The sequence below is a fragment of the Desmodus rotundus genome, chromosome 8 (assembly GCF_022682495.2).
Source record: "Desmodus rotundus isolate HL8 chromosome 8, HLdesRot8A.1, whole genome shotgun sequence".
NCBI classification, from domain to species: Eukaryota; Metazoa; Chordata; class Mammalia; order Chiroptera; family Phyllostomidae; genus Desmodus; species Desmodus rotundus.
In genome coordinates, this window is record NC_071394.1 from 22,587,108 (window position 1) to 23,163,823 (window position 576,716).

At 38.8% G+C, this 576,716-nt stretch overlaps 2 protein-coding genes, 1 long non-coding RNA gene and 1 pseudogene across 17 annotated transcripts; 2 read left to right on the plus strand and 2 right to left on the minus strand.

Moving 5' to 3' along the window:
• The first annotated feature begins 10,811 nt into the window (after positions 1-10,811).
• ABRA (actin binding Rho activating protein) lies at positions 10,812-20,663 on the plus strand. The gene is made up of 2 exons (XM_024572223.4): positions 10,812-11,528; positions 18,166-20,663. The coding sequence occupies exons 1-2, from the start codon at positions 10,867-10,869 to the stop codon at positions 18,641-18,643; spliced, it is 1,140 nt and encodes a 379-aa protein (XP_024427991.3). The 5' UTR covers positions 10,812-10,866; the 3' UTR covers positions 18,644-20,663.
• Positions 20,664-24,653: 3,990 nt separating this feature from the next.
• On the minus strand, positions 24,654-383,813 carry OXR1 (oxidation resistance 1). 15 transcript variants are annotated; one of them, XM_053929507.2, is made up of 18 exons: positions 383,175-383,813; positions 381,717-381,848; positions 313,923-314,093; positions 198,541-198,737; positions 81,359-81,441; positions 77,545-77,652; positions 76,524-76,637; positions 74,164-74,316; positions 69,439-69,623; positions 64,940-65,697; positions 61,739-61,907; positions 57,084-57,246; positions 36,614-36,694; positions 34,748-34,873; positions 33,823-33,975; positions 31,720-31,815; positions 29,470-29,543; positions 24,654-26,579 (listed from the first exon to the last, which is right to left on the minus strand). In XM_053929507.2, the coding sequence occupies exons 3-18, from the start codon at positions 313,943-313,945 to the stop codon at positions 26,444-26,446; spliced, it is 2,619 nt and encodes an 872-aa protein (XP_053785482.1). In that variant the 5' UTR covers positions 313,946-314,093; positions 381,717-381,848; positions 383,175-383,813; the 3' UTR covers positions 24,654-26,443. The 15 variants fall into 15 exon arrangements, with proteins under 15 accessions (XP_053785482.1, XP_053785483.1, XP_053785484.1 ...); XM_053929508.1 differs by lacking the exon at positions 383,175-383,813 and adding an exon at positions 383,046-383,149; XM_053929509.2 differs by lacking the exon at positions 383,175-383,813 and adding an exon at positions 382,889-382,903.
• Positions 383,814-441,440: 57,627 nt separating this feature from the next.
• On the plus strand, positions 441,441-447,189 carry LOC123477878 (uncharacterized). Its single transcript, XR_006652897.2, has 3 exons — positions 441,441-442,015; positions 444,113-444,302; positions 446,784-447,189. It is a non-coding gene; the product is annotated as an uncharacterized lncRNA (long non-coding RNA).
• Positions 447,190-549,477: 102,288 nt separating this feature from the next.
• LOC112315365 (large ribosomal subunit protein uL4 pseudogene) lies at positions 549,478-551,332 on the minus strand (annotated as a pseudogene).
• Between the last annotated feature and the right edge of the window lie 25,384 nt (positions 551,333-576,716).

Here is a 576,716-nt window from a genome sequence, read left to right on the forward strand (position 1 = left end):
CTCACCTCAGGGAAGGTTCAGTCCCTCCTTTAATGGCTGTTCACCTGATAAAGTCAGGCCCACCCAGGGTGCTCTCCCTTTTAACTGAAATTCAACCAATTTGAGACATTAATTTATATCTACAAATATAATAGATATACCTTGTAGGTAGGTATACCTTGACCATATCCTACTGGCTGCAAGTCACAAGTCCCACCCGCGCTCAAGGTGGGGGGGATTACACACAGGCACGCACAGTGGGAGGTGGTAATTATTGGGGGTCACCGGGTCTGCCTGCCACATGAGATCAGTGTTTCTGCAACTTTCCCACACATGCAAATCACTGGCGATCGTGTCACGTGCAGATTCTGATTCAGTAAGTCTGGGGTGGCACCTAAGAGTCTACATTTCCAACAAGCTCCCAGGTGATGCTGACGCCCCCACTTGGTGTAGGAACCAGCATTTTGAGCCCCTGGGCCCACGCCCTTAACCACTTCCCTAGACTTGTCAGATGGCCCAGGATGGCACACACACTGCCAGGGCGAGGACTCCGCCTGCTCCAGGGCCCCGTGTCTTGCTGGCTGAGGAGCATGGGATGAGTGTAGCTTCACATTTTCAACCACCTCCTCCCTCCCTAAGTGAGAGAGCTTCCTTCTTTCCTTGTGTTTTAAATTGATCCTCCATGGACATTTTTATCTGACCAAAGTGTTTTACCAGATAATTTTTTTCCTTTTAAAGAAAAGGAAGTACAGGTTTCAAACATTCCTTGGTTTTTGAAGACGAATATTTACTTTGAAGAAAAGAAGAGGATTGAAAACATCTTACTTAACCACAAATAACTCTCCCTGGACTTGGTAGGGGAAAGTAATTCTCACGAAAAGAGAAACACTGAGTGCAAGTTTCTCCTTCAGTGATCTTTCCCAGACAGGGAACTGTTATCTACCTTTAAAAAATAAAAATAAGAAAGAAAGAAAAAAAGCTGCTTAGACCCTTGCAGGGATCTGAGCTCTCAGGGAGCCTCTCCTTTCTCCCCTTGGAGCACAAGTAGTGTTTAATGACACACAGCTGCTAAACAGGATCCCTCCCTGCACAGCTTCCTTTGACTCTTCGAGTAAACTCCAATCTCCGTTAAAAACAAAACAAAACAGAACAAAAGCCTGAAGATAAGCCTGCAGGGGAGTTCTTAAATTAACATACTTCAGACCTCCTGCCTGTGACCTGAAACTTACAATAGTGACGTTTCCAATTCCCAGCCTGCTAGGGACACGGCTTTCAAAGCTGAGCCAGGGTTCCAGATTGGAGCAGGTCTCCAGTGCTGACCTTGGCCCTGGGGAAGTTAAGGCAGGAGGATGAGTTAACTGAACATGGACGAGCTGAAGTCCTCCCCTCTCTTCTCTCACAGGTCCTCACCACAATGAGCATTAATACCCGTTTGATCTTTACCACCATCCTGGCAAATTCGTAGTTCTTCTTCCCTTCGGAGAACACAGGGAGAGGGAAGTACCATCCTCAAAGGTCACACAGCTAGCTGATGACTAGGCTTAACTTGATCCAAAGTCAGCCTACGTGATAGAAACACTAAAAGCACAGTCAGATGCTAAAGGAGAACACCCTGCAAGGGAACTGTAGTGGGGTGAATGGTGGGCATGTCCACATCCTAACACCTGGAATCTGTGAATATTGGAAAAAGGGCCTTTGCAGACGTGATTAATGGGAGGAGCTTGAGATGGTGTTGCCCTAGGTTCTCTGCTGGGTCCTAAATCCAATGGCGTGTCCCTTTAAAAGAGAGAGGCAGAGGGAGATGGGACACGGACTGGAGAGGGGAAGACACGGGCACAGAGGAGATGACCGTGGAAAGGCAGAGGCAGAGGCTAGTGTAATGCTGCCCCAAACCAAAGGAGCCTGGAGTCCCCAGAGGCTGGTCGGGGCAAGGAAGCCCCCCACCGCCCTGCCCTGCAGCCCTCAGAAGGAGCCTGTCTAGGCCAATACCTTGATTCTGACTTCTGGCCTCTAGAATTGAGAGAATACATTTTCATGTTAAATCACCGGGTTTTTGGCAATTTGTTACAGCAGTCCTAGCAAAATAACACAGATTTAGAGGGAAAAAATATCCTTAGGTTAACAACCTGCGGATCCCCTGTCATTACTGAGGATGCCTGAATCTCCTACGAGATTATAAGCCCTGAGAGGAAATAGATGCCACCTCATTCATCCCTGTACCTCTAACATTCATGAGACTCACCTGTGGTCCAGTGAATGTGCATTGAATTGGACTGCGGGAATCGTGGGAAGTGCAGGGAGTGGAGACTGTAGAGACAGTGAGCCTGGAGTCATCTGTAAGCATGCACCGGTCAGTTCCTTTCAAAGGGGCCAGACCAGACCGAAATCATCCTGGAGGTTCATTTGCAGGACTGAGGAGGAGGAGTAGGAGCCCTGCCTCATTTAAGGGGCTAGAGAGGTGGTCCAGGAAAAGTTAGAGCATTTTCAGCCCTACTCTGATCAAAAAGTAATCACGGAAATGGAGCATGATTCCTACATATTTTGAAGTGGAGGAAATAATAATAAATCTGATTGCTTTGTTCTTAATTTACTTTTGAAATAAGTTTATTGCTAAAATATACAAAGGTAGGCACTGAAGTCTCCCTCTCCTACCACCCATTCATTCACTGACCGAGTATTTGTTGAGTGCCTGCTGTGTATTGTTCTCAGTGCTTGGGATCCGTCAGTAAACAAAACTGGCAAAACCAATGGTCTTCATGGTCTTCATGGTCTTCAAACTCAACGGGGCTGAGAAAGCGAAGGAAGCCTCCCTGAGAAGGGAGACAAGCAAAGACTGGAAGTGAAGGAAGTTAGCCAAGCAAATATCTTCCCCCTGCCATCTTGGTATTAGATTTTTCTGAATTCTTCTAGAGTTCCTTCATGGATAGAGCAGGAAATTTGAATGCATATTCTTATTTTTTCTCTAATACAAAAGGCAGTGTATTATACTTCATCTTGCAGCTTTTAATGTATCTTGTAGCTTTTCATTAGATAATTTTCTTTACCTGAAAGTTTCTTTATTGAGTAGTGCACTGTTGACTAGATAAAGTGATTACTTGTATGAACACACAATAATTTAACTGTCTTGCCATCTACCCCAGGAATTACTGTGCTCTCCCTCCTTCCTCATCAAGGTGATGGTCCTGTGTCTTTAAATTTGTGGCTAATGGTTCCCATTTTTCACCTGTTCAGTGGCAACATCTTTCTGGTGAGTGCTCTCTGTTGGTAATTTTACTGTACTTTTTTACTACACGTTTTTCTTAAAGTGTCTTTGGGTTGATATTTTACCCTTTTAAACATTTTTTTATGTTACTGAATAAGTTGAATTTTTTCCGGACTAAGCATTTAAGAACCTCCAGTGAGGAGGGATGAGACAAAGTCCCCAGAAGAGCTTCCAGGTGTTAACCCTCCGAAGAACTTCCTAATGGTGTCACCAGATGGACTGTCACCTGCACAGATGGTGCCTCCACACAGTTCCTTGTGTCACCCGCCTGCCTCTACCTCTTTGAATCCACTGCTGTTCAAAGTCAAAGGTTAAAATGAATTTTATTGCCAGCCCTGGCACCAGATTTCTGTACTCATGGTAGCAAACAAGCCACGTAGCTTTTTTACTAGGGGGTGAACCTCTTTCTTTCATAACATGTGTTTTTACAAAATCCTTCTACAACCCACCACTGCCAGGCCTTCTCAGTATCCTTTTCGACTTCCTGCCAGATGGATCCTAACCGATCTCAGCCACTTTTAGCAGTCAGCACACATATGACAGAGGCTGCGGGGTGTCTGTGTCTTGTTGAACTGAAGATAGACGCTGAGATCTGGCTAGAAGGAAGTCATCCATGACCTTGACTATGTCAGGTTCTGGGCAGAAACCAGAACTGTGAGTGGAATGAGTTGGGAAATGAATAGGAGGTTATAAATTAGGGACTGCAGATTATTTCTAAAGATACTTGCCTCCCCCCCCCTAGATTTACTGAGATATAACTGACATATAACATTGTGTAAATTTAAGTTGTATAATGTGTTGGCTTGCTGCATGTAAATGGTGCCAAATCATTACCGCAGTAGAGTTTGCTAACACTTCCATCAGGTCACGTAGAGGCACTTGGCTATTAAGGAAAGGAAAGTTTTACAGGATCAGATAGAAAGTCAGAGCTAAGAAACTCTATATTTAGATCTTCTTGTTTAGACAGTGGTGTCACAAGCTGTGAAGTTCTGTCCTTCAAGCTGGGGGTGGGACACAAGGAGGAGAAAAGGAATGTGTTAAGAGCTCGGTCATTCACAGTCCTGGCTCTTGGGTCAGAGCGCCTGGGTTTCAGCCGGTTGTAGCTCCTGTTGACTCTGGGACATGGCACGACTTAGGCTCTATGGTCCAAAATGACGCCCTAATTTATGTAAGAGCCCAGACCTTTCCTCTGAGTGCCAATCCCTGTCTACTGGACAACTTTCCCCCGACTGTCCTGCAGGTTTCCCCAAATTAACGTGTGCAAAGAGGGTGGCAAATAGACTAGAGAGCTTACAGAGACCCCCAAACATCCTGGACTAGGGGGCGGGGAGTTTGATTAAAAAAAGTTATCTCAGCCACTACTCTTGCCCACACACCATCCTTAAATGTGTCTTCTGTACCACCAACATAGTGAATTTATCAAACTGCAATTATGATCAAGCCATTCTGCAGGCTAAAACTTTACATTTCTCATGAGAGCTTTACAGTTCCTGCCGAATCTGATCCTAATTCTCCAGCTCAAACCTCACTGAAGCTCCTTCCTCAGTCTCTACTGCAGAAGGATAAAATAAAAAAGGTACCACACCCTCTGTCCTACAGAGATGTTCAGCATCGTTCTTAAGAGAAGAACCCCTTTTGTTCAGAGAAAGACTTTACTGTGTCTTGTGAACATGCAGAAGCAATGGCACCAAGCTTGGTGGGAAATAAGGAGGTTAAGACAAATCCTAAGGCTGGTGAGAGCTTGGACATCAGTATGACCGAGGCAGGGTGCTAACGGGGCACAGGAGAGTCACGGGAGAAGCAGTTGGGGAGCTAACCGGGGGAGAGGACTGTAAGACTTTGCAGACCATTGTGAGGGTTTTGGCTTTTATTCTGAGGCAAGAAACCGTAGAAGCATTTTAAGCAAAGTGTAGGATCTGGCTTAGGTTTTTAAAGGATCTGGATGATGTTGAGAACAGACTGGACAAGGTGGGTGCAGGAACATCAGTTAAGGAGACTCTTCGATAATTCACACAAGAATTGACAGTGGCCTGATCTGTGTGAATGGTCCAGGTGGGCAGAGGTGGGGAGGTTAATGACCGTAAAGATGGTAAGAAGTGGTCAGATTCCGGATGCCTCCCAAGGGATATGCAACATACACCTTGGACTGAATGTGGGATATGAGAGAAGAAAAGGAGTCAAAGACTACTCAGGTTTTGTGGCCTCAGCACCTGGTAGAACAAGTTTGACTTGGAACTTGAAAGAGGAGTAGTGTGGAAACCTCAAACTGGAAAGGTGCAGTGCAGTTTTGCACACATTAAGACTGAGCTAACCATTGGATATCCAATGTAGATGCCTACCAGGCTGTTGAATTTACAAGCCTGGAATACGAGGGCTAGGTCATGCCGGAGATACGTGTTTGGGAATTGTCATCATAGAGATGGCATTTAAAGCCTCGAGATCACCAAGGAAGTGAGTGTACACAGTGCAGTGACAAGGACCCAGGCGGAGCCCTGCATGAAGCAATGTAAGGAGCTGGGGAGCAAAGCAGACAGCAGAAGAGATGGAGAGGAAGCAGCCAGTGACATAGGACAATGAGAGAATGCTTTGTCCCAAAGTCAGGTGGAGAGAGCATTTGAAAGAGCAGTGAGTGTCTAATGTGTCCAATGATGCTTCACAGACAGCATGCCACATAAACACGGAAACCCCCGGGTGTGTGGGGGGGGGAGCAGTGAGAGATAATATCACTGCCATTTCAGACAAGGCAATGGAGTCTCAGGGAATTTAGCGAACTTCTCCAATGAGGCACAGATCCTGAAGGGAGATCCAGAATGCAAAACCAATCTGCCTGAACCCATACCTGGGTCACGACACATAAAACCTGCAAGCCGAGTGCCTGCTGGACCCACAGCACTGCTGAAGCTAGAAGCACGGTTAGATTCAAGCGGTTCCACGACCTTTCCAGCCACAGCACTCCGCCACCTGTAGTTGCTAAAGCTGCACAGGTGATCCCAATGTGATCTAAGATCCTAACGGGATCCTCAGGGATTGCAAAGCACTGAGCTCTACATTCCAGAAGGTTCCAGGAGTCTGCTCAACTCTTTGTTTATCACTACCGAGTAACTGAGACATCATCTGACCCTCCCCCGGGTGAGGGAAACCTTTTAGACACTGCCTTATGAACCTCACTATAAATTATCTTAAAATAAAACACTATAAATAAGCTTTCCCTTGAAGCCTCCACGCCCTACCAGTGACTTCACCTGACCCTTCCACTGCAAGACTCACCCCGGTATCAATCCTGTCCTTGGTCAAACAGAACTATTTAAGGAGCTTTAATTCTCTAACTCCAGGACTCAAAATCGAAATATTAATAACAATAACCACTTATTGAGAGTGTGCATATATCAGGGATGGTGTTAAGTGCTTCACGTGTTACCTCATTTAATCTCTGCACTTGACTTCCTTGAGGTAAATGCTCTGAGGATACTAATCTCATAGATAAAGAAACTGAATCTTAGAGAAAATAAATCACATGCCCCGGGGCACCCTGCTTACCAGCAGAGCCTGGATTTGCATCTGGTTCTGCCTGACCACAGGGGTCATATTCCTGGTTATTCTCACTACTTGACATCTCCGCATGCACGACCCAGGGCTCCCTCAACTCCAGATGGAAACACGTCTTCTCACCACAGAGCCTCTCCTTCTCCTGCCTGTCCCCTCCCAGCTTAGGTCGCCCCCTCATACCTGCCACTTAAATAGAAAACTCTGTATCATCCCTGACACCCATCACCCATGGCGACTAGTTGGTCCCTATGACTTGTTTCACTCACTGGCTCTCAAATCTTCCTCTCTCCTTTCAAATCATCATTTGGTTATTTCCAAATATTAGTAATTTAGTATTATTGAGTAACTCCTGTAAACAGAGTCCCTATCCTAGTCTCATCTTTTTCAAATCCAAACCCCATTTTGCTGGATCTAGATTTGATCACTTGGTAATGCAGTTTTGGTATCACCGAGGCTTAGAATCCTTGAGTGATGCAACAAGCCCCATGTGATACAGCATCTGAATTCCTTAGCCAGATGTTCTTCAGGATGTCGCTCTCACTTCTTCAAAGGCCTGTCCTACTGCTTCCTGGCACCTTATCCTTACCCCATAAACACTGTATGCTCTTCTCTAAAGGGCATAACAGGGGGCCCACAAACAGATTTGGTGCAGACATGGTGCACTGTGTTGGTTCACCCAGTGCTACAGCATGTATGTGTGAGTGTGTATGTGTGTGTTAATTGTCACCACTTAAAGAATTGGGCAAGTTTATGTAAAAATCCAGATATGTTGCAAGAGGGGTTCACAGAATTGGGGCAGATGGAAGAATATTCACGGAGCTGTTGGGATGTCTGGCATGCCTTTATTCAAGGGCGGATGGTCCACATACACTGCAAGCTGCATGTCCCCTTGCATGTTGAACTCACATTACACAGCAGGAAGTCCCAACTCCCTTATATACTGCATGCACACAGAGCTGGCAAGAAGCCAAGATATTATACAACAGAGCTTCATTCTGTGCATGTGAGCTCACTCAAGGCTAAGGAACCATTTGTTGGACCCAGTCTCGAGGCTATGAGAACACTGCTTACCAGGCCCATTCTCAAGGTTATGGGAAACTGCTTCCCTTAGTTGCCCAGACATCTGGGTGAGGGAGCCAGACTGTCTCCGTTTACCCTACACCGGATCTCTAACTTCTCTTGAAACATTACCTCACCACCCTGTGTTGTGTCCCAACCCAACTTACTTCACATTTAAGTGCTCCGCGTGACCCTGCCGGCATTGGAGTTTGTGACCCCTGCTCTGTGCGAACCATGTGCCTTCGTGCCTTTGTCATGTTGTGTCTTCAGATTAGAGTGCCCTTTCGCCACCTAGCAAAGCTCTCCATATCTTTAAGGCCCAGATAAAGGATTGGCATGTCTGTGAAGTCTTTCTGATGAAATCAGACACCCTTTACTCAACGACCCCATAAAGCTTTATTTTTTTTTTCTAATGTAGCTCTCTCAACACTATTGAAGGCGGCTGTGTGTATGCCTTCTCCTGGCTAGACTGGGAAAACCTTGGAAGTAGGTTCTGTTTTGTTTGGCTTTACACCCTCTCCCACGTTGTCTACCATCATGCCTCACCCTTCCTACGCCTTCCCCAAGCATCGGGTAAATGCAACTGAGATCAGAAGCTCCTTTTGCTCTCCATTAAAGTCTTTGCACTCCCACTTTTCTGAAACTAAACAAGCAAAGGACTTATTAGCTTATGTAGAAAGGTTCAAAGAAATTATTGTCTCACATGAGCTTGGAGCAAATGTGGGTTCTAAAGTATGTTTAGTAAGGTTCTATAGCTGGTTAGGAGGGTTAGCTCTGTCTGACTCCAAATTGTATTGTGCAAAGAAGTGTATAAATAGGACTCCCTCCCTTCCCTAGTACTGCTCATATCTTCAAATAATAACTATTTTTTCAAAGCACGTTCACACTTAGGAGAAATTCCTTAGGTAGTAATGACTTCATTAACCAGGTCTGCATCTTCCCCCCCAGTTTCTAATCTCATGGTTTTATAGAAAACTCACATTGTAAGCTACTTCTTATTTCACTATACCTTTTTTTTTAGACTTTATTTTCATCACTTACAGAAAGATGTGACATTTGTACAGTCATCAGAGGAGGCACGGTAGGTGGCATACAGATTTTCCCTTAGCGATGGAGTGCTCACTCTTTTCTGGAGAAGTATGAAAGAAGGTCCACGGTTGCCATGGAAGCGAAAGCTCAGAAGGAATAACCAGCCTCTTTTAGGAGCTGCCGCTGTGTTTTGCCAAGACTATCGCTGACAGCCCTGGTCCCCAGGCAGCCAACTACAACCCGTGAAAGACTTCAGACCATTTTGCTGTCTCTGTTTATTCTCCCTCTGTTGGAACTGCATGTGGAGCTGGTGTGGCCAGGGAAGCAGAAAAATCCCTTCGGAAATGATCGATTAGCCTGGTCCTGGACTAAGCTCAGGGGTGTGTGAGGAACCCCCTTCCTTCCTAAGGCACCCAAGCGCGACGAGGGGATTCTTCACAGGAACCAAAACATCTGCAGCATCTCTTCGTTCCAGGAAAGCAAGCCAGAAATTTCAGAGTTCAAATCCAACCTTCGTTAGCAACAGTTTTCCTTCCTTGATCCAATTTCCTCTGAATTAATCAAGAGGGATTTCAACTCTGCATTGTCGGACCTCAGTTAACATTATCAGATAATGTTGAACTCTGAAAACACATGTGACAGATTTCTAGATAGAGTATTAAATCATCTCCCACATTGTTTTAATCCTAGGAGGTAAATGACTCAGGATGAAAATTTGACATCATTTTTTTTAATGGAGGGGGTCTAACCCTCAGAAGTCATTAACTTTCATACCTATTTTAGGCTCTGAGCAGTTTTCTGTTAATGTGGTTAACTGTGAGTGAAGGTGGGAGGGAAGGGTATGGTGCTGAAATCTACAGAACTGCTGTGTGAAAACAACTATATCTGTCTGTCTTTGAGTGCTGAGCTCTGAGCACTTTTATCCGGTTTAGCACACTTCATAGATGGTTCTTCTTCTGTCCAAATCATCTATCAATCCAGTCTTTAAAAAAAAAACCAAACTATACTATTTGGATTTTTGTTCTAAGAATCGAAAGAGTAGCTTTTTCTGCAAGGATGATTGTGTTATTAAAAACAAAATGTCAGGCACGGGTTCCTTCTGAGAGCATTCACTTATTTTGTATTTAAATGGTCTTTTTAAACAAACAATTTGAGATGGTTTATTGTTATAATGATCTGTGAAATTCAATGTGTGTGTAGGTCTTAATTTGAAGGTTTAAATAATAAATTAAGCGGAATTTTGACCACTGTCTTATTTTAATGAGATTTGTTTATATACTAATTCAAACCTGGGACTGGAGAACACAGCCGTTGCCACCCCCTTCAGCTGGGCCTCAATTTTCTCATCTGCAAAGTAAAGGTGGGATGAGGTGACTTCTAAGGTCTGTATTGAATAGAGGTGAAGACCAGAGAAAAGGGCACCTTGGGCTCTCTGATCACTAGGATGAAAAGAGGCACAAGCTTTGAAGCAGACAGATCTGGGTTCGAATCTCAGATATTAATAGCTTTAGGAAGTTACATTTCATTGTACTCAGCTATACAAGGGGACTAAGTGAGAGCTGTCTTGAGGGCTGTTTAGGTTTGAATGAGAACATACCTGTAATGTTCCTAGCACAATTTGTGCACGTATTTTATGCTTCTATAAATGGTAGGACCATATTTTAAGGTCAAGAAAAGCATAAGGCTGAGCACATGATCAGATCTAGTAATTTCCACTCTGGCACTTGGAGAAGAAAGCAAGTGAGTGCATCACCATCCTGGGCCAGCAGAGATGTCCCTGTGCTCTGATGAAATTGGAGCCCTCAGGGTTTAAAAAAAGAACACCATCAGGGGGAAGGCACCACATCTTGGCAGAAATGCTAACATACTTTCATCATCACCAAACTCGCTTCCTACCCCACACCCTGCTTCTATTTAAGTCCGAGGCACTCCCCGGGTCCCCAGTCATTTTAGCCAGTGCTCAGGCTATCAGTGCAGAAGAGAAGGGTAGCATGGCTGCGGGGGACAAAGAGAGAGAGGAGGGGCCGGCCAAGAGTGCCCTCCGGAAGATCCACAGAGCCACCCTGGTGATCAGCTTGGCCCGAGGTTGGCAGCAGTGGGCAAATGAGAACAGCACCAGGCAGGCTCAGGAGCCTGCAGGCTGGCTGCCGGGTGGGACCCAGGACTCACCCCAAGATCCTAAACCAGTGACACACCCCACTCCTGACCAGGAAGTTCAGAGTGCCCCAAAGTCTCCCTCCCTAAGGCCAGAGGGGCATGGAGACAGACAGAGCTCAGAGGAGGCCACTGAGGTCTCTCACATCAAAAGGAAAGAGGTGACCAAAACTGTTGTCAGCAAGGCTTATGAGAGAGGAAGAGATGTGATTGACCTCAGCCACAGATATGAGAAGGACGGTGGCATGCCAGAACCTGGGCAGCCAGAGGATGACATTGACCGGATCCTCCATAGCCACGGCTCCCCGACACGGTGGAGAAAGTGTTCCAACCTGGTGTCTGAGCTGACCAAAGGCTGGAAGGCGATGGAACAGGATGAGCCCAAGGGGAGGAGTGACAGCATAGACACGGAGGACAGTGGTTACGGTGGCGAGACCGAGGACAGGCCCGAGGAGGACGGGGAGCCAGTGGCCAGAATCAAACGCCCGTTGCCTTCCCAGTAAGTGCATTTGTCCTGCAGATGCTTGTACGGCTGTCGAGCCCCAGCCAGCAGGGAACCCAGAGAGCAGGGAAGCACCACCAAGGTAGAGTGAGACTCTCAGAGCCTGGGCCGGCTGGGAGGTCCTGCAGGAAGGCGTGCCCCTGAGCTAAAAGGTCAGTGCCCAGCTCAGGAAAGGGCTTGTGGGTAGAGGGCCCGCATTAGTCTGTGTGATCTGAACACTCAAGTTTTAGCCTCAACAAAAATGAAGCTTCCAGACAGGGGTGGTGAGTGCTTTGGATAAAATTTTAAAATCAATTGAATAATGAGTAGCAAACTGGCTTCTTTCTCTGCAGAGAAAAGTCTTGCTGGTAGATCAATTGGAGATACTTTTCCTTTGTCCCAAATCAGTCTAAGTTACATCAGGAGCCACATCTACCCAAGCAGTGCCCATGGAACATGGATCTCTATGTCCCTGTAACCAGGTGGGAGGCTGCTAACTAACTTGAGAGCAAGCTCTGAAGTCAGACAGACCCAAGTTCAAATGCCAACACTACCGTGACTACATATAACAATCCCATGTTGTATACTTGGAAGTTGCTAAGGGTAGGGCTTCAGTGTTCTTGTCACACACATCTGGTTATTTTTCTCAGCCCATTTCCTGCTGCGTAAAACGAAGGCAACAGCAACCTTTGGGGACAAACTGTATTGCCCTGAGAAAAGCGGATGCCGGTGAGCCTGCCAAACACTCAGCGGTGCCCACCACCTACGCTCACTGTGTGGGAGTCACTGTTATTCATATGGAGTCTATTAGTTAGCACTTTTTCAAACTTCCAGAAAAAATCTGTCATTTGTCAACAAAGAGAAATGCTATTAAAAGCTAGGTAATTAAAGTACCACAATCCTTAAATATTTAGATGTTAAGCACACACTCACACAGACTCAAACCTCCACTTTTATTCAGACAAGCAACACATGCTTTCTTTCAAGACACAGACTCTACTTCCACAAAGCAGAAAGTCAGGATATCTCACTCCACAACCACAGGGTATCAAAATATGGGAAGAGTCTCTGATGTGATGGATGCCTTCACACGGACTCCCTGCGGGAACAGTTAGGTGTGCGTGTTTTTCAAGTTTTATGAAACAACCAGAAAGTAAAGAACAGAACTAGTTACCTAATTTGACAAAGAGCTGCCCTACAGTGTGTGACTTTACAGGTGCTTTGAAAGAATCAGAACTACAAGTTTTGCAAACTTTCAAGAAAAATGAAATGGTAAAATGAGATAATTTTACCGATCCCTCCTGCATTTAGTGTGCGCTATGGGTATTTTGCATGCTTTTCCCTTTTAATGCTTATAACCCTATGAAGTGGGCAGCATCCCATTTCAGGAAGGAGAGCACTGAAGCTCAGAGGGAACATTTACCTGGCAGGTTAGTGACAAGGCTGAGACACGCCTGTTTCCGAATGCAAGGGCGCTGACTCTCATGCAGGGCCTTCAGGCTGTGTTCAGAGATTTGGGTTCTACTTGCACTAATACAGGAACTCGTAGTCAGAAGTAACTGTGCTACCAGAAATGCAGAGTCACAGTCTAAACTCTGGCCTTATGGATGAATGTGAATGAGTGTGTGTACACGTGTGCAAGTGTGCACGTGAACGTGCGTGCTAGAGAGAGCGTAACGGAGCCCAACAGAATGAGGAGAGATGGCACAGTGAACACCCTCCTGTCAGCTCATCTGCACTGGCCAGGGGTCGGAGACGACAGCCGGGACCGGTGTCCAGTGCACACACTCTTCTCGGTGCTCGTGTCAGCATGCTTCACGCGTGTGCTCGTTCACGCAGTCCTCATGACATTCTCCTGCGGTCGCTATGATCACTGTCCACACTTGATAGATGAGGACATGTCACAAAGAGCTATTAGGGAATGTCTGTAAGATTGCGCAGCCCACGGGATTCGAACCCGGGCATTCTGGCTCCAGAGCCCGCCCTCTGGACTGCAACTCTGCACTCTCTCACCTGGAAGTGGGGGCATGCATTCAGTACCTTTCTCATGGTTCTGGAAAGCAGGCATGTGCAAGGCATGGAAACCTTCTCAGTCTGATGGGAAGCAGCTTAAGCTTTGGATGAGAGATTTGAGTCCTAGTTATGTTGGCAAATCCTAAGTTTCTTTGACCTCATCTAAAAAATAGATATGACAGTTACAGTTATTTTTATATTAATTATGTAAAGCCATGGACTCAGAGCAGCTATTTAAAAAGTTATACTCATTACAATCGCAGGGGCCCAGCCCTGGTGATCCCAGCAGTTCAAGGTGCTAGGAGCCTGGCTCTCAGGCTTGGCCAGGGGGAGTGGGCATTAGGTCTCTCTTTCCTTCTTTGGTGCCTTTCCCTCAGTCTCACAGGACTCAGGGTACTGGAATGCTGTGAGCAGCAGCAGCAGCAGCTCTGAATGTCAGCAGTAACCCTAGCTGTGCTCAGAAAGCTTCCGCTGAACCGAATGGGACTTTTTGCCTGATGGGACTCTCAAATACTGCTTGAGAAATGAACGTGGCATTATTGAGTGAGCTTACAGGAAAGGGATTTTCACTATTTTTAATTAAACACCATTCTTTTCCCACATCTACCGATGGGGAGAAAAAGAGGAGTGATGAACATTTAAGTAGAAAGAGTTCTGTTGGTAGTTAAGGTAATAGAAACAAACAGGTCAGATTTGGGAAAACAGAGAGATTCCGTGGTTTTGCTAAGTGGGGTTTTATTCTGAAGACAGTTTATATGTTATACTTCATTTTAAAAATATTTAGTCTTTTGATTGTATAGCCATGACTTCCATCAGTCTAGCTCCTTCAGACACAGGAAATTGGATCCCTCTCGCACACAGAAAGAGTGAAGCATTCAGGCGCCAATGGCTCATCTATCCTTTTCTTCAAGTTTGATTCAGTAAAAACGACAGGAGTTGAGAACGATGGTGCCATTTTATAGCCAAGGGAACTGGCACAGAGACATTAAGAAATGTGTCTAAGTCACAGAGCTAGTAAGTGATGACGTTGGGAAGGCCAGAGCTTGTGTTCTTGGCCACGATGCTAGACTGCTTCAGTAGGGAACAGACTTAAAGAGTAAAATAGGGAATGGAGACCAAAGTGTCAGCTTAATTACTGGGATCCCAGTAACTCCCAAAGTGTAGAGGTTTGGGACTCACTTTTGCTTTTGTTCTTAGCAAAGTCCTTCAATATACAGGGGTGGGGAAAAAGGAGGTTTACAAAGAACTCTGTGCCAAAGTGTGCTTGAGTGTCGCAAGGAGACTCCCAGACTGTGTACACAGTGAAGGGCAGCCACTGCAGCACTTACCGATTGCACCCAAGTGCACTGGGCCACCGGCACAGGGTTTTCAGCTAATAGAGCGACTGTAATAATCACAACCTGCCTGCCTTTTTCCATCTGAACAACTGTACACCTACTTCTGCCCACCCCCGTATATTAAAGGACTTTGCTAAAAACAAAAGCAAAAGTGTGACTTTCTAGTACTTGCTCTCAATCCTAGAGTTTGGGGCCCTTTCCACTGACTCTGAGGACAGTTACTAACCTGCCAGGAGAATCACAGGCCTGGCCCTCAAACCTGGTTGATAACAGACGAGCAAAATTATTGATCAGAGATACTGACCCTGCCTGTTGAACACAGTCACCCTGCTCCTGATAAATGAGACCCGTGGATGTCATGCTCCCATGACGTCAAACTGGCCACACTTCCTGTGGAAAAGAACAAGAAAACCAGTGCACAGAGCACAAATTCTCCCCAGGACATCCTTGAGGCTGGAAAGGAGGGCTTTGCTTTAGGGACAGAGAAGTGGCCCTGGGCTGTGAAGGGAAACTCTCCTTTGCCGGAGAGTGTCCAGGTGGGCCCACCAGAGCAGCTCTCCAGCTTCTTCGTGCACATTTGAGACTGAGGCCCCAGGACGCTTTGAAGCTGGCGATCCAGATGAATTTATCAGAGAGAATGTTTGCAGTGCCAAGGAACTTGGTTAGGTTTAAAATATATCTTAGAATTTTTATTTTCTGTGGGTTTTTTTCATATTCCCTAATTTACCCACATAACGATTGCTCCCAAGCGATAAAATGAGGGTACAATGGTTGCCATATTCTCCACATGTAACTCAGGAGCCATATCACGTAAGACAGCAACATCAACCTGGTGTCATTTTTAAAGTTGAGAGATAAGGAATAAAGTTTAGAATTTATTTCAGTGAACAAAACCAGACTTTCCAAGATAGAATGCTTATAACGCCTAGTACAACTAGTTACCTTGCACATAACGGGACAGGGGAACTGTTTATTGATTAACTATAAGAAAACTTGTTTTGATAATGAAGAAACTAAAAAAGCTAGTCAGGACTAAATATTACTATCCCAAAGTATGGACATGATGTTGAATATTGCTTTGCTTTCTATAAATTTATACTAGATTGCCTTCCTAAAACTCAATCTAAACCATTATGTACATTTTTACTTGTAAATTTAAACAAAACAGGATATGAAAAATATTGATTCTTATATTGACTTACCAAGAAGATATTTAGGATATAAGACTCTTTAATTCTGATTTGATATAGATATTTTTAGACTTTTTAAGAATGGGAAATACAAAACCAGTATAGAACATTTGTAAGAGAGAGAAAATTAAATTCTCACGAAGGCATACGTCCTCCTAGTACGTTTCTTTATAGCCCTATTTTTAACATAGTTCTTGCCTATAGGACCAATTCCTTTGTTTTCCTTCTCTTCTGTTACTGGGATGACAATTTGGCAATACAACACATGCACATTAAGATTTAGAAGGTGCTTCTTTTAGAAGATAAATGTTTTTCTTCATAGATTTATAACCTCACCATCCCCAACAATTATTCCAAATGACACGGTTTCAACAATCAGGGAATCGAAGTTCCTAATTAAAATGAGAAGAAAAGATTGCAAATCTGGTATGACCTTTGGGTTCTGCAGGCCGGCCTGGGCTTTATTGAAGGCTATGCCTGTCGTGGATTGCCATAGCTCCCAGGGGGTAAGATGTTTGCTCTCCTTTGATAATGAGGTGAAGCTGCCCGGAGTCTGGGCAGCTGGACAGGGACAGTCTACGGAGAGGGAGGTGATGGTGAGGACCAGCAGGGCAGAGAAATCCATTTCACTTCAGTGTGATGCAATTCCTGGCACTTTCCCATATATGTATAAAATATATATATTTTAAACTTGTAATGATTGTGTGTAATTTTTGTATGCTGCTTCTTCCCAATCAACTTTGTCACATCCTTTTGGTCCACATGGCTACACAGGAGAGTAGTGTTATATGTAGCAGTGTAGTTCTAGTTTGGACTCTATTGTAACAGGCCAGGACTTTTGGAAACACAAAGCCTGGGAATTAATGAAAGTGTGCCCTCTAGTGGATGTCATTCCTCCTTTGAAAACAATGCTAACTACAAATGCATAGGCCTCCCAATCCCTGTCTATTAGCTTCCTGCACTGGGATAACCAGATTTCAGGAAGTGAGTTCAGACAGTGAATACTCTCAGAGTCCCACAGATCATGTTACCTTGTGAAGGCAAAGAGATCTAGGGGAAAGTCTAGATCAGAGATACAGAATGACAGGGAAGTGTTTTAAAGGCAAAGTGTGGCCATTTCAAAATTAGGCCTGCATCCTCCTTACACTATTGGTCTACGCTTCCCAGTGCTGTTATTTTTTTAAATAATACATCCATTCTAAATTGCAAGGATATGCACACATGTGACACACAACGCACCAAGATGCTGAGTGGCATCATGAAACTCAGAAAGAGCATTGACTTAAGTCTCAGTTGTGTTTGAATCCTGCCTCTGCCACTGGTTTAGGGCAGTATTTCATAGTGATACACAGGCTCTGGTGCCAGCTTAACGTTGGTTCAAATCCCAGCTCTATCACTTAACAGTTTTGTGACTTCAAGTTAGTTACTGAATCCCTCTGGCCTCAGTTTCCTCCTCTGTGAAATGAGCATACTAGTACCTGTGTCACAGAATGGCTATGGGAATATTAGTAAAAAGTATTTAGAAGAATGCCAGCATATAATATTCAATAAATGTTACTACAGCTAGCGTCTTTTATCTATGCAATTTGGTACTTTAGAATTTGTGGTATATCCTGATACTAGTATAGGTATGCCCTCATTAAAAATCCATGTATGAAAGTCTACATGTGAGTGAACATTACAGTGTGCTGGTGTAAGCCTTTTTACAGGGGAAATAGCTGGTTTCTCAAGTTCTATATAAAGTGGATTCCCTTAATACACTCCGGATTCCAGTTCTAAAATGTTATTAACATGCAATTTAAGACACATGTATTTGCATTAATTGTAAGGAAATGTTTTCCCCCTAAAATAGTTGAACATTATTATTATATAGTGCTTAAAACCTTCCTTTATCCAGAGAAAATAATCTAGGACATACAATAAACTAAAAACAATGGTGGGACTATGTATTTTTCTTCTTTCATTTCTATTTCTATTGTGTTCATATTCCTTTTATGATGAGAAAAGTAGAGACTCACATTAAGATGCATATGTGCAGAAGTACGATGAGAAAGCACCACGTGTGTGTTAAAATATCAGTATCTTGATTCTTCACTCTGTCTCTCTCTCCTTGAGGGTAAACCGATTTACGGAGAAACTCCACTGCGAGGCCCAACGGAAACACAGCCAAGTGCACAGCCTGAAAGGGAGATGGCAACAGTGGGCCAATGAACACATACAGTCCCAGAAGCTCAACCCTTTCAGTGAAGAATTTGATTATCAGCTGGCCATGTCCACCCGCCTACACAAGGGAGATGAAGGCTACGGCCGTCCCAAGGAGGGAACCAAAACTGCCGAAAGGGCCAAGCGAGCTGAGGAGCACATCTACAGAGAAATTATGGACATGTGCTTCATTATCCGCACAATGGCTCGCCACAGACGGGATGGAAAGATCCAGGTTACTTTCGGAGATCTCTTTGACAGATACGTTCGTATTTCAGATAAAGTAGTGGGCATCCTCATGCGCGCCAGGAAACACGGACTGGTTGACTTCGAGGGGGAGATGTTATGGCAAGGCCGCGATGACCATGTTGTGATTACTCTGCTCGAGTGAACCTTCGACCACGAAAGCCATACTTTGATCCACTATTGTCTTAATGCTAAATGCCAACTCAGTAAAAATCAAAATGCAAACTGCTCTGTAGTAAGTTCATAAATATTAAATAATTTTTCCATGAATGACTTTTTGGCACACTGTTTCTGAGGACGTTGGAAAACTTTGATAGAGTATACACAAACATTTGGAATTCTACTTACCCTTCGGGGGAGACGAAGGGGGTCTCTCACGCCACCATTCCTGTGACATCACTCTCAGCACTTACCCTTTTAGGCAAAATTATTTGGGTATTCATCGCAGAAATTATTGCAGGTCTTTAATGAAATAATTATTATATCTAAGAAAGCTGGATATAGGTGAATATCAGCAGAATTGTTATGATGTCAATTTTCAGGGAAAAAAAGAACTCCATTAAGTTTGGCAAAACTAAACTTAAAATTTTCCAAGAAGCTTGACTTTGTACTATTATTTTAATCATAGCACAACTTATAAAATAAGCACACAAATAAGTTTTCAAATAACATAATGAAATTGCTCAAATATCTCTGTGGGCTTATAATTTAATGTTTCTGAAGTTAGCTGTGCTTCTGTGTAATTTGTGCAAATCACATAAAAACAGACATTACTGGTGGGCATAGAACCAACAGAGAAAGCAGGTATGATCTGCTTCGCTATGAAAGTAAAGCGGAGGTGAGAGCACAGATTTATCTGCCTTTTTAGGGCTTCTTGCAGAAGTTTATTTTGTGTCAAAACCATACATACTAAGTCATGCTGCTTACATTTATGTCACTATACAGGGTCCAGCAGAAGAAATGCCTGCTTGAGTGTGGGTGGTAGGGTAATGATATGGGTGTAATAATTTATAGTTTTAATTTGAACACTTCACCTAAAATGTCCCATGGTGTGCTTGAGTATGATATTGTTATGTTACAGAATTACATGCTTATGATTTTGTAATAAAAGATTTTGTAATAAAAAAGAGGTGTTATTTTTGCTGGACACTGTATAATGAAATAGAAATACAGAAAATTCTACAATAAAGTGGAATGTTCATGTAGAAGAACCCAATAGAATCACTGGTGAATTAGAAACAAATTTGAGACATCTTCATTTTCCTCATACTCTTAACAAACTTTATAAATAATCTAAAAATTATAAAACAGCAATGTTAGTTTTGCCAAGTGAAAAAAGTATAGTTTAATATGATGTCAAAGAAAAACTTGACACTAATCTGCTACTTGGAATTTTTCCTCAATTAGATTTAATGTGCCTTATATCACTCTAAAAACAGAGTAAAATGTGAGATTACAATTTTTACTGAATTCAATAAAAATTACTAAATTATATGTAGCATTTTGGTGTTAAATATAAAAATTAGTGTCAAATTATCATGCCTCAAAATAATAGACATTCATAATTGTTAGGTGTTAGGTTTAATATAAAATATTGATTAAGCTACTATAGGAATTATTTGTTTCATGTATGATTCTCTCAAACTTAAATTCCAATAATTGCTTAAAGAAGGTTTGTACATGTTTTCATAATAAACTACAAATTAATGACCAATATTAAGTAGAATTTCATGTAAGATGTATACTTCTACCACAACTATGAACCTATGTCAAAATTTAAGGTATGGTACAAGAATAAAAGATATTTTCTTGTAGTTCCTGTTCTTGTGTTTGGACTACTATTTTTACTACTTCATTGGAATACAGCAAAATTACAGAGTACAAGTTGGGTTATTCTAGTCATCAGCGGAATATTTAGACCAAGGTTTCCTCATACTCAACTCTGGACAATACTAGTTTTTGTAGGCACTGAAAGATTCTTCAAAATTCAATTTGGTTGAATTTGAGGAAGGTGTTAAAAAGTCTTTTCAGCGAGCTTACCTTAACTAACACTTCTGAATACGGTGTGGCTGTGAAGTCAGAAAGCTAGCTTCCTTAGCGGAGAATGACTGATATGTGACATTTTTATCCTAAAAATTCTATGATAGGGAAATCCAGTTGAAAACTTAGGGCTTCTGTTGGTTGCTTTTCACCTTTAATGATATCTTTTGATGAAAAGCTCTTCAAATTATAATGTAGCATATTATTTTCTCCTTTATAGTTAGTGCTTTTGCGTTCCATTTAAGAAATGTGTATGTATCCTAAGATCATATTCCTCTACATTTTCAAATGAACAGCACTACTGTTTCATCTTTCACATACAGATCTACAATCTTTTTTTGTATGTGATGCGAGATAGGTCAAGATAGACACCATTTACTGAAAAACAAATCCTCTCCACTAAGCAGCAGTGTCATCTTTAAAAAAAAAAAAATCACTTCATTTCTGGACTTCATTTTGATTCATTCCTTTGTATATTTTTTCACCAATACCACATCCTTTTACTCAGCTTTTAAACAGATCATGATATCTGGAATTTAAGACCACAGCCTTGTTCTTCAATGTTGTCTTAGCTATTCTTTGCTTTTACATTTTGATACAAGTTATAAGACCAGCTTTATTTCCACAAAAATAAACCTGAGATTTTCACTGTCAATACAAACTGATTTTGGAGACCTAGCATCTTTCAATATTTTTTCCAATCATATGGTATTTCCTTCTTTCTTATGGGTTTTTGTTATATATCCAGTATTTTCAATGATATTACAAATGATAATATTTTAAACTTCATTTTCTAATTGTTTGTACATTAAAAGTGAAAGTTTTAATGCTTTAAAAAATATCAAACTTGTATTTAGTGACCTTGAAAAATGAGTTAATTCCAACAGTTTGAGCTTTTTGGAATTTTCTATGCCCACGATCATGTCATATACAAATAACATTTAAAATTCTTCCTAATCCTTATACCTTTTCTTGCTTTACTGCATTGGTTGTGACTCCCAGAATAATGTTAAAGAGAAGTGGTGATAACAATTATCATTATCAGTTTTTAAAAAATCTCTGGAAGAAACTTTCAGAAACTGTTAAAGATGATTGTTTCAGTACATGTTTTAAAAAGATTAAGATCCCTTTCCTACTCAGCAAAGGGTTCTTAATAATAAATGGGCATTGAAATTAATCATATGCTTTGCTTCTGTAGAGATCATATTAAGTAATTTTTTCCATTTATAGTTAACATACAGTGTTATGTTCATTTCAGATGTACAACATAGTGATTAGACATTTATGTAACTTACTAACTTATCTCCCTGGTAAATCTGATACCCATCTGACACCATAACTGGCAATGTGCACAGATCCCTTCCTCCTTTTCACTCAACACCCCTCCCATTTGGCAACCATCAGTTTCTTCTCTGTAACTATGAGTTTATTCATTTATTTTTATATTCGACATGTAACTAAAATCATGTTGTTTTTCTCTTATTTTATTTAGTATTATACACTCTAGGCCCATCCATGTTGCCACAAATGTCAAGACTTCATTCTTACTTATGCCTTAGAAATGTCCCATTGTATATACGAGGTCTGGAAAAAGTCCAGCCAATGTTAATATAAAGAGAATGGTTTGCATGACACTGATATAACCTGGCAGCCAAGGAGAGTGGACTGGAATGCACATGCGTGAACAATGACAACTTCACTGTACTAATAACTGGGGAAAGTAGATGCTGTTCAGTGAGTGTGTGTACTATGTGTACTATGTGTCAAAAATGGAATTCAAAGTGACTGAGCAAGAAGAGCAATGAATCTGCATCAAATTTTGTGTTAAGGTTGAACATTCCTCTGTGGAAACTATTCCGATGATTCACAAGGCCGCAGCTATGGGCAACTGGTGACTGGCAGCTTCACAACAATGCGCCTGCTCATGCATCATGTCTCATGCAGGGTTTTTTGGCAAAACATCAAATTACCCAGGTGACTCAGCCCCTCCACAGCCCAGATTTGGTGCCCTGCGACTCTTGGCTTTTCCCAAAATTAAAATCACCTTTGAAAGGGAAGACATTTCAGACCATCCATGAGATTCAGGAAAGTAGGACAGGGCAGCTGATGGCAATTGGGAGAACTGTGCGAGGTCCCAAGGTACCTTCTTTGAAGGGGACCGAGATGTCATTGTCCTATGTATAATGTTTCTTGTATCTTATATCTTCTTCATTAAATGTCTCTATTTTTCATATTATATGGATGGATACCTTCTAGACAGACTTTGTATAGACTACTTAATCCATTTATCTACCATTGCTTAGACTGCTTCCATATCTTGGCTATTGTGAACAATTCTGCAATAAACACAGGGAGGCATATGTTTTTCAAATTAGTGTTTTGGGTTTCTTCAGATAAGTACCCCGAAATGGAATTGCTGGGTCCCTCGTTAGTATTGCTACCCAGCTTTTTTTCTTCATTTTCATTGTCATGAATTATCTCTTTCCAGCCCTTTACTTTCAGTCTGCGTGTGTCTTTGTGATCTCAAGTGGGCAGCATAATATGTTTTTTTATCCATTCGGCCACTTCATGTAATTTGATTGGAGCATTTAATCCATTTACATTTAAAGTAATTACTGACAGGTATGAGATTGTTCTGGAATTTTAATTTTTTTTGGTAAGGATTTATAAAGTTTTGGTATAAAGTCATGCTGGCCTCAAAAGAAATTATCAGAAGTTCTCCTTTTTCTCAGTACCTTGGAAGAGTTTATTTAAGACTGATACCTTTTGTTTTTGGCTTAAAAAGTACTTAAAACTATCACCCAAAGGGACCAACCAACCATATGGACCTATTTTCTGCTTTGTTTTGGGGGGATTTTTGTGGCAAAGCTTTTTAAAAATAGATTCATTTTCTAGATTAAAAAAATTATATATTTTGTTGGGTCAGGTCTAATAAATTGTTTTCCAAAATGGTTTTCCACTTCACCTACATTGTCAAGTTTATTGATACAAAGTTTTTTTACAATATCTTATCTCTTTATGGTCTACAGGCTCTGTAGTGATGTCTCCTTTTAAATTTTTAATTATGGTAATATTTTTCTTGACCTTGCTAGAGGTTCACAATTTTATTGTTCTCAGATTTTCTGTTTTGTATATTTGTTTTAAATTTTACTGATTTCTGCTATCTTTATTTTGTCTTACCTTCTATTTTCATTAGGTTTAATTTGTTGTTGTTCTTTTCTTCTAGCTTTTTAAGACGGAAGCTTAGAGCCTTTGTTTTTTTGCCTGTCATTTAATATTTCTATACCCTAAAAATCTATCTCAAGATTTTTCTCTTTTTACTCATTCTATAATCTCCAAAGGCACTGTATCTATAGGATATGGTTTCAACATCTGTGTGTTGATTAAAATGCTTTTATCAGAATAGAGTATTAAATCCCTCCCCAATCTATTCTCCAATTTCTCACATGATAGTGTAACAAACTCCATAGCTAACCTAATTTCCTACCTGCTCTTTCTCCTCTTTGTATATCACCCATTGATAAATAATATATTCAGTTTCTAAGTAAAAAACCTGACAGCTACCCTTAACTCTTTCTGACATCCAATAACCAAATCCTGTTAATCCTATTTCCTCAATCTCTTTCCAATCCATGCCTCCTTCTTTAATCACTATTGCTAATACTCTTCAGGCCTCAACATTTTCCCTCTGGACCTCACAAGAGACTTGTCTGTCTCTAGTTTTTCTCTCTACCAATCTGTTTTGCAGAGATCTTCACGAAGTACAAATTTGGCCATGTCATTCCTCCATTCAAATTTTCTTAATTACTCCTTTAAGAAAAAATAAATTTCTTGGCACTGCACAGGCCTCTTTATGACATTAGTCATACCATGCTATGCACTCCCCATCAGAAAAACCCCTCATAATTTAAAAATATCAAATTACCTTCACTTTTCCCATGTCAGGTGCCCTCTTACTTTCCCACTTTTTAAACTGTGGTGCTCCCTCTACTTCAATGTATCCTTCCATCACCACCACCACCACCACCACCACCATAGTCATCAGGAACATTTTTTATACCTAATCAAAAACTTATTAGCTATGAAAATAAATTGTCAATAAATCCAAACTCAAATTTGTATTTATGTATTTAATTTTATTTGGTATATACCACTATGACCTTATTTTAATTGAAATCCAATACAGGATTTTTTTTTTTTTCATGATTAGTCAACTCCACAAAGACAATAATACTGCTGTGGAAGACCAAAGGCAGGGGTGGGAAGGGGGAAACCCGATATATTTATTTACAATTCCCTATTTGTAAACATTTAATCTATATACTGTTACTAAGTTATAACGAGAGCTTTACATAGACAAGAAAATGATGCCCTGCATTTCTATTCACATTCAGCAATAGCATATTAAATAGAACATCAGATTTTCTTTTCCATTAGCCTTATGCTTTCTTGAGATAATTATCTAAATTTTCAAAAGATCTAAATATATTTAAGTTCTATACAACTAAAACTACTTGAGCCAACATATTTGGCTTACAATTTCATTTTTAGAATAATTTAAAGTGCTATAAGCAACCTGGCAATCAACACTTTCTATAAGAACAAAACTACCTTTAAACATTAATTTACAAGATAATATACAATGTTTATCTGGAATAGCTGAAATTTCAGCACAAAGTCACTGTCACGTGTATAACAGCAGGATTTTGTTTGCATAACATGAAGCTTTGAAATTAACTGATGAATTATTGCCATAATGGCTTATTACTGGTTTCCTACAAAAGAGGATAAGAACTACTAGTATATTCTATCGTTTTTTTTTCCCTTGAGGTCACTTGACAGTAAGTTTGCATATTCAACAAGTCTACTACTGAATTACAATATTGTCTACTATAATCATTGCCCTTTTATAACAGCAAATGCTAAATGGTAACTAATAACATATACCACTCAAAAAAAAATCACAAGTTTCTTGTCCTTTTGAACAGGAACCTACATTTTGGGAGTTGGTGTGCAATAAGGCTAAAACAAGAGAACTATAAAACAGTATACCTGACACAAATGTTGAAGAAATATGCATCTGTTTCATAGTTTTTGTACTTATAATGCCCTGCTACACTACAAATATATAAGTAGAATATTTTCTTGCTTGAGATATTAAACCCAGTAGGATCATCAAGTTCTCATTCTCCTTTGTCACTCTGTAACTATTTACCAGTTAACACAGTGGTGAAAGCTTAGGCCCAAACCTGCAGGTCTCGTGCACTGCAGTCTGTTTCAACCAGAAATTTTCTCATCTTTCACTTTTATTAAAATGAAATTGAGAGTACCTGCAAAATTAATAAAGAGAATGTAGTGTGAATTAAAACTAGAACTCAGTGGTCCATGAAGTACGCATTATTTTGGCATGTGTTTTGTCCTTCTTAAGAATGGCTAAATTGAGCATGTTCGTAATTCACCTGGGCCGACCTCGTGAACTAGCAGTATCTGGTGTTCATTCACTCAACGCCCCAATGAGACTGATCTAGAAAAACAATCAATACAATGTCAAAAATAACAAGCCAAATGAGGTTCAACAGAAGAGCACCATCCTTTTCGGAGACTGAGATAACACAGAGTGCAGATGAGGTGGTCACTACGATCAAAATGCTGCCAAAATTCTGACAAAACTGAGCTTTTACTTGGCATGGACCCACGCCATGGTCTAAACCAAGATGAACCCTCACTCTGGGACAGAAAGGGCTTTAAAAAATAAATTTCAAATTATAACTGCAATAAATGGGGATACGGACTAATTTTAAAGCACAAGTAACATGTTACATTGTATTGCTTCTTGAACTTTCCAAACAATGCTTGTCCATGTCAGGTTTGGGCCATTATCCTGCTAAGACAGAGAGCATTATATTTACTCAAAAGCCCAGATTTCAATGTCCTGGATAAAGAAATCCTCCTTCTTAGAAAGTGTATGATTCCCAAACGTTTTACAAGAATGGCTTCTTCCATGGTAGAGATCTCCATCAAGCCAAAGGGCAAATTCTCCCCTGCAACACATACAATAGTTTTAACAATAATCTCTTAATACTTATGCCCCAAGTTGTAAAACAATAATTGCAGAGGTTATAAAATAATTTAAATGAGAGATTTCAATACCCAACAACTCTAAAATCATTAAAATTTCCACATCCTTGTCTATTGTTTTCCACACCAGCACAAGGTAATTTTGTTTTGTTCGTATCTCATTATAAAATCACTTACTATACAGATCACAGAGTAAAATGAAAGCTCTGATATGAACTTCACATGGAACTAACTTCTGAGACAAGTGCTGCTCTGCTATTCTTTGCCTGTTACTATGGGTTCCTCTTTGACTCTATGGCTTTAATACACAGGGTGGGCAAAAGTAGGTTTACAGTTGTTCATATGGAAAAGAATACAATAGTTAATAACTAATCATACAATATATATTCTTTGTTTCATGTACTCAGAACTGTAAACCTATTTTTTCTGAATGGATGGCACATTTATAACCTTCACTGTCAATCATTTCATAACAAGTCGACCAAAAATGAGTGATGAAAAAGCAGATTTTATAGGTTATCAGTGATGTATAATTTGGGTAATGTAAAAAAAAAATGGAATGACAGAAAAACCACAATGCCTGACTTGGTTAGCCAGTTTGCAACATGACTTAATTGTTGGGAAAAACCAAACAACAAAAAACTCAACCAAACTAAGACCTTGCAGCACAAAGTTCGGAAGAGCTTAAAGAAACGAGGGCCTCTGCGGCCCAGCCCCGAAGACCGTGTGCAGTGAGACTACTGACTCCTCTGGCCTGGTTAACAGTGAGCAATTCCTGAGAAATACAAGGTGGGGCAAAAGTAGGTCTACATTTGTGACTACCCGAAACATAATTTATTCTGTATTATTATTTACTAATTATTGGCCCTGACTGGCATGGCTCAGTTGGTTGAGTACCCTCTGCAAAGTGGAAGGTCACCGATTCCACTCCCAGTCAGTGCACACGCCTGGGTTGGGGCACATGCGAGAGGCAGCTGATTAATACTTATCTCCCTCTCCTTTCTCCCCCTTATCCCCTCTCTAAACATAAGTACATAAAAAAATTATTAATTATTATATTATTTTTCATACAAACAACCACTGTAAAACCTACTCTTGCCCCACTCAGTATTTCACATGAGTTTCCCAGAGACACACAAGTTCCACATTATCTAAAATAAAATGTGGGGTTCAATCTCCACTTCGCGGCTGAGAAAAGCTAGACTTGAGTTTGTATAAGGTCCCACATGTAACATACACTGGAGCTGGAATATGAATCACGTCCATTTCACTCCAAAGCCCACATTCAGGTCTATCTCCACCATCATTTTGATTTCTTTGGGGCTCCTGTCTGGAATTCTGGGATATCAGGTGTCTGAAGCTCCCATTTTCTCAGCCTGCACTCTCTTTCTTTCTTTCTTTTTTAAATCCTCACCTGAAGATGTTTTTACTGATTTTTTTTTTTGAGAGAGACAGAGACAAACGTCTATCTGTTGCCTCCTGTAACATGCCACAACCAGTGATCAAACCCAGAACCCAGGCATGTGCCCTGAATGGAAATTGAGCCCACAACTTTTTGGTGCACGGGATGATGCTCCAACTGAAACATCTGCCCAGGGCTGTACTCTCTTTCTTCAAAGACAGTAAACTTGTCTTAATTTGTGAACAAATGAGCCAAGTTTAGTTTAGTTTGCTGGAATCATTTTGTATAGTCAAAATCAAGTTCCAACAGACGTCTACTGACATTACATACGTTATTTTCAAAGACACAAGGCACCTTCAACAGCATGAAATTATAAGCCTTTTGCTTGTGATGCCTTCCTGGAGAGCTAACAAAAGCACATGTGGGACTACCGTTTTGGGTAGGGCTGAATGACTGCTCCCTCCCCACCAAAAGAAAGGTATAATTGGAACATACAAACATATGCTGATCCCAACAACTAAAGATAACATAGTTTTTAGTTACCTGGTTATGTCCTCCAGAGAAGGCTTTAATAACTAACCATGGTTATTTTTTAATCAATGAAATCATGTTTTCCAAACTCCTATCAAAAGAATTTGCTAGAGTCACTCAGAATAATGAATATTCTTATAGGCTAATAAGACTCTGTGGCCTGAATATCCTCAACTGTGGGAAACAAATAACACTTTTATAAGTTTGGAAATTATTTGGCAAATTTTATGTCAGATCTTGAAGGAGAGAGAGAAATATCAAAGGAAGAAGATGATGTTGGTTTGCTAATTAAGCAAGCTACCTCCAAACACCATAAATGAAGTTGGGATACCAGAACAAGAGAATAAAGTTTCTCATAGTGCTTGCTATGCCGAAAGAATCAAATCAAGTTATTGATTGACTCATAGTGCTAACAACAACAAAAAAGAAAAAAAAACCCTGAAAACTTGGGGTGGGGGCAGAGTCACTAAAAGTTTTTGCAAAAAAAATTTTCAATTTTGTCTAAAATATCAGTCCAAATAGTCTCTAGGGTAGAATAACATGAAAACAATTGGACCTTTCTTATACATTGGGAGAAATGACAAACCACTATGGTTTTTGAAAATTGGATCAGTTCCACAGTATCAGTATATTTCTTTTTCAAATACTAAAGAGTCACTGAACTCTAATAATAGGATGGGTTTTAACCAAAAAAGAATCAACTAAGCAACATTATAAAAAGGATAAATAAATATTCTACTGAAGGTTTCAAATACTGCACTTAAGCACCTTCTTCCAAATAAATTATACATTCTTAGTCATAACATAAAAATTAGGATTCTAATGTCAAAACTTTCCAAAGATAACTAATTTTAAAAATAACACAAATAAATTTTTAAAGTTTCTTAAAAATCTTACGGTAAAATGTTCAAAAGACTTACCCTCCACCACCAAAAGCTAGGGAATCCATGTCTCCTTTGATAAAAAACATATTATCTCCCGTCCATTTAAAGACCTACATAAATAAATAAAAAAGCTTTAAATATATAGATGAAAAATGGTCACCAAAAATGGTCACCAAACAGTTAGTTCTTCTAAATCCCAGATAGTTAACAAAGCTCAGACGGATAGTACAGAGAAATCATAGCTAGAACAAAAAGTTTGAGCAGAAGGTTGTGGGGATTTGAATTTCAATGTTTGTGTGACTGAATTTAAAAGCACATGATCTACTGCAATGTCATCTCCAATTCCTCAGCGTTTATTATCTCTTCACATGTACTTCCCTTTTCTAACTATACAGGTATTAAGAACTGGATGGTTAATGAAAATAGTTGAAGAAAACAGAAAATCTGTTTCAAACACTGATATGGATGCCATTAACTTTTACTTTAATGTTAAACATAAATGTTAAGCATAAACATAAGTTGTAATATTTTGATATAGGACCAAGGACATTTCTTTGGGTATGTATTTTGACCACCATCATCATTCTTATGTAAGTTAAGGACACATTTATGATTTCCAGCTGCAACTTCTTTAAAGAGCAGTGAGCACACAAAAATACTTGAAAAGTCCAAGGAGAAGACTTCTAGATGTTAATATCCCTAAACATATTTTTAACCCTCATGAGAGTTTTACCAAAACCCAATACAATAGCAATTTCTAGCACCTTACCCTTATCAAGTTTTTCCAAAGTATTCATTAAAGTTTTCAATAAAATAAACCTTAACACTCACTTTTTCACAGTTATATAACATTTGATTAATTATATTATAACATTTATCAGGTAGAAACAGCACAAAAAGTTTTGAGAATAAGCACAAATGAAGCTTAAAATTTTTGTAGCAACTTCAAGCTTCCAGTTAGGTGTGTCAGCTGATGTGTTTTATTAAGACAACGGAAAGCACTGGCTAATCTGTTGAGCCAACTAATTATAAATTTGTTAAGAAAGCTTCTATTGTGTTATCAAATCCTTCCTATTTTATTCACTATAGAAACTGTTTCTAAAGACCACTTTTTTTTTTAACCAAATCTGTTGATTCCATTTTTAAGATTCTAATTTCCTCTCTCAAAAAGGTTTGACATGCTGAACCTTAAGGTACCTGAGATGGGGGGCTGCACTCAATGTCTTAAACAGGATCACACAGTCACTAAAATTCACATACCCCTTTACATTTTAGATCCGACTGGCATTAGAATGCACCATATGTTGCCATGTATAACGACTACATACCATGGGCAAAATAATCCCGTGTATAATGTGCACGAAAACGTGGGTGTGCTTTGTACATGGCAAAATATGGTATTCAATTTAAGTTAGGTTACAATAAAGAAAAACTGGGTAATCACTTTTGAATTAAACATAAATAATTTATTTTTTAGGTTTTCAAGACATACACCATTAAACTTATTAAGTCATTAAAAGTTTCTAGGAATTCCACAATGACAGTTCATAAACAGAACAGTAATAATGATGTGTATGCCTCTCTGAGCCCATGATGCGTGTCTGGTAGCATGCTAAGTGTTGTACATACAAGAGTCTCATTTACCGTATTTTGGACTATAAGACGCACCTAGGTTTTAGAGGAGGAAAATAGGAAAAAAAAAAAAAAAAAAAACCCTGCTCCACTGCTGCCCCCCCACCCTCCCCACCGCAAGCCAGGTAAGCTACATTCAGACTATAAAATGCACCCCCATTTTCCTCCCAAATTTGGGGGGAAAAGTGTGTCTTACAGTCTGAAAAATAAGGTAATTCTTATTTTTTTTATTTTTTAAAGATTTTGCTTATTTTTAGAGAGGGGAAGGGAGGGAGAAAGAGAGAGAAACATCCACGTGTGAGAGATACATCGGTTGCCTCTCACACGCCCCTTATTGGGGGCCCAGCCTGCAACCTGGGCATGTGCCCTGACTGGGAACTGAACTGGCAACAATTTGGTTCACAGGCTGGCATGCAATCCACTGAGCCACATGAGCCAGGGCTCATTTAATTTTTAAAAAACTCTGTTACACTTTATAGCCCATATTCTACCCCCCAAAAACCCTGAAGCTCAAAATTATCAAAAAAGAGTGCTGTTTTCTGTTAGTAAAAAGCAGAGATGAGAGTCGGATGCAAGTGCACATGACTCCAAAGTGCATCTTCCTTTCATTCTACCATCTCACTGTAACCTGAATACTGCAGTAACTGTCCTTACCTCAAACTCTGGACAGAATGTAAAAACGAAGGTCTCTCCAGTACCATAAAAGCCATCACTCACTTTAAATGGTTCAGATGCTAATGCACCAAAAACCTAAGGATGAACAAAAAGGCACATTCAATGATATGACTATTAATTTGTTTCATTAAGCATTATCCAATTACATATGCTTAAGAGAAATGCAAAAATTAGAAATCCAGTATAGTTTTATCTATTTGTATTTAAAAAAGGAAACATGATCAGTTGCTATATAATTCATATGAGTGCCAAGTACAAATCATGTCAGTTTCTCAATAGGAAAAAACCAGATTTTCCCTAGTTTTAAGACCTAAAAAGATGCTTATTATAACAATTAAACAGACAATCTTGACAAATGGCCCCACACTTCAGGAGGACGTACGTGCACACTGTCCACACAACACAGGTCACGTGCGGCTGCGGGAGTGGGGCACTCAGGGAGGCAAACCCCTGCAGCACAGGCGAACATCCTACTACTGAAAAGCGTGCTATCTTTCTCTTCATTAGCCAGTAAACTCCATGAGGGCAGCCCTTGGATCTGAATCGTTTGGCCCTGTAAGACCTACCGTGGCCTTACACAGCACAAGACCCACAGATACCCTAAAACGGAATGGATGAGCAAAGAGACCTGGACAAGTGGTTTCAGCCCTCTGGGTCTAAGTTCCTACATCATAAATGGAATGTAAAGCGTTTGACAAATCATCTCTACAGTCACTGTCTTTCCTGATACTCTATTTTTATAGTCTTAATTTTTAAAAATAGATTTTATTAAAGGTATATATTACATATATGTGTGTATATACATATGTGTATATAGTTTATGTATATACATAACATGTATATACATATGTTATACACATAAAATATAAATGGACGGCTCAATTTTGAATTATCAGAAAGTCCCATTTAACCTTAATTCAAATAAGAATTCAAATAAGAAACAGAATAACAAACACAGAGGCTTTCCTTGTGCCTCCTCTGCATCACCCCCCACCCTCCTCAAAAGAAGCTACTAGCCTGACAATACCATAGATGTGTTTTTCCCATTCATGAACTTTCTATGCATAGAATCATGAGAAAGTAACTCTTTAGTGTCTGATTTTTAACTCATATTATGTTTGTGACACTTATCTCTGTTAAGGCATGTAATAGTAGTTCATTTTTATTCCCTCAGATATCTTTTCTCGGGTGTGTAACCTTGGGGAAGTTGATACACCTCTTTAAGGCATAGTTAACTTATCTTTAAAACAGTGTTGATAAAAATGTCAGTCTCACAGAGCTTTGGTGATTAGTGATAAGTGTACGATATGAGCACACTAAAGGTGACAGTAATAGTAGTAATGCTTTGTTTTTTAAATTAATATTGCTATCCAACCCTCTCATTACTCTCCAGTGTTGGTAATGACCTGAACTTGCCATTTTAGGAAGACCCCAATGCTTCCCTTGCTTATCTGTTGTTTTGTTCTTGGTATCATCCTTACACAATTATCTTTAACTTTAAAAACTTTCCGCATGCTTCAAGACTGTCAGTTTCCACCCCGTCTGTGAACCTCATTCTCATCTTTCCCAAATAGATATGAACACACCCTACTCCAAGCACTTCTTCTGTTTTTTTCTAGGTATTTATTACTTGGCATATTTTTCTTGGCATTAGAGATAATGATATACTGTATTCTGCCATGTATAATGAGTGCCCATATTTTCTGCACATTATACACAGGATTACTATACCCATGGTATGTAATCATTATACCCATGTATAATATGCATCCTTATTTTTACCTCAGAAATTTGAGCAAAAAAAGTGTGCATTAATACATGGCAAAATACAGTACTTAAATGTTCTTTTCTACCAGAGTATAATCCCTTTGAAGGCAGGAAGAATTGTTTAAACATTACTCATGCTCATATCAACATTCTGGAGCAATCAGCACTGCCTTGCATATTAAAAGTACTCAATAATTATCAGTAAAATTTAATAAAATGTACTAATAACAACTATTTTAATCAAAAAGATATATTAAAAGTTACCATTACTGGAATCTCTTAAGAGGTAAGGTGTCTGTGTAGTAATTTCCATACCTGCCCATCACTGTCCTTAATCACCATCAGCACTGGCGTGTCTAAACCTGTCATTGTCCGATAAAGGGTCTTCAAGCTTGTGCCATGCTTCCCGGTGCCATAAACAAGAGTCCAAGGATAGCCAATTGTCCTTGGTGGAAGATGCTTGGTAAGCTTTGGAAAATAAAATGTTAAAATTTAGTTGATAGCTTATTGCCAGTTTGTAGGATAGTAGTATCAGTTGGAATGGAATGGTACTTTATAAAATATAGGCCACAAAAAATAACAGTAGAAATTATGATTCTATAAGATACTGAGATGCTGAAGAATAATTGTACATTTCTCACTGTGAAATATTTAACTGTCTACTAGGAAAAGAAAAAATCATGCTGAACAAGATACAAATTAGAATAGAGACATGAAATATAAATTACTCATAATGCCTTCTGTTGTGAATCAAGAAAAATATTGAATGGATTGTTAGCTTGATTATTAATTATCTCTCAAACAATGGGCTCCAGGGGCAGTCTATCAGTTAGAAACCAAGCTTTAATACTTTTATCTGTGACTTTAACAAATTACTTAACCTCTTCATGCCCAAGTTTCTTCACTTACAAAATGCGCAGAGTAAGAATACCCAACTCCTAAGGTGTTGTAACAACTATATGAGATAATCCACACAAAGCACACTATGAGAAATTAAATATTGATTACTGTAGTAGCTCATCTAAATTGCTTTGTTAATTTTTTAATGTTTGCTTACCTAAGTCTCCTAACACCTTCTATTACACTAGTTCGCTACACTGTGTTTACTTTTTCTTCACGGAAGAGGAAAACTGTTACCAGTAACCCTGCTTCTTCAGTTTTCAAAACAACTAAAAAGAGGCTTCTTTTCTCTTAGGGGTACACACCCTCAGAAAGAGCCTACGTGGTGAGCATGTCATACCTTTTCAATTTGATCTGGGAGTAAAAGTTCACTGGGATCACTTAGGTTGGGTCGGAAAGATTCAGACTCCAGGTCTGCTTTCACTGGAACAACCTGCTTTGAATTTATGTCTTCCCGTGTAGTAATCTAAAGAAGGACACAGCAGCAGCATGTTAATATAAAATTGCAACATGCTTTCAAAAAATGTTAGCCTCTTGAGAGAAATCAAACTTTATACCTTAGAAAAGGTGGCTTAACCTTTAATTTAGGATTTTAGAAGGCAAAGAATGCTCCATCTAATAATATCCAATGCAGAAAAAGATTTTTTTTACTATAAAAAGACATTTTCTCACCCAGTACATGAAGAAGGGCAGGCAATGAATGATAAGCCCATACTTCTGTATAAAAGATCACTGCATGCAAACTTCGATTCTGCTGGTGAAGGACAAAAGTGACCTAACTGGCGTGCTCTTCAGGTGCGCTAGCTAAAGTATGTGGGATTATTTTTTTCATGGTAAACATAAAATTTGCTGAAAATCATTCTTGGGTGCTAAAATTTTAATTTAAAGAATAGTTCAATAAAAATTGTAACTTCATTGATGTGTGTTTGCTTTGATGAAAACATTACCATTGTTTTAAAAAATGCCTTTACTGTTTTTGTGTTCTAAACACTCAACAAATTTAAGTTTATTTGTTCACGACTCTATGTTTTAAATTAGATCAATTTGATGCACTAAAAAGAGTAAATGCTTTTGTTGGATGGAAATGATCTCATTGATATTCTTAAAAATGATAAAAATATTAACTTAAACACCTGTACAATCATTGTTGTTGGCACTTTTTCACATTAATTTTATTTTAAAAAATAACATTAGAAAATAAATTATGTGAAACATAATCCCAATTAATAAAATTTTTAAGTTGGAAAACAGAGTTCTATTGGAGCAGATAACTAAAACGCAGCAATGCTCGGCGACTTATGATTCTATACAGAAATGAAATGTAGCTGAACCATTTTGTTCCTTTGACAGATTTCTTACCAAACCTAAACAGCATATACTTTCAACCAATACATGTTCAAGAACTGTATTGTTTTTTGATGAGAAGCTAAGCTTTATCAATTCTCTCACATCATCATATTTTACCTTTATTTTGATGATGTGAAAGGTTAAAAAACAAATCCAAGGCAGCATGAAAAGCATTCAAAGAAAAGAAAAAAAAATTCAGTAGTTCTAGCAAAGCCATGAGAGCATATCATACACAGAGGAAAACACACAGCACACAAAACTGGAAAATGATTTCAACTGTATCACTTTCTTTTTTTCTAAAAAAAAAAAAAAAATCACAAAGACTACTTCACAAAATTTCAAATCGTGTATCTAGTTCTGGTGCCTAACCTACACTATTTTCCAAAGTATTTCCAATACCAACCAGAAATACCTCGAGAACAAAACAATTTATTTCACTAACATATTTGATGTGGGGTTGACACAACTGAAGTAACCCTACTATCCATTAAAAATGTTCCCATAGTACCACATCTTTCAGATTCTGTTTAGCAAAAATTCAATCTTAAACCCAAAGACAGTCTTCCAATGTTAAAATGAAAGAAAAACTCATCACTCAAAGAAACACACAATGCTGAGAACAGTTCTAAAGTGACAGAAAATTCCTCCAAATATTTTTCAAAAGAAAAGATGATAGAAAGGATAATCCTACAGCCTTCAAAGCATTACTGTACTCTTCAGTACAAAAAGGAATTTTCTGATGGGCTATTTTAGTGCCACAGTCAAAACAAATCCTTCCGAAATGAGATCTGCCCTGACCAAAGACTGAAAACAGGGAGCAGTCAACCTCCGGAGGGGTTTAAGCTACTGAAGGGGGCACCTGGAGCCGTCTGCAGAGAGTGCGCAGTTCTTCAGTATTTAGAGCATCGATCCTGCGGTGATACTCCGCCACTGACACTACCTGAATATGGAGACAGGAAGACAATAATTCCACTGACAATTGAGAACAGCCAACAGATTTCTTAAAAATGGAGAAGTTTAAACAGGGAAAGAGAACTGTAACAAGGATTTCTTTCCCCAACTCCACCCTGAAAATCCAAGAGATTTATGTATCAAACTACAGTGAAATGTGCATGAATGAGTTTAACCACTATGTCCAACTAGCTCATAATATAAGACTTACTTTATGGATTGTTGCATAGAGACAGAATTTGAGTAATAAGAATTATAAAGGAAACATGTAAAACATAACATGCTTTGCTAATGTCGAAGATTATGACATCTATAATCTAAACATCTTGACGTTTACAAAGAAAATGGTAGTTCCAACCCTTGTCTCCAATCAGTTTAGTTCAAGCCCTGTATCCTAATGGCGATACTGGAAAAATGTCTTCTAGGCAAAGGTGACAAACATACCCATGCTATTGTATATGATCTGCATCAGAAAAAAGGAGAGGAGGGAGCAAGAAAAAGATATGAAGTACATTGTAAAACTTAAGGCAGTAAGAAAAATAGGCTCTAGAAAGTACAAAATTGGATTTTCAAAAGCATATGTAATCAGCAATACCTTCTCAGGCATATTGTCTATTTCAGTATTTTTAAATGACTCTTTTCAGTTTTTGCCTCTCCTGTATCTTTCTTTATGGTCGGCACTATAGCAGTTATTTGTGAATAAAACTTGACGACTTTCCTACATTCTAAATTCCTAAGGGAAATTCTCCATCTTCTGTAATTGCCTAGACCAGTCTCTTGCATAGCACTGACTTTGAAAACCATATTTGACAGATAAACATTTCAAAAAGGCCACAAAAACAGACAGGTTTCCTCAGGTTGACACAACAGCTACAGTTTTTTCAGACTGCGACATAATTCCCCAAACAGTAACCGCAATATGGTGAACTCTGGTGCTGCCATAAATACGTGCCAATTGTCCTGAGCAATGACAAATACCTCTTATGATCAAATACCAAATACGTGGACCCCAAATGCAATTAAACCAATCGGCCCATAGGGTTAAGATTTCTAAAAGGCTCTTGTTCTAGTCAACTAAAATTAATTAGCCACCAGTAAACATTAAGGTACCTCTATAGGTAACTTACAAAAGCTATGAAAGACATGAGAATAGAAAAAAGGAAAAGAAACTGGACATTTTTCCATTCTGGCCATTATTATTATATTGACTTTTGCAAAGCAGCAATACTTGCAACGTGGCAGCTCTTAGAAAGAAACCCAGTGTTACCATCTCCAGCTCTGGGGCATCAGATGAACCTGGGTTTGGCCCCTTTTTCTGTTTCTTCATAGAATAATGGAAGTAATAAGAGCACACACCAAATAGGGATTTTATGTAAATAAAATGAGGAGATAAAATGCATATGAAGGATTGACTATAGTGCCCAGCATATAGCAAATGGGAACTACTATTAACTCTACTTTTACTTGATCATTTTTTACCTAGTACCCTAAGCATTAAAGGATAATGTCTGAAGAGACTTCTCATTTATTTTTGATATGCAAATATTTCAGTTTTGATATCACAAATATTTTGTATAAACTGAATGACTTCTGAAATTAATTTTCTATTTCAGTATTAGATACAAATATTAAAGAACTTTCAATTAAGAACAACAGAATTCTCAATGAACATGAAAAAAAAATTAGGTACAGAAAGTAAAAAACTGTGGCCTTGCTTCTCTATGGCCAGCAAAAGAAATCTCTGCAGGATATTTAATGGCCAGTTATATTTTTCTTTCTTTTTCCCATGGCATTCGGTCTAATCAAGAGTCTCCTAGCCAAGTACATTCAAATTGTATGACTCATCTACTCCTCTGCACACCTTCTATCCCTCTAGTTAACACCAATCTTATTTCTTAAAGCTCGTTCTTTTACCACATTAAATACACTTCCTGGATGAAAGTGAAATTGAATTATGCTCTCCAAATGGAACAGTTATAATCTAATTTCATCAACATCACTGAGAGTAGGAGCTATATCATTGAGGGAACCATGAACTGCCATTATAAACATTTAGTGAATTCAAAATTTTTTTAATGTCATAAATCTACCTTTTCTCATTAATATTTTTTAAAAATTACTTACTAACTTACCACTTCCTTAACCTTCTAAATATTTACTCATGTTGTGATGTGTGAAGATACATAAAACTGTCAAGAGTGTATGAGTTAATAAAGAAAAGGGATCTAAAATGAAATGAGTACATAAATATACTTCCTCTGAAAACAAAAGAATAAAGAGATATAGAGTCCTAGTATATATGATAGAGCTGGAACTGGTCTTAATTTTTGTCCCTTGGTAAATGGTACTCCATGTATAGAATTTATTACTTTACCCAAACGATTAACCTAAGTAGAAAACATACATATTTCTACAAAATATCCGACATCACACTTTTAGTTATTAAGGATACAGAGGAGAGGAAACCAAGAACTTCTAATTAAAAGTGTATTCACTGTCTGGCTAAAAAGTCATTTACTGAGGAATAAAGTGGCCTGCACATGCTGCTAAGTTCCATCCAGAGGCACTAAGTACCATGTAACCTTCCCTCTGCAGAATTAAGTGCTTACTCTCCAGTCTTTTCAGCCTTTGACAAAGGATTCTCATGATAAGAAGGTGTTTCAAAGCACTTATTTTCACAGAATTATAAATTAAAGGGCAGGATTAAATCCACCTATCTGTTACAAAGGGACTAACAGCAGCAACCCAAACAGAACAAAAGCTGAAAATAAGAGAAAATTTAATTTTTATGTTTTATATTTATAGGTTGTCGTCAAGCCCGTGCATAAGAGCATATTCTTCTAGATACAAAGACCAATATTATGGTCTACCAATCCTCCTTCAGATGCCCCAGTATTTCCCCCTAAGATTACTCCACAAACAAACCAAATACCTCCTTTCCTCCAACTGCCTTACAGAGTAACGGAAGTCTGCTAGGTACCTTTAAATGTGCCTTTGTAATTCCTAACTTTTATTCTTTAGTAAAGGGAGATGTGGTAGAAAGAAAAATATTACCTAATCATTGACACTTTTACTTACTTTAATATCCAGAAATATATCCAACAGGAGGACACCGGAGTCTGAGCTGCTGTGTCTAACAAAAAGGACACAGCAGCATCCCCCGGGTCACAGAATTCTTTTGTTCTCTTAATTTCATCATACACAACAAAGTCACATTACAAAATAAATCTGGATTATATTAAAACTTTGCTCATTTTTGTCTTACATTAAAACTATTGCTTTCAAAGTTAATGCTTTATGGAACATTAAATGAGGAGCAAATAGAGAATCATGAACTAGTTACTTGGAAAATAGAACTGAGAGAAGAAACAAAGACAAATCCAGACTGAATTCCAAACACAGCACATCAAAGTTTTGATTTGAATAAATCTTCTGCATTTAAAATTACTTCCCATTAAGTATATTTGCAGATGACTCATCTTTTGATGAGAAGGCAGATATATTCACTGTTCTTTTAATCAAAAAGAAACCTGTTAACTTCTTAAAACCATTCAATTACAATATGTATATACTGTATTAGCTAACTAGAACAATAAAACTAAGAAGTGAATCTCATAAAAAGGGAATAATCTCATTCTCGTAGCATATTAGAACATTCATGATACAATCTTGAAATGTGTAAATTCACTATTATAGTTGGAGACTTCAAAACTCCTCTGTCAGTGATGCGCAAATCCAGCAGGCAGAAATTCAGTAAGGACATAACTGAACTAAACAGCACCCTCAATTTATTGGGTCTAATTGTATAAAATACTTCACCCAACAACAGAAAAACACACATTCTTCTCAAGCTCACATGGAACATTCACAAGACAGAGCACATTCTGGGCCATAAAAACACACCTCAACAAAGAGAAGTAACAAAACAGACCATCGTGAAATTGAACTAGAAATCAATAACAGAAAAATAATGGGAAAATATCAAAATATTTTTAAAAAACACACTTAATTTAAAGTATTTTGAACTAAATGAAAAAAAAGAGTAGCAATCAATAAAATTAAGAAGAGAAAATCGATGGAGAAAAATCAACAAAACCAAAAGACAGTTCTCTAAAAAGATCAATGAAATTGATAAACCTCTAGCCAGACTAACTAAAATAACAGAGAAAACACAAATGAATTATATCAGAAATGAAGAGAGCCATCACTATTGATCCCATGGGCATTAAAAGAATAATAGAGGAATATTATAAACAACTCTATGTCCACAAATTTGACAACCTAGATAAAATGGATGAATTCCTTGAAAGACACAAACAACCAAACCTCACAAAAGAAGAAACATAATTTGAATAGGCCTCTTATCTATTAAAGAAGTTAAATTAATAATAACCTTCCAAAACAGAAGGCACTAGGCCCAGTTTTAGCCAACAAAAATGAATTAGCTACCAGTAAACAAACATCAAGGTAAGTCAACGAAAAAGCTCCACAAACTTGTTGAAAGTTATGAAAGACATAGGGTACAAAAAAGAAAAACTGGTCAGATTTCCATTCTGGCCCTTAGTATTATATTGACTTTTGCAAAGCAAGAACAAAATAGTTAGGATCTCTAGCTATGGTGTGTCTGGAATAAATCCAGATGGATTCACTGGTGAATTCTATCAAACATTTAAAGAAAACACTATACTAATTCTCTATAATCTCTTCCAGGAAACAGAACCAGAGGAAATACTTCCCAACTCATTCTATGATGCAAGCATTACACTAATTAAAAAACAAAAACAAAAGCATTAAAAGAATGGAAATACACAGACCAATATTTCTCATGAACATACATGCAAAAAGCCTCAACAAAATATTAGCTAATTGAATCCAACAATTATAAAAATAAATATATACAATGACCACGTGAGATTTATTCCTCATATGCAAGGCACTCACAAGGTACTTCAACATTTGAGAAAAATCACTGGTGTATGTAATCCATTGCATCAAGAGGGTAAAGAAAAAAAATCATGATTGTATCAACAGATGCCAAAAAAAAAAAAAAAAGCACGCTATTCAAAAACCTAACACTCACTGATGATTAACACTCAGTAACCTAGAAATAGAGGGGGCACTTCTTTAACTTGATAAAGAACATCTACAAAAAAATCCTAGTTATTCAAATTGAGGTTCCTTATGTTTTTGATTCAATTTAGTTTCACATTCTAGCTCTAGAAATCCTCTCTTTCTCTCTATACATTCACCCCTCAGAGGCCTAGCCTACCCCTTCCCTGATAGTTAGCAACCCTCCAGGAAGCAGACGACAGTAGCCCAAACCTGACTAATGGTCACGAGGTCTGCACCTCTGGCAGACCAAAGGTAACATCTTGTCCTAAGTTACATTTCAGCTTCTGAGTCCTAAGGTAGAACTCCTCCCTGGCTACTTTCCCATGAAGCCAGACAGAACATCCACCATTTATTTTGCCTGTATGTCTAATAAATTAAACTGTATTAAAGTTTTGGCAAACCAAGAGTGCCTAACGCAAATCAAAAAATACATTAATAGCGTCACTATTTTTGGTTTAAAAAATAAAAACTGTGTTAAGTGGCTATTCTGATAAATCTGATCAAAATTTTACCCAATTTAATAATATCAGATTCCTAAATCCCTCTGTGCTAATGTATCATATAAACAAAAACCTGAAATCATTCAACTTTAAGAAAGTACTTCCAAGCCCAATTAAAAATAATAATGATTAAAGCCATCTTGGTATTTTTAATGTTTAACATTTAAGGGTGGCAAGCTGCTTAGGGGGCATCTTCCAGAGTCACTCCTGGTTCTAAGGAAATAGCTAGCCTTATTTAAATTACCTACATTACAGTAAAAATAAAATTAATATTCATGAGATAAAATATATTTCTAACAAATAATGCACACATTTATACTAAGAAATAACTAACGTTCTTAGAGAGTATGGTTGATTGATATTTTTCTTTACTAGAATATCTCTTAAAGTTTGGTAGTATTAGATAGCACTGCCTGAAATTTTCTGGATAATTTCAAAAAACCTTCTCTCAGATTGCTAAAATGATAGTCTTAACACACAATATTTTAAATGTATCTAGTTTGGGATCCAGTCTATAAAAATTACAGTTAATTCACTCTTATTATACTACTCAATTTATTTTTAAGCAAGAAAAATATTCTGAATATTTTCCTACAAAGTTAAGCTTCAATAAAAAATTTAGACGGCAATAAAGATTTGGTAACTATTGCTTATAGTTATCAAAAACTATAGAAAAACCAAACATTTCTACAGAACAAAACTACAGTCCCTTATTCATTTCCCTTTTTATTTTTTTAAAGATATTCAGGATTGGCAGAAATGACTTAAAGGTACTTTTCTGTAATCACATAATTTTGTATTTTATGAATATTCTCTATGCTTAAACTTTCAGAATTGTGTAATTTTGCATAATGTTACCATAAAAAGATTAGTAGATACAGAAATTGAAATCACTGACTAAGATTTACCAGAGTATACTTATGATTAACTGGTTGATGTCTTCTCCCTTTCTTCCCATACCAGAGGCGAGACATTTCCTTTCCAAGGCAAATTAAGTTACATCAGATTTTGTAAGAACTGGTTTAGCAAGCATTCTTCCTCTGTCAAAGATAAATTTCCAGCACAACAGCCCTTCCTACTACAGTGACAAAACAGTTTGCTAGAGACAAAGATTTGATTGACAATACAGAGAGCTAATCACTAAGTAGGATCCATTGCAAAGAGAGTCCTGAGTGGAGACGATAAAGCTGGGGAGGGAAAGCAGGGTTTCCCATGTGTAAGTTTGGTTGCGCTGTACCCAAATGTGCAAAGAAAGGGCTCAAAAGTTTAAAGACACAGTACATGTATTTCCAAACACTAAGTACACTAAGAAATATACTAGAAATAAAAATATCCTAGTCATAAAAATGTATTAAGTTCAGTACCCAGAGTCCATCCGAAAGAACACAAACGACTTCAATTAACATTTTGTTTGCTCATAATCACAAAATTTTATTTATACATATCTAAGAATCCTATAAAATGTCATCTTTTATAGGAGCATTTATTAAAACAATAAGATGTTCTTTGAGGACCCTTCTAACCTCCAATTTCACAGAATGGCTATGTAAAAACCAAAGCCAACACAGTACAAATAAATCCTACAAAATATTCAAAGTGACCTGAAAATTCCTCTGCACAGTCCATTTTTAAATTGAATTTTCTAACATTTTTTGAAAAAGTACTTATATTTATTATGCCTACATATACTTCACTAACTAGTAATAGGCTGAATATAACTAAAGAAGTAATATTTTAAGATTTAAGTATTATTGAAGCTAAAAACTAAAATTATCTAGTGCTCAATTTTAACTAGAACATCAATGTCATAATAGTATACCTATAAATTCCTTCCACTTTAGGCTAAACCTGCTCCTACCCCTTAACCTTGTGTGCACACACGATGACACCCTTTGCACACATACCACCTTTCTAGTGCACACCATACCCACTCACCCACATCTCCTTCCTCCTCATGCCCGCGTGCATGTGCGCAGGGCAGAGCACTCCACACCGAACACCCTCCCTCTCCCACACACCGGCCATCTCCCCTGCGCCCTGTCTCCAGGCAGCCCCACCACACTCACTGTAAGATCTCTTTCCCACAGGCTCTCAGAGGCACACTACAACCAACCCCACACTGGTGTCACTACATACAGAGTCCCAAATCACACCCACCCTGCCATCACTGCACTTCCCCATACATACCGGCATTACCTAATTTGATGGTAGTGGGATGCCATTTTGAAAACCCATCCGCTACTTACAGCCACATTCTCTAAAGTTAAAAATATTATATATATACCAAAATGAGGTTTAAGTGGTATTTTTACACACACACACCAAGCACAGGATAGACTACTTTGTTAGCTGTCTATTCAACATACATCCCCACAGATTCTTCTCATAAGGCTTTGATTTTGCTCAGGGATCTTTCTGGTCATGCATTTCTGAGAAGGCTGTGCCCGTGCCTGGAGAGGATGTGTCCTTCAATCTGAAACAGTGGCTCTCAAAGTTCAGCCTGCATCACAGTCACCTGCAGCATTTGCCAAAACACAGAATGCTGGCCTTCAAAACCAGTTTCTGGTCAAGCAGACCGGAATGGGGTCAGAGAAAGTGACTTTGAAATAAATACCTAGATGCTGCTGCTGCTGATGGTCTGGGGACCATACTTTTTTAAAAAATTTAATCTTTATTGTATTTTTTTTCATTACCTTTTAGGCCTCATAAACTCCTCCCATAACGCCCCCCTTGACCCCAGCAATCACCACACTGTTGTCCATGTCCATGAGTCCTTTTACTTTTTTGCTCAATCCCTCCACCCCCTAATCTCACCCCTGCCTACTAGCTGTCATCCTGCTCTCCATCTATGAGTCTCTCTCCATGTTCCTTGTTAGTTCAGATCGTTCATTAGATTCCACATATGAGTGAAATCATATGGTATTGGTTTTTTTGGGGCTGGCTTATTTCACTTAGCATAATGTTCTCCAGGCCTATCCATACTGTTGCAAAGGGTAGGAGTTTCTTCTCTGTTTAAGGCCAAGTAGCATTCCGTTGGGTAAATGTCCCATAGTTGTTTCATACACTCAACTATGGATGGACACTGGGCGTTTACATACCTTCGCAGCTGAAAATAACGCTGCCATGAATATAGGGGTGCTTATGTTCTTTTGAATTAGTGTTTTGACTTCCTTCAGATATATTCCCAGAAGTGGAACTGTTGGGTCAAAAGGCAGATCCATTTTTAATGTTTTGAGTTACCTCCATACTTTCCACAGTGGCTGTACCAGTCAGCATTCCCACCAACAGTGCATGAATGTGCCCCGTTCTCCACATGCTCACCAGCACCTGCTGTTTGTTGATTTATGGATGATAGCCATTCTGACAGGTGTGAGATGGTATCTCATTGTGGATGATTAGTGATGCACTTCTCTGATGATTAGTGATGTTGAGCAACATTTCATATGTCTATTGGACATATCTGTATGTCCTCTTTGGAGAAGTGTCTATTCAGGTCCTTTATCCATTTTTTTAATTGGATAAAGGGTTGTTTGGTTTTTTGGTGTTGAGTTTTATAAGTAATTTGTAAAATTTGGATATTACCCCCTTATCAAAATTAATATCCACACCCTGGCTGGTATGGCTCAGTGGACTGAGTGCCAGACTGAGAAGCAAAGGGTCACTGGTTCAATTCCCAGTCAGGGCACATTCCTGGGTTTTGGTTGAGGTGCCCAGTACAGGGCACACAAGAGGCAACCACACATTGATGTTTCTCTCCCTTTCTTCCTCCCTTCCCTTCTCTCTGAAAATAAATAAAATCTTTAAAAAATATTAATATCCAGAAATCAGTTGCATTTTTATATGCCAATAACAAACTAACAGAAGGGGAAATGAAGAAAACAACCCCATTCACAATTGCTACAAAAAGAATAAAATACCTACGAATAAACCTAACCAAGGATGTAAAAGACCTGCACTTGGAAAATTATAAGACCCTGAAAAAAGAAACTGAAGAAGATAAAAATATGTGGAAGCACATACTGTGCTCATGGAAAGGGAGAATTAACATCATTAATATGTCCCTCCTACCCAAAGCAATCTACAGAACAACACAAGTCCTTGTGTTCCAATGACATATTGCACAGAACTAGAATAAATATTTCAAAAATTTCTATGGAACCACAAAAGGCCCCACAGAGCAACAGCGATCCTGAGAAAGAAGAACAAAGTTGGAGGAGTCACACTCCCTAATATCAAACTGCACTATAAGGCCATAGTAATCAAAACAGCCAGGTACTGGCATAAAAACAGACACACAGGTCAATGTTAAAGAATAGAGCCCAGAAATAAACCCACACCTTTATAGCCAATTAATATTCAGCAGCGGACCCAAGCACATACAGTGGGCTAAAGACAGTTTATTCAATAATGGTGTTGGGAAAATTGGACAGATGTGTGCAGAAAAATGAAACTAGACCATCTTCTTACACTACACACAGGAATAAATCCAAAATGGACCAAAGATTTAAATGTTAGACCTGAAACCATAAAAATCCTAGAAGAAAATAGGTTGCAAAATCTTGGACATTGCTCGTAGCAATTTTTTATCAGATGTATCTCCCTAGAAAAGGGAAACGAAAGCAAAACAAATGGAACTACATCAAACTAAAAAGCTTTTGCACAGTAAAGGAAATCATCAACAAAATACAAAAACAACCCACAGAATAGAAGAGATTCACTGATATTTCTGATAAGGGGACCATACTTTGAAAAACAACTAAACCACAATGAAATATCAACTCTCATTTGCTATAATGGCTATTATAAAAAAAGCTAAGAAATAACAAGTGCTGGCAAGGATGCGGAGAAAAGGGAACACTTGCCTACTATAGGTAGGAATGTAAATTGGTTCAGCCACTACAGAAAACAAGTATGGAGGCTCCTCAAAAATTTAAAATATAACTACCATATGACCCAGCAATTCTACTTCTTCATGAATTTATTAAAAACACAAACACTAATTCAAAAAGATATATGCACCCACATTCTCTGTAGCATTACATTATTTACAATAGCCAAGATATACCATAGAATACTACTTAGCCATAAAAAAGAATAAAATCTTGCCATTTGCAACAACATGTATAGACCTTGAGAGCATTATGCTAAGCGAAAAATAGTCAGACAAATACTATATAATCTCATTTATATGTGGAACTCAAAACCACCACCACCACACCAAAAATACCAAACTCACAGATAAAGATTACAGATTGGTGGTTGCCAAAGAGGTGGGTGAAATGGGTGAAGGAGGTCAAAAGGTAAAAATGTCCAGTCATAAAATAAGTCATGAGGATGTAATGTACAGCATGTAACTATAGTTAATACCATATTTCATATTTGAGAGTTGGTAAGAGAACACATCTTATAAGTTTTCATCATAAAAAATTTTATTCTTAACTATATGTGATGACAATGTCAAACAGACTTATTGTGACTATTATTTTGCAATACAAACAAAATCGAATCATCATGTTGTACACCTGAATTTAACATTATATGTCAATTATAACACAATAAAAAAACTGGTTTAAGCTATTTTGAGTGTGATTTTTCTGTTTCTTGAAGCCAAGTGCTTCCTAATTAATAAGCATATTCTCTAGCAAAAATGAGACCACTAAATGTCCTTCTTGACCTTTCTTTTTTTCATAGTGTTCAGAAACATGGTGCTAAGTCATCTAAACTTGTCTAGACAGCCCAGAGCTTAAAGCAGATGTCAACTCATCAATAGTGTAAAGTAACAGACCGCAACACAAAGTACTTTTAAAAACATAACCAGTTGAACATAATCTGTTCTCATAGTTCAGATATTAATTTAATAATACTTTTTTCTCTATTTTCTTTATTGGGGCTGAAAGTATTGAATTACTGTACTTTATATCTGATTTCTTCAGAACTGGGAGTGGTCTACTAGAAGCAATAATACCTAACCTACCATACTCAATATTTAAAGTAATATTTTAGAAGTAATTTTAATATTTCAAGTCATAAAATAGTCTGTCATTCATCCATCTTATCTCTTCTCAATCCACATTAAATTACATTTTGGATTTTTAATGAAAATTTGAATAGTAACTGAGAAAGAATATTAACAGGTAGAGCGAAGCATTGCTTTACAACAGGGGCGTAAAACTCATTTTCACCAGGGGCCACATCAGCCTCACTGTTGCCTTCAAAGGGCTGAAATAATTTTAGGACTGTATAAATGTAACTACTCCTTAACTGTTAAGGAGTTGAAATTACATTCGGCCCTTTGAAGGCAACCACCACGTTGATGTGGCCCCGGGTGAAAGTGAGTTTGACACCCCTGCTTTACAACTTTCCTGAGGTAGATAATATTCTCATTTAACATTATTAGTAGTGAAAACAGACTGTATGACGCATAATTCTGGGTGCTAAGTGTTAATAAGAAAAAAAAATATGAATAGACTACAACTAGAAATCTACTCCACAGCATAGTGCCTATATTGTACTGCAGACCTGAAAATTGCTAAAAGGGTAGATCTTATGTTGAGTGTTCTTATTACAAAATATAATAATAATAATAATGGGAAGATTTGGCACTGATGAAAATGTTTATGGCATAGATTATAGTAATGATTTCATGAATGTATACTTGTCTGCAAACTCATCAAGTTGTACATATTAAATAGGCATAGCCTTTTCTGTGTCAATTATACCACAATAAAGTGGTTTTAGGAATAGTCAATACTGAAATACTATATAAGACAATTTGTATTTACACATAAATTCGAATTGTTTTTAATACTTTTGAATTCTACCTTTTTCAGATTTACTGAATTTCTTCTGGAGTTATGGTTTGTAATACTATGTGATTTGATCAATACAAAAAATTAATTGCCTTTATCTGAGAAATATGACCTCACTTTATTTAGTGACTTAGACATGGAGACTACTTTCACTTTGAACAAGATCAATTCTTTATGGATTTTGCTGGCTAGCTGAGAAGAGATAAGAAACATTTTCTTTTATTTTACATATTGATTGACTCAATTTTAATTTTGGTATTACTTGTGCTTTAATTAAAAAAAAAGCCACGTTTAATAAAATGAACACCAGAATACTCATATTTTGGCAGCTTAAGAAATAAAATATTTACCAAACAATTGAAGCCTTCCGATACTGGCACTTCTTAAAAACTGCAGCAAAAAAAGTATTGCAGTGGTACCAGACTCCTGTAAAAGTCTTCTCTGTGTAACCTAATAAGCAGCCATAGCAATAACTCTGTTTAATTAATGGCAGTTAAGAAAGCCGACCTGACTCTAAATGGTAATTACCACATACTAGTGAAAAACCAAATCCACTAAGGACATAATATAATAAATTTCATGGCCTAAAATGCTAATGTTAGGTTAATGTTTTTATATTCATATAATTAAAATGGAGAACACTAAAAATTAATATCAAAATGGGAAAAGTCTATAAGCGATTTAAAAAGTTATCTAAGTCAGAAGTAGATTCCAAAATATTTTAAGTACAAAATCTTTACACAGACTTATGTAACAAGCAGTCAACATATTTACATTTACACTTATATTTAAATGAATAATCTAAGCTTAGTTGAGAAAATGTGAGTAATGTGAACCACCTAAAAATGAAAAAGTCATCTCAGAAACCAAATCAAATGGAACATATTTTTATCAATACTTCAGAGCAAGGGTAAGAAGTGGGAAGTAAGCCAGAGAAATTTTCTTCTAATACCAACCATTACTTCTGAAAATGAAAAGGATTAATATGTCATATAATCTATTGGCATATGACCTTAGTAAACTTATATTTTAAAGTTTGACCAATAAGCATAAACCTGGGAGGTAAAATTCTATGCAAGTCAATTAAAACGAATTTAATAAAGTCAATTTGTTTCTTGTTTTTTATCATACTAGTAGCACTGGTTGTTTTAATAAGTAGTTTTGGAATATGAGAGATACTGAACTACAAGTGGTATAAAATTAACTTTAGAAATGAAAAATAACAAAAACATTTTCTACCTGCTCTTATCCCAAAAGGAGTGAAACTCAATCCAAAGGAAGTGGGACAAACAGCAATTTTAGCTTTAAAAGTTCCACTTTTAAGGCCTGTGTTATCAAGCAGCAAGCCTAGGCAACACATGGTGATACTTTGAAACCTAAAACTTTCAAAGGTCTCTTACTAGAGAGCCTCTTGAGGTTGGTACTTGGGGTTGAAGATGACTTGGCCCAAGGGGTGCAGTAATGTGCGCCCTGAAACCGCCTAGTGACAGAATACAATTGACCTGCATTACTGGAGCATCACTTTACTTCATGCTAAGAAATTTACATATTCTTTTTACATTACATCAGATAAATTAAGAAGATGAATGCAAAGTCTCCATGAACCTTAAAGATAAAACAGGCTTCAAAAATATTTCAGGCTCATTGTGATGGATGTTGCTTTAGACTATACTACAGGACTCCTGGGCACTTATCAAGTACGTCAAACTTTAAAGAATATTTGATGAAATAGTTCAAGAGGCACGGAACAATCAATAAATTACAGCCTGGTATGTGCCCTCAGAGGCACTACAAGGAGAGGGAAATCAACAGGGAATAGGAGTCCTTTCCTGTGTAAGGGTGCTATGCCTGAAGGAATTGTATCAGCATGACTGCTCCTGACAGGAAAACATGTTTGCAAATATAAAGGCACAGCCCTGGCTGGTGTGGCTCAGTGGACTGAGTGCCAGCCTGTGGGCCAAAAGGCTGCTGGCTTCATTCCGTCAGGACACAAGTCTGGGTCGTGGGCCGGGTCCCCAGGTGAGGGTGTGTGAGAGGCAACTGATCACTGTTTCTCTCACGTATCATGTTTCATTTCTCTCGCTCTTTCTCCCTCCTTTCCCCTCTCTCAAAAAAATAAATAAATAAAAATCTTTTTAAAAAAGGGCATAAACGATTAAAGAAACCTTTCTCTAGAGTGAACCAAATTTATGTTTTTGGTGTGCAAATGGAACACCAAAAAAAGTGGAATATTTTGAAAGGTATTTTATACCACGTAACTTGCATGACCGAGACTAGACAATTGAATTACACTGTGATCGATGTAGGCTGAAAGAATCTTCCCCAGCCTTAGCACTGTGTAAGTTTAATGCGGTATCTGAAGTGGCGGCACAGGGCGTGTACTACAATGAGGAGCTTTAAGTAACCCTAATAACTAGGCCCCATCCCCCCTAATTCTGATTTATTTGATTTGAGGTCATATGACTTTGAGCAATAAGATTTTTGAACATTCTCCTACATGATTCAAAGGTTCTCACAAGGTTGAGAACTTGGTATGTTAAAAAGAATATAGGCTCTGAATTACAGACTACTATGATTTATTACTATAAGGAGTAAATTTTCAGTCAAGTAAGAAACAAGCTTAGAGAAATTATCTGTATAATAAAGATGATAGTCTATGGTTACATAGGTTCCTTTAGATATGAATTATCATTCGCAGGAAATTCAAGACAGAAGAACATATTAATAACACTGTGGGAATGAAATCAGCAAAATCCAGATTGTGGGACTTTCTACAGGAAAAATCTGACTTTTTCCAAAACTAAGATTACATGGAGAAAAAGTAAAGCAAAGTAATGGAGGAAGAATCTACTATTACAGTGACTGAAGAGACACTTTAACGAATTGAAACATTTGGATCTTAGTTGGATCCTGATTCAAATAAGCTGCAAATATACATTTATATCATATTTTAAACACTTATGAAATTTGAAGAAATGTAAACATTCATTCATTTTAAATGTATTTTAAACATTGTTTTCATCAACAACAAAAAAATTTATTCAGGAAAAAGGATTGCAATTCAGAACCTATAGATGTGGTGAGCCATGTGCAAATTCTTGTATTTTAAACGTTTGTATGACGTGAAGAAATGTGAACAACTGGGGCATAGGAAATTGTAGACGAAATAAGTTGATAAAGCTGAGTGATTGGTACGTGCAAGTTCATCATACTATTAATCTCTATTTTTGTATATTTATTAAATCAAAGTGCTATCAGGAAATAGCAGGTGCCAATAGGCATCTTTCCCCACCTTTCCCTTGGGACCTTCCTGACACTTTATTGAAATGCCATTAGAGCTCTTCCTTTAGCAGTGAAATCCGTAAGAACAATCTCCATCAAAAAATAAAAAAAATAACATTTTCCACAAAACTACTAAAGCCCCACATAAAACATTATCCTCTCACTTCACATGCTCTGTCTTCCTGTCACTGGATACTTGCTGATACCAGTAACCTTTCAGTAGCAAGGTAAGGTTATTAAACTCCCAACAGCACAGGAATTCATAATTAACGAACTCAAGATACTCTGGTTAAAAAATCCAAGGGTGAGGTAAGCTGATGTTTTGTGCTAATTATGTTTATATTGACTAAATAGGTAAAGAGCATGTATTATAGAATATTGATCTCATACCCATCTTAAGTTTTTATGTATATAATTTTCTCAGATTCTTTCTCCCAATATTCAGGGATCTTAGTTCTGATGTTTCATTAGGGGCTCTTGCGTCTGACCACCTTAATTTGTCTAACTTTTCTTTCTAGTAAACATAGGTTTCTGCTTCTCTCACTTCTCTCTGGAATTCACTCTACAAATAAATCTCTAGTACTAACCTTCTCTCCTCCCTCCTTTTCTAATCACTTCTCATTCCTAAATTCCAGCCCTTCCTAACTATCTTCAATAGGGTTGACTTTCGATTTATGTATTTTGGAACTGAAATTGTTTCAAATATCGTAGAAATTTTCCTGCTACCCCAAGTGCAAGCTTTAGTAATTTTAGAATGGTTCGACACACTTTAGGCTAATGATTAAGATAGTGTAGGATCTAGAAAGAGTTAAACAGTAGAAGTGCCAGCAAAAATAATCCCAGAAAAAGGTTAAAAGGTGATAAATATTTTCAGATTATCACAGTTATAGAAAATGGTTATTGATGCGCACCAGAAGAAAGAACAAAGACAAATGGGTTCAACTTATGAAGGTATGTTTCTGCCTGTTGAGGTAAGAAACTCTCTATCACCAAATATGTTAAAGCAGAAACAAGAACAGTATAAAATGTGAATGAGAGCCCTGGCCAGGTGGCTCAGTTAGTTGGAGCATTGTCCCATGCACCAAAAGGTTGCAGGTTCAATCCCCAATCAGGGCACGTACGGGAGGCAACCGATTGATGTTTCTCTCTCACATCCATTTTTCTCTTTCCCTCTCTCTTTCTCCCTTTTCCTCTCTAACAAAATCAACAAACATATCCTCAGGTGGGGATTAAAAAATGTAAAATGAGAGAAGCTAGAATGTCAGTTAATTCCAACTTCCAGAATCTAAGGCTTTATGACAAAATATTGACTACAACTGACATAAAAACTTATTTTAGGGGCCCTGGCTGGTGTGGCTTAGTGGTTGGAGTGCTGGCCTGAGAATGAAAGGGTCCCTGGTTTGATTCCCAGTCTAGGGCACATGCCTGAGTTGCTGGGCCAGGTCCCCAGTAGGGGGTGCACGAGAAGCAACCACATATTGATGTTTTCCTCCCTTCCCTTCTCTAAAAGTAAATAAAATCTTTAAAAAATCTTTAAACAAACAAAAAATCTTATTTTAGGATACAGACCAATTTTGAAAGATAACGAGAAAGAAGTTTTATAACCAATTCTCCTGTGTATCCCAAATTATTCATTAACCAATAAATATTTATTGAGAATAAATTATACAGGGTGGGATAAAAGTAGCCTTAAGGTTGTGAGTACACGAAACGCAGAATTTATTCTTGCATTATTACTAATTAATATATTATTTTCCATACAAACAACTGAAAACCTCCTTTTGCCTCACCCTGTATTCCTACACTGTTCTTAGTTCTGAGGATATGACTGTAGGAAACTCCCTTCATGGTGCCTACACAGGGAGGCAGACAGGTGGGAAACAGAAGAAACGTGGGAGTGGAGGTAAGTTTACCGTATGTGGAAGTTTCCCCAATGTATAAATTCTAAATAACAGAGGTAATAAAAATCTCAGTATCACTGAAACAAAGCAAGAGTAAGTAGACCAGATAGTTTTAATCAAACAGACTGGAAGCCATAATAAATTTATCCTAAATTCTAAGCTACCTATTCTCCATCCCTAGGTAGAAAAAAACCATAAAAATATCACGTCACATTATGAAGTACTCTTAATTTTGTATAAGTGGTCTAGCCAAATTCCTTTTTCAAACATCATTTTAACATTTAAAATATTTTTACATCAATATACATTTGTTCCTACCCACAGAATGTACAACACCAACAGTGATTTTGGATGAAAAAAACCCCTACTTTTTAGGTATTAGTAACCACCAGGCACTAGACCATCGCCATACAGAAGAAATATAAGACATATGCAATTATAAATTTTCCAGTGGCCACATTAAAAAAGAAAAGGTTAAATTAATTTAAATATATTTAACCCAATATATCCAAAATATTATCATTGAACATAATCAATACACATAATAATGATACCTTACATTTTTTTCTTTCAATTCTAAATCTTTAAAATCCAGTATCTATTTTATATTTAAGGAGAACATTTCAACCTGGACAAGCCACATTCCAGTTCTCAATACCCACACATGGCTAGTGGCAATTTTATCTATAGGAATTACTATACTATACACTACAGCACATCTCAATTAAGACACTATATTTTCCCAAGAAATACTTGTTCTTATTGAGATTTGGACTCGTTTAAATTGTGTGTAGGTTTCATAAAATTTATAGTTGAAAAAGTAGATTAATAAATCCAAGTCATTCAAGTTACCCGAATGAATCAAGTACCAATTTCTAAATTTAAATTAATGAAAATTAAATTAAATTTAAAATTCAGTTCCTTAATTGCACTAGCCATATTTCAAGTACTCAGTAGCCCTATGTGGCTAGTGGCCACCATACTGGACAAGTTTTTAAATTAATATTTTTATCTTCCATTTTCTTTTTATTTGAATCAACTGTGGTTGAAAACAGGTGAGGAGACATTTATTTTTCTTTAGAAATTATAACTCACAGAATCTTCCACAAGAACCAAGGCAAAATTGCCAATAGCAAAAAAATCATAATAGTCTATTATTTCGGAAGTTAAGTGCTCCAACCCCAATGGAGTAAAAATCCCCAATTCCTGCCATCCACTTTGCACTCAAGTTAGAAACTTCACTGTTACCTGGGTGTTACTAAATCTGATCTTATTAGCTATGTAATTCTTTTTCAAAAAACTGTATTTCATCTCCTTCCACTCTACCTTCTACTGTTGCTACCTGAGTACAGGTGCATATCTTTGATCACCTGGGCTATTTTAAAAGCCTCCTAAAGCTAGTTGTAAATACACAGGGATTATTTTCCATATATGTCAATACCCATGTAACCATCACCCAGAATACAATACAGAACATTTCCAGTACTATGAAGTTCCCACATGCCCCTAGAATAATCTCCAATAACCCCCAGAAAAAAGTAGCTTGACTGAATTTTGACTCGTTTTTCCTTTCTGAACACTATATAAATGGAATTATACAGTATACACTCTTTTTTTTTCCCTGGCTTGGCTTCTCCTAGTACATATATTATGTGTGAGATTCATCTATAATGTTGCCTGTGCCAGTGGATTGTTTTTATTGATATATTATTTGGAACTTCATGAATATTCCAAAATTTACCCATTCCCCCACTGACAGGCATTCAGGCTGTTTCTGGTTTGGGGCTATGGTGAATAAAGCTGTTGAGAAGATTAATAATGTTGGTTTAAGTGTTACAAGAACCTAAAATGTGGACTCAATATATGTTACCTCTTTCTCTCAATTATATTAAAGTTATAGTAGAAACGGATGTATATACTACACAGATTGGACATTTAAAATCAGGTTCACATTTTAAACAAAAGACATGCCATGTATATTTTCAATCATTATACATGTTAACTACATGCACAACAAATTTACATCACATAGACAACCACGAACATTAACACCAAATGGATAACAAAATTTGATCCCATTTATTATCACATTTTAGCATCTGCTCTATATTGTCTAATGTGTCAAGAAGAGATTAATCCAGGCAATCGCAACAACAGATAAACCCGTAATTGCCACCCTATCAATTCCACAAAACAAAGCATGTAAACACATATAATATTAAAAGATGTATCTGAAAGGGGTTATAAAAAGTTGATGAGTGTTAATTTGGCCATATAGATAAGTTCATTAAATTTGAGCATATAACATTTTTACTATTTTGTAAATTAATATCAGCTTATTTCCCTAGCATTATTGTTACATTCATGTTGAGATAATGTATGGTTTAGATTCAGAAGAGTGCTAATTTGCACAAATGTGTTAAATGACTACTGTACTTGCTCCACGTAGGAGATAATAGTAATAAATCAGATCTGAAAAAATGTTTCATAAAAAATAGTAAAATAGCAAAGAATATTATTCTAACACGCACTAAGTCATTTTATTGCTGATACATTGGTTCTCTAGTATTTTAAAACAAAACAAGAAAAGGGCAAATATAATGAACCAAAGTTACTAGGTCAGAGTCATTCAATAAACACATATATACATGGAGAGTGAACCTTTTTAAAAAGTATTCTTTTGTATCAGGATTTCATGTACTTCCTGTACTACCATAAAGCTCTAAATTCACACAAAGGAAAAAGATCAGTGAAATCTCCAGTTTTTTCCTTACCTCCCATTCTCGGGCTGCTGCTTCATTAGTGGAATCCTCATTTGTTTCAGATTCTTCAATCTTTTTTATAACTATAAATCCAGGTTCTCTGGTATATTCACCAGTATCTTCTGCATATATTTCTGGACTCCATTGAATGAAGAAGGCATATAAGTGGTCTGTCCTGTTAGAACAAGTGACTATTAATAACAGACCTAGTTTTTTGTGCTTTAAGCTAGAATTGCAAAATTATATTTGTTAAACATCTTTGCAAAACTTGAGAATGTAACATATACACATAATATACTATGCTTTATTTTAAAAAGAAGATAAAACCTACTACCAGCAAGGCATTAACTTAAAATTTTTTATTTGGCTGTCTTCTATCAAGTTTTTCGGAGAAAACTATAACAAGATTTTCCTTGGCATGCTTTTGACTAGCTTGGGTGCTGTCCATGGTAATATTTTTTCTCTTTTAAGCAACTAGTGATGGGAAGGAAAACTGAACCCAAAATATTGACATCATTCACACAATGATCAAATTATCTAAAATACATGTAAACAATTTATAAATTGCCTATTTGCAACCTGGATATTACACAGAATTTTCCCAAGTTAATAGAAATTTGATATGTTTAACTTTTAAATGATACCAGGAACACACAGTCTATTATTGGTTCAGAGACAAATGATCTAATAGTAACGTTTGTTGCTACAAAAGATAAGAAAAACCCAAATAAACACAGTTGAGTCAAATACACATTTCAAATAATTATGTTTTCTTGGCTTTAATTAGCATGAAAATTAAATTTGTATTTAATTTACAAAATTTTCAACTACCATATGGCAATTGATAAAAATGGTTCCAGAAATTGTTTTCAATTTAATTGTTTTAAAATGTTGTTTCTTAGCTGGCAGCTATCATATTAAGAGGGTGTTTAGTTCCATCTTTCAGATAATTTGTCTCTACCAAAACAGTAATTTTCATAAATTACATGTATATAATGAAGTTCAAAATCCTAATAATACTAATTCTTAATGAACATTAGCCAAGGTGCAAGGACAATAAAAAAATGGGAAGTTCCATGTAAAAACTAAAATAAAGCCAACAATAATGACAAAAAACTAAATCCTTAAGTTAGTTTTAATTAAAGATGTAATATTCAGGAATGCCTCATTTTATTGCACTTTGCTGACCTAGGCTTCAGGATATTTCATAACAAACTGAAGGTTGTGTCAACCTTGCACTGAGCAAATCTACTGGCATCATTTTTCCAACATCATTTGCTTACTTCAAGTCTGTGTCACATTTTGGTAATTCTCAAAATATTTCAAGCTTTTTCATCATTATTATATTTGTTATGGTGATCTATGATCGGTGACCTTTGATGTTACTATTGTATTGGTTTTAAGGGCCATGAACTACCCCCATTTAAGATGGCAAACTTAATCTACAAGTAATGTAGGTTATTAATCTACAAATAATGTGTGTATTCTGACTGTTCCACCAACCAGTTATTACCCCATCCCTCTCCTTCTCTTTGGGCTTCCCTATTCCCGGAGACACAACAATACTGAAATTAGGCCAATAACTCTACAATGGCCTCTAAGTGTTCAAGTAAAAGGCAGAGTTCCATGCCTTTCACATTAAATCAAAAGCTGGAAATGATAAAGCTTGGAGAGGAAAGCCTGTCAAAAGCTAGGCCTCTTGCACCAAAGAGTTAGCCAAGTTGTAAATGCAAAGGAAAAGTTCTTGAAAGTGCTACTGCAGTGAACACAAATAATAAGAAAGTAAAATACCCTTATTAATGATATGAATAAAGCTTTAGTGTGTTCTAGTCTAATCCAGAGCAAGGCCCTTAGCTATCTTTAGTTCAACGAAGCCTGAGAGACGTAAGGAAGCTGCAAAAGAAAATAAGAAGCTAGCGGAGGTTGGTTCATGAGATTTAAGGAAAAAGTGTCTACACAACATAAAAGTGCAAGGTGAGACCTGATCCAAATGGCAGAGTAGGTAGAAGTTGCACGCACTTACTTTGACCACATCAAAATTATAACCTAAATTACTGAACAATCAACCTGGATAACTATCTGAAGACCAGCTGAGCAGAAGTTTTATAACTAAGGATATAAAGAAGGAGCCACCTTGAGACTGGTAGGAGGGATGGAGAAATGAAAGGGCAGTTGAAAATCCAGAGGGATATCTCAGCTGCAAAGGTACCTTTCTGATGAGTGAGGAGGGGTCTCAACCCCATGCCAGGCTCCCTGGCTCAGAGCTCCAGTGCTGGGAAGAGAAGCCCACATAACAACTGGCTATGAAAATCAGTGGGGACTCTGTCTGCCTGGGCAAGGACAACTGCTGGAAAACCAAGCATTGTCTGAAAGGGATAACACACAAAATCTTGCTCTTATTGGGCTTCAGTGGGGGGACGGTGGCTCAGAGGGTGCTAAAGTTACACAGGGAGAGGCTGAGTTGTGAGGCTCCGAGAAGAGGACTAGAGGGACAGCCACTAATGTCCAGCACCACCCACAGATGCCATCTTTCCTAAGTGAAGCACTCTTCCCACATGGCGTTAGCCTGGGGAGCTACCCTCACTCCACTCTGATGACTCCCAGAGGACCTGCGGTACCCAAGAGGTGAACACTTAAGATACTTCTAAGGGAATCAATTTCTTTGTCTTCTAAGTGTTACTCTTCACTCATATTAATTTGATTGAAAAGTGTTAATGATATCTTAACAGAGTCCCTGCTCTCTGCTTTCACTAAAAGCACTAAAGCACTTTTTTTATACCTTATTTAAAAAAAAAAAGCATATCCTCATTTATCCAGAACTTTATAATGGTACATGCCCTTAAAAACTTCCAGGCCCCCCAAATTTGGTATTAAGAAAAGATTCTAAAGACTGCGTTATATGTCCTTTTGCTTATCAGATGGTTTCTAATTCACTGCTTTCTATAAAACTGAAGTTTTCAATGAAGTTATTCATTGATTATCACTAAACATACTTGATAAAAGAAGATCAAGTAATTTTTGGAATATAAATAGAAACACGTTTAAAGAATTGAATGACATTATTATAACATACACTGCAACCTCACAGACTTTCTTTCTTTTTTTTTTTTTTTAATAAGCAAAGCTTCTCAGTACCTAAAAGAAAAAAGAAAGAAAGGAAGGGGCTGGATCCTATCTCATCCCTTCAATAAACACCATTCATCAATTTATACATAAATTAACTGGGAGAATGGCCCATCTATTTTATTAAGACACTTCCTGGGACATTTTACTTTTTATGTGTAATACTTATGAAAATGTATAATTTATGTTGCTATAATCAATTGTTATTAATAATTGTAATAAAATAAAATTTTCTTCTAGATTAGTTAACATTTGGAATGATGTAGCTTTTTACAGACAGTTTTGCATTTCTGCATGTCCTGTAACAGAGGTACTGAGTACCTCTGTTCAGCCCTATCTTTTCAGTACGTTAGCACAATAAACGTAGTGCAGCAGTCTTAGCAGTCGTAGAAACGGTGTATTACTCAGGAGCAAAGGGGAACCATGCATGCCGTACATTATAAAGGTTTAGGTTCCCTAAACTTACAGTTCCTCTTCGGTAATATAACCCATGGCATAATGCATCTGTCACCTGGCCTTCTTCCCATCACCCTGTGGGAACTGAGGCTCAGAGAACTCGCCCAAATGTTGGTACTCTGACTACTGCTGTTGTTGGGACTCGTGTTTTCTCCCAGCATGCATTAAACTGAGGCAGACCAACTTGTTAGACGTCATGTAGGGTAAACCTCAGACTCATTACTATTTCAGCAACAGTCACAGAAAATTTTAAAATAATGTAATTTCAGTATCACACACACAAACACATAAATGTATATGTGATTGGTTGCAAAGAAATATAATGGGGAATAAAAATATAGTAACATAAGATTCTACGAGAAGGCATAACAGAAATACAAGTTCAAAGAGAAAAAGTAATGATGCAAATTCTGTTAAAGAGGAGTACGTTCAAGTATTTTTAAATGGATAATGGTGGGGGGCAAACTGTTATGGTTAGAGTCTACTATATACAAAAGGTCCAGCAGAAGTAATGCCTGCTTGAGTGTGGTTGCTAGGGTAACAATGTAGGTGTACTAATTTACAGTTTTAATTTGAACATTCCACCTAAAATGTCATAAGGTGTGCTTGAGAGTGATATTGGTATGTTACAGAATTACATGTTTATGATTTTGTAAGAAAAAAGGGGCATTATTTGTGCCAGACCCTGTACTTTAAAAATCAGTGTAATAGTGAGTGATACGTATATAGCAGGTATACCCTAAATATTAGAGGAGATTTTAAAAAATGGATCATTCATCATCACCTGCCATGAGGTAGGGGCCATACCAGTTAGTATTTTGATGAATCTTCTTGCTCTAAGACATTTTAAGTGTTTCTTTACTACTAAAACTAGGTGTATGTTCATATTTTTTGCATGAAATCACAAAAAAGAGTAACATTAAAAGTGGGGTGAGTTAAAGAGTATAAAATAGGAGCTAAATTATTTTCAACAGATTTAATGTCAGCTTTTAATCGTAAACTATATATTTCGAAAGTACTTTGTAACTGGTGGTAAGTGATATGGAAAATAATTTTAATTCAAAGGATCTCAATATTTTTTTTTTTACCTTTCTTGTGGCACAGCAAACCAATATTCATGTTTCTTATCTCTCTGGGCATACTGTTGCATTGTTGCACTTGCTTGGGATACAAAAGTTTTCCTCATTGGTTTTCCAACTCTGAGACATAAGAATTTATGTAATTGATGCCTTCTCTTTTCTTTTAAAAGTGCCGAACCTAGAAATGAGACACACTGTTTATTCAAGTTTTATACACCATGCTTAAATAATTTAAATTAAATAATGCTTATCTCCAAGCTTCTGACAAATAATTACAGACTAATACTTCAATTTATTGGCACTCAGGTGAATTCTCTTAACTTGTATTTTTTTCCTTCAAAAGTATAGGTACAACAAGACTAATGAACTAACAGCCACATTATAAACTGAAATTATATCTAAAGATCAGGAAAAAATGTCAAAGCTTCAGGAACTCTTGTTACATTTTTGTTTGTAACAACCATACTAAAATAATTACATATACAAATACAGCCTTCTGAACATTGTCTATCAGCTTTCTAGAATAATAACCAAATAAGTCTACAGAATTTTTAAAGGTTTACTTTAATATAATGTTACAGAGAAAAATTTAATTAAAAAGATTTTAAAGCTTTTACATACATATTAAGGTGTGATTAGTCAGCACTATGCTAGATCCAGCCAACTGTTTAGACAGTTTATTAAGCCTGAATTATCACTGACTCTCCCAACCACAGAGTCAGACATAAGGCATCAAGGGTCTGACTATAAAGTTGAATTTAGAAATCTGGACATTAGTTAGCTTAATAAGGCATCATAGTGTAGAGGAAATACATAGTTACATTCAGGAAATCTGGGTACTAGCCATAGCTTTTTTCTGTGTAACACCGTGGAAGGCACATAATGTGAGCCTAAGTATTTGCACATGGTTAAAAAATAAACTTTTACCATCCATCCCAGTTATATTCCAGTTTTATATTTATTGAAGTTTTATTATAGAATTCATTAAAGAGCAGGAATATTTCCCTATTTTAGACTCTTAAATTACTTAAAATCAGATACTTAATTACCACACAGCCCTACCCCACAAAAAAGGGGAGGACGCCAAACAGCAACAATGGGGGATCTCTGTCTGAACATACCTACCAGCTTCTCTCCTTTCAGTGGTCTGTCATCACCGAGCCTCTCCCCAACCAACCCACCACAGTGAGAGGTCTACCACAATACTGGTTAACAGAACCCCTTGTTCCACCTTTCTCAAAGACTCTAAATATAAGGCAACCATCAGACACAAAGATATCAATAAAGATATTCCTGCCAGCATTCTTTATAGCACCAAAGATAGGAAATATCTTAAAAATAGGAACTGTTAATAACAATTGAATGTCTTAATAATATGGAAATGGGAAACATTAATGACAAAATATTCAGTGAAAAAAGTGAAATACAACACTATATACAGCATAATTCTGATTTCATATAAAAAATAAACACGTATACATACATACAAGTAACATCAAAGTTGTACATGTATATGAATATATACATAACACACCAAAGTTCAAAGATAAATGTACCAAATATTAATAATGATCATCTCTAGGTGATGAATTCCAGGTAATTTTTATGAATTTTGTAAAAATTCTCTATATTTAAAAAAAAGTCATCTTTAATGGACATTTATTAGCTCTGAATAAAGAAAAATATTACAAAGGAAGAAATATTCAATCTTTTATAGAGTTTGCTTTGAGTAAATGATTTTCTTAGCATTTACTGAATCTAATCTTTAGGTCTTCAGAATATCTAAGACGATAGAAAGAAAATTCAGTATTTAAAAAACTAAACCAAATCTACGTGCATTGCTGATAGAAATGTAAAATGGTGCAGGCACTGTGGAAAACAGTTTGGCAGTTACTCAGAAAATTAAACGCAGAATAACCACGGAACCCAGCAAATCCACTTTTGGGTATATGCCCCCCAAAAACTGAAAGGAGGGGCTCAAACAGGTATCTGTACTCCAGTGTTTACAGCAGCATTGCTCACAGAAGCCAAAAGGTTGAACCAACCCAAATGCCCATTAATGAATGAATACATAAAGACAACGTGATATGCATAATGGAGTATTATTCTTTAAGAAGGGAGGAAATTCTAACACATTTTACAACATAGACGAAACCTGAAGGCATTATGTATGGGAAATGAGCTACAAACAAAAGGACAGATATATGATTCCACTTACATGAGGTACTTAGAGACAAAAATTCATAGAGACAAAAAGTAGAATGGTGATTGCCAGGAGCTGGGAAAGGGGAGAATAATTTTTGTTTAATGGGTACAGTTTAGGCTTGGGAAGACGAAAAAGCTTTGGAAATGGCTGGTGGTGATAGCTGTACAACAAGGTGAATGTACTTATTGCCACTGAATTTTACATTTAAAAATGGTTAAAATGGTAAATTTTATTTTATGTATATTTTAATAATAAAAATTTGAATTTTGAAAAAATGAAAGAAATTTCATGTATAAACTGGATTGGCCTGGAATCACTATTCCAACAGACTATAAGAAATGTTACCTACGATATTGGAGCTGTACTCCATTAACCTATTAAGCGGAAGCACTGTATATCAGGCATAAAAGGCTATTTCTGTAATTTCCGTAAGTAAACAGTTCACCAGAACAAAACTGGAAATGAAAGTGGTGTTTTAATTTATCTGTAATGCTTCTGTTTAAAGGAAAACATTTAATCAAACAATGAAAGAACTTCTGGATACTGGACAAATTGAAAAAATAGATTTTATGTCTAATCGTACTTTGTTAAAAAGATGGGATTACAATTTTATCTATTACAAATTGCAATTAGGGTATTATATATACAATGAAAAAAAGACATTTTAATGTGGCAACACGCCAAAAACAAAGCAAAAAGGAGAAATCAAAGGTATTACAGAGCTTGTATGCATTTTCAAGAAATAAACTGTTTTAAAATAATAGAATGTGGTAAGTTGGGAATGTTTAAACATGGTGGAAAAGATGCTCATTATATGTATAATCTCCTGTGGGATGAGAAAAGTCAAGAAAGTAGAAACCAGAGAGGATCATGCTTGGCCCCAGAGAAACAGCAGCCACTAGATTCTTCCGCAGAGCAGCCTAAGATGGAACAGCTTTTGAGTCAGTGAGGAAGAGGGAGACAATATGCAACAATATGAACTTTACATACTCTTTACCACTTACCTTCTACATCAACAGTTGCTATTTTATGCTTAGTTTCTTTTTGTGACACCTGTTGAATATTTTCCCTTTGCTGTTTAGTTTGTTGCATAGTATGGGTTTTCCAGAGTTTCCGTAGCTCCTCTACCTCTGTCTCTGAGTCCTGATTTTGTTCCTTTCCTTGTTTTCCTTTGACAGTTTGTTTCTGTTTGAATTCTGTTGCTTTCCCACAAGGTATACTTTCTTTTTCATCCTCTTCTCGGTGTAGTGAATTCTCATTGAGAAAATCCTGGTCTGCATTACCTTTTATATCTATGCATTCTTCTTTAGGGCCTGATATTTCTTGAGTATTATCTGTAGGCTGATCTCCTTCCTTAGAGGCCATTTCAAGATTATTTAAATCAGTTTTAAGAGAAAGAGCTCCAGCTTCACTTGCAGAATGTCCAGAATCAGATTTTAATTGATCGGGAGTAGTGGCAGACTCGGACACGGCTGCCAAACACTGTATTCCACTCTGACTGACAGTCTGCACAGACTCTGATGATGCACCAGAGGATTTACCTTGTCGCAGCTCATCTGAAGAGACAAGCTCCTCCCGTATAGGAGAGAGTTCTGACTCTGTGAACACGTCTTCAGAAAGAGACTCCTCGGTGCTCCTAGGAGCAGTGCTGGCACTATCGTTACCCGCCTCGCGGATTCTGGAGTCTATTTCATCAGTATTACTTCTTGTCGTTTTCTTTGAATGGCAGAAGTCCCTTCCTGATAACTGATCTGATATTTCTCTGTCAGTAAACGAAATGGTAAGTTATTAGATTTTTAAAATTGTAGTCTTTTATTTTCCACGAACCTTACCACTAAATTAATATTCCAAAATAGGCTTTTCTAAAAGGATGTAGCATATGTCTCCTAACAGCATATCACAAATTTTGATTTATTCAAATAGGCTAAGTAATAGTTAAGATTTTACATCAATTGCTTAAGATACGGGAAACATCGATGTAAGATTTCCCGAATACACCTGAAGAGAAGATAATGATGTAAGTTTTGGGTGAAGCAAAATTCTAACTTAAAATTTATTCACTGATAGCATATGAAAAATTAGCTTAGGTAAAATTTTGATTAAAATTTAAATGTCTTAGTAAAGGAATACATTGATATTATACACACATGCACGCACAGTGCTTATTTACAACTAAGTAGAGATTAAAGTAAAATTTAGAGCTCCAATGCAAAGCTGAAAACCAACCTGAGCAGAACTGAGGCAAAAGTACTTGCAGGAATTCTTCAGGCTACCAGCAACATTTCGTAGTAAAAATTCTAAGAGAACTTGTTCAACTGAAGGGGTTGGGTATTAGATAGCTAAATGGTTTATAACTGCATCTAGATTTCCATGCTTAATGGCATTTGTGTATGTAAGTAATTTCAAACGTCTAAGTTCCAGAAGGAGGTAGTGCAAACATTTATAGCATGAAATACAACTCAGCAATTTAAAATGACAGTTAAAAATAGTTTCTGATAGGTGGAAACTGCATGAGTTCTTAGTGGAAAAACTATTAACATTTATGCAATTTTGAAAATAAAAACACTGAAAATAATTCAACATAAAAATAATTGGTTGTCTCTGGATAGTGTAGCTAACTCCTTTCTTCGTAGTCTACATTTTGGTATTTTTCAAATTTTCTATAATGATTAGGATGGGAACAATTTATTTTTACAAAAAGTATTAATTAGTTGAAGTCCAGTGCATATCTCTGCCTCTTGTATCTGATTCACCTTAAAAACACTTAAAAAGCCTTTAACTTGTGCTCTCAAATATGTAACAGTGTCATCTACTGGTGATCCACTCGTACTGCATACAGGGTAGGGCACAAGTAGGTTTACAGCTGTGAGTATGGGAAACAGTTTATTCTTGTATTTTTATTTATTAATTATTGTATTATTTTCCATTAGAACTGTAAACCTACTTTTTCCCTATCCTGTATATAGGTCTTGGAATTTGGCAAAGTTTTGAGAAACTGTACATGTACATTTAATAAGACCCTTAGAGAAGGTAAGATATAAGTAACAAACCTAATAGGATATATATATCTGTAAGTGCTGTAACCTTCAGTGTTAATATGCCAAAAGACTAAACACTTATTAATGCCAAAGACGCTTCTACTGATGAATATAGTTACAGAAAAAATACCTTTAAAATAACTTCCCAAGTAGTTTAAAAGAAAATCAAATCTTACACCTAATTTTTGCCATGCATGACATTACTGTGAAATACCACTTCATTTATATTTGTCACAAATACTGTTTTTAATCAATTCATAAAAAAGAACTGAATGTTATTTCTTTTTCAAGATATTAAAAAATATTAAGATCAAATGCATGGTCTTTCCAGGTAATATTCTGAATGATAAAACAGTGATCTGCAAGAGAAGGAGTCCCATAGCATCCTTGTACAATAATTATGGATCACTCAGCCTAAGAGAATCCCAAAATATAATGCAAATGGAAAAGCAGGGCAACAGAAAGTTAATCTTACCAATGATTGATACTATATAATCTTGTTTCTTTTAATTTAATCCTTTACTCCTTTACTTTTGTCTCATCCCCCTACCCACTCCAATAATCCTTATTTGCTGAAACGGACTTTGATGATCTATAAAAATTACTGACATTAGAGGATATCCTAGGAATTATCTCTATCTTGAAAGACGAGTTTATCAAGCCAAAATAGTATCTATTGAGTGAAAGGTATAATGAAGACTTCCTGAATAAGGAATTTTATTCTCCACAGGTGTCTTAACAACTCATGTAGTCTACCTCACAAACAAAAATAATTTGTTCCTCTCTACTGTAAGTTAGTTCTATCCCACAAGATTAATTTTAAAACAGCCTTCATCATCCCTGTGGGCTAATACAGGAATATACGAGGTTTGTCCAGAAAGTATCCAGTCATGTACTATGAAACGCAGAATCATTTATTGAAGAAGATACAAAATACAAGAAACACTGTACATAGGACAATGACACCTCAAGTTCCCTTCAAAGTTAGGACCTTCTTGAGGAAATCTGGTTCATTGGTAGCAGTTTGAATCACATCATCAGCAACTATGGCACGACGTTCCTTCTGCTCTGGTAGCAGAAGCTGCAGAACAAATTTTGCCACAACACTTTTCATGCCAAGATCCTGTGTCAAAATCTCGGGCACAGTACTTTTTGGAATCCCCAGATCAGCTTCTAGTTCTCGCACTGTCAGTCACCGATCTTTGCTAATTGCAGCCCATACATGTTCAACATTCTCAGGTGTTCTGCTGGTTGCAGGTCTTCCAGAATGTGGATCACTTTCAAGAGATTCGCAACCACCTCTGAAGTGTTTGTGCCACACTTTTATTTGCACTGCACTCTTGCAATATCCTCGAAAGCCTTCTGAATCATCTGAATAGTTTCCATGGAGGAATGTTCAAGCTTAATGCAAAATTTGATGCAGATTCCTTGCTCTACTTGCTTAGTCATTTTGAATGCAATGGTCACACAGTGCGCATGCTCACTCAATGGCATCTACCGCCCCCACTGACTAGTACAGTGAAGTGTGAATGTGTGTATTCCAGTCCACTCTCCTTGGCTGCCAGGTTACACTGATGTCACACAACTTGTTCTCGTTATATTAACAATAACAGGACTTTTTCTAGACAGACCTCGTGTATTTCAGAATCAGTTAAAGTGAAGCCAGTTTTTAAACTGTTGACAGTCATGTATGGAGAAATGCGGGAGTTTCTGTCTCTTGCATATCAATTTCCTTCCTTTCTACTTCTTTATTTCTTTGTATACCTATCTTTTAAGCTTCTCCTTTTATTTCATATTTCTCCCTTTTCTCTCTAGTCAGTCCTTTGGTGGACACTGCATGCAAAGGCTATGCTAACCTGTTGTCTCACACATGTTACCTGAATCACAGTCAGATAACCACACATCCCCTGACCAGTATATTCCAAGGCTAACTCTTTATAATTGTGCAATTTTTGGATCTTCTCCCCCATACTTTACACTTTTCTGAGAAAGCAGGACGCAAACATATAAAGCAACAGATCAAAAGCAGAAAGCTGCTCTGGCTATGGCAGTGTCAGGTTTTTGTTCACGTGGCCTCCCCAAGTCCCACCCAGATTCTGCAGGCTCTTGTGAGAAAAGTTAAAAGGCTACCCGTGATTACTTAAATCACCTTAAATTATTCATATAAATAATTTAGAATTCTGAATGCTACATCTGAATAAAAAAACTAGTAAACATTGCATTAAACTATTACTGTAGGTTACTTTTAAATATCCAGTTCTCTGACCAAATATACAAACATAAACCTAAAACAACTCCTAACTATTCTAAGTGCATTGAGAATAATCTTTTCAACACTACAGATATTTTTGCTTCATTATTAATAAAATGAAAAGCAGCTATAATAAAAATACTTAAGAGTATTAGACTACGGTCAACTATCTAAATGCAATAAAACTGCAAAGGAGTATAAAAAACACTCTTACATGGGTAAGGATTCCTTTATTTTGCTATCCAAAATTTCTTTGTACATTGCAGCTGACATCACCTCTTCCATTGGACACATGATCCCATATTCCTCACAGCCATTCTCTTGAACCAAAGGGTCAGTTTTATGTGGATCAAACATTATATTATTTGGTGTAACTAGCAGCACACCACTGACTGTGCCCTAAGATAAAAAGAAAATAATGTTTAATCTTCAAAGTTTAAATTTTTGAAAAGTATTCTAGCTATTTTTACTAATTTTCTTCTGATGTTAGGCCATCTACTAAATAAAACCAGTACATTCAAGCACTAAGGCATTCTCATGGAAATATTAATAAAACACAAATTTTCCCAGGAAATTCTCCTCTTTAGTGGAGGCAAAATAAAAATGAAAATTATATTCACTCTTAATCACAGTCAGGTATAAAATCTGCAACCTCAGTAAAATGCTGAGCTATACCAGCAAGATAACGGCAGTGATGTAAGAAGGGACTGTAAACTACTCTAAGGCATGAGCCATGTTTTACATTAATTTTCATGCTGCTTCCTGTGTTGTTCCCTCACTAGAGGTACCAAATATAGTTTTATGTACACAATGCAGGTTAATAAATAATGTTGACAATTTAATCCACTATAAAAGGAAAATAGTATAATCTCTTTTAAAACATCTTTTTAAAAAATCTTTTTCATTTGACACTGATACTGCCTCGGAATGTGACCTTGAGTAGCAAGCAAAGCCTCAGGGCCTCAGATTTTTAATCTATAACAGGAGTATCAAACTCATTTTCACTGGGGGCCACATCAGCCTCGCAGTTGCCTTCAAAGGGCCGAATGTAATTTCAACTCCTTAACAGTTAAGGAGTAGTTACATTTATACAGTCCTAAAATGATTTTGGCCCTTTGAAGGCAACTGCGAGGCTGATGTGGCCCCTGGTAAAAATGAGTTTGACACCTCTGATCTACAAAATTAGGTAGATTAGATGACCTCCCAGGTATACTGTAATCACTTAAATTTAATTGTAAAATATATGAAATTTGAAATACATTTACACAAATAGTGAATATTCACTATTGGCAGAAGGAGTCCGACCCTCTCACTTTACAAGGAGCAAACTAAAATCCATAAGAAGTCAATCGCACTAATATTAGCTAATTTACTGAATGCTTTGTATGAATTATGCTTTATATACATTATTGTTCATTTGATCATCAAAATCAACTCTGAGATGAGCAAACATATGAGAAATTAAGGTTGAGAAAGACTGGACAACTTGGCCAAAAACAGTAACACAGCTAGTTAATAAGTGGTAGAACAAGATTCAAAATGCAGGCAGTGTGTGCTTTTACTACAGTCCCTCCACATTAGCGTAACAAACTACATAATCGCTTCAACTCCAGTGCCAAATACATGATACCTTAATCCATTTTTTCAAACTCCCATTTCACTATATTCTGAAAGTATAAAAATGAAGAACCAGACAGAATTCTAAAAATACACCAAATAGTTACTTCAAAGTTGTCTTGTTGCTTTTATTAAGAAAAAGAAAAACTTCAATCCCTTTTGATTTGGTATCACACCCTCCTTCCAATTCCATGCTCAGCTCTGTGAATTTACTTGGTTTAAGAACATAAAACTATTTTTTAAAATAATCAAGTAAAAAAATCCTACTAAAAATGGTGACTTAAGCACAAGTGGAAAAAAGCTATTACAAATGTTCAAGGTAATAAAACATGCTTATCATTTACAGTAACTGTCTGCAATACTGGAGAGAAAATATATTCATTTTGGTGGGGAAAGGGAATCAATCTGAAACTATGAATAGCATTTCTTTTTGTTCAGGCCATGGGCAACCTAAATAAGTAATTTCATATAAACCATCACTTAATCATCTTTTGATTAATATTTTAAATAGATTAACATACATCAGTCTGTATTCCTGGATCACATGCCAACTCAGGCCAATGAGAGACGGTAAAGTATGTTGTAGGAACATTTACATTGCCCGGGTATAATCCAAGAAATAGATAATCAGGAGTAGAGTATATACAATGTAAGAATACCTTGTTATATATTCCATATGTTCAAGAATTTAGAAGAAAGATTATGCAAGTAAGTAGGGACCATGGAAATATAAGAGATCCACCCTGAACTTTGATGAAAAATACACTAGATAGAACAGCAGGTCAGACATGGGAGAAAAACAATAGTGAACATAAAGATATAGAAATTGAAATTGCCCAAAACAAAGAGAGCAGAGTACCAGGGGTCTATGAGAGACAACCTTGAGAAGCCTAAACATGCATAATCTGAGTTCCCAAAGAAGAGGGGAGAATGGGAGAGAAAAAAATATTTGAATATGGCCAAAAGTTTACTAATTTGAGGAAAGCTATAAACTCATGGATCCAAGAAGCTACATGAACCTCAAGCAAAACAAAGAAAGAAAGAAACAAATACCAAGGCGCATCAAATCAAATTGCTCGAAATGAGTGATAAACAGACCATCTTAAATGCAACAAAGAAAATATTATATTTTGTAGAGAACACCAAATACTAAAACAACAGAAGACTTCTCTTCAGAAACAATGCAAGCTAGAGAATGGTGGATTTCTGAAAGAAAGATCTTTAAAATTCTGAGAAAAAAGAAAAGCCTGTCAATCTAAAATTCTATGCCCAATGAAAAGATCTTTCAAATACAAAGAAATGACTGAAGATGCAGAATAGCAGATAAGCTTATAAAAATATGCTCAACATTGTAAGTCGTTAGGGAAATGCAAATTGAAACAATGAGTTACTGCTGAAGACCAGTTAGCATGGCTCAAACCTAAAGCACTGACAACAGTGAATGCTAGTGCAGACACGGGGCAACAGCAGCTCTTACTGCCTGCCTGCAGGAATGCAAAATGGTACAACCACTTTGGACGACATCTTGGGAGTTTCTCGAGAAGCTAAAGATAATCTTACCATATGATCTAGAACTACTGATAGCAACAACACTCCTTTCTACCCCAATGAGGTAAAAACTTATGTCTACAAAAAAACCTGCACGTGAATGTTTATAGTGGCTGTATTCATAAGTGCCCTGATTTTGAAGCAAACAAGATGTCCTTCAGTTGATGAATACATAACATCCACACAGTGAATTATTATTCAGCAATTAAAAAAAAAAAAGACCTGCCAAGTCACAAAAAGATGTGGAGGACTCTTAAATGCACACTGCTAAGTGAAAGCAGACAATGTGAAATCCTACGATCGTACTGTATGACTCTAACTACGGGACACTCAACTATTGAAATGGCAAAACTATGCAGTAAGATGATTAGTAGTTTCCAGGGGTTGAGCAGGGGAAATGACTAGCAGAGTGTGCAGGATTTTCGGGGCAATGAAACTCTACTCTATGATACTGTAACGGTGGGTGGATGTCATTAGTTGTCAAAGCCCACAGAATGTACAACACAAAGAGTGGATTCTAATGTAAGGTATGGAAATACATTTTAAATATAAAGACAGAGGCCAAAAGTAAAACAACAAAAAAGATAAACCATGCTAACACTAATCAAAAGGGATCTGATGTGACTGTAAGTATCCACAAAGTAGATTACATAGCAAAAATATAACCAATAATGAAATAAATCAATTCATCAAGACAATATAATAATCTTAAACATTTTTATGCCTAATGGCAAAGCTTCAAAACACACAAAACAAAAACAAAAATGAAAGAAGAAACAGACAACTATAGTGAGATTATTTCAATATCCTCCTGTCAATAACTGATAGAATAAATAGAAAATCAGTAGGAATACAGAACACTATCACTCAACTTGAATTAACTGACATTTACAGAACAGTCCTCCCAATAATAGCAGAATACACATCAATTTCAAGTACACATGTAATATTTATCAGGATATACCACATTCTGGACCATAAAATAAGTCTTATATTAAGCCTTCAAAAGTAGCATGTTATCTAACCATATGGAATAACATTAGAACTCAATGAAAAAAGATATTTTTAAAAATCCCCAAATGTTTAGAAACTAAACACCCTAAAAATTCCATGGGCCAAAGAAGAAATTCTTTGCAGTACCTGAAGTTTATTTTCTAACTCTGTGTTACTTTACTATATTCCCTCTGCAGACTTGGTATCCTTTGTTTAGTAAAGCAGAAAGGTATAGGATATAAAACACAGAATCAAACTCAGTTTGCATTATGGCCACGAAAGAGACTTGGATTTATTAACCTTTTCTGTTATTTATTTTTCCTGTGAAGGAGGAATAGGACCACCTATTGCACAGGATTATTTTGAGTTGGTAAAATTATTAAAACACCAAAAAGCAGTTTCTAGCATCTGTAGTCAATAAATGGTAGTTATGTAGTTATCTTCCTATTCGTGTGTTAGACTAACTCTGCAAGGGTTAGCACTTCAAAGAATGCCCAAGAGCAGTCACTTTGTATCAGCTTTTTGAGATATTCTACCAACAGCAAGTTAACTGCACCCGAGTGCTGTAAATTTAGTTACATCCCATTGCTTTTAACAACTTGCAACAGACCACCAGATTGTTAGTTATGAGCAAAGTCCACACTAACTCAAACTAGTAGTTCCACTAATACTTTTTTAAAAATATTTAAGCACCTGCTGATGTGGGTGACTTGCCAAACTGTCATATTTTAGTAATAAATAAAGCATAATTAAAAGTAGTTTCTAAGGTCCTATTTGTTACCTTGCCTCTGGTAATATATTTGCAATTAATTTTTAGAAACTTCTCAGTAAATGCTTCTTCCTCCTCAGAAGTCGAAGACACAACTCGTGCAGGTCGAATACCAGTAAAAGTAGAGGAGGGAGTAGTTTCTTTCAGGTGGACTACATCTGGATTCTTTAAGGAAAGAAAGGAAGAAATGAAAGTACTTCAGAGAAATGGATAAAAGTAAGTACATTATTAAAGTCCAATGAATAGCTTTCCTCAATAAGTGTTCTTCCTTCTCATCACGTTCTGGAGGTCAGTCCAAAATGCTCTTATGTAAAAAATACAGGGACGAATGGCAATGTTCTCACACTCAGTAAAGATCTCTAACACAGCTTACACTTACAACTTACATTTTCAATGGTCCTTTAATGGGGGATATACATATGAGTCTTTTGGAGAAGGTCGAAAACTACATTTCTTGTATCCCCAGCCCCACACATATAAATACCAAACACAAAGACACTTGGACAGTCTCTCCCCAACCCCCTCTTTCTTTCAGTAGCTTCCGAATTAAACCACTGATACTGATAAGGCCATTTGCTGTATACTTCAGGTGTTGGGAGCAAAGAAAAAGTAGAGGGCTTGTCTGTGATGCCTAGGAATTTAGCAGAACCTGTTCACTGAACAAGCATTTAAAAAATATAATATATACATAGAGAGAGAAATAAGAAGTGGGATGTAGGGAGTGGGAGAGAGAGCGGGGAGAAAGGTGTGTTAGTGACTAGTTTAAGGATGGCATATGTGAGAACAATTCTTGAAGCATATGCAATATTTAGCCTCTTAAAACTGTCCTGATATTTCTAACTATATATTTAACTTCTTTCTGTCATGACATTTCTAACTAAATATTTAACTTCTTACAAGTCTGCTATTACTTGTAATTAATGTCTATTTTCAGGTATATAACTTCAAGATATCAATGAATTATATGATTATGATTAAAATAGAAGGGGGTTTATTTTACTAGTTGGTAGGCAAATTTGGGGTAAAACTGAGGGACAGAAAAGGGTCCCACAGCTTCCTAGTCAGGCAAGATGCTGCAGTCAAGGCTTTTCAGAATTCTGCTTTAGGGTTTAAAACGCAAGCTAAAGTAACCTAACGCTACACTGTGCTCCTTTGTCACTGACCCTGGTAAGTACATCTCTTTTTAAGTCTCTTGGGAAAATGCCATGCCCATGTTCATGTTCAACAAGGTATTCTTCCATCATTTAGCCCAGCAATGCCTATCATTAATGCCTATCATTATAATCAGACTTTCATTCTCATCAGTGATGAGAGTTAAGTGTTAACATGTATATTCTTTTCATGTGATTACATTCTAAAGTACAGTGTTGTCATATTTATGCAAATAAGATATCTAACTAATAAACACTTGAAAAAGACACCACTTCCTCCCTCCCTCCCTCTCTCTCTCTCATACACACACACATATCTCTGGGCAAGAAGAAAATAGTTATGAATAGTATTATGTACTTTAATTCATGAAAAATGTAAAACTAGTTTAATACTAGAGCTTAGAGATGAATAACACCTAATAATCCATGGGCAAATTAAAATTGATAATCTGTGTTTTATTACTAGTAAGCCATTTAGTATCCTAAACTTTCGGTGCAAATTGGGGAAACAAGAAAAACAATGTCTCCTAAAGTCAGCAGAGCAACACAGAGAATCTCGCACAGGAGCCCAGCCACTTCATGCAGGCAGAGCCTTTTACATATAAACATAATCCTTACAACATTATGAAAACAGGAAATGAGTAGTATTAATTTACGCAGCAAAGGCACAACAATATATTCCTTTTGGAGAGATTTTATTCAAAATTATTAAATAAAGTTTGGTCCCTTGAAATTCATTTGTAAAATAACTTATATAAAACACTGGTTCCTTAAAAATGCTAAATTAACCCATTATTAATTACTTGGGATTAATACTTGGGAGAATGATTAAGATTATAATAAATTATTTTTTAGAAGACAGTGTGTCAAAAATGAACTCAAGAGTTCTAAGTACTATATAAATATTCACAGAAACTGAAATAAAAATCAAATGAACATGAACTTCCTATCATGACACTCTCATGTTTGTTAGATAAAACTTCTTCCTTAATCAAATTATTACATGGTATTTATAAGACTGAACTGGTGAATATCCTTGGACCAATACCACCAATAGTAAATTAATTCAAGCTGTCTGATTTAATGTTTTACAAATTTAAGTAACAATAAAAAAGGTAACATTTTGTTTAACAATAGTCAAAGTAGGACTAAAAAACGTGATGATATATACATGTACACTAAAATTGCTTCATAGTATCTTTAGAAAGTAGGGACACTTACAGTGGTCTTATCAAATTCAGCCTCGGAAGATGTTGGTGACAGGGGACTTATGGGGCTTAGGGATGGAGAGCTCTCGACACTGGAGACATATTCAGGATCAGGAACATATAAAACCTGGAAGAAAACATTCACACAAAATAAATGTGAATGATCAGATGGTGATTTATTAGCAAGAACCATTAATGACCTTCAGCAATAAATAGAAAGAATAAAAATCTTCAGATTAAAAAAATATTTATTACCATAATAATTCTAATAAAATAAGAAAACAAATATTTAAATTAATTAGAGAAAGTCTAATAATACATACTGTCAAGGATAAGATGGGGAAACAATAATTGTTTTATACTATGAGAGTTCCTCTTAAAAGACAATCTTGCAATAGCTAGCAAAATTTAAAATGCACGTATCATTACAGCAATTTTACTTCAAGGAGTTTATTCTATAAAAATATCTGTATATAAAGAAAAAGAAGATATGTTCCCTACAGCAATGTTTACAATAGCAAAAGAGTAGAAATAATTAGTAGCTTATAATGCCTAAACTTAAATATATAAGTACAGTGCAACACACCACAAATGAAAAACTCTGAGATCATACTGTGCTTATATAAAATTTTTTCCAAAGTCCAAGTTAAATTGAAAAAGAAAGGCTAGAATATTTCTGGAAGGGGATACAAATTAGTAACTGTGATTGTTTCTAGAAAAAGAAAGTAAAAGTCTGAGATAGGATAACTTAATCTTTAAAAATGTTTGAATTTTTTAGCATGTATTACTTTGGATATTTTAAGAAGCTCTTTAAAACTAAATTTAAAAGACAATTCAAAATAATTTTCAATATGTATTAAGAAAAATTCATTTGGATACAAGTGACAGTTAATCTTCCACAAAAAATCTGATTTGTTCAAACCATGCATGAAATTATTATTCTTAAATTTTCTCAATTATTAGCTTTGCTGCAATGAATGCTCTCTGTATTGTTACTTAATGCTTCTAAACACCAATGCATTAAAAAAAGATACCTGTCCAGTAACAACTGCTCGGGAGAATAACTTATTTAATTGAACAAGTTCATTTGGTGTTGTATCAAACTTCAGCGATATACTATTCAACGAATCCCTTGATTCAACCTGTTGAAAAGAAAACATAAATTATTCTAATCTGTTAAAATAGAAAAAGTCACCTAGGAGGTTTACTGATTATTAATATATTTATGGACCAATCTTAAATTTGATTAACAAGTTGTATTTCCATCTTTAGAGACAGGATAACTTGAGAAATTCTATGTTTTGTTAGCAAATGATCTCAACTTATTATGATAGAGTATATGCTTTATCATAATACATTACAATTACATGTGAGCCTCTACTTTAAGCGATTTCAAAATACAAAATATAATTTATAAAACACAAGTGATTTTTATTTTACACAGACTTTAAAACAATATACTATTTCTTTAAAAAGTTTCTAAAACATGTAACTTCTAGAAATATCCGATTTTATTTTAGCAACATATGCCTGTTTTACAGAATCATAGATAAAGAACAATCTGACAGCTGTCAGATGGGAGGCCCCATTGCAGGGCTAGGTGGAAAGGTGAAGGGATTAAGGGGGGAAAAAGAAAAACCTCACAGACATGGACAAGAGTATGATGATAACCAAAAGGAAGACAGGGGTGTGGGGGGAGGTAGAAGAGGGCATAGGGGGACTAAATGGTGATGGAAGGAGACTTGACATGGGGTGGTGAACACACAATACAATATACAGAATTCATCATACAATTACAACATAGAATTGTACACCTGAAACCTATATAATTTTATTGAGCAGTGTCACCCCAATAAATTTAAAAAGTATGCCTGTTTTAAACTTAAATTGCTATCTCTAATGATCTTATGTATAGATTCTGCCATTTAAATGTATACATTAGAAAATATATTTGAGCCCTGACCAGTGAGGCTCAGTTGTTGGGCACCGTTCTACAAAGCAAAAGTTTGCCCGTTTGATTCCTGGTCAGGGCACATGCCCGGGCAGGGGGCGTAGGAGAGGCAAACCAGTCGATGTTTCTCTCCCTCTAAAAGTAAATGAGGGCCCTGCCTGATGTGGCTCAGTAGATTGAGTGCCAGCCTGCAAACCAAACTAAAAGTAAATGATATCTTTTTTTTAAAAAAAGAAAATATATTTGAACCAAAGTTGAGCAATCTCTTTCTGAATCATTAATATATTTTAATGATCATATTATATAAATTTTAAGTCATGGGATTCTGCCAATTATCCTGAAAGAAAAAGTCATTTTGTCAGGCCGAAATAATTTTAGGACTGTATAAATGTAACTACTCCTTAACTGTTAAGGAGTTGAAATTACATTCAGTCCTTTGAAGGCAACCGTGAGGCTGATGTGGCCCCAGTGAAAATGAGTTTGACACCTCTGCTCTACATCTAAGGCATTAGGAGAGCTTTGTAGAGAACAAATTTAAGCGCAACTAACTGGCTTTAGTTCACAAGAGATTTACAATCTAATTGGAAAATAAGACAAAAAAGGTCCTATAAATGACACAACAAGTGTACTAGAAGTTCTGAGTATAAATAGAGCACCATATTTGCTCCATATTGTTCAGGAAAGACTTTACAGAAAAGATTTAAAGCAAGATCTGGAAGAAGGGATAGGAATTTGAGCAGCAGAGAGAAGAGAACATTCAAAGTAAAGAGTTCAGAAATGAGACATTTGAAGACAGAAAAGGATAAAACATATTTGTAGGATACTGTCTCTTTCTCCAAGCCATCCAGAGTATACTCATGAATTTAAGATTTTAGGAAGGTAAGTAGCTAGTTAAATCTCAAAAAAAAGGATGAGATTAAACAGGCATTTAGAATTATGCTATAGAAGACTTTGAAAGTCAGGAATAGTAGGTATATATGTGGGTGTAAAAACAATAACTAAATATATTTTAATGGTTTTATAAAACCAAAGTTATGCCAAATATATGAGGTAATAATCTAGTTCTGCTTCCTTCCTCTGTGCAAACCTTGTCTATGCAATGAGTTGATTTATGTCCTACCTTATTGAGACAGTATATGTAAAAGCTCTCTGTAAACAAATTTTATTTTGCAGTAACATCTAAATTTACAAAATACTTTTTATCAATTATCTTTTACAAAGTACTTTTATTAATTATCACACATTTTGATCTAACAATGATTCCATGAAATGAGGTGATAAAAGTAATAAAAAACCAGCAATACTTATAAAACAAGAAAGTTACATGGCCCCAGTGGCATCTTAGATTAGTGGAAACAGGTCTAGCATTAATGAGGCCATAGAACGAATGCTGAAAAACAAACATAATACTACTGCAGTAGACCAGGTTCAAGGTAATGAAAATGTAAAGAGATTAAGGCATGAGATTTTCACAAAAGACTCAACAGAAGACAATTATTCAGTGAGGCTGTGATAATGATGACAGTAGCAGGTCGGGGGAGCAAATGTTAATGAGCCACAGATGCTGGATCTTCAAACTCTAACCTGGATGAGTAACAGACTGAAGGGAAATGGAAATTTAAAACACTGAGAGTTGGGCAAGGATGGAGAAAGAATAAGTAAGTGGTTTGCTACTGTGTTAATTATGAAGTGGTAGTAGGGAACACAAGCATCTAGAAAGGAAGCACACTCAATTTAAGTTTATAATATGCTTTAAGGAGATATTTTTCTTAGATAGCAAATGTAATTCTACCCTAAATTATCTGGTTCCTAACATTTTAAAAATACTTAAAATATCAAATTGTGAATTATACAATATATGAAAATAAAGTATAACTTAAGGTTTTGATAATTGGTTAAATTTTATGGATTCATGGAAAACAGTTAAGATTCAAACATTGGAAGGTTTCACTACAACACAAATGCATAGATTGTTTTAAATTGTTATTTTCTTAATACATTATGTTACCATACTAGAAAAACACAAAATAACACAAAATTAAGCTCAGTTACAATAAATGCTTTATAACATACCAACATTATCTAAATAAGCAAGATTTACATTCCGCCAAATAAACAGCACAGCAAACACTAAAGTCAATTTCTTACTTCACTTTTCCACAGTAACCAGAAATGTGAAAAGCTGGCTGCAGGGAGATCTGAGGGTCATTTCTGAAGAAAGAAAGCAGCTCCACTTTCAGAGCTAAAAGAAACTTAGCTATAAATTAGTATAAGTAATCTAATGTGAGAGGTTATTCTGGAAGATTAATATTAACTTATCTTTTAAGTATTGTATCTGCCATTTTCATTATCATTAGCACTGCTGAGAATAAAATGAAGATCACATTTCTAAAAAAGTTAGTATTTTCTTAAAAGCCTAACCTAATAAAAATTATTATAGCATAGGAACTTTGATTCCAATAAAGTACCATCTTTGCATCACACTTAATTTCTCTTCAAAGAAAAAAATCCTAAAATACAATAAAAAATTCAACTATTATTAATAAAACAGTCATCAAAGTGAGGTACAGATTTTTAAATAAGGCAGTTCACGGCCCTGGCTGGGTAGTTCAGTTGGTTGGAGCATTGTCCTGATACATCAAGGTTGCAGGTTTGATCCCCGGTCAGGGTACATACAAGAATCAACCAATGAATGCATAACTGAGTGTAACAAAAAATCAACATTTCTCTCTCTTCCCTTCTCCCCTTCCTTCTCCTCTTCCTCAAATCAATAAATAAAATTTCTTTTTAAAAAAAGGCAATTAACAACCCTTGTCTCATTTACAGTATAAACAAAGAATATTTTAAGTAAGACTAGTGCAAAGATAAATCAGCTTTTTCAAAAGCAAATAACTTACAGTATACTCAATAGTCCCTTTAGGTTTCTGAAAAGACATTCGCCTCCCATCTTTCTTGTCTAGGGTCTTCTTTTGGCCAGTGTCTGGAAAAAAAATATACATATATGAGGCAAACTCCTATTAAATTCATGTCCCTTTCAGAGTAATATTAAAGACTGCTAAATAGAGCTCACTGAGCTGATATCTATGATATCCACAAGTAATACAGCTTGTTCACTGGGATTCTCTGCTCTAAAATACAATCAACTGTAAAAAAAGGGAATGTACTTCCTCCCTGCTTGCTCTAAGGACTGATCAGCGTGAAATGCTAATAGGTGGAAGTAAATTCAAAACATAAATAACTGTCAGCAGAAAGGAAGTTATAAAAAACTAAATTATGCATCATTTCTTTCAACACATCTAACCCAATTAGTTGAAAATACATATACTTATTATTAACCAAGCCAAGTCGAAAAAATATAACATTGGTCCTCGCAGGAGAATAGCTCTACTTCTACAATCCAATGAATCTAGAAATATTTAATTGTTCACCCTTTGCTTCAATCTTAACTGACATTTTGACCACACTAGAGTTTGTTTATGTGTACCTAATTAGCTCAGTTGGCTAAATGGCTCTAATGAAGCATTAATAATAAAAATAATACTAATAATCAAGTCTAAATCCCAAAACAGTCAGCTCTGCAATACCTAAAAACAATCCTAATATGTTCCTGATCAGCGAGGCTAACCCAAGTCTCTGTTATTAATCACATAGCATCTTCACGTTTTCTTCATAACACCTAGCACCATTTAAGTTTCTTTTTTAAATCTCTTCCACTAAACTGTAACCTACATACACCCTTCTTGCTTGGTTCCACAGAGCCCCCTTGGTATCTAACAAATGGCTCGCCACGTGGCAAGCATCCAATTTGAATGAACTAATATTCTGAAGCAACAACTTGAACCGTACCTAGAACTACCTTATAATTTGTCATTAGTTTTCCATAAAAAAGTGAAGAAACAATTATGGCTCATCCATTGAACTCTAGGAGGATACATTAATCTCCATCCACGCCAGGAAATTCCAGTGTGCAGCCAGTGCTGAGACCCAGTGCTCTTCAACAGTACTGGCCAATGATGTGCTTCTGCAGTAACAGACATGCTTTCTGTCTACATTGCCTAATGTGGTAGCCACCAGCCTTGTAGTTTCTGAGTACATGAGATGTAATTAGTGAAAGTGAAAACTGAGCTTTTTAATTTCACTCAAATTAATTAAAACTAAAATAGCCACATGTGCCTAACTGTTACCATATTGGACAATGCAGATATAAAATCTAGAATCCGGATTCCTCAATTCAGTTCCTCACTAGTCACACTTCAACTGCTCAATAACCACATTTGCCTAGTGACTACCACACTGACAATAAAAATAGAGAACATTTCCATCATCACAGCAAGTTCTACTGAGGGGCACTGCTCTGGAAAATCTAAAATCTAGAGTTTTGACTACATGATCTAAAATCTATAGTTTATAATCTAGCACCCACTCCCTAGTGAAGACACACCATCAGATATAACTGCAACTTCGGATTGCTCTGGACCTGTCGAAAACTGCTTTTACTAATTTGCATTTTGTTGTTACACCATTGAATTATATTAAAGAATAGTGTAGAAAATTAGCTTTTTGAAATTAATATCTGCATTTACTATAAAGATGCTGAGAACACTTCTTGCTATATTAGGGTTTCGTGAAATTTTTTCTTTATTTTCACCAACAGAAATAGTTGTTTTTCCTGCCTGCCTAAGCAACAGGGTTATCTTTATCTTAGAGATATTGTGACTCATGTCTGATCACATTTCCTTTTTTCACTGATTGCTAAAAACAAAGGCAAATTTTTGGCCTTCCTCTAAGACATGAATGTGAGCTTAAAACAAGCCCCTTTTTTTGTACTAACATCATTCATTCACCAAAATGTTTCAGGTCATTTAATGTAAGTTTGCTGGTAGCCATGAAGGGAGCCTTTATATGCAGAAAAAAACTGTTTGCAGTTACTTTTAAACAAATGTTTACTTTATTGAAGTACAAATATAAAAACGTAGTTTTCCTTTAATCCTTCAAATATAAAGTGCATTCTATTTATAAATCTAGTAAATTTTAACATACTTTCTAATATAATGTTGATAGTTGATCAATTCAAACAGAAAAACTAAATATTCCTATATAACCCTATTTATAAACTTGGGTAATTAAATTCTCTCACATATACTAAATTGCATTTATAAATTTACTATATTCTCACTTTACTGTATTAAACACTTTAATTACCTCTAACAAACCTTTCTAAGAACTCTAATAAATACATTATAGTTAAAACAATAGTTTTAACTATAATGAATTTAAGTTCTCTTAAACATTCCAAGTTTCTAAATTTAGACAGATACTTGGACCTTTTAACTTAAAATCACAAATCAAAACACAATTACACAAGTATTCATTTTAAATTAGATTCATGGGACTAATTTGTATGTGCTCTTAGAGACCTAATTCTCCAAAATATAACAAATATTTTAAAACCAACCTTATTACAAAAATAATAACGCTAATGAACATTTGAAAAATTTCATCATTTCTATGTTTACTTCTAACCTTTCCATGGATAAAAGACTTACCTGCTATAGAAAGTGGAGTAAAAGTATGGTCCCAAGACCAGTAGCAGCAGCGCTACTTGGAATATTGTTCGATGTACAAATTATGGGGCCCAACTCAGAAGCATTGAATCAGAAACTCTGGAGAGGGTCTAACACTTTTGTTTTAACTACAGATTTCTTCAATAACAGAAATGCTTTCTATCTACAATGTCTAATATGGTAGCCACCAGCCTTGTGGGTTTTGACTACTTAAAATGTAACCAGTAAAACTGAAAACTGACTTTTTAAATTTCACTTTAATACCACCGACAAAAAAAATCTTATTTACTATATTCTTATTTTTTTGTCAGTGGTATTAAAGAAGACACTGAAGAACATCATCTAAGAGATTTTGAACAGTATGAGAAAACTGAAGTGATTGAAATCATGACTGACCAAGGGAGTGGCAAAAAGAGGATTTGCTTTTGTAACCTTTGATTATCACGGCTCTGCAGACAAGACTGGCATTCAGAAATACCACACTGTGAATGGCCAGGACCGTGAAGTAAGGAAAGCCCTCTCCCATCCAAGTACTAACCAGGCCCGACCCTGCTTCGCTTCCAAGATCAGATGAGATCAGGCGTGTTCAGGGTGGTATGGCCCTAGATGGGAAGCCCTTTCTAAGCAAGAGATGGCTAGTGCTTCATCCAGTCAGAGGCCAAAGTGGTTCTGGGAACTTCAGAGGTGGTTTTGGTAGGCAAGACAAATTTGGTCACTAATGGAGGAAACTTCAGTGGTCGAGGTGGCTTTGGTGGCAGCCTTGGTGATGGTGGATATGGTGGCAGTGGGGACGGCTATAATGAATTTGGTAATGATGGAAGGAATTTTGGAGGTGGTGGAAGCTATAATGATTCAGGCGATTACAACAATCAATCTTCAAATTCCGGACCCATGAAAGGAGGAAACTTTGGAGGCAGAAGCTCTGGCCCCTATACTTGCCAAACCAGGAAACCAAGACGGCTATGACAGTTCCAGCAGCAGCAGTAGCTAAGGCAGAGGCAGAAAGTTTTAATTGCTGTCAGGAAACAAAGCTTAGCAGGAAAGGAGAACCAGAGAAGTGACGGGGATGCTACAGGAACAGATCTGTGGACTCGGCCAGGCCAAGCACAGTGGTGACGGGGTATAGCTGCTACGAAGAAGATATATTTTAGACAATACTCATGTGAATGGGCAAAACACTCGAGGACTGTATTAGTGACTAACTGTATAACAGGTTATGTTAGCTTCTGTTACATGGAAAGCGTAAAACATTCCAACAAAGGGTTTTAATGTAGATTTTTTTTGCCCCTATGCTATTGACTGCTAAATGTAGTAATAGTCTGATCATGATGCTGAATAATGTCTTTTCTTAAAAAATGTGTAAAGTTAGCCTACTCTGAAGCCACCTTGGCAAATTACCCCAACAGTGTGAAGTTAGAACAATTCCTTTCAGGTGCCAGGTTCTATTTGAAATTTACTTACAACCTGCTTGGGCACAGAAGCCAATGTCTTCAGAAACTTTGGTGTAGTTGAATCAACAGTTCCTGTGTTGTGACCTGGATGGAGTTCACTGTTTACAGGGTCAACCAAGCCGAGTTATGGAGTTTATTTGGCTATTAGTGATTGCTGGCACACCCTATGCAATGTATCTAAATTGAATCATGGTACCAGATAAAATTATGAAGCATGTGTATCATCTATTATTGTGTGTAATCAATAAATGATTTAATATCCTCTTGAAAAAAAGAACACAATAATACAAAAGACTTCACAGCTATCCTGCGAGATGAGCAACAATTCTAAAATAGGCAAATCTACCTCACGCTTGAGAACTCCTGGCCTAAGGAAACAATATTACACACTCCAATTTAGCTGGACTTGCCATCAGAGCAGATTGAGGTTGTGTAAGATGTTCTTCTCCCTCCCCACCCCCACCCCCCTTTAAGAAATGAGACAAAGAGTGCAGGTTCCAATACTGACCAACACTAAGTTGTTTTTTAGGTCAGTCATGCATCGCATAACGACAGGGAGACATTCTGAGAAATGGGGCGTCAGGCGATTTTGTCATTGTTGGAGCATTACAAAGAGCACCTGGAAGGGAGGGTCTACCGCACACCTAGGCTCTGTGTGGTACAGCCTATTGCTCCCAGGCTACAAACTTGTATAGCACGTCACTGTACTGAATGCTGCAGGCAGCTATAACAAACTGGTAAGTGCAATATCTGTGTATGTAAACACACCTAAACAGATTAAATCAAGCACAAGAGAAAGTGATGGATGCAATCAAGAGATGCAGTAAACACAAGATATATCTGAGGCTGCTACCAGAGTAACACGGGACTGTTTTATAACCAACTTTTTATTTTTTGTAAGTAGAAAGATTACACGTAACAATAAAAGTACGGCATGGTAAGTATATAAACCAGTAGCACAGTTGTTTGTCATCATCTGATGTCCTGTACAAAACTATATATACTACACTATGTACAACTGGCAGGACAGGTTTGTTTACACCAGCAGCACCACAAACACGTGAGCCATGTGTTGTGCCACGATGTTAAGAAGGCTACAACATCACTAGGCAATAGCAACTTTTCAGCTCCATTATTATCTTATGGGACCACCATCATCTATGCGGTCTCTCACCGACCAAAACATTGTTTTGTGGTGTCTAACTACAGTTACTATAATAATTGGTTCTCCAAATCCTTTAGTGCCACTTGTTCTTCCCTGTGTTCAAGATAAACTTTTATCTTAACTGTCCTAGATAATGTGCATCTGTGATTTCCAGCCTAAAACATATCTAACTGTTGTAACACATCCATTGGATTTTGCATTTTCAGCTTAATTTAATATCCTTCTAACTCTAAAGAAATTTCAATGACAATCCATCTCCTTTACCTAATATGTTTTGACTTTAACATCATACATAAAAGCATTTTGTAGACATTCTTCTCACATTTTCCTGTCTCACAAAGTCATAACTCTTAGAAATACAAACATAACACCAAATGGATTCTACATTCCTTTTTTCTTGCCTGGCTCAGTTTCTTCATGAGGGAATTGAGATAAGAACAGTACCCATCTTACAGAGTTGTTACTAGGATTAAATAAAAATACTTGCTAGTGCCTGCTCCGTGGAAAGTGTTGTTAGCAGCTATTGTTCTTGTTGCCATTTTCCCCCAAAGACACTGTTTTAATTACTAAAAATAAATATAAAGAAAATTTAAATAGGACTGAGATGTGTTTAAAGTATACTCTCATCAAGTGAGAAAATAGCATTGACATAACAGGGCAGTTTATGGTAAAAACTATAGTAAACTAAGGTGAGACTAAATTTGTTAAATCTATTTGTTTATATTTTTTTATTATCATAGGACCTAGCGAAGTGAAGAACTTTAAAGGCAATATAATGCAAACTTTCGGTCGTGCCTCCAAACAAGAGCTATACTCAAGGTCTGAAGAGTTTTTTTTGAGTCAAATAATTTACTCTTAGCAGGAGCAAGAATTATATCATAAGAGTTTTTTAAAAATCCTCACCTGAGGATATGTTTATTAATTTGAAAGAGAGAGAGAAACATCAATTCAGTCGACTCTCATACATACCCCAACTGGAGATAGAACCCACAACCTTTTGGTGTACAGGACGACACTCCAACCACCTCAACCACTGGGGTAGGGCTCATAAGACTTTTTCTTTGAAATTGTTATTAACTAGAGCAATGGTGTGATAAGCTCCGTAATGTGTCTAAGTCCCAATTATATTTTTCCTGAGGGGACTATGTAATGTTGGAGTCAGCAAACACTAAAAGCTGGTAAGAGCAAAAGCAGCCACCCTGGAGACGAATAAAGAAGCATGAGTAACACTACCAACAGTTCAGTATGTGGTTTCTTTATAGAAAGAGTAAAACCAGAAACATTTGACCAAAGTTTTACCTGGTCCCTCCTTATAACATGTCAATGGTAAAACTACTTTATCAACATCATCACTGAACATGAAATAATGAGAAGCAGTAACAACCAACAGGGTGCTGGAGGGCAACCAATGTACAAGTGTGGTCGAGAGTGTGTACAAGAAATACTGCTACAGTGCACGGGGCGTTTTAAAGAGCTGAAGGAAGGGTGGCAGACAACTGGAAACTTCAGAGCTGTTATAAAAGTCTCAAATTAGGAGAGTCACAAGCAGAAGAAATCCCTCAAACTGACAGATACTCATTCTGAAGGACACTCAGGATGCTATATTTATTCTAAGAATGGCAGGGGATGATCGAATTATTGCTTAGGCACTTATTTCTTACACTGCCTTCAGAACTCTGTAGGCATAACTTCTGAGACCTACATTTTTAACCCCAGTGCTATTATCTAGCTTTACCACCCATCATTTTCACTACTTCTGTTCCAAAAGAAAACAGAGCTCTAGAATTGAGAACCTTTGATGTCACCCAATTAAGACCATTTACAAGCAAGAAAATACAGGCCAAAAGAGATTAGCTTGTACAAATTATTTCAGCAAGTTAATGCTAGGACATACCTGCCCACCTGATTCATGGTCATAACTGTGACATCACAAGGCCTCTCTAATTTGTTTTAGAGGTTTGGGGGCACCATAAATTTTAAAGGGGGTCAAATATACAGTGACAGAAAGACTAGGCACACACAATGCAATATACAGATGGTGTATTATAAAACTGTACATTTACATGTTATTAACAAATGCCACCCCAATAAACATAATGGAAAATAAAAATAATAAAGATGTGTGATAAGTTCATAAGCAGCTTCAATAGAAGAGAAATTGGTGTAGTAATTTGAAGCTGCAGCTCTGAAGGAGCATCATATATAGCAATGCACTCTGCATTTTTGAATGAGTGAATGAGATGTAAATGTTTGGGCATATTTATTAAAATATTCATCATATTCCTTAAGTTACACCACATATTTCTGAATTCTCCATTTAGCAGGGGTGTCCAACATGTGGCCTGAGGGCCGCACGCAGCCCAGGATGGCTGTGAATGTGGCCCAACACAATATCGTAATTTACTTAAAACATTATGAGATTTTTTTGTGATTACACGTCGAAATGTATTTAATGTGTGGCCCAAGACAACTCTTCTTCTTCCAGTGTGGCACAGGGATGCCAAAAAGTTGGACACCCCTGATACAGGCTGGTCAAGTATTAGTTGTTTCCAATCAGGCAACTGTAACGGATTTTTTAAAAAATCCTTTTTCCAAATACTTTAGAGTTCCAGTCCTCATTCTTTAGAGGTCCCACCTTTAAAGAGGAAATTCTGCATCTGGCTAATGTCCTTCAAGGCAGAAACAAAGTACCCCCCTTTTCATTTTCTAATCCCATAATCAGAAATTCTAATGACAAGATATTTTATGTAAAGTGAGGATAATTATTAAAAGGGTCATGCTAAAATTAGATTTCAGTAGTCAAGTTTCTTCGAAGCTTTAATTACACCCATAACTACAAAGATCAACAAAAGATCCTTACTGCTTCAGTTATAAAGTGAATGGCATGTAGTGGGGTTATAGATTATATGTTTTGTGCTTTTTTCTATGTTCTAAACTCTAATGCTCATATAGTCACTCATACTGTCAAACAAGTAACAAATAAAAGAAAACATACTTAATAACCTAGAGCAGTGATTTTCAACCAGTGTGTCCCATGCATTTTTAAACATGCAACACCTGACTACCTAGTCAGGGGCACTGACCTCTTTCCCCTTAGAATGTCAAATTGAAAAATGACAACAGCCTACACAATAGCTGGCAAAGTAATGAACCGAAATTACACCAATTTTTTGTCAGATAGGCAAAAATGTATTTTTTGGTATGTCGCAGAATCTTAGTAATTAGTTTATGTATGCCATGAGATGAAAATGGTTGAAAATTGCTGACTTTAGAGGAAGCCAACAACATTGGAGAAGTTAGCATGTGTTAATACTTCAACAAGTGCTTTTAAAAATTCCATGATATCAAATATTAGACCATTACGACTGACAGATTTTTTTGAATAATAGTATAGTACAGAGACACTATGATGAACGAAAACTAACCTAGCAGTCGGTATAAAGGGCAAGTGAGAAAAAAGTTTGTGGGTTCTGCCACCTGCATTTCGTAAAACAATATGCAGCCTTACGAAATACAGGGCACAAAATCAACTAGGTTTCAGTTTAAGTTAAGCATTTTCTCTTCCATAGTAGTAAGTGCTGAAGTGAACCCTAACAGTTGGTAAATATCAAAAAGGCCGACCCAGACCCAAAATAGGCACAGCGGTCTTAAGGACCTCAGCGTTGAAAAAGACAGGCGTCATAATTGGGTTAATATTCACCTCCCAGTGGGAGGGAAAAGCGAATGGATCCTACCCTTGAAACACTTGGCGGGGTAAAGGAAGGCGACTCTAGGTGAAGCAAGCAGGAAGGGCAGAGCAGGAAGAGCTCCGACGCGCCCGGCAGAAAGTTTCCCGTCCGGGCGCAGACCCAGTGCTCCCCGCTCGCCCCGCCCCGGCCCGCCGCTCCCCGGCCGGGCGCCCCCGCCCCGGGCCTCCGGACCCCCGCCCGTCCTGTCCCCGTCCGGCCCCCGCCAGGGCCGCGAACCGCCTCCCAGCCCTCCGCCCGAGTCCGCCGCGTGGGAGGCGAAGGAAGGCTGGGCTCACCGGGTCCCTCCGGGTTGGACGGCGCCGGGGGCCGAGGGGGCGGGGACCCGCACCCGGGGTCCCCCTGGGCAGGCTCCCTCAGGTAGTCCTCGAAGCACACCTGCCGGGCTTCGCCGCCACCCCCGAACCCCCAGAGGCGGTTGGCCGTGCCCCGCAGAAGGCGCCCACTCTTCCCCGTGATCGTGATCAGGTAGTCCATGCCGCCTCGGGGCAGGGGCCGAAGACGCGGCGGGTCTCCGGGGCCGCCGCCACACCCGACAAGGGGGCGGTGGCTCGGAGCGCCGCACAAGAGGCCAGGAGGGGGAGAGGGCGTCCCCGGCGTGGCCCCGGGGCGAACCATCAGGGAACCACGCGCCGGGGGAGCAGAAGCTGGACAAAAGTTTTGAAAAGTTTTTCTTGTTGCTTCCAAATACCCAGGCAGGCAAAACTGAACTTCTACAAGAGGTATACTCCTCCTAGAAGAGCTGCATGCGTTGAAAACCTGGCAACTTTTCAGCAAGCCGGGCGGCCCCATCTGCTCCCCCCCCTCCCACTTCCGCCCGGCTCCAATGGAGCAGCCTGCCCCGCCCCGCCTGCCCCGACCCGTCCGGGCGGGACGGGACTTTCGTGACGGCTGGGGAAGTGGGTGGAGGCCCAGCGCTTGGGTCGGAGGGCAGAGCTGGGAATGAAAATAGCCCAGGGGAGGTTTTGCTGGCATTTTATACACTTTGGGGGCCTGGTAGAGCAGTGACAAAAAGTTCTGCTGTGGTGGGAGGGGGGCGTCTGTGCGTGTCCGCGGAGGCGCGCAATCCACGTGAAACTTATGCAGCTTGTAATTTTGAGAGGCGGGGTGGAGAGGGGGAAGATGGGAAGGTTAGTTTTAAGGTAAAACTGCAATCATAGTTAAAATAAAACCAACCCAGATAGACAAAATGCTTCTTAGGAAGCACTGTGAGACCGTACTCGTCAAATAAAGGCATTAATAGTTACGTTTAAGGTTCGTTGTGGCATTCTGCACTGTTGTTAACAGTTGGGCATTTCCAATGAATCGGGTCCTGTAAGGCAAGGTAATTAAGGGCATCAGCGTTCAACTTTAGCCTCCTTTAGGCAGAGAAAGAGCGATGACTTTTGACAGACGTTTACTACGCGATTGATTTTGCCTCCAGTGAGATCTGGTTATTCCTTTCACGTCTGTTTTCAGCTCTTTTAGGTTTTCTTAAGCTTTTTTACCGAACTATTAAAAGACTTCCCCCTTGCCCCTATTAATAAATTGTTTGATTGAACTTTTCCCCACCGTCACTGTTTTCAGCTTAAATTCTTACTAAATTGGACAAAGTTCACCACTCTAACATCAGCATCACCTTTACACCTGGTTAAAAATATAAAATGTTTGGACATTTTTATATTTTTGGATTAATGTTACCCCAGACTGTAATTCCCAGTGTGAGAAAGGACGCAGGAACACGCATTTTGCACGTGTTCAGATACGCTGCTTGGGAAAGCACCGTCCCAGACTCCCCCTCTGTACCTCCTTTGCTCACATTGGACAGAGTACTAAGTGGCTCCTCATTTTTTCCTGCGATTTCTATTAGATAATCAGGAAGCTTTACCATGCTCAGCACTACTTTTAAGATCTCAGAGAGGCTCGGTGAGCTTTCAAAAATCGAATTTCAATGACTGAAATCTAATCCTGATGAACTAAATTGAAATTATTTTGTACGATGTTTTACATCTTGAAATTTGTCATTTACTTTGTGATAATCATACCCAAAAGTGTTGATTTCACACCTGATTACATTGGCACTTTCACATGCAACCTTAGCAGGAACCTATTCAAATACAGTTTTACAGGCAGTTAATCCATTTTTTTTCCTGCTTCTATTTCATGGAAATCTAGAGCTGATGAAGAAAAAAAATGTATAACCTTGATGATTAAGAACTTTACTATTTTTGATTTAAACTCAGCTAAGTTGTAATGGCTTCAAAATCATTTTACTCATGTAATCAGCTTTCTTTTTTATTCTTCACATTTGTTGTCTGGGCCATTACCATTCTCCTGAAGTTATCAAATTCATCACTCCAGCATGTTACTTCACTTTCTTCATGACTCCAAAAAGCATAGGCCATCAGATGTGAACACTCTCACTTCTCTTCCCTTTTTCTCTCTGATCTACAAGTTCATCTTCATATTTTGCCTCAGAAGGAAGTCCTTATTCCTGCAAATGCCTCTTCTTTAAATTAACACCTGATCTTAGTCTGATGTATATTGGGTATAACTTGCCAGTCTTAATTATTCCTCTATGTTGTATTGTTTTATTCCCTCTCCACTCTGGTTCCTGCCCCCTTATCCTACCTATTTCCTCCACATCAACCCTTCCTATCTTTAAAAAAATTCTTCCTTTTATTAACATAATGACTTAAAAGCTGTATAATTCATCTGTTAAAAGTATATAATTCAATGGTTGTTAGTATATTTACACAGTTGATAAACCATCACCAAAATCTAATTTTTGAACATATCTATCACCCAGAAAAGAAACCTCTTACCCATTCCCACCCCATGATGTAGGCAACCATTTATCTACTTTGTCTATAAAGATTAAAATAAAAAAAACACTGATGTCTTGAAAAAATCTACTTTGTCTCTGTGGATTTGCCTTTAATAGACATTTCATATAAATGGAATCATGCAATGTCTTGTCTTTAGTGTCTGGCTTCTTACACTTAAGGTTTCTGAAGCTTATTGATATTGTAGCATGTATTATTAATTTCATTCCTTTCTATTGCCAAATAATATTCCATTATATGGATATATCACATTTTATTTATTCATTCATAAATTAATGGACATTTGGATGTTCACACTTTTTGGCTGTTATAAATAAGGTTTGAATATCTACATACAATTTTTTTGTGGATATGTGTTTTAGTATATACTTAGGAGTGGAATTGTTCATTCTTTTTTCTTAATAACATAGTGTAAGTTAAGATATACAATGTGATGATTTGATAGAGGTGTATATTGCAAAATGATTGCCACAGTTAGGTTAATTAACACCTCCATTAACTCATAATTGCCACTTATGTGTGTGTGTTGTGGTGAGAACATTTAATATTTACCCTTAGCAACTTTCAAGTATATAATAAACTATTGTTAACTATAGTCACCATGCTATAATTAGATGCTCAGTATTTATTCATTTTAAAATTGAAGTTTGTAACATTTGAGCAACATCTCACCATTTCTCCAACTCCCAGCCCCTCGCAACACTATTCTATTCTCTGTTTCTATGCATTTAGCTGTTTTTTATAGATTCCACATGTGAGATCATAGAGTATTTATCTTATGGCTGAATAGTATTATATTTTATATAGATATAGATAGATGTGTATATTCACATCTTCTTTATTCATTCATCCAGTAATGGGCAGGGGGATGCAGGTATCTCCTTAAGAGAGTGACTTCATATCCTTTGGATGTACGCATAAGTGGGATTGCTGGATCATATGATAGTTCTATTTGTAATTTTTTGAGGAACTTCCATACTGTTTTCCACAGTGACTGTACCAATGGTGTCCAGGGTTCCCTTTTCTCCACATCCTCACCAACACTTGTTATCTATTGTCTTTTTGATAATAGCCATACTAACAGGTATCTCATTGTGGTTTTGATTTGCATTTCCCTAATGATTAGTGATGTTGAGCATCTTCTCATGTACCTGTTGGCCATTTGTATGTCATCTCTGGAAAATGTCTACTGAGGTCCTCTGCTTATTTTTAATTGGATTTTTTTTTGTTATTAAGTTTATGAGATTCTTGTTTGTTTTGAATATTAACCACTCATTAGATAGGCTGCAAATATTTTCTCCCATTTCTTGGGTTGGATTTTCATTTTGCTGATGTTTCTTTTGCTATACAGAAGATGTTTCTTTTGTCACTTATGCTTTTGGCGTCATATCAAAAAAAAGAGCCATTGCCAAGAATAATGTCAAGGAGCTTTTTCCCTATGTTTCTTCTAGGACTTCTATGGTTTTAGGTTTCACATTTCAGTCTTTAAACCATTTTGAGTAGTTAATTTTTGTGTATGATATAAGTTAGGGTCCAATTTTATTCTTTTACGTATAAATATCCAGTTTTCCCAACACCATTTATTAAAGAGACTGTCCTTTCCCCATTGAGTATTCTTGGCTCGCTTGTCAAATATTAGTTGACAGTACATGCATGGTTTATTTCTGGGCTCTTGATTCTGTTCCATTGGTCTATGTGTCTGTTTTTATGCCAGTACTATACTGTTTTGATTACTCTAAGTTTTGTAATACAGTTTGAAATCAGGATGTGTTCTTCTTTCCCAGGATTGCTTTGGCTATTGGGGGTCTTTTGTAGTTTTATATTAATTTTAAAACTGTGAAAAAATGCCATTCAAATTTTGATAGGGATTGCATTGAACGTGTAAAGCAACTTTGGATGATGTGCACATTTTAACAATAATAAAGTAATTGGGAAGAACGTGGTAAGTAAGGGCTTACTGATGCCATCTTACCGCTTTGGGGCTGTTATGTAGTTCCTTGGTTCCTTTCTTCCTCTCTTCTTGTCTTTTTTGTAAATTAATAATTTTCCATAGTAGCATGCTTTGGTTACTTTCTTTTTATGTTTTGGGTGTCTTCTGTAGTTGTTCATTTTCTAGTTACCGAATAAAATGTTTTATAACAGTCTTTTTTAAGCTGATAACTTAATTTCAATAGCATATAAAGACTCTACCCTTCTACTCCTGCCCATTTCATGTTTTTGATGTTACAATTTACTTCTTTTTATATTGTCTATCCAATAACAAATTATTGTAACCATAGTTTTTAAAAAATACTTTTACCCTTTAACCTTTTTAATAGAGTTAAGCAATTAACACACGACCATATTATAGTTTTAGAATATTCTGAATTTGACTAATTACCTTTACCAGTGTGATTTAAATTTTCATATTTTCTGTGTAACAAATTTGTCTGAAGAATTCCTCTTAGCTTTTTTTTTTTTTTTTTTTTTTTGTAAGGCAGATCTAGTGGTGATGAAGTCCCTCAGCTTTTGTTTGGGAAAATCTTAAATCTTTTTCTTTCCTTAATTTCAAGGAGAATTTTCTTATGTAGTATCTATTAGCAGCTATTTCATTAGATAGGAATGTCAGCACTCAAATTTCTGATGTGATGAGCAGAATCACTGATAGACTCAATAAAGTGAACTAGTTAAAGATATTTTGTAAATGTTAAGAAAATACTGAAATGAATCTGTTATGTACTTAGTACATCTGGATCTCTCAATAAACATAAAGCCCAAATTGAGAGAGCCAAATTGGTTACCTTGACATTAACCCTATCTTTATTCAAAGCCTTAGTGATTCTTTTTCCACTAAAAGGCTTATGCTAGCATTCGAACTCCTTATCATGTGGGACTCCCACTTGTGCCAAAATCACCACTGCGAGGAGAGTATAGATTGTTGTCCGGACACAGCCATGACCAAAACACCAGAGCGTATGTGATAAAGATTGAATGTGGCCGTGCAATAGAATGGGAAAGAGCTTAGTAATGATTAATAACAAATTCCCCTCTAGTAGATGCCAGCCTCGGGTATAATCATTCCAAACCCTAGTAAAACCAAGTTACTTTTTTTCAGTTTGAAAACTGTCTTAAAAGTGTTAACTACCTTTGTCAGAAATAATATATATAGGTAATCAAGCAAGGATCCATAAATACCATCATTAAGAATCATAATAGAAACTTGAGTCACAAAACTCACATCAACTTACCATAGGATTATCTCAGGACTATTTGTATGCCCTATCAAAGATTATAAATATCATTATATAATTATAGCCCCAACTACTCCATCCACACATGGGATGTGGCAACTTCTGATTTGGGATCAATTTCACTCAATGTATTGAACAAGTGCCAAAAGACACTGCCATTTACGCCCAAAGTTCAGAAAACTTAAGGCTTTAAAAGTTTTTGGATCAAAACTCCCAAAGAGGAGTGTTACAAAGACGAACATTCATGTTCCCTTTCTTTTACAGATTTATTTCATTGCCTGTATTATGTGGGACTGGGGCAGAGTGTGCATTTCTATGGATGGAGCTGTATGCATCCCCATTAAGTAGTCTGCCCTCTGTCTGTTTATCTTTCCAGATTCTTCCTCTCCAACCTTGTCCCACTTCTCTCTTAATTTTATATTAGGTCCTTACATGTTGCTATAACTTCTTATTTATGTTATTAAATAGAATTTTGATATTGAATGTTCTTACTCTACAAAAGCTGATAACTAAAACATATGGAGATGTGGTATATTAAATCCTTTATGTTAATATGTCAATTTTATGATTAGTGTTAAATATTTTAAAGTTATATAATATTGGGTTGGCGGAAAAGTTCGTTTAGTTTTTTCCATAAAATAAAAGATACATTTTTCATTTCTACCAATCACTTTATTGGTTTGGATATTTTGAGTATGTCAGCTATCACCTGCGTGGTAGAATGTTGATTGTTCTCAATTAATGTCTCGATTTGATTGCTGTCAACTTCAACTGGTCTACCCAACTGTGGAGCATTGTCCAGCGAGAACTCTCTAGCACAAAAGTTAGTAAACCACTTTTGACACATTCAGTCAATCACAGCACCTTCTCCGCCCATTGCATAGTTTTCGTGCATTTTGATTGTGTTTTTACCTTTCTTGAAATAATAGAGCATAATGTGCCAAAAATATTGCATATTTTCTTCCATCTTCAATATTAAAATGGCTACATGAAAATTCACCAATTTTGATGTGTTTTTTGAACACACGCTGAGTGACAGCTGTCACAATACAATCTAACAAAATTGTTTCTCATGAAGTTAAAGGTAACTAAATGCTACTAGAGCCATCATACGGAAAAAAACAAACGATCTTTTTTGGCCTACCCAACATTTAGTTATGTTTTGGAGAAGTTTTAAGTTAGAATGTAACTGAAGTTTTAAGTTAGAAATAATGTCCCTATCTTTGCTCTGTGTTTTTTAAATTATTAGAAAAATATAAATGCAAAAAAGGAAAATGAGAACAAAATAGTTTAGAAGAAACGTCGGCCTGCTACCAGTTATTACTTTCATGCCAAAATGCCCGTTTCCAGCTTCAGTCTATAGCTGGTAATTAGGTGTGTGTGTGTGTTTTCTCCTGTTGGGGAAAAAACTGAACCGTAGGCTCTATCGATACAACATGAAGCACAGCAATAAAAAGAGAACCTGTCTACAAGGCCATCCATCTCTCAGAGGAAAGTGCTGGGCAGCATTGCCAAGTTCTCATCAATATTCCACTTGTTTCAGTCATGGTACAGGAACCGCGAACTGGTAAGTGCCAGGAATAATGTTTGAAAGGAAGAGAATCTATTTCTCTTCCCAAAGTGTATGGGGGTTCTCTGTCTCTCCACATCCCCATCCCAAACACCATGTGGGAGAGATGCTAGTAATGCCAAGTCAATCAGCCAGAATCCAGGCAGGTATAGGAGGAGAAACCAAAACCTGGACTGTCAGTCCTTAAATAATCCATCACTGGCCAGATAGATTTATTTTCCAAAAGAATCATGCCCAGGTCACTTTCTCCCAGTGCAGATCCATTCTAAACAGCCTTCCCAGAAGGCAGAAGACACTGCAATATAACCAGTTCTGTGCTGCTGTAAGAGGCATGAAGCTAGCAACCTCTCGAAAGAGAAACAGGTCACCCCTACCTACCCCATGCACCACTCCCTATCCGGGGATGTCTATGGGTGCTGAGCTGGCTCTACAACCAGCACTGTCTGCAGCAGTGGCATGTGAAGCATATACTGAAGTAAGGAACAAGGACTGCTTGGCAGCCACTTTGTGTCTACCCTACTGGCTTTCTGGGAGTCAAGGAAGGGAGCCAGGAGAGGGGGAGAAGATTCTGAAATATGCAGAGAAATTTACAACAACATTGTTAGGCTATCAGACTGAGCTGGTCCTGCTAACACACTGTGTGATATACAAAGGGAGACCCCCCCCAGAAAAATGGAATTATCTTCTGGAGGGCAGGTCCCTTGTAGTACAGGCTTTTCCCTCTAGGTGAGTATTCTAGGAACCAATCTGTATAAGTGTACCAGCTGGCACTGTTGTGAGAGGCTGCATTTGGCTTCAGTGAATTTTTTTGAAGACTCTTTTAACATGTTTGCCCATTTAATGATGGGTGATTTATGAGTGCGCTGCACTGTGTTCAGCAGTTTTTGACCAAAAACAGAATGACCCCACCCTCCCTATTGACCCAATCAAAAAAGTCTTCAAAGGGAAATGTTTCAGCGATGTGGGAGAGGTTAAACAAAAAAGTGCAGAAGCACTAAAAGGCATCAAAATCAGTGAGCTCAAAAACTGTTTTGAGCAATGGAAAGGTAGGTGAATTGCATCAAATGGAGAATACTTTGAAGGTGAGTGAAGTTTAAACATGTAAGAATAAATACACAATTTTTTAGAAATAAATTGCTTTTTTGGGTCCCCCCTCATATACGCACATGCATTTACATTTACTTATTGAACCCTGCATGTCTGTGACATGAAATCTCCCTACTTCTAATTTCTTCCGCCTATAATCCATCTCTAACACTGCAGCAGGGTAATCTTAAATCTACAGATCTAATTGTTGCTTTTCCTCTATTTTAAAAAACACTCCTTGTTCAGAGCAGTTGCTTCCTGTTGATAATCTCTGGGGTATAGGAGGGAATCAGCTGTGGAACATTTTATAAAATGCAAATTTCCTTCCTATACCCCAGAGATCCTGATTCCAGGGTTGTAGGGTGGGTGGGGCTCAGGAACCTGCATTTTTTGGTTTTGAAACATGTTTGAGATCTGCTCCTTTATAGTTCTTCCAAGTGCTTTTGCATATTTAGTGCACACATTAACTTCTGGAATAGGGTCATGAGACTAGTTTGGCAAACACTGAGCAGAACTGACAGATGTGGTTTACACTCCCATGTACAGAACAGCCTCTGCATAAAACAGCCAATGTGTTGCACTCCAGATGCCTCCGCCCCTGCCTTAGCAACCAAGGACACTACCCACATCAGATGGGACAGTTATGAGATGTCGGTGCCACCTCCAACAGCCTGGATCCCTGAGGCTGTGTGGATCAGAGCCCCTCCCCCTACCTCAACCAGAATTGGGTGTATAATATGAGCAAGAAATAGATACTACAACAGACCATTGAGATTTGGGGGTTCATTTAGCACCATAAACATCTCACCTTGACTGTTTTTCAAATGCTTACTTTACATTTATTTTTATCACGTATGCCAAATTAATATACTGAACACTAGCTTATTTATGTTGTGAAGTTAATGCATTTTGTTTTTCAGGCTTCTCTTGCCATTTCTGTATTCTGATGAGTTTTCTTAGATTGCAAGACTATTAAATTTTTTTTATCATGTAAACTAAAATAGGAATGGGATTTTCTTGACATTATAAAACCAAAAGCAAGCAAGCCAACATATAACCAAAACACAATGAGTAGAACTCTGAGGTACTGGTGCTAAAAAGAATCCATCAGAAAACATTACAAATTTGTACTTATAAAACACACGCATGCTCGTAAAATGCCATTTTTATGTTTTATATGTTGGTTTTCTGTAAAACTATATTAGCAAAGATTGAAAAGAATTGCTTTTTGAGTTACAAAGTGTCAATTCTCTTTCACACGATGCCCTGAACATATTAATAGTAATCCTACTGGACCGGAGAAGGGCCTTGGTGTTTATCTAGTTGAGTCTGTTATTGTTATTGCTTTGTTAGCCAAAGCCCAGAGAAGTCAAGCGAGTCTCTCGCAGGTCGCACAGTTGAATAAGAACAGAGCCAGAAGAACCCGGGGCTTTCCTATGGGGAGTGCTGCCACGTGAAGTACTCCACCTGAGCAAATAATTGTGAGTCTCTCAATTCACCCAAACATTTGTTGATGTGGCATGATGGCCCATGAAGTGTTATCCAGATGTGAAAGCCAGGCCAAACTATTTATTGTTGAGATCTAGCTTTCTCATCTGCAAAATAAGAGCAAACAATGCCCAACTTGTTGCTCTCTATATAGTGTGTTAGGCCCATTGCTCTTTGGCCATATGTGAACAAATTTAGATGTACTGCCTTCAGATTTCGGCCTGTATACATCTAGATGAGAGTTCAGCAAAATCTGGGCCGTGGATCAAATCTGGCCCGGCCCCTGTTTTCGTAAATCCCGTTTCACTGAAACACAGCCACACCAGTTCGCATATGTATTGTCTATGGCTGCTTTGGGGCTACAGCAGCAGAAAGGGCTAGTGTGTCAGAGACCTGATGACCCGAAAGCCTAAAATATTTACTCCCTTGCTGTTTTCAGAAAAATTCTGCAGACCTATGTTTTAGATTTCTGAGGCCATTTTGAAAGTGCTCTTGATTCTTTCATTTGCACTGCCATTGAATCTCTCTCTCACTGAGTCAGCCACACATTTGTCTCTAGTCCACATCATAGGCACGGACAGTGATTGTGGATGGGTGGGGCCTAAGGGGGACAAATGGTAATGGAAAAAAATAAACTAATAATTTTTTTTTAAATTTGTTTCTTTTCAAGTGTTTAACGAGACATGGGCTAGGGGAGTCACATTATAGGCCCCCGAGACCACATTCCTGGCTGACAGTGATTACCACTCACTGGACACAGTTATCTGAAGAAGTTTGCATCCACTGAATGACACCATCACCCAGCTCTCATTTGTCAACATGCCATTATTTGTTAAATGCCTTCCTAATATGCAGGAGACGATGAGGTCCAGACTCCAAGGGATCAGTGTTTTTCTAGGTCCAAGTGGTTTCAAGACTTTGTTGTTTCTATATTCTTCAATTCCATTTCAACCCCACTTTCGAAATTTGAATTATTCATCTAACTACAGTTTTCTGGCAGACGTCCTATTTTCTGGGTAGAGACTGGTTAGCTGTCACCAAATCTGACTATTATTTTTCCTGGACACACTACATTTCTCAGTTTTCTTTTCAATTGGGGTGGCTAGGTGACTAATTTCTAGCCAATGGAAAGATTTACAAAAGTGATGTGTGCTACTTTCAAACCTGGCCCACAAGAGCATCCATGTGTGACCCTCCATGGTCTTTTCCTTTCTGCAGCCTGGAAGAGAGGAGCATGGAGACCTGAGAAGCCACTTATTAAAGATGCAGAGCCACAAGAAAGGAATGTGGGTCCAAAAATCCACCTTCAGAGGAGAGCGACCCACCACTCAGGAATGCCGGTTTCAGACTTGAACAAAAAATGAACTAATAGCGTATTTAAGCCATTATACAATACATATTTTTGAGGTTTGATTGTTATAAAAAGGAGTATAATTTTTACAAATACACTACCTGTCCTATAATATTACTATCAATGTTTCTGTGGCCACATATAAAAGTTTACTGATAACTCAGTTTTCTGGAGCAAGAGGTTAATAACTCATGTGAAGTGGATGTGGGTAATTTAGCTTCACCCATGCTAGCCTACAACTTTCCATTTCACAGTTTTTGTTTTGTATTTTCTACTAGCTCATTCTTCTTGAGAAAAACAAAGCATCATGGGCATTATGCTTGTTCTGCCTTCTAATAACCTGTTAAACACTGTACATCTTCCTCAAAAACAGAACCTCACATTTCTTATTCTCCTTTATTCTAGGACTTCCCTTTTCACAGAGTGATCCTACTGTGGTTAGCCAGGTTTTTTTCTTTAGTGTGTTTTGGCCTTCATGACACTTTAATTTTATGTCATCCTCTTACTTGTCCTCGGAATATGCTCTTGCTATGTCTGCCTCTTCTAAGAGCTAAGTTCAGAGGGCATCTTGTCAAGTCACACTGATTTCTCCCCATTTTGCTTTCTTATTAAGACTATTCATGACTTCATTTGACTTTTTTTTTTGTAATGCTACCATCTGTCATGTAGGCCTTAGTTCTAGTGTTTGAAATTAGATTAAAATGATTTGTCTGTTTATTGTTAGAACATAGCCTGGGATATAGTAGGCAACTCAGATATTCTATTTTGTTGAATAAATGAGTGAATGAAATCATGCCCATCTTTTCTCTCAATTGGATTCCAACCCGCTTTCCTACAACACAAGAATCAGATGTAATTAAGTCAAGCTCACTCCCTCTCTTCATTATTAAGGAGAACCAATTATCTGATACTATTTTTTTCTCTCAAAGAGCAATTCTCAGCCTTGGCTATACATTTTAGGAGCTTTTGAAAATCCCAATGTTCAGGCTACACTCCAGATCAATGAAACCTAAATCTCTCGGATGTAGGGTACAGACAGTGGGGAGGACACTTCCCAGGTGATCTCTATGTGCAGCCCAGATGAGAATCACTGCAGGGCTCCTGCTGTTTCCTTCATACAATACAACCTTCCTTGTTAGTGAAACTTAAGTCTACAGACCAGTAAATATTATGGCACCATCTTGTAAAGAGTTGCTAGATAGTAGCAACAGCCATATATCTATTCTTTACTAGGCCTGGCATTGTATTAAGGGTATTTCCTACATTATTTCCATTATATCTGAGCTCTCCTTTGCAGACAAGCTTACCGGAGTCAGAGAGGTTAAGGAAAGCAACATGACCAGTCAGGCTAGCCAGGAGTATCGTGGGTGTTTGCTCATAACTTACTGATATCAACAGCACTGCGGATTTTCAATCATGGACAATTTTGCCTCCTATTAGGGTTCTCAGTTAAATTTAAATTTCAGAAAAAAATAAAATGTCAGTACAAGTCTGTACCAGATGTTGCATGGGACATACTTATTATACCAAAAAGTTATTTGCTGCCATCAGAAATTTAAATGTATCTGGGTGTCCTCTGTTTTCACTCGCTAAATTTGTCAAACGTCCCCCCCAGGGAATATTTAGAGATACTACCATTACCGGAGGCTGTGCCACTGGCATCTAGTAAATTGAGGCCAAGGTTCTGCTTATCCTGCGATGCTCAGGACAACCCCCCAACAAAGAACTGCCCCACTTCAGATGTCAGCAGTGCCCAGGTTGAGAAACCCAGAGCCAGCAGATGTTGGGAAAGACTGAGCACTCCCATAACCACATCGCGCCTCTGGCTGCTGTTATAGCATGTCTTCAGAAAGCCTTATTTTCCTGCTACTTACTGACTATCTTTCTGTGCTTTCTCTTTCAGCCCCTCATTTTCACTTAACGCCTTCAAAATCTGTGGAGTCCCAATTAAAACAACCTACTCCCCTAAAGTCTTCCTTGTACCAATTTGATTTAGCTGCAGTTCAGAGAAATCCTGGACTGAAAAAAGAGTGTGATAAAAGCCCGTATGGAAAATATAATTATGATAACTACGTGCAAAATAGTGTGTTGCTAATACAATAAAATAACGCTTCTTTAGCCAGCAAATACATATGTTGTGAATACCGTTAGCATGGGATTATCTGATTTTGATTCTATGGAAACTAACTGATAACTCTATAAACTGTAAAAGCTGATATCAATGCAAAAATAATAAAGACATTGTTGTCTTTAGCAAGTAAAAACTCTGTCCAATAGATTTTGAATTGGCTTTCTTCCCCAATACGGAAGAATGCCTCCATTTGTATATTTATTTAATAATCCTGGCCTATAAATATGGCTATTTGCATTCTCCTTTGAGCTGGGGACATCTTATTGGATCCTTTATTAATGAGTTAAATAAAATATTTAATGTGTTCCTTTCCATATATGTCTCGATTTTACCTTTTTTGGGGGTAAAATTATCCTTAAAAAGTATCCTCTTACTGTCTCATTTCTCTAATAGAACCCATTTGGGTTACACACACATGTATACGCACACACACTAAAGCTCACTCTTGATTTAATGATATTCTTTTAAAATAGAAAGAGAAAATACAATTTTTGCCATATTTATTAATTCTTTAAACCATGAAACTTTGCATCATGCTTCTTCTCAAACCCATCTACAGTTTTAAATGCATTTTTGATCTTTTACAATGTAGTTATATTTTATAATAATTTTACCAGTAGCAACAAGGTTAGGGAAAAACCCGAATTATTCTAACTACAATTCTGTAGCCAACAATTATAATATTGTGCTGCAGCAGAATGGCTGAGGGGTGTGGGGTGAGTAGAAAATGTTTGGGGAATGCCAAAAGGCCACGATTTGACTGACTACCGGGTTTGTTTGTGCTGACTGAGGGCTGATACGCAGTACAGAGAATTTTATGCAGGGGCTGTACTGTGGAGGAAACAGAGACTAGATGACTGGGCATCTGTAGGAAGAATAAGGAAGAGGGAGAGAAAACAACGTAGGTGTCTACAAAGTTGAAAATCACACACACCTAATGATGTAGCATCCTATAACTAGGGAGCCTCTTGGGGGCATAACCTAAATTAAAGAAGCACAAGGAACAGCACCTGAGTGTCAGCAACTCTGATTCAGAGTCACAATGAAAATTCCCTCCACCGTCCTATTACTCATTTATTTCTCCTAATACTTATTTGTCTAAAGGAAAATCTTAGGTGCTCTGGGTTATTCCATAAAATTCAAACCCACAGACCCAAATATAGTACATGAGAAAAACTACTTGTGGTTAAAGCAGGAAGGCTTCTGGAAGCAGAGTCTCGTTCATCCACTGACTCACTCTGTAAACACAAGGCACCTACTGAACCAGTCAGGCATTGGTGGTCCCTCTGTGAACGGAATAATGTCGGCGTCTGGGGACGCTGGCCTAGTTCATTAGTTCCTGAGAACCATTCTCAGGTTTCTATGGGAAGGAGCCAGAAAATATAAAACACATGACCACAAACACTGCCACTTAATAAGCGACAAAAGAGCTTGGTTTTTCTTTTTAATAGCTTAGGGAATCTCTTTGGCTCCCTTTTCCAGAAACAAACAAACAAAAAATGATATGGTTTGGAATGGGTAGGTGCATTAAGGGTTTCTGTGATGTTGAAAGGAGTGCCTTTGTCTATGACAAACACACACCAGCTTACAGGGCTTCCTAATGACCATGTAACATCAAAAGGCCTCAGTCTGCTCTGACCAGCACAGACTCTCAGCAGAGTAGAATCAGTACAGGACGCTCTATAAATACTTAAGCTAGATGAGTAGGTAGCTCAGCATTCCATCAGTCAACCATCCAGTGACCTGCCAGGGAGGAATGCCATGAGGAGAAGAAAATGGGGCTTCACCAGAGGCACCATCAACTGCTTTTAAAAAAACACACAACTAAGGCATTAAATATAAGATCAATGGCCCATAATATTCACAAAGTATTACATCTACCGTAGAGTAATTATTGAGAAAGGGGGCTTGATAGGTTTTCTGTCTTCTGGTGTTTACCAGGATTATACCTAAAACGGCCCCCAGACCCATGAATATGTCCTATTTTAAAAATCCTCAGCAGAAAGATTCTCTCGCATCCTGTTCAGTGATTAAGACTTTTTCTTATAGTATAAGAAACTTTTTTTCTTTTAGTTATTTATAAAATATCTACAGCACAAGACCATTTTTTGGTATTTAAAAATTATTAATAATTCAATCATACTCAAAAGTAGATAGAAGAATAATAGCATGGCCCATCATATAGATTCAACAATTTTCAAGATTTTGCCACAACTGTATCACTTATTGCTATTTTCTTTGCCAAAATATTTTAAAGCAAATCTAAGACATATTATTTAACCCCTACATGCTTCAGAGTACACATGTAAATTTTAAAAGATTTGAACATTCATATTAGCTGTTGGGTGCCATTATCATACCTAATGAAATCAGCACTCATTCCTTTGTAGAATCCAAGACCTAGTCCTTGCCCACTCTCCCCACTAGGTAAAAATGTCTTTTTGCAGTTTGCTTGTTGAATCATGATCTAAACAAGGTCTACACATTACAGTTGGTTAAGTCTCTAGGTATCTAGACCAGGGTTTCTCATCTCTAATGTGCAAAGGAATCATTTAGAGATCTTAATATTCAGTAAAGTCTGGGGCAGGACCTGAGAAATTCCATGTCTAACAATCTCCCAGGTGAAGCTAATGTTGCCAGACTCAAAGTGGACCACACTTGGAGCAGTAACATCCTAGCAAAGGCCCCACTGGTTTTTGTTTATTTGGTTTTTCCACGCCACTGGCTTATTGCAGAAACAGGCAGTGATCCTGGGCTATGCCCCAAGGTCTGGATGTCCATGTTTGTTTTTGTGTGTTATTATTGAACTTATTCTCCCATTACCCTTACTTTCTCTAAATAATGTTGGCTCAAAACACATGAATAAATCTAACCTTACCTTTTTGGTAGGAATATCTTAAGAAGTATTCTCTGATTCCAATAACTATTCAATCTGTATGACTATCATTTGTGTTATGGTGACTGTCATATTAAAGGGCTGGCTCTAGAGTCAGATTTCCATCCTTTAACTTTTACCTGCATCAATTATACTTGTATAACCTTGGACAAGTTCATTTCCCCAAGTCTCAGTTTTCTCAGCTGTAAAATGGGTATAATCATAATACCTATCTTACAGAGTAACTGTGAAGAATGACACAGGGAAAATATTCAATAAATGCAAGCTATTATTATTGAGTTTATAATCTTTTTCCTCTAAATTAAAATAGTTTAGTTTTGGGGGACTTTTCTTCTAAGTCCTTAAGCTAACTTTTTAGCTCTTTGTTCATCTTAGGGAATGTGTCATTCACTCATGTAAACCCTATATAAATTATATAACCTTTTGGTGTGTTATCATTAATAAAGACATATTTTGACATGAAGACTGGGGTTTAGTCAGAGAGGAAATCTTCAGGAGATTTACTGAAGCTGAGCTGATGAGGCAGTCTGATATTTCATTATCGTTTTGAAACAGGCTGCTGACATTGAGAGAGAATCCCCAATTAAACTTGATCCTTTGAGGAACCTAAGAGTCTAGGGAAAGAAGCCTGGGACAATCCAAAACAGCACTACGCATTCTGAATCTATTCCAGGACTGTAGGAACATAGCACATGACTTATATGGATGTGAAGTCTGCAGTTGTAAGTTAAGCCGTGACTTGTAAATTAATTTTTCCCTTTAAATAAATTCAGTCAGCACAGAGTAACTTAGAGTCATTTTTCATAACAAGTAAGTGCTGGCCCAGATGATCAGCACCAAAAATACCTTAGGCAATGAGCCCAACACTGTTCTACACTTTGCTCTTTTTCCTTTTGAGCTTGATTTTCTCAGATGTCTTTCCTATGAGACTATGGATATATTTGTTTCAGAGATGTATTCTGTTAGTTTAAGGTGATGGAGAAAAAGATATGAGGTCAGAATTGGCAGAGTACTAGGACGAAAGCGAAATAATCGAAGGGGATGTTTTGAAAGTCAATTCCTTTTGAAGAGTTATTTGCAAGACAGCCATATGGTAACAGAAGAGCAGTGATATTATCACAGTCTTACTATTATTCAGTATTTTGGAATCATAGGTATTTACATGTGATACAAATCAAGAATAACTGGAAATAATTTGGTAAACTATGGAACTATACCTAGCAACAAAAGGCAGCAAAATTTAAATGAAAAAAAGAGAGACTGGTATATAAAAAGTACCTTCCCCCTTTTACAGCTACTATATAGAAATAGCACCTACACCTAAATCCAGATCCATGCACAACAAGCATCAGTGAAGGAGGACCACCTATCTGTCATCAGATAACAGAGCATTTCATTCGACATGTTTTATTTCCAAACACTTGACTGCATTTAGCCTGAAATTATTGATTAAAAGCCAAACATAAAAGGGAATGAGATGGAATGAGAGCATCCAGAAACAAAGTAGCATTTTATAAACCTATTTATATTTTAAGCCACAGCAGCCTTCCAAAATTCACCCATATAAAGATAAAAGGCACAGAAAATGTGTTATTTAATCCATCACTCCAAAAGTGGATGACATTACAAAGCTAGGTGTGTACACAAACTTCATGTACAAGACTGAACTTCATGTACACAGTTAAGCACATAAGTACTGAAGTGTATTACATGTCCGCTAAGCGCTCTCAATGTGACTCACATCAATTAAATTGTTTACATTTTTCAATTCAATTTTTAACTACTTAAAAATTAAAGCCACAAAAGTATTTTGATAGACTTTTTGTGTGCTCAAAAAGACTAATAGATAAATGCAAAATGAGATACATAAACAATTCAAGGGTGAGTATTTCTGAAGACACCTAATTTGCCACCTTAATTTCATGTTCCATTCACGTGCAGGTAAAACACGGTTGGTTCCCATCCTCAGATACCACTATCAAGAGTCACTATAAATACAGTTGTGAGGTTTTAGAAAACTTAAGGTTGTATTTGTGTATGTGTGGAATCCACTCTAAAAAACTTCAGTCATTTCCACAGTCTCCCAGTTCTCCTTTCTGCACCTCATCCCTTATCACTTGCCCTTCATCTTCCCTGTCTTTCATTTTTGAACAAGTATTTGAGATATTTAATCAGCATTTTCTCCTCCTGCAATGATTTCCATGCCTGAGAACCATTTCCCTTGATCCAGAAGCATCTCTCTTGCTCTATTGACTCTGCTATATTCTTCTAGGCTTCATACAGGAGGTCAGGCCCCACTTCCTAAAGCAACGGCCGGAAGAAAGTCCTCCAAAGATCCCATATGATCTTTTCTTGGGTGTAATGCTACAGAATACTTCCAGCAATTCCCACTTAAATGTCCTGTCTGTTCACTGAATATTGGTGCAGCCACGATCCGTGAACAAGCAAGCAGCCTATAGACCCCCAGCCCTCTCCACCGCGCCCCAGTCACGCAGGGCCACTGGGTGAAATTCAACAGTCTAGTCGGCTGAAAATGAAGGAGACCTCTGGGGAGTGATCTCACATCTTTGAATGAAATAAGTATCTTATTCATCTTATATCTAGCTGGCTCTTAAGAGACAGCTGTTTCAAATTACTTAGTAATATTGCTAAAGAGTTCTGTTGTTGCTGATACCTTTCATTTAGAGATTATTTGGCTTTTTCTGAATCTGAATTTATAAGAGAAGGTAGTTTTATGGATGACTTCAAGATATTAGCTAGCTGATCTCTGATTTTTAACATTAATTTTGATTACATAGAAATAGTCTTGAAAGAAAACATTTTAACACATTATTCTATTGGAAAATGCATTTCTATGTAGAACACTATGTGCCTGACAAAGGAGATACACATACACACTATATATTATATGTAATATATATAAAATATATATTTTTAACTAGAAAAGTCTGAAGTTCTTGTAATCTTGAATACCTAAAACAATCAGGGATACACCATTTGTGTTACTTTAAAAATTCAACCCCCCTCCTCCACCCCTTGGTTTGAAAAAAATTATTTTCCTAATCCACACTAGTGATTTCCAGATAGAAACATTTTCAGTGTCTTGTCCTTGTAACAGACGCGTCTGGCCCTACTTTCAAGATGCTGCGAGACACAACCGGGTTGTACTAAGACTGCTCAAATGGCCAGAGTTCACACAGTTCATAGACTTGGAATGATTTGTAGTTGGTATATTTTAAGGCTAAGCTTTTATTACTTACCCACTGGGATATTTTTTAAATGCCCAGCATGAACTTTTAGATGCTTTGTGCTTATTTCACTCTCACTGCTGACCAGAGAAGGGGAAAGGTATGCATTAGAGTCTCCTTCGAATACATACAACCCCTTCAGTCCTATTACCTTCATAATAAAGTTAGTTTATATTTATATACTACTTTTACCTTTTCAATTTGCTAAAACCTTCATTTAATTTCCTCTAATCAATGCTGGAGTGGGTGGGGACCAGGGAATTAAGATACAGCAAATAGTCATAACCATTTTATAACAGGATGAGATACTGGCAGAGCAAATAAATAACTTTTCTAGGATTATACACTTAATGGTTGTAGGGAGAGACTGCTAATTACGTAATATCCATTCTCCCCATCTTCATTCCTGATTTTATTTGGAATGACAATATATTTAGCAAATAAAAGCTAATTTTTCACTTCCTTTTTCTAGGTAGTCCTGTGACACAGTTCTAGACACAGACATGAGCTGAAGTCTGTTAAAGGTTTCTCAGAAGGTTTTTGCCTCACTGATACAGTTGCCATTCCTTCCTGCCACCACCTTCCTTTTATCTGGAAGATGGATGTGATGGCAAGAACTACAGCAGCCCTCTTAGAACTATGAGGCAAAGTCTAAGAAAATTGTAGGGACCCCAGCCTTGACATCCTGAGCCTGTATCAGTGACTTCCTACTTCTGGACTTCTTTCCACAAGAGAAAAATAAAGCTTTACACGTTTAGATGACTGGGGCCTTTACTTACAGACCAATGCAATTCCTCACTATCAGTGTAGGAACTTGAATTTAGGTTCTCAGGTTCTGGCTCTGTCATCTTCCACTGACTGTTTTAGATGATGTTGTCTGCTAATTCCTAGACCATACACTTGACTTGTTCTTAGTCCTGCAATCATGAGATAGTGCAATCAACATCAAGTCCTAGAGCATGAAAAAAAGGCTACTATCACATCTTGGATTTTATTTCATTTTATTTTATTTTCTTGAATTTTTATGAGTTTATTTGTGCCAAACTGAAGACATGCCAGGGAGCAAGATATCAAATGCTTCCACATCTTGGATTTTAATTGGCTGCCTCTATAGCCCTAAGCAAAATATAAAAGTAGCCAAAGGCTATTTTTTGGCATTTCTCACTAATTTTTTTTTTTAATGAGCTTCTTTTGCCTCCTGGCACTCAATACCCTTTGGCATCTACTATCAATTCCTATCACCAATCAAAGCTGATGTGACGAGAGGAGAAATGTAGAATACCATTACAGAAGTAATTTATGGGGATGTAAATATTTTAAGAGGATATCTGCAATTTGTAAGAAAGGCCTGTAAATCCAGTTGAACCTCCTTAAGATTTGTACGTGGGGGTTTTTGCTGTTATTCCTCATCTAATCTAAGCAACTCCTCTCTCCAAGTCAGCCCCTTAAACTTCCTCTCACCCCCTCCACCCGCTCCCAGCGCAGGGGGCAAGGCTGCACAAAGCAGGGATTGGGTGCTCATTGTGAAGACTGCTAAATCCTCCCATTCAGAGTGCTAGTAAAAGGGAAGGCAAGGGATGTGCTTTTGATTATTCTCTATACATTCAAAAAATATCCTCAGTAGACATTTTAGCTACCCATCAGGTAATTAAAATCAGGTAATATGAATCAGGTAGTTAAAAGCTTTTCACATTTTAATGTATGTTTGGCATGGTACTAAACCCTCTAATAATTACTTTTCCTTGTACCTTCCTCTTTGTTATCTGCTGTCATGTTACTTTGGTGTAAAATATCTACTTCCTTTTCCAGGTTGTTCTATCGTAGTCTTTATGTTCCTTCTATGTGCACATCAATTCTGCTGTGTCTATCATGAGAAAAGATATTTAAAAAGTAAAATAAAATGAAGCACACTCAAGCTAAAGACTTGGTTTCTAGCCCCAGATGACTCATGGGCTTAATGGTCTTGGGCACATTTACCATTCCTGCCCCTCCGTTTCGCAGCTGAAAAATGGCGAGGTGGATTCACCTTGAGAAGGTCCTTTTCAGTGCCAAGGTTATGATTTAAGCCCTTGTTTACACACAGCCATTCATCTTTGCAACAACCTTATGGGGAAGGAGAGTAACATTATCCCCATGCTGCCGATGAAGAAACAAGACATAGGGGAGGCTCACTGACTTGTCTGCTGTTGCATAGCTGGCAGGTAGCAGTGCAAGGACCTAAACCCAGATACTAGCTGACGTTCATCTTGCAGAGAAATCTGAGCCACCATTTCCCTACACAAAGAGAGGACAAAGGAGGTCAAGAGGGTGAGATTTGTAAGGCTCGTCTATAAAGTTATAGGTAGAGAGGGGCAGGTGTTTCACTCTCTTGAGACATGGGGTTGTAATTTGCAGATAACAGCAAACTGTATTTAGATCACATTGACTGTTATTTTGTGTCGCCGTATTCCTATTTTCACCCAGGGTACCAAATCTGCTCCGGACCTTACAGTGGTCAAATGTCACCTCGGGACGGAGGATCCTGCCACACAAGTTAAAAAGAAAGGCGTTGATTAAAAATAATGTTTTCCCTCTTCTTCATACAGAATAATGATGCCTTTGTGCTGATATATGTGAGCTTTACTTATTTATTTACTTATTTAGTCCTCACTGGAGGGTATGTTTATTGATTTGAGAGAGAGAGAAGGGAGAGAGAAGCAGAGAGAGAGAAAGAAACATCAATTGGTTGCCTCCTGTACATATCCCAACTGGGGATTGAAACTGCAACCTAGGTATGTGCTCTGAATGAGGATCGAACCCACAACCTTTTGGTATATTGGACAACACTCCAACCAGCTGAGCCACCCAGCCAGGGCATGAGCTCTCTATATTTCAAGGGATAATGTAAATTCTAGAAGTATTTCTGTGTTGGTATTCTTGACATAATAACTATTATACACCAACCAACAGAACACATGCATCTATGAGTTTGAAATTATTAATTTATCAAACAAAGAAAAATAGAATATGAGCACTGGCAATGACAATGACTTACCCTGATAAATGTAACATCCCCTATTTTTATCAAAGCCTTCAGGGGACTCGGCAGTAGTTAGATGACTGGAAGCATGGACCAGCAGTCTGAAGACTTAAGCTCTATTCCTGGGACTAGACACTGACTTACTCAGTGATCATGTGACCATCAGTTGACTTCCCTCAAACTTTCAGATGTTAGAATTTAGGAGTGTTTCCTAATTCATTAATGCTTTAACTGTTGGTATAACTGTGTTTGGAGATTTTTAAAAGGATCAGCTATCGGTGGGGGGGAGCCTAAGCCTTGAGTCTTAGACAACTTAGCATGAGGCATTACCAGTACTTTCAGCAAGAATTTAAATTTAATTTCACTCTTTCTAAATGTTACCTTGCTCCTTCCATCTTGTCTCTTTTTCATTTGGTAGGAAAACTACCTCGATGTTACAGAGGGAAAAGAGGAAGGAAGAGAAAGAGGATGATTTTGTCTTCCCCTCACCCCCTCCTATCTCTCTGAGTCTGATTATGCTCTTTCCTAATCTGGTTGAATGTTATTTGGAGAGTTAGTCAGTTACACATTAAAAGGAAGGAGGAATTCCTCATTTTTGAGCAAGGGGAAGCCCCACAGATTTCAAAATTCTCCTCAGAGATTGCCTCACTCCTTCATTTGTTCAACTGCTTCTGAGTGCGGCATGTTATGCTCAGCTCTGAGGATACGAAAACAATAAAGATAGGGTGCCTGCACTAGGGAACCGCCAACAGGTCAGAGGCATGAGCTATTTGAACGCATTTTTACACTACAGTACGGTGAGCATGCAGATGAAAGGGGGCAGCATAGAGGAGATGGGCACCAGAAAGAGTCAAAGAAGTAGTTCATCAGTTAACCTTGGTGGGCAATGGGAGCAAAAAAAAAAAAGGTCATTTTTTTTTTTACATACTGTAATTTTTGTAGTAATGGATTTTAAAAATGAATATTTAATCAAACCAAATTGTACAGCAGGCAATGTGCCAGGTAGCACTAAAATCTATAAAAGCATCAGTTTTGGAGTTGGCCAGATAAAATTACAACCCCTTTTCTGTCTACAAGTATGACCTTGGGCAAGTTGCCTGACCTCTCAAAATGTTTCTTCATTTAGAGAATGGAGATTATTAAAGTATCTACACATCATGGGGTTGTATGAATTTTAAATCATAGAACACATGGAAGCTCAGTCTTTGGCGTCTGGTAAGAGGGTAAGTGTTCAGTAAGTCCTAGTTATTATTAAGTACTTTATATATATTTTCTCATTGAATTCTGGCAGTAACCCAATGCACAGGCTTTCCTAAAATCAGGCCTAAGTGAAGAGTATAAAGCGCACAGGAGATATGAGGAAGGTAGGTTCTAATCCATGAAAGACTGTGTGCCATACAAGGAGTCTGGAATATACAGAGCAGGCAGTGGGTGATCTTTAAGGATTTTTAAAAGAGAGAGCCAATGAATTCTGTGTTTAGATGTGCAGGAATGCCAGGAATGGTTGGTTGACTCCAATGGGTTACTGTTAATTATTAGGCTTAGCTGGCTTGAGGCAGAGAAAGCTACAGTCTTTTTGATACCATTCTGAGTATGTTTTAGAAAGATCATTAAGTGTGGATAATGGGTTGGAAGGGAAAGGAGAAATAAGAAAGGTCGGGGGTCACTCTGAGTAACTGCAGTATGGGAAATCCTAACCACAACACTACAGACCTTCAGAAGGGGTGGCTGGCGGATCCCTGTGTGTCCAGCCTCTGCCTCCTCTTACAGCTCCTCATGGCAGAAGCTTCAGGACTTGCCTGGAGGCTAATGCTTTCAGCTATGAATCACGACAGCACTGGTAATTTTTCAGACTGTTTGTTTGTTTGTTACTAAGGGGCATGAGGTTTTAATCACCTCTTAAGAGGCAGCAAGTAAGCTCCTGCCTGGAATTGGAAGAACTAAATATCAGTGTGATTGTTTCTTGGCTGCAGGGGAAAAGCAGAAAACAGACGCTCTAAAAACAGCAGTCCCCAACCTTTTTGGCACCAGGGACCGATTTCTTGGAAGACAATTTTTCTAGGACCAGGGTTGGTGGGGGGCATGGTTTTGGGATGATTCAAGCACATTACATTCAAGCTCCCCTCCTGCTGTGTGGCCTGGTTCTGGGCCAGCACTGGTCCACCGTTGGGGACTCATGCTCTAAAAGCATTTGGGTAGTTTGATATCTTTTTTTGATCACCTTCCTATGTTGATGATGTCATCATTATTAACCTTCTACAGTGATTCAAAAGAGGTAAATCATATAATAGTAGAGATGATATAAAACACAAATACGTGGGAGGGGCAAAAGTAGGTTTACAATTGTGAGTATGCAAAACAGAGTTTAGTCTTGTATTATTATTTATTGCTTAATTATTGTATATTTATTATTATTATTAACCTACTCTCGCCCACCCCTATATATTTCCATAGGGTTAACTTTTTTCTTTTACACCATTGCCCATGTGTCACTTTATTATTACTATTTGGATGTCATCATGGGTGGCACTGGGGCCATTTGTTTTTGTGTCTTCCTATATTAAAAACTCATACTTTCTTTTTAGGAAAAAACCCAAAAGATAATGGAAGAAAGAGGCTTGTCTTTTCCCAATCGTGCTAAGCCAGACAACTCTCGATTTTCCACTTAACTGGAAGGAACGCATATTAAAGAAAATCATAGAGAATAGACAGTTCTCTACATACTTCCATTTTTTCAATTATTTTGCTCTACCATTTAAATAAGGACTATGGAGCATTTTGAACACAGACTCTGAGCCAGGGTCTTGGGTTTCAATCCTGGCTCTGACCCTTACTTAGCTTGTTTGACCTTAGGCAAATTGCTTAATCTTTCTGTGTCATAACTTCCTCATATGTGAAATGGGGTAATAATTGTACCTGATGAATAGGGTTGATGAGAGGATATATTCAACAAATATTTACTGAGGACATCCTATGCACCAGGCTCTGCTCTTTGTAGGATGGATAGAATATGAAAAAAGAAAGATGAAATTCCTTCTTTATAGAGTTTTCACTGCAGTTAACAACATGAATATGAACACATACATGTGTTAGTGATGAGTGCTAAGGAGATTTAAAGGGCAGAAAAGAGGGATGTGAACTACTGAGGGGTTGGGGGATTTGAAGTTACATGGAGGTGTTCAGGGAAGGTCACACTGAGAAATCAACTTCTCAGTGATGACCGGAGAAAGCCAGCAGCTGGCCATGCCAATCTCTGTGGGCGGAGCCACCAAGGCAGAGGGAACAGTGCTTACAGAAGTCTTGACAAAGAACGTATCTGGTGGGCTCAAGGACTAGCAATAAGGGCAGTGTAGTGGGAGTGGAGTGAATGAGGAAGAACTGGCAGGCAGTAAGATGTGTGTGTGAAGTGTGTTTGTGTGTGTGTTTCTGGGCCAGGTAGGGCTCTGCGAAGATAGATGTTCATGTGCAAATTCTATGTCAGTTTAAGTCTTTATGTAAAAACAGGGCCTGGTAAGTAAATAACATTGGGGTCCAACAAATAGGCAATGAGTTTTGGTTGCTTCAACCAAACCAAGCAACTAAAACACAGACACACAGAAAGAACACTAATGCTGGCAATTCTCCCACAGTCCCCCCAACTCTCCCAACATGTCTGTCCTCTGAAAGTGATGATTTAGACAAAGCTGCCATACAATGATTCCAAAGTCCACTGTTAAACATGCATACATTAGTTTTTCTAAAGCCAAAGCCTTACTATAATTTACAGATTGATTTGTCTCTTACCTGGAAGGAACAAAAGCAGGAAGGGAATTGGGGAATCTCAGTAATGTCTTATTTTTACCACCACAGAGCCGCTGCAGACTGTGGTTCTGCTAACTGAACGAAGGATATAAGCACTCAGGGACGGGCACGGGTTCAGCACTGGGATTCAAAATAGCCAGGACCCTTCTTATAGCAAGAATGTTTTCTGAAGATAGATTTCCCAGTGCTCCTTGGATTTCAGACAGAGCGAATGGGTCATCGCATCATTTCTAATGACAATTAAAATGCAGAGCTTATCCCTTTTGTTTGGAACAGATTCTATAGTTGCTCTTTTTTCCCTCAAGGTCCCTCTCACACGTAAGCCAGTCTAATTATGTTTTGCTCAATGTTGGTGCTAAAGTTTATAATTGAACGGTACTTCATTGTTCATGAAGTGCTCTCATATACATTTAATATTCAATATTTTTACTGGTTCAATAGTTCTTACAAATTGCCCTAACGATCCAGTGATAAAGAAAGTACTCATGTTATTTCTATTCTTAGATGTATAATTTTAAGTTCTGAGAATAATTGTTGGATCAGTAAGGACACATAGTATCAAAGCCATAACTTGAACCCAGGTCTTTAGTTTAAAAACCTGTACCCTTTCCATTTCACTACAGCTATGTATCAGTAATTAAATTATTAATAAAATTCTCTGAATATTTTCCAGAGACGATCAGTCAAGACAGAGGGTCCAAGGACAAGTAGAAGCCCAGTGGCAAAGCAATCAGGGTGGAGGAAGGTGGTGAGGAAGGACCAATGTTAGCTATAAAAAAGCCACAGCAAACAAAAAACAATACTCTCACAAGGTTTAAATGGGAAATGTACAGTCTTTAGCGTATTATACAAATAATGGATTTATCTATTTTTTACTGCAATATGTCATCAAAGCTAAGATAGCATTGGTTATAAGATATGCCACCAAGAAAGAAAAAAGAAAAAGAAAACCTTGCCAATTAAACTGCGATGTGCCATTGATCCTAAGTTACTTTCAGATTTTAAAAAGTTAAAAGGTAAAATAATGGTGTGCCTTAGAACCAAGGAAATATAGTACTGGCAACTGAAGAGGGTATGCAAATTCTCAAAATCAGTCATCATCCAACCTTACTAGACAATCAATAAGCATTTATTAAGTGGCTATCGATGTGTACAAAGAAGCAAAATGCAGCATCTAGGTGAAGAGGCTTAAGTGCTACATATGAAATATTAATTGCTGTCCTTCAGTTTCACAGTGATTGATGACCACTATGAAAAAAACGGATTCACTTGTGCAGAAAGATGTCTGAGTGTACAAGGGCCGGGCCGGTGTAAGGCACAGGAGAAGGAGAAGGGGGAGGAATCAGGAGGAAGGAAGCAGCTGGGGAAGGGAAGGGTGGGGAGGAGCACAGGTAGTAAAATGGGAGGAGGGGTCTACTTCCATCAAGAGCTTCACTGAAATTTAAGAGTAGTCTGAATCTTATCTGTATCGGATCTGATCTTGTAAAGTACCACTGCTGTCTTGTATGTGAAATCATGCTGTAAAACGTCAGCTTTGAAAAGGACGGCATAGATCTTTGTAACATCTGTAACTTCTTGTACAATACTGAAGACTTTTCCACTCTAGAGTGAAAACTGAAAATTAGACAATTTGAATTCCTCTCAAATTTGAACTAAAAGTAATGATTAAATATTGGGCATTGCTTGGAAATAAAATTTTGTTATGACTGGTTATCAACCTCCATGATGATTTAAAAGTTTTAGATCTTGTGATTAAAGTTAAAAGGTCACTTGGACCAAATATCTTACTTGGGCATTTTGTATGTATTATGATTATCATCACAAAATCTGTGTGCTGAACTGGAAAAATGAAATTAGGCTGTTTATTTCTAATTTAAAACATTTCTGTTTCTGCAATGAGAACTTCATAAATAAATTGCTTTCTAATGTGAAATAATTGCCTTTGAAATTACCCAAATAAAAAAGATACTCAACCTTTTCGCTGTGCATTATTCTCATGAATTTATTATTAATTTGAGAAATAATATCCTGTGACATCATTAAGCTTCGTGCCCAAGTGGTAAACTATATTGCACATTCCAACGTTGTCATGCAGTTGGTGACTGAGGAAACACTAACCTAGTAACGGTAATTACTTCTTGTGAAAGGGAAAACTATAAATAAATAATAACGGAGAGCAATTTCATTTTTAAAAGTCAATAATGAATTCCATCTGCTTCGTGCCATTAAAAATCAAAGAGGGTACTTACATGCCTCAGATCTTTTTATATCTTTATTCCTCCCATTTAAAAAGTACAGGTCGATCCATCAGTAATGTTATTTTGACTTGACTAAAACCGGGGAAAAAAATAACAAAAAACTCCTCTCTTTTTCTCTCCTCATTTGTCTGGAGCCTAGAGAACTTAAAGAAATAAAATGCTAAAGGAAAGAAAGCAAGGACATTCGAGCAAACTTTTAAGCGGGAGGTTGGGAGAACCTACTGAAACGTATTATCAGTCTTTGAAACTCAGAGCGCAGCGGTGATAAGAGCCTGAACATGTGACTCAATCACTGTCATTACCCGAGTTGTGCACAATTTTTCAGTTAAGGGCAAGGTCAGGCAACAGGGAAACCTCCTGACAAATGGTTTCCTGTGAATGAATGCAAAGGTCTCTGAACGACTGTTACAAATGTCCGCCGGACATGAAAACAGACTCACCCTCTCTGTGTCTGGATCTATTCTGGGGAGTTCCCACTTACAGAATCCAAACAGCAGCACCCTCAGCAAACCATAGACAAATGTACATGCACAGAAAGTCTTTTTTTAAAAAAAATCTATATGTAAATTAGTATTTCAACAGAGTTTACTCCTTCCCCACCGCCCCCACCAAACATTCCCTCTCTGGAGACAGTAGCCAACAGATCCATATAGTTCATCTGGATTTTGAAAATATAAAGTCAGCCTTATGTGACTTTCTGAAATGACTTGTTTAAATCTGAGAGCATTTGCACATACCTTTACGTGGGCAGAACATTTCTGAGATCCTCCCTCCAGACTCCTGAGACAGCAATATGCCACTTGCAGGAAGAGAAGACACGGATTCTGGTCCCTGTGCTTCCCGGTAACACAACACTTCCTTTCGGGGAGAGCGTCTGGTCCCTGACCCCTGGTGGCAGTGTGTGGGACTCAGAGGTTTCTGTTTCTGCACATCGTATCTGCCTAATGACTTTGGACTTGCTGCTGGCTCACTGAACATTTTGGAAATGGTGCCAGCATGCTCTACATAATATGTTACTAAGTTGACCCTATACATTTATCATGGAGTGAGATAACAGAACTCAGTATCTAACTTCTGTACAGTCTCTTATTGTAAAGTATATCAGTGGCACAGCCACCTTCAACAAATCTCTATTATTTACTTCCAATAGTACTGGCAGGCAGCGGCTTTGATAAGGCTAGGTACTTTGTAACGTGTCGGTGTTTGGTACTCTCACAGACACTTAAATGCTGCTGGTGCTGCCTCCTGCCAGGATCTTCATTGGCGTCGTCATGATAGAGTCCACACTGCTTGGCATCATACTTATTTTTTTTCTGTATTTTTCCCTATGAGGACAAGGAGGGAATTAGCCATAATACCCATTATACTGTATTTTGTTGGAGGAGGGGAGAAGGATCAACAATGATCGGGCAGAGAAAATGTCAACTCAGTCAGTAGACATCCCTGCCAAGTCCAAGGACTACTGTACACCGGAATAGGCAGACTCTACAGGGAAGTTAAAAATATATACAAGTCATTTAAAAATATATGCAGTTAGTACATCGTAATGAACGGACTGGTTATAAAGAAAACACAGTTCACATTATGGTCAGTTCGTAATAACGACACTTTATGTAATAGTAGTGACACCCAGATTTTGCACGCAATACAGAACGTAGGGCCTTGGCCGAGCTCTGACAGCTCCATTATAAGCTACTCACTGACTAGTAAAGTATCTGACCAAGCCCACATGGGTTTAGAGGGAAATGGTACAAATTGGAAATATGATTCATTCTCAATTCTAAATGTCTGATGTCTACTCCACGGAGCTACATCTGTATCAAATACAGACTCTTTATTTGGCTCCTGTAAGAGTTCAGCAATATTCCCTGTGAATGCTATTAAATAAATAAGACAGCCTATATAAAATTTCTAGTAAAGTGCCTGACACTGCTATAATTCGGTGTTTAAAAGATATTAATTTCCACCCTTTTCACAATGACATGATTGGCTTATTCCAGTCCTAATACTATTCGACTACATTAATGTGACGCTAATGACAACAGTGCCTTCCTATGTGCAATGCTTTATCACTTACAAAGTGCTCCAACTAATGTTTTCATGTTTAACAATACTATGTATTGTGAAAGTTTTGCTGAGTCAGCTATGCAAAGAAAATTAATGAGACATTAATTTTGTCTCATTCCCTATAAAGGGAAACACGGTAGCTTTATACGGTGAGCTAAAAGAGAGGGCAGAAGTGTTTTGGGGTTGCCCTGATGGTCAGATCATAGCTACAGACGCCCAGGAAACAGCAGCAGCAGAGAGAAGGCAGGAATGCATTGGCTCTTCTTGTTTTTTTCTCTAAGCAAGACTTCATATTAGAAAAAACTCACCCACAAAAAAACCCTCTACAAAACACAGGCACATGGTTTTCAGCCTCTGTAGAAAATGGAAAAGGGGGTCCTTTACATGTTTCCATCTCACATAGCTGGTAATGCTATCTATATTTGCATTGTGTTTCAATATGAGTAAAGACTCTAAAGACACACACACACTCGTATCAAACAGTCTTGTGAACTGGTCATGTGCAGGTACCTATAGAAGCAAATATTTAGATCTCCATATGTGCCATAGCTACACGAGATACATATTTCCCAATAGTTGGTCATTTGCTTCCTATTCCTCTCCTTGGGAATCTGCTAGGAACTAGATTGAATCACTTGTCACCTAAGTGTAGCTCTTTCCAGGCTAAATATAATTAAATCCATCTTTTAACTGTGCTTACAGTTGGTCCGTGAGGCCTCTGGTAAACACAGTTTCCAATGAACAAACACTGGGTCTTTGGCATTTCTTCTCTTCACTGTCCATCACCTCGGGGACCCAGGTTCCTAAGAAACTCTGATTATAAAGTATTTTTAATGCCGTGGTCAGAAATGCCACTGTTTCCACATCTCCTCAGTTTTTATTCTATATTCTTATTCTGGTTTAGTTTTTTATTTATTTTCTTAGTTTACTTCTTGATTTTTTCCCTCATATCTGTATCATATCATGTAGATTGACCAACTTATGATAATGTGACTTAACTTTTTTTGAAAGTATTTTTTTTCAATTTTTATTATGGTAAAAACACTTAGCCTGAGATGTATCCTCTTAAGAAATTTTAAGTGTACGATACATTATTGTTACCTATGATCATGAGACTTTAAAGGTCTAACTGTTGGTTTAGTTTTTATGAGGTGTATAAATCTGCTCGAGTACTTAATTAGACCTTGTTTAAACTCGACTTGTTTTGTGACAATGGTAGGGATAAGATCCTTTGCTAATGAAAACTTATGATAAAAATATCCTTCCAAGACTTGGGTAATTTTGAAATCATATGATCTTGCTATTTATGGATAGATGTTAATTGTTGGCAGGTAGGATTATAAAAGTACTTTTGCTAAAATCCCATTTTTATGAAACCCTCCATTAGAATGCCAAGGATATATAGCCTTAACCCGAGATGTGACTTGACTGGTAGTGTGCACCCTTACGAAAATGCACTCTGCAGAAGACCAGACAGGACATCTCTCCTACGTGAAGTGCCAGAAGGGAATGTATGGGCTCCAGATGCTGCGGGATGAAAGGTGTCAGCTCTGAAACAAGGCTCTGCAGGGGACGGACACAAGGAGAGACAAGAGTACACGTCTAGCTTCCCTACGACAAAGGTTACTTACCCAATATTTAACTAATTTCCTTTTTGGACAGAGAAGGTGTTTTAAGAGCAATTATTAAAAGAAAATTTGAACTGCTTATATTAGCAATTATCATTGGCTATATATAAGGTATTTCAAGTGATTGAGGCTTCATGGAAAACACGTACTTCACAACATTCCTGCTAGTTTAGCCTGTACAGAAGAGCTTTCACTAAACCAGATCGGGTGGCGCGTAACACGTATGAATGTTGTTTACTGAGCAACAATGTGTCTGAGGCGGGCCTGTGCTATGCGCTGGGGTTATGGTGGTGATCCTGCCACCTGATAACCATAGCCATTTTTACTTTCTTCTGTCTTTTTCCTTATGAACATACTTACTGACTAAAGAAAAAAATTCCCTTAAAAAAAAAAGAAAAAGAAAAAAAGTCCCTTAAAGTCCTGTGTTTTTCCTTTGGGGAAAATGTCTCATATTGAGTAGGAAGCACGTGTTCCGTCTCTTCTTCCCTCCTGTTAGATTTCCCAGCAACCTGCACCAAGTAGTCAGCCTGCTCCCTGCACTCTCTGGGCTGTATCAGCGAAGGCAGCATTGCATAGCAAAGAGCAGTTAACATCTCTGTTCCTTCACTTCACAGTCCTGAGGCCTGAGTGAATTGTTGAGCTCTCTGCCTCTCAGTATTCTCATCAACAAAAATAGGATTTTAATACTTCCTACCGCATACGGCCACTATGATGATTAAATGATTTAATATGTACAAGGTAGTTATAACAGTACTGGGCATGTAGTAAGTACTCAATAAACACCAGCTTGTTAAATTCTCATTCTGAAGAGAGAACTATAAAAGCATGTGTAGGTACTTCACACAGCCCCCGCCATGTGAAGATAAGGCATGTTAAGACGACATTCTTTTTAACGTAGACATTTATTAGGATGAACTCTTCAAAACAAAGCCTCTCTTCACTATCTGATTAAAAAATTGAAAACTATCATAAAAAAGATACAAAAAATAAATAAAAAGAACCCCCAGATCATAGTAGTGCAGTAGGTTTAAACTTGATAAGGAAATAAAGGATAAAAGTGTTGAAGTGATCAGGCTCTGATTAATAAGAAAATGACGTAGACGCCATTTTAGAAAATAACCGGAGCTCTCACTGTCATACAGGTCAGTCCTGGAAACAAGTCACTGCTCTGGGAGTACAGAATGGCCTTTTATTTTATTTTTGTTTTGTTTTTACATGTTTTTTTAATCATACAGAGGTGTATACATTAAAATTTTATAACATTTGGTCTATATAGACCACATGGCTGGACAGTGATGTAAAACTTGGAATTCACTATTTTATTTTGATTGTCTTAAATGGTGTATTACACTTGGTTAAATGCAGCAACAAAAGTCACTGCCACAGTTCAGAAGCAGAAGTATCTCCGTGCCCATGTAATGGCTGGAAAAGAGCCTAGAGTTTGGCTAAGCGAATGTTGGAATAGTCAGGAAAGACTGGGGATGGGAAAGGACAGAGGGAAGAGATTTTGGATGTCAGGGCTGTTAGCCCACGTGGGACGAAGGTCTTGCTCCCCCTGTCCCTACCTTTGTGACATCACCCTCCCAGCTCAGCAGGTTCTATCCAGTTCCGGCCCTTTAATCCTCAGGGCAACATCTGTGCACTGGGGGGGCTCTTCTCCCACTGCCCTTGGTCCCCAGTATCCCTTCTTTCCCACAAAATGCAATGCAGTTTGGGGTCTAGGCCAAGTACAACATCACGAGTGCAACTGATGAGAACACCCAGACTAAGTTCGACTGACAGAGTGGATTCACTGCTCACTATGTCAGCACCTGGCCATTCCACCATCACCCTCTTGCTCACTGAGCGTAGCACAAGCAGGCCCCTTTGCTGTTGTTCGAACACACCGAGCATGTTCCTGTCCTAAGGAACATGCACTTGCAGTTCCCCTTTTCTTAGAATGTTCTTCCCCAGACACTGGCCCGACCTTGCTGTGTCTTTTTTTTAAAGTTCCTGTTCATATACCTATTGCTTGGAGAGGTCTTCCCTGATGACAGTATCTAAGGAAGCACCCTTACTTGTTTTTTCTTCATGACACTTATTAACTGACATTATACAATTACATGTTGGTGAATAGTCACCTCTACCAAAATTTAAGCTCTAAGGATATTCTTGCTGTAATTTCTTCATCCAAAACCGTGTCTGGAATTTTGTAGGAGATCAATACGCACCTGTTCAATGACCCAACCAAAAGTTGCTGGCTACATAACAGGTGTTCAATGAGTACTTGTGGAAAACCGTACTGACTGAATTAACGTATAGTATACATCCTTTGTGCTAGCTTCAAAACGATCCCATTATTTTACCTTAAATTTGCTTCCAATGACTAATTTGACCAGAGTTGGGGTGCCATGGACATTTCCTAGAGGAATGTCATCTAAGTAGAGATTTAAAGGAAGAATAAGTCAGGCAAATCGGATTATGTATTGAAAACTAGTTGGGAGCAGGGGAATGTGCTCAGACAGAGAGACTCACAGAAGCAAAGGCTGGGGGGCCCAAGAAAGCTTCAACCGAAACAAGTCCAGTGTGACTGCAGCATGGTACAAGAGAGGATAAGATGAATTAGGAAAGAGAGAGGGAAGGGACATGTGATATTAGAGAAATAAACAATAAACAGGGCGTTCACATGCTTTGTAAATTAGTCTAAGGATTTGGATTTTAATCTGAAAGCAATAGGGAGAACATTCGAGGGAACTCAGGTTTAAAGGGGGCCACTATAAAACCAACTGTGTAAAGGTTGATTTTGAAATACTTTGTGTAATATCCTACTGGATGTGTGTAGTGAATAGTTGAATCAATGGGTCTAGAACAGGGGTGTCCAACCCGTGGTCTGTGTACGGCCCAGGATGGCTATGAACATGTCCCAACACAAAGTCATAAGTTTACTTAAAACACTACTTAGTTTTGTTACTAAGTTTTATACTAAGTTTTATTACTTAGATATGTACATTTTCTATATTCGTGATCACAAACTTGGGACCTTCTCGATGATTTTAAAAGATTATAGAAAGGGCCACCGTATAACTAGGGTTATTATTTGAGGACTTTTTTGCTTATCTGTGGTGGCGGATATCATGAAAATCATGCATGGACCTGTTTGCTCATCAGTTTTCTTTAGTGTTTGTGTATTTAACGTGTGGCCTATGACAACTCCTCTTCCTTCAGTGTGGCCCAGAGACACCAAAAGGTTGGAAACCCCTGGTCTAGAGTTTATAATAATCTCCTTGGCTAGAAATTTAGATTCAAGCATCATCTGTTCATAGACATGAGTATATTGCTTAGGATAAACATATTCTCATATATTTTTACATAGATTCAACTGCTCATAATATTTTATCCCATTTGTTTTACATTCGTTTCTCTCTCTCTCTCTCTCTCTCTCTCTCTCTATCTCTCTATCTCTCTGATATATATACACACACACAGTGTATTGATTTGCTGAGCCACTTGAGTGTATGTTACATGCATCACGGCCCCTTGACACTGAAGGGTATACCTCCCATGATATGGAGACCCTTTTACATACCACGGTGCAGTTTTCAACTTCAGTCAACTTCACATTGACATGATACTTTTATATAACCTGTAGTCTGCATTCCAATTTTGACTGTTGAGCCAATAATGACTCCAGACAGCACTTTTAGTTCTCAAGTTGAAGTCTATTTCTTCTGCTGTGTTTAGCTTTCACAATTATACAAGAATCTAAGAACCACATTTAGCAGTTGATTTTGTTTGCATTTTCCTTCCTATAAAAGAAGTAATAAAGTTTGAAAATATATGTCCTTATATTACTGAAGTCCATTTCTTGCAACTTTTTAACATTCTACAGATTCCATCATACATAGAAGGGCCAAGCCATCATGTGAATAAAAAAGAGTTGCCCAAGCTGAGCTCATTTGTATAGTATTTGCTATGATGCATTTTTTAAATGAGCAGTAGAGCTTCTTAAGGCCCCAGACAGCATTCTTTCTATTATTAAGATCACTTAGTTGGAGAAATATATATAAATAAATACATTTTTTTTCTCTCTTTAAGAAGGTAACCAAGCAGGAAAAGATGAGGGGTAGTAGTAGAAGAAAGGTCCCTTTTTAGTTGGCAGTTAGACAGACATGAGCAGAGTAGGAAAGACAGGCTGGGTACGTACAGAAGTCAGCGGGGTGGAAAGCCCCAGATATCTAGCAATGGGCAAAACTGAGGTGGGACCTCGCCCCCAGCGTGACCTTTCCTCCCATAGCATATCACTGGTCATGCAGTTTGGACCCTCCCCTGACCTCTTTTCCCATGGCCTGTTGCTAGTCATGTGGCAGACCCCCTTAGAGAAGGAACAAGGGGACCTGGGAAGAGCCTCATATGACTCCCATACAACCTCTCCCACGACCACTTCTTTAATCACTGAGCCCTCAGGACAATGAGGTTCTGACCCAACTTGAATTGAATAATCTTAGGAACGAAGCATAGGGTCTGCTGATGACTCAGTCCAGTTTTGGTCAAACTAGAGATAACATCTAGGCCTCAGTTGTGTTTCAGCTCCAGGCCCAGAAAAGCAGCAAACCCAGCCTGACATCAGGACCAGCTGCAGTGGTTAGTGACCCCCTGTGCTGGCACCAGACCCATCAGTAGAGACCCCAACCCTGAAAGGACACACATGGAAAGCTGATGAATAATCTCTTGTGATTTTCCCCTGAGACCTCCGGATAAAAACCCTCAAGACAGAGGTCCCAGTCAAGTGTCTTGCCCACTCCCCCTTTCTCTCTCTCTCTCTCTCTCTCTCCCTCTCTGGAGCAAATACTTTCCTCTCCCCTTCTCCTTCCCCCAGGCACATTCTCTCTGCTTCCCCCCCACCTCCAAGGGCCTGTCTTTGCCTCTGTAACTTGTTTCCTAAGCCCACACAGCCCAGCTGGCTCATCTTTTCTACCTCTGTGACTTTCTAAACAAACTTTCTCTTATAATTTGAGTTCCTTGGTGAATCCTTTATTTGCCAAACTCAAGTACCAAGGTTGCTAAACTGAGGTCTGGTCACATTTCTCGTGCTGTTTTACTGCTAACAGCTTCAATAAAGAAGACTTAATGATTAAGGTTACCTTTAAGAAGAATCAAAATTAGAATTCTAAAAGATACAGCGATCAAAGCGGTAGCTAGAGCTAAATTCACTAGGCAGTCAGTAAGAGTCAGGGAGAGAAGATATACACCATTAGCATTCTTAATCTAACAGGACCACAGCTGAACAATGGGAGGCTTTATTTAAAAGACTCCTTTTGCACCCACTTATAAAGTTGCTAAACTGGTTTCTGTTTCCTTAGTGGGCATTTTGATCAAAGAAGAAAAAGCATGTCTTGGCTTGTCACTCGGTACTGAGAGTGGATCTTTAATGGAAAAGAAACAGATTTATCAGGATTGTTGACCTCCCCAAGAGCCCTAACTTAATGTGCCTTAAAGCTACCCACATGTGGGCAAATGACTTCCTTCCCTTACCACGCCTCTTGTTTTTTTTTTTTTCCTTTGAGATATGAGAAATGCACCTGCACTAACCTGCAAGCCATGCCAAAGGCAGAGGTTTAAGTCCTAGATCTTTGGTAAAAAATAGTACACGTAGCAGTCTTTAGTTGCCCACAGAAACCACCAATGAGATGGCCAAACCATGAGGCATTTGTCCTTAGACTACTGAAGATCTACCCCTGAAGCACAGAAACTCAGGAGAGACTTCCTAAGACAGATGCCTTAAACATCAAGTTAAATGGTGGGACTCCATCGTGGTGGTAAAGTTAGGGGCTTTGAAGTTAGACACAGGCGAGTTTGAATGATCTCTCTGCCATTTGTTGTGTTACTTTGGCTTAATTACACAAAGCTTTCTATCCCTCCATTGCCTCACTTGCCCAAATGGAGAAATAACATCTACCTGCCAGGGGCGTGAACTAGGATTAAATGAGAAATGTATGTAGACTGTCTAAGTACAATGCCTGCCATATGGTAGGTGCTTAAAAATAGTTGCCTGAGCCCTTCAGCATGCTGACAAAGGCTGATTTAATGCAAAACAAAAGGACTACTTTAAGGCAGGAGGATTGATTTGAGGCAGATGGGACAGAAAGAAGGGACCTGAGACTCTTTGGGGGTGATGGCACACATCAGGGAAGGAAGGAAGGGAAGCAGGAGACAGGAGACGGGAGTCCAGGCAAGGGCAGAAGAAAAAGCTTGAACTTGGATAGTCTGAGTGAGGGAGACGACTCATCGGGGAGTGACTCCCAATGTTCACATCTGTGTGACAGAAAGAGTGGGGCTGTCATTGAAGCTAAGAGGGAGGAGGGGATGGTTAGAATCAAAAATGGTTATTTGAATTCTGAAGATGTTTTCTTTTTTAATTATTTTAATTTATTTAATTTATTTTGCTTTTTTAAGATGTTATTTTTTAATTACAGTTGATATACCATGTTAGATTAGTTTCAGGTGCGGATGTTCCTTTTTTTTTTTTTTTATTGTTTTTCAGTTAGAGTTGTCCCAATTTTCCCCAGTTGCTCTCCCCTGCTCCACCTACCCCCTGCTCCCACAGTCAATCCCCACCCTGTTGTCCACGTCCATGAGTCATTTATACTTGATATTTAACTAGGCCCTTCCCCTTCTGTCCTCCCTTATCCTCCTCCCCGTCCCCTCTGTTTTCAAGGACACTGAGAATATCAGGAGGAAGTGGCCCAGTCAGACTGGACCGGGGGTGCTTTAAGCTGGACAGAAAGGATAGCACTCAAGTTCCACTTTAGGGAGTCAGCAACATACAGCTGAGTTGATGCCATAGCAGAAAATATCCTGAAGAAAGGAAGAAGTGCAGAGAGAAGAGGGAACAGGAAAGCTGTTCTTTACTTTTCAGCTTTAAAGGCAGAGTGCCAAACAACTATTTGTAAAAGGTGTTGGAAGGCGCTGTGGGAGGGTTCTACACTCACCCAGTCTCTGGGACATTGGTCAGTTAGCATCTTATTACTAAAACAACAAAAACCACTCAGACAGGGTTTCTTTCTTTTACGGGGTTAAGAGTAGCAAAACCTAACATTCCCTGTGTGTTTACTTAGTGGCAAGGGCCCTGGTGTGGTAGGGAGAGTAATGACCTCTGCAAGTGTTTTCGTCCTGATCCCCAGAACCAATGAATATGTGACCTTGCATGGCAAAGAGGAATCAAGGTCGCAAAGCAGTTGGCCTTGAGATGGGAAATTATCCGGGTGGCCCAAAGTAGTCACAAAGGTCCTCAACGTGGAAGAGGGAGACAGGAGAGTCCATGTCTAAGGATGGGACACAAGAAAGACTTGACTGGCAGTTCCTGCCTTTAAAGATGGCAGGGGGCCACGAGCAAAGGGTTGGGACTAGAAACATCTACAAGCCTCTAGAAGCTAGTAAAGGCAAAAAACAAAGCAAAACAAAACAAAGAATCCTCCCTACAGCCTCCAGAAAGAACACAACCCACATACTGACTTTAGCCAGATGAGATGCATTTGGACTTTAGACCACCAGAACCATAAGACAATAAATTTGTGTTGCTTCGAGACACACACTTTTTGTAATTTCTTACAACTGGAACAGGGAACTAATACACCTTTGTATTAGTTTCTGGTAAATACCTGGTAAATGCATACCATACCTGAGGCAGGACCTATTGTTATCCCTATTTTACAAACAATAAAAATGGGGGCTTAGAGAAGTCATATCCTAACCTGACCAAAGCCCGTGCTCTTAACCAGTAAAATTTTCTCCCCTCCAAATTCTTCTGAAATATCTAGAGAGGAACCTGTAATCATCATCTTCCTTTCTTAGAAAATTGCTCAACGTAGTTCTCCTCTTCTAATAATACTCATATATGTCATTGTATGATGGGATATAATGGGACGACAATGGAGTATAATCACACCTAATAAAAACCAATATGCTTGCCTTCTTGTTAGGATGCCTAGCCTTTCAACCAGGAAAGTAAAAAGTTGCTTTCAACCAGGAAAGTAAAAAGTGCCTTATCACAAATAACTAAGTGCCATTCCTTCAAGCTTAGTGTTTATGTTGTTTCAGCCTAGATAAGAAGTAAGAGATTCCGGCTTGAGGCTTTTAGCGAAAATTTTGTTCACAATATTAAATCCTAGCTCTTTCCACCCCGACTCCTCCCCTCCAGCATGTGGCTGGCTCAGTTAAAGCAGGCCATTAGATAAGCCTCGACTGACTCTTGTTGGAGAAGAAGGAAGAATATTTGACCTGTACAAGTAGAGCTCAGACAGAAACCAAATCAGCAATGCAAGAAGCCAGTCGTGCCCTGTCCTGATGTTTGAATTCATACAGTTTTAATTTTAATAAATCATTCCTTTAAAAAAGTTAGTGTTCAAGTGTGAAATAGTACATATTTTTTATCTTTATGAATTATACAGTTATCTTTTCTAAAAACTTGCCTTTCCCAGTGAAATCTTTTTCCTAACATCCCTTTCAACACAAAGGAATGATTCTGCCCTAAGGCAAATTAGAAGTCCCAGAATCTCACCTCTGTCAATTTATAAGATTTCAAGAAATCTAAGCTGAAGAAAGCATTATGTAACTCTGACCTATTAAGTGATTGGGACCTGATGTAGCTTTTTTAGCCAGAACGATATCCAGTGCCACCTCAACTCCTTTGCGAGAAGGGATGTGTGAATCCCGTGCATGTGTGTGTTCACAGGCCACACAACGCAATCACATGCTTGTGCACATACCTACTTCCCTCTTGGTATAACCTTCAGGCGTATTACATAAACATTTTGGAAACAACTCTACGAGGACAAAAAAACAAAAACCACTTAGATAACAATTATCATAAGGAAGGCATGTGCTCTATGCCACTGCAAACAGCTGTACAACCGATTGTTAATCAGCCGTGTACTGAAAAGGCAGCAGTTTTAATCAATAACACTCTTCCTAGCTCCTCTCTGTCCCACATTTAAAACCATGCAACCTAACACATGATTTAGTAAAGCAACTGAGGTTTGTTACTGCATAAATTTCTTCATCTTTCCCAGCAAACAAATGGATGAGTTCAAAAGCAACGAGTTTTTAATGCTGAAAGTCATAATGAGAGCAATACCCAAAGAATTTTACAAAAAGCTAAGAACCAATATCAGATCTACCATTTAAAGAGCATGAAATAGTTTGCTGGAACATGTGTATATTTTTTTCATTTGCCCCTTACTGAAGCTCTGATAAAATAGGACTCCTGTTTTACAGGCAATGAAAGGGGAGGAGGAAGGTATGGCCAACACTGTAGAGCTTTGTCCCGCACAGATTTTCCACTCAGGACGGCCCATCTCTACCACGCCACACAAGCACCACCATTAGGTCCAAACAGAGGTTCTTCTCGATAGTTAACAAGGTTCCTCCACATTCAGAAATGCTCTTGTTTTCCTAATAACTGGCACCCTGCCCTGAGTTCCCATAGGATGGTGGTGCTTCCTTATCCCTAACGCAATGGTGCCAAAGCTGCCATTGGAGGCCTCAGACTTCACCCCAAGTCTGCATATCTGACGGTACTGCACACTGGGGCTGGGCTCCTCATGGGTAAGGAGATCTTTTTGAAAGTACTGTCTATTCTAAAGAAGCATATCTTTAAGTACACTGAGGATGGGGTCATGTTTGTACCTGGTACATAACAGAAATTCAAATAGCTAGAGTATGATGGGTAATTTTATACGTAAACTTGGCAAGGTGATGTACCCAGCTTTTTAGTCAAATGCCAGCATAGATGTGGCTGTGAGTATTTTTTAGATGCTATTAACTGAAATCAGTGAAGGTTTAGTAAAGAATTACCCCCTTAATGTGGGTAGGCCTTATCCAATCAGTTGAAGGCCTTAAAAGAAAAGACTGAGGTATCCGGAAGAAGACATGAGGCATCAAGACTGTAACACAGGAACCCTGCCCGGGTCTCCAGCCTGCCTGGCCCGCCCTGCCGAATAAGGACTACAGAATGCAACGCGGACTTCGCCCTGAATTTCCAGCCTGCAGGCTTGCCTTACAGATTCCATATGTGCCAGTTCCCACAGTCACATCAGCCCACTTTTAAAAATAAAATCTCTCCACATAGATAGATAGAGATAATACACACACACACACACACACATTTCCTACTGGTGGTGTTTCTCTGGAGAACCCTGACTAATCAATAGGGTTTGCTAAGGTTGTTGGCATGGGAGAATTTGATTCAGGAGATGCTAAAGAAAAAAACCTGTAACTTCGAATCTGGAGCCTGTCCTTTGTAAAGGTGAGGGCAGAGATCCTGGGTGGGATGGCACTTTGCAGAATACCTTAAGGTGTTATGAAAATACAAATGTATGCTTCGAGCCCGGCCTGGGGAGGGGGTGCGGAGCTAAACAGCTGTGCAGCCTTCCCAGTTTGGGGGAGGGCTGCAGAGTTGGAAGCCTGATAGGGGTCGTAGAAACAGGGTGCAGAGACACCAGCAATGTGTTAAGAGGCTTGAGTCTGAGAGATACAGTTATCTCTTCTAAAAGCTTGCCTTTCCCAGTGAAATCTTTTTCCTAACATCCCTTTCAGCACAAGGGAATGATTCTGTCCTAAGGCAAATTAGAAGTCCTAGAATCTCACCTCCATCAATTTATAAGATTTCAAGAAATCTAAGCTGAAGAGAACATTATGTAACTCTGAGAGTCCAGCAATGTGTCAAGAGGCTGGAGTCTGAGAAAGAGATCCTCAGCGGTCAGGAATTCTCAGTACATTCTTAGAACAGTGGTGTCTGAGACCACATTGGAGTCATTTTCTGTTCTTTGCAGTAATCACTTTCACCTCCTGTTCTCTCCCATCCTTCAACCTGTAGTAAAGGGTGTCATACTTGTACTGTAGTTTTAGTTGTCCTCTGGTGGTCAAAAGAAAGAAAGCAGGGGTTTCTAACCTGAAGCACTTTGGGCACATGAGTGAGCTTCTGCACACTCTTCTCTGGGCGCTTTAGTGAAGAGCAATTGTTAGAAGTAATAATGGCAGAGAAGCAGGTTGAGGTAATCTGACTCAATGATAGCTATTCTTGAAAGTGGTGCAGTTTAAATTGTTTATACTTGTAAGAAAAGCAGTTTAGAGAGATAGCAGACTAAGGAATACCTGAGAGTAATAGCTGAGAGTAAGAATTAGGAGAAAGACAATCCTGAAGCTAAATCCTGCCCTCACTATTTACCAAGCAGCGATCCCGAACAAGCCCTCTCTGAGCACCATGTCCTCATTCACAAAACCGGGCAACTTGAAATCCTCAGTCTTCAAAAAGAGAATGCATGCAAAGCACACGGCGGATTCCTCAGCACGTGGAAAAATCTCAAACAATAGATATCGTCATCATTAATAAAGAGAAGCCTGTAGGTTTCTATAATGTGGTTTGCAAGTACCACTTAATAACTGACACAGGTGCTTGCTGCTACGCTGTCAAAGGCCTTCTTTCCCTCTGGAAGTCAAGTCTCCTGACTTCACAGCATCCTGGCTTATCCCTTCACCAGTAGGGAGTCAGGTCCCTTTGACATTTTCACTATGAGTCATTCAAAAAAGGTGTTTGAAAATATACTTAAGGAGCAGTTTCGGTTTTTACAAAAGTATAAGTATGAGTTGAACTCAAGTGTTAAGGTAAACAATTAATATGCCATATAAGCCTGATTTTTCAAAAGATTTTTCTCCACTTAATTCCTGAAAGTTGCTTCTGTTTATTCTTGGTTTTAAAGCGATTTCAAGGAATTGCTGCTTAAGACATCTTAAAATGCATTTTGTTAATGTTCAAACTTCTGTTCAAATTTTTATTTTCAGAGAAAACTACATGTTCAATAATAAACATCTGGGCAATATAGAAAAGTAAAAAAAAAAATAACCCATTAAAGCCCATCACCCACAGGAAAACATTACTAAATAATACACACCCTCACAAGCCAAAGACATTTTTAATGACTGATTTGTGAGATATATTGTAGACATTTTAACGGATAGATTTTTAGCTCAAGTAGTATTATCTGCCATACACAATTTTAAAAACAAGCAAAAAGGTAAGAACTGTTAAATACATTTTCTTTTCTTTTATATAGGCAAACTACATAAAAATATTTTGTACTCTATGTTATCGGAGGAAAGCTAATTTGAGGATGAGGGCAGCACCACGGCTTTCTGACTCTAGCTATGATTTGGGAGAACGTATCAGAGAAAACGCCCACGTTGTCACACAGGATGCTCGATTCAACAGCATCTTCCTGTCTCCCTGCAGTGGTGACTAACAACAGGACCTCACTCCAGTGGCGTGCAGTAGCAGCCCGGTGAGAGAGAGGTCAGGCCAGGCAGACATGACTCAAGAACAATACATAACTCAAGACTGAAGCGTGCCTTGAAGATACAGGCTATAATCAATTAATAGAGAAATGGGATTTTTTTTCATTGTTAAATTGGCAAAGATGCTTTTAAAGTAGTAATACTCTGTGGTGAAAGTGAGGTCAGCTAGCTTTCTCATGTACTATTGAAGGGAAGGTAAATGGGACTCAGCTTTCTAGAAGGTGATTTACTCCACTGGAGTAAAAAGTATCTTAGGAACGTTCATACCCTTCAGTCCCAGTGACTCCAATTCTGGTGATTTACTCTAAATAATGAGAATTGTAGCATAAGAATATTCACTAGGATATCATTTATAAAGGTGAAACATAAAAACAGTTTACACAAAAATAGAGTATAAGAGATGGGCTAAATACTTATGAATAATATAAAGTAGAAATTATCAAATCATTAAAATTTACTTTTTTTACTCTTAAAAAGAAAAAAAACAAACTGTACTATCTTCCTAATTTTAAGACAAGTAGTATATATGAGGTCTGTCCAGAAAAAGTCCAACCACAGTTAATATAATGAGAACAGTTTGTGCAACATTGATATAACCTGGCAGCCAAGGAGAGTGGACTGGAATGCACATGTGTGAACAATGACGACTTCACTGTACTAGTCAGTGGGAGGGGTAGACACCGTTGAGTGAGCATGTGTACTGTGTGGCCATCGCATTCAAAATGACTGAGCGAGAAGAGCAACAAATCTGCATTAAATTTTGAGTTAAGCTTGAACATTCCTCCACGGAAACTATTTAGATGATTCCAAAGGCCGCAGCTACGGGTAACTGGTGATTGGCAGCTTCATCATGACAATGTGCCTGCTCATGCATCATGTCTCATGCAGGGTTTTTTGGCAAAATATCAAATCACCCAGGTGACTCAGGCCCTCTGCAGCCCAGATTTGGTGCCCTGTGACTTTTGGCTTTTCCCAAAACTAAAATCACCTTTGAAAGGGAAGAGATTTCAGGCTGTCAATGAGATTCAGCAAAATACGATGGGGCAGCTGATGGCGACTGGGAGAACTGTGTGAGGCCCCAAGGTACCTACTTTGAAGAGGACTGGGGTATCATTGTCCTATGTACAATGTTTCTTGTCTGGTATCTTCTTCAATAAATGTCTCTATTTTTCATGGTATATGCTGGATACCTTCTGGACAGACCTCGTATAATATATACACATGCATATGTATATGTATGTACCTACATACACAAATATATATATATAACACTATAAAATACTGTAAAATATAATACATTATAATATATATTATAATATATCTTATAATATATAGCATGTATAATATATATTTATAATATATACCATACATCATATACATTATATTTTATATTATAATATTATTATAATAATATAGTATTTAATTATGCATATTATTTAATAACATAAATAATATTATTTACACATAAATTATATTATATTGTATTATATTATTATATAATATACTATATATTATTTATTATAATATACATTTATTGTAACACATTATATATTATAATATATCATAATACATTGTATATATTATAATTATCATACATTATATATTATATAATAATATAATACATATTATATATGTTATATATTATATATTATATATAAACACTATAAAATATATATTTCATATATAAAACACTATAAAATATATACAGTGTTTTATATATATAGGTTAGTAATAAATACAATACCTAAGAAATAATAATAGTACAAGAATAAACGCTCTGTTTTGTGTATTCAGAACTTTAAACCTACTTCTGCCCATCCCTATATAATGGATGTTTAAATACTAACTTGGCAAAATATATTTCTAAAACTAAACACCATCTCCTGGGCCCACTCTTCTTTTATATTTAGTAAACACCACCACTATTCACTCATTTGCTCATGCCAAAATTCTAAGAATCATTCATAATTATTTCCTTTTTTTCACCCCCAAATCCTTTTAAGCAGCAAACCCTGTTTCATTTCCGAATTCACGGAAAATCTGTCTACTTCCTTCTGTCTCTGCTGCTAGCATCCTACTCCCAGCCACCATTATCCTTTGCTTGGACCGTGACAGTGACTCTCTCAACGTTTTCAGTCTCGTCCCTCTTTAATCGGTTTGCTCACTGAGAAGATCATGTCATTTTCATTGTATTAGCTTGCTATTGCTGTTTAATGAATTACCAGGAATTTATCAGCTTAAAAACAACACCAATTTATTACCTCACAATCTACTACCTGGTTTTTTGGGGTCAGGAGTCCAGGCATGGCTTCCCTGGGATCTCTTTCCCAGGTCTCACCAGGCTGAAATCAAAGTGCTGGCTAAGGTTGCAATATCATCTAAGCCACTTCCAGGCTCACTAGTTGCTGGCAGAATTCCATTCCTTGCAGTTATAGGACTGAGGCCTTTAGCAGCTAGAGACCATCCTCCACTCCCTATCACATGGGCCTTTCCCCACAGTGGTTTGCTTCTTAGAGCCAATAGAAAAGAGCCCTGAATCTCTCTGACTTCTTCTGTTTGGGATCTCTAGACCTTCTTATAGGGCTCATGTGATTAAGTCAGGCCCTCCCAGGATAATGTCTCTCCTAAGATAATTGAAAATAAACTGATTAGGAACTTTAATTACATTTCACCATATGACATAACCTAATAATGGGAGTGATATGTCTTCATATTCATGTTCCTGCCCGTGCTTTATGCGAAAAGGTCACCCAGAAAATGTGTACTAGGTAGGGATGAGAGTCTTGGAAGCTATGGGTTGCATGTGGTGTCCCCCCAAGTTTTATATGCTGAAACCCTAACCCCAGTGAGATGTATAAGGAAGAGGGGGGTCTTTTTGGAGGTCATTAGAGTTAGATTAGGTAATGAGGGTGGAGATAACATGATTGGATCCGTGTTCTTATTTTAAGGAAAGGAAAGGGCCAGCCCACTGCAAACCCAGGAGACTGCCTTCATGAGACACCAGATCTGCCGAAACCTTGTCCTTAGATCTCCCAGCCTCCAAACTGTGAGAAATAAATGTGTGTTGTTGAAGTCACCCAGTCAGTGGTATTCTGTCGTATTAGCCCAAACGGACCGAGACAGAATTCTCTCGACCCTACTTTCCATCGTATTCCTTTGGTGATAGTAGCTTGCATGATATATTATCTTTTTAATACTTTCTGTATATTCTGAGTTTTCTACATTGATTATTGTTAGCATTCTCCTCTGCAAATGAATCTGAGATCATTTCATGCTGCTTAAAATCTTCAAATATTCTTAGAAAACCCAAAACTCCTAGAAGTGCTTGCGTGAGTTGGCTCCTGCCTGCCTCTCCAGCATGTACTTTCCTCAGAAAACTTTTTAATTATCTTTTGTTTTTGTCTATTTCCTTGACTAGAATGTAAACCTAAGGAAAGCAGAGACTTTCATGTCTTTTTCTCCACTGTGTCCCAGTACCTAGTACAGTGCCTAGCACAATGAAATTGCTTGGTAAGTATGTGATGGGATGAATAAATGCTAATGGTAAATGGGCCTTCCTAAGGTCAGCCTACATAGCATGAGTCATGCAAGTAAGCTCCAAAAAAGGATTCTTTTTGCCGTTAAGGAACTGACTGTATCATCTATGAAGCAGAGTTAGAACCCCCAACAGTGAAAGATTCTCAACTAACAATCACAAAACAGAGAGACCTATTAAACTGTTGTCGGTCAGAGCAATCCACTGTAAAAGTGCACAGGTTGTTATTTTATCCTAAAGCATTAAAGAGGTTAGCATCACCACCATCTCTGGTATGATTGACAAAAAACTTGGTAGCTTCAAAAGTTGATGAGTTCTCATTACTGGAATTGTTCCAACAGAAGTGAACAGCCACTCGGCAGGAATGGTTGAGAAGGAATCTGGGCCTTGAATGAGAGATTGGAAGAAACTGCTGTTTAGGTTGGGCTAAGTCATAAGGGGATGCATATGACTGGGGATCCATAGCCCATTTCTCTGGTGTGGATAGGTTTGTTTGAAAGACCTAACATTTACTTTTAAATTGGTTTGAATATTGTAGATACGGAATACACTCTTGAATTGCCATCCCTCGTAGTATTTGCAAATGATGGAGATACTCATGTATAGTAGCTGCTTGGCCCCAAACAAGCATATGGGTTTGCTATACTTGGACTCCCTAAGATCTCTGTCAACAGCTGACTATAAAGGACAAGGTGATATGTTAAGGGAGTAGACGGGGTAGAGGGATATAAACTTTACACTAAAAAAGTCATCACTGTATGACTTGCAAATCCTTTCTCTGCCCTTTATTTTTGACATTTTAGCCTACAAAGGTTCTCATTACTTAAGCCTGTGGCTCACTTGGAAAATTTTATCTGTTGTAAAAATATTAACTTAACCTTTTCCAATAAGAAATTTGATAACAGTCTAACATATCTGTGCACCGAAAGAAAATCAAACATCTCTTTTTCTTCCTGGTTGCAGAATAAGTGTGACCCAGTCCAGACAGTTGAAAGAAGACATATACAGTAAGAAGTGTCTCTAATCATCGCATTCAGGCTCAATGTTCTTTTGACTTTAGACCCTTGAATTCACACTATATTTTATTTTATTAGTGCATATTTTAAACCACTGCGGTGGATGGACTGACTGCATCTTACTACCGACTCTCCCTGTTTGAGATGCTGAATTAGTATCTGATGAAGGGGATGCTGACATGCTCTCCTTTCAGTAACAAATAGCAACTGGAAAGAAAGAAAGTGGGCATTGTGCATAAGAGGGAGGTGACACTATGCTCTACCCTGACTGCCAGCTAGCCTCCTTAAATGAAACCGGTCTAAGTGAAGCCACTGAACTTGGCTACAAAGCCCTCTCTTCCTCATTTCTTCATACCTTTCTCCAAAACAAAAGCTAATTTCTGTAGCAATTTTCCAAGTTGCATCAAATGAAATCTAGAACAAATACTTTTTAAAAATTGATAACATGAGAAAAAAATTACTTTTTTTAGTACAATACAATAAACTTCACCCTAAACTTCTCAGATTAAAAAACCTATGCTTTGCATTTATTTAATTGATGTGAGCCTATAAATGATCAAAGAATACCTGAAAACTTACTTTAATCAGGAAGAAATGATGTTAATTCTTTTAGGGTCTAGTGCCATTTAGCCAATTAGAACATACTTAGGCCAGTGAATAGTCACAAAACAAACAATTTAGGGTTTTTTTCCCTTTTTTTCTTTTCTTCCAACCTCTCCTCCACACTCCAGCCATCCCCACCTACAACTTAGCTTCTTGTCATCATAGAAATAGTGCACACCTTCTAACTGGGGAAGAGGATGAACAAACAAGACTCCCCACTACTTGGCTTGTTAACCAACATTTAAGGTATTATTAAGGGAATGTGTGTTATGGCTTGTACTTGAGGCCCACCTTGCCTATAGTCATTAATTGCCTAAATATCTTTTAAATAACATTAAATCTAGATTCATGTACAGTCACATATAATTTTTTGTGTAAAGATTATATTGAATAACAGCCTTGAATCTTTTAACTTGTTGTTTGCAGTGGTCAGCTTTTTTTTAGCCAACAGAACACATCGTCTACATTTTGGTTCCTGAGCATGTAATCAAGGTGGTCATTGGAGTTTTCTTTTCATAGGTTGCGTTTTACCATTCGAGGAGGCTGGAATGTGAGGTTGTGTAGGAGCTGCCCCATAGTGGCTTTGAACGGCCACGTTCGAATGTCCCGGGGAGCGCCCGCAGTGGTGGAGTCGCGTACACCAGAGCCCCTGAGGCCTACTAGAGCTGAGGTTCTCATTTTGGTGAATTGATAACTCTTTGTTTTATTTATATTATGCTGTGGCCTTCTACTTTCATTAAGTAAATCCAGGAATACTCTTGGCCTCCCACTAACATCAACCCCTGATGATGGAAATAAACTTCTTTCTTTCTTAGTTAAAGTATAGTTAAGTGTTAGTGACTGTTATTTGTTCACAATCCCCCAAAGTCTGGAGTGTGGGGTAAAGGGGACCTCATGAAGGTGCCTCTGATAATCAGTCCTTAGATTCTCCCCTGTTACGGGGTCCAGCAGGAGACCTCAGAATGTATGACCAGAGGCCTTGTGATTCCGCAGAGTTGTCTCACCCCCATGGCTCCTGGCAAGATAGGAAAGGGTGCCTTCACACCTTGCTTACACAGAGAAGTGTTCACACCTGTGCCTTCCGAGGCCATGTGGGGTTCAGGTATGTTTAGTACAAGAACAGAGGCTGCACGCAAAAAGTGTCTTGAGGAATAACTGAAACCAGTAGCAATCCTGGAGGATGAGTGAACTTCAAAGGTCATATTGTCCGTGTGATTGACAGTTAATTAGCCATTAGTGATCCATGATCCATAACTGACCCATAACTGATACTAATCCAAATACACACGTGGTAGGCAATGATGGAGTCTTCACAAAGTCAGGCTCAAGGTAAGGGATTGTTACATTTACTTGAAACATGAGATAGCCTCCTGTTAATCTTCTGAGAGCAAGATGTCCTATAGTTGTGATACTAAACTTTCAAAGACTATAGTCAAGGGCAAAATTTACACGGAAATGTCATCCTGAATGTATTCCATCTGGATTATGTAAATGTGAATATTAAGCACTTCAAAATTAGCAACAGTCTGCTCATAAGTTTTGTTTTTATAGATATTTGATGTGCTCCAAAAATATTAAAAAGCACTAGTGTTACTTAGTATATATCTATGTAAAGTATAGCTTAAAAACAGTTGTATTTTGAATTTTGCAATGTTTTGGTTCACCTAACACAAAATTTTAAACCTAAGTCAAAATTAAAATAGAACCTGATAGTCACGTACAATTTTGTTGTTGTTGTTTCATGGGGTACATGTGCATTGGCGAGGGTGCAATTTCACACAATAATAATTGCCTGATGACTCTAAATATCATGGACTTGCAGAAAATCAGACTTGCCTGGATGTCTGATTATCTTTAGAAAGTACTCTAAAATCAGGAGTGTAGAAAGCACACATGGAAAGGAAGACGCAAAGCAAACACATCCGTGAATCACTAGCACCATCATTTACAATGAGCTTTTTCTTTGGTCCAAATTGTATTGATGATTAGATTGAATGCATTTATGTATTTTTAGCAGCTGTAGATGTTGCTTTGTTTAAAAAAAGCTTTGATTTTAGTTTTTTTCCTTCACTGCATTTCAAGTAGTTAAAATTCTACCTGAAGCACAGAGTAGTAAGTAGTTGGAAATTGCTCTTTTCTCTTATACCTCTCTGAATTGCACTTGTTCTGAAAATTCAATTACGCAAAATTATCTGCATGTTCTTGTTGAGATTTATCCTAAGCTTATACATGAGGATTTAAGTAACATGCTGAAATCAGAATGCTGATCATTCTCTAGGAACTCAAAACAAAGCAAAAGACTAAGCAAGAGTAATGGACGATGGAACTCCGTACTAGACAGCTCTGGTCCCACGCAATGTTCTTGGGCACTGAATACAGGGCAAGTCCTGTAAGGGTGGAGACTGTGTATAAAGAAGCACTACTGAGAGGTGCTATGACTCAGTGGAAGAAGCACCTGGGCTGCTACATCTGTGTGACCCTGGCCTGGAAAGATCACCTGAATTTTCTTTTATTTTTTTAAAGATTTTATTTATTTATTTTTTAGAGAGGAGAAGGGAGGGAGAAAGAGAGAAGAGAAACATCAATGTGTGGTTGACTCTTATGCAACCCTCACCGAGGGCCTGGCCCCAAACCCAGGCATGTGCCCTAGACTGGGAATTGAAACGGCAACCCTTTGATTGGCAGGTTAGCACTCAACCGCTGAACCACACCAGCCAGGGCAACTTTTCTAAGCCTCTTACACCTCATCTATAAAATTGCACTTCTGGGTTTGTGGGAACCCAATGAGACAGTGTGGGTCAGCGGGCTCTGTCTTGAAGGCCCTAAGGAAACCTTACGTTTAAACAATCAAACTTTCAAATTGAAATACTCTAGTGCATTTTTTCCCCACTGGAGCCATCAATCTGTCGTTATAGTACCTGGAAGAGCTGATCAAAGATAAGACATTCCCAAAGTTCTATTTCTACGATGAGTGAAAATGGAAATAACTGGGCAATATTGGTGCATCCTGAGCCTAACACACTCGGCAGGCAAAGTGGACTATGGTACCAAGGATCTCTACTGTCTCCCTTTGAAAAGGCTCTTTGCCGCTAGTTGCTCTGATCAAGGTATTTGCAACCATCCAGATGAACAAGACAACTGTGCACATTCTCCACTCCTATGCAAGATCTATGCTTAGCGAAGAGAAGACGCAGCAGCAGGTGACTCTGAAAGTAGGAATCAACTCCAGTGAGCAAACTGGGTTCGTTTCCATGCAGCGAAGAGAGGACCATCAGAACAGGACTGTGGAACTGCCAGACATTGTTAAGTAGTTATCAAAACAGGAGAAGTTCTCAAGAGGCCCAGAGAAAAGAGAGTCACCTTCTCTTCTGCAGTGACAGAGCTGTGACAAGGACAGGAAGCACCTGTGAGGTGGAAACTGAAGTTAGTAGAAGCAGCGAGCTGGAAGAAGATACCTTATGAGGCATTAAGCCTGCAGAGGAGGCACACATGAAGTGACTAAGCTATCATCTTGAAAGGTCAAAAAAAAAGAAAAACCTCAGAGAGAAGTGGGGAAAGGCTGAGCTAGTCAGATTATGAGTTCCCCCATATCTAAGCTACACAACCCCTCTGAAATGTTACAGAAGTTTAGATGAGGGCTGGGATCATCGTGTATGGCTCTGAAGGGGAAGTGTTGAGACAAATTACAATGATGAGGAGAAGGCTGTGGAAGGCCCTGGACCTGGAGGATTTTGAATAGGAGGCTCTACAACTGCAGCTTCCTGTGTAGTCTGAACAACTGGTTAGTCAAGTTTTTTATTCATCAGTTGCAAGAGCCCTCGGGGCCATAAACAGTGCTAAGCCCCAGGGACACAGTGATGGAGAAGACAGTTGGTGCTATCTGGAGCCCACAGACAAGAAAACATGCAACTACAGGAGCAGCTAGTACTATGAGAGGGGTGAGCGCACGGTTCCGGGGAAAAGTGGGAGTGGGGGGCATTGATTTCAGCTTTGGTGGAATCCGGGCAAGCTCACCAGAGGAAGTGATGCCCATGGTGAGCAGGACAGTCTCTTCAGGGTGGGTAGGCAGGCCACAGAGAACGCAGGCAAGAGAGAACTTAGGCAAACGGGGAAAAGGAAGTAGCTCAGTGTCACTGAAGGGCAGACAGTGAAGGGGAAATTGGCAAGGAATGTTGTGGAAAGGTAAGCAAAGGCCAAATCACCAAGGGCCTTGAGGGTTTTGATCAGAGGTTTGGTTTGGGGATGGGGTATCAGAGGAGGGTGATGGGGAACCACTGAAGGTAAGGAATTTAGCAAATCTCTAGGCTTCATTTCTTAATCTAACCCCTCTGAAACAAACAAACAAACAAAAAATCAAAACAAAACAGAAAAACCAAAATGGAAATAATTCCACCTGCCTCAGTGAATTATAATGGAATATGCTACAGTTTTATTCCTTTCTTTCACTGGAAAAATAGGAAGTACCAAAAATAGATATTCTTTAAGAGGTTCATTTTGTTGAATTGTTTGTATTAAATTTGTCTTCCCCTCTTTGCTTTAAAGATAATGTATTCTATTAGTACACACACCACGTACCAGTTCTTCACCACTTAGGTTATACTGTTTTGATAAATGGGGGAGGGGGGACAGAGTGGAAAACTCAAATAAAAGCACGGACCCCACTTCTGAAGGTCACTGGTCAGAAGTCATGTGAGGCCCACCCTGACTTGCCTATTAATAAATGCAACGCACATAATGCCACCCTGGTCCTTCTCAGCCTGCTCTACTTTTACCTTTTTCATTGCACTTACTTCCTTGTAGCATACCAGGAAATTTATTACTTGTATTTACTACTGCTGGTACATAAGCTCTTTGAGGGCAGGGATCGTTACCTGTTTTGTTAACTGATGGATCCCTTGTACTTAACGGGTACCCGGCACTAGTAGGTGCTCAATAAATATTTATTGAATTAATCGAATGAATGACTAGATAAAAAAGAGGTTCAGTAGAAATTTTTGCTAAAATTTATATTTTTAATTAAATTTTTTAATTTTTCATTTTTATTGTATTTACTGGGGTTACACTGGTTAACATTATATAGGTGTAAGGTGCACAGTTCCACATCACACCATCTGTGCAGTGTATTGTGTGTGCACCAGCCCAAGTCAGGTCTCCATCCATCACCATTTATCCCTCCATACCCCTCTCCACTTCCCCCCCCCCTCCCTCCACACCCCAGACAATCATCACACTGTTGTTGGAGTCTACGAGTTCTTCCTTTCTTTCTTTTTAATCATATATGGTAAGTTGAAATTACAAAATTAAGAAGAAAGATTTAGAATTCATTTTCACAATCTAAAGCCTTATTCAACACTTTCTTTTACAAGGGTTCCTATTAACTCGTCTCCTCCAATCTGGATCTATTAACAGCCTACAGCTAGATGTGCCACAAACCCTGTTTCCCAAAATGCTGAAGTGTGTACTGAATTCTAATTACAGCAAGTTGTAGAGAATTTGCATACTGCCCTGGGAGTTTTATTTGCCACTTTTTTGGATGTGCCTCCTTCCTGTTATGCCTGTGGGCTTCTTCACAAGCAAGGGGAAGAAGAAGGCCACTTCTACCATGACTGCATGCTGGTAAAAAGTGACCATAAAAACAAAACAAATGCTGTGTTTCTTCTTCCCCCTCCCCTGGCCCCCAGCCCCATGAGATGTAGATCTGGTGTTCTTAAGGGGAAATATGCCTCAATTTAGACAGAGCACATAATGATGTGACTGGTTGTTAATAAAGCAAAGAGTGAGTTCGTTTTTCAGAGTCCAGGGACCAGGGGCTCATGATAATTTTAAAGTTAAGGGCTGCAAATTGGTGGTCCACAGGCCACATCTGTCCAATACACAGAAGAGTCTGGTTTTGTCTATAAGTTTCACAAACTTTTCTGAATTAATTGCCAACACTTAAAGAACAGAACTGCACAACAAACCAGAATGGCGACCTCTGTTGAAAAATCTAGCAACAAAACTCAGACATTCCTGCAGAGCAATAGTTTACTAGAGCCAAACAGGAGCTGCCTGTCTGAACAGGCAGGTGCTTCCTGGTTCCAGACTCTCCGGGCGGCCTCTTTCCCTTCCCTGTAGTACTTGCCCCTGCAGGCATGGGGGGCTGCGGAAGGACTGAGCACCTTTTGTTGGAAGAGAGACCAGTTCTGGTTTTCTTGCGCATGCCCACTCTGCTATTTGTGTTTCACGATCTGGTCTGGCTCTTAGCAGCAACCTGAGTCAGTCCATTTTTACCAGTATCCTTGGGCTCCATATTCCATGCCTGAAAACACCCTGGCTGGCATCCTCTTGTATTTTAGGTACAATGAAATGATTTTCATTTTTTTTTAAATTGATTTTAGATAGAGAGGAAGGGGTGGGGGGAGAGAGAGAGAGAACATTGATTACTTGCCTCCCACAGGTACCCAACTGGGGATCAAATCTGCAACCTAGGTATGTGTCCTGACAGGGAATCAAACCCCCAACCTTTCTGTTTATGAGATGACACTTCAACCAACTGAGCCACACTGGCCAGGGCCAATTTTCATTCTTAATTATACTTGTTATTAGAAGAGATTTGGAACTTATTCACCGTGAAGGCAGAGAGACAGATGAGAACTTTAAGACATCTCCAAACAAGAAACATAATACAAAAAAATCATAAAGTCCTTGAAAGTGAAATGGCACACAGTAGGCAGTAGTTAGGGGTGGGGTGCAGAAGAGGTTTCCAAGGTTGCTGGGAAGGGGTACCAACGTCATTCTCCATTCTTGTGTGTGACAAAGAGGACTGCCCCAGCTTTGCTGGTTTCAGGACCACTTGCACAAACTGCCAGAGGAACTGGGTGATGAGTTAATTTAGTTTTGAACAGCTGATGAGACTTTTTTCTTACATTGCAATATTAGTGCTGAGATGCCTGTTACAGATTCACTTTTTGAGGAAAAATGCAGAAACTGAACTTCAAAATAGAGCCTAAAAATTGCCATTTAGAGAAAAACTAAGTCCCCAACAGTTTAAGAGATACTGTTTTACTTCCCCTGCTTGAGATTGAGATATGGTGGCTGTTCAGTGGGGCTTGGGAGGACCCCCAACTCCATTACTTTCTGCATACAGCTTTGATAAATGACTGAAACATACCCTAAACCTCAAGTTTGTGATCTTATTTTCCACAAGCAGACATGGTTACATCAGAATCAATTAAACTGGGTTACTCAAGCACCTACGAAGTATATGCTCCTGTGCTTGGTGCTAGGTGGCGTATGGGGAGCAAAGACGAGTGAACTCCGTTCTGGGCCCACTACTCCACATGGAACCTTTGTGCAAGTTAGACAGAAAAAGAACCCCTCTGGATGGATGCAGCCCTGTGTCTTGGGGCTGGGTGTGGGGAGCAGAGCTCAAGATGCATTTCAGACACAGGTCACAGGCTTGGCTCGGTGCTTTTGTGAAGGATCGACACGCACCCTCATCCATGGTGACCCTGCAAGTCCTAGTCCTTGACCTCAAGATTAGAATCTAACGATGAGGGAGGTACTTCATGAATATCCTAGGATGGATGTTATACAGGAAAATTGAACTGGAAATACTACAGAGTTCAAAGAATAGAATTATTATACAGTTGAGGGTTCAGGATAAACTTCACAAATGTAATCTTAAAAGAGGGGTTGCAAGGAAGGTACCTGGGAGGCAGGAAGGCTGGAGTGCTAGAAGCCATGTTCAAGAGGGATTCCATACATTGAGGATAGAAGGACAGAAAGATGGAATTTGACGACTTGATGTAAGCTGAGCTGCATATTTCTCATCATTTTGCATGATATGAAGGCTTAATCTGTCTAAATACTGCAGTGGGGTCTTTGTTACCACCAGTTAAACCTTCTTTCTTTTTAATACAGGTAGTACATTTAGTTTCCCTGAAATAATAAAAAAAATTAGTTCTGGTCACCCTAGTTGTTTTTGTTGGTATCGGGTTGGCCAAAAAGTTTGTGTTTTTTCTTCCCATAAAATGGCTCTGGTAGTGTTTAGTTGTCTTTCTTTCAAAACAACTTTTTCAGATTGTATTGTGACAGCTGTCATATCAGCATGCATTTTAACGATTTTGATCAATTTTGATGATTTTTTTGTGTGTAGCCATTTTAATAGTGGTTTGCAAAGTTTTGTGCTGGAGATTTCTTGCTGGGCAAAGCTCCATGGTCGCACAGACCAGTCGAAGTTGATAGCGATCGAATCGAGACATTAATTGAGAACAATCAACATTATACCACATGAGAGATAGCTGACATACTCAAAATATCCAAATCAATAAAGTTATTGGTGAAAATGAAAAATGTGTCTTTTATTTTACAGAAAAAACTAAATGGGCTTTTTGGCCAACCTAGTACAACCTGTGGGAAGAAAGCTGAGGATTCGCTGTCATTCCATTATAGTACTGTTGCTACATTCAGGAAACAAAGGGGTTTTATTCTCTCACAAAGTGCTAATCCAGATGAAGTTGACATGAAGCAAGTAAGGAATTTTAAAACAATGAACTCAAAGTTTGGGCAAGGAGGAAACTTTTCAATTAAAGAGAAACCACAGTATTTTAAAATAAAAGCACCCTAAAAAAAAAAAAAAAGCACCCTTCCCTATTGCTAGGAAGAGAGCTTAGGGAGAAAAAGGAGCTTCATATTTATAAAACTAAGAGTTGGTTACATTTTTTCTAAAAAGAGGTATCAAAAAAAGAAATCTATTGCTAACTGCATGATGTGGGATTTTGTAAGAATCAAGCTAAAGACACGGCAATGTAGTTGGCCGCAAATGCAATCCCACCCCCAAATGGATCCCATGAGAAAGAAAAGTGGGAGGAACCTCTGTTGCAGTTGCTGGCATGACACGGGATTAAGGGAGATTATTGTTCCATTGTCAGATGAGATTTAGAGTAACCTGCCCAGTGCAGGGCGCCAGCCTATGGCAAACCAGAGGACATCAGAGAGCCACCAGGCCGAAGGCTCTAGGAAGAACAAAGGCTGGAGAACTAGGAAGATTAAGCTTCCAGAAGAGAAGGCCCAGGTGGGACAGAAGTTACCATTCTCCTAACTAGGTGTCCTTTACCAACTCTTGTCCACCTACAATCTATTTTCCCTTCAATATCCAGAGTGAGCTTGTTATACAGGAGTGTCAAACTCCTATACACCGGGGACCACATCAGCCTCCTGGTTTCTCTCGAAGGGCCGAATGTAATTTTAGGACTGTATAAATGTAACTACTCCTTAACTAGGGGCAAGCAGCTCGGCGCTGCCACCAGGTAGAAACAAGGTGCCAGGCCGGATAAAACAAGGTGGAGGGCTGGCTTCGGCCCATGAGCCTTGTGTTTGCCACCTGTGTATATATCAGGAATGAGGTTACTCTTCTGATTAACATTCTCCAATGGCTTTCACTTATAGTTTAGAATAAAACCCAGTTTCCTCCACATGAACTGGCCACTGTTACTTTCCCTGCCTGCTCCTCTAATACAGCCACATGGGCCTCTTTGTCTTGTGACCTGACATTCCAAACTCACTTCCACTTCAGGGCTTTTGCACACGCTGCTCCTTGCACCTGGACTGCTGTCCCCTAGATCTTCAAAAGCTTAGCTTGTCCTCTTCCTTTCAGTGTCCTCTCCCCAGAGGAGCCTGCCTGAAATACTCCCGGAGTCAGATGTGGCTTTGTTTCAAATCGGCGTTCCACCTCTTCGGGTTGTTCCGGCCTCGTCCCGGTATGTTCATCTGTATGTAACTTGCAGAAGTAGCTAGCTCGGGGTTGCTGTGAGAATCCAGCGATGCAAATCACAGAAGGCGCGTCAGTGCCCTGAGCTTCCTGTTCTCACAGTGACCCAGGAAGATGAGTCATCACCATTACTATTTAGTACACTGATCATAATCTGAAATTATATTAGCTATTGACATTTTTCTTACTTATTGGATGTTTACTCACACAAGAATATGAGTTTTACAGTGCAGAGATCTTGGTTTTCACTTCTCCCTCCTGAGTGCTTCCAACAGTACCAGGCCCATAGATAATTTGTTAACTCTTAATTTAACAGGGGAGGGAAACTATGGCAAAGCAGGAAGAAGTGACTTTTCAGTAGTCTAACCCAGAATCTTCCACCAATTTTTGCCATCTTGGTCACTTTCCTCATTAGTGTGATCCTATAATACAGGGTGCAGTTTTATTAATTTTATACGGGAACTGGTGAAAAAGTAAAATTATATGTTAGCCAGCAGGGGGCAGCAGTGTGTCAAAAATGCATCTGTAGCTCTAATGCCCAGGTGTCCTCTCATTTCCCTTGAACTGAGAAACTAGTATTTAAGTTTTTCATCAATTTATTACATCCTGCGAGATAAGGAGAAAAACATATCCTCAGAGAAATACTATGCAAACTGTCCTTCAGTTCTTTAAAGATGGAGTTTTCAATTCAAGGATCAAGGAAAACTCATTTGTGCCTTCTGATTTTATTTCCAAGTGTAAAGCAGTTAGTCATGGGCTGCACAAGCTATTAAAACACCAAGTAGAAAGATTACATAATCTGCCTAAAATCATGCAGATGAGATATACAAACCCTGATAGGAAGCTTTTAACTATTGTGTCATATTATAAGAAGTTGCTTGGTTTAAAAGTAAATAAAGGATTATATGAATTTCTTACAGATAATTTAAAACCAAGAATCAAAGAGCATTTTCTCCCTTGCTTGAAAAATCAAAGGTTCAGTACTCAGTGAACCCAACAGCTAGCAGACCCATTAAAAGTAACTGAAGACAGTTTGGGAGTCCTTCTGAGACGCCACATTTCCGCGCCATCCGCCTGCTTTCTTTTTTCATTCGTATTTAGAACATGGTTCAGCTGACTTTACCTTCATGGGCCTATCATTCTGGGTAAATTTTTTATCTAAATCTGTATCTTACCCTTCTCTGTTCTCATCCTAGTACCTTTTGTGTTTTCCTTTTCCCCAGTTCAAAAATAATGGTTTAAATACTAACATTTCCTTTTAGATCCATGCCAATAAAAAAGGACAAACATGCACACGAGAGGGGTTTCAAGAAGAGAGGGAGACGAAGAGCCAGGCCGTAGGGTCAACCTAGGCACAGCAGTGGCTGCTATTTGGACTTCTATGAGAAGTTTAGCCACTATTTGAGAACATTCTTTATTCACAGTCCATCTTAAAAGAACAACCATTACTAAAGCTCCTTTGTGGTTTCAAATATAACTATACAGTCATGATAAGCAAGCTTCCTGGAGATATTGATGACAGTGAACTTCAAGTGGCTTTTGTACTGTATTTTCCTAGTTGTGCACTTTCCCACTCTCTTAGAAGATGATTTCACATTATTTCTTCGCTCCTAACAAGCTCTTCCTTCATCTATATTCTTAGTTGATGAAGCATCCAGGGGAGGACTTTCACAGACTCAGTACCACACCGACCCACACTGGCGGCATCTGCACCCACCCACTCAGCCTTCTCATCTGCTTCTGTTTTAAGCTCATTTATCTCCCCTCCTCTCTCACCTATTGAAAGACAATTCCTGAGACACTCTCCAATCTCCTCTACTTTGTCAAATTTTTCCCTGTCTAATGCATTGCTCTCATCCACATAAAAATAGGCTATTATTTCTCCCATCTTAAAAAAGCCCTCTCTTGTCTCAATTTACTCCACATAAATTGCTCTTCTTCTTCTGTTCTCTTTCTGTTCCTACAGAGAAACTTGAAATTTTCTACATTTGCTGTTTCTAGTGCTTCCCTTCCCACGCTTTCTCTTAAATCCACTCCAATTGGGCCTGGGGGCAGACCTGGGGCTGCTCTTGCTGAAGTCATCCAGGAGCTCACCGTGATCAAACTGATGGTCATCTCAGTTCTCCTTCAACACGTCGATCTTTGCCTCCTTCTCCATATGGTCTTCACTGGCTTCCAGCCCATCACAGCCTCCTGGCTTTCCTCCTATTCCACGGTTGATCCTTCTGTCTCATCTGCCAGATCTTCTTCTCAACACTGGGAACTCCAGTCCTCAGCTTCTGGTCATCTGTCAATGCCTGCTCTTTTGGTGAGCTCATTCATAGTATTTGTTATTATTTACACCTTAAAAACTCCAAAGTTAGTATTTCCAGAACAATTTTTACCCCAACTCCAGATTTGTATAGGCAACTTGTTTATTCTCTATCTCCACTTGGAGGCCTAGTTAACATTCAAATTTAACATGTTCAGACATAAACTCCCGAAGTCTCTGTAAACCTGTGCCACCCTCATCCTTCCCACTCTGCATGAGAAAATCCATTCACTGGCCCTGGCCAGGAGCGATAGAGGAATACTTGACACCTTATTTTATGTTTTTCCTTTCTCTTTACATTTAAAATATAACCACGATGTGATGACTTCTCACTACCTCTATCACTACCATCTTGACCTGAACTACCATTTTTTCTTGGCTTGAACTACCAGTTAGAATGAATCTTTCAAAACATAAGTCAGATCTTGAAACTTCTTTGCTAAAAATCATGAATCATGCCTCATTTCACTCTGAGCAAGAACCACAGTCCTATAATCCAGATGAAAAAGCTTCTAAGATGCCATAGGCTCTGGCTCCCATTATCTCTCCAGACTTAACCCCCACCTGTCCTCCCCTTGTTCACTTCTTTCCAATCACACCCACTTCGATGTTCCTGCAACATAAAGCAAGCTCCTGCCTCAGAGCCTTTCTTTCCTTCTTCCCGGAATTTTATTTCTCCAGGTATCTGCATTGCTAACCCCTCACCTACGAAAAGTCTGCTTTCTCTGCCGTCTCACCACTGCGGTTTACCGTGACTGTGGTGAAAGAGAAATTCCAGCACACCCCTTCCCTGGCCCTCCACATCTCCTTTGTCTGGCTAGACATTTTCTTTACTCATTACCACCTACCACTTAATTTACTACACAATTTACTTATTTACAATGTTATTCTTTTATTTATTCATGTATTTATTTATTTAGTCTTCTCAACAGATACATAAGCTCCAGGAGGAACTGAATTACTAAAGTAAGTAGAATGGTGGGTAATGAGATAAGGTTAATTAAAAAAATAGTAAATTTAATTAGGCAGAAAAGATAACTTGTAATCTGGATAATAGGTATCTAACTCAGTCAACTTGTTTGGACAACAGTTGCCTGAGGTGATAGGAAACAATATGAATTAGGAAACGTGATTTACTAGGTTGTAAAACAGAGGGTTGGCTTGGAAATGCCCTTAAAAGAAGGGACTTGGCTTGTTAACCTGCAGTTGGATAGAATTTTCCTAGAAGTAGCACTGAGAAGCCCAAGAATCACCATCCATAACCCAAATAAACGACCAGAGTGGCTGCAGTAGACTGGAGATGATGAAAACAACAACATTAAACGTAAGAAAAACCTACTAAAAAAACTACAGAGATGATGAAGAAATGAATTGCTCAAATTGGGTTTATAGAGATGTGAATTTTCTAATCAACATGATGACTTGATTATCTTTGTCTCTCTACAAGCTTAGTTTTAATTTTTAATCAAAGGTCCGCATTCACTAAGGGAGTCAATAGTTAGTTCTCCCAGCTTTCTTAGGGAGTAAAGCAGTTCCTCCAATCTCTTCCTCCTTCCACTCCCCGGAGCCAACCTTGAACTCTTTATTTGGACCCGCTCCAGCCTGGCCTGTTGTTACGGAGGACAGCTATCTCAGTGGACTCGCCCTGCGGCCGACCCCCTCACACCCCCTTATGGGTATCTCCTGCTTCGTCAATTCCATAATATTTTCCTTCTTGTTTTATTTTCTTATATTCTTGGGTAAGAAATGGGGCAGGGAGAGAAATTTTTAAGATGTACATGTATGACAGTGGCTTTATTCTACTCTTACATATTATTTGTAATTTTAGTAAAATTTTGGTAGGAAATAATTTACCATTAAAATTTTGAAGGCGAACTCCATTGCCTTCGAGTTTCCAGTGCTGCTGTAGACACATCCTATACCACTCTGATCTTCGACCCACTGAATAAACACGGCCTCCTGAAGATTTGATCATCTCTTCTTCATCATCAGTTTTCTGAGGTTTCATGATAATGTGTCCAGGTGTGGGTCTATTTTTATTCATTGTTCTTGGCACTGGGGTCTTTCCATTTGGAAACTCATGCCCTTCAGTTCTGGGAAATCTTCTTGAGTCATGTCTCTGACTTTTCTCTGCCCTGTTTTTCTCTCACATCGCTTTCTGGAATTCCTTTTTGAATGCTGGACATCCATGCCTGGCCCTCTAATTTCCCCATTTATTTTTCTCTTATTTTCATTCTTTATCTCATTGTTATCCTTTTGAGAAGATTGCCTTCAAAGCTTTTACTGAGTTTTTCACTTAGCAATCATATCTTTATTCTCTTACAGCTTTTTTCGTTTGTTTTTGGAATATTCCTTTTGTATCACTGTACTGTGGCTTCATAGATACAAAATATTTTATCCTGTTGAGAATATTAATAGTGTCATTAGAAAGTTTTCTTTTTCTGTATATTTTCCTGTACATTTTCTGTTCCTTCCAATTTTTTTCTTTTTTAAAAATTTCTCCATTCCGTAAAATGGAGAAATAAATGGTACCTACTCCAGTTTTCAGCCTTGAGGTCCTCAGGCAAAGGTGAAACAAAGTTCTACTTCCATAGCTTCTAGACTTCTATGACATGATGTACTTCTATACTTTTTAATTTACTTCTATCAATTAGATTAAAAAAACACTTTAGTGGGGTATGATTGACATACAAAAACTGTGTATTTCTTTAATGCACACAGCTTCATGAGTTTGGAGATAAGTATATGCCCGTGAAACCATCACCTACTCTATGCCATCAACATCCATCACTCCCAAAAGCTTTCTCCCACCCTCTTTACTTACTGTTTATGATAAGAACATTTAACATAATACCTACAGTCTTAGAAAAAAATTAGTATACAATACACTATGGTTAACAATAGGCATTATGTTGGACAGTACTTGTCTAGGACTCAGCCATCTTGCATAACTGAAACTTTGTATTCTAATTCTTTCTCCTTCCCCCTCCGTCAACCCCCTGGGAGCCACCACTCTACTCTCTGCTACTATGAGTTTGACTGTTTTAGATTCCTCGTGTAAGTGGGATCACGTAGTGTTTATGCTTCTGTATCAGGCTTCTGTAACTTAGCATAATGTCCTCCAGGTTCAACTAGGATTGTAGTTGAGTGGAGGGGTTGGGTTTTGTGATAAGCACTATTTAAAGTTACCTATACTTAAATATATAGGTTTAATAAGCTGAATATTAGTTAGAAGTCATAATTTTCCTTAAGATTTAAGCACAATTTATTTAGTCTAGGTATTTTATTTAAAAATAGTTACTTGATTTCATTAACTCATAAATTTAACAGAGTAGGTTCCCCTGAACATTTTAAACCTAGTTAAAGAAACCTCTAAACATTTCAAGCTACACTTAAAAATTATTTTTAACAAATTGTGATTTTTTATGTGATTTTTAACAAAAATACTGTAAATGTATAATGGAACAAACTTAACGTGTAAAAATCCAGTACTTTTTAAGCACTTAATTCCTATAAAACTAATAAATCAAATCTATATATATAGTAAGTTAAAACTTTCTAAGCATTTAATCCAGCTTAAATATAGAACTTGAGGCAAGACTTCCAGTTAAAGGTAGCAGGTTAAAGACAGCCATTAAGATCTGTTCCTTTTTGTTACTCAACTAAATTGACAGTAGGGTGATTTTTTAAAAAAGGAGACAAAAAAGGACAAAAGGAGAAAAAACGAAAGGATGACAGCAACAATATTTTGGAAACTGGGCAGAAGAAGGCTTAGGACACCCAGGACACGAAGGATCCCAGCGGGATGAGCTGAGAAGCTCCAGTGTGCAGTGCAGAACTCCCAGAAGGCAGCTGGTGATATAAGCATTTCACAAGGTAGGAATACAGGTTGGACTAAAAACTGTGTCTGCAAAGTAGATTGACCTACAAGAAAAGACCTAACGTTGCTGACATTAAAAATTCTTCTAGGACTCAACTCCCCCAGGATCTTCCAGGGAAGACAACAGTTGGCAAGCCCCACTGCCAGTCAGCTTTTTCAATGCTCCGTTCTTTAATAGGAAAGCCATTGAGGTGCCTTCCTTAATTTAAGCACCAAGATGACAGTCTCCATGATGCTAAGAGACTGTCACATTGGCTGGCGTCTCGCCATCTCATACACAGAAGGTATAAAACAGCTGATATGAGAGATGCCAAGAGAGAATTTGTTTGAAGAAAGTGGTCCTCTGTCATGCTCCTACCTGCATCCCCATGTGGTTTGGGGAGAAGGCTAGAGGAAGCTTCCTCCTCATTTCAAGCCAAGTGAGGCCTTCAAGGAAACTAGTTAGAGGACCTGGCCATAGCTGGCCAGCCAAAGGAAGAGGTGGAAGAGGCTGTGTGCAAGAGGTTCACTTCCACCAGTGGAACAGCCAAGCAGGCTATTTTCTGGAAACCAGGTACGTGGTAGCTAACTCCTTGGAATTGTTTGAAAGGGGGTCTCATGCAGGTGGAACACCTGCTAATGAAAAGAAAGCCCAGAAGACACCTGAGGGGCAGGCAGTTTAGAACAATAGTATGTAATTAGACATCCTCTAGCATAGAACTCCATAGAAGAAATTCTTCCAGTATCGGAAATGAATATTGCAACAAAATAAGTCACACAGCTTGTTGACTGTTATTTGTGGTCCACCAGAAAATGGAGCTTCTTCGTTATTTCACTGGCAAAAGACTTTGCCAGACCAGAAGGGGGCAGAATACTGTGATAGCTATGGCTGGGCACTTCTTATGGTTGCCATACATTACCAAAAAAGTCCCTGAGAAGTCAAAGGTCTCTACTTTTCTCCCTTATATCCCAGTTTTCTTGAAGCAATCTGTTTGTTTCACGGTCACTCTGTGACCAAGTCCACCACAGTCGTCTGCAGAGTCTCACTGTAGGGCAGTGATTCCTTCAGAAAACAAGCCTGCTGGGCCAGTGCTAAGCATTAGCAGTTACAGTCTGAAAACAGGTAATAACGACAGTGCTGCTGCCTCATGTGTTTTCTCTATAAATGTGGCACTTTCCCTTTAATTTTGTTCAAACTAAGCTTTACTTAGAAACTTAATACGAAACGTGACTCATTAAGATTAGTAAAGGCTAAAAGTTAAAAGCTGTAAACATGTTTTAAATTTTTATTTAAAAATAAACATGTTTTACATTGTTGAATACTTACCCTTGAGAAGATCTTACAGGAAGTTCTACAATGGTAGGGTCATTTCTGTTTTGACAGATTTGTCCATAGTTTTTTTTTATGCTAAGTAACTGTAACATTGGTTAAACATGGGAAAGAAACTTCATTGTCCCCAGGTTTGCTATTTTTAGCTGTCACACAGAACAACACCTTGTGTTTAGCTTATTATTAACTTTTCCTGTTATGCTTCCACATAATCTTGTCTTACCTAACAGGCCTTTATTAATTTTATTTTCCAAAGTGAGCCACCCTGAGTTTTGACCAATATTTATTTTTGATACATTTTTCATTGAATTTATTGGGGTGACGTCGGGTGACAAAATTATACAGGTTTCAGGTGTGCAATTTTATAATATATCATCTGTGTACTGTATTGTGTTCGCCACCCTTTTTCATACATTTCCTGTGGTGATGTCTTCTTATCAGTTCTTTTTGTAAATTATCTGATAGCGTTAGAAAATTTACCAGTCACTGCCTGGAAAATGATAAATTTTCTGATTTTTTTTCATAGTAGTAATTCTTTTGAGAATCTACATGCTATAGTCTTATAGTAAATAAGTGTGACATTAAGTGTGTTATAATTTCAGTTTCTTCATCTGTTCTCATGTTCAGAGTGAAAATATGCTTCCTGAACTTTCTACCAATGAAATGAGAAATGAAAACAAGAAAAATCAAACAATGTTAACAGAAATAGGATAACTGTCTTAGAGGGTTTTTTCAACTTGTACGTCAGAATCAAAGTGTCACAGACTGCTAACGTAACTAGTCCTCTTAAAACCAGAGGCCGGCAACGTCTGGTACGTACTTTGCATGAGATTCTACCATTTGGTTAATTTCCATGTTTCAAAAGCAGGACTCTGCTATCCCAACTAATGATTGACATTTTAAGTAAACGAGAAATGAAAAAAAAAAAAAGAAAGGCATGATTGCAGAAACTTACTTCTCAGCTTTATGGATATCAAACACAGCTCCTTGTGATTCGGCCTTCGGCAGCAGTGAGCTGAGGAGTTCTCTTTCAAACATGCTCGCTGTTTCGGTGGGTTTGTTTCCACCCTGAACTCGAAATCTCTGAGGACAGACCGCCTTTGAATAGCACTATTTTTTTCTCCATCTTTAGCAGACTGTCGAAGTGAGAAGTCTACACCTTCCCACTTGTCTCCCTCTGACTAATTTTAAGAGGCTTTTAGAGCTGGATAAGACAGTGGTAGTTGAAAGAATGAAGAAACAAAGATGTGTTTTAGGTTCAAAACAGCAAGTTATTCATTTACTCAGGGAATGTTCTGGGAAATATTTAGCTCCTGAAATTTAACACATCGACAGGGCAGGAGAACTTTTAAATGTGTTGGCCCCATATTGGTCTTCAAAAGTTTTAGCTTCAGTAATTTTACATTTTCTAAAACCAAATGTATATTGTCTCACAAAAAATTAAAAAATGTTTTACAGGATATAACAAGTATTAGTGAGGATGTGGAGAAATGAGGACCCTAGTACACTGTTGGTAGGAATGCAAAATGTTGCAAACACTATGGAACATAACATGGAGCTTTTTCAAAAAATTAAAAATAAGCTACCAGAGGGTTTAGCACTACTACTGCTGGATATATATCCAAACTAATTGAAAGCAGGGTCTCACAGAGGTATTTGCTTACCTGTGTTCATAACAGATCTATTCACAATAGCCAAGCAAGCACCTTACATGCCATCGGTGGGTGAATGGATAAACGAAATGTGGTACATACATACAATGGAATATTATTGAATTTTAAAAAGGAAGGAAATCCTGTCACATTGTATACTATGGATGAATTTTGAGAACTTTACACTAAGTGAAATGAATCAGTCACCAAAAGACAAACGTTGCATGATTCTAGTCATACTAGGTATCCAAGGTAGTCAAGTTCATAGAAACAGAAAATAGAATGGTGCTTACGAAGGGCTAGGGGATAGGGGAGAAGGAAGGAAGTTTCAGGGGTATATAGTTTCAGATATGCAAGATGAAAAAGTTCTGAACATCCGTTTCACAACAATGTGAATATTCTTAACATTATTGAACTACTCAAAACCATTACTCAAAATGGTTAAGATCTCTGCCTCTCATTCTGTGCTTTTAAAGTCTCAAGTACCAATTAATTCTGCCCAGGAAGAACATGCTGGTCTTCCGTTTTCCAGGCTAAATCATGATGACTTACCCAGCTGGCTGGAATTGTGCGGTCAGTTGGGATGCACATACTTCTCTGTAGGCCGAGGGTAACCGCGTCTGAGTTGCAGCCACAAGACTAGTGAAACTTTTTGGAGTTTTAACCAGTCATTCCTATCCCAAACTTCACTGAATTGAAGAAATAGACAGCTCAGGAAGGCCAAATTATAAACTCAAGAACATGTGGCAATGTGATTAAGAATATGGGCTCAGAACTCAGCCTATACTGAGTTGGAATCCTTACTCCCCTACTAAGAGACTGAGATTTTGGACAAGTTACTTAAGCTCTCTAAGCTTTAAGCTTTCTTTCTCTCATCCGTGTAGTGTAAAATTATAAGTACTTTGTAGGGTTCTTATGAGAAATATATCAGGTGGCGCATATAAATGCTTACTATATTGCCGGGCACAAAATACTTAAATTTTGGATAATGTTGTAACTTATTTTCTCTTTTTGAAGAGATATTTGAAGCTAGAGATTTACTCTTCAATATTTTGAATGGGAAAATAAATGAAACTGTTTTAGTGAGTCTCTAAAATTCTGCTTTATAGTTACTTTGATTTTGTAGATTACTTAGTTCCTTCAAATATGAAGGTTTTAATTATTCACATATTAATGGTGTTCGTTTTTCCCATTGTTAGCATCAAACTCTACGACACCTTGTGAGGTAGGAAGAGAGTTCTGGTATGACTCTGAGGTAACGGGAAGAACGCTAAAATGGAGTTGATGATTTGAGGGGTAGTAGGTACGCTGTTGACTACCAGCTATGTTACATTGGGTACATATGTAAGCTTTGTATCTTGGGGTTAGTCTCCTCATATGGAAAATTAGATTAATTTCTATTAAAATCTTGAAAGTAAGTTAAATGTGATCACTAGTAATCATGCTTACAAGAAAGTATGTAAACCCGAACATTATACAGATGGAAGTAATAAGGTCTTTAGAGTTATTGGATAATTAAAATGCCCCATTAGATTATCATATATATGTACATACATATGATATTATTAGTAAGTCTTCATTGTAGAATCATTATCTGGGGCAAAAAAGTGTTAGCTAGTTACACGTAGGTTTGCCTTACTGGGTGAAAATATTATCTTTGCCTTATACATGGGCCCAAACTGCAAACTCAGCCAGACTCTTAATTGCTTAAGCCAGCAACTTGGCTTTGGAATAGGCTGTTCTTAAAATCCCATTCTGGTTACTGCTTCTTCCAGATTCCTATACTCTTTGAGCCTTTCAAACATCGACTGAAATAAAGTTCTAAATGATTTTAGTAATAGTGATTTCCCCCCTTTTTCATTTAGAAATAGATGCCACATAAAGATGGAAGATTCGACAGCTGCGTAAGGGAGGCCATGTCTACGTAACGATCCTCCCATAATAACTCACCAGGCAGGAAAATAGTCATTTAGACACGATATTCGATTTTAGATGATCAACAAAGACATCAAGTATAATTGAGGGATAATAAAGACAATGTCTAACATTTAAGTGTTTTTTTCCATGAATGACCTTCTAAGTAATTTATTTACATGCTTTATTTAAGTTAATCTTTATAATAATTTTGAGGCAGATATGTCATATTAATATTATATTTAAGAAAACTGAAGTATAGAGAGGTAAAGAAACTTGCCTAAGGTCACACAACTAGTAAGTGACTGACTCAAGGTTGGAGCCCTTCCATCTGACTCCAGAGCCAGCGAACTCACCAGCGGGCTTTACAACATTCTTCCCTGAGCATTCAGAGAAAATCAGAGGTGCAAAAACAGTAACATATTGAATAAATTATGGTACAGCTACAGGTTATGTTAATGCAAGCATTAAAATGATATTTAGAATCACATTTCAAAGATGTGAGAAAAATGTATATTATCAGATTTTTAAAAATGCAAAACTATTCAATTATGTAAAAGTCTCATGAAGAAGAGCCACAAAATAAATGCACCAAGCTCTTAACAATGTTATTTCTGGCTGATGGAATTATGGCTGATTGTTACCCTCTATATATTTCTGTGTTTTCTGAACTTTTAAAAAAAGCACATTTTTAAAAATCAGAAATAAACAGTACATGTTATAATTATTTTAAGTGCTAGATTCCATAACCCATGGTAACTGCTGTAGCAACATTATTTTCATGTACAAGAATCTTACATTTTGTCCATGATAGTTCATAGTTGGACAACCTGGCACAGTACTTGGGATAATTGGACAGATGCACCTTAGTTTAAGGTGGATAAGAAGTTAAGCAGCCTCTTTTCTTCAAGGGCTCTGTGCCAGAGTCTGCTGCTTTTTTCCCTAATATCTGTACTCATCTTATATAGCGACAGAGAGTTTAACTGGGTACTACACTGTCCGGCAAAAGATTTTATCTCACTGCCTTCCTTGGTTCTAAGTGTGGCCATGAGACTAATTTCTAGCCAATGAGAAATGAACAGAAGCAAAGTGAAAAGTCCTGTGTCCCCCCTACCCTGGCTGAAATGCAGATGCTGGAGTGGACACTGGAGATGCCTTTTTAGACCAAGAAATTGGAGCTGAATATTAAGGATGCCAACAGAATTAGCAGTCTCTACCCTTGATGCTCAAAAACACGCCCAAGACTACTTGCCCTTGGACTGTTGTGTGGGACAAAAATAAAAATCTTTGACCTTTATTAAAGCAGCCAAATTAGTATCCTAACTGCTGCTGCTTTGATCTAGCAGAAGCAGCGGGATTCAACCGATTACTTTTAGAAGATTAGCTCACCATTATTTACACCAAAACTAAAACCACTATATTTAGTAGACATTTCCCAACATTTACATAGGCGACCTTAAATAACCCATTCTATATTCTAATTAGTATAGCTATTTGAAAGTGCAGAGTTCCATGCCACTTGAAACCAGATGTCCCAGAAGCCATCTAAAGTTCTTTTAAAAATAAGTTCCTTTTGTTTTTCAAATTAAAAATCACTCATTACACGTCAGATGTGTCAGACTCAGTTGCTGGAGGAGATTCAAAGCCTTTATTGGGAGAATGCTGGGAGCATTTCAGGCCACATGACTTTCCACATTAGGGCTGAAATGAGGGTCAGGTTCTCAACTGCTCACAATAGAACGTCCGATTCCACAGCTTAGGCATAAAGAAACCTTGCCTGACTTCTAATGGTACAATGCCGTCCTGTAGTCCCTTCTTACAACACTGAGTCCTGAATTGACGGTAACAGAACACTGCTGAAACATTTAAAATGGCCTTATTCGAAAGACTAATGGATACATTAGTAATCTATTCCAGATTGTCCAAATCATGTCTCCCATTCAATTAAAAGATCAGAAAACAAAAAAATGTATGTAAAAATTTAGTATATTACTGGTGTTTCTGACCTAATCTAGCAGAATTATTACTAAATACATTGTCTATGTTAAAGTTGCCCTCTTTTTTTTTAGACAATACCCAATTCAATAAACGTTTCCTTGAATTGAATTTCTGGAAGTGACTGTGTGTACGTATATGTGTGTGTGTGTGTGTGCGCACACGCACAACCCAGTGTTTCCCTTTAGTTGTAGCTACTCTGGGGGATACCTGTCCTTTTAGCCTACCAGCACGTATTTTTCTTACTCTTGGTAACAGCACTCCGACTCCCGTGCTGGTTCCACCCCTCGCCAGTGCAGCCACGTGCCTTAAGGGTACTAAGCTTCAACTCCAAGTTAAAAGGAGAACCCATGGATCAGGCCTAGGTTAATGGGCATAGCCCCATATCCTGCCACATTTGTCGAGATAAGGGTGGGTAAAGGGCTCTAAGTTTGATACATCTAGAAAAAGCTCAGGATTTTTGTCGAGAGTGAAAAAACCTGTACTGTTCTTTGCTGAATGCGAACGAGATAGCGTGCGTGAAATCCGGGTCCTGAAACATTCACAGCAGCTGTATTAGATCAGACATCTAAATGGCAAAGAAACCTGAATGTGAACAAGGACGATGAGGTGGGACAACCGCACAGAATTAAGTTAGCACTGAAGAAGCAGAGTCAAGAGACCGAGAGAGCGTGAAAACGGGTCCTTCCCACATCACTCACGTAGATAGATCGGGCCTGATCTCAAGGCTGCTTACCTCTGTGTTTCAGTCACATGCACCTCTGGATCTCTCTTACTGTTTAAATTTATTTGGAATAGTTTTGTTGTTGTTTGTAACACAAAGCATCCTGAGAGAGGCAAGAAATTAAGACAAGTTCAAGCCTTAACTCCAACACTAATTTCATTTCAGTTGCTGATAATGCCAAATCCCTCTTTTAGCAGTGGTCCTTCATTTTTAAAACTTAATTACACAATTTTACAGTATGTTTACTTCCATAAACCTCTGCAGACCCTTCTCACATTGCATAGGAAAGTGGTGGGAAAGAAACCTACGTGAATTCTCTGCCTACCTTGAATCAGGCATTTAATGTACACGATCTTTTCTAATTCAAAATTGAGAAGACAGGGTCACCATTAATAGCTACAGATAATGAGGTTCAGAGAAGATAAGATTCCCAAGGTCACATAGCAGTTAATTCAGCTTCCGGGACTCAGACCTCTAAAGCTCAGCCTCTTGCCATTGAACCAGCTTGCTCTGGATGAGTAAAAAATCCCAAACAAATAAAAATCAATGGAGATTATCATTTACATGTGAGTTGTTGAAACATTAGACACTGTCTGTCTCTATAAATGTGTCCAACATTTTAAGAATTAAAGTTTTGCTTCGGAAAAATTGAGAATTTTTCAGGCCATTTGGAGATAACTTCAATGTCTCTGAAATAAGGCAGATATCACTGACTCTTAAAAATGACAAAAACGTAGCCCTGGCTGGTGTGGCTCAGTGGATTAACTCAAACAGGAACTGAAAGGTCGCCGGTTTGAGTCCCTGTCAGGGCACATGCCTCAGTTGCAGGCCAGGTCCCCAGTTGTGGGTGTGCAAGAGGCAACCAACTGATGTTTCTCTCACATATCTATGTCTCTCTCCTTCTCTTTCTCCCTCCCTTCCCTTCTCTCAGAAAGTAAATAAATAAAATCTTTTAAAAAGTGACAAAAATATGAATGTACTAATGTGAACATTCTGACACTAGTAACCATTTTCCTCCCATCTTCACCTCAGTCGGAACCACATGTTTCAAATGATTCTCTGTCAAAAGAGCTATTTTCAGATTTCTTCCCCCTCTCTCTAAGCTAGCCAGAGGCCCACAGTTCAAATTTGTGCCTATTGTTAAAGCGTGATTCTTGGCCATTCTTCTGCTTTTCTAGTGTGATATCTCCTTTGATTTGGGGGGGCAAGTTTCTTTTCCACAATAACCTTCCTCTCCTGTGGGTGGAGGTGAACCTCTTTGTCAACTTTTACGTCATTCTCTTCTAGCAAGCGCTGAAGTTCAAGTTTCCCCAATGTTCTCTGAAAAACCTGTTTAACTTCTTTTTTTCCCTTCTCTCTCTAAGTCTTCACATTGTCACCCAGTTTTTCCCCTAACTGCTCATGTTAGCCACTGTCCCTCTTTGAGCTACTTCTTAAATAGCAAAATCATGTCTAAAGCTCTTGGTACTCATTAACTGAGCACAGCAAATTGAGCTCTTTGTAAAACAGAAAGTACAGAGCCATTGGCCCTGCACTTCCAGGGCCATGTAGTCTAGAAATACCTTCAAGGGGGGAAAAAATCTCAGGTCTGGAGATGCCGACACAGTGAAAGCAGCATTAATGGTTTTCCCGAATGTCAAAGTCAGAGAACACAAGGAAGCACAACTGGATCTCATTAGATGTATTGTTCACTTAACAGTGGATGATAAAAATGTGCGTAAGAATCGTGGCTGGGGGTCAAACTCAGATCAAAGCCTCAAAGCCGCTCCAGGACAGCGGCAGGATGCAGGAGCCGCGAACATTATGTAAGGCCACGTTCAGCAGCAAAGTGTCCTGGTTATTTCAAGGCATTTGTGCCTGGAGATATAAATAATAATCTATTTACCTTGGAAAAACAGCTCCCACACAGACGTTCCACATTTATTACCGTGAGCGGAGAACACTGAACAGCTACAAATACTTCACAAGGTTTTACAGTGTTTCTGGGCTTCAGAGCAGTTTGGGATTAATTTAAATGGGCACTGTCAAACTCCCCAAATGTGAAATATGATTTACTGAAAGCGATTTTAATGTGGGAGGGTAGAATGTTAAAGCGAGAATATTTTTGTGAACGTCAATGGAATATTTATAGGAACTTCCCGGTCATCTCTCCTAAATTAACCAAGTTAGTGAAACCAACATGACAGAACTCTCTTTACACTATTGTAGCAAGATCGTGTCCTTGCTGGGTAAGAGATTTGTATCTCAGAAAAAGATTCTAGAAAGGTATCCCAGGCTGGTAATGTAGCATGCAGAATGGGTATTCTCAACATAGAATATGCAATAATCTGCTTTTAAAAGTCATTTTTAAATATTTTTCAACATAATAAATACCTAATACTAATGAGAGTACAGGTAAAAGGTCAATATCTGTTGACTGAATTGGGGATCGACACTCTTTTGAAGAGCAATTTGGGGTTATGTAATAGTTCTCTGAAATTGTGAATATATTACTTGAACTTGGCAATTCCACTTTTGAGACTATACTAACAGAGTCATAAAGAAGAAGAAAGCCACAGGTTTGTTTGCATTGTTGTTGATTAAAATACTGTTATAGGCTAAAGCGGACAAAGTCCCCAAATGGCAAATCCAATAACAGGATCAGTTGAGCAAGGTGTGCGATACCTGTACACCTGAACACCATCTACTCATTGAAAATGATGCTGCAGAATCATATTTATTGGCACAAAAATGTAGAGACTGTACTAGGTTCAAACAGTAGTGTGACCAGCATGTTCTAGATGCTGGGAAACGGCACTGAACAAATCGGCGCCCACCCCACCCCAGCCCTGCAGAGCGCGCGCTGGGGTCTCACCTTAGACCCGCACAGCATCAAGCCGTTTTGTTAATGTGCGTACATGGTTACATGCAGTTTGCCAATCTGGAAACTTATACAAATTAGTTCTCTCCAAAGAGTGTGTTTACGTTTCCTTTCTTCCATCTGTTTACATTTTTTAGTATTTCGTATAATGCACAAGTAATCATGTTATTTTTCATTTAAAAAATTGGGGCATACAAGAGGCAGTACTAACAATAAATCGGTGAAAGGAGCGATGAGAAAAAGCTCTCTGCCATACGGGAAGCATGCCAAGGCAACCCAGGCAGAAAAAATATGATCTTGTCGGTCTTATCTGCTGTGGCTCTATATTTATCCTCCCTCCAGGACAGGGTCCAGGACTGTGACTTTTTCTGGAAGGATCCGAGGCCGGAGGCCAAAAGATTGCATAGAAAAGGCAGCTTTTAGATTTCTAAAACGACATAATAAGAAAAGGAATACAACTTATTGAGGACTTGGAGTTTTAACTACTTCCTTGTCTATCAGAAATCCACGAGGTAGGTGTTCTCCACGTTCCATGTGAAGAGTCTCAGATAAGGGGTCTCATTCATGTTCACACAGCCAGGAAGTGAGGGAATAAGATTTGATTTCATATCTGGGTCCAAAGTCAGTCCTTCTTTCATTGACTTGGTTGGCAGGGCAGAAGAAAACAAGATATAATAAAGTCAACGACCTAAAGAGTCACAGACCGTAAGGTCAGGAAAGGACAGTGTGGATCAAGTGTTTCAATTTCCTGATACAACAGATGGGGACACAGTGACGCTGGGAGGCTAAGAAACTCATCCTGGGTCACAGTCCACCAGCACTAGGGAAAAGGATCATAAAATAGCATTACTTGAATCATTAAGCAGTAATTCTGTTTTCTTTTGGCGATTGTTCAGTGGCAGCGAGCAAGTTATTCAATGATCACACATCGTCCCGATAGAGCTTCCATGCAATGAATTCCGTTTGCATTTTAATTGAAGATAGTTTGTACGCATTAACAAACTGGAATGGAGAGCCATAGAAATTATTTTAAAAACTATTTAGTTTTCATTAACTTTATCCACTCTTCCTGACTACTTTGTATTTCGGAGGGAGGCCTCACAGACACAGCTTTCCAATTAGGCAACATATTTACTATTTTGACAGACAAACATGAGCTTCCAAATGTTCCCTGTTTTAATTGCATTTGTATTGGGTATTGAAATGAATTTTGGCAGGCCAGCTCCAGAGAAGTAATTCCTTATTTGGAGAATTTATCTAGCAGTCTGCTCATAGGAAACAATAAAAACAAATGAGCCAAAAAAGTATATCTGGACTCACCCCTCATCAAGGTGAGCAGAAAATGAAAGTCAGGGCGTCGAACTCAGCATCTCTCCTAAAGCATACGGTGCAGACGAGATTGCAGAGCATCCCGTGAGGCCATGAGTAATCTTTTTGAGCCCGAGGAACTTACCTGAAGTGTTTGGTCTACCTGTCTTGAATCGAATACATTCAACACTATGATATCTCTAGATGCATAGCAAACCTTTGTAAAAGACAAAGTTCCCTCTTGCCTTTTCTCCCTGCACCCAATGAGACAGAGATTTGTGAATACACAATAACCTCATAGGAGGTGAGACAGACAAGTTTTTAAGTCAAGGTGTAGCATAGTGAAACAAAGGAGGGGGGCTAACGATGAATGGTTTGATCAGAGAGGGAATCTAACTTGTCATGGACAATGACTTTATTTTCCAGCCTGGACTCATCCATATTTATGTTTTTTATACTTTGGTTGGTAACCTGACACCTCCTATTTATTTGGTTATTCAAATTGTTTCAGCTTTGGCCATGGAGGCCTCTTTCAGGTTGCTTCTTGCAACCATCTGGCACACCCCTATCCTTTTTATGTACTTACTTTTAAGTAATTCCTTGCATTTCAATGCTGCCAGTTGCTTTGGTCTCATCTTGTATAGTTACTGGAGTGGCCAGTGACTGTAACACGATCTGGAGCCCAAGCCATTCAGGCTGGCACCCTGCTCAGGAGACGGGACTTCCAGAGAAAGCAAGGGCTTCAGGAGAGTCCCTACAGGTCACGTGGCAAGATTCAGGGCAGGCACCACCTCTGCATGCCTGCTGTCTGCTATCCTGGCCAACTCTACACAACTGTAGAAGTCAGCGGGTCATTTGGGAGCATCAGAAACTGGCTGATGTGTGAGGTTATGCAAGGACGGCCTCTGAGGAAAACCCTACGCAGCTTATAGGGCAGAAAACTGGTAAATATTTCAAGTTCGCCTTAGCAAGCTGAAGTCCTTCTCTTCACTACTCAGGCCAGTGCCCTTTTCAAATGCATTTCTTTAAACACTGGATGATGGTCTGTAGCCAACGGTTTTCCAATTTCAGGACCAGTAAGAATCATTTGTCTAAAATGCAGACTCCTGAGCTCCGCCCCAGAGATTCCAGGTTTCTCCACATTCCTCCAGTTTTATGTTCCTCAGTGTTTTAGACACATGTTGCCTTTTGCAATGGGGCATGTCTCTTCCACTTCAAGAATTACTTATTTGGGAAAATCTCTACCAACTTTATTTTTATTTTCTGTTATGTGAAAAACAAGGCTCTTGGTCCCACTTGACAAATATGATTGTTATAATATCAAAATACTTCATATGTTCTTTCCAAGCTACCCATTACTACCGTCTGGTCCCTAATTAAGTACTGTTGCCCTATGCCTAAGAGGTATTTATATAACTTGTGTGGGTTTTCAATGGGAGTTCACTGGAATGTGACACAGGCAGGTACAAGCAGCACCCCTCGTGCCACGATGTCAGGGGCACCTGTGCTAACTGCATGGTGAAGCATATTAATGGTATCAAGAGACCTGGGGCAACACGGGCAGGAAGACTATAATGCGGATGGGGCAGAGCTAACTGTCAGCCAGCATGTAGCAGAAATACTTTTATATGGCTGATACACAGCTGTTGCAGCAATGCCCCCGATAACCCTCTCCCTCGTTGCCCAAGCTCCCCCATTCAGCCCCTCAGGCCAATGGATGATCCAGGAACTAACGGATTAACATGACCTGGCAGGAGGCATCTGGGCTGGTGATCCAGCCATACAATTGTCTTTGGTGGGTCCAAGCCTCTGCTGAAGTGTTAGCTAAATATTTTGAATGTCATCCCTGAATACAGGTAAAATACATAAACATTCACAGAAATCAATTATTTTGATTGAGCCAACTGTAGAAGCATGAGAACCAAGAGGGAGCTCAGATGAGACCTGAGGAATCACTCAGCTAAGTGTAACTTAAATCGCCAACTCCAAGAATTGTAAGCTCAATAAAGGTTGCTATTTTAAGCCACGGGTTTTGGGGTTGTTTTGTTATGCAGCTGTTACATATCAGTTAGTTACATAACTAACTGATACAAAAGGGTCATGTGCTTTTACTTCCCAGAGTGGTGTCTTCAGGAAGGAAGTTTACCCCAAGCCCATGTTGTAGAACTAGGAGCTCATCCCTCAGGTAATTCTCACAGGAACTCTATGAAGTGATAGTTATTTTCACTCTACACATGAGGAAATGGACATTTACAGAGGGGAAATGACTTCTTCAAAGTTAAAAAACTTAATCTGGTAAAACCAGAATTCAAAGCCAGTCACAGATGACTTCAAATCCCTGAGGTCAACATCTGCAGTAACATGGAACATACATTAGTTTCCTGATATCTTCAGTTTTCAACTCAGTTTCTGAGCTAGTTATGTTTACATTATTCCTTTTGATTTTTTTCTTTATCAGGATGGAACTTTTTCTCTTAAACATAAAAACAGGCAAAAAATAGTAAGACAAGTCACAGCAAAGATCCCTCTTCGTAGGAGGATTCTGTCGCTAATATGAATGGCATTTCACTACGACACAGAACAGCAGCTCTTCCTCATGACTGGAAGGGTCTGTTCTTGCTGAATTTTCATTTACCTCATCCTCAGTCACCTGCAGAGATGGAATAAATGCTGAGTCTCAATAGTACTTTTGGCGCCAACGAATTCCACAAGCAGAATCTAGGGGAAATATTTGCTTCTTCCTCTTCTTGGGAGCTGCCTTGCAATAAGGTTGCTCCCAATAAATAAGCAGAATTCCATAAATCAGTAGTTTTACTGAGACCTGTTTTCCGCTAAATCCGTGGCTCAGATCAACATGTCCAGGAAGGGTGAAGTACCTGAGTTGGCTGTCAACCCTGGTCATCATGCAGGAGAAACCTCAGCCAGAAGAATAGTCTGTGGGCAGCATAGACTTTAACCCTCTGCTCATATAATGAAAACTCCACTTTATACTGAGCACTAGCATACAGCCATGTATGGAATTATTTCCCATGCTCCGGCTACCTTATTAAAGACAACACAAAATTAAAATGGTTTTAAGTGCCATAAAGGGGAAGGTTTCTTTAAATCCTACTGATCAGCTTTTCAGGTAATGGGTTCTATCTCCTTTATTAAAAAAAAAAAAGAAAAAAGTCTTAATTAATTGGAAGAGCTTGATGTAGCAAATGTTTCATTGGCTACAATGAGAGCAGACACTAAAAGAAAAAGGAATTCCAGTGTACGCAGATGCATGCTATGAAAAGAAAAGAATTAGATTCTTATGAGAGTTTAACGAAAAAGGAAACTGCACGTGGGTACTTGCTTAGATTGCTTTAAAAGCTTCGAGGTTATAAAATTAACGAGGGAAGGGAATTGCTGGGCTTCAGAGGAGAGGATGGAAGCCATGCCCTGAAGCTCTGCAAGGAAAGCTGAGACCAGCTATTAGGAAACGGTCAGAAAGAACATGCGGGGTGGAGCAGACGCGCAGACTAGTGACTCGGAAGCAGCACCTGCGGAGTTTACATAACGAGTGTGGAAAGATTATGTAAAGCAGGCGTGGCACTGGATGCCCATCCTGCAGAACAAGGGGCTTCTGGGCAGCTTTTGCTGAAGGCGGTTTTCAATTCCCTTTTGTCTTTGTTTTCCAAGGACTTTGGACATCCTATGCTCAGCTCTTTCTCCGAGATCTCATTTAATTATAAGAAACTATAATTAGGTACTTCTATTACCTTGCTTTACAGATGAAGGGAGAGATACTAGGTACTCCACTCAGCTCAGACAGGTAATAAAGGGAGAGCCAGGCCCTGGCCAGGTGGCTCAGTTGGTTGGAGCATCGTCCAGTACACCAAGAGTTTGAGGGCTTGATCCCTGGTCCAGGTGCTTTTGGGAGGCAACCGATCAATGTTTCTCTCTCACATGCACGTTTCTCTCTCTCTCCTTTGCTCTCTCTCTAACATCAGTAAATATATCCACGGGTGAGGATTAAAAAATTTAACAAATGAAGGCAGAGCCAGGATCTGAACTCAGATTCTATCATATGATAGCTAATTTCAATGCCAAATATCCTATAATCACAGCAATTTTTGAACCCAATAGCTGGTTATTGGTTGGATACTACGTTTAATTGACTTTTCCTAAAATATAGCGCTCGGGATGAGTAAATTTTCTGGATAATTTGCATACTATCTTAAAGTGTAACTGCTCTTGATGGTAAGCGATTTAATTCTATCACTGCAATTAACTGTCAGAATAAACAAAGGTATGTCCGAGTGCGGCGAGAAGGGAAAGGTTCATTTTGGGACTAAAAGTGTCACAGGCGTGGCGGTGTGTAAATTCAGTTTGAAGGCACTAATAGGCTGTTATTTAGCTGAGGGTTAGAAGAGGACTAGGATAAGGAAACAATTGAGGGCCTGAACTTTGTGACAGCTGTTTTCTGCCCTGCGAGGTCATCTTCACTTTGTTGGCTTATCACACCTTCTAGATATGGGGGTTTGTTTCCACCATGGGTGAGATCCAACTGAATCCTTCTGGAATGCTGTTGGGTGGACGTATACAGGGTGGGGCAAAAGTGGGCTTACAGTTGTTTGTATGGAAAATAATACAATAATTAATCAATAATAATACAAGAGTAAACTCTGTGTTTTGCACACTCACAACCATAAACCTACTTTTGCCGCCCCCCCCGCCCCCCCCCTCCCCGCCGAGTGCTATGATTTTGGCTCTTGCTCTTTGTCTACAGCATGCACTGAGTGTCTCGAGAGCTGTGACTGCAGCATCGTTCTGTACTTGAATCCTCTGCTGAGAGAGAGAGAGAGAGAGAGAGAGAGCAGCTTGAGACCATGACATTATTAGTAGAATCCGGGACTACCAGCACAGAGTTCCAAGTTCCACTGCTCAGTAGCACTGTGACTTCAGGAAGACATCTAAGGAATCAAAGCCACAGTTTTCTCATATGTAATACAGGAATGATGACAACTACCTCCTGGCATTGCAAGGATTACATTAGCTACCTAGGAAAGTTTATTAGCACAATGCCGGTCAAAATTAGAATTCAGAAATACCAGTGATTTTTATTCAGGATGACTTCTGCTAAGCTATGTTCTTCCCGAAGGCAGGGGATCCAGCAGTGAGGGTTGACTTTTGTAACAGGACACAGGAGGCTCTCCCATGGGGACAGTTGACCCATATCATTTATAACTTTAGTTTTTCATCTGATCACACCAGTTTAAAAACAGACATCATAAGACATTAGTAGGAAATGACCTTGGTGTCACGTGCAGAAATGAGAGCCCAGAGTTTAGAGAAATCAGACCTTTCCCCATTGTGCCCATACACAGTTGCGAACACCCAGTGTATGCTCACAAAGTCAACAGATGCTCACTGCACCTTTCCTGTGGGTCCAGCCCTGAGCAAAGTGCTGGGGAGACAGTGATGAACCAGGGAGTTGTGAGGCCTGCCTTCCTGGGAATTAGTCCTAGATCAAGATGAAAGGCACTTGGAAATGACTGATAGACAGTTCTGCAGTCAGATTCGTAACATCGCCGTTCCCTCTGCTTTGAGTGTGTACACTGCTCCTGTGTACACTGCTCCTGTGTACACTGTTCCAATCCCTGAAGGCAGGATGGAAGCCGAGAGCTTAGATTTACATCACTGCTGCTGTGGGGTGTGTGTTTTGTTTGTTGTTTTTCTCCCAGTGATCATGAGCTGGAGGCAGATGTCATCTCCGCAGGCATTAGGATTGCTGCTTTATGCTGCTTTAATATACCCGCGAAAGCACCTGGGATTTTTTCCTGTTGTGATTCATTCCAGTGAGGGGAGAGGATTCTGCGACTAGATACTTAGACAAGTAGCTCTTTTTCTGTGGCTGTTTTTGCAGGCTGCCAGAAATGGCCCATTTTATAATATTCACAGACTATATGACCCCCAATTCCCAAATATTTTCAGAACTCTAAAAATTAAGTCCAAATTTCTTCATATTCCTAAAAAAATGGAAAAGCTACAGGCAATACACATCCCACTAATATAGTCAGCTGGCTTTTACACATAGCAGTTTCCTGAAAATTACTTCATTAAGGCCCCAGTGAAGTAGTTAAATGCTTCCTAATAAATTAAAACTATTTCAACTGGTTATCAATTCATTGTTGAGACAGAATATAAATTACTTCTAAATCACCCTTCTTTACTGGTTTGTGAAAAAATAATATTTGTTCATGTTTTTATTCAGTTTTTAAAATATAACATTTTTATTTTGGTAAGAACACTTAACATGACACCCACCCTTTTAGCAAAAGTGTACAAGACAGTATTGTTACTTATAGGCATATTTTTATAATTGTTTCCTTGGTAGTCTCTTATTTTTCCTCTTACCTCTCTTTTTTTTTATAGCGAGAGCTTAGAAAACGTTTAGCTATAACAAGAGAGAGGCAAAGGTGAAATTAAATGGGAAGTTTCTGGTCCATCCCTCTCCGTGTCTACTCATGTGGCCAGAGGCACATAAGGGCTTGGCGGGGAGAGCACTGGACCAGGAGTCAGCAAACATGTTAAGCAGCCACTCAACTGGAGAGAGTCCCATAAATTGCCTAACTCTGATTTCCTATGGCAAAATGAGTGAGTCAAATTATACAACTGGTAAGGTATAAAAATGATTAATTCATACCACTTCACACCCATCAGGATGACTATTATAAAAAGAAAACAGATTATAAACAAGTATTGGTGGAGGATGTGGAGAAATTGAAACTTCTGTGCATTGCTGGTGGACATATAAAATTATCAACCACTGTGAAAAACAATATTATGTTTCCTCAAAAAAATAGAATTATCACGTGATCAAGCCATTCCACTTCTGCATATACACTTAAAAAATTGAAAGCAAGGACACAAAGCGTGTGCCGTTGCTTCCAAAGGAAAGTGTGTACATATGTTTAGAGTAGCATTATTCGTAATAGCCAAAAGGCAGAGACAACCAGTCTATCCATGAATGAAGGGATTAAAAAATTCAGTATACGTGACGTACAATAGAGTATTATTTGACCTTAAAAAAAGGACATTCTGAAAAATTCTGTAACACGGTTGAGCCAGGAAGACATTATGCTAAGTGAAATGAACCAATCAATCACAAAAGGTCAGATATAAACGATTCCACCTACACGAAGCACCCAGAGTAATCTGATTCAGAGATGGAAAGTAGCATGTGGAGGCCTGGGGGGAGGGGGTGCAGGGAATGGAGAGTCATCGGTAAATTGGTGCTGAGTTTCAGTTTTGCAAGACAAAAATATTTTGGAGGTAGATGGGGCCATGATTACATACAATATTATGTACTTAATGCCACTGAGCTGTAAAGTTAAAATGGTAAATTTTATGTTAAATGCATTTTATCACAATTAAAAAAAATGAATTACCCCGTTATAAGTATGCTTCATACAAAACAAAGCCACCGTGCCGGCCCCTCAGGATGCAGTGACAGAAGTCTCCGCACAGAGTACAGTGTTCAGCAGAGAAGACAGCTAAGGAAATAGTCATTTGTTGTTTTTACTGCTTTATTGAAGTCTTTCGTTCAAATAAGTTTTCATTTGAATGTTTTGGTTTTACCAGGTAGACAACTGTGTTATCTACCTTTGATAATGATAATTACAATGATAATTTTGTCTTCCTTTCAGGCACTCTGTTTCTGGCTTCTATTTTATATGGTAGTGCCTTGTCTAGAAGAATGCTTCTCAACCAGAGGTGACTTCCCCCTGAGGGGTATGTGGCAATGCCTGGGGACATTTTTGGTTGTCACAGCTGGGGGTGGGAATACTAATGTCTAGTGAGTAGAGGCCAGGTGTGCTGCTAATGCACAGCATACCTCCCATAACGAAGAATTATTTAGCCCAAAATGGCACTGGTGCCCAGGTTGAGAAAGCCCGATCGAAAACCTCCAGAAAATGTTACATTACAGTGGTAGATGATGGGCAATATTGACTTGTTTCTAGAAAATCACTTTTGTGGTGACAAACTAATCAAAAGCTAGTTGCAAAATTACACAGGACATGGAAGTACCCAGCCTTCCTGAAGGTGCAGAGTCACAAAATATTAACTAAGTAACAGGAGATAATTTAGAGTCAGTGTAGAATGACCTTGTTTCAGACTTCACGAACTGTCCCAGCACAACCACAGAATCTTTCCCACAAACCGTCCAGAGAACATCTCCCATCTCTTGTGCTGCCGAGAGGCTGCAATGCAGTTGTTTCATTATCTCCATTTTCAGGGGAACTCAGAATACGTTCACACGGTTTCGTCAGTCAAGACGGCTCCGGCTCCCCAAGCAGAGCAGTGCTCCTTTCCCTGAAGCGCCCTGCACTAGTCATGTGCGTATGTTCCACTGCTCTCATCAACTGAAAACAAACCAGATACACCTTAAAGAGCATTTCCGTAACGGGCTTCAACTTTTACCTTCTGGAACAAGATAAACCAAAAATACTCAGATAGGTTCCTTCTTGCTTCACCTTTTAATGTGACCAGATTTATGAATAAAAATGCTCATACAAAGCAAAGGAAAGCTGAAAGTTTCACATATTTTGGTTGCTAGGTAACCTCCTTATTACTTGTACGTGGCACATGTCTCCCTCCGGATTATATGCTTGGACAAGAACACCACCTTGTAAATGGAAGAAAAAGCTTGTCCTCTCCGCTATGGAGAGGCAGACTGGGACTAGGTAGGTAAACATACAGAGTGCTAGCTCATTCAGCATTACTCAAGCCAGTGCTTTGGGGGAAAGGCACAATTCCACCTAAGACTGACAGGAGAAATTGACCAGTATGCTTTTTATTGTATCGATGTCAACACAGTCCGTTCCCAGACTTTTTAGTACAATGACCCAAAGGCCTAGAAGCCTGAAAACTAGATTTATCTATAGTCTCCTGTCACTAAGAGTTCCATTTAGATTTCATCAATGAGAGGTGATCATAATGATTTGGAAAGGAGATATGAAGCATTTACTTTCCTCCATTGGCGGCAAAGGTAGACTTAGGGGTGGATGGCAATGTGAGCTTTCCGGAGGCTTCTCGAATGTGTCTGCAGATCATTTCAGTGCTGCAGGAAGCTGTGAGCATGGGCACCTGCCTCCTGACATGTTTGCACTTTTGGGTTTTTTTTAAACCCAGTAATAGTTCTTTCTGATCTTTACTCCCAGCCTTTTCTATAGCTTCATAAGCATATAATTCCTTGTATTACATCCTTTCTTGCTCAGATACTTAGAGTAGTTTCTATTTTCCTAAGTAAACCTTAGCTAACATACAGTATCAGCTCATCAATGAGTATCCATAGGGAGAAATTTACCTACTTGTGTCTGAATCAATCAACTTACCTAAGGATGCAGGAGCTTTTCATAAATTTTAAAGAAATCACTTGTGACTGAGGATCACACAGTTCTACAGTTTGTGTTCTCTTTTGTCTGGTGTATATATAATGCTCAATAGCATCTCTTATAGGAATCATCAACCACCCTCTCATCCCCACATTTAGGCTTTGAAAAATGAAATAATCCATCAACATACAACCTAGAAGAAAGGCAGAGATAACAGCATTGCATCTCAGATGGAAATGTTTAAAAAATGGGTTTAAAAACAAACAAAGGAATGACCACACATAGCTTAAATAAATTAAACTGAATTAATTTCAAAGTAGAACACTGGATCAGCAAGCCTTTTATAAAATTCTGGGAGCGAAGATGATGATGTTCAGTGTGTAGCCTCCTTCCCCTTTCCTCACTTCTACTTTGTAGATCCAAATGCCAACATTCAGAGATAGCCACCGAGGATGTCACCGAGAAGGCCAGCATGTGCAGAGAAGCTGCAAATTTCTGTAAGTGTAGCCCATATAGTGAAAGAGCCACAGAAATGTGGCCCCATAGAAATGGGACTTAAGACTCACAAGTCTTAAGGTCACACAGACTTATCAGCCACATTTGAAATCAATTATAAGCAAAAAGGAATTTAGCTACAAAATAATACTGAATGTAAACTGTAATTGAAAATTAAATTTAAAAAAAACCTTAAAAATAAAAAAAATAATAGTCAGAATATCTAGAATCAAGAAAAAAAGGATACATGGAACAGACTAACAGCTGTCAGGGGGGAGGGGTTTGGGGGACTGGGTAAAAGAAGGTAGAGGGGATGTGTGTGTGTGTGTATGTGTGTGTGTGTGTATGTGTAGACACAGAAAACAGTGTGGTGACGGCCAGAGGGAAAGGGGGTGGGGGTAGGTGGAACTGGGCCAAGGAGGACAAGTAGGGATGGAAAGAGACTTTGCTATGGATGATGGGTTCGCGATGCAGTGTGAAGATGATGTTCTGTTGAGTTGTACACTTGAAACTTGTATGATTTTGTGAACCAATGTCACTCCAATAAATTCAATTAAAAAAGAAAAAGAAACAAATTTAGCATATCCTGGGCCCTTGGGGGATTGGCAACACAAACTATGCCCATTTATGATAAAAGAGAATAAACCAGAGAGTGGTAAAGATTTATTATTAAAAAAAGAAAAGTAAGAATATTCTGAGATGCCAGAACTAAGTTACACATATTTTCGTTAAAATTTTATTTCTTGTGACCCTAAACATCAAGCCAATATGAAGCTTATTTTCTTTGTAGTGATATTATTTGCTGGTTAGTATTGCTAACAGCATAATATATTTGAAACACGTACTTAAACTAAATATATTTATATATGGTAATTCTATCAAAGTTTTATTGAAAGGGATGGAAATTACTAAATTTTTAAAGCCTAGCATACACTGGAAATTTACTAAGATAAAATAATTTTATAATTGTGTGTGTATATATATATATATATATACCATTTAATCAATATACTTTAACAGAAATATAGATTGACAAGAAAATTTTTTTTTCATGAGCTTTTTAAGTTTTTAATAAGCATTTAATGTTTAGGAGGATTTGCCTCTAAAATATTTTGGAGTTGCTTTATGAAGATTAAAAAACCCGTCTCAGGGAATAGGGGAGAGAATATAGTATTTTCCTCATAGGTTCACCTCCAGTTTAATAAAACACTTATTTTAGGCCACTTACTGTTTGCTATTTTTTTCTCATGAACTTATTTTATTTAAGAATTTCAGGTTGGGCATTATTCACAGTAACCTCCAAGTATAATCTTGGTTGCTAAATAGTCTCTGTAAAGCTAAGGAATCATCGATAAAAGGCTTGGGGAGATCGCCTGCATGTCTATCAGAATGACGCAATAATTCCGCTCGGTTTATGAAAGAGACGATCACTTCTATCTACTGAAGGCAGTGCTATGGATCAAATAAGCCTCTCCTTTTGTAAGGAAGACTGGCTCAAAACCAGAGGGGAGGGGGGAGGGGGTTAAGGGGGGAAAGGGGGAAGGGTTTGCAGGAACATGTATAAAGGACACTTGGACAAAACCACAAGAGGGTAGGATCAAGGGTGGGAAGTGAGGATGGCTGGGGTGGGGAGAGAATGGAGACAACTGTACATGAACAACAATAAAAAAATGTGGAGAAGAAAAAAAAAAGACTTGATCTACTGGTTACTGTAGGATCTCAGGCAAGGTGCTTAACCTCTCTGAGCCTTAATTAGTTCATTTGTTAAATGGAGATAAAAATACATGACTCATAGGATATATCAAGATAAACCAGAATGATGCACGTAAGAGCGAGAACAAATACAAGCAATTAACACTGGGTCTACATAACATGTTGGTACCTTATTCCCACCTCATATTACACATTTCTTCTCTACTGCCTTTGAGATCTCCACCCACTCCCTGGGACCCCTGTTGGCCTGCCCTGTAGCTAAATGACTCAGGGCTAATCCTTGCCTTGCTTCTCTGACTCTCACTGAAATCAATGGTTTCTGTAGCTCATCACGCCTCAGGGAACTGCTCTGTGCTTCTGAGGTATCAACTACCCATCTGCTAAACTCGGTTTTGCCAAAGTGCTGGTCAGCAAGAATCAAAAGTATTTTCTTTCTTTTTCATAGGTGGATCGGTGATTCTCTGGGGAAAAGTCCTGTCTTTGTTTTATAATTCGCATGTGTGTTTTACTGGAGGGCTTCGGGATCCAACCCAAGAGGAAATATTTTGGGCAGATACTGCTTCATGATACCCCCGAATCATGCACAGTGCTTGCTTCCATTGGCAACAAGGACTGACTCTTGCTTTCTTCACTTCCTCACCATCGACCTCCCTTGGCTGGGGCTGAAGTGAAGAATAATAGTGAAAGAAGTTTGTATTTCCCGAGGAAAACCAAGGAAAGCATAGAGCACGATTTATGTTTGTTGGTAGAGACACAAGTAGAAATAAATAGTTTGCATCACATCCCACGAGTGCCATTCTACCAGTTTGTTTCACATTAATATAAGAGTTACTCACTTTTATTTGTCTACCATGTACTATGTGTCTGATACACTTCTAAGTGTGGTTTTAAAAACATGAATTATCATGATCTTGTAAACTATTATTAATGGATATGTGTTCAACATTTATCATATTTCAAAGGATAACCTAATTAAAACTATATTATCTACACTTATTCCTTGGAACAGCATAGTGAGGTATGTAGATATTATCTTCTTCTTACAGATGTAGAAACCGAGGTTCAGAGAAATAAAGCAACCTTCCCAATATCCCATAGTAAGTGGTAACCCCCAGATTTAAACCAGGCTATATTCAGCTCTGCGGCCAAGGCTTTGAATCCATTCTACATGCCTCTTACTAATGAACCCTCCCAAGTGAGGGCAGTGATGCAGAAGTACTGGAATAAAAAGGAAAGCATTTCGAAGTCCAACACATGCACGGAGAAGTTGGCTGTGGCGCTGCACCTTCAAAAATGCAATGGTACAGACAATATCATGGCTTTGTGCAAAAATAAAATATGAATGTATTGTTTTACAAGAAAACAGATAAACTGTAGGGCAAGATTGTCTTAGAATGCCCTCTTTTTGCACTTACTATTTTCATATAGTCTTCCTTATATTCAGCTAAAAAAAATGATCTTGGAACTTCCACCCACTGGTTTTACAACTGCGCGTGCGAGCCCTGCAGACGGCAGCTGATCTCTCAGCCCTGGGGTGGACACCTGCTGCCGTGTGGCCCTGAGATCGGAGCGTGTGCGATTCTATTTCCCCTTTGGCTTGTTATGTCACACTGTTGATAGGTCAGCTCTAAAACTAAAATCCACAGATCTATTTTTACTCAAATTGCTGTTAAATCAGAATTTTTGAAATCTGTATATGCACAGTTGACTTTTTCAAAGAGAAAAATTAATACTTAGACTTATTAAATGTTAATTTTTTAGTTTCAATCAGTTATATAAAGTTTGAGTTGATTATACCCATGTTAATTTTTCAATTTCAGTCAATCATTTAAGGTGAACTTGTTTTGCATATTTTGATGTCACTCAGCATGGTGTCAATGTATCTTATTTGTCTAGGTCAAAGACACTGGTAAAATCTGAATGAGACACATTCCTAAATTGAGGTCTAAGTGGCTAAGTATTAGAAACTATTCACCAAGTGGATTCCTCATTATTACTCATTCTCAAATGCAGAAATATTCACAAAATCATCTCACATTTATTCCTCTCTCTTTCTAACTGACCATCACATAAAATTTGTCAGACGGATCTGCTGAAATCAAGGTATTTTTTCTATGACATTTTCCTAACCCTTAAATTCTTCATTTAAAAAGAAATGGCTTGTTTGACACAAGTCATTCTTAAAGTATTCATACCTAATCCCACAGCATGACCTTTTAAATTACTACACAATTTTTGAGCAATATCTTTAGTGAACTTTCTCTTATCCCTGTCAAAAGTTATTGTAATTTTATCAGTGCACAATTTACTGGAGCATGAAACTTGCAAATCACAGAAGTTCTATTTAGTTTTTGCTAAATTCCCACCCCTCCCCTCTCCCCCCACCCCTGCAACACTCCCCAAGCCAGATCATACATGTTTGCAAACACCGCCAATATTCCGCTCTCACTGAGAAATATAAACGAGCATCTTCAGTGCTCCAATGGGAACAGTGCATTAATTATAAAATACTATTTCAAATACATACGAGAAGTAAAATTATACAAGCAAGACTAGTGCATAATTGTGCACACCAATTATTCATTATTGTTCCTTAGGACCCTCAAATGACTTACCCGGTTTTGTTAATTACAGAAACAACAAGTCACAATTGCACAGCCCTTTACAGTTTATATAGAGCATCTACTAAGTTGCCACAAAACAGTAGGCCACACACATTGGAGAAAGTGAAATGTAATGCAAAGAAGACAGGCTTTGGAGTCAAATGTGGATTTAAATCCTTGTTCTGCACCTTACAACCTGGGTGACCTTGTGTGGGCCACGGATATCCCCGAGCCTCCTGTGGAACAGGAGGACTCCAAACACCTGCCGCTGCTACAAGGTTTCTATGGTGATTAAGTGAAATGACAATGCGCGGCTCCCAGCACGCGCATGTGCTCATAACTGCTAGTTCTTTTCTCCTTCCGTTTGCCCACTCTGAAGAGGCTAGCCCCACATGCAGTTTGCAGGCCAACTTTAACCTTGCTTTACCGCACTCAACACGCCTATTTTTATTCTACTCACAATTGTTGAGTTTGTCAGAACTCTCTGCAGCCATAAAACCAAAACAAAGGACACAATCACTGAAAAAAGATTCCTTTCTATAAAGGGATTTAATTATTACAAAGGCTGTTCATTTTAATGCAGCAGTACAATTGCATTAAATAAAAAAGTTTAGGAGATTATTAAAAATAGACAAATCATGATGAATGGTTGGAATTATGAACAGGAAATAAGGAGGTACAACTTGAAACTTCTACATTTGGGAAAAAGAGCCTGGCCTACTTTTGGAACAATAAAATTTAATGAAGGAACACTAAAAGTGGCAGAAAGGAGATGGTATAAGTAATTGAATGTGTATTTTTTTTATGTTTCATTTTTTGGTAGCAGGATGGTTTATTAAGCTGTGCCTTAGCACAGGCACTGGGGCTCGTCCATGGTGCTCTAGAGCTACAAAGCCCGGATGTTTGCCAGTTCTTTCTGATCAGTGACACCAGGGAACTGACAGCTGAGTGGATGTGGTGCACAAGCTCATCATCTGTCATCTTCACGTGGCCACCAGCCACTGCCAGACACGGTGCCTTCTTCTTCTGGGACTTAATTGTGGATTTCACTTCACTGACTTTGGCCACCATCAGATAAAACATATTTTTCAAAACAAATGTTATTTTGAGCTGTATTTAGAGAGGTGATGTGGCAAAAATAATGCTCAGAATAATTTCATGTGAGTAGAACACTAATAAAATGCATCTCAGTCAAAAATATTAAAATCCAAGGATTAGAGGCTCAAATAATCTTCAGGATCATGAAGATACCAAATTCCCTCATTTATCAGATGTGACACTCCTTTCTGACACCTGGGAAGGCCGGTGACCCAGGTCCAGGATTACACATTTGGTTCAGAGGAAATGTGGGAATTGTTTCAAAATCACCTGATTTTCAAGTCGTGCCTTTCTACTATTAATGATGATGTGCCTGACCCTGCTGTCAGCTGAAGGTGTCTCTAGCCTATGTGCCCCATGTAAGACATATTCTCTTCATTTCACCCCAGTTCAACCAGGACAAGGAAGCTTGTCCTTCCATGCATTTCTACAGGAAATCCAATCACAGCCAGAATTTCATGATGTGTATACAGTTTGCAGAAAGTTCAGGAGAAATAGGCAGAAGAGGCATGGAGGTGACATCATAAGGCCTTCGGTGGTAACAAAGAAGACTGATGCCTGGGTTAAAGGACAACTAAATAAACAGAGAGCTCTGTAGAGATGGAGATTTATCTCCCTGGAGCTATGTGTTTACACTCTGAAGGAAGCTAAACTCCTAGCTATTTTATCTTGCAAAGGACTATAAAACTCAGGAACCTTTCCCAGAGAAGATTCATTTACACAAGGGACAGAGGGTAGCAGGGTAGCTGTCCAGCTCTCGTCTACATATCCAGATTTGTAACTTCAGAGTTCCTGCGGTACAAACTCCCTGCAGCGGAGCTGACGATTCCCTCCAGCACATCACCGCGAGGGAACGGAGGAAGGGGAACCAGTGCGGTTACCGCTGTAGGTCATCACACGTCTGATCCAGAAACCTCACGTTCACTTTCAGGAGAAAATAAATAAATGCAGACATTAAAAACCTATCAATAATGCACTTTCCCCAAGCTAAGATTCCTTGTTACTGAGTTAGCTATTCTTTCCCTATTGGCTTTTCTCCATTTTCATTCTCCTTTAATAAAATAGCAAATGTTTGTTAAGTATTCACTAGCCACTCAGATAAAGTACTAAGAGCTTTATTTAAGGTTTTACTTTTTTAATTGTATTTAAAACTCACAAAAACTATGAAAAAAGTGCTTAAGTGCTTTTACTCCCATTGGATAGTTGAAAAACCTGCCAGCAACCTGGACGGATGCAAGTCGTAAACCGCAGCGCTAAAACAGCCAGTCAATTGCCAATTTCTAACAGGTGAACTTTGTTCGTACTGCTCTGCACTAAACTACGTTATTCTATCACGCCTTTGTACCCTCAACTTTTTACAGTATGAAACAATACATTTTACAGGATAAAAACAATGCATGTGTGTGTGAGAAGTAATATCCATATTCTTGTTTTGATTCTAAAAGTTTCTCGAACTATGGGTATCAAGGGTTGGGATTTAAGCAGTTTCAAGAAAGGGACACAAATGTTAATGATAATCCTCGGTCCAGGAATGATAACTTGGGTCCATATACTTAAAAATATGTTATGTATGTTGTCAAATAAAGAAAGCCTTCAGGCTCCTTAGACCGGCCTTGCTATTCATGAGCATCACCCGAAATCTTGTTACAAATGCAAAACTGTGAGCCCCAGCCCAGACCTACGGAGTCAGCATCTATACTGTTTGTAAGATTTTCCAATGCACACTAAGAATCAGAAAGCAGTTCTTTAGAATAGCTTTAAGGCATTACAAATTTCCCTGCTGAGTCCCGTGAAGAAAAGCAGAACCAAGCCTTGCGCCTGCTCATGTTATGTACCGTGAAACTGCCTCCAGACCCTGAGTCACCTGCTGTCAGCAGATCATCCTTAAGTTTTCCACAAGTCCTAATATAATGCAGGGAAAAGCTCTCATACCATGTGACATGGTGTGACTCTGCATTAAATACGGTGTTGAGACAGAATGAACCATATGTGTGATTTACACTAAGAAAAGAGAATCAGTACTAGAAAAAGATGTTTTGAGAATCATCGGCTTTTATCTAGATCAGAGAATATCCATTTGCCTTCCACATCAAAATGTTTCTGATCTGACACTCAGACAGCAGTCCCAGTCCACCCCATTTCTCTGGACAGATTTTATCACGCTGGTACATGTAAATCACAGGTGATGGCCAACAGGGGAAGGCAAAGAGAGGCCGCTGCTACCGCTCTTTCTTTTGGTAAAGAATATTCCCGACAAGCAGAAGTCCAGGACCAGATGGCTTTGCACATAAATTCTACTAAACATTTAAAGAAGAAAAAAAACTATTTTCTCACAGCATTCCAAAAAATTGAAGAGGAAGAAATGCTTACAAACTAATTCTATGAAGCCTGTATTACTCTGATATCAAAACCAGACAAAGACACTATGAAAAGAGAAAATTACAGACCTATATCCCCGAAAAACACACTTAAATCCTCAATAATATATTTGTCAACAGAATTCAACAATATATTAAAAAAATCACACACCATGATCAAATGAGAGTTATTGCAGGGATGCTAGAATACTTCAATATTGGCAAATCAATTAATGTGATATAAACCACATCAACAAAACTGAGGTTAATAATCATGATCATCTCAAGATACCAAAAAAGCACTTTATAAAATTCAATATTCATTTATAAAAACACTTAACAGAATGGATACAGTGGGAATAGATCTGAATATAATAAAGGCCATATATGACAGACTCACAGCTGAAAACATACTAAACAATGAAAAAATGAAGGCTTTTCCTTTAAAATCAGGAACAAAACAAGGATACCCATTCTTACCAGAGTATTAGAATTCTTAGCCACAGCAGTCAGACAAGAGGAAGAAATAAAAAGGATCCAAATAGGAAAGGAGAAAGTAAAACCATCACTATTTGCAGAAGACATGATTATATACACACCTGAGTAGAATACTCTTTAAAGAAGACATACAGATGGCCCACAGGTACATGAAAAGATGCTCAACATCACTAATCATCTGGGAAGTGCAAATCAAAACCACAACGAGATACCACCTCATAACTCTCAGATTGGCTACTATCAAAAAGACAACAAATAACAAGTGTTGGTGAGGATGTAAAGAAAAGAGAAACCTTATACAATGTTGGTGATTTTGTAAATTGCTACAGTCACTATGGAAACAGTATAAATGTTGATTAAAAAATTAAAAACAGAACCACCATATTACCCAACAATTCCACTTGTAGGTATCTATCCAAAGAAAATGAAAACGCTAATTTAAAAAAGATATATGCACCCCTATGTTCACTGTGACATTATTTATAATAGCCAGGACCAAGATATAGAATCAATTTTGGTGTCCACTGATAGAGGAATGAATAAAAAGATGTGCTATAGGCATATAATAGAATATTACTCAGCCATAAAAAATGAAATCTTGGATGAAGCTAGAGGCTAAGTGAAATAAGTCAGGCAGAGAAGGACAAATACCATATAATTTTGCTTATATATGGAATCTAAAAAAACCAAAATGAACAAATAAAACAGAAACAGACTCATAGATATACAGACAGACCAATGGATGCCAGAGGGAAGGAGGTGGGGGAAATGGTGAAAAAGGTGAAGGTGAACAAGAGGTACACATTTACAGTTATAAAACTGGTAAGTCCTGGGGATAAGTCAATGTACAGAACAGGGAACACAGTCAATAATATAATAACTTTGGTGTCAGATGCTTACTACACTTACGTTGATCACTTTGAGTATATAAATGTTGAATAACTATGTTGTACATCTGAAACTAATGTACTTTTGTATATTAATCATATTTGACTAAAATAATTCTCTGCCCACCTCCAACATTGCTTTATGAATGAACACCTTTATTCTCTAATCCTAAAATATCAAAGTCCCATCAAGATAATCTCCTGTTGCACTTTTGGTCATATAAGTGGCATAGTTCCTTTCTTTTCTAAATATCTAGTGGAGGCTAAGATGGGACAAATTTATTGGATTATAGCACTTGAGGAAACAACCAAGACTGCCTCCTATATTCCCGAGCATCCTTTCTCATTTTCCTCTGCAGCCTATTGGTCTCATCTTAGTCCTTACATTTTGGGTAGGATTCATTTCTTCTCACTTTACTCACTCTTGTTAAGAAACTCCTGCATACCTACATAATGATCTGGACTGATACCTTCATTCTAAACCTATCCCCTGAGCACCGGAACTGCAGATCCAACTGTCTATTTCCATAGGTACCTCAGGTTCAGGTGACCCACAATTAAACTCAATATTCCATTTCCAAAGCTCTCCCTGGAGGATTTTCCATTTTTGTAAATGGTAACCCCATTCTGAAATGTTCAAATCGGAAACCCAACAATTATCCTCATAGAAGTCTCCCACAAATCCTAGAAATCACAAACAAATATAAAGTCATTTTATTTATTTGGATATTTTAGTTGTCTATTAAAAAATACTGAATTTATTGGTGTGACATTGGTTAATAAAATTTTATAGGTTTCAAGTGCACAATCCCATAATACATCATCTGTATATTGTATTGTGTTGTGTTCACCACCCAAAATCAAGTTTCCTTCCCACACTATTTATCCCTCCTTTACCCTTTTCACCTTCACCCAAACCCTCTTCCCCCTCTGTCTGTGCCTATGAGGTGGTTTGTTTGTTTGTTTGTTTTGCTTCATGCCTTCACCTTTTTCACCCAACCCCACACTCCCTATACCCTCTGAAAATCACCATACTGTTGTCTCTGTCTATGAGTCTGTCTCTGTTTTGCTTGTTAGTTCAGTTTGTTCATTAGATTCCAATGTGATTGAAATCATATGGTACTTATCTTTCTCTGACTGGTTTATTTTACTTAGTGTAATTGTCTCCAGGTCCATCCATGCTGTAACGCAGGTAAGAGGCCCTTCCATTTTACAGCCTAGTAGTATTCCATTGTGTAAATGTCCCACAGCTTTTTTATCCAATCATCTACTGTAGGTGCTTGGGCTGCTTCTAAATATTGGCTATTGTAAATAACCCTTCTCTGTACATAGAGGTGCATATATTCTTTTGAATTAGTGTTTTCAGTTTCTTAGGATATATTAACAGAAGTGGGATCACTGAGTCATAAGGCAGTGGGCACCTCTTTCTGGCTCTGATGCTCTGGGCAGGGGAGCCCAGCTTGGGATTGAGACCCACACTCCTTAGGGGGAACACCCCTGCAGCTGAGATATCTCTCCAGAATTTCAACCAGCACCCATGGGAGCGGGGCCAGCCCTTTTTGTGTCTCTGCCCTTCCTACCAGTCTCCATGGGCTTCTTCTGTAAATCCTTGGTTACAGTCTTCTGTGGCTTATTCAGAATAATTTTTCTATAATTTAGTTGTAATTCCAGTTTGGTCCTGGAGGAGGTGCATGTAACTTCCACCTACTCTGCCACCAGCTTGGAGCTCTCTCATTAATTTTTCTTAGTAGGTATTATCACCTACTGAATAGCTATTAAGCTAATTTGCTGAACATGGTATTTTCTGTATTGTGAAATCATGTTTCCATTACAAATCCACATAGCTTTTTATTTCTGGATTGTATTACCACAAAGCCTTTTTTACCTCATAGTTTGCTTAGATGCCCACAAAGTCTGAATTAGTGAAGTTTTAAATAGCTCACTAAAAGCTCGCTGGCAAGTAGATGAGCATGTGAATTAGCGTGAATCCATTACGAATGGTCACTGAAACGTTTATAATTGAGCTACTCAAAGTAGTTAACTGCAGTCAAAGCAGTTTCAAAACCTCTGGCAGAAACAGCAATAGAAGCATTCCTCCTGATTGTCCAGTTGCACCTGGCTTGTAACCATCTTCACAGTCTTCTCAATAACCTTTTGGTCAGAGTTGTGAGCATGGTCCACATTTCATTGAGCAGCATACTTCCTGCAGGTTTTCTTTTTTTTTTTTTAATGTGTGAAGAAATATTTTCAGTATAAATTGGGAAGCAAAGCCAACTTAGAAAAATCAGGAGATACCAAGTTTGATTTCTGAGTGTGTGCAAGACCCTAGAAGCTCTTCAAATTCATCCTCTTTTAAAATTGGAAAGACTGAGGAAATTTGGACATATCTCACTGTTCAAACTGCCATTAATTCTATCATTAAATGTTTGAAATAAAGGAGGTCTTTCAAAACTAATCTTCTCTTAAGGTGAAAGGATTAAGAAGCACAGATTGGCAGGTACAAGAGAATCACGGGGAGGTAAAGTACAGCCTAGGGAGTACCGTCAATAATACTGTAACAACAACGTATGCCGTCAGGTGGGTACCACCAGGCTTACTGGGGGGTCACTTCGTAAGGTACATGAATGTCTAACCACTCTGCTGTACACTGGAAACTAATGCAACATTGAATGTCTACTGTAACTGAAAACAAAGTTAAATACTAATCTTCTCTTCCCCGAGCCATGGTTTAGTGAAAAGGAACATTCCTCTAAGTGCTGCAGTGTGGAAGGGGGGGGGGGTTGATCATTGGCAGAGCTAACGGATTTATTTTAATAGGGATTTAGCCAATTTCAAACAGGATTGTGATTATTTCTCAACCATGAAACAATGTCCATTTTAATTATTCTATAATTTTAACCAGTGTAGGTTTAATTAGGCTATTTAGAAGTCATTAACTAAGTTGACAGGTATAATTTATTTTTAATAAGTTATAAGACTATTATGGTGCTACTCAAACACCATACCAACAAGAATTGCTCAGGAAAACCTTGGAATTATTGACATTTTTTAATCCACTCATCACAGCCATGATTAAGCTGTGTTTCTTGATTCTGGGGTGATTACTTTTCACAGGGAGCAATCCCAGAACTAGGGCAAAAATAAGGCAAATGCACAAAATATGGTGCAAACCCTGTGAAGCTGGAGTTGGCAAACTTATCTGGTGCACTACCAGTCTTTGTGGGTGTCAAATTAATGTTTTTATTCCTTCGGAATATACCTACTGCTGCTTAGGAAAGATTAAATTCTGCGTAAATGTTTAGTAAAAATATATCTAATTTCTCTGGAAAGAAAAAAGTTTTCATATTTATTTTAGAGTTGAAAAGGGTTTCTGCCTGTAGGTTTTCCTAGACCTCACATTTTAAAGTAGGTTTTCAATGGGATAAAAATATATATAATAAAAACCCACCAAATATTCCCTCCTACAGACTCTCATATGCTGAACAAGGGCCGCCCATTGCACGAATGAATAAACCGTTCAACTTGAATTCTCAATATCTTAGAATTCACTATCGCAACAACAGTGACACATTCTTGTGCAATGTGCATGAAAAAGAGAAGAAATGGCCCTGGCTGGTGTGGCTCAATGGATTGGGTGGTGGCCTGTGAACCAAAGTGTGGCTGGTTCGGTTCCCAGTCAGGGCACACGCCTGGGTTGCAGGCCAGGTCCCTGAAGGGAGTTCGTGAGAGGCAACCACACATTGATGTTTCTCTCCCTCTCTTTCTCCTCCCCTTTCCCTCTCTCTAAAAGTAAATAAATAAAATCTTAAAAAGAAAAGAAATGGCCCTTGCACACGTGCACCTGCTGTAAAATCTGTGAAAAGCCCACACCCACTGAAGCAATTCCAGAATCCAAGTATAACCAGGAACTCCCGCAGTGGAATAATTTTCCCTAAACTTTCTTGTGACCCAGAAAATACAAGGAATCATCAAACTATCAGAACAAACTTCAAAACAAAGTCATTTTCCTCAAGAACATAATTTAATTTGAACCCCGGGAGCAGTCATCCGTTCTCCTGTTGTGCATCTAAACGCAGCGACCTGGGTGCCCCGATGGTTCTGCTGATTAAATCACAGGCACCTCCTGCGTTCACCGGAAGACTCTTCTTCCTGGAGGAGAAGGTTCTGGTTCGGGAGTGACCTAGTTTCCCACTGTAGAGCGTGTAGCCTCCGGCAAGATTAGGCTTTTCCTTTTTTCCTCTTCTGTTAATACTATTTTTACTTTAGAATCGATCTTTTTTTATTCTTATAATTAAAAAGCCTGCCTTCAAAATGAGAGGCACACAAGTTATGTGATATTTTTAAAGGCCTGCTATATGGCAATTTAAAAGCAGTAAAGTGCATCATGCTTTTCTCTTTTCAGAGTTTCCAGACTAGTGACTACTGTCTTAATTTTGCCAGCTACTCAGAAAAACTCCCAGGGGACCCCCAGTTCTGTAGGCTCTCCTTTCAATATGGAAGCTGCCCGGGGTTTGTACCACACAGATTTGTATATAACTTGCTTCACTGGGCTTGGGACGCTGAAGGCATTCTATCCTGAAGGCGGCACCAAAGACAAGATCATTGGATTTCAGATTTTGCAATTTCATAAACTGGTGAAATTTGAAAAGAATAATTTGGGGACATTGCCCAAGTGAATTTTGTTATCAAAAAATCAGGAGATGTTATAGGAAGAAATCTTATTACAAAGACTGCCATCTGTGGTGATCATATTGTAAGGTTTTACATGCGGAGTCATTACGTTGTGCTCACTTGAAACTAATATAATGTGTCAACTATACTTTAACAAAAAAGTGCAAAAAGTGAAAGAGAATGAAATGGCTGTACACACACACACACAGTCTACCAAACCAACATATATACTGTGACCTCGTTTCACAGAAGTCAGTTCATTTTAACACGAGGAAGGGCGTAAGAAAAGAAGGGAAAGGAAGAAAGAGGGAGGAAGAGAGAATAGGAGAGAGAAGGGAGAGATCGAGGGAGGAAGAGAAGAGGAGAGGACAGTTACTTCAGTTGGATAAATGGACTTTCATGGAAAACTAGTATTCATTTCCTAACGGATCTGTATCACCATCTATGATATGGGCTACCACTTGGGAAGCCACTCACTGAGCTTTCTGCCAATAATCTAATGTCATTTTTGTGTTGGTTTTGCAGTAGAGACCTTGACCTGGAAACATGGAGAGGATGCGCTCTTCACCATTAGTCATCATTTACTTCACTTCTTTCCTTGGCTTTTCCACTATTGTGATTATGAAGAAGTCATGTGACTTTCAGAGACCTCCTTGCACAGGGTGCTACATGGTGGCCATAATATATGTTCCACTTACCCTTTAGGGATGTTATAAGCATTCGATGAATTCAATTTGTTAGTCACCTTAAAAACGGATGAAGTAAATGCTAAAATGCTTTGAAATCTATTCAGGCGGAACAGAAGGGAAGGTGTGGCCAGGATGAGGGAAGTCTGAATCCAACCACTGTTCAAGGCAGAAGGAAAAGCTTACATGGATGAAACACATGTTCGTATGTGGAAAAGTGTGAGTTTTCCATATCCCTTAGATAAACCCAGAGTGTGTTTATCTGAACATAACTGGAAAGGACTGACTTTTCCTACACAGTGTTTCATAAAGAGGTATTAGAGCAGGTTAATAGGAATATTTAAAAATGTAAGTAGGTAGAGACTGACTCATGAGAGCAAACGGGAGATTAAAAGGACTGAGCAGACTGTCAGTTCACATGGCCAGGCTAGGACCACAGAGGGGAAGGTCCCCACAGAAGGACAGTCCCTGAGGTATTACTCAGACCCCGCAAGCCAAGGAGCCCCCTAATTGGGCCTGTTTGGAAGCTGAGCCAGAGCCTGGGAAGGCTAAGTTCCACCCTTTTCTGCCTCTTCCATGAACTTGACAGAGAGCATTTAAATAGCATAAGTCATAAAAGAGGACTTTCCTATTTTTTTTTACACATATGAAGGTTGAACTATTATTCTCTTATTCACAGAAGGCGATCATTCCAATCCTCTTGAAAGCCCTGAGGCCACCAAAGCTCTTCCTTAAACCGAACTCTTCACAAGCTTCTCTCCTGTTGCCCTCTGCTGAGACGAGCATGCTCACCATCACGACCTCCACCCACAGGCCTCTCTTCCTCCCCTGTCTCACCCCAACATTTATTTAGCATATACTATGCACCTCACACTGTTCTAAGTGCCAGGATGAATGACATTAACAACATCATTCCCTGTTCACAGGCACTGAGACCTGGAGACGGACATGCCAACCCGGGCAGATGGGGGGACAGAAGGGCCAGACGCTGGGGCAGGTAATGAGCAAGGGGGGCAGAGGGTGGTGAGAGGTGACTGGACCCACGGAGCCAGTAAAGAGCCTTGGAGTGTCATTATGTTTGGACACAATGTCTCCACCTTTCTGCATTCCACAGCACTGTGAGCGGGCCTGTCCTGACCACGGCTGCCCCACTTGTCCCTGCCACAGATTTAGGGCATCTGTCTTGTGTTGCACTCGCTGATGTGCCCATTTTCACCCAGCATTCCCTTCGCCCACCCGTGTGATGACCCCCTGGAATGCAAGGCTGTCTGGTTTACTTCCCTCTCTATTCGGAAGAGGCTCCCAGTGAGGCTCCCAATGAGCGCAATTCACATGTGGGCTCTGATCAGGGACTAATCAGCATTTCATGTTTCACTGAATGAGTCACTGTGGGACGTGCATTCTAGACTTGTCCCACTTTCTTAATTGTCAGGGGAAAGTCCTCCGAGTGGAAAAACATCAGCACCTGTTATTAAGAGTCACTGAAGCTGTACAGAGACATATGAGCTCCAGCTCCACATCCAGAAGCAAGGAACAGATATGACGTGGGGTGGGACCGGTCTCCCCAGGGAGCTGTGAGACACTTCAGATTCCGTGTGTGGTCTTCTTCCCCCACTCTGTGCCTAACTTACAATTCTTGGAGAAGTCCCCACACGCAGTTCTCTGATTTAAAGGCAGCAAGTAAATAGAGTATTATAAATATCTGAGTCTACTTTTTGGTCTCATTTTTTGTAAGTCAAGACCATAGTTTTGAAATATACAGTTTCCTTATATCCATTCAAACTCCAGTAGTTTTATTGAGCACAAACAAAAGTTTGAGTAGTGAAAAATGTTATTCCATTTGCCACTATTAGCAGTTATCCAGTAGTGCGTCCAGTGAGTCTATTGATTTGATGTTGTACTCTTCTAGTTTTACTTAACACATTTTTAAAAAATAATAGAATTCTAAGAATCTGAAGGACTTCAAATATCTAGTCCAGCATTTTTCAAACTGTAGGTTGCAACTCATTCATGCAATTTAGTGATTTGAGAATGCATTTAGAAAATGAAATAGGATGGAATAAAAATGATCAGAATAGATGGTAAGGGAAATGTTTTAAGGAAATTCTGTTTGAGCTGTGCTGGTAGTTGAGTGTGCACAGACTGGGCAAGGGGTGAGAATGTGTTGGGGCAGAATTCTAAGAGAGTCCCAAGATGCACACACCTGTCTCACCCTCAGGAACCTGAATGGACATCACTTCCATGATAACGTTGTGTTGAGTCTAAGCCAAGGAGGTTATGTGGGTGGCCCCAACCTGATCACACAAAACTCTTAAAAGCAGAGAGCTTCTTGGGCCAGGCCCCAGGAGAGAAAGACAGAGATTCAAATGAGGAAGATCTGACCCACAGCCACTGGCTTAAGGATGGAGGAGGCCACGTGACAAGGAAAGAGTGTGGCCTATAAAGACTGAGAGTGGCCCACGTTGGCAACCAGAAAGGAAATGCGGATCTCAACTCTACAATGGCAAGGAACTGAATTCTGCCAACAAGAAGAAAGCCTGAAGTGTATTTTTCCCTAGTTATCCTCCAGATGGGACTGCCACCCAGATAACACCTGGACTTCAGTCTCCCGACACTGTGAGCAGAGAACCTAGCCATGCTATGTGGAATGCTGACTTACAAAACTATGAGCTGATAAATGGGGGTTGTTTTAAAGAGCTAAATTTGTGGTAATTTGTTTCATAGCAATTGGAAACTTACACAGTACATCACATGGTTGGCTGTGACAATAAGAAGAGAGGAAGAGGAAAAAAAACCTCAGACACTGTTTTGCTCTAAATCTTTCCTGGTACAGATGAGAAAAGTAACCAAAAGTAAGGTAAAGCACTTGCAAGATTACACAGTGAGTAACAGATGCAGGGCAGAAAAATTTCTTTCCTTTGCCAGATAAATTAAAGTCCTTCAATTTATCTGAAGATTCATGTATTTCACATGAATAGAGAATAGCTTTCTCCCTACTTACACCAAATCAATAAAATTTTATTATAATTCTTGTAAAATGGGTTATTCTCTTATTAAAAAGTAACGATTGTATGTTGTGCCATTTTTTTGCTGCTGTATTAGATTTTTTTCTGTTACAAAGAATAAGTAAGCAGCAGAATCTATTGTCTAGATAAGGAGCCTATAATATCTCTTTCCTAGAGTTCTCTCACAGGAAGTATATTGTATACGTAAGTCTAGGAAGGATAAAAGCTGGGGGATTAAAAAAAATTCTAGAGAAGCTACTGTGGCCACTCAGCCACCAAGAAACATGTAAATACCCAAATTTTTCTAGTTCTTTATTTTTTATTAAAAAAGACTTTAAATCCCCAGCATCACAGCTTTAATTTAAATATAATATTTCAGCTCTGGCTGGTGTGGTTCAGTGGATGGAGTGCCAGCCATTGAAAATCAAAGGGTCGCCAGTTTGATTCCCAGTCAGGAGCACATGCCTGGGTTGCGGGCCAGGTCCCCAGTAGGGGGTGGGTGAGAAGCAACTACACATTGATGTTTCCCTCCCTCTCTTTATCCCTCCCTTCCCCTATCTAAAAATAAATAAATAAAATCTTAAAAGAAAATAAATATAGTATTTCATTTAAATATAGTACAGCTCCTCATTGCTAAGTTTAAATGTAGTACTCGAATTGGCCACAAGAGGGCCCCCAGGAGACATTGAAAAATATCCTTCAATGAAAAGTCATATTGGCTGGTGGATGGTTGGTATGGTTTCCTCAAATAAAATTATCTGGGAATTGCAGTAAACATATTAATCCACTATACTGCTTACAGAACCCCCTCTGACTCACCTCTGTGTAGAGGAGAACGGTATCCTTCTAAGTGACACATATAGCTACCTCTAAAATGTCCCAAGAGGTTAATTTCACGTGCAGTGTCTGCTCTCTCTGACTCATGTCTGCTTTAATCTCTCTAAGGTTCCATCTCTCATCTATGAAAATAAAGAGCATAACACCTACCTCTCAGAGGTGTTCTGAGAGTGAACTGAGATAGAAGAAAGGAGCTTAACTTGTGCCAGGTACACAGAATTACCAGAAATGGTAATTTCAGTTGTTATTGTTCATTACCAATAATACTTTTCCTAAGGGATATTGAAGTAGGTTTGTTTTGTGAAATGATTACATGGTTGCAAACATTTCAGTCTTAAAAATGTTTCCAGATCCAAGTCGGTAGAAAGGGTACAAAAATACAGTAGAGTCCACAATTCAGATGTCCATGTTACCATAATAGACATGCCATTGACCTTGATTATGTGTCAATTCATTTCAAATCCAATAATTAAAAATTAACTAGTGGTAGAGCTATTTAAAAAACTCATAATTATTTCTTCAATCCAAACGCACCATTTAGACTTCTATGGCCCAGGTATAGCTCTCTGTTTTGTGTGGCCAACCCGGTCAGTCTTTCTCATTTTCTCACCTTTGGAGGATATTGAATTTGTACAATAAACTATTTTCTGAAGGCAACATACTGAGTCTTCTTAGCCAGCTAATGAATCAGAAAGGCTACAGAAGGTTGTGGACCTGTTGAAGGGTGGGAGGGGAGGGAACTGAAAAATGGAGACACGGTGATAGAAACTTGATGAGCTTTCCCAGCTGATTGATTTGTAGAAATCTGCTACCATACGTTTTAAAAATGGAAATATTCAGCTGTCTATACTGTCTTATATCAATTTTCATTATTTGACTGTTGACATAGGTAAAGGCATCATGCACGCTGCCCATTGAAAAATAAGACTGAGTATCTTCATCTGGAAAGAGAAAGCCTGAGAGGAGATACAGGAAGAGTGGATACAGAAAATATCAGAAAGGGACAATTCTGCTAGACCTATGTGGATGGAGGCATCTCTTCAAGCTTGAAGGGAAGTAATTTAACCCAAAGACACAGGAAAATGGCTTGACAAAATCAGCCAGAAAATTGGGGTGGGAATCAGAATTAGAAATCTGATCTGATTATTATTTCTAGCTAGGGACACCAAAATGTGAGAAAAAATTTAAACATCCCATATTGGGGCTGTTGGGGTGGTGGATACCAAGTAAAACATGACCTCTTAGACATAACTTAGGTAACTTTGACCTCTTATTCCAAAATGAAATAATACATAAGGCCAAAGCACCCATCCTCTTCCTGGGTGGATTTCTCTTCTCTGTGTATCATCCTCTACCATGTTTGATATGTTTAGCAAGTCTTGTCTCAAACAGACCTAAGACACTGACAACCATTTCTCTAGACCCTTACAAAGCAAGGATCAAGGCATGATGGACAAATACTGGTCCATGAAAGTTGACAATTCAACTCATTTATGTTAATGACCTACAACACTCCAATGAGATATTAAAGTTTAAACTTAGAAGACATTATTCTACGTGGGAAAAAAGGATCATTAACCCACAAGACCCAACCCACAGACCCTGTCACACAGTGGGCTCTGAGCAAGACTCCCTCCCTCCGAAGAGAAGTAATATACAAGTGCAAAACAGACCCACACTGCCACTTGCTCTCTCTCAGAAGGCAGTGACCTTCTATTTTCTTAGTGGCTTTGTCAGTTACAGGCTGCCATCAACCACTGTCTCAACATCCTGACAGAATAGGGTCAGAGACCTGAGAGCCTGGAGGGAAAAAGAAAAGAACAAAAACCCAAAACCAAACATGACGCTGGCCAAAGAATGGCGAAAATGAAAATGGTACCACCTAAGCTTAAACGTTGGAAAACCACACACATAATTTACTCCCCTTGGGCCAGATATAGAAGGTCCGCCAGCCTGCTCTCTTATGTAACTTCGCTGAGGGTTCTCAGTACTTTTCCATCTCCACGATCAGATCACACCAGAAATGCCCACGGGAAGCATCGGAAAGGCATGCACATTGTATAAAGAAGGGAGCATTTAACTCCAGACCCACACATTCATGGTGCCGTCTAGACACACGTCATCTATTCACATGAGCGAAACGCATGGTGCTCACCGATGGTGTAGAAGCGCTTCAGTTCACTCCTGCGGGAAGGATGCTTCTGAGTGTTTGCTGAGTTGTTCTGCTCTTCTTCAATGATGGGTGTCTTGGGTGCAGGGGGCTTGCTGGCTTGTGGCATTTGCTTTCCTGCCCCGGCCAAAGGGTTGAGCCCTGGAGCAGTAATATCCACCGACTGGGACTTTTTCTTCAACCTATAGGCAAAGAAAATCACACGCTGTGACCACTGACTCGTGGGATATGCTCGTTTCCCATTTATCTCCACCGTAATTCTTTCTCAACAACTGAGTTATGTTTGGCCCTGAAAGAGAGTTTTATTCAGAAATTATTGACCTTCCTGACAGGACTTTTAATTCTCCAAATATTTCTGAAACTAGTTGGGAAAAATAAATCTTCTGCCCAATCATTTTAAAAGCTTTCACTAAAATATATTAAAATGTAAGGTGTTGAACCAAGGACTTCTCTTTTTCTTAATGACGGCAAACTAAAATGTGATGCCAAAGGAAATGCACTTGGCTATTGCTTTTGGTTTGAAACAGAGAATTCTTTAATGCTATAGTCAAGCACTAGTTAGAAATAAATAATTGCAACCCAGAAAAAGATAATGAAATGATTATCTGGGTAACCAGAGGCGGCTAGTGCTTTGCTGTTTACTCTATACCAGCATCTTAGCTGTAAAAATTACAGAGTTCACATCGTTTCTCCCGATACTCTCAGTGACAATGAAGTGTTGCTCATGTCCACATTTTACAGAGCTGCCACCAGGCCTATCTCGGAAAGTAAAAGCTACTCATGAAACACTTTTTCCACTCATGCATGAGAATGTCTCTCCTGGTGTAAAAATCATGGATAAATGATATTAGATCACTTCAAATACTTCCAGCTCCATAACTTGATATTTGTAATGTAAGTGATCCCCAAGCTCAGCCTGCTCGTGGCCCTTGGTCCATCTGGAGGCTGATGTTGTGGCATTTTGTTCAAGTCCAAGTCCCTAGAGAAAACAAGTTCGCAGTGTTCTATGTCACTTACGGAAATCACACCTGCACATCTGCCACTTTCTAAAAGCTCCATACATCTTTACACCTCCAGGCTTCATTTCTATTTCCCGGAAATAAAGTATATTAACTTGCATTTTCTACTCTACCCTGTGAGACTCAGCCTCAGTGTGGCCTCCCGTGGAGAGCTCCCACGAGGCAAACCTCAATGGCCTCACACCACTCCACACAGGGGGCTGTTCATGATTAACTCTCAGTGAGCTTCTAGCACACTGAATTCGCCAGAGCAAGAGCTTCATTAAAGGAAGGATCATTTCAATAGTAAAGGGTTCATTACTGAGAGCCGTGTTTACTCAATTTCAGTTACTTCATTATCGCCTAGATGATTTCTGCCACATCCACATATAACCTCTATTACCTGCTTAATACTTATGAAAACTGACTTGTTTTACCAAATTGCCAGCAAATGCATTCAGAAGTGCTCGACAGTGTTGGTCATAAGAAATGTAACATACCCACCAGATGGCTGAAGTGTGAAGACATGGTATTACGTGTAGTGATGAGGAGCAATTGGATTCTGACAACGCTGGTGGGATTGTAAACCGGGTCGACCACTTTAGACAAGTGTCGGGCAGTATCTGCTTCGCTGAAGGCATTCATCCTTTGACTCACCTATTCAACTCCTAGGACACGTCCTTCACGGGTATGGACATGTTTGCCCAAAGCCACAGTCAAGGAGGTCCATAGAAGCATCATTGATAATACACAAATATCAAAAACAATCCAATGTCTGCTCACAGTAGAAATGGGTGAATAAACTGCGATGATACTTACAAAATACGGTTTTATGCAGCAGTGGAAGTGAATGAACTACAACTACTTGCCACAACATAGGTGATTTTTCATTAAAAATAATGCTGGGCAGAAGAAGCCAGGTGCACAAGAGTACATGCTGTGTGATTCCACTTATATGGAGTTCAAACAGAGGCAAAACTACCTGTGATGTTAAAAGTGTGCATAGCATAACTATTGAGGCGTTACTACACTGATGGAGACATAAAGGGGTTTCTGGGATTCTGGTAGATCTGGATTCTTGGTACCAAGATGTATTTACTTTGTGAAAATCTAATCTACGATTTTTATAGTTTTTCTGGGTATATGTTGTACTTTGATGAAGTTTCCATAAGAAAGTGACAGACTGTTTAACTTATTTACAATGAAGATTATAACATAGTTACTAAACAGCTTACTCGCTACAAAAAGGTGACAGTAAAAAGAAACAGAATGCTATTGTTGGCCCCCAGCCTCCCAGAGATAGCTAGGGCAGAGTTAATCTAAAGGATAATCCCTTCCCTACTGGGGATGGCCACTCCTCATCACCATCCCCCATCTTCCACTAGCTGAAAGGGACTGTTCACTCATCCCTCCAATGGCTGCTCTGCACCACGGACTGTCTGCTCTGAACACAGGGAACTCAGAGAATGAAACTGGGAAAATACGCGCCATCACGGAGTCCTCATTCTTATGGAGGTAGACGAGCAATAAGTACATAAATAAACCAAGAAATAACAAACCGAGTAGTAAAAAGTGCTGTGGGTTAAAATAAAGTGCCGTAAGAGGAACAAGCAATACAGGTGCCCGTGCATACTCGCACACAGAGGAGAGCACAGGTAGGGCTCTCGCCCCCTCACACCTTTGAGAAGAGCCCTGAAGGAAGGAGCCATGAGCATGTGGGAGGGAGTAGCGTTTAATCTGCTTTTTGTGTTAGAGGAACAAGGTGTCTGGGCAGAGGAAGGGGGGAGTGAGAAGCAGGAGGTGAAGTCAAAAGATGGTGCTGGGGGGCAGCAGAATGAGGGCAGATCACATAAAGCTCCAAAGTCATTGAGGAATGAGGCCAAGAGAGGGTCTGAGCAAAGGAGTCATGATACAATTGCCATATTTTACAAGAATCGCTCTGGCTGCTTTGTTGAAATTAGGCTGAAGGCTCTGTCTCCAAGTTAAGCAAGCTCCATACAATGTCCTTTAAGGAGCAGCCACCACAAATCACCCCGTGAGCCCCACATTTGAGGAAACATGGTTTTACTTTGCACAGGCTTATCTCCTTATTAATGTCTCTGTTTTCCTGGGAACACCATTCTTGTCTAGTCTGGAACTTGTAGAACAGGAGCTAGAAGCTACAGTTGTACTACATGCAACCAAAGAAGGCGTTGAGATTAATAGTGAGTCATTAAGAAAAAAGTTGCAGGTCACCAGGATTACAAAATTACTTTGTCCCAACATGGCTGTCCAGAAAAGCAACTGAGACACACAAAGACTTAGCCACTAAAAGGGTTATGCTCAACTCTATAAGTTCTAAGAAATTACTGATAGTTGACCATTTTTTCCACCTACAGAAACGTCAACATTCTATAGTTCATCCTATAAACTTTATTTCAAAATTAAATTAGAATTTCAATATAAAGCACTTTTTTGAGAGGAAGGGGAATAGGGATGCAAAGGAAAGCTACTGAATTTACAGAAAGAAAGCTAATTGCTCTCCAGTTCTTGGCAATAGTTATTTTCAAAACCTAAGTGTGACAGGTTTAATCTCAAGTTCACAGAGCAAAATATTTTATCACCAGAAACTGTATTTTATACTCGCCTGTTTTAGAACTTGTCAGAGTGACTAAAGCCTCACATTGCAGACTTTGTTAGTTACAGGCTATGTAATGACTTATATTTCATAAAAGCACCAGCTAATGCAATTTATATGATGGCTTATATTTGATAGAGTTGCAGGTAGTATAATTAATGAAGTTCTACATCACTTCAAAATGTCTAAGTGCTCCAGAGTCTTTCTACAGCCTCCTTAGAACGAGCAAAGGACATGACTCTGGTTTCCGAAGGCCAAAGGCAGGCAGGACATGGCCCTCCGGCATTGCCCCCCTTCTGTTTGCCCCTCCCCAATTGAGACTGGAAGAGTATCGGGTCCTCATTGTTGCTCCCAGATTCGGGAACATTGCTGGTAGGTTTGCTGGCTTGCTTAAGACAAGACTTGCACTTCCTTAGAAAGCAGAACTGAGTGGGTAACTGAATTACTCCCTTAAAGATTCTAAAAATGACTACTATGGTTGACAAGGAAACCTGCTAAACGCTACCTTCAATTTCTAAATTTCATGAAAGGAGAAATCCTTCTGAATTTTGAACAATGCTTTCATTAAACGTGTTAAAGAAATGTAAATACAGCAGAATGGAATACGTAGGTGTGCATGAGATAAAATACCCATTGATAATAAATGAAACATTATAAACAGAGACTAAAACAACCTCTTCACCGGCACCAAGAGGAACTTTGTTTCACGTGCTTTGTATTTCCCAAGAAAATGAGTGCTGACATCTTGGACGCCAGAAAAATAAAAGAGATGGAGAAGCCATCCCTCTTGGCATGACTCCGATAGGCAGGTGTCTGGTATTTTATAATTTTTGCCTTTTCTCGTTGTTCCTCTTGAGCAGATTCCTACTCTTCCGCACATGCACTCCAATGTCGGTAATGATGTCGGACAATTTTTTGAGAGTCAATTACATCTTTCATAAAACGGGGGATAAAACATACCCAGAAACCTTAGTTCTGAGGACTAAGAAAACCTCCTCGGAGGAAGTGCCTAGAGCACTTCCTGCACGGGAGGCTGTTAACAGATGCAAGTTCCGATCTCTTTAGAAGAGCATGTAAGGGATGACATAATTTTGTTCCTGAAACATTCAAGGGATGCTGAGGAAACTCTATCGGCCTCTCAGGATCCTTCCCTGCTGCACTACCTTAGGTAGACGATGAACTTGCATGGGCTTTACTGCACTTTGTACAGAAGTCTCACCTGTTCTGAAGTGTGGATTTGGGGGAAGCAGTGGGAAATAGTAAGAGGACAAGCTAAATGGGAGTCCTCTGCATTGTGTGCAAGGTGACATTTCTACTGTGAGAGTCCCCAACTCTTTGGGAAAATAATTCATCGATACTTTACTTGGATGTGTCCATCTTTAAGAAAAATCGGTGTGGGGTTGACTTAAAACAGCAAACTCATAAGCAGAGGTCGAGACAAGGAAATCATGAGGAAGTAAAGACGAGAAATGGAAAGGAAATGTGGAGGGTTTTTGACTTTCTTATTCTGTAAAAAATAGGGTCCATGCCAATTTCAACAGCTCTCCAGTGGGCAGAAGAAGCCCTATTGGCCAGGGATGATGTGTGAAATCACAGAAACTAGAGAAATAAAGAAGGGGCAGAAACTTCCTATGCCAACTGATATAAACAGTTACTCTCATAGTAATCAGCTGAACTTTCTGAATCGAATTTGTACATATCTTATTTCTGCTTTACTAGAAACATAAGAAATCTGCCACTCATTTTCCAAATTATTGTTTGGGTAGGATACATACATCTTTTGGCTTCAGTGAGTTAATGGACATCCCATAGTCCAGGGCTTGCGCCAGTGGTGACTGAATGTGGCTTTCCATTGCCTACAACAGGGGCTTCTCTCACAGACCTGAGTCAGTTCTGTGTGTCAACAGCTTTCCCCATGGAGGAGCTTCCTCTAGGCTTCCTTACTTGTAGCCCTTCATTACTGTCTGTTATTTATTGCCTGTCATACCTGTGGGTCTTCTCTTCCCTTTACCTCTCACATTGTGGGCTTTCACCTTCTACCAATCTCCCTCCTTCTACCGTCTTCCATTTAAGTCATAGCCAAATGACACTTTTCATGTCTATCAGGCTATGCATATTTATTTTTCTTAAAATTAAAAAATATATATTTATTGATTTTAGAGAGTAAGGAAGGGGGGGAGAGAGAGCAACATAAAGTGAGAGAGAAACACTGACTAGTTGCCTTCCATTTGTGCACCAGTCGGGGACCAGACAACACAACCCAGGCATGTACAGGACGATCCTCCAACCAACTGAGCCACACTGGCCAGGGCAAGGCCCAGGGCAAGGCTCTGCGTCTTTAAATGGTTTTGTCATTGTGTCTAAACACTACATGATAAAACTCTACCTTAAGCCTAAACTAATTCCTGATATGACTAATTTGCATAAGACAAAATGTTTTCAATTACTTTGAGTTCTTAATTGGAATCACCTCTTCCATCATGTGGAATTCAAATTGTACCTGCATTATAACTACATGTTCCTGAGTTCTGTAGCTACCTGGAAAAAAAAAAAAAAAAGAACCTTCTACCACCCACTTAGAGTAGTGACAGTATACCTTGGGCAACAGTTGAGAAAATCTATACCATATTTTATACATACCAAAATATATACTAAAATACATACTATAGTATAGTGGAAATATTCCCTAGGTCATAGGAATTTAAGGTGGCATAAATTTAATGGAATTTAATGGAATTTTCATAGGAATTTAATGTAGCATGTAAAAGCTACATTATCATATATTTGTGTACCTTGAGAATAACAGCAGACTGGTTAAGACTAAGACATGGGAGCCAGAGTTCCTAATCTGGTATTTTCTTTTAAACTTAAAAAAATTTTTTTTAGATTTTTATTTATCTATCTTTAGAGAGAGAGGAAGGGAAGGGGAAAGAGAGGGAGAGAAACATCAATGTGTGGTTGCCTCTCACGTGCCCCCTACTGGGGACATGGCCTGCAACCCAGGCATGTGCCCTGACTGGGAATTGAACTGGTGACCATTTGGTTTGCAGGCCTGGGCTCAATCCAGTGAGCTACACCAGCCAGGGCCCTAGTCTGGTATTTACTAGCTGTGCAACCTTAATCCATTTTCTTAATCTCTCCTTGTCTCTATTTTCTCCTATGTTAAATGGAGGTATTAATAATACCATGTCATAAAATTGCTGTGAGGATTAAACTAATATTTATAAAAACACTTAAGATATTGGGATGTAATAAGCACTGTATATGCTTTTGCTTTAAACAAAAATGCAAGCAAACATGATCACTGAGCTTTTATAATATATAGGGCATAGGCCACATACTCTACATTATTTCATTTATCGGCCACTACAACCTATGATGTGTGTATCACATGTGCTATTTGTTGAGAGGTCAGTGTAGGTTTAGAGAAAGTGGTAAGGCTAAAAATTAGGGAAGCTGCACTTCAACAGGGACATTTTGACCAAAATGCCACATTTTGGAATTAGGAGATGAATTCCAGCTCTGACACTTACTAGCCACGTGACTTTGGACAAGGGCCTGGACTATCCATGTCTCAATTCACCATGGTACCATTCACCTGCTTTACCAGAGAGAGTTATTGTGAGTAAAATATGAGTTAACTTACGTGAAAGCATTTTGTAAAATTCCACAGAAATCCATGGTACCAGTAGTAGCTATACAAATTCACACTTTCCCATTCGTTTGTTGCCTACTTACACAAATGTGCATGTTACACATATCTACATGGATACATGTTAGTGGCTGTGCCCCAAAGACCCAAGGCTTGTCATCATTCCCAGTAATTTCCAGCAAGAAGACCATCTGTGGTCGCACAACTCATTACTGTTAGCAAAGCTGTCTCCTTGCTTCCTAAAAGAGCTAATGTAAGGGTATTTTTTCAAGCAGTAAAGCTGCTGAGAATGCAGGCTATTCCCAGTTGGATACTGTGGCTGCTGCAAAAACCTCAAGTCGCTCACAAAGAGCTTCTGAGAGCAAATGTCTAAAAAATTTTCACATGGCAAAATTAAGGCCTTTTGTTAGCCTTCCTGTACAATCTGACTACAAATCAGCAGCTAAAGACAAACCACAAAATCAGCAAAAATACAAGCATATTCAGAAGTCCAACCAGAAGAAATAACAGATTGGAAACCAATGTATTAAATCCAGAAAACAATCCGTTGGGATACAGAATGTGCCAGTTATACCCTGCTCTGTAATTACTGGGGCCATACTATTCTTTATGTCTCAAACAGCAGGAAAGTGACAGAAAATCTTATTAACGTGCAATCAGGAATTATACAATCTTACCATTCCAAACCAATGCTAAATGTTTCAACAGCAGTATCCTTTGGGAGTATACATTGGTTTTGGAACAGTTAGTGGGATCCCCAAAGTAGGTACCTCGTCATAATAAGACACGTTCCCAGCCCTGCATTCCCTCTAAGAAATTTGTGATTCCCTATTTTGGAAATCCAAAAACAGAAAATTCAAGAATGAAGCCACAGGTACAATGATATGCAGGAATGGTCTGCCAGAAATTTTCTTCTTAAATGAAGTTGAATCCAGCTCTGTGAAGGGCAAGGCCAGTGTGCACACCATGAATTATAGGAAGCATACATCAATTCATTGCTATTATATCTAATTTTATTCTAAAAATGCTATAAAACAATCTGCCTCTCCAGAGTTTCATGAACCTAGTAGAAAATGTTAGCATTTCTTACTGACCTTTTACGAAAAAGACACCCAAATTCTTGAAGTTTGTCAGCTGCTTTATATCTCTATGCCTACACCAGCCCAAAGAAAAGAGGTAGGAGAAAAGTACCTTCTCTTAGGAGTCCTCACCACCAACTTAATTCCTACATTCACAGAAGTCCTGTCTATTATCACTATATTATCCCTAGGACTTAGTATAGCTCTTGGCATATAGTAAGCATTTAGTATACAAATTGTTGAATGAATGAATGAATGAATGAATGAATGAATGGCTTCATTATGGGAAAAGGCCACAAGAAATAATACAAAAAATGCAAGCATGTACATATATAAAAGTCCATGATAATAATCCAAGAGAGTAAGACTTTGGACAGTTTGGTTGCTCACATTACGATCAATTTAATACATTCACGTAACATGACTTCATCCCACTGCACTATGGAAATATTTTTTGAGCTTGGACCAAGGAAATAGTTCCATCTCCATTAAAAATACTCTGATAAATATTTCACTTTATTCACTAAATCCAGCTTTGTAATTTCTTTTTTTTTAAAGATCTAATTGGCTTTATTCAACAATTCATGAATTACACAACACTCCATCTAGTAAAGAGAAAGGTGCTCCCCCAGCTTTGTAATTTCTAAAGAAACGCTGTGGCTTTCATAAATTGATATCATTTTGCAAAAAAATTCAATGTTGGCATGGAGGAGTAAAAACAGCAAGGACTCTGGAATCAAATATTTGGATTCAAGTTCAGCATCTACAGCTTTTAAACAATCTACTGATGAAACAACTATTGATTAGAAAGTTCTACTTTATGTTTTTTGAATATTCATTAAGAATTTTACATATTATCTTTCTACTATAAAATTTCAGAACAGTAAGTCAAATAGTAAAATTTTTAATGAGTTTCCCCTTCTGCGTACTTTCCAATTATATTTCTATATTGCAAGTATTAACTTTGAAATTATACACATTTTCAATTTAATGCAGTTTTTGCCTTGGAATGTGAAAGCTTTTCAACTAGAAAATCCTGCAAGTAGAAAACCATTATGCAAATCCAAAGTTAGGGCTTGAAGGATTTGGAAGTCAAATTCTTGTAAATGTTAAGCAGTCTTTCGCAATAACTTACAGTGATGAAACAATTATATTACCTTTTATGAAATGATTTGTTACATGCTATTGCCACAAGGATTGCATTCTGTTTATTCAGTTTAGTAGAAGGAATCAGAATAAAGACAACTCTTATAAGACTTGAGGTTTATGTCCAACATTCCTGATTAAAGGAATCTATATTTTGCAGGGCCTATTACAAACTATCTGTGTAAAGCATATGGACATGCTGATTAAAATATAGTTTTGCTTGTGCACAACATAAGGCAACCCCAAACTTGATGATGATAGCTTCTGCAAGTAATAATAATCTGGGCCGAAGCCCAGTGGCTTGTACTTAAAATGCCAATATAGCCCACACAATCTCCCATCTTAATTTCTTCAAATGAAGATAGGAGAAACAGAGAAGGTACAGAAGAAAATATGGGTCTCCTATTTACGTATTAATTCAAGAATTTGATGGAAAACATCACTCTGGTTAATCCATTGCCTTTGTCTTTCACCACCAATGGTCTCACCTATAAGTGGAACCTAATCAACAAAACAAACAAGCAAGCAAAATAGAACCAGAGACATTGAAAGAAAGAATAAACTGACAGTAACCGGAGGGGAGAAGTAAAGAGCGAGAAGTATCTCCCTCTTTGCTAAACCACTCCCACCAGCATTCAGCCAGGTGTTAACGTCTGCCATCCCTTCAAGACCTTTTCTTCCTAAGGTCACACGGCATCTCTTGGTTTCCCCTCTCTCTCACAGCACACAGCTTCCTCTCTTCCTTACTGTACTGCCTCTCCAATCCTGTGTCACACCCATTCCTTTCACAGGACAACTCATGTAGGTTTTCAATCACTTCCCGTGGTCACATTCAAAAGGTACCTTCTGGTTTTTCATCTCTCTTAACTCTTTAGTTGCAGGATATATTTGTGGAGGTGTTAAGGCCATGGACTTTGGAGTTGGGATGCCTGGGTCCAAAACTTGGCTCCTTATTAGGAGATCTTGGGCAAATTACTTAATCGCTTTGCAGTTTCCTCATTGTAAAATAGATTTAATAACAGCACTTACATGAAAGGATTATTAAAAGGATAGTATAACACCCTCCCTATAAATATTCAGCATGCTGCACATTGGAACATATAAGTCCTCAATTCTTTTTTCATATTTTATTTTTTACAGGTTTTATTTATTTTATTTTTAGAGAGAGGGGAAGGGAGGGAGAAAGAGAGGGAAACATCAATATGTGGTTGCCTCTTGCATACCCCCTACCAGGGACCTGGCCTGCAGCCCAGGCATGTGCCCCGACTGGGAATGGAACCAGCGACCCTTGGGTTCTCAGGCCTGCGCTCAATCCACTGAGCTACAACAGGGGGGCTCAACTATTTTTTTTTAACAGTCCTCTCTACCTTGAAGCATTCGACCTTAGTGTCCCTAATGCACAGTTCTTCTAAGATTTCTTTTTTCACTCTTCCTCGAAGAGTCTTTTTTTGTTGTTGTTTTTCTATTCAACCCTACATTTTGGGATATCCAGGGGCTATTGGAGCTGGGCCTCTCTTCATTCCCTTGGGATGTATATTTATATGCTGAAAACTCCCATGTTTATTCCTCCACCCCAAACTGTTCCCCGTACGGCAAACTGAAATATCGATCGCACTTGTTATTGGGTATTACCTAGGGCGCATCTTAAATTTAACATGCCCTCAAGTAAGTTCTCGACTCCTAAACTCACCCCAAACTTTCCTTCCTGTTGCCTCCATAAATGGTTCCACCACCCACACAGTTACCTACCCTCACAGTTAGTAAGGGTAAAGGGGACTAAATATTTGGTGATGGAAGGAGACTTGACTTTGGGTGGTGGACCCACAGTGCAATATACAGGTCATGTGTCATAGAAATGTACCCTTAAAACCTATGTGATCCTATTAACCAATGTCACCCAATAAATTGAATAAAACATATAAATATTAAAAGAAAGAAAGAAAGAAAGAGGCTTGGGGTAGAGTACCCTTTTAAACAAGTGTTGATTTGATATACTGACCTTGTGCTAATGGGCATTTCACCCCTGCATTTTCCAGGCCTGATATTTCTGCAGGTGGTAAATTACATTAGCAGAAAAATCAGATGGAGACTGAATGCAGAGAAGCAAAATATCACACACTAACAAAGCCAGGAAAAAAAGTGCAGTGGAAAAAATATGTCCCTATATATGTTCGTTTCTGATTTTAGTAAGGACTGAGAAACTCCAATGTGATTCATCATTCAAAAATAAGAAGTAAAATTTGGTGATGGAGAAAGGTAGCAATCTACATTTAATTGGAGGACTTTTTTAATCTGTAGGAAACCCAAGTTGAAGCACTTAATTTTCCAGTGGCAGGAATGGAACTGATATTTCTTGGACTCGTGCTCTTTGTCAAGTAAACAGGCAGCTGCCTTTAATCCGCACCCACCAGTCATCTGAGGTCAGGGGCTGTCTTCTTCCTGTTTGAACCACCAGTGCCCTCCATCCCACCAGGCACACAGTGACCAGCGTTAGAAGCTGGACTTCACCGAAGGATACATCAAACCACCCAGGACAAAATCCACAGGAAGCTTTCTCAGGAACACCTGGTGGCTTTCCATCACAAACCTGACAATGGCTGTTCCGGGCTCCTTTCCAGACCAGGGTTCCAGACTACATTCTGAACTACTAGGAACACAATTTGATGCCAGACACTTCACCCGGTCCTCATCATTCTCATGGTTGATCACTCCTACGATATTTGCCTGACAAAGTTACACATCTTTGTGTTCACCAGATATCTGGTGATTCTTTTCTACATTCAAAGCACCATACCATAATCCCCTTATCTGTGGGGGATAAGTTACAGGACCCCAGTGGATGTCTGAAATCATGGATCATACCAAACCCTATATATTACATTTTTTCCTATACATATTTATGCTCTACGGCTTCTCTTTGGCATATCCAAATTGCTGGCGTCACTCCTCTTGCACTTGGTGGCCATCATTAAGTAAAATTAAGGGTGACTTGAACACAAGCACTGCCGTACTGCGACAGCTGATCTGTTAACAAAGACAGCTACAAAGTGACTAATGAGTGGTAGGTAGCCTATAGAGTGTGGAGATGCTGGACACAGGGATGACTCATGTCCCGGGTGGGATGGAGCAGAGAAGTGAAATTTCATTACTTTCCTCTGAACTGTGTGCAATTTAAAACTTAAAAATTGTTTATATCTGGATTTCTTCCATTTAATATTTTCAGATCACAGTTGACCACAAATAACAGAAACCATGGAAAGCACAATTGTGAATAAGGGGGCAACTACTCTCCTGGACGCCAGGGATCTCATTTGCTGGGCATAGCACTCTGCATTTGGTTAGGTGTTTGAAGATGACTCTCACTTGTCAGGTGGGATATTTTATGGGTTATTGGTAGCACACTGCTCACTGGGGATTGCTTATCTGCAGTTTCTTCCTTTTTGGTGAATGCAAGTCTTCCCACTGGTCCCTCATAGTTCCTTCCCTAGCCCCCAAGTACACCCTCATGTTCTTTCTTCTGGGGTTACCTCTCAGCCCCCAGCAGCCCCATGGACAGAATCTAAGACTCTTCTAGGCCAGATCTCTTTTGTATGAGCACATTTTGCCAACATGAAGCAAGAAGCCTTTGCCCCGTAGGTTTTGGCACACCCACGATGTAGCAGCTCTTGCATCCCCTTGACAGATGCTCCCGCAGCTATAGTTCCTGCTTGCCATGATTTCTCGGGGTGGGGTCAAATCTAAGCCACTGCTCACGCTGGCTGGAGGTGAGCTGTCAGCTAAGGGTCACAAAATCAGTTCCTGACCAGCAGCTTTTCCAATCTTGATTTGGTGGTCTCACACCTCATTTTGAAATGAGGGAATAAAAGGTGCCTTCTCAGTGCCAGCTGAAATTGAAAAAAAAAGTCTAATTTTAGCTTCCTGCTACAAATGCAATCCATCTTCATTAACCTTCCTGAAAGTCATTGCTCTTTAGCTAAGGAAGGGCTGGACTCGTCAAAGAAGGTGGTAATGGAACAGAGACATCCCTCTAATTCAGGGATGTTTGTAGTTAGAAATTACTTACATATTTTTCCAAGTCCTTTCTATATATTGGAGTTCAACACACTATGCTAAGTTGCTGGTGATGAAAAAATGAAAAGAAAATGGTTGCTCTCATTCAGAACATAAAAAAGTTGGATTTACAAAACAAATTTATAGAAAATAATAAGTACTCTGGTTATAAGAGGGTAATCCTTCCCCAACTTTGAATCCTTCCCCAGATTTGCCTACAAAAACTTCTAATATTCATGTATATTTATTTCTGATTACATTTTACTTAACTGCAAGAAATTAGATTCAAGTATTTGTGAAGTGTGAGTCTTTGCTTTTGGAAATAATTAGAATGAGAAAAATGAGGTTGCAGTTAGGAAAAAATAGGTAAATGTAAAGCAGAAGGCAGGGATAAGATGTAAGTGAGTTTTTCTTGTTTGTTGTTTTTCATTTCTTTTAGTCAAGAAGCATTGGGCTGAAATGAGGTGGTCATGTTTTCTTTTATAAAAGTGCTGTAAAAACAAAGAAAGAACTCTTACCTATTACCAAAATGTTACAAAACAGATATGTTAGACCAAAAGTGGGAAGATGAAGTCAATTTCAGAATAAAGAAGGGCCCCAGTGGAGTCAATTCAGCTTTACAAAACTCCGAGGCCGTCCTGACCAATACTCTCATTTTGCCACAAGTAGGAAAAGGTCACGTAGGCACACACTGGCACTTGAGAACCAGTGGACTAATCAGATGATCTCAGATTCTACAGGCAATGAATTTGCATTGCTCTGAACCCCTTTATGCAAATCCACTCCTCTCCTGCCTCTTCCCTTCTGACTTATAGCAGAGGAAAGATTTTTAAATAATTTTCCAAGCCCTGAATTTAAGACCAGCTACAGAATTTGGGGTACTCAATGCAAAAGGCTCCTTGTGAGAAGATTGCTAGGAAGGCCCCTGGTGACAGAGCACGGAATCCAAGTGAGCAGCCCTGTGAAGCGCGGGCCCTGGGCAGCTGCATGGGTGACACATCCAGGAAGCTGGCCTGGCCCTGCCTGTATTGCCTGACGTGATCCCCCACATTGACTCCCAAATCACAGGTTCTAAAAACATTTCTTCAGCACATAGGCATCTTGCATAGTGAAAGAATTTTAGAATGACAGTCGGACTTAATAAACTCTGTTACTGGTCAGTAAATCCTATCTTGCAAGTCAGAGCTCAAACCTAAAGTACTATAGAGGATTCATTTAAATATTGTCTTAACCTTCTGGCAGTTGAATATTTTTTACTTTAAGTTAATCTTTGTGTCTCTAGGGCTATTATTGGAGCTTAAGAATAATATGCTACATGCATGCTATTTGATCCAAACCACCCGGATGGTTCAAAATAATCTCCACGTGGAGAAAAGGACACTGAGAGTCCCCCCCAGCATGGGAACAGCTATGGGGAACGCACGCTGTCCTTTCCATTGCATGGAAGCGGGAAGGGTTTCAGTGGTGGGTGTTTACTCTGTGGAGGCAGGGACCTTTCAGCAAGAGTGATTTGGACGGTCCTGGGAGGGGCGCTCTGGCTATCACTGTAGGCTGACCCAGCCTCATTTCTTCTTTATGCCAAGGTGCCTCCTCCTGTTGCTTCAACTCTTTCCTCTCACTCAATCCATTTTCCATACAAAGAGCACAATGCCCTGTTTTTGATGGCTACAAGACTTAAATATAAGTCGTGACACCATAAAAGTCCTAGAGGAGAACATAGGCAGGAAAATCTGACATTCCAAGCAGCAATATTTTCACCACTATGTCCCCTAGAGCAAGAGAGATAAAGGGAAGAATAAGCAAAAGGGACTTCATCAATTTTAAAAACTTCTGCACGGCTAAAAAAAACATCAGCAAGGTGAAAAGGGAACCAACCCTATGGCAAAATGCTCTTTTAAAAACATATTTCAGATCAAGGGGGTCTTTTCAATGTGTTCTCATCTTCACCGAGAATAGATTTCAAACCACTTACCTGCAGGATCCTACATGGCCTGGCCCCTGCCTACTTCACTGGACTCATTTCTATGCTCCTCCTTACACACTTTCTTCTGTCCACACTCTGTTCCTAGAAACTACTCAACTCAAAGCTTTTGTACCAGAAGTTCCCTCTCCTTGAAATGCACCTTGCCTAGGAATTCACATGTCTGACTTCTGGTCATCCAGGTCTCAACTCAAAAGTCTCTTTACAGAAAAACCTGCCTTGGTCACCAAACCTAAAGTTGTCAACTCCCCCGACGCTATGTTATTGCTATAATTTCTCATAAATTACCTGTGGCCCCTATCCCCTTAATCAATGATGTAAGAACAGGAAGCTTTGCCTGCCTTGTTCGCTGACAGAGTGCCGTGCTTGGAGCAGATTTTAGATGGTACAGCAAATTTGTTACACACTCAAATATTTCATCCTGAATTAACTAAGAATGAGGCTCTATACACTTTCTCTCATTTAAAAATGATGATTTACCTGTGGAGATTTTTAACTAGAAAGAAACATTATACACTTTCCATCATTTAAAAAATGACAACTTCTCTACAGAGTTTTAAAGATGCAAGAAAAAGACTGACATCGTAAACGTAGCACCTAATGTATAGTATCTGCTGTGTTTCTCCTGGATGAATAAACTTAAAAAAAAATCTTTTTGGCAATGTCTCAGGAGCTCAGTTAAGCAGTCTGCCCACGATGACAATTTGCATCACAAAAATTCGCAGAGCACTACAGCCAGCAGTTAAGCCATTAGTTGTCACTTGTAATTCCTGGGTCATTGAGTTTTGTCATACTAAGCAAATGAAAGCTCAGTGAGTACATATTTAGCATTCATTTCTCAACATCACAGGCAACAAAAACCCTGATTTATTATTCAGACAATGATTTGAAATTGCAAGTCACTGTTGAGACAGTGAGAAGGTCAGAGTTTTCGGAGAAGAACAGTGATTTTTCTACCACATATTCTCTTATTTAGCTTAAAGGGTATTGCTGGAGTCTCATCCCAAATGTTACTTTATCTCACTACAGACATCAACTAATTATATTTCTGTGTTGCTTTTATACCCCAACATGAAATGTAAATCAGATTCTACTTGCTCTTCAAGAATCGAGGAAGAAGAGGGAAAATTGTAAAATTTGTTCATAATTCTAATCAGGAGCAATTTCAGTGATACTGATAGGTCCTTGTGTGTTTCCATCCTTCCATCAAACGTATATGAACCAAGTATCATGTAAGTTTGGAGGGAAAAAACCCTCTAGACAGACATAGCAGAATCTCTTGTTACTCCACCATTGACAAGATAACAGAAAAATGCAAAATCATGCTACTCCAAGGTTTGGGGCCACAGTAGGGGAAGAAATTAAAATCAGTACCTTTTACATTAAACATGGATACTTTTTCCTTACTGACTTAGGATGACCCTCACTGATTGGTCTTCAATAAAGACCAAGAGATGTAATAAAACTTTTGATGAGAATACACATTAGCCTAAAATGAAAAAATAATTAACAAGCAGTTACTCTGGTAATCACCGCCTGGTCAAAATTATAGTTGTTAAGGAAAACACGACACTATGTACTTTTTAAATATTTGTGTGTTCTTTAGCCAAAGAGTTGAAACCTGCATCAGTTGATTCCTTGCCATATAAAATGATGAGGTGAAAGAATGGCAAATAAATTTGTATTAGAAAAGCATCAACTGCAAGCATTTTTTAAAGTTGTCTGAGTAACATACTACAATGAATCCAAGATGCAGCACATAATTTACACACACACACACACACACACACACACACGATATGAGTAGAGTGGAGAACACAGATGTAACCACAATTTAAAGTAAGAGCTTTGCATTAAACTCCAACTTAAATAAACTCTACTCACATAGTGCATGCTATGATTTAAAGGACTTTGGATTTCACAGAAAGGCTACTTTGAAGCTACAATATGTGGGCTGCAAACTGTCTCATGAAATTTGTTTATTAGTAAGCATATTTGTATGACTTCTGCAGATAGATCATTTCCTCTCTCTATTTTTATTATATGTGAACTACTGTCTTGATTGATTTGTTTATAAGACAAAGTATATGAGATATGTTTAAAGGAATAATCCATGTGTGGATTTATTAGTTGGCAATAAACCTCAAAAACACACTTGAAAAAGAATGTTTTGTTCTTAGTAAATAAAAAATGCTCATACAATTGCACCATTTTCTTAAAAATAGTATTTTGCTAATTTTACAAAATGAACTTCATAGCAAACACTATAAGCCAATTCCCAGGAGTCTGCATAAACCCTGTTGGGGGCTATTGCTCAAGAACAATTAGCAGCCAATTTTTAGCAGGTAATTACATTAAGACAAAAATCTTATGTGCAAAAGTCAGAAATAAGCCAGGACATTTGAACTTAGTTAAATGTATACTAACTACTCCTATAAATAAGCTTTCCTGGGCAATGCACCTATATATATAGTAAGAAAAGGGGGAAAAACAGGTCCACAAAGTAGGCAGAGATTACAATGTGTATATTTCAGAGTGAAAAGGAGAAACATTCTCTATCAACATATGTCTGACCTCACTCTTGACATTCAGTAAAGATACACACACAAGGAAAAATATATATATTGTGGTCCCATAAATTTTGTTCAATTACCTACTGGTACATTGTAACGCAACTGAAAAAAAATATTAGGGGCACTAAATAAAAATGCACTATTTTAACTACAAATTTCAATCTTCATCAGATCTACACTTTTGGTGGCATAGTGGCTCAGACTCTGGTTGATACTTCCAAGAACGTCAAGTCATAAAAGCCTCACGAGATGAGCCAGGCTTTTTACTTTTTTACAAGACTGCATTAGTTCATGTTTACTGTGGCCACTTTCTCATTGTCACATGGCTAATACCTCCTCTTCATTTTGAGAGAAAAGCAAGGCAGGCAGAGAGTATTACAGAAAAAGGCCAGCTGAATATGTACAACATTTTCCAACAGATGAAAAAGAATTGCCTGTCGCAATCTTGAACGAATGGTTAAGTACCAATGGCTCATATCACACCATTAACTGAGCCCCAATATGAATTTAGAAAGATTACTGGTCTGAAGCTTTTGTAACTCAATAGGTCAATTCAGTTAGTATTGAAGTATCCAAAGCATTTATTTTATCGTCATCAAGAGCATTTAGGAATCTACCTCTAAATGTCCTGCATTAAGTGCTAGGCGAGTGCAGTTTACACAGATAACAGCTCTAGTGGATATGAAGCTTACTCTGCAGTCTCAGGAGAGTCAGAAAAACCACTTTCCTTTAAATCAACTTAAATCTAACACTGAGCATCCTGTGGCAGGAAATCCAATCTCAGTCACTTTGGCACTTGCCATCCTTGCCCAGAATTATGCAAAAATTCCAGGGTGTTAAGTATCACCAAAGCAAAAAGGAAATGCCCCCTCCATTGGTCCATCCCAGTCACTGGGCTATGCTGGTCCATCTCGGTCAGACTACAAGGAACACATTGGTCCAAACTGGTCTACGTACACTGTCCCAGGCTGCATGGGTGCCTCAGGGCCTGAGAATCTGCTGTTTCTGGGCCTGCTGCAGACAGGGGAGCCACTGGTGTGGCTGTGATTGTTTCCCTAGGGGTATTAACAGGTCATCCTGCTAATGTCTCTTAATAGTGTGTTAGTCATCACCAGCTTCCTGGCTTCCAGGCATCTCCCCAACCATTTGGGTAGAGCCATGTGACCAGTTCTGGCCAACTAGTTGTTGGTGGAGATGGTGCATGTCACTTCTGGTCTATTAATCCTCATCGTGAGGACCCACATTTTCCCCTACTAGCAATGTGGCATGTGGTAGCTCTTCTGTCAGCTAGAACCCCAGAATGAGGAGGCATGGAGCAGAATGAGCCCATGCTAACCACAGCGGAAATGAGGCTTGAATGACAAATAAACCGTGTTGTTTTACAATACTGATACTGGGGGGCTAGTTTATCAATAAAGTATAATTTAGCACCTTGCTTCTCAAACTTGAGTGTGCATCAGAATCACCTTGTTAAAACACTGATTGCTTGAGCCTGTTCCCAGCTCTGACTACTGAGTCAGAAGCTCTGGGTAGGACCTGAGAATTTATACTCCTGGCAAGTTGCCAGGTGATGCTGATGCTACTGGTTCAGGGATGAGACACTGAGAAGCACTGACCTAGACTATGCTCCCTAACACGCATTTACATTCTGTTGAGAGATATAGGGGCGCAGAGTAATATACAAGTTCTTCTTGAGAACTTGGCATCCATGCCCAAGGAGCCTATGGATTTGGATGGGACAATGATTACATTTTTATTTTTATTAACCTCTAATTTAGCATTTCCTCCTATTATAAATGTAAGAAATAAACCAAAATAGTATTAGAAGTAGCTGTAAACCCATGATGGTTAAAAAGAGATATTTTTATGTCACTTTATAGCTAAGATTTTGTACTCATCACCATATTAAAATTAAGGCAATTATTACTTACATGACCAAACTGTATCTCAATCTTTAAAGTGTTTTGATAACTAAATTCCAATATAATAGGCTTCCTTTGTAATTCTCACCAAAACACTGAAGGGGACCATGGCGTAGAAAAAAATGAGTAACACCCGCAACAGCATCTTCTTAGCTCAGGCTGAATTCTTTCCTGCTTTGGAAACAATCCTTTTCCTCTAGCTTTCCTCAAGAGAAGTATTCTCTCTCCTATTCTGCCCCAACCTACACAGCACAGTCTCTTCAGCAAGTTCAGCATTTTACAAAAGGCACAAAGAGTAGACTCCCAGGACCTTCTGGAACTGAATAATTACTTGGAAATGGGGAGGGGGACTTCTGGGTAAATAAAATTTAAGACTAAAAACCTCAAAAAATTAGCTTGCCATACTCCATCTACATGGAATACCTTCCTTATCTTGTTCAATAGCTAATTTCAAAACGTTTTATTGTATTTGGCCATAATACTGATTTGATGTGTTACTATATATATACACAACCTGAGGTTGATAATGTACTTCCCCAAATGCTGCCAGGAGCATTATATAAACAATCTAGAATTATTACATATCTATGTATATCGCCATCACCTGTCGCCACGCGGTCATTTACTGAGGCGCAAACACTAACTACGGAGCACTGCTGCGTGGGTAAACCGGCTCACCGCGGTGAAGGCCTGCGTGTGTCTACGATCAGGGTAGAGAGGTCTATGCTCTCGTAGAACTTAAATTACAGTGGAAGACAGTGACAAGTAAAATAACAAAGCCATAATCAACAAACGCCACAGCTTTAGAGAATTCAGAGGAGGAACGGAATACCACAGTATTCCCGGAGTTTAACATGCGTAAGAGCCCCCTGCGGGACCACGAACCAGCAGCCCCGGTGCCACCTGGGAGGTGGTCGGAGGGGCAGTCCTAAGTCCTGTCCTCCCCCAACGGAACCAGACTTGGTATTTTAGTAAGAGCCCACGTGATTCGTTTGTGTATTAGTGTTTGAGAAGCACTGTAACAAGTGACATGTAGTAGCGTATAGTTGGCGCTCAATATTTACTCAGTAGTCAGAGAGCATCCACGGCTGCACACCAGTCTCAGGTGGACAACTCGGGACACTGATGAAAGGTCAAGAGGGTCATGGTTTACAGACCCAAGCTCTGGCCTTAAAGAATCCTAGATCCCATTCAGGGCCCTCTGTACTCATCACAGCACACACCTGTTGTGTATGGTGAAATGCCACCAAACACAGTAACTTCTTTTTAATGGGGAAAAGACAATGCTTTTAGTGAGACTATAAACAACATATTCAGCTTTAAATTTCACCAAGGGTTACCAAGGGAGGGAGAGAAGTAGGGGAGATAGGAGACGGAGAGTGGAAGGGAAAGGGGAAAAGAAGAGGAGGGAAGAAATAAAATCCTAGTCCTGCAAAAACCTGATGCTTCAGAAGCCTCAGCTTCTGCGGGAAGCACTCAAGGCTGTAGAATAAGGCAGACAGGGATGGAATTTGTTTTCTAGTTTGCTGTTTACAAGTCATGATCTGCTTGTAGTGTTCCCTTTTTTCCTATCCCCATTTGCCTCATCTGTAAAATGGGGCTAATAATAATAAACAATCAGTGTTTAGTACTTTCAGACATGTAATTTCTCTCAAAATTAGATTCTGATTTAATTCTCATAATGACTGTTTAAGGTAGTGCCGCATTCCCTTTCTACAGATGAGGAACTGAGGCACAGAGTGGTTAGGCTTTCAGCTGAGATCTGGAAAACGCTACCTCGGGGAGCTGGAGTTCCATAGCAGGCGCCAAGCGCAGGCTTCACCGAGCTCGTCCCTACCGTTCATTGGCTTGTGGAGCCTCACGGAGCAGTTTGGGTAATGTCATATTGAATTGACCTGTACTCCCAGCCTCGTGTTTGTTTCAATTTCCTCTCCTATAACCGTAAACATTAACGCAGAATAGAAAAAAAAAAAGGCCTTGGTATTCAGTCAACAGACCCTGAGCCCCCTGAAGAAATAAGCACATATCAGAAAGGTATTAACCTCCAGGAAGGAAGAACAGTACATCTGAGTACAGGGTCCCAAAAGAGCACAAAATAATTAAGAAAAACTGGGCAATCCAGTATGTCCTGACCTTTTCCCAATTTTATTAATGTAAGAATCACGTGGGAAGTTCATTGACAATGCTGATTCCTGGCCTCCCTCCCAGGAAGTAGTGATTCTGTGGGGCTGCAGTTTAAAAGGGATCCTCAAAGGGGGTCTGGTTCAGGTGGTCCACAGACCATGAACTTGGATATGGTGGTGGCAAAGGGTAGGTAAAATGGGGAGTGAGGAGAGAGAGGAGATGGAGGGGAGGAACGCGCAGGGAATACAAACAAAGAGGTCTACAAATGACAAACGCACACTTGAACCTGATGGAGGCAGCGTGCTGTGTTCTGTGTCAAGAAATACAGTTCTGAAGGCACGAATGGCTTTTTCCTAGACTGCAATGTAGTGGCAACACTGCTTACCCCCAAAGGTCCCTACCAACCACACCTGTTTCTATAGCTACGGCCTTTAAGGATGCCATGCAATTTATAATGGATTGTAGAAAGGGTTATTTTTAATACTAGTTTAATGTGAAAAATCACTTAGCCCAAAGGTCCACTCTAGCTACTTCTGTATATGTAATAATAGCTTTCCAGAATGGAGAGAAATTTATGATGCATGTTTGGAAAAAAAATCATTTTAACATCTGTTCACCCGTAAAAGCTCTCATCTCTATCTGTCCTGCAGCAATTCAGAAAGCTAAACTCGACTGCTTAGGATTCTGGACTGGTGAAGTTTTGTTAGAGCAATGACAACGTAATTTGGTAAGCATTAATATCTAGCATATCGTACGTACAACCTGAGGGGTTAGTTGGTCTGGGAGCTTACAGAGCTAGGCGCAGTGCTTCCTTTTTCTAAAGACTCAATTAGCTTTTACAGCGGCCCAAATGCCAGTAGGCAGCAACTTAAAACATACTGCAGGTCCTGGAAGATGCGTAAGTGGACCGTGTTGTCTTGTTATTTGTTTCCAGAGCCTGGAGGGAGGAACAGCAAACCTCAGACATTCCTTTTGCACACATCTTTGTGCAGGTGACCTTCAGAGGAGCTCTGGAGAGCCCTGAAAGCAGACACTCCGACAATAGCCTGTGAGGCAACCATAATGGACACAGTGAACACCGAGAACTGAGTCTCCTTTTCTCCCCATGTTGCCTGAGATTCTCTGAGGCTTTCAGACACACGACACTTAACCTGAGCTCCCAGCTTTCTTTCTTAAGTTCTGTAAAAGCCCCTCGAGGGCTTTTCTGCGCTAACGCTATCTAAGCCCATCAAAATGTTTTGGAGGGGGGACGTCATGACTTCACAGCTCACAACGAGCTGCATGTTTATTACATAGCAGTCAGAGAGCGAATAAGTTAGTGCCTGTATGATTTCCAAGTTCTGCTCCAAGGCACCTGGGTGGCCACAGCAAACTCACAGCAGTGGGGAGGGGGCAATTTTCATAATTTGCAAGGAAAACAGATTGACATCTGATGGCTACCTTGCAGGTGTTTGGAGCTAACTAATTAACAAATTATTAGATATTTATTTTAGCCTCAGGGCCCCATGAAAAAAAAATCCTGAGATGAGTGAATCCAGAACATTTACGAACCTCGGGTATGTCTCATAACACATAACCTGAGAGTATTTTATACCGTTTTGCATTTTCACTTTTTAAAAAAAGATTTTATTTATTTCTTTTTAGAGAGAGGGCAAGGGAAGGAGAAATGTAGGGAGAGAAACATCAATGTGTGGTTGCCTCTTGTGTGCCCCATACTGGGGACCCAGCCCACAAGCCAAGCCAATCAAATCCATGACCCTATGGTTCCCAGTCTGGCACTCAATCCACTAAGCCACACCAGCCAGGGTAACATTTTCACTTTTTTTATTTGCTTCTTCATTGTTCAATCTGGAGATAACATAGTAAGGATACACTACCATACCATACCTTAGGATACACTAACACTAATTTCAATATTCATGTAAACCATCCCAATTAATCCTGGAAAGGTCATCTTCCTTAGTTTTATTTTAGAGGTATGGGGTGGGGCATACGAAGCTGACTCACTTGCCCAAGGTCACACACTTTCAGAGCTGACCCTTCTCACCACCACACTGCTGCTCCTCCCAGCACGGAGCGTGTAAAACACTGTGACATGTACTTCAGCAAGCCTCTGCTCTCTTCCACAGACTTGAAAACTGAAAATTTCACATTACCAATATTTCCACCCTTGCAAATGCCACAGATTTCATAGGACTTTTTTGTGGGGAGTGGGAAGAAGAGGCGCATCTTAGTATTAATTGCATGAGTTGGTTAAAATATGTTTTCTATTTAGGCTAGTTAAAATATGAAAAAATGTGTGGGTCAAGAAAAAACTATATTCACATTGGTGTGTGTATGTGTGTATATAAATGAATGTGTTTGTCTACACATACATATTGATTTCAGTTCTATCAACTGAAATAAAATACCAACTAAGAAATGGGAAAGAAAAACTCATGAAAGATAACAGATAAATTGGAAGGCAAGTAAGAGAAAGAAAAGCAGAGCCAGTTATCTAAGCAATGTCGGGCAAAGGAATGACCCCTTCTGGAGGGTACGTAAGCAAGATCAAATCTGCTGCTAATGTATTTGGAATCAGTAGAAACACGATGCTCATCTACTGAGCTCAGGCAACAGAGAAGCACATCTGAAAGAAGAAAAAGAGTGATAACCCCAGATGGAGACACACCAGTCATGTAAAAGCAGAGAACACTCAGGGCAGGCCAAGAGGCTGGGCACTATCATTTGTTTAACAATAAACAAATCACGTTAGGTGGACATTCCTCAGGTTGACATACAAGGTCCTCCATAATGCCATAACTAGCTCCTACAGCTCCCCCACAACAAGCCAAACGAGCCAAATCCAACTCATCCTTCCCCTCTGCCTTCTTTCTTCAGGGCAAGGGGACAGAATACAAGCCTCCCTCTCAGCCAGAGGGACGGACTCTGACATTTCCATCTCTAGTCCTTCCAGCCACACTTCCGGGCTCACCCTCCTGACACTGCACTTACTCCTCTACTCTACTCCTTTGATGGTCTTCAAATGTTAGAAGCCAGGTAATATACACTGTTCGCACGAAAACAAATAAAATACATCAGAGCAGAGCACTGCTGATTGCTGGTGAAGAAGGAGGCTGGTGAAAGGGAAATCTATTCCTTTTTATATATTTTTGGTTCGGAACATAATGTCTTGCACATAAAACTACTCAACTGCTATTTGTCATATTTAATGAAAACAGGGCCACCGGTAGAGTAACCGCACATCCCCACTGCCTGGGACAGTGTAACGCAGTGTCCATCCAACCTGCAGCCTGCGGGCCGCATGTAGCCCGGGATGGCCATGAATGCAGCCCAACACAAAATTGTAAATTTACTTAAAACATGAGATTTTTTTGTTGTTGTTTTCATTAGTTTTTGTGCATTTAATGTGTGGCCTAAGACAACTCTTCTTCCAGTGTGGCCCAGAGATGCCAAAAAGGTTAGACACCCCTGGAGCATAAGCCAGTTGTCCTGGTATAATCGTTAAAGGTACTCTTACTGTCTCTCAGATGTTTCAGTTTGGACGTCTTAGTTACAGGGAGACAAGCTGTTGGAGACCTGAGAAAAGTAAGTTGTAGGAAAGGTTAAAGTAGTTCCTCAAAATCACAGAGTGTAGGAGGAACTTAGTACATAAGCCGAAGTCAACAAGTATTTTCCACAAATCTAAATATAAATGCAGAAGACAATTTATGAAACACATCTTACCATTAATAACTAGAACATTTTTGAAATTACTCTTTATAATCATGTCATAACAATTCTCATATCTCAATAATATTTTGAAGTTGTCTACATCATTACTGATTTATATAAAATCCCAAAAAATATCAATATAAATTCTCAGAAAGTCAAAATCAAACAACCTAGTGTTCTGCAACATTTAACATGCAAAATAATGTCCTATATACTAATACAAAATGTGTACTTTTCCACATGTCCTTAGTTATATTAAAGAAAGTCTGTGTCCTGGTAAGATTTATACTGATGAGCTTTTCGGGCAATTCCCAAGTCAGCTTGGTGATGGGGCTACCGGGGTGGGGTTCCTTTTGCACCTTCATCCTTATTCTACCCAGTCATTCAACCACATTAGAGGATCCTGGATTAATATCCAGGAGGGCCTTACAATTTGGGGGATATTTACTCAATATTACCTAGAGCTTCTCTTTGCTTGAACTTCAAGCATTTTTAGTTTAAAAATTATACTGATATTTAAGATATTATCATATAGTGATTAGAACTTATTATTATTTGACTGGATCCCTTGAAAAGGGGGTTTGATTCCTGCCCTTTGGTCTTGTCCATTGGGTAATTTGGAGGCCCAGAGCATGCATGCCCACAGAGTAGGTCTGCAGAGACCCAATGAACACTTTAGCCACCGAAATGCATTGGTACCGGGAAGCCATATGGACACTCTGATGTTACACTCTAAGGGTTTTTCTTTTCTTTTTTTTTTTTTTTGAAGTTTTCTTTCTATCTTTTCTCCATTAAGTAGCCACAATGTACTTAAGTCAGCATGGTGTCTGTCTCAGATTTGACAGCCAGAAAATGTTTGTTTGATGAATGCATAAAGGCACCCATGAATGTTATGTACATGTTATTTTAGCCTGTCTATTACCGTCTCCCAAGTTTCTGGTAACAATACCTCAAATTTCTTTTCCTGTATATCCTGATCATGAAGCCCAATAGCATCATAAGCATTTAGGGAAAGGAGAAATAATTACTTAACCAACCCCTAATTCACATGCATGGCTATTAGGAGGAAGCTTCACAGAGTAAGATAAGAATTAATGGATATAATTAATTAAAATTTTAAGACACAAATATTGACTTAATTGAAATCAAAATATGAATCCACCAAGGGTATGTTTTAGATAGATTTTTCAAAGTACAACCAGTTAAAATATTAAAGAAATACGTGGCAAATATAGTTGTTCTGTGTACATGATGACCCACACTGTTTTTTTCCCAAAAGATATTTGGGTATAGTTTTCCCCCACAGCTCATCTTAAAAGTTTACCCTCCTGGTTCTCTAGTCAAAGGCACTTCATATTTTCAGAGCTTGAAATTGAAGAAACTTTGAAAGAAAACAGTTAGATGTTCTTACTAGAGCTACCAAACTATTCATTTAAGAATTAGGCAATATTGCCTTAGATAACTTTATGTTTAAAGAAGCATTAATATTCAAACCTTTCTATGTCTTACATTATGTTTCTGGTATCCAGCCTCTCCCAATTGCCAGAAGTTTTTAATGCATATTTCTAAGTCTTTTTGTTTAAATCTACCATATGAAATTAAGAAGGCAGCAGAACACGGTTACATAACTTCAGCATAGGGCCTTCCAAGACCCTTTCATGTCCGGTCTTTACCACTAAGCAACCTGTATGTCACACATGCCCAGCTGTTTAATGTTCTGAGATCTAAACATACGTTACTGAACCACTGGCCTGCCTTAGGATTAGCACCATATGACATTTCCAAAGAAAAGAGGGTCTGCTGTCATTTGCCTCATCATTCCCGCTTAATTCTAGCCTCGGCTTGGTTGTCTTCATTTACTTGGTAAACTGTCTTAACAGTCCTGGGGATGATTATGTAAGATTCAGAGATACCAATTTATTTCATCCAGTGACCTGAAACAAGGAAGCTTTAAACAGTAACTGTCACCTTGGTTTAATTGCAAGTATTCAGTCATTCTTCCTTAGATTCAGATGGCACTTTATGGGTCTAAATTTCTTCGTGCACTTTAAATAATTGAATTCACACAACCCCTTGTGAAATAGGCAAGGCAGGAATTTTGTATTTCTGTTAGCATTCTAAGGCTCAGAAAGCCTAGGGACTGTGGAAGTTGACATGGCTAGTGACTGGGTCCACCCTTCAAGTCGGAGCACGTTTTGCTGCACTACAAGCAAGTGTTTTCTGAGGGCTTACTCTGTGTACACACACATCCCAGGCCCTCACTAGCTCGGTCAGGAAACAAGGATGAAACACAGGGAGGAGTGAAGTAATACCATCACTCAGACGGTCTGGGGCTGAAATATTTCAATAGTTGAATATCAGCAAATATCCAGTCAAACCATCAAAGTATATCAACAGTACAAAAGAGAGCATTTTAAGGAGGAAAAAGGCATTATTATACCCCCAGCCATTATTTTTGCCCGTAAGCCCAATTGAAGCTGTGACATCAGCTCCAAACCGTGCTGACATCAGATCTTTACTAAAAGGAAGTGAGAAAAGGTACAGAAAGTGAATAGCTCTAATAGGTCTGAATTTTAAAGGCAAGATAACTTGAGGGCTGTCGCCATGCAGAAAAGCAAAAGACCGGGCTGGGGCTGTGTACCCCCGCGCAACACTCACAAAGTCAAGACGGCCCTTCGTGGGTTTTCCTTTTGCTTTGAATCCTCACCAGAGGATAGATTTAGTGATTTTAATCACTTTTAATTGTTATTCTATTGCAGTTGTCCCAATTTTTCCCTCTTTGCCCTCCTCCACCCATCCCACCCCCCGTTCCCAGTCCATCCCCACTCCGTTGTCCATGTTCATTGGTCATTCATACATGTTCTTTGACTAATCCCTTCCCCTTCTTTCCACCATTTCGCCCTGCCCCCACCCCCTGTCCCTCTGGCCACTGTCAGTCTGTTCCACGTTTCCATGTTTCTGGTTCCAGTTTGCTCATTAGTTTATTTGGTTCATTCGATTCCTCTTATGAGTGAGATCATATGGTATTTGTCTGTCACTGACTGGATTATTTCACTTAGCATAATACTCTCCAGTTCCAACCACTCTGTTACAAAAGGTAGGAGTTCTTTTGTTCTGCTGTATAGTATTCTATTGTGTAAATGCACCACAGTTTTTTGATCCACTCACCTACTGATGGGCACTAAGGCTGTGTCCAGCACTTGGCTATTGTAAATAGTGCTTCTAGGAACATAGGGGTGCATAAGTTCTTTTGAATTGGTGTTTTGGGATTCTTAGGGTATATTTCCAGCAGTGGAATCACTGGGTCAAAAGGCCAATCCATTTCTAATTTTTTGGAGGACATTCCATACTGTTTTCCACAGTGGCTATACCAGCCTGCATTCCCACCAGCTGGGCACTAGGGTTCCCTTTTCTCCACAACCTGGCTAGCACTTGTTTGTTGATGTGTTAATGATAGCCATTCTGACAGGTGTGAGGTGATAGCTCATTGTGGTTTTAATTTGCATTTCTCTGATGGCTAGTGATGTTAAGCATCTTCACATATGTCTGTGGGCCATCTGTATGTCCTCCTTGGAGAAGTATCTATTCAGGTCCTTTGCCCATTTTTTAACTGGGTTGTTTGTCTTCCTGGTGTTGAGTCGTATGAGTTCATTATATATTTTGGAGATCAAACCCTTGTCCAATGTATCATTGGCAAAGATGTTTTCCCATATGGTTGGTTGCCTTTTCATTTTCATGATGGTTTCTTTAACTGTGCAGAAGCTTTTTAATTTAATGTAGTCCCATTTGCCTATTTTTTCCTTATTTCCCTTGCCCTAGGAGACATATTGGCAAAAAATATTGGTATGTGAGATATCTGAAATTTTACTATGTTTTTTACTAGGACTTTCATGGTATCACAACTTATATTTAAGTCTCTTTATTCATTTTGAGTTTATTTTGGTATATGGTATAAGTTGGTGGTCTAGTTTCATTTTTTTGCATGTACCTGTCCAGTTCTCCCGACACCATTTATTGAAGAGACTATTTTTACTCCATTGTATGTTCATGCCCCCTTTGTCACATATTGACCATAGAGACATGGGTTTATTTCTGGGCTCTCTATTCTCTTCCATTGATCTATGTGTCTGTTCTTATGCCAGTACCAGGCTGTTTTGATTATAGTGCCTTGTAGTATAGTTTTATACAAGGTATTGTGATCTCTCCAACTTTATTCTTTTTCAAGATGGCTGAGGCTATTCAGGGTCTTTTTTGGTTTCACATAAACTTTTGGAGTATTTGTTCTAGATCTGTGAAAGATGCCATTGGTATTTTAATAGGAATTGCATTGAATCTATAGATTGCTTTGTTTATTGATTTTTTTTAGAGAAAGAGGAATCATGGGTGGAGGAAGGGGGAGAGAGGGGGGATGGGGGGAGAGAGATACAGACAGAGAGAGACACACACACACATTGATCTGATCTCTTGGATCCTGCATGTGCCCCAGCCAGGGATCAACACACAACCTACAGACGTGCCCTGGTCAAACCCGTAGCCTTTTGGTGCCTGGGATGATACTGCAACCTACGGAGCAACTTGGTCAGGAGGCATTTCCTCTTTTTCTTCATCTTCTTGCCATCCCTTTTCAACTGCTTATCACATATAGCTTGAGAATTAACAAAAAGAAAATTAGTTCTTCAGGAACTAGTGTGAGAGAATGGAGCATTTCAGAAATTTAAGGCATTGCTACTACAGTTGTTAAAAATATAAAGAAGTCAAGAAGTGGCAAAATGCTCATAATACACTAACATCACAACTCCTACACTTCTGCCTACATAACTAGCCAACTTCACAACTGAAAACATCGTACTGTAAATATGCCAAAATTACTTACATTTCTCACAGTGTTTCTTAAATATGTTTTTTACATCAAGTAAAAAAAATAATCTTTTGTGAGTAAATACTCAAGTCCAAAATTTTGTATTCTCAGGTGCCACAAGCAGTTCAGGAATAACTATGAATTTCTACAGAATGAAATAGGTGTGAATACTGCTTAAATTCACAACAACTTGGTTGTATAGCTAAATCCTGGTTCTTTTTGCATTGAATCCATTTTATGTTCTTTTTGCATAATCCAGTTTATGTCAATTAATTGGCCACCTCTAAATAATAAACATAAACACCCACAACTGACAACCTCTGTGTCAGTGCGGGGAAGGTAAGCCGGGGCTGCCTGTATGGCTGGGCAGGTTCCACACCGCACAGTCCCGGGTAGCAGTGGTGCAACAGTGCCCCCTGGGATTATGCAACATGGCAGCTGTGCATGTGAATTCAGTTTATGTAACTGCTTCCTATGAGCAGCTGAGAAAATGTGATGAGTAAATGTAAAGCGATGCTGCAGAGGGCAATAACGATGCATTAGGTAGATGAGACATTGCAGAGAGTATGTCAATAAGAACTGAATAAAAGATTTTGATTTATGATTCCATTAGTCACAATAACATGATAGCATGCATAATTATCAGCAGCATATGGTTGGCATCAATTACCAAAAATAATTTAAACACGCACAGTCCTTGAGAAGTTGACAATATAAGACAGACACTGACACAGTACTATTCAGGGCATGCACTGAATATGTAGAGCAAAAAACTAACTATTAATACGATATTTTTTAAAAAGTTGTGTAATACTAGGTTAGGATGGAGTTGTAAAGTGATTGACCTAGAGGAAAGTAACACCTTTTCTTCTCTTTTGAGGGGATGGGTATAGCATTGCTATTCAGTGGAGCATTATCTAGAACCTGTCGAAATTACCGTAGGAATGGAAGGGAATTGGATAAGGAACTTAAACTGTCATAGATTATTCAAACACAGTTCAATTTAATTCACTACTTTAGAAGTGCACACTCAAAAATACACTCACCTAAAATACACATTCTTCAGCTTTTCTGAGAAACCTATTCTAAGTTGTAACTCTCACTTACAGGAAAACGTTTTCTTACTGCTAAGAGTTACAATGGATTTCTAATGAAAAGTAGGAGAAATTACAGAAGAGTTTTTCCTATAATCAAATTATTTTTAGAATTAATCATATAGATTATGTTAAATTTAACTATTAACTAGCTCAAAGGCATTGGGAACCTCCCACCAACCTCCTGTGCTAATTCACCCACCCCCCAGCCTAAAATGTTTTCTCTTTTTCTGGGTTTACTGAGTGAAATGTTTATCTCTAAAATAAGAAATCTTTTCCAACCAGTTACTGCACTTCATCTTTTTTTTTTAAACAGGTGCTTTATTATCATTTAAATAAGAGAATTTAACCATGAGATATTTTTATTGCCCTTTTATTCTGCATTTCAATCAAGTATGAATTAAAAAAATCTAGCCAAACGTCAGATTTGGAAGACCAATGTGGTCTTCCAAACTATATGTGGTGTGTTTACCCCTGACATAGCTTGTGATTCCTGGAGCTGGTATATTAAACCCAAATAATTCAGAGTTCACATTCCGAACCACTGAAGTCTAACGGGCTTCTCATATAAATGTATTGCAAATGTGAACAAAACCAACTCCATCTCTGTGTCCTGGCTTTCATTTTACTTTTAAGCTTCGTGCTGTGGCCTTGGACCAACCTCACTGTACGTACCAAGCATAGCAAAGCCTTCTGGTTGATGATTCTCTGGGTTCCTTAAAATCTCGCCACAGGTATTAGTGTTAGTGATGCCTGGGATGGCGTGACAACGGAGGTAAACATCAAACGGGTGATACGATCAATCATAAAACAACCATCCATCACAAGACCACTGGGAGGTATGGCCCCTAGAACTACTGCACTCTTTGTCCCTTTGTCTTGTCAATTATTAGGACCTGAGCTATACCACAAAGAAAGCACAGTGACAGGAACGCGTAGTAGAGAACAATCTGTGCAGAATGGCGGGGCATCTGTTCCTGTAAGTTAATTGCTCTGTAACAATGTCTGTTATATTCTATGGAGTTGCCTGCTTCGTGTTGGGGTCTGAAGATACTTCCTCGTTTTGGTGGCCTCACACCTCTGCCCCACCGTCAGACACCTGTCTTAAATTCACCTCTTTAGATTTCCATGAGCTTTCTGGTCTCTGAATCTACACATCCACTAGTATGCTGCTGTCCGAGATCAGGTGCTGAAAAGGCTGGACCTCCCAAGCCCAACAGTAATAGTGAACCCCTGCCAATTTAACAGATAAATAGACAAGCTCTTTAGATTGCACAACCCATGTTATCAATCCTAAGGGAGTGTTAGTCTGAAATTGAGATGAAATACTATAATAGATATGTTTTTCTCACTGGATTCACGATAGCATGGTACAACTATGCAATTCAACTTCTGCTTTCGAACTGGAGAGCCCTTCCGCCTGCCGCTGACGGCTGCAAGACTCATGTCAGTGGCTGAGAAAGGCACAGGCAGAATGTAAAAGAAAAAAGAGCCTTCTCATCTGATCTATCTCAACAGAGTATTGAACAGATGAGACTCCAGATATTAAATGTATGGGAACAATTTGATAGGCAATTGTTATAAAAGTATCATAGTGTACTTATGAAGTGTTTTTATGAAAGTATTTTTTAGACTATTCAAATTTGCCCCCTGAAAAACAGAAATAATCCTCTTTAGAAATCTCTGTACTTTCCTCTAGAAATTAAACACTGTTGAACTCTAATTTACTAACATGTCCTTTCCCCTCCCTATAGGTCTGTGGTCATATCACAAGGCTCTTTTTAGAGCCGTCTATAAAACAGATAGACACACACTTTGTGTTAAAACAAAGCCTGTACCATTATCTTAGGAGTTTATTATTTTACATAACAAAAGGTTACATTTCATTTCCTTTTAAACCTACAATCTAGTACTCAGAGCCCTAACATTTGCTTTATATTTCCAAAGAAACCCCAAGATGCCTAATGAGACCATTTACTGCCTAAATAAAACACATACTTTAATAGTCTTTTCAAGTAGTGTTTTCAAAGGCCCTGGGAGAAAGGCTGATGTGGTGTGATGACTACCATCAGGATGCAGTGATATTCTTTGACCTTTACTTAATCACCATCATCAAAAGGCATTTACCAGGTGCCCAGTAGTGGCAACAGCTTATTTGTGCTGAGGCATTAAGTTCCATCCTGTTTTAGAACCGGAAGACAACTTGAGTGGTCATTTTATCTAGCATGAACTTCAAACCAAGAATACGCGAATCCATTCAGAGAGTGTTCTCTCCTTTTCCAAATGGTATATTTATAACTTTCCCTGTCAACCACTTCATAACAAAGTCAACCAAACATAAGTGACGAAAAAGCAGATACAGCAGATTTTATAGGACCTGTCAGTGATATATCATTTGGGTAATGCTAAAAAAAAGTGACTGGAAAACTGCAATGCATGACCTGGTTAGGCAGTTTGCAACATGACTTATTGTTAGGGGTAAAAAAAAAAAACAAATAAACAACTCAACCAGACTAAGACCTCGCAACACAAAGTTCTGAACGGCCTAAAACACGTGGGCCTCTGCAGCCCAGCCCCGAAGACCATGTGGAGTGAGACTACTGACTCCTCCGGCCTAGTTAACAGTGAGCAATTCCTGAGAAATACAGTCACTGGGCACTGACATTTACATGGCAGACAAATGTGGCTATTAACTTTAGGAAAAAACAACAACTCCATGGAGTAACAGAGTCACACGATTTAATTGTCTAAGTCCCTTCCATGACCTATAAGCCTTGTAGATACATCCCTTACTGGAGCAATAAATTTGTCTCACATTTTGAAGAGCATTTGCCCCTCTACAATTAAACCAATTCATATTTGAGGGTCATAGTAAATAAGTGTTCTTTTTATCAGTTAGCATTCATTTACCCTCTTTCCGTATCTGCTTCCCTGTTTCCTGAAGAGAAATAATCTCTCTTTCTCCTCTCAGTCACGTGCTTCCAGGGAGCCTTGCTCTACACCCAAACCCCAGGGTGTGCACGTGATCCAGGCCCACCCCAGGCCTCGCATTGTTTCCCGTGGTCACAGCTGTTGGTTCGGGAATGGGAATATGAGTTAGACCAAACAAGATGCAGGCAGGTACGTACTATTGTTTCCGGGGAAGTAATTCCTTTCCATTGTCCCTAAAACCCAAGGAAATAGACGGGGGTTACTGCTGCCATTTTGTGAACACATGAGGACTGAGACTACATCAATGAAACAGGCAGCGTTGACAGGAGCTAGAAGGGAACCACGTCTTGATGACATTTTCAGAGCCCTGAATCCAACAAGTCCTTAGATCTGGGCTTGTTAGCCTACATGAGCCAATAGCTTTTTCTGTTTTGTTTTGTTTAAACCATTAGAAAGAACCCTGGCTGGTGTGGCTCAGTGGATTGAGTGCCAGCCTGCGAATGAAAGGGTCACTGGTTCGATTCCCAGTCAGGGCACATGCCTGGGTGTGAGCCAGGTCTCCATGAGGGGCATGTGAGATACAACCATACATTGATGTTTCTCTCCCCCTCTTCCCCTCTGTCTAAAAATAAATAAATAAGATCTTTAAAAAAACCCCAAAACAAGCCATTAAAAAAAAACTTAATTGGTTTAATGATTTAAAAAGAATGACAGAATAATCCTCGTGTAATATATGGGTTTAATGCGCTCTTCCTTTAATCTTTTGTGCATATATATTTTAATGGTGAACACATTCAGTCAAACTGTGAATAAACTCTGCATCTTGTCACCTTAGCTTGAATGTGTCTGAGGTAAAAGATTGGGTCTTACATGTCTTTGCCTTTCTGAAGACATCTACCAGTATATTTTTGTTGCATATTCCTAACATAATAAAGTGATTCTGTCCCCCCATCCGTCCCCTTGATGACTTCATTTCAACCACATTACCCTGTTCAATATTCTGCAGATACATCAGGCAGGCTCCCACCTTAGGCCTTGTACTTCCTGTTCCTTCCCACAGCTGGGTCTCTCACTTCCTGCCGGTATTGATCCAACAATCGCCTTCACAGGGAGGCTTTCCATGGCCAGAGCACCCACAATTTAACCCCGCCAATGCTTCCTATCTCCCTTTTCTAACTTATTTTCATTCTTAGGACTGAAAAGTGTTTAACATACTATGCATTTTACTCAGGTATCTGCTCCTCCTCTCCCATGTGTCCTCATCCCAGAGTAGTGAATAAACGCTCACTGAAGGAATAAATGACTATAGATGTCATAACAACAAAGAAGCAGCCCAGGCTCAATGATGCAGAACAGGGACCAGACAAGGCATGACGATCCATGGTTACTGAAGAAAAGGGCACCTCCACGTCTGACACACACTAGGTGCCCAACAAATATTTGTTGAATAAATAAATTAATTAAAAATAAGGGAATTCCTTCCAGTTTCAGAATAAGTAAGACCTGCCATTAAATAACGATGAATCAACAATAAAAAAGGCTGTTAAATGCACTGCCAAGCATCCTGCTCACTGACACGTAGTGCCAAGGTCAAGGAACCTGAGGACACCAAAGGGTGGCTGTAGTAGAATGACATCTGTCATGTTAAAAGTTCCTCCACTCCATGAAGAAGAGAAAAATGGCATAACAGAAGTCAAGAAACAAATGTTTTTCCTTTATGTCTTTAAAAAATTTTTTTTCATTTTTTTTGTGCAAAAAAACTGCATAGGGCACAAGCTTCCTGTCTTCTTACAAATATACATATATAACCCATTAATATGTGTGGTCTAGAAAGAAACAACTTAAATTAATTTTCCCCATTGCTTAATTTTACTCTATTTAGTATGCTATCAGTTTTCTCATCACAAAATAAAAATAAAAGGGCCCACATCACAAGATATTTGTCATAACAACAACGCACAAGCATTAGTGCAATACTAGGCTTGAAAATGTTGTGTGAAGTATCGAGTGCTCTTATTATCCCCAAGGAAACACTTGGGGAATACAGTACTTTTCTACAAACATTCTAGGTTCAACTCAATGGGCTACCATCAGACAAAACAAAAAGCACAGAGTCAGGGAATTTTAGAAATTACTATGTTAAAATGAAATAAATATATAAGTAACAGAAAAAGAGATACATAGGTTCACTTAAGCGTGAAGATAAATAGATGAGGCTCTGTATTTACATTCTGCAATGCAGAAGTGCCTATGGTTTACAATGAAATCAATCATATGTTGATAAAGAAACTGAGATATGAGTAATGACTACTATCCTACCCAGCTGTGTCAGGCTGAGAGCTCAGTTTCCCTGAATCTAATTCAGCACTCCATGAAACAATCAAACACTTACTGAGCTCTTACCGTGTGCCGGTATTGCCTTAAGTACCTCATAGGGACAACACAATGAGGCTGCTGCTCTTACAATCCCTACTTTCCTGACTGGCTGGTCGAGACAAAGGTAAATTCAGTAATTTGGCAAGGTCACGCAGCTTGGAAGTGGCTGAACTAGAATCTGAACCAGCACACACTGAGAGCCTCAACGTCTCAACCTCTATGCCACTTCTCTAGGCAGAACTAGATGGCTGTCATGCATTCTCTTCTCACGCCAAATTAGCTGGTGGGTGAAAAAAAAGTCTTGGTGTAATGGTTCAGCACCTCCAGAGGGCAGCAAAGACACAAATAAACAAATCCTGTATCTGTGGTATTAAAATTCTACTGCAGGGAGAGAATAGGGGAAAACAGTCCCTTTTTCCCTCCTTAGTGGGAAGAAGGGACAATTATTAAAAGTGTTGGAAACACTGCCTTGGATGAATACCTAAGTGAACTGAAAAAAAATGTTTACATTGTAAATTGAGAATTGATTCAAAAAATCCCTGATACCATGAAATCCCTTCTTATCACCACTTAGGAGACTGCTGTAGTTGAAGGTCACATGGAAGAATCCTTGAAGAGAATCTAGCCTTATTAAGTCTGACAAGCAGCATCTCTCCAGGCATTTCTGTTCCTGTCAGTCTCCTTGACTTGCTATTTTGTTTCCTTAAAGTGGATAAAATAGGGGCGTGGGAGAACAGGAAGTGAGTATAGTAGAAAGAGCACAGGAGTAGGAGGCAGAAGAGTGGAGGTAACTTCTGATCCACCATTTACTGATACTGACAAATCGTTTTTTTAAAGCCCCCCTGGGTTTCAGATCTCTCATTAATAAAATGGAAGTAATAAAGAACAGGAAAAGCATAAATAACAAAATTTTATTTTTTAAATCTTAGGTACTATTATTATTGAAAGAAATGTAGGTGGGTGTGCTTATTACTAATATAATACAGTAATAATTCAATGTACTTTTATATATTATCATGTTTGACCCTCAAGATAAGGTTGGATGGTCACGTCTAGCTTTCTTAAATACATAGGAAAAATTATGGTTCAGAGAGTTTAGTGCATTACCCAAATTCACAAAATTTGTGAGTGTTGGAACCAGGTCTTCCGACTCCTGATGGAGTGCTCTTTCCAGCAAATCTTTCTGTGAACTACTGGCACAGAACTGAAAGTGGTAAATTTCATTGAGTTTCTAATATATTACAACGTAAGTTATGATGCTGAGAAAACAAGGAAACAAGTACAAACAATATAAACATCACGATGATTTATACAAACATCACTATGATGTTTATATTGACTGACATTCATTCTTTGTGGGATGTTATGAGACTTTTAAATAGTTTACCCAAGGTCTTGTCTTGCATCTGATATTCATTTAGAAAAGCAATGTGTTTTCCCAAGGTTCAAGACAGGAACTGAAGCATATATGAATGGGTAACGATTGAAATGGAGGTAGAAAAATAAATGAACATATTCAATGAAGAAATACCAATTAAGAAATTGTGTTCCTTTTTCTCCACAACCTCTCCAACACTTGTTATTACTTGTCTTGTTGATAATAGCCATTCTAACAGGTGTGAGGGGTGTCTATCCCATTGTGGTTCTGATGTGCATGTCCCTAATAGCTAGTGAAGCTGAGCATCTTTTCATGCATCTGTTGGCCATGGGTATGTCTTCTTGTGCGAGGAGTCTGTTCAGGTCCTCTATTTGGATTGTTTGTGTGGGGTTGAGTTGTATGATTTCTTTATATATTTTGGATATTAACCCTTTGTTGGGGCTCTTGTTTGCAAATATCTAGTCCCATCTGACTGGTTGCCTTTTGTCCCATTTGATTTGTTTTGTTGCTGGTTTCTTTGCTGTACAGAAACTTTGTAGTCTGATATAGTCCCATTCATTTATTTTTGCCTTTACTTCCCATGTCTTTGCGATCAAATTCATAAAATCTTCACTGAGACCAAGGTCCATAAGTTTAGTACCTATGTTTTCTTCTCTGTAATTTGTTGTTTCCAATCTTATATTTAGGTCTTTGCTCCATTTTGAATTAATTTTTGAGCATGGGACAAACTGTAGTGTAGTTTCATTCTTTTACATGTGGCTTTCCAGTTTTCCCAGCACCATTTATTGAAGAGGATTTTTCTCCATTGTATGGTTTTGGCTCCTACATCAAAAATGGTTTGCCCATATCACTGCTGGTGTGACAATCACTATGGAAAACAGGATGGAGGTTTCTCCAAAAATTTAAGGTTAGAGTTACCATATAACTCAGCAATCCCTCTTCTGGGAATCTACCCAAAATAGCTTGAACACCTTTGTTTACAAAGACATATGTGCCCCTATGTTCACTGCAGCAGTATTCATGGTGGCCAAGACATGGAAACAACTAGTGTCCTTCAACAGAGGGTTGGATAAAGAAGATGTGGCGCATATATATGATGCAGGACCACCCGGCCATTGGAAAAGATGAAACGCTGCCATTTGCAATGACATGGATGGACCTTGAGAATACTATGCCAAGTGAAATAGTCAGAAAAATCTAAGAACCATGTGATGTCACTCATGTGTGGGATATAAAACTGAAACTTGTGGACACAGACAATAGTGGGGTGGTCACCAGGGGGAAGGAGGCTGTTGGGGCAGTAAAGGGTAAAGGGGGACACATGTATTGTGATGGAAGATGGCCTGACTTTGGGCGGTGGGCACACAATGCCATATACAGATGACGCGTCATAGAACTGTACTCTTGAAACCTCTATGGGAGTGGGGGACAGGCTGGGTGGAGGGAGACAAAGGGGGAAAGGGGACAACTGTAATAGCATAATCAACAAAACATTAAAATATTTCAGAAATAATAAAAAATAAAACATCAATAAAAAGAAACCTTATAATCTTATTAACCAATGTCACCTAATACATTTAATTTAAAAACTAAAAAAAGATGTTCAACGCAGTATCTTATGTTGGCACGTGTTACCTAAAGCATAACAATCAAGGGAGCCCTGTCCCCCCAAGGTTAATAAAGTCTACTGCAGGAAGGCGAGTACATGAATGCCGAGAGACTAACTCCATTTCTCTGAAACAACTTCAAATTCTGCTGCGTTATTTGCAGAGGTAAACCCTTCTGGAACAGGGCATTATCCTTTTTCATAACTGCTTTGTGTGAGGCACACAAAATAGGCCAACACACCAACCAACAAACAAAAGCCTGTCTGTGAGATCACCCAAGGTTCTTCTATGTACTAGAAAAATAGTACATTGACACTACTAACTAAAAAGTAAATACGAAAAGGGAAATAAATCCGTCAGTATCCAAGTCCCTTTAAAGTGAGTCAGTACCCTTTTTTCTAAACAGAAGCCTCAAAAATACAAGTTCATGTAATATTTTTAGGTGTTTTAATTTAGATGTTTCTTAAAGATGCTTATAATGAATACTGTGGTATTAGTCAGATCTGACTCACACTCATTAATGAGTAACTTCCTTTGATGCAATAGAAATACTTACTCCGTAAGTTTTTGTGACCCACTTTGCATATATTATCTATTCTGATCTGTACGACAACCTGTGAGAGGAAACGCAGGCATCATTGGAGTCAATTTCCAAATAAAGAAACTTAGAATCCGCAAGAATTCTGTTTTCACACTTAAAATAACTGTAAAATCCATCTATTTAAACCACGTACCAATGCTTGATTCCACTCTGAAACTTCCATTCCACACATAAATATAAAACGTAACTCATCATCTCCCAAAGGACATGATTCTTACCCTGGGCAGATCTGAATGAGGAAATTTTCCCATATAGTGAGCCAAAATCGGTTCACATCATCTCGAACCATGGCCTTAATTTACCTGTGAGGCCTCCAGGACAACTCTAACTACTCTCGGATAAACAGCTTCTCATATATGTGTTCTTGGCCATTACCTTCCGCTACTTCTTTCCTTCAGGCTAAATGACCTACTTGTTCAACTCTTCTTCATGTCATAAGAATATACATACAATATGAAATATATACGTGATATACATTTTATATTAACCATTTTTTACATTAATCTGTATAAATAGGCCCCCAATACTATATTTCTCTGTGAAATTTTATACAAGCCCCTGGAGGTAAAACTGAATGTCATTGAATTGCATTGTTTTTCCAAGTTACTACATATTTGAGTGATTACTACATACCCCAAATGGGTTCAGCATCTATGGAAAAGGTGGAACACCTATGGAACTACTATCGGTCAATTTATAGTCCAGTTGGAGATATCTAATTTTAAAAGTATAATTTGCATCTATCATCTTATATTTGCCAAAATAGCTATCATCAAAATCAGCAAACAACATGAGCTGGTGAGGATGTGGAGAAAAGGGAACCCTTTTGCACTGTTGGTGGGAATGCAGATTGGTGCAGCCACTGTGGAAAGCAGTAGGGAGATACCTCAAAAATTAAAAATGGATCTGCCTTTGACCCAGTGATCCCACTTCTGGGAATTTATCTGAAGGAACCCAAAACACTAATTTGAAAGAACATAAGTACCCCTATGTTCATTGCAGCATTATTTACAATTGCCAACATATGCAAGTAGCCCAAGTAGATAAGTGGATAAAAACAACTGTGGAACATTTAACTCAGTGGAATAGTACTCAGCCATAAAAAAGTAGTAAATTTGACCCTTTGCAACAGTATGGATGGACCTGGAGAACATTATGCTAAATGAAATTAGCCAGTCAGAGAAAGACAAATACCATATGATTTCACTCATGTGGAATCCAAAGAACAAACTGCTCTAACTTGTAAGATAGAGACAGACTCATAGATGGAGAGCTAAGGTGAGGGAGGTGAGGGGGTAGAAGGAGTGAGCAAAAAGGAAAAAGGACTCATGGACATGGACAACAGTAGGGTGATCGCTGGAGGTAGGGGGTATGAGTAGACTACATAGCAATGGAAAAGTACAATAAAAATAAAAAATAAAAGTATATGAAATAATCCAAGTAAATTTAAACACTCCATCATCTGGTGCTAATTATGACTGTAACAGGAATTAATCCCACACAGGCCACGTATGCCTCAATGGCTGTTGCCCTCCCCTGGCAGGCATCGCTCGGAGATCACTGTGCTGAATGCCGGCTCTGGGTCCATGACTTCAGAATCCTTCTCGGGGAGGAGCACCATAAAAGAAGCAATTCAAGGCAGGCTTATGGATTTCCAGTGGAGTTCATCTATACAATGTGCAGTGTGCCCTTGGATAACTGAGAAAATATCTTAGATGTGCTCGTCATAGTTTTTCTCAGAATTTATTACTAGTTTTTCTGTGCTTATAGGTTATTGTTACAAGTTCTATAGAAACACTTTGTTTTTAAGGGGGATTCCTTGTAAGAAACTTGACTCGTGATAATAACGTGCTTTAAGTAAAATTCCTCAATGTCCCATTAAAGATAGAATTTATACTCTTCATTTCCAGGTCCCAAAATTTAATAGCTGTTTGGCCATAAATAATCATAGAAAGACCTAAATAGGCCTCTATAAAACTAAGAATACTATGGGGTGCTTTTCTATTTTCACAAAGGAAACAGTAAAGAGAACATTTAAAATATTTTCCCCAAGGTCACGACTATACACACACATAGACACACGCATTTAGTGTGCTCAGCTACTTCTCTGAGTTTCTTTGGTAGGGACACAGTTTGTACAGGTGAGCCTCAGAGAATGTGGCACGCTAAGTGATGTTTAATCAGAGTGAGTGGCACTTTCTTCACAAGACCACCGGTGGCAAAATCTTCTGTTTATGTCACTACAACAATCCCATCTAATGTGTATAAGGGGAGGGGGTATAAACTCAAAAGAGGCAAAAAGTGACAGTCTGCTCTGCAAGACAAGGGGAGGCCTGAGCCTTCTGAGTGTGTTCCCACAGAGCACATAGCGCACACCTGCACCTAGGAAATATCTGAGTTTCCATGGGATAATTTTGGCTCAGCAGCCCTTACCCTTTCTTAGGCCAGGGTACACGGTGCTACATTCTGCATCAGGGAAGAATTCTGCCTTACAGAAAGTCTCGTCCCTCATGAGACATGTTAAGGAGAACACACCCAGCACACTGAACGAGCCCAGTAAAGTGCATGCTTATTAATTTACTTTCAGAAAGTGATAATAATTACACAAATTGCTTCACCACCAATGAACATGATTTTGCCCAGACGCAGGGATTAGCCAAATTTAGAGGCTGCTTTTAAGGCCCTTAGCCATTAACAAAAATGTTTCTGAAGCTGAGGCTGTAGGTGGCCTTGACCTGGTATACTTGACTTGGTAGAAATGTTTTCAAAGTGCCAGGCAAGCATGCAGGAAACACTCCAGGTCTCTGAGTTTCACCAGCCTCCACCCTGCTGCCTTTCATGCAGTCCCCAGATAACTGGAAGCAGAACAGGGTAGTGTGAGACACATTTCTCATACATAAGATGATCATGGCATTTAATCCTGCACTCGGAAATTGAAGGCGGCCCACCCTGAAGGACAGGGAAGCCTCTGAGAGTGCACAGGAAGTCTTTGCAGACATTTCCAGGTGTAAGCAAATTCTGGGAGATCATTCTCTGGGTCCCTTTCAACTTATGAAGGCACTAAGTGAGAGCACTGGTGTCAAAAGTAAACACCAGGTTTAGGTTGAGTTTCAAGTGCCAGATCGGAATCCACCAGGCTAGGACTACCTCTGCCTTCTCAGCCACCGTGTTTCTTGTGCCTGGTACTGTATCTGCCCAAGCAGGCACTCAGTATAGACTTTACTTTTGAGGAGTGAATGACTGTGATGAGTTGACAGTCCACCCTATCTCCCCTTGCTTTAACACACGCAGCACAGCTGGCTTGTGACGCTGGGTGAATAATGAGGATGAACTATGATGTCATTTCTGGCAGCCTTCAGTATATCACAGTAAGTCGATTTTATGAAATTAAGATTGTTTTTAGCAAAGTCAAAAGTCCATGCTGTGGAAACTGATGCAACAGGGAAAACCAGGCATGGAGTAGTGAGGCCGTGTCATTACAGACACATTAAACTAAATGAACAGCAGATACACTAGGTCTTGGGCTTTTCAAGATATTGGCCTACCTGTTCCCTAGTGAAAGGCTCCTGTATAGGGGAAAATGGTTAGGAAGAGAGATTACTCCTCAAATGCGGTGCCAGAAGCGTGAGCTATAGCAGGAGAAAAGCAAGGTGGCTGCCAGGCAGGAGTTCTCTTGCTCACCTGCATCCTGGTGCCTACTGCAGGGACCGGCATGCTGGCGGTATTCAGTACCTGTCCGTAATCAAATGTCTGATATCTACTGAGATATCAAATGAGTACATCCTAGCTTAAGAAGACGAGAAAGACTAAAATTTTTGATGAAAATTGTCTAAGATATGTGATAACGATGATGCCAGTTAGATGTCTTAGCCACTTAGGGGTCAATTTAATGATGCATTTTTATGTGAAATACATACAATAAATACAACTGCAACTTACAGGAAGAACACACACACACACACACACACACACATTTATTTGGTCTCCTGGGTTCCTGAATCTCTATTCGTCCATCTATTGGTCGCCCTGGAACTCTAATAAGAATCCAGTTGAAAGAGGGACTAGGCAGAGGAAGTGACTAGGCTCCAGAGGTAATCAAGTAGCTGCCTAGTAGCTGCCTAATTTATTGTTATGAAGTTTATCATGGATGGATGTTCTGGAGGTTACATGAGCTATAAAGAAAAAATGCAGGTGAAACTGTGGTGTAGAGAAATAACTCACAATAGCTCACTGAGATGGAGTCAATTTGTCTCCTTCCTCAAACTACCTTGATGCTATTAAATCACTTCCAACATAATTATTTTATCAATAGGAATAAAACCAGACAATGGTGCTAGACATATTCAAATTCAATTATTTGATCACTTTGTCAAGTTTCCTTCTTATTGTGTAAATATCCTAATGCTTTTTAAAAAGTAAATGATGCTTATTCTGCTTTTGTGAAAGATACTAGAAGAAGCCCAGAAAATCCTTAATGAAAAGTGTTCAGGAAACAGCCACACTGTTTCATGGGAGCATGACTATATGACTCAGGGAATACAGTGAAGAATCGTCAGAGGAAGTAGGAAGTGGGTATGGTTCAGGAGGATAATATCTGCATTCTATTCCCAGCTACATCTCTATCCTCTGGGTGACCTATGATGACTCACATCTCTCTTTCCAAGTGCTTGCAGTGACTCAGAATTGTGTAAAAAAGTCATCTGTTTAATTCTATACCACACAGATCATTTCCTGTGGAAAACATAGAAGATTATCTTTTTTAAGCTCTTTCCTCTATCTGTATTCAAAGTGACAATTAATTCTCCATGTATACAGATTGAAGGGAAGTGCCATTACTTTTACAGTGTTTGACAGTGAAAAACCTCATGAAGAAAATTTTCTAGATAATATTTTTCAAAGTTTTTGAATGATGGGACCTAAGAGCACTGACTTTTACAGGCTAGAATTTGGGAATCAGTCCAGATCTGCCAGGAAAACACTAAATATATCTTCCATGGTATCAGATTAAATGGACCATAATCTAAAAACGTGTATTCTCAAATTGTTGTATCTACAGGAATCACACAGAATCCAGGGAGTCAGAGGCGGTGGCCCCAGATTGCATTTTCATCCAGTTTCCACGTGACTGATGCAGCTGGACCGGACAATATTTTCGGTAACACTGTTCCAGACGGCCATCACCTGCTCCTTTGTTAGTATCTCTTTGAGAGTTATGTCAACATCTATAAAGATAATGACTCATGGCTAACATTAGGGATTGGGACACAGCGTCTTCGTTTCGACAACTGTTAATGAGACAAGAAGATACTTTTAAAGGACAGGCATTTGACTCTGGCTAATGTTTTTTATCAACAGAGAATATTTCAACTGAAATGTTAAATTTGTTCCTAAAGTTTCTAAAATTGCTTTCAGTTTTTATTTTCAGGCTCTGATCTCATAATTTTTAGTGTAAAAATTATGACGAGGTAAATGATAATTTATCAATAGGCTGTACAATCTTGATGAAAGGTAGACAGATATTGGGTTTGAGAGTTTTTGCTTGTTTTGTAAAACACAGACCTTGGCCAATGCAGACTTCAATGTTCTGACTAAAGCAAAATGTCAAGTTCTTTGTTAGATGTGCTTGGCGGAGGGCACCAGCAATAGTATCGGAAGTCTTCTGAGGTCAGTTCTGGAACACTGTTCTCTCCTTCCACACCAGTCAGTTAGAGGAATGAGACATACCAAATTATATCTATTCAAGTTTTATCGGAAAATAACAGCGTGCAAGCAGCAAGAGTGCAGAATATCACATGGCTGCTCCTTATCCTGGGCCATGCAGTCTAACAACCTAAGAGAACTGTTAAATGAGTGTATGCAAGGCGTCAGTGGGCACCAAAGGGGCAGAAACTGAGTTCCTTTGGGCAGCAGGCTTGGAGACGGCATTCAAACTGTATCATGAAGGACTGGTATTGGTTTGAGAACAGAGAAGAGAAGGCTATTGCGCACAGAGTGATTAGGAATAAATGCAATATCAGCATTGCAGAAAAATCTATCCTGATTCACAAAATCTCCTGGTTAAGAGTAGGAGTGTGTGAGATTGAGTACTGGAGAGAGTGAGGCAGCGTAGACTGGGGGGATGTGAGTAATAGCAGGCTTTTACTCCATGCACACGCTCGCTTAAATTCCATCAACTCAGAGAGGTACTTTGTTTTACAAACTTTTATCTACTCTGAAATCAGGATGCTGGTAGCAGTTATGACATCACTACTCATGCACACAAAAATCTGCAAAGTGGCACAAGCAGCTTGGAATAAAATGACTATTTTAAAAATGCTTCCCCACTAATACTCCTGATGAAACAGATAACAATATTGTGTGAAACCAAACACTGATCTCAATGACTGTGAGGTAGAAAGAGATTCAGAAAAGCCAGGTTTTCATTGGAAAGCTATAAAAATAACCTTAACCCATTTATTTTTGCTTTTTATTTATGCACAGGAGTGATAGATCATAAAACATGTTTTTTCTGAGGAAGTTTAAAAATCTTTCAGTATGAATAAAATACAAATTTGAAGGGTTATAAGAAAGAAACAAATTTCCCATATTTTAATTTGCAGATATTTTTTTTCTTAGTGGTACATAAAATGTTGTGTTTTGTGATGGCTGGCATCTTGTATTCGATGAACTAGGCTATTGAGCACACGTGCATCGTAGGCCGAGGACATGGCAGGCACTGTGCTAGGTGTCGGGGATATAGTGATGGGCAAAACACGCTGTGTCCCAGAGCTCGCACTGCGTCCAGGCTGCAGTCCTGAATGCTGGGATGAATATTCCAGACTATGTTTTATAATAGGGACCCTCAGGGGGTTTTAAGCGAAGGATGATGTGATCAGACATGTTTTAACTCTATCCATCAGTTATACACTGCAAGAAGGCAGGAAAGGGGATTGGTGCTAGAGAGCCTATTCCGGAAGATCTTGCAATAGTCTGTGTGAGATGTAATGAGGGCTGAGTGAAGGCATGGCCACGGGCAGAGAACAAGAGAAGAGTATTTGATCGACACGATTCTCTCACTGCTTATTGTCATGATCACAGAAAACCAGCAGACAACTTAGATTGCCTTCACATTGCAGGACATACAGCCGGACAGCATGTGAGAGCTATTTGATCATCAACGGATCCTTCACTTTCAAGTGGTCCATACGCTTTAGCCTTGTATCGCCTAACATTGAAGGCAAGGCACCATGGGAAGCTCTGGGAATACAAGGAAGAATTGAGTCTTCCCAGGTGAAGGGAAGAGAGACACCGACGGGTGATGGGATTACACCACTATGATTATGGGCAGCAATAGAGGGGTGCAGCAGGCACTGGGAGAGCATTGCCTGGTAATGGGAACAATCTCCAAGGAGGCCACATCTGACCAGACACTTGAAAAAGTTCAAAGAAGCCTCAAAGGAGACAATGAAAAGGAGAGTATTCTGGGGAGAGGTAAGTCTGTGCGACAACACACAGCTGAGAAGGAACAAAGCATATTTAGACCGATTTTCAATATATGAATGTGCCTATAGTCAATGGGGAGAGATATGAGAGCATAGCACCCAATGGGACTTACATCACACTAAAGGTTTTCGATATAATCCTAGAATACTACAGACCCACTAAGGAAATGACTACATTTCAGTTCAAATAGACCTTTACAATGCTTTCACTCCAAATTGGATTACAGATAAAAATAACACTAAAAGGAGTTTCATCAAGTTTCAAAAGAAACAATAAAACGCAAGGGATGAGGTTTCTAGTATGCCCGCACTGAAGTATGCAATTAATTTAAAATGCTTCTCAAAAAGTGAAATGCCAGGAGCAGTAAATTGGTAAATTGACCAATTTGAAATTTTCTTTCTCTCTGAGTCCAATGTCAAGTAGAGAGGGTGGCCTTGTGTTCGGAATTAGTCTATGATGCACTGTGATGTAGTAGAAAAAAAAGTTGTTTATAGACGCTGAGTGGCCTAAAGATCTTTATTATAAAGATAACAAAATATGGGGAAATTTTCATTCATTAAAAGTTTCTCTTTTATATTTTTCAGGATAGTACTAAAGAAAGCAAATATATAAAACAGTTAATTTAATCTCAGCATTTTGGTGTGCTGTCTTGTTCCCAGAACAGATTAAAAAAATACTGCTGTCTTTGAGTTCGGATTTACAATGGGTTTCACAAATTTAAGAAACTGCAAGGGAATAAAAACGTTGAGCGAATATGCTCCTCCCTCGGAAATTTATGGGGTTCGTCACCCATCTTAGATCGTGTTGAAGTTACCATTGAAGAATAAACCTGTCTCTGTCCTGAGTCTTTTGGACACACGGGACCTTATTAGAAAGAAGTCAAATGCAGTCAGAGTCAGGGGCTAGACCACAGTCTGCGTGTTCTACACAAGAAATGTTCCAAAATATTTGCAAGACTCTGGGACCCTAAAGTGAGTTTGCAGTGGGCGTGTAGTCAAGCACGCCCCCTCTCCTCAGACCGTCTCACGTCCTCATGTCCTGCTTTTCACGCATGTAGCAGCCTTCCTGACCTTATACCATACATGCTATTTATACACGTGACTCCATGTCAGCCACTAACCTGTAAAACTCTGGAGAGTGAAAATCAGATTGCATCCAGTTTAGAATCTTCTTATAACAAAATGTCAAGTGCCTCACAAAAAACAAAAACTAAAGAAATCTTTACTGAACTCAATTACAATGTATGTACAATACTTACACTTTTTATTGCTGGTCTCCAGAGACATAAGCATTTCTAGAGAACAATTAAAATTCTATACTATATAAAGCTTTGTCTCTTTGTGCTATTTTTAAATCATTCATGTTCCAACCAGCATACTTCAGCATCATCAAATCCAACATTTGAAAAAACATTCCTATTATTCTGAATCAGAAATAATTGTTACAGAAATTGCTTTGAAACTGAGCAGGTTTTGAAGTGAATGATAACATGTACACAAACTTTCTGAAAATGTCAAAATGATAAGAACAAATCCTTTATTCTGAATAGCTATGTTTAAAGAATAACTACTCTGATATATTTTCTGGACAACTTTTTGTTTCCAAGTGAGTAAAATTCATCTGTGTGAATAGAATATGTATTAGAGCGAGTATATATATTTGTAGGATTTCCAATCATCTAAGGAACTCAGATGTAGCCTTAGATTCCAGGTGGTTCCAAAGAGACTGTTCAGCGTGTCAAGGTTAGAACACATTCTCAGACAACGCATTCTTGTCTTCACCTCTCGAGCATTTTTTTGCACTAAACCCTGAGTGAATAAACAATGTAAGATTTCTTTCAGACATCTAACATGTAAATAGAGCTGGGCTCTACATCTCCAGCTTTGAGGAGTTCCACAGGAAAACAAAGAATGTTACTTTTTTTTTTTCAGTTCCCAATCTTGATGGGAACAGCACTGAAACTCACTCTGCTGCTTTACAGAAAATACTGCCAGGACTAGAAGCAGGAAAAGTCAAGAAAACAACTTGATGAGCTGCTTGTTCTTGAGAAATAAGAAAATGAGGAATTACTTTTTTGAGGCACAAAGGGCAGGTACTAACCATAGATTCACTTTGTTTTCCACCTTTTTTACAAAAAAAGATCCTTAAAAAAGAAAAAATCTCTTTCAGGGTTCTGTAAAATGGAAACATAAAAGCATTTAAAGAATAACTTTTCTCTACTCAAGAGGTACTGAGGTGGCTTAAAGATTTAATTCCACATAAAATACAGTTCACCGCTGTTGCATCAGCCATGGAAAACAGCCTTACGGGGAATATCCGAGGTTGAATATGTCAGAGCTGCCTGTCCTTGTTGATTGTTTTGATTGCTGCTGTCTTCCCTTTCCAATCCAAAGTTTAGAACTGCAATAATTTAGGGTCCTTTTTCCTCCCATCCACAAAAATTTAACGGTACATGGACATTTCAATTTTTACATTTCCTAAGTCATTCTAGTTTGTTTTAAAGAATCTAAACGTAAGACACACATCGAAACAAACGTACGAGACCAGTTACAGCCTTTGAGGCGATGGGAACATTTTAAGAAATGGGCACTTGGGACGCAGGCAGGCATAACTGCGGCCGAGTGCACTGCCAAGAAACTGCCGTGTTATGAGGAACGTCTCCATCATCAGACCTTAGCTTGGGTAGCTAAGCACCTGGCTCACTCACTCTTTCTGTCAGTGTCTATTTCAAACGCTTGGGCAACTGGTCACTCACTTATCTGAACATCTATCAGATCATGAATAAATTATGGTTCAATTCATCACATAAAATATTATGCACCAACACAAAGCTCAGCTATAACTCTGCTGGCCTGAAGTTAGCATCACTCTGCTGTGGCATGTCAACTGGTGAAATACCAAACTTCAGAGTAATGTTTATAGTACATTTTTATTTTTGTCTAAAAACGTGTATGCACGTGAGAAAGTATATCTGTGTTAGCTGTTTAAGCATGAAAAAAATGTGCAAGGATATTATTCTCCACTGCCAGGAAAGTAGATTTAGAAAGGGGATAGGGCTTACTTTTATCTTGTACATTTTAGACTGTTGTATTTGCATCAATAAGCACATATTCTGTCATTTGAACAGCTAATAAAGTGTTAAGTGAAATTTTTAAAAACCTGATCTTTTTTGGATTTCTTTTTTTTTTAATTAAGCACCCAGCTACTATGGACTCCAATGCCATCACTTAACTAGTTGCGTGATGCTGTAAAATGTATTTACCTTTTTTATACCTCAGTATGCAAATCGGTACAATGGGAATAACAACAATGGCAATTACGGGAGTGGCTGTGATAATTGTGTTAATGCATGTAAAGCACAGAACAGTGGCCTCTACTAAATAATAAACATCATCATCTAGTACAAGTGGTTGTGCATCAGGGCTATTTCTAAAGAACTAATTTGCTAAGGTTTCTGGATAACGCTACTGGTTTTGTAGCCAAAGTACATTCTATGTAGATACCTGCTTTTGGCTCAGAACTTTGGATGGTTTTAGTCACTTAAATATTGATGGAGGAAGGTAAGAACTGCAAGTTTTTCTCATTATTTAATAAAGAGTCAAAAGTGATCAAAGAGGGTAATACCTATTGAAGCTGGTTAATTTTAATTAGGCAATTTCAACCCCTAAAATATCTCTGTAATTCAGGCAGAAGCTATATATTTCTAATTTAGTTTCCAGATAATTGTGGTTTTCTGGCTTCCAAGATGAAAATCGATGTTCAGCTCTAAATGTCAAGTCAGGCAGCAGAATGCTAATTAAGTAATCTGGTTAAATACTCAAGCTTCAAAAATTACATTTTCTCCTACTTGCCCACCTGTGAACTCAGCATCAGAAGGGAAATAAAGCTTTCATTATATAAAACAATATAGTAATGTATAATATTTTTGATACTTGAATGATGTTAAAAATTATCAATTTTCTGTTGTCTACATCTTACCTATAACAAGAAAAAGAAAATGCAATGTTATAGTTTTTTTTTTTTTTTAAAGAGAAAGAATTGGTGAGTAAAAGGAGTGACTTTACTTCTGGGGTGGAAGACGAGTTTATGCTCTTGGGCTCTCCCTGATGCTCTGGAACCATCACTCGGGCGCCCACCAGGGCCCATATGCAGCTGAAAAGCAAGAACATCCCAGAGCCAGTCCATGTTGCTAAACCCACACCACTGTTGGTTTAAAATATAAAGTGCTTGCAAATCCATTATTCTCAGAAAAGCACAAAATCTTTCATGACTTGTTTTTACAAAATTATTTTTAAATGATTTTAAATAATGTATTAAGCTAACCACAACACACTAAAATATGTAAATGCTGAAGATACTTTTAATGGCGAATAAAAAGGATAATCATCTCCCCATGTCACTTAAAATCATTTAAACCATACAAGAAGAGGTGTTAGTAAACAAGTGGTAGAAAGAACATTAAAAAATGACAAAGTGGTATGGTTTGGAAAGGGATCGGATGTAATGGATACGGCAGACCGAGCGTGTCGGAGGGTTTCCCTTTCTTTAATACTCATGCTCCTGGCAGCCTGCCCTGCCCATGGTCCCATTTCACCAGGAAACAAATAGCAATGGGAATCCATCTGTTTGGTCCCATAAACACAAAGATTTGATTCCCCACATGCACAAAAACCAGAAATCTATTTGATAACAGAACTAGGAAACGTTGCTTCATAATAACAGAAGTAACAACAGGTGAAGCTGGTAGATCCCACCTACCCTGGGCTGTTTTTGTCCTTCGTCATTTCTGTGCAGGCCAGAGGCAACCTTATAGCCCTGTGGGAGCCAGTCGGATCTGATGAGCGTTCTGTTACTAGCAAGCCATGTATCTGACGTCTGGCGAGCTCCGCCCACACCTCCTTGGGCAGTCTGCAGGGGGAGGGGCTGGCACTCCGAAAAGCAACTAAGGAAAAGGAAGATCCCAAACTCCACAGAGCAAGCTTTGAGCAGGACGTTCAGTGAGTACAACAAAGGTGGGTGTTAAATGCAATCGGTCTTCAGTTATGTATGTGGGAAATGTGCACCTACAAGTGTGTTTTTCTTTGCAGCATATCATCTAAACCAGACAGTAAGATGTGTTAGTAAATGCTAGGTAGCGCTGTGGGGGAATTTCTTTGTTGCACACCAAAAAACAAACAAACGAGCCCACACTGGCGATTTAGAGAGTGTCCATATCAGATTTTTAACCACCAAAGAGTACAAAAATAATGATGTCAACACCATTCTAACTGTAATTCATTGTGTTCTTAACTATGTGCTAGGCGAAGTGGTAAGTACCCAGATGCATTACTTAATCTCTCAGTGGCCTAGGAGGCAGGTAATATTCATATTTCCACTAAACCAAAGAAAGAATGGAAATCAGTATGGTTGTAGAAACGTGGTCAAGGTCAAATAGTAAATGGCAGAAATGGAATTTGAACGCTGTCCTTTAAGACCCCAAAGACTAACTTGTTGACCACTTTACCACATTCCCCTCACCTTCATATCACCAGAACATTCTTCCTAAATATTAAAAGAAAAATAATTAGATAAGGTAGATTTGGTAATTTAATGTGAAGCATTACAAGAGATAGTCCTCAGCTACTATTAAATTAATACCTCAAAAAGTTAAAAATGCCTTCAAAAAACACTTAACTTTTAATATATTTTCAAAACCTGAAATGTGGATGGTAACATTACAAATGGAAATATGAGCCTTGGCCAGGGAGCTTTGTTGGTTGGAGCATCAGCCTGAGACACCAAGTTTGCAGGTTCGCTCCCGGGTCAGGGCACAAGAAGAAGCAACCAGTGAATGCATCAGTAAGCGAACAACAAATCAATGCTTCGCTCTCCCTCCCTTTCCAAAAAAACCAATAAATAAAAACGTTTAAAAAATGAAAATATCCTGTGGTATAACTTACCCAGCATCATAACAAATGGAAGCAGCAGAAAAAGCACAACGTCATTTAATGGTATGTTGAGGGTGGGATAAAAACTTAGATTTCTTCCACCAGAGATCATTGTAAAATTTTAATTTCTGAGTGGAGAAGCTTCCTATAGATGCAGAGAAGCCATGAAATAGGATAAACCCAGGGCATTTCCACACCTTGACTTGTGAAGAAAAGTAAAAATGAGTTAGAGCAGTTTCCTCGGAGTATAAGCCAATCCGCCAGGAAACCACGTTTGAAAACGCAAGGTGTTCTACCTTGCTGATTTCTAGAGGTAACAGTGAAGGGGGATGAGCCACCTTTCGTCACATTTATATTTTTCTCTCTTATCCATCTGCTTGACCTGAAGAACGAAACTGTCACAAAGCCAACCAACATTTCATATCCCAGTGAGAAAGGGCTCTCTTGCTTCCCCTGCACACATTAGGGTGTGAAAAATATGCCTAAACTGTGGTCTTGTTAATGCTCCTGTTTTCAAGAGCCCCAACCCCAGGAGAAGTGAAGGCCAACTTGTTTGTAAGGGAGGACTTAATCTGGCCCAACAGAAACCCTCATTTATGCCACTCTCCTTTAGAAGAAGCTACATTTTTACTGATTTTGAGAGGAGCAGTAAGAGATGACTTACTGCGCACAGAAATTCTTCCTAAGGTTTTGTTAAACTATGAACCAATTTGCATGAGAGTCCTTGTATTTCTTTCCCTAACATTTTTATTCAGGTAAAATCTGATTAAGGGGATGTCTATTGTAAACTGAAAATGTAAATGAAGACTAGAAAAGCCACGGATGGCAAGCAAAGAGGATGTTCCATACCTTGGCAAAAATGGAGGGAGGGCACAAGGGAACCAGGCAAGGTGATAAGGCTGGTCTTCTAGCCCAAGCTGCCAGGGCGCCATCTGGGGGCACTGCCCTGGAACATGCTCAGTTACTAAGGAGCAGTTCCCAGCCTATGGGCACCAGACTGCCAGCCTCAGTGTCCTGCAGATGGATTTGCCTGTGTTTGGACAGACTTAAAATTTAGCAGTGAGGCCTCATGGTACTTTTCATCTCTTTATTGTTAGTTTGTCTACAGTGATTCAGGGTTCACCTGCTTGGGTATTTAGTGCCAAAATAAGCCTCTTAGATGACTACAAACTTGTCAGCAGCCCATGAAGTTAGACTAGAAATAAAGTAAGTGAGATTGGCGTGTCTGCCTTCTCCACTGCACTGCAGGGCTGTTTAATACCAGCAAAGCAGGTGGAGGTCATCAGGCCTGCTTTCATAGTTTCCATTTAATTTCCTATAAATGAAGGGCTCTGCCAGTAGACTCATCAGAAAAAGGACTCAGAAACATCAGAAAAGGGACTCTCTTTGAATTCTTAATGCCTATCACCCAAGGTCATATATAAGATATTTTATATTTGTTCTTTAACACTGCAATTTTTATTAAATTCTCCTAATTTTAATATCCATATGGTATATATAGATGTTATTTGGATGTGTACACATAGAAATTTTCTACCAGAAATTTGAAATTAAATGTTTCAAAAGATTCCTTCTTTTTAAAAAAAGTCAAAGAGGAATGGATGTAGTTAACAGATGTTTGTAAGTCCAAGCTCGGCTGTGAACGTCAATGATGGTTAAGTTATACTGTGGGGATGTCGTAAGTGAGAGGGCACTATTTCATGTATTTAACCCGAGGACTGATTGGGGAAAAACTCGGGTCGTCTAGGTTAACATGCTGTAGTCATGTTGTAATTTCAATTCGGCACTACTTTCTCTTTTACTATGTTTTCCTAAGATGAAACATAAACTCTTATTACTACTTTATTATGAATAATTCCAACTGCTCAATATTGTTTTCAATATTGTTTTTTAACTGCCTATATCCAATGACCTCATAACTTCACACCAAATCCAGTGCCCCCTTGAAAAGAAGCAAATGAGAGTAGAAGCCCTGGGTAGTAATCTATTCATTAGTGGCCTGATGTTTTTAGATGCATGCTGGGTCCCTAGTAAAATGTAACAATCGATTTTATTGAGTTGGAAGTTATTCTATCACCTGGATCGAGAAAGAAATGAAATTCTCTTTTTACTCTTAACTACACACCAGATAATTCAGATGATGTTCACTTACTGAAATCAGCAGTGCTTCCAGCATAAAGAGAGAAACCCACATTTTCATTCTGCTGACTGCCCTGTGACAGTTATTAGTATTAAGGACCAATTGTGTAGCGGTCCACGTGGCACCCCCGAGCACAGCTGTCCAGGAGATGCCACACTGCTTTTCTCAGAGCAGAGCTACTGTTCCATAGCTTCTGGGGGACCGGGTGTGGGTGCCAGTGTAGGAGCAAACCAATAAATTATAAATCTATAATAATCCAGACAACACCTACTATTTCTTAAACTGCTGTCCACTCTGCATATATCAGTGCAGGCCCACAGATGGGGAGCACCCCTGTGAGTCCCCTCTGTAACAGGTATTTTCTCCATTTTAGTACAAGTGAAATTAAAATATGAATTAAGTGAAATTTTATTCATGCCTACAAATAATCAGATTTATTTATTACAAGAGACTGAGAAATTATTTCACTATGGATTTTAAATGACAACTACCTGGAGATGAAGATCAGCCTAAAGGGTAAGAAGTACTTCGGAGCTTATGAATCTGAATTTGAACCCGGACTGTGCCACTTCCTAGTATTGGATCAAAGGTACATATGATGGATGGACATTACTTTCTTTCATTTTTCTCGCCTGAAGGTAATCCCTGTGTCTTTTGGGGGAAGGTACAATGTACCACTTCTCTCCATGGGTTTGAGTTGTGCTGACCCACTTTCCTGCCCAGAGGGAGCATGTGATTCAGGCCAGGCAAACAAGGAAAGTGATACTGGATTCCAGAACTGTGTAGGGAGAGGTGGCATGGCTGGTCACTGGGGACTGGTGAGCTGAGAGGGTGGGAGCAGGCAGCTGTTGGAAGCCATTCAGCCCGCTCAACAGGGAAGGCTGTGTGTGAAGGTGGCTGACTGGGAGCAGGCACAGCCCAGTGATGGACAGAGGGAGATTATATGCTCCCCGGGCTCAGGCATGACAGAAGCCAGTTCTATCCCGAGACTTCATGCAAGTTATTAATACCTAGATTTCCCATCACTTGAAATTGTAAGATCCTGACAAAAACTCTAAGTTGTTGAACTTCCCTTAACTTCATATTTTATCTGCTCTATGGCATTCATAGTTTTATGATTAAAATACATGACATCACCTGTTTCAAAGCACATTGAAATCTCCAATTCTTTTGGTAATTGTGTACATGATGCCTCAGTATTACAGCTCTTACTGAGTTTTTCAGTGTTTTTTCCCATCACCTTTTCAGTTTAACAAAGTTCACAATTTTGTAACAACAATGGCTTTTCTTAAATTTTAGCAAGGAAAATGCAAAACACTTGAAAAGTTTCTCTGATTTGGTGGAATATTAGTGTTGCTTAAACCCCTGGGCCCACAGTAATTCAAATGGTTATACTGCTATGCACACCTACACAAACTTGCATGCATATAACATCAAAATGAAATGTTTTAGTTTTAATAGCAGAAAACATACATCACTAGGATGCAAGGTTAGAAATGCACATGATTTAAAATGTATGAGGCTTAAAGGAGAAATGTAATATGGTTCCTTAAAAAAAGGTTTTATGTTGGTTATTTTTCCCTCCTAACATGACTTTCAGGTTTGCATAGGAACATTTTATGAATGATAGACTAATCCTCTAAGCAAAAAAAAATAATAATAATTTCAATGTAATTACTTTTACAGATGAATTTAACTGATAGGTTAAAACAACAAAAATGTTTATTCTGTTATACATCCACAAGGAAAAACAAAGAATATATTTAAAAGAATGTTCCTTTAAGCATTGTTTAGAAAAGTGAAAAATAAAAGTAACTAAAACTAAAAGTACCATCTAGAAATAATAGAATGGATAAATAAAATGTATGGAATAATATACCACAGTTAAAATGACTGGCCTAGATAGATGGATGGAGATATGGAGATACGTATATACAAACATGGACATATTTTGGAAAGAACATTGATAGAGAAAAGCAAGATGCCACAAGATACATACAGTATGATATAATTTATGTGTAGTCTTGGAAATCATAGACCACTCTATTTCAATATTTCTTCATTCAACACTTCTGGGATACCTACTTTATGTCAGCCATTACTCTAAGCACAAAAAGGATACAATCAAAGAAGGCCTCTGACCAAATAAAAGCTTATGATCTAGGTCAAGAAACAGACAGCAAACAGATAAATGCATGCATACTTATATACATATGCAAATTCTGTCAGGTGGTGGAAGGAAAGTAAAGCCTGGTAAGGGACTGTGAAGGCAGTTCAACTATAGATTGATTGGTCTCCCCAACCCACCAGGAAGCAACTTTTGAACAAAACCCAAATGCAAGCAGTGATTATTAAAGCCACAAGAGACAGGCCCACAGAAGGGTAATCCAGGGCGAGGGACAAGCAAATGTAAAGGCCCAGAGATGGAAATGTGCTCCTGAGCAGCTAGGAGGCCATGCGTCTGGAGCCCAGGGGGCAACGAGGCAAGTGGGAGAACTGAAGGCTGGATCATACAGGGCCATGGTGAACACGGCAAGGACTTTGGATATTTTTCCAGAAAGGATGGAGACCACTGAATGGCTAGGAGGAGGAAAGTTACGTGATCTAATGTATGTTTTTTAAAGAACCGGTCTGGCTGCTGGATGGAGAAGATTAGGAGTTTGTTGGGGTATGACTAAGAGGGAGACAGCAAAGAACAGTTAGGAGATGGCGCAGCAATCCCAGGAAAATGTGATAGGAGTTGGCCAAGGGGAGTAGCAAGAGCAGGTGAAAGGGACTGGGATTATGATATGCTTTATTTTGAAGCCAGAGCCAAGCAGACATACTGTTTGTGCATAAAATTGTGCTGGAAAATCCTAAGAATATACATGTAAAATATAGAAAGGGCTGCCTCTAGGGCAGGTGAAAGGTGAATAGGAAAATACAGGTAGACTCAACATTCTAGTATTTTACTTCTTTAAGAGAAGAAACTCTGATGTGAACATGTTATGATGTTAACATTTGTTAATTCTCTGTTTGGATGTTTGCTTTATTATTTTCGTACTATTCTAGTTACCATATTTTCCCAGAAGAATTATATTCCACATGGAGAAACTAATATCTATGCTTTCTTTTCACTGTGAGCGACTGGTTCCTTCATTCATCCTGTATTCAACATGTCTTCCTTGAATGCCTACCTATGCCAGATGCTGGTGTGGGTGCTCGTAAAGCTACACGGAGCAAAACGAAGTCCTTGTGGAGTTTATATCCTGGGGGACGAGACAAACAATTGAATAAATAAATATATAATATGCCATTTTGGATTAGGGGATATGAAGAAAAATAAAGCATGATGACAGAGTTATTTTAAATTGGGTCCAGTTCTGCGTTCTTATAAGAGAAATCTCACTTACTCAATTACATCCCTATGGTCACAAATCATAAATTTAATAAAACGTCGTAGAAGCATAGGCAACTGACAGTTATCGGGAGGTCAAGAACACAGACTTTGGAGCCAGAAGCCCTGGGTTTGAAGTTGGGAAGTGTTCCAATTACCTGTTCTGGCTTAAAACACCAACTGATCACCATCACCACCACCACCACCGTCATCATCTTATTCTTGTTATGACTTGAATTCATGATTGTGCATGGCAGCAATTTGGACTGGGCAGAGCAGAGACAGCTCATCTCTATTCCTTGATACTGGAATTTCAGCGGGGATGGCTCAAAAGGCTGGGCGCTGGCACCACTGCAGGCTGGCTTCGCGTATTTTAGGATTCCTTATAGCGCGGTGGCCTCAGGATGCCAAGAAGTGTCCTGCAAATTGTGGGCAGAAGGTGCAAAGCTTCTTAAGACCTAGCCTCTGAGTTACAGAATGTCACTGCTGGTCAAACAAGTCACTACAGCCAGCCCAAATTCAAGGGAAGGGCAATTCAAGTCTACTTCTCAATGGAAGCAGTAGCAAGGAATTTAATCCACCACAGTGAATTATTTAATTATCCAAAGAGGCATTAATCTAGCTATAAAATGGAGCAATAAGGTTTACCCAAGAGAATTGCAAGGGTAGCAAGTAATGTACAGAAACTGCCCAGTACCTAACTGAAGGACCTCTAAAATGAATGTTTCCTTCTATACTTACAGGGAACACCAAAGAGACTTCAAAACCATTTTTGCCTGAGCTGAGGAGGGTCCAGGAGATCCCTGAAGTCCACTGGTACTGGAAGGGGTGGATATTCATTAGAAAGGTCTATGAATTTCTCCAGAACTTGAAAGACCATGATGGGAGGATACGCTGTAAAATCGGATTTAAGGCGCTCCAAACTCTGTGCATCTGTGTTAGTTCCCAGTGCCATAGCTCCCATGCAGTAGGGAGCAGCTTTGTTTCAGAGTATCATCTTATGCCCGGCCGGTGTGTAGAAGAGGAGAGAGTTAGGTAAGTGACATCTTTCTTCTTAGGATTATGAAATCAATAGAGTTTTCCTCCTGAGGCAGCTGTTAAAACCAAGGTGTCTTGAACATAGTACTAAATGTTCCCTCACTTAGCTCTGAAATGAAGTCAGGTAAAGAGCACAATCTACATCTGAAGAAAGTAGGGGATAAACTTAGCTTTCATTCCCATCTGTGCTACATATTTTTAAAATGCTCGCTAATTTCACCCCATTGGTTCCTTTTTAAGACTAAGCAAACTAACTTGTCTACTGGCTTATATAACACATCCAGTTCCTTTCAACTTTTTGCAACGGGCCTTGGGATGTTCAAAAAATACATTCATTTTACAAGGGATTATGACTTTAGGAAAAATGCTTAAAGGAAATAAATGATACCAACGTATTACGCAAAGGAAAGCATAAAAATAGCTAGACACAAAGAATAGGCTATAGAAATCCTTGATTCTTAGTTTCCATTTTACGTGAACATAAACCTCTATAACCATCAATGCAAAGAGATAAATTATTGTGGAAATTACTGGAAAATACTTGAACTGAACATGCATAAGCTTTAAATATGCTGAATTAAATACTGGAAGATATTCATAAATTTACCTACATTCTGCAATCATATTTTCTTAGCAAAACTGAGAAATTCAAACAGCCTGGGGAAAATTCAACTGTCCCTGATAGAGGAAAAAATATATATAATCTAATAGTCCTCCAAAAATGGGAGACTTATTGATGATTGTTTGATAAAGTAATTATTTCTTAAGTCTCTACTATGTGCCAGATGCTCTGCTGGGATCTGCAGATAATTAGAAGAAATTCTTACCTCCCGAGGAGCGAGCGCATTGTCTTGGGAAGGGACCCTCCCCTCAGCACTCGGAGATAGAGGGTGGAAGGAGGTACTGGGGGGTACTGATAGGGCAGCCACTCTTAATGAATTTCCATCTGAGGAACAAAGGTGAGCAGATATGGATCTGAGAAATAGCACATGTGAGTAAGTAAAGGGCCCAGACTGAGCCCAGGCTGAGTGACTGCAGAGCCCTGGCTCCCTTCTGCTTCACAACTCCTGGGGATCGGAATCCTGACGTCACCTGGCGGTTGTAAAGTTTTGGACAAGCCCCTTAAGTGCTCCAAGCCTCAGGGGTCTGTTCTGTGAAAGGAGGTTTTAAATATCTGCTCATGGTTGAAAAGATACGTTTTAATGTTGGGAGAAGGGGACTCTAGGGGGACTCATGGGCCCAGGTTGCACCAGACCGTGCTTCTCACACATCCCGTGACCATGAGATGCCTACATATGTTAACTTTTCGGTGTTGAGTTTCTAACTCTGTACCTGTACTTCCTAAGCAACATGATTAGTCGCTTTTCATATTCAAAGACCACTTAACATTAGTCCTTCGGTTTTCCTTCAGTGCAACACTCTTAGTCATCATTGATCCTCTACATGGACGTTCTAGTCCTACGTTCTGTAAGTGCTAAATAGCCTTTAGTCCAAGTCTAGTGTCATGTACAATTTGTCACCTAGCTCTTTGACAAAGATATTGACAACTCCAGGCCCATGATTGTGGAATTCCATCGGATAATTAACTAAGTGTCTGCTATGGGAAAACTGTAGACTGGCACACTCCTTATCCATTCCAACCTTCCCCTCCTTTGGCCTTCTCCGCAATAGCACGGGTCAGAGAAATACATAAACTCCCCATCTCCCTTGCAGGCAGGGTAACCAAGTAAAAGGTCCTGACCAATGAGAGAGAGGCGAAAGTCTTTTGACAGTCACACAGAAGAGCCTCCTAAGGTGATCTAACTTTTTCCCCAACATCCTTCTTCCTGTGTTGCGTACAGACCAGCTGCCTCGGAGCACAGCCATCTTGTGACCATGAGGATGAAAGCTGAACCTTAGGGCTCCTGAGCAAGAACACTGAAGGAGCTCATTTTCTTAATAACATCTTTAAGCACGCACAGTATCCCTGTACTTCCTAGTTCCAGATTTCTTCTTATGTGAGAAAAAAGAAAAGATGTAGTACTTGTTTAAGCCATCATTTATAGCTGTGCTGTCCAATACGGTAGCCATCATCTGTATGTGGCTTTGAATTTTAAATTAATTAAAATTAAATAATAACAAATTTAGTTCCTTGGTATTGGACTGTGCAATTATAGATTATTTTTATTGCAGACGTTTCTATTTAAACACCGCTGAAAAATATTTTTGTTTTTTTGCAGCCAAATATATTGTGAATGCAACAGATGGTAATATTTTCATCACTAGGCTAAGGGTGAAACATTTCAGTCCCTGTCCCCTAATTAAGCTCATATGCCCCCAGGTGTCTGTTTATTCCATATTGAGATGTCACACATTGATTTGTCACTAGCTTTCATCCAAAAGATTTCTCACACTTTTTCAGAGGACTAGATTAGACATACTCTTCACATAGCTCCAAATAAGCATGTACTCTTCCCTGCAGATAACGGCAGAGTTAAGGAATTAATATTCCTATGCTGATATTTCAGGAAGAAGGAAAACAGCCACAATCATGTCACAATGATAGCAGCTGCTATTTAAAGCACCAGGATTTAACAGACAGTGACCCTCGCAGGGATGTTTCTCAGCTTTTGCAGAATGTACTAGTCTCTTTTATTGTCTTAAAAATTAAGCCAGAACAAGAGCTGAACTTGAGACCCGAATATGAGGCCCACACCAGCCGCAGCTGTGAGCCTGGTTGTTAGAAGTCTTCTGGGAAGCTGTGTCCTATGGTCTCTCAGCACCAGTGAATATAATCATGAATCAGTCTACTGAGTGAGGAGGCGTACCACAGAATTAAAATCAGTGGGAAAAAATATTTGATGAGGCACTTTTGTATGATTTTAACTTCACTAAAGCGAAAGAGGGAGAAATGATACAAATTTCAAAAATATTTCTGAAAAATTTCCTGACATCGTAATTCCAGTTTCAGTTTACTTATTTACTTGTAAATCACATTAAAACAGTGATTATAATAATAATATCCAATATTTATGTTTTATTATAAGCCAGGAGCATTGCAGGTGATGTTCATATCCTTTTATCTAACCCTCACAAATCCGCTCTGAGATAAGTACTGTTATCATCACCTTAACTTTATAAATGAAGAGACTGAGGCACAAAAGAATTTTGGAAACTTAACCAAGGTCACAGAGCTGAAAGCAGTGAAACTCCAATTCAGAGCCATACAAGCCATCTCCAGGGGCTTCCCACTTAATCACTCCAGTCTTTTACATTGATCATGCTCCTGCAGAAATAAGTCAAGAATTATTCAGAGACTATCCACCTTTATCCATGTACTGAGATACTCCAGAAGCCTCAGACCACACTGAAACTTGTCTCGATCATGTACAACTGTACTGCTTAAAGAAATACAATTATGAATATGAATATTATCCAAGACATAACATTACTTTAGATTCAGGCATGACCTGTCAGTAAAGTATTTAAAAGACTGACTAGAAGAAGACATACAAAAGAAGAAAAGTAGAATGAATAAGCCAGAAATTAGAGGCCTTTAGAGTCTGGATAGCAATTTAAAAAATAATACATAGTAGCATACAACTACAGACCCTTAAAGTAGAAAAGAGACTTCCTTTTTTCATTTTTTGCAGATTTTTTAATTGATTATGCTATTATAGTTATCCCAATATTTTTCCCTTTCCCTCCTTCCACCCAGCACCCCCCACTCCCTCAGGCAGTCCCCACACCATTTTTCATGTCCATGGATCATGTGTATAAGTTCTTTGGCTACTCCATTTCCCATGCTGTGCTTTACATCCCTATGTATTTATTGCCATTTTATTGTTCATAGTTTTGATATTCTTCTTTTTCTTTAATAAGTCCCTTTAACACTTCATATAATAATGGTTTGGTAATGATGAACTCCTTTAGTTTTTTCTCGTCTGGGAAACTCTTTATCTGCCCTTCAATTCTCAATGATATCTTTGCTGGGTAGAGCAATCTTGGCTTTAGGTTCCTGCTTTTCATGACTTTGAATATTTCTTGCCAATCCATTCTAGCCTGCAAAGTTTCTTTTGAGAAATCTGCAGATGGTCTTATGGGAACTCCCCTGTTGGTAACTACCTTCTTTTCTTTTGCTGCTTTTAAGATTCTCTCTTTATCTTTAACTTTTGACATTTTAATTATGATGTGTCTTGTAACAGGCCTCTTTGCACCCATCTTGTTTGGGACTCTCTGTGCTTCCTGGATTTGCAAGTTTATTTCTTTCACTGAATTAGAGAAATTTTCTTTCATTATTTTTTCAAATAGATTTCCAATTTCTTGCTCTTTCTCTTCTCCTTCTGGCACCCCTATGATGTAAATGTTGGTATGCTTGAAGTTGTCCCAGAGGCTGCTGACACTATCCTTGTTTTGTTTTTGTTTTTAGATTCTTTTTTCTTCTTGTTGTTCTGATTGGTTTGTTTTTTGTTTGCTTGCTTGTTTGTTTGTCTGTTTCCTTGTATTCCAAATAATTGATTTGATTCTTGGCTTCATCCATCTACTGTTGTTTCCCTGTAAATTGTTCTTGATTTCAGTTAGTGTACCCTTCATTTCTGACTGGACCTTTTTAATACTGTTGAGGTCCTCACTATGTTCCTTGAGCATCCTTATAACCAGTGTTTTGAACTCTGCATCTGATAGATTGCTTTGCTCCATTTTGTTTAGTTCTTTTTCTGGAGTTTTGATCTGTTCTTTCACTTGGGTCATACTTCTTTGCAGCCTCATTTTGGCAGCCTCCCTGTGTTTGTTTCTATGTATTAGGTAGAGTTGCTATGACTCCCTGTCTTGGTAGCATGGCCTAATGTAGTAGGTACATTAATGTAGGTACAGCCTTCCTCAACATCCCGGCTGGGTACTCAAGGTGTGCCCTTCATGTGGGCTGAGTACACCCTCCTTACCTAGGCGAGTCAGCTGCAAGGACTGACTGTGACTACGGACCACCAACTTATGCCCTCTGTGGAGGATTAGCTGTGCAGGTGAAAGATGATGGTGCTCTGATGTGGTCTGTAGCTATCCGCTGCATGCACAGGCTCTGGGGTTTCCCTTTTGGTGCAGTCAAGGTCAGACCCCACCTATGTTCTGCCTGGGACCACCCTGCATGCGATACAAAGCAATCTGAAATGGCTGCTCCTTGTGCTGGGCTTGGAGACTTCCAGGGAAAGCTAGCTGTGAATCTAGGCTGCCTGCTGCTAGTGCTGGGCCTCGGGCCACTTAGCAAGAGGCACGAGGACTGGAGGCTTGCTGAGGCAGGCTCCGGTCCCCATACCTCCTGCTAAGTGGTACTTACCTCTTGCTAAGGGGTCACTCTTCTCTTCTGAATTTGATAGGAGATTTTAAATATATAAAAAATTACTAGTATTTAGTTAAGATAACTGAAAAAATAAAAGTAGTGACTGTATAGTGGTTTCTCTGTTATGCATGGTCGGGGTATGGAACAGTCACGTGAGAAAACAGATCACAGTCTCTTTGACTTGAGAACATTGCTCAAATATCAAAACTTTAACTTGTCATACCAATTATGGTGTTATATCTTATCAATTTTTAAGCTATTATATTTTAAATATGATATATTTTTACTAAATATTTAACAGTAGACACAATTGTTTTAATAAGTGGAAAGATTTAGGGGTTTATGATTTTATAGGCAATTGCACATATTAATGGTATAGTGATTTTAAAACACAGCTACCCCTGGCTGGGTGACTCAGTTGGTTGGAGTGTTGTCCCTGCACCAAAAGGTTGTGGGGTTCGATACCTGGCCACGGCGTGTACCTAGGTTGAGGGTTTTAATCCCAGTTGGGGCACGTGCAGGAGGCAACTGATTGATGTTTCTCTCTCACATAGATGTTTCTCTATCTCCCTCTCCCCCACTTCCTCTCTCTCTAAAAATAAATAAATATATCCTTGGGTAAGGATTAAAAACAAACACAGCTAATTTAGTTGATCACATAAACTCTAAAGTAACTTCTTTTTGACCTAATAAGGAATGATGTTTTCATTTCTCAGATGTAAGGAAATATATAAGAAAGATGTATTATTCACAACTTCAAAGAGTAAAATAAATGTTAGAGCATAAATTCTATAAATTAACAAATAAAGATGTATGACCACCAGTTCATAACCAATTTTATGATGTGTTATATCTTTAGAAGAAAAGTAATTTAAAACTGTCAACATGTTTCGGTATGGCTTTCTTATATATTAAATTCCTCTGACAATGTTACCATCTATATTTTCCTTTTCTCTTTAGATCATTCTGCCACATTCATACAAGGGCATATTTAAAGATATTTTTTAAAACAACAAACAGCTCCCCATGCCTCTTGCCACATAACAAATTATTTTCTTCCACTTCATACAAAAATGCTTTCCTTATTTTGTGCCCCAGAGAGTTAAGTATTTTGAGCCACTGATTTTCTGAGAGCTCAGTTTTAACCCTTTAGAAGAGGGTTGAAATAGTGTGTATATGTTTATCCAGGTGGCTATATTCTTTCTGAAAAAAAAACAAAGGGGCTTAAGTGAAAAGTCTAATATCCATATTGATTTCCATAGTGATTTCAGTTATATCTGATTCTTTACAATAAAATAACTGTTAGTTCAGACTACTGCAGTTGGACTGGCAAATAAAAAGTTCCACTTATTAAAAAAATCCATTGAATTAGCTGCCCAAACTAGAAGAAACAAAGAACCAGAGGGTGGCTAACACCTTGTCTCCCAACAATGTAGCAATACTGACACAGAGAGCAGATGCAGTGATCCCCATTCTGCCCCGGTGGGGGGGCGCTCTGCAGCCCCACAGAGGGAGTGGGGCATGATGTAGGAGAACAAGTCTCCTCACAGGCTTCATGGACTTCAGCTCCCCATGCCTCTTGCCATATAACAAGCTCATCTATCATCTATTTAGCTTTTGAGCCAACAGGCTATTGACTGGATCCAGACTCCAGGGACTGGGATGTTCTGGGAAGAGCTGCCAACTGTCACCATGCAAACTCGATCAAGCCAATCAATAGCACTTACTCTTCGAACTTCTCTATCTGTAAATAGAGGATAAGAAATTGCTTGCAATGCACTTGCCTCAACAGAGCATTAGGAGACTGAGCACATTCTTCAAAGTCACTGTGAATTCTGGGAATGAAGATGCTTGGTCAGGATAAGATATATTTTCTTGTCCGCAGCACCCTGAGTGACTGAAGTAACAGCTCACCACCCCTCAGAAAGCTCTTGGGCTTCCGCTTCCCAAAGTGCCACCAGCAAGTATGTCATGATTATATAAAGGCAGCCAGGTCAGTGCAGTCAGGTGTATCATTGATGATAAACATAGGGGTGGGCTATTTTACTTATTGTGTTTTCCTAATAATAGTGTTATAGTTTTAATGGTTATGAGCTTTTGGTATGCACATTTTTCCAAAGTCAAAACGAATTCATGTTCTGAGAACTAATATATGTTCGTTGTAAAAAATGTTTTTAATTATACAAAAAGTATGAAGTAAAATAACTGAATCCCATCAGTCAGAGATAATCAGTGTTGATATTTGGGTAACTCTCCTAGACGTCTTTGTGGATACACACACGCCATACATATGCACACACACACATACCTAGAGATATGTTTAAAATCACCTACTGATCTATCAACCTATGTAAGTAGGTGCTGTTTTGCAACCACTTTTCTTCCAGGTGTTTTGGACACAGATTCCTCCTCCATAAAATAAATAAATAGCATGATTTTCAATGGCTGCTGCATTGGGTCCATAGCAAGGATTCACTATTTTACTCATCTCCATTGCTGGCACCTATTTTAAAGCATTCTGCAGAACAAACCACCAACAAACAACAGGGTGATTTCAAAAGATCAGACACTTCATGACGAACAAAGGGCCAGAAAGTGACAACGGCATTATAAGATAGAGAAGGACATGAAATCTACAGAAAGGTGGTGAGCGGAGATGAACACATTAGTATATTTTCCAATGGATCTTGTATGTCTTATGTTGCACATATACTAGTATATATTGAGCTGTTCACTTACAAGATAAAATAAAAACTAAAGATTACAAATCCCCAAATTTGCAGATTTCATTCACAGCCCCAAAGGACTCCCCTCTGAGTCAATGTCTTTTTAAAAAATTTCCTAATAATCAAATTCTTTTTGTCAAAAGTTGCAATTTAAGATGTTCCTTTACTATAGCTGGCCACTCAGTAGTGAGCCGACAGCCAGAGAAGGGCCCACTAGGATGAAACACAGCCCTGTGCCTTGCTGACTCACGCCTAGGGGTGGGGAAGCCCCCACTCACCATCGCCGCTGCCTCTAGTCCCTTGAAGTTACTGTCCTCTCCCTCGTGGCTCTCTACACTCTGGTCAACCCTTTGTAAATCACCCCTTTACTCAGCTCACTTCAAATGACCCATTTTGAGTGTTCCATCCATTCCTGATCGGGACCTTGGCTGAGCCACACGCATTCACAGGTATGAAGACAACACAGTCGTGATGATGCAATGTGTAGAGGTTGGAACTGCCAGCGCTTTCTGTTTACATCTCAGAATTTGGCTGAGAAACTTCCAACATGTTTCTGTGAATGGTAATAGCTTTTATAGATAGCAGCTATATTATATTAGGAACAGACAGTTTGATAAATGAGCTTATTGGGCTCAAAGATGCACTTGAAATTTACTTAGACTACTAGGTGTTTTCTGATCGTGCTTGGAGCAAATGAATTTCCTCAGGCTCAAAGTCTGAAGTGAGAAATAATTAGTTCCCGAGAGTAAGGACTATACATAACATATTATAATAAATCTCACCTGAGTGATAGATCCATTGTTTTAAGAAGAAGTGTGCATTCTCTTGTTTGTACAATCATGTTGTATTTGTATAATTACTAGTAGAGTTCCAATAGCTAACATCAGTGGAATATTTACTATCTGACAGCCACCATTTCTGAGACATTATCGAAATTATTGCACAGTCCTCCAAAAGATTATGACGCAGGTACTATTATCTGCCATTCAGCTGAAGTCACACAGCAGATATAAGGCAGAGATGGAACTTGACAGTTCAAAGCACTGTGTTAAGTGTAAGTCACTAAAAATGACCCATTAGGTGCACGGAAATCTATTTCATGTGTGATATTCCTATTAATCTGTTAGTAATCTTCCTTTCTTGCATCAACTTTGTTTCTTTGTAATGTTAACTAACATTCTAAGTTAAGAAGAAACTTAATAAACCCTAAATCAGGGGCCCTTCCAAGTTTCACCAGCCACAAATGGCTAAGAAACCCCAAAAAACAGAATCTTCCAAAACTGCTACTTTGCATTTAAATCTGAAGATAAGAAATGCCAAAATAAGTAGCATTTTAACCCCCGGTGTCAACATTACTTGAAAAATAGTTGAGCAGGAAGACTAGACTTCGAGGGGATTTATGCATTCCCACCTGCTCAATGTTCTTTACGACCCATTGGATACTTCCCAGAAATACAAGACAGGAAAAACACATAATGTCGTAAGTAAAATTACGTAAGTTCAAAATGATATTGGAATGCAGAGAAGGGAGCAAAAATTTATGACTACGGAAGCGGTATGGGTGAGAGTAGAACTAATCACCACAACGTGTTAAAGAGAATACATTTTATAAAAAACTTAGTTATGTAACTTGTTTGCCAGGAGCTGTTTCTCAGATGGAAGCAGTATGACTGACGTCTAGCTCTTCCTTTACATACATGTGGGCATATTCTGGCTCTTACTCTCTTGCTTCTTCTCACACATGTGAATATATATACACCTATATGTGCACATACATATAACACATTCAAAGCCTCTTAAAATAATCAAAAGACAAAGAAAACTAACGATTTTTATGTAGCTCACTCTCTAAATTAAAAAAAATGTTATCTTGGTTGCTAGAACTGCAAGTTGTCTCGTAGTCAACATCAGCTGTTCATTCAAATTGCAGATAACATATGATGTCTTCCTTTTTGGCAGAGCATATTAATACCCATAAAGATGGCAAAGCATATTAATACAAGTAATGAGACAGATGGCAATAGATCTTGGGCCTGCTGAAAAGCCATAAAAGTACACTGAACATTTGCAAGTAAAAGAGGTTTTAAAATGGTGAAAAATAAATCACAGCATGTTAAGGCACTTTCACACCGTGGCACTGTGGAGTCAAAAAAGGAAGTTGGCTCTGAGAAGACCTGTCACCTGTCACTTCAGATATTTGTTTACACTTCCAGGAGTTTCTACTCCATCATATAGGATGACTCAGATTAAATTCAGGCCATCATCCCTCGCAGTAATTGGTTTGCTAATTCGGTAGCACAGCTTTTGGCTTCTGCTCAGCGGTTGGCCTAAGGTTATAAACTGTACTATTTATTAAGCCTTATTAAGACGGCTGTCAGCTGTAATCATATTGCTCCTCTGCACAAAACCTTCAGTGGCTCCCTGCTGCCTTCATAATTAAGTCCACACTCCTTATCTTGGCATGTGAAAGTCCTTTACAATATGTTGCTAACCTTCCTTTCCAGTCTGTGTTCTTTCTACTCCTCCAAAGGTTGTGTTGTGCTGGTCTGGTCAGACTAAACTCCTTCTTGTTTCTCAAACACAATTTCTGATTTCTATCCTTTACCCAGGAGGTTCTGACCAGAATGTTCTTTCTGCTTCACATTTTTAACATCAAATTTCCATGCATCTATGAACATGACCAAAGGTTACCAAGCTTTTCTGTATCTCAAAAATGTGCTGACAAAGTATACAAGTAGTATGAATGAAAAATATCAAGTTTGCATGATACAGATTTGATTCTAAATTCTAATTTGTTTTTTACTTCCTGATGACCTTGAGCATCTTAAATGAGATGCCACATGTACTGATCCTTTTATAGCATCTGGCACCTGGTAGAAAACCAACATACACTGTCTTCCCTGTCCCTGACTTCTCTAACTCAACATGGTCTCTTCTCCCTGTGAAGCACATGACAGAAAACATGCCAACTATGTCACCTAGGAGTTGTTCACGATTTCTTAGTTTTTGTCAAGTAGGAAATACTTGCCCCTTCATTGGTGATAAATCATTGATGGCACATTTACAAACCAAAACCAAAAAACCATCAGTGCCTGAAAACAAAGTCCCAAATATCCTAAATAAGTACATCAAGTTCATACATTTAACACAGTTCTTATTTAGAGTAGAAAATAATATTGATGATGAAACAAAAAAGCACTGTGCAGTACTAATGACAAAATATGTAAGATATTAAATCAAAAGTAGGTACTACATTAACTATAATTTAATTCTATTTTTTAAAATTTACAATATGCTAACCACCGTGTGCTTTGAGAACTGGGTCTACTTTGGAAACTAGAGAACATCTAATTAAAAATTTTCCAGAGAGTATACTGCTAAAATAAAATCTAAATACTGAGCCCAACCAACCTGTTAAAATTCTTTTCAGGGTAACTGAAAATTTGTCTTGATTAACTCTTATTCAATTTGACCATGTTTAATGATCACTAACTGTGTCTAGGAGACCCTAACCATTTTAAGGTTGTAGAAGCTCAATAGACATTGATGTCTGTCTAAAGTTATTAGCGCATACATTAATCACAGTGAGTGCTGGTAGGGACTCATCATTTTGAAAGAGTGCGTGAAGAGTATAACAGGATTATTGTGGTCAGGTTCCTGCATGTGCACTGAATACGTGTTCTGGCTTAATAGTAAATGACCATGTATTCAAAAGCAATGTTAGATCAAAGTCAAAGCCAAAGCCAAAAATTATCATAGAATGAAAAACAGGCTGCATATGGTGAATGCAAAAGATTAATGACTACTCTAAAAAAATAAGGTGAATATTTTCCCTTTTTTATTGAATTTTTGGGTGACACTGGTTAACAAAATCACACAGGTTTCAGGTGCACACTTCCACAACACACCATCTGTGCACTGTATTGCGTGTTCACCAGCCCAAGTCAAGTAAGTCCCCTTCCACCATTTATTCTCCTGTTCCCTCCTCCTCCTCCTCTCTCTCCCCTCCCCTCAACCATCACCACACTGTTGTCCCTGTCCATGAATTCTTTTCTTTTTCTTCTTCTTTACTCAGTCTTCTCACCCCCACCAACCCAGCCCCCAACCCACCCCCGACAGCTGTCAGTCTGCTCTCTATCTATGAGTCTGCCTCTACTTTGCTTGTTAGTTCAGTTTGTCCACATTGGAGTGAAATCACGTGGTACTTGTCTTTCTCTGACTGCCTTATTTCATTTAGCATAATGCTCTTCAGGTCCATCCATGCTGTCGCAAAGGGTATGATTTATAAGGAAACTATTTTTTAAAACCTGCTCTAAAGAAGGTAAAGCTGAGCCTTGTCTAAAACAAATTTTTCTTTAGTTAGTTGCCAAAACATGTTCTAAGTCATAGACAACCAAATGTACTCCCTGGCAAGCAATAAAAATTAATATGGTATTTACCAAAATAGCTTTCAGAATAATATAAGTTACTATCACTGAATTCCTATAATATGTTAAGTGGTAGTGTTCCCTTTATAGGACAATAAAAATAAACAGCATCAGAGAAGAGATAAACATGTATTTTGCCATATATAACACGCACCCATGTTTTTGTCCCAAACTTTCAGGGAAAAAAAAATCCTTTGTTTTAATTTTTATTCAATTATTTATTTATTTATATTTAGGAACAAAACCAATTATTGTATTCTGGGGTATTATTTTGCATACAGATATTATTATTGCTCTGTAGAGTTACACTTTTAATGCATAAGCATAAATAAAAAATTAAAAACATTTACATAGATATGGAATTAGTACTACCCATGTACAATGTGCATCCTTACTTTCCCCTCAAAAATTTGGGTAAAAAGTATGCATTATACATGGCAAAATACAGTACATCATCATTATCCTACAACAAAATATACATCTTTTTAAAAAAGAAAATCTTTGATTATCCATATAATACATATTTATTCTAAGAGTTTTTTGGAAACATAGAAAAGCATTCAATAAAATGAAAAATCTCTAAATACATGTACGAATTATGATTCAGTCCGCTCAGTGAACCAATAGAAACTGATGCAAGCAGCAACTGCCTGACTCGGTCATTAACACAATTCCATTTCAGGGCAGAGTTTCTGGGTCTAAAACCTCCTGGGTACTTCAGCTTGACACACGATAACATTTGTTCAGGAACTTCCCCTGCCAAAATGAATTAGGTTTTGGAACTTGATAACACTTATGTAGGAATTACTCCCAGCGCAAAGGTCTATTTGGTTCTATTACTGTAAGCTGCACACTGTTAGGTGTGACGACAATTTTAAAGAGGTCTGCAAATTGTTTCCAAGGTTGGCCTTGAACAGCTTGCATACTTCCAGCTCGGTGTGAGAGATGCGATGCAGCTCACTGTCGGACCCAGAGCCACATTTCCCGTGCTAGCATCGGAAGGACAGGCTGCCCACTGGGATTCTGGGAACTCATTTGTATGCTACTGGATATAGCTGAGGACATTTTCTGAGACACAAAAAGCCTGGGACAGCCTGATATACTCAAGAGTGAATGTTGTCAGAAAAAAAAAAATCTAGGGTCTCACAGGAATTGAGAAAATTACCTTATAACACAAATACAAAACAGTAACATCTTTGAGGGTTTAATATTAACATGTAGTGGGAGTGTCCACAAATGTTATAGGCATTTTCACATTCGAACCTCACAATAATCCTGAGAACCAGGTTCTGCTTTTCTCTCTATTTTATTGCTGACAAACTGAAGACAAGAAAATTAAAACATCTCCGTTCTAGAGAGTGGCAGAGTCATGATCAGATCCTAAGCTGTTTCACTCCAAAGTGTTTGATTCCTGTATTTCCAGAACAACATGTTGTATGCAAAGTGCCTTTTACAGCCCCGCAATTTTACTGTCCTGAGCATAAAACAGGGCCCTTGGGTGACACTATATTTAGCATCACATAGTTTAATCACAGTGGATCAAAGGCAGAAGTAGAGTAAAACCTTACACTCTCTAGGTGCTAAAAGGCCAAAGTTCTACAATTCGAAGACTAATTACCATCATGTACCTATTCTGTGCCAGTTATATACTGCAGTGCCTTTACAGTGCAGTGTATAATGGGTATCCACTGGGGAAAAGCCAACATGTTTTAATTTTTAATCCTCACGTGAGGACATGCTTACTGATTTGAGAGAGAGAGAGGAAGTAAGGGAGAGAAATAGCGATGTGTCCCGAGGAGGGACTGAACCCAAAACCTAGGCATGTGCCCTGACCAGGAATCGAGCCTGCAGCCTTTTAGTTTACGGGACGACACTCCAACGAACTGAGCCACACCAGCCAGGGCAAAAGCCAACATGTTCGACCTACAGTGCTTTGCCCCATGTTGTGCCACACTGTCTGCCCTCACTCCTTGTCATCCTTGGAGACATCAGCCCCTCCCCACCCCAGGAAGTCTGCCCACATGCAGGTTTCAACTGAAGTGTCACTTCCATGGAGAAATCTCTCTCCTGAACACCAGGTGAAATCTCCTTAAAAGTCACTGTCTTCTTACAAAATATTATTCCTTCCTAACACTCATCCCCATTTTAATTAAACACTTATTTATGTAATTCATTGCATAGGGCCAAAATATTGTCAGTCTCATTTGCTGCTATATTCTCAGCACCTAGCATACATCTGGTACCTGGTAGATGCTCAACAAGAATTGATTACATGAATAAATGAATGAGTAACCATTTCTGAATAAATGAATCATTTTTGGAGGATGCACATAAAACCAAGGACATGACAGAAACATGAATACTGAGAAGCTTAGAGTTTAGTACAAATTAGAGTCACTAGATATTATCCCTGTTTTCGCAGAGACACAGTTTTAAAAGTTGGTTGTTACACACATTCCATCACTCTTCTTCTGCTTAGATCAATCAGTAGTTCATATAATGATTTTCTAGTTTTTGAGCCACATCCTATATTCACTTAGCCAAGCTTAGGTTTTCAAGCTGGAGGCTTTGACTATCGATTTGCTGTGTTATCCACACGTGCTTGGCTCAGCTCCCAGTTGCAGGAATTACCTTGACATTAACTCAGTATTCTAAGAGACCAAGGCCCCCTCTGAAGGCTCAGGGCTCTTTTGAAGGAAGGTCCTGGTTGATTTTGCACTCGTGAATTGATTTACTGAATAAAGAAAGAATCACATCTTTCTTCCTTCTAAGGATAAATCATTAATAGTCAATATCTCCACATACAAGTAACCACCACTCCACATACAAAAGATACGTAGTAATCATTGGAATTGATCAAGATATTTGTAACAGGAGCTTTAGCTTTCAAGCTAAATCAACTTCATTTAATTCTCTTCTTTGACAAAATCTCTTCATTGGCAAATGGAATATTCAGGACAGAAAGATGCTTACACAGTACCAAATTATAATTCGGTCTCAATAAACATTTGTGTTTATTAGTCCTCTCCTTCCTAGAAATAAATGAGGCCAAGTGCTAACACAAACTTGAGACATTTAGAGTCATCTAGACCTTGGATTGTTACTGAAATAATAAGCATTTATATATTCATTGTCTGTGTCTGGCTGGACATTTTATTGGTAATTTTTAAAAGTTCATGTGTATATGAGTATGTGTGTATATGTGTATGTGTGTGATTTTCTGTAGGTATTTTTTAAAATCCATCCCAATAAATCAAGGGAGAAAATCCTCACTTGGCTATGTAGTGGCATGAGACCTTACCACATACTCTCCAAGGTAAAACATTTACAAGACAATTCTCTAAGGAGAGAACATGATTAACAAGTATTTTAAAATCATCCAATTTACTAAACTCATTTGAAAGACCAGATTTAGTTATTTGATATATTCCAAGAAAAAAAAAAACAATCTAATTCCTTTTCTATCATTAAGTTCAACTATAACTAAGCCCTTCATACAGTGCAACAGTATCATCCTGCTGTACAAAGCTAGTGAGTGACCCACAAACCTTCTTTAGGAGTTGTGAATTAACTTCCCGAATGCAATCCCACTGAGCTTTACTTAAATTTACTCTGAGTGGTTCAAGTTCCGTATTCATTACTTTTACAATTTCATTGGCTTTTGAGTACTCAATACATTTAAAAGTCTAGTATTCCTTCTAGAAGATAAAACTTAATTTAACTTCTTTTGGGGGGAAAAAAAAACATTTTCTGGAGTTTATTTATTCCTTCCCAGGCCAAACTGTGTAACCATTCCCTAAGAAATAGATAGTTATAGACAAAGAAAAATAAAAGTTATACCAAAAAATAATCTTTGTAGTTTCCAATGGTAAAATCATCTTTCTTTTCTTTTATTTGAGAAGAATCTGAGGATGCTCCTGCAAATTTCTCTGCTCTTGCAAAATTGACTCCCCTTCTGGAAAAATATTATAATCATGAGAAAAAGTGATAAATGATCATTTCCCCTTGTTTGTGTAGTGGCAGCATAACCATTATCATATGCCTGAAGTGGGCCAGGCACTAGAGGAAAAGGCTCTAGAGGCTCACAGTCTAGGGCAGAAAATAAATCTGTGGGGTAATAAATGCCATTCCGGTGATAGAAGCTTTTCCAGGAGGATCTTTTGGTTAAATCCCTTGATAGGCCATTTTCCCCTCCTGTTCCCTCTCTCAGTCTCCACAAACATTTCGCCAAATAATAAATGGTCTTTTCTTCTGGGAAGATAACAAAATTATCTTTATATGACTGCTATCCGTTCTCCTCAACTAAGTCATAATACCTGTGTGCACCTTGCCCAGGGAGCAGCAAAAATTGAAGAATAATATATAATCTTAATATTGCTGGAATAAAGTTGCCACAAGAGAACAGAGAGGACCTGCACATTGAATTTGCCACCAGTGAGACAACAGCAGTTTGCTCTGATTAGAGCCCATATTCTTCTCTGGAAGAGGGAAGACTATGGAATGAAACCATCCCCTACTCTCGCCTCTTGAAGCAGTGAAAAAAATCCCTGTGTGTCTGAAACCTTCCAAAATAGGGAGCCCTGAACAGGAGAAGGAGGAGCACAAAGAGATAAGTAGGAGGAGGAAGAGGGGGAGGAGGAGACAGAGGAGGAGGTGGAAGAGAAATAGTTTCACCAACAAAGAACTGATACCAATGTGAGTCATATCTGGATATGGTTGAATATTGTCTTGGATTTAAAAATTTGAAAAAGTAGTTAAAAAACATGAATTAATATGTATCTCTTGATGTCCTAAAATAGCCATCTTATTGCTTACTTTCTTACATTTTTATTGCTTATTTTCAAAGGACTAAGTCTATCCCAGAAAGAAGAAACATGTCTGGTTTGGGCAAGCACTTAAAACTATGGAATAATTCAGGGTTTCTCAAAAGCAGCACTACTGACATCCTGCCAGGGGACCCTCTGTTGAGGGCTGTCCTGTCTGTGCATTTCAGGATGCTCAGCAGCATCACTGGTCCCTACCCACTACGTGCCAGTAGCAAGCTCAAGTTGTGTCAATCAAAACTGTCTCCATACATCTGCCACACGTTCCCTGAGATGTGAAACCACCCCTTGATTGAGAACCATGGCTGTCACTATGTATAGTACAAGGTTATGATAGGACGTTATCCACAGTACCTGGGGACATTAGAATGACTTCCCAAACAAAGTTCAATTTTCACGGGTGAGTATGAATTTGTTCAGAATGCCAAAATAAACCCTTTGCACATGAGTAAGTTTAATTGGAGAGCTCAAAATTGAGAACACTCAGGGTCAGTACCAGCCATTCCGGGGCCAATCAATTCTCCAAATTGTACAGGTATGGTCACTCTGCTGTGTTTTCCTTTCTACACCGTAACACGTCCTGGGCACTTCGCAGTACTGAGAGACAGTATACTGTGATAAATCATGGTACTGGCTCTATCCCTGACCAGCTAACTAGCCTTGTGATTTTAGACACGCAACTCTCGGGAGTTTCCGCGCCCATGTTTATAAAATGAAGGTGTTCAATTAGTAGAAGTCCTCCAGTGCTCCTTCAAATTAAGAAACTCTTTGATAAATCTTTCTTGTTCTTTATGGAAGTCTCTCTGCTCATTAAAATGTGCACCCTTCATGTTATATTGATTTGAAGCAGACACTAATCAAACAGCAGTTCTAATAATTTGGGTACTGAAAACTGATTAGAAATGCATCCTCGGTTTTCATGCCCCTCTGGGGAAAATTGCTCAGATTCAAAGGAGAAATTTCTTACCCTTCAGACAAATCCCAGCCTGACTGCACTGACAGTGAATTAAACTGCTCAGGACTGCGTCAGTTTCAAAGAGTTACAACCTTGTCATGTCACAGATGTTCACAGGTATCGCACCAATATACTTCAAACGTCCTGAAATATCTCCACAAGGAGAAAGAGGGAAGAGTCTGGTTCAATACACGACCATAGTGTTCAGATGCTTCTTTTTCAATTTTATTTTTTAGAGCAGTCACAGGTTCACAGCAAAACTGAGCAGAAAGTAGAGTTCTCACAAACACCCTGATACCACAAAGCACAGCCTCTCCCATTATCAATACCCCCACCAGACTGGTACCTTTGTTAAAACTGACGAACTTACATGGCACATCATTAGCACCCAAAGTTCATAGTTCATGTTCTTGGTGTCATACATTCCATGGGTCTTGACAAACATATAATGTCAAGTTGAGAGTTGACATTATGACAATAGTGACAAATAATTACAAATGGTGGAGAGTCAGAATAACTTTCCACCATTCACAGTATGGTACAGAATCGTTTCAGTGCCCTGAGAATCATCTGTGCTCTGCCTAGTCATCCCCCCTTCCCCTTTAAACCCTAGCAACCCCTGAATTTTTTGTCTCCGTATTTTTGCCCTTTCTAGACTGTCATAGTTAGAAACATATAGTATGTAGCCTTTACAAATGGGAGGGGTTCTTTGTGACACGCATTAAAGGCTCCCCCGTGACTTTGCACAGCGTGTTTGCTTATTTCTTTTTAGCACTGAATACTATTCCATTGTCTGGATGTGCCACTGTCTACTTCTCCATTCACCTACTGAAGGACATCTCGGTTGCTTCCAAGTTTTCAAGTTTTGGTTGTTATGAATCAAGATGCTATGAACATCTACGGGCAGGTTTCTGTGCAGACATAGCAGATACTTTTTAAAATGTAGTTTTATGTGTAAGGATAAGCAAGAAAAATGGGTATCACAGCTTTATTCTTTACTCAAAAATACTATGAAGTGATCTTCTAATTTACAAGTTTCTGAATAAACGTGGCAGTTATCTTAGCCAGAAGTAACAGCCAGGTACCCGCACAAGTTTAAAAGCCAACGGGCAAGCAGGCCCTAGGACAAGATCGGGTCAGTGTAAGGTACAGAGAAGAGGCTCCCAGCTCTGTTCTTCTAGCCATGCAGACTGTAGACACTTACTAGTTCCTCAGGAGGAATGGGAGATTGACTTTAGAATACTCTGAGTATTTTTCAGAGTTCACTGTATGTGAATTTACAGACTAGAGTTCTTTAATACGATGCTTATTATTTAGTCTTTGTTCTATCACAAACTCCTTTGGTACATGAACTGGCTATTGCTGCTTACCAAATCATCCCAAAATGTAGTGGCTAAAAACACCACTTGTTTAACTTGTGATGCTGTGGATATATAATTTAGGCTTAATTTAGGCTGGACTCATCTGGGTGGTTCTTTCTATCTCAACTGGGCTCCCTCATTATCTGAGGTCAGGTGCAAGTTGGCTTTGCTGCTCTTTTCTGTCCCCTCTCGCATCTCTGTGACTGTGGCTGGGACAAGTGGGCCGATTCAGCTCTGGACCACATTCTCTCATCCCCCAGCAGGTCAGCATACAATTGTTCATGTCGTGTCTGGGTGGGGTTCCAAGAGAACAGAAGCATGCAAGGACTCTCGCAGGCTAGGCTCTGAATGAGCACAATGTCACTTCTGCTGGATTCTGTCGACTGAAGCGAGTCACAGTCCTACTCAGATTCAAGGGAAGGGGAAAGTCACTTCTTAGTGGGAGAAGACGAAAAGTCACTTTGTGCGGGGCGTCGGTACAGGCAGACGACGACGTGCGCACTTGACAGTTCTGCAATCTGCTACTACCTGCAGGACCATTGTGGTTTAAACCTTGAGCTCTGGAAGTCAGCCACCAAAGCTCAAATCCCTGCTTTGCTTTCCACAAGCTGAGTAGTACTGACCTCACTAAATCACCTTATTTGTAAAATCAGAATAATAATAGTGACTACCTTATAGTGTTATTTTTTTTCATTTTCTTTTGTTTTTGTTGTTCAAGTACAGTTGTCTCCCTTTTCCCTTCACCCCTCTCCCCTCCCCCCACCTCCCACCCTCAATCCTACCCCCCTTCGGCTTTGTCCATGGGTCCTTTTTACATGTTCCTTCCCCTTCTTTCCCTACTATTCCTCTGCCCCCTCCCCTCTGGTTACTGTCAGTTTGTTCTTTATTTCAATGTCTCTGGTTATATTTTGTTATTAAAAGTGGTGGGCACACTGCCTGGCATATAACATCCAGTAAATGTTTTTCCATCGTTATTATTTTATTATCATTACCATCTGTTATTAAGAAACTTTACCTCAATATAAGAAACAAAATTATTACCCAGTTTGGGCAAGATGAGATAAACTACCCTTCCTCCTCAAATAATTCATCTTTAAGTCATATTTCTGAGTAAACAGAAAGAGCAAAATAGTTATTTTGGGTTAGCTTTTATTTTATGATAACAAATGGCTTTTTTCCAATGTTCATTGACAAGAACAGAGCAATCATCAAAATTCTCATTTGCTAATAATTTGAAGTAAAAGTAATTTTAAATGTTTGGCTTCCCATCTGTCTTTTTTTTTCCACTTTCTTAAATTTACTTTCTCTATAGTACATGATAACACACTTCTAAGCCCTTAAGTTAAATAAAGAATTAAAAAGGATAAATGAATCCTTGAAAATACATAGCTACTTGTATCTATCTGTTGTAAGTTCATTCAAGAGGGTCAGAGTAACTTCGAGCATACTTTACACGTCAAAATTAGATATTCTGTCTCTAAGCATAATTCAAAAGCAAACCTTGCTATGGTGACATCTTATTACAGATGTTTCACTTTGTAACACAACAAATTCAAATCCTATTTATTTTCCTATCTCAACTGCATGTTACAACTCAGTATTTCAGTCACTAAAACAACCTGCCGAATCTGGCTGTAATACCATGAGACCAGTTTATGTTAACCAAAAAGGAAAGGTCTGAATGTGTTATTGTGAATATTTTAATACTCTTGGAAAAAGAAGGAACTGGTTTGGAAGGAATACTTTTGTTAATGTTGAAGAAATATTGGGATTCTTCCAGGCGAAAATATTCATTCCCTGTCATTCTCTTCTGAGGGTATTTTTAAGAGAGTAGCCATAAAACCAGAAGAACAAACCCCAGTGGGGTTGAAACTGATAGCTTTGGCACACATATAGAAAGTGGTTTTATAGGAACATGATGCCCAGTCATTCAAATAAAATTCCCTTTTTTCATAATAGTAATATTTGGCATTTAATAAAAAGTACTTCTGAGCATCTACTCACACTTTGGTGGTGATTTAAAGAACAATTAGGTAATATTCCTGCCTTAAAAATGTTGCAGTAAGCTGGAAAATATGGAACATGTGCACAGTAATAATGTAAAAATGTACACAAAACACATAAATCTGAATGATCATTAGAATAATCCAATATATATGCAACTACTAAAAGATAGTCGAAAACACTCAATGTAGTTAGAAGACTAATAATTGAAAATTTATTCACAAAAAATGAATCTTGAAAGGGCGTAGCAGGTTATTTTTGAGGAAAACTAAAGGGTGTTGACAAAAATAGAAACAGAATGAACATAACGCATAGCACTGCTTTACGTAACTGCCACATGATGAATTTCCTTGATTAACCAGAAACAAGGAGACTTGAAACAAGGAAAAATACATTGAGAGTTTCTGTAGAACCCTATTTTATTCCAAAGGAAGCAAAGCACAGGAGTTCAAAGCTTGCAACCTGGATTCAGAATGCCTGGGTCCAGACGCCATACTGCTACTCCCTAGCTACGTGACCTTGGACAACTTATTTGACTTCTTTGTGCCCCATCCCCCACCACCTATTTCCTCATTTGTGAAACAAGGACAGTAGTAGCTCCTGCCTATATGCCTGATGTGGTGTATCGACTTATTTAGGGAATTATACTTCCCAGACCTCTTTTCCTGTGTGGTTCTGGGTATTCAGGTTAGAAGAGGAATTTGCAGGTGTGCAGAGTAGAAGTGAGGCAGAGGCCATTTAATCTCTAAACTCACTGTGGTCAGATGTGACGATGGACAGAGCAGAAATGCCTGGTGGGTTCCAGCTTGTCCTGGCTTTTGCTCACCCCTGTCCAGCAGTTCTTCCCTACTGACAGCAGGGTCAGGCCGGCCAGCAAGCACCTGACTGAGAACCCACAAAGGTGAAAGGTACTCGGACAAAGCGTCCACAGCTTCCCAGAGACCACGCCCTGAGCTCCCCTTCATGTTGCCCCTCAATTGCTTGGACATACCTGTCTTCTCAGACTGACAGGCAGGTGACTCCCTGGTCCTCCAATTTCCATTTCTGGACCTTTATAGCTCCTCCCATGATTGTGAGATCTGATTCTTTTTTTTAAAAAAACCCTTATGCTATAATACATAATACTTACTGTGAATGGTGTCCTGAACAAATGGTTACTGATACTCTTTCTCATAGAGTTTTTCACAGGTTTTGTGGGTTAATACCTGTAAAATGCTTAGAATAGTTTCTAACATATAGTCAATACTTCTAAGTGTTTGTTAAATAAATCTCTAAGCCAGTAAGTATTAGGCAAATGAGGAAGAAATTTTTTTAAAAAACCTGCGAAGGAGAAGGATGAACAAATGCAATACTCTCTATGATACATATGTGTGTGTGTGTGTAAACACACACCCTTTGGGGTAACTAGGGCATACACATGGTGATACAGTGAGCGATAAACAAGTGAAATACTCAAAGGAAGAACCTTTGACAAAAATAACTGCTAACACTTACTGAGTGCTGTCTCTGTGCAGGTGCTATTCCACGTCTTTTACAGACACTGTTCCATGCAATCTTACAAACGTCCTGGGTGGCAGGTATTCCTCTCTGATATGCGGGGAGCTCAGTGCAGCACATTAGGTACCTACTGTACCATAATGGGGTCTAAGTAGGAGGCCATGTGTAAAGCAGACTAACTCCCATACCTACAATCATTACAGCCAGAGAGTGGGTCTAACATGTGGGAAAACACAGTGTTCTTTTCCTCCTGGTTTCTGTCACAAAAGCACATTACATATTGTACTTGGGCCTGACAATCTCATAGCCTACTAGAGATTGAGAGAGTCTATTCTGGAGAAAGACAATTGTGCTGTTTGGTCACATTAAACACTGGGCAAGAGAGGCTACCAATGACATGAAGAAAGCACAAATTCACACAACCAGGAAGCCCCACGTGTGACTCTTGACCTCCTGTGTGACCTTTAGCAAAGGCCTTCACAAGTTGGACCCTAATTTCCCTAAAGTAAAAATGGGGATAATACCAGCCTCATAGCACTTCTGCAAAGATTTATGAACAATAATATTTGGACAGTGTTTAGCATATTTTAGGCACTTGGTACATGGCTGACTGATATTATTTATTCCCTAGATATCAAGGTCTAAGAAATAGAAAAATGATCAAACAGAAAATAAAAAAGCTCTGAGTTTATTCTTGTTCAAATCAATACCAGCAGTCTATGATGCTCACACAATACCCACTGATTTCAAGATTAGAAAGTTAATGTATAAGTGGTGAGTATCTTACTGAAAATGTTATAACATGAAAAATAGACACTTCATGAGTAAGGGACCGTATGAGGAATAACGGGCACTTTCCAGTAGGTGGAGAGAGAGCACACAGGGGGCGTGCCAAGTCATGAGACTAGAAGACATGTCTGACCACAGAAATTTCATCACGAAAATCTCGATCACCCACACTGTTAGAAAAAATAATAGAAAATGAAATAATGAAAATTCTGTTTATATGTCCATTTCAAAGTTAGTTATATACTTCAGAGAGAAAACTACCCCGACTTCGTTAGTCATAAATGTCTATTAGTTAATAAAAATGTATTTGCAATTTGTCTCGTATTTCATGGCAGGGCAATACAAACTCTCCTATACTAGCATATAACCACATAGTTTGTCTTATCGAGGACATAGAGAACGGTATCAATTGAAAGAATTATTAAAATCATCATTCAACCATTTTTTATTGTTCCTCTCTGCTGTGGGTATTAATTTGGCAATTATCCACTCATATCACTACGTACATTCTGTTCCACTATTTAGTGCCTCCCGACTACTTTATGTAAGACACTGCATGTGTTTGTAGTCCTAGGAAAAAATGGTACCACTTAATTATTTCATTTTTATTCCACTTTAATTGGGTGATTTCTTTTCCTTTTTTATTATCACCTGAATCCAGTGAAATATTGAAAGCAGAAGAAAAATGAAGTTTTTAATCATAGTCTCTTTTGTACTACAGAAAGTCTTCTATTTTAAATAACATTCATTAACTATTCACATCTATTGCTGTAGCACCCTTTTCTGGATTATGAGCTTAAAAAATGATATTGGAAGAGGCATGTATCATCACATGAGAAAGCCCAAGATGTGCTACATATAACAACTCATTTTTATTTCAATTGTTCCCAGACGGGTAAACAACTGGTAGCCAGATGAAACAATGATGATGAAATGCTACAATTGTTATGATTCCAGCTGTATCACTGAATACAATAAAAATTACAGAGAGAGTGTTTCATGTTTGCCAGTTCCTCTTCACCATCCTTATTCATCTGTTCTCCATGAACACAAGGTAGTGCGCTGGGATAATTATGGAATTGCTGCATTCAAGTCAGAGATGTGAAAAGTGACTCCCGAGTATTTAAGAGGATTAATATCTAACTGGTAGTTTCTTCCATTTAAACTTCACAACATTTTAGTAGTATTTTCAAGTGGCTTTTGGGCACCAAAGTCATCATGGCAGGCACAAAAAAACGAAGACAATGGAGACAAAAGTCAAAGATTTAGTGTTCCAATTTGGATGAGACTATTATGTAGGGAGAGGATTAAACAGAAATTTTAGGGAAATAAGAACCAGTGAAGCAGTGATGTATGCAGGGAAAAGAAGGTATGTTTCCCCTCTGTATTACAACTCACTAACAAAACCAATAAAATCCACAATCAACCCAACTAAAAAAATGGGCAGAAGCACTGCATGGACATTTTCCCAAAGACATCCAAACAAACAACAGGTCCAGGAAAGGTGCTCAGCATTACTCAACAACAGGAAAATGAAAAGCAAACCCCTGAGGATACAACACCTTGCACATGTAAGACTGGTGGTGATCGAGAAGGCAAGAGGTAACAAGAATTTGGTGAGGATGTAGAGGAAAAGGCACCCTGGTGCACTGTTGGTGGGAATGTAACTGGTTCAGCCACTCTGGAGAACAGCATGGGGGGGGGGCCTCCAAAAATCAGAAATACAACAACTATACTGTCCAGCAATCCATTTTCCAAAGGATGCCAACAAGTTGCTAAGAGATATATGAGGGGGGACCCCCCAAAACACAGAATTTATTTACAAAAATTTTGTATTTATTCCTACAGACTGGAAATTCAGTCATCTTCAAAGTACTCTGCATTTGATGCAATACACCTATCGAGACATTTTTTCCACTGCTCGGAACAGTTTTTGAACTCATTGCATCTGATGCCTGTTAGTGCTTCTGCCGTTTTTTGTTTCACCTCTTCCACATTGGCAACATGTTTCCCTTTGAGGACTTTTTTCATCTGGGGAAACAAAAAAAAAAGTCGCATGGGGTGAGATCAGGTGAATAGGGATGGTGGGGCATGGGTATTATGCCATTTTTGGTCAAAAATTGCTGAACACTTAGTGTAGGGTGGGCAAGTGCACTCGTAAATCACCCATCATGAAATAGCAAACGTATTGAAAGAATCATCAAAAAAATACACTAAGGCTGAACACGGCCTCTCACAGCAAAGCCAGCTGGTGCACTGATACAGATGGGTTCCTAGAGCACTCACCCAGTGGGGGGAGCTTGTACTATTGTACTAGGGACCCGACCTCCAGAAGGTGATGCCTGTTTTTTGTGTGTCCCCTCATATAACCTACAGCTTATTTGTAACTCATGTCTCTGATAGTGATGAACCTGCCTCCCATTATCTGCAACTTCCATAAACATATATATATAAAGTACCTTCAAAGTTGCTACCAGGTACTCCTATGAGAAACTTTCCAACAAGAGTATGGTCTTCATGCATAGTTCTTTCTTGTTTTCTGCTTAATAGTTCCCAAAGCAGTGTTTTCTAAAGTTATTTAGGTAAACAACCCCCCCACTACTTTTAGTACGGCTTTGTCATACATTTGTTAAAAAGTTAGATTTATCTGTCATTCTGCATTCTATCTTAGGATCTCCTGATATCCTCTTGATCCTTTTCTAAAAAAGCACTTGCATACACTGAAGTTCATGTTTGTGATGCCTTTTATGGGCTTTGATAAATGCATAGTGTCACATATCTGCCACCTGAGAAGCATACAGAACAGTTCCATCACCCCACAAATTCCCACGTGTGCTCCCTTTTATTAACCACTGTCCCCTCCCCGAACCCTAGTGACTGCTGATCTGTCTTCCATCCCTCTCCAGAATGTCACTTGTTCAGTCTAGTTGTCACTTAACAAAATATATTTATGATTCACCCATGGAATTGCTAATATCAATAGTGTCTCCTTTTTATTGCTGAATAGCATTCTACTACATGGCTATATGGCAGTGATTTATCTGTTCACCAGTTGAAAAATGGGTATTTGTTTCCAGTTTTTAGTGATTATTAATAAAGTTGTTATAATCACCCTCCTACAGCTGTTTGTCTGAATATGAGTTTTAATTTCCCTTGAGTAATTATTTTGCAGTAGGATTGCTGGGTCATATGGCAAGGGTACTATTAATTTTGTAAGAAACTTTTCTTTTATCTTTTACTCCTTTGCTATTCCAAAAAGTGTAGAGCAGTAAACATATCCCTTTAAAATATTCTCTAATTTTCAAGATTTCATCCTCCAAAAAGAGCTGCTTGTTATGATTTGTGGTTGGCTGTGTGACAATTGCTGGAAATATGTTCCTTCCCACTCCAACTCTTAGAATAAAATATTGTGTCTCAAAATGCCCTGTCATCGGTTTTTTAATTATCTAATGGGTACTAAGTCTTTAGAATAATTATGGCCTGGTTTTTAGGTATTCCATTAAAATAATTTTCTACTATTTTCCTAAAATAGATGTTCTACTAGGTTCTTAAAATGTATTTTAAGCTAAAATTATCTAAAGAATATGAAAGTATTCCTTTTCCTTGGCTAATAATTTAATGTGTACATATAGTATACAATACATGGGAACATGAAATCCTAAGGACAGGTATACAGTTATATCAAGTACTTAAATAATTTAATAGTAAATATATTTGAGAGTAATTTTAGAAGTATGTATAATAAAATATATACATAAAATTTACTAGAATAGTTACATTAGAACTATTGTATATAGAAAGTTCTTATATTTTTATGCTATGAGGTACTTTTTATGATTATGAATCTAAAATATAGGTATTTTTAATCTACCCTGTATTACATAATTTATTACTTATATAATTCATTATTCTTGAATTCATAATTCAAAAAATGAGAAGGTAGAATAAAACATTTTCCAGATTATTATTTTGGTAACATTTAAGTGTTTAGAGATTTTCAAAGATTAAACATAACACGTGATTTGTACTTCTACTTATTATATTGTAGAAATTAGTAGTGTAAATTTAAAAAATTCAAAGCATTGCTATGAATTGGAGGCTAGATTATAATTCTTAATTAGGATTACCTAGGCCCAAGTATGCTATAGAAAGGTAATTAATGAATAACTATCTCAAGTGGCTATAATATGCAAAGATGGGGTTATCAATTTATCACTAGAAAATTGGTTTTGAATTATTTCTCTAGCAGTGAGAGTGGATAAGCTAATGTTCATCTAGACTGTTTCCACTATTTGCTCTTCATCATACACACTGAGATCAGTTAGAGTTACAGGTACAGACTGTAGCAATGAAAGATTTAGTAATCCACTCAGTATCTAAGAGGTCAGACACAGAACTTATATGGAAGCTGTGACTCAGAAAGGAAAATGATGTCCAAGTTGAATGGAGAAGTAGAAAAGGGAAGAAACCGTGGCAGGCCCTCCAGCTGCCCTAGGAAGGGATAATATGGTCCCAAAGGGCCCTGGTAAATTGTTCTGAAGCTCTGCAAGCAAGACACTGTTTTTGTTTAGGTTCAACATCATTTAAACGGGCACATCTACTGGGTGATAACCACATCCTGTAAAGAAATACCAAGCCGTATTTATCCTTTCCAAGAAGTGACTCCCCTATTTGCCCCTGTCTTCTATACTATCCTTAAATTAGTGTAGGGCAATGGCTATTTGTAAGAAAATTTTGAATAACCTTACTCTATAAATCCTTGGTTAAAGAATATCTAGTACCCTCTGTTATGAATTTTATACAATGATGACAAATCAATGCCATGACACCATATAATAAGCTGTACGTTTTACACATTTGGCACTGCCTTACTACTTCAGGTCCATTCCAGTGGGATCTCTCCATAGATCCCTTAGATCTAGGAGTATCTCCTTATGTCTCTTCCTTTGTGACCTAGCTTATGCCACAATGTACCTAGAAAAGGCCCTCTTCTCTTTACCAACCCAGCTCGATTTTTACCTTCTCCAACTGCCTCCTAGACATCCTCACTCAGATGTGTTAAAGACAATTCAGATTCAACATTTTCAAAAGTAAGCTCAAGAATCCTTTTCCCCAGTCCAATCATATTCCATTGTCTTCTAGCTGAATGAATGGGCTCATCCTCTGGCCTAGTATATAACGCAAACACATATGTGGGGCTAGAATTTCCTATGTGCAGGAAGTCCTCTGTGCAACAGGGGAAATTCACTCTCACCATGACCGGGACTGGGCATCCACTGATCACTGAGAGTCCTGAGATGTCACTTGGCAACAGAGCACCCTCAGGGCCCACTGCCATCTCTAAGTGGTGCACACAGGTTAGTGTCCATTGTTCCGGTACTTCCGAGTCCTGCAGCTCTGCTGCTTGTGTGTCCTGCTTTGAGGCAGGGGACCCTTTGGTGAGGCTGGGAACCCTGTGGGGCACCATGCAGCTGCCCAACCTCTGGGGTGGTACCAGGGGAGAGTAGAAAGGTGCCTCCACCCTCAATGTTTGATTGCTATTTCTGAATTACTATTTGCAGGTAACATTTTCCTTTTTAACATTTTCTATATTTAAATTTTTTATTTTTATAAATATATTGACTTAACCATCAGAAGAAATAAATCAGTGTTTGGAAAAACACTAAAAAGAAAAAATATCTAAAAATATACACCCTAATATTTTTTTTATATTCTGAGTTTGCAGATCTCAAAAGAATGCGCAAATGTATTCCTACTTCATAGGCAATTAACTTGTGGTAAAGAACACATTTGTTGTAGTAAGTGAAAAACTAAAGCAACACAGACTCGAAATCTCACTTTAAATGGATCACATGTTTTCGTTCCTTACATCTCAGTATTCATGACTCAAAAATTGTTTTAAAGAAGAAACACATTTTCCCTCATGACTCAAGTCAGGAGTGTGTGGCTTGGTCATGGAGCACTGGCACCGTTTTAATTAAAACGACTTATTGCTCATTTCCACCACCATGAGTACAGCGCCACCTACATAAACTCTTAGCAATGCAGGCCCCAAATTTCACTCTGGACATTAGCCCTGGAAGAATCACATAGACAGTAAAATGTTAACTTATTTTTTCATCAAATATACTCCCTTTTCAACTATAAATTATGGAAAGTATCAAACATATACAAAAGTAGAGAAACAATATAACGAATCTCAGAATTCAACAATTATCAACTCATTACACATCTTCACTAATTATCAACTCATGGCCAATCCTGTCTTATCTATATGCCCATTCACTTTTCTCAACTCCAACTACTTTGTAGCAAATCTCAGACTTCATAAAATTTGCGCTTCTACATTGTTTTAAAAGGCAAACCCAATAAGAGATTAATGGCAAACTTAAGCAAAAGGTTACCTCTAATATAACACTGATTTTTCCTTCTGATATAGAAAGTAGAGTCATAGGTACAATGTTTGTAGCCCACTACAGAGAACATTTTTAGAGGCTCCAAAAGATCAAATGATCATAAAATAGATCACTTAGTCCTCCTACCTACTGCCTGACGGTGACATAGAGGCATTTCCTAGGACTAAGGCATTGTCTCTAAGTGTCCCTTCTCAAATTACACATAGGTTACCCCAAAGCAGAAGCGTCTGAGGCAGCCCATTAATGACTTTTTGAGCTAAGGTAAGTTCCCTCAATAGGACAGAGCAGAAATGGGAAATAACCTCCAGGAGACAGAGATCAGAGGGGATATCGTGGGCTCCCTAAGGAGAGGAAAACAGAAAAAGGCAGAGAGTAACCAGTAGGAAAGTCAGAGATACCAAAAATCACATTTGCTAAGTTCACCATCTTGTCCACATTCCTTTTGATTTTTCTTGGTCAATAAGGAAGAGAAAAATCACAAGCAATAGGAATGAGTCATTTTCAAGTGGAGCTTCTAAATCTAGACTTTGAAGAAGCTAGTCATTAAAATTTCTAGTGACTCATTCCTTAAGACCAAACTATATGGAAGAGTCTTGTCTGTGATTCTACTGGGGAATCAATACATATTGACTGATAGAAGCATTTAGGTCTTCTGGAATAGAAGTTAAAAGTCACATTATTACATTACCATTAGCAAATTAACCATTTTGTTTTTCAACAGGTACCTTCTTCTGCTGAATTATTTATTCTGTACATATTGTTATGATTAAAACATTTCTGCAGAACAGAAGCATCAATAGGCAGTGTGTGCAATGGTTATGAACTACACAGCTAGAGCCCAGATGCCTGGTGTGCAGCCTTGCTCTGACACCAACTCGCTGTGTGGCCTCTCGGCACCTCCGTTTCCTTACATATAAAATGGGAACTAGTGGCAGGTCCCATCTCTTAGGGATGTTGGGATAAATTAGTTCATTAGTTCATTTATATATTAATTCAGTTGAATTAATATATAAATGTTTGCCAGAGTGCTTGGCATTGCTCCCCACCGTGTTCCCCTACCGGCAGGATATAAATTCAAGGCAGGGCAGTGTTTTTGCTCATTAATGTATCCCTAGTGCCTGGTGCTAGCAAAACAAACAAAAACTCAATATTTGTTGAATAAATTAGTATATAAAACTTTGGTTATTATACAGAATATTTTAAACATGAATATACATTACTTATTATAACATTAAAGAATACAAATGCTAAACAATCCTGCTGATGTAGAACTTATAAAGTAAATGTGGAGAAGGAAGACACTGCAGATTCTGTGATTTCTGCTTATATTCATGATGGATAAATTTTAAAGCCAAGAGCAAATGAAGCTAATCCATCTGTAAAAGGCAGTGGTGCCCAGAGATTTGTCCTTCCCATTAAATATTTGAAGGCATCTATCATCGAATATTAAATATCAGCTTTACTGGGATTGAACTTTTGCTTCTTTTCAGAAGATATACTCAATTTTGATATCACATCTGGGAAATGAGGATGATTATCCTCTCACAGACTTTCCAGTCAGATGGATCACTGAATGAATTACTCAACAAGGGTGAAAAAATGCCAATGAAAAACTTATTTAGGCTCCATAGACATAAACATCCCAGGATTGGTAGGTGGATAATATTCAGTTTACTAATCAATACTTTGCTTTCTTATGAGAGAATATGGAGATGCTTCATTTCTTAGTGGGGGCAGTATATGAGGTGTTTCACAGAATTTAACTTTTCAAATAACCTGAGCTTATCTCTCATATATACTGTTAAATCTTTTACATGGGTATTTTTCCAAAACGGTTTTAATTCTTCCTTCCACTTTTTTATACATAGCAGACATTGTTTGATTAAATTTTATGTTGGGTAATTTAACCTTATTATAATTACTCAGAGTCATCCTTACCAAAATTAATTAGTGCTCTGTTGTAATAGAGGAAAATGCCCTCATGAGGTTCTGACGTTTGCAAAGTCATGTTACTACCAGACCCAGACTGCTATGATTCTGCATTTCTTATTAAAGACCGGGAGTAAAGAAGGGGTCTGCAGTGACCCCTCACTTCAGGAACACAGGGCTGTGAATTTAGATCAAGGACACTCACCCCCCAGGAGCTGTGTACGGACTTTAACAGCTAGTTTTTAGAGGTTCAAGGCTATACCAGGAAGAAACTCCCAGAAGTGAGAGAAAGTAGAAGGGTTTCCTTAGCAAGAGGACTTCTGCAGCCTGAAGAACGTTACACTACCATCTCTGCAGTGTAGCTCATTGGTGCTATTAAAGTAGTATTCAAGTAACTAGGCAAGGAGGCCATTAAACCGAGGTGGCACTAAAGCCTTGGTAGCCCATATAAGCAAACCAAGACCTAAACCAAAATCGTTGCACGCAAATGCAAGAGAGTGAAATTTAAAAACAACCAATCACAAACAGCTAGCAAGTCTTTCCCAAATAAGACAACAGCTTAAGCTATCACCAATCAAATCATCACTTTGCTTTGCTTGGCTATGAGAACCTCGCCCACAGCTCCTGGCAGCAGAGTGCCCCTAAGCACCTTTGGTGTGGCACAGCCCGGCTCCAGTCCTTGTGTGCTCAGACAAACTGGAAAATTTTAATGCACCTCAGTTAACCTTTCCACAGTAGAAACCTATGAACCTCAGGGTGTAAAAAAGGAAGGTGATAGAATTTTCTGTATGCTGTGTTCCTGAAGTTCAACTTAAGAAATTTCAGGGTTCTTAGGATATAATCCCGGCAGTGGAATTGCTGGGTCAAAAGGCAGTTCCATTTTTAGTTTTCTGAGGAAATTCCATACTGTTTTCCACAGTGGCTGCACCAGTCTGCATTCCCACCAACAGTGCACTAGGGTTCCCTTTTCTCCACATTCTCTCCAAAACTTGTTTGTTGATTTGTTTATGGTGGCCATTATGACTGGTGTGAAGTGGTATCTCACTGTGGTTTTAATTTGTATCTCTCTGATGGCTAGTGATGCTGAGCATCTTTTCATATGTCTTTGGGCCCTCTGTATGTCCTCCTTGGAGAGGTGTCTGTTCAAGTCCTTTGCCCATTTTTTAATTGGGTTTTTTATCTTCCTGGAGTGGAGTCATGCAAGTCCTTTATATATTTTGGAGATCAAACCCTTGTCTGAGGTATCATTGGCAAATATGTTTTTCCATATAGTAGCTAAGAACCCTGAAACACCAATCCAAAAGAACCTATGCACCCCATGTTCACAGCAGCACAGTTTACAATAGCAAGTGCTGGAAGCAACCTAAGTGAGCAGATCAAAAAACTATGGTACATTTACACAATGGAATACTGTGCAGCAGAGAGAATGAAGGAGCTCCTACCCTTTGCAACAGCATGGATGGAACTGGAGAGCGTTATGCTAAGTGAAATAAGCCAGGCAGTGAGGGACAAATACCATATGATCTCACCTTTAATGGGAACATAATCAACAAAAGAAAAAAGCAAGCAAAGTATAACCAGAGACATTGAAATTAAGAACAATCTGACAGTAACCAGAGGGGAGTGGGGAGGGGACAGTGGGGAGAAGGGTTTTCAGGAACTACTATAAAAGGACACATGGACAAAACCAAGAAGTGGGTGGAAGCAAGGGAGGAAGGTGGGTTTGGCTGGGGTGGGGGGAGTGGTGGGGGAAAATGCAGACAACTGTAATTGAACAACAGTAAAATAATATAAAAAATAAATTATTATTCTCATTTAAAACAAAAGAAATCTCAATCCTGTGAACCTTGGTGGGAATAAATGGCATCATTAGCAGTATTAGGCCCACAGCAAGGGCTGCATGCCTTTGAAGTACTGACCCAAATACACAGGCATGGGATGGAGTTGTCATTGTTCTAGCACTTGCTACAGGATTAGCCAAATATTTTATTTACATGTAGGCCTTTGAGTAGTTGTTCCTGAGACTAGGGAAATAAGGATTAAAAGAGTATCTTCATCACTCTTACAGTGAAACTCCTACCTTTTACCTCTTGTTGAACTCACCATATTCACTCGCCAGTGAATGAAGAGAAAACCTCTGTTGAAAAACTGGCTTAGGAAAATATATAAAGGATCTCCTCCCTGCCCCATTCTGCTCCTTAACCTGAAAAATCAGAGAACTTCAAACTTGAAATGGGCTTTCTTCTCCAACTTTCTAATATCGGAGGAACACATTGCTTCCAGCCAACTTTCCAGTACTGGAGGAACACCAAGGGCCAGAGAGGCCCTTGGACTAATTAATATCCCTTCATAGGCTTGAAGCCCTCTGCACTAAGTAGGGTTCTTGCTCACAGGAAGGCAATCTAGCTAGCTTAAGTAGAAATAATTTTATTACAGGGTAGTAAGAAGTTACGTAAGTTCCCAACACAACACAAGAATGTTCTGGAAGAAATCTTACTGCTGCTGCCACTGCCCCCACTCAGCAACTATGATGTCAAAGACCAGACTAGCAACCATAGAAGAACTGAATGCTTTTGCTTCTTTTCCTACACTTCCACACACTTCAAGTCTTAGACAACTGAATCATCTTGAGAGAGGCTGGAGTATGAACAAAACTCTAGCTGCAAGAGAGTCTTGAAAATGTGCTTTTTGAGATTCCAGCCTCTTTAGTACAAGAAGTATGCTACAATGGAGTAGAGTGGTTGTCACATGAGCCAGCCTGCTGTTTCTACCCCTTGTGCTCATCATACAATGCATGAGTTTGCTTCCATCATAGATAACAAACGAGATAACGAAGCCATGTAGAGGCTTGACTGTAGGCCCTGGAGTGAGACTGCTAAGGTCCAAGCACTTCTCAGACACTGTGTGCATGACCTTGGACTGTCACTTACATCTGAGGATTAAGTGCATTAAAATATTAAGTCCCTGGAACACTGCTTGTCACATACTGAGTGTTCAATAAATGTTAGTTATAATTATTTCTAGGAAGTTGTTGCTTTTTATAAAAATGTATGTACTCCGAACGAGGATCTGTGTGTATCTGTATCAGAAAACAAGTTATATGAATTACAACAAATGGAACATATGATCTTTGCAAAGCACCAATGAGAATTTTCTCCCTAGGGTTTGTTTTTTTTTTTGCCAGTTTGCTTTTATAATGTTGCTTTTAAAGAATGGAAAGAAACCTGTCATTAACCTTTCTTACATTAGGTAACTATCACAGCTGATCACTGCTATCCTAGGTAAGGTAATGAAAGCTTTTATACACCTTTCTCCATGGAAGGAACTACACAGTCACGGTCCAGGATGTTAAATTTGAGTTCTGAACAAAACTCTCTATTTCTATCCCTGAGAAAAAAATACAGAGTCTAGACTGAAACTAGTATGAGAAATCACAACATGCTCATTTTGAGTCAAGAACTTAAAGACAGTAAAACAACAACAAAATCTTTCAATAACTCTTAGTATCCTAGATAACTGGACATCTCCATCTCTATAGTAAAAGGAACAAAATTGGGGCCAGACCAAAGACAAAAGTCTCTCTTCATTTTGTGTAGACCCAAAACAGCCCCCCCTGCCGCCATTTCTGGGGCAGCTCTGCTTGTTAGAAAGTTCTTTCACATGAGGCCTGAAATCTGTCTGCCAAATTTAACGCACTGGCTAGTTCTGCACACGGGTACTCTAAGAAACCACTCTCTCTCCCAACACTGTGCACTGCAGTCCTGGGACAGATTGTCAAGGACGGGCAGCTGCTTACATGTATGTGATGCAGCATGTGACTGCCATTACAACATGGACCCCCACACTGCCTCCTCCTCACTCTGTAACCTCAGGGAGGTGCACGAACCGCTCTGTGCCCATTGTATTATCTGTAAAATGGGAGATAATTATTAGTCTTGCCTCACTGGATTGTGAGAACAGAAAAAAGGCAATATAATAAACATTAGTTATCATTAATGATATCACTATCACCATCATCGCAGAGTCCAAAGTGTCCTTAGAGTTAACTAACACTTTTTAATTAAAATATCCTTATGAGATAAAGGGCTATTTTTATCTACTTTAATATGCAGGCTTCATTTTGTCAGACTCTTCCATGGTGATAGAAGTGAGCACCATCCTCTGCATGTGATTTAACTATCACAGCAGACAGATGAAGGATTCTCCCTTGCCCATTTGTTTCTGCCCTGTACCACTACTAACTCCACCTATTATAATAGGTATGGGAGCTCATCACACTTCTGGTTTATATTGACTCTATAGACAAATAAAATCCCTAGGTCTTTTCTTGAGGAGCTTCTATTATGCCAAGTACCTGTCAGTCTATAGTTTTTTTTAAAAGATTTTATTTATTGATTTTTAGAGAGAGGGGAAGGGAGATAGAAAGAGGAGAGGAACATCGATGTGAGAGAGAAACATCTAACATTGTCTCTCATACGTGCCCTGACCTGGACCAAACCCGCCACCCAGGAGTGCCCTGCCTGGGGGTGGACCCAGCAATCTTTCACTTTGTGGAACAATGCCCAACCAACTGAGCCACACCAGCCAGGGCTCATTCTATAGTTTTGTGGGTGATTTTTTTTTATTCAAGTGCTACATGATAAAATAATTCTGCTGAGGGACAGCTTTGACTTGGCTTGTGTGATTTATGGCTTCAGATCCTTGAGGAAAATAGGATAAAGCTAATAAAGATGATCCCCATGGTACTGAGAATCCAGTTATCTGTCCGTGTCCTCCAACAGACTATTAGCTATATGAAGCCCAAGTTCCAGTCTTAATCATCTACTTATCTTTTGGCCCTACGTGCGCACTCGGTATATGGTTAACTGGTAACCTCTGTACAGTAAATAAGTGCTTCACCCCCTTTGTTTTTATCGATGATGTGCAAGGTAGTCCCGATATATCTGTGAATATCGCATCAATTTCTCCATAATGCAGTCTTTCAAATCATGCAATGACAAGGCACACATCTGGTTTACAACCAAGCCTTCACGTTAATGCAATCTTGTAGCTGCCTAGAGGATGTAATATATGTCATCAATAATACATTTCCAAACTAATACAGCATGGCTTACTGCAGATACTGAAAATAAATTAGATGTACAGAAGCCAATGATATTAACTATGTAAAATGTATGAGTCTTTTACATAAATTTAAAAATAATTTTCATGCTATAACCTAATTAAAATACTGATCAACTGTGTTCTTACCTCATTACACAGGCAATTCAAAGGATAACAACTTATTTATAATAATTTATTATTAATAATGGAAAAACATAATTTCCATTATGTAGACACCTTGAAATGAAATGAACATGCTTTTCAGAAATATGATTATCAAACTTCCCTTCCTCATATTCTTCAAGTCTCCCTCCTCCCCACCCTTTGAGATACCTAAGAAACAAACAAAATAAAGTGGAAAGAGCCTTAAAGTTCTTCCATCCAGGTAAGCCCAGTATTCTTCCTCCCCGGAGTTACTCTAGATACACAAAAAATAAAGCAGCTAAGAGGGAAAACTTTGGGTGTTAGCTGTCAGAGTTTCAGAGCATTTCCCTCCACCTACTTGGGTAAGTCATTGAACCTGAAGTAGGCTTAGTTCCCTCACAAATGAAGTGGTGATCACCCAACTCCCAGGACAGGTATAAAATTTATGGGATTATACTACAGAGTTCAGCACAGAAAGTGCTTCTACAGTCTTCCTAATCCCATACACAACCAAAAAACAGACAAACAATCAAAAACCCTCTCACTGTGGTTCACAGACCTGGGGAGGAGAATTTGGAGTAGACAAGAGAACAGGGGATTGCTGGGACCCCATGGCAGGGTTGGGCTGTGGCAGAAAGTGCTGTAATGAGAATCAGGGTTCACGTGGAGGAGGAGGCCGAGGTCCAAGCAAGTGCATTAATGCTGTTCAGGGTGCCTGAGCCTGGGCCAGCCTGGCCAGCAGCTCTGGATCAACATTACAGTTACATATAAAGTAATTCCAGGACAGAAAGAAACATTATTAGGATTTCTGCTTGAAGGATTTGTAATCAACTGAAGAAATGAGCAATGAGAAAATAAGACATTATGGACATCATTCTTTAAATGAGAATGCTGTACTTTTTAAAAAACTTGGGGATCTGGGTTAGTAAACAAAGGGAAAATGCAGCTCCAAATTCTTGTAAAGAGTCACAAATTAACAAAGCTGGGAGGGACTTACAATGTCATTTTGATCTTGTTATTTTACCATGAAGAAACACAGTGAAAGTGGGATTTGACCGGGAATACGGGGCTAATTATTTCACAGGCAGGACTTAGAGATGGGTGTCCTGACTTTTGGTGAATTAAAAGTCTGATTTATATGTACATTTATTCTCCAATTATTGATAATACATGGACAGGAAGGCTCCAAATACAAACCAACCAAACAAAGGGAAAATCATCCAAGGAAAGCTCATTACTTAGAAAGCTATGTTTAAATTATTGTTTATTAAGAATCTAACATTTAAACATATTTATTATTGTTTATTAATTTGGTTCAGCTAAGAGATTAAAATTAATACTCTATATGCCACCTGGAATTGTGACAAGACAGAGGTATATTGGACCATTGAAATATTGAATTGTAAGGGACATCAGGTAAATGTTTGAATTATAAGCTTTCCTCCAACAGAAAGTCACTGTAAAAACAACATAGAGTAGTCTATGAGAAGGGACATTTCTTCGTAAACAAATCGACCCTGATGATTTGATGGAAACTTCACATGAGTATGTTATGAGGGGGATGTGATCAGCAGGCCTGAGGTGAAGAGCACACGATCCTGTCTGTTCGGATCCCGCACCTAAGAAAGGGTGAGGCGCTTGAGAGGAGGAGGCAGGACAGCCACTAGGGAATGTGTCTTCCATTCTGCCCTGCCCTACCGCACTGAGAGTTTGCCCTCAGCCTCTCTTCTTTGTGTAATCAACAGTCCCCTCTCCACACACTTCCTTTCCATCGCCTCAAACAAACTCAAATCTTTCCAATCTAAAGAGCTTCCTCCTTGGTCCTGATTCCACCTTCTGATGAGCCTTTCTCCTACACACCGTATTTCCATTTATTAAAGGGAAACCTATATGACTCCATTTCCATCCCTCTCCCTCACTTGCAAGCTGAGTGCATTATGGTTCTTACCTCATCTTTCCAGAGAAATTGTTCCCCTGTGTCACCGGTGACCAGGATCCTGATTTCCACACTTAATAGCTTACATTTCATTCTGATTCTTTTTGAACTCTGTTATTTAGCAATCCACTCCTTATGGAAACTCTTTTTTTTTCTTTAAAATTCTTCATTGGTTTTGTCCTCAATACATTTGAAGCAAAATGCTTCAATTAAGGGTGCTGTATAAAAGCTGAATTGGTGTTTAATTATCATAGCAGTGACCATTGCTGCTCTACGTTTCATTGAAAAAAACTCACTCTTTAAAAATGGCTCATTAATGTTTTTCTCTATCTATAGAAATCATATCTAGTCCTTCAACCAGTTAACAAAAAACTACCATAAATCCTATATATGATAAGAACCTGCATGTAGGACATATAAGGAATTTTTATAATTCAATAGTGAAAAGTCAACTCCAGTAAATGTGGCAAAAGATCTGAGTGGCATTTCTCCAAAGAAGTGCCAAAAAGTGTATAAAAAGATGCTTAAGGTCAACATCATAAACCATTAGGAAAGTAAAAATCAAAGCCACAGTGAGATACCACTCATACCCACTAAGATGTGCATACCCAGAAGACAGAGAGTAACAAGTGCTGACAAGGGTACAGAGAAACTGGGACACTCATACATGGTCGGTGCGAACATAAAATAATGTTGCCCCCTTGCAAAATAGCCTGGCAGTTCCTCCAGAAATTGAATTCAGTGTAACTATATGATGGCAAGTCCAGTCCTAATTATATACCCAAGATAAATAAAAATAATGTCCACATAATAACTTGTACATGAGTGTTTAGAGCAGCATTATTTATACTTGTCAGATGTGGCACAACCTAAGTGTCTACCAGCTGATGAATGGATAAATAAAATGTATATCTATTTATACATTAAAATATAGTCTATATTTGGAGAGAGTAATTCTATCCAATGGAATATTTTGGGGATGATTTGGAATAATGAAAAAAGGGGGTGAAAGACAAATACCATATGATCTCACCTATAAGTGGAACCTAATTAACAAAACAAAGAAGCAAGCAAAAAAGAAAGAGTCATGGAAATAAAGAATAAACTGACAGTGACCAGAGAGGGGGAGGGATGGAGTAATGGGGGAAAGAATAGGAAGGGGCAAGTCCAGGAACATGGACAAAGGACCCATGGACAAGTACAATGGAGTAGGGATTGTCTTTGGGAGTGGGGGGTTGGACAGGGCAGGGGAGAGCAATGGTGGGGGGGAATTGGGACAACTGTAAGTGAACAACAATAAAAAAGAAAACAGAATGAGCAGGAATGACCTTCAACAGCACATATTCCTCCTGAATGTCCTGCATGTTTTAAATTTTAAGGAATCAGAATTATTGTTTTTAACTTGCATACCAAAAAAAATTGGTCCAAAGTTTACATCAATTGGATGCCACTGCTAACAGAAAAAGAAGCATGATCTTATATGCTGACAATGTTCCCCTCCTGTCAAAAAAAGGTTAAAAAAATCTGAAACTGTTAAATATTATCAGAGATCTCCTGCAAATCAATTATACCCAAGTCATTGTCTTTGGCAGTTACACTATAAATCTAGACCTCAGAGAGACAATTTTATACCATCTGTTCTCAAACTTAAGTGTACATTAAATCACTAGAGGAGCTCAATAAAATACAGATTGCCACATCCTACCCTCAGCACCTCTGGTCCTACTGGGCTGAGGTGGAGCCTCTAAGTTCCCTGGTGATATTGACTCTGCTCGCCCAGGGACCAACCACACTTTTAAGACCCATTCATTGTTTCATACTAACCTGTTTAGTTTTCTTGTGGTCTTATGATTAATTTATCCTGATTGGATCAAACATAGTTTATACACAAAAATCAAAGGTATTCCACAAACCACATGCTAGTTTAGAATTGCTATAGAAGAAGTTCTTGATTGAGACAAAGCTATTGCATAAGACAGTGGGGTACTCAATGGGCCAATTCTTCAGCTTGAAATACATGGCAACTTAAGCAGGGGTAGCAGGTGCAGAATCAAAGGTCGAGAGGAAAGTCAGGCACCTGGGAATCAGATTAATGCCAAAAGAGTAGATGAGAGATCGATAAAGTTTTGCTCCTGAGGGCAACCAGATGACAGTCACGAGGGCACCACTGTATCTTAATTGGCCTTCAGTCCCTGACCCACGTTCTCGGCTCTGAGTGCCCCAATGGTACAGCTGTCCCGGAGTCCCCCTGACACTTTCCTGTGCTGTTTCTGCAGTACAATGAGCTTTACTGTGTGGCTTAGATACCTATCTTCACTACTTCAGAGTTATTCCTACAATAACCTGTCTCAGCTTAAAAAGAGTAGCTTAGAGAGGTGGGAAGAAAATGCAGACAACTGTAATTGAACAACAATAAAATAATTTAAAAATTGAAAGGAAAAAAAAAGAGTAGCTTAAGTTGCTTTCCTTGAAAGTCCCATGAACCAATTTCAAAAAAAGATCTTAATCGTGACAGGTCGATGGGCTAGCTCTGACAAGACGACATTTGATGTATATACATGCTTATTATGGAGTTCTAGCTCACAGTCGATAACCACATAATAAAACTGACAGAAACAACACAGGGCAAAAAGAAAACACAAATGAAACCTTATTGTACATATTGCACACAGTTCACAATATATATGTACGTGTTGTACATACAACCAGAAAAAAATTATAAGATAACAGCACCATGCAGCGCTAGGTCAACCAATACCTGATTTTTTGTGCTCAGCTATTATCATGGTTTCAACAGAAGCAAAGACAAAGTAACACATGTTCAGGGTTGAGAAGAAGGGACTAGATATCATGTAAGTGAGTGCAGGTTGAAGGAATCAACATGTTTAGTTTGAGAAACTTCCATGAAAGGGAGAGGAGGGGAGGAAGATAGCTTCTATCTAATATTTTTAGTGCAGTCCCAAATTAGCATCAACCACAAGACAGAAAGACAATTCCACAGTCTAAATTTGGGAAACCCAGGTTATTATGTCTTCCTCTTATACACAGTATCACCAGTATAGGTTAGCAAGTAGAACACTGCCTGCCTTTTATTATGTGCCCCAAAATATTTATGGAATGAATTGGCCCATTAAAGAATTTTTAAAGTACTGAAATCAAATAATTTACTGTTTGAATGATTATCTCCCCAAATAATTTGACTGTGGTATTAGTGTTCTTTATAAGATACTAGGGATAATGTTATATTATACAGAGTGTATATGGTGCTGGGTAAAATTATAAAGTAGTGAATAGAGAGGTAGACTCAGATCCAATATAGGTAAAAACTCACAATAATTAGAAGAGCCCCAATTATAATTGGTAGCCCATGAGGCTGAGAACTCACGGGAAAAGTTTTGAGGAAAGGATACATTACCACTAGTTAGGATTTTTGTTGATGAGATTCATGGTTTTGGTAATTAGCTGAACTAGATCAGTAGTTCCCAGACTCTTGGATTTACAGAACCATAAATTTGAAAATTAGAACTGGAGGCCTACTTTTGGGGTATCTACTTCAGCTTTTATCAATTAGGGACAGACAGAATTATCACATACTATCACTTTCATTTCATAACAGGAAGGCCATTTTAATACTAAATAATTATGCAGGGCATCAATTCAAACTAAAAAAAAAATTAGCAAAGTTGGATCAATATTATCTTCATTTTTCTCATTTTGTAACATGATGCTGTATTACTCACTGACTGGCTCTTGTCTGTGAACCCCTACTTTATGATCAATACCCCATATGACTTCACAGCTTCTTTCCAGAAAATGTCCTATGATTTTAGGCAAATGACCTGTCAATGTCAGCCAATAATTTATGAGGAGGAAAAAGGGCTAAGAGACAGTTAGAAAGGGCAGAAGATGGCAGAATGCGGATCTGAGGAAATTTCTCCAAAGTGTAGAGGTTAAAAATCAAGAGCACAGAATGGGAACAGAGTGATTTTGTTTCCTTAAATATCAGGAAAGTTCTCATCTTAGCTCAAGTGAGCCATAGCTCTAATGAAGAGCTGAAAATATATCCACTGTACTCCTGTGCCCAGTGACAAATGTCTGCGTGCATTAGACACAGAATAACCTCACGGCAGTCGAATCACATCACCTCCTATTCCAATGCTCAGCTTGTTTTAAACCATCATCTTCCCACCTATGACATACTCTCCATTATGGCAGGGAATCAGACGGTGGTCTGGTGAACGTTCAGCCATTCTCTAGTGCAAAGCACCTGGTTGAGTACCAGGTGCCAACAATGTGCAGGATGACCTCATCCCTGTCCTGGCAGTTGGCCATCAAATGCATTCCACCTGGGAGATGCGGTTTCCTACATTTCACCATACAGGTCCTCGTAACAGCTAGAGCTGACATTTATAACTTCAATCAATCACATTTATAACTTGCCAAATGTAGTATTTTTATATACCTGTTTTATTCTCTAAATGCTTAAAATCTGAACTTGGAACAAATCTGGAGGGATACCAAGCAAATTCTCACTTCAAGAAAATTACTCTCTCTTATTCAGTTCATGAGAACCCAGCAGTAATAAATATAATGAATGTTTTCACCAGGCTTTTTAAATCTTTTCTTATCATCATCTTTATAGTCATGTCAAATATCTAGCTAGTTTTCCATAAAAAACACTGAAAAGAATATTTTGGATTGAAAGACATCACCAAAATTTCAATGAGCCTCATTCTATGCAAATTCTGAATGCAATTTTGTGGTACTATAAAAACCTCAGGGAAAATGTCTAAATGAAAATGGCACCCAGCGACATCAATTAGTTTGAATTTCAATTTTTTTTCTGTCATATTCTTGAAAGCACTTTGTATCAGTAATCTAAAACCAAAGAGTAGTTAACCTAATCTAATTTGTTTGTCAAATGTTGGAGAAAAACCAATTTTCAGTTACAGCAGGAGTGTACAAAGCTAGTGTGCTAAAAGCTGAGAAAAACCATCTGGAACAATATTATCCTCTACATGAAATTTAGCAGTCAGAAGAGATGGTGGATGTCCCAGAACTTCATCAATCTACCACACGTTGCCGACTGAAAGAAGGAGGCCTGGGGCACTTGGCTCTTTAGAAAGTCATCTGATATTGGAGGTCATTCTGTCTCTGCTGCTGTTTACTGGTTGTTCTCAATGCTGAGCACCAAAATGCTAAAGTCATGCACCATTTTATCTAATCAGACCTAGGTCAGAGAACAAATTTTCATTTGAGTTCAGCGGGTATCTATAAGTAATAGTTTCAACCCCCCAAATATGATTATGGGATCACTGTAAATGTGAATGTGAGAGCATTTAGCTTTCCAAATTCTGCAGAATCAAAACACATTCAAAGTCTCAAAGCCTTGTTATTATGATACAGATATTTCTTATTACTTGGGAGTAGCATTACCAAGTTACATAGCATTGAGCAATGAATTAATTTTGTCCATAATAAAAAATGAGTTTGCTGAAATACCAGTAGGAAATATTAACACTATCTGATAAATAAAATGTAATTATTAAAAAGAGAAGAAAATACATAAATGTTAAAGATGACTTAAAATAAGTAGCTGGAAAGAAGAAATGCAACCCTGGAGAGATACTCCCTGGATCAATGGTAGAGGTGCATCCAGGAAGACGGACGGATTAGCCATGCCTCCTTGCACATAGGCCACGGCTTGCATAAGTCTAGTGAAAAAGAATCCAATGGGTTGAATGTTATATGCTTGCAAAACCATTTCATCCCATTCCAGGCAACAAAATAATTTCCAAGCTTTCTCAATGCACTGAATCTATAAGTCCATAGTGCCAAATGAAGGTGGCAGATATCCGCAAGTGATTTTTTCCGTGATCATATCACATGATCACATACTATTGGCAATTAGCACTGTGGAATGGAGCAGTTTCAAATAATTCCCAGTATGCCTGAAGTTCCAGACTTTTTGATTTCATGGTCTAATTAAATTAAAGCACACACACACAACACACGTCCTTGAGGAGGAACGGGACCAACACTGTTTCCGACTTCTATTTTGTCAAGTAAAAATACAAAAAAGAAAAATAACCTAACTTCCATCTATATAACCAGTACCCTAAAAGAAACCATATTTGACCACCAAAAGTGTAGAATGGTCATAATCTTAAAATAGAAGTGAATTTTGTTTCCAAGAAAGAACATCTAGTAATTTTATGCCAACATTCTCTCCAAAATATATGTTAGTATTTGGGTAGATGTTTTATTGCATTTGGTTCCTCACTAAAACCACACATACATTAAACAACCAGTATAGACTAGACACTTCTCTGCTCAATGCACCTTTGTGTTTATATGTTGAAAATAATCTTAAAATTTATGGGGTGGGAGAAAAAGATTTAAAAATAAATGTAAAACTTAAGCTGGACAATTGATAACCTATTCTTAATTACCACAATTTACAAAATCAATCATGAAGGACTTCCAAAGTCCTTAAAGTAAGACAGAATGTTTTTATGGATGAAATCTCTTTTATATTATGTACTTAATTATTCATATGTATCAGATTTATGGAATCTTTTAATCTTTTATCATTTGTTAATGAGACACAAGCCATATTTGTGAAATAGGTTTTACACTAACCTCTTTTTTCTTTCATTATTACATCTTATCAATCATATCTGCTATTAATAATATAAATTGTTTTAATAAAATTTGAAGATCATAGAGAAATTTGATCAAGACTATCACTGAATTTTGCTATATGTATATTTACTGATTTTTTTCCCCTTTGATAACGTGGCTATTCAGATCTTTTGCCCATTTTTTTTCAGTTTTGTTAACTCCAAAGGTTTTTTCAAATTGTGGTAAAAAACCCCTAACAATACTTAACCATCTTAACTATGTTTCAGACTACAACAGCAATGTTAACTGCATGCACACTGTTCTCCAACAGATCCCTAGAGCTTTCTAATCTTGCCAACCTCAGACTCCATTTCCCCACCCAACACTTGCTGTTTCCCTGGGTTTGCCTACGTTGGATACCTCATATAACTGGAGTCATGCGGTGTTTGTCTTTTTGGGACTGGCTTATTTCACTTAGCATAACTAAATTTGTACTAAATTTATATTTAAGGTGAACTTTTGTCTATAACCTAATAAGTGAGGAGAAAGTTTTCAATCACATTTAAAATAAAATCCAGTCTTTCTCAACTTGCATGGCCCCACTGCTACCTCTCCAAGCTCAGTTCCAGGGATTCTCCCCTCCGCTGGCTCCTTCCACCGAACTGGCTTCCTTGATGGTTCCCCAGACACAAGTACCTTTCAGCCCAGGGGCCTCCGTCCTTCCTGTTCCTCTGCCTGCAATGTTTCCTTTAGGTTATAAAGCTCATTTCCCTCTCCGCTTAAATAACATCTAGTCAAACAGGCTTTTGCTGACCAATTCCTCACCCTATCACTCTGCTCAATTATTCTTCATATCACTAATATTATAAAAAAATGCAGAAACTTCTGTTTCATTCATCATTCTACCCACAGCCTTGAAAATTGCACATTGTAGATGCTCAAAAAATTTGTTGAATGAAGAGATAGGTGAATATAAACATAAGAAAATATCTTCTAATTTCGTTAAAATGTAGCGCCAGTCTACATACAATTAAACTATACTAATTCATCTCTCTGTGCAGGAATTATTGTTAAATTCCTATAAAACCCATAATAACAAACCAATCCTTTAAAAAGGGACATAAAACCAAGTATAAATGAATGTATCTAACTCTTTCAGTGAGCATCCAAATGAGTTAAAAACAGCTTTTTGTTTTCTCAAACAAAATAGCTTTAAAATCAAGGTGAACTTTCTTAAAAACAAGTTAAAAAATCAACAAAGTCCAATAAATAAACACAAAAAGATGACTAGGAATATATACCAAGACAGTACAACCATTGGGAATTTTAGACACCAGTGGCAAAAGATGTTTATGATTTCATAGTCAATTTAATTTTGATCACGCTGAAAATAACAAACCTTAGCCTATGTAACTATTTGAATAACTAAAATGATTCCATAGACCATTCACTGGTACTTATCTTCACTGTTCAAGTCCCAAAAGGGCTGATGCATAGTAACTGTAGCCTTAATTTTGGAATGGACAGCCCAGTTTTATGTTAAAGCTTCTACAGTCTACGGAAATATTGCTGTGATAATTCACTGTAGCTCTTTCACAAGAGGGTAAATTATGATTTCTCTGAGAATGATGAAAAGACATATTTCAAAACATTTATAGTCCTGGATGATATTCAAAAGGAAGCTGATACATGCGAATCCCTAAAGTCACTTGCTTATATTTTTCCTAATACTGGCTGTGAATTGGTGATCATCAATCAACTGTTTCTAATGGCTTTTGACCAATGGTGAGGTTGGGACGAAGGGCTGGTCAAGGTTATGGGTGTAGGCTTCTGCTTTGAAAGAGTGAAACGAATTGTTCCTTCTGGGAACAGAACTTGTGACCTCAGATTCATTAACTTCACAAGAAAGCAAACTCCTCTAAGCAGATCAAAACTTACCAAACAATTTTCTTCAAAATTGGATTCATGTCTAGTTGGCACTAGTACTTAAGGACAAAAGTAAAATATCCTGTTTTAGTAACTATTTCATTACTAAAGGAGAAACAATTTGAGGTAGATATATGGAGAAAAATAAATATCCAAGATGTTTCTTATAAAGGTTTTATTTTTTAAAAAACTATTTTTTAAGGCATATAGGTCAAAGCCAAAAATGGTCGGGGATTCTAAAACCATAATGTGTTTACTTGAAGTGTTCAGCCCAACTCGAAATAGCATTAGTCATGTTAATAATGACATGATTTCTATTGGAAAAGGCATATGATGAATAGAAACATACATTGGAACTTTTCAGAATTCAGTAACTTGACTTGCATCCAAATCACCACACTGTAACTTAAAGTGTTATGTAATCTTGGGGACAGAGTTTCATTTCTCTTGAGCTTTCATTTTGGCTGCATTATTCTCTCCTGTCTGCCTCTCCCAGTTTATTTGCCCCTTGTTTGTTCTCTAAATCAACTTACTCATCATCTATTCTCTGGATCCATGATTTTCCAGCTGAAAGCTGCACTTACATGAGGCTTCCTAAGTTTTAGGCTCTCAAACCCACCCTTCCCAGTACCTAAAAATATATTAATCATTCATTCAACATGCACTTATCATGCTGAGAAATACAGAATCTTGCCAACTAAGCTTTCCTACCATTTGGAAAGTCTTATTTTTTTTTTCAGTTAGAAACATTTGCTTTATATTTACATCTAAACTTTTCCTTTTTTTCTCTTCTCTAATAAAAGGCTGTTGACAATTCTGACGTGCACCTTTCACCATAAAACTCAGGGTAAAACTTCCCCTTGCAATCTCTACTTTATTCACATCTTTCCCCACTATGGGTCTGATCCCTCCAAAAATAGAGACAATTCAAGACTCTACTTCCCCTGCCATTGAAAATACTGTCCCTGAGGGTCTGCCTTTTGACAGTGTAAATAGGGCAAGTGATTTGCAGAATAGTGGCTAAGGCAACTTTTGAAGAGAAATCCTTATTTTACTTTCTCCTTGGAATAAATAGGCTGCTTCTCTTCCTCCAGTTTTTTTATTTTTTCAACTAAAATCAGATGCCAAAGAATGATAAGGAATGATTCATTTCTTCATTTATTCACTAAAGAAGAACTTAGATAAAACTATTATAAATAATGTGAATAATCTAACAAAGCAAAGTGTCTATACTCTTCTAAATTTCCATCTTTCTCAACTCTAAGATTCTAACACACTTTTACTTTTGGATGAAGAATATAATTCAAATTAGTTTTCATCTCGTGGTAGAGTATTATTAAGCTTGCCAACATTCATAACAGCATTTTATACTATAAGCATGCTCAGTAAAGGCCATTCACCACTTCTAAATTTAGTCAATACATCCATCATTTACAACACAATTCATACTTTGTTATATTCCAACCTGTGGGGATGCTTGGTGGAATAGTTTGTGGATATGACAAAATTTTATCAGTCAACTCTAAGTACACACTTCTCTGACAATTATCAGCATGTTTTCAATATTTATGAGGGCTAAATCTGGTGAGTCAGCATACATGATGGGTCCTTTCTAAAATAAAACAGGAGATGCAGTGACGAGACACCTACTCAGAAATACAAGTTTTCTGCACAGCCCTGATGCCTGCAAGCCAGGGAGCCGCAACAAGCAGGGTCTCCTCGCCAGGGGCCCTGCATGGCACAGGCACAGCACTTTGTGACCCGGACGGCTGAACTAAATAACGCTACTGCTATACAATGTCACCCAGCCTTTACACGTGATGGTGTCAGTCAACAGCCATCAAATACAGAGATGGCCATAGAAACTGTTCAGTGGGCACAGGAGATGTCAAAGTATCATCTATGATTTGAGTCCATTTTTGCAACAATATGTGAGCATATGTAGAAAGAAATAGACATTAGCATTTATAACAGGGTCTTCTATGAATGGTATGATTCAGGTTACATTTTATTTCTTCTTTAGAATTTTCTGTAGTGTTTGACTCTTTATAATTAGCATATTTATTTTTATAACTAAATGTAAGATATGTATTTGCATTTCAGAAAAATAAGCCATTTATTCCAAAGCCGGAAAAACAAATATCTATTTTGTCCCCTAAAACACCCCAAACCTACCTTTTTAGATTCCTTGTCCCTTTAAGTCAGTTATTCGTTACTTGGTTTCACTGACTAAAATACAAGCTCCTACATGAGTAGCTGTTACTTCTTATGACTGCTGCACCCTGGTGCTCAGCACAGTGCAGGGCACACTAGAGATGCTCAGTAGATTATTCCTTGCTCTTGGGCTTCTTACTCTCATGCAGGGTCTTCTCTCTCCCACACCTGGCTCTAACTGAATTACCTCCACCTCTGCCAGGTGCCATACAGTCTTCAAGAGACTGTGGGACAAAAGCTGAAGTGTTGGCAGGCATCACAATGGAAACCAACTTGGGATCAAAAAGATGTCATTTGGCAAAATCGGTTGAGCCACTCTAAATCCCGGTTAACACGTGCAGAGTAACCCTAAGGGAACAGGAGCTGAGGATGCAGAAGGGTGCGGGAGAACAGAAAGCACGTGATTTGTCTGAGGGTTTCTGTGGGATGGGCGATTGAAGACCATTCCAATGGTATTGTAGCAAAGTGCCGATACTTTGTTGTGCTTCTTTTCTCTCATGCTGAAAGCCTGACACTTTCTAGCCGGTAACGTAACAGTGGAATGAAGATTTATATTTTGTAGTGTATGTAGCTCAGTCTACATAATTTTAGAAGTTCAACTAAGTTTCTGATAGCAACAACCTCCTTAACTGCCCTAGAAAGTTAGGGGGCCCCTCCCTTGCCCCTACACCCCACCCTCAATACTGTTCCAATGCCGGATAGTGCTCCCAGGTGCAGACGCTCACTTCCTTCCAGGAGAAGCCCCAGGACTTCCACATGGGAGGCCATAAGGGAAACCTTCTAGTTAGAGACAGGAACTGGGGCACTTGCCTTGAAGCCACCCTCACAGCAAGGATATGGTTGTGATGCGCACTCTCCCTGTTTTTGCACGGGGAGTTTAGTGGTTAGGAGCACCACCTGGCTGCCTGAGTCGTTTCCTAACTCGGCTGTTCAGCGGCTGTGTCACATTGGGCAACTCCCCTAACTTGCAGTGCTTCGCTTTTCCGTTTGTGGAGATGCGAATAACCACACCTCGTTCCTAATAAGGTCGTTCTGAGGAGTATGTGGGTAAATATCAGCTTGTGTCTAAAAAGGTGCCTGGTACATGGTAAATGCCAAGTATGTGTTCACTTGATAATATTAACTCAGCTTGCATGTTGTAAATATATGTTTTTGATGTTAGGTATGTTATATATAATGTATGCACATATTTTATAAGAGATATATATATATGTAAGATACATTTTTACATCTTAAAAATATTTTTACAAGGAGAGACTGAGGCTGATTGTTGGGGAAGGAAGCGGTTAAAGTCTTTCCAAGTGCCCCGGCCTCACACCGTTTCCCTCCCTGCGCTGTGGGTACAGGGCCCTTTCCCAAGGCTCTGTGGCTCTTCATGTCTCCGGTGAATTATCTCTGCTGCCAGCAAACGTTCTCTCCCTCACACCACAGCCCGGGCCCTGTCGCCTGTTCACGGGTGTCTGCAACAGATTCTCTACATCCCTTTGTCTCTCTCTCAACCAGCATCAGCTCAGTCACCGTCTCCCCTGGTGAATATTTACTACACAGGAGATTCGTGAAACACCTGTGGTTCATCACCAACTCTTACAAGCCATTGCCAGCACCCTCCCCACCTGACTGACACCGCAGCTCCTAGAAACTTGGAAGTCTCCGAGATCGTTTTTCTGTTTGAGACTTCCATCAAAGGGCCAAATTACCTTATATTTCTTCTGCAGGTCATACACATAACTATTAGGGCAAGAACCTTTTTATTTTACTATGTACAAAGGTAACTTTCTTCTGCTGGATATTTAAAAGCTGGGCATATTATCAGATAACTGTTGATATAAACGTATCTTAGTCTATGCTTTCTAAATTCCTAGGTTGATATGGGAATCACAATTAGGCACCAGTCCTTTCCTAAGATCTGAGTTAAACTTTAAAATCAACCCATGCATATGGTCAGGTATGCACCACGTCATGGTAAGCAGACCAAACTGGCCACAGACTGAAGCAGGTTTTGACTATGAACTCAGTGCTAATATGAATGAGGAGGCCAAGCCAAGGAGACACTGGCAGAAGTGAAACTCAAGACAATGAATGAAAGAGACAAACATGGACAGAGTTCCTCTAACTCCAGGCTAGAAGCTGCCCTGAGAAGCAGGCGGTGGTGTTAGGCACGTGCATCCTTACTGACAGATGTAACCCGCCAGGTGTATTCTTTCCCGACTCCTCTGGACATTGAAAGCAGATAACTCTCCCTGCAATGATGGTGCAACATCAGCCAAACTTCTTGGATTCCCAACAGTTAACAGATGACGCTGGCCAGGCCAAATCTAGTGTCCTGTGCACTTTTAAGTTACATATCTTATTTTAAATTCATAATCTGCCGACCCAGCTTCTTTTCCAATGTCAGTATTTTCATAGCTGAGTTTCTGGATTTCAAAACAGAGAGCCAGACTCTGGACTGTAATAATTTCTTTCACTAAATTAATGTTGCTTTGTGAGGAGTTCCCACAAAGAATTGATGAGTTACTATTCACTTCTATTCACATGTATATAGTATGATGTTTTCCTAAATATAGATGTAAGATGTCAGGAAATAGAGAAGAATTCCAAAGGTTAATGTGAAAAACAAAGAAGGTTAACGACTTCTCACCTGTGTGTAGGTGAAATAAATCAGTCATTTGTTTTGCATATATCTTAGATCTCCTTCCTAGGTCTTTGCCAGCACGTGGGGAACCCAAATGCTAAGAGGGAGAATAAAGATGCCAGCCCTCCCACAGCTGAGTAACAGTGGGAAATTGTAACGGTGGGAAATTGTAACCCACCCCACCATCCTTTTGACATTGTTTCTATAAGTGCTGACTCTGACTAACATGTAGCTTGGAGATGGACAGCATGTCTGTATAAGAATTCTAGGAATAACTTCCAAAGGTACAGACTCTGACCTTCAGGCACCCCAGCTCCAGGAGATTTGCTGACAGTCAACTCTAGAGCCAGGATGCCGTGAAGCCAGGATGACTAACCCAGGATGCTGCACACCGGCCCATCACTTGCCTCATCGGAATGGGCTGTATTTGTCTGCATGGAGAGAACTTTTTAACCCCATTCCCTCGTCTCTTTGTTCAGTTCCCCTCTCCCTCCTTATAAAAAACCTCTGCCTCTACTGAGAGGTGGAGATGGGTTTTGTGATATGAGTCCCCCATCTTCCAGATGGCTGGCATCTGAAAATAAACCACTTTCCTTTACATCACCCCCTGCCTCCCGAGTATTGGTTTTTGTCACGGCAGGAAGCCGGACCTGCGTTCGGTTACAGTTGCAAGACAGTGTGGCATTGGTAAAACAAACGAAAAGCTCCCTGTATAGAAATCTAATGTGGAACATTTGTTCAGCCAGAATTGAGGGTACTGTTGAATGAAAATATCTAAGAATTTTTCTTTCAAATTTGAGCCTATGACAAGAACTGTAACAAATTTCATATATGTGATTTTTCTATAAGATATCCCCCCCCATTTTAAATTTTAGTTTAGAATAAAAGCACTAATTTACCATTGAATTACCTGCCTTGCATTTTTTGTTACTGATTTACAATGCACAAATTTGAAGAACATCCACTAAATTGTAGGTGCTGTGCTGGGCAGATGGGCTGGAATCACAACATACAATCTCTCTCTTCGTGGAGTTCACTGTGTTGTGGGTGACCCCTAACCCGACCATGGTATCACATCAAGGCAGCTATTACTTGAGGTATGCACCAAGGACAGGCTCCCGTGACAGCCTGTGGACCAAGCCCACCACACCCTATGGTGAGACGTGACCATCATACCCGTGTTTTAGTCTCTCTCTCCCGCTCCCTGTCCTTCTTCTTATTATTATTCACATGTTGGTGAATTTCTATTTCACACATTCAGATCTTTATATATTAAAAAAAAAAACAAAGGTCAACAAAATGTTTCAAATTCATCCCTGCTATTATTACCCTTTATTGCCATAAAAAGTTATTATTTGCTAGAAAATTATCTTTATACTTATTCTTTTAAATCACAAACAGCTTTAAGATGTAAACTATAAGTAAATGATTACTCAGAATGCCAGATATTCAGAGATATAAATCTATAAGGAAATTTCCTCTTCAATGCTTGAGTCCTATCCAGCCCGGAAATGGGAATTCTGAAGAAAAGTGCTGTTTAGACAGCGCCTATCTCACCCCCAGAGCCACGCTCCAGCTTGTTAGCCCTGTGTAGACAGGAACATTGCAAGGCTATTTTATTCCCACTCCTCTTACCCACAGGGTGTGCTGAAAAGAAAGGCTTTTGATGTCACTGGATATCAGTAGGAGGCTAGAACTGTTCCAGAGTCCCCAGATACCAGAGTGCTGAAGTGTCAACCTTTTAATTCTAAGTTGCTTTCCTCAGCTGAACAAGGAACGACAATCTCTGCTAACCAGATTTTTCAAGTTTGCACAGTACAACTTATAAACTATTGTTTCATGATATACAAGTGCTTGCATGTAAGGTTAGAAAGTGAGTCACTTACCATGATAAATTAGATACAGACATTGCAGCAATGGAGGAAGCAGTCTCGTGGAGCAGTCTTCTCTTGAGTCCAGAATGGAAGAGTAGGTCAAGTAGACAAGACAACTGGGGATTTTAGCTTTGCTGCTGGAAGGATGTACAAACCACTTAGTCGGTCACAGTTCGAGGAGATCTATAAAGAAGAGGGAGAAAAGAATATCTATAGTGCCTGGTCCATGTGACTTTTCACAGATGTACTCATCTAGTCAACAGTGTGTAATGTCATAAGACACACCAAAGAGAATATGATTTTTTCCTTGAAGTACAAGATAAGTCAGAAAACCAAAGATAAAATGAAACCAACCCTATGATGAGCTTACGGCTATACCTTTAAAATCAATTGAAAAGTTATTAAAATGTTTATTCCCTCAAGTAGATAGTTCCTTGTTCATTCAAGGAAAGCATATGTTTTTAGAGGCACCCCATCCTGATTACTCACAGCAGATACTAAAAAAGGAGCTCTTGGCACAAACTGTTACCATGCCCAAAGGTTTAACAAAAACTCCTTCACTACAACTGAGCGAGTAAGAATTGGTTGGACAATCATATACTTTACATAGTGTTCCCCGGGATTATTTCCAGTACCCCAAGTGGTACCGTGCATAGTTATCACAATATTATTGACTACATTCCCCATGTTTCACTTACTTCTCTGTGGCTATTTTGTAACCAAGAATTTGTGCTTCTTAGACCCTTCACCTCCTTCACGGAGCCCCCATACACCCCTCCCCTTGGGCAACCACTAGTTTGCTCTCTGTGCCTATGAGTCTGTTTCAAATTGGTATGTTCATTTATTTTTGTTCTTTAGCTTCTATGTATACATGAGATTATAGGGTATTTTTCTTTGCCCGACTGACTTTTTTCACTGAGCACAATACCCTATAGATCCATATATGGCATTGGGGTGTCACATTCATTTTCACCGGGGGCCACATCAGCCTCGCAGTTGCCTTCAAAGGGCTGAATGTGATTTTAGGACTGTATAAATGTAACTACTCCTTAACTAGGGGCAAGGAGCTCAGAGCTGCCGCCAGGTAGAAAGAAGGTGCTGGCCCACATTCGGCCTGCAGGCCCTGTGTTTGCCACCTGTGATCTATGCTGTCACAAATGGCAAGATTTCCTTCTTTTTATGGCTCAATAATAAGTGAATAATAAAATCATTAGGTAAGAAAAGAACATTTTGACACTAAAGATTCAAAATAAATGTTAGCAAAATGAATTATCAAGAAAAATTAGAATATTTTGAATTTTTCAGAGCGGCTTCCTATTTATCATCACATCAAACCAAAGGCCTCTTTCATACCTATGGTTCCCCTATAAACCAATATCAATCAATATTCCCCTCCTAGACCCCCACCCTGGTAGAGTTGCTTGCTCACAAGGCTCATTCCTGAGCCTTGACTATACTCCAATGTTCTGATTCTCCCGTGTGACCTGATGTTTCCTTTCCCCTCCAACTGCCCATTTCCAAATTCTTCAAAGAACACCCCAAGGCCCACAGATTCTGTGAACTCTGGCCTCATAGTTCCAGGGTTTCTCTGATCACCCCTCTTTCTCCACTATCCTATACCCACTTTAGCAATTAAAATATACTGAGCATTAAAATGTGTGTGTAATTTTTCATGTATGTTATTTTTACTTCAATAAACTTAGTTTGCAAGGGTCAGAAAATGTCTTTTATGCTCAAACTCCAGAGCAACTAGGTAAGTCCCAAGTACTGACCGGGTATTAATAAGCTAATGGATGAAGTGCAATACCTTAACAGCAATAGAACTTCAATGGCTAAAAATAACAGTTCAAACATTACCTTTTTTCCTATTATAGTCTCATACTTGTGTTATGGATTTTAGGACCTCCAGAACCAACCAGTTGTGAGGAAATATATTATTTCTCTTGTGAAACCTCTGACCATATATATATAGATAAATCCTTAAATAAGGAAGGATTTGCCTATTCTCTTTATCTCACACATATTTCTCTGGATATAAAATTTTAAAAGACTGGGTTCTGTCTTGAATTTTATAATTTATATTATCGTTATTGATTTTTAAAATAAGACATGTATGCATGCAAAGCAAAATCAAAAGGCTGTGCAATGAAGGATAACTACCTCTGCCTTTTCTGTCCTCTCCGCAGCCATCTGGTCAGTTCTCCTTCACTGAGGCAGCTACTATTACTACCAGTATTATTATCCTTAAAAAGATATTGTATGGCTTCTATACAATATCTATCATCTATCTATCTATCACCTATCTACCCTTTTTCACAAACATGGTAGTGTATTATACACACTTCCTCCTGCCACTTGGCTTTCACATGCATACGTAATCAGACGTCTATACACAATGTTTCCCTGTCAGTGCACACACAGAGATGCCACGTCACCTTTCATGGATTGTAAAGCATTTCGTTGAATGGATTTACCCCAAATTATTAGTCCACCCCATACCAAAGGGGATTTGGTTTGCATCTGGTATTTGCAATTACATACAATGTATATCCTTGTATATATGATATAATGTAGGTACATATTTATGGATAAATATCTGGAAGTAAAATTTCTGGGTCAAATCTATGCATGTTTTTAATTCTGAAAGATAATGGTAAATTGCCTTTCAAGGAAGTTGTACCAATTTACATTCCTACCAGCAATGTATAAGCCTAGTCATTCTGACATTACTGCCTCTTAGGGTTCTAGTAAACCAGGTAAATTTTACAAATACACCTCCCAAAGTGTACTCATTTTCCAAGCCGGAAATACTTGTCCACTGGTATCCAGTTAATCACTAAGCCTCGTTGATTCTGCTTTTGAGGTACCTTTAGAATTTATCTTCTTTTCTCTAGTCTCACTGGTTCTGTCCATTGTCCTCTGTTGTCTGAATAATAACAAGGGCCTCAAACTAGCTCTCCTTTCTAGTTTAGCTTTCTTCTGCAGCACACTACACAGCAGTCTTCATGGAAAGCCGTCATTCCCCACATAAGAGCTGTAGAGGCAGGATGATGACATCAGACAAACATGTGATTTCCAGCTATGCTTCTTGGTAACTTCTGATTTCAGAAAAGCTAAGTGCATTCCCCGGGTTGTTGCTTTATTTTTATTATTTTATTATTTTGTTTCTTTACTTTTAGAGATAGAGGAAGGGAGGGAAAAAAGAGAGGAAGAGAAACATCAATGTGTGAGAGATACATCAGTTGGTTGCCTCACACATGCCCCCAACTGAGGACCTGGCCCACAACCCAGGCATGTGCCCTGACTGGAAATAGAACTGGCGACCCTTTGGTTCACAGGCTGGCACTCAGTCCACGGAGCCACACCAGTCAGGGTGAGTTGTTTCTTTATTTTTTAAATAGGAATGTTAATAGTATTTATAAGATCATGGCAAGAATTTTATAGAAAACAATGCATGAAAGGAGTTCATTTCCTGGCACATAGTAAGAGTTCAAAAATAGATATTGGCAGTAAAAATATCAGTGAGGAGCAGGAGACACTGATGATAATAAATCTCTGTTTCAATGCCCTTTACTTGCTCTATTTTGCCCTCATAGTAGAGCCCTAATTCCTTAAGATAGTTTAGGAGATTAGAGGTGATCCGATACCTGCTTTCCTGTCTACCTTTCTCTCTCATTGAGGCCTGCACCACCCTTCCCCAAGCCCCTACACCCTCTATTTCAGCTAAACTGATTTGCATTTTTCCAGTCTGTGTCTCTTTAGCTTATAGTCCATTTGCATGCTAGTTGCATTGCATTTTACATGCATCTCTTTCCTTTCCTGCTCTGCATGGCTACCTTGACACATTACACCTCAACAGCGATAGCGTTCCTTCCTGACTTTCCCAGTCCGCATTAGCGGAAGCCCACCTATGCTCTCTCATCACACCTTAACCCATGACAGTGTTTAGAAACAGTGGTTTAATTCTTTGATGTTGGTCTGTATTTCTCTCCAGATTTTAAGTTCCTTGAGGGCAGGCAGCTAGTCTCAATATAACCTAGGGAATCCAGGGCCTGCCACAGTGCCTGTGACAGAGAAGGTATTTAACACATTTGCTGGAGAAAAAGAAAAGAATAAATGTCTAAATCAGGAAGTGTAAAATTCTACAGAATGTGGAACTAAAAGTAGTATCTCTTTTCCTTTGAAAATATAAAAGTATGATTTATTTAATTTTTGGTCATATTTATAGGCTTCAGATCCAACATATCATTATTTTAAACTATTTTTATATTTGAAACATATATTAATCATGGAATATCAATTACAGGAACTTTGGGTAGAAGTCATTCCATTTTCAAATCTGTTCTGCTTCTCGGTTTTATCGAGAATATAGTTTTGTAGTAAAGTACGTAAAGTAACGTCTTTTTGTTCGGATATGCAAAGTGGAGTCAAACAATCCTGATACTCTAGCTACTTCGGCAATCATCTCACAAAATTTCTGACAGGAGACAGACATGTGTCTCCCTGGAACAACTGAGGTCAGCATGGATATAGACCACACAGAACAAGCACCTTCCTCATTGTTTTTAGACCCTGTTGATACCTAGCCTGAAAATACAGCCTTTGCAGAGGGTTGAGAAAACCCACCCATTCAAACTTCAGATCAACACAGACAGTGACCTTGGTAACGAGCTAATGCAAAGCTTTCTGTGTCCTTGCACTGCCCCGCAGCTGTCATTTTACTTGTATTAAAGCCATTTCAGGGGAGGTATTAGTATTTAATTGAGCATGTCAGTAATTGGTTTAAAAGCATTTATCACGGAGATGTGGCTATATGTGTGATTATCATAAGTACCTACTCCAGAAATATCCCCCCCGCCAAGTTCAAATTACAGGAAGTATTTACCGTAGCCAGAGAAGTAAAGGACTACAGATGTTACAGTAATTGTTAAATAAATTATCGCACTAAACAAAGATCACCTTCACCTTAAATGAGTTTGGGATTCCTTTCTTCAGAATAATCACACCAGATATTGTTATAATTTCCAGAGAAGATTTCATTTTAAGAACTTATAGGAACTACAAAGACACCTCTTCCATCTGTGCTTCTGTGCTTGATCTCACTTCCTCTTGACCCATGAGGCAGTCACAGGCTGCTGCCACCCACACCCATCATCTCTGCTCCCTCCTGGTCCTTCCCCTGTGTGTCCCTGGTTCCACACAGCCTTTCCTTGCCTCCACCATGACTTCACCCTACTCCTTTCTCTTCCTTCTTCCCTTCACTGACACACTCCGCAAAGACGTTACTCTACATCCATTGCCTCCCCCGTTTCCCCACCCACTCTTGCTTTCTGAGCTCTACTGAAATATTCTCATCACCAGTCGACTGGTCAATATTTAGCTACTGACTCCCACAGCCCTCAGTCAGACGCCACGCTCTCTGTCCACTTGTCCTGAACTCTCCTTCTTAGACTTCCAGGATGGTGGAATATCCAGCTTCTCCTAATCCTCTCTGTTCTTCAGTGACCCATCATCATTCTCCCATTTCATTTATGTTGATATTCTTTGAAGTTCTGTCCAAGGTGACTTTCCCAGTAGATGATTCACAAATTTCTATCTATGGGTCTCATCTTCGGACTTCCAGAATCATTTTCCCTAATTATTCATTAAACACTTGCTGAATCTTGTTTTTGTTTTTGTTTTTTACTGTACTTTTTCATTATTACTTTTTAAAGTCATTATCTCCTTTTTATTACCACCACCAGTCCCCCATGTTCAAGCCCTTACTGTCTTTTGTATTGGCCAGCTTTTTTTTTTCAGATTTTTAGAGCTTCTGAAATAAATTTCATTAATTAAAATATATTTCAAAATCTTAATAATGGACAAACAACCTAATTTTAAAAAGAGGTTAAAAACAGTTTGTTGGATAGCTTGAGATGTTTAGTGTTTTCTTGGCAGTGTGTCACTGACTGGAAAGTGAGCGGCCCCACGTCCCTCTTCTCTGGCACACAGTTTGCCAATCCCTGGCAGGACATTGCTGCGCTGGACTTCAAACTTGTCTCTGACCCCCAATCTGTTCTACAAATTAATTTTACTAAGGCAAGGCACTTAAATATGCAAATTCCTTGTTTAAGAACAACCTTAAACAGTCATTCCACCTACATGTTCCATTACACTGGGGAATCCTATACTATCTAGTCTATCCAATGTTTTGGGGCTTGTCTATACCCATGTTGGATGACTATTTTTATATGAACTTGTTTCCACCCTACACTGATGGCCTGGCACATCACTCTGTACGTTGGAACTAGTCAAAATAGTAAGTTGAATTCTGAGTTCCAAACTAAAGCTTTCCTCAATATTTTTTCTGACATATTTCCTCGGATGAGGGCAATAAAAGAAAAAAATAAACAAATGAGACTACATCAAACTAAAAACATTTCGCACAGCAAAGGAAACCATCAGCAAAATGAAAGACAACCAAACCCATTGAATGGAAGGATATATTTGCCAATGATACATATGATGAGCGGGGTAACATCTAAAATGCATAAAGAACTCATATAACTCAATGCCAAAAACAAACAACAAACAAACAATCCAAATAAAAACTGAGAAGAGAACCTGAATAGAAACATCTCCAAAGAGGATATATAGATAGCCAATAGGCACATGGAAAGATGCTCAAAATCACTAATTATCAGAAAAAATGCAAATTAAAACCATGATGAGGTATCATGGTGGTTACCTGACACCTCACACCTCACACCTGTCAGAATGGCTATCACCTCACACCTGTCAAAATGGCTATCAACAGATCACCAAACAACAAGTGCTAGCGAGGATGTGGAGAAAGGGGACCACTTTTGCACTGTTGGTGGGAATGCTGACCGGTGTAGCCACTGTGGAAAGCAGTGTGGAAGGTCATCAAAAAATTAAAAACAGAACTGCCTTATGATCCAGTGATTGTACTTCTGGGTATGTACCCAAAGAAACCGAAAACACTAATTAAAAAAAAGAATATATGCACTCCTATGTTCATTGCAACATTATTTTCAGTAGCCAAGGTATGGAAGCAACCCAAGTGCCCATCAATAGATGCACAGATAAAAAATAGCTGTGGTACACATATACAATGGAATCTTACTTGGCCATAAAAATGAATACAATCTTACCATTTGCAAAAGCATGAATGGACCTAGAGGGTATTAAGTGAAATAAGTCAATCACAAGAAGACAATATAAAGAAACAAAATGGAAACAGACTCATAGATACAGAGAACAGACTGATGTTTGCCAGAAGAGAGGGGGTTTGTGGGGCTGGGTGGAAAAGGTGAAGGGATTAAGAAGTACAGATTGGTAGTTACAAAATAGTCATGGGGATGTAAAGTACAGCGTAGGGAAGGATATAGTCAATAATATTGTTAAGAACTATGGATGGTGCCAGGTGAGTACTGGAAGTATTAGAGGGAACACTTAATAAAGTGTATGATTGTCTAACCACTATACACCTAAAACTAATACAAAATAACATTGAATGTAAACTGTAATAAAAAAGAGCATAAAAAAACTCAAGCTTTTTTGGTGTACATTACTGTGCTCAAGGGCTGCACTAAGTAAATAAGCCTTTTAAAAAGTTCGATGTATCTAAACAGGCTGGTGTTTTTAGAATTTACAGTGAATTTCAATGAACCTCTGGAGTCTACAGGTTCAATCCCACGTGGATCACAGATCACCCTCCCCCAGAGAAAGGATCACAGACACTCAGTCTAATTAAAAAAAGGAAGAAACAAAGCAGCTGACTAGTTTTTCCCCTAAATAAATGTTTCAAGCTTAAACACATCTTAGGCCCACTTAATGAATCTTTTTGTAGTCTCAGCACATGAGCACTTTAACATTCAGAATGAACTTGAGAGAAGTGAGGAAAACCTGCCCGTGATCCCAATGCAGTTTAGGAATGTAACAGAGAGTTGTTGCCTTTCTTCCCTGCAGACTTCAAGTTCAGCCTGGAAACCTCCTTGATCCTCATCTCTGGCTACCCGCCCCCACCTTCCTGCTCTCTAAGGCCTGAAAATACATGTGCCTGGCTTCTCCTTGAATAAACTAAACACTTTCATTCCTGTATGATTCAGAATGAATAGACTGATTCTTATGTTCCCACTTCCAGCCACATCTCTCCTCTTCTTGTCTAGAAAATGTATTTGTCCCACAAAATCCAGCTCAAATATCAATACCCCTATAACTTAAAACTTGTTAGAATTATGTCCCCTTCATAAGTCTAATCGTCACAATATACATATTTCTACTGTGGTATTTACCATATTTTATTAGTGTTATGGTTTACCTGTCGGGAAAGGTGAACATTTTATATTAATAATATATTATGATATTATTTAACTACTTAAGAGATAGTTACTTAGGAAACATGGAATTTGAGTTTTCTGGCCAAAGGGGGAGGGGAGCAGCCTTGTGTTATAACAAATGGACAGAGAAGGTATAATAATGTTTTTTAAAGTATATTTATTTGCAGATACTTAAAAAAAAACTACAAACACAAAAGAAATTCCATTATTTACTTATCCACTTATCTTGGCCCTACTAGTTCCTCAGGAGCAATAATTATATCTTATTTTTCTTCATCCTTGTAATACCTAGCATAGTTTATTATCTAGAACATAATAAATATCTGTTCACTTTATTTTAGTTGAATTGCAATACTATTAGGGTCATGGAAATTATTGATTTTTCTTCTATTTGGCAATGAAGGCATCTGCATAAGAAATAAACAATAGACATAAGAGAAAACAGCTTACTTCCAATCTTAAGGCATAAAACTTCCCTGTTGATAAGCACTAGTCAGCCCCTACCTGGAGACAATACCTGTTTATTAGGGAATATAGCACTCTGGAGTGAGGCAATTTTCACAGGTACAGATTACATGAAAAATGTGCATGTCACTCTTTGCTTAGGCAAAGTTTCATTCTTTTCAGTATTACTTGAAAATATCCAACATGATGAAAATCAATTTACTTCTATTAAACAAGTCCTTTCAATGAGCCTGGAGAAGAGCCCTTGCCTTTCATTTTGCAGGGACAAATATGGTCAATTAAAACTGAAAACTGAGGTTTTAGCAAGGTTAAAGATAAATAGAGAAACTTAAAAAGCAGCAAGAGAAAAGCAGTTAGTTACCTACAGGGGAGCTCTCATAAGACTGTCAGCTGATTTCTCAAAAGAAACATTGCAGGCTAGAAGGGAATGACAAATATTCAAAGTCATAAAAAGCAGGCATCTACAGCCAAGAATGCTCTTCCCAGGAAATATAATCATTTAGAATCGAAGGGCAGATAAAGAGATTCTCAGACAAGAGAAAACTAAAGGAGTTCATCATCGCCAAGCCATTATTATATAAAATGTTAAAGAGACTTACTTAAGAAAAAGATCAAAATGATGAACAAATGGCAAATGGAAAAAATATATATATATCTATCAACAATTGAATCTAAAAAAACAAACTAAGCAAAACAAGAAGAACAGAGACAGAATCATGGATACAGAGAATGTTTTGATGGTTGCCAGGTTGCATGGGGGCATGGGGGAATGGGTGAGGAGGTGAGGGGATTAAGAAGTACAAAGAGGAAGTTACAGAATAGCCATGTGGATGTAAAGTACAGTATAGGAAGTGGAGTAGCCAAAGAACTTATACACCTATGGATATGAACAATGGTGTGGGCATTGCCTGAGGGAGTGAGGGGTGTTGGGTGGAGGGAGGCAGAGAGGGAAAAATTGGGACAACTGTATCAATAAAATATAATTTCCAAAAATAAAAACTGAGGAACGTCCACCTTTTGGAGCTAAATGAAAAGGACCTCTAAATACCAGAGAGTATCACTGAAGGTTCAGTGAAGCCCAATCCTGTGAAGGTACACTGTCTCCTCCATGGAGGGATGACTTTTCCACTGGCAAAGTGAATTAGGGTTGGAAAACAGTTCAGACTGCTGAGAGGGGGGGAGAAAGCATTATATTAGCTTAGCATCCAAGCTGTTCTTCTTCACAGCAGTATCTACTCAAAAACTTCTTCATCAACTCTTTATTTTATTGAATATAAATGAACTGAGATCTCAACCCTAACTCTTTACATTCTTGTAAGACTTCACATCCCTAAGAAATGAATTGTCAGAAATTATAATTCCTTGAAAAATGACTGAATGTCTCCTTTGTCAACCAAAATTTTATGATATGAAACCATATAGCAGGCAATTTAGTCTTCAAGATTTACTTCCAGAGCCTGGGGTGCTCAGAGTTACACAAATACAGAGGTTTGGGTTCAACATCACCTTTACGATTTTCACTTAGAAGTTGTGCCAGCCAATCTTGGGATGTTTAATGTCCTGGCTCTGTTTTCTTCTCCTCTGATAAGATGGCATTCATTTTTAAAAAGCTAAATTTTATCAAGAAAAATGGTAATAATGGAAATTTGTTAGCTACCTTTTTTGATGGCTTTCTGTAATTTACTGGGAAAAACTGTGCAACCTCGTTACCAAAAAGCTGCTTCCTCTGTGATCCACAAATGATACTATCTTGCACAGTTTTTAAGTCGTTTGTACCATTCTAGATTTAGAGTTGAAACTGGACTTCTTTATCAAATGATCAAATTCCTTCTTCTTCATCTTCAGATCTCCAAAGGTGTGTGGTGCCATCAGCAGCATCGTCATGGTTACAAAGAGGAAGATTATCCACTGCACCAGGGAGGTTTCCAGCTTTTCAAACATACCATCCTGTGCTTCAGCAAAATCAATAATCTCGATATACTATTTTTAAACTTTTTCTCACAAGTAGAAAAAAGCCTATGCATTACAGACATATGCAAAAAACCGAGCTTACGTCCTTTCTATGTTCACCCCTCTCAATATACTATACACCTCCAATGTTCCTTTTAGTGCATGGGATTTCCTAGACCTTCTGTGCTCACCAGTTGTCTTTCCAGGCTTTTCCATTTCTACAGAAGACACTGACATGACCCTGTAAAGAGAATTTCTGAGCTGTGATAAAAGAATGCTCTACACATGTCTGCATGGGCTCACCCACAATTTCACCCACAATTTAACCATTTCCATTGTTACACTTATACAAACTCATAATGGCAGAATTTCTATTTAAATAGTACATTTTTGGTAAAAATTTCCATCAGTGGTATAGCAAATATTTGGAAAACAACAGTTTAGATGGGGAGGGGTATCTGTATTGCATGCATATATGTGTTTACTGGTCTCTAACTTAGAATCTTTGAGTGAGAAACATTTCCCACCTCTTTCCTCCCAGCTCTAGCCAGAATTAACTGCTGTCAGTTAGGAGCCCCTATTACAGTTTCTACATATTTCTTTTATTTATTCATTTATTTATTTAGCAACTGCTATGTGTTGGGCAGTATGGTAGGGATATAAGAATAAATAAAATATAGTACACTCCCATGATGGAACATTATTCAGTCATAAAAAGGAGAGAAGTACTGATGGGTGAGCCTTGAAAACATTATGCTAAGTAAAAGGATACAGACAAAAAGGGTAACATGTTACAGGATTCCACATATAAAATGTCCAAAATAGGCAAATCCATAGAGACAGAAGGTATGGTGGCCAGGGGCCAGGAGAGGGAGGAGTGGGAAGTGACTGCTGATAAGTACAGCATTTTGGGGGGAGATGATAAAAATGTTTTGGAACTAGGCAGTGGTGATGGTTGCACAGGTTTTTGAATATATTAAAAGTCACTGGGTTGTACACTTTAAAAGGGTGAATTTTATAGCACATGTATTGTATCTCAATTTTTAAAAAAAGATTTAATGTGTCAAAGACATACAACAATTTAACAAGGGAGCTGGCGCCAGAATTCAGATCTGCTCATTCCATCCAGGTTCCAACTGCAGTAGCGTACTGCGCTTCTCAGCGTTGGAGGCTGATACACAAGCCTGAACCTCTTGGAATGGCACAAATGTACTTAAGAATTGTTTCTTTCTTTATTTCCTGGAATATAAAAACCACGTTACTGGAAAATACACAAGTAACTCCGGCAGCCAACAAAGGAAATGTAAACTCTGCAGACTTAATGGTGGGCCTCAGTTTCAATAAGGTGTAAATCTCCAAAACCCACTGCCACCTTTCTTAGCTTCTCCTGTGATCAGCCCTCATGCTGGAAATGCATTCTGTCTCCTACTTACAAATTACTTAGGCAGCAATAAAATCTGACTTGTTATGATAAGCTTTGCAAGTTTCTTCAATACACATGACAAGATCCCAAGTGTCAACTTTTCTCCCATAACATTTTAAGAAGTGAAGATCCCACTGGAAGAAGATCCAACCCAAAGGAGAAACATGGCAAAGACAGACTCTTAGAAACAGTAACGGCTCAAATTTGGAAGCCGTTAATCTATCACGTTACACTAAATTCTCCCTTGCTCCTCTCTCATAGTGGCTTCCAAAGTCTTTAACACACGAATTAATTTTATGAATTCCCAGATCCAAAAAAATGTTATCGCTTACTTTGTAACAACAACAACAACAACAACAACAACAACGACAAACTAGTGTGTGGGGAGTGGAGAGGAGGAGAGTGGATGTACACACACCACCCCCCTCTTCTTCCTAACAAATAAACATAATGAATAGTGCCAAAAGCACATTGTTAAAAATATTTTATGCAGCGCTTCCCATTACAAATTGCAAAAATTAAAAGTTTGTTATAATGATATTCATGGTATTTCCTTCAGTAATTCATTACAAATCATTTCAAAGCCATCATTTATTCTCATTTTTATTAAAAAGCTAATACAAGATGTTTTAAAAAGTGTATAATTTATTCCTAAAACGCTTCTAAGACATTGTAGTTGCAATGATTTTACAAAGGAGTTAAGTGTATTTGTATGAGTTTCAATGACAAATTAATCTATGGTAACCATAATTGCAATTATGAAAAACATTTGAAGCAATTTTTCAAACATTTCATTTCAATCAACTAATGGAAAATACCCAGTTGTATTTTGCATAAAGTTCATTTTAAAATGTTTTGTTGATATTAGACAATTAGAATATATTACTGCTTTTTTGTCACTGGACGAGCTGTGTGTTTACTTGAGGACTAAAGGGGAAGTGAAGTTAAAGAATTATAAAGTAGGGCCAATAGCACTTGAGCACTGAGTAGTTCACAAACAAGCGAGTAACCAGCAGGTCTGGAACAAGACGGTCATTTGCTGTACTGAAGCGGTTCTGGGCCCCTCAACAACACGGAGACAATGCAACGTTCAAAGAGAGTATGGACGTGCCCCTATCTGCGGGAGATGTTCTCCAAGACTCGCTGTGGATGCCTGAAGCTGTGGATAATACCAAATCCTGTATATACTACGTTTTTTCCTATACGTGCATACCTTTTCACGTAAATGAAGTGACTGCAGCTGCTCTTTGGCATATCCAAATTGCCAGCTTCACTATGTTGTCATTGTGTGGCCACTATTTAGTAAAATAAGGGTTACCTGAACACACGCGCTGCAATCCCACAACAGTCGATCTGTCAATGGTGGCAGCTACTAGTGGCCAATGGGCGGGCAGTGTACCCAGTGTGGAGATACTGGACAAAGTGATGATTCACGCCCCCTGTGGGACAGACCGGGATGGTGCAAGATTTCACCACGCTACTCAGAATGGCACACAATTTAAAATTTATGAATTGTTTGTTTCTGGAATTTTCCATTTAATATTTTCAAACCATGGTTGACCACAAATAATTGAAACCGAGAAAAGCAAAACTGTGGGCAAGGGGGGAGACTGCTGTAACTCCAAAGTCTAAAAGGTATTTACAATGGACCTTAGTTCCTCTTGGCACTTCACACTTTCCTTAACCAGTGTTTTTGAAAAGCAGTTGGTCACCCTTTATCCAAACTAGTTTGTGGAAATCAGCAAAGAATTATTATTGCTGAGTCCTTAGAAAAAGTTACCAAGAAGCAGCTACACATTTTTGTAAAAGAAGTGCTTTTATTGTATTTTACTGTGGTTAAATCACTTTGGTTGACTGTTTCAAAACGGATGAAAATGAGAGTGCCACCAGCCCTGAATACCTTGGTAACACAGCCCAGTGAATGCCACAGCAGTGACCTGTGCGTAATGGATCCCGCTGGTTCTCCCCAATGCAGAAGCAATGGAGTCTTGAGAAGGCAAGCTGTAATCAAGGAGGAGTTCTTTACACACAGCAGTCATAAACACCATCCGTCAGGAAAACAAAATGCCCAGAGAAACTTCTACCCACGAGATGGTTTTTATCTTTCCTCTTAATACCATAAATGAACATTTTCTTTTTTTAGCATCTGACAGCTTTAGGGGAAAGGGACAAGTTGGTCGGAGTGAACTGGCAAGGGCTGTGAGAAATCACTGCACTTTGCCCAAGGAACCTATTCCACCACACTTGGACACCGTGACCGCAGGGAGAAGCGGTTTCTCCCACCTAGGGTTTTCCATTACGGCCCCTGTGAGGCCAAACCAAAAGCAAATCCACGAGGAAGCCAATTCCAGGTGGAGGAATGAACTTCTTACAAGTCTTCAACTAAGTGCAAGAAAGCCCTGTAAATGCCAAGCAAGATATAATTACTAACCTTAGACCAATCGGTCTAGTGAGGGAAATGGAGGAAGCAAAATGTATAAAGGCCAAGAAGTGTAAAGTAGGACAGCACTTCAGCAACAAGAAGTCTGCTGACTCATAGGGCAGATACGGGGGAGTGGCCGAGGATGAGGCTAGGCGGGGAGAAAGAATTCAGGGTGCAGACAATATCGATTAAGAATGAACCATACCCAGCTGCTGTGGTAAATGTATCACATAGCAACTTTTCCTCATTTAGTCCTTACAAGAAAAGTCTGTAAGGCAGATCTTATTTTGACCATCCATTACAGATGGGGAAGCTGAGGCAGAGAAGATATGTACAGTGATGCCTACGCTACCCAGCTAAACAGCAGGAGTGCGGAGCTGTGATCCTAGCTCCCAGACCCCAGATCCCACATCTCACGCAGGGGCTTGTGTACAAACACAGCATTTGCGTTTTCCCTGCAGATGAGGTGTCAGTGATGAGTATCCCACAGAGAAGTAGCACAATTAGCTTGACCCCAAAGAGTGGTGTGCCTGACCCCAAAGTTGTGCATGGATCAGAGGGGACAGACCAGGAAGCAGGCGGGTAACTGGAGGGCCAAAGCGGCAACCCAGGCTGTAGACAAAGGAATTTTGGCAGCAGAAATAAAAAGGGGAAATTAGAGCATTAATTCAATTAAAGGTCATTACATTGCTACATAATGACTATAGAATGAGAAGTGCACTACTGGTAATACCTAAGACCCATCTTAATGTCCTGTTGGAAAAGGATGGTAGGTAATGAGGACTCTTGTTAGGGTACTATTCCTGCTCAGAGAGTCTTCTTTTGTCCTGTTCTTTTTTTTTTTTTTGTCTTCTATTCTTGGCTCTAACACGACATTGTGATCCTTTCTATACAAGCATCTCAGACTGACTGGCAGGGAAGTGTCACACGACCACAGGTTTTACCATGGCCTTCTGGGCTCATCAAGAGTACAGCTGTGCCTCCTCTACTTATTAAACTTATCTTTAATGTTTAAAGTGGAATTTATGTACCTAAAGGAGGATTTTACTGGATAGCAGTTTAGACGAGTAAATAATAAACATGTTAACACAACTTTCCCCTTTATAGTTGTGAAACAAACGAAGCTAATCTACACACACCAGTGCATCTTACAAATCCCAAATTCAAAAGGGCCCCGAATATATCAGGGCACTGCTGGCTTCACAGGAAAACCAAAGACTCCCATCTTTAAAGTGCAACTTGCAGTGTGGTGATTGCTGGCAGGGGTGGGGGGGTATAAGGGGACTAAATGGTAATGGAAACATATACAATACAGTTAAATTTTAAAAATAAAAATAAAAAAGCTTAAAAAATAAAGTACAACTTGCATCCTGGCTCCTTAGCACTTTAAAGACCGCTACTGACAGAACACAAACATTATACACTGTTGCCTGATTTAGTTTCTTTGTATTTCTCTAGAAGTTCTCTAGGCAGCACAATTAGCTGAGGAGAGAGCCATTCGAATGGAAAGAAGAACATGTTCCTACTTTTTTGAGAACAGCTGTATCTGAGCTGTTCGTGGTTCTGCGGGATTTAGAATGGCCCTGAAGAAGTTCTAAATTTTAAGTAACTAACAAATTAAACTAATGAACAAAATGGAAGGATGGAACAGACTGAAAGTGACCAGATAGGAGCAGGGAGGGGGATAACGGTGGAAAGAAGGGGAGGGACTAGTCAAAGAGCATGTATGAATGACCAACAGACACGGACAGCAGTGTGGGGATCGGCTGTGGGAGTGGGGGTGGGATGGGTGGATGAGGGCAAAGGGCAAAAATTGGGACAACTATAATAGTATAACAATAAAAATGATTTAATATAATAATAATAATAATAATAATAATAATAATAATAATAATAAACAACTAAGCAGAGGAACTGTTAATTGAGAGATTTGCTATTCGCACCCCTGACTGACACTTGGCAAAAAAAACAACTGAACCAGACGGGGGAATGTGCTGCTTTTGTTGTGTCTTCTTTTCCTGGTTTAAGCACCTCCCATCCTCCGTTCATGCAACTTCACTTTCCCCACCTCAGTTAGGCACCCAGCCCTCGTTGGTCAGTTTCTCATCCCTCTGAATGGAAATTTATCCAGTGATGCATGTGCACATGGCCAAGAATGACCCAATGTAACCCTTCGGAAGAAATGATGAACATAAGGAGGAAGAGAATCCTGGTCTTTTTTCTGAGAGGATTAGCTATGAGGCCATGTAAGCATGGGACTGACTGGCAGCTGGCCGTCTCTGCGGCCACATGTTACCCTAAAATGATGCAAAAATCAGAAGCTAACAAAGGCGAGAGAGACATGCAGACATCCAGAATCCTAGTGCTATCACCTGACCCCTGGATCCACCGCGTTATCTGAAGCAACACACACCCTTTAGCCTTTCCATCCCTTTGTCAGTGAAGGTAATTTGCATTGAATTCTGCCACTTGCTGCTGAGAGAGTTCTGGTTACCAATGCAAAACCAACTATAAATCAGTGTCTTCCCTTTGAAAACACTAAATAATAGGGTACTGGATAGAAACAGGTGCATTACGTAGTATAACAAAACTATGTTTTGCTTATCGATAGCCTAACTTGAATTATGAGCTGGTATTCTCAATTCCTTTGGCACAGAGTAATGAACTTTTACAAATGTTGAGGTAGAAGGCCAAAAAGTATTCTTTTTGGAAGAAACATTTTTGAAGAAAGCCAATGACAAAACAGACTAAGTGAGACTTTCTCCCAAGTATAAAAGTAGAGCAATCTACAGATTTCCACAACATCTGAAACACTGTGGACAGCTGCACTTAGTGAGGCATTTGGAGGACAATGGGAAACAGGAATGAATCTATTTCATGAATTATGCATTGTATCAAAACCTCTTTTGATAAGCATTCTTGACCTTCGCTATTTCTGTGCTGGCACCTATTGTACGAACAATTAATCAAAAAAAAAAGATTAACATGGTAGATAATAGATAAGGTTAGAATTAAAGACAGGAAATTGAAAACCATTATAGTCATCTAACATTTAAAAGCATGAAACTAGTTTTACAGAGTGGCATTGGCACAAGAACAGGCACACAGATCAATGGAACAGAATAGAGAGCACAGAAATAAACTCACGCCTTTATGGCCAGTTAATATTTGACAAAGGAGACAAGAAGAATAAATGGTCTTGGGAAAATTGGATACATACATGCAAAAAAATGAAACTAAACCACCAACTTAAACTATACACAAGAATAAACTCAACATGGTTTAAAGACAAATGTAAGTCATGAAACTATAAAAACCCCTGAAGAAAACATAGGCAGTAAAACTTCAGACCTTTCTTGTAGCAATATTTTTGCCAATACATCTCCTCAGGCAAGGAAAACAAAGGAAAAAAATAAACAAATGGGACAACATCATACTAAAAAGCTTTTGCACTACAAAAGAAACCACCAACAGAATGAAAAGGAAACCTACTGCATGGAAGAACATATATGCCAATGATACATCTGACAAGGGGTTAATTTCCAAAATACATAATGAAATACGTAAAGAACTCAACACTAGGATGACAAACAACCAAAATTTTTAAAAAAATGGGAAAAGGACCTGAATAGACACTTCTCCAAAGAAGACATACAGATGGCCAAAAGACATAAAAAAATGTTCAACTTCACAAACCATCAGAAAGATGAAAATTAAAACCACAGTGAAATATCACTTCATGCCTGTCAGAATGGCTATCATCAATAAATCAACAAACAAGTACCGGTGAGGATGAGGAGAAAAGGACCCCTCACACACTGCTGGTAAGAACGCATTCTGGTGCAGCCACTGTGGAACTGCCTTTTGACCCAGCAGTTCCACTCCTAGATATATACCCTAAGAATCCTAAAACACTAATTCAAAAGAACATAAGCACCCCTATGTTCATTGGACTATTATTTACAATAGTCAAGATGTGCAAACAGCAGAAGTGCCCATCAGTAGATGGGTGGATAAAACAGCTGTGGTACATTTATACAACAGAATACTGCTCAGCTGTAAAAAAACAGAAATCTTACCCTTTGTGACAGCATGGATGGACCTGTTATGCTAAGTGAAATAAGCCAGTCAGAGAAGACAAATACCATATGATCTCACTTTTATGTGGAATCTAATGAACAAAATAAACTGATGAACGAAATAGAGTCATGGACAGATGGAACAGACTGACAGCTGTACGAGGGGAGGGGGCAGGGGTACTGGTACTGGATGAAAGAAGGTAAAGAGATTAACCAAACACGTATGCAAAACCCGTAGGCACAAACAACAATGTGGCGGTGGCCAGAGAGAAGGAGACAGGGGCTGGGTGGAGATGGGTGGTGGGCAGGGGGGAGGGGACTTCTCTAATAGTGTCAACAATAAAAAAAATCAAGGTATATAACTGCTCCAAATTTCATGTAAATTAATATCCATCAGATGCCTCTTTTTAAATTTTTTTCTTGTTTTGAGAGAAAGAGAGAGGGACAGAGAGAGAGAGAATCGATTTTGTTGTTCCACCCATCCATGCATTCATTGGGGACAAGAGTAATTACAAAACTCTTGTGAATAGTATATATCCAATACTATAGTGATTCAGACATCCAATACAAATCTGTTATATTGAATTAAATTCTGATACTTATTGGCAACTTTTATAAAATACTAATCAAACTCTTTCAGACTCTGCAATTCAAACAAGATGGTTACAGTAGAGATACATAATTCATTTGCATGCTACATTGAAAAACAAGTATCAAAAGCAATGGTAGGATGCCCCCCACCCCCAACTAGCTAAGTGAATAATACATTATGGTCATATGCTAGCAGGAGATGTTTTTCTCTCCCTCCCATTTATTTGTAGATATATGCAATGAACTATTCGCATATACAAATCAAGTTTCATGGTAAGTTGGTGAAAAAGAGACTGACTCAGAGTCCAAACTATATCTTTATATTTACATGCAAACACTAATCTACCAGTTGTTTGCAAAGGGGACTTGAGTGAGTGTCTATGTTTTCATCTTATCATTCATTATCCATTTAAACATATTAAATCAAATATTTTATAATCATAAAAATATTAGGAATGCACTTTTACTGCTGAAAAGTATAAAAAGATAATTTAGTTCACTGAGGAAATGGAACCTCAGAGAAGTTAAGTGATTTGGTCAGAGACATGCAACAATTTCATGAGGGTGCTGGCGCCAGAAATCAGGGCTCCTCGTTTCCATCTAGGTCCTAACTGCAGTAGCACATTGCACTTCTGAACTTTGGAGGCTCATTTATAAATCTTATCCTCTTGAAATGGAACAAACATATTTCAGAACTGTTCCTTGCTTATTTTTGGAATTGAGAAATAACACGTCACTGGAAAAATGTAGAAGTAATTCCAGCAGCCAGCAAAGAACTTCCCAAGTATCTGTGGCAGTTAAGTGCTCCCCAAGTACGTCTGGGAGAGTCAAGCGAGTGCCCAGGCTTGGCTGAGCTGACTCTCTGGTTGTGGCCATCTGACCTCTGCATTTTCAGTCTTCTTCGACCACAGCCCCCTCCAGTGGGTTGTGCTTTGTCAGAGACTAGCGCATGCTAGACATCACGTCCAGGTACTCACATGTCTCCTGGGCACCCAGAACACTTCTACTGGGTGCCATTCTCACTGTGACTTAGACTCGCTGGTGCCTCTGGATATAGGAGCCACTGATGCTGGAGTCTTCTGTCAGTTCTGGTGGGCATTGCTGTTTCATATTAGACACCACTGTTACATCACTTGCCAGACTCTGCAATCTCCCTGTAGGTAGACTGGGGATGTGCTGAGTCCCTCAGAGGCAAGAATGTGCCTGTTATGTGACAGAGGAGAACCAAAGCACATGACCCCATTTCTTCCATATTATGAAGGCAAACAGTTTTAAGGTAGATTCCTCCTTTTCCCTGGAACTCAGATATTTATTAAGGAGAAGATTTAAGAGGAAAGATACCCAGCTATTTATTCCAGCAAAATTACTCCAGGCTTTGCTACTGGGTCAAACAGTTAATTATTGGGTTATCTCTTTTCCCTAAGAAGTCCCCCAGATTCTTGTCCAAATGACTCTCACAATGATGGTTGTCATTTCCACTCAACACACTCAGGGGACATTCTTCTATTAGAACAACTGGTTCACTGTGGGAATGCTTCCTGGAAGGGTGAGAGATGCAGATAAACTGAATTTTTGACAGTAGATGTGGTCAAAGGTGGTACATACCCACCAATTATTGTAATTATCAGTAATCACAGACAAAACATTTCATGTTACAATTCCAAAGACACCAAAGCAACTGACTTTATATATTTGGTATCCCAGGGTCTAAAAGATCAGTCACACCGATGATGACTACAGGCCATGCATACATGTTTTTTATACTTGCATTTTGTGAGCAATAAAAATGGATTGCAATAGATACCATCTAAATTTATTCTTCTACAGACCCTCCTATACAAATGCTTTCACAATTTAAAGACAATTTTATCTCATAGAAAACATTAAAAATGGTATAATTATTTTTATAAAGAATAATTAAAATAAACTCTTCAGTATATTTGTATAGAAATGTAAAGTATACTTGAAGGTTTTCTCTGTGTGGGTATCTTCCTAAAACATTCAGATCCAAGTGAAAGATATAAATCAAGTAAAGGAAATGTGTTAAATTTCAGGTTGATTCAATAATTGATTTGTATTAATACCAGTGATAATGGGTAACATTTACTGAACATGCCTTTTGTTCTTTCCTCTGCATCGCATACCATTCTTTCACATATCAACGCTCTGTTATTGCTCAGTTTTTATTCATTTAACGAAGACAAATTTGTATAAAGAGGTATTACAATAAATTTATTTCCCAGCTAATAATTTAGGGCCTTTTCAACAACAAGTTAACACCAAGTTTCCAACATCAAACACAACAGCTGTTTGGTAGTTCCCAATTAAAGAGGTATTTATTTCACAACTTCAGCATAAATCGCCATTTTAGAAAATAGACCCTTGTCAAGAGAACTAAAAACAACTTCTAACATCAGTTAAAATACACTTGGTGGTAGAATCTGGGGTCTGGTGTTTTGGGCTGGTTGGGAAGCCCAAACGCGAAGGAGAAGGTTACACTCTGTCTCCTCTGCCTGCTCACTCTTTCTTCTTGCTGCTCACCTTATACCCTTTCAAAATAGTCTTAATACTATTTAATAATCGGTGTAAAGTTTCTTCTTTATATTCAGTAACAACTAGGGCTGCCTGGGCCATCTGTTCCTCTCACTACTCACCCACCCCAACCTCCACCTCCACCTCCATCTTCTGCTTTTCACCTGGTCCTGCTACAAACACCCTGAACCGCATACATTGCCAGCCGCACACCGCTGTCAGAGGACCCGTTTCCCCACAGAGATTCCACTTCTTTAACAGCAGAAAATGAATGTGCAAAAAAGATCAAACTGTCAAATCCAGTGTCCTTTCCTGAGAAAGGTGAACTGTCAACCCCAACATTCACACTGGGAAAAAGGTGTGTGCAATCATTCGTCTTCCGATCAACGAATGAACATTCGCACAAAACTGTTTCTGTAAATTGTGATTCCAAAGCCACTTAACCTAACCACGATCGCTTTCCATGAGTACTTTGTGGAGGTAAAACAAATTCTAGATTTGAAGAAATGTTGTGCTATAGAGTTTTGTTACTAAGTCTTATTCATATTAAGCAACATGTTCAGCTGTCAAAAGCTGTAATCAAATAATAACTATCGTCGAGAATGACAGGAAAAGAGAGAGGAAAGGGAAAAAAGGGAGGAAGAGGGAAAATGAGAATTACAAAATAGAGTGATTTCACACTTACGATCAAGAAATTACTTGCGAAAGGAATATACACTCGGTAATTCCTGGCTGATAAAATTCTACCTATTTTGTCTTAAATCCTAAGTGGAAAGGCATGTTTAATTAGGATCATTATAGTAGATAAAGTAGTGGAATTATAGGACAGGCTAAAATGTTAAATATAAATTTTCTTAATCATTCCTACGTCTCCCCTTCTAAAGAGGATTTTTGCTCTCTTGTCTTTTTGGGCTAACCAGAGGTAAAGGGTAGAAAAAATATTTGGAGAAACCTAAATCTATGACAAGAATATCCTGAAGGCAGGAGTAGGCATTAAGGAAATGTCTGTGGGGACTCTGAGGGGGAAGAAAGTGGGGTACAGTGAAAAGCAGAATGCCAGAACAAGGAAGAGATTTGATCATTCAAGAGGATCGGAGCACCTGAGTACAACTTACAGAGGGGATTTCATGGGATGAGGGATGTGACTCCACCAACAGACTTCCGTAATAGTTAGGACTGCTCGCAGACCTGCAGCCTGAGAGACTGACAGGAGGTGTTCCCTGAAGAGGTACAGATTTTTGGAGTGTAACTCACTCAGCTCTTCAGCTTCATTCCGGACCACAGGACATCTCTCAAACCACCTTAAACTTAGAAATAGAGAAAAAGCTGTCTGGTGTGGCTCAGTGGATTGAGTGCTGGCCTGTGAACCAGAGTCCCAGGTTTGATTCCCAGTCAGGGCACATGCCTGGGTTGTACGCCAGGTCCCCAGTAGGGGGCATGTGAGAGGCAACCACACACTAATGTTTCTCTCCTTCTCTTTCTCCTTCCCTTCCTCTCTCTCTGAAAATAAACACAATCTTAAAAAAAAAAAAGAGAGAAAGACCCTTAACCAACCACAGGACTCCCCACCTCCACAACCAAACTTTAAGGAGGACAAGATGTACTGCTGATCAACAGCTATTCCTAATCAAACAAATATTGTTGACTTTTTAACTTGGGTTCACCAACAAATTTGCAGAAGTAGCCACACTATAAAAAAAATAAAGAATTGCCTTTATTCCTCCCACCCAGAGCTATTGAGGAACTCATTTATCTTCAGGGAGTTATTCTCTCAAATAGTCCCCCCAGAATGCTGCCTAAGGAGAAATGGTTGCAGCTGCTTCTTAATGTAATTTTTGTCAGGAAGATAAGTGTCCTCATTGAAAGAGTAAATGGAAGAAGAAAAGCCTTCTTCCAACTGATATTTCACAAGAAAAAGGCCTTTTAAAATTCCCTGGGAGTTTGATTTTTCTCTTAAAGACCAGAAGAGCTTTAATTGCCTTACTTCAAGATAAGCGAGATAGGCCTTATTTCTTCAGTCCAAACTGAGACCAGAAGTTGAATTCTCTGAAGTGCTTCCTTTCTGGATATAAAGTTGGCCAATCGCTGGTTTGAAAATGTGCTGCCTTTCATGAAATGTGATTTTCTGTAGTCAAAGGCAAGTCAGTTTTCAGGTCGTCCTTCTGGCTCCTTGCAAAGGGGCGGTTGGCCCGCTTCATGCCGTCAGGGACCCAGAGGCTTTTGGATGGACCCCAGCCCTAAATTATTTTTGCTGGAAGATCTCAGGGAAGTAAGAGCCTATAAAGCAGTCAGTTTAAAGAAAATAGCATGATACATTGTAGCTAGTTAAATTAATTTTGTAAAGCTATAGTAAAACATAGAAGCACCGTAAATTACCTTGGGAATATAGAGGTTTCTAGACATATCATCTATTCAACTAGCCCATCCACTTAAACATTAAGATTAATATACTTATACAAAAGGGAAGATATTTGTATATTTTCTCCCTTGTTTATTAAAATGGCTGTTGAAGACTGTAGACAGATCTATGATTCATGTATTTACCTCTTTGACCTTGCCAGGCCCTAGGGATGAAAAAATAAACAATATTTTGTACCTGCTTTCCAAAAAAGCGAACAGAAATAGCAGAAAAGCAAGTACCCTATCATATTAGGATACACGCCCTACTTGTGATATAAATAAGGCATGAAGGAACGCAGAAGAAAGACGTAAGTAATTTGGCTAGGAGACAGAAGGAGAAAAATGCAAGAAGCCTTCACTTTGAGGGGAAATTCAAGTTGAATTTTGAGAACAATTAGATTTGCTAGGCAGGAAATTAATGACAGTGGCATTTAAAAGACAGTGACAATCTAACACCTGGAGAAAGGCAGAGAACTTGGTGGACACAGGAAGCAGGTGGCAGGGTAGGAGAGACTAACAAGATGGGTTCCTGTAAGGCCTGAACACCACACACAAAAACGAAAACTTCCTTGAGGCTCTATGGAGCTGTCAAAGGTTTCTGGATAAGTAAGAACCGTCAAACAAAGCTGCTTGGCCAGAAACATTACCATGACTTTTCCTTTTGGCTAAACTTGAAACAGATGATACACCATAGCTTTTTAAAATCATGTTTCCTTTTAGTGAGATTTTAATCAGTTCTAGGGTGAGAGCAGAGCTGAAATGCTAACCAACGGCTTTTAGACTTTCCATTTTGTGTGTTCCACTCAGATGACAAGGCAAGTGATATTTTTAAAATTTATTAACCTCGCTACCATAATTCTCAAGGCTGGAATTCTGTTTAAGTTGCCTTTGTGTATAATTACCACATACATCCAATATTTATAAAATTTACCTAAGAGGAACAGGAGTTTAATAATATAAACAGTATTACTTGTCAGAGTTGTTTGGATTATATTAATTTTACCTTTACATAGCAGTAAAGAATAATATTAAATGAATATTTAATGAATAAATAATACTATTTCTTAGTCTTTTCCTTTGTGTCCTCTTTTATGGCTGGAAGAAAGATTAGAATCTTGATGTACTTTTTTGTGGCTGAATTCAACAAAAGATTTCTCTATGTTTTACAAAAACAATACAAACTCTCCAACTCCGTTGAGAGTTTAGAAAAAAGGAGCCAGAGGAAGAACGGGAGAGCGTTCTCGCCTTCAGGAAGATGCTCTGCGGCACCCTGCTGTGTCACTCAGATTCTACATCTGCTCAAAATAGGAGACATCCGGATGCATGGTGCTGTGGAAGGGAGAGCAGCATTTTTTTGTGGTTTTTTTTGACTGACTTGCTCCAATGATGCCCTAGCTAGAAAGTCATCTGGGGGCATGAGCTAAAGGAAAATACACATTAAGGTTATACTTTATGCAAAATGCATTTAAAGAATCAATATGTAAAAACAGACCTTAAACTTAGAATGTTCATTCACTTGCACAAAAATTTCTTTATATACGACACATATAAATCAGTCATGTTTATATACACATTAATATAAAAATAGTAAGGTATGTTGCAAACTTGGGTCATAAAATTGCAGTTAAAAATAATACTGTGTCTTTTTGAAGAGAAAACAAATATGTCAAGCCGTTAGCCTTCCCCAGCCTGTTTTACTTAAGTTTGGAAGAGAGAATTTCAACACTGAATCTTTACAGGGATCCAAATAAAATGAAGACACTAGGATGTGATTTACAATTGTGGGTTCATTTATCTTCCTTTGTAAAAACAAAAAAATCACTGTAAGTAAATGGTTATAACCCTGAATGGCCAAGAGAGGTAAGATGGCAGATAAATGCGAAATGTAATGAGGTAGGATTGTCCCAAAAGCCCTGCGTGTCTTCAGTCCAGATTCTCTTCAATAAAGATTGATTACAGCCTTCAAGGCAGAATGAATGTCATCGTTCTTCAGATATCCCATCCCAGGATGCTAAACTCCTCCCCGGCTATTTTCATTAAGCTGTGTTTGTCTATACTTGACACAGAGAAAAAGAAGCTTTGAATCATATTTCGTAAATGTACCCTTATATAACCAAAGCAACAGATAGGTTTGTGCTAGGATATAATCATCCAGTATGGGGGCCTATATTTCTCAGATGCTCAGAGTTCCCTTTACACTCTACGTTACCAATGCTGAGCCCCTTCTGTGACAGAAATGCCCTGTGGATTCACTATAGCTTTTTATCAGATAAATATTTTTGTAAAATCACACAACCACTCAGGACCAATTGCCTCTCTAAATGGTCTATCCTACAGATCAACCATTTCTAAAGGCCTTTGAGAAATACATTTCAGTATTCTTCTTTAGTTCAGGTCAAAGTTTAAAAATAATACACAGACCAAAAAAAAAAGTTTTTTCCAATCTACGCTACATGCTTCTTATTTCCAATTTGGCTCATTCAGATTTATTATTTGTGTAGTTAAAGGCTAGTGTTAAATACAAGTACAGAGGACCATCTCTGACAAAAGGAATCAGAAGCCCTCTCTCCACCCACTGCCACGCTGGCTCTTTGAGCTTCAGCTTCCTTTCAATGTAATGGAGAAAGAGTTGCATATACGATACATCGCAACCTCTTTGCTATGTTACCAATTACATTTTCTACTGTACATCTTTGATTCTAAGGCACCATTGATTATTCTCTCACTGGTGAATTAATGACAGCTTTTCCGAACATTTCTGTAATGTAAATGAGTGAAAACATGGTTTTAGAATCAAGAAAAAGCCTTTTTAAGGCAATTTCAGCCAGGCTTTAAAGACCTCCAACTACAAATTAGTTTGTCAGGAGGACAAACTAAATTACCATCCTGTGGTAAAAAGCTCCTAATATTTTATCTTGTGTTTAAAAAAATAAAATAAGTTAATTTCTATAACAAATAAAATTTTAAATATGACTAAGGTAGGGAAATGAGGAAGAAAAATACCCTTTGTTAGTTATTGACTATTTGCCCTATACTGTGTGCTTTATATAAATTCTTTCATTTACAATTTATAATAATCCCACTACTGAATACATACTACTTTACCCATTTTACATTGAAAAAAAAAAACTTGACCAAAACAGGGTGTCTAGTAAGTGGCAGAACGATGATTCCAATAGTCTAAGACCCTTTCCAATATAATGCCTCTCCCAGAAATGCTAATTTGTCACATTTACAAAAAAACAAGCAAAATCTCTGCTAAAATATACTTACATATGCTTACAACAATTTTCCTGGAAATACATCTTTTATATTGTCTCAACCCAATTCTTCAGGAATATTTACTCTCCGATCATTAACACTAAAACCAATGTCATCCCCAGAGATAATACTGAAATTCTGTGGAATTACACTGTTACATTGTAATTAACATAACCTTTAAAAATTCAGGTACCATCCCATTATGTTCACATAAATCAGGACACTCTTTAATCAGAATGAACGACTAGTATTCTATCCCTGTCAGTAGTTGCCAGGAGGTAGTTAGGAGCTTGCGTAGCCCGGCTGGGCTGGGTCTTGGTCCTCTCTTGTTTGTTGCTAGCCATAGAAGCCTGGACCACTTACTGAGCTTCTTTAAAGCTCACATATCATTATCATTTATGAGTTCATGTGTGTAAAGCTCTTAGCCCATTGCCTAGCACAATGTAAGCCCAACTGATTCATTCCATAAATATTTCAAATGCTACTTAAGTATATAGCCTATAAAGGGAGTTCAAAATCCCAACACATTTAATTTTAGCTTAGGCAGTAAACAAAGTGCACTCAGTGTCTTATATATAGACATAACTAAACCTAACTTTAGATTCAGGCATAGTATATTCAGCTCCACCTCTAATTAAAATATCAAATATTGCCTTCCCTTTAAAATTGGATAACCCCTGGTTAAAATTGATGGCAGCCCATAATAGGTACCTCTGAGAGGTCATACCATCAAAACATTAAGACCACAGTGAACTGTAGTTTGCAATGAATTAGAAATACCCATGAAGGTGTCTCCCAGAATTTGTTCCGTAGATACTGACCTTCTGACCTATTCGTAGAGGAAAAAGTGCTCTCTGCAATTTTGGATTCATATAAAATACTCCCCTTTGGGCACACGATGATCACGTATGTGGTCTGTGATCACCTGCAGAAAGGAAGCCTGTTGAGCTATGTTTACAGACTTATAATTTCCTGAATTTGCATGCTCACAGATTTGTTTTTCTGTACATGACACCTATTAAAACAAATTCTATGGGAAATAGTCCAGAATTCAATGCCCAGTGGAAGGTTCACAAAAAACAAACAAACAAACAAGCAAACCCTCTTCCTTAAGTTCTATTCATAGTAATGGTATTATGGATCTCCGCTTCAGGTTTCAGAAAAGTGATGCCATAGAGGCGTGGAGGTACACGTTAACCTTCAGCTAATTTAGGGGGGAGGGCTGCAGCATGAGAACAGCATGTGGCAGCGAGCCTTACACTTCCCACCCACATGAACTGTTGCAGTTCCGTGAGTAGGTTTCTGATTTTGGGGGCAATGGACCCACGCCACAGAGATAATATGTCTCCAGGCTGTGATAAGGCTGGAAGAATTCACTTTGCCCTAGCAAGAGGCAGAAAAACTCCACTGGACTAGGGATTCTCCTTCATCACAAAACAGCAGTAAGTATTTTGCAATTGATAATTATTCTTATTAAAAGAAAAAAGTCTTCCACAGTGAAACATGGTGTCAGTTTACTGGTCACCAATTTAGAAAAAATCTCATTAAATTCCAAACACCCAAAGGAAAAATCAAACAACCATGGAAAATAGTGTACCTCATTTGCATGTTTTTGAAATCTACTGCAAGAAGGAATACACCGCACCCTAATTATGTGTGTTTCCAAGGCATTTAAAATTAAAATGACAACTTGCTAAAAAAGAAGAATATGTACTTAGGGAATTTATAGTTCCAAGAATGAATCTGTAGCTCCGACAGCGTGATGTAAAGGCAGAGTAAATCTTCACCACTCTTGAAGGTGGTCATGATCATAGCGACTATTTCCCAACGAGGGAGGGGCCCATATTGCATCGCCCTGAAATGACACTTCACACAGCATTATTGCCATGTGGAGTGTTAGGATAAAAAACAGAAATGCATACTGAAGAAAAACATCAAGATCCTCTTTATCCTCCTTAAATTTCACTTTGCTTAGTGGTATCTGACGTTCTTTATGACAACATGTGTCTAATGACCACTTATCTACATAAGGAAATACCTCCAAAATATATTCTACCCAGATGAAACACCAGATATATATAGATAGATGTAGATATAGGTATATGTGTATATATATACATATATATACACATATATACATGTATATGTATATATATATACATATATATACGTGTGTGTGTATGTACTTTTATCAACATCGGAAGGCATAATTTTAAGTGCAACTCATTTATAGAGTCCTTGTAGGCTGACAACTGAAGTCAAATTATAGAACAAATTATATGTTGCTAGGTTAATCTAAACTTTATAAATAACTTTCAAGATTATTCACAAGTAACACCATAAGATTTAGTTTCTCTGAAAACACCAATCTAAGTCACTAAAGCTTAAGAGTTGTATAGAATGAATATGTGTGTCCTCTCAATGCATGTCCGGAAACCCAGTTCCTAAAGCGATGGTGTTCTGTGGGGCCTGTGGGAGGGGATGAGGTTCGTGAAGACTCTCATAAAGAGACCCCATTTGTGTTCTTACAAAAGCGACCCAGCAGAGTTCCTTGGCCCTTCTGCTACCTGAGGACATAGAAGACAACCATCTATGAAGCAGGCAGCGGTCCGTCACCAGACACCAAATCTGGTGGCACCTTGATCGTGAACTTCCTAGCCTCCGGAACTGTAAGAAATATATTTCTGCTGTTTATGAGACACTGGTCTATGGTATTTTGTCATAGCAGCCATAACAGACGAAAACAGAGTAACCTAATAACTAAGGGAGCCTGGATAAATACCCAGTGTGGTAGTCAACTTCCAGTGTAACCTACAACAACTCTTGCCTCGTGGAATTCATACCCCTGTGCATTCTCTCCCACCATAAATAGAGCTAGCCGATCTAACTCCTCAAATGCTGTGGAAATGGAGGAGTGTGGCATCTGAGGCTAGGTTTCAGATGACACTGGTTTCTGCCTTATTTCCTTGGCTCGTTCACTCTGGCAGAAGCCAGGCACCATGTTGTGAGGACACTCAATTATGGAAAGGTTAGGAGGGGTAAGAACTAAGGCCTCCTTGCAAGCAACTACCAGCAGGCGAATGAAGCACGGTGGAACCCATCCCAAGTTAGCCTTCCGATGGCTGCAGCCCTGTCTTGCAAATAAACTGAATTTTGTGAGAAGCTCCCAGCCCAAGCATCTAAAGCTGCTTCTAAAGCCTTGACCCACAAAAATCTGTGAGATGATATTGTATCTTTAAGCCATTAAATCATGGAGTAATTTGCTTCAAAGTGATAAATAAGTATACTTAATATCCCCAATCCACAGTGTTTTGTAGCTTGGACTGCTTATATTTGTTTTTAAGGTATATGCTCTAGTGGTAAGTATTGTGTACAGATTTTTCAAAGAAGTTGCGTATTTCTCTTACATGTCAAAGGTTTACTGTACAGTGAGTTACAAGTAGCACAGAAATGTGGGTTCTGTGAGGGCATACATTTTGCCTGTTTTATCTTCTATTGTATCCCCAGTGCCTGGAACAGTGCCTGGGTCATATCAGGTGCATAATAAATACTAGATAAATGAATGTATGCAGAGTTGGGAGGGCATCTCCCATGTAACTCTCATTAAGCACAAACACTCTTTGTTTTAGAATGCTTTCTGTTATTATAGGAAGGAACACTAGATAGAAATGAATATTTACTCAGCTTGGTCTGCTTGGAAGACACACCCCCCCACTGCTCCAACTGTTCTTCTGTGCCTGCTGCCTACTTCTCACTGCAAGTGATTCACCCACTGAAACTGAAGCTGGCTCTGGGCTGATGGAAGATTGAGTTCTGCTGTTTGTCTTAATGCCCTCAAGGCAGAGTTTGGTAACAGTATGGCGTTAACTATTGCAGAGGAAGCAAAAGAGGGGAGAGAAGTGTACTCAAGTTATACTTCCTTCAAGAATATATTGATGACATGAACTCTACTCTTTTAAACCTTTTAGAAGTTATTTTCTGCTCCCTCCTATAATTGCACAACAGTGATAATAAAGGGTATAAAAAGGCATAATCCATAAGTACAGTAAGAATAGGAGGAGAGACAAAGGCAGAGAATGGAGGGGAGGAGGGAGATAGGGTGCAAATTGTGAATGCTGGAAAGTAAACAATGAGTGACAATTGACTTAAAACAGAAAAAGCTGAAAGTTCAATGCCAAGAAGGTGTAGGGAAGAGCAATGACCAAGAAACAAGCAAATTCACCTGACAGAAATCATCAAAGGTAGGAATAGGGGACATCTTGTATTTTTGGAGGCAGTGGCAAGTGTGGGCTCAAAGGATGGTGAGTTGAATATACGTCTAAGAAGAATATGTATCTAAGAAGATATATGCCCTTAGAGCCAATCTAAGAAGCATATACTCCCTTAGAGCCAATCCTCTACCCTGAGAAACTGGATGGTTATACTTTCTCCATCTAGGAAAGAGAATGGCTGTTTGGCCCCCTAAAAAGATGAATTACAGTATAAAAGATCCCAGGGAGAGGTGAGAGCTAGGGTATCATAAAGAAAACAGGGAATAACTAAATGGCTAGTGAATGCCTGTGTACTGAAAAGTCATTCCCCTTCCCAAACCCACATCCAACTACTCTGGCCCTACTTAGTGCTAAGAACGCCAGTAGCCTAGTAGGAAGGATTACAAAATATTACTCTCTGAGAAAATTGAAAAGTACAAAATAAAATACTTACAGTTACTAGTAATTTGGTATATGAACTATAGACATAGAGGTATATAGTTTGGTATATACACCAAATAAAATGATTAAAAATGAATGTATCACAATACAGTGAAGCTTACCCATCAACAACTTTACCCATGAAGACAGGTATATAATTGGCTTTTAAATGCCTCATTTGCAAATACAAATGGACAGTCAAGAAGACAGAGACCAAGGAAACAAGAAAAAAAGGAAAAATGCAGAGAATAGAAGAAAACTTCAGAGAGCTATAATGAATAAGAGAAAACATGAAAACATGAAGCAGAAACAGGATATTGTAAAAAATGATTGTGAAAATTAAAGTAAGAGCAGAATACATCCAATAAAGATGGTGGAACATAAAGTTGAAGAAATCTCACTCGCAAAGAAAAAAAATGAGAAAAAGATGGAAATTAGGGAGGAATGATAAGAAAATAAAGGATCCACCAAGTTGGTCTAATATCCATATTATAGGACCTCCAGAAACGCAGAGCAGAAAATCAAGAGAATCATCAAGGAAAATGGATCAGAAAATACATTAGAACTAACATATGCAAGTCACCAGATAGAAAGGGTCTACTAAGTATTTCATGTAGTAAATAAAAAATAACGCAACCTAGGACACATCAATGTAAACTTTCAGAAAACTAAGGACAAAAAGAAATCCCTAAAAGCTTTAATCAAAGAAGACAATGAAAAAGTGGGCAAAGCCAAAATGTTAAGTAGCAAGTTACCTCGTGCTTCTCAACAACAACTGAGTGCTAAAAGAAAATGGAGAAATGTCTTCAAAGTTTGGGGGGATAAACATTTCTAACCTATATTTCTATACCCAGCCAAACTGTCAATCAAATGTGAAACTAGAATGAGGACATTTTCGGAACATATACTATCTCAAAAATGTACCTCCAATCACATAATCTTTCTCTGGAAATTATAAGAGAATGTGCTTGCCTAAAGTGAGAGAGAAAACTAAGAAAAAGCAAGACAAGAAACCAAAGGGGAGGAAATGCAAGATGAGATACGCAAAGAAAATTTACAGATGACAGTGAGGGGAATTATGACTAAGTGCAGCAGAATTGCAGAGCAACTAGTCCTGGTTGGGACAAGAGGACAGCCAGCTATAACACAGCTGTATGAGGCATGTCTCCGACAAAATAAATGAAATATTGAAAATACCAGGTCGGCATTAAGTTATTGAAAAGTTTATACTTCTGATAGTTTAGAGAAAGGGGTGAGGGGAAGGACAGAAAGTGAATCAATTATTAACTACAGGAAAAAATAGCATTCGTAAAAAAAAATGTAATCAAGAATAAATAACATTTCCTTAGCCATAATTTTAGCACTAAAAATTGATATAACCAACTGAAAAGATGGAAGAAAAATCATTTAAAAAATTATTATTTCCATGTTCCATAGTAGGAAATCAAAGGACTACACAAAAAAATGAAGAAATGAAGATTTAAAATTAGACATAAATCTAAAAAAAAGTATCTAAAAATGTTAAAAGTGGTTGCCCTAAAAAGTGAGAATAGGGCAGTGAGGAGAAAAGGGGCAGAATATTGCTAACTTTGTTATAAACTTGTAAAACTACTGAAATTTAAACTATCTATCTATCTATCTATCATCTATCTATTTATCTGACTTAAAAACATTTAAATTTAAAAGAGCAAAGCTAGCCGACTTCCCAAAGAGTATTGAACATTTTTTATTTACTACAACATGAGGATTCTGCCACACATGAATACAATGGGAGAAGAACAAATTGCGTCTCCCAAAGGAAAAAAAAAACAAAACATTTACCTATGTAACAATAAGAAATTTACTTTCTTCATTGTTCCTTAGACATAAAAGACTTCGATAACTAATTATATTAATACAGTCCAGATATAGTTTCAAAGGCTGACTAATATAAAAGCTAAATAAATGAGACTTTTTGCAGGTCCATTAAAAAAGGATGTAATTATCTCATGTATCCTGGAGTGTGTTCCTGCTACTTTATTGTCCACATAAAGTTGTCTGTACACACACACGTATAGAAATTATTCAAAATTTGGATGTAGGATCAAGGATAATTTTTCTGTGATTACCTTTCAATTGATTTTATTTTTCTGAAAATGTTTTGCTCAATGTAAGAATTTCAACTTATATACCTGTAAGGTACAGATAGATCAGTTTTATGAGTATTATTTTGAATAAGGAACACAGCTAAATGTTATAATGAGTATGAAATTAGGGAAAGTACACATTCTAAATTTTGAAGTTTTTACATCTGAAGTCACACATTATTTGCTTTCTAATTAAGTATACTGACTTTCTTGATGACAGACCCAAGAAGTTATAAGACTATCTTGCAGGAAAATTTAACGATTTCATTAGTAAATTTATATTTATCTACCCAACGAAATAGTTTTGCTTACAAACATGTTGAGAATGTATTTCATAACAGGACAGAAATTGTATCCGTTAACGACTGAGTCAAGTAATCCTTTCTTGTTTGACACCATATCTTGCAAATACTTTTCTTCTGCAGTCACAGTTCTACAGCTTTTCAGTGTAGTGCAATTGAAATCACAGATTGATTTCAAAACTGAGAAATACTTTTGTATCTCATCCAGTTGTTTATTTATTGTCAGTTTCCCCCATGTGACTGCAAGCTCTGTGAGGGGCAGCATTTTATTTACTGTTTTTACAGTATATTCCAGAGTTTAGAGCAATACCTGACAACCTGGCACATGCCAGGCACTCAATGCAAGTATTTCGACTGAATAAAAGAGTAAGTTTAAAAATACAAAAATGCATATGAGCATGTCTAGCCTGCAAAATGCTTAAATTTGCTGGGGTTTTTTACTATTTTTTCACACTTTTTTTATTGTTGTTCAAGTACAATTGTTTCCATTTTACCCCTACCACTCACCCCCACCCCAGCCATCCTCACTTCCCACCCTTGTTCCTAAGCCCCTTTGGCTTTGTCCACATGTCCTTCATATATGTTCCTTGATGGCCCCTCCCCTATTCCCCCCCATTATTCCTCTTCCCCCTCCCCTCTGGTTACTGTCAGTTTGTTATTTATTTCAATGTTTCATTATATTTTGCTTGCTTGTTTGTTTTGTTGATTAGGTTCTGCTTATAGGTGAGATCATAGGGTATTTGTCTTTCACTGCCTGGCTTTATTTCTGTTTTTCTTTTTCAGGATTTTATAAACAATAAGGATAATAAGCAGGTAATAAGGGTAATTGAGTATTTTCCCATGTCAAAATACACATTTATCTGACTTTACATTTTGTTTGTGTAGATCATATAATACTACACAGTATTTTTATGTGACAGTCTATAAATGCATTCCAGCATTTTTTAAGAAGAAGTTTAAGGCATTATTCAATGAAGATTATATGAAAGCTTTCTGTTGTGTCGGTTAACCATTTGTAGCTTCTTTCTTTGGGTTTGATCTAATTGGAAAGCAGTTAACAGCAAGGAAGCTGCTAATCCACAGGGCGGACGAGGAATTCTTGAACTCTTCTGGGTCTTACCAGGTCAGCATTCCATTACTGACCTACAGTAAGTAATACTCATTTTCAGAAAATGGGCTCTGGCAATGGCTGCCTTTACTCTCTCTATATCCTCAGCCATCTCAAAGAATTTGCACCCACTGACCTAGCAGCCTGAGCACTGTCTACATTTTAATATATATCCCTGGAAAGCAACTACTCCCCAGGCCACTACGCTACCTGCTAAGGATACCAACCTTCTAAAGGACACACAGATGGTTCCTGCCCTTCAGAAACTTATATTCTAGTAGGAAATACATACAGATAAAAACTTAGAGACACAACAGGACAAAAAAGAGATCCTGGAGCAAGTGAGCATCTAACCTAAGAAGTTTGCACCACAAATGTTGTAGAAAGAGTGCTTGAATCTGAGGGAAGAGCTGCTCCAGAATGACACAGAGTAAGCCCACAATGAAATAGAGGAAGACACATTCTGGAAGTCAGACAATGATGGGTGGATGAGGAGTATAAGGAAGGGAGAGGGCTGGCAAAAGATGAGGCTGGAGAGGTGGGGGGTGCCAGACCACAAAAGATAAAGGTTTTATCTTTGTTATGTCATTGGGAAATCATTACATCTTTTAAAATTTTATTGCCATCCAAGTGCTATGTATACACAGTACACATATTTGAGTGATGAATAAGCTTGTGCTGAAAAACCCTGGGGCATGGCCACGCCTTCCTCCACAGTACTGTCCCCGAGAACTGACCCCTTCTCCCGTTTCTTATTGTAGGTCACTTGCTGGACCCTAAATGAAATGATGATTCCTTGAGACCACATGCTATTCATTATTTCTTTCCACAGTTTTGACAATCACATTATTTTTATAAATTTAACGTTGGTATTCCTGTGCCCTGCTATATAAAGTAAACGTACAGGTACTTCTGCACCTTCCTTCCTCTTTGCATTCTTTTCTACTTCTCTCCCAGTCGGTTGGCTAACATTTTCCTTTTATTATTGCAAACTTGTTAACATCTACATTTTATTTTTAAAATTTTCATAGAATGTTCAGAGTGACATGCACAGATACTAAGTGTACAATTAGGTAAGGGTTAGCAATTGTGTACACCCCTGTAATCCAAATCCCAATCAAGATGTAAAACATCTCCACTATCCCAGAGAGTTTTCTTCCCCTCGTAGTGTAGTCAATTCTCAACTCCGCAGGCAACCCCTCTTACAGTTTGCTCTTATGAAGATTAGTTTTATGCAGGTTAGGGTTTTTTTGCCTATTCTAGAAATTCATAAAAATTAAATCATACATGTGTTCTTTTCGTTCCCTCAACAAAATGTCATAGGGACACCCGTGTTCTTGTGTGCATTAGTACTTCATTTTTCTCCATCTTACTAAGTAGTATTTTATTGCATGAATATACCACAACTTATTTATTCATTCTCTTCTTGGTAGGTATTTGGGATTTTTTGAAGTTTTTGCCTATTACAGTTAAAATATGTAAAGTATGAACATGTACAATTATATTTGTAAATAAGCCTTCCATGTCTTTTGAATAAATATCTTGAACTAGTCAAAGGCTAGGTATATGTTTAATGAAACCAAGTGAGAATGGATTCCCACAGCTTTAAATCCAATTTATTAAGAGTAAGAAAGAAATAAAATTATTAACTTTACACATCAGTGATTTATGAACCCAAATTTGCTGAATCTCCTTGAAGATTAAATCTAAACACTTATGTCTAATATTGCAATTTAGGGGCCACGAAGAAAATAACCCCTTTGATGTCCCCAAAGGAGAAACGATCTTAGCACAGGAAAAATTTAAAACTGAAGCACATAATTATATCAATAGCTCTTCAAAATCTAGAGAATTAGATTCATACTGCCTTTTAATAAGAAAAAAAAGATCTTGTGAAAGTATGGGGGAAATTGCACAGTGAAGTTAACCTAAAAAGTAGGAAATAAACCACCTCCTAAAAATTGAAGCCCACTGCATAATTTATGTTACTCTCCTTAGGTATCTAAGTAGATTAGCAAAGGGTCCTCTAGTTTTTGCTGTAGAATAAAAACTGAGGCTTTGAGTTAAAAATAGCAAAAAAAACCTCTCTGTCCCAATTATAGGTGGGAACAAAAAAGAAGGAAGATCCAATTAACATAGTTATACAAACAGGAATGGAGCAAAAATGTATAACAGAGAATGAATCTAAGACACAGACACTCCTAAGAATAGAGAGTGGGCCTAGAAAAATCAAGGTAACACTGGCAAATTGAAGAAAAGAAAAAACTTGAAACCATACAACTCTTAGAAGAAAACGTGAGCAGCTGACTTTTTGACATCGGTCTCAGCAATATGTTCTGGATATGTCTTCTCAGGCAAGGGCAGTAGAAGCAAAGACAGGACATGGGACTACATCAAACTAAGAAGTTACAAAATACATACGCCATGAGGATGCAATGTGTAGCACAAGGAATACGGTCAATAATATCATCATAACTTTTTTGTGACAGATAGTTACTGGACTTACTGTGGTGAGCACATGAGGTATATAAATGCTGAATCACCAAATTGAACACCTGAGACTAATAAAATATTGGATGCCAACTACATTTTAATTTAAAAAAATTTTAAAGAGTAACTGCATAGCAAAAATAATGGATTGATGTTTTGGGGATGTTAGAAGGTAAAAATTGATTTTGGAAATTATCCACACAGCTAATTCTAATGTGTCTCAAGTTAATGTAAATAAATCAAAGATAGTTTTAGTATAGTCAAAAAAGAACTATTAGCAAAATCATGAAAAGAATTGCTTAAATCTATCTCTTAAGCTAACTCAAAGTTATTTAATTGGAGTGTTTTCCTTAACCAGAGCTGTTAACACTTAAAGGTATATTTATTAAATCTCACTCTCTGAAGTAACATTCAAAAGCATATACTCTCACTCATGTTGAATATTAAGCAGGAAATACATATCAACTCTTTTGGTTACCTTTTTATAAAATACATTTTGGAGATTAAGAAAAAAATTTAAGATAACATAAATTCTAGTAGCAAGTAGGGGGATAACACATAGAAGAAAAAATGATTAGAATTCAGTTGATGAGATGAGTGCATAGGAAAAATGTACCTTGAGTCAAATGTACAATATGCCAAGAGATTTTCCCCCAAATAACCATCTAGACCTGAGTTGTCCAATGTGACAGCCACCGGCCGCATGTGACTGTTAGCACGTGGAAAGGGGCTAGTACCATGGAAAAGCTAAATATTTTTAATTTAACTGAAATATGTTCTCAGTGTAAAACAGACACGATTTCAAAGGCTCGGTATAAAAATATTAAATATCTCATTGATACTTTTTTATATTCCTTACAACAAATTGAAGTGATAATATTTTTGACATAGTGGTCCTAAATAAAATGCATTATTAACAGCAATTTCTTCTTTTTTAAAAAGCAACCTCTTTCTTTTTACTTTCTTAATGTTGCCACTAGGAAATTTAAAATTACATATGCGGCTCATATTATGACATTTCTACTAGACAGCTCTGCTTTAGACTCTGCATTAAAAGAAAATGAAAGCAGACTTTGTGGTTCTGATAGGTTTTAAAAGCTATGGATTCATTTAACTTTCTTCAGATTAAAACTGACAATGTCCAAGCCCAACATTTCTTGTGACTAACGTTGCTTCTGACCATTTACTGATTAGGCCCAATTCTGAGCTTAGACTTGAAACAGCAGAAAAGATCACAAAACACTTATTCAAGAAAATGTGTCTTCAAGGAAAAGACTTGGTGGAAGTGCGACAGAAAGAGTCCATTTGTTTGCCTTTTAAAAGAAATCCATGAAATATTTAGGAATATATGTATTGAGTCAAGATTCTGGGTTAGCAAAGAAGTTCAGTCACCATTTAGAGAGTAAATCATGGCACAGTAACAAAGTTAGAGAGGATTTGATTTAAAAGAACTCAAATTTAATCAAGACTTTAATCACTAGTGCAAAGACTTGATTGAATAAATTTTCCTGAAAAAAGTTCATTAAAGTAATATATACTGATGTAGCCAAATGATTTTATTTAATGAAATACATGAGGCATGTTAAAGCAGTGATTTTTACTATTTACAGATAAATCTTTTAATAATTGGCACAGCTAAAAATAGAGGTGAATAATGCCACTTTATTTTAGTTGTTCTTACAAAGATATAGGAAATACATACTTGTCAAATTACTAGTAGACATTATAATTTTGGAAGGCAAACCACATACTCATGTGTATTTAACTGACAAGTATTGGAAGGGAAGCCACACCAATGTAAAAATATTTACTTAGAATTTAAACAAAAACAAATTTATGTTTTATATACTTTTCATTCCAAAATATGTTAAATAGTTCAGTAAACAGTGAACCATAAATTCTAAAATTGCCAACAGTGACTCTGAATCCTGGTTTTTAATCTATTCCATAGATTTACCCGAATGGTTAAATGCAGTAATACATACAAATTTCCAAGTTCATAGCAGAACAAGCATCTATGAAATTTACTCCTTTCTCTATAAATGGGAAATTTATACTTAAAAAAAATTTAAGACAAATTCAACTACATCAATACAAAAGTTAAAATATTAGGCTAATTCAGGACTTTTCATCATATGTATTTTAGAAAGGACATGTATGCTTCCCTTTTCTTCCCTCAAAATATTCAATTTATAGTTTTTTTTTCATCCTCATTACACTCTGGTGCTGTATTTTGGTGAGAGTTTCCAAATGACTCTCAGTGTTTTTGTTTTTGTTTTAGGGCATTAGCTCACCCTTAATTATGGAATGTATTAAATTTAGTATTATGGAAAAACCAATCGCTGAATTAGAAGGGTAGGGAGTTCTGACCAAAGAACGATTCTGTAACTCAGGACAAGGAAGGCTGGCGATAAACTAGAGAAATGTAGTAGGTGGCCATGAACTCTATTTCATCACGTTATGATGCCAATGCTCCATAGAGCTTCAATCTTGCCATAAGTAAGTAGGTCCTTCTTTGGTTATTTCTTCCTTATCCTTGTGATCAGTAATTTAACAAAACCATTTTTATATTTATCTTTTAATTCTCTCATGTGATAGAAACTTTTAGAAGTTTCTCAATTTCTTTTAGAAGGATAGTATAGCCAAACTACATTTTTACTTTTGATTCTTAAGAGGAAATATTTTTACTTGAAATGTAAACAGGTTATCTTAAATAACTGAGGCATTTACTGAATCCTTAAAATAAGGTTCAAGATTTTTACATGTTCTGTTATGTAACTATCAGAATATCTCTACAAATATTAAAAACTTTCTGAATTTATATTACTCATTCACATTTCAACAGATAAGAAAGTCAAAGTTCTCAGAGATTATCACATAATTTACCCCAAATCATACAAGTACTATATTCCTTAAGATTCTAAGATGGGCTTGCTTTGTTTTCAGGCTTTCCCGAAATTGGGATACTATATACAATCAATGGTGTCTTCATTTGATGAAATTCAGTAACGAGAGCATTAAGGCAGAAGTTTGGACCCCAGTTTGTTAAATCCAGCCCCTCTTGTTCCTCTACAGAACTGCATTACAACGGTTCAATGCGTCTACATCTGGAGTTCAGAACCTGACTGAGCTCCCAGTTTCTGTAAACTTCAAAGCCGGACTACATTTTTATCCTCCTATTTACTGAGTACTGAAATCAATCTGCCAAAACATAAAAAACAAATTAACACAATACATTTTAAAATAGCTACAGTATGTCACATGTACACAGGGAAGACACTTCAATTCTCAAATTACATGATTTAGTGAAATCAATCAATACATAAGTATAGCTGAAATACACAGTGACTGAAAAATTTATAAACAACACCCTATCAGTAACAAGCATTGATTTCTCAAATCATTTGATGCCAGATAACATCCATCACTCCTAATTTGGGGGTGATTATACAGTTACGCCCAAACACTACACTGAAAATCATTAATGCTGACTTTATATCCCAGCTTTCCTATGGCTTTGGATTTATTACTTTATATATTTGGACTTAAAATCATCACATTTTACAACATAAGGGATTGGAACCATTTTAAAACATTCCTGCTCAAAATCCAAACTATCCATTCTCTAACCCAGATATCAATAAAAAGAAGTGTGAAAAATAAAAATGAAATTATCCAACAGGGTTTCCGCAGAGATACCCTGAAGGCGGCTGTATGAAGAGTTGCTTCTTCCTTAGCCAAAAGCAAAACATTGATACGCAGTGTTCCCGGCCTCAGCTCAGTTGAACCTCTTCTTGTTCTTGTTCGGTATCTGTACCCCTGGCTTTGACAGAACAGCAGCTGAAGCAATGACGGCTTTCCTGGCAGGTTACACTTTGATCTGTGTCTGAAATGTCGGCACAGAACAGTCCTTCTGCCAGAGACGAGCCATTGAATGCCCTGGGTCAAATATTTGTAGAACACCACAAAAACAATGGTGCATTTTATGCTGCAAATGACTCATTACTTCATTTTCTAAACACATTAGCTGAGGGATCTGTGGATATTGGAGGAAATTGTATATGTTGAACAGAAGTAGGGAAATCCATCTATGAAATGAATGGAGAGGAGAGAGATCTTGTAGGCCATTCACTGTAACTAGCCCGCTCTATCCACATGGAACAAGCAAAACAAAGAGGCTTAATATAAATCTTAGACATGAAAAAGGTGAAAGATCAGCGGCCCATATTAATCAAAGGTAATGGATGCGAGGAGACCACAGGGCGCAGTCTGGAACACTGTTCAGTGAAAGGGTGAGTAAAAATGAGGTCACGCTCTGCTGTCGGGGGCCAGGATACTCAGAGACTCAGGGAGGCTGATCTTTCTAGATGTACCTGATGGAGTCTATCAAATAACTCCAAAATTTCCCTTAAACTGCACATCTAATCTTATCTCTAACTGTGCTTTCCTCGAGTCCTATACCCCAACTATAAAGAACTACTTATGTTTTTCAAACATTTTTACTTTTTCTCATCTCTGCTATTCTTTATGCTAATACCTTTGCTTAGAAGACTTTCACCCCACTTCTTTTTTGACTTTTAACAAAATCCCACTCATCTTTCTCAAGATCTCATCTGTAATGTCACATAAACTAACCCATTCCCAAAGAATCTACCATTCTCTCCTCTTCTAAAGCCCTTAGTAAACTCTCTTCCACAAAATGTGGTCTAGTTTCGTTCACCCATTATAATGCCTAATCAATATATATTGCAATAAAATAAACTGTTTCCTCCTGACCTTATATAACTAAGAAACAGTGTGAACGAGATCAAGTTGTCATATAGGACGTGGCAGTGAGCCTGACAGAGTAGGTTCTCAATCAATATTTGATAGAAAAGTATTGGGGCTATTCTTTGTGATATGGGATTAGAGACCCAATGCCATCAATGGAGTGAATAAAAATATAAAAAAGAAATGGGGGGAGGGGAAATATGACAATAAAAGAGGCTAAAGCCACAAAGCAGTTTTGTTCTTATCCATCATTACCTCTTCAACCACCTGGAAAAAACACCTAGGGGCAGACGGACTGGCTCCTGTGGGTACAAATCCATTCTGGTAACTACAATTCATTCACCGTACACTAGGACTTCCCAAACATAGTATCAGTATTGGATATCACTGTAATGGGCTACTGTACTGTAGTAGCTGGCTTTAGTGTTCAAAAATATCGCTGTAGGAAAATGGTATATACTCATTCCATGCTGATGTCAGGTTTGAACATGACTTACCACTTACTGGTGAAATGTGAGAAGAATTGACACATGTGGGCAGAAGCTCTTGGATCTATTATGAGGTCTACAATGTTTTTTTTTTCCTGTCTTTTATGAGCCAGGCAATCCCCCAGACACAGGCCATGCTGTGAGCCTGGGTCCAGAATGTAATGATATAAAGCAGAGCTGAGGCTGATGTGCAGTAGGCGTGTAGCATGAGTGAGAAACAAACTCTTATGGCCTAAGCCACTGCAATTTGGGGGCTGCCTGTTATACACCATGGCCTAGCTTATCCTGACTCATTGTACTTCTGTATTTATATGGGATTATATAAGCAACGTAGGACATATAGGCACATACATGCATAAAACAAAACACATACATGTAGAAACATGTCTTTCTCATGTTTTTTTCAGGGTTTCAGGGTCACTGGAGGGAAAGGAAAGGTGTGTCAGTGTGGATTACTAAGCTTCTTATTCTTCTGCCAATAAACAAAATTGCTTTTGTCCTATTTTCTTGCCCAGGAAGACTTCCTTTCAATAAAACAGTAAGCATACATATCATCTGGTACTCCATATCCAATCAGCTTTGTGTACATTTGTATAGTTCTGGCTCTGATTATTCACCTCTGTATCCTTTTCTATTCCATTCCACTCTGTTTTATTCCAGTCCACTCACCTTTGTAAAATACTGCATAAAATATAGGTATTGAGGCAGAGACTGTACTCCTCATGACTGATTCCATTATAAGGACTTATTTTCCCCTAGTCCCTACTTGATATGCATCAGTGAGCAGTAGCGAATCTGACAGAGAAGGCAGAGGAGCACATAAGGAAATATTTTGTTGACTGCAAAATATTTTTTGCAATATTTCTTTGAAGGTTTATACTTAATCCATTGCTGGATCACTGCTTCCCTCAGTGATAAGTTTTATGTATTGTATCTGCCAGGGCAATTGCTTGCCATCAAAAGTCTGTTTTCCATGTTAAGCATCTGCTCTGTATTCATTAAGTACCCTCACCAGTTCTTGTTTATTTCCTTCATCTTGTATATTTCTCCCTCCTCCTTTCCCAAGGTGTTCTTAGGCAATGATGTTCTTAGGCACCTGTGAGAAAACACTCTCAATGAATTATTTACACTGAGTCATAAGATAAGGAAAAATAAGAACCTATATGCAAACAGTTAGCATAGTGCCCAGCAAATAGCAGATATTTATTAAGTGGTAGTATCCCTCCCCTTAGTTAAATTATGTAATTCAGGACAAAAGAATATATCTAATCCAAGACAAAATAAAATGAAATGAAATAATAAAATAAAATAAAATAATAAAATGAAATAAAACCGTGGGGTCCACTCATCTAATATATCCCCAACCAAGGGTGGGGCTCATGTCACTTTATGATGATAGTAAAGGAGTAAATAATGCAGTCAGCAGCCATGCAGATTACTGTATTAATAATACAGTGGCATCACCTTCATATGGTTGATATGAGGATTAAATGAGATAATGCACACAAAGTAGGTGGCGGTTTCAGGCGTAAATGCCTCTGATTTATTAGTGGCAAAGACGTTGAGTAGGGCCATTGTCACAGCTTTAAAGTGTGCTCAGACTTGCCTAATAACTAAAGAATAATTTCTTAAGGGAAAACCAAGGGTAACCAGGTCAAAATAAACAATGGGCCCTGGCTGGTGTGGCTCAGTGGATTGAGCGCTGGCCTGTGAACCAAAGGGTCACTGGTTCCATTCCCAGTTAGGACACATGCCTGGTTTGTGGGTCAGGTCCCCAGTGTGGGGAGCACAAGAGGCAACCACACATTGATTTTTCTCTCCCTTTCTTTCTCCCTCCCTTCCCCTCTCTAAAAATACATAAAATTAAAAATAAATAAATAATGGAAAACTTGGACCAATATTCAGGAACACTTGTACCAACATGGACCGGGAACTGGGTGTCAAAATCTGAAAGTACTCTTGTCCCAGCATCATCTTTACCCTCTTGAACTTGCCTTGGCCCTTGACCCAATCTCAGAATCTATAAAGACAAACTTTCCTTGCCTGTTCAAGGAGAGAACTACAGCCAGAGGTTATATTTAGTCCACAATATGTTCACTGGCCTCACCACCACTCATCAAACACAAGCCAGGCCATTTCTGGCTTTTAGCCAATCACAGGAGGCTAATGGAAGAACCAGAGCTCTACATGGAGCTCACTGTATAAGTGCCTTGCTCCCATTAGGTGGTAGGAACTGAAGAGAGTGATGGTCAAGTTACTTACGTTCTTTTTGCATCGATTACTCACCTATAAAATGGCCATAATGGCGGTACCTTTCTTTCAGAGTCGCTGTTGAGGAATAAAGGAGAAAATATCTGCAAACCCACTAGGACAGGGACTCACCTATTTTTAATCCTCAGTAAATACTAGTGACATTGTTATTATTACAATCATTAATATCACCATGATCTAAAAGAGCTTGCAGCAATCATTAAGTCCTATTTGTATCAGCTTCAGGAACTCAGTAAGAAGGATACCCTCAGGGAGCTCACTTACAGTTCATGAGGGTTGAAAGAACCTTTGATTGCCTCAAGGTGAAACAAGACAATGAACTGGGTGGGAACAAGGCAAGTTGGTGAAGAACCCGGAAGACCACATAAGAACTGCAGACTGAGCAACCAGCAAGAAATTATGAATAGCACTGGCTTTGAAAATTGCTGCTATGGCCGGGATCTTACCAATAAGAGACACACCTAAGGGAACAACAAATGTGAGAACTGATGGAAACAACCACCTTTGGGAGCAATCAGTGGGAACAGCAGACAGGGCCGGGCTAGGAGACAAGCAGGCTCTGAGCTCTCCACCAAGGAAGCATGACTCACCCTCCAGGGGAAAGGGCTCAGTTGCATTATCCTGTAACATCTAAAGAATGTGCAGCAAAGAGACGGATGGTATTTCATTTTACCCCTCCTTAGCCACAGGACCCGCGTCCGATTCATCATGTATTCTCCCACAGCTCCTAGTACTGAAATGACACCCGCTACTTCTTCACATGGTAAATGCTTAAAAAAAATCTGAATTTTTTAAAAAGTTTAAAAATACTTTAGCCCCAAGTATTCTGATTGGTTAAAAAAACCTAGAATCACTGAATGGTAACTGGTCCCTTGTAAAGTAGAATCAGATATTAAGCTTTTGAAGGTATTTTGCTAAATACCACACCTGAAGTCCAACAGATGATAAACCAAGTATGAGAAATTGCTAGATTCCTCTGCCTCAAATCGTATGGTGACACTGTTTGTTGTAGAATGAGTCATTCCCTCTACAATGAAGTTATTATAACCTGTATACAGCAGTTTCCTTTATTTCTGAAATAACATTACTCAGCCTGTTGCTCTTTTTTAAATAGATATGGCTGAGGAGGCCAATCTGTTATACCCATTTAAATACTAGAAACCCTTTTTTTTTAATATTTGAGGCTAAAACGGGCGTTATTTACCTCAGATTTTGATTAGTCTTTGCTTTGGCAGTTACCTAAAACTTGAATGCTAATCGTTATGGCCAGAAGCATAAACAGTTATTTTATTGTTCTTTGAAATTATGGTCATGCTATTTAGCTTATGAAGTTTTATAACTGAATAGCTACAATGTACCAGACATTTTGCAGGGTACTGGCATTATAAGACACAGTCTTCTTTCTACTTGCTTACAATTTGGGGAGAGGCAGGGAAAAGCAAAGCAACCAGTCTTGATTATAACAGTGCTAGGGTACAGGTAAAACACGCAGAGTGTTATGAAGACCTAAGACGCACACATCTCGGAATGATTAGAAGATCTAAAAGACCTCCTGAATGATGGTGCATTCGCTAAGGTACGAAGAACTAATAAGGTTTAGCATGAGTTGCCCTGTGACCCTACCTCCTAAACATGACTTAATTTGTTATTTTAAAAAGGAAATTTTCTAAGCATATTCTTTCACATTTGCCTAGTAATCAAAAAACAAAATCTAACGAAGCTTATGAAAAATCTAGAAATCATAACTTGTATTGATTCTTTTAGAGTTTATATTTTACAGCATAGCTCTGTGCATGCAGGTCATTAACCTTGGCAACCACAGCACAATACGCAATACAAAATCAGCAATTCTTCAAGAGTGCACCATACCTGGATAAACCCGAGGACTTAGTAGTACTGTGATGGCTTTTACTGGTAACTTGACGTAAAGCAACGCTTTAACACTCGTATTGAGGGGCTGCAGATGAGTCTGGCCTGGGAACTCTTTCTGGTCTAAGGCAAAACACCGAGTTTGTGCTACAATGTAGATGAATGTCCTGTTTCCTTCATTGAGAAAATCTTGCTACGAAAAAGTCAGCCAATCTACATTTTAGCACAAGCTCCTTATGTTGTCCCAGATCAGTGGCAAAGCTTGCAGACCAGTCCCTGAGCAGCACTGGCCTAAACGAAGACCACTAGCGGACCCCACATGAACCCATCAGTAAATCCCACGTGCACTACCATTTTTTGTGTGCTACTTCCTACCATATTTTGCGCAAATCCCAGATGCAGCTACTTGGACCACCTCTGCCACTACAACCACAGTCCAGACGATCCTTACTGCTCACACTGGTTCCAGCAACAGCTCCCATCCCTGCCCTGCAACAGTCCTGCCTCCTTGGCCTCCAGGGTGAAAGTTCCAAAGGCATCCATGAGATCGGTCACTCCGGGTCCTAACTCAAGACAGGTGTTCTCTCAAGATGGTTTCCTTGGTTTTCCTGCTCTCTCTCTCACTCACAGCTTCTCAAGCCTCTGGCCTTCCCATCCTCTAAACGCTCCTCTGCCCTGGAGTCGGTCTTCGGGTCCCTTCTCTTTTTTATCTACATCCTATTATTGTTCCTCAGCTCTCTCACATGACCTCAATATATTGTCTTCAAAGCCTCTATCTACGCATGTGCTTAATTATTGTTTATCTCCACAAACTGCAATGTAATGTCTCTGAAAAAACGTGTTTCCTGGGATTTATTCACCACTTTTTTTTTCAATGTCTGGCAAAGAGTGAACAATCAATTTACATACTAAGTGAAAGAATGAATGAATAAAGGAGCGGGGAATCCCTGAGATTAATATGGAATGAAAATGATAATCGAGTTATCACACAGTTAGCTGGAGTATACTGTATAAAAACACACATTGGGGAGGGGCTTCCTGTGTCAACTCCAGTCACACCCTCACCCATGCCTGGCTGTAAGGAGTGTCTGGACTGTCCCCCCATTTTTCTCACCCAGCTGGGGTCCCTGTGAGGCTCATGTCATTCTGTGGTAGGGCAGTCCCTGCCTTGCTCCAGGATACAGCAAACGGCAGGGAACGTCAGGCCTCTGTTGGCAAGTGTACCGAGTGCAAGGTTCAAAAGCTCAGGGTCACCACTTCTGCAGGCCTAGCTCTCTTTCCTCTTAGTTCCCCCAAATTTCAGGAGGCTCCCACATCTTCCAGTGCACTTTGCCTGCCAGGACTGAATTCTCACTGCCCAGAAACCCCATCGGCGTGCACGGCCCACCTGGCCCTGGGCTGCAGCGGCAGGTCCCAGCCAGCCGCAGGTCCCAGCCAGCCGCCTCTGCACTCTGCATGGGCGCAGCCCTGACCACAGCGTGCAGCGTGGGCCCCATGGCTCGCACCTGTTGGTAAAAGAGCGTGCAGAGGGCTATCCAAATGCACGGGAAACCCCACTGCACAGAAGTGTGGGTTCCAGCCACTTTCCATGTGAGACCAGAAGCGTCCCATGTGGCTGGAACAGCCCAGAGAGGCTCTGTTCTCTTAGCTATGTACGCTTTTATTTTAGAAACAATAACTGATAACAAACCAAGTAAGTGGGGGCAAATCTCAAATTTAAATGTGAGTGCTAATATTTTGTTTACTAAACAATCTCCTAGGGATACAAAGAACTATTTTTTTTGTCACCTAGGCAACAGACTGTTAAGCCATCACTTCATGAACACAGCACAACAAAGCTTCATTATCTTCATGTTACTTCATCCTCTCCAGCATTTTTCTTTTGAAAACATGATTTTCCCCCCGTTAAATTACTGAGGGAGAGAACCCTATTCTTCCTATTACATGAGCACGAGGGATAATAAATACCTCAGTACATTCCAGGATACCTTGTGAAAAATCAGTGTTTGTTGCATTTTCCCCTCTCAGGAGAAGTGAGCTAACCAGAATGCTTCATAATGTACTTGGGGACCATTTAGGCCATAACCTGGAAGACAATGTGTTCTGGTCATTGACTTACGGCATACAGAGCACCTCTTCTTATAGCTTAGTAACCAGGCTCTAGTTTCAGCTAAAGGGCTTATCTATCTCATAGCCCTGCTTAGTAGAAATTATTATCCATGAGACAAGCAAGCATCAATGTAAGATAAAGTGAGTCTTAACAATACCTGTGATTCCCCTAGGATTCCTTTTAGCTGTGAACAATCCCAATTTATAGATGTTACACATCTCTCCTCATAAAGGAAGCATGAAAATATAAAGCACTAGCATGAAGTTGTATCAAAAATGTACTATTACAGTTTCTTTGCTTTCCACTTCATTGTCACAGGACACTTGAAATACTCATTTTCAGCACCACACTGTGTATCCTTTCTTCCATGTCTTTAAAAGGAAATATCTGTATGAAACTGACACCTAGGATACGAAATGGAATGAAGCTGTGGTAGAATTTTGTGTCTAAAATGACTGACTCATGTTCTTGAGCTATTTAATGTCTAAATGAGAACACAAATGTCTTTCATTGCTCAGTTACTAGAAATAGAGGATAATTTGTCTTCTATTAATTTTATTGCTTGTCCCTTTAATCTTGTTATTCATGTCCGAGCCCATTACTGGGGTTGTAATATCTTATTTGTTGAACAATAGACCTTAGGATGCCTCCTGCTAAAAGCAAATGCGTAGCAAATAAATGTAGTCACATATTTCGTATGATAAGGCTGGAACAAGGGACCAGTCAGCTACCATTTATGTTTGTTTCCGTAATACATAGTAAGACTAAGTCCCTCATTTCTGCATATGAGAAAAACCAGGAATCTATTACCTCAGAATGTAGTTTGGAAGATGCAATGCTGTTTAAAGGGAGGGACAACAGGAAGGGAAAATCAGCACATTCTTTTGTCTCTCTTACAATCTCTCCTTGGCTTGGAGCAACGGAGACTTCAGTCCTTTCCCAGGCATACAGATGACATCTTCAGACCTCTCCCTTTCTGCTGCCCCCTCAATACAGGGACACTTTATGGGCAGCATTCATGTTTTAATTATTTTAGTTGAAAGTAACAAAAACCTAATTCTAATTAGCCTAAATATAAACGGAAAATAATGGGGCAGGAATTGTATGGACTTCAGGTTGTGTGGGATCAATGGGCTGAAATGTTCCTTTTTCATCTTTCTGTTTTCTTTGGAATAGCTTCATTTTCAGGCAAAATTTCTCCACTTTGATAACAATGGCCATCAGCAGCTCTGGATACAAATCTTCACAGCTTTGTAACTCCCATGAGAAAGAGAGCATTTTCTTGGCATTCTGTCAACATCCAGGGTGTTCCACCCTCACCATCCTGCCAGCTGAGACCATATACCTTTCCCTGAACAAATTACTATGGCTAGAGGCAGGGGTGCTGGGGCTGGGTCACGTGTACCCTTAGGGGTTCAGGAGCAAAGAATGCAGGTCAGCCCCACACTAACCACAGAACTGAACACTGGGGGTGGGGACCATCCGCAAAGGAATATTTGTACAGACAAAAGACATTTTCATGGGAGCACATGAAAAATTGAACAAAGCCCTATGGTGAGGCTTTTTGGCTCTTATTGACATTGTGTGTGAAGATGCCAAACACACAGAGAAAGCATCCTCTGTGATGCCCTGGTCACCTCCTTTAATATCCTTGTCTCAGGACCTTTCAAAGTCCGTCACAGTGTAGAATCAGTAAGTGTCCTCTGCAATCTTCTGTACACTAGACAAAAATAATATGGGTACTAATAATAATTCTCTCTGGTACAGGTCGATGCTAGAGTTTCAGCACTCACTGCAATAGCTTCATGTGAAACAGTTCAGAAATTGCACAGATGGGAACAGAGAGACCCTGGGTTGACAGCTTTAAAGGGAAAAATGCTCCTCTTGTTCACGTCCAATGTCTCAGAGCAGCCAAAAAACAAAGCCTGACTATCCAACAGAATAATGAAATGAGTTGGGAGCTAATTCATTCATTAGTAGCTAACACTAAAAATGAGGCAGAGCTTCTCAACTATTTTGCAGACAAGATGTTGCCATTTCAAAAAGTATATACATGGACGTAAACCTGCATTTGACATCCTTACTCAAATGACAAAGATCACACTGCAGTGGCTAATAGGACCATCAGATATCAATCAGTGTTTAGTGCTCCTATGACCCATATTGCTAATGAAGTTGTTAGCAGTGAATATCAGACTTTGGTTGTTGAGTTCCGCTAAGAAAGAATTCAGAGACAAGAACTCTAACCTGAGAAGTTCATTTAGAATGTCACAGAGGTGGAAGAGGTGAGCCAGCTGGGCTGTGCGGACTCAGGAAACAAATTACAGAGGCAGAGGAAGGGCCCTGGAGCATAGGAGAAAAAAAGCAAAGGATACGCACCTGGGAAAGAAGGTCTGCATGAGAGAGAGAGAGAGAGAGAGAGAGGAGAGAGAGAGAGAGAGAGAGAGAGAGAGAGAGAGAGAGAGAGAGAGAGAACTGGGTCTCTTGCCTTAAGGGTTTTTCTGTTTTCTAAAGGCAGGAATTTTAGGGGGGTCTGAGCGGAGGACCTCAACAGAATATTCATCAGCTTTCCAGGTGTGGCCTTTCAGGGTCCTGTTCTCTACTGATTCAACAGCACTGGGGAAGAGAGTCATTGCATCATGTCAGCCATGGGGTTGCTTCATCTGGTTTTGCTGCTTTTCTGGGCCTGGAGCTGAAACACAACTAAGGCCTAGAGGTTATCTCCAGTTTCACCAAGACTCTGCCTCTCTGGTCAACAGCCCTGAGGCTTTGCTCCTAAAATTATTTGATGCTAATCAGAACCTCATCATCCTGAGGGCCTAATGCTTAAGAGAGGGGTCACACAAGGGCTTGTATGGGAGTCATATAAGGCTATTCTCCAGCCTCCTTGTTCTTTTGCAAGGGGATCTAAACAGCGTAACTAGCAACACGCTAGGGGAGGAAAGCTCACCCCGGGAGGGAGGTCTTAGCCTACAGTAGTTGTTTTCTCTAGTTTTGCCCATTGCTAGGCACCCAGGACATTCAGTCCTGGTGACACTCAGTGCCTGGCCTATTATTGTTCCTGCTCTGCTCATGCCTCTCTAAATGCCTCCTCTATGGAAAGGGAGAGTGTGAAGTATTTTCCTGTGAACTTAAATGTTTCAGAGAGTGCCACCCCTGAAAAAGGGTTTTCTTGCAAGTTAGTCCAATTTGATTATACTAATAATACCTCCAGCCTTTTATAGTGAAGTCCAAATAAACAGATAAACAATGGCAACTAAAATAGAAAGCAGATATCTGAGTGATGTTTAATAGCTTTTTATTTAACAGATCAAATATAACGTGAATTGCTTTTATAATACGTATTTTACCAAGAAGTCTTCAAAGGCAAATGACAAAGGCACATGGTTTAGAATTCCCTCAGCTGAGAACCTCAAAGAAACAAGCAACTGTATCCTAGGACTCAAGCAAAAAGCTTATTACCCAGGGGTTAAGGAACAGTATTTGGAATAATGTACCTGTGCATGTAAATAGCAGACATTTTTTTAAGTTGCTACCCACCCTGCTTTTGCTTCATGTTACCTGCTCTCTTGGGGGAAAAAAAAGTTACCTCTGTATCAATAAAGGAGAGTTGACCATGTCACCCACTGCTTCAAAGACCAAAATGCTCCACCCGGCCACGGACATGCCTCATTGTCTGATGCTGGCTTATCTCTCCACCTCCATTCGGTCCCACCATCACCTACGTCCCAGCCACACTGTTCGTGTTTGCTTTCTTCTTGCGTGCCAAGCTGTTTCCTCTGCCTGGACCATCCCTCCGCTCCCGCCCCCAACCCCAGCCCCATGCAGCACCCACCCAAGGGACCCCTCCTCTGCCAGACTCAGGTAACTCTGCTGCACAGCCTCCAGCCTCACCTGCCTGGTCTTCAGAGGATCTTCCTGATGCTATAGCTGACACCTATCCCCAACACCCAGGACAGCAGGAGCCTGCTTTGCCCCTTGATTCATCCCCAGTGTTCGGTGGAGTGCCTGGCATACCCTCGGACACTCGGATTCCAAACATCTGTTAAAAAAGCGTTCCATGCAGCCCAAGACTAATGCTTCCCAGTAAGCGTATTTCTGCCAAAATAATTTGATTTGGAAGATTTCCTACAATCTGCATGCCTTGGACACATCAGGGAAGTCACAGTAAGAGCACTTTAGTCACTTCGGAAATTCCTAGATAATTGTGAGGTTTTACAGACCAGTCCCAGGTCAATGACAGAAGTTAAACAGCAGCAGACTTTGCTCCAAAAGAGGCAAAACTTCCCATCAGTGTTGTCAAAAATAAGATAAGCTATCCTGGGATATTTAAAGAATGTATCTTTGGACCATTCGGTAAGTATCCAGTTATAAAGTAACACCCATGGGGGAGCAATCCTCCCATTCCTCAGGGGTCCCTGGATCCCCATTAGCTCGCTGCCGCCACTGTCATGCCAGTCACCCAGTCTGCTCTAGCGTGACAGCACTTAGAGTAAATATAATTTAAAAGATAATAAAAGAACATAAAGATCCTGGCAAGGGAGGTGTGCTCATTTAAATCATACCCAGCCTGCCAGGGAACCACATCAAAACTAGAACAGCCCCGACCTCCGGCTCCGAAGTACGACATCAGCCCTCCTCACGTCCTCGCACACACGTACGAGGGACCTGCCAGGATGGCCTCTGACAGAGCTGCCCGTCTCCCCACCGAGGGCGCAGAGATCCACAGCCGTGACTGTGGGATCGGCCCCCAAACCTAGGCCCCCTAACTGGCAAGGCTGAAATGCACCACACGAGGGTCCTTCCTACTGAGGCTGCACTGGCCCCGCTGTTGTCGAGGGTACCCACTGCTCTCCCCAGCTGGCTTGAAATCTGCTAGTACCAACATTTGCCATGGAGTGGCACAGTGGACATCTGGCAGATCAAGCACAAGTGTGGTAAATTAGAACACACTCAACATTTCAGGCTTTTGGGACAAAGCCATGGGCACTGAATGGAACTCACAATCGAGAGTCCAAGAAAGATGTTAGGTTCTTAGACTTTTTTCATGCTGTGAATCCCCCGGAGTCTGTTAAAGTCTGTGACCTCTCCTAAGAGCAGTACATATAATTACAAAGGGAACTAAATACAATGAAACATTGTTAGCAAATGTTAAACGGATGAGTTTGTGATATGGTATGTGTTTCTTTACTAATACTTTAAATAAAAACATCTAACAGCAGGCCTAATAACCACCAAGCTTTCAAAATAGGAATAAACATAAATGATTTTTTAAAATATCTTCAAACATCTGTAATGTGATACGGTGTTACCTGTAACTTATTGGTAACAAAGTCACGGGTACTGCTGATGCTCTCTCCTTGTTTGTGGCCCACATTCATTATTAAGGAGGATGCTAGATCTGAATGGGGTTTGTAACAATAAAGATGCCATTTTCTTTACCCAAGTTTGTGTAGTAACTAAATTCTATTCATTGCTGCGAACAATAGATTAAAAAAAAAAACAACCCGTGTTAGAAGGATACTACATGGATTCTAAAGATTCTTTAAGCTTGAAGACTATATAACCAACCTGACATAAATTTAGGGTAAGGGAAAAGCCATACAGCTATTTATAGACTTTGAGTTTTATAAATAGAACAACTTATAAATCTGTAGTAGCTTATGTATCATAATGGGGGAAGAAACCTCAGATAGCATGTAGGGTTTTTTCAAGCCTAGAGAATGGATAGTCTCTAGGTCTCTCCTCTCCTTACAATCAACCACTCTAAGCTACCCCTGCTTTCTACATAATTGTCTTGATCCACTTCTGAGCCTTTGCATTTTCTAAGTGCCATGTTTTTCATGAAATATTCATGGCTCTCTCCCTGATGGTTATTCTCAGTGATCATTGGCACAGTGGTGAGTTCAGCAACTTTCCTTTCATTCCTTTATATTGTCAAGTAAAGTACTGGTCAATGGAACACCACCACAATTTGTCCATTTTCTAACTGATGGACCGCCGGGTTGTTTCCAATAGTAGCAATTATGAAAACAGCCGCCTTAAACATTTGAGTTCTCTGAGGCTATCCTCAATCTTAGGCGCTGTGAACCTGGGCCTTGAGCTGGCTTTTCTCCATTTTTCTGCCCCTCCCTCCTTCTGTGGCAACCAAAACGTGGTCTGGATCTCTTGCAAATCTCCATGCTGTTTCAGTTTAAGATCCGGGGTGGGGGCTTCTCCCCTTCCCCCAGTAGCTTGAGGCTTTTGCATAAGAGATGAACCTGGGGGTGTACGTGAGATTTTGTGCTTGTTGCCAGGGGCAACGTCTCACTATCTGCACACCCGTGGAATGTAGGGGCTCTCTCTCTGGTCAACTTCCCAGTCCCAAACTTTCTGGTAAGTACTGAGCAGAGGCCCATGGGAAAGAGCTTGTGATGAGTGCAGATTCCTCTTGCGTCTGCACTCCCAATAATGCTAAGGTATCCTGCTAGCCCTCCTTGACCTTTAAGAATTTATTAAAGATTTTAAATACTTTCTTCTTCTTCATGCCTTCAAATTTTTTACTATTATTTTTAGTTGTGGTAAAACACCGATAACACAAAATTTACTATCTTAACCATTTTAAGTGCACAGTTCAGTGGCATTAAGTCCATTTATGTTGTTGCACAAACACTGCCTCCATCCACGTCCAGAATGCTTTTCATCTTGCATTCTGAAGCTGAATCTCTGTATCCCCTTCAAGGACTCTCCATCTCCCCTTCCCCCAGTTCCTGACACCCATCGTCCAACTTTCTACCTCCATGAATTTGACTATTCAGGTTGTCTCATATAAGTGGACTAATGCAGCATTTACCTTCTTGTGATTATTTCACTTACCATGTCTTCAGGATTCATCCATGCTGTAGCAGGTGTCAGAATGTCCTTTTTAAGGGTGAGTAATACTTTATTGCATGCATGTACATTTTATTCATCCATTCAGCTGTCAGTGGACACTTGGGTTGCTTCTACCCCTTGGCTATTCTGAATAATGCTGCTATGAATGAGTGTACTCTTCTTACTCACTTTCATGGAAGCAATTTCTTCTTCATATGCTCTGCCAAAGGTGAAAGGGGTTGTGACCCATCTCTCCTCGGAAAGGCATGACCTTCTCTGAATTTCAGTCCACTTGTTTATCCTGTGACCTAAGCTATTGACGGGCTCAAGGCAAGTTATAATTTTGTATACTACCCAGCTTTTTCTCGTTGGAAGGGTGGACGTGATTTCTTAAGGCTGTCTACATCGTGAGTGAAAACAGAACTTCCTAATTTTTATTTTATCAAAAGGTAATAAAATAATGGTGGGAACCGTGGAAAGGTGGAGGAGGGAGAAGGTGCAGAGGCTAGTACAATAAAAGGTATAAATCTTCCTCTTCCATGGCTATTACTCTAGGACCTGGAACTCGAAGCACACACTGAGGCACACAGAGGCAATTCCCCGGGAAAGGCGTGGTTGCCTCCCGTGAGCTAGGGCTGGGCTGGTGAACACTGGGACAGAAACTGCTCCTCCATGTTCTGTGCCTTGTAAAATAATCTGATTGTTTAAACATGGTATGTTTAAAATGCCTTCAATATCATGATTAATTCCCTGAAATGGTAAAATGTAAAAACTGTAATTAAAAAATTGTTTTTTAAATCTCCTTACTTTTTTGAAGTCTGTGCCCTATCACAAATAGCAGGTGGGGGATGGGACAAAAAAAAAACAAAACAGGGGAGAATTACACAAATTAACTGGCCATCCATTCTATCAAGCTAAGAGTATGCTTTAAAAGCCCTCCCCCCAGAAAAACATTTTGAATTGCTTTTAAAGGACAGTTCAGAAATACACAGAACCTAGGCAGAGTAAGCCATGCAAAGCCATAGTTACAGGGTTTTGCTTTGGGCCAGCTGATTCACCATCTGAGCCAATGAGGGAAGTGAGGGGTCTTCTGAGAACAGCTGCTTCCAGGTGCCAGAGAGAGCAGGGAAGAAAGTGCAGACAGGAACCATCGGGTGTACACTACCTTTCTGATGGTTTTAAATATTTAAAAATATTTAACTGCATGATTTTTTTAAAAAGATTTTATTTATTTATTTTTAGAGAACAGGGAAGGGAGGGAGAAAGAAAGGGGGAGAAACATCAATGTGTGGTTGCCTCTCACTAGCCCCCTACTGGGGACCTGGCCTTTAACCCAGACATGTGCCCTGACTGGGAATTGAACCAGTGAACCTTTGGTTTGCAGGTCCACGCTCAATCCACTGAGCTACGCCAGCCAGGGAAAACTGCATGAATTTTAAAGGAGGCTTTGCATCATTAGTTTATGTGGAAACTGGCAGTTAGCATAAATGGAAGATAAAAAATGAATACCATTAAAACAAGACAGTTTTACTGGACTTCTAAAAGCTTTGTATTGTAAAGGCTGTTCTTTCTTAAAATGGGAGCTATAGGTGTATTGAAGAGGTGTTCAAAACTAGCACCAATTGAAACTTCTTCCTTGCCTTAATAAGAAACACCAAAAGAGACAGATTCAAAATCCTTTCAATTCAATTCAATTCAATTCAATAAATATCCATATATCACCCAAATTCATCTCGAATTAAACCAGTCTGAGAAACACGGCTTTAGCCACAGTGCCTCAGTCTTCACGTTAATGTATTATTAACTTCGGAGGTTCAGGTCTTCCTACGCTGGCAAAGATAGCCTAGAGGAGAAGAGGGATTAAGGAGAAACATTAGCCCCCACCTCCAACCCTATTTTTCAGATGGTCAAAATGGCACAAAGAGAGGGACGATATTTAAGCCAGGTGGTCTTAGGCAACCTGGAAGCTATAGAGAAACAGTGTGAAACGTAATGATCGGGCAAGTACTCCAGGTAAGCAACTCAAACAGGTGTGTGCAAAGGGAACTCTCATTAAAAAATAAATTCATCCAACAAAGAGTTATTGATTTTGTGCTCTGCACCAGATACTGTGGTGGACACTAGATTGTTCTCCATCACTGCGGCAGTACACGTCTGCGATATTTATCTCTGTGCTAGCTAGACTCGTCTGTCACGTTTACTTCTACGTCCCCTAGCGTATAATACTGGGCTGGATGCTCAGTAAATGTTTCTGGGGTCACTAGTGTCCTAAGTACTCCTAGGAGAAGATAATCTTGAACTTGGAATTTGTACAGGTAGCTCATTTAAGCGCTCTTCTCCTGAACCACATTAATGTAAGAATGTTCGTTCTTATAGTGAGAAGAAATCAGCTTCCCTGAAACTCCCAGCCAGAGTTCTCATTCTCTCTAAATGAGCAATATTGGCTACACCTTTTGACATTTGTAAGTTACTATTACATTATCTTAAATACCTCTTTGCTGAGTTTATGGTCCATAGGTCAAAAAAAATCTGAGCTTAAAGAGCAAATGGTTTTCCCACTCGGTGTCCAGGGGACACGGGATCACCTGAGCAGGGGCGCCTAAACCAGGCACGACGCTTCAGGTGTAGCTGTGTAACACAGAGCGCCAGGGTGTCCCCCTCCCACTCTCAGACCTGGCTATGTGCACTGTTGTTGGTTTTCCCACATCACACTTGTACTGGGTTGGCCAGTGTCTCCCCGGATTTCACATCCCTCCTGGAACCTCAGAATGTGACCTTACTTGGAAACTGGGTAATTACAGATGTAACTGCTTACATTAAGATGAGATGGCACTGGGATAGGGTGAGCCCTTAATCCAATACGACCAGCGTCCTTAGTAGAAGGGAAGATACACAAAGTCAGAGACACAGGGGAGAACGGATGCTACGGGACGATGGAAGCAGAGACTGAAGTGGCGCAGCTATAAACCAAGGAATGCCAACGACTACTAACTGGCAGCACCAGAGGCTAAAAAAAAAAGCGCGGAAGAAATTCTCCCCATTGAGTCCACAAGGAGAGAACAGCCCTGCCAACACCCTGACTTCAGGCTTCCAGCCTCCAGCACTGAGAGTAAATCTGCTGTGTCAGGCCGCCCAGTTGGCGGTCGTTTGTCAGGGCAGTCTTAGGGAACGCACGCAGTGTTCCTGTCTGCCAGGCAGATACTGTTCCGGTAATGCAACCAGGGTTTTCTTTCTTTGTTTCTTTACCTTTCTAGTAGTTCATCATCACTGAAGCTCTTTTCTCCTTTGTGAGTGTGTGTAGTGGGCATTAGTTGAGTGTACCTGCCAGGTATCATCGATTCCCTCCTTCCGGTAGCAGTAGAGGGCAGGTTATGCCTTGGGCTAAGTACCTGGGGTCACAGAACACAGTGTTGGGCTGTCAGTTAAGATGGCCTGTTGTTCCTCAGATACTCCTCTCCTTCCCTCTATTCCTCCCTCCCTCCCTCCCTCCGTCCCCGTCTCTCAATTCTCAGTCTTGAGCCCAGTGACACAGTGATGGAAAACACTAGAGCTGATTCATCCCAGCAGCGAGCGAATCACCCTTTCCAAGGTCTTATTCCTCAGCACTTCCTTCAATTCCATGAACTCCTCCCTAAACATCCCATGAATTCCTTTTTGCATAAATTAACCAGAATCAGTTTCTATCTAGTTCAGTTAAGAAACTCAAGCAACAGCAACAGCCAAAGGAAAGCTTCCCCACAATAATCCATGACAAACATGACGAGTGGCAGGCACCAGAACACAAAGCTCTCAATATGTGACATAATCAGTAGCTGCGTCTGTAAGGCCACGTTAAAATATCTCCCTAGGTTTTTCTAAAAATTGCTGAACACTTCCGTAGTGCCAGAATGGTTCTTTTACCCCCTTGGTTATTCATCTTATAGTTAAGGTAATTAAAAACTATGTCTTATTCTTCCTCTGCTGTACATTCACCAAGAGGATTACGCATTTGAAACTTTAAAACATGCTGGTGATGACTGAAAAACTCACTGCAATTGACACCTCAATGGCAGAAAAGGGCACCTTCAAATCTTGGCCTGCTTACAGATGTAAGCTCTGAACAGCTCCAACAGGTAATGAATGCCATGCTGACTCCTACAGTTCTTCACTTTGTAACTTCAGTGTGCTAGCCCATATTTTCCTTACTGTCAGAAACCGCGGGGAAGCCAGTCACTGCGCTGACATACCCACCTCACTCGTCACAAGTAGCCTGAGAGTCAGCTTCAAAGCTATGAGGATATGTGCCTTCATTTTCCTCTTTTGAAACATTTTAAAATAAGGCACTTGCATTTATTTATATTAGTAAATGGTTTAGGTCAATGAACACAGAAGAACAAATGTTTTTGCTCAAAGCCATCTATCATGGCTGTTAACATTGCTGCTGCTAAACGTGTGATGTGTGGTTGTGACAGCCTGTCTCTGTCATCCATGTGAAGGGTTTAAAATAGGTGAGGAAAAGAATCTTTAGTCTATGAGTACATTAATTCACAATAAGACCACGTTTTGCCTTAGAAAACAACTATATTTCAGAGACTTCTGTGACAACAGCTTCAATGGGGATTGTAGAACATTTAAATAAACATAAAGATTTAAGCTATTAACCTTTCTGGAATATACTGTTAGCTGCCCACATGTAGCAGGTTGCAAACACTAAGAGTTGTCTGTTGCGTGAATCTTGGTAACCTTAGTGCACATCACAATTTGGTCTGTGGATGGAGGGCCAGAGGCCAGCAAGTGCCCCCGCGATCCAAAAACTTAGATAATAATTTACACGATGGCAGCTACTCCTGACATGCTTGAGAAAACAGTGACCCTTCCACCATGTACCTAATGTAAGAAAATACATTCATTTGTTCCTTTAACAAACATTTATTTATATCAAAACATGAATCCTGACGACTACCCAGCTAGTCAAATGACATAGACCATAGGAAGAAAGCTAAGGTCCATTGGTTTCATTTAAACGTGAAGACTTAGATCCATCACTAGAAGGATACATTCAGTAATAGAGAAGAAAAAACTTCTCTAGACTTTACTTGTGACTCAGATGAAATAAAACCACAGCTCCAACATTGAACAGAAGCAGACAATAACACCAGTGCCATGGTAGCCCCTAATTGTTTATCTGCCTATCATACATACAACACACAATCCCCCTTCCCCCCAAATCAATCTCCCACCCTTCCATAGGAAAACACCTCCCAACAAGTATGCCATCCTCTGGCTACTGTGACTGGAAGAACAGGCTCTTTACCTAACTAGAAGCAGTGAGAGGGAAGGGGGATGTTTGCTGGGATTTCTTGCAGCTTCCTCTGCAAGAACTATGGAAAGAATCCCCTCTTCATTAGATGTGAATTAGATGTGAATACAGGAGTACGAAGCCTAGCAAGCCTCAGGCAGTCATCTTAAAACCCCAAAGACAGAGCCTGTCAAGAATGGAGCCAACACTTAGAAAGTGGAGCTAAGAAAGTGCAATGGGAAAACAAGGAACTGGTCACGTGGTTTGAGCCCGAAATCAGGTCCTACCTGGAGCCATAGTCCCCTCCTCTGTCACAGTCATTAAGTCTTTCTCTCTCTATCTCCCTCCCTCTCTCTCTCTCTCTCTCTCTCAACTGAAGCCACTTGAAATCAGATTTTCTGATTCTTGACAGTGAATGAATCTGAACAGATTCAAAAATAAATGATCACTTTCAAAGGCACAGCTGAAGTGCGGTAGCGTGAGCAGTGTGCAAGGACAAAGAAGGCAGGCAGGAGTCATAAGGAAGGAATTGTTCCTCCCTTATCTCACTCAGTCACCACACCTGTACCCAGGAGGGTGTGATTCTCAAAAGATAGAAGCTGAAAGGTCAAGTAATTTGCCCAAGTTTCACAGCCACTAACTAAAAAATAGAGACTTGAATTTCAGTTTGTCTGATGCTAAAGGGAGTCTTCTTTCAAAGTGGCCATGTGCCCTGGCTTCCAATTTTAAATCTTTTATTACTGCAAGTGATTACATATCTTTATCATAAACTGCAAATAAAACAACATATGCAATATATTTTACAATTCACAAAGTACCACTAACACATACAGGTATTTACTTTTTCATTGACTCTGAAATTCTTCAGAAAACCACAATGGCAACAGCCCTGGACTGATTTAAAACAAAAACCAAACTATTAACCGACAAGAGAATCATAAACAAGGGCTGAGCTTCAGTTTTCTGATCATTAACAGACATAACATGGTTAAAGGACATTATCTGCAGTGGCATTTTTTGGTTTTAGACACCTTTACCTAAAACCCTACTTATGCTCCCCCCATCTGGGAAAGAAATTAAAGTTGTGCATGATCATTTTAATCATTTAGGTCGAACTTCTACACAAATTCAATTAGAGATCCCATTAATGACTTGGTTTTGCCTTAGATCTAAAATGTCACAATTTGAGCTGAATAAGTATTGTTAAGCAAACAGGAGAAACATGAATTTAACCAAGAAAACAAGTGTGCTCTTCATGTAGAGAAAGGTCTGGACAGAGCCTTTGAAAAATGCAGACTCAGCTGAAATAATGCAGTGACTGTTGAGCTTGGGCAAATGACTTCATAACCCTAAGTCCCTAATGTTTCATAAGGCAAAAGAGGACATCAGACCACAGCAGCTCCGAGATCCCTTCCTAAGCTACGATCCACCTCGACGGTCCTTCTCCATCTCCCTTTGCTCACCAGTAGCCCTCTGACACCATACCCCTTTCCTCCGCCTTCTTAGCCAGTAGCCATTCAAATTCGGCACTAGAAGGACTGCAAAGGCCACCACTATTTAATAGGCACCTCTGTTCTGAAGCTATTTTATAAAACCTGAAAATAAAATGTCCAGCAAAAAATTATCTACATTTCAAAGATGAGGAAAGTGGAGTTCTATGAAGTTAAAAAAATAAATCTAAAGTCACAAAACTACTGAATGCAAGAGTTATTGCAAAGCTCTTGATCCTCCCTCAGCCTCTGAATCTCTTTCTTTGTAATGGGCGGTTAGGGTTCTGGCTCATCGATCAGTCTTTTCCAAATGCATTAATTAATTTTTAAGCCTGATCACATCGTTAGTTCAAAATAACAATGTTAAAGTCGAGCTTCTCAATCCAGAAGACTGAGACCTACGTTTTGGTCCGTGAGGGTCCCAGACCGATTGTCAAGTAGCACGCATGTCCTGGGGTGGAAAAGGCTGCGGTGGCACCCACAGGGAGCTCCCGTCCCTTCACCTACTTTAAGAGGACAGAGACTATTCTAATTCACAGAATTAGAATCGCCTCAGCCAACTCCACTCAGTATTAAGATTCCAAATGACATCACTTAACGAATACTCTGAAGACAGAAGAGCCACACTCTTTATACAGAAGGCTGAAAGCCTCAGGAAACATTGTGGGCTATTTGTTTCTTAAGATGAATAAGCATGAATAAACAAAAGTACAAACTTCCACAGGCAATGCTTTTTCATGCATTGCTATCGCTCGTCCTTAACAATAAGCTAAAATGAAATAAAAAAAGAAATTCTCTTTGCCTCTGCTAAAGCATAAATTTCAAAACTTTGCTTTTGTCATTGTTCATGAATTCAGTAAAGGCAACAGACAGTGGTGGAAAAATTCCTTCCCCTCATACTACTCTTTTACCACCTAAGACTAACTAGTTTGTTTAAAGGAAAGAAGAGCCACCATATTATTTCATTTTCCCACAAATAAGTATACTCCAATACCTTAAACCATAGGTATTACTTAGTACTCAAAACAGCAAAATTGCTCACTTCCGTAGTTTTTCTATTAGTCTCCTCAAAATAAAGTTAAAGAGTAACAAGAACTGACCCCTTTCACCTCAAATTGCTCACTCCCTTCTTGTCTGGTCCATACAGAAAGCCACGCAACTGTTCCCCCCCCCCCCCCAACAGTTTCTTCTCCCAAACTGCATTTCACCAACTACGTTCGGAAGTATTTTCAAGATCGAGGCTGCTCCAAACTGCTCCAAATTTCATGAAAATGACTATCGGTGGTGTGTTTCTTTTTACAGACAGGCCTTTAGAGACATTGGGGAATGTATGTATATTCTGTGAATACACTTGGTTTTGCAAACTGGTTGCAATGAACAAGGCAGCTCCGTCTTGCAAATGCAACAGTCCCAGTGCTTAGAACAGAACTTACTTTTGAATTTGCAAATGCTTGTTGAATTTATAAGCTATACTTCTCATCGTTTTAAGTCATTTTTGAGCTTTCACATGGTCCAATGAAAGGTGCACTCTATCAACACTCATGTTCCTCAAGCTGAAGTTCTGTTTTCCTCAATCCTTTCACTATTCCCTTGGGAAAGACAAAGCCTTCCTAACAGCAACAATAGGCAATTGTGCAAACAACTGAATGAAAACAATTCAAAGATGCAAGCAGAGAAACTAGGTTGCCTTTGTGGGAAAGAGGGCTCTCCCACTGCCTTTTTCCCGGAGACACAAATCTCTGTTCCCCTTTGGAAGCAGTATAGAGCTGTTTGTGTTTGCACACACAGCAGTAAAGGAGGGGTTATTATCGGGTGCTCAAGGGACTTGGCAGGAGTATAAAGTCTCCTCTGCTACATGAACTCCTGAGGGACTGAGGGACGGTAACGGCCAAGGATGGAAGGAATGGTTATTAGAACAAGAAAGGAAGTAAGCAGCCCTAATGATGATCCCTGCAGAATGAATTCTGAAAACAACCAACCAACCCATAGAGCTGGGGCAGGACAGAGGGTGGAAACACTGACCAAATCTCTCTAGCTTTCTAGGCTTCAGTGATGACAAAGCTTTTACCTGGTAAGTGTCCTGAGTTCCTGTGTACTATCAATATTAGAACAGCTCCCTGATCTTATGACATTTAAGGGTGTAACCTATTGTTGCTCCTCTCTAGGTACAGTATTGTGCTACAGACTAGAAAGATTTGTTTCTCAATACATGCCATGCTGTTGATTTAAAATTGAAACTAAATACATGAAAATTATATGGGATTCTTACCTTCCTGTGTACATACCTACAAACTCTAAGGTTTTGTTTTGTAACATTTCATGAGGCTTCTAATAAATATGCGTATAACATTCTCTGATTCTGTACAATCCATTACTACATGAAGAAATTACTAGTTGTAATTTTAATTAAATTAATTACAATTTAAAAAATTAAAGCTATGTATTTTCAAAGACACCAGACAAGTTCAGTAAAATATACAGGAGCTGAACAGTTTAGTTTCTATGAAACATGTTTACTCACTTCACATGCAAACTATGTAACCTATCATTTTAAACATTCCTAATACATTTTTTTTGAATTTTTTAAGACTGAAAAGAAATTCTACTAAAAGGAAAACATCTTTAATTTCCTTAAAACAAAGTGTTTTTGAACATGGAGCCACTTTGCAAAGAAACTCTGTTAATATTAACTACTCTTGATTTTCAAGATAGACTCCCAATAGGAGTATTTGAAAGCACACTAACAGGAGCTGCTTTTAATTCTGATCACATCTTGTTCTGAGCCAGGGTTTCTCAACTCCAACACTGTTGACATCTGGGGTCAGGTCATTCTTTGTTATGGGGGACCACCCAGAGCCTTGTAGAACTTAGTAACATGCCTGGCTCTGCCCATGGGACGCCGGGGCACCCCTCCCCAAGTTGTAGCACCCCAAAACCATCTCCAGACATTGCCAGTGGCCCCCAGGGGGCAAAACTGCCCCATTGTGAGCCATTTCTCTCACAATAAGATACCCCAGGGTAAGAAAAAGTGATGTCTCTTATTCCACTTCGACATTTCTATCATCATTCTGCCTCATTAAGCCCTTTCATCACCTTTGAAAAATGCCTTTACCCGAGGGCAGCAAAGATCCCATTGGCCATTTCCTAGGGCACACCTGGGTTTAGGGAACAATCCTCTAGGAAAATTAGTGCCAAATTAGGCTTCTGAAGACTCGGGGTACAATCCTTTGTGTTTCCAAAGCAGGACGTAAAGAATGAAGAAGGAAGCGTTCTCTCATTTCACATTAAGTTTAGCATTCTATAAATGAAGGCTTCACCCCCATAAGCTCATAGGAGCTTCAGGTGTCCAAACTCTGCCTTTATTTGACAACCTAATCAATTTGTCCAACAATCCTTCCTCCTTGACCACCAAACAAACAAACAAAAAAGGCAAACGTGTAAGGTTATGTTTTATTTGAACAGCACTCTGGGGAGAATAGAATTAATGGCTAAAATAATAATTTATTTTACCTTCAGCACAATTACTAATAATAATCAGTAGGAAGTAAACATCATAATAGAAGCAGAAAGGCCTTATTCAAACTTTTCACCATCTGGATGTTCAGAAGCACGGACATATGGTATTTCAAAAAGTATATTCCAATAGTTACTGTACTAGAAGCCAGGCCAGCCACTGCCACATGGAATGATAAGAAGACAAGCCCCGGTCATCGGAAGTTTGCTGTCTTTTCTGCTGTGTCCCTCCACAGGTCGTTGGTCACACTACAAGACAACCCATGAATTCTCATCTCTTTTCGTTTGAGTCATCCACCACCATCCCTCGCCCCTCTATTTTGGACGTCCACAGCTGTGTCTGAGGGCTGCACACACGCAATCTCAGAGCCCTCTCGGGTACCGGCAGGAAGTAGGTACAGTTTTCACTTCCCTTCTTCGAATCCTTCCACAGATGGCAGGTTTCCAGAGTCGCCTTCATCCTCAGTTCCCTGTATCTGATGAAGTGTTGCTTAAAATATGGCACTAATGGCGACGGCAGAACACAGCACCCAGGATGGAGTCAGAGAAGCCAGGAACTTGGTGACAACACCTGCCCCCTGCTGTTCCCCACGCCCCAGTTTCCAATCCTGTACGCAGAAGCTTCTTTCTTTCTTGAGGTTGGTGGGTGAAATCTTTCCCAGAGGCATTTTTACATAAAGCTTTTTGGACTAGATGCTTGATTCTATTTATCTTTTCTTTTTAAGTTACATTAATATGTGGGGAACCCCGAGAACCCCCCCCCCACACACACATACACACAACCCATAAGTGCTGCTTAGTTACTCTTCAGGGCTTCTCCTTCCCAATGGTCAAATGGAGCCACCGCGCTTCCCCAGTCCGAGGGGCAACCTCACCGCGTCACCTGCAGGGGCAGCAGAGTGAACTGCAGACCTCCAGAGCTACGCCCCAGGGAAGGGCCAGGGGATCCGGAGCCCAGCCCGCCTGACCTCCGGGACTCCTACCTCTGGCAGTGGAGGGACCGCCGCCTCCTCCGAGTACGGGATCAGGGGACCAGACCAGCGTCAGGTGTGGGGGATGCGAGGGCCCGGGAGAGGTTAGGGCGGAGCATCATTGGGCCAGCAAAGAATGTGACCCTGGGGAAAAGGAGGTAGAAGAGACGTAGGAAAGCACGTTCTCCCTAATCCCCTCCCCGTGCAGCCGGTAGAGCCCAGGATCTCCTCGTCAAAGACGCACACTGCAGCAACACACGCGACCCCGGGGCAGGCAGTACGCGCGCGCGCGCGCACATGCACACTCACACGCCCCGCCGTGAGTTGCATGCTGCACACTTCTACCTTACTTTCCGGCCCAAAACACCAAACCTCTCCGGCAAGACCACAGATTCCCGGGGCCTATAACGGACACCACTGCCCTCGCCCACCCCGAAGCGGACCCTACACTGAAGCCCGAGGTTGCCGGGAACCACTTAGGGGAAGCCCCGGCGGCTCCCCTGTAACTGACTACCTTCCCGGCAGCCGGATTAGTCCAAATCTCCGACAAGCTCAAGTAGAGCTAGCCTCGGGCGACCAAGCCAGGTAGGAGATGGAGAAGCCTGGGGTGCAAGTGAACCTCAGAGAACCGCTACTAAGTCACTATTGGGGGACCGCACATAGCCTCCGACCCTTTCCAGAGCCTTTCGGCCCCACTGGCAGCCTGTTTTTCCGTCCAATCCCTGCACTGCTCCCCTCCTCCCCTTCACTCAAATCCCTCAGCGATTTTCCTGCTGGCCCTTCCAGGCCACTTTCTGCCTCCATCCTCTCCCCAAGCAGGCTCCCTACATGTGGCCGCGCGTACTCCCTCCGAAAACCTTCCCTTCAAAGCTGCCTCTCTCCATCATTAAGTCGTCCTGACCTGGTACTGATTCCCTAAATTATCAGCGTCCACTTGTTCCCCGAAGCCCACAGTCCCTTCCACCGGCGTCCTTTGCTCTAGTTCAAATCCGCTTTCCACGCGCCCCACTTTCCACCCATCTTCCCTCCCGCCGCTCAGGCCAAGGCACGCTCACCCTCCACTATACCTCCCATACTGCGCCTTCACGCCGCTCCCACCCTACCCCCGAAGACCCCCCGCTTTCCTTCTGCGGCGGTTCTCGGCCGGGCTCCCGCATCCCCAGCCCAGCCTCTCCATCCCGCACCAGCCAGCTCCCGGCCTCCCGAGTCCGGTTCTCGCCGCGCGGTGCTTTTCTCTCTCCTCGACCTCCGCCCGAGCCAGTTCAGCGCTCCCGCTTTGCCGGGCGCCTCTGCTCCGGCATCCCAGTGGCCACCCGCTCTCAAATTGGCCAAGAGGCTCACCGAGGAGCTGGGCACAGGGGACAGCCGCCAGCCAGATCTCCCGTGCGCCAGCCTCGCCTCCCGCCTGCCAGCCTAGGCTCCCTGGGGCTCAGTGCCCTCGCCCCACCGCCCGACAACCTCAAAACTTACTTGCGGGTCGCCAGGAGGGGGCTGCGGTGAGCGGCGGCGGCCCCGCCACGGCGAGTGCGCCCCTCTCGGCGGGGCTGGGCGGCGCGGCACGGGCGCTGCGCTCCTGCGGCCGCGCGGTGAATCGGCTCAGCCTGACGCAGCCGAGCTCTGCCTCCGCCGCCGCGCCGCACAGCGCTCCCAGACATGCTCAGTTCCCCCGCCGGCCCGCGTGGGCCGTACCAAGAGCCAGCCGCGGCGGGGGACACGGAGAGGAGCACGGAGCCATCGCAGCCAGCGGAGGCTACCGCGATGGAGGCCGGGGAAGAAGGGGGGCGCTGTGCCGCTAAAAATAGCTCCTGCGGAAGCCGAGGCTGGGAATGAAAGCTACACACCCCTATTCCGGCGCTGGGGGGTCGAGGTCCAGAGCGAGCGTCTTGATCTGACCACGACCGCACTACGCACTCCACCTGGAGGAAACAGAGCCTCCTTGGCAGGCACCCCCAGTTTTGCCCGAGCTAAGCCCGAGGCTGCCCCGATTCCGGGCTCCCTCCTTCGGTTCTCTGCAAAGAAACGGAGGAAAGTTGGATTAAAGAGATGTAAACGCTCCGCCGCAGGACATTGACTCAGACTTCTGGAGAAAAAAAGTTTGGGGGATGCCTGGATTTTCAGGAAGGAAAAATGAGGAAAGGACGACGTTCCACAGCCTCCCCGGGTGGGGGCCGGGGGGGGGGTGGTAGGCGAAGGGCTGTGTGAGGCGGGCTGAAGGGGAGTGTGGAAACATCTACCAGGGAGAATTCTTTTCTGCGCATTTACGACTTCTCATTCCGCAGAATTTTGCATAGTTCGCTGACACACACCCTGACCTTGGTGATTTTGTTCTTGTTATCTGCACTTCCCCACGTTATTTCCTTCCCCACGTTCGACTTCCACCTTCCTCTTCTAACCAGGCTTTAAATTGCAACAAGAAAAGGGCGCAAACTGAAGATGGGTGGATTGCGACCCCTGAATTGGAGCCTGTCCCTTTGCAATGAGGGCTTGGTCCTGTGGCCAAGTTAGCGCCAGGATGTGTCCTGGGTCTCCTGAGCACTATCCCTTGATGTCTCAGAGCCACCGTACCTGCAAATTAACCACAATAAGTCCCCGCTATTACTGTTAAGTATATTCTACCTCCTCCTGATAATCTGCTTTTGAAAATTTTCTTCCTGAGCGGTGCACGTGTTTCCTGGGCTAAATTCATTCCTCATAGCCACCCCAAAAGAGAATCATTATTATTCCCGTTTGACAGATGACGTTGAACTTCAGAGACGTTCATCTCTTGCCTTGAATAATAATATAGTGTTTACCCAGAGGGTGCCAGACTAGAAACTTCCACGGTTTCCGCACAACCTATTCCCCTGAATCAATAGTTTTACCTGAGACAGGGCTGAAGAAATTTAGGAATTATTCTCTGTAGAGTGCTAAATATTGAATAATGCTGATTGCGAGTTTTGATGTCCATTATTCCCCCCACCCCCAATTTTTTTTTCCTGGGCATTTACAGCTTACATTTTGCATATTCTGGTGAAAGTCACTGTTTTTGTTTGTATTCATTCAGAGAGAATTTACTAAGAATCTTCTAAGAGTAATGCATTCACCTGGATGTATTTTATAATATATCACAGTTCACCTTCTTTGCTAAAGCTACCGTCTTTTGCTGTTGTTACAAATTAGTGAGGTTTTGTGAAATCTACTAAGTAAAGTAGGTGTGCTTGTTTCACAAAATTGTAACGGTATGTGTATATTTGGGTCAAGTCGTCTTTCCTCCTAACTTGCCTCCTTCCCTCCCCACTTACAATTTGGGCCATACCCAGCCCAAAATAGATGATCAATTAATGTTTGATCTTTTACTTGCCAGTCTCCAGCTCCTTGATTCATTTTTTCTTTAGAGTATGTTTCCAATAGATGGCATCTCCAGGACTAGAGCCACTTTATAATGCCAATGCCATTTTTATAATGTTATATGAGCCATTCATTGGGAAATCAAAATGGAACTTCCTTAGTGTATCAGCACAATTCCTTTCTGAAGGTAGTGAAAAAAGATGAAAAATATACTTTACCTTTATCCCCGTTGTTTTCCTTCTTCCTTTCTCAGTAATTAATCTTAAAGTGCCTGTGGTTGTCTGAACATCTTCACGCTACCACATGAGCACTAGGCATAATCATGGAATGGGCAATTGATTTCAAACTTTAGATTTTTTTTATTTTCTGCCTAAATATGAAATTCAAAAACATATTGCATTCAAAACTCTTCATAGCATGTGACAGATTCCACTCTAACTACCAGGCAGACAAGACAATGCATTGGCCGTGTCACTCAGAAGAGCAAGGCGTGGAGGCTGATCCAGGGCTAAGCATCAGCAGGAGCATTTCTCTCTCTCCCACACTTGCTCGCAGCATTGCTTTCAGTGTTGGTTTCCTTCTCCAGTCTGTGTCCACAGTGCAGTTCCAGCCCTACACAGAGGACAAGCTGTTGATCTTGCCAAGAAAGCACACCTCATGTGCCGATGAGCTGGTCAATCTTTGAAAAAGGTTTCTGGTTGGCTGTCCAGAGTCACACAGATCCTCTAGGGGAAGAAACCTTCTCAAAAGGAGGGAAAATATCCAGTGAGCAGAAGAAGAGAGAGGGGATGCTTTCAAGATAGAAATAATAGACATCCACTACAACCATGGACTGGCCTGTTTCCCCACAGACAAAAAAGGACAGCAATCCCCTAGTGAGATATCTTTTGGTTTGAATTACTCAGGAATGAGCAAAAGAGTAATAATGCTTTTAAGTGATATTTCCTGTCTCTTTTTAGGCTCAGATGCTTTGATTTGCCTGCCTAAGGGAGCAGTCAGTCTCCTCTTTGTTGCTTTTCTTCTTTATTTCTGGCCCTGGTTACTTCCAAGGTCACTAATGTCTTCGAATGAGCCTCCAATCAGCTCAGGCCTCCAGTCCACAACTGTATCTGTGGGAAAAGGTTATTTTCTGTGTTCTTAGAGCCCATTCTTTCTCTTGTGATTTAACATTCTTGACGATTATGTAAACCATTTAATAACTTAGTTATAAAAGTGGGCTTTTTCTCTTTTGCCTCCAATCCTAAACATAGAAGGGGGGAATGCTGCTCTTCTTATAGTGAGTGTATTATGTCTTTTATAGGCATCACTGCTAGAATTATTTAAGTAAATGATTATCACTCCTTTTCTTTGTATTTATCCCCAAATCCATGAAATTCACTTGTGACCTCTTTTAATTGGTTTATAAAACAAATAATAAAGTCCAGGCCAAGTGGCTCAGTTGGTTGGAGCATCAACCCAATGTACCAAGGTTGCAGAGCTGGTCCTCAGTCAAGGCACATACAAGAGTTGGCCAATGAATACATGAGTAAGTAGAAGGGCAGGTTGGTCTCTCTCTCTCTCTCTCTCTTTCTCTCCACCCCCCTTTCTCTCTCTCAAATCAATAAATTAAAAACAATTTAAAAATAATGCAATCAATTCATGAATCACTTCATTTAAACTACATTTTATAGTTACGTTAAAATCATCCAATCCAGGACCTTTTCTTCCTTAGTCCTCTTCCTCATTGACTTCTTTACGCATAGTCTTCTTGGAACTCCTCACTCAGTGTTTGTCACACACACCTCTTAATCCACATCCCTGGTTATTCCTCTTTTCTCTTTCCAGTTCTTCTTATCCCACCTCAGCAGTTTGTTGACCTTCTCTTATATCCATAGGACCCTCCCATTTGCTTTAGTTACCTATATACTGGCTTCTCCCCCAACGCCGGCAAACTACAAGTTCATGAAAGATTGGGACTATGGCAAATTTATAAATGTGTGTATTTGTATCTTCAGTGTTCCCTAGATGCTTACTGAAACAGTAAAGGGTTATAAGGGGAAGGTGAATATTTGGATCTGCAACAGGAGGACTCGTGGTGCATGGTTTAAGTCCCATGGTATAAGAGAGTGGAGAAAAGATGGGGGCATTGATACTCGAGGTGGGGTGGCATGGGATAGATGCTTTGCCTGTTTCACCACTTTGTCTAGGGATAGCTCTATGTTGCCCCTTCTTCCCTCCTTTATGTTTTCTTACCAAACTTCTCTACCTTGGCATTCCTTCAGTATGATCTGCATCACACTGCCGAGCATCTCTAAGTTTTCCAGTATTTGGCAGGGACCACTGCGCACACTCCCTTTCTGTGACATGGAGGCAGCCCGTTTCAGACACTTGGACACTGGTGCGTTTCTTTCTTACTAAGTTTGCCTTTAGAAAATCAGGACAAAAGTAATTCACAGGTGACTTCTTTAATGGAAAAAAGAAATATAAAGATGGCTTCATTGAACAGCTTTATCTTGAAAAGATAAAGAGCTTTACCTTCATTGAAAAGCATGTCTTCTTGATAGCTGATATTTTGCCAATGTTTAAAAAATTATACTATGGAAAATTAAATAGGAGCAATTCAAAGTCACTAATGCCACAATTATTCTTTAATTTCATGACTATAGAGAAATGTCAAAGCAGATCAACTAATGACATGTACTAAAGACATAAATGTTCATTTTCCCCTCTCTCTGCACTTCAAGGCTAAAACTGCTCTAGGAAATAGTGATGAGACATTAAGGATGCTCATACTGTTTGTGAACCCAAGATGCTTCTTGAGTAAAAGACTTAGCTCTGATGGCCCTTTCCTTGGGGAAGAAGATTGTGGATAATTATGTACTTCAAATATCAGGCTGCTCTTTTCTTGCCTCTAAATCTAGCATAAACATGACCTAGTGAACAAGCAGCAAGGTCTTGATACAGCTGCAACTCTCCACTTTTCACTGAGTCCAATGCTTCAGTAACAAATGGTTTGCATGTAGAATCTCAGATTCTCAAGTAGTATCCAGAAATTCATGACCAAAATTGTTTCCATAGTACATTTGCATATAATGGATTCAAAAAATGTGTTGGCATCAATTAATAATAATAATATCCAACATTTATCAGTACCTCCCTGTGTCTCATTTCATGGTAGGTACTTACTTTGCATACTGCTTATCATTAATTCTCATAAGAATTCAATGAGGTAGTATGTTACTTTGCATCTTTCTGGTTGTCTATATAGAAATCCAACATAAGCTAGTGTAGATGAAAAAGGAAGTCTTTTGGCACAACAGTGGTGTGAGATTCAACTTCCAGAAGGCAGGGGGGCTTCTCGGAGCCTCCTGGAACCACTGCCATGATTCTGTGCCTTTCTCGCCAGCATCTCTCTTGTGTCAGGTTTATTTTCCCACCTTGCAGTCAGGCTTTGTCTACAACCTGCATCGCCTAGGGTACCTCTATTACATAAAGACTGATTCCATTCCATTTGTTTTGGCTTAAAAATTCCCAGATAACTTATTACTTGCTTCTAAAGAACAGCATGAAAAAGGAAAAGGTAGGGAGTCTTGGCAGACAGCACCTTAACCCCATGATGAAAGTTAACCTCATCAGGGATGTCATGCGGACATCTTTTACCTCCTGATGCTGCGTGCTAAGGCTGCCTCATCTCCCTGGAATTATTTGCAAAAAACTACAATTCTAGTTCTTAATGAGAAAAACAGGGACATTTTCCAAAATACCTGCCCAGTACTCCTCAAACCTGGCGGTCATAAAAAAAAAAAAAACAAGGAAAGACTTAGAAACTGTCACAGTCCAAAGGAGACCAAGGAGACTCGACAACTGAATCCATTGTCATGTCCTAGACTGGATCCTGGAACAGAAAGAGAAAATTAATGAAAAAATTAATGGAATCCAGAGTTTTGTTAATAGTAATGAACCCATATTCGTTTCTTAGTTTTGACAAATGTAAGATGGTAAATGTAGGGGAAACTGGGTAAAGGATATAAAAGAACTCTCTGTGTTATCTTTATAACTTTCCCATAAACCTAAAATTATTCCAAAATGTACAAATACATTTAAAAACAGAAAGATAAAAGTCAATATTAATAAAACTAATTCCCAGGGATAAACCATGATCCCAGACCAATTAAGCAGGAGCAGCAGGCAAGGTCATTTAGCAGAAAAAAATGGCCCCTGGACGTCACATTTGCTATTCCAGCCATTCCCAGAGAATGGGACAGATGGAGGAGGGTGAACTAGGTAGTGGTCACCTAGGAAAGAATCCAATTAGTGCAACTACAAATGAAAAAGCTAAAGTCAAGGGACTGAATACCATATTTCATCAGTTCTTAGGGGTACTAGTCCATATTTTAACTTTTATGAAATCAGGATGCACTTTTCATTTCTAAGTGATATCATTAATGTTTTAGATGTGATGAAATATGGTAATGTGTTTCTGAAGATAGCAAATGATGGACCCAGAATTCAAACTCAGTTTCTTAATCACCCTTATCTGAACTCCAAATAAATAAATAAATAAATAAACAAACAAATCTTTAACTGTCGTTCCCTTCAGGCGTCCCTCAATATTGACCATACCACCATGTAACACAAGCGCTGATCACATCAACTCAAACTGCAAAAACCAAAGCGGAATTGAGACAATGACAAATTCAACCTAAGAATTTGTTTTTCTGATAAAGTTATCACCAAGACACCATACATAGCTAATTCTGGGAAATTGAGATAGTCAAGAACCAGGATTTACACTCTTTTGCATACATATATATACATGCAATGTTTTAACACTCCATTTCAGAGGGCTCACTTTACAGTTCAGCTCAAATAGACTGAAGCTAGATTGATTTAAAAAATAAATTTTGTTAATGATGTACTAGTTAGTTAATAAGGTATTATAAAACCAGGGAACATGAAGATTCATGTTTAATCCCTTTAAGAATAATGCCCTATTAGGAAAAATCTCAAGAGAATGAGCCAGAGTCTGTGTCGGTTCAGTTCATAAATTCACAATCATTTACCGTGCATCTGTTATTAGCCAAGCACCACACTAAGCCCTAGTGATATTGTACTACAAAAAGATAGGCTTGGTTCCTGTTTCCTGGAGCTTTTACAGTATAATTACAAATGAGGTAGGACTTCAAAAATTATGGAAGTTCAAGGAGCATACAGCCAGAGAATTTACCCTAGTCTAGATGGACAGAAATGGCCTAAGGATTTAAGCTGAGACTAGAGAAACAAGCACAAACCTTTACTAAGCACTTCCTGCATGCCAGGTACATTAGGTGCTTTATCCAACCTGACAGATATTCCTCCAGATGGCGGTGGCTCATTACATGTTCAGATCGCTTTCTAAAGGTTTTACTGTAGGCAGAAGTTGAAAAGCTAAAATCTACCTTTCCCAAACACCCTTGCAGTTCAAGTTCCAGTTATAATTTAAGCTCCACCCATCAGAAGCACTGAGTAGACTCTGACATTGAGACTGAGTACATGGAAGAGACACGATGAACTCGAGACTTGCTGGTCTACCCGTTGCAGGTGAAGCCATGACTTCCTGCTCCTGGAACAACAACTTAGTGCCCTTCCAGTAATACGATCCCAGCTGCCGGAGTGCGATTTTGGTGCTGGCAGTTACCACAAAACCTGTGGGACACTGTGCCTCCTTTGTGGCAGAAGTGACTGCTCTCCTCGTGGGCCATTGGTGGGGAGCTGTTCTGAAGTATGATGGGATGGGAAATGTAAAGAATGTGTGGTGGGCTGACTATGCATAACTGTGTTAAAGAGCAGAATGAAAGAAAAAAAAAGGGGTTAGGAATTTAAATTCTTAGCTCAAGGCATGGCCTGAGAGAAATAGTTTCTAAAATGATTCTAACAAAAACAATGATCTCATACATAATTGATAGACATATATTAAAACATCAGATGTGGAATCTAATCTATGGATCCTTGAGTTACAGTTTAGTGTGGATTTATGGCCTGAAAACAAAGGGACTGATCGGGAAAGTATGTATCTCAATAATTAAAATCATGACAAACATATGTGATGACACTTGGAAGAATTACTCCACATTTCCCGAGCACCAAGTTTCACCGATACTCCCATGTCTGCAGAAACTCCTGTCTTTGCCTTACCTAAAGCTACCTAGTCTTAGGGAGTTACCTTAAAAGATAATATTCTCCTTTCATCCACCTCTCCAATTTTCTTCAGTCTAAACCTATATAGCACAAGTGAAATCCTAGCCAAGGAAGTGGGGTAAGGTAAGGGAGCAATTACAAAGCCAACCCACATAGGAGTTTCACCTGCTTAAAGGATACAATATTTGGCTATTTTGAAATTACATCTGCAAAAATCAGGGGAGTATGTGAGTGTGTGTGTGTGTGTGTTGTGAGGTTGCTAGCCCAGGGAAGAAAGAGGAACATAATTTTCCAATGTAGGGGTACTTATCAGAGAGTCTGCCTTGATGTGCAAGCTTGAATAATTGGGAAAGGTTCTAATGGTTTGTTCATTTGTTTAACTAGACCCTGGTCTTACTTGTCAACTATACTGAATGAAATTGAGATGCTAGAAATTTCTATGTGTAATACAAAAGGGCTCTGAAAAGTTGTGAAGATAAGCATGTTGGAGTGGCATTAGCAAGGATCATGGCTCAGCTACTCCCTAACTATTGGTCCTTGAGAAGACTCAGAAGACCCTTCTTTCATCGCACACTAATTGCATCATTGACTCTCCTCTTTGGCCACAAATGAAGATGGGAGCTGCTGACAGTGAATAGGTTTCAAGGATTTAATAGTGATGAAGGCTTATCAGGGTGGAAGAGGCCAGGTAGCAACATAACCACCAGCGTCATGGTGGGTGACTATCATAATGGGCGATAGGGCTGAAATGATTATAACAACTGTGACCCACAGAGACACTTGGAAGTGGCTGAAAGATCACGGCCTCCTTAGTACTGGAATACCTGGGTATCCCACTAAGGTCCTACCTAATCTATACAGCCAAGGTAGCTTTTGTTGAAGGTAGAGCTGACTTAAATCATCACAACAGAGGATCGTGGCTCCCCTCCTGATATCCAGACCTGAGTTAGAGCCCTGGAATCTGGGTACGCTCAGAGCGGGACCCTGCGCCCCAAGTACCTGACTTTTTCTCACAGCCTTCCTCCACAGGACCTGCAATTATTTACCAGGGCGACTGTCTCTAGGGAGAATGGAAGTACCCAGACCTTTCTGGAGATTTTTGCATTCTAATTCTAATCCAGAGTGGCAGGTGATAAATAGCCATTTTGTGCTGAGTAATGTCACTGGGATTCAGTGGTTTTGCAAACCTGTTCTGCACTTAATTCCCCCATTTCTGAGTCTATCCTTGGAATATATATATATGCTAAGTAACTGTTATTGACTCCTAACATTTTCATGAATGCTTTCAAATTAGAAAGTCTCCTCCCCACCCAAAAACAAGCAAAATAACTCCCCCAAATCCTAAACCTCACACTCCCTAGCAAAATTACAGGTAGTGAGCCAAAGCTCTGTTGCATTCCCAGGCGGAGTCATAGACAAGAGTGTTACCATCAAGTACTTGAAAATTACAAGGGTAGTGACTGCAATCACATCCTCCATTTTGCTCACCTGTTTAATTTCAGCACAAGCTGTATGGATCCTGGAAAAAGAAGATTCTCAAAAGCTTAATTAGGTGATTATGCCACTTGCAGTTGATTTTCCAAAGGTGACCTCATTATGGTAACAACTCATGACAGCCTCTGATCCTCGGTATGCAGCTATTTATGCAGGCCAGATGTGTTGTTCGTTGTATTCATAAACACAGAGCCCCAGGAGGTGTTCGACCTCACCTTCACTTGATAGAAGAGCAGTACAGTTTGCTGTCTTGTCTCAGAGTAGATCGCCTGTTTCTGTGCCACAATACAGGGGTGGGCAAAATCGGGTTTATAGTTGTTGTACAGGTTATTACTATTACAATAGCTGTATTAGCTCCAGAAGAACACACTCCATGTTTTGCATACTCACAACTGTAAACCTCCTTTTGCCCATCCCCTGTATACAATCCAGAGCCCCCTTGATTATATCATCGTTTCCCAGGTTTTATGCTGAACAACTAAACTGATGACACTCTCCTAGGAGGATCTGGTGATCAGAAAATAGTAGGGACATTAGGTAGCTTGACAAGACATAGAGTTGACACAGATTCAGATGAAAATTCCATACATGTAATCCCATATATGTACGTGTGTATGTATATATGTACTGGATTGGCCAAAAAGTTCCTTTGATTTTTTTTCTGTAAGATGACTCCAGTCACACTTAGTTGTCTTTAACTTCATTCAAAACAATTGTGTTAGATTGTATTGTGACAACTCTCATACCAGCACGCATTTGAAAAACTTATCAAAGTTGCTGAATTTTTGTGTAGCCATTTGAATATTGAAGTGGAAGAAAATAGGCAACATTTTTGGCATATTATGCTTTATTGTTTCAAGAAAGGTAAAAACACAACTGAAACACAAAAAAAGTTCATGCAGTGTGTGGAGAAGGTGCTGTGACTGATTGAACATGTCAGGGGTGGTTTGAAAACTTTCATGCTGGAAATTTTTCACTGGACGGTGCTCCACACTCGTGGAGACCAGCTGAAGTTGATAGTGATTAAACTGAGGCATTAATTAAGAGTAATCAATGTTACACCACATAGAAGCCTGTAAACCTCCAGCTGACAGCTGACGTGGTCAAAATATCCAAATCAATAAAGTTATTGGTGAAAATGAAAAATGCATCTTTTATTTTATGGAAAAAAACACATGGACTTTGTGGCCAAGCCAGTATTTGTCACCCAATTTTAAAGATTTAATGTTGCCTTCATAACTAGAGTATATATATTCCAGGAGAGCAGGGACGACATCTGCTTTGTTCACCACCGTATTCCCAGCACAGCCCTGGCACCTAGAATAATGTTCACTGAGAACGTGCTCAATGGATAGTTTTGTTCTTTACCATACACCCTCTCTCAAAGAACAGTGCAAGTTTTCTAATAGCTATTTTCTTTGGGCAAAGATGAAGTTTTGGCTGCTAAAAATTATAATTCAAAGATCTTGGATGTTGATAAAATAAGGTTTGATGTGAAGCCATTTGCAGGAAGCATGGTTTGGAATAAGGAATAAATGTAAATTTCCTCAGTGCACAATGACATGTTTGAAAGAACTCCCATTTATGAAAAAGAGCAGAATAATTACTTACTTTAAGAGATGTAAGGAAGATAGTGGTCACGTAGGGAAATTATGATATTTCTGTGCATTTGTTTGCTTTTACCATTTAACATTGAGCAAACAGTTCATGAAAGACCAAAATAATGCATATTTAATAAGATAGGAAGTCAAGGAAACAAATGAAAGGAGTAAACAAAAATGACACATCACTAAGACATTTCATCCAGATTTTGTTAAAAGAAGCCATTAAGAGGGGAAAATATGCAATGTTTTTTGCTTATCCAAATGACAATTGGTGGAAAAAAATTTTACTAAAAATTAAATTAGGTTATTTTAAAGCCTCTAAGGTAAGATAGAATGAGCAGAGGCTCATCCCTAAATAAAAAAGACATTATGCCAACAAAGGAAAATCTACACAGGAAACCAAGAACAGGTCATCTACATGCCATATCTTGCTAGTGCGAGTCAAATGAATTTGCTCCACCTCCCCACCTCCCATTGTCTCTCTTGTATCAGCCTAGCTGTCACTCCCTGACACCCCACCCCCACTGCTCAGGGTTGGCTGAGTGCTCTTCCTAAGTATCATCAATTTATCAAGTTCTACTCATTCTTCTTTAATACTTAATGGTTGTAGTTGCCTATTGTCTCCACTAATGCCTAAATCGAAGGGAGGGGCTGTATCTTGTGTCAGATTATATCCCCAAAACTCACACAGTGCCTAGGCACAAAGTAGCTCCTGATAAACATGAGCTGAGCAGAAAAAGATACCAAGCCTGACACTTGACACTCTACTGACAGAGAGCATTCTCCCCGATCTGAAGGAGAAGTGCCTGGTTGTTCCTGATGACACTGCTTAATTCAGAGAAACAAGCATGGAGGTGAGGATTGACTGGGGGGTTAGAAGGCCTACAACCTAGACTTGCCCTTTCTTTTCAGGATCAGCGTCTTTTTGACCCATTCAGCATTGGAAGAAAGCCTTGTATTACAGCCATACTATAATCTCTTGTAAAACAAGTCGGTGAGTGCAGGGAGAGGGTTTTTAAAGGTATTCTCTGCTGGGGCTACAGAAATAATCAATTCCTTTCACTATTACCTAAAGGCTTTTTATGTCCTGTCAGGATCTAAGGCTCTGTATCTTAATATTATTATAAATAGTATCGCTATTTTAATTTCACTATCAATTGTTTGTTGCTAGTATATAGAAGTATGATTTCTTTTTTTATATTGACCTTGTGTCATGGAAATTAACTTATTAGTTCTAGTAATTTTTAATAGATTAGTTAAGATTTTCTAGTCAAATATCCTGTCCTCTGAAAATAGAGTTTTACTTCTTTCTTTCCAATGTTTTTGTCTTTCATTTCTTTTTCTTTCCTTACTGCAGTGGCCAGAAATTGCATCACAATAATGAATTAAATGACAAAGTGGACATTCTTGCCTATTCTTGATCTTAGATAAAGTACATTGTTAGTGACACCATTAAGACGATGTGAGCTCTAGGTTCTTCATAACACGCCCTATTATATTCAGATAGTTTTTCCCTTCTTCACTTTTGGATAGTGTTTGTCATAAATGGGTACTAAATTTTCTCATTTTCTTCATTTATTAATTGTATTGAAATATAGTGATCAGTCTTTAGAACTCTGAATCAAGCTTGTATTCTTGGGCTAACTTTCACTTGATAATAACATATTATTCTTTTATTTACATTACTAGATTCAGTTTACTTATGTTTTGTTGAAGATTTCTGTGGAGCCTTATCAAGAGAATTTGCTGTAATTTACCTGTATTGTAATGTCTTTCTAGGGTGTTAGTATCAAGACATCCTTAAAAAAATGAGCTGGGAACTGTTCTCCCCTTATCATTTTCCAAAAGAATTTGTGTCAGATGGGTACCATATAAAACCAACTAGGTCTAGAGTTTTAGATCATCAGTGAATTTTAATTAATAGATGAAGTCTATATAGATTGGATTTCTTCTGGAGCATTGAAATGTTGTATTCTGGAGAGAATTTGTCCGCTTTTCTAAATGACAAATACATTAACCTAAAGGAATTTGTAATCTCTTGTTATAGGTTCAATGCCTTTAAGATTTGTCATGATATTCCCTGTGTCTTTTCCAGTGTTAATACTTTGTATTTTCTTTTACATAATTAACGCTATTATGTTTTTTGCTAATTTTATTGATTTTTTTAATAAAAAAAACAACTTTGCCTCCTGCCCAGTGTGGCTTAGTTGGTTGGGCATCTATCCCCTACAAAGAAAAGGTCACTCATTCCATTCCTAGTCAGGGCACACGCCTGCCCTGTGCGCTTGGTGGGGGCACGAACAAGAGTTAACTAACTGATCGATGTTTCTTTCTCACATAGATGTTTCTCTCCTTTTCTTCCACTCCAAAAAAGATAAATTTGAAAAATATTTAAAAAACAACTTTGCTCTTTACAAAAATTGACTCAAAATGGATCATATCTATGAATATAAAATGCAAAAGCATAAAACTTGTAGAAGATAAAATAGGGAAAACCTAGATGACCTTGGGTATGGTAATGCCTTTTTAGATACAACACCAAAGGCCTGAATGGGACCGTAGCAGATTAAAAATCTGTGCAGCAAAAAAAAAACAGTCATGAAAACAAGGCAACTAATTAAAAGGAAGAAGATATTTACAAACAACACCTCCAACGAGGGGTTAATATCCAAAATATATGAACAACTCATACAACTCAACAACAGAAACACACAATCCAATTTTAAAAAATGGGCAGAGGACCTGAACAGACATTTCTTCCAAGAAGACATACAGGACAATAAACCCATGGTCATGAACAACGGTGTGGTGATGGCCAGGGGAGGAGGGGGTGGGGAGGCGGAGGGGGAAATAGGGGGGATAAATGGTGATGGAAGGTGACTTGACTTGGGGTGGGGAACACACAGGACAGTGTAGAGGTGATGTGTTGTAGAACTGTGCACCTAAGACTTGTAATTGTGTTAACCAGTTTCACCCCAATAAATCCAATAAAAAGGAAAAACTGAGGAACAATACTAGATATCGGAGAAGAGGTGAGCAGTTGGAACTCTCACGCATTGCTGGTACAACCACTTTGGAAAGCTGTATGATTGCTTCTTGTAAAGTAGACATGTGACCATTCTATGCCTAGCAGTTTCACTCCTCGGTATTTACCCAAGAGAAGTAAAAACATACACTCACATACACACAATGACATACAAATGGCCAACAGATATGAAAAGATGCTCAAGTCCACCAGGTATTAGGGAAATGCAAATCAAAACTAAAACGAGATGCCACCTTACACCTGTTAAAATCAAGAAGACAAGTAAAAACAAATGTTGGCGAGGTTGTAGAGAAAAAGGAACCCGCTTTCACTTCTGGTGGGAATGCAAACTGGTACAGCCACTATAGAAAGCAGTATGGAGTTTCCCCCCAAAATTAAGAATAGAGTTACTATATAACCCAGCAACCTCTCTTCTGGGTAATTACTTGCTTTTTGAAATCACATTTATTTCCTCTCTTGACTTCTTAGCTATGTCTGCTCTTCATTTTTAAGTGGTTGCTGAACTGCTACATCTCTTTTATTAATTTATTGTATTTTTTTATTTCTCACTTCACAAATGTGAAGACTATGTATGTTTTTTTTTAAAAAAAAAACACCACTCTGTGCTATTTCCTATTAAACTAACCAGTATTCACCATTGTCTAAATAATCTATTGTACTTGAAGACGTGCTAATTGAACAAAAGAGTGAAAATTATCCCTCAAGAATGATGAAATTTTAGTTGTAAGAACACTGGCATTAAAACTATTTAGATTTATAGAACTAACTCTAGGTAATTGTTTTACATATGCTTACAAAGTTTATTATTAATGTGTTTTTTACTAGAAAGATACACTACGTAGTAGTGTCATCTGACAATGATTAAAAATCTATAAATGTTTCATTTTCCACAAAAGAGAGTTTTAGAAAAATGTTTACATTTTAGATAGATAACAGAAGGAATAAAAGTTTAATAAGCCAGAATTCAAAAGTGGTGATCTCCGTGTGGCAAAATTATACCTTATTCATTTCACTATGCTTTTCTGTATTTTTTTAAAACAATAAGTCATTTAGACTTTATTATAAAATATACTTCTCCTTTATCGTCACGAAAGGCTAAAAACACTTAAAACATGTAGCTGCTATGACTTTTATTCAAAAAATGCCTCTGTGCAGGGCACGTTTCCTTTGAGCCCCCTGCCAGGCTCATGGAAAATGTAGCCTCAGACACTCCTGGAACCCCCCCTCACACAGTGGCCTTGAATGTTGAATGAGTGACACCAAACCTGGAGACCCCACCTTCCATTGATCCACACTGTTTCCTGCTCAGCTGGCCAGTGTCCTTGAAGGTGAACAGACATCTCATTCTCTTGCCACCTAGAACAGAGGAACTTTTGCCATGTTCTTCAGGTCCTGCTATTCATAGGATTTCTGCACCTCTTCTGCTTCCTAAGTTAGATCAGATCATCATCTCCCTACTACTTCCTTTAGCTCCCTCAAAACACCTCTCTTCCCTTTCCCTTTGTGGCATAATTCCCGGTTTAGTTAAGGTTTTCATAAAAGATAGGAAGAGATCTTGTCATTTTTTTTTTAAATCTCTATTTTGTTCTTTGTGAGGAGTTGATAGCCAAGGATTTTTGGCAGTCAGTGCCGAGAAAAGCTCTTTGCTAGGTGCTGGAGTTGAAAGCTCACAAGCCAGCTGGGGAGATAGGCCACCCATATGGCCAAATAATCAGCCAGGGAGAGCCAATGCATCCAAGTGAAGGATAAATTGGTGGTGTTAGCTTTATTGTCATGTCTTCCAAGTGTCTTTAAAAAATCTCTTCTGCCACTTTTTACTTCCCCTTCCTTTATCTGCGCTTTTTGTTTTCCACATGTATTTAATCAGTATCCTCAGTCCTACCCCCCAAGGGGAAGGAGACAGATTTCTTCCTTCCTACACAGTTTACTCAGAAGGGTATGTCAGAAGAGTTTTTGTTTTTCTCACAAAGCAAATTAGAAATTTCAAATGTCAGGTAGACAGATACGTTCAAAGTTCTTCTCAGGTCAAGGAAGAGAGATGATTCAAAATCTATATATAATCAACAGGAAAATCAACAGACTTTAGTTCTAGTGTGTTTTGTAGAAATAAATCTTATCAATTGCGGCTCTAAATTATTTCAACAAAACCTCTGCCTTTTCAAAGGTTTCTCAAGAAACACCACCTTGTTAAACAAACCAAGTGGTATCATAACACATCAGACTGGCTTCCTCATTTTATCCCAAGTTGTCAATTTTTTATGAGCAATTTTTTCTTCTCTAAAGATGCCTATTTTAATGAAAGAAATGTAAGATTTCCCTAAATGAGCTACTTTTTACAATACAGGATAATCTTGTCTAGTTTTCCTAGTCACCTCAGTGTCTATCTTTTTAATTCACCAGAGGAAAAAAATTAGAGAAAAATAAATGATAAGGGACTATGTAACTATTCACAATCCTCTAACATCAGAAGATTGGGACGAGAGAGAGAAAGCCATTTAACTAGTTCCTCTCCCCCAACATTCCCCCAGGCTCTCCATTCTTATGATATTGATCCTAAAAATGTCCTGTTTTTAGGGTCTCCAGAACAGATAAATAGCATATACTAAATGCATATTGTCTTATGCGTTATTGCCCTGATTGGACAGAAGCTCTGTTCACGGACATCCCAGTTTTAGTGTCAAAAGACTTGGGTTCTAATCACACTTCTCAGACAAGTGATATCACAGGAGTGAAAGCTACTTTGTGTTTTAGTTTCCTCATTGGTCAGAGGAGGAAAAGAGTACAGTCAAGTCCCTAGGGTTGTCATGAGGGACAGGAGATACACCAATAAAACCACAGAGCCGGGAACATATACAAAGTACATATTTGGAATTTTTAAATGCCTTCTTTTACATAAAGTAAAAGATACACTATTTTATAAGTTATATTTAGACATTTGGGTTTCACCTATGGATCTTTCCTCTCTTTGGATATATATCAGGTGCCACTAGGCAGTACCCGAAGAGTTTTAGGGAGAGCCTTTTAAAAGTAGCAGAATTCTATGAAGTGCTCTCGCAGACATAGAAATGTGATCTACTTTGACCATTTGCTGACTTTGACTTCTGCTCATACCCTAACTGTGACGTATCGCTTGGTGTTTTTCATCTCAACTCCAAATTATCAGCTGTCCTTGGCCACCCTGTATTTTCTCTCCTGCTGACTTGCGCACAGGCTTGCCCAGGACAATTCACTTTGCTTTTCTTGCCTTAGAAATCACCCTGGCAGGGATGTCTGGCAGGGTTCGGGGCTCTGCTCTCCAAAGGAGCATGGGAAGTAATTGTAAAGCTATTATAGAGTGTCAATAAAACAAAATATTAATGCTAGTATTTAATAACTCCATATTCATTTAGCTCTTTTCCTCAAAAGAAAGCAAGTTTCTGAAGCTTCTTTAGTCCTAAGATTTAAAAAAAACACACACGCTTTATTTGAATCTTAAAAGACAAAAGAGCTTTAAAGTGGTATCTTACATAGTATTTATAACTCATTACATTTGTTTATTTACCATATTTTTCAGACTATAAGATGCACTTTCCCCCCAAATTTGGGAGGAAAATGGGGGTGCGTCTTATAGTCTGAATGTAGCTTACATTTACATTGGTGAAATATTATGTTATTTATGTTATTAAATATTTTACCATATTTTTTGCTTCAAATTGTTTTTCCTATTTTCCTCTTCTAAAACCTAGGTGTATCTTATGGTTTGAAAAATATGGTATATTCCTCCAATTTTAAGTAAAAATTTAATAAAGGAAGTACATCAGATGCTATGTGGGTATGAAGTTAAATCAGATGTATTTATTATTACATGTTGAATAAAGAGCAAAATGCTAGAAAACAAATGAAAAGCAAAGTATTAGAGGAATAGAGTCTTATGGGAATTGAAAGAAAAGGGAGATTATTTCAAGCTAGAAAACTCCAGAAAGCCTTCGTGTAAGAGGCAGTTGCCTATTTCTTTTTTCTTTGTTAATTGGTATTTCATTGTGAAAAAAATCAGTGGAGGCTAAGAAATAAATGAAGAAAGGCCAAAAGGTAAGTACAAGGAAACATATTTAATGAAATAAAATTATTACATCCAAAGCTTAGCAGTGGAAAGGAGAACTGGTTAGGTTTCTGGTAAGAGTCAGAAGCTCGACTCTAGCTGAAGAAGGCAATGGGCCATATACCAGTAAAGCTGATTGATGGTAATTCCATGCGTAACTAGATTCAGGTGCTCAAACAATGTCATCAGGCTCCCCAGGCATTCTCTGTCCCAGCCTACAGGCTTCTGACAATTTCTTAGGGGAAGGTGGTTCTTTGACCAATTCTGCATTACCTAGGAACCCTTAGAGTCTGAGGATGGGGTCAGCCCCAAGGTAACCCCATAATCTGAGAGTGGAGAAACATAGTACACCAGGAAAATGAGGATTATGCGACTATTCCATTGTCAAGGGGAAACGCAGGGTGGTGCATGATGAGTGCTGAGGGAGCAGCCCCGCTGTCTCCCCATCTCCGCCGTCATCCCTCTGGCGCTGCACCTTCCCCAGCACTCTGGTTTAAGTGCGTATAGTCATATTTTAAAAGCAAACAAACCTCAATTTGGTCTCTTTAGCACAGCTGAGACCAACTGGGTCTTTAAAAAACCCTAAGAAAAAAAGGAATTACATACCATTAAGAGATAAATTCAGGTATATTAAAAATTTTTAAGAGTTTATCTGCGCAAACCTCGACTTGAACTGAGCAGCGTCAAACCAGAAGTGGTTAGGGACGCTCCACCGAGACCAGTCAGGGAAAAGACAAATAGAGAAGGCGCTGAAACAAGGGAAGGAAATTATTCATGGCTATAGCTTAAAGCCTAGTCGACTGTGATTGGTTGTCCTTAGGTTTCAATTTTGTCACCTCGAGGCATTTTTGCTTTGCTTACGTAGGCTACCATGACATTAGAGTCACCTCAGTCTAATGGGCTCCTTGTTAAATTTAACATTCAAAGGAATATAAATATTATAAAATAAAGATTTCTTATACTTAAAAAACCATAGTGTAGGGAAAACATTGGTTGTCCACATTCATTTCCTGCATCTTTCTTTCCTGATAGTGCCCAGAATTTTGTTTCAAGACTCTCAGCTCTCCGATGGTGTCCAAGGCCTTGGAAGGAGGCTGAAAGCTCCCTCCGCAGCAACGGAGCTTCTACAAATGCCCTCATCATAAGGCATGAGACCCCGCTGAGAAAAATGAGATGTGAGCAAAGGCTTCCTGGGGTTTTCTGGGAAGACACTTCCCCTTTTTAAAGAATAAGGCTCCATGAAAAAAAAAAAAAAGAAGAAGAAGAACACAGTGGCTCTTTTTAATCATGGTGTGTAGACATTAAAATTAGAAGGGGAGGGGTCAAGTCAAGAAGCACGTATAAAGGTCCCGTGGACAAAGACAACGGGGAGGGGGGAGGGTTGAATACGGGAGGGGGGTGGGTAGAGAAGGGGAAAGCAATGGGGGAAAATGGGGATAACTGTAACTGAACAACAATAAAAAATAAATAAAACTATCTACTTTTTATAGGGGAAAAAAAAGAAAATTTGGTTTTGTTGCTGTTATTTTACCACCAGAAGGGACACCTTCCCCTTCCTCTTCCCTCCCCCCTCCCTCTTCTACCTTCTCCTCCTCATTTTCTTTCTCCTTCATTTTTTTTCTTTATTGAACAACAACAAAACCATTGGATAGTTAAGTCTAAAAATACTAGCTTTTGGTGCAAAGAGGAGTGTCTAGCCTGAACGCCACAGGAGAACAGAGCAGTGGTGACGTGTGCACTACCACAAAAAGCCGCTGACTGTGCCCGTACCCCACAATGCAGTGTGACTGGGTTCCGCGTGACAGCTCAGTCAACGTGATCTGGCTGTTTCACGACCAATTTGTTGTGGGCTATTCGTTCACAGAAGATCTTCAAACACCATGGGTTAAAACATTTACCGTGGACACTTCCATTTTGGCATGTTTATTTTCCCCCTTCAACTAGATTAATTGCCCAATTACCCACATCTGAATAAAAAGAATTATCAGTCTTTTGAGAAATACTTTCACGACAGGCATTCTTTACAGCCATAGTCTTAAAGGCGGAATATCTTACTTCTCTTGGCTTTCTCTTTTGTTAGAATCACTGTTGGCATCAAGACGTCAATTTCTGCACCTGTTTGTACGTTCAGAGCCCAACTGACATCACGGAAGAGGGGAGCGAAACGGAGTGTGAAAGGTCAGGTCAAAATCCATCTCCTTTTGCGATGATGAAGCCGAGGACAGCTTGGAGTGCTGGCTTGCTTATCCCTTCAGATGATACTGGCTGTGATATGTGTTTTCACACCAGTGTGAAAATCTGTCGTGAGCTCAATGAGAATAAATAGGATCTGGCAAAATTAACACCTGGAAAGAAAATGTTCCTCTATACTATGGGTCACTCTTTGCATCTATAAAAATTGCAGAGTACAAAACCTATTTATCCCCACGTCAAAATATATATAGGACACCAGTTAAGTCCATACATAGCTTAATGCTGACAGTGCAATTTGAATAATGAGTCAGGATAAACCCAATTAGAATAACTGTTGTACTCTTTCGCCTTTTCAGAACTGGCTTTCTTCCCAAAAAGTATGAACAGTTTTTGTACATAAAATCAGGCAAATATGTGAACCACAAATGGATTTTAAATGAAGTTCGTGTTATTATATTGTTTTAACCCCTTACTGCCTTCATTAAGATTTTTTGTTGGTTTTGGTTGTTCATATTGTAGTCCTCAAATTACAGCTTGTGACAGTTGATTTTATGTGTCAACTTCAGTAGGTCTGGGCTAAGCACTGAGGCTTCCCAGATTAAACATGGTTCTGGGTGTGGCCATGAGAGTGCTTTCACACAGGCGTAGCATTCAGATCTGTGGACTCGGTAAAGCAGGTGGCCCTCTGCAATGTGGCTGAGCATCGTCTAGTCTACCAAGGGCCTGAATAGAACAAAAGGTAAAGGAAGGAGGATTTGCCCCTTTTCCTGCCTCACTGCTTGAACTGGGACATTTCATCTCATCTTTTTGTGACCACAGACTGGGATTTACATCAAAGGCTCTCCTGGTTCTCAGGTCTTTGGACTCGGACTGAGTTATACCCCTGGCTTTCCTCTGTATCCACCTTGAACATTGAAGATCTCAAGACTTCCCAGCTTTCTCTCTCTCTCTCTCTCCCTCTCTCTCTCTCTCTCTGTCTACATATACTTATATAGAGAGAGTTGATCTTTGAATAACACAGGGGTTAGGGATTAGGAGTTCCAAAAATCCATACATAACTTTTGATCCCCCTAACACTTGGCTATAATCATCCCTCAGTATGCACAGGGGCATTGGTACCAGGACTCCCATGGATTCCAAATTCAAAGTCGCTCAGTTTCTTTATATACAATGGCAGGGAACAGTGCACACACAGTGGGCCCTCCCACCGTGGATTCTCAACCACGGATAGAAAATACTGTTTTCAGTGCATGATTGGTTGAATCCACAGATGAGAATCCCAAGGACACCAAGGGCCAACTGTATTAATTGAAAAAAACCTGTGTATAAGTGGGCCCATGCAGTTCAAACCTGTGTTGTTCAAGGGTCAGCTGCATATCTGTTTTTATTGGTTCTTTTCCCCTGGAGAAACCTGCCTAATATAAACCCTATATAACAATTTTTCACAGTTTGTTTCCCAGACTCTGAGAGCTGAAGGAAAATACCAAATTCTCTTTAGAAAAGAAAAGGTTTCTATTGTCTAATAAATTTAGGAAACATCAGGCAGTCATTAGAAGACAAAGAGGCTTCTTTACTTTAGCGCTTTCTGGAGCCTCTACTACTCACCTAGCGTTCATGAAGACTCGCAGAGAGAGTGAATTTAACGTGAAGCATTTACTTATTTTATCACCGAAGTTTCAGTAGTGAACATCCTACGGGACTCTTGTTCCTTAAAGCACACCGTGGGAAAAGGCTGTTGTAAGGCCTCCAGGAATTGGGGGTCAGGAATTATGGGTGGCTCCATGCTTGTTTCGTTTAAGTTGACACACTTGGATTCTCCAGAACAGAGATGAATTCTGCAGCTCCAAATTCATCTGCTCCATTTTTTTGTTTACTATCAGCTCAAAGTTCCATATAAAAAAAGTCATTATCAAAATGTCATACTCTAATAGCTTGGAGCAACTTAGAAAAAGTCTCATAAAATCACAGTTTTAAAAGTTCCAAGTAACCAAGAGTTTTTTTTTTTAAAGAAAAAGAAGTAAATATTGAAAAAGATCTATAAATTTTAGAAACAATATACTTTCATTATTTGCAATTTATTTCAGAGTGTGGAGGTGATAGCTTCAGCAACACTGGTCTCTGAAGTACGTGCTGAAGAATTTCACAATGATTTATGCGAAGGGCTGAAGTGACAGCATTTAAATTTCTCTTCCCACCAACAGTGTGTGTGGAGAGGGTACATGTACACTTTAAACATCTAGTGACATTTAAAATAAGTCAGGTAAAGATTCTGCATTTTCACACAGAAACTCAGAAAGAATATTTCCCAGATAAGTTTTGGAGTTAGGTATTTTTTCTTAAAGAGAATCTCTCTGTGAATGATCTTAGCTTTGTAAAAATAGACCTTGCTGCCGGATAGTCATACTTTCTGGGAATTTTACTTTACATTTCTATTCATATACATATATTCATATATACGTGTACATGAATGACAATTTTATTAGTGTGCCTTTTGGTTAGTTCTAAAATAATCATCTCTGCCAATGAGTGATAGCATAATCTCCCTTTCTCCTATGGACTGGGAATACTCAAACCACAGCGTAGGCACTTCTAATCTTCCTATGGCCTAAGGACTACATTTATTTGTTTTTATTGTTGTTCAAGTACAATTGCCTCCATTTTCACCCCACCACGCCCCCCTCCTCACCCATTCCCACCTCCCACCCTCGAACCCACCCCCTTTTGTCTTTGTCCACGTGTCCTTTATACCTGTTCCTTGAAGGCCCTCCCCCTATTATCCCCTATTATCCCCTATTATTCCTCTCCCTCCTTTTCTCTGGTTACTGTCAGATTGTTCTTAATTTCAGTGTCTCTGGTTGTCTTTTGCTTGCTTGTTTGTTTTGTTGATTAGGTTCCTCTTATAGGTGAGATCATATGGTATTTGTCTTTCACCACTTGGCTTGTTTCACTTAGCATAATGCTCTCCAGTTCCATCCATGCTGTTGGGAAGGGCAAGAGCTCTTTCTTTCTTTCTGCTGCGTAGTATTCCATTGTGTAAACGTATGATAGTTTTTCGATCCAACCTTTTACTGATGGGCACTTAGATTGCTTCTAGCACTTGGCTATTGTGAACTGTGCTCCTTTGAAACATTTTAAATACATATACAATTATGTATTTTCAAAACTCTAAATCAACTGATACTGTATGAGAGACAAAAGAAAACCCCACACTGCTCTTCTCCTCAGCGTCCCAGTCTTCAGTGAGTGCTTCTCTCGGTTCACAGCAGCCGCAGAGGGAGAGCTTGCCTGTCTGTCCCCTGCAGCCTCCCAGGCAGCTCCTTCATGGGCCGCCAGGGAGTCACCCTCTGTCTCGCTCACCCTGGGGTCTTACTGTGGGAACCTCTTCCTGGTCTGTGGATGCACATGGGCAGCACTCAGCTGGGGCGGGGTTTTAGCAATCGCACAGTTTCTTGGGTTACTGTAGGACCTGCTGATCAGGGAATCTGTGTAGCAGGAGTGAGAGGCAAAGTCACAGCCTCTTTCTCTCCTGATGATCATTTCACCTTTTAAATCTAGACTTTATTCCATCCCTTTTGACTTCCATCCTCTGCAACCATCCACATTTTCCAGTGTATAGTCATTTCTGTTCTTTGTTTCTTCAAAGGTATGATAGGTTAGTCTTCAAATCACACAGACTGGATGTGAATTTGAGTTATAACTCTTGTTAGCCTGTTGGTCTTAAAAATGAATTTAGACTTAATTTATTTGGTGGCAGAATAATAATAGTAACAATAATACCAAACTTATAAGGTTGATGGGAGTATCAAGTGAAATAAATATCTATTAAAACCCTGGCACATAATTGATATTCCATAAATATCAGGCCCCTGTGGAAAATTCTCTTTTTCTGTGTAAACTCCACAGACATTTCAGCAGGGTCAAAATTATTTTCTGGTCATGAATGCGATCCATGTTCATTGTGCTGTGTTGAAGATAGTACAAAGAATTTTTTTATTAATTATTGTACTATTTATTTGTATTACAACCGTAACCTAATTTGCCCACCCTTGTATACGGAAAACAAAGTATTCATTGTTTCTCTTGTGTTTAGTCACCCCCTCAAAAAAAATCTATGTTACAGATACTCCATTTGGTTATTTTGTGAGCTGTGACATAAACTAGAAAAGGAAGGGACATTGGGGCCAGTGCTGATACAGCATTACAATTTGGATAGAACGAAATTTGGTCCCATTCGCACTCCCCAAGCCTCTTCCCAGGGAATAGTTAGCACTCAAGAGTGTGCCTCTAGGGTTCGACTGAGTCTTTTTTTTTTATTGTTGTTGTTCAATTACATTTTTCTGCATTTCCTCCCCACCCCTCCACCCCACCCCTGAAGATAATACGAAGAAATTTAAGAAATAATCTCACTTCCTAGAAGAAGCATTGCATCTATTTGGGTACATGAGAAATAAAACTGCACCGTAGCATTCATAGCTTTATCCACGGTCCAGCAGAAATAATGCCCCTTTTTTTATTACATAAAAATCTTTTATTACCAAATTATAACCATGTAATTCTGTAGCACAACGATATCACACTCAAGCACACCATATGACATTTTAGGTGAAATTTTCCGACTGCTGTCCACCTCGTGTGAGACATTTACGTACACTACCAACCAGGCGTTACTTCTGCCGGACCCCGTATAATGAATTGAAAAAAATGAGTGTCTTACGTGCTGTGTCATTTTTCTTTTAACTGGAAATCTTAGCATAGGAATGTTTGGAAAAGGCCTTTTGGAACCAGCTGAAATCTAACCATCTATGAAAGGAGGCTTACGGTAAAATGATCCCATAAGACTTGTTTTCATTTTCTATTTTAAGCTTGATGTTTATTTTTTGTTTGATTTTCTGAATATTTTCTTCAATTTCCCTGTGGTACAATCAAAGTTTGTTTCTCAGAGGCAAGATGGCTTTTACTTCTATGGGAAAATAATAACTACTTTAACCATAAAACAAGTGATTATTTAAAAATTGTTTATCTGCCCTAGCTGGTGTGGCTCAGTGGATTGAATGCCAGCCTGAGAACTGAAATGTCACTGGTTCGATTCCCAGTCAGGGCACTTGCCTGGGGCCCAGGCCAGGTCCCCAGTTGGGGGTGTGCAAGAGGCAACCAATTGATGTATCTCTTGCACATGGATTTTTCTCTCCCTCTCTTTCTTCCTCCTTCCCCTCTCTAAATGTAAATAAATAAAATCTTAAAAAAATAAAAATTGTTGAAGTTATAAAAAAAGGCAAGAGGCTATTTTAGTTAGACATATAATAACTTTTTAATAACTTTCTTTGGATAACTTTACTTCAAAATGAAGTCATTTATTCTTGGAATTTTGTATTACTATTCCTGAATTTCTCAATTTCACATGTTAATATGACTAATTATGACTTAGTTAAAATTCAACCTTAAGAAACTAGTTATGCCCTGGCTGGTATAGCTCAGCGGATTGAGCATAGGGTATGAAACAAAGGGTTGCCAGTTCGATTCCCGGTCAGGGCACATGTCTGGGTCGTAGGCCAGGTCCCCAGTAGTGAGCACATGAGAGGCAACCACACATTGAAGTTTCTCTCCCTCTCTTTCTCCTTCCCTTCCCTCTCTAAAAATAAATAAGTAAAATCTTTAAAAAAAATGAGACTAGTTCTTACAGATTCTAGTATCCTGAAATCCTAAAGGTATAAAGAAGCCAGGATTCCTCAGTAAATAAAAAATAACTTCTTTGAATTACAGTAATATCAACACAAAATTATTTGTGGTACATTTCTTCAAGTTCAAAAATTTGAGTTCTGTCACTATCCACAACATATATTTTTAAAACATATATTGTGACTTTGGTCCTTGAGCTACAAAAGCATATAAGAACCAGCCCTGGAGGATTTTAGAATCTGAAGGATCAAGTTAGAAATGCACATGAAAAGATAGGGATGGATAGGCATATTGCAGGAATTCAGACTGGGAGTTCCCATCAAGAATGGAAACAGTCTGAAATTCTTTGCTACAGGCAGTTCAACTTGAGTTTAGAATTAAGAAGAAGGCAGCCCTCTCCTTAACACAAACAAAACACTTCTCAAACAAAACACTTAGAATGTCTCCAAATAAACATGATGTTATTTCACCGTAAAATATTAAAATATTTGTGGCAAGTGCATTCTCTAGAGAAGTCAGATTCTCCTTCCTATGCTCTTCCTGAGTGAAAAAAATCTACAATTGGGGAAATTCACCCAGATCTGATTAATTAACTCAACAGAAATTCCACACTTTAATTACAAGCAGCAGAAAACATGAGAATATCTACTTTGTACCCAACTTTAGTATTAATAAGGGCTGAGTCTTCCAAAGTATGACTTCTTATTAAAGGAGGCAGTGATGATAACACTTCTTCAAATGCTAGTGTTGTGCTTGCAGCCACATAATCATCTCACAGGTTTGATTTCACTTCATTTCTGGACATCTAGTATGAGAGCCAATAGAAGTTTTATCTTAATTTCCCAGAGAGTAAACTCATAAATGTATATGGCCTCAAAATTTTAATTTTAACTTACATATTAAATTTGCTCCATATAAACAACTATACACTCACTTTTACTTTTCCAAGATTACTTTTTTGATATCCAAGATCTGATGACTAAAGTGTCATCCCCTTTTTTCATTTGTACAGACTTTGATCAGACAAATCTGGGAAGGAAGAATAAAATCCACCCTGGAAACACCAAATTGATGTTTCAGCAGGAGAGGATAAACAAAAAAGGATCTTTTATGGTCAATTTCTATGGATAGTTCCCACCAAAGCATCTCCCTCTTGAAATAAAATATCTTTTTTTTTTACACCCAAGATGACTGACAGGGATGATAACTCTAGTAGATTGTATTTTCTTTCAAAATGTTGTTAACTCTCAGGCCCTTGTCCCCTGGTGTTTCCCTCGGTAGTCACTTCCTATTAGAGTATCATTCTTCCTGCTCCTTGGCTGTCAAACTTGATGTGACTTGTTTTAGCCAATGGAATGTGAGCACAGGTGATGTGCACCACTTCTGAAGAGAAAGTTTATAGCCCATTTGAGGTTCTGGCATTGTTCCTTTCCCTCTGTCACATTCCAGGTAGGCGTATGTCTTTATTTTAGAACATGAGGACACAGAGAGCAGAGTCACGGCGGACCTCCAGGCAACATGTAATGTGGACCAAAAAGTTGGTTGTTGTAACCGCTGATATTTGGGGATGGTTTTGTTTCCCTAGCATCATCTAGGGAAAGCTGACAAATAGTTCTGTGAAAAATTCTCAGAATGTTATAAAAGACAGAAACACTAAAAAAAAGTCCCATGCTTTTGTCTTCGGTCTCTTGTTATGAATTATGTAAATTATGTTTGGAAGAAAACCTGGATTAAGCCCTGCTATGCTATACCATCCTAATGGTGTTTGACCAATACTGATGTGTTCACAAAGGAAGGAAGCAAAGTCACATGACAAGTAGCTTAAATCTCCCCCAGTCTGATGCAGCAGGAATGGGCAAGAGATGGTAGCATATTTCACATCTCAGTTTCTTCTTATCGATTGAACAGATGGGAGCTATACTATTTTAGGAATAGTAAAACCTGGTACTTGGCCATTATTCAAAGCAAAGTGAAAGAAGGGGGCAACATTCATCTGGCTCTGTAACAAGACAAATAAAAATAGGCACCCAGCCCAATCCAAGCAAGGCTGCTATTTGCTAGGCACGAGTGTGTTTTCCTCAGCAGCTTGGGGTCCTCCATTCACAAGTATTCAGTTGCCTACTAATTTGTCAAATACATTCGCTTCATTGTGGTGCTCATTTAACCTTCACCTTTATGACCACTCCACTTTATATTAACCTAAAATACAGACTAAGATGATTTACACACAGAAACATTCCCTGATTTTTCTCATCCCACTGAGTCCAAGTGTAAAACTCGTGGCAATCAGAAGTTTCTAGCCAAATGCTGTAACTTTATTCTGAAAGGTGACATTTCTCTTAGTTATGAAAGTTACATTGTTAATTAGGGTCTTTGTAACCTTGAAGGTACGGTCCTCTGAGGGTTGCTGATAGTAACATTAGATGCTATTGCCACTCATTACTCGAGGAATTATTAGAATTACTAAGTATTTTTTCTCATAGAACAGTGATTCTTAATCAGTACGCCACAAGAATTTTTAACACCTGTAACACCTGACTATTTAGTCAGGAGCACTGACCTCTTTTCCCTTAGATTATCAAATTTAAAAAAATGACAACAGCCAATACAATAGTTGCCTGGTGTGAATGAATCAAAATTATGCCTATTTTTCTCAGATTGGCAAAATATATATATATTATTTTGGCATGCCATGAGATGAAAAGGTTAAACATCACTCCCATAGAGTATTTGAATATCCAATGACACTCTCTTAAAACAAAGCCCGATATTTCTATCCACACTGCAGTGACCCTGACTTTAGATTCTCAACCACAAGAGTAACACCACTCACTGAAGATTAGTATATGAGGATACATGTAAGCCGTAATGCTGAGAAGTGAGATTATTGATTGGAAGATCAAAAACGAACTGGCACTCCTGAGGCTCACAAGTGGCTCTTGTGCCACTCTCAGCAGATCTGACTTCTTTATTTGTATTTGAGACACTGCTGATAAAATCACATCCTAAAATCAAATAAACAAGCTACAAGAACATGAAACAGCATGGAGGAAACTCACAAACATAATCTGATCAAAGGAAGCCAGATACAAAAGATTGCATGTGTATAAATCCATTCATAAATTACAAAGCCGGGTGGATATAATCTAGTATATCATTACAAGTCATTGTCTTTGCAGAGGACACAGAGGCTAGAAAGGGGGCAGGGGCATGAGGAAGCCCTCGGGGATGGTAGCCATATTTTATTTCTTGATCTCAGTGGTAGTTACACAGGTGTGTTCCATTCATGAAAACTCATGAAGGGGGATATTTGTAATTTGTGCACTTTTCTGTAAATGTGTTACACTTTAATTAAAAAGGGAAAAGTCATGCTTTAGAATTAAAAGTACAATCTTGAGTGGTGAGGTCTTAATAGTTTACTTTAAAATACTTTCTTCAAGTCCATGAAATCAAGTTTAATGCTTTTGCTAGCTAGTTCTAACCAATTAACAACCTCAGTGTCTTGAACACAGGCAAAGCCTGACTCACAATTAAATGATGACGGATTCATGCTTTCCAAGCCACACGAGAGCACTGCTCATTTGTTTACATAGTCTCCCTCTCCCTCTCCCTAAAGCTAAGCTGGCTGATTCTTATGTGGATCAGGTATTGGCACCATATATTTCAATTTGACCTAGTTCTTTATTCCATGGAATTTTAAAATTTTGGATGACCCCAGTGAAATCCAGGCAAATTTTATATTCTACTATGGTTTAGCTACATCTAGAACCTTAAAACAGTCTAGTCTGATTATCTGTGGATTCCCTCCAGCATCTCACTCTTAAAATTTCTATGCACTTCTCCATTTGTTATTTGAATTATATTAGACATATTATTTATTTGAGTTATTTTTTTAATGAAATTTATTTTGAGATCTCCTCCACCCAGGGTTCCAGGACATACTTATTGAGTATTATGCCTGTTAATGGAAACATTTAACTTATAATCAGGCGTTGTGATTAGATCTAGTGTGCTTTTTAACTCAATCTTCATATGAGGCATGTCAAGGCTGACTCAGGTTCTGTAGACACAAATTATCATTAACATTTATTTTTCTATATAGATTTATGTCCCCAGTAACTATGATGAAACAGCCTCACCCCTTCTTTAAAAGTGTCTCTACCTACAGATGCTGTCCAGGTGTGTGAATTCATATTAAAGTCTGCAGTTGTCTCTGGCATGAGAACTCAGTTTTCTTAGTTTGTACAGAGAGCCTCTAGAGTAGCCAGATATGCTCTAAATAGGGACGACATGGCTTTCTAGGTCCCCTAAGTACTTGTTACTGGGGAATTTGGGTAAATACCCTCATAATGAGAGCCTTCATCAAGAGTAGCTTACTATAAATATGAAAGGATTGGGGACCCAGTCTGGGAAAGTAAAACTTTTATCAAGTGAAAAATTCTTAATATCAAATAATTGGGGGGTTTAAAATTATATTTTTCTGGTACTTGTTGAATTTCACATATAGTTTTTCTTGGACTCTCCAACATTACTTTTTTTTCCATAATTAACTCATAACTTGTCTCCTATTTGATTAAAAGAAATTTTTATTTTTCCTTAATGTTTTTAGTGAATCATGAAATCATATTCTTGATATAGATTAATAAGTGGGAAATCTCATGTGTTTATACTATTTTTCCAAGATTTTGGCTTTTACTTTCAAGAATCATATTTTTGGTATAAATCCAGTACACAAGTAAGCTTCGTGTTTACTGGGGCTTCAACAAAGAAATGTTCAAGTCTTTTTTATTTGTGACACCTTTGTGGTGGTTGTGACAAAATATATCTGGCACCAGAGGGCGTTCCGATTTATTGGCCAGATTTATTTCCTTCATTTTTTTCTTCCTATTCCTGTTCTTATCTGTTAGGAGGTGGGTGACTAGAGAGAGAACACCGTAAGGCGGGGTCCATTCAAACCAGCCCCAAACAGGACTTGCTATCCACAGGCCCAAGTCTGCTAATGTTTCTGAGAGGTGAGGATTTTGATTTCAGACCTAAGGAATCTTTCCCTCGTTCCATTACATTCATTGCTCAGAGGCAAGAGCAAAGTCTTTTCACTTTATACTCACATTATGCACCCACTCTTAGACAATTCTAGTTGTGACATTTACTCCCTCAGCAGATACACTGGGTCCAGGAATCCTATATATCTGAACGACGTTCCACACACACCTACTCATGGTGACCCATTAACCAGAAAGGTGATTCTATAGCTGCATAAGAATGATACACAAACTTATTTCTATCTGATGGTGTAATATGTCCCAGTAATAGACATACAACTATTGATATACATATGAAAAGATAATCAACCTCATCCATAATAAAATAAATGCAAAATACATTCAAACTGAGATGCCACTTTTTGTATACAAGACTGGAAATATCAAAACACTGAATAAATTTATGTTAATGAGGAAGGGAGTGCATATTGTTGCAGCTTCCGTGGAGTGTAATTAGGCAATAGCTTCAAAATTACAAATGCACGTATACTATGACCCAGCATTTCCCTGTCTAGGAATTTATTTTACAGCTGCATTCGTACTGTGAGAAATGATTCATGTAGAACAGTCATTAAAGCATTATGGTTGTCATAGCAAGACTGGAAGCAACTTAATTGTCAGTCAATATGAGGGAAATGAAATGTAGAATGATACATTCATACAAAGTAGCAACCTGCAGTAATTAAAAATAGAAGGGAAGCTTTCTATGAATTGAAATGGAATGTTTTTCAAGATATGTGTTTTATTAAAGCAAGATACCAAATTGTGTATAGTATACAACCATTTATGCAAAAAAGAGTGAGACTAGTAACTATTTGCTCATTGAGTATAAGACATCTCTGGTGGGTAGAACAGAAACTGATAATACCAGTGACATCAAAGGGAAAAAAAGGGAGTGGCTTGGGGGCAGGAAAGGAGGAGGAGCTTCCATTATAGGACCCTTTGTATGTTATGAATTTTGAAATTTGTGAATAAATTACCTACTCAAACAATAAATGCAGCTAGAAAAAAACAAAGGAAAGAATGCATTTTCCTGCTCAGTGATCTTACCCAATCACAATTTAAAATACCATTTTAATATAAGAAATAATAATAAGCCCAGGACAACTGTAGTTGGCACAATGCCATTTAAGCTCCAACATCTACAGTTAACGGGCAGGACCTATAGGTGTTCATATTAGGCCAAACTGGCTACTTAAAGGGGGAGTCAGTTGGCTAGATTACCCAGTTCCTCTTATGCCCAAATCTCCCTTGTGATTTCCATCACTCCTGCAGGATCCTGTGCAGTTCCTTATTTATAACTGCGGTGCAGTGAGGGGGCTCCAGAGGTTTCCGTTTTATAGTCTTCCATCATTGTCCACAGCATCTGCGTGATGTATGTGGGCCAAAGCTCCTCCTTGCGGCTGCGTTACTATAAACACACAATAAAGGAGGAGTAAACCCATCCCAGGGAATATCTTTAATCTCGTGTAGCCAACAACAAAAAAGTAGATCACAACTCATAAACTCTGAATCCTTGCCACTCCAACTCCTGCACCGGTCCATGGGGTCCTTCTTGTTATCTCGGAATTGGTGCTTCCTCTGAACCTGTATCTTAAAGCCCCTGAAGTGATTAGATTTATATATTTTCTACCAAATAGCAGAACTGTGACATTGGACTAACGCCTTTCCAGAAAGACTTCATATTGTACACGGAAAGAAGAAATTGGGCTATTTATCCTTCCTTTTAGACTGACTAGACTAAACAGGATACACTGAAATTAGTTTCCCTTGGGACTGCACCTTAAAATTGGGAGGGAGTGCCAGTAGGGATCATTATTAAACCAGTTTTCCTGTTTGCTAGTCGTCATGAACACTTGTGAAGTCTAGAAGAATATGCACATGTTTAATTCGGGCTCAAGAAGCACCTTTCTAACCCACAGCAGGAGCACAGGCACTGTGGGGTGGGAAGAGGATGCTATGGAGTCTGGAAGGGCTCCTCTGATCTTTTCAAATCATTCTCAGGTCACTGGAAGATCAGGATCTTTTGGAAAAGGTACTGGATACCTCACAAGGCTGTCTCTCTTGCAGCTTTTAGGGAACAAACTCACCACTTTGGACTCATTTCTGCCCTCCTTCTTTCATCCATTAATGCTTTGTTTTTCTTCCTCAGATATCCACATTTTCTCCTCAGCCTCTGATGTATTTCTGTTCCACTTTGGGTGAAGAAGATCGGGTGGGTCTGGGACCACTGAATCTTACCAATGGACTGTCCAAATTATCAAACCTCCAACCCTCAAGGTTGTCTCCTGTGATGCTGAAACAGTCTGTCTCTTCCTCTGCCTTGAATTACATTCCCAAATATTACTCTTGGCCCTCTGTTTTGAGTAGGTTCTAGGACTGGAGAAAGAGGGAACCCTACCCTGAGCTACCACTTTTCTTTTTAAGAGATGGAAGCACCCAACATTTGGCCTTAGCTTGAAAGCATGCTTGTTTAATTGAGAGTCAAATTAACCAGACACCTTTAGTTTTGCTACCTCTGACTTTCTTTCCCTGCTCTTTAAGTTTCTGTTTTGTTCAAGAAAAGTGTTTATCTCCTTTACCAGCTCTTTCTTGACTCAGCTCTTAACTTAATATGAATAATTAAAAGCTATGCAACTATGAACCTCAGAAAACTAATTCATTTTCATTAAAATTTGATTCACAGAGTTCCAACTAGTCCCACTGTGCAAAAATATGCAGCCAAATTCAGAAGATGCTTTGGAAGCCTGGAGGCCAGTCAGCATTCCCAAGCACCAATGCGACCTTAAGGTCATTAAGATGACTTTAAGGAAAGTAAACAGTAATTGTGAAATAGATACAAACATTTATGTATATTTCAATGTTTGGTCTGGTAGAACTAAAGACTCCTCTGGGCTTCTAAGTTTGAAGATATCGACGAGTCTGGAAAAATAATTTATAAATATTTAAAATGCGTGTGCACAGTTGTAAATTTTGGGGTCCAAATTAAGATTAAGTTAAAAATGCGTATCTTGCATTTAAGAGCAAGAATGGAATGTCTGCATTATATGGAAAAGAAATTACTTATTCTATATTATAATTCAATTTTTAAAAGCCCATTTCTGCAGTAATTGCATGTTAAACAGCATCAGCCAGTTATTGGAGTCCATTTGATAGTAATATCATCTCCTAGATTTCCCATCTATTTCATTCCATATCTTTTTGGCAATATTAACCAGTCAGATATCCAATCTCTTATGCCCTCAGGCACTGTTTACTAGCTTAAAGCTGTTTATGATGATTTTGGGCTATTCACAATTGTCCACAGTAAGTAAATCTCTCACAACTTGGCATGCGTTGTCAATTTGCCATTCATTAAGTAACACTACATCTTCCCAAAATAGCTGTCTCTACCTTCAATTTTGTGTACTCTCCAAACAGTTTTGATTGGACTTTACTTTTTGTTTCTAAAAAGGCTTTATTTATTTATTTTTAGAGAGAGAGGAAAGGAGGGAGAAAGAGAGGGAGAGAAACATCAATGTGTAAGAGACACATTTGATCAGTTGCCGCTCACACACCCCCAACTAGGGACCTGACCCACAACCTAGGCGTGTGCCCTGACTGGAATTGAACCAGTGATGCTTTGGTTTGGGTTCACAGGCCAGCACTCAATCCACGGAGCCACACCAGCCCAGGCTGGTGGAGCTGTACTTTTAACAGGTTACCAGTGAAGGACATGAAACAGATGTTGAAAACTTCTCATTCCTATGTACTTAATTACTACGCCTAGCATACCAAAAGCAGTCAAATATTAGAATTTTTGAATGACAGTTGAGTGAATATATGATGAGAAATATCTTTCAATTATGCTTGTGATTTATGACTTCTGTGTGACATCCTCCTGGACCCTGTGCCTGTCCTTTGTTTTTATTTGCTACTTGCGTTCAGGCCATTGCAACATAAGTTATCATGCCTCTCCTCCAGTGGTGGTAGACAAGACGAGAGAGTCATCACAGCCACAACTTTAAAAATGGATTCAGTAGATGAATATATATGAAAATACTATTCAGCAGTGAAAAAGAATTGAATCTTGTCATTTATGGCAACATGGATGGACCTAGAAGGTCTTACACTAAGTGAAATAGAGGGAAAAAAGTACTATTTCACTTATATGTGGAATTAAAAACAATCAGAATAAACAAAACAAAATGAAAACCAACTTGTAGAAACAAAGAACAAATTGATGCTTGCCAGAGGGGAGGGGGGTGGGGGACTGGTAAAAAAAGGTGAAGGGGAATACAGTCCATAATAGTGTGATAATTCTGTACAGCGACAGATGGTTATTAGACTTACTCTGGAGAACACATAGTAAGATATATAAATGCAAAATCACTGTTGTATACCCGAAACTAATATTAAATGCTAACTTTAACTTAAAATAAATAAATAAATAAAAACATGAACATTTTTTCAACGGACTTACTGAAATTGCCATGTGTATGAAGTTCACCATGCACACACACACATAAACTCAAACATATTATATTTTACTCATAGGGAAAATGTAGCTGAGACATATAAAAAAAGGAGAATAATAGATAAGTCAAAAAGAGAATTATAGTAATGCATTTTCTAAGCATTCTTCACTGCTGCAGCATCAGGGCGAGTTCAGTCCTTAGCTCTGAAAAGCTTTTAAAGATTTTAACAAAGTAGAAGTCACAGTCTTGGCTGAAATTTTCCATTGAAAAAGCCAGGCTGATTTACAGTTACATAAAAGAAGAAAGAGAGAGTGCAGGCTAGGTTGAAGCGTGACCTAATTTGGACAGGACCCAGTGGATTCCATCTCTGCGAGACAACAGCTGGCTCAGGACAGCAGGCTGGGGCTGTCTTCTTCGTCTGCCCCCTGGGGCCCACATGGAGACTGTCATGGGTGCTAGGCACTGCCTTTGTCAGGCTCTTTCTCCATAAAAATGTATTTTGAACTGCTGTAAAGGCAAATATGTTAATATTGCATATTAAAATGTCCTCTTCAACCTACACATGCTTTTTTTCCTACTGATTAAATAAAAATCAAACATTTTTTGTGAACCCCAAAAGGGACTATGGCCCTCGATACGATGCTGACTGAGGCCCATGGATGGCCAGCCTTGTTCATTGCCATATAGCAGCTGAAAGGGAAGATGACTCAGAGTGCTGAAGCTGGAAGAATCTTTAAATTGCAAGTTCAATGTTTTCTTAGGTACCAGGCCAACTAACATCATATTAAACTAAAAAATAAACTATTGGGACACTTCTAATTTGTGTAATTCCAGGACGGATGGTTTTTCTCTAGAGACTTAAATTTGAATCAAAAGTCAAAGCTTTGCAAAGGACTAGCTGTTAATGGGTATAGCCTAATTAAAGACCATTAACAAATGTATGCTGAAGCATAAAATATACATGTACCAAAAAGTACACATATTAAAATTGAACAGCTCAATGAGTTATCACAACATGAACATCCTCAAGTACACACATACTACCAGAAAATGCTATCAGCACCTCAACATAGACAATATAAAATATATGTTTTAGAGTTTGGAGCTAAAAATGTAAAAAAATGTGGGTTATCATATATTCTAATTCTAAAAACAAATGACTCTAAAGTAACTGTGCAAGTGTTCAATTTTATTTTATGTTGTCAAGTCATTTGTAACAGGTACCCCTCATCCTGTTACTGAACTCCACTGCTGATCCTTGAACCCACACCTGACCTTCACCTTATTCCTGAATAGAGTATCAGCCCCAACCTCCCTGTTCTTTAGTGCTGTTATGCCTTCTCCTTGACACCCTGTCATTCATTCATCCCCAAACATTGGAGGGGACCTATTTTGTGCCAGCCACCATGCTAGGTGCCAGGGTAGAGCAGTGAAAGGTCTAGACCACCCTGGAGTTTCAAACTAAATATGAGACATAGGCATTTCATGAATAATTATCAATTCCAATTGTGACAAATACTAAAAGGAAAAAGAACAGCATGCCAGGTAAAGTTAGGAACAGGGAGACCTAATCTAATTCTGATGGCAGTTTATTCACTCTTTCTTTTTATTAGACTAAAGATGGCAATGGTCATGTTAATGACCAGTGACAACCAGGATGAGATAAGAAGCATAAACAGTGTCATGTTAAATAATGAATGGAATTGTAAACCCTTATACTGTTTTGTGTTGGTTCCAAAGCGTTTGTGTTTCCATCTCCTCTTGAAGAGTAACAGCCTCTTAATGTTCGTGGCATCCAAAGCACTGTCTGGGCTGCCCCTCTATATCTGTTTATTCATACCCATTCTCTCTCTCCTCCCCAAGCCCCACAGCACAGCAAATCCACAAATAACAATTTTAAGCAACTCCCAGGTCTCCACAATTTTTTCTCTTTATTTCAAGAAAGGCACAAGATTAAAAAATCTGGGCAATTAAAAATTCTCATAGATTTATGCCACATGGAATCCAAAGGAGGCCATCATATCACTGCTGAATTGATCCCTTTGGCCAACATTATTTGTAAACCTCCAACTGGAGCTAGTTCACTAAACCACGCGTGCATTTCATGTGTTATCCCATGTCTGAGCTCCGCTCGTCTATCAAGTGCTCAGTGAGAAGGGAAGGCAGGTCAGTTGACAATCGCTGCTCTCTATGCATGCCACAGCCCCTTGCTCTCAGAGACAAATGCTTTTTCAATTTTTCAATGTATTGCTTTCGCATTACACTCAGCTAATGGAGTTTTCGCTTCTCACATCCTTGGCTTGTTTCACTCATATCAGAGATCTCTGTAGGAATCTTCCTTATGACTTTGTGGTTGGCACCTTGGCAAGTAAATAACCCTAACACCTCAGAAACATTTCTAGCCTATGTGTGCAGAGAAAGGATAGACACCTAGACATCAGCTTAGCTGCCCCTCTCCCATATCAAGGCAACCACTCCCCCATCTACCCTATCACACAAGTCCTTTAAGCTGATTGCTGCCATTTGGTGACATCCTGCCACCGTTCCATGAGTCTTTTTTTCTCACTAAGTCTTCTGCATACAGATTTTCTTAGTGTTCTTAGTTTTAGTCCTTGACTATGCATGTCTTCCTGTTCAATACCAACAGACTTGACTGTGGCCACCATTCAGTGAGAGACATGCACAGAGAGGGGTGTGTTCTGACTCCACCATTCTTAGAGCACGGCTGTGGTAGGAACCCTGAAAATGCACGAAGATTCAAGTACTCTTATGTTAGTTTGCTTTTTTCCTCCAGATACAAAATTGATGTCCCTGAGTTTTGGAATAGTTTGAAGTATATATATGTATATATCCCCCCTCCCCCACCCAGCACATGGCCCAGCACCTGGCACCTAGCTGGGAATCAGTGAGTGTTTGCTGATTGAATGGATTTGTTTCCTTTATTCTCTCCACGTACTTGTGTGCCAGCATGACGTCCTCTGGGGAAACAAGGTGGGCTTCAGTTAGAAGTTTTCATGTGTGTGGTGGGCCAGCCCTTGGCAACAATGCTCTGGCTACAGTTCCCATGGTCGCCTGGGGGACTCTTCTCAGGCAAACGCTCTTCCTCTACCATCACTGCATTTATGAAGAAAGGTTTTTTTGCATTTTGGCCAACAACTCAACAATTTCCTCCTTGGGTTAATTTAAAGTTTTCAGGTAGCTTCCATCTGTTTTCTTGGATTTAACTATGTTTAGTCTGTTCATACTTTTCAGAATAGCCAGGGTACTTGCCAATGTTTCCTCACGCACCTCCTACCTGCATACTTCAAAAAGCAATTTGGGAGTGAGAAGACTCTTGACAACTTCTTCTGTAAAAATGTTGACAAATAATTTGTTTATTATCTCTGCAAGCTGTTCTTCTCTTTAATATGTCCCACATGCCATGATTATCCATTTGGATGTTTTTTGTCTAAAAACACGCAGGTTTCACAGTAGAGCCCCTAGAAGGCATTTTGTGTCTTCATTTTTTATTTATACCATACCCGCTACACTTTGATGTACTAAAGTTCTTTTACGTTGCCTAGATTATATATATGTTTTTAAATGGCTTGTGTATAGAATAATTCCTTTAAATTTTCTAGCTAAGGATGTTACCTTTTTAAAAATAGAGGGGTAGGCAAAAGTAGGCTTATAGTTATAATACAAATAAATAACACAATAATTAATCAACAATAATACAAGAATAAACTCTGTTTTGAATTGTGAACACTGTAAACGTATTTTTCCCACCCCTGTCTATGGTTATTTTGATAGTCATTGCTGATTCTAATGAGCAGTCTTGAAGAACTTCTAGAATTCTTATAGATTAAGTGATTTTTATGTAGCTTCATTGAAATTATCTATATTTTGTTTCCTCATTTACTAAAAACACCAACTTAGAAGGGAAATGCATTAATGTAGTATAATGGATTTCAGCAGGATGAATGACAAGAGGTTTGACGGTATAAATATGGGCACATAGAGCACTGGGGTGATGATTACATAAGCTGAAGAGTTCCAGGAAGGAAAAAAAGTTCTTAGATGCTTTGAACATACCAGCCATGAAATGATTAAGGGACTGAGTCATTCTTAAGGAAGGCATCTGGGGTCAGGGCACAGGCTCTGCTAACTGAACAATTCACTTGAAAACCTAATGAAATCTTTGGCTTCAGGAATAATGGTAGAAAAAGAGAAACGAATTGGGCTATATTTTTATCACATCTGTAATGTGCTCTTTGTCTTGGGTGTCAGGACCTCTTTTTTAATTTAAAAAGGACACTGTCAGACTATAGTGTAATAGGATAAGCAACACTGAATGACAAGTTGCTTAAAAACAATGATGAAAACAAGCCAAAGTGGCCAAAGTGGGAAAATGACAGGATGAGTTCTAATATTTGAGGGATGTCATGTGAAATAGGGACTTACCACAAGTTAGCTCCAGAAAAGAAAAGAAAATCTAGGGTCAATAATTAGAATTTTAGAGGCTGCCAGCTTCAGTTCAACATAAAAGGTTTTTAAAGGTTGTTCCAACCAAGTCGTGGTGTTAGCCCTGTGAGGCATAAGCTCCCTGCTGCTAGAGCTATTAAAGCAGATGCTGAATAAAACTCTCTCAGAAGTACCATTGGACCGGAGGTTAAAATAAGTTCATAATTTCCCCTTCCAAATCAGAGATACATTCTATTTTCCACAACTAGAGGAGTAAGGCTGGCTTTAAGTACTGCATCACCTTCAAAACCCATTTAGGGAAACTCCCCACACTTAACCAGTCACAGTAATACCGGTAACATAGATGGTTGTGTGCTAACATTCCCTGGCTCTACATTCTACCAAAAAAACCAAAATGTGAAGGAACACAGTCCTATCCTCAAGGGCTTGAACCTGGCTGTCTCTGTTCTGTATCAGTCTCCTTTCTTTATCTTTGTCAGCAAACATCTACTGCTGGAGGGTCCTTTTTACAAGGGTTCACTGAGTCACCTTTAATTTTCAACCCTTTCTCCTGACCGCCTCCTGCGTTGTCATGGAATAGAAGCAGAGACTCACGGTGAGATTTCTGGGAATGTCTTCCCTTTCCTGACACAGGTACCGCCTCTTCCTCCTGCTTTGGGGTTTAATCATGAAACCTGATGATGGAGCTGCAGCAGCTAATGTACAGCCATGAGCAAAAGCCCTGGGAGAGCTGGAAGACATCAGCACCGGAAACAACTGCCTTACACTCTCCTCCTATTTGTTTAAACACTTCTGCTCAGATTTTTCGTTGTTGCTGTTGCCAGCGGCTGAAGACATTTCTGAGACATGATCCTTTATGATGTCTCCCCTTGGGAATGTAATATTGCCGGTCACATGAGTGTTTAAGCATCTTGTTTGACTTAACCCTCACTTGTTACTCAGAGGTCTGAGCAACAAATTGGATTTCATGAAATCATAGAATCTTAGAGTTAGAAGGAAAGTTCAGAACTCATCAAATATGGAAAGTTCATAAGAACAGGATTTTTTTTCCTCTGAGGTCCCTGATAACTGTCACTCATTCATGCAGTAATTCAGGAAATATTTATTGAGTGACTACTAGAGTTCAATGCTTTCATTAAGGGATCTCAGTAGCTATCAAGGCAATCTTTGAATAACCCTGACTGACAGAAATTCTTTTGTTTATAAACCAAAATATTTTGATTTTATAAAGGGTATCACTTTTTCAAAAGTCTTAGCTTTCCTGAGTGTGTGCTTTCTGAAATATTATAGTAACTAATATAATTTATAGGAAAATGACTTGTCACAGTTGGAAACCACAGGATCTTTGAAGTAGAAGATAACAGTTTACAGGAGCTGCCTCTTACCATCTGTGTGACTTTGGGAAAGTTATTTAGGGGGGTTATTCTCTGTTTGTCCTCTCCCCCCCATTCCCCTTACACCCTCTGTGCTGAGAATTTCAGAGTGCATCCCCAACACTCCCTTCCTCCTGTTAGAGGGTATGGGTGGTCAGAGGGAGGTATCTGCAGGAGACTGGGGATGGGAGGGGAGATAGTGGAGAGCCAGGGGTATTAGTCCCCCCACCCCATCCCCAGAAGACTGCGCCCGTTCCCCGTGGTTCTGCCTGTGGCTGCATTCCTCTGCGATTGCCACTCCCATAGGAGGGCCTTGCTTCCCTCAAACCATCATGTGGCTCTGGTAACATGCACCTTTGCCTTTCCTGTTGGGTGCAGGTGTGGCGGTGCTCCCTGCTGTTGCACGTTCCTGTTCCTACCGCCATTGTTGTGTGACCTTTGCATGTACTTCGCCCTCCCTTGCTGGTTTCCTTACCCATTTCCACCTTGGAGAATTGTCCTTTTTGAATATGTCATCTGTTTCCTGTGGGTCCCCTGCTACTACATCGTTAAATCTCCCTGAGCCTCAGTTTACTCGTGGGCATGGCAATACTAAGAGTTACATCAAAGAGTTCCTGTGTGAGATTAAGTGACGGTACATCTGGAATGCAGTCTAGCATCCGGCACATAGTAGTGTTCCATAAATGCAAGGCTGTGTGAATATCAGGGTCGGAAACATAACTGGCTTAGCAGGGAGTACACCAGGAGCACCCTTTCCATTTTCACACACGGACAGGTGGCTTTTTCCAATATAAATACAGCCAAACACAAAGAAGTAGAAAGAAAATGAGAGAGTGTCAATGGTTACAAATGTAACAAGGAGCATTGCTTCTCTTAAAATCCTCCCTTTCCCCTACCAAGCCCGTTCAACTTTTTCTCCCTGGGTGTCTGCTCATTTAAGCATGAATAATAGGTAGTGCTTCACAAGCTGAAAACAGTGCACCCTCATTCATTTTAGGATCGATATAATTACCCAACTAAAGGCAATTTAAGACATCATATCACTACCATTGATTCTGGTTTTAGGCCAAATTAAAAGCTAATTAGCATGTACACAGTTTAACCTAAAGAAACTCTTTATGCACATTCTTTCCAATGTGGATATTCTTTCCTTGGCATTTGCACATACTCCTATGTATTGCTGATGAAACTGGTTTGTGCTTACTTGCTTTCACATTGCTCTTCTTGGTGAGACTTTTTTACCTACAGCACCTGCCAGACTTGCCTTCCACATAGTAGGCACTCAATAACTGTTTGCTGAATGAATGGCACATATTAGTCAGCAGGGACTATTGCTTTTATTTAGCAGACACAGATGGCTTGGCAGATGGCACATAAGGTCATGCAGTGCCTTCCCAGGGAGGCTGAAGTTATTCACAGAAAGCCATTGCGTCACCACTGTGACCAGCTTGAGCACGCCTGTGAATCTGAGCAGACACATTAGCTAGCAATAGGGTGACTCGTGGCAGGGGCGGGGAGTTCAGCATCCTGCTCCCTGCTTCAAAAAGACAATACACAGAATTTTAAAAAACTAATGGCCTCCCCAGGTCAATGAAAGTCCTATCTTAAGTTGATCTACAATTCAGGTCAAGTGCACAAAAAATATTTCTGGTACTTTTTTCTTTCTTACAGATATTTTGGGATTAGATGTTGAACATTTTAAAATAATGGGCAAATAAGAAATGGTGATTATAAACTATTTAAACTCATGGTTGAAAACATATCAGCAAAGAAATCCAAGGTCTATTGAGAATTTCTTCATTGAGATCATCTTCTTTTATATTGACTGCTGCTGTTATTCAGAAGATATAGAGTGATTTAAAAAGTGTAGGAACTTAACATTTCCTGATAGATCTGTAATGATGCAAAGTGTATAGCTGTTAATCTTTACCCTCCAAACCTTTATTTCTGATGCCAAAAAAAGCTCTAGTATTGAATGCCTTGCAGTGCTTTGAACATGGGATACTCCTTATGCCGGGTTTCTGCCAGTGCTATAGCTCTGCCTAAGGTGCTTTCCTCCCCTTTTCAGCTGTCTGAATCCTGCATGTGAAGCCTTCTGTGGTTACACTAAGCCAGGAGAATTACCCATCCTGTGGGCTTCCCCTATGAAAAGATCTTTGCACAGATTTTACCAGTAACCCAAGTGAATTGTATCACCAGGCAAACTCACATATAGCTAGTTAAAGTTATTTTGAAGTAGTCTAGTAATACAGGGTTCCTCTAGCCTCTCATTATTTTTTAGTTAAGTTTATTGGGGCAACGATTTGTAATAAGATTGTATAGGCTGCAAGGGTACAACTGCTGCATACTGCACTGTGTCCACCGCCTGAAGTCAATCTTTTTCCATCACCGTGTATTTGGTCCCCTTTACCCCTTTCCTAACTCTCACCCCCTTCCCTCTGGTAACCACCACACTGCTGCCTGTGTCTGTGAGTTTTTGTTTGTTCGTCTTATTTGTTCATTTGCTGCTTTCAGTTTTATGTCCCACATATGAGTCAAATCATATGGTTCTTAACTTTGGGCAGAGGACCTGAACAGACACTTCTCCCGAGAAGACATACAAATGGGCAACAGATATATGAAAGATGCTTAATTTCACTAGCTGTTAGAGAAATGCAAATCAAAACTACAATGAGATACCACCTCATGCCTGTTGGAATGGCTATTATGTCATTATTTTTCCCAATAGTCATGGTGGTACTGGAGGTGTCCCCAAGAGATCACTTATGGCTCCATTTATCCTCTTCCCTATTCCCACTACAAAGCAGATACGTTCTAATGAATATTTTGATGTCATGTAGAGGACATGTAAAATAGGTCCTGTTCACTTAGCTTCTGGTCATATCACTGGTGGACAGTCCCCACCCCTCAATCCACTTTGGAGGTGACTTCAGCTAGAGAGAGCCACCTGACAAAGCTGGCTTTCTGTAGTGATCCAGATTCTACAGCTTGGGAGAGCTGTGGAGGGTTGTTTCATCTTCAGGATTCCCCACAGAGTAGACTGAGGCTCTGGCTGAGGCTATACCTCTGCTCTATTTCTCCCTATGCCTAGTTGCTTCTGTCTCCTTCCCTTTCACAGGTATTTAGCCAAAGAGCTCCTCCTAATGAACCTTCTGTATGCTAATCTTGCAATCAAGAAACTCCATCTGTGACAGTTGGTGGTAGGAGTGGTCCAAGAGAGCGCCCATGGGGATGGGGTTTGGAGCAGGATCACCCAGCTGCATGGCAGGTGATGTGGACCCCATGACTAGTGGTAGGTGGAACACAGACAGCCCCCTGGCACAAGATAATGTTGTTGTCAAGTTTCACCTACAGAAAACAGGGATGGCATCCAAGTGGAAGGGAATGCATTAGCTGCTATAATGTATGCATTTGAGAAGTATGGGGAAAATAGTAAACACAAGGAAGACAGAGGAGGATGGCTCAAGCTAAGCTTGATTGACACTTTAGAAAAATACAACAGATAGCTGAGAATGATTAATCTTCACTTAAAAGCTCTGTTTGGAAGCCAGGAGGGTCTCCTTAGATGAGGTTGCCTAGAGGAGGATCTGATCTCCTGAGGCAGAAGGGCAGAGAAACCCAGGACCAGGGCCAGGACTGAAGAGTAGCTGGAATTCAAAAGGGTCCAAATCCTTACAGAGTAGGTCTGCTGCACCAGGATCAGGGCTTTGGTTGTGCAAAAAAGAATTTTTTAAAAAAGGATCATAAACCATGGGATAGGATTGATGTCCTAAAATCTTGAATTCCCAAGATACCCTGGAGTCTTTTGAGTTTAAAGAAAGGCTTCTGTCTCCCTATAAAGGCTAGGAACCCTCTTCCATTTGGAAATGATGCAGAAGCCTCTTCCCTACCTCAAAGATAATATGTATCTCACCCTCATTTTCCCAAGATCTGTCCTCACTCCCTTCTGTCCACTAGGCAATAATAGGGTTGAGCTACAACATAACCTCAGTTATGGATATACTGGGCCATCGAGGAAGGAAAGGGAATACACCTCCCAATAACTGCAGGACCTGCTGACATGCACACTTAGGACCTGGGTGAGTAAACATGACCCTGGATTTGGGGAGTGCTTGATCAGTTTGGGCAAAACATAAGGGCTGAATAAAGGAGATTTTTTATTTATTTCGCATAGATGATTGAATACCCTGGCAAGAGCTTAGGGAGATGGTGAGGACAAGCAACTAGTTATGGACCACACATGATGTGTGAGTGCCGGAATTTCCAAGACATGTTATATAACAAGGGATTAAAAGGGAGAGATAGGTATGGTAGAGGGACGACACTATGACTATGTTATATAAGGCCAGAAGTCTCACCAGGGGCCTGTGTTCCGTAAAAGAGCTCAGAGGCTATACCATTCACCAAAGCAACATGGAATATCTTGGTGAGGGGGGGTAGCAGCAAAACTGAAAAGATGGGGGTGGTCATTTTCTGTAGGCTGGGGCTAATAGCAAGCTTTGCAGTGAGGAGGCAAAAATCCTTCAAACAACAGAGTTCAGTGATAGCACTTAACTCTTGAAAGTCAGGTAGACACATTTTAATGAGTGGCAAACTTGGAAGGGCTGCCGGGTGGGGCCTGACTTTCAGAGAATTTGGAAATGGTTAATACAACATGATGTCACTAGGAGCAAAATAAATGGGCAGCTAGTAAAAGCACTGGTAAACGTGTACAATTAGAAGAAATTAAGAAAATATCATTGGAAGGTTGATGGCAGTTGGTGTCCCCCCCGCCCACTGAAATTACAATACCTTGTTGGGACCTGAGACAGTTGTTGGACCTGGGAACTAATGACTGAAGAAGAGGTATGATCCCCAAGAGCACATGTTATGAATCTCCCAGGTTTTCCCCCAGTACTTAGTGTTAAGCCACTAAGTTTTGGGGTGGTTTGTTACACAGCAGTAGATAACTGGTGCAGCGACTCTGGTCACTTTGTGTATGAGCTCAATGAACAAGCATTGGGGTGACTGGGGAAGGATCCAGAGTGAATCATCTTTCCTCCTAATTAAGAAGACACTTTTTCTAGAGTGGGAGCCTTTGATGAAGATGCATATGACAAACACTTATTTTCATCAGCAGGTCTATCCATCACTTCGCTCCAGCCCTGCTTCTCACTGATCTTCTCTCATTTTTTCTCTTATCCCCAAATCCATGACCATAAAGTTGAACCATTTGTTCTTCACCAATTGGTGTAGATTTTGATTTTAAGACAGCTCTCCCTTGAGACAAAGAGCATAAAGTCATCTATTGGCCAAGGTTTTACCTATTGGTGAGACTTGCCTTATCCACTGCCTTTTAAGTGGGGCTGTGACTCTCTACCAGTCCACTTCCAGCTGATACAGCACACTGAGCAGAATCATCTCTAAACCATACAGCTGTGCAGGATGAGGAGGAGGTGTGCCAGAACTGCACATGCAGGTCCATGCCCTGAGACAAGAACTTGGAGTTTGAGTATCTCACTTGTTTTTTCAGCTAACAAGTGCTATTAAAAGCTTTTGGCCCACCTTGCCCTACTGTCATTCAAAATTCCATGTCTTTCATATGCCAACAGTGACACTGACCTCCCAGATCTTGCTTTTGGTGGGTGTTTCATTCTGTGGGGACTCAGGAGATAATTTTATTAGGTGTTTGTCACCAGTTTCCTCTCCCTTAAGAGTGATTAGATGTTTTCTACCTCCCTGATTTCCTAGAGGTTCTGTGCTGCAGATATTCCCGATACCATTTTCTGTAAAGTCAGGGTTCTTACCATCAAGAGAAGTTGATTTTAGCTGAATTACATTGAAAAATAATTTACTGAATACACATTGGGTTACTTGAAGAATCTCTTCAAAAACAAGGAACCTGAAGAAAATAAGCAAATATAAAAGATAATGAATGGTGTAGCAAAAGTACAAAAGAATACTGGTTTTTGAGAAGCAGTCTGGCAAGAAGACTACTAATGATGCTGCTAGACACGGATGCTGCAGCTAGCACCCACACTGTCACTAGCACTGGGCACTGGCTGTTGGCATGGCGACACTGCCAATCCTACCTTTGGACACCGGATGTTGCTGCTGCGGTTTCTACAATAAAAACAGTTTTCCTCTTTGCTTCTTTATGTCACTAGTTCCCGACTCCAAGTGCAGTCAGGGGCATTTGATTGCCTGAATCTGGACCCTAGGTCTGAACAGTAGCAACCTCAGAGGCTAAGAGAGCAGTGAACTGACTTTTTGTCTTTTATAGCAGTGGATGGACTCAGTTTCCTACTAACACTCATGTTTAGAGAATTTCCGAAATATAAATAAGAGGGAGGTCAGATATTAAACAAAGGAGAAAAATACTCTCCTCTATGTAAGATCCCTCTGGTCCTTTGTCCCTGGTCCTCTTTTCCCACTATATTATATATGACAATCTTCTTCAGGAATTCATTTATGTCATAGGATCTGCGATAATAAACTTCCTAATCTTAAATGTGCTAGCTTACCACAGGATGTACTTCCGACGTGCTCTGAAGAATTGCAAAGATAAACTAAATAAGGAGTTAAGCTTTTTCAGATGGATAAATGCATACAAAGGAAATTCTAAGTTATAGAAAAATACAAATGTTTTGAGTTGAGAGTTACTTGTTTAGTAACCAATGTCCACAGGCAGTTCCACAGTGTAGGAAATGGGCACTGTATTGGATGAATACAAATGAGCTATGAAAAAGCAGTCTATCAGAGCCATCGGAAATGAAGTTAGCAAATCCAGATTAACAAAACTGAATGAATATTTTGAAGACATTTGAATCTGATCTTAAGGTCTTTCATAAAAGAGTGAGTCATAATAAATGAAAAATAATTTTACATATTCTGAGGCAACTTCAAATGAGATATTTAAATATAATTTGGCCTCTGGCCTCCTTTTCATGTATGAGCCACACTAAATTTGGAGAAGAGATGAAAATGTGAATGCACACATTAGGGAAGACAGAAATGGTGAATTTAAAAACTCTATTTACACATGGTTCATGGTATTAATAGCCAAAAAATTGCCACAGATTTATCTATGACTTGGGCTGATTTCACCATCCTGTCAAGTAGATGACTCAACAAAGACTATAGGTAAGAATTTTTTTTTTCCCATATGGATGCCTGCAGTGAATAGGTAGGCGTTGAGCAAATCTGGAAAGGTCATAGTGCCCTTCAGGTTCATTGCAAACACCATGTAGTGGGCCTAAAACATGGGTCCAAAACAGAAATTACACAGGTAGATCATTGACGTGCATGACACATGCTTACAGAAACCAAAATGATAGAGTCTCCAGGACTATTCTTCCTCCCAGGCCTAGCCAAGCAGCCCTCATTAAGTCACCTACCAGCAGTGATTTTAGGTTCATCTGTCATCTCTTCTGTGAGATATTCTCTCTCTTTCTCTTCTCCCCCAACCCCATCCCTATCCATTTCCATCTCTTCTCTCTCTCTCTCTCTCTCTCTCTCTCTCTCTCTCTCTCTCTCAACCCCATGGCACAAACCCCCAGGAACTGATATTGCAAAGTCAGACTTCTATCATCCTCATCATTGATTGATGATGATCATCACCATCTATCATTTCTTACAGAGAAATTTAAACATAAAAAGAAAATAATGAGTCTTTTTGTACTCATTTCCCAGCTTCAATAAGGATCGGTTTGTGGTCTCCTGTATATTCCCCATATTTTTTTGAAGCAAATATCTGACCATATAATTGGATCTGCAAATATTCTGGTAACTATCTCTAAAAGTGAACAACTCTTTAAAGATATGTAACTGCAATGTCATCATTACAAAGAAAATTAGCAATGTTTACTAATTATTACCAAACACTCAGCAAGTGTTCTAATTTCCAATTAGTTCATAAATGTCGTAAATATGGGAATTTGGGGGGAAAGGGTGGGATCAAGCTTTGGATAAGGTACCTGCATTATGATTAGTTGACAAAATGTGTTTCTTTTGTCTTTCTCCATCTATCTGTCCCTCCTTTATCACTGCCTTTCTCTCCCTCTCCCACTTTGCAACTTATTTTTGAAGAAACCAGGTCATTCATCCTGCAGAGTTTCCCAGCCTGGAGCTGTGAATTTTTTGAGAACAAAAAGTAGTAATATATGAAGTGCGAGAATGCACAGCCTGTGCTCCTGGCCCCTGAGAGAAGTCTGACTTTGCAATATAAGTTCTTGGGGGGGTTGTGCCATGGGATCAGAGAAATAACAGAGGGGAAAAAAGGCTTGGGAAAAGCCAGGATGGAGAATTTGCCCCTGCAAAGGAAAGAAGAATGAAGTGAAAGACAGGAGAGGAGTTTAGAAAAAGAAGCTCTAGAAGGAGCTCACTGGTGGCCGTGAGCAGCTGTAGGCTGGGAGTTAAAACTGGGAGAGAAGGAGGTTTGGGGGTGTAGCTCATATTTTTATGGCTAATGCTGAGGTCGCAGAAGTAGAGAGAAACTTTTATTTTTAACTTTCTGATATAAATTATATATGTGCTTATCTCACCTCAAACATTTTGGTGTTTTTGAGAAGTGAAGGAAATCTTGAAATTACTTTTATTTGTACTTCTTCATTAGATTGCCATTTTTTAAATGTGACACTGAGTAGAAATAGACCACAACAAACTTCCTTTAGTCTAGATCTTCAGGTTTCTTTACCCAGATGAAACCCCCAGGACAGTGTTTGTCCCACCATCCCACCCATGGTGGCTGGAAGTCGAATGTTTGCTCCTTAACTCTTTTTCCTCGCTTGACCCTATTAGGGTCAATAGGGTCCTGTATCAGTTGATGAGATTTTGGCTGCAGTAATTAAAATAAACCTTTACTCAAAGTCATACAAATAAAATGAATTTATAATGTCATATGATATGAGGGTCTGAGATAGGGCAGGTTATTTATAACCCTTCTGTTATCATCTGTTTTATGGTTAACAGCCCAGCTTTGCCCTCCTGTGGCCCCTCTCATGGTGCTAGAAGAGCTGCGACAGACCTGCCAGACAAGATGGGGCCCCTGCGGGTCCTGAAGCACAAGGTCAGCAGCCTCGCAGCCTCCGAGGCTGTCTATGAATTTTCTTCTGGGCAAATGATGTGAGGGCTGGAACATTAGTAGGGAAAAGCAAATCTGGAAACAATACTATGAAGACAACGAGGAGTTTTTTTGGCCATCACTGGTGAGTTATACATAGTACTGAAATGAATGGCCAAAACACATTCTGGGATGTGGATGGAAGCATGGTGCCCCCTGAATGGCATCACTGGCCTCACAGTATGACTGATGATTCTCCAACAATGAAACCACCTACAGCTCATAAATTCCTTTGGGCAAACCATAAACTCAATGTGAGTGGCACTCCTGAACAATATGTAGCTTACCCTACCACAGGAGAGTACTCAGGAGTGGGTCCCACCTTCAACACCTTATAAGTAAAAACAATGAAAAACAATTTAAGCATGTAAAATATAGGACTTTTTATGCACTTTTACTGCTTAACATTAACTTGATTTTTTTTAAAAATAGCTGCAGTAGTTTTAACAATCACGTCTTCACCAAACAATATCCAGGAAAGAATAATTCTTCTTCTGTGTTCCTCTTTAAGAACAAAAGTACTTATTCAAAAAACAAAGCTCATTTACCAGCTTTCCCCTCTTGTCTCATTCTCCAGAACTGGGTTCCATGACTTGTCCTAAGCCAATCATTGGCAAGGGAAATAAAATTACCATGATGCCATTGGTTTGGACTAACCAAGACCCACACTTTTAAGACTGGGGATTCTGACAACCTCGATGAGCACAAAGTCTGTTGGGAGAGCAAACATCTGAACAGGGGTCTGCCATTGAGGAAGGGTGGACATCTAGCAGTGTCTGCTAAAGGCCTTATCTGGTAACACAGATGTAGGAATTAAAATTACTACAGAAATAAAAACATTCATAGAGATGAGAAAAGTTCTTATTAGTGACTATTTTTGTCCTCCTCCAAAACTCTCACCCTAGACATACCTCCAGATCCCCACTAAGTATCTTAAAACTTAGAGTGTGAAACAGTTTACCTATGGTAATGAAGCGATGGAAGAGCTTATCAAATGCCTTTCACGCTTATCAGAGCAGCACATTGGGTATAAACCTAGGGAAGGCACATTTCAGGATGGAAAGTTAGAAGCTTTGCAATACCTTTTATTTGCTAGAATCAGAAGGGCCAGAGCTGGGATAAGAGGTGAGAAATCAAAGTTCAGCTGGGTAAAAGGATCTTTTCATTACATAGTCATGCTCAGCATGGCAGAGATTCAGAAGAAAGTGAGATAAGAAATGGAGCAGGTGCATTTGAATGGAATATCGATTTTGCTGTATCTCTCACAACTTTGGCACAATGGTTAGCAGCTGGATTGAATGGAAAATAAGAAGAAAAAAGGAGGGACTTACTCTCCAATTCAGTGGTCCAGTAGTTGCCTCAGGAGTAGTGGTCAAGAAAGACAGAAGAAAGATTGACAAATAGGCTTACTCATGTAGGCCTCTGGATTCCAGGAGCAAAATTTAACATTTTCTCATTCATTCATTCATTCATTCACTCAGAAAATATCACAAACTCATCCCCTAATTCTTTCCCTTCTAGCTATTTCAGTCTTATTCAAATAGATAAACCACAAACAATCTCTGTTGTAAGCCAGGAAGATACTGGCACTAATTATTCTCTATGGATAGCATTCATTACCTCTTTGATTATGGATCAGTCATATTCTGTATTGAGACACAGCTCTATTTTCTGTCTCTACTAAAGTATTTGGATATGTACTAAATAAGATTATTTCCTGCACCCTTCTTTTCTCATGCTACATGAAAAAAGGCTATCCCTAGATATTTTCACCCACTCCCAATCTTTAAACTCTATTTACATATCAATAACTTTTGTGTTGATACTTTCAGCCCAAACTTCTTTCCCATTTTCAAGCCTTCAGTAAACATGTATACCTGAAAATCTCACAGGCTTCTCACACACTCCATCTCTAACTAAAGTGGATCTCCTCAGCTTTGTCCCCCACTAGACCCTTCTCATGAAATTAGGATATAAAACATTTGTTGACTCATTTATTCTACCAAGCTTGGGGCTAAGTACTTTGAGTAATCAAATGATGGATATTCTGCAATTCCTTTAACATGTTACTCCTTGAATTTTTTTTTACCTTATAATGAATAAAAGAGAGAGAAAAAATCATGAGAACTCTCTTCCTTGTTTTCTAAAATTCTGCACTGTAGGCCACATATTTAAAAGGGTATATGTTTAAATAGTATAGGTTTAAATAGAAATGCTTCTCCTTTCAACAGAAATGGCTTCAGTGATGAATTGGGGTTGTTATGTCAAATAAATGACTTAAAAGATAAAACTGCATGATGCAGCAATGTTATTTTAATCAAGATGATTGGTGGTGACCTTAAAAGCTTTCGTGAAGGTTTTTAAGTGACATGAATTAGCAACACAAGACAGATAAAGAAATGACTTCTCTGTATGAAATAGAAAAATGATTTAACAAGAGGATAATTCAAGTGGACCAAAATAAAAAGGGATGGAGAACAAAGACTTGGATCACACAATTAGCTATCAGGGAATCAGGCTTCTTTCTCATCTGATACAATTTTTCATGATTAGATGACAGAAAGGTCAGTATTCTCTGTTATTTCTAAGTATAAAAGGTTCCTCACTGTTGTCCATGTCCATAAGTCCCTGATCCTTTTTACTCAATCCTTTAACCCCCTAACCACTCTTTCCACTCGCTGTCAGCCTGCTCTCCATCTGAGTCTGTCCCCATTTTTCTTGTTAGTTCAGTTTGTTCATTAGATTCCACATAAGAGTGAAATCATGTGGTATTTGTCTTTCTCCGACTGGCTTATTTTATTCAGCCTAATGTTCTCCAGTGTGGTGATTGCTGGGAGGGAGGAGGATAAAGGGACTAAATGGTAATGGAAAAAAAAATACAATAAAGATTTAAAAAAGGTAAAAAGTACAAAAAAAGAAGATATCTATTGTATTTCAAATACTTAGTAAAAAATGTAAAATATTACCTTATTAATGTCATATTGATTACATAGTGCAATGATATTTCAAATATATTGGATTAACTATGATATATTATTAAAATTATGTTCACACATCAAAAAAGTTCCTATAGTCTAATTTCTTAATGAAGATGATTTGAGGATGATGCCTAAATTATGATCTCTTTGCAATGTTTTTATAGACATGGGTTAGTGATGATCACAATGTAAATGAAATGTGTCAAATGACTAAATAAAGCCCAAGAAAAAGTGAGTGTGGTCCTTAAGGACATAGAGTCTGCCCTTTAAGCAGGTTAGAAATTAGTAAGGAAATGAGTCACATTCACATGCTTCTCCTATACAAGGTAAATATTGATAAGTTCTGCAAAATACAAACACAGAGCTAGGGGAATTCAAATAAAGGGAGTTCATTGGTAGCAAGTCATCACTGGAAAAGAAATCACTTGAGTGGGGTTTTGAAGGTGAGCTGAGCAGTCAGTGCAGGCTAGGCGTGAGGCTGCCTGCTGGATCTTGATGCTGGTCGGTGTAGTACAAGGTGAGATAAGGAGCAAATTGAGAATGAGGAACTGGATAGTATGCAATGTAAGTTTTGAAAAAGCAAATTCCAACCGTTTTTTCAACCTAAGGGCTAGGTTATAAATGAGGGTCATGGTATGAGAAATAAAGAAAAAATTAAAGACATGAGTAAGAAATATAGGGGTAAGATGATTAAAGGAGATCTAGATAAAAATAAAAGACACTCGTTGAGGCTTCTCATTGAATCCCATGTGGGTTTACATTACTGAGCTGTGGTTATTTAAAGTGCACAGAGGATAGTCAGAGGTCTGTTTGAAATAGAAAGAAGGGCATGAATCTAAATGAAAATTTGGATAAAGACCTGCCTGATATGGAAAGCAGTAACTGATAATTAGACTGATAATTAGAGCATATTTAGAGAAAGAGCTATTCATATAGGAATGTGGGGAGATCGTTGCATTTAGGTGTTAAGAGGAGAAACAAGAGCCCAAAAAGAACCAAGTGGTGATCAAATGTTGCAGGAAGACCAAGACACACAAACTGAGAAAAGGGCTTTTGAAGAACCAGCTTCACTAAATGAAAAAGCTAAATTTGAATGTGGGATTCTCATCATCAGGGATGCGTGTAAGTATAATAATTAATGATGCAACTCCAACTACAGTTACAACTGGAGCCATTGTGCTATTAACCCTCTCTGATATAAACATCACTGATTATCCAGGCCCCTAGTTCAGATTAGGAGAGCACTGGTATCTACATTTTTTTTTGTAAGAAAACATGTGGTTTACATGTTTTCCAGTGGACTATTCTTCTCAAAAATGTACAGGGAATAGTTTTTGCTATTTACTAAAATTTTTTGTTTTGAAAATGTTTAATTAGAAATTTAATATCTTGCACAAAAATTACAGATACCCTTTCTCCTAGAGCTCTTAGCTTGGTTGGAGTCAAACAGAATCAGTATATGTGGCTAGAAAAAGAACCAAAGAGAGGAAATTTGCAAAGCTAGAACTAGACATAGGAAGAAAAAGAAAGATGAGGTCTTTTACTGAAAATAGCATCTTAGTTATCAGCTTGCCTGGGTTGAGCTGGATGGTTCTTCCGCTATGCATGAGATTGACTCAGAATGCAGTCATTTGAGGAATCTACTGAGTACAATGTCCAAGATTTCTTACTCATGTGGCTGGAAGTTAACCCTGACTTCTAAATGGGTGTTCACCTGGGCTATCATCTGGAGTATATACAGGTAGCCTTCCACGTGCCTTAGTGTATCATAGTACGGTAACTGGATAGTGAAATGAAGTGTCCCAGGAACGAGCATTTCAAGAGGGAGGAAGCAGAATCTGCCACGCTCTTAAAGGACAGGCTCAGAAGTGGCACAGTGTTGTTTCTATCACATGCTGTCACTAAGCAACTACAGGGCCACCTGGATTCAAACAGAGGGGAAGTAAAGTCCACATCTCAATGGGGAGAATGACAAAGAATGTACAGCTAACCTTAATCCACCCTGAAGTGGAGAGAGAAATAAATGCTAGGAAGCAAGAGATATAGAAGTACAAGAGAATCAATTAGGTTAGAGAAAGCAAAGGCAGAACTAGGTTTTGCTGTGAATTTTTTACTGTTTATATATACTGGGCATTAGAAATACCCTGAGATGCCCACATATATGTGAAAATCTCCCTTAGATAAATATCATATTACAGTTAAACCAACTCTGGTCAGGAAAGGAAAAGGGATTTTTCAAAACTTTGCCACTTGCAGTTGTCCTCAATTTTTCTTTCCAGCATCGAGACTTTTTCTAGATTTTCTATTTCTGTGTGGTTAGCAATTATACTGATTTCTATTTCGAACACAGTGTGGATATTAGGCAGTAGCATCTTGTAGGCCAGATTATAGAAAAAAATGTTTAGCTATTATGCATCAAGTCAGAACAAGTACTCATGAGTCTCTGTGAAAATAGCTTTTAAAAATGGATCTTTGAAGAGCCTGGTGTTGTGCAGGCTACCCATAAAGATGAAAATAAAATCAGACAATGTGAGAAACGATGGGAAGAATGGACCTGCTTTCACAATGTGATTCTCAGCTGTTAAAATATAGAAAAATTGCTTGGTATGGGAATCAGTAACTGCTTAGTTCTTAACTCCATGACTTACATAAGGCTAACTTGTTAAAGTTCTTATTTAAAATTTTTATTTAACTTGTTCAAGTTCTTATATAGCTATTTTATAACCAAATTAAAAGGATATCCTTTCCTTCAGTATACCAGTGCTCTGATTTACTTGTTCCCACTGAATAATCTGTACTTTTACATCCATGCCTGGGACAGGACTGATGGTTCCATTAGAACCAAGTCTGCTTTTGGCTAATTGGCAAGATAGATGTGGAAGGATCTGTACTTTAGATCATTTACTCTGATTGTGAGAGAGTTAATTTTTTCAGAACATTATGCTGAAGAAAATCATTGGTACAATCTAATATAACCTTTTTTTTTTCTTTAACCAGACCAAAAAGAGGAAAGGAGGGCTTAAGCAATTAAGTGACTTACTCAAGTTGACCCAGCTTTACTGAATAGGAGGCATATGGTAGATTTAAACCAGTCTGTAAGCACAAGAAGTCTGTTTTATTCACCACTGCATCTTTAGTGCCTGCCTTATTGACTGGCATAGCATAAGTATTTAATACATCTATGCTGGATGCATGAAATAATGAGTGGGCGATTTCAGTCATGTTTATACTTTCTCAAAGTTACTAAATCTAAGGAGTCTCTTCAATCTCAAATATATGCATTTGCCACAAATATAATAATATTTCTTATTATAACTAAGGTTTTGTTTGTTTAGCAAAATGGTGGGGTAAAGAAAGTATAGCTGAAACCTACAGACTATTCAGACCATAAGAGCCTAATCACGTGATGAAATAAGCCCTATCCACAGGAAAAGAGGGAAAGCATTTTGTCTTCATTGGAAAACCCAGTCTGCATCAAGCCTGAGCATCAAGCACATTGGTGATGGGTAAGAAGGCAGTCCTGCAGAGGCAAGTTTGAATGTATTTTGCTTGCTAGTGTGTAGAACATGATATTAAGGAATTTGAAACCAGGTGACGGGATAAAGGCCACAAATAGATATCAAGTGGCTATTCAGCTCCCTAGTCATTTGTCTGAGCTTCAGGTTCAAGACTCTTATCCCTACTAAGAATGAAAGTCCCTGCGATTATCAGAGAAGAAAGGAAATTGAAATTCTAGCTTACCCAACTAGGGCAAAGCATTGTATGAGACAAACAGGGATTGAACTACTGACAAAACAAGGAAGTTATTGCTCTTGAAAATTTAAATGTGATCAACTGAAATTACAGTTAGGTTAAAGTTTTCACATAAACTTTGGGCTCCTTTGGAACATTATACCTTATTGGTAGCATTTTCAACAGGACATGTTCACAGGAAGGAGCTGAGGTGTCACCCCTAGCACAATGCAACATTCAGTAGGTAGGAGCAGATAAAGGCTGCATGCAGCGTACTGATGCCCAGAAACTACTGTTTCCAGATTCCTTTTAATCCTCTAATTTATAGTCAAGGGTCCTAGTCAGATACCTTAGAAATTAAAAAATGTGTAACTTCTGTATAAATACATTTATAAGTTTTTAAGACTAGAATTGTGCCACAAATTCTATAAAAGACAAAATTAGAACGTTCTAAAGGAACTTCTACAGATACATTGTAAAATTTAATGAGTATGAGATGCTCCGTTAATTTAAAACTATGGATAGACAGTAACAGACATTAAATTGTATGTCCCTACTAATCCTGACATGAAAGTAAGCTCAGATGCATAAGCCAAGGCCTCAATTCAAGGGCGGCAGGCCAAATAGCCTAACAGACTTCCAATTCATTGTGTTGGAAATGTGCGGTCTTAGAGTAAATCTTTCAGATAGGAATTGAATCTTTGAAATGGCTTCATACAGAGCTAGTACAACAAGCTACTAATATAACAATTTACTAATTACTGCTGATTGTTGATGAGGTAGATGGCAGTAGTGGGGAATTAATGATCTGAAAAGATGCCAAGATGGGGGTGGGGAGTCTGTAACAGAAATCCAAGGTATTTCAAGACAATATCCTGACATCCTTGTTCCTTTGTTGTCTGGTCGTTATTACCTGGTAGTTTAAATGACTTGGACGATGTGATTCATCTGCTCATTTTTCCACTCCACTTTGCAGCTGTAGATTCCCAGTTGCAGGCAGGGGCAACAGTTTTCAGGGTAGTAGCACATGGAGCAGTAGAAAGGTAGAGATTTACCAGCCCTTTGCCTTTGAACTCTCTGCCTCCACGGACACCCCATTAGCCCCACCTGTGGGCTGAGCCTCAAACAAGATTCTGAGACTACTCCAAGTGTCGTGATTTAAACGGATAAGAATCAAATCAGCCTTGTGGCATACAGCGCCTGCTCTGACACTCCCTGCAGTTCTAGAACCTAAGCTTTCCCTGCGGCCCTGGTGAAAAGCCCCCACTCATGCTGCCATTCTGGAGCCACTAGCCAGCATCTGCTCAAAAGAATAAGAGTCAGGCCCAAGGGAAGGAGCAAAGATCCAGGAAGAACTGTGGTCTAAGGCGGAGACTCGTGTCGAGATTTTTGAAGAATAAGATTGTATTCCATTTGGAAGAGCTGGATGTCTTTTCTGTTTGGGCAGAATCATCAGCACATTTTCCTCAATACTGAGTACCCTGGGTATTGACGAAGATCTTCTTTAATCCCTCCTGTGTGGAAAAACAGGCTCATTCAGCCATAAGAGAGGATCAAGCTGTCTCAACAACGAGGAGAGAAAAGTAGTTGGGTAGGTAGCCAAACATGAACTCGTATGCTTAACACAATGTGTATTTTCAATTACTTGTTGAACTAGAAAGTGGCAAAAAGATTGAAAGCAATATTGCTTTTCTGCACCAAGGCTACGTTAAGTCAGTGAAACACCAGTAAATAATTGAACAGGAAATGGTTCCAATGTGCCATCTTTTAAAAAGGCTGCATAGGAAATTGGCATAGCCTTCTCCGCCAGTAACTGAGGGTCCCGATATTAGAGATCATTTTGCTTGAGATTTCTAGTCTAGATTGCTCATGCACATATGTGCAGGACTCTGTGTGCTTCCCCTGGATAGATTTTTAAAAATATATATCTGCACAGATTTTGTTTAGAAAAACTCTGAATATGGGAACATCTTAAATCTGAGTCTTTTTGGTGTTAGGTCCTTATAGCTCTGCCTATCAAATTCTGCACTCTCCATTTCTGATGTGCTTACTTCTTTTTTAAAAAATTTATTGGGGTGACATTGGTTAATAAAATCACGTAGGTTTCAGGTGTACAATTCTAGTCTCCTCTGTCACTGTTTACCCCTCACCTGACCTCCCCTCCCCTTTGCCCAGTGATGGTCACCGTTCTGTCACCGGTGTCTCTGAGGATCTTTTGTAATCCCTTTACCTTCTCACCCAGGCTCACAACGCCCTGCCCCTCTGAACACTGTCAGTCTATATGTTTATTTCTAATGTCATTCTTTTTCTTTTTCACATTTCACATATGATTTTTCAGTAATGCAAAGATCCCCAAAATGTGGTCATAGTAACTGTTAAGCAATAAAACCATTCTGTGGCTAAATGCACTTAAGAAATACTGGATAGAATAAAGTGAAATAATTTTCTTTATTGTAAGATTTTGCAGAGTCTTAGAAAATGCGAATAGTTGTTAAGTTCAGAGAAAAATTAGAATGTTGGATCTTTATTTAAAAACAGAACCCTCCCTATTTTTTTCCCCACCATGAGGAGCTCCAGGGTTTTTTTTGTATTGGAGCACATTTTGGGAAAAGCTGCTGTGCAACCCAAGAGAAAAAGCTTAAATGGGAGTGTTTTCTATTTTTATCCTTTCAAGTTTATTTCTCCTTTGTTGTTCTAAAAACTCAGAAGAAACAATCCTTGTATATCACTCCTTGGGATGAGCAAAAAGCAGACCTTCTTTAGAATTTTAACTCTGCATCCCCTGTTTGTGTCTGGCCTTGATTCCTTTGCTCTGAGGCATGAAAATAGAAGTCTTGCTGTAATCAGTGAAGCACAATCATGGCTCTGAAAAGCTCATTTTAGGTACTATTTGTATCATAGACATGGCAATTGTGTGCTAAAATATATTGGTGACATTCTATGTCTGTACAACACAACCCTAGGCAAAGTAATATTACTGGATGGTTGACATATTTCTTTTAGGCACTAACAGGGCATAAGTAATATATGCAATAAATAACAGCTATAAATTATTGTTGACCACTCTTAACATCAAGGAAGGACATGATTGTTTATAACTGATACAGTGCAGAAGTATGTAAAAATTATGGGGAATTTTTATAGAATTTATAATTAAACTTTTTACATTAATGATTATTAATAAATCACCTCTAATTTTGACTTGGTTGTTTTGAAAATCTCACCTTATTTTTTGTCAATAACAATAGTGATTATGGTTTAATAGGACTTCACATAGTACAATATGCTGTGATCTCAGTTACAGCCCAGAACTCTGTGATCATTAATTAATTCCCTTCAGAGATGAAGAGGATAAGTAAATAACTCAGTAGCGACCAACTATAAATAAGTCTCAGAGCAGCGCCAAGATGTAGGTTCACTTCTTACAACACCAAATCCAAATGTCCACGTGCCAAAAATCTGTGCTACTTGAATAGCCTTATCCTTCAATGTATATATTTAATGTATGTAATGACTACATACTTAGTATGTTAAGTCTTCATAGAAAAAGATGTGAGCAAAGCAGCCAATTAATTATATCTGTGGCAGTCACATTTTAATTAGGTTGATGGTAAATCTTTTAGATTATGACTAATTTAAATTCCTTCACTCTTACTCCCCTTGCTTTACCTACTTTTTCCCATTTCAGCACACCAGAGAAAAGGCAGTCAACGCGTCGTATGAGACACAGAGAAGCTATTCCCTTAAGTCGCTCACAGAATCTGCTGAATAATTTTATAGCATACTAATGCTACACACTTAGTTGTCCAGCGTTCCAGACACCGACAGGATGCACAGGGACAGGATGGCCCTGTTGAGCAAGTGCTGGACATTCCCAGGTATGTAAAGGTGCCACTCACCTGGATAAGTAAAGAATTTGTGAAATATCTGATCTCTAGTTATTTCTATCCTCTTTTAAAAAGATCATGCCCAACCCGGCAAGCTCACCTTGGGGCACCTAAACCCAGTCGTGACCATTCAGAGATGATATGTTGATATGTGTATTGCGATTATGACAGTTGTCTTGGCTGTCATAGGACTAGATAGCACAAGTGTATTTCAGTATATTTCCAAACCAACTACCACTGCTGTGCTTTCCTTCTTTGTCACAAACTTTCCAAAGTTTGTCGGGGTTCTCCAGGGAGGTGTCAGGAAGGTGACGACATTATTTCTTTCCTTTCTTACCAAAGATGTTACCACCTTCATTTTCTCCTCCTTCCACTGTTTTTCCTCAAGAATTATGTAACTGAGGAGCTGCTGTCTCACTAAAAACCTCTCCTTCTGTCAGCGACAACATACTCTGTAGTAGTCATTCGATCGTACATGTACAATTTGTTTTGAGATATTTGAAATGGGCTCATATCTACCAGATCCACTTGCATCTATTATTCACATTATTTTTTAGAGGCTGTACATAATTTCCTGACTACTGTGAATTTATACTCAGTACAATGCAGGCTCCCAGGGAAAAATATAATACCTTCAATTTTCCCTAGGATTTATTGATTAATTCTCATTAGATGTATTCTGACTGTTTTTAGGACAAAGCACCACAGTTATTTCCATGCTTATTTCTTAACAACTTAATTTAAAAAAATATCTCCATCAAAACAAAAATGATTTTATAGATGGAAAGCTATTCAAAACATCAAAAGTGTTCTGCTTTTGATGTTTTGGTGTTTGACAGAATATAGGAAGCCTGGTAAGAAAAAACTAGTATGGGACTTAGATGTGGAGGCCCTGAGCTTGAATTCCAGCTCTGTCAGTTACTAGCTGTGACCTCTCTGGGCTTGGTTTTCATTATCTAGGAGAAAATAGAATTAGAGAGTTTGTAGGAGGACTAAGCGAGACAGCATATATGAATGCACTTGGCATTGGTAGGTGTCAACTAATTGTTAAATGGTATTTGTAGATTTCCAATAGCAGTTACCCGCCTTTTTAATATATATGACATGGGATGGGAGAGGCATTCTGATTTTAAGACTGACAGGCATCCAAGCAAATTAATACTCCAGTCCAGAGCCCACAGTGTGAACGTGGGGAAAATACTTGTGCTGAGAACTTGTCTCAAAGCAGGAAAAAAATGGCCTGAACAATGCATCCCAGGAAATGAGGCCAATGCACTGAGCAATTTAGTCATATCCTCAAATAATAAAGAAGGGAAGAGAAATGAGGAAAACCACAAAGACTCTAGGAGAAAGGGTACTTTTATATAAGGGAAAGAAATTGATGGAAATGGAGCCACAGAAATCAAACAGAATCGTGCAGAGTAGCCCCCCAAAGAAGATACAAAAGGCAAAGCCCTTAGACAATAGTATCAGAACAGAGCGTGGTATCAGAGCAGAACAGACTCTGAAGGGCTCCAGTGTCTGTGATGGAAACCTATGCTTGGCTTCTGGTCTGCACTGGACCCCACTGTCAGAGCTCTCATTACAAGGGAATGGCCTGAGTCAGGGGCTCTTATGTTGAGGATTTTTTTTTGCTTTATTATTAAGGTTTTATTGATTATTTCATTGAGTGGGGTGGAGGGAAGGGGAGAAAATGCAGACAATTGTAACTTTATAAAAATAAATAAATTAATTAAAAAATAATAATAAAAAGTACCTTTCATCTTTGGTTATGAAGATTAGATTTCCTATATGTAAAAGAATGTTTTAATTGTAGGGGGTAATGGGAGGAAGAGGGAAGGGTTTTCAGGAACATCTATAGAGGATTTTTTATTGACTATGGTGGTGAGGCAGGGAAAAGAGGCCGTAGAAAACTGATCCAGAAACATGGTCCAATTCCAGATCTGGAGGCAGAGAAGAATGAGAAATGATTAATTCAGATTATTCATATTCCAATCATTCAACAAAACGTCTTTCTTCTGAGACTTAATTTGATTTGAAAGCATCTAATTTTATTTATATTGTTGAACTAACACTACTCATCTCAAACTTGAATTGTTGACATTTATAACGTGAAAATACCACAGTTGTACTAGGCCAAAAAATGGTTAGTGGGGACTATTAGTTGTGAAAGAGTCCTCCTTCAGATAGAATAGAAAACAACGAGAGACTGAAAACCAACTGAGTGATTGACATTGCATATGCTGGTACACTGTTCGGGAGAATAAACCTCATTTGCATTACGTGATACTTGATGTTTTAAGATGTAACTACAGAGGATTAGGAAAGTCTGATCTGCTATTAAACCTTTAACAAAATCATGTATGGCTTCCTTTTCCTTTCATCATATATTAAAGCCAAATTCAAATTATGAAGAAGTTGGGGGAAAAAACAAAAAACTCCATTCCCTGAAATAAGTTTTATTTTAAGCAGGCATTTACACAGCTCTGCAGCAAGACCGACAGCTTACATAATCCCATGTGAGTCACCAGGGGAAGCTGGTGTGATTGACCTACATGCTTTTGATGCCCAACAGAAGAGACTAAGGAAGCAATGGAAATGTGTCTGGCACCTCATGTTAAGGTTAACAACATTGAGAGGGTCCTCTCCTGGGTGTCCTTTGCAAGATTCACTTGACACCATATGGATCACATAAATTGCTATCAATTAAAATAAGACTGGAATCCCATTTGTCTCTGTTTTCCTCATTTTGATGTTTGGGAGTACATTTATTCGGAGTACAAAGCAATGATGTGGTGAAGATACAAAGAAAGGAATAGAAGGTAATGAGTCACCCAATTTAAGATATCTTCTTGTAATAAGATTTTTTTTTTTTTGGTCTTTGCATTGATGCTTTTGGGCCCAAAGGAATCAAGGGAATGATATTTTTTCCCCAAGAATACATAAAGTTTCTCATCCAACAATTTGCTGGACCCTTGGGGATTATCAGCCAGGAAATGCTGGCTACAAAAATGTTAAGGTTTTAAAATTTGATGGATTTTCAAAAAATACAAAAATCATAAATGTTTCTCAAAAATAATTTAAACAGTTTTGAAATATTCACAATAAGAAGTGAAAATCTTGTCCTTAATATCCTCTTCTCTTTGGTTAACAGTGTGGTATGCATTCTTAAGGAATAATCCAACCATATATAGTAGCTTATTGTTACAAAAACTAAAATAGAATAAGAGTGTGTATTACTTTGTCCCTGAAAAATATAGGCTTTGAAATTGTTCCTTGTTACAACAGAAACATTTCATTATTTTTAATAACTATAAAATATTCTTTAATATCAGTAAACCATAATAGAATCCTTCATCTCTTATTTTATTTTTTTTTCATCACCATTTATCCGCCATACCCTCTTCCTACCTCCACCCACTCCCCTTCCCCCTGCAGTCACCACACTGTTGTCCTTGTCCATGAGTTCTTTCTCTTTTTTTTTTTTGCTTAATCCCTCCACCCTGCCTTCACCATAGCTGTCAACCTGCTCTCTATGCTACATGAAATAAGCCAGTCAGAGAAACACAAGTACCATGTGATTCCACTCATATGTGGAATCTAATGAACAAACTGAACTAACAAGCAAAACGGAGACAGATTCATAGATAATCCTTCCTCTCCTGATGAACATTTATGTTGTTTAATCTTTTTATTTTCTCTGTTTTTCAGAAACATTTTCATACATATATCCATAAACAGTATTGCAAACATGTCTGTGTGATAGAATCCTAGATGTAAAATTATTGGATAAAAGAACCAAATATTTAAAATTTTGATAATTGTCCCTCAAAAGATTATTTGACTTGCATTCCCATCCCAGTGTATGAGAGGGCCTGCTTCTTCACAAGCATGACTACCTTGGGTAATATAATTGTTTTTATCTGTGATAAGTGAATAGATGATAAATGATATATAAATATTCTTTTAAATTGCCACAGAAGAAACATCAATGCTATGCCCTTTGACTTTTTCACTTACCCTTTCTCTTGGTCGATTCTCTAGATAAAATTATTTTATTCCCACATCTTTTACATCCTCTCTGTATGCCCAATGGATATATTGTCATAGAATTGAAGCAATTTAGAGTGAGAAGTGGGATCAAAATCTCTTCTTCCACCCATCTAATGCTTGGTTAATACCCCCAAGAAGTGCTTGATCAACTTGTGCTTGAACGCTTCCAAGGACTGAGAATTTATGATCTTCTGACGCAACCTGTTCCATTTTTCAATGGTCTTTCTTTTTCTTTTAATTGATTTTTTTCTTTAAAGAGTTGTGCTTTTAAAATTTTTTTTCTTTATTTTTACTGTTGTCTCTATTACAGATGTCCCCATTTTCCCCCACTTTGCCCGCCTCTACCCAGTTCCAGCACCCCCTTCCCTCTGGCTATCTCCACACTGTTCCCTGTGTCTATGAGTTATGCACATATACATGCTCTTTGGCTAAGAATTGTACTTTTGATGTCATTTGTAATAACTCTTCATGAAGCCCTAATGATCTTGCAATATATGAAATATTTTTCTAAGGAGACAAAAGCTGTCGCTCTATAGTTTCTACCCATTATACACCTCATGAGATTTCAATGTGAAATTGAAAGTATAGGAGGTTCCCCCTGCCTTAGCAATTTCTTCTAGGGGTGATTTGCCTAACGTTGCTTTGAGTTTCTATGAATTAGTTGAGATTAATGGCTAAATGGAGTCCTTGCTTACATTCCCTGGAGCACTTCAAATATCTCAGAGTGGAGGCTTATTTTCTTTTTGTGCAAAAGTAGTTACGCAAAGTCTCGCCTCCTATGATTTCCATTGTTTGTGGCTTAGACACTGTAGCGTCAATGCGTGCATTTTCTGAGGTCAAGAGAATAAATATGATATTCATTGGGATTCACATAATTCATCTAAAATATATTGATTACAGTTAATTAGATTTGCTTACTGAGGAGTGGATAAAAGTCAGCTAGACTGGTTCTGTTATGAACAATCTAAGGGGATAACTCACAAAAAATGTATTCTCAGGTTGAACCTAGACTAGAAAATGTACTTCTCATTTTATTTTAATTTAATTTTATTTTTTGACATTTCGACTTCTGTGCATTTTGCTTTCTTACTTCATATTAAAGAGAAGAGATGTTTTTACCTGAGCTGTTCCTGCTTCTTGTTTTTCCTTATTTACAAATTGAAATTGGGTTACTTAACATTTACATATTTCACCTCTATTCCTGGACTGAAGGAAGGAGGCCCTCCTCTCACTCAGGAATGAAGTGCGAAGGGGAAGTGGGTGGGCCTAGCTTTTTTCTCTCTTTCCTCTGAAAAGCAAATGTTGTCAACCAGCTGCAGGGCACCGAACTTGACAATTATGAGCATGACAGCTTTTCCTTCTTCTGTTTTTTACTTGTATTATATTCCAGGTAAGTGGAATATTATTCTAATTTTCATGTTGGATGAAATGGTTTCAGATTTTATTTTTGCTTTTTGTTTTTCCTTCAAACTTGATAGCTACATCAAGGGAATCAGGTAGTTTTAGAAAGCAGGATCCTGGGTAAATTTTTTAATTAATTCAGTACTTCCAAGTTCTTTCTGACTGTGTTTGGATCAGTAGTTAGGAAGGCTCCTTACATGGGACAACAGGTGGCAAAGCTATTGAAATACAATACAAAGAAGTTTTTTAAAAAGCTATTTTAGGTTTCTGCCAAGTTGGACTGGATTTCATTTCTAATGAAAAATCTTTTCATATGCATAATAGCAAGGTGTAAAATCTCAAATAGAAAAGAAGTCTATTAAAGTCCATCACCCTTAGAAATGTTCACCAAAATCTACATTTGAAAAAATAAATCTCACACATTATTTGCAATGGCTAGTACTATGGAGAAACTTTGAAGTAAAAATCAGTACAAAATATGATAACAGATAGTTTTAGAAGTAGAGAGAAATAGGTAAATATTCAAGGTCTGTCACTTACTGTGTAACTTGGGAGAAGTCATTTATCTACTCTTGGCTTCACTTCTGCCAGCTACGATGGAGATCATTATAGCACTTGATACATTAAATTTGCTAAGACTTGTGAGGATTACACAGCATGGTTATGAAGACAAGTGAGATGAGAAATCTGAAAATAGTAATTCCTATCAAATGATAACACTTCTACAAACATTCCAAAGGCTCCCAATTATAACTAGATTAAAATCCAGATACTTTATCTTGGCTTCCAAGGCCTTATGTGATTTGAACTGAAGATAGTTTTCCAATTTCTCTCCTGCAGTGTTTTCTCAGCTCTGCTACTCCAGCTATGCTTTCCTTCCCCTCCCCTCGTCCCAAGTTTCTTCAATAAGAAAAATGTATTTCCATCCAGAGTCTCTAAATTTTCTTTCCGGAATGATTTTTCTCCCAAGTATCCCAAGACTGCTTGTATTCAGGAAACTACTTAAATTTTGTCTCCTCAGACAGCTTTTCCAACCCGTTTAAAATAGTACCTGCACTTCCAGGCATGTGCATGTACCCGAAGCCTCAGTAATACTGTGTGAAAGTAGCTGCCAACCTAAGATGCTATAGCCAGTGCAAATACTCCTCAAAATTAAAGGTGAAATAAGTATGTTTTCAGACAAGCCAAATTAAGATAATTTGTCACCAGAAGGCCTACATTTCAAACAAAATAAAACTTGAAAAAAGAAATACTTTAAAGAGAAATTTTTCAACAGAAGGAAAATAATCCTGGACAGAAATATAGAAATTCATAAAGAGAATATTTGTGTGTAAACACAAATGAACATTGACCATAGAAAAGAATAACTGAATGTTCTATAGTGTTTATGTACAACAAAGAAAGTATATGTAAAATGACAAATGAGTATGGTAACACGGAAGGCAGGAAGGGGTAAATGGTATTTAAAAGTGTTAAGGCTCTTCAAAACATCTGATATAACCAAAGGGGGGAAATAACAATTCTGCATTCAGGTTCTTTAACCAATCCCTCAGCAACTGACAGGTGGTAAAAGATCAGTAAAGATAACACCATCTAAAAGATGCCACCAACCACCTTCCTCTCACTGATAGTTCTATAAGGCCACACCCAACAACTCCAAAACACATTTTAGAAGTGCAAATGGTACATTACCAAGACAGAACATACATTAGCTTATAGAACAAATCATAGTAAATGTTAAAAGACTGAATAATTCTGAATATTTTTTCTGAGAAAAGAATATTATACATCAACAATTGGATATCTAGGAAATCACAGAATATTTGGAAATTCAATAGCATACTTTTAAATAATCCTTCATGAAAGAAGAAGTCACAAGAGTAGAGCATACTTTGAACTGAATGATGCTGGCTACAGCATATCAACATAAGTGGGATGCAGCCAAAGCAGCATTTAGAGGAACATTTATAGATTAAATGCTTACTTAGACATGAAGAAAGTTCTAAAATCAATAACTTAAGGTCATATATTAAGAAGCTAATAAAAAGCAGAATAAATGTAAGTAGAAGAAAATAATCAAGGTAAGAGCAAATAGTGAAATAAAAAGCCAACAATAGATTTTGAAAAGATCAACAAAATTGATTAATCCCTAGCTGGACTAATCAAGAATAAGTGAATGAACACAAGATTGTAAACTTGCTTAAACATTAGAAAATCAATTTCATCTACATTATGAATAGAATAGAGAAATATACCTATGATCATCTCAATAAATATAGATAAAGTGTTGGACAAACACCAACATCCATTTACAATAAAAGGAACTAAGAATAGAAAGAAACTTCTTCAAATTGATGAAGAGCATTTACAAAAACCATATAACTCACATAATAAATAATAGTGAAATACTGAACTCTTTTTCTCCAATATCTGGAACAAGCCAAGGATGCTCGCTTTCACCATTTTGACTAAAAGACAGACTGCTGTTGAATAAGTGATTAATTCATGCACAATGCTGGCCATGTAGTTATCGTGTAGTAGATGTTGGCTATTCTTACTCATTTTATACTACTTATTGAATCTTGCTATATGTATTTGTGGAAGGGTATAAAATATCACTTGCTTTATCGGTCATATCCTGCCTGATTAAATGAGAACATCAGCAAGGAGGGACTATGCTACAGACAGTATACATCCATCCTAGCCAACGTCTTAACCGTCTCAGTTGCAGACTGGCAAAACTACGTGTTTAGATTCTCATAGAAGCTCCTTGCCACTCTAGGAAAAGCAACTGCTTGAAAATAATGAGTGGTAAGTTTGATTGTTTTCACTTATAGAGAAGCAAATACTTGTGAAGTATTAGGTTAATATGGATTGCATTCCTGATGAGATGGATAAAAGTGTTTATTTCAGAAAAGAAGAAAAAAATGTTCCAGCCCTCTAGGGAGAAGTATAACAAGAACACTTTTTCTTTGTCATGACGTCTTTCAGCAAAACTCTTTATTTACCTGCTTACATCAAGTCTGGTGCAAACTGACAATTGTAAGACAACACCTGCCTGCAATCCTACTTTAGAAGTAATGTTGCCTCACAAAACAATGGTGAGAGGCTGCCACATGTTATGAGAAGCTGAGACAGATGTCAGATCCAACTGTTAAGTTGTTTTGGAGCATCCTGCATTTATTAACTCTGGTATTCGAGTTACAAAAAATTCTGGATTTTTTTATAAAGTATTTTTCCATAGGTTTGTGTAGGAGTCACCAGTTAACAGTCAAAGAATATTTCCAGATGCAAATTGTGTTATAGAATATATAATAACAGTAATGTGCTTGGCTCATCTGTCTTTATTCCCCACCCTGCATCTCAGATAACAGAAAAGATTTATTTCTGGTATTCAGGTGGCTTGATGAATCTCTTCTTATACTCATAACCATTTTGCTATTGATCTAACCCAAATTGGAAACCAGGATTTGGAGAGTCATCCACAAGTAGGTTAAATGTTTTCTGGCATTTGGTTGCAAACTTGGGTTTCTATTTTGTTTCATTGAAAATGTTTCAAGTGAATGTCCTCAGGTTTTCTAAAATTTCTATTAAGTTCAGGGTTTTTTTTTTCTGGATATAAATGCACCAAACTAAGAGGGACAGTCCTGGAAGTACCTGCCTCTTCTCTGCTTTGCTGTTCCCTCTCCTCTATCTCTCTCCTGCTACTTCAGCCTCAGCTTTCCTACACACTGGACTCAGGGCAAATGGCCTCAGATAACAAAAACTACTTGCAAAACCTCCTTTCATACCCCTGTGAGTATCAATGACATTGAGAATGGCAAAGAAAGAAAGAAGTAGGGTGCAGAAAGGGAACAGAGCTTTTCCAGAAATGGAGCTTCCTCTTCATCCACCTCTAAAGGCAGTCCAGAAAGTAAATCAGTATTTCAGTCCTCGGATAGACCATATGGTAATACTTCCTTCTTAAGTCTGACATTAAAATTGAAAATAAAATTATAAATTTTCATAAATACCACCAAAGCTTGGGTTGATTTAAAGAGGATTGAGTGTGTGTGCGTGTGTTCTTTTTTAACCAATTGAATAGCTAGGGTCAGACTGTAAAGGAGGGAGTGGCAGTTTCTCTTGCACTTAAAATTAGCATTGGATACTAATAATAATTAAAATTTACATATCAGTTACCAGGTGCAGCCTCAGTGCTAACTGTCCAGCTGAGGAAAGTGAGGCTAGGAGAGTTGAAGTAACTTTCTCAGGGTCATGCAGACAATTAAAGGTGGAATACGCCCAGGTCTTTCAGACTATAGTGTACCTATCCTTGAGGCCCAGCTACAGCTTTGTAGCACCTCTCTTGAAGCAGACAGAAGTGGGGGCACCTTCTAAATCAGGGGAACATCACAACCAGTGACAAGAAGGAAATAATAAACATAATGTGCTGATGACTGCTAAAATTAGCCTGATAAAAATGTAATTGCTTATTGGGTACTGTGGAACCTGAGCTACCATTTCCCTGTGAGACTGTCTTTGGGTGCTCTTACAGGCCTCAAATGTTATATGAAAATGTCTGGTACTGTGGGACAGATGATGTCAGCATGTGTGGACTTTAAGAAGGAAAAAGAAAAATGTTTAAGCTAAGAGCTGCCTGTAAAACTCCCCACCCTTGACACTTCCCCGTAGTTTGTTGCCTTTGCCAAAGACGAGCTACTTTCTTTTGGGGCACAGCTTCTCTTACAATTTTTTTTCTTATTTTCACCAATAACTTTATTAATTTGGATATTTTGAGTATGTTGGCTATCTTCTGCTATTGGCTTCTAGTGGGTAGAGGCCAGGGGTGTTACTAAACATTTTCCAATGCATAAGACAGCTGCATAGCAAAGAATTATTTGGCCAAAATGTCAACAGTACCAAGAAACTTTGCAAACCACTTTTGACACATTCAATCACTCACAACTTGAGCTCTCTTACTAACCAATTATTAGCTATTAATCATTCATCACATGGATTCCAGTTGTACAATTGAATACAATTATTAATTTGGAAGAAAAGAAAGTTTGGAAAGAAACCAATTATTTTAGACTCACTTGAATTTTTACATAATAAATTTTAGGTTGTGGGACATTAAAATAAAAATACCCTAAAGACTACCAGTATTGTAGGAATAGACCAGTAGTGACAGGTCAATAATGAAGATTTATATTTGAGAATCAGCAAATAACAGCATTTTACTGCTTGAAGGGATCTTAGCATCTGGTACAATCTCCTCAATTCACAGATTATGAAATTGAACCTCAAGAATTTAAATAACATTTAAGCCCAAAGTCACAAAGCAATTAAAAGTAAGAAAACTGGCTCCCTGTTTCTTGACCATCAGCTAGTCCAATATTTCTGTCAGGCCATTGAACTATTATCAGCATAATAATGATTACTCAAGTTATAAAAAATGTGAATCACAGGAGAGTGGAAAATAGGAAAATAAATTGAGAGATATGGAAAAGAATGCTGACCCCAGATTTTTGGCAGACATTTATGATTAAGTTATATGTAGAGGGAGAAAGAAGAACAATGCATAAGGTAGGTGGATAATTAGAGGGTTGATAGGAGGCAGGAAAACTTTTTTTCCTAGAGATTAACCACGAAATGCTATAAAGTCTTTTCCAGTATGTATTTTTTCTGTCATATTGGATAAAAAGAATAGAGGTGACCTGTCCATTGAGAATATTCAGATGTAAGTTTTAAAAGAATAAAGAATACTTTTGTGAATTTTGTTCATTTATGTGTCTCAAACACAGAGTAGGTCCTACATATATATTCATTGATTGAATGAGTAAAAGTCTTCTAACCTTTCTGTACTTGAATATATTATCAAGTATTTTGATATAAAAACCTCTCAAGTGAATCATGATTTTAGAAATGGTAACTAGAGTCATTATCATCGAATTAAACTAGTTTCTAGTTAGGTCAGAAATTTTTTAAAAATTGTAACTAATTTCAAAAGTCAACTTAGATTACTTCTAATTTTATTAATAATTTGAGTCAGAGACTACTCTAAAATTAAACGAGGATAGTCAGATGATAATTCACTGGTGAATAATAGTATAGGTTGTTTTAAAGAAGTAACATGATGTAAATATATATGGTATATGTGTATTCTCTGTTTGCTAAATTATAGAGAATCTGTCACTTTTATATATATAATGCTTTTATAGATAAAAAAAGAAATCTTCCTCTAGTGATTATTACAACATCTGGATAGAAAAAGAGTACACTTAGTATTAAGATCCTATTTTCATGTCATGAATTCTTTGCACATTTTGGAGAAGAAAGCTATGCAAAAATGCATCGTTATGACTAGCATACTTAATAACACTTGTATTCTGAAAATAGAGAATTGTCATTATATTTGAATGTAAATCAACCCCTTTAGATTTGTTGAGTTTTAAGATATGGAAAGATAGGCACGAATGGTGAAATGATACAGAAATTTATAAGATGCAAAATTATTTCATTTATATAGAGCTCAAAATTTTGCACATCATCCTATTTTTTTCCTGTGTTGCTTCTCTTTTCTTAATCGAAGTTCTCCCTTCTATTTAAAATAAAAAATCTGAGTGCACACAGCTATGCTCCAAAAGTTTTATGTTTTAACTCATGTAACCTTCATAACAATCTTAAGAAATAGTTACTATTGTTGTCCTTACAAGTGAGGAAAGTGAGGCACAGAGGAGTTAAAGAACTTGCTCAAGTTTATACACCTAGTAAATGAAACGGTGAGATTTAAACCCAAGAAATCCATCTGTGAAGACCACATTCTGAGAAATCTATGCTTATTTGCAGAGTACCTATTTGTTCCCATTAACCCTTATCCATTTGGGTTTACTCTACTTAGATCCATTGTTAAGCTCTTTGGATCTATGGTTTTACATTTTCTGGCTGATTTGGGCCACTGTGTTTTCACTCTTTTCCTGCCCACATCTCTTTCTTCCTGTTTTAGGATTCTAATTATGCACATATTATGGAGTTTGATATTATGGAGTTTGTTATTATTACGTAGGTCACTAGGTCTTTGCCCCTCCTTTTTTTGTACTTTTTTCCTATTTTTAATTCAGTTTAAATAGTTCCTATTTAATTGTCTTCAGGTTCACTGATCCATTCTTTCCCAGCATTCAGGCTTCTCTTAATTTAACCCAGTGAATTTTTCATCTCAGATTGTATTTTTAGTTCTAAAATTTCCATTGGCTTTTCACAGTTCCATAATATTTACCACTGGGAGAAACTGACAAAGGAGAACATAAATAAAGCTAAGTTTCAATTTCGTTTTGTTATAGATTTGGCTAGTGGCTTAATGGATATTTACATATTATAAAGTAAAAGTAAATTCACAAAATAATACCTAAATAAAGCAAGATGAAGGTGTTTTATATAACTTATAATGGTGTATTGTGAACAAAGAACTACCATTATATATTCAGCGACTCTATGCTCCTGAGAAACTGACCAATTTTTTAAAATAAAGAAATAGGCAATAGGTAATAATACTGGAAAGGTAGGTGATATCAATCCATACATTTCTCTGTACCTTCCCGTCCTTGGAACTCACTGATGGCTTCATTTGTAAGCAGGAAGAAACAGATTCAATATTCATTGAATTTCTGGGTCTGCCCCTTCTAAATCAGCAAGTGCCTCAATGAGTACAACATCCCAACATTCCATTTGGAAGGGCTCCTGTGTATGTACTACCCATATGTGGGATCCAGGACATTAGGCAGAGAACCACAGGCCTCCTTAATTATGTGATGCATCTGAAATCTCCAGCTCTCTGGGGTGACCCTGCACACAGACGAGCCTCTATGTGCCTCTCTTCATTTCTCTCTTCTCTGATACCAACTATCACCACTCCTTATATCACTCGTCCTGCCTCCACATACACACACACACCCACCCACACAAGAGGCTTCATTGGTCTCTATTACTAAAGACTGGATCCATGCCCAGGCCAGGAGCTCTGCTGCTTTCTTTTTCATGCTTGTCTTTGGCCCTAAACCAGGAACTCCACTCCACATTCTCCATGTTGTTGCCAAGGTGCCACCGCTGTTTGACATCCATGTGTGTCCTCTCACCTGTCTCAGATACCATGTTCTTTTGACAGTGCTCACCACAGGGTAACTCATGCTTGTGTGTCTAACTCAGGTGTCTCCTCCTCTGCTCAGCGTGTCCCACTTCACCGCCCTCACAACACTGAAAGCTCTAGCAAGGAAATTCTATTGTATTTTTGTACTTGAAGTCACAATATTTTAATGTGTAAGCGTTTTCAAGTTTTTTCCCTAGCATTTTTTCAGTTCAAATGGGTTCTTTCTTTGCCGGCCCCTTTCCTGGGCTTTCTGTGGGAATAATGATGGCAAAAGACAGAGGAAGGCAGGCCTAGAAAGGCTGCAAGATGTGCTTTTGTTAAGAAGAATCCCAGTAATTGATGAACAACAACAACAACTAAATTTGAAGCCAGAGGAAAACTGAAAAGCCACCTGAGTAGACAAAGGCAGAATTTATAAGGATTGAATGATTAATGAGCTCTAAAACATTCACAGAGTAAGGAAGAATTGTAGTGAAACAGAGAGGAAAACATTTTGTGTGCAGTGTTGCTATAGGATGTAAGTGGAATTTTTGGTAGTGTTTTCCAAAAATAGCCATAAAGGCAAATTACTTTTGAATTATTGACAATTGCTTGACTTAAAAAAAAATTAACTCCATAAGAGTCCTGGCTTTTTTATGTGTATGTTATATCTAAAATCATTGGTGGCCCATTATCTAAATTGTAAGTAAGTACATACGTGCTCAAGAATCTTCGAGAAGCATACAAATAAATTGTGTTGTAATTTAAGTTCTAGGCAGGAGTATAGATTTTGTTTAGGGTACAGCAGAGAGGCACTAAAGGCTTTTTTCTTTTTTTAACCAGGAAAATATCTGCATTGGATTTCATCTAGATTTAGTAACTATGGAAACAATGTAGAGGATCATTTGGATATAAGAAGAGAGTGGAGGGAGCAAGACCTCTCATGAAGCAATAACAAAGAACAATAAAAGAGTTTATGCAGGCTGCCTTCAGAGTCTCAGAATGAAAACAAGGGGGTGAACACAGTGGCGTTGTGTGGGCAGAGTTATTAAAGCTGGCCTCCACTTACAGGCATCTTCGGGAAACTTATACTTCATCTTCACATGTGCCAGAGCATGTAAGAGAATTCCTCCCTCATTCAAAGTTGTTAATTCATTGGTTACAAGGTGGAATGTCATGAGTTAGGGGGATAAACAACAATACTCGTATTATGAATTTTTAAAAAAGGAAAAAAATGGTCATTAATTGAGACCAGAAACACAGAAGAAAGGAGTTAGGATTAAGATAGCAGATGATGTATTCTGTTGAGATACTTTGATTTTTATGCTTCATATAAAAACCGTGTAGAATGTACAAATTGTGTCTGATTTGGAGCTGAAAAGAGGTTTCAGGGCTGGAGACATTTTATTTGAGAATTACTTGCCTGGCATTGATCATGAGAACTATGGAAATGGCATTTCTGATGGGACAGCACATAGATCACAGCGAGAAACGTCACATGCTGAGGTGTAGACATCGGGCCACACTGCATTGCTGAGCAGATTAAATCACGCTAGAAAATCAGAGCCCAAAGAAATCACAGAAGGAGGAGGAGACTTCGGCCACTGAAGATGGAAAGAATGCCAAGGATTTCAAGAATAATATGGCCAATGATGAGGGACCCTGCAGCGGTCAGTATGAGCTGAAGAAAGAGTTTGGCTTGAGAAAAGGCGAGGAACCAATAATGGGGAGAGGCATTAGTGGTCAAGCCGAATGAAGCCTAAGAACCTGAGTGGACCTTAGCAAAGAAGATTGGTTAGAAATGGGGATGGTGTCCAGATGCTGAAGCCAACATAGAGAATGTGTGAGAAAATGGAGGCAACAAATAGGGATGCTCTTTCCAGAAGTTTTGCAATATGAGAAGAAGCTAGCTAGCTTGGGGAGGACAGGAAGTTGAAGAGGTAGATTTGAAGTTCTTTTTAGTTTGAGGGAAGGGAGGAAATAGAAAGCATTTGAAAATGTAAAGAAATGGAATGGACCAGATGCAACAAGGGCCTGAGGGAGTCAGGGAGGACTGAAATGCCCCAAGAGCAGAGCTCTTTGGTGCATAAATCTTTATCAAGAAACATTTGCCAGGGAGCGAGGAGAGGTTAGAGAATTCTTGTGAGATGATCTCACTCATTCCTGGAAAGCCAGTGTTCTGATTATCCACCAGGAGTAGGATTCTGGTACTGCCTTAGGGTTTCGTGGTGCATAGAAATGAGTTCTGATAATTTCCTTTTGTATGTTTCCAAAAAGTTTGGAGGCTGTTGGCATATCTTCCAAATCCTCTGGAGCTCTTTGGAGAGTATTTATTTTATAAAGATAAAATACTGCATCCATTTTATTTTACCCCCCAAATGGATGGATAGCCCTTTACTCACCTGGGAAACTTGGAAGCCATTCACCTTGAATCTGTATATTATGGACTAGTCATTGCAACCAGATTGTTTTCTCCAAGTGGTAATTAGCTTTTCATCAGTTTGTTTTCTGCCTATGACATTTTGCAGTGAGTTTCCTGCATCAGCCCTGGGTGAGTGAGTGTGCAGGCAGGGGCAGGGGCAGGGGCAGGGGCAGGGGCAGGGGCAGGGGCAGGGGCAGGGGCAGCTCCAGGCCCGGCTACTGGCAAACTGTTTCCTCCCCAAATGTCAATGCATCTAGTGATCAAGGATCATCATACATCATTTTAAATAGACAATTCTCTGTAATCAGATCAAAGTCAGATGATATTATTCCAGACAAATAGCCTAGGTCACAATTGTCATTGTATCCTTAGGAGTGTAATTATGTCTAAGTGACCTAAATTTATGTTTTACAAGTACTAACTCTCACTAAGGAAATCTTTTAAAGTAGGCTATACCATCACCGTTAAAAATGTCCATACCTTTCACTCCACGTAGGAAATGCATTCCCAGGTGGTCCTGGCATTTGGACAAGAGCTGTGAGCATCACCAAAATCTGGATGAGTTCTTGTCTAATAGACATGCTGTGTCCTGTGCAGTAAATTAGATAGATTTCACTTCAGGTGAGCTTGACTAAACAAACAATGACAACAATAAAAACAGTGGTGTAAAGAGGAAAGAAATCTATTTCTCTCCCAATCAATAGTCTAAAAGTCTGCAAACCATGGTAGGTGTGGCAGCTCTGTTCTGTGAAGTTGCCCGGGGCCCAGGCTCTCTGTCCAGCTGAATTGGTCTCTTTGCTCAATTCATTCCAAACCTTGTGATGGAAGAGGGCATGATAAAGAAGGAAGTAGGCACGAGACATTAGAGGGAAACCCCAAGTCTGCCACACAGAACTTATGGCAGAACTTAGTCACATGGCCACAGGCAGTAAAAGAGACTAAGAATGACTACCTTTTGCTGGGTCCTCCAGTGCTAAGCTAACATTTGGAGGCTGCATTACTGAACTCAGCTGGGAATCTCGGCCACGGTAGCATCAGCTCTTCTGTGCCCTGGAAGGGGATATTCATAAGCGTGATTCGCAAGGAGGCCACTGACTGGATGACAGAAGAGTGAGGCAGTTTCTTGGACCAGGAAACAAATGAAAACTAGGTCTACGTCCAAAGCAATATTAAGAGTTCTTCACCACCCCTAAGTACAAACTGGTTAACGCCCTCTTTGGTGCCACCTCCACCTTTATTTACTCTTGTGTATGGTCGCAAGAGTCTAAGTAAGATTGCCAACATGTTGAGAAGACACAGAGTCGCCTGCAATAATTGGATAGTGAGGCAGCTGCTGAGGGAGGTATTGAATTCTGGCTCTGGAATGACAACTGTGTATACGTAATCGTTCAGTTAAAAACATATGTTCTGCCTATACGATTTAGTATAATAAAAGTCTGGTGTGATGAATACAGGTAAATTGGTAGTTAACGTGGGGTTAGGAACAAAATATATGAGTTCCCAGAGGTTAATATTTTGGGGGTATTTTATTCTACTCTTAAAAATCTTTTAAAAGTTTTTGACTTAGAATTAAAAATAAGTGTTAAATCAATATTTTGTGATTGCATTGTATCTATTATACGTGGAAAATAGTTCACATGGAAAAATGTGGTATTTGCTGTATTTTATTAATGTGTTCCATAAGTATCCTTTAGTAATTAGTCCTCTATCATCCCAAAGGTAATGAGTCAGTCAATATCCACCAATTTTTGTAAAAATACATTACAGTTAAAAAAGACATGAGAAATCTTGGGACCCTATCGTTTAGTGCTTGGTTCCTTCATCATTTTAGTTCTTAGTCCTTCAAATGCTTTGCTACTGACAATAAGAAACAGATGAGTTGCTGGGTTTCACCTTCCCAAGAGAAGTGGGGGTAAAAATCTATAGTACTCATCTTGCCATACTTGTCTTGTCATCGATTACTTTTTGGATCTTGCTCAGCAGCCTGTCTCACTGTGCTAACGGGCACTTAGCCTCTCTAGTGCTGACCAGCAATAAAAAGAAGATCAATAGCATAGCCTTCCTTTCTTTTTATCTTCATTTTTTTCTTTCTTTTCTCCCCCGCTTCCTTTCCTCTCTCCCTCCTTCCCTTGCTTCCTCCTTCTTTCTCCTTTCCTATCCCTTCCCTTCCCTTCTTCCCTTTCTTCCTTTCCCCTGCTACTCACAAACTGAAAGACAGGGAAGGTATTCACATGGTAGCAAATCAGACTTTGCAGCATGAAGACCAGTTTAATTAAACTTTAGATCTGAGTTTTTAAGTTCTGGATCTGTTAAAAGATTGGTTTGAATAGGCAGTCAGTGAATATAGAGTCAGATAATAGAAAAGAGGCAGAAAAAAAAAAAGAGAGAAACCCTGATATGTATAGAGAAGACAATAAGAAGCTTTTTTCTTTTATTTCAAAGAGAAAGTCAGCTTATACAATATGTCATGTGGTACTGTACAAACTTCTTGATTATGTTATCTATCTGTACAAAGTATTGAGCTCTCATCTCCAATATATGTATATTTTTAAGTTTATCAAAGATTATTTTGCAATTAACATATTAAAATTAGGTATATAAAAGGATTAGACACAAAAAGTATGAATGTATCTCATCCTATAATCTTCCCACACTTGCCTTTTGCCCACTCCACTTCAAACATCCGAAATACAGTATATTTGATGTGATCCCATCTGTGAAGAGTCTTCAACTTTCCAAATGCTAGAGATTCTTATTCAACTGACTGATCAGGTTTTTAAAGCTTCTGGGACTATACAATTAGGAATGCCTGATAATTTGCCCACAAATTTCCAAAGCTCAGCTGACTAGTTTAGGATAATAGTGGTTAACTGGGGTGTAGTTCTTCAATTATTACAAGGTGGCAGGAAGGGTGGGTAGTGGTTCCTCCCTGGGATGGAGGACAGCGGGTGCAGGCTCCACAGAACTCTGAATGTGATCAGCCCAGGAGGACGAGTTGCCCACAAAACCAACCAAAAGACTTACGCACCAGCCTTAATACCAAACATCCAGAATATATGCAAAAGTCTCTCTACCTTCCCCAGCATCCATGCCCAGACTGCTGCTGCCCTAGGCAACACCGCCTCTGCCAACCAGAGTATCAAAGGCTACTCTAGAGATTTGGTGTGCACATATTTTGTGATATATTAGGGATGAGTGTTACTAGAATGATATGTCTTAAGTGTGACAACTTTTACAGGGAGAAGGAATAAAGATCTATTATGTTTCTGTGGCCACTGAGAGGTTGGCTTGTCTGAACAGAACAGCCAACTCTACTCACTGCTTTTACTGGGTCAAGAGGAGCCACAGTTGATTTGATGCATGTTAAAATGCATTTTACTCTAGATCGCTCCAATGACTCCAAAAAATGTATCCACCTGAACCTTACCAACAGGCTTGGCACAGGATAAACACTCAGTTAGCAACTTCTGAAAGAATTGTTGGAATTAGCCTGTCCAGAGGTCAGGACTGGTGAGAAAAACCAGGTTGTCTAGCTCTGTACTTCTTCAGATTGAATGTGCAGAGCAATCACTTTTTAAATCGCAGGTTCTGACATTCACAAGTTCCCAGGTCATGTCTGTGATGCTGACCCTTGGAAAAGACTTGGAGTAGGAAGAACTTAGTGCTCTGGTTCTCAAACATTGGAACCATGTGGAGAGCTCCAAAAAATGCAGATGATTGGCTCCCACTTCCAGAGATTTCCATTTAATTAATATGGGGCGTGGCCTGGTCACTGTGGTTTGTTAAAGCCCCCACAGTGAAGAGAACCACTGACATAAAGGATAGAATAAGATGGGTATGAGAGGAGCACAGTCTGGTTAGAAGAACATTTTATGCTGTGCCTTAATGTATGTGGAAATTCACTGGTAAAAACAGTCCAGAACACATTTTTATTTCACCTTTGAATATATCTGTTATGAGCAAGAATAGTTTTTCCCTGTTGGGCAATGGCGCACCCGATCACTGGCTTTGCACCTGTTCTTGACTGGCAAAGACCTACTGTTTCCAGCTCCCTGAGTTAAAAAAACAGAAAACAAATCCTCCAGTGTGCTTTTCCATTATCTTTAAAAAACACAGTCATATGTTGCTCATCTAATTCTAACTACATGGCTTCCGGAGAGCTGTTTGGTTTTGTGGGGAGACTGAACAGAGATTGCTCCTGAGATGAAAGCAAACATGTCTTTCTGTAAGGGGATTGTATGCCAGCTGAACAAGGAAGCTCTAGCTCTTCTTTGATACACACCCAGGGGAAGTCAATGAATCATTAAGATGAGCAAAACTCTTGACTACCTGATAACAGTGGAAAATCCTAATGAATCTTTGTGTGAAAGTTTAGTACATATCTCATTTGGAAAGATATTTCTAAGTATAAATGCAGTGGGAAGAATGAAGGAAAACAAGCATAGTTCTAAATATTTAATTGGAAAAATATTCTTTGAGTGTTAATACCACAAACATTCTTTCATTCTGTAAACACTTAATTAGGCCTTATTTATTTGTTGCAGGCATAGTGCTAAGCCCTAGATGGACAGCGATGAGTAAAATAGACATGATTGGGCTTTTCCTGGAACACAAAGAACACTTAGAAGGAAAACACAAACTTTGAAAAATATTTGAGAGAAGTATTCTAAGGACACGGTGACCCAAACACAACTCACTTTCCATCCCCCTGTTTCTATAACCTAAATTCAAGTCATTTGCCTCTGTGCATACAAATGACTAGAGGATTCTATAGGCAGATGTGTGCAAATGTTCTAGATTTTGTTGGCATCTTGGTAGAGAAAATTGGCACTGGGATTTCTTCTCTACAGATTTGGAGAGAACCTGGAGAATAGTGTGAGTCTCAATGTAAAGTCTGGGAGTAGTGGAACCTGATGGGAGCTTGGCCCTTAGAGAAGTGGAGGTGCTCAGTTTCCCTGATTCTTCCTACAGGAGCCTCACCAGCAAACTGGCAGCCCGCCTGCATGCACACCATGAGCACTGGGGCTAGGACACATTACCTTCCACTACCTATGAGAATGCTGCCACTCGGGGAACTTTAATGTTGGCAGAGCCCTTATGGACAGCCAAAGAAAAAAACACCCATCTAAGCAAACCAAAAGCCAGAAGTTGGAAGATCAATCAGAATTCATGAAATCCATCCCAAACAAAATAGAGCTTCTGGAGGAGACAAAAAAATGAATTGAAGAGAAAAATGAGAGCACTTTTGGAGCTAAGACATGATTTTTTACAACTGTACAATTCAGAATGTAAATGAAGAAGAGGATGATTTCCACTGAAACCTGAGTTTTTATCCTGAAGATCAAGTTTAAGCACTACCCCAAAGCACAGAGGGAAGTAGAAATTGAAGGTATAAAATAGAAGACATGAGAGAGTTAGTGGATAGATTCAAGAAAATTAAAAAGTGAAAAATAGAGATCACAGGAAGAGAATGGAACAAATGTAGGAGAGGAAATCATCAAACAAATAAGATTTTTTTTCTGAGCTGGAGGAAGAGCTGCAGTGCCAATTGAAAGGACTTAATACATTCCTGACAGGATGGATGAGAAAATTTACTCACCTAGGCAAAGTCTAAGAAAACTCCCAGTCTTGCAAGCTTTCGTGCAGAAAAAATAAGTAGTCTACAGAAGAATGCAAAATTAGATGGATGCTGGCCATCTCATTCACAATGGAATTGAAAGGCAGTGAAATAACATCTACAAATTACAGAGAGGAAAGAATCCAGCTAAGCTATCCATGAAGTCAAAAGATTGGGGGAAGCTGCAATGTTCTTGAATGGTAAGACTCAATCTCATAAAATATAAGTTCTCCAGAATTTATGAATGTTATAATTCCAATTGAAATCCCAACAACTTTGTTTTTAAGTAGAGGAGATTGGATAAAATTGCATTAAATGTATGTAGTATATTAAATGTCAGAACACAGCCAGAACATATGAATTAGGATAATAATGTGAGTGTACCTCTTGCCTTACCAGATATCATAACACTTAAACTATAAAAAAATTCAGAAATAGACCTATGAAACATAAGTATTTATTACATTCCAAAAATAATGATATAATTCAATGGGGAAAAATGCATTATTAAAATTATGCCGAATCAACTGACTATTCATCTTGGAAGAAATAGAAGCGAACCGCATCTTATGCTACATGCAAACAGCATTAAATAAAAAATAAATAGCCCTGGCTGGTGTGGCTCAGTGGATTGAGCACTGGCCTGTGAACCAAAGAGTCACTGGTTCAATTCCCAGTCAGGGCACATGCCTGGGGTGTGAGCCAAATCGTGCCCCAAGTGGGGGGCGCTCAAGAGGCAACCACACATTGATGTTTCTCTCCCTTTCTCCTTGCCTTCCCCTCTCTCTAAAAATAAATAAATAAAATATTTTAAAAAATAAATAAAGGTAGAAAGCTTAAATATCTTGCAACAATCCCTGGAGACTACATGTAAAACCAAGAGGTGGATGATGCTGTTTTAAGAAAGAGAAAGCAGACACTCATAGAAGGAGATTAACATTTTTGACTACTTAAAATTGGTACCTTTTACAAGGCAAACACACAAAACCCCATAATGTCTATACACAAATGTTTGATTTGTAAAAATGATTATACTGCGTATACCATACAAAGAGCTAAAATCTATAATATAGCAAATATCTTTTACAAATTGACAGAAAAAGAAAAACAATGAAAAGGAAGATGGCAATAGACAGGGTCTGGCAGAAGTAAGGCCTGCTTCAGTGTGGTTGATAGTAGGGTAATAATATGGATATAATAATTTATAGTTTTAATTTAATATTTCACCTAAAATGTAATATGATGTGCTTGAGTATGATATGGTTATGTTACAGAATTACATGCTTATGATTTTGTAATCAAAGATTTTGTAATAAAAAATAGGGGCATTATTTGTGCTGGACCCTATATATGGATAGGCAATTATACAGGAGTATAAATCCAAATAGCCAACAAATTCATAGAAAGATCTTCAACTTCATTAACAGGGAAATGTAACTGTAAATAACCATATAAAAGTGATGTATCACATTATTCTTATTAGACTAGAAAAAAATCTATGATACCTGTGGCTTATGGGTCCATAGGGAAAATTATATTCTATACAAGTGGGACCAAAAAGAAAAATGGAATTACCTTCTAGAGGGCAGGCCCCTTATAGTACAGACTTCCCCCACTAGAGGAGTTTCTAGTAACCCACCGGTATCAAGCCAATGCCAGAGTTCCAGCTGGGGTTGTTGTGAGAGCCTGTTCAGCTTCAGTGAATCTTTTTTGGAAGACTTTTTCAATGCATTTGCCCATTTCATGATGGGTGATTTATGAGCGCACCTGCCCACACCACGCTGCGTGTTCAGCAGTTTTTGATCAAAAATGCCTTGATCCTCATGTTTCACTCTCCCTATTCACCCAGTCTCACCTCGAGTGACTTTTTTGTATCCTCAGATGAAAAAAGTCCACAAAGGGAAACATTTTGCCCATGTGGAAGAGATGAAACCAAAAAATGGCAGAAGCACTAAAAGGCATCAAAATTGATGAGTTCAAAAACTGCTTTGAGCAGTGGAAAAAACCCTCAATATGTGTATTGCATCAAATGGAGAGTATTTTGAAGGTGACTGAAGTTTAGACATGTAAGAATAAATATACAATTTTTAATAAATAAATTCTGTTTGGGGGGGTTCTCTCTCATATATGGTGTATAATGTAAGATTTTTACTGCTTTTTAAGGACTCAATCTGACCACATTTCTTAAAAGTAGCATGGAAACCCTTGGAAAACTCTTGTTCGTGTAAATAAAACATCAACACAAAATACAAGGATTTTTATTTTAGCATTGTGTACAGTAACAAAAAAACCTAGAAACAAGGTTAATTTTCAACAATAGATAATTGACTGAATAAATTAGGATTCATCTGTATCATGGCATATACTATGTGGCAATCAAAAAATGGATCCTGGTTGGCTTAAGAGACTTTTCTATGGTATCATTCAGTGAGAATAGCAAAGTGCAGGAAGATGTATAAAACATGAATGAATTAAATATCACAAAAGAAAAAATAATATCCTTCATGTAAAACACTTACTTTTGTCCTAAGTGCTGTGAAGAATTTCAGGGGACTGGAAAGACATATATGTGTTTTCCCTAAAGAAGTAGCATTTGCAGTACGACAGGAAGCTAGATATGTCAAAGCTGGCTATGTGAGGGAGGAGAAAACTCTTCCGGATGGACACAATGGCATGTGAGAAGGTCGCATGTGGGGAAAGAGATCGAAATGACACCAAGGAGGAACTGTAAGAGTTCCAGAACAATAGGAACTTGGTAAGCAAAGCACAACCTAGTTCAGGATGAGATTGAGGAGTAGGCAGGCAGGTGGATTTTCAGTATGAGAAACTCAGTGTTATCCCAGACAAATGAGCAGCCATTGAACAGTTTAAGTAAGGCAGAAAACACCAGCAATTACTGTTTTAAGACCACTTTGCCTGGTAGTTGGAGTCTGGATGATAGTGAGCAAAATTGGTGAGGATTGCCTTAAAGCCTTAAAGATTCAGCCAGTTACAAGTGAATTGGCCTAGGATGGTGGAAAGAAGAGATTTAAATATAATTAATGATTCAATGGAAACAAATTACAAACACGTTATGTTGTAGTGGCAAAGCTTGAACGGTATATATTGTGATCTTAGCCTCATACAAGGGAGAGAGAAGTATGTGTGCGTATGTATGACTCAGCAAATACGTGTGAGTCTTCAGGTGGAAATACACCAAAATGAGAATTGCTATGTTATAGTTGGGGTGATCAGGTGTCATTTCCTCCCTCATTATAAATTTTTGTACTTTCTAAGTTTTCTGTAGTGACTATAAATTACTCTATTAATCATAGATTTTTATTTATTTATTTTAGAAACACAGATAACTTTTTTAAAAAGTATTTATTGACTTTCATTTTTTGAGAGAGAGAGGAAGGGAAATAGAGGGGGAGAGAAACATTCACTTGTTGTTCTACTTGTTTATGTATTCATTGGTTGATTCTTGTATATGCCCTGACCAGTGATTGAAACCACAAGCTTGGCATAGTGAGAAAATGGTCTAACCATTTGACTACTGGCCATAGCCGAGATTTTAAATAAATAGGAAGATAAAGAATGTTTTGTCATAGAATATTTTCTGATGTTTATTCAAATTGCTAAATTAGCCAAATTAATTTTGTCCTCTTTATTTAAAAAATTTTCATCTGTATTCAGATTGAGTTATTTAAATTCCTATTTTCCTTAAACCTTTAAATATGTAAAAGAAGTTAAGTTACCAAAAGTATATGCAGATTTTAATTAACCTTAGAGTTCAGAAGCCATTCTTATTTCTAGTTCATTTGGCTGGAATTCTGGATGAGTTAGCAAATCCAACATATTATTAATGTTAAATTTAGAGTGTCATAAAAACTTCAATTAAAAAGTTCAGAAGCAGTGAGAGAAACACTGGCAATAGAAGAAGTTTAATAAGTCATAATTCTAAAATCTCTCTACATTGAATAATAAACTTATTCTTAATATAGAAGTGAAAAAATTAAGATTAAGCTTATATATGTAGATAAGATAGAATGCTCTGCCTTAAATACCAGAAAAGGTCAATTTCATTACATAGGCTTTTCCAAAGTTTTCATAAGGATGGGTTTTTCTTGTGGGAATGATAAGCTGGAAAGTAAATATTTTCATTATGTGGAAAAAAGAGGAAATTTGATAAATATAAAATATGTGTTTATAAAACATATATAATATAGACATATCAAAGTATTAAACATATTTAAAATATGTCCAAAAACTTTACATTTCAAAACTTTTTTTAAATCCTCACCCAAGGATATGTTCACTGATTTCAGAGAGAGAGAGAAACATTGATCAGTTTCCTCCCCTATGTTCCCCAGCTGGGGATCAAACCCACAACCTAAGTGTGTTCCTCCAACTCACAACATTTTGGTTCACAGGACAATGCTCCAACCAGCTAAGGCACTTGGCCAAGGCTAACTTTCAAAACTTTTAAGCTATCTCCATGTGAATATATTGTGGGTGAAAAAAGGTGCTGTAATAAACTATTGATTCCTGGAATACTACACAGCAGAAAGAAAGAAGGAACTCTTACCCTTCATCACTGCATGGATGGAACTGGAGGGCATTATGCTAAGTGAAATAAGCCAGATGAGAGAAAAATACCATATGATCTCACCATAAGTGGAACCTAATCAACATAACACACACATGAGCAAAACAGAACCAGAGACATGGAAATAAAGAACAAACTGACAGTGACCAGAGGGAGCGGGGAGGAGGATAACAGGGGAAAGAAGGGGAAGGATTGTCAAGGAACATGTATAAAGGACCCAGGGACAAAGACAATGCAGGGGTGGGGAGGAATGAATATGGAAGGTGGGGGTGGATAGGGCAGGGGAGAATAATGGGAGAAAAATGAGGGCAACCGTATTGAACAACAATTAAAAAAAGAGAAAAAAAGTCCTAACTGGGCAGGTCATGGTGGGTGGTCCCACCCCAGGCCTATAACGTCTTTCATGAAAAGTTGTTAAGTTCCAGAGACACCTAGAAGTAAGTGGCCGACTGAAGTTCAGTTTCAGATTTTACAATTTTTACTTAAAAATAAGATTCTAAAAATATATACAAAATTAACAACTGATCTGTGGCAGAACTTTGACATTTCCAGAGATGGATAGCGTGGCCCTGTGACAATGGTCAAATGTCATCCAGTGTCAGATAATTTGGCTAAAACTAATCACAGTGATAAAAATACAGGTTGTTCAGGGACAAGGTTTGATTTGGGGGGAAGGTAGGAGGGGCATGAGCTCAACCACAGTGAACTAGGTTTTCAATATGGACTGTCTTTCAAAGGTTAAAGCACTATTTCATTTTGTGTTCTATCCCCATATACATTCTTCTTGGCCTTTCCTTTTAATTGATGGTGTTATTCTTTTCTTATTTGTAGATAAATTACATTTTACTGTGGATGTTTCCCAAGATTTGTGACTTGGCTCTAAGGCTTATTATGGGCTTTCAGTTTTCGGTCAGGTTTTATATCTTTTAATCTTCAGAATTTCAACAGATGGTGACTTTCTGGAGGTTAGCTGAGCAACTCAAATGCTGTGTGCTTGCTTTGTGTCAGTGCCTGTGCTATCGCATTTCATGCTAAATGTGAACAAACCACACAGTCTTTTGCCTTCTTTTCCTCTTTGGGGATTTAGGAATAGAAATAGTCATTCTTCCTGCCTGCTGTGCGGAATGAGTCATAGGAAAGCTGTAGCATCTAGCTCAGTTAGTATCCACCAAACCTAGGCGAAACCTGCTCCGAAAAGTAGCCTCCTGTCCTCGATAGGGGTTCACAGCACATAGTCCAATAATGTTATAAAGGCAGGTCACAAATTAACCGGAGAACAAGAAATTAACTGGCCAGAAGGACTCCCCTGTCCCTTAACAGACAAATGGGCCATACCATAATTATCATCTTCTGTTTTGTTAGAAGTTGGTTATATATATGTATATATGGCATCCATTCCAGCCTATCAGGGACACTATTAAAATTTAAATAAGATGTTGAATTGCATTGGAAACATAAAGCGTTTTCAGTAAATTTAACACACTTTTATTGCATATCACATTTATAATGAATAAAGTTCTATACTTAGCATGGAAGGTCAATCCGGGGAATGAAAATGATAAATAAAACAATCTTTGCTTAGAAGGAACGTAACAAGAAATTTAGAACAGACGAGACTACATTGCCATTGCCTAGAGGGCCCTAAATAAACGTTTATTAAATCATTGTTCAGCGTCATGGGAGGGGCAAAGTACTGGTATCGGGGCACAGAGTAGGCACTTAATTTGAGTGGGAGTATTGGGGAAGACTTGACAGAAAGGGCAATAATTGTAATTGACTTCCAACAAAGTAGATTGGGCTCTTGAGAAGAGGGATTCCTGGTGTGGAGACGGGCACATTCTGGGTTACAGATGTGGAATCACGCACTATAACCAGGGCGCTGTGAGCAGCTCTGTGTGCCTGGAGATCGCGGACTGGGTTACAAAGCTGGGAAGGAAGTTTGAGGCCAGATTATACACTAAATAGCTTCAGCTTCAGGCAACGAGAAACACCACACTTTGAAAATACAGGCAGTATTGTGCCGGTAAACCTGCTCTCTAAATCAAAGAAAAAGGATGATTTGTAGCATTTGTCAATGTTCAGAATATAAATATTCCCACTAGGCCTGACTTTGAACTACCGGCCTGAAATCACTAAACTCAGAGCTGGGAAGAGATGTACGTCCTCAGCACTTGCCAGCCAGTCTGAGCTGGCTCCAGGCACTGTTGACCCAGCCAGGCACTCGTGGGTATCAGTGTCAGAGAGTTCATCTCAGTATGTGGTTGAAGAATAGATTGGAGGTAGGAGAGATTCAGGTGAGAGACTAAATTGGAACTCAGGTGAGAGATGGAGAAAACTGAAACATGGAGTACAAATAGAAAGCTGAGCCAGATTCAGAAGAAAACACTTAGCAGAACGGGGTTTCCGAGACTGAGGTCAAAGGATAAGTGAATGCCCTGAAAATGTATGCACTTTCTTGTGTAAGTGACTTTGGGTGTGAGTTTTTATGAGATTTTAAACTGGTCTATGACCCTCAAAATTTAAGAACTGTTGTTTTTAGATAAGATACAATTTGACAAGCAGTTGTATTGGTACAAAAGGAGCTCTGGTGACCAAAGAGAGTAAAGTAACAGATGATTTGGAGATTCGTAACCTGGACAATTGGAAAGATTTTGTAACATTTTCTTAGAGAATAAAAAGTAGCACAAATCAGAGAATTAAACACTGCAGGTAAATGTGATTTTTCATTTTTTCATTTTTATTTTTAATATGATTTATTTATTTTATCCTCATCCAAGGATATTTTTTGCTTATTTATTTCATGCTTATTTTTTCTTCTCTAATTTTATTGTTATTCAAGTACAGTTCTCTGCCTTTCCCCCCACCCCAGCCTAAGCCCCAGCCCTCCCCACCTCCCTCCTGTTTCCTCTACCCCACACCACCCCCCATTATTGTCCATGTGTCCTTTATAATTGTTCCTACAAACCCTTCACCCTTTTCCCCTGAAATTCCCTCCCTTCTCCCCTCTGGTCATTGTTGGCCTTTTCCCAGTTTCAGTGTCTTTGGTTATATTTTGCTTGCTTATTTGTTTTGTCAATTAGGTTCCTATTAAAGGCGCGATTGTATGGTACTTGTCTTTCACTGCCTGGCTTATTTCACTTAGCATAATGCTTTCCAGTTCTATCCATGCTGTCACAGGTAGGAGCTCCTTCTTTCTTTCTGCTGCATAGTATTCCATTATATAAATGTGCCATAGTTTTTTGATCCACTCATTTGCTGATGGGCACTTAGGTTGCTTCCAGCACTTGGCTGTTGGAAATTGTGTTGCTATGAACATTGGGGTGCACAGGTTCTTTTAGATTGGTGTTTCAGGGCTCTTAGGACATAATCCCAGCAGTGGAATTGCTAAATGTGATTTTTTAAAGATTGTTTTACAGCAGTTTTAGGTTCACAACCAAGTTAAGAGGAAGGTGCAGAGGTATCTCATATTTCCCCTTCCCCCTCGCATGCATAGCCTCTCTTATTACCAGCATGGCCCACCGGCCTGGTACAGTTGTCACAATTGATGAATCTATACTGACAGGTCATAATCACCCAAAGTCCAGAGTTTGTGTTAGGGTTCACTCTTGGGGTTGTACACTCTATGGGTTTCGAGGACTGAAACCCATAGAATGTAATATATATGCATATATAAATATATATTATATATGTATAAAATATATGTATCCCATCATTATACTATGACAAAGTATTTTCATTGCCCTCAAAATTAAATGTGCTTTGTCTATTCATTCTTATCTCTTCCTCAACCCCTGGAAACCAGTGAATTTTTATCACCTACATAGTTTTGCTTTTTTCAGAATGTATGTAGTCCTCTCAGATGGGCTTCTTTCCCTTAGTAATATGCATTTAATGTTCCTCCATGTCTTTTCATGACTTGATAGCTCCTTTTTTAGCACTGAATTAACATTCCATTGTCTGGAGGTAACCACAGTTTATTTATTCATTCACCTGCTGAAGGATATATTGATTGCTTCCAAGTTTTGCCAATTATTAATAAAGCTTCTATAAACATCTGCACAAGTTTTTTGTGTGTACATAACTTTTCAATTCCTTTAAGTAAATAACAATGAGAATGCTGGTAAGAGTGTGTTTTGTTCTGTAAGAAACCACACAGTGTCTTCCAAAGTGGATGTTTCGTTTTGCATTCCCACCAGCAGGGAACGAGAGCTCTTGTTGCTCCTCATTCTCGGTAGCATTCAGTGTGGTCAGTGGTCTGGATTTGGGCTGTTCTAGTAGGTGTGTAGTGGTATCTCACTGTTGTTTCTTTTAATTTCCCTGATAATAGGTGATGACGAGAATCTTTTCATTTACTTACTTGATATCTGTATTTCTTCTTTTGTGAGATGCTTGGTCTTTGACCCATTTTAAAATCTGGTTGTTTTCTTATTGTTGAGTTTCCTGAGTTCTTTGTATATTTTAGATAATAGTCCTTTATCATATGTGTTTTCTGCAAACACTTTCTCTCATTGTGTGGCTTGCTTTCTCATTCTCCTGGCATTATCTTTTGCAGAGCAGACGTTTTAAATTTTAATGAAGTCCAGCTTATCAGTTATATCTCTCAAGGATCCTGGCTTTGGAGTTGCATCTATAAAGCCATTGTCATCCTCAAGACCATCTAGGTTTTCTCCTGTGTTATCTTCTAGGGGGGTTATAGTTTTGTGTTCTACATTTGTATCTGTGGGCCACTTTGTAAAAGATATAAGTTCTGTTTTTACATTTCTTTTTCTTGCATGTGGATGTCTAGCTGTTCCAGGACCTCTTGCTGAAAAGACAACCTGTGTTCCATTGTCAAAGATTAGTTGACTCTACTTATGTGTGTCTATTTCTGAGATGAAATATGATTTTTATGAGAATTTTAGACCAAAATAACTAGCAATGCAGCAGAGCACAATACACGAAGCACGAGAAAATTGGATGTTATTATCAACTGTATTACTAATTATGTGATCCTAGATACAGGAACTCAGTATATGTTTTGGTATAGAAATAAAATAATACTTTTGATTGTACGTCTAGGCCAACTCCAAGATCCTTCGGATGAGGAAGAGAGGGAGGAGGAGGCAAGAAGGAAAAGGAAAAGGACCAAAAAAAAGCTTAAGTCCTACTCTTAAGTCCTTTCTTCTTCAAGCGACACGTGGCAGCAGATATGAGTTAAGAGGAAGGGCAGTATAGTGGAGAGAACACAAGCTAGGAAACCAGAGACCTCAATTTTGTCTTATTAGCTTTATAACGTTCAGCAAGTAAATTAAGTTCTCGAATTCTAAAATAAAAGCACTAAAAATCTACCTCTCAAAACCATTTTAAACTTTGGCGATAATGTCTATAAAAATCTGATAGTTGCTCAAACTAGCTCTCATTGTTAAAGCAAAATAATTCTTTGATATTTATTATGATAGAATCTGATTTGCCTATATAAAATGTAGAGGGGGTTTGGCGAGCTGGGTGAAAAGGTGAAGGTATTAAGAAGAAAAGAAAACACTTAGACAGAGTATGGGGTCTATGTGCATAATAATAGCACGTGATTACCAGAGGGAAAGGGGGCGGGGGAGGTGGGGGCGCAGAGCGGGGGATGGACGAGGTGGTGAGACTCTCCTTAGGGCGGAGTGGGGGTGCAGTGTGCAGGTGATGTGTTAGAGTCACGCACTTGGAACCTGTATAGTTTTACTGACCAGTGTCACCCCTATAGATTCAATTAAAAATTTTAAATATATATATAAATTATATATTTTTATAACACATATTATACATGTACATACATCTTAACTTCCGATATGAATAAAAAATTTGAAGGTTTAGGTAAACAAAATTGTATTTCAGTGGGGTTTTAATTGTGGTTTCTTTCCAGTCAACCACCACTTTAACTTGTGGATGTATAAAAGAAATAAAAAGGAATTCCATGCAACTAAAATAAGTGAGACCCATAAATGTCTGCTCATCCATTAATGGATTTCAATGAAAGCTGACTTTTTTGGTTGATAATCAGGATGCAGTTGAGCAGGAAGTACCTTAAGGTTCAGGATTTGAGTCATATATGTTTTAATGATTGCTTTCGGCCTCCTTAGTCTTGCTGAAAGATAACTGTTTAAAACAAATCTTTGTAAATTGAACAAGAATTTCAGATAAAATATGACTATAATAGACTCCAAAGATTTCTCCAGGACATATTAGAAAGAGTTTGAATTTAAGACCTAAAGCAGTTTAAGTAGTTTCTGAGAGCTGACATAACAAATTATCACAAACTGGGTGGCCTAAAACAACAGAAGTTTATTCTCTCGTGGTTCTGGAGGCCCAAGTCCGAGGTCAAAATGTCTGCACCGCAGTGGGAGAACAGTGTGTTCCTGGCCTGCAGGCGTTTCCTGGCTTATGGTTGCCTCACTTCAGTTGTCTGCCTCTTTCCTCACTTTCTCCTGCGTGTGTGTGTGCATGTGTGTGTAATCTCTCTCTGACTCTCTCTCATAAGAGCATGTGTGATGGCATTTAGGGCCCAAGATGGTCTCCTCATCCCAAATCCTTAATCACGTCTGTAGAGAACCTGTTTCCAAAATACAGTGGCATTTACTCATTTAACATATAAAGTTATATTCACAGGTCCCGGGGATCAGGAAGTGAATATATCATTGGGGGATGGGGGACATTTTTTCCAGACTACCACTGTGATTGCCATAAGTAGTGGTGTTTAGAATAAATTCTTTTAAAAAATACTGCTGAGAGTAAAACAAAGTGTATGGAAGGAGACAAGAGACAAGATTCTCCCAAAGACAAGGGAGTCTTACTTCACTGTGGTTATGCCTAAAGTCTTCATGTATGTGTTTCTTTTACCACAGACAGCTAGAGGTTGCTTTCGTCTGTGTTCCGCAATTTCAACTTCAGTTGAGTGAAACAATGTAATGACATCTTACGGGAAGCTACAAAGAAGCTTTTGAGCATTCACACAGGGAACAGGCTTACACGTGCCTTTAACCTATCAACCTCTCTCTTTGGGATTATTTCAGTTCCCTTTAACCTTTTCTTTTATAGTGACATATCAACATTTTAGGTCTAAAAGCTAGTCTGTGATTAAGAGTCTTGTTGTCAACCTAAAGGTAATTGTTTTAACACTTATTTTAAAGCCCGGGTTGAAAAGTCAAAACAAGCAAAAAGCAATAGGAATGGAAAATAAATATAAAAGCTGTTACTTTGAAATGTACAATAAAGTAGATAAAACATGTGGTCAGATATGAAAATATGAGAGAGAGAAAACAAAAATGTGACTATTCAGAGTGAGAAACACGTAATCAAAGGTATAGAAGTAATTTTAGAATTCTGAGAGATTATTTTTGCAACTTTCTGAAACTTTAAAAGAGTATATGGCAAAAATTTTAAGGATGTAGGAAAATTATTTCCATCTAAAATATTACATAAAATTGACCCAAGAAGGGGCAGAGCATCTAAATGGATAAATCACCATTAAAAAGCTAGCAAAAGTAATTGAAAAGTCACCATATTAAGTCAAGCTATAAGCCAGATTTTGAAGCTGAGTTTGACCTCATTTTTTAAATTTAATCTTTATTGTATTTTTCCATTACATTTAGTCCCCTTATACCACCCTCCCCCAGCAATCACCACACTGTTGTCCACATCCATGAGTCTCTTTTCTTTTTTGCTCAATCCCTCCACCCCCTAACCTCCCCCCCACCCCTAGCTGTCATCCTGCTCTCCATCTATGAGTCTGTCCCCATTTTCCTTTTTAAAGAGACTACTTCTTTTCGTATTAAAACTATTTTAGGTAAGAGAATACTCTTTTTATAAAGCATGAACCTAATACAAATATATTCAATTCAGTATGGAAAAGAAAACAGGGATCAAATTCACTCACAGATATGTATTATAAAAACTCTATTGTTCAAAAATTAAATTAAATCAATGAGTTGAGATTAATTCAATATGACCATATAGAGTTTATTCCAAGAATACAAATTTAAGTCAACATTAAGAGATATATAATCATTATTAACATAAGTACATCTACAAATCATGGAGAGAGATTTCATGCTAATATAAATTGATAGTAAAAAGGCCTTAATAAAATTTAAAGATGTTGCACATGAAAACCCTATGATAAGGATATAATGTCACCAATGATTAATTTTGGTTGATTAGTATATTTATAAGTATTATGCTTTTCTCAGTACCTTTTAGTGAATTTTAATATATGTACCATATATATATTTATATATTTAAAAGAATATAAGCAAATATTTAAACATAATAAAAACTATTTGCTAAAACCAAAAGCTAATATTATACCACGTAGTGAATGATAAAGCCGTTTCCATTAAAATCAGGAAGAAGACAGGAATACTCACAACTACCCTTATGTCTTAATATGTGAGTCTAGAAAATACAAGAAGATTTTCAAAAAGATTTAATTACTGGAAAAGAAGAAACACATTTTTTTTTATTAGCAGATGATATAATTATAAACTCAGGAAATCTGGGGGACTTGTTAAGTATTAACACATTGAAAATTCACTACAAAGTTTACAGCATGGTATCAGTACTGGAATAAGCAAAAGTAATGGTAGAAAGACAGGATCCTAAAATATATTCTTCAATATATAGATGGATATTCAGTGTGTAGCAAAGCTGGCATGGCAACTTTGCAGGAACCCAGACGGTTTGTTCAGTAAGGCAGTAGTGACACTGGCATTTCATGTGGGAGAAAAAGACGGCCCTACCTCATCTCGAATATAAAAATAGATTCTAGATGGATTAGAGAATTTAGGCCTACAGCACGAAACAAAAGAATGTTGAAGAAATTTAGTAGATTGTATATGTCAAATTTTGGATACCTTTTTCTTTATTAAGTGGAAAACTGAGTGAAACATAAGACACATAGAATGAAACATACTAGACTATAAGAAAGAGTAAAAGATGGTTATTGTCTTTGGAAAAATATTTGTGATGCATATGTTACACTGAAAAGTTAAAATCCCAATTACACTCTGTATCTTTATGACTTTTTTTGAAGCAAAACCAATAAAAAATAATACAAATGGGCAAAATATATATAAATTCAATTTCTTGAAGAGGAAATACAGGTGACAAAAACATAGTGAAAGACACTCGATCTCAGGAATAGTCAGAAAAAGCAAATTAGAGGTGACAGGCAGGAAAGAGATCCAGCTGCGCCCGTCTGCCATGTCTGGCAGGTCCTTTCTTCCAGAGGGGCTGCCAGCCTGTGGCCCGAGAACTCCCAGCGTGTGCTTGTTGACTCTGCTAATGTTTACTCTTATTTTCTCTGTGATATGCCTCATACAATCTACAGTATTTTACACATTCATATTTTCCAGTATTTTTTAGCACCTGTCTGTGGAAGCTGCCTGGCTAAGGTAGGAATCAAATACACAGACAGATAATTTAGAATATGACAGGGTAAGTAGAAAAATGGAGGCCCCAAAGCCAGAGACCCAAACCTTGTTTACAGAGGTCAGGATGGGAAAGGCCGTTGCCAAAGATCCTGCTTTCTAAGTTCACAGGTTTGAAAAGCTGGATTCATAGCTGTAGCTTTCCAGCAGCGGTAGTGAGTCTGAAGTGATGTCATCACTTCCATCGCTGTCTGGGTGACTGATGTCTTCCCTCTTTTCTGATCATCTAAACGGTCTAGGTAGAGGTTTAACATGTTTATTGATCTGCTCGAAAACCAGCTTAGATTTTACTGATTTTCTCTATTGATATTTTCCTCTCTCCTAGATTTTCAGTCTGACCTTTATAATCAAATTTTTCAGCTTTCTTTTGGTTTAATTTGCTCTTCTATTTTTCTAAGGTGGAAGCTGAGATCATTGATTTGAGAACCTTATTCCTTTCATAAAAGCATTTAGTTCTATATGTTTTCCCTTTTGTACTGCTTTACTAGTACCCCATAAATTTTGATAGGTAGTGTTTTCATTTTCATCCAGTGTAAATTCTTTGCAATTTCCATTTTGATTATTTTTTTATTTATGAGTTATTTTGTAGGGTGTTATTTAGTTTCCAAATATTTAGGGATTTTTTAAGGAATCTTTCTTTTATTGATTTAATTTCATTGTGGTCAGAGAACATACTTTAAATTCATCTGAATTTTTTGAGACTATTTAATGGCTCACAATATGGTCTGTCTTGGCAACTGTTCTATGTGCACTTGTAAAGAATGTGCATTCTGCTGTTGTTGGGTAGAATGCTCTATAAATGTCAACTAATTAGCTGAATTTGTCCAAATCTGAGTTATTCTTACTGCACCTCTATCCCTGGTTTTCTCACTTTAAAAATTTAGTTTCTATCAATGCTTATAATGTTCCAAATATTGACATCTGCTCTTTAAGTTACTAAGTACAGTGGCATAATGACTATATTCAAACTTTTATATTTAAAATAATCACTTGTTCTGAATGTTAAGAAGAATGTATTTAGTGAGAAATAAATAGTTCAGGGACTACAAATTCTTTTTTAAATATTTCTCAGCATGATGAATTTAATTGAAGTGTTAGCCATAAAACATTTTAGCTTACATATATAACAAAAATTTAAAATTATTTTTTCATGTATTGATTTGAGAGAGAAAGAGAGAGAAACAATGATTTGTTGTCCTACTTATTCATGCATTCATTGGTTGCTTGTTGTATGGGCCCTGACTGGAGATTGAACACACAACCTTGGTGTAAGCTTTAACCAACTGAGCAACCTGGACAAGGCCTAAAATCATTTTTATCATTACAAGGGTCTAAACATCTATATCATTTTCTAATCTTTTTGTCAATTCATGTTACTACCTACAACTTTTACATGTAAAATGAAAGATGGGCTCCTTTCCCATAAATACAGCCAATTTAGTCTCTCATTTCCTCTGCTCTATGTCCACACAAGTGATACAAATTCTTCATTCCTCAAATCTTGCAATCATTCTACATGCAGTAATTAAATGCCTACTACATTTTCTTTTGGGTTGAACTATATCCCTCCAGTACTTCCAAATGTGACTTTATTTGGGAATAAAGCCTTTTTCAAGCTAAAATGAGGCTCTAATCCAGTATCACTGGTTTACATATACACAGCTGACATCTGGAAAGAGAATCATACGGCACGAACATGAAGATGACCATCTACGAGCCAAGTAGAAAGGTGCGAGATAGGTCGTCCCCTCACAGCCCTCAGAATGAACACGTCCTGCTAACACATTGAATTTGAACTTCCAGGCTCCAGAACTCTGGGACAGTAAGATTCTGTGGGTTAAACCACCTAGTTTGCAGTACTTTGTTACACTTGACCTAGAACTCTGAAACATGCATAGATCTTAGGGCAAAACATCCAGAGGTAAAAAGTATGAACAAATCCAAAGTCTAGTAGAGAAAAGGTCCTGTACACTTTAATCAGTACACAGCCAATCAAAATCGTGTCATAGAGCAACATGCAATGCAGATCTGATCAGGGCATGAGGTATCTTGTTTTGAGGTATCTGAGTTTATCCTGAGTATGACCTAGAACACTGACAGACTGAGATGGGGTTGGAAAGGAAAAGGAGTAACATCTGCAGACAGCAAACAATAGCTAGACTGAATCACATGATGACCCAGGAGCTGGGAGTAAGTGTTTGATATGGCTGGAACCCAGTGTTCAGGGCACTGGTGAGAGACGAGACTAAGGAAACAGGGGTAATGTTATGAAGAAGGCAAATAAACCTTGTACAAGGGCCTTACAATCTAGTTGCAGAGACAAAATTCAAATATGTGAAGAGCATCAGAAAGGATAAATCTGTGTGAAAATATAGATGAATGTTAACTCCATAAAATCATAGTAATAATAACTTGTAGGTTTAAATTAATGTGGAATTAAGGTACTTAACAATAATACAACAGAAAGGTAAGAAAGGCAATTGAATAAAAACATTCTGAGGTCCTTGATGGAAAATGGTAAAAGTATTCATCTAGAGTCTGGGGTATATGTGATAATATCTAGGGTAACAACAGAAAGGTAATAAAAGAATGTATAACCAATAATATAATCTAGCTAAAATGAAATAATAAAACATAAAACTTGAATCATCAAAAGGAAGGCAAAAACAAAAAGCAAAAGGAACAAAAAACAACCAAACAGAAAGCAAATACTAAAACGGTAGAATTAAATTCAAATGTGCCAACCATTAGTTTAAAGCAACTGATTAAATATTAAATTAATTTCTCAGATGAATTTTTGTGGGTCAGAGTTGATTTCTTCTCCTAGATTTTAGCATATATGTGATTAAATCTTGCATTTTAAATTTATTTCATATAACTCAATATACCCAGAATTGCTTAATGAATGTTAGTTAATTAATGGTGCGAAATCTAAAAATGCTTATGGCCTTTAGGGAACCTCAGCTTCGAGAAAGCCAAGTATTTATATGGTTAAAGTTTATGCCCTTCAAGTAAGGTCTGCTGATGGAAAGAAAACCTTATATTGCTTCATGGAAAAATCAGAGATTCATGTAGAGATGATACAGTTACAGGAAAGGTTCATTTTATCTTTTGTATGGAGTCACCATCGGGTACTAAAGAAGACAGAGTCAAAACCGTCCAAATACTTCCAAACGCAGAGGCTGTCATTTAAGGTAACTGAGCCCGGTGAAATCCCATGCTTAGGGTGTCAGTTTAATTTTGCTCCTGAAGCAAATCTGGCCTTAACTTCTTTTTTGGGGTTTTCTTTCCTTGCTATTCCTGTGCTTCCTGCATATTTTTCTTAATTCTGCATGCAAATATTTTTAACTAAACCCTGGTTTCTAATGTTCTATATTTTTAATTTTGTGGACTCTATTTTAAACAGATGCTTAAAATAATTAGATGTCTAGTTATTTAATTTTGTGTGCTGTATTTTAAACAGTTATCATAAAATAACTAGATCTATAGTTATTTTAAGATAGAGTGTTGAAGAGACCAGGGGAATTAAAATAATTCTGATATTAAATGTGTATTTCAGTTGCTTTGACTCTCTCAGGTGCCTTAGCAAGAGTTATGCATTCTTGTTCATAGCTAGCTCTCCTGCATCCTACTCACAGATCAATATTCATAGCTAGATCTCTTGTGGTCATACAGATCAATAAGCAGTGCTCTCAGGCATACTAACCTCTTGGCATAATCAGCTTCTCGTTCAAACATGCCATCTGTGCTCTACCAGGGATGTCTTTCTCTCATGAAACTAGCAATAGTGACAAAGTTCATTTAAATACCCAGTCCTCATAATCATCAAGGTTCTATTTTATAAACACGGCCTCCTCTACTCCAAAATCTGTTACTGCCTGTTACAGTAAATCAAGTTTCGCATTTATTTCCCATGTGGGAAAAAGAATGCCTCATGGCATTTCTCTTAGATCTCTGCTCATTCTATACTGTTTTGCCATGTTCTCCCCAAAACAGACTCCATCATCACACTTTTTCACCGGAATCCACCAACATGGAAGCTGAAGGAAATTGGATAGAAATCTCTACGGGAGCTGTCAGACCTATAGGTTGCTGCTCAACATATGAGACATTGGTTCTCTGCCCAGAGATTAAGTATGGTCTGCTCAGCAGCAATGTGCAGGGAAGCATCACAGCCGCCTATGAAAACAGGCTAACTAATCAGAGGTTTATCTCCTCCCTTAATATCTGACCACAACAAAACAAAAAGATAAGCTCTAAAAACAGGGCAGTACTCTCACTAAGTCTAAGCATATTTCAGAATAGGTTAGAATGCTGCTTATAAAACATGCTTCGATCAGTCTTGAGGCGGTAAAATATAGACTCCAATGGATTTTCATTTTGTTTGTTTGTTTTCTATATTTAACAAGGAATAAACTCCAAAAATGCTGCTGAAAAGAGGGTGGTTTGTTTTTTTTTTTTCCTGGCTGGCTTTAAATCTCTCAGTATTCTACGGGCAAATGTGAACAATGATACCCATGGAAGGAATGTGACATTTGTGTCCCTGGACAGCCCCAGAGAAGCAGGAAAGGTGAGTCAGTGAGGAGGAGAGATTCTCTTTAGGGTTTTGGCAGTGACGTAAGCAATTCGTCGTTCGGTTTTGTAAATCTGGCACTATTTGGACAGCAGTGAAGTCTTCATGTCTCCACGAAGACTGACTAACATTTTCTAGGGCTATCAAATGCTTGTCACTCCAATGGTGTCAGGTTTACGCTCAGTTTCAACAATTGCATATTAAGAGTCTACAAAAACATTCATCCGTATTTTCCCCTGGATGGTTTCAACTTCCAATAGACCAAAAAATGGACTAAGTAACTCGGTTTATTTCTGTCACTTTGGGCTAATATTTGGTCAGAAAATTAGTTATTAATCTATTCTAAAATATTGAATAAATACCCATTAAATATCAGGTGCTGTATTAGGCATTGATGTTGAAGAGGAAAGGCCTATATAGAAATATACAGAATTGTATATATCAGATATATTTCTAAAATGGTGTGTAAATCCAATTCTATAAATAAAGTTATTTAAAATATGAAGATAGATCTACCTTGTCTCTCCCTCCAAAAATGTTGTGTATACATATTGCACGTGTATATATCCCAGGGGCGTCCGACCCCGGGCCCAGGGTGGCTATGAATGCGGCCCAACACAGGATTGCAAATTTACTTAAAACCTTTTTTTTTTTTTTTTTTGCTCATCAGTTTTCATTAGTGTTTGTATATTTAACATGTGACCCAAGACAACTATTCTTCCAGTGTGGCCCAGAGAAACCAAAAGTTTGGACACCCCTAGTACAGAGTACCAGAGGATGGATAACTTGTCCTTTATACCTAACTGCAGATATTCAATACATATCAAATATATTTATAACCTCCCAAGGTAGACTAAAACCTGGACTCTGAGTTTGCTCAGAATACGTAGAAGAATGCAGTAAGCATTGTAGATGTTCAAAGAATTATTACTTGGTTGATGTTAACACAGTGATCCCATGCAAGCGGTTTAATGTAAAGGGTCCAGGTAAGTCATCCTAGGCAGCAAGTCCTCTGCTAGATTACTGAATATATACACGTGTATATAATTTGAAAACAAAATCATTACTGTATTCCATTGAGATGCAAGCTATCTTCATGCTCTGAATTCGAAACGATCATTCCCAGTAGAGTCACAATGTGTAGACGTTAGTTTCCATCCTCAGAATCTTAAGTTCTAAAGTTTATTGTTGCCCTATTTACAACTATAGAGTTGTGTTCAGTTATTGAGGGATGGTAACCAACTTTCTGTCATAAATTTGGATAACAGAAGACAAATAAAGAGGTGCTCTTCATGAAGAATTGATATTTAGCAAAAGAGGAATTTTTTCAAGTGAGTTACTAAACAGTGAGGAATAGTGGCATCACTGAGGCCTGGGATATGCCGTTATCATCAGATTCACTACATTGTACAGCAGACACTTGTATACATGTATTCCCACAAGGACGTGCATTGCTAGGAGGTGGGCGGGGGTCTATACCTTGTTTAGTTTGTGTTCGCAGTTCATAGCACAGTTCAATGTTTGGGGATAAACAAGGGAGTCCCTAGTGGAGCTTAGAAGCTTTCTCTTCACTTGCAATTCTGTCTCCAGCCATAGAAGAGGTCATGGTAGTAACCAAGGCTGGGCCTGGGTTCTTTCCTCAATGCTTCCATTATAAAACAGTCTTATCATATTTCTTGACTTGTAGGTTCACTGCTGTTGTATCAAAAGTGAGACTATTTCTTATCTTATTTCCTTTTAAAGCCCAGTGCAGTACTTGCACATAGTGGGCATTTAATACATATTTGCAAATGAATGAATGAATGAATGAATGAGGAAAATAATTTTTGGCCAGCTCTAAGGTCCTGTGAGGTTCTCTTTTCACGTGTGTCCACAGATAATATGTGTTCATCTTCAGAATTTTAATGTTTATCTAAGAAAACTCACCGGTTCTTTTTAGAGATCAATTTGTCCAATGCGAAATCTTTGGTTGCCCCATGTATCAAGTCTATTGTTGAAGCTATGCAAAGAAATAAATTCTCCAACCTGTTAATTAAGTTGGAATTGTTTTTGAAGATACACAGAGCAGAAAGTATTATTGAAAATTTACTTTTAATTCTCTCATCCAATATAAAATTTAAAAAAAGAAACAAAATTTTAAAGGAGACAGAGAATTTTTGTGTTACATGGTAAAAAATAGATATGCCTCTATTTTGTCTTGTATAAATACACTAGCAGACTTAAAGAGTTCAGAAAATGGACTACAGTTTTCCCCAGTAGCAAGATACTGTTTTTTATTTTATCTGAAATGAGCCTATGAAGGTTACCTTAGAAAGTGGCAGCTCCTACTGCAGAATTATTATTCTCCATGTATTTACTGTTCACCCACTGTCAGGCAAGTCCCTTATGCTCTCAGGTTCTCAGTTACCTCACTGCAAAAAAGTGTGTGGGGAATTTATGAGGATTAGAGATAATAATTAGAGATAATAAGTGGCAAATATCTAGTGAGATGTCTGGTATGTATTTGATACTCAATAACTAACTGGTGTTTCACCCAGCATCACCTTCATCATAAACATCATAGGTCATTCTTATAAACATTAACTTAAAGTTTGCAACATTTTAGATTCAGGGAACAAAATAGTACAAATAATTCATATTGTTAATAATAAATGCAAAATACCACAGTTCTCCCAAATTGTTCTGTTCTTTTTTAGTAGAGGCCATTAATTGATCCATCAAGTTTTGGGCTTATTTTAACTGAATCAGAGGAAGACATGCATAGTTACATATGTGTTAACTTTCAGTGGGCTCCTTCAAAACTTGTATCCTACAGTACTTCTATATTATAAAAAGTGGGACACATTGATTATGTGATCGTTCAAAATATGATGAAAAACTTCACATAGGATTAAATAGCAAAAAACATAATCAGGTAGCAAACATACTTAAAAAAACTCATACTAGTTAATAATGAAAAATAATTTTATTTTTCATCAATCAATCGTATACTAAAATGGTGAAAATGTTGACACTTGTTTCAAAACAGTATGTTAATGTATTTTTATGACATGGAAAATTAGTACACAGCCTTTGGAGAAGCAATTTGGCTATAGGTCAAAAGCCAAACAACGTGTCTCCCATTGGCAAAGCAAATGAAATGTGTGGAATGTATTCTTTAAAAAAATAACTTTTTAAAAGCAAAAATATGTGGAGATGTTCACTGAACATTTTCTATGTATTGAAAGTGAAAAACTAGTCATAGTAGCCAACACTTAGGTAGTACTTCTTCTGTTCTGGTACGTTTTGGGTGCTTCCCACGCTAACTTAATCCTCACCTGCCCTCTCCTCATCTTACAGATACAGAAGCCAAGGTGCAAAGGGCTTGTTTGAGTCACTTGCTACAGAGCAACAGGCATCTGACTGCAGGTTTTGGGCTCTGCCATTATTTAGCCACACACATAAAGGAAATAACCTATGACTTAGCAATAGGGAAATGGTTACATAAATATTTATTTTAAATGGATATGATATTATACAACCATTAAAATGAACTTGTGGAGAATAGGAAACAAGGTGAACTTTTAGAAAATTATGCTAAATCACAAAATAATACAGTTTGGTCACCCATTTTGGTTACAACTGTAAAAGATGATTCTCATAGGGACTTTATGTGAATGAGCGCGCAGGGCCAGCCACGTGCACAAAGCGACTGAGAGAGGATGGAGGTAATGAAAGGGGCGAGCCAGAGGAGCTAGCCCCCAGCAAATCCTACTGGTGAGAGCACAGCAGCAGTTCACAGTCACTCCCAGGGACTGTGGCACTAATGTACCTGCCCATCTGAGGCTGCAAAGACCCCCTGCATGAAGGGCATTCGCACTGAAAGGTGGAGAAGAGCGCCTGGCTTCAGGAGTGTGAAGTGGAGCTGGAGGAAGGGCCACAGACAGAAGGAAAAGTTGTCCTGCAGTCTCAACCAGATAAAAGTGAAGGGAGTTTGAAACCTGATCCGGACCCCAGTTAGAGAGAAGTTACAAGAAAAAACTCTAGTGCTGCTGGCTCAGATGATGAGCAGAGCTCCTTCTGGTGTCAAAGACTGGGAGGCACTGTGAAAACGAGATATCCAAGAGACTCCTGCAGAGGTGAATGGTTGTCCAATGGGGGGTCAGACCAGACAGGAAGCTGGGTTTCCCTTTGATTGAAAGGATTTCTAGAAGTTGTATTTCAGATCATAGAACAACAAGAGCTACAGAATCATTGAATACAGAGCAGCAGAAGATCCTCTAAATCCTACTGTCTAGGGCCTTGGAAGCCCAGGATAGTCCTCCAGCCTCTGCCCCTGTGGGACTTAGCAGGGGGTCAGGGGAGACATGAGTCAGGGGCACCAATGACTGAGATGGCATGAGACCCACAGAGGGCTAACAATTTTAAAAAATACAGAAAATGATGCATACAATTAAAGAGTGATAAATTTATAGGCTTTTTATCTTACAAATTTCCTTTAATGTGGAAGTATTTCTTTTACAGTTTTAAAGTCTGGTCTTCTGTGGAGGTTGTACTTTAACAAGTCTGCTCTTTGAGCTGTCTGTTTACATTCTTGAAATGGTTGATTGAGGTGAGCATTTCCTTTCTCTTTCTCTCACAGGTCAGAGCAATGCCAATGACCCACCACTGAGTTCATTTATTCACATCAAATATTTCTCTCAGTGTTTATCGTAATATAGGATATTGAACCCCCTTTTCACTTCAGCACTGTTGACAAATTCACATTTAAAGATGGAAGTAACATGCATGTTCTTTCATTGAAATACAATGTTTAAAAATGCCATCTGCCTCAGAGCCAACAAATATTGAGAAGTAGTGAATGATTTTGCTTTTTAAAAATATTTCATGGAAATATTAATTAGCCTCCATCTGACCTTCTGTGTGGGGGATTGCAATGACAGAGAAATACTGTGACATCAGCCTGACAGACGCAACCCTGAGAGGGAGTAACACCCAGCAACAATAAAAATCAATTGAAACAGGGAAGTTTGTATACAGATATTTGCTTATCTTTCATCTGCTTTCCTTTTCCCTTCCTAGAAAATTTTAGAGACATTAGTTGTTACTAGATAAGTGTTTAGGTGTGCTAGCTTAGCATTTTAATTACACAAGTTCAGTGAGTACTTTATTATAGTAAGTTAATTGGAAGATTTAAAAAGTAAGCAAATTTCTCATTACAATAATTAAAAAGTAAGATATGGACAAAAGTGACAAAAATATTATAACAAGTTCTATTTTGATTCATTTGATATTAAAAAAACTACCTGATTTCTGGGCTTTTGGATTTTCTCGGGAATCAAATTTTGTATGGTATCTGTACCTGTTGCATGTACAGTCATCATCTAAAAGACTTTGGCCACCGTTCTCAGATTCAAGTTCTAACATTAAATAAATTATCATATGAAATTCTTGTCCCTGGATCATTTTGGAGATTCCGAGAATCAAGTGCTTCTGAAAATGGTACACCCCATGCCTGCCTTTCTAGACTAATAGTCATCAATCTGTACCAACTGACCAAATTTCATTTCTATGAAACCACTATCCTATCGAATAACCTTTAATTTATTTTTCTAAGTAGCAAAATTTAAGTCTTGATTGGATCGTACAGCAAATGGAAGCTGGTCTAGGGGATTTAACATAGGAAATCAAGAAATCCTACTGGTGAGCTTTCCAAACAGTGTCCAATTACAGTCAAAAGCATGCATAAATTGTCCTATACTGATGCTGGGCCAGCTGGATGCTAATGAACTTCTTTTATAGGGCCTTGATCTGTTGTATTTCCTGTGACTCAGTCCAGCTTCCCACTCTCCATTGGAAAGAGTCATGGACCATTTGGGAATAGTTTGCAGTATGCATCCTTTATGCTTTGAGGACATCAGGCATAGTTATATTCAGTCACTAAAATGCAAGCATTTGCCCAGAGAACCAGCCACAGCACTCCCTTTTACCAAAATAAGATACCTGTCTCCACCAACAATAGTGGCTAACTTTTACTGAATGGTCACTGTGGTCAGACACTTATCAGAGCTCATATCATCTATTAACTCAGTTAAACCTCTAAATAACCCTAGCAAGAAAATATTATTACTACTCCCATTTGTCAGATGAGTAAACTGAGGCACAGAAGATTGAATAACACACTCAAGCTCTTACAGAGAAACTGGGACTCTCTGTAAACCAGGTGATTTGGCTCCAGCTTCCCTACCCACGAGTCCCAATTTCTCATTGACCCTTCTCACCCTGCCCATCATCTCCTTGCTCTTTACATGTAAGCTGTGCTCCAGTCAGTCTGGACTACTTCATAGTTCTTCAAACACATTCCTATTCTTTTACTTCTAAGCTAGAGGCCCTTCCCGTGCATTGCCATTGACCCCAGAGCGCGCCATGCTCTGCTTCCTCCGAGGGATTATGCCGCAGCTGCCTTTAAACCAAGGCGCTAGATAGAGCTTTAGAGAAATTTTGTAGTTGCGGGGCGGTGTTTGGAAGACATCCAGAAGGGAGAGCTATTTTTATATTTACCTTAGTGTTAGCCTGCACCATTATCAGCAGTGGGTTGAGAGGAAAGATACTGGAGAAAATTTACAGTAAAGATGGTTAGGATCAGAAGTCCCTGCTGTGCTGTTCCCTCACCCCTGAGTTGCTGGGGTAACAGGAGAACTCTAGTGAAATTTCAAGCAGGATCTGTTTATCAACATGTATAACATTATTTAAATACGTAAATTTTTATTTAGGGGCCTGCCAGTATGTCTTGGCTAAAGATTCTTACTCAGTAGCGTCTTGTGTTAGTGGTCTAAATAGGATTCTAAAACCCCCAAACTGCCTTCTTATTCCTCCCCTTCCCTTCTTTTATCACAGCTGAAATGTTGTTTTGTTTAGTAACAATTCATTCATATTCACTTTGCAAAGAAATGGAGCGATTCTTCCCCCTCTAGCTTTACTGAAGAGAATACATTAAACTCCTTGATTACTTCATCTTGGAGTCAATACTTACAGGAACGAAGTTCACAGTACATTTGAAAATCTGTGTTCCCTGGTTTTATTTTCATTGCTTTCAGAATTATAATTTTCTTCACTTTCTGTAGTGGAAATTTACTGCTTCAATCTTTTGTTGATAGATGACATACCTAATGTCATCTGTCAGGGCTGGAAAGTTAAGAATGGAGGTCCAGATTTTAGAGAATGGATAGCTCGGTGTATGGGTTCCTGCTCCCTTTAGCTTGTGCTCGAAGTCAGCTGCACTTAAACCACTTAACTACTTGCCACTTAAGGCACCTGGGTACCCTCACATCACCCACATTACTTTCTTTAATCGATGATTTCTAGTGGCATTAAGCTATGTTTTTGTAGCTTTGATCTCAAATAATCAATCATAAAACCCTCATCATCCTACAGCTTCTGAATATCACTAAATCATCTCAAACCAACTGTCGATGTAAGTTTTATTAATTATTTCCCCTCTCATTCATAGTTTAACTCATTCCAAACTGCTTGTTTCCTACAGTTATCTTGTCAGTGACCTCTGTGCTGCCTAGTTCAATGGCCATTCTGCACTCCTTGTATTACTCAACCTTTCAGCAGCATTCAAAGTAGTTTCTTTTGAAATACCCTCTTTTCAGGCTTTCAGGACACTCTCCAGGTTTTGTTCTGACTTCACTGGCTGCTCCTTCAATGTCTCCTTGGCAGACATTTCCTCCCTTTTGACCTTTAAAGGTTGATGTGCCTCAGGCAGGCTTTTTCACTTGTTATTCTTATCTTCTCTACTATAAACTTTCTTCTTGCTTGATTATAAAAGGTACATTAGACAGAACTATGTGGAACTGATGTCACTGAAAGTGAAAAACAGGTAAAAAATCAGCAATTTCTTGATGGACCTAATTTCTATCCCACACCTCTTCTCTGAGCTCCATATGCACCTGTCTACCTGACATCCACTGGACGGCTAACAGGCATCTCAAACATAAAACATATCCAGAATGGAACTTTTGTGTCTATCCATCTTGCCCAATTCCAAGTTTTCCTGATGTTATTAAATGCCACTATCTAAGAGTCATCTTCGATTTATGTATTTTCCTCATCTGTAAAATGCAATTCATCACCGAGTTCTTTCCCTTCTTCCATTATTTATATGTTGGATTTTTAGGTCCACTCTAAGCTACTCATCTCAAGTGATTTTCCATCTTGAGTCAGCACCATAATAACTGTTTTTTTCTGCTTCCACTCTTATCTCCCATCTACCCACCGCCACTCAGCACCAGAGTGACCAATTTAAAATATATATATCAGACTCTCTTACTAAATGATCAAACAAGCTAACAAAAAACATCAGCAACAAAAATACCTCTTGAAAGACTTCCTAATGCATTTAGATCCATCCAAATCCTGCCCTTGGTTTAATGAGGGGATGCTGGAGAACTTGAGCAGCCACATTGGGTCCACTGCCTGCTTTTGTAAATAGTCATGCTCATTCACTTATGTATTATCTAAAATTGCTTTTGCACTAAAATGGCAAATTGAGTCAATGCAACAGAAATAATTTGGCCTGCAAAGCATGTGGCATTTACTATCTGAGCCTTTAAAAAATGTTTTCTGGTCCTGGTTTATATGGTCCACCACAGTCTCATTCCTGCCTTGCTCTAAACTCATCTCTAGCCACTCTGCCCTTTGTCCTTACACCTCTTCCCCAACAGGCCTATTCCCTATTACAGGACTAGGGCTAATGCTTTACTGCCATAAGAAATTTTCTGGTATTTGTTCTTCCCTCTACAGGAAATGCTCTTTCCTTGGACTTTTGATTGGCTGGTACTTTCTCATTATCTATCTCTCACTTCCTTAGACAGAGGTACTCCTTGAAATCCTATGTAAAGTTGCCCCTAATTGCTCTCTGTCTCATCTAAAAACCTCTTTTTATTTCCTTCATAGCACTTAACCCAGTGAGTAATTACCATACAGACCCTAACCAAAAGACAGCTAATATAGTATAATAATACTCTAGTATAATAACAAAGTAGGAGATAAGGCAAGAAATACTACTAGATAGAGAGAGGGCATCCATTGTCTATACAGAAGACAGTCCATGGCTGTATATACCAAAGCAGGCTTTAGAGTAGGAAAGAGTAATAAGGAAACTTAGAGAGGGATACTTAATTATGATAAGAGTTCAATTCAATAAAAAGCTAAAATAGTCTTAAATTTGCATGTCTCTAATAACATAGCCTTAAAATGTATAAGGCAAAGACTGACAGATTACAAGGAGAAAAAGAAATATCCAGAAAAACATGGCTGGAGATTTTAACACCATTCTTTCGGGAGCTTCTACACACAAGCAGAAAAGATGTTAGCAGTAAGCCCTACACATTCCTACTGAATTGTTGACACTTCTTGCTCACGTTTGTAGGCTTCCCAACCTACGTGTAGAGCACCAAATAGCTACCATTATTGAGAAAACATTCTCCATTCATCTGTTTACTTAATAGCTTTCCATACTAGACAGATTGAAGGCAAATAGTACTAAGCTTATATGCAGGTAGAGAAATTCAAACTCAGAGAATTAAATAATTTATAGTTTGTCATGAGAGAGTAATTAGGCCTTGTGGATAAAGCTATCAAATCTTAGTCTTTCTGACATGTACCTTTTTCTTCTAGATTCCACTATGATGAGTGAGTCAGCAATTTACGTTTCTTTTTTTTTTAAGATTTTATTTATTTTTAGACAGAGAGGAAGGGAGGGAGAAAGAGAGGGAGAGAAACATCAATGTGTGGTCGCCACTCATGCACCCCCCAACTGGGGACCTGGCCTGAAACCAAAGCATGTGCCATGACTGGGAATCAAACCGGTGACCCTTTGGTTCTCAGGCTGGCACTCAGTCCATTGAGACACACCAGCCAGGGCTACTGTTTCTTTTTTCTATAATTGCTATACACGATTTTCTTCCTCATTATATTATACACAGATGGGGATTGGCAGAAATTCACTTCAACATTAAAAACTTAGACTAGAGGATGCTGGGGTAGTGGGGGTCCCTATCTTACCTCTGTTTAATTTGCCAGCCTGGCTCCTCCAGAACGAACGGATGCTGGAGAAGGACTATGGTATAGACCACAGCTGCTGTGCCCGACGTAGTGTCACTGCTAGAACAGATTTACAAAGCCTCATTTTCCCACGGCATGCAGCACTGATTTAGGGAATGCGTTCTTTCCTATTCTGGTCAGGTAAGAGGATCAGAAATAGTTTGCATTTACATGACTGGCACAAATACATTCATTTATGCTTTGGGTTCAGGGCTCTGTTAACTTTCCTGCCCTTTTTAATAGCACAGTCTGAAGAGATTCAGCCTGTCTGAGTCCCTCAGATCCTTTATATCAATGACATCGCGCAGATTGGACAAGGTGTGGCCGGTATGCTCTAAGTTTTAGTAAGTCAGAGGTGCTTCTAATGCTGGAGGATAAACTCTATGAGTTATTTACTTTATAAAACTTACACATTCTTTCTTTGTCCCTTTGAGATGTAAATTTTCTCCCAGCCTGTTGGCAGTTTCACAACCCAGGAATATCTTTCTCAAAGATCAGGGAGCCCTCCCTCCCTTAAGACACCCAGGTGACCAGCAGGCCCTTGGAAAGATGCTCAACATCACTAATCATCAGGGAAATGCAAATCAAAACCACAATGAGATATCGCCTTACACCCATTAGAATGGCTATTATGAAAAAGACAAAAAACAACGAGTGTCGGAGAGGATGTGAAGAAAAGGGGACTCTCTCACACTGTTGGTGGGAGTGCAGACTGTGGAGCCGCTGTGGAAAACAGTGGGGAGGTTCCCCTCAAAATTAAGAATAGAAGTACAATATAATCCAACAATTCCTCTTCTGGGTATTTATCTGAAGAATATAAAAACACTTTGAAATATAAAAATATTTCCTATAAGAATATAAAAGCTACTTTGAAATGATATCTGCACCCCTATGTTCATTGCAGCAATATTTACAATAGTTGAGATACGGAAACAACCTAAATGCCCCTAGATAAGTGAGTGAGTAGAGTCGTAGTGCACACACACGCACACTCACAACGGAGTACTTCCCGGGCATAAAAAGATGAAATATTGCCATTGTGACAACAAGGAGAGGTCTTGAAGATACTATGCTAAGTAAAATAAATCAGGCAGAAAAGGACAAAACCATACGATTTCACTTATACGTGGACCGTGAAATAAAAAGAAACAAATGAGCAAACAAAAACAAACTCATAGATGCAGATAGCAGATTGGTGGTTACCAGAGGGGAAGGGTGAAGTGGGTGAAGGTGGTCAAATATATGGTGGCTGATGGAAACCTGACTGTTGGTGGTGAGCCCACTATAGTGCACACAGATATCGAATTACAATGTTGTACACCTGAAACTTATACAATGTTATTAACCAAAGTCACTTCAATTAAAAAAGAAAGCATTGCCAAATCAACAAAAAATAAATAAGAAAAGATAGTACCCCTATCTCCCAGGCTCTGTGGGAAGATAGGGGCCTAACTTGGCTCAGTAAGCACCAATTAGCAAGTGCTGATGGCCCAATTGTTTTGATCAACCCACTGCCCACAATGTCTTCCAGTTCTTTTCCACTAACTCACCCCAGTGTTTAACCACTCTCACCTTCAATCTCTCTCTCCTATTACAACAATCTTCTTTTTCATTTTATTGAGATATGGTTAACATGTAACATTGTGTACGTTTAAGGTGTACAACATAATGATTTATATGTGCATATATTGTGAAATGATGATCACAGCAAGTTTAGTTAATCTCGTCACCTCTCCTATTTACATGACTTGTCTTATCGTGACAATTTCTAACATTGACTCTCAGCAACTTTTAAGTAGACAACACAGCCCTGTTCACTTGAATGAGCCCTTCCTGCTCTGTTTCACTTCATCTAGTACAAACCTTCTTTGGCACGGGGTTCCTGACGAGAACCAGAGAAGCTGTTTTGGATTACTGGGGATTTCAGAGCTTGCCTTTCCACCCGGAACCCCCTACCTCTGCACCATGACATGAGAGAAAAAAAAACAAACATCTATCTTATTTGAGCAGCTGGATTTATATGTTTCTTTGTTAGAATAGGTCGGCCTATGTCATAAGTAATATATAGCCTATTTGTCAAGTTCCCATAAAAAGGATACAAGATAAATTTTGAAAAAAAGAAATTGAATTTTGTTTTCTTCTTCTAAGCATGAATTATGGCATTGAACTTTGTTAAAAATCAAAACTAAGAAAAATACCAACGTGCATGTAGCATCCCATCACAAAAAAATGAAATAAATGAGTGTGGTACATTTTTTAAATCTTGGACCAAAATTATATTATTCAAAAAGAGGAAAACTCAAAGAGATGAATATATTTATAACATGTTAAGATTCAAATTGGCAAAGTTACACAATGATTTATTTATTAACAAAATATTGTAGAGAACTTACCCTAAAGCCCACTTTATTTACTCAATAAATATTCAGATTGCTCAGAACACATAAATAAAATATCATGATAAATAAACAAGGAATTCTTTTTGTGTACCTATGGTCATCTATGCAAGTATTTATTTTCTGCCTTTCCAAGAAGCTGTTCGCCATGCTCATGTTGCAGTTTTCCTGGGAGAAGGCTGATTTTCACTAAGACATTCATTAGTGCTCTTCTTTTCTTTCCCTCTCTCCAGTTGTGAATATCCTCTCATTAATTAAACTGAATATTTACAATGTGCCTGGAGCTGTTTTAGTGCCAAACAGAAAGTTGTTAAAAAAAGATCCTCAAAGGCAGATGGACAATAAAATATGTACAAATCACATAACTAAGAGAAGATTGGCTTGTGGTTAACTGAAGGTCGGTGAGGAGCAGGAAATGGGATGATGACAAGTAGACTAACTGGGTGGGACAGAGACAAGCAAGTGGGATTAAACTGGCCAGGCCACACCTACCCCAGCAGGAGCCAGGGAGGAGGGTTCCTGACACAAGGAAGTTAGAATACAAAGACCCCTCGGGGGAAAGAGCTTGACTCCACAGAAGAGGAGGCACGGAAGCTGGAATATGTTGAGCGAGGAGCAGAGTGGGGTGTGATGAGGCTAGAACTGGGGAGGCCTAATTAGTGAAACAGCTTAGGAGACAGCTAAGGAGTTGACATTTTGCTCTGAGCATAATGTATGGTTTTAAGGGAAGCAGGCATTCGATCGAATTTGTTTTTCCTAGCTCAACCTGGTCTTTGGTGGCACCTGGATTTCAAGGGAGATTCTGCTTTACTTTTTACCACCGAGGTCAGATGCTGGTGGGGGTGGGGATTCGGGAAGGAAATGACTTCCCAGATTTGGGAATCTGTAGTGAAATCTCTGGACAGCAGAGTTCATTAGCATATTAAAAAATGCTTGTTTAAAAGCTTTCTCATTTGTATTCCGGTCAGACTTTCAGCCAGATAGCTCGTGGCTGTAACGGAAACAAAAAGTCTGCCCGGAGACAACACAGGGGTTTTTTGTTTCGTTCCTCCGCTTTTCAGTAGGGCCTGAAGGTGTCACTGGTGAGGGGCGGGGTGATAGGGCAGTTTAGCCCTGTGCCCCAGGGTGTGAGAGCTAAGAATGAGTCTTGGATGATGATACGGCTATTTCTCAGTGGCAACGACAACAAAAAATTCAGTAAGCACCACAGTGTGAGTCCCCATTAGCACTCCAGCTTAAGTCTGCATTGTGCTTTTCATAAGTTATCGTATCAGGATTTTTTAAAACTTGCATGTAAACTTCTTGTTCTTTATGAGTATCACCTTGAAGCTAAATGAATTGGAATTAAATCATTGATGGACTAGTTTACCTGCAGCAGCAAATCCAACACAACTGCTCTAATACTCGGCAAATTATTATTTAGGAGTTGAGCATATTGGAATGATATAAATAATTTATGTACTTTAAGACTATTCTTGCTGTATTGGCATTATGGGGAAAGGGATTTGAGCATCTGGGAAAAACTACTGGACAAGAATCCTAGATGATTAAAACTCAGTAACAATTTTTTTTTGCTTCCTTTTATGAGAAGATAAATGCATTGGAAATGCTTCATTAACTACAAAGTCTGCTTTATGCCATCCAGAGCTGAATAGATACTTGTGAAATATGCAAATATTTTCAAGGTATAAAATTTTAACTGCTGTTGAATTCAACTGAAGCACTGTAAAAAATGAAACTAGCATGGCCCATAATTCCATTTTTCATTTTAACAACCTTGGGTAAATGTTTTTTCAGAACAGAACTTTTTTGAAGTAAATCAGTTGTAGTGACTATGATCTCACTTCCCCAACTTATTTCTGCCAGGCTTCCTGGGGCACAACCACCAGCCAGCCGCCATCCTCCAATTCCAAACAAGCCCCGAGTGGGAGCTGGGGCCAGCCCGATAGATAGATACAAATTCTATCTGCATTCCTTTATGTTAATATCCAGCCTCTCTTAAAATGTAAATGACCTCTGGAATGATGGGAGTTAAAACTCTGCAGTATTTACATGTTGGTTTTAAACAAGCTTTGAACATAAAGAAAATGTAACTAAGAGAATGTTGTTTTGACTCTATGTGCAGATAGTTTCAAGGTAAGGAGGAGTTAATTTCACAGCTATGGATCAACAGGTTATTAAACAGAGCCCCTTTAAAGTGGAGCCAGAGCAGCTGTCCCAGAGGAACTGCCTCACAGGTCTGGTGCCTCAAATCTTTGGAAAGTTAAAACCGGGCAAAATAACCTTTGGACTGGGCCTAAAGCAACACTGAGTCCCAAAGAAGCACTGTTTACAATGGTAACAAGAAAGCAGATGTTATGACTACTGGATTGATGGCTGAAAATTAAAAACATTTTTTAGAATTAGCCTCACTATGTTAGCTTAACTTCCCCAATAGAAATGCCTTCTTTCTATCAATGTAATTGTTCCCCTTCCCTTTCTCATAAATACCTATTGTCTTTGTCTGCTAATCAGAACATTATTTGGGTTTCTGCCTGAATCAGTGCTTCCTGAATCACTATTCTTTTTTATCTCAAAGAAATACTTGTTGCCCAAGTTAAAAACAAGAAATATACACACAATGCAATATACAGTTCATGTTTTATACTTCAAACCTATGTAATCTAATTAACCAGTGTCACCCCAATAAATTTAATTAAAATAAAATAAAAATACTACAATATTAGAAATAACTTGTTGCACCACTACCTTACACACATTTAATCAGCAATGGTTTTTAACTATTCCAATTGCACTTTTTACCTTTTCCATAGTGCATTACTTACTGACTGCGGGCTTTCACTACCATGCTTTATATGCCATTTCACTGAGTGTCTTCGTGGAGACTTCCAGCCCCTACGGTCACCCTGATCAATTAAATATCTAGCCCAAGGAGGTGATTACTACTCCTTGGCTTTTCTTGAGCTCTTCATAATTGCATGTGTGATTAGGAAATCATTCTTCGATTTGTTTACTTATCTATGCAGCCCATGGGAAATGCTGTGCACCTGTCCATAACGTCTTTCTCTGTGCATTCACGTGAAAATGTAGGCCAGAGCACAAGTGAATAATCTCCCCACGGATGACCGTGGTGACTGTAATCATTGGAATCTCACCCCCTAAGGTCTAACAGGATGCAGCACTGTGACTGGTAGCTCTGCTGTGCAGCCAGCCTCCCAGGGTTTGATCTGGCTGTACACTAAAGAGCCTTCCATGCTTGGGCGAGTCACCTGGCTTTTCTCGTGCCTCAGTTTCCTTATTTATGAAATAGTGACAGCAACAGGGCTGACCACGTTGTGAGGAGGATTCACTTCATGCACAGCACAGGAAGAATGTCATTAGTTTTTAATCACTCACTAAATCAAGACCAGCTTTGAACATCCATATCTCTGGACAGCTTCTTCTGCCCTTTTATCTTTTTTCTCTTCCCAGTTCCAAACAGGATTCTTCCCAGAATTCATTTCAATGTCAGGACGGAACCAGGGTATAAGTACCTCTTCCCTTTTCATTTCTTCTCTGCCTTTGCTAGTTCCCATGTACAAAATGATTCAGATGAAATACGTGTCTCAGCATCTGAGAGTCCACCGTCTATGTGTTCTTTTGTCATCTGTCTCTGCTGTAGCAATGTACTTTCATTTACTTTTCTTCCAGAAGAACACATCGTCTTCGGAACTGCCCCCTCCTTTCTGCTGCATGTCCTCAGGATTCTTCTGTCTTTTCCTGCTGAGCGTGGGAGCTCTGAGGCACCTCTCTGCCTCCCACGCATTTCAGACCCTCTAACTAGTCCCAGCCTGAGAGGGTGAACTATTGGCTTGACTAGAGGACATTGTGGAGCAAATATTAACCTCTCAAAGCCTCCAATTCTCATTCATAAATGGCGACAATAATTATTCCCACTTAACTGGGGGAGGATTAAATTAACCAAAGGATGTGAACCGGTTAGCATACCGCAAGTGCTCAGAAAGTACTGGCTATGATCATCACGAGCATCATTTCCAGGGGAGTGTGGTAGAGCCAGTCTCCTTTTCCCCAGCGCAGTATTTTCCGGAGTGCGTCTAGTGACATCCAGTTCCAAGTTCTGGAAATAATGAGCAAAAGCGTGTCTTCTAACCAGGGACACTTCTTTTAATGATTGCAGAGTCCAGTCTCATGCCAATCTATAGCAGTCACATTACATTCTTATAAACCTCCAGTTTTTAGAAAAATCTTAAGTGATTAAACATCCTTAATAGATATTTAAATATGTTGTCATAGAGACTGTATTTAATTTCTTCTATAAACAGACTTTAAATAAGTAATTTCAAAAGATACATTCAAAATAGGAATACCATCAGGGAAATGTTGATGTAGATGAAATGCTTCAGAGCTCAAAGTAATTAAGAATTCTTGGCAAGAAGAAAGAATCTATGAAGAAATGGAATTTAGTTCTTTACCCATGATAATTTAACAGTGCACCTTTAATAAACTCTCTTATTAATACTTATTAATTTATGATATACCCAAGTTTAGAATGAATGCATATAATGACTGCACTCAGAATATAAGGATGCATTCATTAAATATTGAGTTGGCATCCTATTTTATAATGTTCTACTTTAATGTAATAAAGATGAACTATTATCTATGTCATTAAGAATGATACCAAGTCCTGGAATTACTAGGTTTTTGGAATGGAAAAATAGTATACTTAATAATAAAATAGTTTGTTAGCTCAGAAAATCCTTTACCGTTTCTTACATATTAATATTATAGATTAGATTTCTGATGACTGACTGAATAGTGTGAACACTTTGGATTAAATGCAAATACAGCCTTTATCAATAAAGACTAACACCTTGCTTAATAGAAAATTAAAACTAAATGAATGGGTTGTTAATGTAAGCCATAATACACAGGAGTTCACAGCATCAAAATCTCATTATAAACTAAAATCTCTAGCAAATATTGTGTCCCAGAAACTGTGAATTCAAATCCAAAAAAGTTCATAGAATATCCAAGCATCCCTTGTCGACTGATTTATTCAGTATTATCTTATGAGTATCGACTATATGCCAAAGCTTTCACTAGTTGTCCTAGGTGCTGCGCATCCAAAAATTAAAAGAAATAACATGAGAATCACTTTCAATGAACTGAAAAAATCAATGAAGGAGACAAAACAAAAAGTTTAAAACTGTGATGTTTGCAATTTGAAACTTTAAAACTTTGAATAAAACAATGATAAAGAAGTGTTAACTTATAGTAGGGAAGTAGAACTTAGACAGGGTGGTAATATTTTCAGAGGACGTGACATATAATATGAGGCCTTGATAATTTTAGGACCCCTTCATAAGGAGAGAGATTTGGAAAAGCATTCCAGTTATAAGTAGGGCAGTTATATTTTAACCAGTTTGCAGTGGGGACCTTTAATTTCTGGGAGGGAACCATCACTATAGAAATTATATATTCATTTATTTTCATTAGAAAACAGATATTCTTCTTCAATCAGAGAACAAACCAAGAGACAACGTAATGGAAGAAAGAAAGGGAAGGGGTGGTAAATGCTTTAGAATAGAAGTGGGGGAGCACACTTTTAGCATGGGATTTTGAGAAAAGATGAGAGGTAAGACTTTCAGAACAGATTCTGAATTTGAATGCTATCTTTTCCAGCCATTGGAAGCCTCAGTTTCTAGTACGTGAACATTTTGTTCAACGCATTTTTATTGATCATTTAAATGAACCTGGGATTTCTCAATTTAACAAGATTTATTATAATCAGATTGAAAATATAGCAATGGAAATTATGAAGGAAGAATGTGGAAAAATGGAAATCTCCTTGGTGGAGAGTCGGGCAGTTGCTTCGGTTGGAAGATAATTTCACACATTCATTTGAAAAATATTTTGCACATTGATCGTATGAAACTATGGGCAAGGCTCTGTATACTCCGGGGTGTAGAGCTATGTCAAATCCGCGTCCTTCTCTCAAAGAGTTCAGATCCAATGGAGGTAAGACAATTACCATATAAACCTGGTGTGATTCTGAAGAGCCCCTATACCTGCTGCACAAGAGCTGCGGCTCCATTCCTTTGTCCCACAGAAGCAACACACTGATCATCAAACACGTGTCAACCGTCACCAATGGGTCTGCCTTACAGCATTATTTCTTTACATATTTCTTTAAGGGAAGGAAACTAACATACGCCATGTATCTGCTCTGTGCCAGACAATATGAGGGATGAGGTCCCTATCTTTATTCTCATTCCTCACAATTTTATAGCCTTCTTCACTTTTTATAAAGGAACTAAAGCCCCCAAAGTACATGTAATTTGACCAACTTCAACTAGATAGCAAGCAATAGAGAAAGAATATGAATGTCTTTCTGATTCTGTAGCCTGTTCTCTCTTATTCTTGGCTATTTCTGGATCTTTGCTTAGTAAAGGAAAATACTTTATCTCAGGAAAATGGGACATGCTTCGATGTAAATTTTAGAGCAATAAATTTGAAAGTAGATTTAAATGTACAGAAGCAGAAATACATTTAAAATATGTTGGTTAGTGGGGGGAAAGCCCACTGGAGGTCAAAACATAGCAACTTATCAAATAATAAACCCCAGACCGAACACAATAAACTGTGAGACATACAGGAAAGGGCCTTAGAGGTTATATGCAAAACTGGAGACCAAGTTTACCTCCCAGAAGGCAGTGGGATTAAGAGATTGGGAGGGAAACTTTTGCCCTGTACTCTCTGCAGTTAAAATTTTTATAGGAATGAATCATTACATTATATATGTAATGAAATAAAACAAATCAATACACACGGAATTAAAGTCATTTTGTTTAAATTAAAATAACTAGGTAATAAGGACAGCAGTGTGGTTTCATGTGTATAACCGAGTTTAGAGACAGTTTCTTTTATCCTATGTAGAGGCACCCTTTCACGGAGTTTACTCTTTAATGGGTAAAGAGGTTAACCAGGAAATACGTAGCAGAAGTAATGGCAGCAGATCATTGTATACCGTCAAGGCTGTAGGAGATGGTGTGGTGGATAAATTTAGACTAAAGGGTCTGGGTCATACAGAATCCTCTCCACAGACCACAGGTGTCCGTGTGAGGTCCGTCACCCCGGAGCCTGCTCCCAGGTCCGGATTCTTGCCTTTAGATCTTTTGCTCAGACCTTCAGTGCAGCAATATCAAAAGACCCTTGTTTCCCTCCCAAGGCAAGCACAGACTCTTACCTTTCCCAGTGTTTGCCAAGCGCTCCTTCTGTTAGTTTTCAGATGTTTTTATACACCCCTCGAGACAGCTGGTGTGCTGTTTCCATGGTTACTCTTACTGAAGAGTTCTTTTGGCAATTGTTCAACCTGTGTGACTCAGGATTTTCAGAGTTTCAGGAGATCAGGCCATCTTGGTGATGAGGTTGCAATTGCCAATGAACTGGGTGTATTATATGTTCTGGGTCTGATACTCATGTTCATATCAGCTTCCTCCTCAAAGCTTTCCCCACAACATTTACCCTGGGGTCAGAAAACTGCATGATTGTGGAGAGCTGCCCTCATGATATGGAAGAGAAAACCACGGCTTGAGTCACTGACACCTGGCTGACAGAATGTAAAGTCGAGCTCCCAGCTCCTGACTCCTGCTGTATGTAACACACTCTCCATCTACACTGTGGTGCCCAGTGAGTCTCTCTGCTGTGTCCGCTGACCCTTTACTATGGACCGAACGTTTGTATTCCCCCAAAATGCATACGTTAAAACTCTAGTCCTCGGTAGGATGGTATTTGGAGGTCAGGGGGTGGGGGAGCTTTGGGAATTAATTAGGTCAAGAGGGTGAAGCCTTCATAACGGGACACACAGACACAGCAAAAAGATGTCCGTCTGCAAACTAGGAACCCAACTTGCCAGTATCTTGATGTTGGACTTGCAACCTTCAGCACTGTGAGGAATACACTTATGTTGTTTGATTCATTCACCCAGTCTATCATATTTTGTTATAGTAGCCTGAACTGACTACAACAAATCCAGAAAAATAGATTTCTTATTTATGATTTAATAAGGAGACAGTGAAAAACATTCTCCTTAATGCCACACCACAGAAACTTAATTCAATTACCCATCGGAGATCTTTCCTCTCTTCTAAAGGTTCTCCCTATTTTTATTCCATGAGTTCTGCATGGAGACACCAAACTCAAGAAAACATTGATATGATTTTCTTTAAATTCTTATATTGTCATTTATAATTATTATATTATTTTCCATACAAACAACTGTACACCTACCTTTGCCCTACCCTGTGTATACCCTGTATACACACACACCCATATATATTCCATACTACATATATTCCCTGCATACATAGGTACATATATGCAAGCTCACGATCATAAAAAAATTTTCTTTAAACCTCTACACTATGAAAGGGAGAGGCACATACTTTTGTAGCCAACTAGCTATTTTTTAATAGTTAATAATAATAATATAAATTAGTTTCCTGTTGCTGCTGTAACAAATTACCACAAATTTAAAGGCTTAAAACAACATAAATTAACGATCTTAACAGTGCCAGAAGCCAGAAGACTGAAATGAGTCTCACCAGGCTACAATCAAGGTGTTGGCAGGGCTGCATTTCCTTTTTGGTGTCTCTAGGAAAAGATCCACTTTTTCACCTTTTCCAACATTTAAAAGCTGCTGGCTTTCCTTGGTTTAAGGCTCCCTCCCATCTTTATTTTTCTTTCTTTCTATCTTTCTTCCATCCTTCCTTTATTTCCTTCCTTCCTTCCTTCCTTCCTTCCTTCTTTCTTTCTTATTGTATTTTTCCATTACCACTTATCTCCTTTACAGCCCACTCCCCGCCATAATCACCACACTATTGTCCACGTCCATGAGTCCTTTTTTCTTTTTGCTTGATCCCTTCACCCCATAACCCGATTCTCCATTGCTGTCAGCCTGTTATGAGTCCGTATTTTACTTGTTAGTTCAGTTACTTCATTAGATTCCACATATAAGTGAAATCATATGGTATTTGCCTTTCTCTGACTAGCTTATTTCACTTACATAATGTTCTCCAGGTCCATCCATGCTGTCGTCAATAAATCAACAAACAAAAAATGCTGGTGAGAATGTGGAGAAAGGGGAACCCTTTTGCACTATTGGTAGGAATGTAGATTGGTGCAGCCACTGTGGAAAGCAGTATGGAGATACCTCAAAAAATTGAAAATGGAACTGCCTTTCGACCCAGCAATTACACTTCTGATGATATATCCAAAGAAATCTAAAACATAATTCAGAAGAACATAAGCCTCCTATGTTCATTGCAACATTATTTACAATTGCCAAGATACAGAAGCAGCCCAAGTGTCCATCAGTAGATGAATGAAAATTTTACCCTTTGCAACAGCATGGATGGCCCCTCCGATCTTTAAAGCCAGCAATGTTGGGTCACATCCTCCTCTTCAGTGCCATCTTTCTGGTTTTCCTTCTTCTGCTTCTCTCTCCCTTACTTATAAAGACTCTTGTGATTACCGTGGATAATCCAAGATAATCTCCATCACCTGAAGGTCAGCTGATTGGCAACCTTAATGTCACCTGCAGCCGTAATTCTCCTTTGCCTCACAACCTTTCTGTTCACAGGTTCTGATGGTCAGGACATGGAGATTTTTAGTAGGCCACTACACTGCCTACCAGATAGTAACAAAGTGAGTTGTGACATTACATTTATTGACTGCCTTCTGTATACAAGAACTGTGAAATAGAATAACTCATTTAACCCTTACAATAGCCCAATCAGTTAAGTTATTTTTTTCTGTTTTGCAAAAGAGAAAATTTAGGGAGAAAGATGTTCAACGACTTTGTTTTAATATTCACAGAGCCAATGTAGGGGAAAAGTAGAATTCAAATTCAGTTCTGTCTGACTCTAAAACCCCAACTTCATCCCCAAATTTCCCATCATATCTATCATTCCTTATTTTTCTGCAGAAGTCCTTGCCTCTTACCTTTTGACATGAAAGAAGACACATATTTGTCCTTTTAAAATACTTGTACACTTTTTAAAGGTTGGGAAAAAATCAAAAGAAGAGTAGTATTTTGTGAAAAGTGAAACTTATAGGAAATTCAAATTTCAGTTTCCATAAACAAAATTTTATTGGAATAAGTGTGAATGTTTATTTACATACTGTCTATGGTTGTCTAAGTATATTCTCTCACCTTTTCCTCAGTAACAGAGAAGCATTTCATTGCCTCCAAAGCCAAGTGACTGAAGAAAAAGTTCTGTTGTTAGCCTTCCCAGGTTCCCAGAGAAGAGTCTCAGAATTGTCAGGGAACAGGCCACTAGTCTGAGGCCAGAGCACAGGTCTATTCGCCAACTTCAGAATCCAGGGCCCAGAAAATCACCCAACTAGGGCGGGAGGGGCCAGCTGGCCCTGCCTTTGGTTTCCTAGAGACAGCAAGTTCACAGAGACAGAATTTAGAGCTGGAAGAAAATTTACACATGACCAAACTCATGCTTCTGCTTTCCAGATGGTAAAACTGAGGCCTGAGGGGAAAATATACCTAGTCTCAGGAGGCAGTGTTGCTTACAGCAATGATCTAGGAGCGGGTCTGGATCCCAGGCTGTCAGACTCCAGCATGGGCTCTGTTCTCCGCACGCTGTACACAAGGCCAGCCCACCATCTGTGCTTGTGCCACCTGTGAGCTAAAGATGGCCTTTACACTGAACAAAATTTTAAAGTGTAATATTTTGTGTAAAGGGAAAACATAAAATTCAAATCTCTGGGTCCACAAATAAATTTTTATTGGGAAACCTGCTTATTTACATGCTGTCTATGGCTCCTTTCTCACCATAGGAGCAGAGGGAAGTAGCTGGGACACAGACTGGAATGACCACAGTCTGGTCCTTCACAGAAGGTAGCCAAGCCCTGCTTTCCGTCACACTGCCTGCATCCACCGTCCCCACCAGTGGCTCAGCCGGGCCAGGCTATACTGGCCCCAGGGGGTGACATTGCTCAGGGAGACCAGTGTTTTACTCAATGTTTCAATGTTGTGGCATGTCTCTCAAGGCAGGTAACATGTTTTAAAAATGGAAATCACGTTGAATACCATCCTTGTAACCTTCTTCGGTCTGTGAACAAGGAATGAGCCAGACTTTATCCTTAGGGAGCACTGTCTGGCTAAGCACTGTGAACAATCTTTTATTTATAATCTCGTTTACTCTTCACAAGACTTGGAGAAATATTACTATACTCATTTTACACATAAAGCAACTGACACACGGAGAATTTAATGCAACCAAGTTGTTGGAATCTAATTTTCTCTGAATACAAAGGCATGGTCTTTCCTCTATTCATCATTCCCACATCGGCTGCCCCCTGAACTCCAGAATACAAATAGTGAACAAAAAAATTTTAATTATGGTTGTCATTGTTTCCATCAGTGGCTTTCAAAAATAGTTTGAATAAATAGGGGCTCTCTTGTATGAGTATCTTTTAAAACCAAGTGAAGAATCATATCACAGTTTGGAATAATACCAAAGTAAGAAAAAAACACCCTGCTTTTTTTTCCCCACCAAAATTGGACCAGGAGGGGCTGCAGCCCGCTCCCTAATAGCTGAGCGAAGGAGGACCCTTCAGAACCACCAATTAAATCTGGAGGACTTTGCCAATTGACTCCCAATTGATTATTCCAAGTGTTGGTGCTGGATAGAACGTGATTTCTTCCAGGGGCTCTGAAGAGTGGCGCTTAGTTCTTCATCATGAAATTTAATTTCAAGGCTTGTAATCATGAAACAGTTTAAAATGGAATTTGTTAATGAAAGAGTTGACAGGAAATAGAGGATTATCTACCATCTACTCATCTCGCTTCCAGATTAGTTGAAAATTGGATGTGTTCTGTGATTTAATGACAGCAATCACCGAGGGCCACGTAAGCTAAACTCCTACATGTTTTCTGCTAATTCGGTTGATTTAGGTCATTTTGTATCATGAATTGGAAAGGATATTACTGATTGAAGAATATAGGTACAAGCTTTTTCTGTCTTCCCAAAGGTCCAACTCCACAAAAACACAAATTAACTTACTCCGAGCCATTCTTTGAGATGCTTAGAAGATATTAGCTGATAAATTAAGTGTAAGGTAATAGATGAGGAAAGACATTAACTATATTAAATGTAAGAATGAAGTAGATCAAACCAGTTTTTTTGATCATTAAAATAATTTTTATTGGTACGTATGCATATGACTTTTGGCATCTAGCTTAGAAAGAATTTGACAGTTCGACATCTCCTATTTATGAGGACAAGTTTTCTCAGCATCACAGTCACAGAAGATAGGAATAGAATGGATACTGAATGTATCACTTGAGCAGTAAGTAATTTACTTATTCACACATACCTGAACTAATTGGAAAAAGAAGCCGGCATGCCCATGTCATTAAGAGATGCAAATCCCTTGAAAGTTTATGGACAACATTTAATAAAATCAGTAATATATATGTTGTTTTGATCTGTTGTATATGAACAATAATTCTAATAATAACTCAGATTACCCCTTAGAGCCTATGGTCACAGAAAATTTTAAAATCTTACAATACGTAAATTTCAAGTCAGTTTTAATCTTAAACAGAGACAAAAGATGCTTTTGAATTCGGCTGTATCAAAGATTACTGAGAAGTAACTTTTATCAGAGAAGTGTATACAGTCTTGCATGTGACGATAACCAGAAACAGCGGGAGCCATCCTACCTGTACGTGTCATAGGCCATGACTGGGCATCGACAACGGAGGCAGAAGACCATCTCTCTCAGTACTATTGAAAAAAGTTTAGTTTAAAGACGCTGAACTAGAGGCATTTTCAAATCACCACGGACACATAAACACAAGGCCAGGGATTTCTAGGAGTAACGAAACAACCGCTGTTTTTTTTTTAAACCCTGACAGTTGTCTACTGGCCAATTGTAAAAGTTAAAAATGTCCAACATTAGGTGATACTATGATTTTCCATTATCGGAGGGTGATATGGTTCAATAAATAACATAGATTTTATTTTTAAAAAGCATAAACATTTTGCTCTGTTGGATACTCTCTGATTCATTTTCAACATAGAGAGCAGGGCTGACCTTAAAGACCACACCACTGCACATTTTAGTTTAAATCAGATCCACAGGTTTTACTGCAGCCCTGACATTTCCTACCTCGTCTCGTGCTGCTCTGCCCTCATCTTGCTGGTTTCTCTTTACTGCTATGCTACTAAGCGCTCATTTTTAGTTTAGTCCCCACTTTTAAGCCCTTGCATATACTGTGCCCAGAACCTAAAGAGTCCCATAATTCCTCTTCATACAGCTGGCTCCTCTCTTCTGGGTCCCAATCTAAATGTCACCTCTCTCTCTCCAGCAAGGGCAGACCTTCAGCTGATCTCAGTTGCACTTTTCCTTTCCTCCATCCACTCTTCTCCATCACTGCATCTTCTCAATATCATGGCACCTACATCAACTTATGCATTAGGTGTAGGTGTCTGATAACTTGTATAGTACATTTTATCTCAATTTGACTGTAATTCCCATAAGCATTTTGGCATTGCATTTTATTTATTAAGGTCTACTTAGTGAGTGATAAACAAGAGGTGTGTGACAAAGATATATTTAATAAATGACTGAGCTCAGGCATCTTTTCTCGTCTCTAAGTTGTCCCTTTCACACACATTTATGGGTAATCGGCTAAATTCTCAGCCTACCCATCATGTTCTAGATGATATAATAAAAGCTCATACAGTTGAAATAGTGAAGAAACTACAAGTGATTGCCAAAGTATTTAAAAGATTTGAGATAGATGGGTTATTAATTCAGTTAAGAGGAGAAGACAAGGGAAGCAGTCCAGAAAGAATATTTTAGATGGGTATGCATGCACAAGGAACGACATAAAATGAAAGAGTAACACACCATGTAGCAAAAATGAACGCGGTCAGCCCAGACCGTCTGTTTGGGAAACGTTTAGGTGGGTTTGGGTAGATCGTGCAGCCTCACAGAGGGACGCTAATGCTGGACTAAGTTGTGTCAACGTAAATTCTTGGTCAACAAGTTGTCAGCGCAGGTACAAGAAAGGGGGATGATATGATAAAGCTGGAGTTCTGAAAGAATCACCTAGCAGGACATACTGGAGGACAAAATGTTTTCTGTAACAAGGCAAATTGCGAGCTAATTGAAGTCGTGACTTAAAGATGGCAATGAGAATGAACAAAAAGGAAATAAAAGTATATTGAAGGTGATCAGTAATTCCCTTCACTTAAAAAAAGGTTTCATCATGTTGAAATAAATGACCAAGAAATCTTAAGAGACATTATAAATTTAACTTTTAGTATTTGTTAACCATGAGAACAAACTTAATAAAAAACAAGATTAGCCCTGGCTGGTGTGGCTCAGTGGACTGAGTGCAGACCTGGGAACCAAAGGGTCGCGGGTTCGATTCCCAGTCAGGACACATGCCTGGGTTGCAGGCCAGGTCCCCAGTTGGGGGCATTCAAGGGACAACCACACATTGATATTTATCTCCCCTTCTTTCTCCTTCCCTTCCCCTCTCTCTAGAAATGAATAAATAAAATCTTGAAAAATATGTCTAAAGGAAAGTTGGTTCAATTTAAATCACCAAATGTTGCATGACTTGACTTTTGACACACATCCCTCATGTACTCACTACTGAGGGTTTTATCAGTTAGAATGAATATGTAGTCAACTGACATTGAAAATAAAATAAATGAATGCTACTATGTACAAGGCACTATGCTAAGTGCTTGCTTTACAGTACTGGAAAAGAAAATGCACAAATTTCTGGGGAAAACTCTATAGCTCTCTTACATTGGCTTCTTTCTGACAATGAAGCCTGCTTGCTTATTAGTAGTTTGCTCTGGGAAAAGATCCTAGGAAGCGAGAGTGGGATCACAGAGAGAAGCAAAACAGACAAGGAGAGAAAGGCAGTTCAAGGATGCGTCACCACTGCGGGCCCTCTGAGGAAAGTGCAGAAGCACCTCAGAACTGCCTATTCTAGCCCTGGGAGTGGGGAATTTCAGCCGTTGGCCCTCATCTCCCATTGATCAAAGGTTGCCAAGGGGGTGTTGACTCCCTTGCGTTTTCAAGTACACCATTCATAGCATGGCCGAGTGGGCACGTCCAGTTCCCCACGCTGAGCAGCAAAAGAGCCCAGGACAGACACTGTAAAGTGCGCAGGCAAGGTGCTGCAGGAGCAAGCCTGCACGGAGCTGGCTGACACAGCAGTAGCTGGGAGGGAAAATGGTGCCGAGAGGAGATGTGAGAGCCTTCGTGGTTCACTCCTTGCACGACTTAGATGAACTCATCATAGGCCCTTTGCATAAGAAGTGGGCTGCCGTCTCTACCAAAGGACTCCGTTCAGAGGCTGTAGGAGTTTCCTAGGGCTGCTGAGACAAATTCCACAGACCGGGTGCCTTCAGACAGCAGAAATGTGTTCCCCTGCAATTCTGGAGGCTAGTAGTCTGTGATTAAGGTATCAACAGGGCCAGTCTTGAGACTCTAGACCCTTCCTTGTCCCTTCCAGCTCCTAGCAGCCCCTGGTGCCCCCTGGTTTGTGGCAGCATCACTCAATCTCTGCCTATGTCTTTACATGCCACCTTCTCCCTGTGTCTTCATATGGCACCCCTCTCTGTGTTTCTGTCTCCGTGCCCAGACTCCCCTCTTCTTACTAGCGCATCATTCATATTGGATCAAGGGTTCACTCGGCTCTTCCGTGACCTCTTTTTAACTAATTACAGCTGCAACCATTCTATTTCCAAATAAGGTCATGTGGAAGGAAAAACATCCACTAGGAAGACATTAGAATAACCACAGTGAGCCAAAGTCCTAACCAATGAGCTGATGGTGAGAAGTGAAAGAAATTTACAGCTCTGAGAAATATTGGGCAGACAGGATAGAGGAAGGAGTTCTAAAATAGAGCAGGTTGCTTTAGTGTCAGGAGAAAAACCAAACCCGGCTTTAAATTCACTAAGATAAAAGGGGTTGAGGATATTCAGCCACATACCTACTATGCATCGTTTAAAGGGTCCAACACACTATTACACCTTGTTCTACATTGAATCCACTAGGTTGGAACTCTATATACATGTAAATAAACCCTCAGAGAGTTACTACTTTCTTCATAGTTTAAATGTATTAATGACTGATATACTTTGAAGTGAGGCAAGTAAATAATTTCCTTTACCTGCTCCTCTTTCTCCTCATTCTCCTTCTATTACTATATCGTTGTCTTGAATTAAGCTTTCAGTGTAGGTTAAATTGTTCACTGCCCATAGTAATGATTCAAAAATATTTTGGGGAGAAAGACCCATAAGTTATTCCTACAAATCTGTCAAGTTTGATTTTGAAATCATTTCCTAAGTAAAATATATGAACATTGCTATTGCATATTCAAAAATTTTTCCACCTGCAAAAGTTTTAAAATATGACATTTACTTTAGTACAACTCCTCTTTCATGATTTAATTTCATACTCTAAAGGCTACATTTCATCCTACCTGTTTTCAGCAAAAATAATTGAAGCCAAATATGCTTTGCTTTGTCATAGTCCTATATGCACAGTTTTTAATTAAGCATAATTAAACCCAGCCCCTTCTGTCTTATTTTATATTCCCATCTCATATGTTATGTGTTCTGTTTTCCTACTAAAAAGATGTAATTTTAATAAAAATTGACTTTTGTTCCTTTCTGTACTGCTATGATTTTATAGCTTTTAAATCCATTATTACTAGGTTCAAGTGCTGATGATTATTAAGTTCTTCATATTTTTCTCGAGCAAAGCTTGAGGTAAAACACAGGAAATGATCATTCCTAACCTTGTCTAGCCTTGCATAAGAATGCCCAGCATAATTGAGGTAGGACTTGCACAGGAATGACTCTGGGTTTCAGCGAAGAATTGGGTTACCTCGCCCATGAATTCAGAATGAAGGATAAATTGGCATCAGTTGTGCAGTCCCTGGAGCTTGCCTAAGTACCGGAAGCCCATTCCAGTCTATGAAAATCCTTTGCTAAATGAGCCCCCAACTCAGCTTGACTCTAAGGGGAAAGATAAAATCAAATAGCTTTTATTTACAGTTATTTACTTCTTTTTGAAAGTCATTGACTCTAGATATTAGTGTAATTAAGGCAGAGCATCTCAGTCTTGGGCTTGCCAGGAATAGGTCCCTGCAGTGCTTCGATGCTGACCTGTGATCCCCTTCCACCCGGGGTGGCCTGGCTCTAGCAGGCAGCTGAGGTTTCCTGGCTGGTTACTGATGCTACATACCTTCTCTATTTACCGCCACTGGGCCACACAAAATATTCCATTTTCTAGGAGCACCATGGATCAAGAGGATAGGAGACACTGGCTTATATTCCTATATCATAATGAGGGTAAATGCCATCTGTGGATAGATGAGCCCAGTATATTCCCATTGAAAATAACATTTATATCAGTGGTTCTTAAATGTTGCTTCATATTCGATTTACCTGAGGAGCCTTAAAAAGTCTTGATGACCAGATGCACCCCAGACTAACTATAGCAATTTCTCAGAGAGACCTGGTTGAGTAAGGGTAGTTGACATTATTCCCAACGAGAGGGGACAAATACAGGGTTCTCTGAAACAGTCCTGATTTTAACTACTCTTTCATGGGAAAGCAATTTATTAAATCTGTTGCCAAATGTGCAAATTTTATGCATCTAAATGAGATTCCATTTTTATAGTTTAATACAAACTTTTACTTAAAGAAATATACAAAACAGTAGCACAAATAGTTCTGATTTATCTGCCAAGGGAATATCCAATCAACCATAGTGGTAGATACACAAACCTTAGGTACTGTAGCCTGATGAGTTTTGTTTTCGGTATATGACATTTGAACAAAATGTAATTTTTTTTGCTGATTAACTGTTTTATCTCTGTGCTCTATGAGTCTTGCTATTCATCAGGAAGGAAACAGAAGGCACTGCTTCGGGTGAAGGGAATCGCAGGAACTCGCACTGTGAGTACTTTTGTAGACTGTGTACAGGCCTACTTTGTTTAATGCACTTCACTTTAAAGCACCTCATGTTGCATTTTTATAAATTGAAAGCAAGACTCTCCACCAGCAAAACAAGATTACAACTTGCTTTGATTGCAACACCCACTGTTTGGCAGTGATCTGGAATTGACCCACAATATCTCAGAGGTTTGCCTGCATATGGCAAGGAGCCTGGGTGATGAGAGGGTGTGAATACCCAAACGTGGGGAAAAAATAACCTGAGTAATTATCTTGGAAGACTGAATTGTGAAAAACAATTGTGAAACTTTAGTAGAAACTGTTTTCCTAATATATTTAGCTCTTTTCCTAACTGAGAATATCACTTTACCAATATAATCACACTAAAGAATCTGTTATTTTGGTCACAGAAGATATTAACTTGCAAGTATTAACTTGTTAGAAAACCAATCGTACAGATGGGTTTTAGTGGGTACATAAACCTCCTAAATTTATTTATACAATAGAATTTTGTGTTCTTTTTCCCTAGAGTCTTGGTTTGGGGTAAGAGTTCATTGGTTTTCATTAGTTTCTCATGGAATTATCTGACCCAAGGGTTTTAGGCATCACATTTTAATGGCCCAAAATTTATCATACTGATTTAGTAGACTTCAGATTATCATTTAAATTTAAGTTCTTAAGGGTGGACTTTGTCTGCATTTGTCTGTTATCTTAAGGTAATTAATAAGCATATTGCCCTTTCAGGAAACAAAATAAAAATGATAAAAGTTGACTCTGGTCCTTTGTTTGGCTTAATTTTGTAGGTAACTTCTGAGGGGCAGAAAATATTCACTCTGATAGCAGAGGATTAGTGAATTCCCAGAACCTCCATTTGTGGCGTTCTCCAAAAGGAAGAGACAGCTGTGGATGCCACATACTAAGACAAAGAAGAAAAATATCCATGAGCTTACTAAAGAAAGGCAATAAGAAGACTTTAGAGACTGAGGATGAAAACTCAAAAGTATGTGCCACCTCCCCCAGGCAACTGTTTCCATTCTTCTACTGTTCTTCTTCCTTCCTGTTGGCTGCAGCTGTGACCTTTCCATGGATGAGCAACTGCATAGTTTTGTTGTTTTCAATTTAACCTGTGAATCATGGTGATTCAGAGACCTATAACCCGGGCATGCTGATTAAGTGCCCTTTGTATGAGTTCTAAGAGTGGAGAAAAGCCTTGGTTATCTATCAGCCAATTTGTGAGCCCTTGGCCTCATCTGACAATGACGAGATCTCACTGGGTTTTATCTTCTAGTATCAATTTCACCATCATGTTTTTGTCTGTGTAAGACTCTTCAGAAACATCAATGGAGTTGGAAAAAAATATCTTAATGCACTGCCTTCTTGCTCGTTTTGATTAAAGAGGCTGTATGCTTGACAAATAAGACTGCCTACAATACACATGCCAAGGCTCACTTATTTAAAGAGTTATCATTCATCATTGTCAGAGACCCCAAGGGCTCGAGAGCATAATTGTCAATGACTCGCGCTCGGTGTGGGTGCTTCAAGTGTGTAGAAGGCTAGTCCGAGTGAAACTTAATATGACTGGAAAATATTTTTGTTTTAATTTTTCTGAAATTGATTTTTGGGGGGACTTAGAAAAAGAGATTCCTTTATAGAGCTGAGCTACATATATCACAAATTATGCCTATGTTTAGAGCTTTTCCTTCAAATATTCTTTTGTATCTTGTTTTGGTAAAATATTGTCAATATCCAGGAGCTCTTTTTTTGTTTTATTTCCCTTTCTCTTAGTATCCTGTTCTTACCTTATGGTACAGAATCCTTATAACTTTCTCTGAGAATACATCTTGTTTGTTAAGGTTAGATATTGACAAGAGAAAAATGCTGAGGTGTCCTAAATTAAATTACAGCTGGCAGGAGAGTAAGAAAGACGAGGGAAGTTAATTAGTTAACAGAGCTGTGATGGAAGCCAACAAAATACCGCTCACATTCCTGAATGTATGTTGAGACTGAATCAATTTCCAGACTGCTATTTCAGCCCTTACCTGAACAGCCAATCACGAGTGGCCACCTCATCCTGCTTATGTATGAATTTTCAGACTATTGCCCACAACCAATCCAAAAGCAGCAAATACTTCTTCCTTATGGACTCTAAACCTATCCCAGAACTAGCCCCACTTCACCTTTTCCTGTCCCCCTTATCTATAGCCAGTGTAAATTCTTCCAGAGTAACTCAATCTTTCTTCTCCAAACCCACCGTATACAACAGCCCCTTCAACCCCAGGAATGGTGGGTTTGTTTGCCTTCTCCATGCAGGCCGGCAGCTGGTGGTTTAAAATGCAGGCCCCAGGACCTGGTCCTTTTCCCTGGCTCTCATGTGGCTTAATAAATCCTTTCTTTCAGGAAAATTTCCAGCCTTAAGGGTTTTTGTTTAACTATATTTTTCCCTGGTTAAAAAAAATTTTTTTAACCTACATCTCTCTCTTATTCTGCCACTTTCTTGAAATTTTTGGTGAGGGCTGATAATTCATCTATCTTTAAAATAGGAGATAAGGATGCTGATTGGGATCTTTGCATACAGGGACAGTGTATCACCTGTCAACCTCGATGTGGGGTTCTCAGACAAGACCCAGAGACTATGGGGTAAGCCGAACAAGGACCAAAATGTCTGAGAGGGGCCGACTCCGGGATGTTAGCAGCAACAGACTTTCCCTCATTCTCCCCAGACAGTTCTTCTCATTCACTAAAGCAATAAAAAATTTCAAACTACCGATACAGATAATCTTTGTTCATTGTAATTTGCATTATAAAAGAAGTTACCTGAAACTTTTTAAAAAAGCAGAAGAGATGGTTTATTCTTCCAGTGTACTCCTGGGATTCGAATTGTATGGTCTGTGTTATTTCACAATTGTTGGGGACAGAGGTTAATTGTTAGATTTTTATTTAGTAGAGAGGCGAATAGTTGCTGTCCAGTAAACAATCCTGAAGATTGCGATTTATGTCCTGGGTGGACATTAGCCAGCTTTGTCGTTAACCTAGCACTCCTGTCCCACCATATTTTTAATTGAATTGCCTCCCTCTAACTTTGTTGCTTCCCTTATTGAGTTCCGTATCTTTGATGTGTGTTCCTTTTATATATATAGGAGTCGTGATCTTATCTTTTGGATATTAAACTTTAATTGCTGTTAAAGCCTACTTAGCCACAGATGACCAGAAACAAGTGTATGGTCTGATAAAATAAGATTTGTTGATTCTCAACAAGGGACTGCATTTCACAGGAATTCTGCTGGGCAGGAGGGAGCAGGGAAACACCTTTTGACAGGTTTGGTTTTTCCTGGAAGGACTCTGAAGCAGAACTAAGGGAGGCCGAATCAGTCTGGATTGGGCGCTCCTTCTGAGGCAGGATTAGAAGTGGGATTAAGCAGGCCCGGGGAGCTGTCAGAAGGTGAGTGGGATTTAGCAATGCAGCATCAGCAGTAGAAATGAAAACGGAAAAAATGGGTCAGGAGCATCGCTAGTCAGACAGCAGTGGTCAGTCAAAGAGGGAGCTGTCACAGCCTTTTACAACTGCTATGTGGTCTGGAGTGTGAGGGGGAGCAGAGTTTACCACCCCCAAATACGCCTCTTCGGGCATGGATCATTTTAAACTGGTTAGTTTCAAGAAACAAAAGATCAGGGAAAACCTTTGACCTTCTCTTTAACTGCCTAAAGTAATTTAGGTAGGGGACCTGCTGCAGGAAGGGAGATACCTTCACAGACAACTATTGTTTCAATTCCATTTCTTTCTCTGGTCAGCTCCACAATATTAAATTTCTGAGGCTAGAGCAGGAGTGAGAAAGCTTTTTCTCTAAAGGGTCAGATGGGAAATATTTCAGATTCTGAAGGCCAGAGGGTCTTGGTCACAACTACCTGCCACTGTCATTGTCACATGAAAGCACTAGACGAAAATGAATGAATACACGTAGCTGTGTTCCAGTAAAACTGTGTTTACAAAAGCAGACAGCGAAGTAGACTTGGCCCCGGAGCCACGATCATTGGTCCTGATCTGGTGGGCTCTCCCTGTGTTTCTACCCAGGCGACCATCTCCATCATCCCTGCACCTTTCCACTCTGTGACTCCTCAGCCCCTTCGCCCTTTGCCACTCCCATTTGATTTTAATGCTCCAGAAACTTGTTTAGATCTCTCAGATACTTCTGTTTGGCTCCCAATTATTGCCCCTCTTCTTCTCTGGGTCCTTTTTTTTGAAAATACAGATATAAGATGCCAAAGAGAGACCAATGTATGAATATTGTAAATTGCAGTCCATTAATTAAAATACAGAATTTTCTGGAAAAAAAAAATCTAGATTGGAAAGCGTGTCTGGAATCTGAGACCAAGATGAGTACCCACTACTGTTTACTGCAAATCCTATGGGAAGAGATGAGTTTTCAAAACAGACTACACATGTATCTACCTAACCAGACAGACGCAGGGGCTGTTACAAGCTTTCTCAGAAACGCAGGCACTATCAGAACAAGGTATACGAGCGAACCCTGGGTGTCTAGGCTTGCCTCTAGAAGGAGACGTGCACGGGAAGCCTTGGTGTGCGGTAACAACGCACGAGACAGGCGGTGCAACAGAGAGCGAGACAGACAACTGTTATTTCTGAGACACAGTTCGTTACCTGCTGCTGAAAGGACCTAATGCTTATTAAACCATTACCAGTTACATTAGTTGTTCTTTCAACCTTTCACTAAATAAGAGATGGAAAGAGAAACAAGGATTCTCTTCAATATTCCCCTTTTTGTGAAGAGAAGTGGACGTCTCTTTGAAGGTGAAGATTAAGAAGAAAATGACTCCCCAACCCCCTAAATATCATTAAAGAAAATCAGATTATACTATTATGTAAACAACCAACATCCTATTAAATGTGTTACTTAATATGTAATACAGACAGAGTCATGTCAAAAATATTTTTTTTTACCTTTAAACATATGGGAGATTTCACAAAGGATTGTAAGTAAAGACTTGAGGATTGTAAGTAAATACCTAAATACCTTATGGAGTTAAATTAGTCATAAACTAGTTAACAATGTACATATGTTGATATGGGTCATGATTTTAGAACCAGTGAATGGCAGCCTAAAGTCACATATGCAGAACCTTCAACAAACCTTTTTTAATTGCACTTCAACAGAGAGTAATTAGGATGGGTCCGCAGCCTGCTGCTGAGGCTGTCAAAAGGTAGAGGATGCTTATACAACACAGCATGACTCACCTAAGGTAAAAAATAAAATGAATCATCTTGGCTCATTGTCCTTGTTTTGAAAAAAAAAAAAGGAAAAACACAGAAACAAACAAACAAAAGAACCCCTGAAACTAGCTTACACCTGAGATAAAACCAAAAGTGAAGCACCCAATATCCTGTAATAAAAGCAGCATTTTAAAGAGATTAGCTTTGTGGCTGTAGCTAAAATCGAATCCAAAATTACAGACTTTATCGAGCCAATCAACCGCTTAATTGCACTTTTTCTCATTGAATCAGTTCTGTGTCATAGAGCAACCTTATGATATGTACAATACACAGTGCACACATGCACAAAGGCACTCTTTTAGATTCAAAAACAAGCAAAGGGCAAAGTAATTGAACTCCCTCTCATTATCCAAACTGTAATTACTGACGTAGAGCAAGTATGCAGTTCCTTTGTGTAAACCATTCCTTTAATTCATCCTTTCTGAAATGTTAGGTTCCTATTTGTGCAGGGTAAGTCGACACGGGGTAACTATGCACATACACAGCGCCCTCCCCAGGACCACCACTGAACTTAGATGTTACCGAGAGGAAACACTAATTTATTGCATTAAAAAAAATAAAGGGATGTACAAGGTAATTTTTTAAATTAATAGCAAAATCATGCATCTTGTACAAATACAAAATGCTCATGTGTCAAAGATTACAGATTATTAATGAAGGAGGGAGTCAGCAAAGGCATTAAAAACTTGGTCCAAGGAGAAGCCAAAGAGAAGACAGGTATAGGGGCCACAAAAACAATGCTGAAATGATGTGTTATGGATGCAAAACTGGCTTCTTAGAGGTTGGGGGAATCAAGGCACCTTCACTGGAAAAATCACTTGCATGTCTATGAACAGAAACAAACGGCATTGCTATCAGTTTCCCACACACTTACAAGGTTATCGAACAACTCAGGAGGCGATGAAACACACAACCCCCACCGGTTCCCCTGAAAGGCGTGACCGCGCTCGGCATTCTGTTGGACATGCCATCTTTTTTATTCATTCTCCTTATAACCTGAGAGGCACAAGCTCAAATTTAGGCTTCAGTTCAACGAAACCAGTAAACAGGATATTATGTACATGTTTAATAGGACCATACACATTTCTTCTCGTTCTATTTTATTTATCTAGGAGATATACCCAAAGTTAGCCAGGATAATTTGCTTTGGAAACACTGAGTAAGCAGGCTTTGTACTTTTTAAAATAGGGATACAAATGAGAACAACACTGTCCACATGGGAGGGCTGCTGTTAGAATCACTGGAGGTTGCACACATCAACATAATTACAAACCCATAAAACACTGCTCACATACTAACTACTAAATGCAATAATCCTGGCTTTCCCATGCTTTTTCCACATAATTCCAAATTCTTCACTGTATAAAATTTTCCATTACTAGTGATAAAAACTGATAATAATGAGCCAGAGAAGTTGAATGCCCCTCTGTCGTTTTCCAAGGACAAACACGGAGTTTTCTTCTGGGAATGAAACTTACAGTAGTGAAGAGCCTCAGGTTCCCAGGCACAGAGCACCCCAGTAGACACAAAGTCTGACATGAATGATCTCATCAGTTTGTTACTCACAATTCCTCTAAAAGTTACACTAGATTTTGCACGCCTGCATGTCATTTATAAGAACATTTCAACAAAAAGAACTTGGAGATAGTGCAAAGAAACATATGGAATATAACCAGAGAGATTTATAAAAATTCATTAATTTAGGTCCTAATTTAGAAATACAAATATGCATTAGTATCAAAACAAATCACCACCAATGACTATTCAAAAGGCAATATTTCATCATCTTTAACCGTATATCTTACTTAATTTAAGTGAAAAGTATTACCAAAAAGGTAAAGAAGGCAAGGGATAACATTTTTTTAAAAAAATGAGGGGGGTAGAGAGGATTGATACTGGAAGGTGGGGGTAGGTAAGGCAGGGGAGAGTACTGGGGGAAAATGGGGACAACTGTAACTGAACAATAAAAAAAGAAAAACAAATAAAAATATTTTAACTCGAAAACATATCTACTATGTGTCAGGCACAGTCTTAAATTTCCCTGTGCTGGGTTAAACTTTGTGAGATGCTTTACTGAGTTAATAAGAATCATTATGAATAAGTTCATTATTAATTATCTTTCTTTATTACTTTATTGTTGGTCAATTATAGTTGTCTGCATTTTCTCCCCACCACTCCCCCCAACCCCAGCAAAACCCACCTCCCTCCCTTGCTCCCACCCTCCCCCTTGGATTTGTTCATGTGTCAAATAGTAGTAGTAGTTCCTGAAAACCCTTCTCTTTATTTGGAGGTCTTACAAAGCAAATTTTGACACAAGAATTTGCATGCAAGTAGTTTATTTTGGGTGGGAATGCAGTAAGCACTATGAACAATTATGGAAGTGAGACAAAGAAGAGAGGAACAGGCAACAAAATATACTTTATTGAACATATTCCTCAGTGGGCAGCATAGAAAAAAATCCCATTTGCAACCCTCTGAGAGACTGTATAAAACATGCCTTAGAGTCTTGCCTGAGAAGTAAACTGTAAAGGTAAGAAGAAGTTAGAGTAGTCATCCACCAACTCCAGTCCTCATTGGTTAAGGATTTCTACTAGGCATTAACCCTTCGGACCTTCCAATCTGCTCTACAGAAGAGCTAAGCACGCTTGATGCCAGAGAATACCCTCAGACAGAAAGACAGAAAGTCATCGGCCTGTAAGGGAACTATCCTCAGAAGTGGACCATGGGGACATGGGTGGGGCATCCCCACCCTCTAGTACATTACATCAATGAAACTTGTCACTATGCTATTCATTAAGGGGATAACAAAGAAATAGAGCCTAATGCATTCCCTCTATGAGTCAAATCTATTTATCATGTGCAGACCCTGTATCAGGCATCAAGCTATGTACTAGGAGAACGGCTGTGCCTTTAGGGGACTTAGGTCAGCATCAGGAAGTATGATAACATTTTAAGATAGAAGATACAGATTAGAAGAGTTACAGAAATTTAAAGCAGACGGAGCCCTGGCTAAGAGCTTCCTAAAAATGCAAACCTCAGTTGACGTTAGCATGAAAGTATTTAGTAGTACTCAGGAAGAAGAATGAAAAATATACTTTGGGCAAATGGAATGACCTAAGCAGAGAGAAATTGTGCAGTGTAGTTTTAAAGATGAATTGACGGCAGGATTAAAGGGAATAGACAGGAGGAGACTTGGGACCTGTGGGTGCTGCTTCAATAAACCACTGTTGATGTGTTGAAACTGAAGACTAAGATGGTGACCAATGGAATGGAGCAAAGGCCAGGTGTGGCAGATACCGTCCATGAATCACTTCTCACCTAGTTCAACCCTCTGCTACCATGCCTTTCAAAATCAGAGGATGTGTGCCTTAAAATTACATTCCAGACCCCCTTCCAGTTAGAGTGCCACGTGTGGCCTGGTTCTCCTTTATAAAAGAACACAATTATAGCTTAAATCAAAGCGTACATCCCTGAAAAGTTATTCTTCAGTTTACATTCTCCACCCCCAACTCCTCATGTCCACAGTGCTCCAGGCCCTTCAGCCAGATCCACTCACCCCTGACTTGCCCCTCATTAGGATGGATTTGGGAGCTCTAGGCTAAGATTTTAGCTCCAAATCTCTCTGGATATTGTTCAGACCTACAGCTGTAGCCTATATTTTGAAGACAGAAATTTAACAACCAAGTTTCTATCTTCAGTCTGGGTCGCTGTCCAGAGTCCACTTCTGGTAGGAATAAAGTAATTATTTGTTACAAAGATTTTCCTTAGGACTGAATTTCAGTTGCTAAAATGCATGAGCTGATCTTTGTCATGTTTCCCCTCTAACTTCTGCTAAACCACTTTAGTGGATGTCTCCACTAATCCTCTTTGACAATACTTTTAATACTATACTGCCCAGTAACACCACTGGTTTTTCTTTTGCACAATGCTGATTGATGTATCATAATCTCCAGCCATTGTGAACATTCTTGTCATTATAGTGGATAATGTTGGAGACTCACCCTGATGGCTAGATAAAATATAGGCTACCTAATATATTTAATTTTGGATACAATTTCCATCAGCTATCATTTTATCATACCCAACAGAACAAAAAGAGCTTGAAAACATCTATTTTTGTTTTTTAGCTCACAGGTAGGGATACACAGTCATTCACCTGTGTACTTGTTAATGTATTCATTCGAGTGTTTACCGAGTGTCCATCGTATATCAGACACTGTGCTCTGGGGTTCAGATGGTGACCAATAACAGAAATTGTCCCTTCTTGAATGAGATCACGTTATAGTCCAGAAACAGAGGTAAAAGGAGATGCCATTTCAAAAACTCCAGCATGTACTTGGAACTCAGGAAATGTCAGTGTCCTTCCTGTCCTGATCTTTTTCCAACCCCACTCCATTTTAGGAGTTCCGTGGCTGATCTTCCTTCTTCCCAGCTTTTGGGCTCTCCACTTAGCACCCTTCAATAGCTTTGTTCTCATGTCTGACCCTTCATGTTTCACTGAAGACTTCATAAGCATTTCTGATGCAGACACATAGTCTTATAAATCTACATTTATTCTGCACCATTTTCTCACATCCTGCCTGGCAATACATATCAGTGTATGTGCTCAGTAAATTTTTCACTAATTCACTAAACTGATAGTTTTGGGAGAGTCATAATTTTTTCCATTGTAGAAATATTGAAGTTGATACTGCTCTCAAGCCTGACTGTACAAAACTTATTAATATATGTCAAGTGTTGAGTGGCTGTTGTCTCCCTCCTTTGCCTCTATTATGATTTTTCTGTAAGAGAAGAAAACACTAGCAAAATGCATTCCATTTAAATGGGGCGGGTGCAGTAGAGAGAGGGTGGGGAGCTGTAAAGATTGAATTATCTTGGCAGCAGAATAAATTGTACTAAATTTTCATTTTAATTTTAACTTGATCTGAATCCTAATACTAGGCCTTAAACCAGTAAATATGGCAGCTGGAGAAAGACAGAATCTGAAGGAGCATCTTATATATTTATAGAAGAAATATAGGACCAATCCATCCATTTCTGTTCAAAAGACGGAAGCCTTATGCTGCTCATTTTAGGCCTCTTGAGTTATATACATAAACATATATGTTATAAGAAAAGGATAGAATTATTTTCTAGATTCACCATAATAAGTCCCTGGCCTCAGAAAATAATTGCCCCTTTTTCTGTAGAAACATGATTTGAAGCCTGAATAAGATCCCACTGGGAAGCAAGGTGAGCAGAAACAAGAAAACTACTCTGGGCCACAGACCAGAACATACTGTTAAACGTCCCAAGGTGCAAAAACCAGCTGGAAGTGTCACATGAGTTTCCGCAACTATCGCAACTATCGCAGACACCAAATCCCATAATACCTGCCAATGTTAGGTGATAATAAGGTCCTATAAGAGTGATTTAATCTTGCCTGCAGAATCACATCCCACAGTGGTTTTCGTCCCCAGGCTGCTTCCCAGCCATTCTGATTCCAAGAGCCTGGAAGGAGACTGGGGTATCAGTAGTTTTCAAAAATCTCTACACTTGATCTAAGGTGCTGCCATGTTTGGGAAACACTGGCATAATGAAACCCTGGGTATGAGTGGGGCGAAGGGATGGAAAAGATGTGGAACGGAGACGCTGCCATTTGCTGCAACTCCCATCATTCCGTACCTCACTGTCAGGTGGACGGACGTTGCGTATTTGGTAAGGCGTTGTGTGTGCAAAGAAACAAAAAGTGGGCATTTCATTTTAGGCTTGGTAATAAGTACAGTGTCACAAAATGTGCTTTTTCTTGTGCTGTCCTTGAAAACGAATTTGCATGTAATGGTGCTCCCTATGCAGCTTATTTCAAGCAGGTAAAAATTGTGTATATGTACACATATAAGTATGTGAGCATTAACACTTTGGCAAGTTTAAGATAGGTTTTGACTAACAAGTTTTACCTTGGGAAAATACAACTAAGATGATTTTGACTTGAAAGAAGGCTGATTTAAGAAAAAAATTTAATATGTTTTGATTGACAAATTTTAGCTTAGGAAAATACACCTAAGACGTTTCTGAATTGAAAATAGGCTGATTTTTTTTTAAATCCTACTTCTTTTTTTTAGTTCTTTTTTCTATTGTTGTTCAAGTACAGTTGTCTCCATTTTCACCCTACCATGCCGCCCCACCCCACCCATCCCCACTTCCCACCCTCAAACCTACCCCCTTTGGCTCTGTCCATGTGTCCTTTATACATGTTCCTTGACGGCCCTTCCCCTATTTTCCACCATTATCCTTCTCTACCCTCCCATCTGGTTACTGTCAGCTTGTTCTTTATTTCCATGTTTTTGCTTGTCTGTCTCTTTTGTTGATTAGGTTCCACTTATAGGTGAGATCGTATGGTATTTGTCTTTCACCGCCTGGCTTATTTCACTTAGCATAATGCTCTCCAGTTCTACCCATGCTGTTGCAAAGGGTAGGAGCTCCTTCTTTCTTTGCACTGCATAGTATTGCTTAGTTGGATTGTTTGTCTTCCTGGAGTATAGGAAAGGATGTTCAGCATCACTAACCATCAAAGAGATGCAAATTAAAACCACAATGAGATACCACCTCACACCAGTCAGAATGGCCACCATAAACAAATCAACAAACAAGTGTTGGAGAGGATGTGGAGAAAAGGGAACCCTAGTGCACTGTTGGTGGGAATGCAGACTGGTGCAGCCACTGTGGAAAACAGTATGGAATTTCGTCAGAAAACTAAAAATGGAACTGCCTTTTGACCCAGCAATTCCACTCCTGGGATTATATCCTAAGAACTCTGAAACACCAATCCAAAAGAACCTATGCACCCCAACGTTCATAGCAGCACAATTTACAATAGTCAAGTGCTGGAAGTGACCTAAGCACTCATCAGTAAATGAAAAACTATGGTACATTTACACAATGGAATACTATCCAGCAGAAAGAAAGAAGGAGCTCATACCTTTTGCAACACCTTGGATGAAACTGGAGAGCATTATGCTAAGTGAAATAAGCCAGGTGGCGAAAGACAAATACCATTTGATCTCACCTATAAGTGGAACCTAATCAACAAAACAAACAAGCAAGCAAAATATAACCAGAGACGTTGAAATTAAGAACAAACTGACAGAAACTAGAGGGGAGGTGGGAGGGAATAATGGGGGGAAAGGGGAAAGGGTTTTTCAGAAACATCTATAAAGGACACATGGACAAAACCAAAGGGGGTTAGGATCAAGGGTGGGAAGTGAGGATGGCTGGTGTTGGGGGGAGTGGTGGAGGGAAAATGGAGACAACTGTACTTGAACAACAATAAAAGAAAGTTAAAAAAAAAAAACAAAACACACATACACAAACAAATAATCAGTGCAAAAAAAGAATATTAAATGCCCCACTGATAATTTTATATTTATTACACTTGAAATGATACTACTTGGGGTACATTGGGATAAATAAAATATGTTCAATTAAAAAAATTATTTTATCCAAATAATTTTATAACTTAGAAGTATTTTCTTTGAATGATGACAGATTTTAAAATAAGCAGTTATTGGGTTTGTGAACCTTTGAAATGCAATGTTAATAATGAATTATGACAGAGTTGGCCATTTAAAAGGTCCAGCAGAAGTCTGAAGTTACAAAGTACCTTTAATTTTTAGTGCTGTCTGGATTGTAAATGATGCCCTGCAGTTGTAAGAACAATGACTTCCGAATATACAGATTCAGGTGACCCTGGACCACCGGCTCATTATGTTAAATCCAATGTAAACTTTATTCACAGTAATATTCATCCATTAGAAAAACGGGCCTAGCACATTACAGATGCCAAGTATATTGTAAATAATTGCTGACTGACCTTTGTATTTGCATATAAATTATGAAATGAGTGGACAGTTTAGCCATAGCTTTGTGCTAGTACTATAACTAAATCATCTTCATAGTGTTAGATTATAGGTTTACATGAGCCATTTCCAACTTTGGAAAAACATTGTGAAATATAACAAAACAACATAGGAGAAACTTAGCCAAAGAGAATTACTCATGGGCACATGATGAGATTATCCGCTCATGCTGGTCTCTGTGCGGTAACAGTAGTCTCTATCAGTTATAATTATTTTTCCTTTGTTAAATATCTTTTTATCAAGATACACTTGAGGGGATCATGCCTTTCACAGATGAATTCTGCTATCCTGTATACTGTGAACGAAACTGGACTGTTCAGAACACGAGCCTGTTGCTATTAAGAAGCTAGTGATAGTCTTATTATATACAAGGAGCTTACATTTACAATATTTTTTATTCTTCTTGCAGAACTGAATTGCCTGCTGCATTCAATTCATATACAGATAAATACTTTTCTGTAAACTCTACCTAATCTTTCTAGAGAAACTGAATAAAATGCAGGATATAGTTAGATCTTTTTTGCAAGTTAGGAGATCATACAGCGATGAGCTAAATAACTGGCCAAATGACTCAGCTAGAATGAAGCTGAGCTAGAAGTAAAACTTCCTGTATAAGGGACGCTGAAAAGAAGACAGTGTTTCAAAGAGAGTGGCCTACGGTATTAAAAGCTGTTGATATGCTGGCCAAAAAATGCCTATTGGGATTGGTAAAATGGAGGCATTTGAAACTGTAATGAAAATAGAGTTTGAGGATTGGGGAGGGGTGGAGACTAGACTGGAATGAGTTAAAGAGGAACTGAGGATTCAGGGGGCAGCAAGGTCAAGTGTATTTCAACAAGTGTATCTATGAGGTACAAGGGTCTAGAAAATAAGACCATCAAAGGGGAGCAACAAAGAGAAAGTCTTTATTTGCAGCCTTCTGACAGCAAAGGTGTTTGTTACAGGCACTTAGATTGGTCTGAAGTAAAAATATATTAAGGACAGAGGAATATGATGGGAGGCAAAGCAGGTGCTCTGGTTTCACTTCCCAGAAGTAGGGAGGCTATGGATAAGCAAGACTTCACCACTAGCTTTGTTACCTCGGACAAGTAACTCAGCCTCAGTTTCCCAGTTAGTGAAATAAACAGCTACTTCCCAGGACCGTTGTGAGACTTAAATAAAACCATATGTCTTCTTGGGATAGTGCCTAGCAAATAGGAAGTGCAATTAATGTCAGAGACTATTATTATTTTTATTCCCAGATAAAGCCACATTAACCTACATGGGTCTCATTTTGCTGACTTAGCACCTGGAAAATCCCTTTGCCATCCAACAAATTATTACTTTCTCAAAGCAATGTACTTAATGAGTTAGGGAAAGCGTCCCTCACCACATTTGCTGATGTGCTCAAAAATATGTACTCTAAGGCAGGATATGGGAAATGATGAAGAAAAGTAGACTGATAAGACTAAAAAAATTAGAATAGATTCAAACATTCATGTATGATTAAATATCTCTTGTTTCCTGCAATGAAGGATGAGTTAGACCAGGGGTGTCAAACTCACTTCCACTGGGGGCCACATCAGCCTCGTAGTTGCTTCAAAGGGCCGAATATAATTTTAGGACTCTATAAATGTAACTACTTCTTAACAGTTAAGCAAGAGCTCGGCACTGCCGCTGAGTAGAAGCAAGGTGCCGAGCCAGATAAAACAAACAAGGTGGAGGGCTGGATTCTGCTCTCAGGCCTTGTGTTTGCCACCTGTGAGTTAGATAATCCCTGTTTTCATATTGTTCATAGTCTAGAGGTATAAAAATCAGCTTTTCTGTAAACCTTGTCTATTGATTAACTGTGTGATACCCAATGCAAGAGAGGGAGGTGGGGATGGCTGGGGTGGAGGGGGGAGTAGTGGGGAGTAAATGCAGACAACTATATTGAACAACAATAAAGTAGTTGAAATAAAAAATATTCTCAATAAATCTTAATCTTTGGTTCTTAGTTTCTTAATCTAACATAAAATGAAGAAATAGCTATAAGGCCTACCTAGCAGCATTTTAGAAAGAGAGATCTGCAAAGATAATGAATAGGAAAATGCTTAACATATGAACTGTCCAGCATAGGCTTTCTCTTGCTAAACCTCCTCATGTGGACTTTGAAAGGGGCTGAAACCACTTGCAGTTCCCACAGGAAGAGTTACCTAGAGGAGGAAAAAAAATGATTGGACTCAAAAAAAAAATTGAAGGTCATTGGCACAAAGAAACTGTAGGAAGCAATAGGATGAAATGAGTTCAACTTATCCAAGGGAAGAGATGGGGGATTGGATCATAGGATACTCCAACATTTAGATGATAGATGGAAAAGTCAAGAAAAAAGACAAAAGGAGAGGGGGAGAGAACAATGAGGAGAACATCATGTCACCCAGGGGAAAAAATATTTCAAGGAGGAGCTAGTGGTAAACTATGTCAACAGCAGCTAGCAGTTCTACTACAGACATCTGCTGAGTAATGAGGTGAGGAACAGATAGAAAGCTGAAAGTTCCTCTGGTTTCACAGTATCACAATCGTGATACCCAGAGACCCTGGTCCCTTATCTCTTAATATAATCTTCCCACTGTCACTGAGCCTCCCAGTCCTTGGTCCCTCGGTGCCATTGCTGTCTCATGGTGTCAAGACTAGTATTGTAGCCTGACAGTCATGAAGTCACACAGCTTTGGGCACAAAATCTCCTAGTCTGTACAACACCTGATCTCAGAATCTCAAGCTCTCACAGTCTCCCAAGTCTCCCCGGTTCAGGTCTATCTAGCAGGCTCAAAGCCATGCGGTTTGAGGTCTAGCAGCATTACAGGTAGAAATCAGGCTCTTCCGTGAGACCCTGGACCCAACTCGGCTGCTGGGCCCACATGGTTGTGTGTGTTCCCAGGTGAGAGAGAGAACGCACAAATGAACAGGGAGAACACAGGTCACCAAGCAAGAGAGAGAGCTCCTCTTTGTGCCCTGGAATTACATCACCTTAGGCTTGGGAAAAAACAGGAGCTTTTTCAAAATAACCAATCAACTTCGCAAGCTTTCACAGACTTCTGGGGGTCCACCTCCTGTTAGACTGACAGGTCTCTATGGTCAAGCACCTCCCCCTGTACCATTTTGACTTCTTTTGTGCACGTGCTTACCTCCCTTTGCTCCCCCCAACAATCCAGCACCAGAGGGCAGGCTGAGCAGTGCTCCTGGGGAGATCTCCTGTGCTCCCAGGATTCAGTCTCCTCGGCAGCACCCCCTGGAGTTGTGAAAGACCCTATAAATGCTAAAGCTTCCTGGCTAAGCAAACAAGCTTATGCTCCCCAGTTTATTAACTCAATGTCTAATTTCCTTTGTTCTCTTTCTTATTACAGTAACAGCAGCATTGGAATGTTTGGGTCCAGGGTCTTCCTGGAAGGAGAACCTGAATTTACTTTCAGAATGTTTCAGAAGCTGTTGTAACCAAATCCTACCACAATTCAACTTATTATTAAAGCTACCAGACCCCTTGGCAGCATATACAGTTGTGGACAAGGCTGAAAAACAAAAAGTCTTAGATACTTGGTACTTAAATTTCAAGCATATTAGAAACAATAGCAGGAAGATTAATGAACTTGAATACAAGTCAATAGAATTCAAAATTGCATATAAAAAGGCAAAGATTATAAAATAATAAACTTGGCCTAGGCAAAGATTTCTTTAATAGGGTATAAAAAGCACTAGTCATAAAAGAAAAATTAAAACTGTGTGCTCTTCAAAAAGCACTGTTAGGAGATTGATTGTGGGAGTGGGGCCAGGAGGTGCAGAACAGGGGAGAGCAACGGGGGGAAAGAGGGACAACTGTAATTGAAAATCATTTTTAAAATTTTTTACAAAGAAAAGGAGAAATCAAGTCACAAAATAAGAGAAAACATTTGCCAACATTTATTTACAAAGGACTCATATTGAAATAAGCATAGCAATTTATATAAAGAAAAACAACCCAATAAAAATTAGCAAAAGACTAAAAAGTATTCACAAAAACTAGATACATTATTGGCCAATAAGTACATTGTAAGATGCTCAATGTTAGTCATTAGCAAAATCAAATCAAAGAAATAATGTGCTACCACTTCACTTCCATTAACAATAAATGACAAGACCAAGTGCTTGCAAACACTTACAGCAACTGAGACTCTCATGCACTGATGATGGGAATTAAATGGTCCAACCACTTTAGAGAACTGGCAATTTTTGGTAAAGTTAAATATACACCTACCCTATGACTCAGCATTTACACTCTTAGGTATTTACCAATGAGAAGTGAAAATGTATTCACAACAAGACTTGTTTATCAAAGTTCCTATCAACTTTATTCATTTCTCCAAACAGAAAACCCAAATCTTCATCAACATGTACATGTGTAAAGAAATTATAAAATACTCATACAATGGAATATGTCCCAGCAATAAAAATGAACAGACTATTGGTACATACAAAATAAATAAATCTCTAAATAGTGCACTGAGGTAAATGTCAGACACAAAAATGTAAGTACAGTGCTATTCCAATTATTCGAAATTCTACAACTTCAGATATGGTGAGAGAAACAAAATCGGTGGCTCAGGGGTGGAGGATGGACTACAAAGGGGCGTGAAGAAAGTTTCTCTGGAGGTGGAAATGGTTTGTATCTGGACTGGGTAGTGATTAGAGGGCACGCATACTCGTCAAAGCTCATTGAACTACTCACTTAAAACGTGTGTACTGCATTGCATGTAAAGCACATTCAATAAAGTTGATTGAAAAATAACCAAAAGAAACCATTTTAAGCAGTCAGAACTAGTGTGAGAAATCTCTTAATATACTTACAAATTATATTCATAATGAAATATCAATTACAACTGCCATTTATTGAATATTCACTATTAGTTAAGGACTGTGATGAGCACTTTATCCCACACCCTCATTCAAAACATCACAATAGAATCATAAGTTTATATTAGCTCAAAATTACTGGATGTAATAATTTTAGTAAGTCCAGTGAAAAACGCAAGACACACATAGAGAATTTTCTTCCACAAAACACACCACTCACATAACAGTATTTTTTGTTTGCCATGTCAACTACGTCCTTCCTATTTACTGCCAGGTAATCCTTATGTTAACTAGTTTATATCCAGAAACAATTTTTTTTACCAACTTCGTAGCTGTCAGCATAAACATTCCTACCATGTTTCTCATTTTGTTTGACATCACGTCATCTCGACCTCCACGGCTGAGTAGGTCAGCATTCCGGCATGGCTGTCCTGCCCAGGCCTCTGCCAACTAGAGGATAAAGATCAACCAGTGGACACCATCCATGAGGAAGGAAGCTCTCTGCACAAGATTAAACCTTGTTTTGCCTTCTATTGTTTTACAGCAAGTGACCAAGAAGAGTGTCGAATCAGTTTTGTTTCCTGTTTCCATCCTTCAATCTAGTCTTCTGGCAAGCAGAGGAATGACATGTCCTTCACGTCCTGCAAAGTTCTAAAAAGACTCAATTTGTTCCTTGGATCAAGGTACCTTTAAACATTTGAATTTTAGATCACAAATATAGCCTTGAAAAGTTATCAGTGTCCCTACCTACTCTTGGTCCCATATTGGGAAGAGGAGTTTCATCATGGTTGTCCCATATGAAATAATAGCACCTTTCTTTTCTTCCTGTGTGAGTTATCCCTCAACTACACTGTGAACAAAACCGCAGCCATCAAATTTCTGTGTCAATGACACAGTAGCTTAACTATTTAAAAAACATCACTAACAAAATTTGCCTTTCAGCACAGTTATAAAATCTCAAGCTATTTTCTCTTCATCATTTGCTGCATTGACTTATAATTTATACCCACGTGACATTATAATGAGAAAAGGGTTAGAAATGATCAAATTCTGATTGGTAGGAGAAAAAAAGATCTGAAGTCAATCTCTAAAAAAATGCTTTAAAAAATCTATGATGTATTGTTTAAGGTAGGAAATAAAATATATAATGACATTTTGATTATTGCTAAATAAATCATGTTGACAATAACAGTCATATTTGAACCACAAGAATAGAGCTTAAATAAGGTGTAAACTTACATATGCAATAAAATAAAATGTCTTTACCTTGGTACAGTGCAAGTGTTTAGTGCAAATGAACTTTATTAAAAAGATTTGAACAAAAATTGGCAGGTCTGGACTTTGGATTAGAATGTTACAAATATCATATTCTGTGATATTTTAATACTTAGGGCTTTAAGCCCAGATATAATTATTTTAAAAGGAACTCTTGAAAAGCCATGACAACTATACTTGAACAACAATAAAATAACAACAACAAAAACAGCTATGTCTGGATAACTGTCAATTTCATCTCTCTGAGAAACTTAAGTGATTGGTATGATTTTTTATTACCACAATCTCTTCCACATGGCATTAAAAATTCAATGTTATCTCACAGAAGAGATCTCAAATTATATTACACGACTATCTCCAAAATAAGAAATATAAAATGTATAAGTCCTGCTTTTGCATCAAAACTATATATGTATGTAATGATTCAGACATATAGGATATTCCTTGTTTTTGTATTAAAAATTAAGAACAAAATCTGAAATTCATTTATATCCATATGCTTTTTAATAGCTTATAAATGTCCAAACTCTTTATTGCTTATTATGTTTCCATAGGTAGGCGGTGAGTGAGCCTCAGGTTTAGCATTCCGTTTTTGCTGATGTCCTCAAGGCAAGATTTCTGCTGTGATTTCTCTGTGCATTTTGTCATGGACTTCTTGTGATCCAAATAACAAACAAATATGGTAAATACAGGATAGGAGATATTTAGAGCAGACGATGTCTTTACCCAATATCCATTTAGCTCCTCTTTCTTACTAACGTATCTCCAAGTGTGTTTAGGGAAGCAATGTACCTGGAGAGAATAATTTATTGGCTCAGCCTCAGTGCAGTTCAGAATTTGATTTCTAGACAATGAGATGTTGGAGTGGCTTTGTTGAAGAATAAGAAAGAAAGCCCTCCTGCCAGGAATATGGATATAAAGGGCAGACAACTTGTTAGCATGAAGAGAAAAGATCCATGTTCAAAGCAGCAGATCTGGAAATTGGAAGGAAATTAAGGTTTTTTTTTTTTTCTTAAAGATTTTATTTGTTTTTTAGAGAGGGGGAAGGGAAGAAGAAAAAGAGGGAGAGAAACATAGATCTGTTGACTCTCGCATGCCCCCATCAGGGGACCTAGCCCACAACCCAGGCTCATGCCCTGGCCAGGAATCAAACTGGTGATCTTTGGTTTTGTGGGTTGACACCCAACCTACTGAGCCACACCAGTCAGGCAAGAAAGCAATTAAATTTTTAATAGCACACTTGATCAGTTGTGCCAAACCTGGACTACATATTTCTCATTTCATGTTAAGCAGGAAAAGCTAAATTGCATTGGATTAAACTACTATTGTTTGTAATTTTGTTATATGCTTTGAACACAGTGGTGATCTAATGTTCTTATCACCTAGTTAGGAAAGCTGTAACCCTTAGTAAAATCTGCCAGGCCCTATGTTTTCAATCACTTCACTGACATCTTTTCCTTGAGACTCAGTCTTGCCCAATTTCTGAGCCCAAAGCACACAGAACAGTGTGTGTATTAGACATTTCAGCACCATCATCCAGAAGCCTTTGAAAGAAATCTTTTGCTCAGAGATCAGGACTTAACCCTGGAACATTTCTATATCCTGAAATACCGGCTTAGTTTTGTGAACTTGTTTTCTTTCCCTAGCATTGTGGTTTCCTGCAGAACTGGAGGGCTGCTTCAGTCTCAGTCTACTTGTATAAGAAGCTGATATTCTGGCTAATTCTTGCCAGTGTCCTCCTGGATGAATGGACCCTTCAAGGTACTGAAGGTATGAGGATACTTTCCAGCCAAAACTGGAGGAGTATCGTGAACACACAGAACATCATGCTTTCTAATGCTGTCACTAACTTCTCTGTCTCCAAGTACCTGTAGTCTCCTAGAACTTCTTGCTGTTTCATGTATAGGAGTAATCTTACCTGTCCTCATATCTCAAAACTATAATCTCTACACTAGAGCTAAGCCTGCTCTAGTGATTGAACACTATGTTTTGGACTGTGGAAATGTCATATTTTAGGTCAAATTTTGCAGTTATTTCTTTGCTTTAGTATAAGGCAGTCTGATTTGCTAAGATCCCATTAGCCTCATGCCTGAAACCTCTCCTATTATAACTGATCTGAGAAGCTGATATTACTCATGAATTTATCATGCAATTTGAAACTCAGAATTTTAAAAAATGATTTTGAACTGGACTTGGTTTGAAATCGAAAAGTCTACTAGAACTAACAAGTAAAATAGAGACAGACTCATAGATAGAGTGCAGGCTGACAGCTCAGGGTCAGTGGAGTTTAGGGGGCGGAGGAGTCGAGCAAAAAAGAAAAAGGACTCACAGACATGGACAACAGTGTGGTGATTGCAGGGGGGGGGGGGTATGAGGGGAATGAATGGTGATGGGAAAAATACAAAAAAAAGAAAGAAAGAAAAGCCTACTAGAATTAGTAGTCATTTAAGGCTTGATTTGAGTATAATAAAAAATGACAACTTCTCCATTGCTTTGGATTTTAACAGTTGGGAAACTTTCAAAAGTTAATGAGACATTGAACTTCAGGGGCAGGGGTTTACTTCTGAAAAAATCATTCCTATCTAAAAACTGTTTATTTAAGACTAAAAAGGTTTGTCAAAGACTCAGATGATCTGTACTGCTCTGTAGACTTCAGTAGTCTCTCTACTCACCCTGGAAAACAGGGCTTAGCCACGTTTCAGTGATTAAGATTGCAACAGTGAATTGTTGCTTTGTACACTTTGGTGAAAGCAACATGGATGTGAATGCTGTGTGTGTGCATGTGTGTGTTGACTGAATACATATATATAGAAATCGAACATATATATGTATGTGTGATTTGTGATAGAAATTGAGTGTGTGTGGATGTGCATGTGTATATATGTATATAAACATACGTACATATATGTTGCATTTCTGTGACTACCATTGAGTAATTAATGGTGATATTTAAATTTTAAAATTCTATACTATTATTCTAGTGAGAATAAGAACACTATATTAAAGACCATCTTGAAAAAGTATATGCCATATCTGTTAAGATTCAACAGATTTGTTTCTTCCACAAAATAAAGTAACAGAAGCTCCAAAAAAGGAAAGAACTTCACACTATTATAGGTGTAAAGAACGTGAATTTTATAGACTTGACTCAATTTATCCAGATAAGGAAATGTAACTTACATACCACTTTTGATTTATTCCTACGTGTTCAACTTCATGATATCACTAATCTATCTTTATATAAGAAACTAAGTGATTAATCAATTTTGAAATTCAGAGTCAAAGCATTCTATCTTTAGAAGGACTGATGGACATACATTTATGATAATATGAATGCTTTGCTTTTTTGTATTATTTCCTTTTGAAACCAGGTGCCAGAAACCACAGAACTAAAGTCAATGCTTAGTTTGGGCAACCATCTGACCCTTTTCTGAATGCATTTGTCTCCCTTCATTGTGGCCAAATTAATATGCCTTTTACCTTCTTTATCTTAAAATTTATCGATCACTTGTATGTTTTTTAAGCCACTTTAATTTTGTCAGAAGAATGAGGGAAGAATCAAATAAATACTTGTGAAGATATAGTTAAAAAGTCAGTTGAAATGTAAAAATTGAAATAAATTGAATATTAGCATAAATATTAAAATAACACCTAGGATGAGAATATTACAATAATAATAGCTAGAAAATGTCATACGACCATTTTGACTACTACTTAAAAGAGATTGACTATTTATTCTTATTTTATTTACAAACAAGCTGAAGAGATAGATCCTCCAAGCCAATTAGCCAGCTAAGTAACATTACTTTAACCGTACTAGGAACAGTAAGAAATTACAGGGGAGAATATGGTATATTCACTATAACTATTTCAGTAGCATTGGCAATTTAACTTTGAAATAAATACAAGTCACACACACAAAAATGAAATCACCAAATTTAACAAGAAATACATGAGGAATAATTGCTTACTATGGTGATACAGAAAAATTTATATAATCATCCCACGTTATAAAAAAGTAGTATTTATCCAGAAGAGGTTTTGTTTAGGAAAATCCACATTATTATTGTTAACATAACTTGGATATAACTAAGAAGGAATACAAGCTGGTTTAAAGGGTTTGGGAGCATGGTATCCAAGAAAGTTTTTAACATTTTTGAGTTTCAGTCAGTGTCAACGTGGCTGTCTCCAAGTCACTGCACAATAAGGTGTTGATAGGTACTGAGACACGAGTATCTGTTACTATATGCGAGTCCTCACCTGCATACTAAGGATTCCCTCTCTATTTTCTCCTCCTCTTAGGGAAGTACTTCAAATTCCTTAATTACAGCATACTCCATAATAATATACCTAACTATAAAATTATATATTTACATTATATGTGTAAATAAAATAGTCATGTACATGTCCACACACAACAATACTCATGCAGATGTTAAGGATAAGTAGGAGATTCTTTGAAGCACCTTTTTAAAAGCTGGGAAAAGAGGCAAAGACAATACAAGCAGAAGTGAAATATCAGTTCAATTTAAACAGAGAGAGGCAGAAGACATCATATTTCAATGAATCTAAAAATCATTCATTTTAAGATTAACAGTTATTTTTCTGTGCCCTAAGAAAGGAAAAAATGCTTCCAATTACACTATCACGCATCGTTAATTTGAAGAATCATCCTGATTTCAGCAACATTAAAATGTGAAAGAAGGTCATCTTAGAATCAATACAATGTATGTATAAAGTGTTTTGTAGTTCTTCTATTTTGAGTGATATCTTCTTTTTCAAATACCTATTCTTACGATCAATATTTTAGATTAAACAAGTTATAGATTTGACACATATTATTCAGATCTGGAATCCCATGAGCTCAGCCATCTGTGTGAAAAATGAATGCAGAAATTGGGAACACATTCGCCTACTTTTTATTTCTTCCAGACTCATATCTGAAGTGCAAATCTCTGTTATTAGACTATTTTTCCCCTCCAATTTAGAATTCTTCAGCAAATTTGTTATTCCGTTTTTAAAACAAATACATTTAGCTTGCTCAAATTAATGAGACTCTTAGGCAGTTGAATTTTTCTTCCAAATTCTTTGTTTTTCTCATTATCTACTATCTATTACATAATTCAGTAGTACAATCTGGTGCCTTACTACAGTAGAAACAGATTTTAGGGCCCCCTTCTCCCATTGCAATCAATGCTAGACATTAACCTTTTAAGAGATAAAACAATCAAAGCCAATATCAGGTTTACTGGAGTTTCATTTACAGCATAAGAGTTCTGAAGTTATTCACAGCTTCAAGTGATGAGTCTAATTTTAAATTTTATTATAGATCCAGGTTATAAATGCTTCTTTAAACTACATCTAATTCTAGCAGGATTAGAGTAGGTTAAATAAGCTAAACATCCAATTCTATTTAGTTTAAAACTAGAATAAGTCCTTATGAATATAGCTTCTTTAAAACATACATTTTAAAATATGAACTAGCTCTTCGATAAGTTGGATCTATGTGTGTCTGCTACATATAGCTACCAGTATGGCAAGCTCTCCTCCCTTGAGCTGACGACATAGTGCTATGATGCCAACAGCCTGATTGAGAGAGGCAGCTGCTATTTGAGGCACAGTGTGAATGGCATACAACTAGCAACTGTTCTAAGACCTTGGCACCTTGGCTGTTGAATGTCACATACCAAGAGAACAACATATGAGAGCTGTATCATAGTGGCTGCCATGGAAACCATTTGTCTGCATTAAGATATAATGCTTTATTCAAGATTTCTATAGTGGAGTAATTAAAATACATCGATTTCAAACGTAATTTACATTTTTTAAATCAGCAATCAATATTACTATGTGCTGTTTCATTCAATGTCACATTTAATCTCTGTGTCTCCATTTCCTCATTCAAAGGGGGCAATGATGTACCAGCCGGGCCCACTTCTTAGGGTTAATATCAAATGAGATTATGTATTGGAAAGTTACCTTGCACTCCTGCCATATGGAAATATGTAGGATTCAACACAATTCACTGGTATAACATGAGTTGCATTTTCTCAAGGCTAATGAACTCACTGGGGTGAGGCAGGTAGCCTCCAAGAAATTCCATCCCACTTGGCCCATTTCCTGCTTATGATTTAGCATCACATGGTGGTAGTCCTGTCTTTCAGCTTAAATATTGGGGCGGGGGGTGGGGAGGCAGCAATCCTCGGTTCTGCGGCTGGTTGAAGACTCCAAGGCTGTAGAAAGGATTCCAGAATCTCCCGGTTGCTGATATTTGCTCCACCCATATTAAGGATATGAGGGGCAGATAATAGTGGGAAAGCAAGACTCAGCTAACACCGCTTCATCTGTTGCTGTTTTTCTACCCATCTTAGTCTTCCCCTTCTGCCCACCCCCACTGCAGAAGATAAGACAGTTAGCTTATCCCAACTGGGGGACTAAGGCGAGTAGAATACAGAGGCCACGCTGCTGTCCACAATCAATTAGATTACTCTATTCAAATCAGACTAGACTTTTTTTTTCCTTTTTATGGTTTTAAACTAGAAAGTAATATGAATAAAATATTATAACCATTACACAATAATAAACATTTCTGTAATGTATTTCACCTAAGAAAACACTGCCATTTAAAAAAAGTTTTTACATGTTAACTGTTATACTTTTTACTAGTAAAACTATAGAAATGCAGGTCTCAACTCACCTTTTGAAATCCCCAAACCTGACCCACAAATGTAAAAGTAACTAAAACACCGTCATTGGGCTTCACCCAACTGCAAAGGATACTGGGAAACGTAATCCTGGATGGCAGTCACTCCCAGCAACGATTGCACCCAACTGTAATCCTTTCAACAACCCTATGAGGTCCGTGCACCCTTTCATGTATTATACATGTAAGGAAACAGGTTTCCTGAGGTTAAGTAAATGGTCGCATGTCCCACAGCTAGCAAGTGATGGGAACCTAGTACAAATCCAGAACCTACTTCCTAAACACTGAGTTATATGTTTTCCATCAGCAAATGTTCATTAAACGACTTCAAAGTGGCAAGTGGACTTAAAATGATGGAAACATGCACACCGGCATGCTTGAAAATATTTCTTACAAGTCCAAATTTTCACTCATAACCACCAAGTTCTAAAAGGTTATCATGTTGGTATTTAGGAAAATCTTATCAATTTTACTCATCTAAACTTTTGACTTCCCTGTAATTTGTCTGGAATCTAGATATTTTTTAAGTAAATTTTCTTTACTACATCTCTACTTAACATTCAGTGAGAACTGTTTTCCTAAATCCTAAGCTGCAGGACATGTTTCAAAAGTACACAAGCCATCAGGGAGTGAAGTTTAGAGGGAGGGCGGGACGTTAGCCATAGATGTACGTAACAATACCCTTCAGGGATGAGCAAGGTACTTCAAAAACTGCTGCAGCCCAACTTGAGCTGAAAAATAACAGAGAAAGTGCTCTCTTGTAAGATGAGATAGTCCATATGCTAACTGTAGTTTAAATTGCTTATACAAGTTATTTAAAACTACATGTAATTAGCTGAAAAGTTAATGCATCTCTCAAGACCAATAGAAACCTAAAATTAAAGCTGTTTCCTTAGCATACTGGGACTTTAATGCAAGGAATTAAAGGGACATAATATGCTTTAGTTTTTGGTCACTGACATTCTCTAGCTGTTGGAATAAAATTGCTTGCAATGGATGTTAGTAAGTGCAAATGATATCTGGTTATTGGAAAAACATTCATAGCTATTTATATTAACATTACAATTTCAGCAACAGTTCTTAATAGTTGAAACATTTAGACAAGAAAATTACAAGCCTTCTTGAAGGGTATTAGAAAGTAATGGCAGGAGGAAATTAATCATCTTTAACCATTTATTCATTCAGCAAAGGCCAAGTAATTAGATTACAACAAAGCAAGATATGAGACAGTTGTAGGGTTTATGTATGAATATCTTTTCAACATAGTTTGTACATTAAATTGTGTCTGATACAACCACCATGCATCCAATTCAAGCAGTCTGTGATGAGAAGCTAAATGTAATTATTAAACTCATGTTTATAAAAGTAAGCTTACCATATACAGAATTTGTACAGTGAAAGGTCAGAGCACAATACTGGAATTAGTCCTTCACTCCTGTGAAAAATCATGGTACAGATATTGTCATCCCTGTTTGGCAAATTGGACTCACAAAACAGAACAAGATTACATGCTTTATCTCAGGATTACCGACAATATTTATAAAGTAAGAAAAGACCCAAATATTTGATATTTCATACTGATTATTCATCTTTGCTCACTTATTTATATGTTTAGCATATACATTTAAATAGTTATTTTTTTAAGTTTAATGAAAAAATTTACTTTTAAATTATATTTTATTGATTATGCAATTACAGTTGTCCCAATTTTTCCCCCTTTTGCCTCCCTCTATCTACCCAGCACTCCCCACTCCCTCAGGCAATCTCCACACCATTATTGTTCATTTCCATGGGTCGTGCATAAGTTCTTTGGCTACTCTATTTCCTGTACTGTACTTTACATCCCCATGGCTAGTCTGTAACTACCTAGTTGTACTTATTAATTGCCTCACCTCTTCACCCATTCCCCCATGCCCCATTGCAGTCTGGTAACCATCAAAATGGTTATCCAGATTCTACAATTCTATCCATAGTATCCAATTCTATCTCTGTATCATAATTCTATCTCTGTTCTTGTTTGCTTAGTGTATTTTTAGATTCAATTGTTTATAGACAGGTGTTTATTGTCATTTTATTGTTCATAGTTTTGATCTTTTTCTTAAAGGAGTCCCTTTAACCTTTCATATAACAATGGTTGGGTGATGATGAACTTTAGTTTTCTCTTGTCTGGGAAGCTCTTCATTTGCCCTTCAATTCTAAATGATAGCTTTGCTGGGTAGAGCAATCTTGGCCGTAGGTCCTTGCTTTTCATGACTTGGAATGTTTCTTGCCAATCCCTTCTAGCCTGCAAAGTTTCTTTTGAGAAATCAGCTGACAGTTTTATGGGAACTCCCCTGTAGGTAACTAACTGCTTTTCACATGCTACTTTTAAGATTCTCTCTTTACCTTTAACCTTTGGCATTTTAAATACGATGTGTCTTGGAAGGGGCCTTTTTGTATCCATCTTCTTTGGGACTCTGTGCTTCCTGGATTCAATTTCCTTCACAAAATTAGGGAAGTTTTCTTTCATTATTCCTCCAAATATATTTCCAATTTCTTGCTCTTTCTCTTCTTCTTCTGGCACCTGTATTATGTGAATGTTGGACCTCTTGAAGCCATCCCAGAGGCTGCTTATACTGTCCTCTTTCTTTTGGATTCTTTTTTATTCTTATTGTTCTGATTGGTTGCTTTTTTGTTTCCTTATGTTCCAAATCATTGATTTCATTCTCAGCTCCATCCACTTTATTGTTATTTCACTGCAAATTGTTCTTTATTTCAATTAGTGTATCCTTCATTTCTAACTGGATCTTGTTTATGCTGTTGGGGTCCTCACCAAGTTCCTTGAGCATCCATATAATCACTATTTTGAACTCTGTATCTGAGATATAGCTTATCTCCATTTTGTTTAATTCTTTTTCTGGAGTTTTGACCTGTTCTTTCATTTGGGCCATGTTTCTTTGTCTCCTCATTTTGGCAGCCTCCCTGTGTTTGTTGCTATGTATTAGGTAGAGCTGCTTTGACTCTGTGTCTTGCTAGTGTGGCCTAATATAGTAGGTGTCCTATAGGGCCCAGTGGCACAGCCTCTCCTATCACACAAGCTGGGTACTTGAGGTGCATGCTTCATGTGGGCTGAATACAACCTTCTCTTGTAGTTGAGACTTGATTGCTGTTGGTAGTTCAATGGGAGGGATTTACCCAGGCCAGTCAGCTGCAAGGACTGGCTGTGACCAGTGACCACAAACCTCTGACCTCCATGGAGGATCAGCTGTGTAAGGACAGGATGGTGGTGCTCCAATGTGGTCTGTAGCTGTCTGCTTGGTGTGCAGGCTCTGGGGTTTCCAGGGTGGTGCAGGCCAAGGTCAGCCCCCACTGGTGTTGTGCCTGGGGCCAATCTGCATGAGCTCTAAAGCAGTCTGAGATGATTGCTTCTTGTGCTGGGCTTGGAAATTCCTAGGTGAAGCCAAGCTGTGAATCTAAGCTGGCTGCTGCTAGTGGCAGGCCTGGGCCACTGGGCAAGTTGTACAGGGGGCTGGGAGCTCATTGAAGCCAGCTGTTGCTTTTTTGATAGGATTTAGGAAGTTTTGAAACATGAGCCAAGACCAGCCATTCATATGGAAAAGTGTCAATGAACAGTTTGGCTGGGCCCCCTAATTTGGGTGGGACAAAGTATCAGGGGATCTCCAGGGCAGGGCAAACAGTGTTAGCTAGGTTAATGAAGTCTCATACATAGCACCCGCCTGCTGACTCTGTGGCTCTGTAGGGAGTTGGGTCAGAAAGGGGACAATGGCCTCTGTCTGCCTTTCTGTCTGGGAGAAAACTGTCCTCCAACTCCTACCTTAATGCCAGGTTCTTCAGTTCCTTCTTACATGCTACTGATGCCTTTCAAGCTGCTGCCCCAGTGCTGGAGCTCAGAGGGAGTGAATCTGACTAAGTCTGTGTATGGATTCTTTAAGGGGAACTGCTTGGAACTCCAGAGATTTCTTCCACCACCTCAGTCCCCATTGGTTTTTGCAGCCAGAAGTTATAGAGACATCTTCCTGGCACTGGAGCCCTGGGGGGTGGGGAGGGCTCAGTGTTGGGTGGGACTCCTTGCTCCTGAGATATCCCTCCTGCACCTTTTTTTTTTTTTTTTTTACCACACCTGGATGTGGGACCAGCTGGTTCCATGTCTCCATCCCTCCTTCCAATCTGGATTGACATGGTTTAATTCCATAGTTGTCAGACTTGTATTCACTTGATTTCCGATGGTTCTGAGAGATGGTTGTTCTATATTTTAGTTGGAATTTTGATGTGGTTGTATGAGGAGGTGAGCTGTGTTTACCTATGTCACCATCTTGACCAGAAGTCCCCTGAAAACAATTTTAAAAAGCAGAAAAATGTCAAAAAAAGTAGTGAAGGAAAAAGGTATTGGAAGAGAAAATGAAGAGTTAAAAGGTAATGAAGACCGTTGATGTAAAGTCCTTTGTTAGTAAAGTAAAAAAAGTGATCTCTGCTTAGGGAGCAAGTAACTGATCAACAAATAATAGCATGTCCTCGGTAAGCATTGTTTATGGATAATAGAATTAGAGGAGCTTAAATACATTTAATGATAGGTGCTATAAAACATACCTGAGCTGTCTAGGCAATTGATAAGATTGCCAGATTCCGTAAACTCACTTACATTGGCCACTGCCTGACTGCAGGCTGATGAGTATTACCATAGGTCATATAGATGAAAATGGTGGCTATGACCTTCAGGGGAGAAAGCTCTCTGCATTTGCTTTAATGTGGTCTACTTCAAGAAGAATTTTGTTATGGCTTTGCTTTTTGGAGATTTATTAATTTTCATTCTAAAAGTAATAAATGGCCATTGGAAATAATTCAGCTAATATGGAAAAGGTGAAAGAAGAAAATAGAAATCACCCTTAATTTTAGCATTCTGATATATTAAAGCCTTTTCCTATGTGACTGGTTTTAAAAATGTGTAGAGAAGGCTTCTATGTCTGTTTTTCAGAGTGTTATTATTCTTTTTAAAATAGGTTTTATTTTTAGAAAGAGGGGAAGGGAGAAAGAGGGAGAGAAACATCAATGTGCAAGAGAAACATTGATCAGTTGCCTCTGGCATGCCCCAAACTAGGGACCTGGCCCACAACCCAGGCATATGCCCTGACTGGGAATCGAACCAGTGACCCCTTGGTTCGCAGGCTGGCACTCAATCCACTGACCACACCAGCCAGAGCCTATTATCTCTTTATAGATGAGGAAATAGAGGCCCAAAAGGATGAACTGGTACATCTAACGTATGAAAATGTGAGAAAGGTACATGAGTTATAAAATGTGCAGAGCACTTAGAACAGCGCTCAGAACGCGGTCAGTACCAAATAAGAAGGTAAGCAAGATTGCAGAGAGAGCTTACCTCAACACGACCTTGCTCCACTATTCATTCCATCTAGAGGAATGCCTTTTTTTTTTAAACCTCATTCACAAGTTCATCTTTAAATTCCTTGTTTGGAGTTTATGGGTTCACATATACACACGGACAAGAGTAAAACCTGATGAATTACATACATTGAAGGAATGCTTGATTTTCATCTGTGACCCTGGCAAATAGCACCAAGTAGGAAGGGTAGGGTTTTAGTTCAAAGTGACACGCACTGGCTAGGAAAACAACCCAACCCGTCAGTCATCCTAAACAAAAAGTGGAAGATATAATTCTTAAAAAGAGTTCTTTGGCTTATCTCCTCATATTTGTTCTTGAGACATCTCCAGGCTTTTAGAAAGAACTGGATTTCATTTGGCAATTGTGATTTTCATTGAATTGTCTTCTCACATACTGACTGATTTCTTGCCTGTAAATATCTTGAGTTTTAAAGACAAAGAGCAAGTGGAAAAAGAAACAAAAAGAAAAGTATTGAAATGACAAATTATATTCATAAAAGAAACACTGAAAACAAATAATGGATATAACCCAGAAAGATGCATTAAACATTAAAGAAAGAAAATCTAAGCAAAGTAAGGCATTTTCTGGAAAATAAAATAGTTGTCTGTTAAAAAAAATTTTCATCAACTGACCAGGGAAACCAGATTTTAAAATTCATTAGAATTGCTTGCCTTAGGGAAGCTACTATGTACAAATCAAATTGGATGTCAAGCTGGGCTCCTGGGGGAATGCAATTAAAATTATAGAATCAGGGAACATAGCTCCATAACTATGGCCTTGGTATATATTCCTTGGAGAGTGTGGTACAAGCTCAACCTTAACTTGTGTACAAATTGAAATCATTATGAGGTCTGGTTTTGAAATATATGTGAAACTGCATAATAAGCTCTTATTTTTGCTGGAATATTAACCCAATGCAAAATGTCTGACTTAATCAAGTCGTAACATTATGCTGGGGAATCGGAATAAAACACAGACTTTGCCCTCAATGAGTTATAGACCAAAGATAATCAGGTTAATGTCTCTCAGAAGACTGAATCAGTGATATATGAAATTATCAAAAACTTGAGAGAAAACAGGAATTGGGATGAGCCAAAATATTTACCCAGGTGAGATGGCAAGATGCCTGAATGGTGAGGGACGTTCTTCCTAAGGTATTCTGTCCCCCACACGTGGTGAGGGCCATAGATCATGATTGTCCAGGTGGTTTTGAGGTATAGGTTAGGTCTTGTCCTCCTTCTCCACTGCTCTTCAGGCCCTCACCTCACTTAGATGTGACTGGCTTCCATCATTTCATGACGCCTAAAGAATGTAATTTGCAGTGTATGAACTGAATCTGTACTTGTCCTGGTCCATAGTCAAATTCTACCCCACCCCCCGGACTTTCAGGGAACACTGTTTAAAAGAAGCTTCCTTGTACCAATCAAATTACATGCCAAGCTGTACACCTGGAGGAGTGCAATTCAACTCTCGTATCAGGCAAACTGTCTATAGGATTCACTAAGCTAGTGCATCATAATTTTGATGTGGAAGGTTGTCAGAGATGGGGAACATGATCCTGTACCATCCAGCATTAACTTTCCTTTTCTCGTATTAAAATTCTCCTTTTAACACTCAACGACTACTAGGGCAATTTCAGTCACCTGATGTTCAAGACCTGAGAGGAGGAAAAAAACTGCCTTACACTTCTCCCCGGAGTGTCAAGGGCTAAGAAATGATGGGAGGAAGATCTTTAGTCTCTATTATCCCGAGTACAGGGAAGTTTTGTGGGAAAAAAGCTTGATTAGGAGTCAAAAGATCTAGGTTCTATTTTGGACACAGCACTTAATAACCATGCAATCAGTGTTCTAATATATAAATGAGGCAATCACATCAGCCACATCTTCTTTCTGCAACTGAGGAAGATCAGCTATGACAGTGAAAGCAACTAAAAGAACTCAATAGACATCAGCAATCATATTCTCTATAGACAGACAGCTGGATGATAGCAAAAAAGACAAATGAGGTGGATGAGCAGACAGGAGAGATGAAGTGCTCATATGGTCATGTGATAAACACACATACTGAGTGATCACAATTACCAGGGACTCTGATGGCATTCAGAACCGGGATCCAGCTGCTCCTGAGACCCATCATTACTGCCCTTCCTGAAACTTGGTCATTTAGTTAGGTATTCTAGCATCATTCTTAAGATACCTAAATAATGCACTGAAGAAATGAAGGTAAGGAGGAAAGAAAGCCCTACTCAGAGGGCGTATCCTATGGTTGAGAACAACAGACTCAGGATTAAAGTTCCTAAACCTCCCGATTGCTGGGAACGACAAGTCTCTGGAAAGGAGCACAGCTCAGAGGAGGAAACCATGTCTCAGAGCTCTGATGACCTCAGACATTGTGAAAGGTTTTAGCAGTAAAACATGTATGTCTAAGCAAAATGTTACAAGAGCCCCCATCTAAAATAGGTATGGGTGATATTTCATTAATATATATTCAGTTACAAGTTCAAATTGTTAACCTTTATTTCTACCACCTTATATAATCCCTGAGGATAATGAGCTGGTTTGAATGAAAACACATTTGATGTTGAAGATTATGAGTAACAGTTTTAGGCATAAGTCAGCCTTTGTACTTGTGAAAATTAAATGTCACTAACCATTCTTTAGAATATAGATTGAAAAGTATACATTATGTCCAACCGCTCCCATTTCGAGTTGCATCACAGGTGCACAATTAGAAGTTATCGCACTCAGGCTAGGTCATGGACTTCTTACCTTACATGAGTCATAAGGGTAATGATAAAATTTACAATAAAATTTATTCAATTTCCTTGAAGTTTCATCACTATTTTCTGAAGCAAATGAATGAGTTGGCAGTCTAAAATTGTGATCAAAAAAAATGTTTTGAAATGAACACAATAAAATTCTAACTCAATTCAGTTTCCCATTTTACAAAAATGTTCAGGAATGTTCTTTCTTTATTTCCCCTCTCTGCCTTTGACCAGGTTCTTATTTAAAAGTCTTTGCTCAAAGTGATTTGACCTTTATGGAATAAACAAATATAAGTTTATTCTGCAGGCTTCTTTCCTTCTGTGGTGGGTTTCTCTTCTGTGGGCTTCTTCTCAGCTGCTGGTTTCTTAGTAGCTATAGCCATTTTCCCCACCCAAGGCTTCTGCTTCGCAATACCGATACCTTCTTCCCTTCCTTCCCTACCCCAGGCTTCCTGCCTGCAACCCCCTTCTCATACGGTTTGGCCTCCAGCAGTGCTGCTGCCTCATCCACTCCGAGCTGGTGGTTATTGGCCTGGCAAGCAATGATGTTCCCACTCATGGTCTTTGCATATGGATTTAGCTTCAATGTGATTCTCAGGTTTTTCAGGGGATTCTTCTTCAACACTCTGTGAGGAAGCCTCTTGCATGGCGCTCAGAGGGCTCTTTGGGTCTCTGGGCTTTTCAAGATTCTGCTGAGGTCTGTACTGAGCACCCTGTGTATGAGAAGGGTGTAGACACTCTTGAGGGAGACCGCTTTCTGCCAAATGCCATACAGATCATCTAACCTGCAGAAGTACTTTCCATCCAAATGCAGACACAACCCAAGTGCCCCCAGGAGCAAGCTTCAGTTCACTTACATTAAGCAGAGTAGTTCCAGGGAGGTTTCTGAAGCCTTTGATGATACGGTTGTCCTCATTAGATATCGTGCAGGGTCTGCCGCGCTGGACACAGCAACGGTCTGTCATCTTGCCCTTGCCAGCTGTTCCGTGGAGAGGCATAGAGCTTTGTGATATCATCCCAGGCCTAAGTTTCTTAGGAAGCATAACAGCCTCCTGGGTTTTCTTGTAGCTTTCAACTTTACCTTCAGCCACCAAAGGAAGTTTGAGAACTTCCTCAGTACAATGACCTTTAGACGTGACCGTGCTGCTAAGGCCGCAGCAGCCAGGGCAGAGCAGATGGCGTATTGCTCCTGGGTTGTATTCACTCTGTGGTGCCAATGGTGCCAGGTTTCATTTGGTGCAAACGTGCAGCCCCCAGGACACATATTTCCAAAAGCACCCTGGCCAGGACGATGAGTCCCACCACCTCGAACTCTCGGAATTCAAGCCACAGCTCTGCCACTACCCCATGACTCAACTCTGGTTTGATGTCCTGCCAATTCACCGACAGCAAAGGGCGGTCTGCTGTTTTTGTGCAAGCTGGTGTGAACAAGGTTCACATATCCAGAAATGTTCTCTGTTAAATCACACAGTGTGGTAGTTTAACATTGTATGAAAGCAGGCTGAGATACAAAAATTCATTTTGCAATTGGCATTTTGACTATACTAATTAAATATGCTTGTAAATGAATGATTATTTGCTGGCCTGCCCCTGAAGGTGACTTAGAGTCTTTGAGGTGGTGAAGCAGGCAGGGAGGACAGGTGGACTGCTGCCACTGGCCAGCTGTCACAGGACTCTAGTCTCCCTTCTGGGTACCCCAGGTCCTACTCAGTTGACGGTCATATACTCTCATGGCAATAGTTGAGACAATTAACCCTCCTGAACTTCCAGATACAATTCAAACATTAACGTTAAGAAAAGATATTAGTTCCTCAAGTATCATTAAATAAGTTTGACATATCCAAAACCAAATTCATCGAATTCTCCCCCAAATCCACTCTTCTTCCTGACTTCCCTATCGGGAGCTCCTATTTTGGGAGTACAGCTACTCCTAATGCTGATGAACAAACTCACCTTCTCAGTTTTGGAAAGTCCTCCTATTTAGACACATAGTCACACTCAGACTTTGGAAGACACGCACAAAGAGGTCGTGGCATAAACACACTTGCATAGAGCAGTAAGGGATGGCAGCTTCTTCTTACTTCCCATTTGCCGGTTTGTGTTTTCATGAGAAGCTATTGTAGTCACCACAGCTTTCATCCTGGTGTTCATCTTCCTTATTTCCCACCCTTGCCACTTCATTCAGTCCTATGTGAAGTCAGCTGGCTGCTGCTTCTCCAAGGTCCCAGCCCTTGACCCTGCCCTTTCCAGTCTCCTGTGCACTGCCCCAGGGAATGCCCTCCTTCCTGAAACAGCCTCAGGGCAGCTCTCTTCTTCTTTTCATCCAGCCTCAGTGAGATGCTAAGTGACCTTTAAATATAATAGAACAGATTTAGTCATTTCCCCACATCAGCCCACCCCTTCTCATAAGTGCATGTCCCATTGCTACTTACTGGGTTGGCCAAAAACTCCGTTTAGTTTTTTTCCATGAAAGATGCTTTTTCATTTTCACCAACAACTTTATGGATTTGGAAATTTTGAGGATATCAGCTATTTCCTGCTATTGGCTTCTAGTGGGTAGAGGCCAGGGGTGCTGCTGAACATCTTCCAATGCATAAGGCAGCCCCACAGCAGAGAATTATTTGGCCAAAATGTCAATAGCACCAAGAAACTTCACAAACCGCTTTTGACACATTCAAGCAGTCACAGCACCTTCTCTACACACTGCACAAATCTTTTTTTGGTTTTAGTTGCATTGTTACCTTTCTTGAAATAATAAAGCATAATGTGTATTATGCTTTAAGGAAATATGCCAAAAATGTGTATTTTCTTCCATCTTCAATATTAAAATGGCCACACAAAAATTCACCAATTTTGATGTTTTTTAAAATGCACGCTGATCTGACAGCTGTCACAATACAATCTAACAAAATTGTTTCAAATGAAGTTAAACACAACTAAACACTACTGGAGCCTTTGTACAGAAAAAAATTAAATGAACTTTTTGGCCAACCCAATAACTTAGTGCCATTCACATAACAGAAACTCCATATTTGCATTTTGTAGTGAAAATATGGGTATCCTGCTTGTTTAAGGCAAATACAAATTATAATTTTTGTCTCCCCATCTTTATTTGAGGGCTTTTGCTTGGGTTTGTCTGCTTGCGTCGGTGTGCACCGCTATGGTAGAAGACATACCTTTAATATCATTACATTTGAGGCTCACTACCTACCAGTAATGTTCTATGTAACAGCATGGTGGTGCACAACTGTGTACCGCCTTACGCTGACAGCAACAGTACTAGCACAAGAAACGTAAACCTAATAAGTTTTTCCCATAGGAAGGTAATAGGATCAATGTACATTAAATGAGACTAAAAGCCAAAATATGTAGATTTTATTAATTTACTGGATTAATTTACTGACTTCTCAAAAGAGACTAATTTCAGTGGTGTATTATTTATTTACTTATTTAAATTTAGTGGGGTAACAGTTACTAACATTATATGTTTCAGCTATTGAAAAAATTGGAAAGCCAGTTTGGTTTTTTTTTTTTTACAAAATACAAAAAGAATGCAAAAGAATGAAACCAGACTGCTCTCTGACAGGGCGCGCAAACACTAACACGGTAGGGTGTTTTTTTTCCCATATATTTTTCACAGGTCTTTATACGTATTTTATTTTATTTTTTTAGTTACCATCCTGTTCTGTATCCTGTTCTATTATTTTTTTTCATTTTTTGTTGTTGTTCAGTTACAGTTATCCCACCTTTTTCCCCATTGCTCTCCCCGCCCTGTCCACCCCCACTCCCACAGTCAGTCCCCCACATTGTCTATGCCCATGAGTCCTCTATCCATGTTCCTTGACTTGCCCCCACTCTTTCTTTCCCCCTTTATCCTCCTCCCACTTCCCCTCTGGTCACTGTCAGTTTGTTCTTTATTTCCATGTCTCTGGTTCTATTTTGCTTGCTTGTTTGTTTTGTTGATTAGGTTCCACTTATAGGTGAGATCATATGGTATTTGTCTTTCACCACTTGGCTTATTTCACTTAGCATAATGTTCTCCAGCTCCATCCAGGCTGTCAAGAATAGGAGCTCCTTCTTTCTTTCTGCTGTGTAGTATTCTATTGTGTAAATGTACCACAGGTTTTTTTTTTTGATCCATTCATTTACTGATGAGCACTTAGGCTGTTTCCAGCACTTGGCTATTGTAAACAATGCTGCTATGAACATTGGGATGCATAGCTTCTTTTGAATTTTTGATTCAGGCTTCTTAGTCCCAGCAGTGGGATCACTGGATCGAAGTCAGTTCCAACTTTAGTTTTGGAGGAAACTCCATACTGTTTTCCACAGTGGCTGCACCAGTCTGCATTCCCACCAACAGAATTTTTGCATAGGTTTTATGTGCAAGTACTTAGAAACAGTATAATACAAAAGTAAGGTAACAGTACTATTATTGTCTAGTAAGAGTTATAGATTTACACAGTTTCCTTCAAGATTAAAAACACGTTTCCCCGATAGCCTTAGGATTATCACAGCCATGGAAAAGAGAAAAATGTCCTTGTTTACATGGCATGAGAATCCATGATCATGACCTATTACCCGATCCTCCAACAAACACATAAGCTGCCCATATGCAGACATCAACCATATGTAATACTAACATGAATAAGGTCAAGGATACTATAGATTGAGGACCTGCTCTGTGCTAGGCACTCTACTAACATAACATCAACGCAAGTTATTTATTTCATTGCTCACAATCACCCCAGGAATCAAATATTATTAACCTACTTATGGGTGAGGCAAGGGAGGCTCAGCAAAGATGAATAACTTGCCTAAGTCAGATAACTACTATGTCAGACAACCAGTATGATTTGAATCCAGACTTGTCTGATTCTGAAGTTTAATCACAATCCAGCTGCCCAGCCTTAGAAAGAAATATTTGAAGACCATGAAAATGATGGCGATGCTCCAGTCATGGAACTGCTATAATTCTCCACACATGACGAGCTGTTTCTTGCCTCCAGATTTTGTGCAAATGGCTCCCTCACTCAGGGTATTGGCTCCCTGCCTCCGCCCCGCCATTGCACGCCAACCGGAGCTGACTGTGTCATCCTGTAAAGCTCACTCCACTCCACCCCCACCCCCTGCAACCCCCACTCTAACCCGGATGAAACGGGCCTCCTGCCTGCAGCACGTGCCCCTGTGCACTTTCTGACAGTTACTGCAGAGCAGTTGTTTCTTCGTGTCTCGCTCTCCTCCACCAGCCTGGCCTGAGCAATGGAGTGTGACCACAAGCTGTCTATGCATCTCTTACCGTGGCTCAATAGCGGGCATATGCTTAATGCATGTGAGTTGCATTGACCTAATTAAATGATACAAATTGATCTTGAATTCTTTTGCATTATACTTTTCATTTAGAGATGTTATTAATTTAACCAATTAATAAAATAGATGTCAAAATTATACATTTCACTGAACATGAATAAAAAGGCATAATCATAACCATAACACTCTATGTGAGGTTTTTGACTAGAGAGGCTTTATGAGGTTAAATACAACTGAATTTGGCTGCTGATATATATGAATGTTCAGTAGTTATCAGCAAGGGCAACAGAAAAAAACTTTTAAAAATGTGACTAAGAAGCTGTTATTTTTCAAGTGACAAAAGATACTACCAAGATGTTTCCATTTACAGAGAAAAGTCTCCCCCAAATATCTGTTCACTTGGGAGTTTCATTTGTGGTATTAAATACATTTTAAATCACATCATGTAATAACAAAGACATTTCTATATTGATACAAGTTTAGATCTGAATCTCATTTTCACGTAATTAAGAAAAAGCTTTTTTCATAACTTCAGCTTGTTTAAAACACTGTTTAGTTTTTAAATATACTTACATTTTAGTGTTTTTAATAGAGTTCAATTCGATATAAAAATTATAGAATGTAGGTTAATATGTCCTCTGAGAAGGGAGAAAGGGGGGAGGGGTATATAATCTCTAGTGTATGGATGGGCTACTGGGCCAAAAAAATCCACATAAATACTAGCAGGCAACTTAAAGTATAGAACAAGAAACCATTATAGAATAAAAAGGTAAATGCATTCCCTGGGTGAATTATCAGTAGGGAAGAAAAGTCAATAATGTCAGAATTAAAATATTCACAGTTTCAAAGATTTGATTTCATCTGTTCTAAGTCCCTTAATGTATACTTCTTGTTTGTATTGGTATTTTAGTAATCTCTTTAACCTGGATCTTATCGAGTTACTCACAACTTGTGATCCTTGAACTTTGTAAGGTGGTAATATTTATGCACTTTATTTGTAACATTAACACTTTGCTTTTGCTATGTAATTACGTCCCATTTGTCCAGCATCAGACTTCTGCCAAACACAAGGATATGAGCATGGAGCCAAACAGGGACATTAAAACAAAGAGCATCTCATTTCCAGGAAATTAGCTGTTGTAAACACTTTGCTCCGTAAGAATGCAAAACTCAGATCAGAGCCTATTGACTTGTGTAAGAGATTAGATGGCCATTTGGATGAGCTAAATCTTGGGCTGCCTCCTTTTTTGACTGAAAAAAGTCAAACAAAGTTACGAAAGTTGTTTCTATGTGTAACAAATACACAAAGGTCCTGTGGCAGATAAACACATTCATGGAACTGAAGAGCCAGCCAGAGTCACTGACACTTCATGAACACGCAGGAGCAGAAGCTACAGAGAAGCTGGAGAGGTAAGTAAGGGACAGACAATCCAGACTGCTGTGGGATCCCTGTCCTCAGCCTTGTGAAGTAAGTCCATGACCAAGATGCCCAGGCCTTTGTCAAGTTCGGGCTCCCAGGACTGATAGAGCGCTGCACTCTGTCCTGTACCAGATGCTTTTGGATGCAAGCTTAGCACATTGCCTGGCACTAATGGTGAGCAGAATCACTCCCTTCATTGCACTTACAAGAAAGATTCAATCATATTTCCCCTGGAATCATTTTTTTATGTCAGTCTAAAAACTTAAATGAATTGACATGTCAAAATTCATGCTATAAACTTTGTTTCCAAGAACACCGCCTCTAAATTATATATTGCTTATACTTATCATTTTCAATCAAACAATTGATTGTAACAAACCCTCGCCCATTCTGGATTTGGAATAACAAGTAGCAAATATTTCTGTGGGATAATTTTGCTGAAGTAAATTTGGGCCTGGCTGTATTGAGTTATACCCTCTACCACCAGATACTCTTTTGCAAAGGTTGGAACAAACCAATGGAGTCTAATTTGCTTTCTTTTTTTTTTAAGAAGAAATCAATTTCTTTAGCCCTACATATGACAGAATGTCATTTTGATTAGTGTCCTCTTAGCTACATTCAGGCTGCTTGATTTCATCCTTGATTTCAGGATGGCCGGAATAGATCTTTAGTGAGGAAATTTGACAGAATTTATAATGCTGTCTTAGCAAAAGTAGCATTATTTTAAGGAGACTCTGTCACCCTCTGACAGCAACATCACGCATCTGTGCCCTGCCAAGGCAGGCTGTCGGGGAACTGGGTGGACGTGAGGTGAGGTTTATAGCAGGGTGGGTGCAGAACGGAGTCGGAAGGCTGGGTTTAAAGGCAGGCTTCGTCTCCTCCTACCTGTGCAATGGAAATGAATACTGTATCAGTTTCAGGTTTACCTCCCCCAAAAGGGAGTTAACAAGCACATTTCAAAGTGCAATGAACCACAAGAAACCTACCTTACATAATTCTATACAAAATAAATTTGAAAATAAGAAATATATAATTTTCCAGGAAAATTTGAATTTATAAAAGGAGACTCTTAAAGAGGTAGAAGATTTAATAGGCTGATTTTGATAGATCAGCTTGTCAGAAAGTACCCCACCAAAATCACAGGGCTCGGACAGTTTCACAGAGAAATTTTGCTGGACCTGCAAAGGGCCAATAATTTGCAATGTTATTTAGATTACTTCAAAGAACAGTAAGAGAAGAAAAACTTACAAATTTTTTGTGTAAATATAAATCAATTAATTCCAAAATGTGATCATGTTAAGACAGCAAGAAGAGACTACAGACCAGTATCACTTATGCCTGTCAATGAAAAAACTTCTGCCCTGGCTGGTGTGGCTCAGTGGATTGAGTGTCAGCCTGCAAACCAAGGGGTCTATTCCCAGTCAGGGAACATGCCTGGGTTGCAGGCCAGGTCTCCTGTTGGGGGCATGTGAGAGGCAACCACACATTGATGTTTCTCCCCCTTTCTTTCTCCATCCCTTCCCATCTCTCTGAAAATAAATGAATAAAATATTTTTAAAAATTCTAAGTGTAGTACTAGGAAATAGAATATACAACACTTAAGAAGAATAGTTCATCTAGAAATAGCAAGATTAATTGTAAGAACACAAGGATGGTTCAATATTAAGTAATCTATTAATCATAGAGATAAAAGAGAAAAATCTCTTGGTCATTTCAAAAGTGATTTGGCACAAGGTTCAGTGAAAATTCCTGATGAAAACATTTAATACACTAAGAATATACAGTCTCTTCCTTAACGTGATATCTATTTTAATCCAAAGGCCAACATTCATACTAGCAAATACCAGAGGTATCTCCACGAAAGTAATTAATAACACAAGACTCTGAACACATTGTTTGGGAATAACTAGATAATAAAATTAAATGAGAGAAAAACACTACAGTAGGAAAATCAGAAATGGAAAACTAAAACTCTCAGCGTATGCAGAACGTGTAATGAATAAAACACAAAGAGCAATTCTAAACTGCTACATAACATCAGGTACTTTAGCAAGGTGGTGTATATGAAATACGCAAAAACAATGATTTTAACATATGACTAGTATGATTTTGAGTATAATATTAAAATCATTAACATAAACAGATTATAACTGGAAAAATCTTATATGCAATAACAACAGAAAAGATAAAATAGTTAGAAGTAAACTTAAGAAATCTTAAAGAACCATATAAATAACTTTAATCCATTTCTAAGTAATATAAAGGAAAATCTGGATAAATTCACTCAATGTAATAAAATGGGATCCCAATAAAAATATAATGTTGTCTCAATAATCCTCCCAAGAGTTTTTTTTGTCAAACTATAATAATTCTAAATTTAAGAAAATAAACAAACATAGATAAGTCTACAGATAGAAGAGTGATGAGAGCAAGTGAGCCACATCACATGTTAAAACATGTGATACCCCTGCAGTATTGGACACAAGGCAGTACAGGGACAGCACAATAATTCATAAAGTAGATTGAAATATATTCAGGAGTTCAGGACATAATAAAAATGGCATCTCAAATCACTGAGCACATAAGGCTTTACCCAGTAAGTCATGTTGGCACAATTGGATAGCTTTCTGAAAAAAAAAACTTGAATGCTATATACATCAGCACAAATTCCAAATGGAGTGAACATTTAAATATAAAAAATGAGAACATATGTAATATGGATTAACTAATTTATATCCTCAGGGTTGTAAAGGACTTTCAAAATTATGACTGAATGTCCAGAAGCCATAAAGAGAAGATTTATATATTTGCCACAAGAACAAAAAATGCCTGCATGACCAAACATAAAAGTCGAAAGACAAATGACAGATAGGTTAGAAAAAAGGAAGTTGTAGTTCATATCCAGACAGTAACTAGTTTCTCTAATATAAAAAAAGCTCAGAAATTAGTTCAAAAAATGTAAGGGAACAATTAAGAGAAACTAAGAAGGTGAACAGAGAGTTCATAGAAAAGGAAAGACAAAGACATAAAATACCAAAAGTGCGCACTCTCACTTATTAAAAAAGATACTAAATACTGAATGCTACCAGATACTAAATATTACCAGATACTAAAAAAACTACACTAGGGAACTACTTTCCACTTACCAGATAAACCAAAATTCTAACATTTGCTGATTCACTTCTGTGAGGAGGTTGTGGGACACAGGACACAGATGCTTTAATACATTATTGGGGGGTACACAGTGCACCTCAACAAAGACAATTTGGTAATATCTTCAAAATACAGATGCACATTCCCTCTGACGCAGAGTTTCATATGGAGAAATTTATCCTGCAGATACACTGGCACAGTTTAAACTGACTGACGCACAACGGCATTCACGGTCACACTGTCAGGAATAGCAACAGAGAGAAAGAAAAAACTAAGTATCTGTCAATCTTGAACAGGTTAAATAGATGATGTCAACATGATACAATGGAACGGTGTACCGTTGAGCCTCAGATGAGACCTCAGCACCAGCCAGCACCTTTGCAGAGGCCCCACTAAGCCACACCCTGGCTCCTGGACTACAGACACTGAAATGACAGTAAATGCGCATGGCTTAACAGCACTGCTACACAGGGATAGAAACGAATGTCGGTGGAGAGCTTCATGAACCATAAAGCCACAGCCACTCGTCTCTAACACCCTTTCTCAGCGTCTCACCTGCACTTCTGAGCATCCCTGATTTTGCCCGTGATGGGACCTGGGTCAGAGGTCTGAGCCAGTCAGGTGTGGATCAGGTGCTGTGTCCCAAGGCAACAGCTGGGAGAAGTACGGCCAACAGTCTGCTTCACTCACTATTAAAATTTTTTCAAATATTTTTTACAGCCTCTAAAGGTTACCCCAGGTCCAATCTATGACTCTACACACAGCTAAAAGGAACCTCCTGTCTTCACATTCCCTCTCTCCTTCCTTTGGAGTTGACAAAAGGAATTGGCCATTTGAGGCTGACTTGGAACTGAAAGCCCCTCCTACAATATCACTTTTTGCCTTTGGCCCGAAAACTAGCTTTATTTCATTCTTATTCTTGAATGATAGTTATACCCTTTATAAAAACTTAGGTTGACAGTTATTTTTTTCAGTACTTTGAAGATATTAATATATCATCTCCTGGTTTCTAGTGTTGCTATTGAGAAATGAGCCATATGAAAATTATTCCTTTGTGGGTAAAGTGCCCACCTATCACCTTCACCCCTTCACCCCCACCCCAGCTGTTTTGAAGACCTCAGAGCCTCTACTCTTTTACAGTTGGACTATGACATGTCAAGTGTGGATTTCCTTTCATCATTATGCTCGGTGGTTGTCAGCTTGTCTTAAATCTGAAGAATGAGATTTTTGCATTGATTCTGGAAAATTCTGAGCCACTAATTTTTCAAATGTTTCTTCTTTGACATAATCCTTTTCTCTCCTGCTGAAACCATAAATATATATGACAGCTTATTATTTCTTCTCATTCCATGTTTTCATATATATTTTCTTTTTGCCTGTCTCACTGTCCTGAATGCCGAGTACTTTTCTTTAGGTTTATTTTTAGTGCACCAATTCTTTCTTCATCTCAGATTAATCTGTGAATAACTCATCCAGTACGTCTCCAATAGCAATAATTAATTCGTTCCCTTTCCAAACTATTTTAATTTAAAACTTCCTGGCTATTTCCAACAGTTTTTTATTTATGTATCATACTACCAGTGTCCACTTTGATTTCTTTAAATATAAAAATTACTAGTTTTATTTCCTGTATTGGTAATTTAAATTTATACACCTATAGTTTTTAGGAGATTGATTCTACCTTTCTAATCATGTCCCTTGGAGTTATTTTCTTTTACTTTATATCACTTTTTATACTTGGATTTAATATATCTTCTCCCAGAAAGGATTGGTTATCATCTTTGCCAGTTACCTGGAATCAACTTAAAACCACCTGCCCAGGCTGATTTTCATAATGCATTTTTTGAAATTTCCTTTTCCACCCAGAGTCAAAATAAAACAAGCAAGCGGTTTCACTGTCTTGCATTTTCTTACTGGTTTCCATTGGGGGAAATCTTGGTTTTACACAAGAGTTTGATCTGAACTCTGAAGCTACAACAAGTAGAAAGATCGTGTCTTTTCTCTTTGGGGCAAGGTTTGGTTCAATTCAAGCCCCAGACAAGCAGGAAGCTACAGGTGATCCAGAAGAGTAATATTGACCATCTCCTTCTGCCCTCAATTTGAGTATTCTCATCCTTGCTGAACTTCCAGAATCATTCTCTTTTCTACCAACTTAGTGATGCATTTAAAAATATTTTAATGCATTTTATCCAGAAATCTTAGCTTTTGATACTAGAAATCCTTCCCACATATCTTATAGCTGCCAAAAGAATATGTGAGTGTGTGGTTTAAAGATAAACTGAGGCATATCTAAAATTTAAGAGTTGCTAGAGCATTTACGGACTTTAGTCAGGCAGCGCCAAACCTGGAGTGGTTAGGAGCCCTCCAGCTAGGGGTGAAACTTACACAAAGCGCAGAATCAAAGAAAGGAAATTGTTTAACTGGCTGTAGGTTACAGCCTAGTTGGCTGTTTGTGATTGGTTGTCCTTAGGTTTTGATTTCATAGCCTTGAGGCATTTACAGGCTTAGCATTTGGTTCGCTTACCTAGAAAGCCATGGCATTACAGCCACATTGGGCTAATGGCTTCCTTTTAATCAATTAAATAGTGTGTATAATTAAATTCATGTTTTAGTTAACTTTCTTTCATAAAATACACATAGAAAAGCTACTATGTGCTAAATATCTTAATAGGCCATAGACATATAAAATGGATAGAGACTCCCATGGAGCTTTTTGTACAGTGTGTGAGAAATAAGTCAACAATAGTAATTCAGTGTGAGAAATAATAGGGTATGGACAATACAGGATATTCTAGGACTACACAGAGAGGGTATTGATCCAGAGCTAGAGTGTTGGTCAGAAAGGGTTTCCTGTAAAACTAACATCTCACACAGAAACCTTTAAGAGAGAGTAGGTGTTTTCCTGGAGAAAAAAAAAAAAGGCATAAGGGAGAAAAAAAATGTAGGTGTTTGGAATAATGCATTGCCTTTAAAACTTTGTTTTCCATTGTTCCACTTTGCTTCACTACTATTCTAACAAAATGCCTCCTCTCAGTCTTGTATGAGCCCATTTGGGGATCTGCTGTGTGACTGTTCCCCGGAGAATGAAAGGAAAGAAAATTAGACAAAGGTGCAGCCATCACCCTCTTGTTATCTAACAGCATTGCTCTCACCTGTCCTATTTCTTGCCAAGTCCTAGTCTGTGGAGGTCCACTGACTTGGTGATACTGCCCTCTGGAGGAGGAATTTAGCATTTTTTTTTAAGTACGTAAAAAGTTTTGACATGTAAAAAACAAGCAGCTATCAAGCCATAAAAAGACATGAAAGAACCTTAAATGCATTTTACTAAACAAAAGATGCCAATCTGACGAGGCTACATGCTTTATGATTCCAGCACTATGACATCCTGGGAAAGACAAAACCATGGTGACAATAAAAACTAGAGGTTTTCAGAACTGGAGGAGGGAAGTGACGAACAGGCAGACAGCAGAGAGCAGAGAGGAATTTTAGGGTGATGAAAATACTCTATGATATTATAATGGTGAATGTGTCATTACACATTTTTCCAAATCCACAGAGTGTGCAACACTAAGAAGGAACCCTAAGAGTGAACTATGGACATTATGACCTGTCAATGTGGGTTCATCCTTGGTTTAAAAAAGGAAAAGCACCTTTCTGGTGGGAGCTGTTGAGAATGGGGGAGGCTATGCATGTGTGGGGCTGGAGGTGTATAAGGAAGTTTTGCACCTGCTCAATTTTTGTTGTAAATCTAAAGCTACTTTAAAAGAAATAATTTTTTAAAGGCAGACCTGTCTAAAATGTAACTGGAGTTTGGAGAGAAGTGAAGCACATGAGTAATTGTGTTACCCCAAAGTTCATAACCTAGTAGCCCTCTGAAACTGGAGTCTAGAGAAGTGTAAACACTTACTCTTCTTTACATTAAAGGAGAATTGCTTTATTTATACTTGTTTTTAGATTTTCACAGGCCTCCAGGGCAAGATTAGCATTTGAAGATGTTGTAAGACTGGAGAGAAAAGGGGAAATTTTTGACATATCCAAGCATAGAGACTTTAAAATGTTTAAGCAGTGGTCGGGGCTCTTTTCTTCTCTGATGTCCTAGACCCCTGTTAGGGTTCGAAAGGCAGGGAAAATAAAGTAGTTCATTTTAAGCTTATAAATCTTATTTCATGATGAAGCCAAATTATATTGGGAGTATTTGTACAAAATTTAATAAGTATGAAATTTTGATTTTTTTTGGTGTCAATCAAAAATAGAAGGAATAGTGGGTGGAGACAAGGTAATGGGCAACTGGATGGAAACCTGGGTGGGCGGCAAAGTGGGAGAGTGTTGGAGAGACATGGAGAAAGGCACACGGTCTGCTTGGCTTCTCCTTATTCCTGAGGCAGGGCACAGGCGGGCACACTTAAATATAATGGAATTTTGTTATATCCAAGTTCCACTTCTGAAGTAGTTTTGTATTACAAGAAATTTCAATCCCACCTTTGTTGTCATTTACCAAGTGGGTGACTTTGGAAGAGGCACTTAAACTGCTTGAATAACAATTTAATCATTTACTTAAAAGGTGACTGTAAAACCTACTTGAAGATTGTTGAGGCTATTAATGAAATAGATATAATGAAATATACATGCAGAACAATTGGTACATGGCATGTAATCAACAAATGGCCTGCATAACACCAGACTGGAATGTACGTGTAATGACCACCAGCTTCTCAGACACATCTCAAGGCAAGGTCATTTTGGGGGGATTATGCACGAATACCATCGAGAGGCCCAACGCCCAGATTCAGAACCTGACGAAAGCCCTCACCAAGCGGACAACCTTTCTGTAGGTGTTTCACCCACCTGACTCTCCCCTGGTTATACTGATTCTGTGTTCGTAAAGGGCTCACTGGCCGAAGGACACACTTCCCCTTCAGCTGTTGACCCAAAGCACGAGGGGAATGTGTGAGTCACGGAGGGGGCAGGGCAGCACCGAGGAAGGTGTTTCTAAGCACTGATGAGCAAATGCGCTCGAGGCTGTTTCTGAAGCCTCCGCAAATTTAGAAGTCACCATTAAAAATAGAAGCAATCAGGAGAAAAAAATGCCCAGGTTGAGTTTGGATTTATATTTTCATGGTCCACCTAAATAAAGTCCTTTTGTTTTCAATGGAATAGATTTAGCTCTAGAAATATTATAATCATGCATTTCCAGGACAGCATTACAGATATTTGAAACAGTAAGTTTGAGTCCATTAAAAGGAATTAGCATTTTCATAGATTCCTATTAAAAAGTTCTGTATCATCTCCCTTTGATAATATCCACCGAGAAAAAAATGCATATTTACATATTTTTTAATTGGGTGTTTCCCTCATTTCTTTTTGCATTTCTTAGAAGCCACATATTTACCACATGCTACGTTTACATTTTCTCATTTGTTGCACTGATTAGGAAAAGGAGGTGAAGGGATGAGGGGACAGGGTAGGTAATTTGTGCTCTTTCAGCTTGTTCCAAGCAGTTGCCCCAAAGCCTAGAAAGATACTGCAGAGTCTCACATAAATTCTAGGTGCACTGATAGCTTTTTTTTTTTTTCCTCGAGGAAAAAGACTATTAAAAGCAGTGAGAAATCAGACCTGTGAATACATTCTGACCAGTGTCTCACAAGTGGAATAAACTCTGTGGACATTAGATTAATATAAACATGAATGAAGGAATCAGAAGGCTGAAATCTGTTATTTAATACTCCCAGGGATGTTAAGTACAGCATAGGAAATATTGTCAGTATAGTGTAATAGCTATGTGAGTACTGAAAATATTGGGGGGAACACTGGAGTATAAGCTTGTCTACTCACTATGCTGTACACCTGAAACTAATACAAAATAATATTGAATATAAACTAGAATTACAAAATAATTTTTAAAAAATAATCTGTGATACCTTTCTGAAAGAATAATTTCTATAAATAAGAAACCACCAGGCAGGCTCAGGTGGTTGGAGCATCATCCCATCCATCAAAGGTTGCGAATTCGATTCCCTGTCAGGGCATATACCTAGGTTTTGGGTTTGAGCCCCTGTTGAGGGGAGGGCATATGGGAGGCAACTCCCAACGTTTCTCTCTCCTCTTCCCTCTCCTCCTTCTCCCTTCCCCCCTTTCACCTCTCCTTCTCTCCCTCCCTTTCCTCTTCTCCTCTCCCTTCCCTCTCTCCCCCTCTCTCTCTCCCTTCCTCCCTCCCTCCCTCCCTCTAAAAAACAAAAATCAATAAACATATCCTCAGGTAAGGATTTACAAAAAGTAAAAGAAAACCATTGAAAACTCAGAATCATCAGAAAATTGATGTTTTCATAAACTGAGTTATAAAATAAATGAAACTTACCACTCATAACTCTAAACATTTTCATGTCGGAATACTTCCAAAATGTACTACATGTGACTCAAACTAGGAGTCATCACTCAGAACATCGATGGTTGTATTGCACTGTCAGACAACAGAGTTCTCAGGGCCACTCAAACAGGCGGTAGACAGCCATGGAAGGTCAGGATTTAAGGTTACTTACATTCACTTTTAGATTTTATTTTTCTTTTCCTCTGCATTCTCAGACTGGAAGTGCTTACTGTTTATTGCATCAAGAAATCTATCTCTAGAAACTTTCATTATTGATTACATTTCACATTTTTGGAGTTCACGATCAGCATTTAACATTTAGATTCACACATACAATGTCATGGGTATTCCTAAAAATAAAGGACATGGACTCTATGATACCTTGTAGTGTCTCTCAGGTCCTTTTGCGCTCTCTCTCTCTGTCTCTCTCTGTCTCTCTCTGTCTCTCTCTGTCTCTCTCTGTCTCTCTCTCTCTCTCTCTCTCTCTCTCTCTCTCTCCCCCTCCCTCACTCCTCCCCCCACCCCCAAGTCCTTGGCCAATCCAGACATTTGGTTTTCCACACCAGCCAACAAAAATGTAGGTTTGGTCACAGTCTCACCATGCAAGTGCTGCCAACTAGCAAGCAGGTCTCAATCATTGGCCTCTTTTACTTTTACACCAGATCTCTCTGTTTAAATCAACAGTAATTTCTCTCTTCTAAGTCTGTCCAAATTAGGTCTATCTGACCCCCACCCAAAACTTCTCACATGTGTTGTTCTAATGTGAGCTTGGGGCTTCTTGGTTAATATACAGTGCTCTACATAATATATATTTGTAAAATAAATCAATAAATAAGTAAATAAATACATTTTTAAAAGGATAGAAACTAATATAGTAATAGTTCCATGAGTATTACTGCTTGCAAACCACTCTGAAAAACGAATTTCCTTATTGCCATTTTGATATGGGGAAATTGAGGGTCAGAGATGCTAAGTGTTTTGCCCAAAGCCAGATAGTTAGAAAGCAATGAAATCAGCATAAGCAGTGAATCCTGCAAAAGCTGGAACCATAATTGGCATTTCCTTATGCTCAGAAATGACAGGTGTTATGTAGTCAATGCCACATTTGAGAAAATGAGATACTTGCTCTGGGGGAAATGCGTTTTGTGAGACCTATACCTTAAGCAGCTGTCACTATGAACAAGAAACAGCATGGACAATGTCCCTTATCTTGGCATTGAAACGGCTAAAACCCAGAAAATTGCACTTCCGAAAAATTTTGTCTCTGACAATGTTACTGTGCTTCTCATGGCAAACTGAGAATGAGAATCAGAATGTTGTTGCAATAGCGACATCTTCTGGTTACTGTCTAGAATTACACAAACCAGTAGCCAAAGACTTTTCCAAATGACCATTTTCTTTAAATGAGCTGGTGGATTCGTATTTACAGGCTACAGTAAGCACATAATGGGGCATGAAGAGTGGGAACACACAGTGAAAGTGGGAAGAATCAGTGGGCTACTGAAGAAATAAAAGGAAGGACTGTTGGTTTAAAATGGAGACAAACTTTAGCACAAACAAAAAATTAAATCCATCAAGCTTAGGACCCAAAGACCTAAAGGAGAATAAAAAATAAATGACTATGTAAAAAACAAAACTTCTGTATGACAATGATTAACACAACATACAAAAAGCATCCTAAGAATCAGAGTGGGCAAGCACTGTGTTTTAGGTTATATACCACCTCTGCTTAACTCTCTGCCCAGCAGTTTCCTATAACCCACCCAGCCAATATTTATTCAACAAATACTCATTCAACAAACATTTATTGAGTACCTACTATGTGCTAGGATTTGTTCTACGTACTGGAAATGCAATAGAAGAATAAACAGGTCCTTTCCCTATTACATTCCAGATTGGGGTGGGTGGGAGGAGGGGAAAGAAAAAAATCAAGTAAGTAAATATGCATTAAGTGGTGATTATAAATATAAATATAATATAAATATGGATACAAATATAAATATAAACTGACAAAGAGACAGAGTAATAGGAGAGGCACTAATTCACACAGATGATCAGGAAAGCCCTCTCTCACGAGGGCCATGGAGCAGAGACGTGGAGGAAATACAGGGGTCAGAGTGAGCGGTGAGGTAGGGGCGAGTGTCCTGGGCAGAAAGAACAGCAAGTGTAAAGGCCTCGAAACAGGTGCAAGCTCGGCTGATGTGAGGAACATCCAGGAGGCTTATGTTCATGAAGTGAACTGAACGCAAGAAGTAGTGGGACGTGACAGTGGGTCAACAACAAGGGGGCAGACTCTGTGGGGCCTTTAGGTCATGGAAAGAAACGGGCCTTTCTCCTGGATGAGTAAGGCTATCAAAGGCTTCTAGAAAAAGAAGGAATGTAAGGATAAGGGAGGCTATTAACCACAGTGAGAGCGGTTTTTGACACGAGGAATGGCTGCAGGTATTGTTATTGGTGCGTTAGAAGAACATCTCCTATTATCATCCTTCTCGATGCTGTGGTCCTGAGGCTGGTGGTCAGCCCATCCCCACCATTTTTCCTGAACATCCCCCATGCCCCCTATGCACATAACCTTGTTATGCCCCCCCCACACACATACCCTTGTTAGGCTTCCTAGAAGGCTAATGGACATACTTTTCCTGCTGATCTCATATGATTCATCTATAGATCTTAGGAAAGGTAGCTTGGATCATTGCCTGAGTCAGAATTCCAGTATCTCACTATCTCAGCTATTGCCAGGCTGAGCACTTTGCTTTGCATAGGAATATACACTCATATTCTCATGCATTTGACGTATTAAAGCGAAGAATAATACAACATGGGTGAGTGTAGGCCATGAACCAGCGTGGTGCATAGAAGGTAAATGCTCAAAGGAGAATGGAAGAATACAGCTCAATAGTACCAGCTTTTCTGTGAAATCCCTGCAGAAACGCATGCCTCACAGGCCTCTGATGTTCCACAGACCAAGACTGAAAACCCCCAGCATCCAAACTTGCTCTTCCTGTGGAAGTCTCTGTGTTAGCAAATGGCACTGACTGCCTCGAACCCAGCTGCGTGTGTCTGAAACCTGGAAGTTGTTCCTGACACACCGTTCTCTGATACCCCACCCTCCTAGTAAATCCCCAGTGCTATTGATTAGGTAAAGTGTTTCTGTCTCCTCTGATCCCGACTGTTTGCTGTCATCTGTATGGAAGTCACTGTCGCTGCTCACCAGGACCACAGAAATTGATCCGTGGTAGATGTCCCCTTTGTGTCCACCATCCATACCCCATCCACTTCTTCTCTGCCCACAGTCAGAATTCTCTTTAAAAAAAAAAAAAAATGTCTTCACACTGCTTAAAATCTTTACTAGCTTCTCATTGTCCTCAGGAAGTTCAAAATCTTTAATATTGCCCCTTCAGAATTACACATCTTTACACAGAGAAATTCTCCTCTACGTTTTAGGCCTTTAACCATGTGGAAAAAAAGTATTTAAATGCCTGCTTGCAAACTGTAAAACCATATAACTCATTAAATCTACAAAATGGTATCCTAATAAGTCTACTCCTTTACTTCAGTGATTTTCAACCCATGTGGGACAAGAATTTTTAAAACATGCAGTACCTGATAATTTAATCAAGGACATGAACCTCTTTTCTCTTAGATTGTCAAATAAAAATAAATAAATAACAGCCAGCACAATAGCTGTCCACTGTGAATGAATCAAATTTATACCTAATTTTGGTCAGATCAGCAAAAATATATATATTTTGGGTGTGCTGCAGAATTTTAGTAGTGAGTTCATGTGTGCTATGACATGAAAAAGGTTAAAAATCGCTGCTTTCCTTGATTTCCAAATTTCCTCAAGCATATCTAATTACAAAAACGTACTAAGAATGTCAGCAAGTCTTGATGCGAAATTATTTTGACTATAACACCGATAAACAAAACACCTGCCCAAACATTTTCTTTACTAAGGTTACTTTTTAAACATTATGGGCCCCAAATTTATAACAGTGCACTTTTCTGGAAGCAATTGAAGTACAAGTACATCTGAGGCGAGAGGGAGGGTCAGTTCTCACCTGGCTTTTATGACGTCACCACACTGATGAATAATAAGTAAATAATAACAGCGCATACGGCCACCCAGGTAAGTAGTTTGGTATTCGGTTGTTAATAAAAAGTAACAAACCAAAAAATAATGATTACAGTTGAAACAGAGCAAACTTATTGTCTAATAAAAATAAATCTCCCACATAATGCAACAGAAAGAATATGAAATCTGATGGAAACAGGCTTCCCCGAGGCTCCCAGTTAGGTCATTTATTATGTGACTACAGGCCAGTTATTTAATCTCTCTGAAATTCAATTTCCTCATTTAAAGGTAGGGTATTTTTAAAGTGGATGGCGGAAACTCCCTTTACAGGGTTGAACAAAATTAACAAACTAGTACACATAAAAGCAATTATAATTAGCAAATGTTAAGCAAATTTTAAACTTTCTATACCCAACCACATTTAAAATCTATGGGACCTAAGTAGTTATCATTCCATTCTTACATGTAAAAACTGTCCAAAGTAGTAAGTTATTTGCCCAAACTTACAACTAGTCAGTGGCTGACCAAGAATTATCTATGTCCGGTTCTCTAATTCTAAGCCTTTTGTTCTTTCATGGGTACCAAGGATTCCATATATTCATTTGTTATTTGCAAAGTACTTAACTACATAGAGTCTCCTACATATTTCAGTGTTACAATAGTTATGATTGTCAGTTTTTAAAGGATATAATTCCATGTTGAGGTAGTCATACTGTGTCAACTACCCGCCTCTCAAAAGTAGTATCTATACCACATTCAGTTCTTCAAAGAATAAGAGAAAAAATAGGGATTGTTTCAAATATATGTGAAAAGAAATATCAGAAGCAAGTGACATAGGAGGTATTTATTCCCAATGACTCACTGTAGGCTTCACTAAAATTTAACTTATTGAAATTTAATTTCCACAAAACTTGGTATAAAAATGGGTTGTCACAGAGTGGAAAAAAAATTGGAGTGTCATCTCATCTAGCCCCAGCTGTTCTGTAAAGTGGAATAAACATGCCTTTATTATCTAAGTCTTTAGACAACACACAAGCCACGTATGACAAGGCAGGTTGGGCAAGTGCCATATGTGGTATAACATGTAATAGAGGACCCGAGGAAGAAGAGATTTAACCCGGACTCAGACAGTGAGGGTTAAATCTCCAGTGAAGAAATATGAGTGAACAAACAGAGAGCCTTTAAGACTTGAAGGTTGAGAAAAATATTTTCATGTAAAGATGCTGTTAGTTCTATTTAAGTATTTTTAATATTCGGCTTTGGTTGGCTCAGTTGTGTAAATCCAAATTCTCAGCAATACCTGTATATTGAGTTCTATACGTACTGACTGTTCCTGGAACATTTATTTAAGTTTTGATCAATATATTGTCTATAAGACACTTCCAATACCACCCATCTTCTCTGTTAAACAGATAAATACAACAGAGTAGAAATGAGGCCAAACTAACATCTGTATTGTGGGGGAGCTTTGCCTGTAGAGCCGCCCCCCCCCCCCTCCACCGAAGATGAAAATAAATCTACCAAGACTTGATCTGCTTGGGGAGGAAAGGTGTCAAAGGAGAAGGGCCAGGAGCCTTTTCCTCAATGGGCTTTTATTGGGTTCAATTTTCACAGGAATACAGGTAAAGCTCATCAGTCATTGTCAGGCAGTAAGGATCAAACAATAGATAACAAACAAAGAACTCTGAGGGCTTATTCTGAGTCAGGGTCAGTTAGCTAAAGGGCTATAAGACTTTGGGAAACAAACTCATTTCAGGCTTGGACCCTTATCATTTAAATTGAGGGTATTAGCAAAGCAGGTTTCACAGGATTTTATGTATTCTTTCTTAGGCTTGATCACCCCAGGGAATCTGCCCTTTCCAGCTGCAGGACTGTATCACCCTCTGTCATTGTTTCAGGCTTAAGTCAGGCAGGGGAAGTAAGGCAGCCAAGAGATTAGGAGACTGCTTTGAGAAAGAATGAGGACTCAGGCTATGTCAAAGTCAAGGGGTGAGGGTCCATCACCCCCTTTTTATATAGCCCCCCAAGTCCTTCCCTGGGGGCCTCTTCCTGACCATGCCTGTCTTGGGTCATCCCTCCCTTGAGGAATCTTACCCATCATTGGCTAACTGGTCAGGCTCAGTGCCAAGCAGGGTGAAGTAAAGTGGGCAGAGGTGGCACCCCTGCCAGGGAGAAAAGCTTTGTCTCCTTAATGGCTTATGGTCCCAAGGTCTCTGACTCAGCCTTAGCCATGGGGGTTACAGCTCCTGAAACCAGGCAGGGTGGTTCCCAACACTGTGTTACTGAGAGAGGCAATCTAGGGGTGTCAAACTTATTTTCACCTGGGGCCACATCAGCCTCGAGGTTGCCTTCGAAGGGCCAAATGTAATTTCAACTCCTTAACAGTTAAGGAATAGTTACATTTATATAGTCCTAAAATTATTTTGGCCCTTTGAAGGCAACCACAAGGCTAATGGTGCACCCCAGTGAAAATGAGTTTGACATCCCTGGTTGAGAGACAGATTAATGGGTAATCAAAATGCACCCGTTACGCAAACCATGCAAACTTTGGAAAAAGGAAACTTACTTCCCAGCAACGGCCACTTTGGTCCTTCCTGACGACCTTCTCCTCTTCTCGGGATAATGTTTCTATAAGCTGCAAGGTCTTAGGAAGACGAAGATTGGAAACCAACTAAGGAAAAAGATAAAAATGAAGAAGGTTGGTTGGAACTTTAGCTAAGCCCAGCTAAACTAAGATTACCCTTCTCAAATAAGTCCTTAGGGGAGAGAGGAATAAAGGAACAGACAAGAACCAGGAGAGCTGAGAAAAAGTGCCTCCTCACAGAAACCGGGAAAGGGGAAATTGTGATCCATTTCTGATATCCCACAAGATGATTCTGACTATTTGAGAAGACATACTCCTTTCTGTGCTATTATTTGCAGTTTCTCTTTTACGTGTTGCCCATTCTTATACCTTTGTAAGAATGGCCCACTTTTCTAGAAGTGTTTATTTTTTCCCACACGGACTTGTAGGACCCAAATCAATAGTGTGAATGTAGATACAAGAATGAGAGATGTGGTCAGCACCCTGCTGTCTCACATCTACCACCTCTCGGCTTCCAGTTTATGGAATCTACCTGCTGTCCCCAGGGGAGCTGCCCTGGGGTGGAGCGTGGGGCACCTTTCATTCACCGGTTGCTGTTTGAAACCAAAAGACAGTGGAAGGGGAGGGGGGATTAAAGAGGGAAAGAGCAATGTGAGGAAAATTGTCTTACAGGAATTCCAGAAACAAAATTTAGACATGTTCTCCCTAAACCAGAAGCTGATGGCACAGATAAGTTAGTATGTGAACATCAAGTTTCTTTAAAAAACAAAAAGGATTTTATTGATGTTTATAGAACAGGATCTACATAAATTACAGGCTATTAACACCATTTCATTAAACCCTGTTTGGGCATGGGAGGGATGACCCAAGACAGGCATGGTTCATTAAACCGCAATCGTACTGAATCCAAATTTCATATTTAAAAAAGTTTCTTAAAACCGTTGGACACTTAGATAGTTCTGTATCAATCATCCATATTCATTACTAGTTTTGGTTCTTAAACCAAACTATTATTACAGTGGCTTGGAGGTCTCCCACTTGTATCTAGGATCTTAACTTTTAAAATGATCTTTTTTGTTCTTGTGAGTTTATCTTTATTATAGTCTAATGTTTGGAGGTAGGTAAGGCATGATTATAACCTTAAACTTGTCTGCTTGTAAGATTTATTTGAGTAGATTATTCGTTGTGTTGCAAAGAGAATAATGGTGGGGCAGGGAAGGAAGGAAGGAAACAGGGTACTTCAGGACATGTAACGTTTTGATGTGATACAGGAGTCTCCACTAAAACCCCTACATACAATTTTGCTTTACTTTAGCTTCAATTTGTGACTTTCTTAAAACTGCAACCTGACAGGGCCCAGAAATACTTCTCTTCACGGAGTGAAGGCTCAAAACCAGCTGAAATTGTCACTTTTCATGAAGAAAACACCCATCGTGGTCACTTTCCCTTCGAGGACATATTGCTGGAATAAAGAACGGTGGTTTTCCAGAGAGGGGTATTATGGTTATGCTCTAGTTTTTCAAGTCCGGATTCTGTTCTAGGGAAAGATTTCCGCATTTCCTGAGTTACTATCCCTCTCTACAGCTCACCAACACAGGAAGAGATCTGGCCAGAAAAACGACCTCGCTGGCCTAGACAACGTTGTCGTTTTAATCAGTGGAGGGTGGAGATTCCTGCCACCTGGAAACATGTTTAAAATTCCTTCCTAATGAGCTGAACATCACTTCCCTGCAATCACCCTGCTCAGGGTTCCCAATCAACTCACACTATTTTTAGGCCCATTCATAATGGCTAATTAGGAGAACTAGCATAAATTATACCTGGTGATGCTGGTGTCCAAGCAGCATTTTAGCATCAAAAGTGTCATTTTAGGGTTCTGTAATAACTGGGGGGGGGGGGAAGCTAGGAATAGTGAAAGCTACGCCCACCCTGCACAAAGTTTGTTGAAAAGAGTTCTGATCTTAAAACCAGGACTTGATCAGAAATGCTCTATTTCAGGAACAACATGAGAAGGGGTTGGGGTAAGTGAAAACCTTTTAGAGAGCTTCCCAAAAGTCTGTTTTTAATTGTTAATGCAGGGGAGGTATTAGGTAACCAAAGACAGAGAAAATAGCCCAGATGTGAAGAAATTTTGTTAGTCATTCTAGGACTCAATGTAAGATAAAAGTCATTAAAATATTTAAACCAATTAAAAGGACCGTTAAGTTCCATTTGAAACGAAATAATTAACAGAACACGGACCGAATAGAGTGTTGGTAAGGAATTGCAAAGTCACATGGAACTAGTCAACTTGTCCAGGAGGATGAAACATTTTCTAAGAGGGCTCCTTGCTCTTTAAATGGGTGAACACGTCCTATGGACAGAGCACCCGCCAGGGCTCTGCCAGCCCGCCAGTCTCCCCTCTGTGCGCTCTGCGTGCTGCTAGAGACCAGGAGAGTCTGGAAAAGCGAGTTTTTGTTTTTCAAAGGGAAAGTACATTTCATAGACCACTGAGTTTCAGCTTGAACTCAAACCTGGGCAACATCCTGAACTAGATTATTCAAGGGATGATTTGTGAGCCTCCACAAGAGGAGTATTTGAAAGTCGGCCATGCACCTTCCTAAGGGGTGCCGGAAGGAGGTGCTAGCCCAAGACAGGAATGTTTTGTTGGTCAAAACTCCCTGCTGTTCTGGGCTGAACTGTGTCATCCCTAAAATTCATAGTTGTATTTGGATATAAAGTCTTTAAAGATGTAATTAATTTAAAAAGAGGTCACAGGCTGAGCCCTCGTCCAACATGACTTTTACAAAGAGGAGGTTACACACAGAGGAGATGCACACAGAGGGAAGCCCATGTGACGACACGCCATCCGTCAGCCCAGGAGAGACAGACACCCCAGCAGACACTAACCCTACGGACCCCTGGATCTCAGACCTGCGCGAAAATAACGTCCTCTTCTTTCTGCGTGCAGGACTTCGTTAGGGAAGCCCAGGCAAACTAATACAACTGCTAGAGCTAAATAATAATCACACCATGGTGATATAAGATGATGACCTTTAAGGTCACCACAATAAAAAGAGTCTATGATTCTCTGTGCTTATTATATCATTCACAATCTTGTCAGGAGACATAAATTACTGCAATTATTTTAATGGGGTGAGTTGAATCTAAAAAATTATTAGCTAGGAAGAAAGTTGTTTACCTGCCGTATTAGTCTCCAGGGGCTGCCATAACTAAGGACTACACACTGGGGCCTAAGCCGCAGAAATGCGCTGTCTCACGGTTCTCGAAGCCGGAAGCCCAAGCACAGGGTGTCAGGAGCATTGCTTTCTTCCGAGGGCTGTGAGGAAGAGGTGGCTGCTGCGTGCCTCTCACTGGCTATCTTTGGCATTCCTTGGTTTATTGATATATCACCCTAATCTCTGCCTTTATGGTCACATGGCATGTCTCTGGGTCCAAATTTCACCTTTTCATAAGGACACAGTCACATTGCATTAGGGCCCACCCTAATAATCTCGTCTTATCTTGGTCATTGGTAAAGGTCTGTAGAACCAAAACTAAAATGAAAAAGGACCAGAACCGTGTGATTTCAATCACACGTGGGATATAAAAAAGAAAGCAACAAATGAACAAATAAAACAAACAAACTCATAAAAACAGACAACAGACAGGTGGTTACCAGAGGGGGTGGGAGGCTGGGAAGAGGATGAAGCGGGGAAAGAGGGTCGAATTTATGGTGACGGAGGGAGACGAGACTTTGGGTGGTGAGCACACAATGCAATATTGAGATGATGTATTATGGCACACCTGAAACTTATATAATGTTCTTAACCAACGTCACCCAGATAAACTTAATAAATTAAAAAAAAAACTGAAATGGATTCACTTTGTGTGAAGAACAAAATGGAGTTGGACCACGCAGGTACATTAAAGCAAATGAAACATAACCTTACCTAAGTTGCAGGAATTAACAACTGTCCTCAGAAATAAGCAGAGACTGCCAGCCAATCTCCAAAACGCTAAGTCTGTTCACGCTGTCTCTGGACTTCCTTGTTCCCCTGACTCAAATAGGGAGTAAGATCACTGGGCAACCAATCAGCTGAAAGAGCCAAACAACCTCCATCTCATTAAAAACCCTTCAGTCTGTGAGTAACTCAGAATTAATTGCTCCTGGGGTCTTGAGTTTCCCCATTGTCAGGTGGAAATCTTTGCAGTAAACTCACCCATCTGCTTTGTTTTACTCAGTGTACAGAGTCTGGTTATCGACAGACCCTACTTTCAAGAAAGGTTATGTTCCTAGGACTAGGGATTCAGAATTCACCATCTTTGGGGGCGAACACCATTAAACCCATTATATTAGGTAACCTAAAAAGCAAAACATTTTCACAGAGGTAGTAACTGCAGGAAGTGCTACCATCTCTGGGGCTGGAGGAGCAACAGGGAGGGGATGAAAAGATTAAAACAAAGAAGAAGAGGGCCCCCGTGGTGCTGAAACTCAGACACCTGGGGAAGGGGCACTTCTGCTCAGCTGGTGGTGGGTATGTCTGTGGAGGGAACAGTGAGGCTACTTCTGCAAGCTTTGGGAATGCTGCAGACTGGATTCAGCTGCTGCTGCAAGAAGGCACTGCTTCTGCCAGAGGGATGCTCACAAGA

What these genes read in the sequence shown, in the direction of transcription:
- ABRA (XM_024572223.4), top strand. Translation starts at nt 10,867, where the DNA reads ATGGCTGCGGGGGACAAAGAGAGAGAGGAGGGGCCGGCCAAGAGTGCC. An exon ending in AAACGCCCGTTGCCTTCCCA is followed by an intron (nt 11,529 to 18,165) that starts GTAAGTGCATTT and finishes TCTCTCCTTGAG; the next exon opens with GGTAAACCGATTTACGGAGA.
- OXR1 (XM_045204929.3), bottom strand. Translation starts at nt 91,005, where the DNA reads ATGGTTCGCCCCGGGGCCACGCCGGGGACGCCCTCTCCCCCTCCTGGC. An exon ending in AAGGGACTATTGAGTATACT is followed by an intron (nt 77,653 to 81,358) that starts GTAAGTTATTTG and finishes TCTTTTCAACAG; the next exon opens with GTTGAATCAAGGGATTCGTT. An exon ending in TTAAGGACAGTGATGGGCAG is followed by an intron (nt 31,816 to 33,822) that starts GTATGGAAATTA and finishes GTTCATCCTTAG; the next exon opens with GTTTTTGGTGCATTAGCATC.